The 515,122-nt window shown below is 41.1% G+C and overlaps 156 protein-coding genes across 156 annotated transcripts; 87 read left to right on the plus strand and 69 right to left on the minus strand.

Moving 5' to 3' along the window:
• Positions 1-96: 96 nt before the first annotated feature.
• Positions 97-592, plus strand: EAE97_008943 (uncharacterized protein; the record flags this gene model as incomplete). Its single annotated transcript, XM_038879458.1, has 2 exons — positions 97-469; positions 525-592. The coding sequence occupies 2 exons, from the start codon at positions 97-99 to the stop codon at positions 590-592; spliced, it is 441 nt and encodes a 146-aa protein (XP_038729471.1).
• Positions 593-1,225: 633 nt separating this feature from the next.
• On the plus strand, positions 1,226-1,817 carry EAE97_008944 (uncharacterized protein; the record flags this gene model as incomplete). Its single annotated transcript, XM_038879459.1, has 3 exons — positions 1,226-1,473; positions 1,496-1,662; positions 1,723-1,817. The coding sequence occupies 3 exons, from the start codon at positions 1,226-1,228 to the stop codon at positions 1,815-1,817; spliced, it is 510 nt and encodes a 169-aa protein (XP_038729472.1).
• A 228-nt stretch (positions 1,818-2,045) lies between these two features.
• Positions 2,046-3,030, plus strand: EAE97_008945 (uncharacterized protein; the record flags this gene model as incomplete). Its single annotated transcript, XM_038879460.1, has 2 exons — positions 2,046-2,476; positions 2,532-3,030. The coding sequence occupies 2 exons, from the start codon at positions 2,046-2,048 to the stop codon at positions 2,767-2,769; spliced, it is 669 nt and encodes a 222-aa protein (XP_038729473.1). The 3' UTR covers positions 2,770-3,030.
• A 7,423-nt stretch (positions 3,031-10,453) lies between these two features.
• EAE97_008946 (uncharacterized protein) lies at positions 10,454-12,708 on the plus strand (the record flags this gene model as incomplete). The annotated part of the gene is made up of 4 exons (XM_038879461.1): positions 10,454-11,527; positions 11,597-12,350; positions 12,411-12,628; positions 12,679-12,708. 4 exons carry the CDS (start codon positions 10,454-10,456, stop codon positions 12,706-12,708), a joined length of 2,076 nt encoding a protein of 691 aa, XP_038729474.1.
• A 4,858-nt stretch (positions 12,709-17,566) lies between these two features.
• EAE97_008947 (uncharacterized protein) lies at positions 17,567-18,835 on the plus strand (the record flags this gene model as incomplete). Its single annotated transcript, XM_038879462.1, has 1 exon — positions 17,567-18,835. One exon carries the CDS (start codon positions 17,567-17,569, stop codon positions 18,833-18,835), a length of 1,269 nt encoding a protein of 422 aa, XP_038729475.1.
• A 2,310-nt stretch (positions 18,836-21,145) lies between these two features.
• EAE97_008948 (uncharacterized protein) lies at positions 21,146-22,153 on the plus strand (the record flags this gene model as incomplete). The annotated part of the gene is made up of 2 exons (XM_038879463.1): positions 21,146-21,293; positions 21,372-22,153. 2 exons carry the CDS (start codon positions 21,146-21,148, stop codon positions 22,151-22,153), a joined length of 930 nt encoding a protein of 309 aa, XP_038729476.1.
• Positions 22,154-23,495: 1,342 nt separating this feature from the next.
• EAE97_008949 (uncharacterized protein) lies at positions 23,496-25,600 on the minus strand (the record flags this gene model as incomplete). The annotated part of the gene is made up of 2 exons (XM_038879464.1): positions 23,496-25,416; positions 25,566-25,600. 2 exons carry the CDS (start codon positions 25,598-25,600, stop codon positions 23,496-23,498), a joined length of 1,956 nt encoding a protein of 651 aa, XP_038729477.1.
• Positions 25,601-26,074: 474 nt separating this feature from the next.
• Positions 26,075-27,294, plus strand: EAE97_008950 (uncharacterized protein; the record flags this gene model as incomplete). Its single annotated transcript, XM_038879465.1, has 2 exons — positions 26,075-26,610; positions 26,664-27,294. The coding sequence occupies 2 exons, from the start codon at positions 26,075-26,077 to the stop codon at positions 27,292-27,294; spliced, it is 1,167 nt and encodes a 388-aa protein (XP_038729478.1).
• Positions 27,295-27,396: 102 nt separating this feature from the next.
• Positions 27,397-29,003, minus strand: EAE97_008951 (uncharacterized protein; the record flags this gene model as incomplete). The annotated part of the gene is made up of 5 exons (XM_038879466.1): positions 27,397-27,707; positions 27,775-28,226; positions 28,317-28,440; positions 28,493-28,619; positions 28,767-29,003. The coding sequence occupies 5 exons, from the start codon at positions 29,001-29,003 to the stop codon at positions 27,397-27,399; spliced, it is 1,251 nt and encodes a 416-aa protein (XP_038729479.1).
• Positions 29,004-31,074: 2,071 nt separating this feature from the next.
• On the plus strand, positions 31,075-32,393 carry EAE97_008952 (uncharacterized protein; the record flags this gene model as incomplete). Its single annotated transcript, XM_038879467.1, has 2 exons — positions 31,075-31,317; positions 31,437-32,393. The coding sequence occupies 2 exons, from the start codon at positions 31,075-31,077 to the stop codon at positions 32,391-32,393; spliced, it is 1,200 nt and encodes a 399-aa protein (XP_038729480.1).
• Positions 32,394-33,136: 743 nt separating this feature from the next.
• EAE97_008953 (uncharacterized protein) lies at positions 33,137-34,102 on the minus strand (the record flags this gene model as incomplete). Its single annotated transcript, XM_038879468.1, has 2 exons — positions 33,137-33,983; positions 34,068-34,102. The coding sequence occupies 2 exons, from the start codon at positions 34,100-34,102 to the stop codon at positions 33,137-33,139; spliced, it is 882 nt and encodes a 293-aa protein (XP_038729481.1).
• Positions 34,103-36,496: 2,394 nt separating this feature from the next.
• On the plus strand, positions 36,497-37,317 carry EAE97_008954 (uncharacterized protein; the record flags this gene model as incomplete). The annotated part of the gene is made up of 2 exons (XM_038879469.1): positions 36,497-36,593; positions 36,665-37,317. 2 exons carry the CDS (start codon positions 36,497-36,499, stop codon positions 37,315-37,317), a joined length of 750 nt encoding a protein of 249 aa, XP_038729482.1.
• A 412-nt stretch (positions 37,318-37,729) lies between these two features.
• Positions 37,730-39,786, minus strand: EAE97_008955 (uncharacterized protein). The gene is made up of 3 exons (XM_038879470.1): positions 39,088-39,786; positions 38,825-39,043; positions 37,730-38,775 (listed from the first exon to the last, which is right to left on the minus strand). The coding sequence occupies exons 1-3, from the start codon at positions 39,660-39,662 to the stop codon at positions 37,920-37,922; spliced, it is 1,650 nt and encodes a 549-aa protein (XP_038729483.1). The 5' UTR covers positions 39,663-39,786; the 3' UTR covers positions 37,730-37,919.
• A 761-nt stretch (positions 39,787-40,547) lies between these two features.
• Positions 40,548-42,463, plus strand: EAE97_008956 (uncharacterized protein). The gene is made up of 3 exons (XM_038879471.1): positions 40,548-41,049; positions 41,108-41,301; positions 41,348-42,463. The coding sequence occupies exons 1-3, from the start codon at positions 40,803-40,805 to the stop codon at positions 42,296-42,298; spliced, it is 1,392 nt and encodes a 463-aa protein (XP_038729484.1). The 5' UTR covers positions 40,548-40,802; the 3' UTR covers positions 42,299-42,463.
• An 845-nt stretch (positions 42,464-43,308) lies between these two features.
• EAE97_008957 (uncharacterized protein) lies at positions 43,309-44,940 on the plus strand. Its single transcript, XM_038879472.1, has 2 exons — positions 43,309-43,640; positions 43,727-44,940. Exons 1-2 carry the CDS (start codon positions 43,476-43,478, stop codon positions 44,678-44,680), a joined length of 1,119 nt encoding a protein of 372 aa, XP_038729485.1. The 5' UTR covers positions 43,309-43,475; the 3' UTR covers positions 44,681-44,940.
• Positions 44,941-45,618: 678 nt separating this feature from the next.
• EAE97_008958 (uncharacterized protein) lies at positions 45,619-49,980 on the plus strand. The gene is made up of 8 exons (XM_038879473.1): positions 45,619-46,234; positions 46,664-46,762; positions 47,141-47,383; positions 47,457-47,603; positions 47,680-47,791; positions 47,877-48,006; positions 48,127-48,408; positions 48,521-49,980. Exons 1-8 carry the CDS (start codon positions 45,814-45,816, stop codon positions 48,746-48,748), a joined length of 1,662 nt encoding a protein of 553 aa, XP_038729486.1. The 5' UTR covers positions 45,619-45,813; the 3' UTR covers positions 48,749-49,980.
• A 1,193-nt stretch (positions 49,981-51,173) lies between these two features.
• On the plus strand, positions 51,174-51,766 carry EAE97_008959 (uncharacterized protein; the record flags this gene model as incomplete). Its single annotated transcript, XM_038879474.1, has 2 exons — positions 51,174-51,369; positions 51,390-51,766. The coding sequence occupies 2 exons, from the start codon at positions 51,174-51,176 to the stop codon at positions 51,764-51,766; spliced, it is 573 nt and encodes a 190-aa protein (XP_038729487.1).
• Positions 51,767-53,214: 1,448 nt separating this feature from the next.
• Positions 53,215-54,147, plus strand: EAE97_008960 (uncharacterized protein; the record flags this gene model as incomplete). The annotated part of the gene is made up of 1 exon (XM_038879475.1): positions 53,215-54,147. One exon carries the CDS (start codon positions 53,215-53,217, stop codon positions 54,145-54,147), a length of 933 nt encoding a protein of 310 aa, XP_038729488.1.
• An 811-nt stretch (positions 54,148-54,958) lies between these two features.
• EAE97_008961 (uncharacterized protein) lies at positions 54,959-58,876 on the minus strand (the record flags this gene model as incomplete). The annotated part of the gene is made up of 4 exons (XM_038879476.1): positions 54,959-55,238; positions 55,299-55,679; positions 55,730-58,662; positions 58,712-58,876. The coding sequence occupies 4 exons, from the start codon at positions 58,874-58,876 to the stop codon at positions 54,959-54,961; spliced, it is 3,759 nt and encodes a 1,252-aa protein (XP_038729489.1).
• An 865-nt stretch (positions 58,877-59,741) lies between these two features.
• EAE97_008962 (uncharacterized protein) lies at positions 59,742-60,698 on the plus strand (the record flags this gene model as incomplete). Its single annotated transcript, XM_038879477.1, has 1 exon — positions 59,742-60,698. One exon carries the CDS (start codon positions 59,742-59,744, stop codon positions 60,696-60,698), a length of 957 nt encoding a protein of 318 aa, XP_038729490.1.
• A 2,276-nt stretch (positions 60,699-62,974) lies between these two features.
• On the plus strand, positions 62,975-66,598 carry EAE97_008963 (uncharacterized protein). The gene is made up of 2 exons (XM_038879478.1): positions 62,975-64,445; positions 64,566-66,598. Exons 1-2 carry the CDS (start codon positions 64,117-64,119, stop codon positions 65,812-65,814), a joined length of 1,578 nt encoding a protein of 525 aa, XP_038729491.1. The 5' UTR covers positions 62,975-64,116; the 3' UTR covers positions 65,815-66,598.
• A 111-nt stretch (positions 66,599-66,709) lies between these two features.
• On the minus strand, positions 66,710-68,272 carry EAE97_008964 (uncharacterized protein; the record flags this gene model as incomplete). The annotated part of the gene is made up of 1 exon (XM_038879479.1): positions 66,710-68,272. The coding sequence occupies one exon, from the start codon at positions 68,270-68,272 to the stop codon at positions 66,710-66,712; it is 1,563 nt and encodes a 520-aa protein (XP_038729492.1).
• Positions 68,273-69,693: 1,421 nt separating this feature from the next.
• Positions 69,694-70,825, plus strand: EAE97_008965 (uncharacterized protein; the record flags this gene model as incomplete). Its single annotated transcript, XM_038879480.1, has 3 exons — positions 69,694-69,972; positions 70,125-70,263; positions 70,326-70,825. The coding sequence occupies 3 exons, from the start codon at positions 69,694-69,696 to the stop codon at positions 70,823-70,825; spliced, it is 918 nt and encodes a 305-aa protein (XP_038729493.1).
• Positions 70,826-71,152: 327 nt separating this feature from the next.
• EAE97_008966 (uncharacterized protein) lies at positions 71,153-73,317 on the minus strand (the record flags this gene model as incomplete). Its single annotated transcript, XM_038879481.1, has 7 exons — positions 71,153-71,427; positions 71,522-71,724; positions 71,820-72,225; positions 72,372-72,525; positions 72,577-72,638; positions 72,703-73,114; positions 73,183-73,317. The coding sequence occupies 7 exons, from the start codon at positions 73,315-73,317 to the stop codon at positions 71,153-71,155; spliced, it is 1,647 nt and encodes a 548-aa protein (XP_038729494.1).
• A 1,013-nt stretch (positions 73,318-74,330) lies between these two features.
• EAE97_008967 (uncharacterized protein) lies at positions 74,331-75,389 on the plus strand (the record flags this gene model as incomplete). Its single annotated transcript, XM_038879482.1, has 1 exon — positions 74,331-75,389. The coding sequence occupies one exon, from the start codon at positions 74,331-74,333 to the stop codon at positions 75,387-75,389; it is 1,059 nt and encodes a 352-aa protein (XP_038729495.1).
• Positions 75,390-76,021: 632 nt separating this feature from the next.
• EAE97_008968 (uncharacterized protein) lies at positions 76,022-76,409 on the minus strand (the record flags this gene model as incomplete). Its single annotated transcript, XM_038879483.1, has 2 exons — positions 76,022-76,143; positions 76,298-76,409. The coding sequence occupies 2 exons, from the start codon at positions 76,407-76,409 to the stop codon at positions 76,022-76,024; spliced, it is 234 nt and encodes a 77-aa protein (XP_038729496.1).
• A 1,535-nt stretch (positions 76,410-77,944) lies between these two features.
• Positions 77,945-79,842, minus strand: EAE97_008969 (uncharacterized protein; the record flags this gene model as incomplete). The annotated part of the gene is made up of 2 exons (XM_038879484.1): positions 77,945-79,419; positions 79,500-79,842. 2 exons carry the CDS (start codon positions 79,840-79,842, stop codon positions 77,945-77,947), a joined length of 1,818 nt encoding a protein of 605 aa, XP_038729497.1.
• A 1,045-nt stretch (positions 79,843-80,887) lies between these two features.
• EAE97_008970 (uncharacterized protein) lies at positions 80,888-82,540 on the minus strand (the record flags this gene model as incomplete). The annotated part of the gene is made up of 1 exon (XM_038879485.1): positions 80,888-82,540. One exon carries the CDS (start codon positions 82,538-82,540, stop codon positions 80,888-80,890), a length of 1,653 nt encoding a protein of 550 aa, XP_038729498.1.
• Positions 82,541-84,504: 1,964 nt separating this feature from the next.
• Positions 84,505-84,919, minus strand: EAE97_008971 (uncharacterized protein; the record flags this gene model as incomplete). The annotated part of the gene is made up of 3 exons (XM_038879486.1): positions 84,505-84,673; positions 84,741-84,849; positions 84,892-84,919. 3 exons carry the CDS (start codon positions 84,917-84,919, stop codon positions 84,505-84,507), a joined length of 306 nt encoding a protein of 101 aa, XP_038729499.1.
• Positions 84,920-84,992: 73 nt separating this feature from the next.
• Positions 84,993-86,513, plus strand: EAE97_008972 (uncharacterized protein). Its single transcript, XM_038879487.1, has 2 exons — positions 84,993-85,329; positions 85,470-86,513. Exons 1-2 carry the CDS (start codon positions 85,160-85,162, stop codon positions 86,104-86,106), a joined length of 807 nt encoding a protein of 268 aa, XP_038729500.1. The 5' UTR covers positions 84,993-85,159; the 3' UTR covers positions 86,107-86,513.
• Positions 86,514-88,940: 2,427 nt separating this feature from the next.
• Positions 88,941-90,640, minus strand: EAE97_008973 (uncharacterized protein; the record flags this gene model as incomplete). Its single annotated transcript, XM_038879488.1, has 3 exons — positions 88,941-89,180; positions 89,231-90,397; positions 90,488-90,640. The coding sequence occupies 3 exons, from the start codon at positions 90,638-90,640 to the stop codon at positions 88,941-88,943; spliced, it is 1,560 nt and encodes a 519-aa protein (XP_038729501.1).
• A 980-nt stretch (positions 90,641-91,620) lies between these two features.
• Positions 91,621-93,555, plus strand: EAE97_008974 (uncharacterized protein). Its single transcript, XM_038879489.1, has 2 exons — positions 91,621-91,989; positions 92,107-93,555. Exons 1-2 carry the CDS (start codon positions 91,799-91,801, stop codon positions 92,639-92,641), a joined length of 726 nt encoding a protein of 241 aa, XP_038729502.1. The 5' UTR covers positions 91,621-91,798; the 3' UTR covers positions 92,642-93,555.
• Positions 93,556-93,824: 269 nt separating this feature from the next.
• On the plus strand, positions 93,825-96,769 carry EAE97_008975 (uncharacterized protein; the record flags this gene model as incomplete). Its single annotated transcript, XM_038879490.1, has 3 exons — positions 93,825-93,842; positions 93,901-94,124; positions 94,204-96,769. The coding sequence occupies 3 exons, from the start codon at positions 93,825-93,827 to the stop codon at positions 96,767-96,769; spliced, it is 2,808 nt and encodes a 935-aa protein (XP_038729503.1).
• A 1,231-nt stretch (positions 96,770-98,000) lies between these two features.
• EAE97_008976 (uncharacterized protein) lies at positions 98,001-99,019 on the plus strand (the record flags this gene model as incomplete). Its single annotated transcript, XM_038879491.1, has 4 exons — positions 98,001-98,108; positions 98,225-98,600; positions 98,673-98,717; positions 98,772-99,019. The coding sequence occupies 4 exons, from the start codon at positions 98,001-98,003 to the stop codon at positions 99,017-99,019; spliced, it is 777 nt and encodes a 258-aa protein (XP_038729504.1).
• Positions 99,020-100,837: 1,818 nt separating this feature from the next.
• EAE97_008977 (uncharacterized protein) lies at positions 100,838-102,049 on the minus strand (the record flags this gene model as incomplete). The annotated part of the gene is made up of 1 exon (XM_038879492.1): positions 100,838-102,049. One exon carries the CDS (start codon positions 102,047-102,049, stop codon positions 100,838-100,840), a length of 1,212 nt encoding a protein of 403 aa, XP_038729505.1.
• Positions 102,050-102,562: 513 nt separating this feature from the next.
• EAE97_008978 (uncharacterized protein) lies at positions 102,563-104,231 on the minus strand. Its single transcript, XM_038879493.1, has 2 exons — positions 103,565-104,231; positions 102,563-103,465 (listed from the first exon to the last, which is right to left on the minus strand). Exons 1-2 carry the CDS (start codon positions 103,914-103,916, stop codon positions 102,792-102,794), a joined length of 1,026 nt encoding a protein of 341 aa, XP_038729506.1. The 5' UTR covers positions 103,917-104,231; the 3' UTR covers positions 102,563-102,791.
• A 1,371-nt stretch (positions 104,232-105,602) lies between these two features.
• EAE97_008979 (uncharacterized protein) lies at positions 105,603-117,370 on the plus strand (the record flags this gene model as incomplete). Its single annotated transcript, XM_038879494.1, has 15 exons — positions 105,603-110,153; positions 110,210-110,266; positions 110,325-110,375; positions 110,430-110,483; positions 110,559-110,645; positions 110,703-110,762; positions 110,850-110,960; positions 111,011-111,130; positions 111,186-111,313; positions 111,366-111,413; positions 111,487-111,594; positions 111,711-111,788; positions 111,850-111,891; positions 111,961-112,041; positions 112,093-117,370. The coding sequence occupies 15 exons, from the start codon at positions 105,603-105,605 to the stop codon at positions 117,368-117,370; spliced, it is 10,854 nt and encodes a 3,617-aa protein (XP_038729507.1).
• A 1,234-nt stretch (positions 117,371-118,604) lies between these two features.
• EAE97_008980 (uncharacterized protein) lies at positions 118,605-119,928 on the minus strand (the record flags this gene model as incomplete). The annotated part of the gene is made up of 4 exons (XM_038879495.1): positions 118,605-118,697; positions 118,767-119,621; positions 119,710-119,851; positions 119,918-119,928. 4 exons carry the CDS (start codon positions 119,926-119,928, stop codon positions 118,605-118,607), a joined length of 1,101 nt encoding a protein of 366 aa, XP_038729508.1.
• Positions 119,929-122,413: 2,485 nt separating this feature from the next.
• Positions 122,414-124,148, plus strand: EAE97_008981 (uncharacterized protein; the record flags this gene model as incomplete). The annotated part of the gene is made up of 4 exons (XM_038879496.1): positions 122,414-122,544; positions 122,614-123,043; positions 123,091-123,237; positions 123,285-124,148. The coding sequence occupies 4 exons, from the start codon at positions 122,414-122,416 to the stop codon at positions 124,146-124,148; spliced, it is 1,572 nt and encodes a 523-aa protein (XP_038729509.1).
• An 853-nt stretch (positions 124,149-125,001) lies between these two features.
• EAE97_008982 (uncharacterized protein) lies at positions 125,002-127,760 on the plus strand (the record flags this gene model as incomplete). Its single annotated transcript, XM_038879497.1, has 3 exons — positions 125,002-125,775; positions 125,825-126,909; positions 127,001-127,760. The coding sequence occupies 3 exons, from the start codon at positions 125,002-125,004 to the stop codon at positions 127,758-127,760; spliced, it is 2,619 nt and encodes an 872-aa protein (XP_038729510.1).
• Positions 127,761-128,883: 1,123 nt separating this feature from the next.
• Positions 128,884-130,450, plus strand: EAE97_008983 (uncharacterized protein; the record flags this gene model as incomplete). The annotated part of the gene is made up of 5 exons (XM_038879498.1): positions 128,884-129,198; positions 129,325-129,708; positions 129,760-129,849; positions 129,900-130,005; positions 130,053-130,450. 5 exons carry the CDS (start codon positions 128,884-128,886, stop codon positions 130,448-130,450), a joined length of 1,293 nt encoding a protein of 430 aa, XP_038729511.1.
• Positions 130,451-130,756: 306 nt separating this feature from the next.
• EAE97_008984 (uncharacterized protein) lies at positions 130,757-132,897 on the plus strand (the record flags this gene model as incomplete). Its single annotated transcript, XM_038879499.1, has 3 exons — positions 130,757-130,960; positions 131,020-132,572; positions 132,621-132,897. The coding sequence occupies 3 exons, from the start codon at positions 130,757-130,759 to the stop codon at positions 132,895-132,897; spliced, it is 2,034 nt and encodes a 677-aa protein (XP_038729512.1).
• A 338-nt stretch (positions 132,898-133,235) lies between these two features.
• EAE97_008985 (uncharacterized protein) lies at positions 133,236-133,631 on the plus strand (the record flags this gene model as incomplete). The annotated part of the gene is made up of 1 exon (XM_038879500.1): positions 133,236-133,631. One exon carries the CDS (start codon positions 133,236-133,238, stop codon positions 133,629-133,631), a length of 396 nt encoding a protein of 131 aa, XP_038729513.1.
• Positions 133,632-134,033: 402 nt separating this feature from the next.
• EAE97_008986 (uncharacterized protein) lies at positions 134,034-134,445 on the minus strand (the record flags this gene model as incomplete). The annotated part of the gene is given in 3 exon segments (XM_038879501.1): positions 134,034-134,091; positions 134,102-134,272; positions 134,390-134,445. 3 exon segments carry the CDS (start codon positions 134,443-134,445, stop codon positions 134,034-134,036), a joined length of 285 nt encoding a protein of 94 aa, XP_038729514.1.
• A 417-nt stretch (positions 134,446-134,862) lies between these two features.
• On the minus strand, positions 134,863-135,899 carry EAE97_008987 (uncharacterized protein; the record flags this gene model as incomplete). Its single annotated transcript, XM_038879502.1, has 2 exons — positions 134,863-135,479; positions 135,536-135,899. 2 exons carry the CDS (start codon positions 135,897-135,899, stop codon positions 134,863-134,865), a joined length of 981 nt encoding a protein of 326 aa, XP_038729515.1.
• Positions 135,900-139,529: 3,630 nt separating this feature from the next.
• Positions 139,530-141,428, plus strand: EAE97_008988 (uncharacterized protein; the record flags this gene model as incomplete). The annotated part of the gene is made up of 1 exon (XM_038879503.1): positions 139,530-141,428. One exon carries the CDS (start codon positions 139,530-139,532, stop codon positions 141,426-141,428), a length of 1,899 nt encoding a protein of 632 aa, XP_038729516.1.
• An 896-nt stretch (positions 141,429-142,324) lies between these two features.
• On the plus strand, positions 142,325-144,024 carry EAE97_008989 (uncharacterized protein). Its single transcript, XM_038879504.1, has 4 exons — positions 142,325-142,476; positions 142,548-142,732; positions 142,806-143,332; positions 143,393-144,024. Exons 1-4 carry the CDS (start codon positions 142,386-142,388, stop codon positions 143,838-143,840), a joined length of 1,251 nt encoding a protein of 416 aa, XP_038729517.1. The 5' UTR covers positions 142,325-142,385; the 3' UTR covers positions 143,841-144,024.
• Positions 144,025-144,062: 38 nt separating this feature from the next.
• On the minus strand, positions 144,063-146,132 carry EAE97_008990 (uncharacterized protein; the record flags this gene model as incomplete). Its single annotated transcript, XM_038879505.1, has 4 exons — positions 144,063-144,680; positions 144,742-145,234; positions 145,295-145,739; positions 145,863-146,132. 4 exons carry the CDS (start codon positions 146,130-146,132, stop codon positions 144,197-144,199), a joined length of 1,692 nt encoding a protein of 563 aa, XP_038729518.1. The 3' UTR covers positions 144,063-144,196.
• A 1,585-nt stretch (positions 146,133-147,717) lies between these two features.
• Positions 147,718-148,200, minus strand: EAE97_008991 (uncharacterized protein; the record flags this gene model as incomplete). The annotated part of the gene is made up of 1 exon (XM_038879506.1): positions 147,718-148,200. The coding sequence occupies one exon, from the start codon at positions 148,198-148,200 to the stop codon at positions 147,718-147,720; it is 483 nt and encodes a 160-aa protein (XP_038729519.1).
• Positions 148,201-148,932: 732 nt separating this feature from the next.
• EAE97_008992 (uncharacterized protein) lies at positions 148,933-150,603 on the plus strand (the record flags this gene model as incomplete). The annotated part of the gene is made up of 2 exons (XM_038879507.1): positions 148,933-149,814; positions 149,872-150,603. The coding sequence occupies 2 exons, from the start codon at positions 148,933-148,935 to the stop codon at positions 150,601-150,603; spliced, it is 1,614 nt and encodes a 537-aa protein (XP_038729520.1).
• Positions 150,604-152,146: 1,543 nt separating this feature from the next.
• Positions 152,147-154,116, minus strand: EAE97_008993 (uncharacterized protein; the record flags this gene model as incomplete). Its single annotated transcript, XM_038879508.1, has 8 exons — positions 152,147-152,322; positions 152,514-152,753; positions 152,861-153,049; positions 153,115-153,176; positions 153,234-153,517; positions 153,568-153,842; positions 153,899-153,944; positions 154,036-154,116. 8 exons carry the CDS (start codon positions 154,114-154,116, stop codon positions 152,147-152,149), a joined length of 1,353 nt encoding a protein of 450 aa, XP_038729521.1.
• A 1,869-nt stretch (positions 154,117-155,985) lies between these two features.
• On the plus strand, positions 155,986-157,499 carry EAE97_008994 (uncharacterized protein). Its single transcript, XM_038879509.1, has 5 exons — positions 155,986-156,384; positions 156,431-156,505; positions 156,568-156,614; positions 156,673-156,871; positions 156,922-157,499. The coding sequence occupies exons 1-5, from the start codon at positions 156,154-156,156 to the stop codon at positions 157,243-157,245; spliced, it is 876 nt and encodes a 291-aa protein (XP_038729522.1). The 5' UTR covers positions 155,986-156,153; the 3' UTR covers positions 157,246-157,499.
• A 23-nt stretch (positions 157,500-157,522) lies between these two features.
• On the plus strand, positions 157,523-159,232 carry EAE97_008995 (uncharacterized protein). Its single transcript, XM_038879510.1, has 2 exons — positions 157,523-158,383; positions 158,438-159,232. The coding sequence occupies exons 1-2, from the start codon at positions 157,882-157,884 to the stop codon at positions 159,040-159,042; spliced, it is 1,107 nt and encodes a 368-aa protein (XP_038729523.1). The 5' UTR covers positions 157,523-157,881; the 3' UTR covers positions 159,043-159,232.
• A 536-nt stretch (positions 159,233-159,768) lies between these two features.
• EAE97_008996 (uncharacterized protein) lies at positions 159,769-161,889 on the plus strand (the record flags this gene model as incomplete). The annotated part of the gene is made up of 2 exons (XM_038879511.1): positions 159,769-160,130; positions 160,191-161,889. The coding sequence occupies 2 exons, from the start codon at positions 159,769-159,771 to the stop codon at positions 161,887-161,889; spliced, it is 2,061 nt and encodes a 686-aa protein (XP_038729524.1).
• A 917-nt stretch (positions 161,890-162,806) lies between these two features.
• EAE97_008997 (uncharacterized protein) lies at positions 162,807-164,558 on the minus strand. The gene is made up of 3 exons (XM_038879512.1): positions 164,229-164,558; positions 163,912-164,140; positions 162,807-163,843 (listed from the first exon to the last, which is right to left on the minus strand). Exons 1-3 carry the CDS (start codon positions 164,387-164,389, stop codon positions 163,205-163,207), a joined length of 1,029 nt encoding a protein of 342 aa, XP_038729525.1. The 5' UTR covers positions 164,390-164,558; the 3' UTR covers positions 162,807-163,204.
• A 250-nt stretch (positions 164,559-164,808) lies between these two features.
• EAE97_008998 (uncharacterized protein) lies at positions 164,809-166,229 on the plus strand (the record flags this gene model as incomplete). Its single annotated transcript, XM_038879513.1, has 2 exons — positions 164,809-165,429; positions 165,483-166,229. 2 exons carry the CDS (start codon positions 164,809-164,811, stop codon positions 166,227-166,229), a joined length of 1,368 nt encoding a protein of 455 aa, XP_038729526.1.
• Positions 166,230-166,770: 541 nt separating this feature from the next.
• EAE97_008999 (uncharacterized protein) lies at positions 166,771-167,994 on the plus strand (the record flags this gene model as incomplete). Its single annotated transcript, XM_038879514.1, has 2 exons — positions 166,771-167,354; positions 167,559-167,994. The coding sequence occupies 2 exons, from the start codon at positions 166,771-166,773 to the stop codon at positions 167,992-167,994; spliced, it is 1,020 nt and encodes a 339-aa protein (XP_038729527.1).
• Positions 167,995-168,706: 712 nt separating this feature from the next.
• On the minus strand, positions 168,707-169,722 carry EAE97_009000 (uncharacterized protein; the record flags this gene model as incomplete). Its single annotated transcript, XM_038879515.1, has 4 exons — positions 168,707-168,939; positions 169,007-169,142; positions 169,275-169,431; positions 169,508-169,722. 4 exons carry the CDS (start codon positions 169,720-169,722, stop codon positions 168,707-168,709), a joined length of 741 nt encoding a protein of 246 aa, XP_038729528.1.
• Positions 169,723-170,961: 1,239 nt separating this feature from the next.
• EAE97_009001 (uncharacterized protein) lies at positions 170,962-171,460 on the minus strand (the record flags this gene model as incomplete). The annotated part of the gene is given in 2 exon segments (XM_038879516.1): positions 170,962-171,318; positions 171,338-171,460. The coding sequence occupies 2 exon segments, from the start codon at positions 171,458-171,460 to the stop codon at positions 170,962-170,964; spliced, it is 480 nt and encodes a 159-aa protein (XP_038729529.1).
• A 389-nt stretch (positions 171,461-171,849) lies between these two features.
• On the minus strand, positions 171,850-173,378 carry EAE97_009002 (uncharacterized protein; the record flags this gene model as incomplete). Its single annotated transcript, XM_038879517.1, has 2 exons — positions 171,850-172,487; positions 172,727-173,378. The coding sequence occupies 2 exons, from the start codon at positions 173,376-173,378 to the stop codon at positions 171,850-171,852; spliced, it is 1,290 nt and encodes a 429-aa protein (XP_038729530.1).
• A 5,347-nt stretch (positions 173,379-178,725) lies between these two features.
• Positions 178,726-180,316, minus strand: EAE97_009003 (uncharacterized protein; the record flags this gene model as incomplete). The annotated part of the gene is made up of 2 exons (XM_038879518.1): positions 178,726-180,137; positions 180,187-180,316. 2 exons carry the CDS (start codon positions 180,314-180,316, stop codon positions 178,726-178,728), a joined length of 1,542 nt encoding a protein of 513 aa, XP_038729531.1.
• Positions 180,317-181,651: 1,335 nt separating this feature from the next.
• EAE97_009004 (uncharacterized protein) lies at positions 181,652-183,417 on the minus strand. Its single transcript, XM_038879519.1, has 2 exons — positions 182,501-183,417; positions 181,652-182,451 (listed from the first exon to the last, which is right to left on the minus strand). The coding sequence occupies exons 1-2, from the start codon at positions 182,947-182,949 to the stop codon at positions 181,974-181,976; spliced, it is 927 nt and encodes a 308-aa protein (XP_038729532.1). The 5' UTR covers positions 182,950-183,417; the 3' UTR covers positions 181,652-181,973.
• Positions 183,418-183,457: 40 nt separating this feature from the next.
• Positions 183,458-184,229, plus strand: EAE97_009005 (uncharacterized protein; the record flags this gene model as incomplete). Its single annotated transcript, XM_038879520.1, has 4 exons — positions 183,458-183,491; positions 183,546-183,616; positions 183,679-183,930; positions 184,014-184,229. The coding sequence occupies 4 exons, from the start codon at positions 183,458-183,460 to the stop codon at positions 184,227-184,229; spliced, it is 573 nt and encodes a 190-aa protein (XP_038729533.1).
• Positions 184,230-185,654: 1,425 nt separating this feature from the next.
• EAE97_009006 (uncharacterized protein) lies at positions 185,655-187,430 on the plus strand (the record flags this gene model as incomplete). The annotated part of the gene is made up of 3 exons (XM_038879521.1): positions 185,655-185,983; positions 186,033-186,363; positions 186,414-187,430. The coding sequence occupies 3 exons, from the start codon at positions 185,655-185,657 to the stop codon at positions 187,428-187,430; spliced, it is 1,677 nt and encodes a 558-aa protein (XP_038729534.1).
• An 842-nt stretch (positions 187,431-188,272) lies between these two features.
• EAE97_009007 (uncharacterized protein) lies at positions 188,273-189,099 on the plus strand (the record flags this gene model as incomplete). Its single annotated transcript, XM_038879522.1, has 3 exons — positions 188,273-188,441; positions 188,499-188,949; positions 189,006-189,099. 3 exons carry the CDS (start codon positions 188,273-188,275, stop codon positions 189,097-189,099), a joined length of 714 nt encoding a protein of 237 aa, XP_038729535.1.
• A 9,881-nt stretch (positions 189,100-198,980) lies between these two features.
• EAE97_009008 (uncharacterized protein) lies at positions 198,981-200,150 on the plus strand (the record flags this gene model as incomplete). The annotated part of the gene is made up of 2 exons (XM_038879523.1): positions 198,981-199,512; positions 199,573-200,150. 2 exons carry the CDS (start codon positions 198,981-198,983, stop codon positions 200,148-200,150), a joined length of 1,110 nt encoding a protein of 369 aa, XP_038729536.1.
• Positions 200,151-200,651: 501 nt separating this feature from the next.
• On the minus strand, positions 200,652-201,475 carry EAE97_009009 (uncharacterized protein; the record flags this gene model as incomplete). The annotated part of the gene is made up of 2 exons (XM_038879524.1): positions 200,652-201,238; positions 201,403-201,475. The coding sequence occupies 2 exons, from the start codon at positions 201,473-201,475 to the stop codon at positions 200,652-200,654; spliced, it is 660 nt and encodes a 219-aa protein (XP_038729537.1).
• A 389-nt stretch (positions 201,476-201,864) lies between these two features.
• Positions 201,865-205,997, minus strand: EAE97_009010 (uncharacterized protein; the record flags this gene model as incomplete). Its single annotated transcript, XM_038879525.1, has 8 exons — positions 201,865-202,075; positions 202,131-203,329; positions 203,606-203,680; positions 203,758-204,198; positions 204,368-204,782; positions 204,838-205,543; positions 205,659-205,847; positions 205,907-205,997. The coding sequence occupies 8 exons, from the start codon at positions 205,995-205,997 to the stop codon at positions 201,865-201,867; spliced, it is 3,327 nt and encodes a 1,108-aa protein (XP_038729538.1).
• A 1,240-nt stretch (positions 205,998-207,237) lies between these two features.
• Positions 207,238-208,258, plus strand: EAE97_009011 (uncharacterized protein). Its single transcript, XM_038879526.1, has 2 exons — positions 207,238-207,577; positions 207,720-208,258. The coding sequence occupies exons 1-2, from the start codon at positions 207,392-207,394 to the stop codon at positions 207,915-207,917; spliced, it is 384 nt and encodes a 127-aa protein (XP_038729539.1). The 5' UTR covers positions 207,238-207,391; the 3' UTR covers positions 207,918-208,258.
• Positions 208,259-209,035: 777 nt separating this feature from the next.
• Positions 209,036-211,526, minus strand: EAE97_009012 (uncharacterized protein). Its single transcript, XM_038879527.1, has 5 exons — positions 211,420-211,526; positions 211,282-211,362; positions 211,203-211,230; positions 210,941-211,144; positions 209,036-210,890 (listed from the first exon to the last, which is right to left on the minus strand). Coding segments are annotated over exons 1-5 (1,884 nt in total). The 5' UTR covers positions 211,422-211,526; the 3' UTR covers positions 209,036-209,321.
• Positions 211,527-212,584: 1,058 nt separating this feature from the next.
• Positions 212,585-216,027, plus strand: EAE97_009013 (uncharacterized protein; the record flags this gene model as incomplete). The annotated part of the gene is made up of 4 exons (XM_038879528.1): positions 212,585-212,684; positions 212,753-214,566; positions 214,614-215,325; positions 215,372-216,027. The coding sequence occupies 4 exons, from the start codon at positions 212,585-212,587 to the stop codon at positions 216,025-216,027; spliced, it is 3,282 nt and encodes a 1,093-aa protein (XP_038729541.1).
• A 9,390-nt stretch (positions 216,028-225,417) lies between these two features.
• Positions 225,418-226,758, minus strand: EAE97_009014 (uncharacterized protein; the record flags this gene model as incomplete). The annotated part of the gene is made up of 1 exon (XM_038879529.1): positions 225,418-226,758. The coding sequence occupies one exon, from the start codon at positions 226,756-226,758 to the stop codon at positions 225,418-225,420; it is 1,341 nt and encodes a 446-aa protein (XP_038729542.1).
• A 2,011-nt stretch (positions 226,759-228,769) lies between these two features.
• EAE97_009015 (uncharacterized protein) lies at positions 228,770-230,545 on the minus strand (the record flags this gene model as incomplete). The annotated part of the gene is made up of 1 exon (XM_038879530.1): positions 228,770-230,545. One exon carries the CDS (start codon positions 230,543-230,545, stop codon positions 228,770-228,772), a length of 1,776 nt encoding a protein of 591 aa, XP_038729543.1.
• A 392-nt stretch (positions 230,546-230,937) lies between these two features.
• On the minus strand, positions 230,938-232,644 carry EAE97_009016 (uncharacterized protein; the record flags this gene model as incomplete). The annotated part of the gene is made up of 3 exons (XM_038879531.1): positions 230,938-231,256; positions 231,316-232,306; positions 232,365-232,644. 3 exons carry the CDS (start codon positions 232,642-232,644, stop codon positions 230,938-230,940), a joined length of 1,590 nt encoding a protein of 529 aa, XP_038729544.1.
• Positions 232,645-234,111: 1,467 nt separating this feature from the next.
• Positions 234,112-235,035, minus strand: EAE97_009017 (uncharacterized protein; the record flags this gene model as incomplete). Its single annotated transcript, XM_038879532.1, has 1 exon — positions 234,112-235,035. The coding sequence occupies one exon, from the start codon at positions 235,033-235,035 to the stop codon at positions 234,112-234,114; it is 924 nt and encodes a 307-aa protein (XP_038729545.1).
• A 354-nt stretch (positions 235,036-235,389) lies between these two features.
• On the minus strand, positions 235,390-236,190 carry EAE97_009018 (uncharacterized protein; the record flags this gene model as incomplete). Its single annotated transcript, XM_038879533.1, has 1 exon — positions 235,390-236,190. One exon carries the CDS (start codon positions 236,188-236,190, stop codon positions 235,390-235,392), a length of 801 nt encoding a protein of 266 aa, XP_038729546.1.
• Positions 236,191-238,491: 2,301 nt separating this feature from the next.
• EAE97_009019 (uncharacterized protein) lies at positions 238,492-240,170 on the plus strand (the record flags this gene model as incomplete). Its single annotated transcript, XM_038879534.1, has 2 exons — positions 238,492-239,052; positions 239,103-240,170. The coding sequence occupies 2 exons, from the start codon at positions 238,492-238,494 to the stop codon at positions 240,168-240,170; spliced, it is 1,629 nt and encodes a 542-aa protein (XP_038729547.1).
• Positions 240,171-241,123: 953 nt separating this feature from the next.
• EAE97_009020 (uncharacterized protein) lies at positions 241,124-242,116 on the plus strand (the record flags this gene model as incomplete). The annotated part of the gene is made up of 1 exon (XM_038879535.1): positions 241,124-242,116. The coding sequence occupies one exon, from the start codon at positions 241,124-241,126 to the stop codon at positions 242,114-242,116; it is 993 nt and encodes a 330-aa protein (XP_038729548.1).
• Positions 242,117-243,183: 1,067 nt separating this feature from the next.
• EAE97_009021 (uncharacterized protein) lies at positions 243,184-244,514 on the plus strand (the record flags this gene model as incomplete). Its single annotated transcript, XM_038879536.1, has 2 exons — positions 243,184-244,167; positions 244,224-244,514. The coding sequence occupies 2 exons, from the start codon at positions 243,184-243,186 to the stop codon at positions 244,512-244,514; spliced, it is 1,275 nt and encodes a 424-aa protein (XP_038729549.1).
• Positions 244,515-245,490: 976 nt separating this feature from the next.
• Positions 245,491-246,762, plus strand: EAE97_009022 (uncharacterized protein; the record flags this gene model as incomplete). Its single annotated transcript, XM_038879537.1, has 1 exon — positions 245,491-246,762. The coding sequence occupies one exon, from the start codon at positions 245,491-245,493 to the stop codon at positions 246,760-246,762; it is 1,272 nt and encodes a 423-aa protein (XP_038729550.1).
• Positions 246,763-247,951: 1,189 nt separating this feature from the next.
• EAE97_009023 (uncharacterized protein) lies at positions 247,952-249,148 on the plus strand (the record flags this gene model as incomplete). Its single annotated transcript, XM_038879538.1, has 1 exon — positions 247,952-249,148. The coding sequence occupies one exon, from the start codon at positions 247,952-247,954 to the stop codon at positions 249,146-249,148; it is 1,197 nt and encodes a 398-aa protein (XP_038729551.1).
• A 770-nt stretch (positions 249,149-249,918) lies between these two features.
• EAE97_009024 (uncharacterized protein) lies at positions 249,919-251,231 on the plus strand (the record flags this gene model as incomplete). Its single annotated transcript, XM_038879539.1, has 2 exons — positions 249,919-250,863; positions 250,947-251,231. 2 exons carry the CDS (start codon positions 249,919-249,921, stop codon positions 251,229-251,231), a joined length of 1,230 nt encoding a protein of 409 aa, XP_038729552.1.
• Positions 251,232-253,583: 2,352 nt separating this feature from the next.
• Positions 253,584-254,573, minus strand: EAE97_009025 (uncharacterized protein; the record flags this gene model as incomplete). The annotated part of the gene is made up of 1 exon (XM_038879540.1): positions 253,584-254,573. The coding sequence occupies one exon, from the start codon at positions 254,571-254,573 to the stop codon at positions 253,584-253,586; it is 990 nt and encodes a 329-aa protein (XP_038729553.1).
• Positions 254,574-255,769: 1,196 nt separating this feature from the next.
• EAE97_009026 (uncharacterized protein) lies at positions 255,770-256,481 on the plus strand (the record flags this gene model as incomplete). The annotated part of the gene is made up of 3 exons (XM_038879541.1): positions 255,770-255,805; positions 255,882-255,979; positions 256,037-256,481. 3 exons carry the CDS (start codon positions 255,770-255,772, stop codon positions 256,479-256,481), a joined length of 579 nt encoding a protein of 192 aa, XP_038729554.1.
• A 2,209-nt stretch (positions 256,482-258,690) lies between these two features.
• Positions 258,691-260,019, minus strand: EAE97_009027 (uncharacterized protein). The gene is made up of 3 exons (XM_038879542.1): positions 259,808-260,019; positions 259,338-259,747; positions 258,691-259,285 (listed from the first exon to the last, which is right to left on the minus strand). The coding sequence occupies exons 1-3, from the start codon at positions 259,900-259,902 to the stop codon at positions 258,900-258,902; spliced, it is 891 nt and encodes a 296-aa protein (XP_038729555.1). The 5' UTR covers positions 259,903-260,019; the 3' UTR covers positions 258,691-258,899.
• A 325-nt stretch (positions 260,020-260,344) lies between these two features.
• EAE97_009028 (uncharacterized protein) lies at positions 260,345-261,069 on the plus strand (the record flags this gene model as incomplete). Its single annotated transcript, XM_038879543.1, has 2 exons — positions 260,345-260,569; positions 260,623-261,069. 2 exons carry the CDS (start codon positions 260,345-260,347, stop codon positions 261,067-261,069), a joined length of 672 nt encoding a protein of 223 aa, XP_038729556.1.
• On the minus strand, positions 261,005-262,187 carry EAE97_009029 (uncharacterized protein). Its single transcript, XM_038879544.1, has 3 exons — positions 261,981-262,187; positions 261,542-261,846; positions 261,005-261,427 (listed from the first exon to the last, which is right to left on the minus strand). Exons 1-3 carry the CDS (start codon positions 261,996-261,998, stop codon positions 261,265-261,267), a joined length of 486 nt encoding a protein of 161 aa, XP_038729557.1. The 5' UTR covers positions 261,999-262,187; the 3' UTR covers positions 261,005-261,264.
• Positions 262,188-262,449: 262 nt separating this feature from the next.
• Positions 262,450-263,844, plus strand: EAE97_009030 (uncharacterized protein; the record flags this gene model as incomplete). Its single annotated transcript, XM_038879545.1, has 2 exons — positions 262,450-262,711; positions 262,763-263,844. 2 exons carry the CDS (start codon positions 262,450-262,452, stop codon positions 263,842-263,844), a joined length of 1,344 nt encoding a protein of 447 aa, XP_038729558.1.
• Positions 263,845-265,540: 1,696 nt separating this feature from the next.
• EAE97_009031 (uncharacterized protein) lies at positions 265,541-270,551 on the plus strand. The gene is made up of 3 exons (XM_038879546.1): positions 265,541-266,539; positions 266,610-269,622; positions 269,679-270,551. The coding sequence occupies exons 1-3, from the start codon at positions 265,853-265,855 to the stop codon at positions 269,780-269,782; spliced, it is 3,804 nt and encodes a 1,267-aa protein (XP_038729559.1). The 5' UTR covers positions 265,541-265,852; the 3' UTR covers positions 269,783-270,551.
• Positions 270,552-270,740: 189 nt separating this feature from the next.
• On the minus strand, positions 270,741-275,157 carry EAE97_009032 (uncharacterized protein). Its single transcript, XM_038879547.1, has 4 exons — positions 274,946-275,157; positions 273,623-274,435; positions 271,351-273,571; positions 270,741-271,204 (listed from the first exon to the last, which is right to left on the minus strand). The coding sequence occupies exons 2-4, from the start codon at positions 274,378-274,380 to the stop codon at positions 270,995-270,997; spliced, it is 3,189 nt and encodes a 1,062-aa protein (XP_038729560.1). The 5' UTR covers positions 274,381-274,435; positions 274,946-275,157; the 3' UTR covers positions 270,741-270,994.
• A 377-nt stretch (positions 275,158-275,534) lies between these two features.
• EAE97_009033 (uncharacterized protein) lies at positions 275,535-278,341 on the plus strand (the record flags this gene model as incomplete). Its single annotated transcript, XM_038879548.1, has 6 exons — positions 275,535-275,693; positions 275,767-276,802; positions 276,883-277,360; positions 277,424-277,543; positions 277,602-277,804; positions 277,851-278,341. 6 exons carry the CDS (start codon positions 275,535-275,537, stop codon positions 278,339-278,341), a joined length of 2,487 nt encoding a protein of 828 aa, XP_038729561.1.
• A 1,697-nt stretch (positions 278,342-280,038) lies between these two features.
• EAE97_009034 (uncharacterized protein) lies at positions 280,039-281,166 on the plus strand (the record flags this gene model as incomplete). The annotated part of the gene is made up of 1 exon (XM_038879549.1): positions 280,039-281,166. The coding sequence occupies one exon, from the start codon at positions 280,039-280,041 to the stop codon at positions 281,164-281,166; it is 1,128 nt and encodes a 375-aa protein (XP_038729562.1).
• Positions 281,167-286,860: 5,694 nt separating this feature from the next.
• On the plus strand, positions 286,861-287,713 carry EAE97_009035 (uncharacterized protein; the record flags this gene model as incomplete). The annotated part of the gene is made up of 3 exons (XM_038879550.1): positions 286,861-287,102; positions 287,161-287,276; positions 287,331-287,713. The coding sequence occupies 3 exons, from the start codon at positions 286,861-286,863 to the stop codon at positions 287,711-287,713; spliced, it is 741 nt and encodes a 246-aa protein (XP_038729563.1).
• Positions 287,714-288,915: 1,202 nt separating this feature from the next.
• On the plus strand, positions 288,916-290,028 carry EAE97_009036 (uncharacterized protein; the record flags this gene model as incomplete). The annotated part of the gene is made up of 3 exons (XM_038879551.1): positions 288,916-288,993; positions 289,027-289,480; positions 289,505-290,028. 3 exons carry the CDS (start codon positions 288,916-288,918, stop codon positions 290,026-290,028), a joined length of 1,056 nt encoding a protein of 351 aa, XP_038729564.1.
• A 1,668-nt stretch (positions 290,029-291,696) lies between these two features.
• EAE97_009037 (uncharacterized protein) lies at positions 291,697-293,514 on the minus strand (the record flags this gene model as incomplete). The annotated part of the gene is made up of 3 exons (XM_038879552.1): positions 291,697-293,177; positions 293,232-293,354; positions 293,481-293,514. The coding sequence occupies 3 exons, from the start codon at positions 293,512-293,514 to the stop codon at positions 291,697-291,699; spliced, it is 1,638 nt and encodes a 545-aa protein (XP_038729565.1).
• Positions 293,515-293,953: 439 nt separating this feature from the next.
• On the minus strand, positions 293,954-295,456 carry EAE97_009038 (uncharacterized protein; the record flags this gene model as incomplete). The annotated part of the gene is made up of 2 exons (XM_038879553.1): positions 293,954-295,299; positions 295,366-295,456. The coding sequence occupies 2 exons, from the start codon at positions 295,454-295,456 to the stop codon at positions 293,954-293,956; spliced, it is 1,437 nt and encodes a 478-aa protein (XP_038729566.1).
• Positions 295,457-297,277: 1,821 nt separating this feature from the next.
• EAE97_009039 (uncharacterized protein) lies at positions 297,278-298,959 on the minus strand (the record flags this gene model as incomplete). Its single annotated transcript, XM_038879554.1, has 3 exons — positions 297,278-298,194; positions 298,378-298,590; positions 298,662-298,959. 3 exons carry the CDS (start codon positions 298,957-298,959, stop codon positions 297,278-297,280), a joined length of 1,428 nt encoding a protein of 475 aa, XP_038729567.1.
• A 1,118-nt stretch (positions 298,960-300,077) lies between these two features.
• EAE97_009040 (uncharacterized protein) lies at positions 300,078-302,974 on the plus strand (the record flags this gene model as incomplete). The annotated part of the gene is made up of 4 exons (XM_038879555.1): positions 300,078-300,126; positions 300,204-300,385; positions 300,449-301,880; positions 301,938-302,974. 4 exons carry the CDS (start codon positions 300,078-300,080, stop codon positions 302,972-302,974), a joined length of 2,700 nt encoding a protein of 899 aa, XP_038729568.1.
• Positions 302,975-305,261: 2,287 nt separating this feature from the next.
• EAE97_009041 (uncharacterized protein) lies at positions 305,262-306,375 on the plus strand (the record flags this gene model as incomplete). The annotated part of the gene is made up of 2 exons (XM_038879556.1): positions 305,262-305,732; positions 305,800-306,375. 2 exons carry the CDS (start codon positions 305,262-305,264, stop codon positions 306,373-306,375), a joined length of 1,047 nt encoding a protein of 348 aa, XP_038729569.1.
• A 483-nt stretch (positions 306,376-306,858) lies between these two features.
• Positions 306,859-307,365, plus strand: EAE97_009042 (uncharacterized protein; the record flags this gene model as incomplete). Its single annotated transcript, XM_038879557.1, has 1 exon — positions 306,859-307,365. One exon carries the CDS (start codon positions 306,859-306,861, stop codon positions 307,363-307,365), a length of 507 nt encoding a protein of 168 aa, XP_038729570.1.
• A 488-nt stretch (positions 307,366-307,853) lies between these two features.
• EAE97_009043 (uncharacterized protein) lies at positions 307,854-310,118 on the plus strand. Its single transcript, XM_038879558.1, has 2 exons — positions 307,854-308,767; positions 308,819-310,118. The coding sequence occupies exons 1-2, from the start codon at positions 308,154-308,156 to the stop codon at positions 309,726-309,728; spliced, it is 1,524 nt and encodes a 507-aa protein (XP_038729571.1). The 5' UTR covers positions 307,854-308,153; the 3' UTR covers positions 309,729-310,118.
• Positions 310,119-311,109: 991 nt separating this feature from the next.
• EAE97_009044 (uncharacterized protein) lies at positions 311,110-311,789 on the plus strand (the record flags this gene model as incomplete). Its single annotated transcript, XM_038879559.1, has 2 exons — positions 311,110-311,287; positions 311,395-311,789. The coding sequence occupies 2 exons, from the start codon at positions 311,110-311,112 to the stop codon at positions 311,787-311,789; spliced, it is 573 nt and encodes a 190-aa protein (XP_038729572.1).
• A 1,303-nt stretch (positions 311,790-313,092) lies between these two features.
• On the plus strand, positions 313,093-314,576 carry EAE97_009045 (uncharacterized protein; the record flags this gene model as incomplete). Its single annotated transcript, XM_038879560.1, has 3 exons — positions 313,093-313,528; positions 313,577-313,779; positions 313,827-314,576. 3 exons carry the CDS (start codon positions 313,093-313,095, stop codon positions 314,574-314,576), a joined length of 1,389 nt encoding a protein of 462 aa, XP_038729573.1.
• Positions 314,577-315,552: 976 nt separating this feature from the next.
• Positions 315,553-316,834, minus strand: EAE97_009046 (uncharacterized protein; the record flags this gene model as incomplete). Its single annotated transcript, XM_038879561.1, has 5 exons — positions 315,553-315,891; positions 315,962-316,260; positions 316,324-316,378; positions 316,421-316,566; positions 316,684-316,834. 5 exons carry the CDS (start codon positions 316,832-316,834, stop codon positions 315,553-315,555), a joined length of 990 nt encoding a protein of 329 aa, XP_038729574.1.
• A 665-nt stretch (positions 316,835-317,499) lies between these two features.
• EAE97_009047 (uncharacterized protein) lies at positions 317,500-318,568 on the plus strand (the record flags this gene model as incomplete). Its single annotated transcript, XM_038879562.1, has 5 exons — positions 317,500-317,659; positions 317,715-317,824; positions 317,916-318,122; positions 318,150-318,338; positions 318,398-318,568. The coding sequence occupies 5 exons, from the start codon at positions 317,500-317,502 to the stop codon at positions 318,566-318,568; spliced, it is 837 nt and encodes a 278-aa protein (XP_038729575.1).
• Positions 318,569-319,279: 711 nt separating this feature from the next.
• Positions 319,280-321,997, minus strand: EAE97_009048 (uncharacterized protein; the record flags this gene model as incomplete). The annotated part of the gene is made up of 1 exon (XM_038879563.1): positions 319,280-321,997. One exon carries the CDS (start codon positions 321,995-321,997, stop codon positions 319,280-319,282), a length of 2,718 nt encoding a protein of 905 aa, XP_038729576.1.
• A 416-nt stretch (positions 321,998-322,413) lies between these two features.
• On the plus strand, positions 322,414-324,224 carry EAE97_009049 (uncharacterized protein; the record flags this gene model as incomplete). Its single annotated transcript, XM_038879564.1, has 4 exons — positions 322,414-322,449; positions 322,599-322,925; positions 322,974-323,200; positions 323,252-324,224. 4 exons carry the CDS (start codon positions 322,414-322,416, stop codon positions 324,222-324,224), a joined length of 1,563 nt encoding a protein of 520 aa, XP_038729577.1.
• Positions 324,225-327,326: 3,102 nt separating this feature from the next.
• EAE97_009050 (uncharacterized protein) lies at positions 327,327-329,228 on the plus strand (the record flags this gene model as incomplete). Its single annotated transcript, XM_038879565.1, has 2 exons — positions 327,327-327,634; positions 327,689-329,228. The coding sequence occupies 2 exons, from the start codon at positions 327,327-327,329 to the stop codon at positions 329,226-329,228; spliced, it is 1,848 nt and encodes a 615-aa protein (XP_038729578.1).
• A 3,498-nt stretch (positions 329,229-332,726) lies between these two features.
• Positions 332,727-334,844, minus strand: EAE97_009051 (uncharacterized protein; the record flags this gene model as incomplete). The annotated part of the gene is made up of 2 exons (XM_038879566.1): positions 332,727-334,066; positions 334,118-334,844. 2 exons carry the CDS (start codon positions 334,842-334,844, stop codon positions 332,727-332,729), a joined length of 2,067 nt encoding a protein of 688 aa, XP_038729579.1.
• Positions 334,845-336,311: 1,467 nt separating this feature from the next.
• EAE97_009052 (uncharacterized protein) lies at positions 336,312-340,071 on the minus strand (the record flags this gene model as incomplete). The annotated part of the gene is made up of 3 exons (XM_038879567.1): positions 336,312-336,427; positions 336,488-338,069; positions 338,134-340,071. The coding sequence occupies 3 exons, from the start codon at positions 340,069-340,071 to the stop codon at positions 336,312-336,314; spliced, it is 3,636 nt and encodes a 1,211-aa protein (XP_038729580.1).
• Positions 340,072-340,484: 413 nt separating this feature from the next.
• Positions 340,485-341,920, minus strand: EAE97_009053 (uncharacterized protein). Its single transcript, XM_038879568.1, has 6 exons — positions 341,773-341,920; positions 341,480-341,721; positions 341,005-341,427; positions 340,842-340,942; positions 340,742-340,790; positions 340,485-340,689 (listed from the first exon to the last, which is right to left on the minus strand). Exons 1-6 carry the CDS (start codon positions 341,832-341,834, stop codon positions 340,610-340,612), a joined length of 957 nt encoding a protein of 318 aa, XP_038729581.1. The 5' UTR covers positions 341,835-341,920; the 3' UTR covers positions 340,485-340,609.
• A 237-nt stretch (positions 341,921-342,157) lies between these two features.
• On the plus strand, positions 342,158-345,111 carry EAE97_009054 (uncharacterized protein; the record flags this gene model as incomplete). The annotated part of the gene is made up of 2 exons (XM_038879569.1): positions 342,158-342,174; positions 342,231-345,111. The coding sequence occupies 2 exons, from the start codon at positions 342,158-342,160 to the stop codon at positions 345,109-345,111; spliced, it is 2,898 nt and encodes a 965-aa protein (XP_038729582.1).
• An 818-nt stretch (positions 345,112-345,929) lies between these two features.
• On the plus strand, positions 345,930-347,054 carry EAE97_009055 (uncharacterized protein; the record flags this gene model as incomplete). The annotated part of the gene is made up of 1 exon (XM_038879570.1): positions 345,930-347,054. The coding sequence occupies one exon, from the start codon at positions 345,930-345,932 to the stop codon at positions 347,052-347,054; it is 1,125 nt and encodes a 374-aa protein (XP_038729583.1).
• Positions 347,055-347,630: 576 nt separating this feature from the next.
• EAE97_009056 (uncharacterized protein) lies at positions 347,631-348,119 on the plus strand (the record flags this gene model as incomplete). The annotated part of the gene is made up of 1 exon (XM_038879571.1): positions 347,631-348,119. The coding sequence occupies one exon, from the start codon at positions 347,631-347,633 to the stop codon at positions 348,117-348,119; it is 489 nt and encodes a 162-aa protein (XP_038729584.1).
• Positions 348,120-348,625: 506 nt separating this feature from the next.
• EAE97_009057 (uncharacterized protein) lies at positions 348,626-350,349 on the minus strand (the record flags this gene model as incomplete). The annotated part of the gene is made up of 4 exons (XM_038879572.1): positions 348,626-348,915; positions 348,982-349,193; positions 349,247-349,944; positions 349,999-350,349. The coding sequence occupies 4 exons, from the start codon at positions 350,347-350,349 to the stop codon at positions 348,626-348,628; spliced, it is 1,551 nt and encodes a 516-aa protein (XP_038729585.1).
• Positions 350,350-354,881: 4,532 nt separating this feature from the next.
• On the minus strand, positions 354,882-355,937 carry EAE97_009058 (uncharacterized protein). The gene is made up of 2 exons (XM_038879573.1): positions 355,603-355,937; positions 354,882-355,380 (listed from the first exon to the last, which is right to left on the minus strand). The coding sequence occupies exons 1-2, from the start codon at positions 355,744-355,746 to the stop codon at positions 355,270-355,272; spliced, it is 255 nt and encodes an 84-aa protein (XP_038729586.1). The 5' UTR covers positions 355,747-355,937; the 3' UTR covers positions 354,882-355,269.
• A 601-nt stretch (positions 355,938-356,538) lies between these two features.
• Positions 356,539-359,815, minus strand: EAE97_009059 (uncharacterized protein). The gene is made up of 2 exons (XM_038879574.1): positions 358,841-359,815; positions 356,539-358,674 (listed from the first exon to the last, which is right to left on the minus strand). The coding sequence occupies exons 1-2, from the start codon at positions 359,471-359,473 to the stop codon at positions 356,878-356,880; spliced, it is 2,430 nt and encodes an 809-aa protein (XP_038729587.1). The 5' UTR covers positions 359,474-359,815; the 3' UTR covers positions 356,539-356,877.
• A 1,041-nt stretch (positions 359,816-360,856) lies between these two features.
• Positions 360,857-361,255, minus strand: EAE97_009060 (uncharacterized protein; the record flags this gene model as incomplete). Its single annotated transcript, XM_038879575.1, has 1 exon — positions 360,857-361,255. The coding sequence occupies one exon, from the start codon at positions 361,253-361,255 to the stop codon at positions 360,857-360,859; it is 399 nt and encodes a 132-aa protein (XP_038729588.1).
• A 1,906-nt stretch (positions 361,256-363,161) lies between these two features.
• Positions 363,162-364,004, plus strand: EAE97_009061 (uncharacterized protein; the record flags this gene model as incomplete). Its single annotated transcript, XM_038879576.1, has 1 exon — positions 363,162-364,004. One exon carries the CDS (start codon positions 363,162-363,164, stop codon positions 364,002-364,004), a length of 843 nt encoding a protein of 280 aa, XP_038729589.1.
• A 3,581-nt stretch (positions 364,005-367,585) lies between these two features.
• EAE97_009062 (uncharacterized protein) lies at positions 367,586-372,028 on the plus strand (the record flags this gene model as incomplete). The annotated part of the gene is made up of 3 exons (XM_038879577.1): positions 367,586-369,548; positions 369,607-370,790; positions 370,844-372,028. The coding sequence occupies 3 exons, from the start codon at positions 367,586-367,588 to the stop codon at positions 372,026-372,028; spliced, it is 4,332 nt and encodes a 1,443-aa protein (XP_038729590.1).
• Positions 372,029-372,778: 750 nt separating this feature from the next.
• Positions 372,779-376,208, plus strand: EAE97_009063 (uncharacterized protein). Its single transcript, XM_038879578.1, has 4 exons — positions 372,779-373,189; positions 373,299-373,636; positions 373,697-375,539; positions 375,776-376,208. The coding sequence occupies exons 1-4, from the start codon at positions 373,118-373,120 to the stop codon at positions 376,193-376,195; spliced, it is 2,673 nt and encodes an 890-aa protein (XP_038729591.1). The 5' UTR covers positions 372,779-373,117; the 3' UTR covers positions 376,196-376,208.
• Positions 376,209-376,826: 618 nt separating this feature from the next.
• Positions 376,827-378,271, minus strand: EAE97_009064 (uncharacterized protein; the record flags this gene model as incomplete). The annotated part of the gene is made up of 4 exons (XM_038879579.1): positions 376,827-377,229; positions 377,349-377,669; positions 377,770-378,065; positions 378,173-378,271. 4 exons carry the CDS (start codon positions 378,269-378,271, stop codon positions 376,827-376,829), a joined length of 1,119 nt encoding a protein of 372 aa, XP_038729592.1.
• A 1,164-nt stretch (positions 378,272-379,435) lies between these two features.
• Positions 379,436-381,542, minus strand: EAE97_009065 (uncharacterized protein; the record flags this gene model as incomplete). The annotated part of the gene is made up of 2 exons (XM_038879580.1): positions 379,436-380,965; positions 381,015-381,542. The coding sequence occupies 2 exons, from the start codon at positions 381,540-381,542 to the stop codon at positions 379,436-379,438; spliced, it is 2,058 nt and encodes a 685-aa protein (XP_038729593.1).
• Positions 381,543-385,409: 3,867 nt separating this feature from the next.
• Positions 385,410-388,880, minus strand: EAE97_009066 (uncharacterized protein). Its single transcript, XM_038879581.1, has 7 exons — positions 388,128-388,880; positions 387,819-388,038; positions 387,115-387,584; positions 386,391-386,970; positions 386,163-386,325; positions 385,808-385,868; positions 385,410-385,701 (listed from the first exon to the last, which is right to left on the minus strand). The coding sequence occupies exons 1-7, from the start codon at positions 388,655-388,657 to the stop codon at positions 385,614-385,616; spliced, it is 2,112 nt and encodes a 703-aa protein (XP_038729594.1). The 5' UTR covers positions 388,658-388,880; the 3' UTR covers positions 385,410-385,613.
• Positions 388,881-389,562: 682 nt separating this feature from the next.
• On the plus strand, positions 389,563-391,084 carry EAE97_009067 (uncharacterized protein; the record flags this gene model as incomplete). The annotated part of the gene is made up of 3 exons (XM_038879582.1): positions 389,563-389,774; positions 390,073-390,197; positions 390,303-391,084. 3 exons carry the CDS (start codon positions 389,563-389,565, stop codon positions 391,082-391,084), a joined length of 1,119 nt encoding a protein of 372 aa, XP_038729595.1.
• Positions 391,085-392,885: 1,801 nt separating this feature from the next.
• On the minus strand, positions 392,886-394,169 carry EAE97_009068 (uncharacterized protein; the record flags this gene model as incomplete). Its single annotated transcript, XM_038879583.1, has 1 exon — positions 392,886-394,169. The coding sequence occupies one exon, from the start codon at positions 394,167-394,169 to the stop codon at positions 392,886-392,888; it is 1,284 nt and encodes a 427-aa protein (XP_038729596.1).
• Positions 394,170-394,731: 562 nt separating this feature from the next.
• Positions 394,732-397,353, minus strand: EAE97_009069 (uncharacterized protein; the record flags this gene model as incomplete). Its single annotated transcript, XM_038879584.1, has 2 exons — positions 394,732-395,355; positions 395,431-397,353. 2 exons carry the CDS (start codon positions 397,351-397,353, stop codon positions 394,732-394,734), a joined length of 2,547 nt encoding a protein of 848 aa, XP_038729597.1.
• A 712-nt stretch (positions 397,354-398,065) lies between these two features.
• On the plus strand, positions 398,066-399,844 carry EAE97_009070 (uncharacterized protein; the record flags this gene model as incomplete). Its single annotated transcript, XM_038879585.1, has 3 exons — positions 398,066-398,147; positions 398,209-398,640; positions 398,709-399,844. The coding sequence occupies 3 exons, from the start codon at positions 398,066-398,068 to the stop codon at positions 399,842-399,844; spliced, it is 1,650 nt and encodes a 549-aa protein (XP_038729598.1).
• Positions 399,845-401,014: 1,170 nt separating this feature from the next.
• EAE97_009071 (uncharacterized protein) lies at positions 401,015-405,797 on the minus strand (the record flags this gene model as incomplete). The annotated part of the gene is made up of 7 exons (XM_038879586.1): positions 401,015-403,144; positions 403,271-403,469; positions 403,617-403,925; positions 403,978-404,577; positions 404,636-405,264; positions 405,315-405,409; positions 405,467-405,797. 7 exons carry the CDS (start codon positions 405,795-405,797, stop codon positions 401,015-401,017), a joined length of 4,293 nt encoding a protein of 1,430 aa, XP_038729599.1.
• Positions 405,798-407,237: 1,440 nt separating this feature from the next.
• EAE97_009072 (uncharacterized protein) lies at positions 407,238-407,842 on the plus strand (the record flags this gene model as incomplete). Its single annotated transcript, XM_038879587.1, has 4 exons — positions 407,238-407,295; positions 407,436-407,537; positions 407,593-407,688; positions 407,769-407,842. The coding sequence occupies 4 exons, from the start codon at positions 407,238-407,240 to the stop codon at positions 407,840-407,842; spliced, it is 330 nt and encodes a 109-aa protein (XP_038729600.1).
• A 2,271-nt stretch (positions 407,843-410,113) lies between these two features.
• On the plus strand, positions 410,114-410,806 carry EAE97_009073 (uncharacterized protein; the record flags this gene model as incomplete). The annotated part of the gene is made up of 1 exon (XM_038879588.1): positions 410,114-410,806. One exon carries the CDS (start codon positions 410,114-410,116, stop codon positions 410,804-410,806), a length of 693 nt encoding a protein of 230 aa, XP_038729601.1.
• A 1,104-nt stretch (positions 410,807-411,910) lies between these two features.
• Positions 411,911-413,208, plus strand: EAE97_009074 (uncharacterized protein; the record flags this gene model as incomplete). The annotated part of the gene is made up of 2 exons (XM_038879589.1): positions 411,911-412,081; positions 412,153-413,208. 2 exons carry the CDS (start codon positions 411,911-411,913, stop codon positions 413,206-413,208), a joined length of 1,227 nt encoding a protein of 408 aa, XP_038729602.1.
• A 535-nt stretch (positions 413,209-413,743) lies between these two features.
• On the plus strand, positions 413,744-416,357 carry EAE97_009075 (uncharacterized protein; the record flags this gene model as incomplete). Its single annotated transcript, XM_038879590.1, has 5 exons — positions 413,744-413,812; positions 414,081-414,233; positions 414,283-414,593; positions 414,645-415,220; positions 415,460-416,357. The coding sequence occupies 5 exons, from the start codon at positions 413,744-413,746 to the stop codon at positions 416,355-416,357; spliced, it is 2,007 nt and encodes a 668-aa protein (XP_038729603.1).
• A 4,518-nt stretch (positions 416,358-420,875) lies between these two features.
• On the minus strand, positions 420,876-421,355 carry EAE97_009076 (uncharacterized protein; the record flags this gene model as incomplete). Its single annotated transcript, XM_038879591.1, has 4 exons — positions 420,876-421,030; positions 421,087-421,108; positions 421,195-421,217; positions 421,280-421,355. The coding sequence occupies 4 exons, from the start codon at positions 421,353-421,355 to the stop codon at positions 420,876-420,878; spliced, it is 276 nt and encodes a 91-aa protein (XP_038729604.1).
• A 2,407-nt stretch (positions 421,356-423,762) lies between these two features.
• On the minus strand, positions 423,763-424,080 carry EAE97_009077 (uncharacterized protein; the record flags this gene model as incomplete). Its single annotated transcript, XM_038879592.1, has 3 exons — positions 423,763-423,889; positions 423,943-424,020; positions 424,076-424,080. The coding sequence occupies 3 exons, from the start codon at positions 424,078-424,080 to the stop codon at positions 423,763-423,765; spliced, it is 210 nt and encodes a 69-aa protein (XP_038729605.1).
• A 3,434-nt stretch (positions 424,081-427,514) lies between these two features.
• On the plus strand, positions 427,515-434,783 carry EAE97_009078 (uncharacterized protein; the record flags this gene model as incomplete). The annotated part of the gene is made up of 4 exons (XM_038879593.1): positions 427,515-429,434; positions 429,511-429,651; positions 429,825-432,271; positions 432,326-434,783. 4 exons carry the CDS (start codon positions 427,515-427,517, stop codon positions 434,781-434,783), a joined length of 6,966 nt encoding a protein of 2,321 aa, XP_038729606.1.
• Positions 434,784-435,458: 675 nt separating this feature from the next.
• Positions 435,459-436,235, minus strand: EAE97_009079 (uncharacterized protein; the record flags this gene model as incomplete). The annotated part of the gene is made up of 1 exon (XM_038879594.1): positions 435,459-436,235. One exon carries the CDS (start codon positions 436,233-436,235, stop codon positions 435,459-435,461), a length of 777 nt encoding a protein of 258 aa, XP_038729607.1.
• A 10,631-nt stretch (positions 436,236-446,866) lies between these two features.
• Positions 446,867-448,615, plus strand: EAE97_009080 (uncharacterized protein; the record flags this gene model as incomplete). Its single annotated transcript, XM_038879595.1, has 1 exon — positions 446,867-448,615. One exon carries the CDS (start codon positions 446,867-446,869, stop codon positions 448,613-448,615), a length of 1,749 nt encoding a protein of 582 aa, XP_038729608.1.
• Positions 448,505-450,529, minus strand: EAE97_009081 (uncharacterized protein). Its single transcript, XM_038879596.1, has 3 exons — positions 449,738-450,529; positions 448,933-449,668; positions 448,505-448,871 (listed from the first exon to the last, which is right to left on the minus strand). Exons 1-3 carry the CDS (start codon positions 450,398-450,400, stop codon positions 448,849-448,851), a joined length of 1,422 nt encoding a protein of 473 aa, XP_038729609.1. The 5' UTR covers positions 450,401-450,529; the 3' UTR covers positions 448,505-448,848.
• Positions 450,530-450,740: 211 nt separating this feature from the next.
• EAE97_009082 (uncharacterized protein) lies at positions 450,741-451,960 on the plus strand (the record flags this gene model as incomplete). Its single annotated transcript, XM_038879597.1, has 2 exons — positions 450,741-450,821; positions 450,872-451,960. 2 exons carry the CDS (start codon positions 450,741-450,743, stop codon positions 451,958-451,960), a joined length of 1,170 nt encoding a protein of 389 aa, XP_038729610.1.
• A 131-nt stretch (positions 451,961-452,091) lies between these two features.
• On the minus strand, positions 452,092-453,886 carry EAE97_009083 (uncharacterized protein). Its single transcript, XM_038879598.1, has 6 exons — positions 453,784-453,886; positions 453,634-453,735; positions 453,572-453,577; positions 453,438-453,517; positions 453,089-453,385; positions 452,092-453,036 (listed from the first exon to the last, which is right to left on the minus strand). The coding sequence occupies exons 1-6, from the start codon at positions 453,807-453,809 to the stop codon at positions 452,228-452,230; spliced, it is 1,320 nt and encodes a 439-aa protein (XP_038729611.1). The 5' UTR covers positions 453,810-453,886; the 3' UTR covers positions 452,092-452,227.
• Positions 453,887-454,094: 208 nt separating this feature from the next.
• EAE97_009084 (uncharacterized protein) lies at positions 454,095-457,257 on the plus strand (the record flags this gene model as incomplete). The annotated part of the gene is made up of 4 exons (XM_038879599.1): positions 454,095-454,566; positions 454,628-455,008; positions 455,059-455,508; positions 455,561-457,257. The coding sequence occupies 4 exons, from the start codon at positions 454,095-454,097 to the stop codon at positions 457,255-457,257; spliced, it is 3,000 nt and encodes a 999-aa protein (XP_038729612.1).
• Positions 457,258-457,689: 432 nt separating this feature from the next.
• On the minus strand, positions 457,690-459,181 carry EAE97_009085 (uncharacterized protein; the record flags this gene model as incomplete). The annotated part of the gene is made up of 4 exons (XM_038879600.1): positions 457,690-458,307; positions 458,357-458,935; positions 458,988-459,082; positions 459,133-459,181. The coding sequence occupies 4 exons, from the start codon at positions 459,179-459,181 to the stop codon at positions 457,690-457,692; spliced, it is 1,341 nt and encodes a 446-aa protein (XP_038729613.1).
• Positions 459,182-460,124: 943 nt separating this feature from the next.
• On the plus strand, positions 460,125-461,763 carry EAE97_009086 (uncharacterized protein; the record flags this gene model as incomplete). The annotated part of the gene is made up of 3 exons (XM_038879601.1): positions 460,125-460,329; positions 460,379-460,795; positions 460,876-461,763. The coding sequence occupies 3 exons, from the start codon at positions 460,125-460,127 to the stop codon at positions 461,685-461,687; spliced, it is 1,434 nt and encodes a 477-aa protein (XP_038729614.1). The 3' UTR covers positions 461,688-461,763.
• Positions 461,764-462,311: 548 nt separating this feature from the next.
• On the minus strand, positions 462,312-465,087 carry EAE97_009087 (uncharacterized protein). Its single transcript, XM_038879602.1, has 7 exons — positions 464,711-465,087; positions 464,458-464,500; positions 463,968-464,420; positions 463,364-463,786; positions 463,181-463,262; positions 462,510-463,120; positions 462,312-462,459 (listed from the first exon to the last, which is right to left on the minus strand). The coding sequence occupies exons 1-6, from the start codon at positions 464,823-464,825 to the stop codon at positions 462,713-462,715; spliced, it is 1,524 nt and encodes a 507-aa protein (XP_038729615.1). The 5' UTR covers positions 464,826-465,087; the 3' UTR covers positions 462,312-462,459; positions 462,510-462,712.
• A 703-nt stretch (positions 465,088-465,790) lies between these two features.
• Positions 465,791-467,971, plus strand: EAE97_009088 (uncharacterized protein; the record flags this gene model as incomplete). The annotated part of the gene is made up of 2 exons (XM_038879603.1): positions 465,791-466,294; positions 466,385-467,971. The coding sequence occupies 2 exons, from the start codon at positions 465,791-465,793 to the stop codon at positions 467,969-467,971; spliced, it is 2,091 nt and encodes a 696-aa protein (XP_038729616.1).
• A 368-nt stretch (positions 467,972-468,339) lies between these two features.
• Positions 468,340-469,401, minus strand: EAE97_009089 (uncharacterized protein; the record flags this gene model as incomplete). The annotated part of the gene is made up of 2 exons (XM_038879604.1): positions 468,340-469,025; positions 469,131-469,401. 2 exons carry the CDS (start codon positions 469,399-469,401, stop codon positions 468,340-468,342), a joined length of 957 nt encoding a protein of 318 aa, XP_038729617.1.
• Positions 469,402-469,924: 523 nt separating this feature from the next.
• Positions 469,925-470,592, minus strand: EAE97_009090 (uncharacterized protein; the record flags this gene model as incomplete). The annotated part of the gene is made up of 3 exons (XM_038879605.1): positions 469,925-470,011; positions 470,144-470,249; positions 470,441-470,592. The coding sequence occupies 3 exons, from the start codon at positions 470,590-470,592 to the stop codon at positions 469,925-469,927; spliced, it is 345 nt and encodes a 114-aa protein (XP_038729618.1).
• Positions 470,593-471,117: 525 nt separating this feature from the next.
• EAE97_009091 (uncharacterized protein) lies at positions 471,118-472,835 on the minus strand (the record flags this gene model as incomplete). Its single annotated transcript, XM_038879606.1, has 3 exons — positions 471,118-472,366; positions 472,422-472,638; positions 472,706-472,835. The coding sequence occupies 3 exons, from the start codon at positions 472,833-472,835 to the stop codon at positions 471,118-471,120; spliced, it is 1,596 nt and encodes a 531-aa protein (XP_038729619.1).
• Positions 472,836-475,194: 2,359 nt separating this feature from the next.
• On the plus strand, positions 475,195-478,728 carry EAE97_009092 (uncharacterized protein; the record flags this gene model as incomplete). The annotated part of the gene is made up of 2 exons (XM_038879607.1): positions 475,195-475,941; positions 476,011-478,728. The coding sequence occupies 2 exons, from the start codon at positions 475,195-475,197 to the stop codon at positions 478,726-478,728; spliced, it is 3,465 nt and encodes a 1,154-aa protein (XP_038729620.1).
• Positions 478,729-480,884: 2,156 nt separating this feature from the next.
• On the plus strand, positions 480,885-482,168 carry EAE97_009093 (uncharacterized protein; the record flags this gene model as incomplete). Its single annotated transcript, XM_038879608.1, has 3 exons — positions 480,885-481,099; positions 481,160-481,940; positions 482,037-482,168. The coding sequence occupies 3 exons, from the start codon at positions 480,885-480,887 to the stop codon at positions 482,166-482,168; spliced, it is 1,128 nt and encodes a 375-aa protein (XP_038729621.1).
• On the minus strand, positions 482,165-484,372 carry EAE97_009094 (uncharacterized protein; the record flags this gene model as incomplete). The annotated part of the gene is made up of 2 exons (XM_038879609.1): positions 482,165-482,408; positions 482,556-484,372. 2 exons carry the CDS (start codon positions 484,370-484,372, stop codon positions 482,165-482,167), a joined length of 2,061 nt encoding a protein of 686 aa, XP_038729622.1.
• A 132-nt stretch (positions 484,373-484,504) lies between these two features.
• EAE97_009095 (uncharacterized protein) lies at positions 484,505-491,029 on the plus strand. Its single transcript, XM_038879610.1, has 6 exons — positions 484,505-484,846; positions 484,903-485,030; positions 485,085-487,489; positions 487,537-487,781; positions 487,829-489,300; positions 489,349-491,029. Exons 1-6 carry the CDS (start codon positions 484,747-484,749, stop codon positions 490,663-490,665), a joined length of 5,667 nt encoding a protein of 1,888 aa, XP_038729623.1. The 5' UTR covers positions 484,505-484,746; the 3' UTR covers positions 490,666-491,029.
• A 567-nt stretch (positions 491,030-491,596) lies between these two features.
• On the minus strand, positions 491,597-491,869 carry EAE97_009096 (uncharacterized protein; the record flags this gene model as incomplete). Its single annotated transcript, XM_038879611.1, has 1 exon — positions 491,597-491,869. One exon carries the CDS (start codon positions 491,867-491,869, stop codon positions 491,597-491,599), a length of 273 nt encoding a protein of 90 aa, XP_038729624.1.
• A 7,798-nt stretch (positions 491,870-499,667) lies between these two features.
• EAE97_009097 (uncharacterized protein) lies at positions 499,668-499,993 on the minus strand (the record flags this gene model as incomplete). The annotated part of the gene is made up of 2 exons (XM_038879612.1): positions 499,668-499,782; positions 499,845-499,993. 2 exons carry the CDS (start codon positions 499,991-499,993, stop codon positions 499,668-499,670), a joined length of 264 nt encoding a protein of 87 aa, XP_038729625.1.
• Positions 499,994-503,729: 3,736 nt separating this feature from the next.
• On the plus strand, positions 503,730-507,492 carry EAE97_009098 (uncharacterized protein). Its single transcript, XM_038879613.1, has 2 exons — positions 503,730-506,456; positions 506,513-507,492. The coding sequence occupies exons 1-2, from the start codon at positions 505,385-505,387 to the stop codon at positions 506,641-506,643; spliced, it is 1,203 nt and encodes a 400-aa protein (XP_038729626.1). The 5' UTR covers positions 503,730-505,384; the 3' UTR covers positions 506,644-507,492.
• The last annotated feature ends 7,630 nt before the right edge of the window (positions 507,493-515,122 follow it).

Here is a 515,122-nt window from a genome sequence, read left to right on the forward strand (position 1 = left end):
TTTGCCGGAAGTTGGGTTGGATTCCGCCAACCACCTATCGCTTCTCCAGTCCGTACCAACCAAATACCACGTCAAATTCCACCTTCGACATCATACATGCGCCCAATTCCATCCATGCTTCTTGTAGGTATCTTACCATTTGGAGCAATTTTTGTTGAACTTTACTTCATCATGTCCTCCATTTGGTTTTCAAAGGTTTACTACATGTTCGGCTTCCTCTTTTTATGTTACGGTCTCATGATCATCACCTGTGCCGCTGTCACCGTTCTTATGATATATTTCTTGCTTTGTAGCGAGAATTACCACTGGCATTGGAGAGCATTTATGACGGCCGGTGCTAGCGCTGGTTACGTATTTGCAAATGCCATGATCTACTGGGTAACAAAACTACAACTTGGTGGCTTGGCGGGTAGTGTACTTTACATTGGGTATAGTGCATTAATCTCGTTTTTGTTTTTCATCCTTACTGGTAAGTCCATAATCCACAACAATCTAATACGAGATGGTCCTAATAAGTGAATCAGGTTCAATCGGATATTTTGCTTGTTGGGCTTTTGTCCAGAAGATTTATGGATCTATTAAAATCGATTAGGGTTTGACTTGGTTAGCCCACAATGTCCTCCGTCAGATCATGACATGTGCGATTATGTGAGATTGCGGGCGCGCTGGAAGGGTTTGAGGGAAAGGCAAGTCGTCTATGTACCATAAAGCTGTATTTTTCTTGATTTCGGAGGTATCTTCAATTCAATCCGTGTGACGCGATGATTAAAATATCTATAGCGATGGTCCAAAGAGACACGGTGAGGTGCAAAGGCGTTTGATTATGGAGGGATGTATTAGTACGCAGTGAAAATGTATTATCACTTCATTGTGTCATCAGGTTTGCGGCGGTTTAGAAATGATAATTTGTCAATGAAGGCCATGTGCAATAACTATTACGTTCTCACTGATGTCTGCTTATGGCACTAGACTTCTTCTTTCTTCGTCAAGTAAGCAGTTTACTGTTTTGGTATTATTCCAGTGGATACTGCTGTGCTATCATTACTCGAGATTGGTAATTCAAATGTTGGTTTTACTTATTTTATCCTATAAATTTTTACATTTCGGACATTTTTGTCAAGCAAAATCATATTCACATTGTAAAATTTCCTGTCCTTTTTCAATCATTTCCCTTCTTCTATTGGACATCCCCGTCATTTAAAGACCAAATATTGTCGCCCCAAAAATGAATGATCTTGTTCAACTCTCGGAGCTGAAAGAAGTCTTGACTTCTACTTGCAAGATCTTGACGGATCCCAATGATCTTAGTTTTGCAGAGTATCTAAAACGATGGACGGACATTGATTTGAAGACTCCTGGAGCTATCGTACTCCCTACTTCAGAAACTGATTGCCAAAATACTATGAGGATTCAACCACCCGAGCATTGGTCTCTTCCTAACACAGAAATAGGTGAAATGGGCATCAAAATACTGTATATCTTTCGTGACAAAAAGCGGAGGTCACAGTGCATGGTCTACTATTGGGAGTGACGGCATCATCATTGACCTGAGTTTATACAAGGGTATAGAGGTGCACGTAGAGTCTGGCACTGCAATCATCAAAGGGAGTATTCTCTCTAAAGAAGTAGCAGTAACTCTTGCGGAAGCTGGGTTCTTCACTGGTATGTATTATTCTGTCTACCTCCAGAACTCTTGGGAAGTGTAGTTGACTTTACATTTAGCTTTGGGAAACGGTAACACGGTGGGCGCTATCCCATACTTTCTTGGCGGTGGTTGTTCCATTACTTCTTCGGTTACTGGTTTTGGCTCGGACTAAATTGTCTCTGCTCGTGTCATAACTGCAGATGGGGAACTAATCGATGTCACTGATGACACATATCCGGATCTTCTTTACGCCATACGCGGTGCTGGACAACATTTTGGTCTCGTAACATAGCTCGTAATAAAGATTCATCCTTTGAAGAATCTTGGAAACGATGAAGGTGTCATTTGGGTTGGAAGTTTTGTCTTTCCACTTAATCGTGCTTGCGAAGTGACTTCTGTTATGAAAAATTTAATGAACAATGATCAATTTGCAACGGCTGGTTTTATGATCATGGCTCCACCATCGGCACGAGATCCTTGTTTGGTTATTGCGGCCTGTTACACTGGGAATCCTAACGATGCGGCATTGGCATATAAAGATATATACGATCTAAAATCACTTATCGCTAGTGGAGCGCCGGTACCAATTCAGAATGCAAGCGATAGAGGAGAAGCACTCGCGGCTAAGGGAGACTTTAAACAATTCGGTATTGTTGGCCTGCATCAATTCGATGAAGAAGCCTTCCTTCGGACAATTGCAATCTGGAAGGAGATGATTGCGGAATGTTCAGATGCAATCAATACTGCGTTCAATTTTCAATGGGATTCTCGGCCCGTAAAGAGGCCAGATGTTGAGTCAGCTATGTGTCTTCACGACATTAGGTATTGGCAGTAAGTAGAAGATTCTTCTCACTTTCACAAATGTCTGATAAGCTAATATGTTTAGAAACAACTTCATCTGGCATACTGATTCCAAGAACCGATCGAAAGTAGATGAATTCAATGAGCGGTCTATTGCAATAATGCGCGGTAATGATGTGGCAAATTTTGTAGATTTTCAGAATGGTACTCGAGTTGGACCTATTGAGCGGAGATTTCGAGGAAACGAAAGGCTTACTAAGTTGATGGCCTTGAAGAGAGATTGGGATCCAAGAGGTGTATTCACGTCCGAATTTCTCCATTGATTTGCGAATATAGATACAAACGACTGATTCAACTTTGTCTTCAAATTCTATACACGAGGATGTTGATTGTGTGATCACAAGAGTACTCATCAATAAGACACGATCTAGTAGGTCTTGAGCAACTTATTCATTATGCTAGATCCTATAAGTCTAACAATCCGTTGAAGTTTATAATCGATTCAGACTTAAATAGTTTTTTGTTAATTCATACATACAGTCATAATAGAGAAGCTTTTGTACCTGCAGCAACTCTTGGTGCCGAAGTTGATATGAAATAATATACAAAGAGCATTCAGTCTCTTATAGCAAAGCTTCACCTACGTAAAAAAGTAGGAGACAGATACGAAGATATAGTAGTGAATCGTCAAACAAGCTTGAATACTACTTTTAGGGAGGTACCTCCCACTCTCCCCGTAAATTTTGGCCAGAACACCCTATATATCCTGATAGCAGTAGAGTGTTCGAAGAATCTAGAGAGCGATGTAGATCGAATTAATGGGGTCAAGACTTGTGGACCTGGGTTACTGACCGAATCAGAAGACTCGGTGATGAGAGACCCAACTTATGCGAGGCTTTTAGACTATCCGATGAGCACTTTGCTATGTTCAGCTAAAATGATGTAGCTTTTTCGAGAATCTCCATTTTGTAAAGAGGGGGGAGGTCTACAAAGTTTCCTTCACTAAGTTCATACTGACTGAGTGTGCTAGCCGCGTTGCTTTGTTTTCCAAGACGATACTGAATTTGAAAAATGTACTGGGCTAAAAGTTCGGCACAGCAGCAATGAACCCGTGATTCCCATAAGTTTAGTAAAAGCTTGATAATATAGTTTAACACCGAGTGGGCTATATCACCAAGTAGGCCACTTTCATTTCAATTTACACCTTCAAATATAGATTATTTAATAACCATTGAATCAATTAATTTAAATTATCAAAAATCTAATAATCTAGGATCTATTATATTATTTTAATAAATTCTTATATTATAATCTATCTTTCTATATTTATTATAATATTGATTAGAAAATACTTTTTTTATTAGAAATACTTTTTTTTTAATATTTATTATATTAAATTTGAATATTAATTTTTTATTAAAATAATATATTAAAAGTCTTTTATTTAATAAATATTCCTTTTTAATATAATTAAGTTTTTTTTATATATTAATATTTATTTAATATTTTATTTGTTATTCGAAATATATAAACCTTTATATTTAAAAGTATATTCTTATAAACTAATCTTTTTATATCTTTAATTAGAGCTAATATAATTTCAAATATAAATATAAAAGAGTTTGATTAATAACAAGTTATTCGAGATTTAACTAATATTAATTAAGAGAAAACTTTAGTTGAATTATAAGGAATTTAAGAAATTTATTGATTTAAATTGAAAAAAAAGGGAATAAATATATAAATTCAAATATCTAATTTCAAAAATATAGTTTCAGAATTAAATAGAATTAAATCTATTTTTTAAAACCTTGATTTTTTATATATAACTTTGAAAATTATAAAGAATTCAACTTTCGAAATATAATTAATATATATCTTAACGTAGTTTAATACCGAGTAACCCATATCACCGAGTGGCCCACTTTTATCTCAATTTACATCTTTCTTTTTCAATATATATTTTATTAATAACCTATAATGAATTCGAATAATCAAGAAGCTCATATACTCCTCATTATTAAAGCTATTTATAAAAATAAAAAACTAAATATTTAAAAAACTATTATACTCTATAATATCTCTTATATAATTCTTTAATATAAAATAAAAGATTTATTTTTTTATATAGAAATTTAAACTAATAATTATAAAATTATAGAATTAAAAGAAAAGATAATTATTCAATATATATTTAATATAGATTCAAAAGGATTTCTATTTAAATTAAAGAATATAAAAGATATAATGAATTATATTCTTAAATTAAGGAATGCGAAATGTATTGGGAAGCTTTAAGCATATTAACTTATAAAATATCAAATTGAATTAAAAATATATTTTAATTATATTTATAACTTTCAAAAAGCTTTTTATAAAGATTCTAAGTTTATTGAAGAATGGTTTTAATTGGTTGTAAATATATAAGCAAAATACAGTATTTTGGATAATGATTTCTATAATTTCAATAAAACAGGCTTTATAATAGGGATTATATATATAGTAATGATTGTTATTAGTGCTGAGAAATATAGTAGAAGTAAATCAGTATAATCAGATAATCGAGAATGAGCTATAGCAATAATATATGGAAATATGAAGAATGAAACTATTTCTCTATTTCTAATGATTTAAGAACAGATTCATCTCTTCAATTAATATACTAAAACCAGTTTTCCTATGGAATAGATTATTAAATCTATATCTAATAAATAGACAAATAATAAAACAAGTTTAAAATAATTGAAATATTTTGATAAATATATTAAGAATTGAAAAGAAAACAAATATCGAATATTAATATTAAATGGATATAAAAATTACAAATTAATAGCTTTTCAAATATATTATAAAAAAATAATATTATATATTTAAATTTATTATTATATTTAAATTATTTAATTTAATTATTTGATATTAATTATTTTAATAATCTAAAATATTTATATAATATTTAAATTAATGAATTTATTAAAATATATATTAATTATATTTCGAAAATTGAATTCTTTATAGTTTTCAAAACTATATATTAAGAATCAATTATTTCTTAAAATATAAAAGTAGGGTTTTAAGGAATAAATTTAATTCTATTTAATTCTAAAGTTATATTCTCAAAATTAAATATTCGAATTTGTATATCTACCCTCTCTTCTTTTAATCTAAATTAATAAATCTCTTAAATTCTTTATAATCTAATTAAAACTTTTTTTTAATTAATATTAATTAAATTTCGAATAATTTGTTATTAATTAAACTTTTTTATATTTATATTCGAAATTATATTAATTTTAATTAAAGATATAAAAAGATTAGTTTATAAAAATATATTTTTAAATATAAAGAATTATATATTTTGAATAACAAATGAAATATTAAATAAATATTGATATATAAAAAAAACTTAATTATATTAAGAAAAAGTATTTATTAAATAAAAAACTTTTAATATATTATTTTAATAAAAGATTAATATTCAGATTTAATATAATAAATATTAAAAAAAGGGGAATTCTAATAAAAAAGTATTTTCTAATTAATATTATAATAAATATGGAAAAATAGAATATAATATAAGAATCTATCAAAATAATATAATAAATTCTAAATTATTAGATTCTTAATAGTTTTAATTAATTAATTCAATTATTGTTGAATAATATGAATTTGAAAGTGTAAATTGAGGTGAAAGTGGGCCACTTGGTGATATAGGTCACTCGGTGTTAAACTACGTTAATGAATTTATTAATTTGAATATTATATAAATATTTTAGATTATTAAAATAGCTTATATTAAATAATTGAATTAAATAATTTGAATATAATAGTAAATATATATATTTCATATTATTCTTTTTATAATATATTTGAAAAGCTTTTGATTTATGGTTTTTATACTTATTTAATATTAATATTCGATATTTGCTCTTTCTTCGATTTTTAATATATTTATTGAAATATTTCAATTATTCTAAATTTATTTTATTATTTGTTTATTTATTAAATATAAATTTAATAGTCTAATCTATAGAAAAATTGGTTTTAATATATTAATTAAAAAAATAAATCTATTCTTAAATTATTAGAAATAGAAATATAGTTTTATTTTCTTTATTATTATATATAATTATTATAATTTATTCTCTATTATCTAATTATATTACTTTACTTCTATTATTTTATTTAATATTAATTATTATTATCTTATGATATATTATATTTATTATAAAATCTAATTTATTAAAATTATAGAAATTATAATTGAAAATACTATATTCTATTTGTATATTCAAAACTAATTGAAATTATTTTTTAATAAATTTAGAATTTTTATAAAAAACTTTTTGAAAATTATAAATATAATTAAAATATATTTTTAATTTGATTTGATATTTTATAAATTAATATGTTAAAAGCTTTTTAATATACTTTATATTTCTTAATTTAAGAATATAATTTATTATATCTTCTATTATTTTAAATTTAAATAAAAATTCTTTTGAATCTATATCAAATATATATTGAATAATTATTTTCTTTTTCAATTTTATAAAATTATAATAATCCATTTAAATTTCAATATAGAAAATAAAATTATTTATTTTATAATTGAATATTATATATAATAAATTATATAGCTTAATAGTTTTTCAAATACTAAGTTTTTTGTTTTTTTGAATAATTTCAATATTTAAGAATATTCAAGCTTTTTTATTATTTAATTATATTTCAATTGATTAATAAAATGTATATTGAAGTGAGAGATCAAGAATTGAGGTGATAGTGATTCATTTGGTGATATAATCTACTCGGTGATAAAACACGTTAGAATATAAAATTAATCTTAATTAGAATTTAATATTTTTCTTATATAATCTCTTATTAAATCTATTAATCTTTTTTTAAAATATTTATTATTATTAAATGTTGAATTGACTTAGTAAGAGAGTATATTAGATTTAATAGTATTATAATTCATATCTATTCCCTTCGTACAAAGGGGTATTACTAAGCTATATACGCGTTCTACTTCAAATATACACTTCGTATATAAGTGGGGGAGAATGTCATATGTTCTTAGTCACGTGTTCCAACATTAATAGATCTTAAATAGAATCGTAAATTATACAAAAGATTATATTAAGAGTCTGGGGCCTAAAAGAGCTATAGATATTAATAGAAATAGAAAATAGTTCTTTAATAATATATTTATAATAATAAATAAATTCCTGAAAACAATTTGTTATATATTTTATTACAAAACAATCGATATTATTTAATATTTTTGATATAATTCAAAGTATTTTTTAATTTTAAAATCCTTAGGGATATTGTATTAAATAGAAATATAATATTTATTAATAATTTCTAATTAATCTTTTACTTTTATTTGAAGATAAAATATTAATTTAATATTATATTTTATTTATAAATAAATAAACAAATAGAAAAACAAAATCAGATATTAGAGTATTATTTTAGAATATATATTGAAATAAAATAAGGAAAACGGGGAATCAAATTATTTATAATTGAATTTATTTATAATAATTTAATATATTTTAGTTTAAATTGTTTATTATTTTATTTATATTATAAATACAATTTATAATTATTTTGGAATTTTGAGATTATAGATTTATTAGAAAAAGTATTAAATATTAAATAAACTCTAAAAAGACCTCAGGATATTATAAATAAAAATATAAGAAGAATAATAAAGATATTATAATAAAAGATATAAACAAATATGATTTGTTATAGGGGATTAAATATTATTATTGATAAAAAATATTTGAATTTGAATTAATAAGATTTAGAAAAAAAGGTATACAAAAAAAGTTAAATCTAAGAATAATTAGATTATTTAAGATATTAAATATTATAGGAGAATATACTTATAAATTAAAATTATTTGATTTATATAAAAAATCATATAATAAATTTTATATATCTTTATTAAAAGAAAATAAACTACTTTAGTTATCTTATTAGAAAATATTTAGAATCAAAGGATAAGAATATATAGAAATCAGAAATAAAAAAATTAATAATTTATAAAATTAAAAAAGCCAATAATAAATATCTTATAAAATAATAAGAATAATTTAAAGACAACAATATATAATTATTAGTATTTTCAAATCTAAAAAATATATAAAAAATCCTTAAGGAAAATAATCAAAAGTATATTCAAAATAATATTATATTTATTAAATATAAGAAAAATAAGAGAAATAAATTTAAAATAAAATAAATAAAAATCTTTTAAATAAAAAGGATTTTATCATTATAATATATATTCAATTAAAAAAGCATAAATTAGTATAATTCAAGGAATAATTTTGAAGTAAAAAGAGAATTTATATTTTAATGAAATTAAGTATTTTGTATTTATAGTTTGTAAATAAGAATATTTATATAATTTAATAATACAGTTTTAAAAATAATAATATTTTCTATTAGAATTTATATTAATATAATTGTAATACAAAATTTATAAAGGAAATCCTAGGAAATTGTATAACAATAATATACTACAATCTATATATATTACTTATATATACAGAACTTATTGTTTATTTCTAATAAATTATAAATCTTATATTATAATCAATATTACTTTTATTTCACCTTAGGATTTATATATTCATTTTCTCACTACTCTCATTATATCTAAATAAATAGATAGTTATTCAATTTAGATTAAATAGGAATTTTTATAGAAAATTGTTTAATAATTAATGGAAAATGAATTTGTTTTTGAATTTGCGAAATAGGAGGAGTTTTAATTCTTTCTATTATTATATATAATTTTACTCATCTATTCTTTATATTTAATTATATTATTTTACTTTACTATTTTGTTTAATATTAATTATTATTAGTTCAGAATATAATTATATATGATAAAGTTTGTTTTATATGGAATTATGAAATTATTATTAAATATACTATTTTTTGTTCATTTATATATCTGTAAGTTTCGAAAAAGTTATTCTTTAATATTTAGAATTTTTACAAAGAATTCGTTTTGAAATCATAAATACAATCAAAATATTTTTTTAATTTAATTTGATATTTTATAAATCAATATATTTCAAAGATTTCTAATTATATTTTACATTTTTTGATTTGAGAATATAATTGGCTAATATCTTTTATATTTTAAATTTAAATAAAAGCCTTATTAATCTATATCAAATATATATTGAATAAATATTTTCTTTTTTAATTCAATTAAATTATAACTTTTAATTTAATTCTTAATATATTAAATTTATTCTCGAATTCTACTATTTAATATAAATCAAGTATATTACTAAAATTAAATACTTTTCAAATGATTAATTTTTTGTTTGATTAATAGTTTAAATAATTAAGATTATATATCTTTCTTTAAAATGAACTTCGATAACTAATTAATAAGAAAATGTATATTGAATATAAAATAAACAATTCGAGATAAAAATGATCCGATCTACTTGATATAAGCGACCCACTGTTAAACTAGACTATATCTTTTTATATAACTCTCTTACTAAGTCTATTAATCTCTTTCCGACGTATTCCCTACTACTAAACCCTAACAATCTTGATGGGATAATATACTATTGAATTTTAGAGTTCAATATTTCTTTCTGGAATACAATTTTTCTATATCTTATGAATCTTATACTAAAGAATTATATAATTTTGATTGAATTTTGAAGCTACTAAATTTGAGTGTGAAATTGTGCTTCCTGTCACGTTGTGCCGTGAGTCTGTACACCCACACTGGTGGACTATCTCACGTGATTTGTAATGATGGGAAAACGATCACGCTCTTGTACAAAGAGCGGGGTAGATGGTAGTTCATATAGTTAGGAACCCCTCTTCATATAAAAAGAACTGATGGAAAATAAGAATAATTTTTACCTAGTATATGAGTATATTGAAAAAATTCCTCGAAGTCATTTCTACATTTTATCTTCAACATTTCTCGTACATAACGCTCAGCACTATCAAATGGAACTAAAACAATGTCATTCTTTTCAAACATCCGAGACGAATAGGTTTCATCCATTACTATCCCATATAAGTGATGGTAGTCATGAGGATTCCAATGGATCAAGTTCGCAAATTAAACAACAAGTCGATGCTTTCTTGAGTGCCCCCATATTCAGCGCAGCTGCCTATGATCTCGTCATTAGGTCTGCGAGCGCGTCTTTAACCACAATTCCAGACATAACACCCCAATATGGATTACTCGGGATAGAAGTGGGAGAAGAAGGTTGCAGTGTAGAAGCTGGGCTCCGACTGCTTCTTGCCAACCTGAATATGCCTTGGTCCGCATTCATCTGCGGTTCACAAGGTGCTGGCAAGAGCCATACATTGTCTTGTTTGTTGGAATCATCCTTGATAAAAGACAATTCAGCAGGCGAGCTTCCAAGTCCCTTGGCTGGTTTAGTCATGCATTACGATGCTTTCACGAGCAGTAATACGAGTCAACTATGCGAAGCCGTTAATCTGTGTTCATCCGGAATTCCTGTCACAATCATGGTATCACCATCGAATATATGGTCGATGAAAAGACTCTATGGGGAACTTTCATCACATAACAATGGTGGATTTCCCCTGCGTGTCGTCCCGCTCTATCTCAATGAAGACCAGTTGGATAGTTCCAGAATTCTTAAACTCATGGCTTTCGATCCGAATGCTGACAACGTACCTCTGTATATGGGAGCTGTCATGAGCATTATTCGAGAGATAGCTATGTCTGGCGTTAAGTTCACATACACACTTTTTCGGAAACGGCTCGCAGATGTACGCTGGACTGCAGGGCAAGAGACACCTCTTAATATGCGACTTCAAATGCTCGACACCTTTCTAGTGCCATCTACGAAGACGAAGATCATGAAACCAGCCGCAGCTGAAGAAAATATATGGTCTTTCCAGCCGGGATCATTGACGATTATTGACCTGAGTGATCCTTTCATGAGTACCGGTGATGCGTGCTGCTTATTCTCCATTTGCCTCTCTATTTTCCTTGAAAAAAGGGGCGAATGCGGACAGGTTGTCGTATTGGATGAAGCACACAAAGTAAGTACAGCAATATATCCATAGATACTAAGGATATTGCGGTTGACGATATTTGTATTGCAAAATTAGTTCCTACTTCAGTCGGGCGACGCTAAAGTACTTACAAATGAACTCAAGTCAGTCATTCGACAGCAGCGGCATACCGGAACTCGCGTTCTCATTGCAACACAAGAGCCGACTCTGTCACCTGACTTGATCGATTTGGCAAATGTGACGTTTGTTCACCGTTTTCAATCTCCTACTTGGTATAGCACTCTCAAAAAACATTTAGCAGGAGCAGATCGCGATGACCTGTTCCATGAAATTGTCGCACTTCGAACAGGAGAGGCACTGTTATTTTGTCCCACAGCTCGGGTTGTGGTGAACGGAAATATAACAAAGTGCAAGCAATTAGATAATCTCGGGGAAAAATGTTTGCGCATCAGAATGCGGCAGCGCATCACCGCCGATGGCGGCAAGAGTATCATGGCAAATGACCAAAAAAAGATTAGCTCTATGATTATGGAAACCGTTCGCATGCATGTTGTCACAGGCAAAAGTTCGCACGAAAACTCGGACAAGAAAGCGAGATCTAATATCCCCAACCCGTCTACTGAAAGCTCAAGCTCGAAACTCATTACACCTTCAAAAATCTCGAATGTTCAGAAGGTTGCAACTGACACCGGGCAGGATAAGGGTAAGGAAGCTACAGCAGCCCCCGCGACTGCTACGTCCTCCAATAATCAAGTTGGGAAACATGATAAAATTGACCCTAATACTATGGTGAAAAGTAATGCTAGTCAAAGTAGTATGCAGCATAGTGGCAAAAAGTCCAATCACGAATGTACGTACGTTTCTTCCCAAGAATGACACGCTTGTGGTAGTAACCTTTCAATCACATCAGTGAAAAGCCAAAAACTCATCCAAACTAAGGCTCAGCTCAATTCTTCCATTGAACAACACGTTTCGGTCGCGGCCACCGATACAACACTCTTAACGACAAGTGAAATGTCACGGACTGAAAAAAGAAAACTCTTTCGAATTTACCGACAGACTATTAAACTTTCACCTGAGTTTATAAAGATAGATCAAATGAGAGAGATTTTTTTCCAACTTTTTGAAGTAAGCCACCTTTCCTGTTATCAATTAAGTTTCTAAGTGTATGTATGTAGGCAGCTTTGGTGAGAAAGAGAGCAAAGTGAGAAGAATACTCTGGTTATTATACTGGCATCTAGTAATGAATAGGCTATATTAATTTACAACTTGTATCCGCATTTTTCAATATGGTTTGAGAAATTTTGTGCCTTAATCTACGAGTGGCTTACCTATATTTCAACCACATCTGATTCACGTACCGAGGCCGATATGGACCATTCCGACAATGCACTGAAAATAGATTTTTGCCTGAGCTAAAAACATATTTAGAATTCAGTGGTGTGAACTTCCATCGAGCGATGAAGTACGCGTTATTGATATCGTTATCTGTATGCTATTATCCTAAAGGCGTTCTGTCCATCTCTTACTATATATACTTCCCCCTTAGACTCTATTTCCCACACAGACTTATAAGAGCCGGCATTACATCGGACTCTTTATATAAATTCTCAATTGTCGAATGGTTTTTACAACCTTTTTAATGATAGTCCTTTGTTCTAAACCTATTATAAAGGGATTTAATCTTTTGTTGTATATATCTTTATTTTTAGTATAACTTCAAATTGATATATAAATATTATTCAGTTTTATTAAATACGCTTTAATCTTATCAGCTTTTTAATTAAAGATTAAAGATTTGTAGTCGGCGTTACGTACAGAGTGAGATATCGACTTTGCTAGTCTATAACTCTAAGTAGTATCTATAATATTGATTCGAGAAGAATACAAAAGACGTAGTATCTACATATTGTAGGTTCTGTATATCTAATTGTATTCTATCTAAAGAGCTAGCTATATAGGAAAGTAGTAGGCCTTATATAGACACTACTGAAAGAGCTAGTCTCTTTCGCATTCGTTTAATCCTTTTAATACAGTAGCTATTGTATTGAAGTTACTCCTTTAAAGTGAATACTCTTGTTTATACATACAATATTTAAAGAAAATATTTAATTTAGTATATAGTCTTAAAGGAATTGAAGTATACTACTAAGTTCTAGATATGTATTTAGCTCAGATAGAAATCTATTTTTAGGGTTTGTTCAAATCGGTCTCGATATATACAGAGTCTCCGTAATATATCGAATTCTAATATTAATTATACTTCGGTATAGAATCTTTATAATTTACCGAAAATAATACTAGCTGCTCCTGCGCTTCTTTACTTAATTGAAATCATTTTAATGATTATTAAATGAGGAAAGTGAATAATCCTACAGCTCTTCGCTAAATCAAAGTAATCGAGTAAATCTTCTTACGCTTAAGATCGAAAACTTTAACGTCGTTAGTATATAACTGTCAACGAGGTTGTCGAATAGAGTAGTATTAGACTTAAGGTTTGCTTGGAGTCGGTCTAGAATGTTTTTAAGACCGTAAATCCTTATACTATACCGGAATTAATCTATATAAATCCATAAAGATTGAAAGAGACATATATATAATCACTCCATTTCGTTATTATATAAATATAATATTCCCTTTAAAGCAAAATCATATATACTACATTATTTTCGAAAGCTTATATAATCTTTACAATAAAATATAATCTCTATTTGTTATAGATATATATATAGTAATAAGCTATTAGGAATTGATTTCTAATACTATACCTTTTGGAATAGATTATATATATAGTGTAATAACAAAGCTTATAATTTCTATTTATATTTATTTTATAGATATTATTATAGGATTTCTAATTGAATCTATTTTGATTAGATTTGAATTAATAATTGATTAGAAAAATAGATTAATTAAAGATAAGAATGTATTTGTTTAATAATTGAATATTTTGAATTTATTAATAATAAGAATATTAAATAATAGATGAATTTTCTATTATTATAAATTATATAATTGATTAACGTGGTTTATCATCGAGTGGCCTATATCATTGAATGGCCCACTTTCATCTCAATTTATATTTTCAAATTTATATTATTTAATAACAATTAAATTAATTGATTAAAACTATTAGTAATCTAATAATCTAGGATTTATTATATTATTTCAATAGATTCTTATATTATATCTTATTTTTTCGTATTTATTATAATATTGATTAGAAAATGCTTTTTTATTAGAATTCCCCTTTTTTTGATATTTATTATATTAAATCTGAATATCAATCTTTTATTAAAATAATATATCAAAAGTTTTTTATTTAATAAATATTCTTTTTTAATATAATTAGGTTTTTTTTTGTATATTAATATTTATTTAATATTTTATTTGTTATTTAAAGTATATAAATTTTTATATTTAAAAGTATATTTTTATAAGTTAATTTTTTTATATTTTTAATTAGAATTAATATAATTTCGAATATAGATATAAAAAAGCTTACTTAATAATAAATTATTTAAAATTTAATTAATATTAATTAAGAAAAAACTTTAATTGAATTATAAGGGATTTAAGAGATTTATTAATTTAAATCAAAAAAGAAAGAAGTAAATATACAAATTCGAATATCTAATTTCGAGAATATAATTTCAGAATTAAATAATATTAAATCTGTTTTTTGAAATCCTGATTTTATATTCTAAAAAGTAATTAATTCTTTATATATAATTTTAAAAGTTATAAAGAATTCAATTTTCGAAATATAATTAATATATATCTTAATAAATCCATTAATTTGATTATTATATAAATATTTAGATTACTAAAATAATCAATATTAAATAATTAAATTAAATAATTTAAATATAGTAATAAATATAAATATATAATATTGTTTTTTTTATAATATATTTAAAAAGTTATTAATTTGTGGCTTTTATATTTATTTAGTATCAATATTCAATATTTGCTTTTTCTTCGATTCTTAATATATTTATCAAAATATTTCAATTATTCTAAATCTGTTTTATTATTTGTTCACTTATTAAATATAGATTTAATAATTTATTCTATAGAAAGATTTGTTTCAGTATATTAATTAAAGAAATAAACTTATTTTTAAATTATTAGAAATAGGGGAATAGTTTTATTCTTTTTATTTTCATATATTATTATTATAATCCATTCTCAATTATCTAATTATATTGTTTTGTTTTTTATTATCTTATTTAATACTAATTATTACTATTATTATATATATAATTCCTATTATAAGTCTATTTCATTGAAATTATAAAAATCTTTATTCAAAATACTATATTTCACTTATATATTTATAATTAATTAAAACACTTTTCAAAAAGCTTAGGATTCTTATAAAAAGCTTTTTGAAAATTATAAATATAATTAAAATATATTTTTAATTCGATTTAATATTTTACAAATTGATATACCTAAAGCTTTTTAATATATTTTGTATTTCTTGATTCAAGAATATTATTTATTATATCTTTTATATTCTTTAATTTAAATAGAAATCCTTTTAAATTTATATTAAATATATATTAAATAATCACTTTTTCTTTTAATTCTATAATCTTATAATAATTTATTCGAGTTTTTATATAAAGAAATAAATTTTTCATTTTATATTGAAGAATTATATAAAGAATATTATAGAATATAATAACTTTTTGAATACTTAATTTTTTATTTTTATAAATAGTTTTGATAATAAAAAGTATATAAGCTTCTTGATTATTCGAATTCATTATAGATTGTTAATAAAATGTGTATTGAAAGAGATAGGTGTAAATTGAGGTGAAAGTGAGCCACTTGATGATATAGGCTATTCGATGATAAACCACGTTATATATTATTAATATAATAATCCCTTAATTAATCTTTGAGATAAAAAGATTAAAAAAGAAGAGCTTTATTATAGGTATATATATAGTAGTAAGCTATTAGAAATCAATCCTATCAGATATTCCAACACTTTCATCGATAATACAACTTCTGTTCGGTGGGCAAACGCTTCAACTGACAAACTTTGTGAAGATGAACTCATGAGTTCTCGTATTTCATATCGCATCAGACTCTCCAGCAGAAGAGCATGAATTTTCGTTTGTCATCAACAAAACCAGTGGTGTGATTTGGCAAATGGGAAAACATTATTTCCTCTATCAGTGGAACTATCCGACATTATTACGGTCTTATAAAGGCAATGATACATGGACACCAGAACAAGAAGTTTATCAATTACCAGAAGCTAACGTTGGGGTTAATTGAATAATTGAAACAACCAATGCCCAATCACACCCCATGCACCTCCATGGTCACTATCTTTGGGGTTTTGGTCAAGGTACTGGAACTTACGAACATGTAATTTGACGTTAGCTAACGCACCACGAATAGATGTGGTACATTTGCCTGGGTCAAGATGGGTGGGTAGTGATTTTTTTACATGGATAATCCGGGAGTAAGTTTAAAAGTTCATATGAGTAGAATCTTCTTTGAAAATTCAGAAAACTAATATGATTCCTCAGCATTCAGGCCTGGATCATGCATTGTCATATTGCTTGGCATACTTAAGAAGGATTGGCAGTCCAAATTCTGGAAAGAGAAAGTGAGTTAGTTGATCTGTTGGACGGCGACTTATTGAATTTAACGTGTGCTTGGAATTCCCATGCTTCAGCTGATAAAGTAATTCGGCCTGACTCTGGTATATAAGTGAAGAATTTTGTATCCTTCTTCTTCTCAAAGCGAGCGTATTATCATCATTGTAAATAATGTGTTGTTTTGGCAGTCGGGAGCTGTAGTAAAATTAAACCAATGTTTTGTAGTAGTTCCTTTATCTGAGAACAAAGAATCAACAAAGCATTATATAAATCAATGACAAATCTCCAATCCCCTTCGAATTGCAAAACTACCACAGAACAATGCCTTTATTAACTTACTTAAATGCTTGTTGAGTTGCGGAAGTAGATTCACCAACCTCATGCCTGTTTCTAATCAGCCCTAAACATAGCAACCAACAGATTAACATCTATTTCAGATACAATGTCACAAGAAAATATTCCAGACACTGCCCCAGTGGAGGGCGAGACTAATCTTACATTCGGACTCGAACTCGAATTCATCTTCGCTACAGTGGATGCAGATAAGCCTGATCCCCATCCTAGAGATCCTCGCGAGGTTGATGGCAAGAAATTCCCTGATAAAGAAGCTATCAATCGCGATATCCTCAAGAAGTTGACGGCAATTGGTATACCAGCAGTCATTACGAGTAATGATATGACAGATGAGGAGTCCATAAAATGTTGGATTTTGAAAGAAGATACAACTGTTGGCGATGACACTCTCAGGCCTGCTGAAAATAAGAGCAAAATCTACCATAGAAATGGAATGGAGATAACTTCTCCTCCCTATTATTACACTGAACCTGCTCGGAATGCGATCAGAGAAGTGTTGAGGACGGTAAGAGGAAACTATAGGGTATGTGTTGATGAGACCGCAGGTTTACACGTTCACGTAGGTAACTCGTTCAACGGCTTTCAATTCCTAAAACTTCAACACCTTTTAGCTATTGCGTATACATATGAGCCACAAACAGAATTGATCTTTTCACCAGATCGTGTATCAGGTGACTGGTGCCCTCCTTTTTCGAAAGGTCGTTTTGCTATGGCGAATCCTGACCTCACAAGAGTCGAAGTTCTTGAAAAGATACTAGCATACACCGATAATGAGTCGTTGATTGAAGATTTTGGTGAGTCATTAATGGCAGGTCGGCTCGCGTTCAACATAGAGGGTCTAAAAACTCCTTACCAAGATGGGATACGCACCATTGAATTTCGACACCACCATGGCTCTCTTGATCCTCAAGCTATTCTCAACTGGATACATGTGTGTATTAAGTTCGTGGAAAAAGCATGTTTTGCCAAACATGATGAATTGCTGGCGCAACTACGACAAGATGTCGCAAAGCCGATCGGCTTTGGTGAAGGACATCTTAGTACGATTGACTTCTTCATGTGGCTCGGTTGCCCAGCGCAAGCCTATTACTATTGTGCCGACATGGTAACTGACAAAGATGCTTTTGAACAGAGAACTAAAGATGATGCAGCACGTCATGAAAATTTCGTCAACTGGGCTCGCGCTCGTCTCATCAATCTTGCGAAAAATGCTGAGGAGAACAAGGGAAAGGATAGCTCCAAAGAATCAGAGCCAACTACGAGTAACTCTGAATCCACAGATGACAATGAAGCTGATCAGGACGAAGGCAGCAATAGTGGCAAAAATTCATCCAATTCAAACGAGAATGAGTCATGATGTGTAGTTAATTGCCTCTGTTCTGCTTTCTCTCTTGACATAGTTGGCAATCGGCCTAAAGTCAAGCAAACAAGTTAAATAATAAACTATATAAATTGATTTCCCACATCTCTTATTTCCCTTTACTCTCTTCCATTATTTTCCGAAGAAATATTTAATAGTGATTGAACTACTTTGTGAGCGTTCCGTAGAGTGTGATCGATTGCCTGTGATGAGTCTGACGATAGTTCTCTAAATTAGGTCGTGATAAAATCAAAGTGTGACCTTTGTGATGTACGAGTTCCTGGAAGTCTCAAAATTAAAGAGCTCAGCAGTCGGTGCCATTAAAGTTTGTAAGTAGCTAATGCTCCCGACTTGAGTAATTAGTTTAGTATATTCCTCTTTTGCCAGGGGCAAATCGATTATAATCAGCTTCAATAAGAGTTGCATGACATATGGCTGACGAAAGTGTCTATTGTTCCACGATATGTGAAGATACGGAGATGCATTACAGTAACCATACAAGTTCTGCGGAAACTTGGTGAAATATAAGAAGATGGTTAAGACTACTTTCATTAGTACGACGGCGTTTGCGTCCACTTCCATGCATCTTCTGCCCTACAAGCCATAAAAAAAAGTTGCCGTTCAAAATTGTATGTACTTGTACATTAATTCACTTAAACTAGATGAGAAGTTGGACTTAGAAGAAGAACCATTCTCCTATGAATCCTGCATTCAAGTTCCAAAGAGAAACACTTAATTAAGAATTCCAAAATGAACACTATTTTGAACACGCTTTTAATGATGACTTTGATATTTAGAAAAACAGAATCAACCCTTACAAGACTTGATAATCACCACACGAACATGCGTCTTGTCATTCGGAAAGTAGAGGGCCTCATCATCCGACGAAAAATTATCTTGTATCAACATGTCTCAACTAAGAGGGTTCTCCAGTGATAACAGCCCGAAAAACGGTTTTAACAACAATGTACCACTTGAGTGACCTCAGAGGAAAAACCGGCACTTGCAAAAGGCGAACCGAGCTCCTATCTGATGGAGATGACAAAATTTCGGGTATCATATCAAATAGACAAATTTAGAACGACTAGTCAGTAGTAGATTGTAGACTTTGGGTTTAACATACCAGCTACTAAGAACATAGTCGATCTGCTCATGACGCTCTGTACACCGCCACAGAATTCGACAATAGCGGGCGCCTACTTAATGCTTTGAGGACAAATGCAATGCTTCGGCAAATATTCACCAATGGATTTGCGGATGCTGTTGTCACCGGTATCGACACACAGTACCGGCGTAGATGAATTTTTTCAAGCTATGAGATTTTCCCGATAATAAAGAAAGAATAAAGAAAGAATAAAGAAAGAATAAAGAAAGAATAAAGAAAGAATAAAGAAAGAATAAAGAAAGAATAAAGAAAGAATAAAGAAAGAATAAAGAAAGAATAAAGAAAGAATAAAGAAAGAATAAAGAAAACAATATAGAAACAACAAAGAAACACTTCTTCCTTGGATTCAATGGCCATAACCCGAGAGTCATCGAATGAGGGTAGGCGGTCGGTTCGCTGAGTATAGCACAGCCTTGAGCCGTTTGAGGAATTGATATCAATCGTAATTCCCTTAAGCTTGAAAACTTTCTAGGGCTTTTTAATGAAATGAACAAAATGCAAGTATGTGAACGCGAAATTATCTCCTCGGCAAATTATTGCTTCGGGTCACCTAATTCTGTTAATTTTGATCTGTCACCAAAAAAATATTCTCCTTTTTTCTGGACAGAAATATCTTTCTACTGCCATGAGCACTTACTGAAGAATGTGTCAGTACTCCTTGCCGGTTCCAGCACCGTCTCTCGATGTCTTTTTATTACCATGTCGTATATCTTGTGAAAGATGATGTGGTTTGTCAGGACTTATTTTTAATTGTTGAGGAAAGAAAGTCTTCAATGCAGCTTGGAGATCATGTGACATTGATACTGTCGTTCAACCTAGCGCTTAGGTTATGGTGGGGACTGCGCTTATTTTTTCTTCCTTAGAGATCCCGAAAAATTTCACTGTATAAATTGAGTAAAAGTCTTTGAAATACCTCATTCATTTTTTTTATTAATCCTACTTTTTTCCTCAAACTTTTTCTTAATTCTTTGAATATTTCACACCTGTCAGGTGTTGAACTCCCAATATTTTCCGGAACGGCTTTATATCACTTCCATCCTTCGACTTCCTATTTATAGGATATCGATACTAGCACAAACATGTCATAAACACACAACAACCCTCCTCTCACCTCCCCCCTTCCTTATTTGAAACAATCAAAGATGGACAAAATAATTGATGCACGATTCGATCGAGTCGAAAAGGCTCTTGTCAATCTAATAGCTTCAATCTCCAAGTATAGTCCTGTACCTGCTTTAGCCCAAGACCTTGTTCTTGCGGATCAAGAACTTAATGATGGATTATCACTTTGTACGTCTAGCCTTTTATACTTGTTCCGCCATTTTAATACCTGCCATTCAATTTCATTCATTAACAATCTTTTCACAGTGAACCAGCATCAGCAGAACACCCATAAGCTTGGTACTCTCCATGCAACCTCTGCAGCCCTCGATACGAAAATTCGCGACTTTCTCATCCTTCTTACTAGCACACGAAGTGAACTTCTCAGCACCCCATCCTCTGATTATCCAGAGAACAAGAATTTAGTAGAGTATGAAGAACTTCTTAGCTATGCGCGAAGAATTTCCAAATACACAGCTTCGCCAGAGATTCGATCTTCTAAACCCGAAACATCATCACCGAAGCAAGAGGAAATTGCGACAAATGGAAGCACTACACCCAGTGTTACTGTGACTGGCAATGGAGCGAATGGGAACGCTATGGATACAGATGTCCCCTCGGTGACTCCTAATGGATCCAATCCGCCCGCTCCAAGTCAAGATCAAGTATCACAACAGCCTTCTCAGTCGCAAACGGCCCTTGACGCAGAGATTGTACAGGCTCTTAACACAAAACTCGATGATCGTCCATTCCAGCCATGGGCTCGTGAAGAGGATATCAGAGGGGGTGCATTAGCAAATATCCAAGCATTGCTTGACGGTGGGATCGATCCTGAAGGATGGGATCCCGAGCTTGAAGAACAAAAGAAGAGAGAGAAAGCTGAAGATTTAGAGAGGGAGAAAGAGGCGCAAAGAGTGAAAGAAGAGGAGAAACACAGAGCGGATATGGAGAGAAGGAATAACGCTATGAGTGCGAATGCAGGCGCAGGCGTCGGCGCCGATAGACCCAAGGTATTCCAACTGGATGAGTTTGATGACGACGATGATTGAGCGATATCGTAACCTTTGGTAAGTCCGGTGCTCTTTTTTCTTCTTTGCAATTTTTGATACGGAACTTTATGATGATGGTAAAAAATCGATTAGTCTTGAAGACAAAATACATGGTTACAAATATTACGCATGCGAGCCTCTCTGATTGTTCAGCTACATTTTATGTCAATTATTTGTATATAAGTCGAATGCAGCTAACAATCTTCTCTTAGAACGTAGTGACAGCCCGTCAGCTGTGTCATTACCCCCTGTGAAACAATATGGATGGTTGAGATTTTGAGAAAGTCGACGAGGTGATTTAACTCTCAAAATCTCAACCATCCATATTGTTTCATATCATTTTAATGAGATCTTCCAATCAGACTGCGTACTTCGGTGCGAGGAAGGACATCAAACACAAGCGTCACCATATGTTGTCTCTTGCTATATGCAAAGACCGGACCATCTTCCAGGCACAGTACGTTTCCCTCAAACTTTATTTTGACTTTCCATACCACCCCGCAATCCCGCAATGATTAGACACGAGTTTCATGCACCACTCATATAGCCTTCGGGTCGTTGATGAGGAACAAACCACTTTTGAGAATGAGCAATGAGATACAGCACCTCTTTTAATATGATTTGAAATTGTTGAAAGGACTTGCGCTAATCATTCTTATAGATATTTGCCAGCATTTGATTGTGAGTTGGTCGATAGTTATTGGTCTGTTGGATCTCGGGAAACAAGTCTTTTTGCCTAAGATATTCAATTCTGATATGGTTTCGACTATCCACGTAATACCTGATAGTCACAAAAAGTGTATGTCTCATGGTGGTGGCATCTTACATTCATTCTCATAGGTTCACCCGGGGTGACATAGTAGCAATAATAATGATAATCATAATAGACATCTTGAGTGGAATAACATCTGAATAGAAAGATAACCCTGCGTCCGATGCTACACTAGTGATCCCTTATCCTAATTAACATATGCAATGACCAAAAACCATCCAGTCGATGTTACCAGCATGTCATCCCTTAGACCATTTGCAAGCTCTTGTTTACATGAAATCGTTTGGATTGGCCATGCTATCATATCCGTGCACACTTTTGGTTTATCCCATTTAGACCTATTGAACACCGTACACCCACGCCACGCTCCAATGAAATGATCAACTAATAAAAGTTCACAAAAGTCTATTCTTCCACCCACCCATCCATCCATAACCCTACCCTACCCTAGGCGCAAGAAGAGCTATCGATCCATGCTGTGGTATCGTCAATTCTCGGGTCAGATTTCTCTCCTCTTCTTTCTCTCCATTCGCATATTGAATGACCTCGTTCCTTGATGTCAGTGGACAATTATGATCTTTCGTTAACTGTCCACCTTCTCTTTGGCGCATGTCCAGGATCTACAGCTGGGCCCGAACTTGCTTGTAGTCTTGGTGAACCCCATAATCCCAAGGGAGCAACTTCATCTTCCTCTACAGCACTTATTTCTATCTCTTGGTTCTTCGCCACGGTTGCTTTATTATCTTCTTCAACGGCCGATGTCGATGTCGACGGTAGTGTCTTCGCGTTTGTTCCATCATCTCCAAAATTCAATATCATGCTATCAGCATCCGTGTCATCATTTTCATCGACGGATTCCCTAAGCGGAGGAGTGGCGCTCCAAAGCCCAATAGATGATTGCCTGGCCGGTGTAAAGGTGCGAGGCTGAGAACTCGCCACGCTTGCTGTTCTTCTGATACTACCCAGACTAGAGTTTACAGTCGTGGAACGATTGGGATCTGCAGGTTGACGTTCACGGAATGTAGACAGGTTTGCGATGGAAGGATTGCGGGAAGAGACAGTACTGTTCGGAGTAGATCGAAGATGCTCGGTATTTGCTAATAGTTTTATATCATATTCGTTTGCGATTAATGAATTCTTCGAGTTTGTACGAGAATGTGCCTTAGATGTTGCCCCAGGGGGTGAAGCGGGGATCTCTTCGGTAGTAGGTTTTCGGACGGCCATAGTTAATGATGCCATACCGACGTCCATCAAGAGGGGTTGGTTGGTCAAGGCACCAATGAGGGCATTGCAACCAGCGCCATGAGTGACCAGGATAAGAACCAAATCCGTATCTTCATCTTCCTGATCTTCGTCAATGGAAAACTGCTTTCCAAGCTCTGGACTAGAAGGAGTCTTGGTTGCCATTTGATCAAAATTCTCACTAGTATTATACCAATCTAACATGTTGTGGAGGCCTTTGCGAAATCTTTTATGCATCGAGGGCCATTCTTCACCGTATTCACCACCATTTCCCCAACTCAAAGGCTCGCGCATGCTGTCCCATTGATAATCAACATCAACACATGCATCTCTAGCGTGAGTAGCATATCCAGGTGGTATAGGATCAGACGTAGAAATTGCATAACTCGGAACAGGTGGTTGATAAATGCCGTGTTCAGAAGCTGGCAGATGGCCATCGGCCTTCAAGCCTTGACGACTTCCATCACTTCCCACGCTACTCAAACTGCTCGTTCGATCTCTTCTGGGTAGCGCATGGCTCAAACTCGATACTGATGGAAACTCTTTTTTCTCGGCTGTAATAGGACTTCCCCATCCACCCGGAAATGGTTGGAAGGATGAACCTTGGACGGAAAAGTCTCGCACATGTATCAAGCTATTGTGGTCCTCTCTTCGTAACAAATCGGCTTTAGCACCAGCTACCATCATAATAGAGCTTGGGGGTGGAGTGATATGTTCGAAGTAATCTGGAGCCAGCCATTCTCCGAGAAATGCATCAACTCGTACTATCGATTTTTTTATGTTTTCAGTTTGTCCGATAATCTTATTACTCGAGCTCGACGCAATAGCTGTAGTCTCCAGGAGTGGGGCTAGTCTAGGCGAGTCTGTTGATGTAGTCGGACGAACTCTGGGTGACGAGTGCATCTGCGAACTTTTGTGTTGAGAATGCGTGGAAGAAGATCGCTGAGAGTGATGTGTGTGCCCCGGGTTTTGTGCGAGGCCAGAACTTATGGCAACTGATGTCTGGACGCAGCGCAAAAATGGCGAAGTATGTATAATAACTTTGTGCCTTCTCTTTCTGTTTTTACCCCCATTTTGACCATCTCGAGCAATAAACTCATCATCCGTCTCGCGAGTTCGTAGGATGCTAGCTATACGGGCACCGAGAGCTCTTGATTGCGACCATCCACCATATGTAAGAGGCGGATCGTATGGAGTCGGAGTTGTGAGGTACCATTGATTATCTGCTTGATCGAGGCGAGCACCATGTCTGTGTAAAGGGTTAGATATTACTGCCAGCAAAAGAGTCTTTCATGAGGACGTTATGTGAAATGGTAATGTTAAATTTTGGTTTACACGACTAGAAAAAGAAAACCCAATTTGGTAATGATGCAATTTGGACCGTTAAGAATCTCTTACCTGACAACAATGATAACAGCCGGCGGCCTACCCATTGTTATTTGCTGAGAAATCTTCGATAGCAGAGCATGCAGTCAATGGTAAAGATGGCTCGTTGAGGTGATTATAAGAGGGATTTTAAAAATGAGCCGTCGATGTACAGCAAATGCTTAGTGCAAAATTACCTTGGAATTAACTCAAGTGTCTGAGAATTGTTTGAAACGCGGGTCGCGCGGGGCGGGGCATGTCACAGCAGGTATTCGTTTCAAGCCTTCAATAAAAGGCAGAAAGTAATCTAAGGCATTAATTTTCAGGAACGTGATTGTGACCGTGCTGACGCGCCCAGGGGAAGCTCTGACGATTGGTAAGCTCTTGCTGCGCCTGTGCCTTTCCAACTGACTCTGAAGAAATCATTCCTAAAGATCCATCACATTGATTGTACAAAACGTTTGACAAGTTTGGCAAGTTGCCACAGTACAAGAGAAAATTCTGAAAAATAAACCCATTTCCATATTGAAATAGATTCCATCATGAGGTTAGCCAACTTCATCCACCTTCCCCTGGTGTTTGCGCCTCTATTCGCACCTTTACTTGCAACCGCAGAACATACAAGCAATTGGGCAGTCCTCGTATCAACTTCGCGATTCTGGTTTAATTATCGACATTTAGCGAATGTTCTCTCTCTCTATCGTACCGTCAAACGACTAGGAATTCCAGATTCTCAAATTATTCTTATGTTACCCGACGATATGGCATGCAATCCTCGTAATGCCTTTCCTGGCACAGTCTACAGTAACGCCGATCGCGCGGTGGACTTATACGGAGACAATATCGAGGTTGATTACAGAGGATACGAGGTTACTGTAGAGAACTTTATTCGGCTGCTGACGGATAGAGTTGGTGAAGAGATGCCGAGAAGTAAGAGGCTTTTGACGGACGATCGAAGCAACATCTTGGTTTACATGACAGGTCATGGTGGTAATGAGTTCTTGAAATTTCAAGACGCAGAGGAAATCAGCGCATTTGATTTGGCAGATGCATTCGAGCAGATGTGGGAGAAAAAGAGGTTTGTTTGACTTCGACCTCAGAATAAAGCATATACTAATCATAACTCCAAAGGTACCATGAATTACTCTTCATGATTGATACTTGCCAAGCGAATACCATGTACAGCAAATTCTACTCTCCCAATATCATTGCGACGGGCTCTTCGGAAATTGATCAATCATCATACTCCCATCATGCAGATAATGATGTTGGGGTAGCAGTCATTGATCGATATACATATTACAATCTAGATTTCCTTGAAACTCAGGTTCGAGAACCTGGAAGCAAGAAGACGCTGGGCGATTTGTTTGATAGTTATGATGAATCTAAAATCCATTCGCATCCAGGTGTTAGATGGGACCTATTCCCAGGTGGAGAGCAAGGAGGTAGAGAAAGACTACTGATGGATTTCTTCGGAAATGTGCAAAATGTGGAAGTTGACAAGATTGCAAACGACACAGAATGGAAAGAGGACCTACTCTCACTAGGTAAGAAGATTGCTGAGCTGCGTGAACGAACTGAAACGGCTGAAAAGAATGCCACGTCCTCTGCTTCACTTTCAGGAGATCGTCCGACTCGCAAAATACGTGCTGCGAAGGTTGAAGTAGATGACTCTTGGTGGGGCAAGAAAGCTGTGGGCGCATGGGCTTTAGCAGGATGTTCACTTGTTTGGCTGGCAGGAACATACTTAGAGTCGGCATAGGTTCTTGTATTTCATGCCCATGTTATGTGCTACCCGCTTTTCTATTGGCAGCTTCTATGACTGATTATTCTAAACATCCGAATTTCCCCCTCCCCAAAAAAATTACGCTAGAACCGCCTCGACTGCAGCATAATTTGTCCCGGAACCATGATGAATTTTTCGAAGTTTCAATCCCGATAGAGTGAGCAAGTTTACCCACTGCTTTTCCGTTCTCTCACGTCCGCTCAGCGTCATCATCGTTATATCCATCCATCCAGCTTCGACATCGGCGGCAATTGGTGGAAGAACGATTTCCGAGATTACCAGTCTTGAGATCTCGGGTGCCATTGCATCGGCAATTACTTTCAGGATGCGTACACAATCAACATCTGGCCAGTCATGCAAGCATCGACGGATGTAGTATATTGGTGCTCCTGATCATTGTTAATCATAACAGACACAAGACACAGATTCCACATGGAAAAGAGAAATTGACAATACCTTTTATAGGTTGAGGTGTGAAGAAATCATACTTCATGGTTGTTACTTCGGGAATTGTATGACCAATTGTATCGATCAACTCATCTCGTTCTTGAAGCACCACTTTCCCCGGAATTTCTTTCACGAACTCCATGATTTGCTTCGTCACGTGTCCACTGCCGCCACCTATATCGACGACTAGCACAGTGTCATCGTTGGATTTAATCTCTTTCAACTCATATTTGAATGGAAATATCCCCACTGTCCAATTCGTAGCTACGGTCTGGGCGATCATGGCCAAATTCAGGTTTTGGAATCGCTCCGGGAATGCTCCAATGTGCTCCCACATGTTTTTCTCTCCAGTTTGGTGCGCGAAGCAATAGGGATTGAGGTGGTGATCCTCTGGACTCTTGAAGCCATTTTCGCGGAAAAACTCGTACATTCGAGCATTTGCGAGGTTGTATTCATCAAACCTATTGATTTGCGTTAGAGTTAAGTAGTGGTAATTTGTGAAGCATCTTGGAATGATGCGGGATGGAGCTATGGGGGAATGATTTCCTGACATTAATTTGAATATTCCCCTAAGTTCTGGGGCCATATACACCATGGAGTATGGTGTATGAGCATATTCCTCTTCCCCTGTCTCCGCAAATGGTCCTACGGCCGTAAGGACTCGCATGAATCGAACTGGTACGAATTCAGTTTGAAAGCATGTTGAACGTGGAACGTAAACACTTACCCAGCAGTTCTTTCTCTACGCCGAGTTTCTCCGCCAATGCTGAAGCGCTAGATGATGAACCATCGGTGGGTAAAGCATCAAATACACCCATTTCCAAAACTGCTCTCAAAGTTCCTGAATGTACTGACTATTCATATGTGACGAATCTTAAGTCAGCTTGCATATTTCCCCTGCTCTACCCACATATGTTATCACTCAATAGTAAAGACTCATCGTCGTGATTGATATTCCTCATGAAAGCCAGACCTGTATTGCCAAACACTAGTAGACTTACGTTTTCGAAATTGGAAAATACCATATCCACTGGACCCCTTACTTTCCTCACCAGCTTGTCCGTTTCCATGAAGAGCTCTACATGCTTTTGGCTGGTCCCTCCTTTAGATTGAATATCTTTTTTGGCTAGATTTTGAGTGGCTACTGATTCATAGGCATCAATTGCTTCACTGACTTTACTCAATTGCTCCCTCATACTTGCAATCTCTTGCGCCAATGATTCTGGGGATTTCTCCATGATAATGGTGATTGGTTGGCCTGATTTGTAGAGTGCTCCGTGCAAGTGATCTATGTAAGTCTTATCGGAGATTTAAGTTGCAGCTGCATGAATCGACCGGAATGGTAATCAGTGAGCAAAGATTATGGATTGGGTAATGTTTTCGAATGGTATGTATGGTAAGACAAATGCCAAATGCAGGATGCAGGATGCAAGATGCAAAAACTTGCGATGTGAAGAGTAGGGTAAATAGTGAATGTAATGGTATGGTGTCACGAGCTACTCACAAGAGCGGACAGTAGATACCTAGGAAATCCACTCGCACAACATTGCCCGCACCTACACGCACACACGCAACCATACACACATGGATGTTCCGGCATCAAAACGTGGCATTCCCTTGGTACCTATGCATACATGTCACAACTTCATGAATGCATTCGATCCATCATCCGTGAGTGACAGATGAAGACAAGGTGAGTGGGGTTACAACAGTTATACTAATGCTCAAAGTAGATGTGATCCGATAACATACCGACCATACATATCTCATACAGCAAATTATAGATCCACTTATTGTAGGTGTGGACGGGAAATAAATGTCAAGAAGAAGAGGGGGAGGTCTTGAGTCTTGAGTCTTGAGTCTTGACGCTCGAGAGGGTTCAATGATCAATGATCAATCAATCATCAGTGGTTTCTTCACAATGGCTTCGTTTTCGTAGCTCGCGTGGCGGCTTCAATACACGAAGAGATTATAACTAGAGATCAGAGGAGACATTTAATTGGTCATTCGGAGGATGATTGAGGGGTTTAATGCATACTCAATTGATAATCGATATATTATATGATCTGTATCATATTTTATCATAAAAGTATCATATTCTTTCACATGTGTGTATTATCATTGGGGTCCACCAGTTCATCATACAAATTGTACCATGCTCGAGCGATGTAATGATATTTGCAAGGTATAGATAGGTATACATAGTACGATTACCTTATACACACACCGCCGTTCCTAAAAAGAGAATAAGAGAGAAAGGAGATATTGTTACAATGATTACTAGGTAGGCGAGGTAGGTATATATTAACAAACATACCGTGAGTGAGTGAGTGTGTGAGTGAGTGTATTATTACCTGATTTCTAACAAGTCCTGAGTCTACCTAGACACCACCTTCTCTGTACTCCACTCCACTCCACACACGTATATAAACACACATACACATACATACACACCTGCATACACACATCCATATACATGTGGTACACATATATTTTCTGACCGGGGAGTTGGATCCTCCCATGCAATGATACCCTACATTTACACCTCCCTTGATTGAAGATCTGATATGAACACATGAACACATGGACCTTTGATCCTTTGAGCCTATCACACAACACAATTGAACGCTTCCTGAGATCTTTACCGTAAGTTAAACCAAGGAGCAGAAAAAAAAATTAATTAAAAAAACTCGGAATTATCTCAAACTCGTCTATGTATCCATTTTATCCATTTCTAATCCACCTCTATTCTCTATTTTCTATTTTCTATTCATACTACGAATAGAGACTAGCTGACTAGGTATTCACATTGCAATTATCCTCCTCTGAAAACCCTATCCGTTTACTCCGTACCTAGGTACCTCGTAGTCGAGTGAAATTATATCCATCTTTATATCAACCTTTAAATCGATAACGTTATATATTTCTTATATCTTATAAATTTATATTCAAATCGCTTACATCCTCTTTCATCTCCTCCTTCATATATTCATTCATATTGGTCTCCGGCGGACACACATCCATTTGCAATCAACCTCCCTACGTATAAAAGGCGGCCCGTGACGCAGCGGTTGGACTAGATCATCATCAACATACTAGCTAGGTACATAAGCTTTACTGGCAATCGAACTCTGTTCTCTCGTGTGTCAATTGTCGAATCATCAGTTGTCCATCATTATCATCATCATCATCATCATCATCATCATCATCATCATCATCATCATCATCATCATCATCATCATCATCATCATATTATTATTATTATTATTATTATAAGGAGTCTACAAAAACATCTACACCAAAGTAAACATGTCACAATCAACGGGAAAAGATATACCACAAACGACAGCAGCTACTTCAGATCAATCACAACAAAATATTCCACAAGCTACAACTTCTACCACCTCGGTCCCCCCACAATCAACAGAACCAACATCCCTCGATCAATCCACCACTACCACAACGGGAAATCATGATTATACAGAAACCGAAACCGTGAATCAAAGTATCGCCAATCAAAGTGATGGAGATCAAGATGATCATGTCGAAGTTGTAAGTAGAGAAAGCTTTCTTTCTTATCTTTGTCAGGATAATGATAATCAATCAAATATCATGTGATCCATCCGCCACTTCACTTCACTTCCAAAATACTAAAAGCGCCACAACTTTAGGATACTCATAGCGATGCTGATTCCAGTTGGGACGACGACGATGTATCCACAGCCTCTACATCTATCACTTCATCCATGTTAAACTACACCTACGAAAATGGTCGTCGTTATCATGCCTATCAGTCCGGTTCTTACCTCCTTCCTAATGATGAAGCCGAACAACAACGACTCGATCTCAAACATCACGTGTTCAAGCTCATTCTTGGTGGGAAACTATTCTGCGCACCTATAGATCCTAATCCTCAACGAATCCTTGATATCGGAACTGGAACTGGTCTTTGGGCAATTGAGTGTGCTGATGAATTTGCTTCCGCTGAAGTCACCGGAACGGATTTAAGTCCTATCCAACCGGGTTGGGTACCACCGAACTGTAAATTCATGATCGATGATGCTGAGAACGAATGGTTGTTTTCTAACAACCGACAATTCGATTTGATCCACTGGAGAGTTCTTGCATCTAGTATATCAGATTGGCCAAAATTCTTCAGTCAGGCTTATACGCATGTTAGACCCGGAGGATGGGTTGAAGCACAAGAGCACGAGGTACATATCGAGAGTGACGATGGTACTGATCTCAATGCTGGAGATCTGCAAAGATTTTTTGGATTGATTGATGAAGCAAGTGTTAAGAATGGAAAGATGATGGATGAAGTTGCTGGAAATCAGAAGCAATGGATGATTGATGCTGGGTTTGTTGATGTTCATGATCAAGTCTACAAAGTACCCATTGGACGCTGGCCCAAAGATAAAAGACTCAAGGAGATTGGTATGTATTATCAAGCTCAATGTTTGGATGCCGTCGAGCCAATCAGCATGGCGTTGTTCACAAGAGTATTGGGATATAGCTTCGAGGAGGCACAAGTGATGATGGTGGGACCAAGGAATGATATGAAAAATCCCTTGAATCATGTTTACATGAAATTTCATTTCGTTTATGGAAGGAAGCCAGAAGTATAATGGTGAAGCTGCGGGAATAGTGGTGTAGAAAGCTTAAGGTTGTAAATATGGGGCTGTTTTGATGATCCGTCCTTTGAGCGAAATGTAGCGCCTTTTATTGAGGTGAAGGTTGAGATGGTTCGATCATCACTTATATGGGAGCTTTCAGTATGAGGATTCAAACGTTGCCTTGTCTTATCAATCATAGTATCTCATTCAAGAAGAGGAAACAGCTCGAACATTCATATATAGACATGCAGACGCTCGATTATTTAGCTCTTGCGGTTGCGCTTACGAATATTTAATTACATACTTTGAGATTCATTGAAATAATAAGATATCCCCTCTTTCCTAAATGCGTCAATTGATATGATAGTAAGTTGTTTTGGATGGCTTTCCACATGAGGAGGTGTTTCTTGAGTCGGAAACAATCCATTCAATAGTTCTCCGTGATGAACACTCTTTTTCCCCTCCTTTCACACACTGGTGAAGACCAGTTAGTGAAAAGATGTTGAAGTCTGGATTTTTGGGTAGAACGTTTGCGCCATGTGCGGTGCATTCGTTTGTCACAGAATTCGAACCAGAAAGGACAAGGTTAAGGACATCGTTCAAGTGGGATGCTCTAATTATAATTTACATCTTCAGACTGATGAACCAGAGTCAGTCTTCTCTTTCCCCATAAGAAAAAATGGCCTAGAAGTCTTGATCTCATGCTCATTGGCATAGATTCGCCACCGTCGAGTACTCACCCGTCTCCCAAGTACTTAAGAATCGAAATCTTCATCCACCCTCTCGAAGTATCTCTTCAAATCATCTACTGAACCACCACGATGCCTCTTCCTAATAACTCCATCCCGAATACTCGGTTCTGATCTCCACGACACCGAATCAAGTAAATACACCCTGATCAAATCCGAACCCCTGGTATTTTCCCACGCGTATGAGATCGATTCGAGAGTCATTTCGAAATCATCATGATCATGACTATCACATCGCTTTTTGATACTTCTATGAAACTCATCGTACTTTATGATACAGCAATTCTTAAGAGCGGGTATCTGAACCATATCTGCGAAAACATAGAGTTTCAGTATTTTTCTCATGGACATGTGAATCTCATTGTTGACTTTCTTGTCAATTTGCGCAGCGAGAATGTCGAGGAAATCTTCTCCGACCGCATCTTCGGAAAGTGTCTCCGCCTCGCCTTTCCACGTTTCGTTTTCGAGAGTGTTGATAAGTGCTTGGATCTTTCTCTTAACTTTCTCGTTACTTAATGAGTCTCCAGAGTAATCTTTCTTTTCATTCATTTCGATGGGATCTCCAATACCTAACGTACTCTCCGCCACTACATTTCGCTCTGCTTCTGTCTCCCACTCTTCAATTTCTAGGCTCGCGCTGCTAAGTTCCCGAGTATACAACCAGCCCATGAATAAATCAAAGATTTTCGTATCCGTTTCGGGCAGTTCAATGGTCCCTGTGTTTGTCTCTTGGAATCCAGATGTGAAAACGGCCCGGAAATAGGGGGAGGTGAAACATATGAGATCTTTATGGACGGCGAACTCTTGGGATGAGGAGCCTACGAGGATATGAACGATGGGACTTCCTAGCCATCTGGGATTGTGATTAGCGAGAGTCTCTGTATGATAGGGTGGAGGGAGAGGAGTATTTATTGTGTGGCGTATCTGTTTCGCTTACCTTGTCACTTTGCGGAGGTCATGAGTTGGGCTCATCTTGTACGTGGGTAAATTAATAAAGATTCCTGGTTATCGTTAAGTGCCTTTGGTTTTTAACTCAAATTGGAGATAAATCTTACAAAGGGGTACTTGCAAGTAGTGGTCTTGATATGGATAGTTCGCTTCCTACGGTAGAGATTACGGTTCTGACACTATACTCTGGTGTATCACTTGAATGAAAGTAGATTAGTACGGGCTGTTGAGAATCACCAGTAATCTATTACTCTCAAATTGTTCTGTAGCCGAATGGGAAATCAGAGGAAACTCCGTCGAGCATGATATAAATTAGATGCTGAGAGTTTTCTGGGTCCAACTTAAAATCAAGTAAGTAAAGTCCAATACCCAGTCTTTTTTAAAATATAGAGGCCCCTACACAAATTTTCGTAATGCGTAGGAACGTGAATTTTGCTACGGTCTTCACGTATGTACCAGGGGCTTCTGCATGCTTTTATTCTATTAACACGGATGTTTTTCACAAAGGTTGTGTGAGTAAACGTCAAATTCAGCGCTATATCAGACATAATAAACTTCACCAGCACACAACATTTTCCTTATTGACCATGATGGTACAAAAGTGATTGGTAAGAGAGGTTGCAAAGCGAGCCTAGCCTATCCACTCCCTGCTCATCAGAAGTGTGCCCAACTATATAAGTAGCAAAACAAACGTGCGAGCTCTCTGTCTCACTTCGCATCATGATAAGCTTCTCTCATGTATGTTGCTCTATGTCCGTCAATCTCTTTCTTCAGTTGATAAGAGACATCGCTTGGCACAAAGAAGCAGAACACTTAGGACTTTCGATATATTTCGATATATATGTTTAATAATAATCAACATCTTAATCTTGCATGCGGCGGCTTTCATTGCCGAAGTTCACAAATATAGTATGGTGATATTAGAATCGGCCAGACCCATCGACTATTCACAACGTAGAGGCCGTCGAAATCTCTAACAGTCCCATAATCTCCCTTCTCCATATTTTCACCGTCTAATCAAGCGTTTTTGTATACTCTTTTATAATTGTGGTGTATAGTGACTCCAAATAAAGCAACAGACTTTGTCAAAATCCTCGACTCCTCGCAGAGGGCGTTTCGCGGTATCGAAGATCAGTCGGTCAGTCGCTCATCTAGTTATCGTCAAACGATATCCAAACTTTAACCCGAATCTAAAGTCAGAAATAGTACTTTAGGGGATGTTTGCTACGGCTAGATTGAGTACCGGTATACAGAGTGTCTTTTTCAGAATCAGCTAGAGGCACTGAGAGGCAATTTATTACGAGTCTAGAATTTTCAAATCATTTGTTAGAGGATATGAAAGTAGAGTTGGCCTCGTATATTAGGATGGAAAATAAGTCAGCTCCCTCCTAGGCAAAGAAAACAAATTGTTGTAATTTATCTTGAAGAAGTTGTTTCTAATTGTGGCATGTTTGTTCAGTTGTTTTTACCCCTCGAATTAGCCGAGAATGATCAAGAGAATGTTGAAAATGTCAAGACTCTTTGAAACAACTTTTTTTTGCTCCTGCTTTAGATTAATTGTATCTGTGCCTACTATAGTACATAATAATAAACTCAAAGCCTCTAATGATGTCTAGATAAGAAGTCTACTGATGATAATGTTTAGTTGGTGGCTTTCTTGATTTCAAAATTTCATCATCAAAATTTCAAATTTAAGAATCACAAGACAGCTACTAATTTCACCTCATTCTATTAAAGTCTATTAGATTTGTAATACCTCTTTACAAGATAATTTTGTTTCAAGTCTCCATCAGGGTGCCCAACAAAGAGAGCCTTGGTGAATTTGCATGCCGTTGAAAATTCAGTATTTAGTTTTCCAACTCCCACGCCACAACTTCCTCCCAAAACATCACACACTCTTCATAATTCGTACCCCAATTTTCACTTGAAGAGTTTGTCTTATCCAACGGTTCGGACAGTTTATACTGTCTCGGACCTTGTACTTTATTCAGAATTGATTGAGAAGAAGAAGCAGCTCCCCGTAACCCTTTTTCGAAACTCACCAATCCGACGCAATAGCAAAGTTTCTTTCTCCCAGCTGACGTCTGACACTCATTATCTCAAATTACTTTTCACAAACCAATCCAGGACCATATCGACGGGTAATGCTTGTAAATATTCTGCCTGTGCCAATATCTGAATCTAAAATTTGTCGACCGCGATCATTCTCAACAATTACTTCGAATTTTCACGCAAACTGGAGCCACCTTGTTACTTCGTCGAAAATCAGCAAGGTCAATTCTCACACTAAGTTTCCAATCTGACGATCTGCGAGCACCTTTTTGCTATCAGCATCTCAAGTCATCGCACCCGCCTTGCTCATAAATACAACTCGTCAACATTCTTTAGCAAGTACTCAACGACTTCGTCAACGCAACAATGACGAGCTTTCTTGCGCGAGAGCTTCAGCGCAAAAATGAGGGTGTAGTATTTCAGCCCATTCCTTCTACACGTCGTATCTGCACCCAGGAACATCGTAAGATTCCCTCTTGACATTAAACACAAGCAATATTCAAGTCAATATACAACTTACTAACATGTCAATAGTCCATCCAATCTCTTCCGAGGTTTGCGGTGATCTTCTCACAGACGCAAAGGAGATGCTCAGAGAAGCTGGACATTATCAAAGATTTCAAGAAGAGCGTTTGGAAAATTCCGTTAACCAGATTCGGCTTGCAGTAGATATTATGAGAAATCCTCGCACGGTACCTAGCTCCGGCTTCAATTACGCAGAAGACCTCAAGTTCCTTGAGAAATTCGCCGTTCATTACAAGCAAGGGGTTGGTCTCAGCGATGATGATCATCGTCGCTACATCATCAAAGTTTCTACCATCTTGAGACGAGCACTCACCACGCTCGATGACGAATACCAGAATGTCTGTCCATGGTCTCTCATTCTCAAGGTTAACTACACCGATCTCTGTCCACATCAACCATTCTGCAAGCACAAGCAGAAGTACACCCAGTCTCAAGTTCCAGCGGGTCATCCCCGTCCGCCCGGTGGCATTGCTCACAGTGATGTCATGGGTTTTTGTCAAGATGACTACGTTGTTCAGCCTGGCAAGATGAAGCCTGAGGGATGCAAGGTTAGGATGTACTGCAGACTTCAACATAAGGAAGATGGCACCAACAAGAAGAATTGTGATGCAATCATACTCTATGCAGTAGCTTGTCTTCATAGGGATGGACTTTGGGAGTAGTGAGTGATATGTGGGTGGGTCAAATGGGGTTGTTGGCTTCATTTTTCTTTACTTTATGTAATAGCATCTTTTCGGTTGAAGGGCTTCCGACTAGATATCTTGAAGGGTTGGATGTTTAGTCTTTTTAGAAATAAATTATCAACTTTTTCTCGTCATGTTACCTCTGTTTCGTTCATACATGTGATAAGATATCGTACAGTAGATCAAAAATGATGTGGAAAGAGCTGAATATTGAGAGCTTTCCTTTGAAGTCTTCTTGGACAGCGATATTATCTGTACCACTGACACCGGTACCATTTCAATACTTCCTTCATTACTTTCTTCATTATCTAATCAGTCATAATGAATCCAGACTTCTCAAGGTGACGTTCAATGCGCTCAAGGTTCTCGATATATCTTGCTCCAAGGGTAGAAGATAAACATGGTATCGTTTCATTCCAACTCTACAAAAGTACTGCTAATATGATCTAAATGCTATTTGCATGTACACGTCTTTTCTGCCATAAAAGTATCCATCAATTCATCAATATCCTATTCCAATCCTATCGTCATCCCATGATGTTTCTTCCATGAAAGAAATCCCTCTCATAAATCTTGTGCAACTAGGAAAATCTCGAATTTGTGTTCGATCGACTGCTGTTACCTGCTCCTCCACACCAACAACTACCGTCTCCATCTTTCTCAATTTGTACCACCACATCCACACCTTTACTTAAAAGAAATGCTCTCGTTCTCGTTAAAACATCTTCAAGATCTGATCCTCTGGTAGCAACAACATGCATGACTCCCAATACTGTTTGATTTTTATCGCCTAACCAAAACTTTGGAACAGTGTAGGCTTGAACTCCACGTAAATCACTTACACCAGCCAAGGTGTTTCGTAAGTTGTATTCGGTATCATCAGGAACTGTTAAAAGTAGTTTCTTCGCACTACTTTTGACAAGAGGAATTGAGGAAAGGAAAATGAGAATTGCGATGAGACAAGATGCGAGAGGATCCCAGCCTGACCATCCAACAAAGTATATTAACACGGTAGAGACAATGACTGCAGCACTGCCCATTGTATCTGCAAGCACATGAAGAAAGATACCTCTCATATTTTCGTTGTCATGCGAATGGCCACCGTGTGAATGTGAATGTGAATGGTCATCGTGGAGAATTGAGGGCTGTTTCTTGTGGCCGTGATCGCAAGATCCGGAGTGGGAATGAGAGTCATGGGAGTGAGTGTGAGAATCGTGAGAGTGGGAATGAGAATGTCCATGTGAATGGCCATGATCATGCCCATGATCATGATCGCCGTGGTCGTGTCCGTGATGATGATGACCGAAGCACGCCATGCCAACTAAGTTGACTGCCAATCCCAAAGAACTGACAACAAAAAGTTCCATCAACCGTTTTGTTTCTCGTCCTTCTGCTAATCGTTCAGTCGCTTCTATCATAATCTCAATGCTAATGAGTCTATAAACTTTGTTAGCGAGTACCACACAATTGAGAAACAGTTACCTACATGAGGAATACTCCATTGCCGAATCCCGATAAACTCTCAATCTTTCCAAATCCGTATGGGAACCTTTGACTCGGTGGCCATTTACTTGCCACTGCAGCAAACAATCCCACTCCAAGTGCCAAGCAGTCAAAAAACATATGTATACTATCGCTCAAAAGACCGAGGGAATCTGTAACGAATCCGTAAAATGCTTGAACGATCATAAAGGCAAAATTGAGACTGGCAAAATTAGCATGATTCTCCAATGACTTGGAAATACCAACCTCATGAAATAAAAGATCCTCCTCGAATCCTTACTTGCCAAGATTGCATGTAAAAGAGGCCATTTGGATGCGTATGGCAGTATTAAACTAGTAAATCGTGATTTCGTTTCAGTTGTCGTACCATGCGAATGGTTGTGGTGGTCATGATCATGATGGTGATGGGTGTCAACATGTACGTCGTTCATCGGAGGTTCGTAGGTCCCAAATGATCCTTTCTCGAAGTTGGCAGACATGGGAGTCGCTTCACTATATGGCGGTGACGGCAGGTATGATGTTGAGTTATCATGGCTGTGGTTGTGCGCATGGCCATGCGAATGAGAGTGGGAGTGAGAGTGGCCATGATTGTTTTCATTTTCGTGTTCATGTTCATGTTCATGCTCATGGAGAGTTTCGGAATGATCGTGCGAATGGCTATGTAGACTTGAGATTGATTGATTCAATGGTCTGGACCTACTTGCAGAGTATTGCGAGGACCGGCTTGAATGTGAGGATGAATGGGAATGAGAATGTCCATGTCCATGTCCATGGTGACTATTGGTAATTGCTGAAGCCGGCAACGCATAAGATGAGGCCATGACTCCGTTAATTCTGGAATGGATCGAACGAGCTATGAAGCCCGGATATATTCAGCCCCTCTCCACATATGTTGTCGTTGTCCTTAGTATCTCTCTCTCTCTCTCTCTCTCTCTCTCTCTCTCTCTGCCTTCCTTGTTTTGATTTGCGCCGAGATAGGTCGGCTTCGGTAGATAGTAGGAGCTTTGACGATGAAAGTGGATAGACAGAGTTGTCAAATGCAGCAAGAGATCCAATTTAATATATATTCTCAATAGTTCGATTCAATCTTTTGTCGATTGTCAATGAGCGTCTTGTTATGAAGTGAGAGTAGGAATTGAATTGAAGACAGAAATGAGAGAAATGGAAAGTTACAGCACGAGCATGGTACGTAACGTACACAGCAAGCACAAGTACAAGAATCAATTCCCAATTCAGGAAATTCTCTCGAAATTATGCTGATGATCCTACCAATGAGCCAGTAAGGAAGTTCCATTCAACCCCAGATACCTTTTCTTGGAGTTTTCCCCTGGATTAACAAATCTGTGGCTACGGGAAAGGAAAAAGGCTTTCAAGGTTCTATCTACTCCGTATGGTACGCATGCAACTTCAACTTCGAATACGAAAATGCGACTTCAAATTCATGCCATCCAATCAATTATGTTAAATAACAGCTTTCGATCAACGACATCCAATCAATTACCTTGAAATAAATCCCACTTGCCTTTTTGAAAGATAACGACAAGAAAATGACTTGAACGGTATGATGACAAGGATGATACCTAATGCTAAGCCTGTTTGAGTCAATACTGCCCACTGCCACCGCCGGACACCGACTTTTTCTTAATGGGTGATCTGTTTCTGGTGAGGTGAAGCATTGAAGTGGAGTGAAGAGAAGGACAAGAATACATTCTGATACTTCAAAACTTTATGCTTCACACTCCAAACTCCAAACTTCACTTCTGAAAATATACATATACTTCTGGTTTACTTCTGACAATCTTTATCATCATCTTCTTTCCCTAATCAAGCTTGCATCAATCCTCAGATATGGAGGCATAACCTAGCCAATTCTTCTATTCATAGATAGTTTCCGACTGGGTGAAGGTTTATTATTATCTGGAGGTGTCCGAACTTTCATCTGAATTTCAGGAAACCACGTTATGCTAGAGAATATCCTAACATTGGCTACAATCGTTTCTACCATATTCACAATTACCCTCTTATTAATACCAAAACAATATATCAAACATTCGCCTCCAATGGCTACTCAAAATGGTGCAAATGTCGAGCCGAAGATCTCTGTTCAGGTTTTGGTCTTGGGAGATATCGGGCGAAGTCCTCGAATGCAATATCATGCTATGAGTATAGCAAAACATGGCGGAAGAGTTGATCTTATTGGATATGAAGGTATTAAAGCTTACTGAGAAGCAAGCTTTCTTGGTGACTTGTGCTAACAGTGACATAGAATCCGAACTCCCTTCTGGGTTAACAGATAATCCTCTTATTACAATCGTACCTTTACCGCTACCACCAACAAATTTACGAGATGGTACTTTACCATTTTTCTTCGCAGGTCCTTGCAAAGTTCTATGGCAGATTTGGACATTGTTTTATGTTTTATGTTATACTACAAAACCAGCAAGATGGCTTTTAGTTCAGGTAAGTCGTCCGGCCCTTACACGCAATGATCCTCTAACAATTTTAGAACCCTCCCTCAATTCCCACCTTCTTCGTCGCATACCTCGTCTGTTTGATACGCAATACTCATTTAATAATTGATTGGCATAATTATGGATGGACCATTCTAGCAGGAACAAGAGGTCCGAAACATATCTTCGTTCGACTGTACAAGTGGTACGAAGCTTTCCTTGGATCATGGGCACCAACAGCTTCATTCACAGTTTCGAAAGCAATGGAGCGCCAACTACGCGAAAGTCCCTACAAGATCAAATCACCAATCTTTACCCTTCACGATCGACCTGCGTCTATTTTCCAACCGATTACCGACGAGGCGAAGCGACGTGCTTTCCTTCAACGTTTACCAGAAACAAAAGATCATGTCGACACAATTATGAATGGAGATATCAGACTACTAGTTAGCAGTACATCATGGACTCCTGATGAAGATTTCAACCTCCTTTTAGATGCGCTCGTTAAATATGGACCATTTGCCGAATTTGATTGCCCACCAATTCTTGCTATCATCACTGGAAAAGGACCACAGAAGCAGATGTATCTTGATCGAATTGCCGAACTCACTGAAAGCTATGATCTGGTTAATGTTACAATCAAGACTGCATGGCTTAGTATTGAAGATTACGCCTCGTTACTTGCATGCGCCGACCTTGGAGTTTGTTTGCATAAGAGTAGTAGTGGTGTAGATCTACCGATGAAGGTTGTTGATATGTTTGGAGCAGGATTACCAGTAGTTGGATATGATCAATACTTCAGTTGGCCTGAGTTGGTCAAGGAAGGTATTAATGGATGGGGATTTACAACAGCGCAAGATTTGGCCGAGATTTTGGAGGAAGTCTTCAAGGATACGAGTGGAAAGGAATTGGCGAGATTAAAGAAGGGGGCTATTGAAGAAGGAAGAAAGAGATGGGATGAAGAATGGGATGGGGTCGCTGGGAGACTTTTAGGATTGATTGACTGATTGAGTGGAAAGGAATGGATCCTAAATGCATGTAGTTGTAAATAATGTACAGATACAGTGTACTACAAGTTCTGTAGATGTAACATCGATGGATAAAGGTGCTTAAGGGACATGGACAGCAAGTCATGGGTCAATTTGCGATGCATATATTAAATGTTGCTAATATCATCAGCCCTATCATCATAATAGTATCCACACTTCATGTAGCTAATTTCGACCCCAGTCCCGCCATGAGAAAGCTGCATGCTACAAACGTTTCGTACTCAGGACAGGTAGGTAGGTACCTATATATGACAATCATCCAATTTGAGCAATTAGCAATCTGTTCTTAACTAACTTATGAGTGAAGAATCCTTCACAGAAGCGTGGCCAGGATATGGCCAAGATGGAACACAACACCAACAGAAAGAGAGAAAAGATAATCTTGGTGATTCATTGAGCTGTGTAAATGAAATGACGCTCCGCTTGTCCTCCGGAAGCCACGGCCGTGAGGGCAGTCTAGGTAGCTAATTGATATACGTTTTACTTCAAGATATTTGATTGGAGGTGATTTGCTATGGTAAGGAGGAAGAGGCAAAATCTTGTTCTGTTGCCGTGGGTGGGTAGATGATTGAGCCGTGATCCGTATATCCCGTGGGTGTTGTATATCCGACGGATTACTCGTAGATGACAATATGAGAGGGATATCAAGTTGATTGACGTTATTTCATTCAAGGCGTTAAGTTGTTCCTTTATAGCCATCCATCTTCACTTGTATCATACGTACCTAGTATTTATCAATCAATATAAAGAATATCCACGGATTTTCTAAATACTCCAGGCTATCTGCAGGTCTCAATGTAAATTATGTAATCACTCCAGACTCTTCATGGTATAGATTACCTACCTAGGTAGGCTCCTAAGACGACTGCGCCACAATTTCAGGAGCAATGACGCCGCACACGCTTATGATCGTATTTCGTATTGATTACCCGCCTCACATGTTTCATTCATTCCTATTTCACTTACTCACTTGCTCACTCACTCTCTTACTTTCCTATTTTCTTTCATCAAATTTGAATAAAATCTCCCTACTAAATCATCTTTCTTTTTTCTCAGTACAACCCTTTCACATACTACGATATAAAATATTGAAAACGCAATCGATCGAGAAGTTGTATTGAATAAAGTCGACATTATGGGAATACTTCCAAGAGAAATGCTCCCAACTATGGGGCTGGCGAAAAGAGGTCTTGATGCGTTTCGGGGTACAGAGACACCAACTGAAGAATTTCAAATGCCAGTTTGGGGCGTTATGATGATCGCAAGTACTGTTGTTGTGTTCTTGATCATGGACTTTATGGTATGTTTCGAAAATGTCAATTAAGGCTACTCTCTCCATGGTATTCTTCTTGGGTTCATGAGTTCATCATCTAACTATCAGAATAGGTTGAATATACCTTCACCAGACTCGTTCCTACCCTTCTTATGGTCGAATCTCCTCAAGCAATCCTATTCGAACCTCTCACATCTGAGGATCCCGATGCGAAGCTCGGCCACAAAGGAGATGTTGAACCGGAACTCTTACTTGTAAAGCAGCAACCCATTACCTCAAGTTTTAAATCAACCATCGAGCACCTTCGCGCCCGCGCCGGAAAGCAAAGTCATTTACGTGGTGTTGGAATGCACTTCGTCAAAACCTTCGTCTTGGCTCTACAAATGAACTTTCTCTCTATATTCCTCCCCAGTATCTTCGCCTATCCTCTTGCGAATGTCCTTTGTGCACCTTTCAGTATGGCATGGACACACATTGTCATCTCGGAGCCAAGCCCACTTCCATGGTTCAAGAGAATGCCAGATGTTGCAACTATTAAGAAGGTTATTCCAGCAACAGTTGTCTTTGCTCTCGCCAAACAAGCTGCGATCTTCCTCCCAGGTTACCTTGCTCTCTCAATCGGTCTCTTCGAATCATTCGAGAGTGAACCTTCAAAGATGACCCAGCAACAAACCTCAGCTATGGGTATCCAAACAGCTTCCGTCATTGTTCTAGCCGGCGCCCTTGCTTTCCTTGTTCTCATTCCAGCAAGTGTCAGCCTTATTCGTGTTCAAGCTTCTCTCCTTTCCGAAGATCATGAATCTATCGTACCTTTTGACCGTACATTTGGTGGACGTGTTTCTGAAGATAGTGTCTTGGGCACTCTTGATGCATGGAAGACTTTTGACTGGAACTCACGTGTTAGACTTTTGAAGGCATATGTCAAGGCTGCTGCTATGGAGATTGCCGTCGCGACTTTCTTCACCGTCGTTTTGTGTGCAGAAGTTTTAATGGTTCTTGGTGTCGATCACAAAAAGGTTATTATCGGAACAGACAGCAATGGAACACCAATTCAATTCGAGATGTAAGAGACAGATCAGATACTTTTGATATCAATGGCTTTAACCGGTCTCAACTCTGTATTATCTGGTGGGAACTGATACTCTCAATGAGATGTCGACCCGAATTTTCATTTGTTCATAGGGGGGTAACGGAAAGGGGTTGGATAAGAGGCGAACTTTCGTGCTACATTTGTTCTCCCACACACTACATTACTTTACACTTATTTATGACTGCTTAGCAAATGAAATTGTTACTCACTTGTGCTAGTATAATCAATGTTCTTGATCCAATCTGTGAATCTAGACTCTGTAGTTCGATGTATACGCGATGTAATTGTTGCAAAAGTATAGAACGTTACTCTCTGACTTCATAATTTGACCTATTTGATGATAAAGTACGTCCATTTCTGACCTAAAACATAGACCTACATATCATTCAAATTCGGCCTGGACTTGGTCATATACTTACCGGCATACCAACTTGCAGTCCCATTACCTTCTAGTTTTCAATTCACCTACATCTATTGCAGTCACTGAATAACTCCTATCTTATTATGGTATGCGTATCTTATCTGTCCAATTCTCTTCCCTCTTCTCTAATCTACGCTCTCGCAATGACGAAACGCTCGAGCCCCGGATACACTGGGGATGTGAGTTACAATATCCACCTTTCCAGGGATTTCTCAAAAGTCTTTGTTCCTATTGGCCCTTAGCCCTTGGCTACATTCCAATCCAATCAATATCCCCAGAATCTACATTATCCAACCGAGTCCGATGCCCGAGGTATGTTCTGGTTATTTAATTCCCCGCGCATGCATGCGGGAAGGGGGGAGGATGAGATGGGATGATTACTGTATTATCAAATTCATGTGATTAGAACTAGGGACTTGGAACTGGGAATTGGTGGCTTCTTGGGGCGGAAATGTGGGTGTGATTTGGGATTTTGTATTTATAAAGTTGTATCTTTGTGCGATTACTAGCAATCTTGCTTCTTGTATCTCATATTTCATGCTCATATCTTGCAAGTATTGAATGTTCTTTTGACCTCATTGCCTCGGATATCTACATACATCGTAGCAGTACACATATTTTCCCCCACCCACCCGGCAATCATTTGAACAACACCTCCTCGTCTTGACATTTCAAATATCCAAATCACAATGCCAATACCACCACAAACACCGATTATCGTCGGCGTCGGAGATGTGATAAATCGTTCCCTGCAGGTTGAAGATGCGATTGAACCATTAGGACTTATGCTGCAATCTCTGGAGAAGTCGTTTTCAGATACCGGAATATCCCATGATCAAGAAAAGTTGGGAATAATGAAAGGAAGTGTGGATGATGTGAGAGTGGTAAGGAACTGGACATGGCCGTATGTAGATGTGTGTCAGAGTGTATTGGATGGAATTCTGGGCGAAGAAAAGAGGGGGAATGGTAATTTGGGAAAGAAAGTGTATAAAGAAGAATCAGAACACGGCGGAAATTCGCCGGTGAAGATGTTGGATGAAGCATGTCAGAGGGTGGGAAGGGGAGAGTCGAAAGTGGCGATTGTGGTTGGGGGAGAGGCATTGGGAAGTTGTGAGTCTTTTTTCATTTTCTTTGTGGTTTCGGCTTTCAAGGTATTTTTGATATCCGTAATAGGGATTGAGGCGGATTTGAGTTAAGGAAGAGTATGGTATGATGATTTGAAGATAGTGGAAGTGAGACACGCGGAGGGGCCGGGACTCGGGAATTTAGCAGGAAGCGAGGTCGAGATGGAAGGGAAAAGGGGAGTGGTATTTTGGTCAGGTCTCTGCAACAAGCGATACCAATTGGGGTAAAAAGATCTCTCAAATGAAAAACGAGGAGATATCATCAAGCGGTGATACACGCTGGTGCCGATAGAGTACGCAGCATGAGAGAAGAGACCATGATCCATAGCGAGGAAAAAACTCATCTTCAAGGGACACTCGAATTCGAGAGGGAAATTTATGACCAAACATTTACTAACGGTCCCCTTGAATATAGTGATTGCATCCGCATCAAAGACCGGTACATACCCCTCGCACTGGACACCGCCAGCCGGCGACCCAAGAAGAATTTTGGCTTTGCCGAACGGCGTTGAGAGTATGTATCATCTTCCCTTATTCTCCAAACTGGGATCATACGATCATGCCCCCGGGACTTTTTGGCTTGGTTCTTGTTTTGAATGCAAGAGGATGAAAACAAGACATTAGTCGAAATATGGGAGCATTGATGTTTGCTTAATGTGAAGTCCAGCGACTTTTTCATGTGTAGAATGTCGATGCCGACGAGCACGCAAGACTGCGAAGAGACAATCACGAGGAGAATTTGAGTGAAGTCGGGGAAGATTTTTTATGATCTCGCAAACAAGCAACAGTCCCCACGAATACCTAGTGGAACAAATCACCGCTCTAAACTCTAATCACATCTGCTTCATCTGCTTGCTAAGAACCCTTACCTTAAACTAACTCCCCTCCTTAGCTCTAGGAACAATCCATCAAGTTGGGCTCCCAATACATGTTTACCCGCTATATGAAAATGCATTTCGAGCCCATCGTCACCAATCCCAAGCAGAGAACAATGCTGAATCTGCAAAATTATATGCCCAATTTGCTGCTGTCGCAGCTGTGAATGAATTCGCTTGGAATAAAGATTCGGCGCGCAAGTCAAGCGAAGAGAGTATCGGAAAGGTAGGGAAGGGGAATAGAATGATTTGTTGGCCATGTAAGTCACATTCTTGGGTCTTGGAAAGATGGTTTTGGGGGTGAGATGATGAAAATGTTAATGGACGTTATAGATCCCCTCCTAATGAATGCATTCAACAACGTCAATATGGCCGCAAGTTGCATCATCACTTCTGTTTCTTTTGCTGCCGAGCTGGGAATTCCAGAAAATAAATGGATATATCCATTAGGTGGTGCTGGGATGCGTGAGAAGGACAATTGTATGCAACCTACCTCCTCTGTCTTGCGACAATTGAAGAAACGAGTTTAAGCAAGACAAAAAGCTAATGGGAATAGTTTGGGAGAGACCGAATTTCTATTCTAGTGAAGCTTTGGAGACATCACTCGATTCGGCATTGAATATTTCGGGCTTGGAGACGAAGGATATAGATATCTTTGATTTTTACTCGTAAGTACATCTTCACAAGATCGGCGGGGGGAGGCACACAGTTAGTCAAGCAGAAAGTATACCATTCAGCTGACGAAAAATATAGATGTTTTCCAATAGTCCCGAAAATGGCTGCTCATCACTTGAAGATTCCTTTTTTGGATCCTCCAAGACCAATCACTTTGTTGGGGGGCTTGACATTTTTCGGTGGTGCCGGGAATAATTATAGTCTACATGTATGTATCTTTAAGTCTTAAGGGATTTCCTAAACAGAAGACGCCTTCGTCGCACCCCTAGCACTGTTATCGAGCTGTATGAGTATTCAATGCCTTTGAGTATGAACTAAGAAGTTTCAGGCAATCACTGAAATGACGCGGCAACTTCGTAATAAAAGAGGTCAAATCTCTAATCACAAGAATACTGGAGTTTCAAACGGTCTTATTTTAGCAAATGGAGGAGTATTGACATATCAGCACGTTGTATGTCTATCCACGCAACCAAAGAGTGACGGAAATAAATATCAAGATGAAAATCCTTGCCCAAACATCGTACAGAGTGTTACTAGTGATGAAGAAGATGGCTTGGAGATTGTTGGTCCGGAAGGGGTCAAGAAAGGAGTATGGGAAGGGATAATCGAGGTGAGAATTACCATTTCCTTGAAAGGAGAATCTGCACTAGCGGATATTGAAAGAAGCTGGAATAATCATGATTTATTAGAAGAGGTTTTATCTGCAGCTAACAATTTCGCAGACATACACAGTACAATTTTCAAGGAAAAATGAGCCTCAAACTGGATTTGTGGTCGGGATATTGAAGCAGACAGGAAAGAGATTTCTAGCAAATGTTGCAAATGACAAAACATTGGGCAATTTGGTCAAGGAAGGTGAAGTAGAGATCATTGGGAAGAGGGGCTGGGTATGGAAGGAAGAGAACGGCAAGCGAAACTTGTTTGGGTTTGAGAGGGGAGCTAATCTGTGATTGACGAGATTGAGAAGATAGAGTGCCGTAGGAAGTAGATCAAGGGAAATTTTGTTTGGGTCGAGGAGAGGATTAGATTGTGATTGTGATATGAAGAGGCTTAACAATCCGGGAAGATAATTCGTGAAGATCCACCAATTGCGATACGGGTGTGAAAATGATTGGATGTTTCGTAAAGAAAAATCTCCGGGTTTTCAAGGTGGAAACAATTCGACGGCTGAAGGTCAATTTTGAATAGTCGGAATATTCTCAAGAAGCATATCAATGATAGACATGCGGACACTCCGCAATCAAGACAATATCGATGATATCCGCGAATATTGCATCAATATGCCAAGCACTGATTGAGATTGAGGATACGGAAGTCACTGGCGTCGTATTTCCTTGAAGCTATCGTGGAGTCATCTGGACTCGGAGACCCGAAAGTGGCGTCAGACTAGCTTTGTACTCATAAGTAAAGGAGGATTCTTGGCTATGTGCTTTGCCGGCTACCGGGAAACCATGTTCATGGGGATCTGATAAGGCTGCCGTCGAGTGATTCGGATATGGATCCGAGCTTGTCAAACTAATTCTGTGCTCAGATAGCAAGGGAACAGCCTGAGCTGTCCTGCTTATTGAAGCCTTTTTCGACGAGGATCTCGATGCATATCCGAAGATATGGTATCATGCGCTCTCGATACTCATCTGGGATACCAGAATCACCCATATCAACTTTTCTCTGAGCCCATTTTGAAGCCATCCAGATTGGGACCCGAACCTGTCAAACCAGTTTTGTACTCTCAAGTATGGATCAGGGATCCTGGATTGTGCTCTTCAACCCAGTGTCAAGCTCCCGTGTCCAAAGAGGATCTCGATGAAAGATATCTACAAATCTGATAACCTTGCCGGTCGCCAGCCATCAGAGGAGATTGACAAACGCCATGGATTGACCTTTCTTTTGAAGCTATCGTGAAATCATTCCGTCTCGGATCAGATCCTTCTGTCAAACCAGTTTGGTGTTCAGATTAAGACAGATAACGCGGGACTGTACTCCTCCGCAAAGAGATTCGGCACTCGGTACCCTATCCACGGATATTATCTAGATTTGAATCAGATACAGATATTGAAATCGGCGAAGTAATGAGGGGAAATCTCTTGGATATATGATCTCAAACCCCCTTTATTACTGATAGAGCTGATAAAACATATGTGTGTAAACAGTCTTTTGACGTTGTATTTCATCGTGACACTGGTACGAGAATGACAGAAAATGGTTACTTTGGTATCACCACGCATTACATATATATATGCTGGATACACCAGATATTTTGACAAAATCCCGAGATACTCATTTGTATAACCTCTGGAGAATTCCTTCGATACTTGAACCCCTGATCTTTATCTGCATATATCGATCATGTCACCAAACCACTACCATACTACCATCATTTTATCATCGTCGATAGAAATACGACATAATCTAATCTCGATGATGTTATTGGTATGTGACAGTACCCTATGGTAGGGAAGCATTGCTATGCAAATCAAATGGCAATTGGCTTTATGATTGATGATTCGTCGGACTTGAGGAATCTCTCTCTGGTTGTTCTTGATTATGGTAGGAAGGGAAAGGCTAGAAAGAATTGATAGTTGGAAAGGATTACCTTTTGTCAAGAAAAGGAAATGGATCGAAGCTTAAACGGACCTCATCGTCGACTGAGCTTTTCGTAGTATTTATTATCAATTGAGTATATCTTCATTTTGAAACTTTATATAACTATACCTACACTCGTAGTTGTATAAGGTTATACGCACGTACTCAATCATTTGCACTGACACCAACACTGACACTCATCATCACAATTCACGCTTCACTTCATATTCACTTAAATTAAGAGGCACGGACTTTGACCCCGCTACCATCCGCCGATACTCTAATACCTTTCCTCGTTACCTCACGATTAATAAGTATCGTTGTATCTTGAATTCATTTGTACTCCAGTACATCTCAAAACATCCTAAATTTTCAAACATCTATCAATTCAAAGTGCAGTCCAGTTGAAAATATCGAGCATTCTTCGTACCACTCTGTCGAATCAGGAATATTTGACATAACGTAGCAACATATATCTTTCTTGGACCCCAACTGTTCACGGTGCCGTCTCAATAGCTCCCCCTTCCGACTTCTTGGATTTGTATCCTCCCTCACAAGGTACGTAGTAGTGAATGCATGGTGATTGAATCGAATCTCCATGTGCGACGACTTTCTGTTGATCTTCAATCATTCTAATTCACTCATAGACTGTATTTAGTATATATACCCGGTACTTTTCCACCATCTGCGACTTTTCGATACATCAAGAGTACCTCCTCATCTACAATCTCCTTCAACTTTGAAATCAATATTATAACCCAGGAATCCTCGGCCCATTCGACCATCAACAAGATGGGAAGCGCAGCAGCGAATCTGCTTGGCAGACAACTGAAAGAAATACAAAAGGCAAAAGATTTACCAGGCATAAGCTGTGGGCTTGTGAAGGATAATATTTTCGAATGGGATGTTATGCTCATGTTGAGTGACGAGTGCAAATACTATGGCGGCATGCTCTATTGCCCAACTCCCTTGAAGTCTTTCGTAGCTCGTACTAACAATCATTTCTAGGAGGCAACTGGCGCTGTCTTCTCTCTTTTCCCGAAAACTATCCACATGCACCTCCGACGCTTACCTTTTGCGATCCAATTCCATTCCATCCAAATATCTATGCGGATACAGGCGTTCTCTGTATATCCATTTTACATCCATCGGGAACAGATGACTTTGGATACGAAGATGCGAGCGAACGATGGACCCCAATTCAAACTCCAGAAACTATCTTATTAAGCGTGGTCAGTCTCATGAATGATCCAAATGATAGTAGTCCAGCAAATGTGGACGCGGCAAAGATGTGGAGGGAAGCACAAGCAAATCCCAAGGGCAAAGAGATGAGAGAGTGGAAGTCTAGATGTAGGGCATTAGTCAGACAGAGCTTGGGGGACTGATGCGGAATTTTCTTCCTTTTTGAAGAGACGTTTGGTTACAATTTGAACTGAAAATGTTATTGAGAGATTGATATCTGAAAGTCTGGGAAGAAGTAACATGTCTATTCAGGAGTTTCATCTACGATTGTAGCACAGCGTGGGGGTTGATGTTGATCGGGGCGTTGCGTGCCCTATACTTTTCATAAAAACATGGCATAGCGCAAGGGGACGAGGAGCGTATTAATATCCGAATCTTTTTCAGAAATTGAGACATTTATACCCGTGAACTATCACCGGTACTGGGAAAGAAAATAAGAATAAGTATATCGTGCTCCCCTCGTTCACAGTTATCGATTGGTGTGTAGCCTATTTGGTCGTTAATGAGTGTATACGTGGCACTGGATACTGATGACTTGGTGATTCTCGATATTTTGGTTTCAAATCCAGTTGATAGGAATTGCTACTAAATAAAACCGGATCCTTCCAGTCAACATTCCACACTTTGAAGCCTACAAAGGGCCCGAACTGTCAACTATAAGACTATCTTGGGAGAATCGATTCGTGGCGGTGCCAGTGTCGACGGTATTGAAGAATGAAAGAGGGGCAGCCATGATGGTCGTCAATAGAACTCCGTATTACCCGCCATGAAGTCTGAATTACAATGTCTTACGTCTAGAATGGATCTTCTTGGAAAAGGATAATAAGAGGCGGAAGCCGAAGATCAATACTGATTATTATATGATCGACACTTGACAGATACTCATATTGAAGTTTCTGTCTTTCTTTTTAGGCTTGTAAGGACAGCCAATATCAAGTTTGACTCTGGTGGGTTTCCAAAGCTTTGTAAAGTTAAGAAGATTTCAGATGTCTATTTAGTTAGTCTCCCTTAAGAAGGCACCCTAATTATCGAAAGAGCCATCATTATCATTCACATTCAGGATTTCTATCTTCAAATCGAATCCAAGTTCTGTCGGATCCCTTTGGTTTTCTTGGATTCGGGGATTTAGAGAGATTTAATCACATTCAAATAGAGTATTCAATTACCCGGATAACGATCTAATTGCTCTAGCTTCAAATAGTTATATCTTGGCGTTGAATATCCTCACAAAGTAGGTAATATACTACCAATATGGTGTCCTCAAAATGGCTGAGGTGATTGAGCTAATGTTGTCACTCGACCAGACTATAGGGAAGCTTAATTTAGGGCTGCATGAACGAATCCGTCATACCTATAAATACTTTGACAGTTTCCTTTTAATGCATATCACTGCAGATTATACAATTTCGAAAAAAAGGTTCATTTTCTGTGTTCGTAAGATATAAAAACAATCATCATATTGTCTCAATCACAATATATCGTCTCGATCATCGCATACCATTTCAATCCTTACCTACCACTTCGACCTTTCAAAAAATCTGGAAACATATATCCTCTCTATATCCCTATCTATATCATCAACTCACACAAGATGTCTTCGCAAGACCGTACACTTCATCTCCTCAAATTCCCCACCGAAATCCTTGATAACATCTTCAAACACGTTCTCCTCGAGCATCCAGAATGGAGCATTATGATATCAACCCCTGATGGCGAACGTATAAACATGCATTACATCGATCTCAAAGACAAGAAGGTAGCCCCCATTTCCGGAGCCCGACCTCAAGTCCAGGTTCTTCGTACCTGCAAGCAAATCCATAGCGAATACAGAGAAGTATTTTGGAAAAACCGAAGCTTCGCGTGGAATGATCCTTCAAAGTTCGTGGAAACTGTCGCCTTTTCACGACGGAATTTTTTTAAAGATACCATCGATAATATAACGAGTCTGGAGCTTATCATTGAATTCACGAGGAGCGATCCACACCTTGCAACCTGGTTTAGGGCATTGCAAAAATCTAAACATGAGCATGATGCTTTTGGTCGGTATACAAGTACATGGAAAGCTTTGAAACAAGTAAAGTTGCTTCTATTCGGCGATGGTTGTGGCTCTCCAATAACACGAAGTTTTGTGTATGGTATTCGGTCAAATAGAAATGGCTTCATGGCGCCGGGTGATGAACTGAATTTAGTAGATTGTCATAGAGGGTTCGCCTTGATTCTAGAATCATTGGATGGATCTCTTGAAAGTATTGCGTTTCCTCATAAGATCAGACGAGCAGACGGTCGAGTGAAGAAGCTCACACAGATACTGGATTTGGGCTTGAAATGGGATGACTATTCCGATGCATACCACAAGAAGAACTGGGTTACACTCACTGCCATCTTGAAAGCCTGCAATTCTGCTTTTGAAGGTGCAGAGATATGGATTGATGGCGTTTTGTGCTGGAAAGATAATGTTGAGCAAGCGTGCATGAAATCAATTGAGGACGTGAGATTGTATCAACGAATGGTGGTCAGCGCTTGATTAGAAAGGTTCGGGATTCTATAGACAGTCTAACATTACATATTCACCACTTGCTAACATCAATTTTCTTACCAGATATCCACCTTTTACACTTCCAATGGCTCATCGGAGCCCTTCCGAGTAAAGTTTCAAGCCCGAAGTGAAGGCCTAATAAATCACACAGCGAAGAATGCACAAGGAATCAAATGCAAAGAGGAAAAATCTACAAAAGGGAAGTACAGCGGAAATGCTTTGAAATTGGAATCGAGGGATACATATAGAGTATGGATATTAGAATAGATCTACCAACTGTCACCTTAGATCCATGCCTTGCTAGGAGTCAAAATGGAATTGTATTAGTCCTATACTTTTAGTCATAATGAAGAGTATATGAAAACAAAACTCCATATACATGATGACAAGCGACTGATCTGCTCCGCCCCTTCGTCAAAAACTGACTCTCATCAGTATCCCCTTCAAAGTAGCATCATGCATGTAATAAGGGATCATAACAACCGGATTATTTTACATCACGTAACACTGTAAGGGTACTGTCGATTAGGGTACTATTGGTCCCATACGATACAAGAAATCGATATAGACTAGGTAGATTGATATGATCTTAGACCAACCATAGCAACAATCTTATCTCTAGTTTAACAGATGTGTTATCTCTTAAGCGTTGCTTGGAGACCTTCACTAGAAGAGCGTACAAGTCATCAATATACAAGTCAACCCACAAACAACTTCAAGCATTCAAGACAAATAAAAATCTTGTTGAATCATGAAACTGAGTGGGTTCGAGCTCGAAAATGATGATCTCCATCATAAACTATGCTGCACTCCCAATAAGTCCGCTCAAATCATCACCCTTCTTAATTTCCTTAACATCCATTCCCTTCACTCCCTCAGCTCCCAAATCCCAAAGTTCATCCACAACCGCATCCCTAATACCCGGGAACTTATGACAAAGCATTCCTAACAAATTCTTATTCATTGCTTCTGGATATACCAATGCTAGACGACCAAAACATTTAATTGCTGCTTTACATTTGTCTATTCGAGAACTAAGAGCTTCTTTTGCAACTTGGGCGCACAGAAGTTGGTATTGACTAGATTACAAGAATACATTAGCAAATGAGTGAATCAATCAATATGGTTGGACTACTAACTCAACTGTATCATTCTGATACATTAGTCCCATATCTAGTAAAAGCGCGATAGTCTCTAGTGTACCAACTATCACCTTTTCATTCTTTCGATGATGGAATTTTAGATTTCTGACGAGTGCAGCACCGATTAACTCTCTGTTTTTTGGGGCTTCTTCGCAAAAGTCGATTAGAGCAGTGATGCTAACACGACGGAGATCTTCTGTTCCTGCGTGAGTTGAAGTTACATATCCTTCCAATACCTTGTCCGTCCACGAAGGGAGCCATTGGAGTTCATCCGTTGTTGCGTTCGTGGTCAGGCCACCTGCAGTTTGCAGGTCTAGTATAAACCGAAAATGTTCGTAAGAAGAAATAGAACTTTGCTCAAAGGACAAAACCTTAGAACTGAATTGTGTTAGTATTAATAAATGTTATGGACCGAAAAATCAACGAACCTAGATACAATCGTTGGAAGAATAACCAGAAGAGCTTTCTTAGCTTCTGTTCGGACTTTATCCAATTTCTCTGTGCAAAGTCGTAGAAGTTTTCCAAATATCGTCGAGAAAACTTCCATATTGGTTGAGTTCTTTCTCAAATCGGTGGAAAGGAAAATAGCAGCAGCTCCTTTAATTGCTTCTAGTCTGACTCGAGAACCAATATCGCCTTGAGCTGGGTCCGTATGATAGTCATCAAGACCATGAGAAACGATATCCCAGAAATGAATAATATGACAACCGAGTGCTTTACTTTCTCTTGCAAAGTATGGAAGTAGAGCTAATCTTGTCTTGATATCGTAAACACGTCTGGAAACATTCTCGGTCGAATCCCAGTTCTCATGTATTGTTATAGGAATAGTCTTCGTCCGATCATCTTGAGGAATCTCGGACAATTCATTCTTCAGGTCGTTCTTAAATGAAGAATATGAGATCAAGAGCATAGAAAAGGTCAATGGACTCTTAGTATTTCCGACTTGAGTAATCCGCGTTATCATGCGATCGGTCTCGAGACCCCGATAGTTACCAGAGCTCCAAAAGAATGATCTGCGATGACAAGCTGATAGAAAAGTCACCAAATCCTCAGACCCTGCATCGATAAAGTGTCCAATAAAGTTTCTAACAAGTGATTGGAAGGCCAAGATATTTCCGTTTGAATTATGGGAACTGGCATCGTTTTGACCATTGGAAGAGTCAAACACGCCCATGATATTGCCCAGTATTCCGGATATCGTTTGATGACCAGAGGCACTGAGCATATGTTCTGCGTAAGGTTCCTCATATTCAAACATAATGACCTTTCTCGTCTTCGAGTTACTTAACCATGAGGATATGTCACTATTTGTGCAAGGCGATCCCAGGTTTCCTCCAAGTATTACCGATGTCCCAAAGACACGGAAAGAATGAAAAATGACACAAGATAAAGCTTCGGCGATCAACTCAGGACGTCGCCAACCTTGTGGAGTGGTGACATTTGATATGTAAGAAGTAAGCATCCTAAGTATTTGGTCTGAATATGCTTGGAAAGTAAAACTAACATCATCTCTTTCGCTAAAATCCGGGAATTCAAGAATTGCAGCAGCTATGAAAAGTAGTAGCCCGTGTCGCTCATTAACCTGGCGAACAGTAAGAAGATTAAGCTGTTGATCCAATGAACACAGGGTTTCGTAAGAACTTTTATACGTGGTCGAATTATTGCTGGTGTCTCTTGGAAAGTTTATAAGACGGAATGCTTCAGCACAATTTCGTCTTGTGGCAAGATCGGCATCACCAACTCCACGCCAGCCTCGGAGTGCTTCAAGAATTGCCTCCCCATAGTGATGCCAGGATATTCCATCGTCGGTTTTATAGGCCAGCGAAGCAGCTGAAACCGCGACCTCTAATATAGCCCTAGATCGAAGAGCAACAGCATGGTAATCAACAATTTGCACCAATTCAAGTGCTTCAATGATGGTATTAGGGTGACGACCTATCAATTCTTGAAGTGCTGCAGAAGCTCCTCGGCGAATGTTGCCAGCAGGATCCAGACATGCGGAAACAACAAGATGCGTTGCTAGAATTTGTATAGTAGAGCTAATATTCGTTGCATGACGAAATCCTTGGGATTTGATATCAATATTTTGTAATTCCGCCGTAGAGTAACGTCGAGCTAAAGCCCATATTCCAAAGCATGCAGCATCTCGTACATTAGTTCCAATAGAGCTACCTGATGTCGACTTTCCTTCAAACGATAAAGCTTTGAGTAGAGAAACAATCACTTTATTGAGCAGTTGAGGAGGTGCTGCATGTCGATACAAAAGATGGGATAGTGTCAATATTTGACCATGCCAATTCAAAACATCGGTGGTTGGCAGCGCTTCTAACATTTCGAAAATTGCAAGCACAAATTCATAGGCTTGTTCAGGTTCGACTTTTAAGATAACGACGCTCAATGCTTTACTAGCGGCTAGCCTTACCGGTGTTGATGGATCCAAAAGCGATTGTAACATAAAATCAACAGAGTCACTCAAAGTATCATCGATGGTTGTGAAAGATGGGCGTAAATTGAGCAAAGCAATACCACGGAAAATGTTTACGATAAACTTTCGCGCAACAGCGGAGCTTTGCACTTCCTTGCAAGATCGATCTGAGGATTCCACAAAGTTAAAGACTGCGTGAAATACTGGCTCTAAGCTAGAGTCCATGTAAGGGGTATCCGTAGATGATTTGAGAACCCCAGAAAGGAAAGACAAAACGCCATTGATGTGATGTATGTTGCGATTCGTGTTAATCGAATTCAAAACAGATATCGCCCACATTATTGAAGAATTAAGGAGCCCAAGATCTTGCATGTCCTTAAGGAGAACAACTCTTACTAGTAAGATCTTTGCAGCATCCTTTTCCTTCCCAGAGGATGAGAGATATTTGACAGCTAACGCGATGGAACGTAGAGCTACGCCCGGAGTGTTTGATGGTAACTTAAAATCTGAAAGATATAACTCGGCACCACTGGGCGGAGGACTAGCCGACAAGGAATGGAGAGCGAAAGGGGCCATGATTAACTGCGAAAGCCACAGCAGAGTGATATATCGTTCCTCCCAGCCCCATACTTCTTCCGTTGAGTTTTCGCATGCTCCATCATCTATCCATGTACCCTTTTCCATAGCAGAAAGTAACAAATCAAGTAGTCTGACTTCGGTACTTAGGAACTGGACAATAACTTTCTCGCCCCTAACCTTACAAAATGTATAAAGTAATCGACAAATCGCTTTTGATAGTGGCATAAGAAGTTGAGCATGGGTCTCAGACTTCACAGGTGGTTTCGATATGGAGGTAATAAAGGCATCAGCTAGTATGGGTACCAATCGCTGAAGGTGTGGATCGAGAAGTTGAGGAAGCTCTTGGAAATTGTCTAGCTATGTGAAACTTTAGCAGATGGTATGTTGAGGGGTGAGGAACTCATACCAATGCTGTCAATCTATCTGTCTCTCTTATGCGAACTCTTCTTCGTAATTGACCCTTATTGGTAACATTATAGAGGAATGGGTGTAGCGATTTTTCGAAATCTTCCAAGAGCTCTCCCGACTCCCTTTGGAGTCGAACATCTTTATCATCATCTGCGGCATCCATTCTGAGCCTCTGAGGGAGAAGCTATGCTCTGCTTTGAGGTGAGCGTGCGTTTTCCTAGGTGTTTTAATATTTCGGTATTGAATGATGGAGGTAAATCTTCACCACCTTTCGAAGTGCAATCTGATACTTATTCTTTTTGATTGATCATTAATGGGATAATATTGAGCTGCCCAAGATAGGTGCAGTAGTAATTTTCATCAATATTCGTTATCCGCAGTATCATTTGTTACGATATCTGTGAAAATTCGTTTGGAAAGCATCATGTTTTCGAGATGGCCTTGCTCAACTACGATATTGTAAATAAAAAGATTTAGTGGGGTCGCGTTCACGCCAGCGCCAACACCATTGGGAGAAAAGTCTCATCAATCACGTAGCGATGGCTTTCGATAATAGAATTCGATATTAAATAGATAGGTATTTGTAATATCTCACAACTTCTCAAAAATCGATCATGGTTTGTGGTAAAACATATGTCTTGATTTCAAGGAAATTAAAATATGTTTTCGAATTCTTGTTGAATTTAGTTCTGTATGTCCTTATGTATTTATCATACATGCGACTTTCATATCTGTGTCTTGCTCAATCATCTGATCTCTACATCGATGAAACGAAGTCGTTCTCCATAGCCGGTGAACTACTCGTAGTGGTTCTCTGGTAATCCAAACAGCAGCTACCTATGGAAACTCACTACACCGAGGTCTTTAGCCGTTTATCGTCTTCAGTCGTCCTACATCTACCCCACCCCTATCGCTGGTCGTTGCGGCGAGGAACACATATACGGTAGGTTATATATCTAATTTTTATGCATCATCTCACCTAAAAGCTGGAGTGTAAAACTTGAGATCATCAACCAACATCATTCAGCATGGCTCACAAATTTCATATCAACACGACACATATCCACATGAAATGGGATAGATCTCTTACTCCCACCTTAACAGTCGATTCTGGTTCCGAAATATCATTTGATCTACTCGATGGCGGTTCCAATCAAATCACCGACACCTCAGACATCACCGCAGTTCAAAACTTTGATGTCTCAAGGGGCGATCCTGCATTCGGCCCCGTCTACATCAATTCCGCTTCTCCAGGCGATGTTCTAAAAGTCGAATTTCTATCTCTCAGACCAGCTGATTATGGCTGGACAGCCTGTCTACCCGGATCATTCGAATTTGGTCTCCTAGCCGACGAATATCCGGAAGCGTCTCTCAAGATATGGGATCTTTCAAAGGGAACAGACTTTGCGGTATTCAAAGAAGGAATACATGTACCCATTAAACCATTCTTGGGTGTAGTAGGGGTCGCACCTGGAGAGGAGGGTGAATTTTCGACAATTCCCCCTTATGAAACTGGCGGGAACATCGATTGCAAATATATGACTCAAGGGTCTGTTCTTTACCTTCCAGTCAAAGTTCCAGGCGCTTTATTTAGCTGTGGAGATGGGCACGCTGCGCAAGGAGATGGAGAAGTTTGTGGAACGGCTATTGAGACACCTATGAAAGCTACGATTCGGTTGACAGTTGAAAAGAGTAAACCGTGGGTTCAAAGTCCTCATTTCTTGATTCCCCCTCAGCCAGTCACAGTGGACAAAGGAGAATATGCTGCACTAGGGATTGATAGTGATCTCAGAGAAGCAAGTAGAAAGGCATTGAGAGGGTTGATAGCTTGGCTGGTAGCAGAGAAAGGCCTGGATAGCCAAGAAGCATATATGCTTAGCAGTGTGGCTGCGAATTTGAAGATTGCGGAGATAGTTGACATGCCAAATTATGCGGTGGCTTGTAGTTTACCTTTGAGCATCTTTGTCGGTGCCCGGTACGTTTGAAGTTGGAATGGAGCCTTTCGTATTCAGAATATAAGAAGATGTCAATATGGAGTAGTTATTGGGTATTTACTGCCGCTTATCCCGTTAACATTCCCCCACGTACCGAATCTTCCGCCTCTCAACGATTTTCGGACTTCATTTTTCATGCATACACCGCACACAGTACAACTACTAAACCATTTCAGGAGAGATGCCACGCGACTCGATATAACCAATCAAACATTTCTCATCGGGTTAATTTTCTATTCCTTTTAGATTGATAACAGAACCGCTTAGATTCGGGGTAGGTAACATCTAGATATCGAGTTCAGTCTTTCACATGTTTCTCTACGCTATCACAAAAGCCCAGGGTTGATGTCGCCCAGATGGATGATACATCTAGATATATCTAGGTTTGATCTACCAATCAGACATTTTGGATAGAATGGTGTGAACTTTCAAATCTCAAAAACGGCCTCTTCGGGTATGTGGTTAGAGAAAAGTGGAAATATGCATTATGCATGCACCTGGTATGCTCTTGGGTAGCTTTTTATTTGTATACCTAGGTTCCTTCACCGTTCTAATGTTCCGTCTGGCTTCTGTAAATAACATCCCGCTATGCTAATTAGACGTTGAGAATATCTTCATATCTACAACGAGATACCAGTACCATTCCAAATTTCTTGGGTCCTTACTAATTGACAGAGTAGCTCCCCTCCCCAACTTGCCAAGGCCACCTCCGCACCTGAGTGCTGACATAGCTTCTCGCGTGGTTCCCCTGTCTTGTCATCTCCAACCATTCGAGCCATCCTCAACCATTGAGAGTTTGCAAAGTACAACAGTGCTTTGCTCATCCCTGTCTCAACCTTAGTTAATCCTGATCCTCGGAACTGCACTTGCATGCATGCAAGAATTTTTTATCTGTCACTGGATTCCTTATCATCAACTCATTTGATCTCCATTCCACTTTTTTCTGGCTCTCGTACTCTATATAAGAATAGGGAATTGGATTGCCCTTGTAAATCCATACGTGGGGAATGAATGCGGGAAAAATGTCGTATGATTGTATTGTTATGCCGCATATCGTAAACGTTGTGATGTCAATCTTACTTTTACGAACCCGAGTCGAGAGCAATGTCTCATTTTATATATAATTTCATTGTTTGCCATCCCATGTACAAGGACTTCCAGATCTCGTACAACGACAGTGAGTCTCAGCTCTAGGCATCACCTATTATTTAAATTATAATTGATGTTTTGTATAACGAATACTTCTTGAATCAAGCTCCAATGCAGAACTGTATGAGGAGTTAGATCCAATAGTCTAGGGACCTCAAGAGTCACGGCTATAATAGTTGTCAAATTTCACCGACATTTCATTAAAGCTATCCTAGAAGATCATGTAGATCATCATAGCAGTCATGCTAGATGACCTCAGGTACGAGAATGATACGTACATCGATATATTTGGAGGATACAAAATCGTGGAGATACGATAAGATGCCGCATTTATGTTCAGAGGCTTCATCAATAGTCATTACTTGGCTCTGTAGTAAAAGCCCAAAGTCTGTGTTGCTATCGATGCTAGATTGGAAGCTTTACTAATTAGCGAGGCGCCTCACAATGAGATAAATATGAAATGATTCGAGATACTCCTTCAGGCTCGGAGCCATGCGCCAAACATTGCTATCAAAATCATCCATTCATCACTCCATTATCGGCAATGTCACCACCACTTTACTGTGCCTCATCTCAACATGCCCTCCATATCAATACAAGTATCAAGCGAAAACCAACAACTAACCACCAACCACTTCGATTTTAGACCATAAACTTGATAAACCCGTCAAATTCTAATACTATCCTGTGGGTCGGTGGCTGAAAGAGTTCTTATCTTTTCACCCTGTAATTCTATTTTGTACCCCCATTCTGAAGTGAGATGATAATGGATAATAATAAAATCTCCGGGACGGTGAAAATGCCTTGGACCTAACAGCTTTTTGGTGCCTTGCCCGAGTGGATTCACTCTATAGGCAAAAGCTCCTTCATCTCATCCCACACTGATGAGTTCCCAGACTGCGGGTTGAATATTTTCTGACCGCGCCACTTGATGATGACGAATTAAATGACGGTTATGCCAATGGAAAGGATTGTGATCATAATGGCAATGATAGTCAAGTAGTTCTAACGGTTTCAAGAGTCTGAATAAGATATGATTACTGACACGGAAGTCTATCCATCTAATTCTCCTAATCTTCTCAATACGTTCGTGTCAGATGTTCTACTTGATACTATTAATTGCTATAACCTAACCCTCCCAAACTCAAACTTTCCAAATTCTAACTTGTACCTTAACTATTCCTCAATTCCGCATGGCCCCACGTTTATCAAAAGCAAGCTGCAAGCAAGACACAAGAACCATGACCCATTGAGCAATTATCATCCAAAATCACACCAAGCCCTTCAAGAATAACGACTAAATTTCGAGACTCCCTGCTATTTGTTCCATCCAAATAGTCTATCATCCAAAAACTCAGAATTAACTTTCTTGGCTTCAAACATATACACACACACACATATCTATACTGAAAAGAGATGATATCTCTGCGGGAAATTCCCATCCACTACCAGCACCAGTCAGCTAAATTCAGAACCGGCCCCCGAGTCTACGGAGTATTAATCGAAGGTTCTAACAACCACAAAAATACCCAGCCCTGTGCGATACGTATCTCTATCTGTACGAGTATGAGAAGGGAATTCAAGGAACCCCATACTAATTGACATATCCTTCACCGTCTCACCCAAATCATCTCACTCATATTAACGCCAATGCCATCCACTTCTGCGAACAACCTTTTTTGAATCTTTTGGCTAATTCAATCTTCAAAAATCTTATCACTCACATCCTTCTCACACGTTTCTTCTTACTAGAAAACCAATTCGAATTCTTACAAACTTGAACCCTACTTACATACGAACATCATCCGTCACATTGAACTATCAATCTCCAAACCTTCCGAATAATCTCCGCCATTATTGCACATTGTATTGCTCAAAAGCTTCCAGAACATCATTGAAACGAGGGATAACTAAAAGGAGAAGGGAGAAAATACCTTGCGACCATAGCCCACAGTCCTACGTTTTCCAAAACCTCCGAAATAGAATACTCGACTTCGAGTCCAATTCCTCTCGTTATTGTCATGCAACGGTCCATGCGTAACAATTATCGATACGATTCGCGACGGAATTTAAGAATTTCCCATTCCCATGGAAACATATGCAATCGAATATCCAACCACATCTTCCATTGAATTCAACACTCGAAAACACAAAAGCTGCGAAACAAAATAGACCCTCGCTCGTCCCCTCCACGGAGGTAGACGGGCGTGGTACTCAATTGCTCCGGCGGTTCCTCGATTCCTAATATATATCATTCATTATGACCATATATTCCAGTCCACCACCAGCTCGAAGCTTCTACGACGATAAACCGACACTTCTTGTTTGTTGGTGGTGTACGTTATTCTCGGCTGTCATTATATTGTTCAGAGTTTGCGGACGATATATTAGGACGGAGAAACTTTTTAAAGAGGATTGGTTAGCTTTTGCTTGTTTGATCCCATTGTTTTGTCGCATGGGCCTCGTTCATGTTATTTTGCTATTCGGTACCAACAATGCGGTGATTGTGGATTTTGATGAGAGATCGGTGCATAGAAGAGTGATTGGGAGTAGATTGGTTTTGGTATCTAGAGTTTTTTATGCGGCGACGTAGGTTTATTTTTACTGGATCTCTGCTTGCTTGCTTGCTTATTTCATTCCCCTCTTTTCTTTTCTTATACCCATTTAAATTTGATTCAATTACTGACTTACCTATCTTCCTATCTCTAGACTCTGGATGCTTAAACTTACAATTAGTGAATTCTTCAAAAGGCTCACAATCAACATCTGGACAAGGTCACACGAAAGAACTTTAATCTTCATCCGATGGTTCCTCCTTGTCACATTTATCGCTGTAATAATAGCAGATATCTCCGAATGCCAACCCATCAATCATTATTGGCAAGTCACACCAGATCCAGGAGCAAAATGTCGTCAAGGATATGCACAACTCCTGACTATGGGGACCGTCAATGTATTGACTGATCTTCTCCTCGTTCTATTTCCCGTTCCTATCATTATTGGTTCAAAAATGAGGATTAAGAGGAAAATTCAATTGGTGCTATTATTTGCAGGATCATTGATTCCGGCAGGAATAACACTTTACAGAATACCGCAAATTATTGATAGACATGGTATTCAACAGTATCGATCACTACTAGCATCAGTTGAGATTCTTTTCGCAACAGCTGTCGCCAATGCGCTTATCCTAGGATCTTTCGTCCGAGACCGAGGAGTTAAGAAACACAAATTTAAATTTGGTTCCCTAACTGACACACTCGATCGGACTACTTCTCGCCGTGGAACCGTAGCTCGGCAATGGGGAAGCGATGAAGATCTCGTCCGAGATCTTGGTCTAGGTGTAGATCCCGAATTGAGAGGGGAAGTTCATTCACCTCCTCGTCCCGCCCCAATGGCTGTAGCTGGGAACATGCCGGTAAGAAGTCATCGATTTGGATCAAATAGTTCGAATGATTGGCGTTTTCCAAGTGATACGAGTGATGAAATCGATTTCGTCAAACCAGCCCCTTCGAGACATGTTTCTGAAGATTTAACATCAATGATGTCACCACGCCGCGTATCATTCTTCGACGTCGGAGGATTACTCGATCAAGAATCTCCGAGAAGAATTAGTTCGACGAGAACGATGGATTCGGAATACACAGGCGATTCCAGTACAGCAGGCGAAGGTCCAGTATCCACTACTTGGTCTTATGAAAATGGATTAAGTCCCGCTCCAGCACGACGCGGTTCTGCGGCTCTTCTGCAAGATATAGGAGGTTTATTGGGGGCCCGAACGAGAATTCAAAGAGCGAGTATGGGATATGAGCTGGAAACAATTTTGCAGCAGAGAAATAATGGGCCTACTAGTCATCCGTCACTTACTCATGCACATTCGATGCCCCCGCCTATTGATCATTTAGGGAGACAGCAGACCAATCTGAGTTTGCAAGATGTTGGGGGGCTTTTGGAGAGGTAATTATGGGTTCACACACCTACCCACACATTTATTTACATACTTGTCACGGAGAAGATCCGCATTTCTTCCATATTTTATTATATCTACTGTAACACTACGATGTTTTCTCTTTCAGCCTTTCTCCTTTTCAAGATTTATACCTGAACCCTTTTTTCTACTGTATTTATTTTTACTTTGTTTTACTTTGTCTCTTACCTTTACTTTTAAACTTTCCTTTGTTGAGCACTCATCGCGAACATTACGAGATCACGAAAATTGGGCGGCACATTAGGATCTGGATCCGATTTGAATCTGGATATGAAGTGGATTAGTGATTGAGTCCACAGGTTTGGATTGAATATAGGGCGTCATGGAGTATCACTTATACCACAGCTGGTTGTGTTTATATGTTTTTGGGTTTTAATCCTGCTTGGGGAGGTCTTTTGTTGATGCGGATGGATTGGAAATGGAAGATGGAGATGTCGGTATGGATTCAGAGACGAGGGAGGCTTTTTGAATAAACGAGTTACGGATATGGACAGGTTGAGTGAGAGAATGGGAGAGTAAGAGAAAATCATATATATGCATACCAGCGTCTTATTCGGTTGAACATCTTTTGGTTTTCATTTTCGAGATATAGGATGGCACGTCGTATTATCATATGATAAGGCAGTGTGCGAGCTGAAGAGTGAAGAGTGAAGAGAATAGATGAATAATAATGACTTCAAATCCAACCATCTTTAGGGGAGGGGGCTAGATCAAGATAGTTGATTCCTTCGTGATCGAATGAATATACCATACTGCTTCATGTTCTACAAGTTTTAAGGTTTATTAGGTCGCGGAAACTTTTACTGCTCCCTTGAAGTAGATCTACAAGCTTATCATCATACCGAGCCATGTCTACATGCTATGCCTATTAATTCCACCAAAAACTTACACTAAAACTCGCACTCAATCCTCTTACATAATGCCACCACCCAACCGGAATATATAACACTTCTCCTTCTTCCAACACACAATCCCAATATTTTGCACTCTCCGCATCTGGAAATTTCTTCCTTTCTTCCTTTTGCTCTTCAACAGTACCATCCCATCCCTCCAATACTCCAATATCCACCTCACTCGTATTACTCATATCGATTCCCCCCTCTTCTATACCCCTCGCGTATAATTTCGAAGTTTCTATAGGTGGATAAAGACGCAAATATTTCTTCCCGACAACTTGTGCTAGGATATTATGATACGGATCTGTATGCAGCGGACTAATTGTACCGGCTGGTCCGAACCACGCGTTTATGAGCGGCTCTTCCAATTCTTCCATTTGTGCGTATTTTTCTTTTAGCGCGGGAGAGCATGATGAATGAGGTTGTGGTGGATAAATGTAACAATAATCCGGCACGGTTATATCATTTCGTAAAGATGGGATTTGGGAGAATAGATTGTGTTGTGCTAGATAGCCCGTTTCTTTTGCTTCTCCTTCTTTGGCAGGGGATAACATGTATTCGGTCATGAAATCTTTGAATGTAACGATCTTTTGTCCCCATCCAGAATCAACATAACTTCTACCTACTTCTATGGGGACTAAGCGTCGACCGCCAATGGTTTTGGATAGTAAGTACGAGGGACTAGACCATGGTTTCTTATTACGTGCAGGCCATGAATCGATTGACCGAGTTATTATGAGAGGTTCGGCTCCTAGTGTACGATCCTGGGGTTGATACATGTGCTTTGCGAATTTGTCCATGTTTCCGTCATCGTTATCGATGTTGATTTCGTTTGAAGTTACTCGAGAGATGGGATTTGACAGAGAAGGCGATGTGATCGAAATTGATAGAAAGCGATCTTGATATGAAGATATGGATCTTGAGGGTGAATAACTGCACGAAAGTTTTTGACGTTTCATGGGTGATTGTGTTGATCTATCGTCATCTATCATTTCTTCATGAATCTTTTGTAAAAGATCCATCGCACAATCAATTGCCAATCGCATTGTTTCTGATGCTGGAGCTCCGACCATGATCAATGCCATATCCATTGTCTCAACCATCTGGTCTATTACTCGATCATCTATGACATCGAAATTTGAATCTTCATCCTTCTTCTCATTCGGAGGTAAGGATTCCCTAGAGGCAAGAGCAGAAAACTTAAACAAACTTGCCTCGAGAAACAATGCCCTCCAACATTCTGGTACATCTTTAAATGGAAATGCATAGAATTTCTCTTTAGCTAGAGCAAGTAAATCATCGAGCCTTTGGAGAGTCAACTCTTGTTTACCTGTTTGAGTACGAATAGAGGTACTCAGATGAGCGAGTAATTTCCCAATGGAACGACCACATGGCGCAAGTACTTTTGATGTATTATCTGATGATTCTAATGATTCTGATGATACTCCGATGATTGATGGATCCTTTGTTCGAGATGGTGAACAGAAGGTTTGAAGACACAAATCAATTAGATTCTGTTTATTGGAAACCTGCATGCTGTCTATATCTACTAGGGTCTCGCCATAGAGCACTCTTGATGGATTATTGTTGTGTTTAGCTCTAAATCTTTGGTAGGTAGAAAGTTAACAATTAGCAGGCTACTAAGCTCCCACTTGCTTGTCTGATTCTCTCTAATGATTTAAGCGGTTTCAAGAGATCTTGTGAATTATGAAAGATAGGGACGTCACTCCACACTTCACCTATTAAATTTTTAGCCAAGAATTCATCAATTGAAAGCACCCAGTACTTAAAAGGGTGTTTTATTGCGTGGAACCTTCGGCTTCCCAATATCCTATGCTTTCCGAATCGGAGTTAATTCTGAATCTTGATCTGACATTTCTTTCGTGCAAAGAAAAGACTTAGGACACCGATACGACGGCATGGTAGAAAGAGGAATTATATACCCACAGTAAAAAAGATTTGGAAAACAAATGGCGTGAATTATAATGAGATGTGACCAAGGGGAGAAAATTTTGAGGTGAATGACAACAGCACCATTGCCGAATTTGCAGTCACTACGGGGTGGAAAAGAGAAACAGAAAGAGAAGATCCTCGTCGGGCTTTTAGAAAGTTTAAAAAGCAAGAACGCCCTTTCAATTTTCTATCAGTTAGGTTCAATGTAAAAGTTCGCCGCGTCGGTAACCTCACAAGAAATTACAAGGAAATCGCCTGTTCACGTGAGATAATATAATGCGATTAGTAATCGCGGAAGATTTTCCGAACACACTTTTGTACCTCGGAGGTTATACGAGTATCTCAAGTGCGAAAGGATACTCAATAGCTTTAGCACGACAACTCTCAAGGTTTCGAAAATTGGACATTATTTGTTTTGACTAGACATCTCCACCTTATGAAACATACTATTCATTATCGAAAAAAAAAAAAACAGAGGCATCAAGTGAGCTACGTTATCTAAAATATGTTCCTAAGGGATGATAGTTACCCGAGCACCGACCGCAAATCCCCCTGATGTAATTCGCTACCGAGCGTCCTACGAAGCTCAACGAGATAAGAAACCTACTGGTGTCTATCAACAGCATCTACCCAAGTAAAAAGCTTATCACCCCACAAATACCCCTCATTTACGTCCGGTATTGTACACAGTCATCTTGAAAATGCATGTAATTCTGAACGAGATCAGACTCCAGCCAACCAGCTGGTGTCAATTAACACGACCGACACTTCCGCATGATCCTCATAGGCTCGGAGATTGTATAAAATAGGGCGTGTGGTTGTACACTTATTTTAAGCCTCTCAACATCTATTTATTAAGAAGCTCCGGACTTCCCTTTATTACAATTGCCACTTCTGCTGTCTGACACTTCACTTGTAACATTACCTTCTCTGGTTCCAATTCGCATACTTCACTCTCACTCAATTCAATATTCAGCAGTACACTCACAATTCCAATTTCAAAATGACTCCCCCTTCGGTAACAACCCCATCTGAACCCCTCAATACCGGCGCTGGCATCCCCACGAGCTCTGATTCTACCCTCGCAACCCAAGCCCACGAGCCTGGTCTATCAAAAGAGCAAGCCCAAGCTCGTGCCAAAGGTATGAGGGTGCCATTTCGAACACCACTTGAAGATAAATATGCAGAGAGGGAATATCAAAAGGGAAGATTAGCATTGGCTTTTAGAATTTTTGCCAAGTTGGGGTATGATGAGGGAGTTGCGGGACATATTACTTTGAGGGTGAGTGGGGTTTTATTTCTCTTTTGGGCAGAGGAAGGTGGATGGATATTGATATTTGCGGATGAGGAGGACTGACATATGATTGGAAGTTGTGGAAAGGATTTGGATATGGACATGAAAGAGAATTGAGTGCAGAATACTGATGAGAATAGGATCCCGTTGAACCAACTAGCTTTTGGGTCAATCCATTTGGAGTAGCCTGGCCACTTCTCCGAGCATCCGATTTGATCCTCGTCAACCAAGATGGAGAAGTAGTTGACGGCGGTCCATGTCGATTATTAAATACAGCCGGTAGCTATCTCTCTCCCTCCCCGCCCCCTCTCAAAATTCCGCACTAACATCTCCTCCCCAAGCCTATATGATTCACCACGCCGTGCACATGGCGCGCCCTGAGATCAACGCGGTAGCCCATTCTCACTCTATCTACGGCCGCGCCTTCTGTTCGCTCGGCCGTCCCCTCGATACCATCACCCAAGATGCCTGTGCTTTCCACAACGATCTCGCACTTTATTCATCTTTCCGCGGAATCGTCCTCGCATCCGAAGAAGGACACGCTATCGCCTCCGCTCTCGGCAATAAAAAGGCTGCATTACTTCAAAACCACGGTTTACTTACTTGTGGAGAATCAATCGAAAGCGCGGTCTTCTGGTTCATGAGTTTGGAAAAGTGTTGTCATGCGCAGTTACTAGCTGATGCGGCAGCAGGGGGAAGGGGAGGAGAAACGGTTAAAATCCAGGAGGAAGACGCGGCGTATACTTATAAGACGGTGGGGACTGAGAAAGCGGGTTATTTCAGTGCAAAGCCTGCTTTTGATATGATGGAACATGAAAGTGGTACGGATTATAAGTGGTAGTGTAGGTTTAATGGAGGAATTTGCGGTTACCTATTCTGTTTTACTTGTGCATATTTTTGTGAACCTGGAATAGTATAATTTCTTTCGCTGAATGTTTTTCTCATGGGGGCGAGACCCCAAACCCCCATGTCTCGCTTCGCTCGGAGGTCTTCTACTCACTCAATGCTAGTCAGTCTCTATGACAATGGCTCCTGGAGGGCAAGCAGAGCGTCATTTAAAGAGGAGTATGAAAGTTTTGAAACTTTGTACTGTTTATAATTCTAAATCCCTTTCCTGTAGCCACTTATCTATGCTCCTCTAACCCCCTGAAATCTCAAACCTCAACTTTCAAATCTTGAACCCACCACTTTGCAATCTCCGCCAAGTACCGTCCGGATCATAAGCCTCCTGTACTTTTCTTAACCGTGACAGATTTTCCTCTCCATAACCTGCGAATACATCCTGGCTCGCATCTGCGTAATTGGGATAAATATATTTATGCAGGATCCCCAATTCTTTAGCGAACAGGGTGAGTTTGGAGATGAGATCGTGGGTGGATTGTTGTATTAGGGGCGTGTAGGAGTCGGAGGCCTGAGAAGACCACCATATATTTATGTTGAAGACTGTGTGGGGAGGTTAGTTGGTTGGAGGAGGGATGAAGTGGGCAAGATGCCGGTTATTGTTTATTGTGAGGGAGGAGAAAAGGGAGAAACGAACTAATAAGCGTCCCATCATTTCCAGATAATCCATTTGGACTCTGAGTTCCATCCGAATGAACGGTAGGAACTAGCGGTTGTAACACAAAACTCGGGAGAAAGCCAGGGACATGTTTTATAGTTTCTATTTGCTCGAGGAAGAGATTGAGGATTTTCTGGGAGAGCTCTGGATGAGGGTAGAGAGTCATGGTTGCCCAGATAGTTCTAGAGTTCAGAGTAAGTCACAATGAACATGGGCTTCGAGGTATGATTGCCTATTTTCGTATCTTGAGAGATATCACAAAAGAAATTCAACTCACCGGTCACCCCAATAATCCATACTCGTCAACTCCTTCGCCAATTCTCCCATACTAGCATTCCGATTCGTGCTGTAAGCCCCCAATTTCCTTACCCCTTCGAAGGCCAAAGGATTAGCCACACCATTTGAATTCGTTAGACAAGTAAGACCAGCGAATAAATCATATTGGGCGAGGTAACCGATGGAACCGTAGAATTGACTTGAGGTGTCGGAGGTTTGGTTTGTGATAAGGTCTTGGATGGCGTTTAGGAACGTGGTGGTGGATGTGCAGTAGGAGAGGAGACAGGCAGTTTTGAGGAAAAAGTTGGTGAGGGGGATGGTTAGAGAATGTAAGGAGAGAGGGAGGAAGGGGCGGGGAGAAATAGAGAGAGTATTGCGTTGAGTTGACATGTCGGAGAAGAGGTAATCTGTTTGGTGTTAGTAGAACTGTGAGATTTTGAGAAGATATAAAGGTATCGAGGGATAATATTGTAGCAAAGAGAACAATGGCAAGGGAAAAGAAAATTGATATCAAAAGACATAGATTAACATCAAAAAGTACGTTTGTACTCACAATTTTGACCTCCCCATGCAGGACCCTGCGGATAAGTCTGTAGATCAAATCTCGTGACGATACCAAAGTTATTTCCTCCTCCCCGTAATGCCCAGTACAAATCTGAATTATCATGAGCATTTGCATTTGCTATCGTTCCATTGGAAAGTACAATCTAAGAAGATGTTAGTCTCGCATGTATCATCATGTAGTGAATTACGCAAACCTCGAAATTCTGAACATTGTCAGAACCCCATCCATATCTTTGAGATAGGAACGATATTCCACCTTTTGAAAAAAGCTTAGCATTTCATCTCCACTGTCAAATCTATTCCATCTTCACTCCACTTACCACCCAAAAGGAATCCTCCTACTCCCACCGTCGAATCTCTTCCCCCAACGACCATCAATCCCCTCGGTTCTACAACCTCATAAACTTCCCCCCATCGGCATCCCGCTCCTACCTTCACAATCTCCTCATCCTCCGAAATTTCAATATCCTTTATCCTCATCAAATCAATAGTGATACCGCCCTCCACATTAGAAAATCCTTGATTCATGTTATGTCCTCCACTTTTAATAGCAAACTGACAGTCAGACTCGCGGATGGTTCTCAGAGCGGATGATACTTCAGAAGGAGAATGAGGCCGTATTATACAGGCCGGAGCGATTGATACTTGCTGGAAGGAGTAGTAGGTGGATGTGAAATCTGAGGGAATGGATCCATAGTAGGTTTCCTGAAGGGTTTGTTGGAGAGCTATACACTATCGAGTTTCGTGTTAGTTAAGGGGGATGTTATAGATCTGGACGATGTAAGGATTCGATTCATTACCGTTTGATGGCAGCTATTGTCCTCGAGAGGATCTCCATACATAACTGGCTGCTGTTCACTCAAACCAGGCGAAGACGCGATAACGTAGTCAAAGGCATAGCTTAACAACAAACATCGTAAAGGGGAAAACATCATTCTCGCCTCGCAATAGACGTTGATGATGAATTTTGATCGTGAAAATTTCTACCTCATTCCCATGTTAGCAGATCTTGTAGAACTTTTTATACATTATTAATTTTCGTTACAGCATTGCTGTTACAGTATCTACCAGGGCCATCTCCACTCGGAGATGATATTCGTAGATCTGACCAACCGTTGTATTATACATTCGGCGGCTACTTGAATTCACTTCAGTTCAAATTGACTGACCTATTATTATGAATAATGTTGTGATGATGCTTGCACCTAAATGGATCAAATGAATGTCAGTAAATAAGCACAAGAGCTCGTTTCATGAGTCGGTGAGCCTGTGCGTCTGTGAGTGCATTAGGAATCTCCACCGTTGTATCTATATCACCCTAGATGGTTATGACGATGGATATCAAGGGTCTGAAGTTCAACGGTCAACCCCAGATTTCTACGACATTTTCACCACATTTCACTTCCCCAACGACAATATCTCTCCACATCTTGTATCTCAGACAGAAGTCATCTTGACTTCACTATAAGGAATGATTTTGATCTTGATTCTGATGCTGATGTTGATGTTGATCCCTTGAAATGGTGTTGATGTGAAAAAATATTCAATGAGGGGCTCTGGATAAGATAAGAGCTAACAAATCCAAGGAACTCGAAGGATTCCAAGAATGGCGAAGGAATTGATGATCTCATGAGAAATTTGTGGATGCTAAGATTGTCTATGGTATGGTATGGTATGGTATGGTATGGTATGGTATGGTATGGTATGGGGTGAGATGAGGGGCTTGACAGCTTTGACAAGACCCTTTCTCTTCTCTTCTTTCCTTTTTCTATATCTATATTCACATCTGTCTGTTTGCTAAAAACAACATCAATAACTTCTCTTCGAATGCTGTCTACAAGAATACATACCATCTACGACTCTACGAATATGCGCATAGAACAAGGTACTTTGTGATATCCTGGACAACTAGCAACATCCGCAAATACCGATAAATACTATCCCAATCATGACGAATCTCGAACCATCTCATTCAGCTCCTACAAGTTCAATCAAACTGACTCAACGACATGATCGATCGACTTTGAGTGTTGTGGCACAGAAAGCAATCAAAACCTTCTCCGAAACAATCCTCAAGACACACCCCCCCTTCCCTTGCGGATCTCCTCAATTAACCCCTCACCATTCCGTCAAGAAACACTGTCGAATCACCGAACATCATATCGCAGATACATATATCTATACCTTCTCATCTCTCTCTACCCCGCCACCGTCTCCATCCACCGAGCAAAAACCCCCCGTGGTTCTCGATAAATTATATTATTTCGCAGGTGGAGGGTTCAGAAGTGGCGCTTTGAAAGAACATTGGACGCTCTGCGCCGAGCTATCCAAAAAGCTTCCCGAATACGAAATCAACATTGTTAGCTATCCTTTGGCCCCCAGCTCCCCAGCTGCTCAATCATTGCCGCTTCTGAGAAAATTTTATGATGCTGTGGCGGAACAGGCGAAGAGAGAGGGATATAGAATTACATTGATGGGTGATTCGGCTGGAGGTAATATTGCGTTAGTTTTGGGACTTTATGGAGCGAATAGTTGGTTACAGGATGGTGGGTTAAAAGGAACTGGGAACGTCTGTCCATTAAGAAACATCATGGTCATATCACCACCCACCGACATGCGAAACGCAAATCCCGGAATCGACGCAATAGATTCTCACGATCCCATCCTTTCGCGAACTTTCATTACTGAAGTAGCAGAAAGATGGCGTCAGGATATACCAGCCGAAGATCCAACAGTTTCGCCTCTTCTGGCCGATTTAAGCGTGTTTAGAAAGGCAGATGTACAAGTAGATGGAGTGGTAGGTTTATATGATTGTTTGGCTCCCGACTCAGTAGAGTTTAGAAAGAAATTAGAGATAGAAGGAGTAAGAGGGGAATGGTTGGAATGGGATAAGCAGATGCATTGTTTTCCGTTGACATTTTCATATAAGATATCCGAGGGAGTGTTTGGGAAGGATTGGATTATTGATGTTTTGAGGCGTAATTTGGAGCAATCGATAGAGAAATAGATTAATATTAATCTTGCTAGATATAGTATTGTGTACGATATAGCTTTGAATCTACCCGGAAATGTGCAAGGCTATGAGTATATGAAGGATAGAGGTTAAGGCAAGTGCCCCTCTTTGAACTTATATCGAGCAATATGCCTTTGTACCAGACGACCATAACAGAACTGTACGAATGTTATTATGCGAGTGAGTATCTTCGCTGTACCAATCCTTTGAATCTCCGAAATTCTTCTGTCACTACAATTCCCCGTAAATGTATACAACAAGAAGAAAACGTGGGCACGGTCGAGCGTCGTAGTGATTTCGACTTTGAATAATCGCCCCTCGAACTATCACTGTCCACTTCCATCCCCCTTTCTTGGTATACCCTCCTTCTCCTCTCTATCTTACCATTTTTCTCTCACCATTTTCATCATCGAAACCAAAACACCGCTGCACCATTCTTTAATCCATTGTTGAGTCACTAACCATGTCTGGCTACTTCAGCTCCTCTAGATTTCAGTGCAAACCAGCTTTTTCGTCTTTCTCTCTCGTTTCCCCCTTTCTATATTCCTAAACTTAATGTTTGCCCTCTCATACGATGCCATCTATTTCTCTTCTGATTCCAACCTTCTAGAATACTCGCCCGAATTTTAGAACTCTCCATTTTCCCCCTTTCTCTTGTACTCTTCCCATACACTCATCACATCCTTATCAATATTTATCTTGCTCTTCCCTTTTTCAATTATTGCTTTTCTTTCACCCGTTACGATGCCTAAATATTGGAAAGATGTCAACAACGATCACGATGGAAATGAGATTATATACAATGGTCTCCGAATTGCGTCCGAAGGACGAGAAAATAGGGAAAAATGAAAAAGGCATGTTGACTATAGCAAGTGGGAACTAAGAAATGAGGAAAGACATACCCGGTGGACCGATCAACTCAAAGCATCCATCCCATTCTCCAGCTTCGATTTCTTTCTGTAGGACAGCGATAGGATTCTTGGGATTGGAATCTGGAGACGCGGGTGATGACATTGATAGAGGGCCGTGAATCTGTAGGTAGAAGGATCTCGTTTAGAATACACAGGAAAAAGAAAATTGGAAGTCATTTTTTGAGCTCTAGCTCTTAATTAAGAGATTTGCAGATCTACTTCTTGCATTTCATAAAATTACACTTCCACAGGAAGATGGGGATGATAGATGTAAGTTCTGGGGATGCAGCAGTTACAGAGGTGATGGCGGGACAACAGTAGGAAAACTTCACATACCTGTACATAGCTCTCCACACCCGCATCCAGAAAATAAGGCAAACCAACTTGTGCGTGTTCTGTCACCTAGTGCTTTGAGAATTCTTCTTTTGACATTGCGGGATTGCGTATTAGAAGGGCGAGGAAAGATCGCGGCCGTGGTTTAGAGTTGGAAGAAGGGGAAAACATTGTGATTTTGGGATGGATGAATGGATCAATGGACGGATATTATAGAGATAGCGAGAAGATAGTGGTAAACAAATTTGAATTATTGTACAGAAGGAACTCATGATTATATACGGGAATGAGCATCGAACGGATACACTCGGATAAAAACCCGAACCATTGGTGGATATCCGAAAGACACTATATAATCGTACTAAATATCTAGCATATCTTAAGTGTACCTACCTCGAAGCACAATGATGTAATGTAGTAAGAGTTGATTATAAATCAACTACTTGAGATTGATTACAAATACAGACACCTTTCCTAATATGTAGCTTTGAACTTTTTTCAATCGTCAATGGGATATATGGAGTTTAGCACGATTCGATATAAGGATATTCATCGAGATCTGCAATCTGAGTCTGAGAGATGGGGAAATCTTGGGATAATCTTTATTCTGGATCTTGTAAGTATCTGATTTATTTTCGGGGGCATCTAGTCTGCCATATGCTTTCTTGCAGGGTATGGTAAATACTCTGAGGGGGAGAATGGCCCAAATGGGATGTAGATGCTTAGCACTGGTCATAATGGCATGATGGTAAGATGTTAGAGGGGCACGTTCTTTGGGGGTCGCGACATTGAGCTTTCGGAGGGAGATTGAGGATGTGATTCAAGTATACTTGAGTGTGAATGGTAAATGTTTTCTTGTCTGAAATGAACTATGGTTAGGAGGTGTTGGTGCTGTATATACGATTGTGGGATGAGATGAAAACGATAGCATGATGTGATTATAAATTGTCACTCGTAATACTAAAGAGAAGTTGTTTGAGACGAGATACATTGGATACAAGTATCGACTCAGCTCGAATAGCAGTGAAGTTGTATGAGAATTTATGTTTTGTATTATCAGAAGCCATCCGTTACATAATAGACCATACCATGAATGACAGACCAAATAACTAAACTATCTGATTCACAACGATGAAAATGAAGTTGTTGAAATAAACTAGGCACAGTTCAAAGTAAAACCATACCCGTACCAGCTCCATGATTTAGAGAAACTTTTCATCTCCATTGCCAACAGCCATGACAAGAAGCATTTTTCATAAGAGGTGAAGCTTTTCAGCTAAAAGATCAGAGAAAGAAACTCATCCCTCAATACATCTTATCAAGTCCCTCCATCTTACCATCAGCACGCCAATCCTCCAACAACTTTCCCCACGCACTAGCACCCTGTCCATAAACAGCAGTTTGTCCACTAACCTCTGGATGCTTGCCAACCATTCCTTCACCATTGAAATAACCTGGTGTGCACTGAGTGAAATATTGCAACATAGGTGCACTTCCTTGCAAGATATCGTTGACCCATTGACCTTCGGCTTCCTCACTAGCTTCAACAGCCTTGATATCCTTCTTCTTGCATTCGGAGATGATATAGGCGGTATGCATCGACTGATTAGTGAGTGTATACATGAAGTTTGCAGAAACACCAGATTGAGTTGTGCCGAAGAAGAAATAGTTTGGGAAACCGTGGGCTTGGAATCCATGGAAGGTGGAGGGACCCTTCTTCCACTTGTTATCAAGGATGAGACCATTGCGTCCGGTAACAGTGATACCCGAGCGGCGTTGATAAGCGGTCGTAACTTCGAACCCGGTAGAATAGATGAGAACATCAACAGGATGTTCGACACCGTCTACGATAACGCCAGCTTGAGAGACACGATCAACACCCTTCCCATTTGTGTCGACGAGTTGAACATTCTTGCGGTTGAAGAGAGAGAGGTATTCATCGTGGAAGCAGGGACGCTTGCACATGGATGAGTACCATGGCTTAAGCTTCTCGGCAGTCTCCTTATCCTCAACGAGTTCATCGACACGAGCTCGAATACGCTCCATGAGTTGAAAGTCTGCCATCATCATCATCTGACCCAATTTCACTTGATCAGTACAAGCATCTGCCTTGCCCAAGATAGACGTAGCAGGGTTGAGAGTCCAACCATCGTTAACAAGATCTTCCTTTTGACGACAATTGGAAATCCGATCATTGAAGTTCTCCATCCGATCTTGTTGCCATCCAGGCTTGAGATTTTGACAGAAGTTTGGTGGAGTAGGCTTGTTGTTTCGAACATTGATTGTGGATGGTGTTCTCTGAAAGACGTAGACGTGCTTTGAGGCTTTAGCGAGATGAGGAAGCATTTGGACTGCGGTTGCACCAGTGCCAATGACACCAACACGCTTATCAGCCAACTTGCTGAGATTACCATTGACGTCACCGCCGGTAACGCCATAATCCCATCTAGATGTATGAAAAGAATTTCCAGCAAAAAGCTCCATGCCTTCAAGACCTGGAAGCTTGATCTTGTGGAGGATACCTGTAGCAGTGATAGCGAACTTGGAGGTGAAATGATCACCACGGTTTGTCTCGGTCTTCCAAGAAAGAATATCCTCATCCCAAGTCATTGATTTTGCTTCGGTTTGAAAGATTGTCTTTTCCTTAAGATTGTAACGTGTGACGAGCATCTCAATGTGCTTATGGATTTCAATTGTACGAGCATACTTCTCAGTTGGGACGTAGCCAAGCTCTTCGAGCAAGGGAAGGTAAATGTAGGATTCAATGTCACATTGAGCACCTGCAAATTGACAATTAGTAAATATCAATAATTATGGAGGTGTGGTAATTGAGGTTTTAGCTCATGAGGATAAAACAAACCTGGATACTGGTTCCAATACCAAGTTCCACCATAGCCGCCACCCTTTTCAAGAATGCGGAAATTGGTTACGCCTTTTTGAGAAAGGCGGGCAGCAGCCAGCAAACCACCATAACCACCACCAATAATCAGTACCTCAGCAGAATCGGTGATTGGCTCACGTGGGGAAATTTCTTCAATGAGGGCATCATCTTGGAACCGAGCAAAGTTGCCAGTAGGTTCCTTGTACTGAGTGAGTCCATCCTCGCGAATACGCTTCTCTCGCTCGACAATGTACTTTTGTGCAAGAGCTTGAGGATCAAATGGGGAGGAAGATTCAGGAAGGACTGCGATAGTTGCAGACATCTTGAAAGATGACAGTATATGCTAAACTTGCAAGAGAAGAACAGAAGGGATTGTACTGATTTTGAAGTGGCTTGATGATTTTTTGAAAGTACAAGATTGTTTAAAGGTTTATTTGAATGTAGAGAAAAGAGGCTTAAGTTGATGAGGTAGGTCGAGAGCTGTATTGTTTGTGGGAGGAAAATATTATCCGAAGATAGGACCGAAAGGGACTTTTATATTTAACCAACAAGGACGATGACGATATCGGAGTAAACAAAAGGAACTTGACTTTTGACACACCTTTTTCCAGGCAGCCCTTTAAGCCCATTATGTGTTCATCCTTTCTCAATAAGGTAGCTATCAATGGTGAATGTCATCACAACTCACCTTTGAGATACTTCAACCACATATTCACTGTTTCACCATAAGAGTAGTCCTTACTATATTCGATTGATTTGGTACTCATAATGGTTACAGACCGTCTAGTCTTGCGGAGAATTTCGTTGGAATAACAAAGTTCTGTCCAGCGTTTCGTGCATGGATAGCTTCGAATGATCGATTCGAAAATAGATCTCGAGAGGTAAGAACGCCACCGACGGGAGATTTAGACTTTGAGATCTGAGACAGGAATTTAGGAAGGATGTTCTTTCCTCCCGCCAACACTTGTACAAATCAATCCATCTTATATTGGGAATCGAAAGGTTCGTTGAAGTTGAAGAAGATGGTGTCACGGGAACGGGCCACAGCATCACTACCGCTCCAATGTCTCATCCCAACCGTGGAAATTTCCCGATGTGAGTGACAAAAATACAGATGGAAGCATAACTGGAACTTAAACCCCGCTTGGGATCAGACCATAAGCCACTTGTGATGAATTTCAAATGAAAGTAGCCGTTAGATATACCCCACTATGTCAAACGTCAAAGATGCATGCGGACAGAAACAGATGTATATGATCAAGTTGATATTGATGTGAGAATAGATAATGGGAATCAATAGAATTTTGTACATGAACTGATCATTAATGTGCATCATGATATTATACATGCCTCTATCCGTAAATACTTCATCCATCAAGAAGACCGACAGTCCATTCGGTAATCTTCTCAACGCCATGTCCGTTAATTGCACTGATTGGGATGGCCTGTACTTTTCCTTTCCATGGATTCTGCTGTCTTGAAGGATGTTCCTCATTTCCCGCTGCGACTTCTCTCAAGTACGATTTCAACTGTTGAAAGTTGTCCTGAGTACCAGGCAAATCTGCTTTGCTAGCAACGACGAACCAAGGTTTGTTGGAAATTGACGGGAGATTAGGTGCGAGGGGGTTCTCAAAGGTAGGTCCACTGTTAACCACGATTGTTTCGGATCGATTTGCCACTGCATCTTCGACAGAGGTGAAGGGGGTCCATTCCACAACTGGATTGGCCTTCTCTTTCTCCTCTTCAATCTTCATCCGTTCATATTCAGCCAGTTCTCTCCATAGGCCTTTCAAAGCTTCGACAGCATTGCCTCTCCCAAGATCCACAACGAACGCGAGAACTCGAGCTCGTTCAACATGTCGAAGGAAACTTATACCAAGACCTCGATCCAAATGGGCATCTTCGACCAAACCAGGAATATCTGCAATGGTAAAATTTGTTCTTGGTTCTCCAGTTTCGTAATGTGATTGAGCCAAAGGTCTTCCCTTATTGTCATCAATAATTACAGTACCAATATTCGGCTCCAATGTGGTGAACTCCCAGTCTCCGACTCTTGTTCGGCTGTTGCTCATAGCTCGTAGTAAAGTGCTCTTTCCAGCATTAGGGAGCCCCACGAGTCCAACATCGGCGAGAAGTTTAAGTTCGAGCTCCAATGTAATTCGTAGTCCAGATTCACCTTTGGTCGCGAATTTTGGTCTTGGTACTTGTTTTGTGACAAAATGTGGATTTCCCAAACCTCCTACAGCACCTGCGGCCAAGAGCAAGGGTCGTTCCATAGGCATGGAAAGATCTAAGGAAATAGGACCCTTCACTTGTGCGGCAGCTAAATTTGACTTCCTTGCCTTGGGTAATGAAGGGAACTCGGCAGTAGCGATCTCTTCAGGTGTAATAGCTGGGTATAGTAACCATCTTTCTCGATCCCATTTATAAGGTCCATCTAAATCATGCCCATCCAATTTGCCTGCCTCCATCTTTATCCTATCCTCCTCAATGGCTGCAGGATCATGCCGATCTAACTCGCGCACAATAGTACCTACAGGAACTTCAATGATAATATCAGTGCCCCTCTCTCCACCTTTCGTTTTTCCTTGACCATTTTTTCCCCTGCCAGCTTTTAAATTCCTCCTTCTTGCAAGTTTATGTAGACTTGTTTCTCCCCTCACAGCCTGTATATAAATGTTTCCACCAGTACCCCCATCGCCTCCGTTCGCAGGTCCCGCAGCTATGTACTTCTCTCGCAGAAAAGAAATACATCCATGTCCACCAGCCCCTGCAAAGACATCTATCTTTGCTTTATCCGCGAATATTGTTCGAGAATAATCAGAGGGAGGAGGATTCAATCGGTCAAATTCTTCGGCCGGAGATTCGGCGGCGAGTTCTTCAGATAAGGTACTTTGTCTCCGGACTGCGTTGATGTATATTCGAGGATTTCGGTGCATCAACCTAGATGTCTTCGAAAATAGGAATGGGTACAGAAATGGCGTCAACGTGCCTTGCACAGTTGAACAACGTGGAGGCATAATGAACGATGTCTATCACTGGGTCGCAGATATATGTTTGCAGCTGTGCAAGCTGGAGATCTTTTTTGATATTGTGATGCAAATAATGAAATTTTCGGTCACCGTAACACCAACTTACCGGTAAATATTTCAGACTTTCCGATATCTATTGAGGAAGCGTGAAATGAGTGAATCTTCAGAAAATACATACCGGTACTTTCATTTTTGAGCCCCTTTAATTCGATCTCGGTAGTATTGAAACTATCAAAATGATTTCGTTTGACATCGTCTGATGATATATACCTAGTATCTTCACAGCAACCATTCTTGACGTACAGTACCTCGGAAATATAAAATACCTCTAACATACCGGTACAAGCACACGATTGTACTATCTAAGGATTCAAGCTTCAACTTTTCTCTTATCCCCCACCTTCGACTTCCCCTCTCTCGACGCAATTCTGCGGTCCTGCGAACAAGCGGTGAGTAGTCTGTAGAGCACGAGTGTAGATGTGACTTCCAGAAGCCCTCCATCTTTTTACCAACCACCCAATTTTTGATCTGCGCCCAAAAGCCTTAGTTTTTGAGGGAAGGAATGAAAAAGACTTGGGTTGCATATATGCAGCCAAATCATATCTTCATCTTCTATTGGCTATGCTACGAATTCAAGATAGCCTCATAATCTTTTCTGGTCCAGAACCTCCGAAGTCCCAAGGCAAAGAAAAGCAGTATTTACTCTGATGCTTACCTCATCTAGCTACATTAACTCTCCGCGTTGACTGTACCCATTTTCGAGGCATTATCTATTATCTACTATCTATATACAAAGTACCTACTTGATGACACTGGCAATCGGATATCTCGTCATGATTCATGACCAACGACCCATGCATTTCGCCTCTGGTTCTCTAACCACGAGATGCAAGTCACATCAAAGCATTCGAGCCACGACAACTTGCACACTCCGCTGAAATGTTAACACTTGGATCCCTTACTGACCTACGGATATGCTTATTTGAAGGGCACTTACTATATATGATTCAACCTACTACTAATCAGGATGATTTATCTAGCATTCTTTTCCCGGAGTTGGTATGGGGTTGGTATGTAATCAACCAAATGTAGTCAAATCGTCAAATCAATGCCTTACTTTATCTTGGGTTTTGAAGGTTTGAAGGTTTGAAGGTATCCTCTCGCCTGAGTCGCCTCTCGCGTATGATCCACATATGCCACTCTGCGTTGGTAGTTTCTGGGGGCGTCGATTGTGTGAAGTGGTGCAAGTTAATCTTTTTCCAGGTAGATGGTAGGTGATCAGGTAGTTAAAAGGACAAACGGTGTTTCTTTGTGTAAGTGGTATTATGTTTATTATGCTCGGTATGTCGTAGACCTAAATCAGTATCAGGTATACATACGGTTCCATACGAAGAAATCAGGTAGCTAGATAGCAAATTAGTTCTCTTTTTCATATCTTTCTTCATGGTCTTCATGCACCTCACGATTCTCACCCAAAATTTTCCCCACCCAAAAAAATAGAAACCACACGCACGACCACAACCATCAACCGACACGCCGAACTTGCAGACAAGCTTGCACATCACTCTAATAACGACATCTCACTTTTTTCCCTTTCTAAATCTCCTCCTGCTCCTCCGCTTCCTCTTCCACCCTCGCCCTTCCCGTTTAGCATCTTTTGTTGTCAAATCTCGGTAAAGTCTCTTGTCGTCTGAATTCTAAATTCTAAAAAGAACTCCCGTTCTTTCATGCCAACTACCCGTCTCTTCCTATCCCATCACATCTAATCATAACCACCTTTCCTATCTCCCGTCCGTCACTCAGTACATACATGCCACATACCTTACCCTTTCCCCCGTCGTACACATCTACTACCTGATCTTACGATTTCACGATAGCAGAACTGTTAAGCGTGGGGCCTCTTTTTTGTTTTGGTTTCCCTAACACCTCACATTTTTATTATTCTAATCTTTTCATTTTGAATGTTGCAGAAATTTGCGTAGCGTGATCTTTCTACCGTGGAAATCTGCAGTTCCGGAGCCAGCAAGCAAGCATAGCATAATATAGTATCGTTTCAGATCGTACACTACGATCCGGACTCGCTGCATCAAATTGAAGAGGGGAGCTCTAGAGGGGAATACACTTACAAAGGTTAGTTTAACTTTGAGATCACTTCAATTGATTCGAATATCATTTTCCCTACACTTACCCCACACGAACTGCACTGCAAAGCAAGCCAGCGAGCCAGAGGATACGATATTTGGATAGGTATCCCCATTCCCCCAAGATCTCGACTTCCGTCTTGTCAGTCAAGCGACCTATACCTATTACAATACCTACATACATACACACATACATACAGTAGGATACAACACTGTTCGTCCCCATATTCTCAACCCATCATATACCATGGGATCATCTTCCCCCGTCCATTCTTTCAATTGCCTCCCATTTCTCTGATACCAAACATTTACTCCTCTTTCTTTCTTCATCCATACACATATACCTTCTCCTCTTTGAGCCTCAATCCCCCTCGCTCATCTGTTTCCTTTCACTTATCTTCACTTGAACATTGATCCCTTTACTTGTCTATTGCCCCTCACCCAAACCAGATGATACCCCTTCATAATGTTAATCAAGAACGCCAGAAACAACAAGAACCTCAAGATCATGGATCCCGATTGCGCCATATGTTCTCAGCCAGCTATCGCAAAATGCGAGTGCGAAGCCAATGGCCTTACCGTCGCTGTGAGGCAGGCTGAACAGAGAATGATGACTAGTGTTTATAACGATATAAGGTACCGTCTCTTGTCTCCTTCACCCCTCGTCCATCATCTCATACCCCTCCGGTTCATGCCCTACATCATCGTCTTCCCACAACATCCATATGGATCAATGATTCACCTCTGGTTCACCCATTAACTCATCCTCCAAATAGAACATGGGTCCGTGGCCACGCACAAGATTACATCCTCTCCTACTTCAGTGTTCTCACCACTCGCCGTAAAGACGAACATGCCGCCCAAATCCACCGCATAACTGAACGAGCAGCTTACTACTACAACGCACGTCCACACCCATCTGAAATCGCAGCAGCCGATTCAGAGCTCAAACGCGGCATTGATGAAGATTGGCGCGCAAGCGTACAACGCTACCCGGAAGTCCTCGAGTATTTCTTCAGTTTAGTTGAATTAACTTTACCCAGCGATGAAGAACCTGGTGTTCGTGACCCACCTTTATCAGCATTGGGTGGTGGCGGCGGAAGGAAAGTCAGATTAAGTGAACCTGGTCCACCAAGAGGATCAACACCTGCTGTATCAGATGGAGGAGAAGAAAGGGAAAGAGATAGGAGGAGAGAACAGAGGAGGATTGGCACGCCAGCTAATGACAGAGAAAGACATGTCGAGAGACAGAGAAGAGATAGTATGAGGGCTGAAGGAAGAAATAGACCGATGACTGCACCGCCGCCACCAGGAGGTCCACACATGGCGCCTGCACATAATCCACATAGAAACTCGAGGGCAGCTCCTGCATATGCTCCTACGCCAGGATATGCATATGTTAATCCTTATTGAGATTGATGATGATTAGCTTTCAAAAGGAGGAGAGAAAACAAGATTGAAGAAAGAACAGATGACTTCGGCTGTGCGTGTATGACTACCACAATTCCATGGGTAGGGATTAATGATGCCAGGCACAGCTGAAGTTATCGAGGCCAAAAGTCAGGCCTAGCTAGCATAGCCACTCTGGCATCATCTCCTGGTTTCAAGCGGATGATCATCATGGATTCCTGAATTTTAGTCGAAAGTTTATCTCAACGTCTTATTATCCTCAGGTTATCAAGTCTGTTTATCTCATTTGTACATACCATCTCACCAATTCGGAATACACTCTGTTGGATATTACATTACACCTCAATACAATTATATCATTTTATCTCATCACCCATCAGATTATACAACTCATCTCAACTCATCTCAACTCATCTCAACTCATCTCAACTCATCTCATCACGATTTCACACTTCTCACAATCATTACGACTACAACATAACATGACGCGATACGTCTCCACGAACCTTCTATGAAACTTACGACGAAAACATCGGTACGGGTCTGGCTTTTCTGCTTTGGTGCATTCATTTCTATCTAGTTGCAGCAAATTATCTATCTCTTTCTAGGCGAGGCATTATATCATCTATCTATCCAGCATATTAGCGTCAGTCATGGTTATGTTATCTGTCTGCTTTTGGAGCTTGGTCGGATAGGGTGGATCTTTGTCGGTTTTTTGGTGGTTTGCATTTCATATGCATTTCGTATTGGCTTGATGGATTGATATTTTATGGATTCGGAAGGAAGCTTGTGGGATTGGATTAGTTTGTGTATTCGTTCATTCATTCGTACCTGTACATATTACCAATGATGAGAATTGTTAAAAGTAATATTGTACTGGCTGGCAGTGTCAGATTCTCGTGCGAATACATAGTCCAATACTTTGATAGTCGAACCACTCCCGAATTCTACACAGCGAAAGTAACTCCAGCTCACGCGCGAACGCATCACGGAATAGCCACGTCACAGATGGCGACTCTTTACTACTACCCTCATAGGTGACAAACATCAATACAGCATAAATTAGATACACCACCATTCTTACCTCTATTCTTTTTGCTCCAGTCAATCCTACCACCGTTCTCCATTCATCAATAATGTACTTTCCATCCTAGATCCACTTCTCCGGATCACCTCCACAGGGTTGTCTATCAATCGGCAACGCTAATCTATTTGAAACAGCTTGGGGAACACATCATCATTATTTAGTTCTTAGTATTCTCACGAGTACTTTTCGACAGGTAGCTAGGCATGGGCCCGTGGAGTTCTATGCTGCAGGAAGCAGGAAGCAGAAAGCATGATTGATATTATGTACATTGTACTCTATCACTTGCTTCGTTTAGTTCATCTCTTCTTCTGGCTGTGTCTCAGAGTGTTCAAGGTCTCGTGGATCTTGTTGGTAGCAGCTCGTTGAGCTACTTGTCTACCTACCTAGCTACCGATAAACAACTCTCAGCTATTAAAAATGAAGTAGAAATTCTTGCCTTACCTTACCACCCCAGAGTAGATAAAACACATCAACAACTTCTCACCTACATAGTATGATTTCTCCACCCATAGATCTGTAACTCCTATTCTCTTCTACCCTAATTTCCATAATTTGTGGACTAATTATCCGTTGATCGATGTCAAGTTTTTTTTCGCAGATAGATTCTCTATCCTTCTGTATATCATCCCCTCTTTCCTCTCTACTTTCTTATCTATTCTTTCTTCTCAAGCCTCTCTCACGCACTTGACTCTTGCTCTATACTATCACACATAAAACACAAACACAAAATTGGAGACATATCGCATAGTCCGACTCCCTAGATCAGATCAACTGCCGTCAACAACAAGCTTTTTGTATTAATCATACACACATCTATATTCATATCCACATTCATATCCACTCTTATAGCCATATCCATAGATAGTTCCATCCATCCATTCTTCCATCCGTTGCATACTCATCCAGCCAGCCCACATTCCTTCACATCCCCATCTCCCATCTCCCAATCTCCTTATGCTTTCAACTTTTCTTTTCACTCCTGTGCAGTCATCCAACCAACTATACAACACCAAAACGAAAAGACAGCAAGACAAAATAAAAATCTCTCCATCTGTCTCATTCTCGTCCTCTTACTCTTTTTGTCTGATCCTTACTTCCTACTTCCTACCTCCCCCTTCCCTCCCTTCCTCATCCCTCAACTAAATTTCCAACAACCCTTCTTCTCTGTATATTTAGCTCTGCATCCAACGTAAATCCCAGTCTAGATTCCCGCTCATCAGGTGACCTCTAAAGAAAGCAAGAAAGTAAGAAAGCAAAAGTCACGAGAGAGTAGAATGATAATATTGTACTGTGTAGCACGATATAGTATATTGTTTATACACATACTTACTTACTTTACCGAATTCCAGTCTATTTTATCTTATTCTATCTCATGAGATCTTATATGATTGTTGCAACTGGAGTTAGAGTTCGAGTTTGATTATGTACCAGGTATTTAGATATAGATGCATATAGATATAAATTAGACATTAAATTGAATAAGAAACAAACAACAACAAATCAGAGCAAAGAATTATGTAAGCAAGGTAATGAGGAAAAGATTAAAATATTGATGTAACGAATTTTAGGTTTGCTTCGTATCAACAACTTCCGTCTATCCTTAACCATTCATCCACTCATTCATCCATGCATTAGGCCATCAAGTTCATTAGATCGGACCTGTGTACGTTTCCTTGCCCCCTCCAGACCCTAACCCCTTGCCACCCCTCATACATTTACGTGCAGTGATATAATACGATAAGTAGGTAATCTAAGAAGTTTCCTCAGCATCCTCCTTAGCGGCAGCAGTTGCATCAGCAGCTGCATCTTTTTCACCCTCCTTGATCAATTCGACTTGGTTTGCTACAGATCCACCCTCATCTGCACCAGCAGTAGCCTTAGTTTCGCCATGACCATGTCCGTTAGTAGCTGGGGTTTCTGAAGCTGGAGTGGCAGCTCCTGATTCTTCGGCTTCAAGTTTCTCAACTTCCTTTTGAGCTTTCTCGATGTTCTAGTGCGGTCGTTAGTTTAATGTAAAGTGGTTAGTGAAAGAAAACTTACTCGCTTGGTTTGAGCAGCTTGGTCCTCTTTCCAGTGAGCCAACTTGGCCTTGACTTTCTCGGTAACAGCTGGAACGTCAGCAGCGCTGAAAGGTGGGTCAATTCCCATCTTAGTGAGATCCTCCATAACAGCTGGTGGGCAACTGTATTTTGTTGGGGCAGGGGTAGAAGTAGCTGCAGCATTTTTCTTGTTACCCTTCTTTCCCTTCTTGCCTCCGGTTCCCTTCATGAAATCTTCCTCGCGGTCTTCCTTCTTCAAGACTCTAGTTCCCTTGAGTCCAGAATCATCAACAGTACGTCCAGTGGCGGCTTCAAGACCAGAAGGAGCTTGTAAAGGTGCCTTGGTTGTGGTGTAAGTTGGGTCGAGATATCGGAGAACTGATTCGGCGTTTCTAATTTCGTCAAGGTAGGCAGGGTCACTGGCCTCTGCGAGCATCTTTTGAGCACGTTCCTTCTTTGCCTCAGTTTGTTTCTTCTCCCACTCAAGCTTTGATCTCTCGCGAGCCTTTTGACGTTGGTTGTAATCGTAGTTACTAGCAGCTCGAACGGCTTGGTAGTGATCATCCTTGATCTGTCTCAAAGCGAGCCATTTCTCTTGTTGCTCAGCTTGGAGTCTATCCTTCTCGGCCTTGAGGGTACCAAAGTTCTTGAAAGCATCGTCTTGCTCGGCCTTCAAGATATCCAATTCACCTTGAAGCTTTGAGTATTTCTCGGATAATGCCTTGCTTTCTGGATCGTCGAGGGAGTCCTGGAGATTCTTTCTCTTGGCCTTTAATGCTTCAATTGACTTTTCAGTATCATCGAATCCAGCAAATCCCTTACGTTGCTTGCGAAGGTTGGAGATTTCGGTAAGAGTCTTGCGCTCATCAACAATCTTCATGGTAGCAGCATCAACTTGCTTTTGTAATCTGTCGATTTCTCTGTCCAATTCATCGACATTCTTGAATCCAACCTTTCCCTTGGCAACCTTCTGTTCGTTAACCTTGGCCTTGATTTGCTCATCAATCTTCTTGATTTGATCAAAAACTTGTAAACGACCAGCCTTTCCAGCACCTTGTTGTTCCTTGATTTCCTTCAATTGACTGATTAAATCGTTTCTTCGTTTAGCAGCTGGAGAGTCCTTGTTCTTATTTGGTTGCGCAACGTCCAATTTTGCTTTTGCGGCAGCCTGCATGAACTCATGTTAGATATCTGGTAATGAACAATGCAATGCAGTATGCCGATGCGCCCAAAGAAACAGTGTAGATTTTTTACTTACAGCCTTTTCTTGACTCAACTTATGATCTTTCTCGGCTTGAGCTAACTTTGCCTTGAATGCAGCCTCATCTGGCTTGACTGGTCTGGTTTGAACTTCTTTCTTGGCTCCCTCATCGACCTTGGTCGCAGCAGGAGAGGATTTGGTATCAGCCATATTTTTTTTGGTGGGATTTTGACAAGCTACTGGAAATGTAATGAACAAGTAAATGCTCAATTAACTTGACATCAAAAGAAAAAAAAGAATATGACGCTTTGAGGAAAAGGACACAGTAATTTATCTGTACTTATAGAAACTAAGTATAAATATAAGAAAAAGGTAGAGGGTATTCCGGTAGACAGTTTATAAGTTATTAGTTCGACAAGGTTAAGGGAAAGATTTATATTAGTAAATTATTCTTTTTTTTAAGTTGTGGGATGACAGGTAAGCTTTTAATTGGCTCTCGGGGTTCTATTGGCTGTATTAGCTGTATTGGCTGTATTATTGATTGTATGTGTGTATTGCATTAACTGTGAAGTCAGATTGGGGGAAGGATTAGTCAGGAATTAGTATTATCCTACCTTGTACAGCTCCTTCGGATAAGCATAGAAGCAATTGAGGACAGTACGGTGACCTTGAAGGTAATAGTTGTCTGGTTGTCTAGGTCTTATTGTCTGGTTGTCTAGGTCTTATTGTCTGATTGCCTGATTGACGTCTTCAAGCTTGTCTACCAGACAAAGCTAATAACTCGAGGATGTATACCTACTGAGCAAATAGTCAACGGAATCTGGGTCTTGTCAAGGGGAAGAAATGGGTAAATTGAGTGAACTGATACCAGAAGAAGAAGAAGAAGAAGAAGAAGAAGACGCCTTCTGGATATCGACTTCAATACTCTAGAAAATCACCCAAAGGAATCACATAACCAATTCCATCAGCAAGTAAGACTCAATCTCGACTGATCAAAGTTCAAAGATTAGTTGAGACAATCTAGACAGTACAGTTACTAACTAGAGTCTAACAAGCCACTCGGCAAGTCGGTAAGTCGGTGTAAATCAGCCTCAATCAGCCTCAGGCATCATGTGACTTTCCCAAACATTCGCAGTTCATCTCTGCTTGAACTTTTTTTGAGCCACTAGCGTCAAAATATTTACAAAGGGCCCTTGACTGAATCTGAACTTCCATCAACAAGTCAATCCACAATCAACTTCCCACAATCCCCTTCTGTCTCATTCCAGGAGTTCTTGTAGGACGAGATTCTTCTTCTTTGCGCGATCATCTTGGGACCTTGCAATTTAATCCTTCTTTCTTCTTCATCCCATTAACTAAATCTTCAAAATGGCTGACGACGAAGATCGCGCGCAAAAGCAACGAGATGGAATTGATAGGGAGGCCGCAAAGCTTTGGAGATGTTATAGAACTGTACACGAGATGGTCCAGGATCGGGGTTATCTTCTCGCTGAAGAGGAAGTCAACATGAGCTTTGATACATTTAAGAGCAAGTTCACCAGTAATGATGGAAGTGTTGAGTATGCGCCCTTTTCTTTCTCATCTCAGTAAATTTTCTCGACACATACTGGCTTTTCTATCTCCGCCTGGCATGAAATGCCTTCTCTAATCTTATGACTAACGATTCATCTCTTTAGTCGTCGCCAAATGAATTTCTCCGCGACCCCAAGTGAAGCTATGATTGCCAAATACGCTGTTGCGCCAACCGCAGAGAACCCAAACCCAACTACCTCAGAAATTGGTACTATTTGGGTTGAGTTTCTCATGGTAACTGATGTTTCCATTGGCATTAAACAAATGCGAACATTCGCTCAGCATCTTTCTCAACACAACTTCTCGGCTGGAATTCTCATCGCACCTGTTGCACCATCAGGTCCCGCTCAAAAGATTATTCCCGCTGTCGCATCCGAAACCAGAATCGAGACTTTTGTCGAGCAAGATTTACTCGTCAATATTACACATCATGAGTTGGTTCCCAAGCATGTTTTATTGAGTAGAGAAGAGCGGGCCAAGCTGTTGTCAAGATATAGATTGAAGGATACTCAACTTCCACGTATTCAAGCTGCCGATCCAGTCGCGAAGTATCTAGGATTGAGAAGAGGACAGGTCGTCAAGATCATCAGAAAGTCGGAAACTGCTGGCCGTTATGCCAGTTACAGATTGTGCGTATAATGGAGCTGGAAAGATGATTTGGTGTTAATAACTAGGGAGTTTATTGGGAAAATTGCATATTTGGGGAAGGCGTAATAGGATGGAAGAGAGATTGAGGATGAGATTGTCTATTTTGGCTTTCCTGGGGGCATCACCTTTGGACACGAAATTTGTTATTAAATTTCTTGTTCTGTATATTTCTGATAGTTTCAGAGCTTTACAATAAGATCTATACTACAGTTTTAAGAAATTAGGCTCACTCTTTGACAAGCTTATAAGAACTTCCCTTCTAGCCATCCCCGAGCTGGACTAAGGGCTTATTATCAATATTGTCTCTGTTATAGATTCTCTGGAGGTGTGAGATACAAACATCCTAAAACCCTCAACCTCGTTGAGATTTCCCTGCTCTCACTCTCGTCTTCTAGTCTTAATGATTCACCAGTCTGTAAATAATTGTTGACCACTTATTTCCGCTTCAGTCACATCCAAAGTGCAGTCCTCACCTCTGTCCAGGTCATGATTCTTCTTGAAACCACGTCGAAAAGAGATAGTTGATTATGTATGGACACTAATCTTCTAGTTCACCAGTACCACTGCCCCCTCCCTCTTCTTTCTTCTTTGGTTCTCTTTATCGATTGTGATAGAGCGTTGAAAAGTGTTGAGAACGTGATTTGATAGGAAGATCCATGTTTGCTCTGTATTTTTAAATGGATTTCTTGTTATCTTGTTCATGTAAGTTTTGCTATATTGGGTGATTCTACCATAGTGTAAAATTGTTGTTATGATATAGTCCTGATTCTGGACTCTCTGGTTCAGGATGAGATGAATTGACTGTATGAATTGCTCTGTGATTAGATGGAGCCAAAATATGTGAATGTAAGATGAAGAACTTGTTTGAATATGAGTTTGATTGCAAGACAGCCTCAAATACCATGACAAGTATCTGTCTATCTATCTTCTGACCAAATACCAAGGAATTATCAACTTTACTACTTAGATGACCAAAGAGTTCCTGTGAATAATATCCAAGTATATAATTGGTTCGTCACTAGGGGTGATCTCGGATGTTCGGATTATCAGTTGTTCCGGTAGACCTGCAGCATTTAATTTTTATCATCATTTGCGACTGAAAGACATGGCTTGATTTTGCGCAAATTCAATAATTTCCATAAATCCAATTTTCAATCAACCCAATTAATTGAAAATGGGTCAACGTGGAAAGGTAAGCTTTCAACTTTCATTTTTCAATTGACATAATCAAAATATCTAATGTTTAACAGGGAGGTCGTGGCGGCAGAGGAGGACGAGGTGGTAGAAATGGTGGAAGATCAAGAGACAATCAAGTCGACACTCGATGCAGCTTTGAGAAAGTTCCAAAATCCAACGAAAAATTCGAGAGATATTACAACGAACTTTTGAATTTGGAAGAGGCAGAGAAAGAAGAGTTCTGGGGAGCGTTGAAGAGAGAATTACCAAATAGTTTTCGATTTGCGGGGTCAAAAGGGTATGTTACTCGATTGCTTTGATTATAACTTCTTTAAACCAGTACTTTTGGCCTGCTACCCTTTTCTAACAATTTATAGTCATGCAATTGCGGTTCAAAAGCAATTAAAAGAACGGTACATTCCCGAAATTTCGGAAATCAAGCAATTCGATGGCAGTCCAGTTGAACCTCCGATGCCAGTTCCATGGTATCCCGATGAGCTCGCATGGTCGATGAAGACATCGAAAACTGTCATCCGAAAATCTCCCCCCTTTGCCAAATTCCAGAAATTCTTGGTTTCAGAAACCAGCGTCGGAAATATTAGTAGACAGGAGATTGTCAGCATGATTCCACCTTTGGTTATGGACTTGAAACCTGGAATGACAGTTTTGGATATGTGTGCTGCGCCAGGAAGCAAGGCAGCTCAGTTGTTGGAAATGGTACACCATGGAGAGGAAACCAGAGTTCAAGCAGTCTTGAAAGGAGACGGAAGCGCAGACGCAGAATTGGAGCTTGATCCAAGTGATGATGGAAGAGCTACAGGTTTATTGATCGCCAATGATGCCGACTACAAAAGAAGTCACATGTTGATTCATCAACTTAAACGACTTTCATCCCCCAATCTTATCGTCACCAATCATGATGCTACTATGTTTCCATCAATCAAACTTCCACCTACGCCAGAAAACCCCGCGACCAACCGATACCTCAAATTCGATCGAATTTTGGCCGATGTACCTTGCTCTGGAGATGGTACAACCAGAAAGAATGTCAATTTGTGGAAGGATTGGAATCCTGGTAATGCACTTGGACTTTACGTCACACAGGTTCGCATTTTGGTTAGAGCTCTTCAAATGCTCAAGGTTGGTGGACGTGTTGTCTACTCTACATGTAGTATGAATCCTATTGAGAACGAGGCAGTCGTTGCTTCTGCCATTGAAAGATGTGGTGGACCCGAGAAGGTCAAATTGGTATCTAGCGATGATCAATTACCTTTACTCAAGAGAAGACCAGGTTTGAGGACTTGGACCGTCATGGATAAGAAAGGTCGTGTTTGGAAATCCTGGGCTGAATTACAAAAATTCATTGCGGAAAATGGACAAGATGACTGGACTGGTAGATTGGTTGAGGGGATGTTTCCACCAACTGATGAATCTATGTCAAGTGTTCCTTTGGATCAATGCATGCGCGTTTACGCACATTTGCAAGATACTGGTGGTTTCTTCATCACAATTTTGGAGAAACAAGCAGAATTCAAGGCAAAGCCAGAATCGGAAAATAAAAAGATTGCACCAAAACCTCCCATCACAGCAATTGTTGATGAGATCGAGTCTGCTCCTCCTCCAAAGGATGGTGAGACTGTCGCACCGAAAATTGAGGCAGCTGATGAACTTACTCATCCCACCACATCTACTCTCGATGAACTCACACCCGCAGCACGTCAAAACCAGGAACAAACTGGGTCTGATGCAACACACATCATTGGTTCTAAGCGTCCTGCCTCAGAGATCGAAGACACCGAAATGGATGCCGCTATTGAGAACAAGAAATTAAAAACGGAAGATACCGAAATCCATGCACCCACCGAGGGTCGTACAGAACATTACCCACCACCACCAGGTGCAGAGCTAGACCTCACAACTCGTCCAGGCGATCTACGAGCCGATGCTCCACCAAAGAAACTTCTTAACAAGTACGGCCAGAATCAAGCATTTGAAGAGGCATTCAAATATATTCCTGGTGACCATCCTCAAGTTCAAGATATTGAATCGTTCTACAAGTTGAGTGAGAAGTTCCCAAGAGACAGATTCTTGGTTAGAAATGCAACTGGTGAACCAGCCAAGACCATTTACTACACAACTGCGTTGATTAGAGATATCTTGAGCGAGAATGAAGGAAAGGGAATAAAGTTCGTCCATGCTGGTGTCAAGATGTTCATGAAACAAGATGTACAAGGCGAAGGTGTTTGCAGATGGCGTATTCAATCTGAAGGTATGCCAATTCTTCAAGGTTATGTTGGAGAAGGAAGAGTTGTCAATTTGTCCAAGAAAGAGACTCTTCGAACTCTCTTAATTGAGATGTTTCCTAAAGTATCAGGCGATTCGTGGAAGGAACTTGGAGAGATTGGAGAACGAGTAAGAGATATCGGAATGGGATGTTGTGTTTTGAGAATTGAACCAGGTGAAGGCGAAGATGCTTTCACCGAGAGAATGGTTCTTCCTTTGTGGAGAAGTATGCATTCGCTTAATTTGATGTTGGCAAAGGAGGACAGAAGTGCCATGTTATTGAGAATTTTCAATGATACCACGCCTTTGGTTAATAATTCAGTGGGAGCTCAGAGGGAAGCGGAGCTCAAGAAGGAAGGAGAAAGCAAGACGGAGGTAGCTCCAGGATTCAAGGTTGAGAATGGAGAGATCAAGGCTGATGTTGATGGTGGATTAGAGGGTGCGGCTGCCACAGCAGTAAAGAAAGGCGACCAGAGAGATGGAGATGTACAAATTAGAGAGGGACCTTACGATACCTTGGTTGCGGGTGTAGAGCAGGTAGCTAATAGAGGTGTGGATGTTAAAGCCGAAAAAATTGAGAAGGGCGAGGAGACTGGTGGATCGGAAGTACAAATGGGTGGTATGGGTGGAATCGAAGGACAGGAAGGTGGTATCGCTTAGATATTGAGAGGAAGAATCTAAAATGAGTAGGTTGATTTATCGATCGATGGACGACGGGTTGGGTTGGGATGGATGTAAAATGGCGTTATTAATCTCACATGACGTGTATATTCACGAGCCTGGAAGAAAGGAATAGTTGAGGAATTCTTAAATAGATAAATTAAATCAAATTGCACACACGGTTCTTTTTTTCTTCTTTTCTTTTTTTATGGTTGAGTAATGCCACATGTCCGTCGAAATTTTCCAGATTTCAATGAGATGTTTAGCACAGCTGGTTTAGTACTCTATACATATACCGCATTACATTCGGTCGGTGAAGACAGCGGTCACTGGACATAGGGAACGAAGGATTCACGGGTGCCTATCTGTAATTTCATTGGTCTTGGCAGCTGAATATTATCATTCGTATTAGTATTATGTGGTACGTGGCGTGTGGTATGTAGCGGGAATTGTGAAATCTGGGGTCGGTAGGATCGCAGGCGGGGACGTAGCAGTGAGCTTTGAAGATTTAGGGGTACTTTTTCAGACACAGAGAGATTGGGTGTTTTGATTTATGTATATGGTTATGTTGTGGATTGAGTATAGTAGTTGGTCTGTATAGTCGGTAAGGGGGAGGGGGAAAAGGGCATTGTGTGTTGAATTTTGAGGATTTGGATTTTTGGGGCATGGAGATGGAGATGGAATGAATTGAATTGGGTTAAATCGGATTAAGAATTCTTGGGCGTGTACTTAAGATAGACTGGGGATTATTACATAGATACCTACATAAGGTAAGATTACATACATACACATATATATACTTAACAAACTTAACAAAGCTCTAAATTCTAAGCTGTACCACCTACCCACCTTCTACATAAGATAAATAATCACAGCTGTTTTGGAACTTGGGATACTCCATCCGTTGTGGAAATTTCGAGGAGTATTTACTAGGTAAGATTCTTTGTGCGATATGATGATGGCGTACCGCGTGCGCGAGGCTGAGTGTTTTTGCATCCTTTGAGGAGGGTGAGGGATATCTTGAGATTGTATAGAGGTTTAAGTGTGGTTGAGGGCGAGGGCGAGGGTGTAGATGAGGATGGGGATGAGGATATATAGCTCTTCGTGATTATCATAAGTTGAGTAGGGAAGATTTTGTTCACTATTCTTTTTTTCTCAATCATTCATTCATTTGTTCATCTGTTTTTTTAATACTACTTGTACTCTCTCCAAGGGTAAACATTCATCCAAAATGCTTTTTCAAGTCCAACTCAGGTCTCTCATCACATTCCTTTATCTTTCTTCTCCCGTCTTGGCCGTCCCAGTTCTGGAGGAAAAAGGCACGTCTTGCACTGCACCTGTACGTCCACCTTATCATCTCCTCCCTCACAACCTTCCTCCCCAAACACCATCCCAAACACCCACACAAATACCATTCCCCCATCCATTCCCCAACACTCAACTAACCCCCACTAGGAAGGAACCGGAACCTGTCAATCCACCTCCACCTGCACCACCAACGGCTTCAACATCGCAGGCTACTGTCCCGGCCCAAGCACCACACAATGCTGCATCTCCAAAACCTGTCAGCCCTCTACCGGCGCTGCAGGACTCTGTCTCAATACTGCTGATGGTTGTGTTGGCGGATCATTCATCGCGGGTTTCTGTCCCGGAAATAACGGGGTGCAATGTTGTGTGAAGGATCGCGATACGATCGATAAAGAAGATGCGGAGAAGGGGAGCGCGAGTGGGAAATATGTGGTGCAGGCGGCGGTTGCGAAGGAGGGGGTGACGTATGTTTTTGGCGGGGGCGGATGTAAAGGGGAATCAAACGGAGGGTTTGATTGTTCGGGTATGTGAATTGAGAATTCTCACGTTATCTGTATGTGAAGATCTGTAAGATGAACTAACGATACAAAAACAGGACTAACACAATACGCGATCTGCAAAGCAGAAGGATATACCATTCGTACGTCCTCTCTTAATTCTCGGTCCCCCCTCTGAACTAACACTCCACCCCCAGCTCGCACAGCTCAACTCCAATATCACTCATCCCTCGGAAAACGCATTCCTCGCGCCCAGGCCAAAGCAGGCGATTTTATCTTCTGGGGCACAAATGGTGATTGTGTGAATAAAGTTCATCATGTGGGTATCTTTATGCGCAGCAATTGGATGGTCAACGCGCCGCATACGGGAAGTGCGGTGAGGGAAAGTACGTTCGAGGGGAGTAGTGAGTTGTGTGATTATGCAGTGAGGTTTTGGAAGGATTAGATGGAGTTTTGAGGGAGTGTGAGATCTCATTCCTGGGGGCTTGTTTGTTGAATGGTGTATGCGGCAGTGTGAGTAAGTGTAGTTTGTGGTGGTTTGCGGTGGCTTGTACGGATGAAAGATAAAAAAAGATTTTCATTGCTATATGCTTCTTTCTGCATTTGAACTCTTGACTTAAGCCATCTCCTCTTCACAAAATTGAACGGAAATGACTTCCAATCGCAGAGTCAGTGATAGAATCCGCGTCGTCTACAGCAGTTTTCAACATTCGAATTTTGAAAGGCTCTACTACGGCCCCTCTTTTGTCATATAATGCATGCACATTGTGATCTTCATAGCCTGTTCATCTAAACAGTATATGCATACAGTATTGCAGATAAAATTGGAATTATTAAATCACAACCTTATAAGAAACATCATTCAACCTCCATATAAAAAACATATAACTGAACAATGCATCTCCAATCTTCATCCAACATCGATTCCAGTATCAACTCTAAAACACAAAAGTGCTCACATAAGATCAATTTGAAACCACAAATAGCTACCAATATGATACGATGAAGGACAAGCATACAAGTTCCTGACGGAAAAAATATTCATCTGATAGTACAAATTCGTATGTTTACATGTGTATAACAAATTCCTCGTCTTCTGCAGCTCTCTGATAAATACAAAGTGCCTCCTCCCGCTCCCGCCCACTTTGGTAGGATTTGAGGCTGAGACCCCTATAGACCTGACAGTATGAAAGTTTCCACGACCCAAAACAAGCGCTTTCAAGTCCAGGAATGACAGACGAATATAATGTACATCCGATAAACATATAAGCACCATCGGCATCTGATAGATCATTACTTTGCAAAATCTCGGCACTGGCTTGTGGTCATCTGATACTGCAACGTTTCCGATATGTAGTTAGAATGAATTTGAAATCCCGGTTCTGAGTTTTTAACTAGTATGCCTCATTGCATAGTTTATTCAGGGGATATTATGGCTCACTCGATTTAAATTTGCATTCAAAAACTGCTTGCGGACGTGATACATCTCTTAGGTATATTTTTATCTCAAGCCGAAAACAAACATGACGTGCAAAGATCGAGGAAGTACAGTAGTATATTCAAGACCATTATGATATAAACATGTCGTCTCACTTTTTCTATCCGCCTCTTTGTTTCATACTGTTGTAGATTGGCTTAGAGTTATGTTTGTGCTCTTGAACTGATCACTGGATTATAGAATGAGACGGGGAACAGCGATGTACCCGTAGTATAGAAATTGACTTCAACAATATTGTACACTATAGGATAAGCCCGATGCAATGGGACTCGTCACCATTCATCTAATAATATAGGCGAACTTCTAAAGAATTTTGAAAGCCCAAAAAATGGTAGACAGGGCTGAAGAGGCAAGGAAACAAGAGAAAAGTGCCAAGATGAAGAGATCGGGACAGCGTGAAATACACACCTGTACCATAAGCCACGTACCTTTCAAATTCGCTCATGGCAACCACAGAACTGAAAATACAGCGTCAATCTCGACAAAGTATCAGCAATATAATGCATGGCTAAGCAAATGTAATGAGAAGTTTTTGGCAATGCATTCGGCAATGAGATTGAGTAACAAATGGAAATTACCACATACATCACACCTTCACATTTGTTCCGCGACACATCCAACCGAAGTGGTTCTTGGAAACGAAAGATGAGACGACAAAATAATAGATGCGATGTGTTAAGAGACAGTTTCTGAAAGTTGTACAGTTATGATACATTCGTGAGTTCCCCACGGCTGGGTGTAAGAGCAAGATGGAGACTATTGGAGTTAAACTTGAGTAGAGGGATGGGAGGTATGGAGTGTAGCTGGAATATCGAGGCGAAATCTTTTATAAGTCGAAGACCTTACAGCGTGAACTCTCCTGCGTATGAGCCCTGTATGGGGCATACGATCGAAAGCCCACCCCAAAGGCGAATAATCATTGGCGCTCGAAGAGTAATTTGAAGGTAATTTGAAGTGCTTGTTATACTTCTCTCGTCCCTCCTCCCACATTTGCTGGTAAAAGGCTTTCTCGTCGTATAGCACGGGATCCTCAATATCAAGACCAAATGTGTTGATCCCAGTCTTCTGGACAAAATCCTTCCACATGTATGGACCACTGCTAACCCATGGATCTGGAGTGAAACCAATGTTATCAGCGATGTGCATAAAATCTTCCTTTATGATACGTCTACCCCAACCATTAAGACAGGATGAAGGCCACCAATGAGTTAATGGGTCCCATCTGGTTTCCGTTAATAACGATTGGAAAGGAACAGTGATTATGGCGCTTGTTTGAACAAACTGTCGCACTGAATTCGATGCATTTGAACAAGGAGTTTTGTATAGCCGTACGATTTTTATATTGTGCTCGAGCCGTGGAGGTAAGTCGTGGTTGCCCCTCTGTTGTATCTCGAAGTGTTTAGTATCAAACCAGTCCAACCCAAGATATCGACACTCATCTTTATGTTGAGAGTAGGATCTGATTAGTGCCACTGCAACAGAAGCTTCGTTTACACCTTTCATATCGACTGCCAAAACCACGACAGGATGGCCAGCCATGCCAATGTTGCCATATCTTTCGAGTTCTGCGCGGGCCCGAGGGTCCAGCTTGCTTACGCCGGGAAGAAACAGAAGACAGCCAGGCGCAATATCCCAGAGCGGCACAGGAGTACTTAGTAGGCGCAAAGGTTGAAACTTTTTGGGGTCATAGTATGGACTGAATATTTTGTTCCATACTTTCGATTTCTGCCATTCCCTCATGGGAACGTAGTTTGTATTTGTAGACGAAGTATTCGATTCTTCATCTTTCCTCAAGTTCCTCAAGGAATACTCAGATTTCCCTGGGGCCACCGCATTTCTGCCAATAGAATATGGCGATCTCGGCACATATCGAAAAGCGTTTCTGGAGTCTCTCAGGATAAATGGTACGCAATGGCCAATATTTGTATTCGGGGCTCTTCTTCGAATGAAGGACCTTTGAGCAAGGGTTCGGGTCATCGGTGAGTCTTCAATATGGATATAGCAAATACAGTGAACATGTATATTAAGAGGATATATAAGTTACGCATAAAACTCGTTCAGGTTTCAAGGATGGAATCGCATAGGACGAAGGTGTTTAGAAACATGGTCAAGATTTGGCCTAGAGAGGGTTCTGTATAAGCACATATGTTACAGGAGAAAACATTATGAGGTTAGAAGAGCTTACCAGAGAATTGTAAAATCACTGCGGCCGAGTAAGACTCATTGGAATGTCGTTGATAGTTTTGATGGGAGTGAGAGTGAAGACGAATAAATAAATTAAATGATTTGTAATCAATTTGAATTTCAATCATACGATAAGCGTGACTATCAACGATATTTACAATGCGATAGTAGGTAGTATGCATGAGATATATAAGATAATTCGGAATTACAAGGCGACAACGACCATTCCATTCATTCTCATTATACTGCGATATTTGAATGTCGAGTGAGTGATGCATGTGATGTGAATTCTATTCACTTATCAAAATCCAGAAAACGTTTGAACATATCTAGGTATGATCTCCTTAATAAGTTCAATTGTATGGTATCTCAAGTCTATAAATTCTTTTCCCTCCAGCCAGAATTAAAGAAATCTATCCCTACCAACGTGGCAGTAGCAAAGTACCTCCCTCATCCCTATTCTCTTTCCTCGACGGTGTCACCCCTCTTTGTTTGCTTTTCCACCCTCAGAGTACTGGTTGTATTTCCGGACCTCTCAGTCGAACACCTTGTTCATAGCTTGATGCGCCAATTCAACACCCAAGAATGTTGCCGCGTTAGCAGGTACAGCTCTCGCCAATGCTGGTCCAAATCCAGGGAAGAAGGCCTTCAATCCTCCATTTCTATATAATCCTTTTATGACGCCCCCAACAGTTGGTTTCCCTTCCATAGTCTGTAGCCTCGATTTGACTGTATCAACTGGGAAGACTGGAATCCACATTGCTACACCTGCGCATGCTCCCGCTCCAGTGATTGCCAATAAACTCATGTCCTTCCCCGGTTTTCCAGTGATAGGGTCTATAGGAGTTAGACGACGCTTAATGTATTCGTAAGTAGCAAAATATGCGGCACTTCCAGGTCCATCTCTTGCTAGTGTAGCAGCTGATCCTCGGAAGACTGATTTGATACCACCTTCTCTATACAGTTGCTTCACGACATCGACACCACCATTGTATTTTGGTTTTTCCCCCGGCGCAAGTTCTTTTTGACCTTGGATTTGTAGGAGAACCTTGACACGTTCAAATGGGGCGGTAATGATAGTTTGTGGGATGGCAGAGAAGAAACCAGCTGTACTAATTTGAGCGATTGTGAGGGGTTCGTGAGGGGCAGTGGAGGTAAAGTTGCGCACAAGGTTCTTGCCGACATCGAAACCCCAGAAAGACACAGCGACTGTTGAGCAGAAAGATTAGTTGTGTGGTCAATGAATTTTGAAATGGAAGCAAAGATAAGAATAACCAATGTAAAAGGAAGAAAGAAGAGAAAACATACACATAGGAGTGACACCCACCAGCGGCGCACTCACACCCGCATATAAACCCCTCGCGAGACCATCCTTCGCGACAGATTTCGTAACCACATCAATAGCACCTTTATAAACCCCTCTTTCCGCAGTTTGTAGACGGACTTTGACCAAATCAAAAGGATGACCGACAATAACTGCACAAACACCACCGAAACCCCCAGCAGCCAGTGACCGTAAACCTGCGAATGATTTTTGAACAACAATTTCGGCGTCTTGTTTTAATTCGGCTTTAGATTCAGGGACGTGGGGCAGATTAGGGTTGATGGTGTCAATCTTTTGATTTATTTGAGCGCCTGTTGAGGTAGAAGTGGGAGACATGGTTGGGAGAAGGGTAAGGAAGGAAAATTTGAGGGATTGTGAGAAAATCTATCTGCGAAAGGAATGTTTATTGGAGGGGAATGTTATGAAATGAAGCTTGTGATCGTCAAGAGGGAGCTATACTAGTACCGCGCTTTCCATATTTAAGCCGAGGCAGGCCAAAATCAAGCCAAAATCAAGTTGGTCGGCCATCGGCATAAGATATTACCGAGTTTCGGATAGGAGGGGGGGGGGAAGGGACATTCGGGGCAGTGGAAATATGTATCTTGGTTGAACATTTTTCGTGTTGTGGTACCGTACATATCAACATCTGACATGCTGTGTTGTACTTTCCTGAGAATAATAGTCTGATAATATCGGAGAATACTCAGGGTGGAAAGAAGGGTCATATGATAGTATGAACGATTGTGATTTACGAGCATGATAGTGAGAATGATGAAAAGTATTGGATATCATCTTATGTTGTAATCCGGATATATTCGTGGTCTTACTACCCAAGACTACCCGTAAGTAATCCTCTGCAGGTATTCATCAAATTTATGAAGATTTGATGAACACATGGCAAAGGTCTCGGTCATGACGAAGTGGAAAAGATATTTGTGGAAGGAGGCATTGAATTCAATTAGACGTTTTGGTTTAGACGATAACCCCTGAACCATCCCACACAAGTTCGAGACAAGATCCTATTCCAGAGTGGAAGAAGTAATTTGTTAACCTTGTATCAGATTCCCAACTAAGATACCCTTGGTAAGCCCTATGAGAGTATCAATGAATGAATACTTTGCAGATACCTCTTCCAGCGAAGCACAAAACAAGGTTGGAGCTTGATTGCCATTCATTTATTTATTCTTCACCAGCCGAACAACAAGCAACAGCAACGGAAGCTAAAATGACATGCAAGTCCTACTTCGTATTTTCTATTTGGGTAATCAGTCATTTTACATCTACACCTTAGCTGTCGTGACGATGTTAGGTCTTTGGAACAATTTGAAGTTGCTTTAGCTGCCAATGGCTGGGAATTTTTCCTACAAACGTAACCCCTCCCTTCCTCCCCTCCATCAGAATTAGATAAACAGACCTAATCGTCTACTTAGGAATTTAGAGGTCATTTTTGGAACTACTGGATACCCCTCATCGCTCTTTGATTTATTGACTGCTTTCATTGATCAATCAAGTTTTTCTTAATCCGAACTTTTCATAACAATACATTTTGCCAACGTCTAATCGCAACCTTAATAGTAATACGTGTACGGCATCAGATGAAGGGATGATCGCTCGAGGGGAGAAGGCCGGCATTGGGCTGCACCCCAGTTCCCGGTGAAGTACCAAGAGCACTGCAAAGGTAACTTGGGTAAAGCGAGAGCGCCTAAAGAAACATCATTCATTGATTCGACTCCACTCGAAAACAACACATTATTTGCTCTTACTTCTCTCACCTCCTTTCAACCACTTAGTATTCAGCTCAACGTTAAACTACGCATGAATTAACAACCATTTGTGCTATACAACCATGTTTTATATATTTCAAGTGCCCAAATTGATATATATGCGGACTGGGGACATGGTAAAGAGGTAAGATTAGTAGTAAGGCAGCTCTCTAATATTATTATTTCTTGAACGTACATCGTCTCAAGTGTTCATCTTTAAGTCTATTTCGTTCGTTTTACTATTTGTTTAATTTTTCCAATGCCAGTTAATCTTCAACCTTCCGCTGGTACTTCTGGTAGTCTCAGGAAAGAAAAATCACGAGGAGAGGGTACAAGAAGGATGCCGACCAATTCGCGACCTCCCCTATCGCATCGGATACGGGCTTCATTCGAAGGAAAGAAATCTCAGGATTCTACCAGTTATAAACACGCGAGCTTTTCCGGTGGTAGTCCAACAGACCCGGAACTCCTTCGACGGATAATTGATGAAGCTATCTCTGGAGATGTTTTCCAGGCTGGACTTGCTTCACACATAGCCAAATTGCTCAAGCCCGAAATTAAAACCGCTTTGGATACAATTGAGCCAGTTGTTAATGCAGTTCTACAGCATGAGCTACTCTTGAAGAGGACCAACAACAGCGTGGATCATGTTTTATTGAAGTTGGAGTCAATGGCAGATGAAGAAGGTGCAACAGCTCCAGGTCAAGCAAGACTCAGTACCCACGGAGCCCTGACTTCACACCCGGTAGCTGATGAGGGACCACTGCCCATACCAGATAATTCGGCTTCTGGGACTGGTACACCTGTTTCAACTTCCAATCAGGAATCAAGACCCCTCTTCAACCGAGGCCTCACATACACTGCCGGAAAACTAACCGAAATATCGGACTCGTTGGACTTGAATAATCATAAACTGGGGAAGGTGGTAGAAGGAATAGCGGAGATAAATAATTTATTGGCATCGAACGAACGCTTGGATAGTTTGAAAGAAAGCTCAGACAAGAATGATACGAAGACTTCGGTGATCCAAACGCAAATAGATCAATTGCAGGAAAATGTCAGGGTAGTCATCACTCGAATTGGTCCGGATCTAGGAATAAAGGTAAAGGCGATCAATGATCATTTGACTGGAGAAACACCCACTCCAGAGACGAGGGCTGTGGCTTCCAATGGTAGTGGGGGTGATGCTGAGCTTCTTCAAGCTATTTCTTCTAAACTAGAAGCCCTGAAGGATAGCTTGGAAACAGGAACTTCATCACATAATGATAACTTGGGGCTATTGAAGGAACAAATCAATGCTCTACAGTCAACACTCGACGCTCAGAAAGAGACATTGGGCGAGATCAAAGAAGCAGATAACAGTACTGAAATATTGGCTGGTATACATAAATCAAATGAGGCACACGAGGCACATGCCACAATTTTGGGAGAGCTCAAAGAGAGAAATACACCACCTGTGGATCAATCAACCCAACCAGCTCCAACATCAGCAGACGCGGAAACACTTCAAACGATCTTGATTGAAGTACAGAAATCTAATGAGACACATGGGAAGCATACGGCTGCGCTTGAGAGCATGAAGGAATTGGACACAAGTGCATCCATATTGGCGGAAGTTCAAAAGTGTAACGACTCGCATGTTCTTCATACAGCTGCTCTAGAAAGCCTCAAAAGTATCACTACGCCACCAGAACAATCCACCGCAATCGATCTAGGACCCTTTGAGAAAAAGTTGGACAGCTTAATAGAAGCAAGCACAGCAATTCTCACGGAAGTTCAAAAATCGAACGAGTCACATGTTTCACACGCAGCTGCATTAGAAAGTATCAAGGCCCTGCCAACTCCACCTTCTGAATCTCCAACCGCAAGTGCAAATGTTGATTTGGGAGGCTTGGAGAAGGATATAGGAACTGTGATCGAAAAGTTGGATATGCACGCTGCTATTCTGGAAGAGATTAAGACAAAGGAGGTTTCTGGATCCGGAGGAATTGACGCTAGTGCTTTTGATAGCCATTTTGGTTCCATTACTGCTTCCTTGGAAGCACACAAAGCGGTATTGGATGAGATTAAATCGAGAGATTTAGCACCTGCTGATTTCAGTCCAATTATCTCGGTGCTTGAAGCTCACACTGCAGCCTTGGAGGACATTAAATCGAGAGATTTAACCCCTGCTGATAACGGTCCAATTATCTCAATGCTCGAAACCCATGCGGCAGCGCTGGAAGAGATCAAACCGAAAGACACAGGAGCTAGTCCAGATTTCAGTCCAATAACTACCTTGCTAGAGGCTCATACTGCTACTTTGGATGAAATCAAGGCCAAGGATACTGCAAACCGCATTGATCTCAATCCAATAATTGCCTTGTTAGAAGCACATACAGCGGCATTGGATGAGATCAAATCAAAAGAACCAGCACCTACTGATTTCAGCCCTATAACTACCTTATTAGAAGCTCATACCATAACCTTGGAGGATATCAAGGCTAAGGACACTACAAACAGCGTTGATTTAAGTCCAATCACTTCGACTCTGGATGCTCACCGTGCAGTTTTAGATGAGATTGTATCAAAGGATATTCAGTCTAGTGGAGTACCCGCAGCAATCAACATGGATACCTTCGACACACATTTCGGTTCAATCACCGGTATATTAGCAGCACACACAGCCGCATTGGATGATATTAAGTCGAAAGATGATCCTTCCAATGCTTCTACACCTGCAGAAAATACCATCGAAATCCTCGAGAAACATTTTGGTTCTATCACTACCATGTTGGAATCACACACTGCAGCATTGGAAGAAATTAAGGCGAAGGAGTTCACACCTACCACGGGACAAACGGAGCTGAACACAGCAGCGTTTGACGGCCACTTTAGTTCCCTGACACGCATGCTAGATTCACACACAGAAGCTTTGGATGAAATCAAATCAAAGAACAATGATTCTGCTCCGCCTTCGACATCAAGAGATAACGTTGGCATTGATTCATTTGAACCACATATTACGGCGATTAAGAGTGCACTTGATGCTCACATGGGCATTCTGCAAGAGATGAAGTCCGAAGCCCTTGCCAAAAACGATATGGATGCAATGGTAGTAGACAATCTGTTGGAACCACACATCATCGCTATCAAGAGTACATTGACTGCACATACAGAGATTCTGGATGAGCTCAAATCTAATATTACTACTAATGCCACAAATCCCCCCGAGATTGCCGATGATTCTTTACCGAAGATATTGAATACCCTTAATCACCACACTAATCTACTCACAGAAATCAAGAACGCGGATGTTAGTGATGAGATCTTGACAGCATTGCATGAGTTGCAGGACGGTAATTCTGCAGCTTTCAATACTCTCAAGGAATCAGATGTCAGTGATGAGATACTTACTGCGTTACATACTTGTAATGATTCACAAGAGAAGTTGAACAGATCACTGCTTGAACTCCAGACAGCAGTGAATACTTCTATTTCATCTGAACAAAACAAGAACAAGCCAATTGATTCCGAAGAAGCAGCCCAAGCACCAATTGCTACTATAGACTTGAGTGGATTAGAGACCCAGATTAGTGCGGTTATTGCGACGCTTGAAGGTCAAAAAGTGGTTTTGGGAGAGATTAAGGATACTACTAATGCTGGAATGGAAGCACATGGCTTGCATACCACGACTCTGAGTGAGATCAAGGACGCAACTAGTGCCTCAAATGATTCTCACGCGACTCATGCGGCACTTCTTGGAGAAATCAGGGATGCAGCCAATGCTTCGAATGAATCCCATGGCACTCATACTTCTACATTAGGAGTCATCAGAGATGCAGCAGCTTCCTTGAGCACCGCACACGCCACGCAAATTGCTACTTTGGTCGATCTCAAGCATGCAATGAACGCCTCTAATGAATCTCATGATACTCATACCAGCACACTAGCAGAGATACGAGATACAGCCACCAACTCAAATGACGCAATTCTCACGCACACAGCTACTCTTAGTGAACTCAAAGACGCTATCAATACATCTAATGACTCTCACACTTCTCACGCTGCTGCTCTGGAAGACCTAAAATCCATGAATTCAACACAGTCATCGCCAGATGCTGCCTCTGAACAAACATCCCCACTGGTGTTGGATACAAGCGCACTAGATACCCAGCTTACAAGTATCATCACGACGCTCGAATCTCAAACTTCAACATTGGGAGAAATGAAAGATACTCATGCCTCTCACACGACCACTTTGAGCGAAATTAAGGACGCAACGACAGCATCTAATGAGTCGCATACCTCGCTTGCAACAGCCTTGAGCGAAATTAGAGACGGAACAACTGCATCTAATGATTCGCATACTTTACACACGACAATTTTGAATGAAATCAAGGAAGCAACCGCGGCATCTAACGAGTCGCATACTTCGCACACGACAGTCTTGAGCGAAATTAAGGAAGCAATTGCTCCTATCCATGGTATTGATGAGGTCATAAGTACACATACAGGTTTGTTGGAAGGTCTGAAAGAAGACACCGGATCACAGTACAATGAATTAACAAGTAATATTGACGGATTGAGGAAACTTGTAGATGAAAGTTCCAACAAACACGAGGAAAGTCTGTTGAAACACGGAGACTTGATCAAAGAACATGGTGATTTGGTTAAGGAAAATCACGATGGGCTGAAGGGAACAATTGCAGGACTTGCTTTGGGTGGGATTGCCGGGGTGGGGGTCATGAAAGCTATGGATGAAGTGGAAGATAAGAATGGTGAGGTAATCGATGTAGTTGAACGAAATGAAGGAGTACTAGAAGCTCCGGTAGGTCACCCACGTTTCTGTTTCAAGAGAGAAGAAATGCTGATAAGATCACACAGGCCGAAGAACTTAAGGTTATTGAGGAAGAATCGCTAGCATCAGAATCAGAATCACATGTAAGTCATGGTGCTAATAGTAATTGAAGATATCGTGAGGTGCTGACACAAACTTCAGGTGGTGGAGGATGTGGCTGTAGAGTCTACGGAACATAAACCGGAACTTCCAGTAAGTCTCAGCTTTTTGGAAAGTCAGATGGTATAATTATTGACGATCTAAAAGGTCGATGGAGAAATTATGCCGGGACCGGAAGCACAGTTGAAGCCAGAATTTCCTGTGAGTCCATCATCAATCCTACGTCCCCGTTGATAAGTATGTCGAAGTAGAATATTTCACTAATGAAAACTTCAGGCGGACAACGAAAGGACCTTCAGTGAGGAAACGCTTGTAGAGCCAGAGCTGGAACCAGAAGTTACCTTGGTAGATCCTGAAAAATCGGTGAGTCTTGATCGATGACTGAGTGTTTTAAGGAAGCTCGTCTAATATTGTGTTTAGATCGATATCGACGAAGGTCCAGATCCTACACCAGTAGACCAGGAACCAGAGCCAGAAGCTGTAAGATACCGCAAATTTAATCTCTCATTCAATGACGTGAAATCAAAGTTCTACCATAAAGCAAGCAGCTAACTCTTTGTAACTCAGGTTGAGAAGGAAGTTACAACTGAAGAACCGACACCTATCGTAGCAGAACCTCCAACGCTAGATGCTATCGTTGAAGAGCCGATTGAAACAGAAGAAATACCGGAGCCAGCTGTAAGACTCATGTATCGCAGGGCGGTGGCGTGAACTAACAATATCTATAGACTATGGGGAAAACGGAAGATGCAACAGCCATTGAATCCCAACAGACTGGCGAAGATCTTTCTGGCGAAGAGAAACTCCCTAAAGAGGAACCTGAGCCCGTAGCAACCTCCGAGGATTCTGTAATCCTCCCTGTTACAAACATGATTGCCCATGTCACTAACCGATTTTCTCTAGTCACTCAACCAAGAAGTTGAGCTTTCAGCAAGCAACAATAATGAGGAGCCCGAATCTCTTGAGAAGGAAGTAGATGTTGATGGTGTCACACCAAATTCAGTTGAACAATCGGATTTGTCCCAAGATACGTAAGTTACATCAGAATTCATTTCGCATTGCACAGTACTAAGAACCTCAAAGTCCCGAAGACGAAGCGCCTCAAGTACTCGATGCGGAAAAAAAACCGATGTAAGTCAGAAGGATCCTTGAAATTTCACAAAACATAATTGAGGGGAATTGACCTAAAGATTCGTCAATGTAGACCTGAAGATGGCGATGTCGCAGAACCATCCAAGGACGAATCTGATCCCGAAGGAGCGCTTGCCGTTGAGAAGATACCTAGTGAGGAAGAGACTGTTGCGGTGGAAGGGTAAGCTTCTTTTCGTCTGATTTGGGCCACTGGTGATTGAGTGACGATCGAAAGATTTGTTTTCGATATCTAAAGTAGGACATCAAAGGAGGTGGGCTAACACAACATCATCATAGGTCTGAGAAGGAAGCATCTAGTGACAGTGAGAGAGCTGAAATACAGCAAAATGAAGATGTAGGCGATGAAGATTCGAAGTAAGTTGATTGTTTGAGAATAAATTAGGAGCTATGTACAAGATACTGACGCGCAATTGAGATTCACTGAAGAGACAACGTCTGTTGCCATGGAGGAAGAGCAGTAAGTTGATAGCTTTGGACTGGTCAAATTGATACAACCACAATTGTGTCGATACTAATATGATAATAGGCCAACGAAAGACATTGTTGCAGACAATGCAGATGACAATGTGAGCCCTAACGAGGAAGTTCTAGAGGCCGTAGAAGATAAGTAAGACATTTCTGATACTCTAGTATAATGGCTTAAGCTGACAATCGAAAGACCTGTCGATAAATCTATTTTACAGGAGTCAGATGAAAACTTGACTACAGACTTGCAACAAACACCTCCGGCGGAAGAAGAAGAAAAGCTCCCCGAAATCAAGGAATCCAGTGAGCCAAGTTTGGATGACACGCCCACTGAAACCCCTACACCAGAAGTCTTGATTGATACCCCTCTGGCACACTCGGAGGATGCTTCTTTTCTAGAAGAAAACAACCCTGTTCCGGAGTCTAAGCAGGCCACCGTATCTGATCCCGCTGATCTGCCTGTCGAAATCGAAGAAACACCCGTTCCTACAGATCACGATGTTGAGGCACTGACTCAAGCACCCGAAGCAAGTGATGAAGCACCCGCAGATGGCTTGGAAATTTCTACAGAGTCTGAAGTCATTGAGCCGTCCAAAGAAGAGAAAACGGTTGATGAACAAGGGGAGGTAGACAAATTGGCTGAAGAACATCCTGTTGACAGTAATGAAATCAATTTAAAAGAGGGAGATTTGGAACCTAAGGATGATGATATTTCTACCGGAGACGCGGAAAGTGCTGTTGACACTTCGAAAGAGGATAAGTCTTCGGGACCAGCTGCGGATATCGAAACAACACTTCTAGATTTGAACGATATGAATAAAGTTCCTGTCGAGATTGGTGCAAAGGATCTGGAAACAGAAGTTGTGGAGCCTAAGAATGAACAGACACCGGACCAGACGGAGGAAAATATCGAGCTACCTCATGATCAAAGCAATCCCGACGCTCCTATCGAGACTGAGGTACCCGTTTCGGATATGAACGACCAAGACGAAGAGCCTGTTGGAATTGAGGTGAAAGACTTGGAACTGAAAGATGGGGAACCTCATAGCGAGGAACTATTCGAACAAGCTGTAGGAGACCTTCCACAAGCCGTCCAGGAAGAAAATGATTCCGAGCCGGTTGTCGAAACAGAGAAGTCTGTTCCTGATTCAAACTCACATGATCAACATCCTACTGTAAGCGAACAAGAACCAGTGGAAATTCCGGCTACCGAAAATGCCACTGAGGATGTTTCTAGCAAATCTACAGAAGCCGTTGAGCCTCCACATGAGGAAGGATTCCCACAATTACCTGTTGAGACTGAAGAAAATACCACAGAGTTGAACAATCAAGACGGACCTTCAATCGACAGAGAAGAAACTCCCGAGGAACATGGAAACCTGGAATATTTCGCTCCATCTGTCGATGACGGAGAAGAGACTCTCGAACCAGAAGGCCAGGGATCCGCCAGTGAGCATACACCTCTCGAGATTGAAGAGACAACCATCGAAGTTTCTCAAGAACAAAGTCCAGATTCAATCATTGAAACCGAGATACCGGCGATTGAGTCAAATAATCAAACGCAGATCCCAGTTGAGAGTGAAGAGAAGTCCGTGCAACCTCCTGCTAATGAACAGGAAGCTGCAGGTATGGATAGTGAAAAGCTACAAGCAGGCGATGAAACTCATATCACGGAAATATCACTGCAAGAAACTGTTGAAGAGCCGGCCGTTGAAAATCAAAGTCCTGTTGAGCCAGAACCAAGTGAGGAAGCTCAGAAGGTTACTGATGACTATAAACCTCTTGAACCAGCAGAGCAACATGTTGTTGAGGTACCTGTCGAAAGATCAATCCCTGAGAGCCAACTTGGTTTTCTTGCCGAAGAGGAAATTGTCAATGAAGCTCCATTAGAAGGCAGTCCTGAGCCAGAATTTGTGAACGAGAATGTTTCTGATGGGTTAGGATCAAACGAAGAAGGCCAGATCTTAGCCAACGATAGCGACCAATCTCTACCGACTGAGAGAGAGATGCTTGACAGTTACCACGAAGAATCGGTCCCTGAAAACAAACCAACATACGAAAATGTGATTCATGAAGCTTCTGAAGATATCAGAGATGCTGGAAACCCAATAGAAATCGATCAACAGATTGCCGAGACACCCAGCCCAGATTTAGTTCTTGGAAATCAACCAAAATCAAAGTCAGTTGTCTATGAAGATCCTGAAGATATCAAAGCCCGTGAGGAAATCGCTGCCATGAATGCGGAGATGGCTAAGATTCTAGCTGAGGCTGAGGAGGAGGAAAGAAGAAATGCTCCTGTGAAGACGGAAACAATTCATGAGGATCAAACCGAGGAACTAGATGTTAAAAGGGATACCGAAGAGCCAACTCATGTCGCGGAAGCACAACCACAAGCCGAATACCAGCAAACTTCTAGGGAACGAATTGAAGATGGAAAAGCCCAGGCTGATTTAACTGAGCCGGAGGAAGAGCAAAAGGTTCCTGTGATCGATGTCGACATTAGTACGGGACAGAATTCAGAAAGACATGTCGCATCATCTAGCGATCTCGGAGAGGATACTATTCCTGCAGAATTCGAGACTCAAGAGGTAAAGTCTACCGATATTTTACCCGAAGACGATTTGCACCACGTCGACGGAATTACCCCAGCCATCCACGAGGATGTTATCGAAAGTCAGAGCCAGATTGCGGAGGATAAAAATGTACAAGAAAACAATCCAGTAATCGCTTCCGAGGATGAAAAAACAGATTTTGAGATTCCGTCAGTAGCCGAGCAGCCTGAGAATGAGATCAACAGCAACGAAAGTGCACCTAACCAAGGAGCAGATTCATCTGGACAAGAGGATCAGGTATTAGGCATGGAAGCACTACCTTCCGAAACTCATATGGAACCCGAGACGGAAAGCTTCGAGACAACACAGTTGAGTGATGATGCTGCGCCTTCGTTAGACAACGAGGAAAATGAATCTTTGCCCATCAAACTTGAATCGGAATCAGTTTTTGGGGAAGGAACATCAGATGAACCAAGACTGAAAGGAGAACCCAACCATGAGCAGTATTTTGTGGAATCTGAACAGGAATCCCCGAGAGACGTAATGACACTCGAAGACTACGCTGCTGAAGAAAGTTTGCTCTCTGAATTGGATTCCATTCACGAAAGCACCCAACATGTGGAAACTGGAAGTGAGGAAATAAAGAATGGAACTACATCGGTAGAGCATCTTAAGATTGTTGAATCGGAGCCAGTTCCGGAAGAAAACTCAAAAGACATCGATTCCGAAGCTGATGAAGATGGTCACTCCGTGGAGCGTGAATTCGACCAAGAAGACCAAGAAAAAATTGAAGGCCACAAGGAATTAGGAGCTGATCTTAGGGTTCCTGAAAGTCCTAAATCTGAAACGACCGATGATAACGAATGGGATGAACCATATGATACTACCAATGACGAAGTAAGAGGATTAGAGCCTTCGGCAGGATTTCAATCAACTAAGTCAAATCACGGAGAAGCTCCAGCCATCGAAGAAAACCAGTATGACAGCGAGCCAAGCCAAGATGAAATCACTTCCGAGATTCCTCTCCCCAGTCCATCGTTTCAGGAAAAGCAAGCTATCCTAGAGGAGGACTATCCCGCTGTCCAACACTTTGCAGCTCAACATGAAATTGAACCTGAAAGTGATCAGAATCAACCCTTCGATGATGTTTTTTCAATCGAGAATAGAGCTGTTAAAAACAGTTCCCATGTTTCAAATGAGGGTGAATTAGAGTTCGCGGATGAGCCAGACTTTAGAGAAGTTCCAATTGTGGCTGATCGTGAACAAGTATTGGAGAATAATTTTGCTACCAGGGTCAAGGATGACTTGAAAGTTGAGGATAACGAATCCATTTATTCCCAGGAGAATGAGCCAGCGATCACTACAGAGCATGACGAGCAAGAGAGAGACAGGCCAAGAGCAACAGTCAGCCAATACGTGTCTTTCGGGCAATTACAACCAGAACAAGAGTCAGAAAATAGCCACTTCGTTGACGAAACTAACTCAGCTCACGAGGCCCAGTTCAAAGAACCTGAAACTTCAGCAGAGCAAAGGTACACAGGCTATGGCTATGAATATGAGGAGCCTGCTCTAAATACACAAACTTACTCCGACTCGGAGGATGATATGGAGTCATCTCAGCTGGGACCAGAGACTTCACGCTATGAATCCAGGGGCTCTTATCCCTTCCAAGGAACCAGCTTTAGTAGATCTATACCACAACCAAGATACTCAAGTCATGAAGAAGTTCCACACGAAACACGTACTTCCTTCAATGAGCAAGATGACAACCAACATTTGAGATCAATGCCTACATACTCTAGCCCAAGCTATTCTCAAAAATACCTTTCGGAGTCCTATCCAACTCAGGAAGTCCACTACAACGAGCCTGAGCCTCAACAAGATCAGCCGATAACGCCCACATATCAATCGGCACATCAACATACCATTCCGACAACTCCATCAACAGTTTTAACAACAAAGATGTCCACCGAAACATTCCCTACGTATGATGAATCACGTCCTGTTTCCCAAGGTATGAATTTCGGGTTACCAATTAGAGGAGCCGAACGTGTTGAAACAATGCGCGATAGCCCCGAACCGAGATATCCTTCATACAATGAGTCAATGCGATCTCCCGCACCATCGCGACTACCAATCGCAAGCCAAAGATCATCAGATAGTATGCGTAGAAGTAACAGCCCTGAATTTAGAAAACAGAGCAGTTATTCTAGATATGGACATGATGAGTCTGGGCGAGGAAGATCTACGGGTTCTTCACAGGGATTTAATTTCGGTCTTTTCCCTACTAAGATCACGGGTTCTGTTGCGAGATCAAACAGAGTTCCAGATTTTGGAAATGAGTATGGTTATTCGGCGAATAGATATGATGAGCCAGTGCGCTCTTTGGGGGCTTCGCAAGGATCTAGATTCGGTCTACAGGGTACGCATCCAGCTCGAGAGTCTCATGAGGAAGTTCCAGAACACGGAAATGAAAAGAGAAGCAGTCACGTCAAGGATCTTTTGAGTCGATTTGATAGTGGTGAATCCTCATCTTCAACACCTTCTCAACAAGAAGGTTTCAATATCCCGACATACCAAGACCGTTTCAGTACTTCTCTTCCTCAACCCGCTGAGAATAGATCAATTGGAAAACAGCCTCAATACGAACAAGAAAGTCACTTTGAAGCTGTGACACCACTTGATCACGAAAGAATCGATATTTTGAGTAAAGAAAGCAGTCCGGTTCAAACACCTCTTGAAGAGAGAGAACTCCAGTTGGAAAGTGGTGAAAGTAGCGCGGTACAGACGCCATTGGAAGGAGAATTCAATTTAGATGAGGGTAACGGTGGAAATATAAATGCAGGAGTACCAAAGAAGAGGAGGAGTAAGAGGGGGAAGAAGAAGGGTAATGGAGGGGCAGCGGGAGGTCAGGCTTGAGTGAGAGAAAGTGGGATTGGAAATTGTGAGATGCGGTTGGAATGAACATATGGATTGGATGAGCAATGAACAATGAAAGATAATCGATTTTGATTGGTTAGGTTTTTGCAAATAAGGAGTTAAGGATTCTGGCGGAGTTTCGGGTTGATGTCTATAACGATTCTATTAATAGTCAGTTTCATATTTTCAAAGAAGAACTTCAACAGCGAGCATTTGTTAATATTCCCCAGAATGTGAAGAGAAACTTTGTGAGATTTAGAGAAGTCATCTACATTTCAATCCCCTTCCATCATGCAGTGACATCAACCAAATATTATTAGAACTACACGGTAATCTTAGTTCCTGATTACTTTGAATTGGAGATGATTTTTTCTTTCGAAATTCCTGGAAATGAAGATTTATAACGCTGTGACTCAAATATACATGGGTGCTGACTATGATTAATGAGATAAATCCTTGAAATATTTTATGTGGTAATAATATATATAGTACATTGATCGAAAGTTTAGATAGTTCCTCGATGATCTCTATACTAGATTTGGAAATTTAGCAAGTATAAACTGGGGCTACTGGGAGGTTCGTTCATAATGATCAGAGAGATCTGGGAATCTTGAGACTTTTGAGATATACTGTTTGAAAGATTTAAAAGAAATATCTGAAATCCTTAAGTCTGTACTCGGTCCTTTGAAACTGTGGTCGAAGAAAGCATGCGATGAGTTCTATCATTCTTCAAAGTGACAGAAAGAACATGAGTAGCAGACTTTCACGATTTTCAAATGGAAGTCAGACAACTGGGTTATCTCATGGAGGAAATATGAGATTATTATTTTCAGTTCATGAGTCAAACCTGACATTGCTGATGTCTGACCGAATGTGACCAGATGGGTGCTTGTGATTGTTCGAATTTATCAATGCATCTTATTTTGGACATTCAAACAATATCACACACATCGTAGATAGCACATTCACCTAGCAGCCAATCATCAATAAGGCATTCTAAAGTCATAATTGCGAATTATTAATTTGCCATATAACAACCGAAATACATGAATTAAAAAGAACCATCCTAATTAACCAGCTTATTGAACCCATTCCTTAACTAGACCTAAAGAAACAAGAAGCAGCAACCAGCCGATAACTATCAGCTAAATACTTTATAAATCCTGGCCTTCATCTAAACCACTACATAATGTCATCTCATTGCCGTAATCCATCATCAATCTAATGACAAAAATTAGAGGATACCTCTTCTAGCAGCGAAAACAAATGCTCCAATAATAGCAGCAATCGAGCCAGCAACGAAGCAGATCATGACGATTACGAAGATCTGTAAGGAATATAGAATTAGCAATGAATGAAAATGTGACAGTGGAGTGGTATAATGGTAGGAACTTACGATGAGGTAGGGGCGCTCGACTCTACGACGGCCAGCACTCTCCAAGTCTCCCTCCTCGCTGGCGATAGGTGCATCTGCATGGTCATTGAGAAGTTGGTTGAGTGTTGCCGAGGGATTAGGGCCAGTATACTCAATACCTGTTACAGCTGGAGCAGGACCAAAGGTAATGACGGGCGAAGCAGGAAAGAGATTAGAGGGAGCGGTGCACTCATGATCATGGTTGATAAGGGCAGAGCAATTGCTAATAACGCTCTGTGAACGACCGACAGAAGATGCATCAGCCTCATCGTAAACGATCCACTCGTCCGAAACATTGAGGTAACTATTCAGGACATTCGAGACCCATTCGCGGTCTGAAGCAGTGCTACTACCAAAAGTGGGTGCACGAGTGAGTCTTGCAGAAGTACCCTCGCAGCGAAAAGCAGCAAGATCACCTTCCGATCCCCAGCTCCTAAGACTTGGCTCTCGAGGAAAAGGACGGACTAATTGGCCAAATACCGGATGCCAGCTTGCCCTAACAAGATGGTCTTCCATGCAGCTGTCTCCGCTTTGCTGGGATTGAGGAGCAGCTTTGAGGTGTGTCGCATCGGGTTGACGAAAGTTGAGAATTCCACGCCAAATTTCGATCTCGGCAGTGTCATGTACGAGATTGTAATAAGCAAGATCGGAGACACGTAATCGAGTTTGCTGAGGAATACCCTTGAAAGCATGGAATTGTGTGATGAGAGTTGCGCAACGAGCTTCCATCTCCAAGGGGTCGAGGAAAGTTTGAATGCAGAATTTCGGATCATCTTGTAGTTTGTGAACTTCAAGATATCCTGCAGGAAGAACTGCACTGTAGTGAGCCGACTTTAACTATGATAAAACATCACGAATCAGTATAAGTTTCTGGGACGGGAGAAAAAATAGTTGAATTCTGGATTGGATTCTTGGGTTTACTTACAAAGTCTTCCCATTCAGCAACAGCACCAGGATTCTTGTAATCATCATGAATTCGAATCAACTGTTTCTCCTCCTTGTTTGTAGCTGTTGTCTCTTCTTCCTCCATGGTTACTTCGACTTTGTCGATGTTAATTGCTATCGATCTATCTTATTGATCAATGGATGGAAAAAAGCTGTTATTGTTCGAAGTTGATTTGTTGAAAGGAAACTGAGTCGACATTATTATGGGAAGAAGATGGCTTCGGAACGGAATAATTGTTGTTGACGCGACGCGATAGCTTCACCTTCGGACAGACCAGTGACTTCCTGGTCTATCCTATCTTCGAAGGAGAAGAGTGAAGATTGCAAAGAAAACTGAAAAGAATTCAAAAGGACATACCTCTTGGATTGAGATTGTGTAGTATTACAATATAATTCTTCACTGAACCCATTGACAAGTATTGGTTTTTATCTCATGGCATAACCAGAATACACATGATGCAATCTTCTGTCTCTGTTTGATTCAATAAAGGATGTATATAGTGGAAGATATTGAAGGATGAGAAGAAGGCGTCTTATGAGGACCAGATGCTGATAATAAAGAGTTGTAGAAGAAAGAATAGCAACGAACTACAGGAAACCTCTTTCATTCTGGGAATTCATCAGATTAACATGATCTTGAAGGTTGTGGTATTTACTGACAATATCCACCTTCACAACGTGAGTGGAACAGCTTTTAAGCATTTTCGTCGTTGTCAGCTTTTGCAATGTATAATATATACTGCTGGATGACCAATTCTGTTGACGAGGGATAATATAAGTGAGAGGAAATAGGTTACTCGATATATTCCTTTTTCGTGTATCTGAGTCACCAGAATTGATATCAAACATAATCACTGCTACAAGCACAATAAGGATCATCATTGCTCACAAATTTCTTTCTGCAAGTCCTTGACAGTGGGAGTGATATGAAGAGAAACTTGTTAACTTTGCCTCTTAGCTAAATAGGTTGTTGTCTCACAGATAGACGGAAAGGATCCTCCCTTGTGCATCCCAATGGAAAATGAAAGAACACATCAACCAACTATGACCTTGTGTATTGGTGATTGGCATCGTCTTAATACCATGGACGCCTGACAACCATGATACTTGACAGATCCCGAGAAATAATCCAGAAATCTCAAAGCAAAGAACTCCGCATCATAAACGCAGAGCCCAAGCAAGATGACGTTCACCCCAAAACATTTTATCCATCATGTCCTGTAAGTCGACTCCATTCCACCTTGATCCCCTTTTCTACCCAACCCCGACTCTCTCATGTTTACAACGCCTAAAAGTGAAAATATAGCAGATTGCGTCTTTCCCATATGGAGAAGAAACATACTGTACCAATCACCGCGCAAATGAGTAGCATCACTGCAGACTATAGATGAGAATCTGATTAGAATACGGAAGTATGCGATGGTTTAAGAATAACTTACACCACTGAGGTCCGAGTCTTCAATGAATGATGAATACACTGTAGAACTCATCTTGCGATTGAGGGTAAGCACTGTGCTTAATGGGAATGCGATCGCGAGGCGGAGATGAATATGATGTTCTGTGAGAAATTGTGGTGGCTGGGTACTTTAATAATTCCGCCAAAAATGAAGTGCGGTGTTGAATCTTTGTTACGGTATAAGATATCGTGAGTGTACCGCTGTAGCAGTATTGATGATTGCAAATTACGGCTGCCAAATCCCATGGATGATGGCTCTTGAAATGCCCGAGAGACCAGTGGATGAGAGACTCAGCTAAAGATCACACTTGACGTTGTGGCGGCACAATGAGACCTTCTGATGATTTGTTTGTGACGATGGCAGACGATGCATTGAAAAGAAGAGATCTGTGAAAAATTGTTGAGAAAATGAGATGAAACGATGAAGTAGTGAATATGGCTTGGTATCACAAGAATTCCTTTTGATCTCCGTTCATCATCGACATCGCATTTTTCACATTACCACTTGAACCCAGTCTAATAGCATAATGAAAATCGCAGATTTTCAAAACTTGAGAAATATTGTTGAGAGTGATGAGCCAAATAGCAAAGCTGTAGTGGTTCAAGAGAGACCCTTTCAGATTGAAACCCTTTGATGCGAGGCTGGTCGAGCACCACACCGTGACCTCAAATATATAGTCATTCATCGCTTTTAGCTGTTTGAAATGGAGAAGTGAATCGAGTTCCGCCCTTTTGGTAAACATAGTATCGTCGTTGTGCCAAGAATCATGTGATATACATGTGACTTTTCACTTGCTAGCTGTTTTCTAAAATAATCACCAAATATATGGATATTCTTGAAACATTTGTAGATCCCGTTGTATCCGTGATATGTTATGAAAGCCTGCAATCACGTCAAACATATTATTACCCTTGCGGGCGGTGTTTCCAAAATGCCTGATATTATTGGCCAATCAGTGTGTGGAAGCAAAATATGGCGAAATGGCTGCAGGCATCACACAATATCTCAGAATCCCACCAAGGATAAGTGTAAAGCATAAAGATATCAATGCATGATTGCATGTAAAAGGATTTGAATTCGTATTCTAATAACGGCGTGAGGTTAGTTTTTCGTACAATAATCAATGGTCCCCGCGTAGATAACACGAAACTTCGTCAAATATATTTTCCTAGTATAATTTGAATGTGGGATTGGATTCAATTCGACCTGGAAGCATACAAACGTAACATGGGCCTGAAGTTTGAAAGAGTTGCTGTGATCGGTGCGGGTGTCAGTGGACTAGCGGCTGCGAGACATCTCATAGATTATGGACTCGACGTAACGATTTATGAACGATCTTCAAAACCCGGAGGCGTTTGGTGAGTTATGTTTCTACCATTGTTTTTGGGGCCCGCAAGGAAGAGACTGATGTTGATACGAGGACCAAGGGCATACGATGAAAGAAAACCACTTGAATATAGATATCCATCAGTTTTACCATCGGTTGCAGGCCTCTACCCCGAGGCGGATTCAGATTGCGAGGATGTCACATCGCAATCAGAATTTCCCCAGGATGAAATGCTCAAATTGAAGCACGCACCACCAGGTCCTGCATATTTTGGTCTGACAACAAACATCTCAACTAAACTCCAAGAAATGAAAGACCACCCGTGGAAGGAGGGCACAGGTGATTTCGTCAATGTGGAGGTTGTTGGTGAATATCTGAGCGATTATGCCAAAAGATTCCACCTAGAACGTTTCCTCAAGTACAATACAAGAGTGGAAACGATCAGGAAAGTAAACGGGAGATGGATTGTGAGATCAAAGCTGTTAAACAAAACTCATGACGGAAATGTGGAGTTCTTGGAACATGAAGAGGTAAATTGCCGAGTGAGCATCTGCAAGCGAATACTGACTCGTGGCAGGCATTTGACAAAGTAGTTGTGGCGAGTGGACATTATCACGCCAACAGAGTGCCTGACATCATAGGATTGAAGGAATGGAAGAAAAATCATCCTGAAAGGGTTATGCACTCAAAAGCATACAGGAGACCCCAAGAGCTTGCAGATCAGGTAAGTGATACCGCTCAATAGCACTACTCTCGACTGACTTTTGTTAGAATGTTCTTTTCATTGGGGGGAGTGTATCCTCCACAGACATTGCTAGGGAGATCAACGGCGTAGCCAAGACGGTTTATCAATCCACCCGAGGTGGTCAATTTGACCTTCCACTTAGCTTTTTACCTCCAAGCGCAAAAAGAGTTGGAGAATGCGTGTCTTTTGAGTTTGAGACAAGTAATGAAGGTCGAGGGGTCGCTCACTTGAAAGATGGGACAACGCTTAGTGATATTGATAAAGTGATAGTTTGCACAGGATATCATATTTCATATCCGTTTCTTCATTCGTATCATAACGATTTGATATCCCCGGCCGAAGCAAATGAAACAGTCCTCGTAACTGACGGAACGCAAGTCCACAATCTCCACAAAGACATATTCTATATACCAGATCCAACACTGGCATTTGTCGGTACAGCATATTACGTATCGACCTTTTCCTTATTCGAGTTCCAAGCCATTGCACTCGCAGCTGTATTCGCTGGCAAAGCATACTTACCACGCGAGGAAGAAATGAGAGAAGAATATAGACTTAGGGTAATAGAAAAGGGGTTTGGGAGAGCTTTTCATGCTTTAAATGAAGGACGAGAGCCTGAGTATGTTCGTGAATTGGTAGATTGGATCAACGCAGACGCTGCGTCGAGTGGAGGACGAAAGGTCGAAGGTCACTCCGAGGAATGGTTGAGAGAAGATGAAATCAAGATGGGAAAACTCCGCGAGAGGTTCGAAAAGAAGAAACAAGAGAAGCAAGAAGAAAGTCCTCGGATATATAATCTCAAGAGCGAAGGAAAGTTTCGTAATTCCGGATTTCAACTGTTCAATGGCAGTGGGAACAACAGAGCATTAGAGGAGCAGACAGTCGGATGAGAGGGCAATTGTCTTCACAATACCCTCATTACATGAAGAATAATTGTGGTAATAAGTAGAAATGATCAGAGTCGAAGTGGAAAATAAACTGTACATCATTACTCATTGCGTACCGTGATGAATTCAGATAATTTGTCCAGAACAAGCAAATCATTCAATCTTTACCCACGATGTCTGTCGTTCGAAGTTTGCGATTCTCAAAACCATAGTTGTGAATGGAGTAATAGGCAAGTCTCTCTCCTTTTCAGACCATTGTTTATGATATTCTGAGTACGACGAGCGACGAATTGCGACGATTGTATCAAACAATTCACCCTATATTCTTTTGATTAAGTGAATGGACAATTCTTTCTCATATATATACGAAAGAGTATCATGTTAGATAGAGATGATGGTACTGCTGCTGCTGATGACTGCATGAAGTGAAAGCATGTTGTCTGAGAGTTGAGACGGAATGAATTGAGTTGAGCGGTTGGATGTAAAAGAATAATCAACCTTGCATGAAATTTAGCGAAAGCGCGTCCAGGTGAAATCGCGACTTTCTCATAATTCAATTACGACTACATCATACATTTCAGAACGCCCACAGTTTTTTTCACAGCCAATATAATTCATGATAATACATTCTATTTTGATATCTGAATATACGAGAATTCGATTCTGGTACCAAATCTAAGATCCACAAAGTTTCAATGTCGTCTTCCGCACAATAATTCCACCCAGTTCCGAATATCGAGACGCGTCCCTAACTCCACTTGAAGACCAACCGCAGACTTGGAATTTAACTTCGGCAGAGGTGTAATATAATCTGCCATAATTGGCACATTATTTAACGCGTTTTTCGTCTTTCAGCATGTATTTACCACGCTCACAACTTGCCACACTATATCTCCACCTTCAAAAAACTCATCATCCTTTATCTCCGCCAGTCCTGATATTAGTTGCTCTCGAACCTGACGCCCTATGCGGATGTCGAATCCTTACCCAACTGCTTAAACGCGATTATATCCCTCACAAGATACAGCCAATTGCTGGATATGGGGATTTGGAGAAAGCGGGGAAGAATGTTATACAACCCATGATGGAAAACCATGGAGGTAGTGGGGGTGTTGTGGTTTGTCTAGGTGTTGGAGGCTTAGTTGATCTGGGTGCGTTGTTGGGTTTTGATTCGGAGGCAGACGAGGCTAGTTATGGTGGTGTCGAGGTCTGGGTTGTGGATGCAAGACGACCTTGGAATTTAGGGAATGTTTTTGGAGGTTTCCCGATGATATCGCATGAGGTAGAGGGCGGGGAAATCATATCCGAGCCACCTAAGGGTGTAGTTGGTGGAATGATTGCAAGGAATTATAAGCCAGGCAAAGGAGGAATCATTGTCTTCGACGACGGGGATATTGAAGAAGATATGAAAGCAGAGAAGGACGCATACTTGGCACTGGTGGAAATGCCTGAGATGGAAGACAATGAAGATGATAGTGACGGCAGTGAAACGGAAGGCGAAAGTGATGCCAATGATGATCCTCCAATTAAGTTGCCAGGGAAAAAGAGAAAGTCTTGGTCGGATCGAGATGAGGAAGATGATACTGACGTCGAGGATGATAGACCACGGCAGAGGCGGAGAAGCAACTCAGTAGGTATCCTAGAATTCAATAGTCTATACCTGCTAACAATAATACTAGTCAAGTCCAATTCCAGAATTTCCAACCCGTGCTCCTCAACGTGGACTTCTATCACTAAACGACCCAACAATATTCTCAGATTCACATTCACGCTCTGTATCTCCTTCGCCAGCACAACTCCCTAAACCACCCTCCCCAAGAGCATTGCGGCGAAGATTACGGAAATTGCGTCGAAAGAATGAAATGGTTCTCCAAACATATTATAATCTTGGTGCATCATATTCCGAACCCATATCCTCAATGATGTATTCCCTAGCATCAGAGTTAGGAAGAGAAGACAATGATCTCCTTTGGATGACAATAGTTGGGGTCAGCTCCCAAGAATTATATGGTCGATCTGCAATCGGAATCGCAGTAACTACAGAAAAGTCATCGCCGTCGGGGTGGCTAGGCTCCCGAGGATCGCGTACACGACAGCTTCTGCGAGACGAAGTGCGACGTCTGAATCCTCCAGAACTTTCTGATTCGGCTTTTAATTCGAATCGAAATATGTCACCAGAAAACAGTGGTATAATACCGACAACAGCGCGAAGTCCAACAGATACAAGTATTCGTCTATCCCCAGAGCCAAAATTTCTCCTTATTAGACATTGGAGTTTATATGATAGCATGTTGCATTCTCCATACTTGTCAGCCAGGCTACACATTTGGTCAGATAGTGGGCGAAAACGACTACACAAATTACTAGCAAAGATGGGAGTAAGTCTTGTTCAATGCAAGCAAAGTTATACTCATATGGATATGGAACTTAAACGCGGGCTTCGAACAAAATTACTAAAATACTCGGAACTTTATGGGCTAGACGATCTTGTCCCTAGTGCAGACACAGATGGAAGAGATCGTGGAGGCTCAAAGGAAGGATGGGGTTTCGTCAGAAGTTGGGGTTGGAAAGCGACACTTAGTGCTCAGGATGTTGGTGTTGTGGTGGGATCTATCTTGGAGGTTGGAAAGAAGGCAGTCACTACTCCAGAGAATGGTGCTTGGGATCGAAGTCGAGAGACCAAGGAGACTAGCGACGAAGATGGTGCTTTAGAGGGTGAGGAATGGGTTGGAAGATTTTGGGATGCTTATGATGCCCTCGAGAAGTAAGTTTTCCCCTTATTGTTTTGTCAATTCCTCCATTATCCCTGAATGCGAGGAGACAAGATTCCAATGCTAATTACACCGCCAAAATAGAATCGAGGAACTCAAGCTCGCCCTTCCCATAGCTCAGCATCTCCACCGCGCAATTCTCCGCACAGGAACGTCACTAATCGAAAAACGACAGATAAAACATCTACGTGCGTTCCGCATGGCAGTAGTAAAAGATGGTCCAGATGTCCAACTCTTCACTCATCCAGCTGCGCTTACCAAACTCGCGCTCTGGATCGGTGAAGCAATTGCGGAACAAGAAAGAGAAAGTAAAGGAAAGCTGGGAAATGGTGGGAGAGGTACCCCGTTGGTTGTAGCGGGTTTGAACGAAGCCAGGGGTGTTTATGTGGTTGTTGGTACTGGCGGTGGAGGAGGTGGAATAGGTGGATGGGGATTCGGCGATAAGAAAGCTGCGAGGGAAAAGGCGAAGAAGAAGGAAGAAAAGGAAGCAGCAAGAGCCTTGAAGAGGAAAAATAAAGACAAAATCCGCGAAGACAAACGTGCGGCAAAACAAGCAGCGCGAGCGGAGCGGGGTCAAGAAGAAGATGATGAAGAAGATGACGAAACGGAAGAAGAATCTTCGGAATCAGAATCAGAAGAAGAGGAAGAAGACGAAGATGAAGATGAACAGGAGAGAGGAAAGGGGTTCGGGAGGAACAAATTCGGAAATGCGTTTCAGGAGGTGGTGGAAGAGACGAATGCGAGGGTGAGGATTGATAGCTTTGAACATTGTGTGGTGGAGGTCAAGAAGGAGGATTTGGGGGGGTTTTTGGAGAGTTTGAGTTTGAAAGGTGTGGTTGGTTAAGGCTTGGTCGAGTCTGGATTGGGTGGTAGAGAGTTTAAGGAAAACGGGAACGGAAACAGGACTGAGTTGTAGTAATGATTACGAAAGCTTGACTAGGCTAGGTTCATATGGGATGGGAATGGATCGTTATATACGTTGCATGGCATTGCATGGCATGGCGGATGAAAGGGTCGCGGGTCTTCTTGTTCGAGCACATTTGGGCTCATGTATTGTATGAGTATGCCTGTTTTTATGGATAGCGCGTTGGACGGATGGATAGCTGGTATGATACTCCCGGGATTAGTGCTTGAATAAACGAATGAATTGATTCAATACATATAAATACACAGTCAGACCATGATTTTATATCATATTTTAACAAGTGTTGATGTTTGCGAACTACACGGTGATGGAGTGAGTAATCAAACAGAAGTAGAACCAACTCGTAGTATACAGGCCCAAGAAATGAATGGGGGCATTCTCACTCATCCCTTCCTCCAACTATTCGTAAAAGTCACGAGATGTTTTATTTCACACGGGCCAACTGGGCAGACTAATGGATGGCTGCATCTTGTTCACCCCTCGGCCAGACATCTTGTTTATCACCGTATCTATATTCAATAATTGTATCTTTTTCCTATTGGATAATCTTTGGTATGGCATGGTCTGAATATCCATGTGCTTTTTATTCATCCAGCCCTCTTTTGTGGCTGTGAGATAGCAGCAGTCTGCCTCTGAATTTGCCTCGTAGTGCATCAGGATACCGAATTGTTGCAGCCAATTAAACCTGGTATACGAGTAGATATATTCTCGATCCCGTCCCTTCAACATCCCATGTCTCATTGAAATTGTGTTCCCTGGCGCTTGCAGCCCCAGCAGGGCGTACATGGCAAGATCCATTCGTACTATTGCACTGGAAGAGTTATGCGAAACTCGCAAAACTCATGGTGGCAATGTTATTTTTCACGAGTAATTAAGATCACAATCGCATCAAGTTTATCTTTTACCCCCAACAATTGTTTCACTTGTTGCGCTTTTCGCATGCTCAATTGATATTATATAAGTATTTCACCCAATTTCGTTCGCGCGCGAGACTTTTACTGAAAACTACCTGACAGTTACGTAGGTTCTTCCTTAATCTCCAATGGCAGAAATTTCAGGCTTGAGTCTAATCCATCCAGGCGACGAATTTGGGAGTCAAGCCCATGGTATCGCCGATATAGTGTTCGTACACGGACTTGGAGGCGCGACCACTGCTAGGTCTTGGGACAATGAGAAGGGACCAGAAAGGCTCTGGCTGTATGATCTTCTTCCTAAAAGCTTACCCACCGCCAGAATTTTCAATTTTGTCTACCAAAGCGACGCAATTTCTCTTGTCAACTCGAGAGGATCTATCATCTCAACGTATGCTGAAAGCTTGCTCGAATCTCTCACAGCCTTTCGAGACCCACACCAAGAGGCTAGTCTATTTCTATCTCGCGTTGTGCGATCTATCTTTCTAAATACCTACGAAGCTTCTCTTATAATTGCCTGTACACTATGTCAAATCTAATCATTGTGTAGCTAATGCTTCAAACCATGTTAGGCTCCATTGCGACCTATAGTATTCGTTGCCCATAGTTTTGGGGGTCTTGTCGTTCAGAAAGCCTTGATTACCGCGTCAACAGGGACTCGAGCCGATTTCTTCTCCATCAAGCGTTCTACTGCTGCAATACTCTTCTTTGCTACACCTTATCATACAGATCACAAGGGTATCTTCAACATGCTCCGGTATTTCTCGGGTTTGAAAAAAATTCAGGGAACCAGTGAAGGTTTTGTATGCGAATCTCAATTTCAGCACAATCTAGAAGATGCGTCTGCACAGCTGAGACAAGTTCAAGAGGACTTTGAGCACCTCCGGCTTCAGCAGTCCTTTAAACTCAACAGTTATTCCTTTTTTGAGGAGTTACCTGTCGCGAACTTTGGAATAGTAAGTAGACAGCAAAAGGCCTTAAGGGAAATATCTTGATTAACCAAACAGGTGATTGACGGTACATCGTCATTGAATAGTTCTTCTAATAGCGCTCTGCTTCATTCAAATCATCAAGCAAGATCCAGAGCTCTCCGAATGGTTGTTCTAGTATCATGCAGTCTAATATGTATCTTAAGATAATCTGCAAGTTCACAAGTGTTGGTGAACCAAACTTCAAGCGAGTGCTAGCAAGACTCAAAATAATCCTCAACCCAAGCTCAGAGTGCGTACTGAACTTGCAAAAACATCAGCAAGGTGGGTAAATCCGGATTGATTTGTTGAATATTGTATAACTTTGACAGAAATACTTCGTTGGCTGGCAACACAAAGGTCACAAATTGCGATCTCCGCAGCTCCCGGATCCGGCAAGTGGCTTTTGGAAAATCAAGAGTTCAGGTCATGGCTATCGAGTGACCAAAATTCTGTATTGTGGATCGAAGGAAACCCTGGTGCTGGCAAATCAACACTCGCTGCCAACTTTATCAAAGATTTCAAAAACCACTCTTTGGAAGACCGGCCCACGATTTTCCTCGATCATTTTTTTCATTACGGATCCCCTGATACTTCCGCGAATGACCTCCTGCGCTCTTTGATCTTTCAAATCATGTCAAAAGATTCGAGTCCCTTGGCAGATCTGATTTATTTGCTTGACCAGAAGCGAAATCATCATCACAAAGTCGAAGAGCCCCGCAATAGCTAGAGAGGGTGGATTTCTCAAGCCGTACTCACGGAGGAATTTCTGGCAACATGTTTAGAAGCAACCGCCAAAGCCCATCGGTTATATATCATCATTGACGCCCTAGCTGAATGCCCCAAAGGGGAGATATCTTCCGTTATTTCTCTTTTGTATTTCCTCAATTCGATTGTCTTGGAAAATTTAATCAAGTTATTTATTACATGTCGGCCTGGTTTGATGTACGAAGAAGCGCTCTCCGATTTACCACATCATAAAATCGTGCTAGAGAATGAAAATCAAACAGACTTACAACAATTCGTTTCCTTCAAGATGTTAACAAAACTTCCAGATCTCGCCAATCAGAAGCAGGTATCCGATACATTATTAAAGCGAGCATCTGGTACTTTTCTTTGGTTCAAACTTGTTATACATAATCTACGAGATTTTACACATTACGAGGAGAATGACACCAAAATGTCAACTTCCCGACTTCCTACAAGCTTAGATGATGTCTACAGCGCCATTTACGAATGTGTACTTCGAGAGGAGTCAGGGGCTGCACTGAGACTTCTAGGTTGGGTTGTGTTTGCTAGACGGCCGTTCTCGCTAAGGGAATTGACAGTTATTTTGGAAGTCTATCAATACTAGCATCAGGTCAAAGTTCGTGGTATATTACTCAAGATGAATCACTATCGCCATACCGAGCTAGTATTGATGTTCTAATCGCATCATGTCATGGACTATTAGAGGTTGAAGGACCGGATGGAATTGTTTCCCTTGTTCATCTAAGTGCTCGAGAATTTTTGATATCAAGAACTGCCTCGGAGACTTCTCAGCTAGGGTATTCTGATGCCAAATACTTTAACAACACGCACATTTCTATTGCCGAAGTATGCGTCACCTATTTGGCAATTAGATCTCTCGACGACAACTCGGGTGTAAATTTTGACCTCGACAACTCTGGCTTCTTGCAATATACGGTAGTTCACTGGCTTGAACATGCAAGAGCAGCTGATCGCTCTGGCGTATCATATCGGCCTCTTTTCAAACGTTTGGATTCGCTGTCCCCAAAATTTCTGAGATTTTGGATTGTCCAATATCAAAAGCATGTAGGCTCAAGGAGTTCCTTGAAGTACATGCTTGACAGATGGACAGCTCTCCATGTTTCCGCTGCTTTTGGAATTTACAATCTTGTTCAAACTATCAAAGAACTCGGAGAAGTACAGAGCTTTGATACCAGAGACGCGTATGGGCGTACCGCCTTATCCCTGGCCGCTGAGAATAATCACGTATCTGTTCTTCAACTTCTCCTGGAAGCAGGAGCAAGCATCACTACTCGGGACAATCGTTATGGTCTCTCTCCACTGGAATCGGCAGCTTTACAAGGCAATGTTGAAATAGTCAATATACTTGTAGAAAAAGCGGGTTCTTGGTCCGGCACTTCTTTACTTTCTATCGCGGCAGCAAGAGGACATATCTCGCTTGTAAAATTTCTACTGGAGAAAGGCGCTCATGTTGACTCGATAGATCAGTATTGGGGATGTACGGCCCTTCATCTTGCTGCTGGGTATGGTTATACAGCTATTGCATTTCTACTTCTTGCCCGTGGTGCCGATCCGAATATTATTGATAGATCTAAGGGGCAGACGCCGCTATACTATGCTATATACAAGGGTCGACACGAAACAATCAAGGTTCTACTGGAGTATGGCGCTAGAGTGGGTGAACCACCCAAGAAACCATTTGTATTGACTAATGCGCCCCAATTCGCTTCTTGGCCTGATCGGGTCGGTAGCTCAATTCTGGGAAATCTAGCAATTAGACTACGCACGTGTACGCAAGGGTCGGAGGCCAACGGACAGTCAAGTTCTGGTAGTTTCAATAAAGGTACTTCTGAAAACTCCGGCAATGGACGTAAGAAAAGATCACATCAGGACTTTCAAAGTGGCGGTTCTGGTGGAAATGGTGGCTTTGGCGATGAACCCAACAAACAGCCTGCGTTAGAGCCCACTTTTTCAACAAATCCTGCTATGAGTGATCTTGGGCTAAACCTTGCTTGCCCATACTTTAAGAATGATCTGGGAAGATACGGATCCAGTAGAGCTTGCCGTGGGCCTCCTGCCTACCCAGATATCAATAGACTGAAGTAGGACACGTTACTTGTCATCAATTCGACATGCTAACTTTGAGTTAGACAGCACTTGTACAAGGCACATTCACTAAAGATATTTCGAAAATGTCATTTGATTTGTAATGGCGAGATTGAGCTCCAAAAGCATTACAACATTCCAATATGCGCCGCGATTTTTCAACGGGACTACGCAGATGGCTTTGATGAACCTCAGCGTGATAAGCTCAAAAGACGAACCGAGAAGAAGAACCACTCGGACAAGGCGCAGTATTGGGCAGCGGTGTACAGAATACTATTTCCAAACACCGATGATGCAAACATGCTAACACCATATAAGTGAATTATAGCGCAGACAATTGAAACACTACCTGATTTCTGAGTACAGGGCACGAGGAAAACATAAACAAAAGGCAATATGACGAGTCTTGTGCTCTTTCGCGACTTCGGGATTCCACCCTCCGGAACGAACTTCCCCAACATGTTCAAAGTCAAGACGCAATTAATGCTGTATTAAACATCATCAACAAGCATCAGACGGAATCTTCCGGGATGGTCACTATTAGAAAGATCTCGAGGTCTTCCCAATTTCCAGAGTGACAGCATCCCAAGACTTCTCAGAATGACCCGTATCAACAACCACCTCTTGGACGAAATCCACTCGGTCATGATAACATTACGATGATGCCTTTCGATTCCTCGCTGCCTGATTTCATGATGGAGCCTTCCAGTGACTCTGGCTTCTATGAAGGCTATTCACTTGATGATGACTTTAGTCGGGGTAATCTGACGGAGGTTGCTGGATCCATAATCGAAGGACGCGAAACTACGATGAACGCGCCAATTCTGACCCAACATCATTTACAAACTCCTGGGGCGCAAACAAATATAACTCAAAATCAACAAGTACATGCCTCAAGCGAAGATCCTTTTAGTTCGTCCAGCCTTCACAATTTCTTTGATCCGGATCAAAATCAGTATTTGCAATTACAACAAGACCCCATCTTTAGCGACTACCAAGACCAAGAACATAACACAGATGAAGAGAAAACAGCACCTCATAGTGAGGAGGCTTGATTCAGCAGTATCTCCAGGCAGTGTCGTAGGGCCAACGGCAGAAATTTCCACACGACGGGTATGAACATTTTCTTAGTAACAAAAAGCAGCTTGCAAGATGGAATATTTACACTAAAGATTGATAAATAATACAACAGCAAAAACATTGTTTGAAAATATTCTCATGTGTCCGCTAGCTATGACCTCTGAGAAAAAGTGATAGAACCACTGCAATGAACCAAATTACATCCTACGATCCCAAGCATCTACCGCTTCGTCTCCTTGACGGTGAGTTTTCCTCTATCTCTCAGTTCTACATCTATCAGAGAAACGAACATCGAAGGAGCTCCAAATAGTGGTGCTGGATTTCACTTTTAGTATGTACTGGTCATAGTATACATTCCATTTTCCCATGCCCGTACCTCATAAACTCTCCTCCCACTCTCTAGTTTGTGCTTCACCCTTCCAATCTTCATCATCGCTATTCTTACTTATGCGATTCCCGAAGCACACCCAGCAGATCTTTCAAGACTCCTTCCATCTTATGCTCACTCCTCTTACTGGAAGATGCGGGCAAATTGCTCGCCAGACGCTCTATGGCGGTACTGGGACTATGGAGATAGTGTGATAGCATTGGCGTTGTGTTTTCTGCTGGGAGTTTTCTGTTATGATGATGAGGCAATTAGACATCGTATTGTTGGTTGCGCGGTGATTTGATAGAGTGTAATTTATGACCAAGGGGAAGAGATTTGAAGAATCGAGCAATGGGGTTTTTTTACTTGAGAGAGCTTTCCACGCTCATTTTTGTCTGGGCGGGGAGTTTCTGCGGTGCCATGGTGGGGATAGAACGGATAGCTAGCTAAGTGCAGGAAGCTGTATGTTGTGACTTTCTGTATTAGAATCTTAGCAATTGATGAATCAATTGGCTAATCTAAAAGTAACGAATACAAACCTCGCGTTTGGGCAAGCTTTTTTCTGTCTCTTTTCACGAATATCTGCGACAAGTTTAGAGTTTTTGATCATTTCTGAAATCTAATATTCGTCTCGAGAGTGTCTTTATATATTGGGAAATATCTATGATTAAAAATGCAGAGCAATTCACATTTTGTGCAACTCGTCGCAAAACCGAAACTTTGGTTATAGTGTAACTGTATTGTAAGCTCGTGGAGAAGCCAAGACTTGCGCTGGATGTGTTACACCAATGAGGTCTGATGAGGCTAGCGAGGAGAGAACAATACACAGGGATTACTAACTATCCAGTACTTGTCGCTTTCTCAAAGACTTGTAAAGTGTGCGCAAAGACCTTTTCTCGCCAACCCTTTTCTCGGTAGTATTCTAATGCATCGTTCGAAGAAGTAATGACCTCGCTGTTGTCATCTATCCTCCCTGTCTTGCCTCTCTCAAACCTATCGCTTGTCAATAGGAATGCCTGCCTGGCACCACAATCTGCTGTTGAGATACCAAAGATTTTCTGTATCACACTGAAGAAAGTGCCAATGAGCGGCACCAACATCTTCCCTAACAGACCAAAAGAGTCTGGTGCAGCCAGTCGAGCAAAGTTATCGCTAGCTACCAACCCAGGAAATGAGTGTATAAAAGTGATTTTTCGGTTTGCGTCACTCTGTGACAAATATTCCAACCCTAGCGTCATCATCGTGGTAGTGTGGTTAATAGCTACGCGAGGGCCGAAGTTTTCAGGGTTTTGAAGACCGATATCTTCATCTTGCATTTTCAGCTCTTGCCCCGCATTAAGAACGCTCAAAACACGTGGATGTGGGGAACAGCGAAGCAACGGAAGAAGGTTAGTCAGGAGTCGCATCCGTGTATAGAACGACAGGGCGAAAGTTATTTCCAGACCTTCTTTCGTGTCTAGAGAATGTTAGATACAGATAGCATCGAAGAAAAGAGTTGATGAGGATGCATACATTGTGGTACATTCAAGGGAATGCACCCTTGGCTCATATACAGATAGTCCACCCTCTCTTCAACATCCAAGATCTGCTTACAGGCGTCATCGATATCAGCAATCAATGATGTTTCGACTTCGAGAAACACGATCTTCATTTGAGGGTTTAGACTGAGGAGCTTCTCGCGTTGAGTAGCGAATCTCGTCGCTGATCTCCCCAGCACGTAAAAAGTGGGGGATTGCAACATCTCTGCTAGTGCCTCGAGAGTAGAAGCACCGATTTTGCTTGTTGCTCCGGCAAATACACATATGAGACCTTGAGAATTGTCATTGTTTTTGCCGAAGCTCGTATTTGCTTGATAGATTTCTGGAATCTTAACCATGTTGAAGGGGGGAAGGGATTTGATTGTGGTGAACTTGCATCAGTGCGAAGAAGTTCAGAGCAGGAAGAAAAGGCTGGCTGGAAATGATCGAAGGATGTGAGAATTGCCATCTAACATAATTAATGAACCTCCGTCGTCCGGGGTGTATCTCCGTCAGCTTATAGCATCCACTCGCCACGACCCTTTCCTTAGCTCTCTGTCTCGTCATTGAAATAGAAAGTATACACATCTATCCTATCCAAAAAAAAAGAATCTAATGAGAAGAGAAATCGCTTTATTTTGGTTCTCGGGAATTCGGTCGACCATACAAAATTTCTACCTGGTCGACCGTGAGCTGTGAGTTGTGGTGCCCAGGGAGCCAGGATGCTTTGGTCACTGGACTGGGTTCGTGAGAAACAAATCTATGCTTATGTAATGATCTGGTCGGCATTTATATGCCGATCCTCCGTCGATAACCGATTTCCCTACTACGTGCACGTCCCTGCTATATGCACGATCTTGATCACCCATTTTGAATCACTTTAAAAATTAATAACAATTCCAATTTATAAGATAAAGAGCTAGCAATTTAATTGATAAATGACAAGATATAATACTATCTAAAAACATAATAAAATCTTCAGATTTTGAATTTCGATGGAACTCGTAGTGCTCGCCCTCTACTAGATCGCAATATGACCTCCTCCTCCTTCTCCTTCGAATTATTAGCCTCTACAGCATCAGAGAGCTCTATAGTCTTTGTTGATGTTAGATCTATAGTAGAAGAAGCTTTGGGGAACTTTTTATCTCTTTTGATTGGAGATTTCGTTGATTTTAGAGTCTTTTTAACCTCCTCTTTCGCATCACGTGCAATCTGACGATCAACCTCCCTCTGCAATACTCTCTCTTTCGTCTCAATCTCCTTCCGTTCCTTCTCAGCTTTCTTTTCAGCTTTTATTTGAAGCTTAGCTTCCTTCTCTTGCTCCTCTTTAAGTGCTTTATCTTCTTGATACGCTCTAGCTTTAATAATAGCAGAGGGTGACCATAAAAACGCACCATTCCCCTCCTCTCCAATGAGATTTAAACGCTTTGAACGAGCTCTTTTCCTTTTTTCAAGCTTTAGAGCCTCTTCTAAACCTTTAGATCTATGCCCCTGTATAGAAGCTTCAGCTCCTAATGTAGTTGCAGCCTTAAAAAGCTTTAAAGTGATCTCATGGGTGGGAGCGCGACGAAATTCTAATTTCATTCTACGCATCGCTTTTGACGTATACGGTGTAGCAAGAGCATCCCTGCGAGTTTTAAATGATGTAGGTGGCGTAGAAGGAGCTTCCGGAGCAATACAGTCGATCGTAAGACTCCTATTCATAGGATATATGCCCGTTTTTTCGAAGGATCGTAAGATATTATGCCTCGTACAAGTGAGCTCCCAAGCCTTTTTAAATATGCCCCAAAACATGCGCTTTGTCATACCAACAATTCCCCCGCTATTGTGCATCAAATCATTCAATAATGTACTGTAATTCGTTGAAAGGGCACCGAAGGTTCCAACGTCGAGAGGCTGTAGTCGATGTGTAGAATGAGGGGGGAGAATTAAGACAATAATCTTTAATTCATCGCATTTTGAAAGGAATTCCATATTGACATGACTAGAGTGACCATCGACAATAAGTAGACGATATCTTCCACCTGCTTTTCGACGTGTAGCAGGGTCGAATACGTTTATAAGCCAATATAGGCCAAAAGCATTCGACGACCACCCATTGCTTGAGGCTCCAAAATAGGCTTTATCCTTCTCCCCTACATCCTGAACCCATGTATTTTGTAGATCCCCTGAGTCTCCTTTATAAATAAGAGCGGGAGGGAGAGCTGTCCCATCAGCACATATAGCTGCCAGTAGAGTAATAAACTCTCTTGATCCATCTTGCCTAGCTTTTGTCACTCTGCCTCTATTATAGGCGCTAGCACTCATTATCCTCTTCATAGTCCTCCCCATACCGATCATAAAGCCCTTCTCGTCCCAATTGTATATATCTCTCGGCCGTATATCGTATTTTATGGTCACTTTTATCAACTAAATTAAAAAAAGAGGGGTATTAGCAAGAGCGTTTTAGGTAATAAAGATCAACAACAATAGAAAATAGCTCAAACCAGATCATAAAAGTAATCAAATATAGCAACATTATCGGCTTTCACACGCAAATTATCAATGCAACGGAGATACCGACTTTTAAGACGTGTTGAATGCCTCTTGACAAAATTGCTAGTCCAGTTCTTTCCCACCTCTCTGCCTAGGATCTCTTCTGCAAGGTTTCTGACTATGCGGCTTGTAGGAGGGATAGATCTCTGTGTCAGCTTGTTGATTTGATCAATTAAAACCTCCTCCTGATCACTAGAAAGCGCTTGTTTCGTATCGGAGAGGAACTGTTTTCTCGAGGTGGTTTTACCTCTATGCCGCCGGGAGAGCGTGGATCGATCAATTTTGAAGAAATTAGCTGTCTGGGTGTATTTAGGAGCTTGAACCCCTTTCAAATGATCTAATGCAAGCTCTATACGAGCCTCTAAAGGCATATCATCGATGTTTGAAGCCATAATGTTGATATTTCCAAAGTCGTGCACGTAGTAGGGACGTGCACATAGTGGGGAAATCGGTTAACCTCAAGCGAAACAAACCAACTTCACCCATATCATCAACAACAACAACAACAACAACAACAACAACAACAACAACGACATGATTACGATGGTATCTTCATGAACTTTACGGCTATAAGCTCGTCGTTTGTATCATTATCTTGAGAACTTACACTGATTATCGTTATATCGTACTTAAATACAACTTGATTCTCTGAATTGTGGTGTTCAACTACATGTTCAAGATGCTTCCTGGCGCCTATCTGAACCGTATCGTCACCTATTATCGATATATGTTTCCAATTGTTATTTAGACTTCCTTCAACCGAGAGCCAATTCGGTTCTCAGTTACTGCGGATATTAGGGCGCCTAATCTGTTTATTCGGAAAGTATTTGAGACGCCAAACTATCGAACACGGAGACAGCGGTGGACAGTGGTGGCCGGCCATGTTGGCTACAGCCTGCCTTAACCTTCAAGAATATACATCATCATTCGTTATTGCCTTCGGACTCTCTTTGCCATGGTCGCCTTACCGGTCTTTATGCAAGAAGTTTTCCTCGTTTAGGGTGGCGGTCATGAAGGCCTGATCGTGATTTCGAGCAGTTCTTTTCCGCAGTCAAATATTAATACAACGGAGGATTCTCTCTGTTGGATTCCTAACATTTTCCAACATCAACTTTCGTTTGATTTCAAGGTTTGCATAGCTTGTTCTATACTTACAACGTTCTTTTCTCTATCTCGTGGCGAGACTTTCCAGGTCCTGTTTTCTTTCCTAGGGCGATTTATTCTAGTTGCATAAGTTGAGTTTAGAAGTACTAACCAAACTCCTTGGCCCAATTTTCTTTTATTTCTTTTCATTTCTCTCTTTATTTCACTGGTAAAAAGGCTTCTTCTGTTCCCATACGGGAATCATGATGTGTTGTCGTCTTGAGTAGATTGAGGTAATATTTTACTGCATTATGACTTGATGATCGCATGAACCGCGATATACTAACTTGAAATAGCCCTCACATCTCGGTATGGGGTTGCTGGACTTTATCAGACGCAAAATAAAGGGTTCCCGCCAAGAGACCCATAACAGCTACACACAAAAGTCATCAAAGAGCGATAAGACTCACACAAGCTATCGGAGTGAAGTGCCGAATGATGGATCTTCACGAAGCCGTCCACAGGATCCGCAACAATCAAAAAGGGCTCCGTTACCACAACCACATAGAATTGAACATCGAAATCAAGAATCCGTTCAGCCCCGTCACGTAAATAAGAGATCTTATTCGGTGGAGGACCGAATCAAATGTATCGAAAATGACATCGATAAGTGGAATAAAGAGAATCTCCCCAATCAACGCGTCAAAATCGATATTATTATCCTTCAAGGTTTACTCGACGTTAACCAGCATTTGTCAGAGCCAAGATCCAGCTCTCAGATAAGATTCATCTATAACCCCGAGGAGCCCTGGGGCGAATCGAATTTAAAGCAGCTACAAATTGCATGCAAGGAAAAGAAGTGGCACGCAGATTTTTCGTGGTCTCCTTATGCTTTGAAGTCAGCTGTCCGAAAGAGAATGTTTGAAGCAACTGCTAAAGATGTCCCGGTCTACAAGTCGAATAAGGAAGTCATGATAATACGAAGACCCCCACTGGATTATCGGATTTGTCAGCGCCTTGATCGTCTTCGCGGTTTGGAGTCGGAAACTAATCTATATAATTCAAAGTTAAGTAAAATATTGAAATATATTGAAAAGTGCATCAATAAGCAACAGTTGAATGGCACACAGTCCAAATCGAGAAGGGATGTCACGCCGAGAGGCTTGATCGAAGAATGGCAGAAAGAGTATGGTTTCGATTTCAGTAAGGTACTGCGCTCGCTAAAAGACAAGAAGGTGGGACGATCGGAACCGCGCGGGCATAGCAGCACGGGAATTCATCAGAAATCCCACAAAGTAAATGGACCACATGATTCTACTGTTTCCCTTCCCACCAGTCAACGAGCTCCATCTAAATCAAGAGCATATAACTCATCAAATCATGGTTCTGAAAGTGATACATCTACATCTACACGTTCGCGCCGAGTGCTTAAACCAAACGATTCTGCTGTATCACTTTCAGGCACCCGTGAACGAGCTCAGTCTAAATCACAGGGACATAAACCATCACATGATGTGACCGGCGGTGTCAAATCTTTACATCCGCGACGACGTACACAAAATTCTTCCCAGCCTCTTAATCAACATAAGCCTCAAACCACGTCAAATCTCGATACTTTAGCAAAGAATGTTTCCCATTCACGACCATCAGTAACGATTGATTCGCCAAGTGAGGGCAAAGGGAGGGCCCCTAGTAAATCTCCAAATAGAAACCCTCCTGGACGATCGCCTCGTACGCCTCTCACGCCTCGCACACCTCGCACGCCTCAAACGCCTCAAACGCCTATACGTAAGAACCACATTCACCAAGAGCGAGAGAATCCACCTTTACCTCCGTCTTTGTCTTCGTCAGATTATGGCCATCAGAAATCTCCTGCACGGCCTCGATCTAGCAACCGCAAAATGACGACTCGGGAAAGCAGTCATGGAGACTTCCCGGATTCTAGTACTGGACAATCGCAATCACAATCTCACCTTCACGTAAATAAGCATGAATTGAGGCCAAGGAACAGTCATCGAGATTTATTCAACAATAACCATGATGACTATGAACGGCAACTACATTCAAACCCGCAACAACATTTGCCATACGTCATCAGGAAAGACAGATACCCGAGGCCGTCCAATGAAGATTCAAACTTGCCATCACCTGCAGATTCAATAGATATGTCATGGAAAATTGGTCTAACGACCGAGCAAGTAAATAAAGTACATGAACAAGCGATCGATAAACTTCGGTCGGAAGATCAGCCGAATAGTTATAGCTCATGAATCTTCATGAGTGTTTTTATGCTTATTTATTTAGATTTTGTACATAGGAAAAAATATTTCAAGTCACAAAGAAAATTATCTCCCTTTCTGCGACACATGCTAATTACCTGTGGCATCTAGGATTGATGCACGTCATCCAGCCACTCGAATACTTCGAGTCACCTTTTCTGAAATCAAAATTTCATTCTGACTTTGAGATAATTGTATATTCTCCCGTTTACTAAATGGTACTCATATTTCATACATATTAATCCACATCCAGCTCGAGGAGTGGCATTTTCAATGAATATTCCAGTAAATTTACTGCTTGGCTTTCTTGCCTCTCAGTAGATTGTAGGTCTTTTACATGTTCAGTCAAGAATCGATACGCAGTTTACTTTATGTATCATGAGCGATAGTTATCTTGAAATGTATCTAGAGTCAAGTCATAGTGAAAAAAAAGACGGGCATCTAAAGAAGGATAACTCTGACTGATTAGAGTTGATGAAACAATCATCGGACATTCTGAATACTCCGGAGTTATTGCGAACGAAAACTAATTTCGCTAAACTCAGGGGCTGTAGTATTACTCTATCCTATTTCTTTATCAAGAAATTGCGATATTGATATCGATGCCTCCAAACGATGTTACTCATTTTTGGAACCTCAAGAGAATACCTTCCTAATTAGATGCGATCCACAAACAAATTGCTTATCCCGGCTCGGATCAAGTCATTGAGCCAATTAGATCCGACATGGATGAAGCACCGGTATAAGAATCATTAGTACCTGCAACACTAGCATCAGTGATCTCACGGCGTGAGTCACTATTACATAGGAGTACCCCGCGATCCGCTCTGACCAATGTGAAAATATATATCCACCCACCTCATATCTATGAATACCACACTGAAACCTAATCTATCTCTATATCTCAACCGCTAAACTCCCAAACGAACGTCCTCTCTAGTCAGCAAAATGTCGACCACACGTCTCACAAGTAAAGACATCGGATATGTTCCCGGGCAACTCCCACCAGGACCCAAAAACTCCATCCTCGATGTTCCAGGTTCGTTACCCTAGAACCTCGAGAATATTATCCCTCTCTAAATTCGAACCGATTATTCTAACATTATTTAGGAGTCTACGTCGGTCAGAATACCGTCGGAAATGATGGCGATGATGCCCGTAAAGGCGTTACTGTTATTTTTCCCCGCCATCCTGACGATATCACTATACCCTGTTATGCGGGGTTACACACGCTTAACGGAAACGGGGAATTAACTGGAAATTACCAGATTAAAGATTGGGGATATTCCAATACCGTATGTCTTTCTTCTATCCCAGTCAATAGAGAAAATCAAAGACGTTCGAACAAATAATCTAATACACAAATAGCCAATCGCAATAACCAATTCCCTCTCCCTAGGAACCGTCTACCAAGCTCTCTGGCAGCGCGTTCTCGATGTCGCTGCAAAAAAAGAATCGCCCATTGACGAAGTCTCTCATAATTACGGTACACCGATTGTAAGCGAAACCGCCGATTTCATCCTCAACGATGTGTATAAAACCCCCTTGACTCTTGAAGAAGTAAAACCCGCGTTTGAGAATGCGATGACGCAGGGAGAGGTCCAGGAAGGTCAGTATGGAGGTGGGGCTGGTATGACTTGTCATTTGTTTCCTGGTGGGACGGGAACTAGTTCGAGGGTTTTTGGAGAGGTGCCTTGGGAGAGTGGGGAGGAGGAGAGGAAATTTACGGTGGGCGTGTTGGTGCAGAGTAATTATGGACATTTGAGGGATTTTATAGTTGGGGGTGTACCAATCGGAAGGTTGTTGTTGAAAGAGTATAAGGAGTTGCAGGAGAAGGAGAGGGCGAGTGAGAAGAATGGGAAGATTGGGGAGGGGAGTATTATTATTATTCTGATGTGGGTTTCCATCTATGGGATAAGGGTGAAATATATGAGCTGCAACTAACATAACAATAGTACCGACGCACCACTTCTTCCTCACCAACTCAACCGCGTGGCTCGCCATTGCGCAGTGGGACTTTCCCAAGTCGGTGGCCATGGCGTTGGCCGCAATCACTCCGGGGATATAATTCTCGCTCTCTCTACCGGCAACAAACCCGAAGAAACAGTCGGCACGCCACAAGTCAACGGACTTTCGAAAATCGAAATTAACGATATCAAAGTTATCAGGAATGAAAGTATCGAGACTCTTTTCCGGGCCGCCAGCGAAGCTACCGAGGAAGCGATTTTGAATTCAATTATTGCGGGGAGAGATGGGAGAACGGGTGTGAATGGGTACAGATTGGAGGGAATCCCGGTGAAGAAAGTGAAAGAGTTGATGGAAAAGTATAGAGTGAATATTGACGATGAGAGTTGCCTTGCTTCGGGGGAGTATCTTGCGTTGCTGAATAAGGGTGTACAGTAAGAGAGAATTTTCTGTTTAAACAACGAAAATGATTACCTTACATGCTTCTTGGTGGCATAGCACACCACTTTGTGTTTTCCTTTCTTCTTTATTCTTAATGTGCATTGTGATGCTATGAGAAGTAAGCATATTTATAGGTCATATAGAGTTCCTATTCAGTAGTTTCCATCGCAGATGTAGTACGTCCATAATGTGATTTCGGGTCGTAAATCTTGTCGACCAAAAGCTTCTGGAGACGAGTGGTTTGAAATACTAGTATATTAATCGAGTGAAGAAAAGTTATTCAAGAAAGTCAAATAGCCAAAATAAATTTGATTTCCGCGAAACCTGCGATAGGATTCCAGCGAGTCTTTCAATTAAACAAAAAGTTTGAACCCTCCCGTAACCCCCTTTTGAAATACACCCAGCGGATCATACTTCCTACTCGCCGCCTGAAGCTTCGCTTTGTTCACCGCTCCTAACCCATCAATCGGATCTTGCCAATTCGCCGCATAGTTCAGATACTGCCAGTCGTTGTATAATCCAGACGCCTTGGCATACGCATCAATCGTTTCGAACATAGCTTTGGCAGTGTTATCAACAACTGTATCATCGGCAATGTTCCCCCATGTTGCGGTAAGAAGTGCAACAATTAGTGGACCATCAGCGGGGGTTACAGCAAGGACATTTCCACCTGTAGAAGCTGATTTCGCGGGAATGTTAGCGGGAGCTGGTTCAAATGATAGTGACCAGGTAATATTGGAGAGTGATTGAATAGATGGAAGAGCGGCGTTCCAAGCGTTGTAAGTTGCATTTATCATTTGCTTATTGGCTTTGAATGTTGTTGTTATGAATAATGTTCTGCAAATATGTTAGAGAAAACTCCCGTAGGGGAAATCTAGAAGAAGAATGATAAACAAACCGTAAGTGACTAGATGTGCCTCCTTCTTCACTCCCAATGTCGGTCAAATTTGTAATTCTTAAAGTGTTGGAGTATTGAGGTTGAATCGCCGTAAAGGGCTGGTATACTGCCGGGTTTGCGACCGGCTTAGTATATACAATGCTATTCACCACCACGGAGCCGATATTAGGTTGAAATGCAAGACTCGTGATCAAAGAAGCATACTCATCATAAGTTGGGTCGCTGCTAAAATCTGCCAAAGCGTTGATCTGTTGTTCTGCGGTAGTTGCTGGATACAAAATATTACCGCCCCACAACTTACCTTGTTGAAAAGCATAGAGATCGATTCGGGTAACTACACCGAGATTATTGGAGCCGCCTTTCAGAGCCAGATACAAATCTGAATTCTGATTCGCATTTGCGTTGACAATTTTACCGCTTGCGAGGACTATTTCGAAGTTCTTGACATTGTCACATGTGAATCCTTTCCTGGGAGAGAAATAGGATATTCCACCTGTGTATGTGAGTTGATTGATTGATTGGGAAGTTAAAGAATTCCATTAGCTAAACTTACCTCCAACGGTCAATCCTCCAACGCCAACTGAGTTGACTCGCCCACCAGGAACAGCAAGTTGTAAAGCATCCAACTTAAGATACACTTCTCCCCATCTTGCTCCTGGACCCACTGAAACCACAGACTGGTCGGTGCTAACATCTATGAAATTAAGAGGACTCAAATTTATCGTTACTCCTTGATTAATGTTGGCCTGGCTTACGCCGGGTGCATGGCCTCCGGATTTGATAGCGAATTGACATGACGGACTCCAATTTGTAAGTTTTCCTAGGATAGACAGAATCCCGACTGAGATTGAGACATCCGTTGTGGATGTTGGTGATACAATACAACCTGGGGATAGTTGTGATTCTTGCTGGGAATAGAAATTGTTCAAAAATGTACTATATTCTGATGAACTTGGGTACGAAACTTTTGAACCCAATGCCAATTGAAGAGCTTTGCACTATGTGTTGAGGTTAAAAATTTGCCATCAAAGCATCAAAGCGAGCAAGATGATTTAGTAATTTCATATTGATCAGTGATGAGAAAAGACCATGAACTGCTGATGCTAAACAGGGATACTTACGCAAATATCCACATTTGTAGTTAGTGATTTTGTAACACTAGCAACAGCCCAGCTAATAGTAGCATTCGCATCATTTGCATTTGCAGCAACGGAGAAAGCATGTAATAGCGACAGAACAAAAGTGATTGACACCATTCTGAGGAAAAGAGAAGCTTGAAGTATTAAACTACTTCCATTCCACCCGGAAACATCGGAGATCTTATACCCAAAATCTCGGTATTTAAGTTTAGGAGACTTCCCGCTCGCTGACAAAATTTGACGCCCTTGCATGCTTGAATTATCCGTTTGCAAGGATTCTCCACAACGACTTTATGTGTCGATCACTCCCAATGCTTACTCAATTTCAATGCAATCTAGATCCTACTGTAAAACGAAACACGAGATGAGATATCTGGGTAAAGATCGCTGACCAGAGGGTGAGTCTGAGTTGCAGACATCAATCCGAGAAGCTTGAAGCTCTCAGTACTTGACGCCGCCTTCCAATCTACAGTACGTGTGATGGCCAAGCAGCCATAAGATAAGCCTCAAGCTTTCAAGGCTTATGGCTTATGGCTTTCCCCCCCAAGCATTTCAAGATCACGAGTGGCTGGACATACGCCAGATATATCGAGACTTTCGTATAGAATCATTTTTGGATGATACATGTCTTCGATCCCCTCGTAAAATGGGGTACCCAATATATTTTGCAGCGATATCAAAGGAGGTTGTCTCAAAATGGAGGTTAAAGTTAAACCCCGTGAGCGAGCTAATTAGTAAGCCATGATTGACCTAACCCCGAGGTTCCGATGCATCAGTCTTCATCAACGTCACTCGTATTGCTCTGACCTCACATCTTCAATGTTTACGTCAACTTCCGTACTCAATATTTTTCCTATCTACTATAACTTCTACTCCCGCACGCACTCTAGCCATCAAGATCTTGGAGCCCCTCTCAAAGATCGAGAGTAAGATTTCACACTGCATTACCACGCACCCATTGAGGGGGATACTAGTCATGATTCTCTGGAGACCTTGGCCATTCTAAACAAGTCAATAAGCCAGATACTTATCGTAGCTTTGAACAATGAGAATGATGCAGCTCAAAAGTCCCTACCCACTCGTAACATGGGTCGGATTCTCCATGACGACCCTCGACAATAAGTCACTCAATAATTTTCATGTTTGGATCTGCACTGGAATTGAACGATTGTGCGAGTCTCAATCTCTGTTTATTTATGTAAGAAAATCTGTTTAGAAAGAAGTAAAGCAACGCTAACCCGTAGAATCATACATTTTGGGATGGCCATGCACCTGACCAGTCAAGTGAAAAATCATTGCGATTCGAATCATATCTCTCCATTTATTGACAACTCCGTTTCCGATGTTCCTTCATGTGATAATTACCAATGAGTATATGATACCTACTTCCGTCTTCGACAATTGTTAGTTGGTGATAGTGTACGTCTCCGGGAGAACAGCACACTTACTAAAATCTGCACTCAAAATCCAATCTTTCTCTGCGGACTACCTCGACGGTAAGAAGAAAATTCTTTACGTCAAGGCTCCGCACTGCCTCGCATAAACGCTCAGCTTTCGTATTGCCCATGTCGTTATCTATTCTGTCCACCGCCTCAAGCACGATCTGGATGCGTATTTTGACCACTCTTGAGGCTGAAACCAGTCGATCGAGCCACTGTTGTAGTGGTTCAGTCGTTGTAGCTGGAGAATCAATGGGAATATAGTCAGGTGAAGGTGTGATGATTAAGTTTCGAAAGCCGTCCATACTCAACAATCGAAGTGGAAATCCTCGACAGTGGTCCCGTCCTCCCACAACCCAAAGAATATCCTGTTCGATATCAAAGTACACAGGTCGCCCTTATAGTAATTTTCCAAAGCTAAGCTTGTATTCCCTTTGGGCGATCTCTCGTGAATCATGACAGACATGAAGCAAAGCCGGAATATTTGCTTTGTATTCATGTTGTGCAGTAAGGATAGAGCCAAGAAAGTCTTGAACTTCTGCCCGACCTAATTTATAATCCCACCAATACAATTTGAGTTTGACGGTCCGAGGCTTGACATCATGGAGTGCGTACTCCCAGACGGCCAATTGTAGTTCTTTGGGTAAAAACTTAAACATTTTGAAAGTGCGGAAGTTTTTGGGACGAGAGGTTTTGATCATTTTCCGGGACTTCGTTTCTCTGATGCGAGATTTGATTACAGAGTGGGCTATTAGGCTCAGACATTTACCGGCGTAAATGGATGCCATTGGGGGACCACAAATAATACCGCCTACGACCCAAGCTGTAATTTTCGCAGATTCAAAGACGTAGAGGTGTATTTTTGAGAACTTGAAAGGCATGTTGAACGTTAGATAAATAGACACATCTACCAGTTAACTTTCAGGTTGTCTTGAAGGTAGTTAAAAAGATTGTTTTTAAAGAAACTTGTGGCTATTCTGAGGTCTTTTAGCTTTCCTGCTCTAAGGCTTTTTTAGCAAAATTGGAACCGTATGATCAAACTTCTGGATACATATTCAACTTTCACAAACATTTGACTTATTTATAGTGAATCTCGAAGGCTTTTCTGTGGTCTTTGTGGGTGGGCTATTACAACATGGTTAGTGATTGAACTATAGATAATTCCTGATCAAGCTTGGAATTGGTGATTGGAAGAGCATATACAAACCTTCCATTCAATAATGCTTCAATCCATGAAAGCAAGGCTGTACTTCAGAGACGTGATGATTGGTGAGGAAGCGATACACTCAGAACTTACCTAGTTCCAATGACTCGAGGTACTGTAACACCAAATCACCCGCTTAGTTAATACACAAATAAACGACCCAGATTTTCGACAACCCTCTTGACAATCACCAATCTTACATCAATACAAGACCATCAGATTCTATCAAGATTTTGATTCCACACAGCCAAGATAGCATCGACTTTAATCGTCAATAACAAAAGCCATCTTCTGCATTAAAGAGACTAAGGAAATCTTTCTATACATTCATCTTATTGTACAGACAATATTTCTCACTAACTGCATATCAACGGAGAAAATAACACAGATAATCCACCTAATATCCATCATGTCACAAGTCCACCCTCAAGAAAAACATCATCCCCGTAGTCATGGTCAATGCGATGCTCAAGATCAGCCCCAAAATGGCGACCAACCTCAAGCCTTGCTTCAATCTAACTGCCAAGGCTCATTTAATATTGATGCTGGCAATTTCACCTGCTTTTCCAACCTACCTCTCGAACTACAACGCAAGATTTGGGAGATTGCTGCTGTCCCACAGTCTCGGATCATTGAAATTGAAACAATTTGTGAGCGAGATGCTGAGGGAAAAATTCATCCCAATCATGACGATGATGAACTTGTACATTGGAGTCCTACAAAGTGTTCACCGACACCGTTACTTGGAATCTGTCGTGAATCGCGGTCGATTGCCATGAAGTATCATAAATACTCTAGCTTCCTCGATCGTCCTCTATTCTACAATACAGATCTGGACACTCTATGGGTCAGAGGAAATCCACTTTTCCAATCCATCACTAATGATCCACCGAGCGAAACAACACTCGAAGTTTTATTCTGGCAGAGACGATTTACTGAACTGGGGCCATATCTTTTTCGCTCCGTTGCCCTCGACTTTGCGGGAATTAAAGAACATCACAACATTATGTCTCGGGGAAACATACCGCAAGACCCTAGTCTTTGCACGCTTTATGCTGTCTCTAGAACAGAGGTGGAAAAGATTTACATTGTTTACTCTTCTGGGGACTGCAGGGATGAAGTTGACCAGGAAGTAAAATACCTGGTGGAAAATATAAAATGGAGTGCCCGATATTCCAGGGAATGGATCCAGGAAATGCTAAAAGAAAGGAACGAACGAGATGGCACAAATTTAACAAAGTGGAAGATGCCTACTGTTGAGGCAATTTTGGATACTCGACTTATTAATCCCGTCGAAACATTCCACAACTTCCCTGATCTTCCTCTCGAATTACGACGCGCGATTTAGAAATTTGCCGCTATCCCGCATTATCGCGCAATTCAAGTAGAAACGAAATATGAAGGAATTAAAGTTGAATCAAATGGCGACCGCAAAGGGGTTTGGAGGAAGCAAGTTGCTTCACCTTGTTACCCAAATGCGCTTTTCGAAACCTGTCGTGAATCCCGTGAGATTGCAATCACGAAATATGACCATAGTAAGGTTCATACAATCTCTACTCAAGTTACAGCAGAGTGCAACATTCCGCGCCGGTTTTATTACAACGTGGACAACGATATCTTGTGGATGAGAGGAGATCCTTTACGCATGACCACCTCAGCAGAAGTTTTACGCGGAACACTAGACAAAGCTCATCATGAACAATTCTCAAACATTGCTATTGACGTCGAAACGTTGTTTGAGGCAAACTTTCCTCAAGATCCGGCGCATGCATGGCCTGCACGCTTTTTTGACCCAACACAATTCTTCGTTGGCATGCCATTTTTCCAAAATCTTGCCGTGAAAAAGGTGTATCTGGTTTACTCCAGAGTGGACCGAATGTACGTAGCTACTGAAACTTTCGAAGATTTGATCATATTTATGAATAGCGATGAACAAGAAAAACGAGAAATGTACCATTCGAGGCTGGTTCTCGATGGTATCAAAGGTCGTTTATGGACATGGCCTACAATCGAAGTTGTTTCGGAGTCCGATTTATTTGAACACAAAAGAGATTGGAGGGGTAATATCGTTTTAAGATAGTACTTTGTCTTGTATACGGTACGGTTGGGAAGAGTTATCTAACTGAATGTTGAATATGTCTGGTAAGGTCCAGGAAGGATGATATCGCTGGCTGCGATACGATTTGCTTTGTTTATTTGAGCGATGGATCTTAAATTTTAAGAATTACTTTTAAATCATCATATCTACTTCCATGTGACTAAAGTTTTCTTCCACCATGCACAAGATGTAGCAATCTCGACATCCACAACCATTTCAAGGTTGAAAGTGTGATCTGATTCAGAATTACACTTCCAAGAAGAATCGCAATATTCAACGACCAGCATTCGTATCTGAACAGGAAAGTATGTTCTAGAACTCAGTGAAACATACCTTGAAGTTCAGGAAACAAAACTAAATCTACGTATTCGACTTCCCAACATGATATCCCTCCCAACTTGATCTCCTTTCAACCCGGAAAAGTTTCCTATTTTTCAGTCACTTCTGATTTTTCATACTCCTGAATTCCTTTCTATACTTATCCTCTATCTTCAAACGCGTAGTTTCATTTTATATCCAGGTCGGGGTTACACTATCTCTAACTACTCCCCACCCAAGAACATGACCACAAAGCTCAAGTACCCCCCTCGCTAAATATCTCCACTCGATGTAATTCGAGTTTTTTCCCAGAAATAAAAGATGCAGACATATTCATACTTCAAAGCTCTCGATGTTAAATATTAAGAGTTCATAAACACCTCTTTCTTGGACGTTACATTAATAACTAAACCTTATACCGATATCACTCTCTGTACACTAACCCTTAGAATAAACTACATAATCCCCCCTTCCCCCACGCACCTCTCGCCTCTCGCCTCTCGCCTCTCCTCATAGACATCTCGTTTGACTAAACCATTGCGTCGCCTTTCCTTTCCTTTCATCCCATTTCATAATCTCGGACAGGATTGGAATACACGCGTACTAGAACGAGTAAATAGATGAGATTATACAGAATGATTTATTTAAAGAGATGCGTAGATATATGCAGAAATAGGTATATATAAATATCTTTTCCAAATCATCATCTAGATATGTCAATAATTCCACGGGTTATGATTCTCAAGATCCAACAATCAAGATCAAAAACTCATGAATCGGGGAAAGTGATATAAATCGCTGTGTATTTATATAGATAAACCTTTGAAGTAGAAATGATGGAGATGATGAGAACAGTCAAAGACATCTCAATTTCGTGCTTCGAATCATTTGGGTTAATTGGGTGGGTGGATGGGTCACAAGTTATCCGGGTAGAAATGAATAAACCAATAGAAAAGCAAAAAATGATATCCTCTATAAATGATCTATCTCGTTACTCTTCTTTACTCCACCTTTATGAACGATTTATATGCGCTGAAAATTCCTCATATACGAAGCTACCAACTCCTCAATTTCATTCTATATACACTGCAAACTGTATACATCATTTCTATCATCTAGCTTTTCATACCAGCTCGCTCGCTCGCTCTTCCACCACAATCTGGATATACAAACAACAAGAACAACAAGTGAACTCCACATATGCAAATCAATTCCTCACAGAAACCATCTCAGTAGCTTTCCCGGGGATATCTCCCATTTTCTCATTTCCACAGCTAGAATTCGATGCCAATCCCACCGATCGAGTGAGTCTCTCTAATTCCTCCTGGGCAGCTTTTGCGACATCATGAGTGTAGAAGTATTCTTTATATGCTTCGGGAGTTGCTGTTGGTGCGGGTGGTGTTAGTTTATTGTAATGTATTACCACGTTCACATGTGTATTTAGAGGTTTGAATTCTTGGCTCTATTTCCAGATTCGCGAGCTTGTGTTCGACTCTTATCTAATCCTCATCCTGCTGATCCATTCTCAAAGGTTCGAAGAGGGGGGGGGGAATAAAAACTTGGAAAGGACTCACAAGGTGCAGTTTGACCCTCTTCCATATATTTCTGGACCTTCTTGGTATCTGCTTCCGATTGAAAGTATCCACCGTTTGACAGCATTTGTGTGGCACTTGCACGAGTTCTTCTTATTTTTTCGAAGCTGGCAAGACGGGCTGAGATGGTCTCTTGTGTGATACTTCCTTCAGGTAGATTGGAAAAGAGGATGCCGAGGGCACAACCGTCTTCTAGGGCTTGGGCGCCGGCTTGGCCTTGGACTATTGAGAGTGAGCGGTTGATGTGTGGAGTTGAGGATTGAGAATTGGGGCGAGGATAAAGATAGAGATGAGGGAAAAGGAGGGAAGTGAAATAGAGGAATACATACAAGGTAACATAGGGTGTGCAGCATCGCCTAGAATGACGAGTTTTCCTTGATGCCAGGAAGGAAGAGGGGCCCTATAAAGGAGTTTCCAGAGTCTGACATCTTTTGTCTTTGATAACAAATGCCGAAGTGAAGGATGAGAATCTTTGACTGCATCGACAAGGACTTGGGTTGGAATACAATTATTCCAGTCTAAAAGATTATTGATTTAGTTTCTTGAGACACTTGATGTAAGAGTAGAAGATAGTGAAGCTTACCCTGGGCGGCGACAAGATCCTCTTTATCAGCACAAAAAACTGCGATATTGAGTACTTCATTCCTAAAACAATGTCATTATTAAGAAAAAAGTGGTAAAGATGGTGAGTATGTGACATACTCTCGACAGGGATACCAAACAACCTTCTGATGATCATGTTTGGGCCAAATGAACATCCGAAGTTTCCCTTCCATTTCTTCCATGAAAAATGCGCATTCAGGATCATCTCGAATCTCTTGAACAGGGATCAAGGTTCGGAAACAAGAGATACCTGTTGGAATTGCTGGGTTCTCGTAGCCTACAATTCTTCTTACTGCTGAGGAATGAATACCGTCAGCACCGACAACCAAGTCTGCTGTCTTGATGGTTCCATCAGCGAGAGTTACCGATCCATTTGCGGTGTCCTGTGATGAAGATTAGTATATTTCATTGAAGCGTGTGGAAATATAAATACATAATCGACAACTTCGCATCTGTTATAGATCACGGCTGGTTTTCCCTCTCCTTCTTCTCCTGTGGCAAGTAACTTCAGTTCCGTGTGTAAATCAACTCTATGACTATAGAAAGACTCGTAGCCGTATTTCTCTTCCGTATTCGTCCACTCTATCAAGTCGGTATCAACGAGTTCTTCTCCTAAAGTAACGGTTATGGATTTAGCGGTTACCAAACGTGCTCTTTTGAAATCAAAACCCCACTTAGCGACGACTCGAGCTGCATTGGGTTGAACGTCTAGAATGTGTTAATTTTAAATATAATTTGGTCATAGGGCGGGTGAAATTGCTCACTGATAGCCGCGCCAACTTCATGGGATAGAGAGGATTTATCGAAAATCTTGCATATTTATTAGTATTGAAAGAATATTTCGAAAAGAGATCATATGACTTCTCAGATCAACAATGCGCTGGGGAAAAATTGTTCTTACCAACACTTCATGACCGGCTCTTCGAAGACCAATAGCAGCCGCGAGACCACCGATTCCTGCGCCAACGACAATGACCTTCATGTCGACTGTTGTTAAACAAATGATTTTGCAGAGACGTTTCGTTCTGGGAGGTAAAGTTGTATATAAGTAGCTCGGATGGCAAAGATTGACCGCACAGCCTAATTCAAAAGCTAAAATAGACTACCGAGTGACGATCACCCGCTTGGTTTGACGAATAATTAATTGATCTTGTTATTGATATTAATATCAGGCCAAAGACCTCCTTAAGTAGTCACCTAGGATTCGCTACATACAGAGAGAGCGGAGGGCGGAAAGCGGAAGAAAAATATCTAGGGTGGCGGCATCAAGAATGGATGAAGATTGAAGTGGTAAATGCAGTGTGAGACTCACAAAATTGGAGCCTCGGACTTTTCAAAATTGTCCGTTTTGCGTATACTGTACTTCGATATATTATGTATGCCATGAAAATGACATCGCTGGGGCTTGATAGGTTTGAGTCGTGTAGACATGATACTTTCAGATCGACAACGTCATGAAATGAATAACAATTTGTGGTTCAACGACGGACAGACCGTAAGGTACATCCAGATTGACGTTTCTTGGGGAGGCATTTCGCCAGTCTATCGAAGCGAGTGATTCTCTGGATTTGGACATAGTGTATACAACATCCTTACCTAAGAGAATTCCTCGTTTCGACGGATATGATCTCATTTACGAGCCGACATCGATAGTTCTTTGAAGCGGTCTACTCGTTTATATCGCGAATGCTCGATGCCACGATGAACTTCTCATTTCCGTGTCGAGGTAATATGTCTGGCATAGCTACATTGATAGCATGGGTGGGTATTATCAAATGATTATCGACATAGGCATCTGGGAAGGAGATATCGGTATACTATTCCTCTTGATGTTATATCTGGTGATTCCCTATCAATAGCAAGAGTCAAGGGTTTCTGTTCCTTAAACAAATGTTGTCGGCAAACTGTATCTACGTAGGTAGTTGAAGACAGCAAATCAAACGAACAGATAGCCTGAGACAAAGGAGGCATTGAAAAGCCGGATCACTTCCTTTCACCAAACAAACATTATTCAAGTATGTATGTGCCGGAATTTGTCCAATGTGAGGAGTGTTGGATCATTATCATCGTTGTCATCGTAAGTCCGAGTAGTGTGTGTGTGTGTGTGTAGGTACCATTTGGGGTAAATATCCGAGACCGAAACCTTAAAACCGAAACCGAAACCTTAAAACCGAGCCCGAGCCCGAGCCCGGGCATAACGAATAGAAGGATAAAGGATAAAGGGAGAATACGATGGATGCACTTGCATGACAAGGTCCCGACTCCACATACTAATAAGCAGGTAAGCGAGATAAGTAAGGTTTTTAAATGCATGAAATACGGAGGATACGGCGGGCTGTTCGTTCTTAACTTAATAACGACTGCCGCATTAATAAATTGGACAAAATGATCCGATGGTCTTGTTTCCCTTTTGGGCTGGCCGATAATTAATATTGATATCCATGGATATCTAACTACCTAGGTAGGTACCGATGGTTTCATTGATTAATAATCATTATCACGATTACTCATCATATTTTTCTCTTTTGCACCGCATCGTGATTATATTTTCTGTTGAGCTTCATTGTTGAATGTTCAATATCCATCCCCTTGTTGCAACAAGGAAGGCTTGAAACTTCGGCGTATAGTTGTAGTCTCAACAGAAGTCAAATGTGAGCTCATGAGTCACAATTGAGATGATTGACTTCGCCGTTCCTCTTGTGGAAAGTTCTGGCTTGAATATGGGTTAAACGATATGATATATCCATCATGAAGAGGAATTTCTGACAATTTATGTCTGACTTTGGTAAGATTGGAGATGTGAGATATGACATCAAAGAGCCATGATTCGCAGATACGGGGCTGGGATATACCTCTACATAGGTACCTAGTAGGTATTTAACAAAATTCTGTTGACACAAATCCAGCCAGAGTTGATATAAATCATTGCTCTGCCTCAAAGGTAGTATTTGTATCTGTATAGTCAACTCTCTCACTTGCTGCATTCCTCCTATCTTCACCTGCAAATCATCACCCCATCATGTCAGAAATCACACCAGAACTCAAAACCTACAATGGAAACTGCCACTGCGGTGCATTCAAATTCACAATCAAGGTGCCTGAAATAACTACTGTGACTCAATGCAACTGCAGCATCTGTTTCAAAAAAGGATATCGATGGGTGTTTCCTGCTGAAAGTTGCTTTGAGATTACCAAGGGAGAGGGGACTTTGAAAGAGTATCATTTTGGACAACGTACAATGGTTCACAGGGTAATACTACCGTCTTCAATTACGAAAATGATGCTTATAGATCTAGTTTTGTCCAACATGCGGATCGAATGTACAAGGTTTCCGCTACAACACTCCAGCGGGAAGGGACGTTGGTATCAATGTGAGTTGAAAAAAATTCAAGCACATGTATATCACGACGGCAAATGACTGATGGTTCCTTAGGTCAATTGTCTCCAAGATATGGATCAATGGTCCCTGAAAGTTAATGAGTAAGTTGCACCCAGCAATTTCTCGCAGCGGAGATAAAGTTTAACATCCACTCCCCAGATATGATGGTCTTGGTCGTGAACCACAATATGTGGCACCTAAATACACTGGTGAATTGCCATCGGTCAAGTTCGAAAACGAAAAGCTATATACCGGTGGCTGCCATTGTGATGCAGTAACTATTGCATTCAAGACTCAAGCTCCCTTATCCAAGCGCCACGAACATATACAGGAGTGCAACTGTAGCATTTGTTGTCGAGTAGGTACTGCATCTCCGGTTCATTTTGATTTCAAACTAATCAACTATAGCTCGGCATCACTGTCTGTTATGCCACGAGAGACCAAGTATCTATTTCGGGCATATCGAATTTGACAGAATATTCATTTGGCCAGGGCTATAACATATTTCGATTCTGCTCAATTTGCGGTATTACTGTCGATGTTGAAAAGGACATGGCTGCAGTATCTAGATCTCCCAAGACTTGGGAATCGTTGACACCAGCACAACGGGAAAGATGGCCAACTATTCATGCAATCAACTTGAGATGCCTCGAGGGAGTTGAGTGGGACGTAATCAACATCTATAAGGCGAACACTAGAGCGATAGATCCGCAGTATGTTGTTCCGGAATAATCGACGTCTATTCATCATAAATGGAGAGGCGGGGGCAGGGGGACGCATTCGGTTGAATTGTGGAAGGTCGTTGGAGGGGCTTGAGGCAGGTATCTGGATTCAATCTTCACACACTGTCTAACAACATGGCCATATTTCCTCATGTTATTATCAATTTGTTTTCTACGCAATATTCAATATTCATTGGGAATACCCTTTGATCATCTTATCATTCCAAATTCCCATGGTTGTCGTACCAGAGAATCATATCTTCACACGTTGATCTATCATTGGTTATGTTTCATCCACGTGATTGCTGACCTATTTTAAACCACTTTCACATGCAAGAAACCGTTTTCCTTTCATGCGATAGCAACAAACATTCTTATCGTCTCCTAGAAATATTCATTTCCCCATTTCATTATGAATTCATTTCACTCGATACAACAACTACGATAACGGTACAGATTAATCTTGGCTATGAAGGAAAATTAACTCACCTACAACTATTCCGCAAACGTTCGTCCTGGACCTGGACCATCATATTCGACTGGAGATTCTTGTTTGTGTCCAACAAAAAATTTGCTTGCAACATTTTACACATATTTCCCAAGAACCTACTTCCGTACATTTGCTTTCTGCCATAATAGATATTTGATGTATATAATGTACTCACGATCTACCCGTCGTTCCAAACTGAATATTTCTCGAGAGTCATATCTACAAGAAGACACAACCACATCGTTTGAGGATCCGAAATTTATAATGCAGAGCCAACAATATTCACCCATCTTTACTCAAAATTCAAAAGAAGTTTCAATGCTTTATTCAATGCTTCCAAATATCGTACAATCACGGCTGCCCCGTATACCATCAATTCGAAAGACCGTTGACATATATGGATTTGTGAGTGGCCGAAAATCTGAAAGTACTTTATCTGGAGCAAGCACACCAGGATCCCTATCGTCATCGTCAACAATGACCCTCGTCAATGAACGAAGCTCAATATCTAGTGATGGAGAAACGGATAGCTATTTCATAGACGATTCGCACTCTTCCGACGAGGATTTCCCTCAACCCCTCAAGAATGGGCAGCTCCTCCAGACGATAGGATTGTCTGAGACAAAGTCAGGCATTGGATGGAAATTTGCAAATCAAGGTTCGATTGCTACGATATTCAATTCGATCAAAGACACTAATTGATATTTAATAGGATATAATCTTCTTGCTCTTTCATTCGAGGAATCATCGGTGATTTCTCAAAATACTCAATTTAGCAATACTTCCTTAGCGAGACAACTTTATGTCCACGCCTTGACCTACTTACTCCGAGCTCTTCCCTCTGATCTTTCGACAGAAGAAAAGATTAGCCTACAAAGTGCTATACCAACAGAAATAGTAGAGTCTCTACAAGAAGAATCCTACACCAGTGAAAATAGTCAAGATTCAAATACTGGTGAACCCCCTTCGTTACTTCAAAGAAGCATCGCTGCTATTATCATTCAACTATTCATATTGTTCCAATTTATCTTACCATATTTGAAACAAATACTCTCGTCAGCATATCAATACGATCGAACTCATAAGATATCAGAAAAGGTTCTGTCCAAGGGTATAATAACAGCTGACACGATCGGAAAATCGAGCTTGGCAGTTACGGGCGCGGTTTATGGGATGAGCGATGGGAAAGTTGGACAAGCTCTTACGGATGCGGCGGCTTGGATTGTTGAGGGAGTTACTGGGGGTGTACATGAAGGTGTTAGTGAGGGATTGATAATGTTGGGTGCGAGAAATGGTACTTCGTCTAAAAGAAAGTAGATAGGAGGAGACGTCTATGAAGCAAAGTATATCTGGCGAGGTTAATTTTTGACGATAGATGAATGGTGATACCCATGTATAGAACGGGAGTTTTTTTTCGGATATAGGATAATCACTGGTCCTAGGAGTAGGTAGGATAGAAGCACTCATATATTTTAATGCATCAATACAAACCAATAAACTAGGATTCTTAGTATGTTCTGGTGGTGTTAGTAGAGGAGATCCAAGTTCTGAGGGCGAGCCCCCAAACCCCCATAGCTCGCTGCGCTCGAACGTTTGTAATCCGATGATCTACCGCCATCTTCTCTGACCTGCCGTGCATGAAAGCTTCGGATGACCATTGTAGCTTATTTTGAACAGGAAGATTGATCTAAAAGGATATCAAGATACTTCATTATCGCCTTCAGATTCAAGTCGGGTAGATGGTCTGTTCGTCTCTCCTCCCATCTGTTTTTCGCTTGGCATCCGATAAGGCCCAATCACGTGCTGAGCAATCTAGCTATCTACATACTAGCGGCACAAGATAAACTCATTAGCGTCAAAAAAAAGTTCTGGTAGAAGAGAAACTTCATGTCTAATTTTTGCAGAGGGGACTTCAGCGACTTCGACAATTTCATTCAATCGCCACTTTGATTTTTATACCGTTGGATTTAACAGTCATAAGCTCAATTGAATTGTTAATACTACCTTCTCAAGTTTTATCCGTATACGGATCAGTATTTAATCATGTTTTCCGTCTGCAGAAGAGGTCCCGCCTCAATATCTAGAGCCCTTCGCGCAGTCCCTTCAAGCATTCGAATTCCTTCAACCAGACCTTCAACTCTTTCTCTCATTTCACAAAAGACTTCATTGCCAGTTTTGGAGTCAAGATGGTTACATGTATCTTCTGCTTCACAATTACAAAGTGTTGCCACTCAAGAAGCTGCCGTCGTTCAAGAAAATAAAGTCATTAATCGTTTCGATGAACTCACCAAATATGGTTTGGTTCACCCAAATGTTGTTAATGAAATCACCCAAACTATGAAACTCGAGACCATGACAGAGGTCCAAACTTTAACTATTAACCAAGCTTTACAAGGACATGATATGTGAGTTATTGGAAAAAAGACCTGGACTTGAGAGTCTCATACTAATCTGTCCAATCATAGTATTGCACAAGCACGAACTGGTACCGGAAAGACAATTGGTTTCTTACTTCCTACTATCCAAAACATCCTCGAGAAGAGCCCTGAGCTTGCATCTCGTCAACGTTATTCCAGAGCAAGAGCTTCCGATATTCGCGCAATCATTATTTCACCTACCCGTGAATTGGCAGAACAAATTGCTGTCGAAGCAGTCAAGATTACAAGAAATACAGATTTGATTGTACAAGTTGCAGTCGGAGGATCTAGCAAGAAAGAGATGCTGAGAAAAGTTCAACGTGAGGGTTGTCATATCCTTGTCGGAACCCCAGGAAGACTTCAAGATCTTTTGACCGATGAATACAGTCAAGTATCTGCTCCAGGATTAACAACTTTGGTTCTCGATGAAGCTGATCGACTTTTGGATGATGGATTCTCTAAGGATATCGATAACATCCAGGAGCTCTTACCTAAACGAAACGAAGTTGACCGACAAACATTATTATTTTCCGCCACCGTTCCAAGAGAGGTCATGGGTCTCGTCAGAAGAATCTTGAAACCGGATTATCAATTCGTCCAAACCGTCAAGGCAGGAGATGTAGCCACACACGAAAGAATCCCTCAAAAGATTGTCGCTGCTACTGGAATGGAGAACGTCATGCCAGCCTTGGTCGAAATTTGCAAGAAAGGAATTGAAAAGGCTAATACCGAAGGTTCCTCTCCATTCAAGGCTATCGTATACTTTAACTCAACCGCAAACGTCCAATTGGCTGGAGAGATTATGAAAGGAATAGATTCCCTTCATTCAATTGAGGTTTCTGCTATTCACGGCAAGCTCACACAAGAAAGAAGAACTAGAGTTACAGACAGATTCCGTCGTGCCAAGTCTGCTGTCATGTTATCCAGTGATGTCACAGCTAGAGGAATGGATTTCCCCAATGTTACTCACGTCATTCAAATCGGTGTCCCTAGAGATAGAGATACATACATTCATCGTGTAGGACGAACTGGAAGAGGAGGCAAGGAAGGAGAAGGATGGCTCATATTGACACAATCTGAAATTCCAGGAGCTCGTCGAACATTATCCAATCTTCCAATCACACCCGATCGTACACTCGAGACTCCCTTCGTCGATATGAAACAAGATGCTCAATTACCAGCCACAACCGCGGAAATCCTTAACGAAGTCGGTCAAGCAACCAAGAGAGTTGACCGTGAAATCAAAGTCGACGCATATATGGGAGCACTTGGCCAAGGTCAGAGGGGTGCAAGCCCTAGGGCAATGATGGAAGATTTGAACAACTGGACTAAATTTGGTTGGGGTTGGGAGAAACCTCCTATGGTTGGCCCTGGTCTTGCACGCAAATTGGGAATTGATAGAATTCCAGGCGTTAACATTGGACATGAACCTCGCGAGAATGATGACGATCTTGGTGGAGGACGAGGATTCGGAAGCAGTGGTGGAGGACGAGGCTTTGGGAGCAGTGGTGGTGGTGGTGGAAGAGGATTTGGAAGCAGTGGTGGATCTAGTGGCGGAAGAGGATTTGGAAGTGGTGGATCCAGTGGAGGAAGAGGATTCGGTGGTGGCCGAGGTGGTGGAAGTGGAGGCGGTAAAGGATTTGGCGGAAGAAATGGTGGAAGAAGTGGTGGAAGCGGCGGAAGAGGATTCGGTGGTGGTGATAGAGGTGGTTCTAAAGGAGGATTTGGTTCATCTTCAAGTTTCTAAACAAGGTTTGATACTTGATTTGTTTGACTAATTCGCTTGCTTGTGTATCACCACTTCCTTTCCCTCTCATTTCTCTTCCTCTCTCCTTTCCATTTTGCCTTGTCTCGGCTCATTTTGTTTTACTTTATTTTGTCGGCTTTTTGACCGGTACAAGATCACAAAGAGATTTGCCATATGCAAGATTCGGGAAAGGGATTTGGGGGGAAACAACACTCAAATTTATGCCTGTACGATACATACAATTCTTCGATTCTTGTTGGAAAATTATAGCAAATAGATAGGAAGGATACAAAAATGGGCAAAAGGGGGGGATGGAGCTTAGGCGTTTCTTGTTTGGGAGCGACGATAGCTGTGGTTCGATCAGCCAGCGCAATGCGCCCTTGTATACCTACCTACATACCTATGTATAACTTACGAGTTGGATGGATAATGAGGAGAATCTTTTGAGGGTATGGGATGGGATGGAGAAAAGGGAGTGAAATTTTTATGGTGAAGAGTTGGGGTGGATAGATTCAGGGCGGGGGAGGTGGAGAAAGGCACTACTGAATGATATAGTAGTAAGTGGATGGTGAATCGATAGGATAGTCGTATGGATAGGCATAATTCTACTCTTTATTTTATCAACATTCTTCGGTACTGTGTATATGTATGTGCTTTTATTCCTATTTTTATTTTTGATTTTGTGACGAATATTAGATGTGAATTTACAAAAGATGAATGATGAATGAGGTTGCGTTATAAGATTATATGGTAAAGGGGCTTCGCAATGGTTAAGGGGGGTATTATCAAGTAGCCATTTATAAATATTTCCTTACAAGTATATACTTGCTTTCTTCCTTCGAGTCATATCTAGACAATATCGTTTTAATCGCAACCAGGAACATGTAGACTAAATATTCCCTGGATATGCAGTCTGAAGATGATTTAATTATATTAATCTATACCAAGTTTTTCATCGCTTTGAACCCTTCCCGCAGGAAAAGTGTATACGTATGTATACATCCATCTATGCGCAATGCACTCTCCTCTTAATTTCCCAGTATCCCGATACCCCGATACCCAATATCAAAGATTTTTCTCTACAATCCAGAACGTAATATCCACGCGTAGATTCTACATCAAAGACTCTGGTCTATAGAAATTTCCATTTTCATATCCCTCACGCCAAAAGGTAAAACGCCATTCATGTGGTATCGTATCGCTCCCAGGGACATGTGATTCCCCAAAGTCTGCAGAAAGAAAGGAAAGTCCATTAAACTTCAGTGGAAGAAAGAAAGGCGAAGAAGAAGCAAGGGAAGGAGAACTGTGTCAAGAATTATGCGGTCATAACAGAGCGAACATCCCAGACCAGTAATCTTTCATCCCAAGCAGTGCTGGCGCACCAACCTTCCCCAAAAAGACACCAATCCACACCATGTACAAATTCGGTGTGAGCGTCCATGCGACCGATTTGACGAGGCATGGTGGCATTCATTGTACCATCAGTCCAGATGCGACAGGACATGTCATAACTGGCACTCAAGAGGGTATCACTAAGATGGGGACTCCAGACCAATTTTCGAACAGCATATTCATGTCCTCTTAAAATGGCGACAGGTCCACCACCCACGTTGCGAAGATCAAAAGTTCGAATCGCTTGATCCACACCAGCCGTTGCGATAACCCCCTCACGATATTTATTCCAATCATGGGTGAGAGCTTCGGTTGGAGGTGAAACTTGACGATTACTTCCTACTGCTCCCAGAGAGCCTGCACTTGGTGAGGAACCATGGATTGGAATAAGTGAGACTAAATGATTGGAAGCCGAGGAAGGGGTACGTAGATCAAATATTCTTAAATGTGAATCTGAGGAGACAGATGATATGATCGACGGTGAATGAGGAGAGAAGGCAGCACTATATGTGCAAGAATGTGTAGGTAATGTGAGAACTGAGCTTGCGCGATTTGGGTTCCACTGATAGTCGAAGAGTTAGCAATACCGTCGATGACACAACTACACTCAAAGCCAGGAGATCCTCGTACTAGTTTAATTGTACCATCCCAAGAGCTTGAAACAAATGTATCTTTTGAGACCAAATTCCAATGAACAGCAAAAACTTCGCGACCATGTTCATGAAAGTTTGCGACGGGAAATTGTTCGTGAATTGCGGTATCAAATAATTTGACGCTTCCATCACCACATGCGACAGCGACTTGGTTTTCGTTCGATTCGGACCATGCTAAATCGTAAATGGAATCTTGAGTATCGAAACTATATTATGAGAGAGGACCATAGTCAGCAAAAGCTATGAAAACGACAGAATTGGTAAAATCCGAGTCAACCTCCGAATATTACCTACGTTTTCTGTACTTGAATACCTTGCGGAGTCAACATCAAGCTATATAGTCTCCCATTTCCTACCAGCCCATAATTGGCAGAAGCAGTTACACAGATTCGATTGTCGAAGAAGGGAGAGTATTTGACAGCAGAGCCCTTAAAGCCTCGAGTAATAAACTCCATGATTATTACGAAGGGGGGGATTGTCACCGAACCTCGACTTTGCGATTGTATGAACTGCTGTAATCGTCACAAGTAATTAGTTGAATTGCAGGCTAGGGAAATCCCACCACCAATTTATGCCGAGGAGTTATTCGGCTGAGTAATCTTACACGTGACTCTCTTAAATGCTTGAAACTTTGGGTTTATCAACCACGGCCGTAGGGAAAAGCCAATTTATATATGTTGGGATTTATGAGATTGTTTTTGCTAGCACCTACAAACGCTCGCAAACCCTGGCATTGTTGCACTCCAGTCATATTAGCAAATTCCAGTGAGAAGTTTGCCTAAATCCTGGGACGCCGTTGGCCAAAGAGAACTAGCAGTGGATCTCCATTTCAATCAAACACACACTGTACCTTGGAGAAAAGGTCGTCGCTATTATGGATGCCTTTATATCAAGGAAAAAGCGAAAATTATCTGTCTCTTCCCAGTCACCACTTAACTCAAACACGGTTGACCTCATTGAAGATCTCAGTGCTCCTAATGATGAATCAACAGAGTTCAAGCTGGCGTTATTATCATCTCTGCACCCTGAAGTCGATCAACAAGTTCTTCTTGAAATGTTACTCGAAAGTAATGGTGATGTTGAGAAGGCCTCAAGTTCTCTATCTATTGTGGATACTACTACCTCTTTGCCGATACCCAAGAAGCCATCAGCTACGGTAGGTTATCAAAGTTCTCTTTCTAAGTTCATCTCGAGTGAGAACTCCACAAAGCGAGTTAAATCTTTGTCTAGGAAAGGCAGAACTCTTCATTTATATTCTCCTCAGGATGTTGCAGCTCACACTCCTTGTTCTATAATACATAACTTCTTACCGGCGGAAGAGGCCAATACGCTACTTGAGGAATTGTTGAAAGAAGCACCAACTTTCGAAAGGATGACCTTTAAATTATTTGATAATGTGGTCACAAGTCCTCATACAGCTTGCTTTTATGTTGAGAGTTTGGAAGAGCAAAGGGCTCAAAAGACAGAATATCTTTACAATGGCGCTCTACTAACGGTGAGTAGTGCTCAGAATTTGAAGTCTCGGATTGCTAAATCGATAACCTGCAGGATGTCCGTCAACTTACTCCACAAATGAGAAAAGTTTCGCCTAAAGTTCAGGATGCTGTCAACTCAGAAGTCGCAACCCGAATCAGAACACAGTATCCTGATGGTCAGAAGCTCAAGTACCAATCATCGGACACATGGAAGCCAAATGCAGCTTTCGTCAACTGCTATAACGGTGGTGCAGAGAGTGTGGGGTATCATAGTGACCAGCTCACTTACCTTGGACCGCGAGCTGTCATAGGATCGATATCTTTAGGTGTGGCACGTGAGTTTCGTGTTCGAAAAATAGTCGCTCAAGAGTCAGACTCGAAAGAGAAAAGCAAGGAGTCTTCCGACGCCGAAGGTCAAATAGCTATTCACCTGCCCCATAATTCCTTGTTAATCATGCATGCCGAAATGCAAGAAACTTGGAAACATAGTATCGCACCAGCACAGGCCGTTGATCCTCATCCAATTTCGGGAAATAGACGAATAAATATTACCTACCGAGACTACAAATCTTCATTACATCCTAAATTCACGCCAAAATGCAAGTGTGGTGTACCTACGGTATTGAGAGTCGTGCAAAGGAAGAAGGAGAATTTAGGTCGATACTTTTGGATGTGCCACGCAGGAAATGTTCCCGGGAAAGAAGGTTGCACCTACTTTGAATGGGCTGAATTTGATGACGATGGTAATCCGACCTGGCACGATAAAACCAAAAATGAGGCAGACATCAGTGATCCGAAGACTGGCAAAGAGATCTCTTGATCTGAAGACTCTTTAAAAGTCTGTATTGCAGCGTTTCACGCTTCATTTTCGGCAAAATACCAAACCTTATTGTCGCGAAAGAGCCTGGATTGAAACGGTCTAAGATGACTAGGCTTGGAAGCTAGAACTGTCCGGCTATGTTAACTCCTTGGTCTGACCAAGGTAAAGATGCTGTCATTTCAAATAGGAATTCTTGAACTTCTTAAATTTCCACAAATGAGCATTAATTTTCGAAAACCCGAGTGTATATAAATAATTTCATCTACAAGGGCAATCATCTTCTCACATTCCATAAACCTGGAATTCCCCTCTTCTTACCTCAGAATTCAACCGACGCTTTTCAGATCAAATCTAGAACAAATCGGTATCCCCGCGAACTGCTCTACACAGAAATAGGTCACCTCAGGCAGGCCGGAGTCCTTCAATAATGGCGGCACAATGTGATTCTTCTGATCATAAAACGCCAATAGCGATGAATAATAAATCATCAAACAACGTTAAAACGACACTCCCACTACCAGCTATCTCCTCTCCTCATTCAATGGACGCCACCAATAATTATTCGGAGAATTTTGTCACCCAACTTCACCAGACTGTTGTTTTTTCCACTCACACAAGATTTCTGGACAACGGTGATAGTACGACTGAGAACGAAGCTCATCAGCCCCAAGTCCAAATTACTCGCCGTCCCGTCGAAACTCTTAGTCGATTCGGTCACCTCGATCAAGTGTCCAGATTTAATAATCTTTGGACCAAAAAGGCATGGTCGTCGGAACTGTTGACTCTTCGAGATCGTCAGGAGATCAGCGCTATCTCGACCTCGCGAATTCATGTCACAGAAAAAATGCGGAAAACAAAATTCAAGTTCAATGCCCTTCCTGTTGAAATCCGAGAGATGATATATGAATACACTCTTCTCAGACCTCTTAAGAAGAAAAATAAATCCACATCTAAAGCACCTGTGTTCCTCAGCGCCCTAAAGATGTACGGCACGCAGAGCCTGTATAATGAAGCGAAGACTACTTTTCATTCTATCAACCAATTCACATATAATATTGTGAAAACTATCGAGTTTGCGGATCGGGAAGTATGTGGGATGTTTCGAAAATTACTTTTGATTATACCGTGAGTTCTCCCAAAATTCTCCTTTAAAAGTCTAGAATATAGGTGGACAATCAAAAGCTTCCACTTCTCAAGATCATTTGACCATTCATCGCTTTGGATAATTGAATACTCTGGGAATGTTGAGTCATTTTATAGACACTTTTAAAGCCACAGATTGTCCATTGGCATTTGTGCCCCAGAATCATCGACTAACACAACTCTCAGTTCCACCTTTACGCCATTATCACAGATCCCAACCCAGATGTCTCTCCTTTATTCTTCTCTCCGTCATTTAACACTTCGCAAGATGTTCTCCTACGAACAAGGCGGATTCGAAACGTTTATCACAATCTCATTGCCGAAATTTGAGAGATTGATCTGTGTGAAAGTCGAATGCGAGTATGGGAAATTTCTCACTTCATCCTTCGTTCAAAATCAAGACAGATGGATATCTCTGTTGGACAAAATGATCACAGGGGAGAATGGGGAGTCTGTACAGGGCATTCGAATGGGAGATAAAATCAATGGCACGAAACCTAGTACTCCTACGTGGGTTTGGAAGGTTGAAAATCGCGACTCGGGAAAAACCAGAATGATGGATGGTATGCAAAGAGAAATAAACTTGGTTATTAAGCATAGAGTTTCTCATGTCAAATTTTAGTATGATGTCCCATGTTGGAAGCATTATTTTGGATGTCATTCTGAACTGATTCTGCGTAGATTATCTCATACTGTTTAATATCTTATATTTCTTCAATGGTTAGAACGAGATCCAAAACATAAAAGTTTTCAACATCAGGTTTTTAAACAGAATATTTGGTGTTCTGAGATCAAAGCCATTTTCATCCGGCTGCACATTAATCTATATGTGGAAGGGTGTGTTCCAAGACATGTTTAGAGATACACATAGAACTTGGTACTAAAGATGGATTTGAAATATAAGTTCTCAACAGTTTGCTTATTATCCATGTTCATCTTCATTGAAGACCTGATTTATACTTTGCATTGACCCTGTGTAGCTAACAGAAAACCTCTAACATTGAGAATATCACTTTTTAATTGTTGCCAAGTACACACAATTGCAAACATCTCGAAAAGGTTTTGTCTCAACAATATTTGTTCTGCAGTCAAAAATACTGACTACCGAGTGGTATGTCTCATCAAACGTGATTTACTCGCGTATGTACAAGTTCAAATGGATAGTCAAACTATTTACAAACACAAATATCCATTTCGTTCCTCTCTCCCTCAATTTGACAGTAATTCTCCTACAAACCCCCTGATAAAGCCGACATGACAATCCCCCGCGCATCACCTCATTCAAAATCCATCCACTTTCCCCATCTCCACAATCCATATCCTTCCCTCATAATTTAACCAGTCCACAAAGCCGGTCCTGGCATGGGATAGCTGCTCAACGTTACATAAGGATTGAACAAAATTCCAGGATCAGTCGCCTTGTAAAAGCTCGTTGCTGCCACACCCGTAGGCTTCGCAGTTCCAGAGCCCGTTACATCAATGTTAACGCAGAAAGGATAGTTTTGTGCGCCATTTGCTGTTGTGGCCCCGTGGAGCGCAATGATTTCGTGGCGGAATACGTAGTGTCCTATGGAGGTGTTAGTGGGAGGGAAATTAAGAGCGGGGGAGAAGGGGAGAATAGTGAGTTCACATACCAGCAGCAAGTGTCTTTGGTACAGTGGTTGTCCAGGTATTGTTATTCGCCATCAAAGCTCCAGTGGCCCAGACTTGTGTGTTGAAATTGATTCCTGATTGATCGATCTTCACCCATTTGAGATTGGCTTTGTTGACCTAGTATTTATTAGCCGACTGATATTGGTTGTAATAGTTTATCTATCATAGGTCGTTTGTATTTTATAAGAACCAAGACACTTTCAAGACGAAAGTGGAAAGGGGAGCAAAAGCGAAAGCGGAATAACATACAGTAGCACAACTTCCTCCACAATTAGCCACATAGGTCAACACTGGCCCGATGTTATGTGGCCAGGTAGTCCATTGAAATTGTACTGTTCCACCGGCAGCAACAGTGGCGGATACATTTGCATTTACTGCGTTTTTATGGCATATGATATCGGAAGTCCTTCATCGTGTCCAAGTTAGCCTTTACCAAAAACGAAACGAGAGATTGCAGAAAAAAGAAAAAGGAAAAAACATACGAATACTGATCAGGCGCAATGAACCCGATATCCAGTGCCTCCTCGTACCATCCAGGAGTTTGTGGATAAGGAACCTTGTTCACAACATCGTACCAGTAGGAGATTTGCCAGCCGGAAGTGTAAACGCCGTTTGCTACAATTCCGGAGACGTAGCCATGGGAGAGGACGGCGGGGATCAGGGAAAGAACGGGGAAGATGGTGGAGAGGAGATGCATGGTGATGTAGAGTAAGGGAGAGTAATCGGGAGGTAAAGAATGGGTGAGGGAGTTGGAGAGTGAATGAGCAGATGAGATAATTTGAGGGAATTATATATTAGTTTGGTATATAGGTTCAATAAAGAACGAGTGATGAAGGTATCTTGGCATCTAGTGTGGTAGTATCGATTGAATCTTGTGATCTTTGAAGAATCACTGACAATTCTGACATATTGATGAAAATCCGGGGTAGTGGGGGCTAAATTCAACGTTCAATATAAATGCCGTGGAAACATTGGTGCGAATTCTCCTAAATCCGGGGAAAATAGATTAAGTGGGATGTATTAATATAATTTTAATCTAGGCATGCCGTTGAGGTTGTTGCCAAGACGGTCATTATTGTGCGGGTATCATCTTCAGCCGGTATTTCGGAACGGCGGGGCGGGTTATATGTTCTGTTGTTTGCATGATATGTCGCAATTTGACTTTAGAAAATTACAGACCTCGTGGGATTGAGTCAGAAATTTTTTGCTACAGTCTCATGTTTCGCTATTGATAGAGAGTAAATCGTGATAATTTAGTTTGTTGTTATTGTATACTTATTCTTCGCGTGAGAGTAATCTGAAAAGATACCATAACAAGGGGCCCGCTTAATTGTGCGTTGAAGATTCCAGTCTTATATCATTCTTGCTATTTTCATTCATATAGCCAGTGGTTTTTGGTAAGTGGTAAGGATGGCATGTTCTCTGATACAACTCGCCTAGGATATGCATCGAGGTTCTGGAATCTTGCGGCAAAGGGGGCCTCCGTCTCGATTTCGAAAGTTTGCACCTCTATTGTGTATCGGTCAATACATACACTTATTATAAATCAAGAAGACTTCCTTTGTAGACACCTGCCTGCTTTGAACGTTCACCTAAAATCATCACATGTCATAACATTGTCCTGAAATTTGCTCCGGATGACAGTAGGCTATTAGCCACGAGGTCACCACCGCCACAAGAGCTGTCTCCAATTTTGATTGGGGAGACTCTATAAAAATTCACAAAATGAACTAAAATTTCCTTCGCGAAATGATGAAGTCTCAGAAATATTGTCAGCAAAAGAAATGTCACCACTATCGAGTCCAGGCCCCACCATTGATCCTCAACTTCGTCATCTGTAAGCCTGCTTCTACCAGCACATATTGGGTTCCATACCGATGCAATTTGCAATCAGTTGAACTTCCCCCTTGAAAGTTATCAACTAGTCAAAGGATGACTAAACTAAAAGTATGACATGCTTATCGGTATCAAAATTGTGTTTCTCTCTTGGAACATATGCACTCTCTTCTGCATGGCATACTTCGTCGCCTAAATCCGAATCTTTAAATTCCAATAATAAGATATGGCCAATTCTTTCATACACTCCTTGTATTTCTTTGATGCATCTTAAAATCAATCCCTCCTTGCTGAAGAGCCGCAATATATAAACATTGCGCATCTTGCTGCCTATATCGAAGGACGAAGTATCTTCTAAACAGTCGAAATGAATATTAGAATAGTCGATGGATAACTTGCCCAGGATCTTGGCTTTTGACTCGATGTTTTGAATGGGTAACAGTGGAGCGCATGATAACTATAATGCTACATTTGACATATCGCCAAATTGGCATACAGAACCCAGTTTCTCGACGTGCAATACTTTCGATTTCACATCGTCGAAGTTTGGAAGCCCTCCTAGAAATGCAAATTGCGATGCAAGAGATGCCCAAGACCATGTTGGAGCTCATCGAGGTGAGACTTTCTGGTCTATCGTGGGCTCAAGAACATACCAGCATAGTTGCTCCAACAAATTTACATACCACATTCCCGAAAAGTATCTATCTTCCGTCTGTTGCTGTATTTTCTCCGCGATTCCGGCCAGTGCAATCAGTCTATCTGCTTCGTAGGTTAAACAACGACCTGTATAGTTCGCAACAATTCTGTTCCAGTTTCTGATTGAAAGCGGCTCCTTCAGCCAGCTTCCTGTACCTCGAGAGTTTTCTGCTGTATTGAAATCGAAAGGTGAACTTTCTGAAACAAACTTGGTATAGCAATCCCAAAACACTTGTTCTCGTGTAAAGTGCATAGTCCGTGGTGATAGAAGGCGCTCTTGTAAGACCCATCCTCAACTCTCTAATGGGCAAACATTAAGGTCATCTAGAGCATGCGTCCTAACTTTTGTACAATAGTATAAAGCATTGATCTTCCCATCAACTTTCAAAGAGATGTGACACCTCGGAACATCACTTCTATTGAAAAAGCATCCTTGACTGCCATGGATGGAGCTAGAAGCGGCAATGTTCAGCAAACAGCTGCCATAGACATTAGCCATGGTGAAAGACTCTCTTGTCCAGTCTTCAATATCATCTTTTACGATGCAAAGCGAGTCGATCCAGATATACCTAATTTCCAACTCCCTACAAACTTCAATGGCATCTTGAAAAGTCTTCGGAAGCTCGTCCATATCTATTCTCGATAAGTAATTCAGCAAGGTTGATTTCGTTAGTGTCGGGTATCTCTTCTCTGGGGCTCCCCAGCAGTGGCTCAAGGTAGCATATTGAAGATCGTTTTCCTCAATCAGACTTCCCAAACAAAGTTTTGGACGTCCTGCTTGAAGATCTATAAGTCTTGTTGGTACGAAATCTGGCCTCTGAGATTTACATTCCGGGTGCAATCTCTGACATGCACTCAACCACTCTTTGATAAGAGGAATTGATTGACTCGTATTAGAAACTTCATCCAGGTCTTCGAAGACTTCGTTATCTGGTTAATCGTAAGTCAGTTCAATTTTTTCAAAAAACCAAAAACCCGCAATAGAGACGTTTCCATAGCGTATCTCCCCATCTATAAGGCTAACCCAAGCACTCTGCAACTCCACCATGCTTTGAAGTAGAAAAATGAAGAATATTGATATTGAAAATGCTTGGTCTAGTCTTGGGAGGTTCTAGCTGTAGTGTTATGTAACCTAACAGTACCTAATGACTTCTCATGAAATAACTCACATTTATGAAGCGATTTTCTTATCTCCACTACGAATTCAAATCCACAGGCTCGATCCTTCCAGTGGGGATCAATTGGAAAGCGCAAATTAAGAGACCATTTGTCGTGGTCACGGGATTGAGATTCTATGTATACTTGCGAAAACGGAAAAGGGGCTTCTCCAAAGTTTGCCTTCCACTCATCAATATATCTTGAAATCTTAGCGCCGCGCTTCTTTTCTTCATCGCCATCATCGCGAATCAATATGGCACAGAAAGAGCAACTGTTTTGCGCCGAAATTCGTAAGCTTAGTGGATTCCGTACATGACGTATAGCTGTGTCATAGAATTTGTATTTAAATTCCTTTGATCTTTCAAACCAATTACCGCGTCCCAATCCATTAGCCATGTTCTGAAAAACGGCACACAGCTTTGATGATGGCCTGGTATTGCTCCAAGGTGACCCATCCAGAACGTGGTCGAAAGAATGATCTTGGTAAAGCTCAGTAGAGGTTGATCCATGTCTTTCTATATCTTCAGTCTTTGGACTGATTGTTTTGAATCCTTCGTCTGTCTCAATTCGACCCTTCGAATCTTTTTGACTTTTGCTCTCTGAATCCAATGAAGACGAGTGTGATGGAATGTCTTTTGCAATCTCGTAATCTTGCCCATTCATGTTGCCAGACTTGAAATTATACTGTGAGGGAGAGGTAAGTCTGCAAATAAAAAGTAAGATAGGTCAGGTTTGTTGTGTTGGTGATAGAGCGGTTTATGAAATAAAAAGATGTCCACCAGTGGGTGCATGGACTCACGGGACAGTCTGTATAGCTTCAAAAAACCCAAAATAAGATAATATTATAAATAAATAATTAATAATTATTACAATTTTGATTGTATATAGTTCTTATTTGTATTAATTATAATGCTATATTTATTGGATAATTCTATATATTTTTTTTGAATTTCCTTTTATATAATCTTATTTTATTTATTTTATATAATTTTCTTTAATTTATTTAATATTTTTTATTATCTTTTTCAAACTTATTATTTTAATATATTTTAAATACTTTTTATTAAATTCAGATCAAATAAATTAGAAGAATAAAATAGATTTTTGATATTATATATATCCATAAACTTTTATATAAAATTATAAGAATTATTATTATTTTTTATTAAAAGTTATTTATATATAAAATCTTTTAATTATTTTTATATAAATTAAAAGTAATTATTTAATATAATATTTTTAAATTATAATATTATTTTAAGATTTGATATTCTTAGAATATAGCTTTTTAGCTTTTTATATATAAATATATTTTTTATAGGAATTACAATTTTTAGTTTTGGAATATATTCTAAATTTAGATTCAAATTTAGATTTATTTATATATTCTTTCTTATTATAATAGAATTCAAGATTTTCAGTTTTTTTTTCAAAAATGATTTATATTTTATAATAGATTTTATTACTTTTTAATAAAAAATATTTCATTATATTTTTTAATTTATATTAAATTTTAATTTCTTTTAGAATCTCTTTTTTTTTATAAAAATAGAATCTATATATATTTTGTTTATATATATAATATATTTCCAAAATCCTTTTATAATATTATATTTATATATATTACTAAATATAATATATTTTCTATATTATTAATTATTAATATATTTTTCTAAATAAATAGTTTTATAATATTAATCTTCATTTATAAATCTCTTTAAATTTTTTTATAAAAAGTATTATTTAATTCTTAATTTGAAGTATTCAATTATTATTTTATAAGATTTAATTTATATTTATTTTAAAAGAATAAAATAAGTATTTTATAAATAATCTTATTAATTAATATAAATCCCTTTAGATTTTTTGAGAGTTTATAAATCTACTTATAGATTTACTTTTTTAATATATTTTTTTCTTAAAATTATTAATGATTTATAGAATTTAATATATTTAATTGAATAGAAATAAAGTATATACTTTCTTTTATATAATATTAATCAAATTCATTAAAAAAATATGATTTTTTTAATAAATTATATTCTCTATATAATTCTTTATTAATAGAAATAATCTTATATTTAATTAATTATATATTAAATAGTATTTTGAAATTGAATTGATTATATATATTTTGAATTATTTATTTTGAGGCTATTTTCAAAAACGCGTGTTTTATAAGTTTGTATACTCACTGGTGGACCACTAGTGGATACATGGATTCAACGGGATATGCGTTTTTTGAAAATAGTCTCAAAATAAACAATTCAAAATATATATAATCAATTCAATTTCAAAATGCTATTTAATATATAATTAATTAAATATAAAGTTATTTTTATTAATAAAGAATTATATAGAAAATATAATTTATTAAAAAAATTATACTTTTTTGATAAATTTGATTAATATTATATAAAAAAAAGAATATATTCTATTTCTATTTAATTAGATATATTAAGCTTTATGAATTATTAATAGCTTTAAGAAAGAGATATATTAGAAAAACAAGCTTATAAGCAAATTTATAAGCTTTCAAAGAATCTAGGGGGATCTATATCAATTAATAAGATTATTTATAAAATACTTATTTCACTTTTTCGAAATAAATTATAAATCAAATTTTACAAAATAATAATTGAATACTTTAAATTAAGGATTAAACAATATTTTTTATAAAAAAATTTAAAGAGATTTATAAATCAAGATTAATATTATAAAACTATTTATTCAGAAAAACATATTAATAATTGATAATATAGGAAATATATTATATTTAATAATATATATAAATATAATATTATAAAAGAATTTTGGAAATATATTATATATATAAATGAAATATATATGAATTCTGTTTTTATAAGAAAAAAAGAGATTCTAAAAAAAGCTGAAATTCAATATAAATCAGAAAATATAATAAAATATCTTTTATTAAAGAATAATAAAATCTATTATAAAATATAAATTATTTTTTAAAAAAAAGCTGAAAATCTTGAATTTTATTATAATAAAAAGAAATATATAAATAAATCTAAATCTAAATCTAAGTTTAGGATATATTCCAAAATTGAAAGTTATAATTTCTATAAAAAATATATTTATATATAAAAAACTAAAAAACTATATTCTAAGAATATCAAATCTCAAAATAATATTATAATCCAGGAATATTATATTAAATAATTATTTTTAGTTTATATAAAAACAATTAAGAAATTATAAATAAAAGATTTTATATATAAATAACTTTTAATAAAAAATAATAATAATTCCTATAATTTTATTAAATATAATTTTATATAAAAGCTTAAGAATATATACAATATCAAAAATCTATTTTATTCTTTTAATTTATTTAATTTGAATCTAATAAAGAATATTTGGAATATATTAAAATAATAAGTTTGGAAAAGATAATAGAAAATATTAAATAAATTAAAGAAAATTATACAAAATAAATAAAGCAAGATTATACAAAAGAAAATTCAAAAAAGATATAACGTAGTTTAACACCGAATAGGCCATATCACTAAGTGGGCCACTTTCACCTTAATTTACACTCTTTATATTCAATATATGTTTTATTAATCATTTATTATGAAATTTATAAATAAAAAAGTATATTTATTTTTAGCTATCAAAATTTTTTAAAAAAACAAAAAACTAAGTATTCAATAGATTGCTTAATTATATAATATATCTTGTATAACAATTAGTTATAGAATAAATAATTTACTTTTATATATAGAAATTCAAATGAATTATTATAAAATTATAGAATTAAAAGAGAAAATGATTATTTAATATATTCTTGATATAGATTTAAAAGATTTTCCATTTAAATTTAAGAATATAGAAAATATAGTAAATTATATTTTCAAATCAAGAAATACAAAATGTATTGGGAAGCTTTGGGTATATTGATTTATAAAATATTAAATCAAATTAAAAATATATTTTAATTATATTTATAACTTTCAAAAAACTTTTTATAAGAATCCTAAACTTTTTGAAAAATAGTTTCAATTAATTGTAAATATATGAGTAAAATATGATATTTTGAATAAAGATTTTTACAATTTCAATGAAATAGATTTTATAATAGGGATTATATATATAATAATAATTATTATTAATATTGAGAGATATAATAAAAGCAAATCAATATAGCTAGGCAATTAAGAATGAACTATAGTAATAATATATGGAAATAAAGAGAATAAAACTATTCCCCTATTTCTAATAATTCAAGAATAAATTCATTTCTTTAATTAATATATCGAAATCAATCTTTCTATAAACTAGATTATTAAATCTATATCTAATAGATAAACAAATAATGAAATAGATTAGAATAATTAAAATACTTTAATAAATATACTAAGAATTAAAGAAAAAGCAATATCGAATATTAATATTGAATAAGTATAAAAACTATAAATCAATAGCTTTTCAAATATATTATAAAGAGAATAATATTATATATTTATATTTATTATTATATTCAAGTTATTTAATTTAACCATTTGATATTGATTATTTTAATAATCTAAAACGTTTATATAATAATCAAATTAATGGATTTATTAAGATATATATCAATATATTTCAAAAAATTAAATCTTTATAACTTTTAAAACAATTATATAAAAAATCCAATTCCTCTTCAAAATATAAAAATCGAATTTCAAGAAATAGATTTATATCTTATTAATTCTGAAACTATATTTTTGAAATTAGATATTCGAATTTGTATATCTATTCCCCTCTTTTTCGATTTAAATTAATGGATCTTTCAAATCCCTTATAATCTAATTGAAGCTTTTTCTCAATTAATATTAATTAAATCTCAAATAACTTATTATCAAATAAGCTCCCTTATATTTATATTTAAGATTATATTAATTTTAGCTAAAAGTATAGAAAGATTAGCTTATAAAAATACACTTTTAAATATAGAGAATTATATACTTCGAATAATAAATAAAGTATTAAGTAAATATTGATATACAAAAAAAATCTAATTATATTAAAAAGGAGTATTTATTGAATAAAAAACTCTTAATATATTATTTCAATAAAAGATTGATATTTAGATTTAATATAATAAGTATTAAAAAGGAAAGAATTCTAATAAGAAAGTATTTTCTAATTAATATTATAATAAATATGGAAAGATAGATTATAATATAAAAATCTATCAAAATAATATAATAGATCCTAGATTATTAGATTCTTAATAGTTTAAATTAATTGATTTAATAATTGTTGAATAATCTGTATTTGAAGGTGTAAATTGAGGTGAAAGTAGCCCACTTGATGATATGGCCCACTCGGTGTTAAACTACGTTATAGAATTACTTAGTAAATATAGAACTATAATTAATACAAATGAGAGCTATATATAATCAAAATTGTAATAGTTATTAGCTATTTAATTGTAATATTATTTCATTTTGGGTTTTTTGAAGCTATACAGACTATCCTGTGAGTCCGTGCACCCATTGGTGGTCTTTCTGATTAGATTAGTAAGCTTCATACCCAACCTACGGTTAAATGTTCGGAGCAGACTTGGTTTCATAGGTCTTCGGCTATTTTATTGGTCACATCGTGCATGACTCAGCCATGCGAGGACAATCAACCTCCCTCCAATGCGTAACCAAAATTTGGTAGGAGAATGGTGACATTCTAAGACTTAAGTTTGAAAAGACGTGAGATAAATTAAATACGTTTATACAATCACAACCAAAATATAAAACTTGAGCTTCAGTCATGAATTGTAAGGTTTTACTTAAAACCATTTATCATTCATTCAATAACTTTGTTTTAAGGAACTATTAGACTAAGGTTTAACTTGAGCCAAATCAGCCTATGATCTATTCAGTCAAATCTTCTCATCCGACTCATTCATTGTGAGCATTACATTTCCGCAATGCTCATTATCGATCTCTATTGGATAATGGGGAATCCATCTTTCATTCAGCTTTACATCAGTTTCTCGCTGTATTTACTTGATACTACAGCTCACCGCCAATTCCTTCAGACTTATAAACTGTTTCGCAACATTCTCCCCGGTATCATCATGAGTACTTCTTCCTCCGAAAACCTCCACCATCTGTCCACTACTGTTCCCCCATCCTAATTCCTCTAATCCTCCATCAGGCTTTCTTGCAAATGCTAACCAAGCATCTTGCATCGCTCTACTCGTTTCCCACTCCAACTCTGTATTCTTGCCTCTGAAGTCCTCTGAGGTTCCAAAAATCATAGGGAGCTCGCTAGAATGATATGCGCCTGCCCATGGTAATGGTGAAACGTTAGAGAAATTTCCTCGGTATTGAAAGCGATAGGTTTTAAGACCGAGTTGGGTCCGATAGTATGATTCAGCAGAGGTGGGACAGATAAAGCGAGAAATTTGGCCCATCGAAGCCAGAGTGCGATTAGCTGATTCGGTTAACGGATCTGCTGGGAATGCGTTGAGGGATATAGTATCATTGTTGGTAAATCCATAAATTACGGGAAGTGAAGAAAGTTGGTTATCTATGAATCGCTGTGTGTAATTCAAAAAGACAATCTTGTCGTCTAGTACAGCGTTGAATGATAATGCGGGGGTGGCAAGAGCGTCATTGTAAGACTTCAAGAAATCTTCAATATCGTCGGCTGGAATCTTGCGCGTGCAGTGGAGAAGTTCCGAGCCCGTACAATTAAACTGAGAAGCCACAAATGTGAAATTCGAGTATGTAGGATCATCTATTGACGTGGCTGCAAATTGAGGGCCGGCATCACATATGAATCCTTTGACAATTGGATCATCAGGATAAGCAAAGTTGTATGCTTCAGTTGATATTGATCCCGCCGATTGTCCCCATAGGACCATTTGTTCAGAATTGCCACCAAACGCAGCGATATTCTCGTAGATCCATTCCACTCCCGCTCGCTGATCGAGATAACCCAGATTTTGGGATTCAAGACCAGGTGCATTTGGAAATCCAAAGATGTTCAACCGGTATTGAATACTAACCACGATGTGAGATTGTGTTCTTTCAATCCATTTCGCAGGATTTTGATAGGGTACCGAAGACCCCCCAGTTTGAAGTCCACCACCATAAAGGTAAATAACAACCGGTAGCTTATCTTCTGGCTGAGAGTGAAGTGGGGTCCAGATACTCAAAGTAAGACAGTCTTCGCCACTTGATCCCGAAATGAAGAATTCTCGGACGTAGGTGCTGTAGATGGTAGGGATTGCACTTTCGTCTTGTGGAAAATTCAGGGAAAATTTCGCTGCATCAACAACCGCAGACGACTGGTTGGATGGAAGTGTATTGGGTGGCATCCAGCGCAAGTCGCCGGTGGGAGGCTGGGCGAAGGGCACACCCAGGAATTGACGTACATTTGGCGTAGTTCCGTTGATAATTCCTTGAACTGAGATGTGTTAATGTTGTTTCTGAGATAAGTGTCAATGAACACTTACGACGGCCACTCGTTGTGGAAATACTCAAGTCTACATCTGATTTTGACTGCCAATGTGGTCTCGAGCTGACAGCTTGAATGGAGAGCACAAATGTTGCCACTATGCGAGAGAACGAATTGATAGAAGCCATTATAGTATTAGATATAAGATGTGAATAGAGACTGGGTACACTGAGACGTGGGTGAAAGCGAGAGACTATATATAATTCCTGAATCGTCCCACTTTGCTACTGGTGACGTCTAGCATTTACGGTGGATTTCATCAGTATTGTTCTTGTATGTCCACTCCGAATAGATTGATACGAGTCAAGGAACATATATCGTACAATCTAAATTGACTCTCTCTTAGCTACACCCGAATGAATCAAACTTTGGAAAAGCTGATCGGTGTACAAAATGGGAAAATTTAACGAAGTAGACGCCTGTCAAGAAGAGATTGATTCATTATTAAATGGAAAGTGTGAAGAGCTAAAACTGAGTCTAGGATAGCGTGGTGCGAGCTTAGTACTAAAATGAAGTTTGTTTGTGGGGACAGTTGGATGATGTGGGGGGAGGTTGCGGGGTAGTGGCCTGCTGCCGTCACATTTGGATCTACCCAAAGTAAGTAGACCGGACGATGATCAATGAAAATGGAATGACGATCGCAATGCTCACATAAGGCAAATTGAACGATGTTTTGGTTCCGTAATTCAAGCTTCTATAGTTAAGCAAATCAAATTCGGTAGATATCGGCTATATGCTTGCTCTATCAAAAACCGGCTAGACATTTACTTCCTGTGACATAGCATATAATTTCAGTTGCAGAAAAATCTCGTTATAAGGATATCTGGGTTTGCTAGTCTTTTAAAAATATGGGGCGGTATCCTTATATAGAGTCATTTGACTGATTCGGTCCCACTCACAATCTAGTTCCGACTACTCTCATCAGATTATGTTTTCATGATATTTCTGCTTTCATGAACAGCTATTAAAACTTAGAGATACCTATTATTTGTTAGCCATATCTTGAAAATCTTACTGACTCCATGTGTTCTCACTGAATCTTGATAATTCAATAGATAACCATATCCCAATGTCATACTGAGGCACAAAACCGTTTGGGGCCCAAAAATATATCCATTTGGAGAATCTTTGCTGTACGTACGAAGATCAAACGATTTGGTCTTAAACGTGAAATAAGGTTTCCCTAGTGACATCCTATCTTCCGTATCTTTGAACCGAAGGTAACGAAGTCATTTTTAACGTGACTGTAAGTACTTTTTCTATCCACTTCTACTTCGGCCCTGCAAAAGCCATGGACCGTAAAGACTTTAGTATGAGTCCTTATGCTTGCGAGGTGTCAATACTGCATCATCACTAACTACGCTAGTGATTCCATGATATTAGATAACCATCACTTTAAGGTCCCTCATCTCTTTAGAGATCTGAATTATAAACCTTTATAAAACTCCACATAGAAATCAATGCTAAATCTCTAGCAAATCTTCAAAAATTGAATTTACTATTAAAAGTTTAAGATCTACTAAAGGTGAAAATGTTTTTAGGCCCTATTTAGGTTTTTAGTCTATATTATAGATATTATTCTTCTCAAATATAGACCTTTATCGAAGTCTACTGTAAGAGTCGCTATGCTAATCGAAACGCGAAAATGAGAAATACTGTCACGGAGTCAACTACATGTTCTGTAGTTGCCTTCGTACATAAGGCTCCCACCACTAGCGTGCCCTAACTATAAGTAGGGCTTCTTCCTTCCATAGCTCTTATACCCTTATCGTACAATATAAGTCTTTACCCGTCCCTCAACATATAGCATGGTCCATTATCAAACATCCAAGAAGGACTAAGCCGCAAAGAAGGGAGTGCGCTCCAAATCGTATCTTCAGGAGGAGGTTGATCTAATGGTACGTATATCTCGAATTCATGAAGTTGTGTTACGCTGAAAATTGGCTGTAAAAAAAAAGATTTTTGATCGTCTGTGAGCTTCGTCCACCACACCAGATCCCAACAACAGATTTCTACGTGGAGGATTTGCAGTCCTGATAAATCTGCTAAGACTTTCCAAGTATCTGTCCACTCTTTCAACGTCTCATTTCGATGCTTGGAATCTTTGACAAATGCTTTTGTGACCGCAGTGCCAATCTCGAAATACAACACGCGTATGCAATTGTAGCGCCGCGAGAGTAGAATCTTTGGTAAATCTGGCGCGCGGGAAGTGCTCATACGAAAGGCATTAGATGAATAAAAGATGTCGATAGTCTCCGAACATCTAGCGATGTTAGATGATAATACCCATTACATTTTCTTTTTACACTTACATCTGTCGGCAGGTCACAACCAAAGAAAACGCGTTAAATTTATCTTTATCTTTACCATAGTATCGCGGGCCATAGTATCGCGGGCCATCACCTAGACAAGGGTAGTGTTTTTGCCAAGGAACTGCTGGATTCCAATGATTATCGCACAATCGATGTTGTAGGCAAGTATGACGGTATTGAGGGCCAAAACAAACAGCTTTGAGATGGAAAGTATCCCCTCCAATGCAGAGTTTCCATATCAACATTCGAATCTCGGTTGGCAATGATGATAAAAGTAAACTTTGGGATTGAGCATTTGTTTCACGTCCTTGTTCAATGATCTCTCGTGGGAAAGGCAACGTAAGAACGCTGCTATTTGACCTGGTCTTAAGAGGGTCAGGGGAAGCTATCGATGTGAGCTTTCTCCGAGGCAGCCACTTCTTGAAGATTTCGCTGCAAAATATCGCCATGGAGAAAGGACCGTAGATGATTGTCTCGAAATTATCTCGAGATCTTTTCGATTTCTTCAGTTTGCTTTCCTTCGTTTGGGAAGAGCGTGGGGATGGGTATGTGAAGTAAAATTTATCATGGAAGATTTGAATTGAGCGCTGATGTAGGATTCTCAACACGATATCGCTAAACTTGGTAATTAATTACGGCACGGTTCCGGGCGCCAAAGTGGTTGCTAGGATCAAAATACTCAATTCCTTGATTCTTCTCAGTATCAACCAATTAGAGACTCCGAATTGCAGAAGTAAAATGGGACCTTAACAGACAGAGTGAGAATCATTGTGTGAAACAACGTGGAATGAGAATTCATAAGCACGTGTTATACACGTGACCAGCTCATCTCTGGTCACTTGCAAGGACAATCTGTGCCCCGCAAAACGTCATGGATCCACTTGTTGAAAGGTACATGTGGACATCGGAAACGAAGCTCAGATGGAGTTGACCTTGTATTAAAACTGTAGCTTCAAAATGGTGAAAATCGTACTTGCTGGAGGCGCTGGAAGTAAGTTGTGGATAGTATGAAGGGTTTGAAAGTTAAGAGCTGATGCGTCAGTAGATGTTGGACGGGAAGTTCTGGAGGCACTTTTAGTCGAGGGAAAACATAAGATCAAAGTATTTTCCCGAAAAGTAAGCGCAAGCGAGTCGAGCAGGCCATGTTTGGTGTCGATTAGATGCTGACATTTATATAGGAAGTTCCAGACTTAGCTAGTCAGGAAGTTACAGTAGATATCGTAGATTGTTTAGATAAAGCAGCACTTGTGCATGCACTTGAAGAAGTCGACACCGTTCTCTCATTTATCATTACATTCAATGATCCAAATAATCAATCTCAGACAAATCTCATTGATGCATGCATCGAAGCCGTCGTTCGTCGGTTCGCACCCAGTGAGTGGGCTACCAGAAGTCATTGTGGAATGCCTGCATATGAGGGAAAAGATCAAGTATTGATTATCTTCGGGAAATTAATAAGGAGAAAAGGGTCGTTGTTCTAGATTCCTCATCCGCAATGCTGATTTAGGGACAGATTTTGGAATTCACTTTATTTCAGTGTGGATTGTTCTTGAATTATTTCAGTTACCCACATCCCACGGCGAAATTTATGCAAATATTTCCAATGCCAATAGATGTTGAGAATTGCAGAGCTATTATTCATAAGGATACAAATGCCAGAATCACTTTGACCTCCGTGCAAGATTTGGCAAGAATTGTCACAAAGGCAGTAGACTATGAAGGCGCATGACCAGAAGTCGGCGGAGTTTATGCCAATCAAATGCGGATCTTGGACTTCATTGGGCTTTGTGAGAAAATTAGAGGTTCGTTCAACTCAAACTTTGCGTACGAACTTCAAATTGACGCTATCCTATGTAGGACAAAAGTTCGTCGTGGAATCTGTTGAGAATAGTGACTTGGAAGAGGGTAGATTTGCATCTTCCTGGTTCCCTGTCATCGTGCACCCTTCAGTTCCAGAAGATCAAAAAGATGCTTTCTCACAGAGCTATTTTTCAGCATCCATTTTAGCATTTGGGCGTGGTGGCTGGGATGTATCTAACGAGTGGAATAAGTTGTTGCCAGACTTTCGATTCACATCCACTGAAGAGTTTCTGTCGAATATTTGGAAGCACAGGTCATGATTAGTTCATTGACTAGAGAATAGGTCTGATAGCGGGACATCTGAATTTCTTCTAAATACCTGGGGCTTAGCACAATCTATCGATTTGCTTCTATCTTATCAAGGAATGTAGAGATATTGTAAGCTGGTTTCTCCCTGGATTTGAACCATAAGATCGTTCATTGTAATCTCGAATATTGGAGGTCCCATGTCTGCATTTGTCTTCTGAACATTGCGACGCCGAATCCTCGAATCAAATCTGCAGACCCGAGGCTCGACGTAAAGATTTCGCGTCTCGAATCGGATCACTGTTTTTGAATTTGAAATACACTCTAGAGCACCGTAGAGAGGCCGGCAGAGTACTTGAGAACAATTGATCTGATCTTCTGGACAATGTATATCTGCTGCATAGTCGTACTACGACCCTAGAGCAAGATGCATACTGTTGGTCGATATATGAGGTAAACGCGCACCACACGCTATCCTTGACTCGAGAGCATTGTATATAAGTAATATTTAGTATTCGCTTGTGGTAAGACATCAAGAAGAGTTGATGCAGTATATGCAAAAGATGCAAACACTTTTCGTACTAGACAACCAACGACATATTGTTTGAAGGGAGTAGCGTTGCCTTGCTTTAGCGGAAGTGGTCACCTCAGGTCTGTCAAGATGATTTCTTGAAGTTCCGTGAAGAATTCGGATGATGAACATGAACATTCAGACATTTTCCCAAATCTAGGGAAAAGAGCCACAATGCACCGCCACTTTAAACAAGGCTGATCAATCGATGCGGCCGCTAGTTCGTATAAGACCACCATCGTAATCTACGGTAGGCTATAGCCCATCACAGCCTTGAGCTAATACTGTATCAAAACATCGAGATCGATGAGAATTGCCTCGACTATATATTATTTAAACCTCACATAATTGTTCGGAATTGCTGATAGATTTGAAATGAATACGATGTCGGCGTAAATATTATAGCCGACAAGTTTGCGCGACAGATATTCTAATCACCGCTTCATACTTCCATCCGTGATATTGAATTCTCAAGTCATGGCTATCCTCGAAGAGTTCCTCGAGTCTATCCTGAAATTTCTCAGGGCAAAAGATGGAATAAGCTTACAGTTATGGCTTCTAGTCGAGCCTCCTCTACCCGATCATTATTTCCAGCTTGGTCGAGAGTTGAAAGCGTCATTTCAAAACAGCACAGCACTCGAACGACATATTGCGAAACTGCTGCCAGACGACCCCAACGCAAGTTATGAGGATGGTAACGTTTGGCCGGGCTTTTTGGCTTTCATGAAGGACTACCTGGAGTTCTGGAGGGATGTCAATTTCGAGGACTTGTTGGAAACGCACTCACAACTCACTGTTTTAGCAAGGTAAATCAGCTCTCTTGTTCTCAGCCATATGCTAATGGGATGCGAATAGTACTTGTCTAGCAGCTTTATCCAATCCGACATATGGGATAGTGATACTCCCGACGGCCATTCAATTATCTACTGCCCTCGCGAAACTTGCAATGACACTCGACAAGAGACCGGATCTTACCAGAAGATTGCGCAGAGTTGCTGATGTCGATGCTGGAGAGACGCGAAAGACTCTAGTAGAAGGAACTGCAGAAACAATACAGCGTGCTTTTACAGTTTGTTTAACGGAAAGGACTACGAATAGGAACGGGGTTGGGTCAGATGGAAAGCCAGAGGGAAAGAAAGTTGGAATATACTCATTCGCAAATCTGGCTTTGAAACTCTTCTTTCAAGTATGGTGGCCTCCAAACGATCCATGGAATAATGCTGAATGGTCACGTAGTGCCGGAAAACGCGATTGGCGAATCAACTCATCACGAATATCACCCAACACTCTCCGCCATTGGAGCTTTACCCCGCAAGTCAAAGGGTAACATATCTTTATTACCTTGGCCGATACTTCTTCTCGAATACCCACTTCTACCTCGCGCAGTGCAGTCTTCAGGCTGCGTACGACCAGTGTCATGCACAGTGCATCAACCAGCGACGTCTGATTCTAATCTACTTGATATCTTCAAATATGATACTCGGTCGATTTCCATCTCGGCCTTTTATGTCGCGTCCCGAAGCAGCTGGGGTCCTTGAAAGGTTTGCACCAATTGTCAAGGCCATCAAATTGGGGAATTTGGCCGCTTTCAAGCGTTCATTAGGTCCAGAGGGTGGAAACGAAAAATGGCTGTTTGACAAGGGCATTCTTCTTCCACTATTGTATCGTTGTGAAACATATGTATGGCGTTCACTTGCACGGCGCGTTTTATGTTTGACCTACCAGTGGCCGTTCGATCCCAATTCAAAAAAAGCCCCAACTCTAAATCTTGCCGATTTAGTCACAGCTGCGCAGTATTGCCAGAAAATTCTTGAAGGTTGGCAGAGGCCTGCAGATTCTGCCGCATTTATGCAGTCGGGTCGTACACACACAAATACAATGTTTATAACAGCACAAGACTTGGTGAAGCCTCCGGTCGTGGTGAAACTTTCTCCAAATGATGGGGTAGTTTGGGGACGTAAAATGCCAGAGATGTTGGATGTCGAAGCAATTGTTGCGAGTTTAGTACAACAAGGACTATTGAGGGGATTCATTAGTCATATACAGGGCAAGTTTGCGATCTTGGGTGCAAAACAGAGGGGTGGACCATTGAATGCAGGGTTCCCACCAATTTGGGAAGTTATCAAAGATAGAGCTGAGAAAGATGGACACGGTAATGAAGTACCGGGCTGGGTTACTGGTGAAAATGGTGGATATACAAGTGGAGGAGTCGTTAATCTAACTGGAATCGCTCGACCCGCTGGGGCTACATGAGCAGGAACGGATTCGAAATACCCAAGAAGCTCGAATAAAGTCCAGATTCATACCATTTACAAAATCGGGTGCAATTCCTCGCCGGCTCGCACGAACCGGCCTCGTCTATTGTGACCTTATCTGTAAACTAGTCCAAGGTATCGGCAGGTGCTGATTCATATTTACGGCATGTGCAAGGGAGCCCGTTCAACAAAACCAAGCTTGTATTCAAGCAGGCAGAAGCTTTCAGCGTCAAGCTCCTGACTTATCAGTATCAACGTCTTTGATTGTACTGATGTACAGCCAGCAAGCGATTCGATGGAATGATATAACTGGTATATTTTTACCTCCTACGAATCGATGCTCAGCAAGACTGAAGCATAACCGATCTTCATAAGTCAAACTCACTATTTTGTATGTCTCAGAACCTGATGCAAAGCATCTGAATACTGCTTTTGTATACTCCAATGTCTTCTTGTGATGTCATGTCGTATGAGGAAGTTCGCATGGTTTTTAGATTGCACTTTGGCCAAGAAGTCGATGAACCGATGCTCGGCTTTCATCTTTCTCGATGATATCATCCTAAGTTCATGATTCACTGCCATAGAAAGTCAGCGCCAACTCCACAGCCAGAAAAAGGCTCGTGAATGTGACATGAGCATTAACCTAGGCTTCATATCTTCCTCGTGTCACAGTTGCCCCATCTTCGAAAATTTAGTTTCCACCTCCTTCTCCAAGTCTACAAGTAACTTTGTCTTACCTTTCCTTCGAGGACAGATTCAAAGAACAAATCCATGGTCATGCACTCTCTAGATCCTACAGAATAGCTTATAGCTGATGGGATGAATTCCGAATCGTCAAGTATGGTTATCATCTTATCCTCCATCATATTACCTTCTCTCCAAATTGTCTTCGTGACAGCTCCAACTCTTTCACGATTACTAACAGAGGTTCCGCCAATCTGGGGATTGGATGATCATCTTATTATTGTATCATTATCTCTCAATCTATCTCTAGCTGCATTGTGTTTAGGTGCGTGGTTTCATTAAAATCCCTTCCAAGAATGAAATTTAATCAGATAACCCACAGTTGCGGTATATCTTGCTGATATGGGTCATCATCTCCTCTGGATTCAACCCACCAAACTAGTCATCGGACTCAAAATTCTCTACGCCATCGACCTCACAAACGTTCTCGCTCTTAGCATCCTCAAATTAGCCATTCTATACGAACGGCCATTCATCATATCCAATCTTTCGAACCATGCAATAAAAGGTGCAACATATGTAATTTACTTCTTTCTTATCGTTCTCGAAGCAGTAGCAATTTTTCAATGTGTACCAATCTCCGATAAGTTCAAAACAGGGTCGAGGAAATCACATCGTTGTATCTACAATACGGCTGTACTGACTTGGGCAACCGTACCCAGTATCATGACTGTTATTGTAATTTCTCTGATTCCGGTTCCGGTGGTTTGGAAACTCAACGTTCGCTCGAGAGTTAAAGTTGAGTTAGCGGTAGAGTCTATCATCGGTGGATTGTAAGTCTTTTCAATGCACTCCAACACAAACAAATACCAACGATCTCAATGGGCAGTGGTATGATAGTCTGTGCAGTCCGCTTTTCGGTATTTTTACGGATACAGCACATGCCAGGTCTTACATATCTAGGAGGAGAATCATTACTCTAGCTGCAAATACAACCTGCTACGTACCTAATCTGTGCATGTTTACTGCGTTGTCGACCATTATTTGAGGCGATTATTGAGACGATTTATTGTAGGTCGCCGAAAATGATGGAAAGTCCAGCGAGCAGATCGATTCCTACGAATTCGGTAAAGATTGGTATACTGGAAGGAGTTGCTGATGAATGGACGACTGCTGCTAAAATTGAAGTTACGAAGATGGCACAGGTGCACTTGAGTTAAGCGAGCTAGGTAGGTCCGTGGGTGTTCAAGCGAGAGAGAAAGAGAGATCGTGAATGGAAGAAATGGAATAGATAATGAGTTTGAATGAATTCTAAGAAATTGTCGGATTACTATCAGCTTCACAGCAGATCAGTGCTTAATCCTATGTTTCAGTAAGAGCATGGAAGATTAAGTCTGTATCAATATTTCATTGTTCCATCTAGGGTATTTGATCAGTAGGGTAATCTTGACTAATCAGTTATGTGTGAGCGCTGAGTCTTCGCACGAGCATGTTGATTTCACCTTCATTAAATTATGTTGATGCGTCGATTTGACAAATTCGTTGATAATGTAGCAACGAATTGACCGTCTTTTCAAGTTGTACGTCAATTCCTATCCGTCAATTCGAATTTCCCTTTCGCACCAGTTGTCACGGGTTCAATACGTAGTTATGTGGATGCCTTAGGCATCCGCCCTCCATATAGTCGGCGCCTCTCCGCCTCCTTCTTCACTCCTTGTAGAATATCATACATCTTACCTAGTACCTATCTCTTGCGCCGTGATACCAGTCAACTCAAAGGAATATAATGACTTGATGAAATGGTCATATTCATATTCAATATTTCCCAACCTTCTCTTTCCACTTTCCCAGACACAAAAAAGAAAAGAAAAAAGGAAAAAACTTAACATAACATATGGGGAACTCGGACATATAGGGAACTCGGATACTTTTAGCCCATTATCAACTTGAAACCGCAATAACTTTTACTATATATATTTAATTATTTTTTATATCTATTCAAATTGAAAAGAAATTTCAAAAAACTATAATTTCATTTTAATTAAAAGAATTTAAATTAATTAAAAAGGCTATGGAGTATTTGAAAGTTTTTAAGTTTATTCTAACTAATAAACTAACTAAAAAGAAAATATATTCCCAAATCTACAAAATAATTCAAATTCTTTTAAATATAAAAGAAAATATTCTTATATAATAAATTTTATAATTTATTATTATTAGATTCCTTGTTATATTTATATTAATAAAGAAAATAACCAATAAAATTCATCTTTAATATATTCAGATTATATTATTTGAAAATCCTATTTCAATAGAAATTCTATTTATAGATTAAAAATAAATCTATAAATTTCAAAAACAATATCTAGAATTTAAAATATATTATTTATATTAATTAGAATTTAATTAAACTAAAAAAACAATTTCGGAGAATATTCAGATTTGGTTTAATATATTTCGTATATATCTTATTAAGCAAAAATATAAATTAAATAATATATTTAATATAAACAAAATCAAATTTGAAATTAAAAGTATTTAAAGTATTTATATAATAATTAATTCTATTTAGAAATTGAATTGGAAAATTATAATTAATAAATAAAAATAAATAACTATATTTGAATATATTAATATAATTAGAAATACTCTATTATCTATAATCATTTTTAAAACTCAAAATATAAATTCTATATAAAATCTAAAGGATATATCTCAAAACTAATAATTCTCTATTAATACGAATGGATAAATCTCAAATAACTATGAATTAAAATAATTAAAAAGAGTTTTCAAATTAGAATTCAAAAAAGTATTAAATAATCAATCTCGACTTTTGATTATAAATAGTTATTTAAATTATATTACAAATAGCTTTATTATTTTCTATATAAATAATAATATTGATTTATTTATATTACTTTCTCATTATTTTTACTTACTTTAATCATTTGATATTGTAGTATATAAGCCAATAAAACAATATTATATTTTAAAAATCAATTAATATTCTTGAATTGATATAAAACAAATCTAAAAAGTTAAATGAATAAAACTCTTTCAAAATATTAGAAAAAAAATATTAAATTCTTTTAATATTAAAATTGATTAAACAAAAACTAATTTAATATTTTTTGTTTTATAAAAAATATTTGATTTATTATTATTTAACTTCTTCTAATAACCTTTTATTTTACAAATGAAAATCCTTAATCAAAATTTAGATTTATTTATATTTAAAAATTCTTCTTTAAATAAAATAGAATTAAAATAAATAAATCAAATCTTTAATATAACTCTAGCAAACAATAATTTTTTTATATCACTAATTTATTGATATATCAAAAAAATAATTAAATTTGTAGAATTTCAAAATACTGAGATAATCTTATTTCGAAAATAATTTTTTAATATTTAGAAAGTAATTAAGATTTGAAAGAAAAGAATTAAAAGTAAAAGAATTAAATTACAAAATCAATTTTTTTTTAATATTAAAAAAATATTAAAAATGATATATAAAATAAAATAAAAACTGAAGAAAAAAAAGCTATGAGAATGGTTATATAAATACTCAATTAAAAAATCAGAAAAAAAGATTAAAAAAAAGAGTTAGAGAATAATTTAAGTGATTTGGAATTAGAATTGGAGGATTGTATGATTTATAGAACAAGATTGCATATAGAATAATTGAAAAAGTGTTCGAATTCCCTATATATCCGAGTTCCCCATATGTTATGTTAATACAAATTCATTTTTGTCATTTTGAGCGCTTATACCTCCAGGGAATTTGAGAGTGACGGGCAATCGTGTTGCCACGACGCCAATCACATAAGTGAAAAACGTACGTTAATCCAAAAATCACAACCATATTTCTAAGTCTATCGAACATGATGTTGTCATACTACAGAACATACACGTTACTCTGGCTAAGACACTGGATAAGCACATGACTCTCGTAGCTCTAACCACTAAAACATCATTATCTAGTACTCTGCCAATGCTGCCACGAGCCTTCCCGACTGCTTATTTCTTGTTGATTTTCATCCTCTGAAGAATAGAATGACTTGAATACGCCTAGTGAATATTTGTGCAAGGGATGATCGCTGTCCGTCAAGGTAGGCATGACCTGGGAGAAGTAATTAAATATATTTCGGAGGGTCTACACTGTGGGTATAGATCTTTGATAGATATCTACGAGAGCTTTCGTTGACTAGCGAAGTCACTCATGTGGCATTTTTTTACTCGCTGTCATGAAAAAAAATGTAGAAAGTGCTATAATCTTTGACTGTCACTGTCAACAGCGACAGGATTGGAATCATTCAGACTCGATCTTTATGATAATAACCTCGTATAGAAACGTTTCATACATTAATACTCAAACGAGCATGAATGCCATATGAGGTGTATCATATGTTAATCAGAATGGTTTCATCTTTTAAATGTTAATATTCTACCTAAGTAGTGCTAGTATTACGGGAGCTGGCCATAGAGCCATGAAGAATTGTCTAGCGGGCTCGGGGCGGTTTACAATAGACTTTAAATCAGGGTTGGATAAGAATAGAACTAATTACGATTCTCGGAACTCTTTTCATAAAACTAATAATTATTCTCGAATATAAAACTCTATGTACTATTGACATCTCCTCCTTTATGTAAGACTTCTTGCTTGATAGGCTCAGTATGGCTTAGTACTAATCTGGCTAATTGCTCCTGGCTCAATGCTCTCCTTACTGAAATACACTCAACCAGCTGTATGACATCGCAGCTAACCCCTATATCTATGTCACTTCGCTTGTAATATCTGATATCAATGATAATATTTCAATCTCAAATTTAAACTCAATGGAAAGCTTTAGACTTAAATTTTGTTTCTTCTTTGAATTTTTCCAATACGTATGAAACTTTTGAGATTTCATGCTTTTAAATTTAGATGAACTCCTAAATTGGTTATGTTCCATTCCAGTCTGAGTTTCTTCTGTATTTTCTGAAAAGTTTAGTATCCTGCAGTCTCACCAATGAAGAATAGAATGATATTATTAGATGATAAATAGTCAAGATATTGAGATATGAGATTTTCCCATTTAAGATTATTATTGTGAGAAATATTATTAACATTACATGATGTATTTTCTTGTTCATAGTTTTCGAATATAATTGAACATATTCTAATATATTAGTTCGAAGCTATTAAATTTCTAGTACAGAGAAGTCCGTTGAAAGCTGCCATCTAATAATTCTAAGCACAGATACTTGTAAGCTTTCAGACATTGATTTAAAAAGAAACAATATAGATATATCAGAGTAAATATAAGAATGTAATAATCAATCTGTTCAAGAAGGCCTCGAGTTCGAACTCTATTAACTCTAAAAGCTAACAAGTTCTCGATGATTGAGACTAGATAATTTTGGGAAGCCAGTCTCGTCTCACTGTTCTCCATTTGTTTAATAATATTCTTCAAAGTCAACATCGACTTTCGAGATACTGAACAAATAATAAATTAGATACTATGCCTAAGAGCTTGAACAGCAACTTATTAAGTCTAAAGAGAGCTCAAGTAGAACTTCAGTCGACTTATCTTGCTTTCTAGCGATATTCCATTATTAGTCTAGTATTATTCTTTCATTCGTCCTCGAAAGTCTGTGTTCCTTAATGTTGAATTCTGATAAGTATAAAAACATCTCAAAGGAATGAAATCTTTTTGTTCAAAGCTTTGTATGAGGCAAATAAGTGGCAATTATCGTTTATATAGATTCTAATGAGTATTGTATTATGTTAATGTCGCGTTCATCAAAGGGAGTTAGTCAAGTCACATGACACAAACAATTAAGCGAGAATTCTACAGTTCTTCATATTCTAATAGATACCAGTAACACTTTGTTTGTAAATATGCTGTTTCAAAAATGAAGCCAGGAAGAACAAGTATGCATCTGCAGTTTGACAGTTGAGACCCAGGTACTAAATTGGAAATACCCAACAAGCAGCACCAGTTCTCATGATATATCAAAGATATTTCGCATGTTTGGCGTAAATTAAAGTAGAATGATAAGGAATGCATTGCATACTGTTCAATACAAGATAAAATCTGGCACTACTCTTGCTGTTAGTTTTATACCAACCTGATAATAGGTAATCTACTCCCTTTTGGAGCCGCACGGAGAAACCATAATATGCATTTTTTGATTCATAAGCTATCCATACGTATGTCATTTAGATCATGGCTAATTTGAGAGGATCTAGTGCAAATTCCCAGTCCCCTAGAAGAGAGAATCATGGTAATATTCGTTCTTTTCTCAATGACTCAAAGAGTTTACATGTAAATCAAGTTACTTGAAGACTGGTAAACCTCTCTAAGAGTTCAGCTAAGAAGAAGAAGAAAAAGAGACAATATGTACCCTTCAGTGATGAAATTATTGGTAGGAAGCTATTTGAACATACAAAAGAGGAGGAAAGAGCCCTGGGAATCCCATTGAAATCATCGACGTTCTTTGTTACCTCTTTTTCATTTCATCGATGGGGACTTATATGATGCCTAGGGGCAGGAAAACATTTCTTATTAGCTATTAGTCGAGCTGGAATACGTTGGATAAGTCCAGTATCTCCGGAAATCGTTGGAAACAATAAAAGTGTTGCTTTCACCAGAGCCTAAAGATTTGTTGATGGATATCCAGACGTCATTCTAGTCTGGATAAACTCCAAGAAGCTAATTACATGTATAGCCGAAAATCAAGAATCATGGAGGAGGCTTATAACGCAGAACCTTGCAATCAGATTGGTCATTGCTTTCATAAACTCCTATTAAACAATATAGACTACGCATTAGGTATTTCCGAAGGAACGTTGGTCTGATGATTTTAGGTACGGCTGCAATGCAAGCGGATTAAAAACCTCGTCACAAGGGCTCTTATACGTCTCAGTTATCCAAGCATATACGGCTCTTCAAGCTTTTAGTCTTTAGACATAGATTTACTCCCTTATATATAAAGTACCACAGCTTCTTACCTGCTCCAGTATATAGTATAGCAAAGCTGGCATACTAATAAATGCTTTTGTTAATCACTATGTCCGTATTTGCGGATACCGCTCAGTCAGATATGACAGCTATATTCTTTGCATAAGTGGCTACTCCTTTGCCTTTTCGTATATAGTCTTGAATTCTATCCTATAATCAAGTAAGCCATTGTTCCAGCATCTGTTGACTTTACTGATAACACCCAGTCCTTCCTTCTTTGACCATGCTTGAGTAGACAAATGTGCAATTGTTAAGGTCTTTCATTCCACTTCTATTCCTCATTGGCTTCGTGAATGTGTCTAGCATGCCAAGAAAGCTAGCAAGTCACAAGTCCAGCGTGTGATTTGATATGGGTGTGGTATTCAAGTTCTCATGGCTTCGAATTTGCCGAACTACGAGTAGCTTTTTGTCTCAATTGCTGGTTCTGTAATGTACTTTGTTTTTCAGCCTTCCTTTGAGCTTTGTATAGGTCTATGTAGCTTTCCGCCGGGAAAATCGTGGTTGGTTAAGCAAGATGGGATATTCCTAGTGTTTTTCCTCACTAGCCATCTGTCGTTAAGGCTCTGGGCTCTGATTCCCAAGCTCAAGTCGGTTTCGTAATAGTGCAACATGTTTCGGAAAGAAGAGGGAAATGCGGCTCTCGCATCGGCAAGAAGGAATGGAAACACCGCTTCCTGCCCTGCCACGTATTGATTGTCTTGTTATTAGTATGGGTTGGTAGCCTCTTGCATCTCCTGAGTTAGCTATGTGCCAAACAAGGCATTAGTAAGTTTCCTTTTACCTCAAGTGCTTCTGAGACAGAAAAAGAACTCAGGATCTTTCTACAGCAAGCTTTCATAGGGATCTAGTGAGTCTGTCGAGCTCAACAGACTAGATTGAGGTGTGCCGAGACGCTGTGGATATATATCGCGAATAATATTACCAGTCAGACCGAGGTCATACTCTAATGATGGTGGTCTATTGCGTGTGCACACGCGGTTGTAGTCTGGTATCGTATTTTAGAGTCGATTCCGATGTCATTGTCTGCGAAAAGCTGGATCAAAATCTATATGCGGTGTCTATCCGTCTCAATATCTGTATCCATGGTAGTATACAAGGCTCCAGGGACCGAAGATGGCAGCTTCTATACGAAGAATTCGGGTGAAGACTGATTTTTCAAGGACTGCATGGGCTGGCGAGCATTTATTTTCCAAAAGGCGTGAAAACCTTCGAAGATGGGTGTTGATATAGGAAGAACTCACTGAAACATTCTTCCTATGCTGGTGCTGATGTAAAATCTCCTGAGACACTAGTATTCTTTTCGAAATTGACTTTCTCACCGTATTGTTGAAGATTTGATGTCGATTTTGTTTGGGTCGACGGCTCCGTTCTCGTAGTTCAGTTGTCTGCGATTAATCTGCATTGAAAATACAAACAATGAGCCTATGATGCTTTAGTCTAAGAACGAGAGAATGGTGGCAGAGTATTTTGATATATCACACACATGTAAAGCTACAAAAGCGACGTGGTAGAAAAGTCGATGTTGCGGTAGTATTGTCTCACAGTTATTGCGTACACACATTGCAGAATAAATGATTGTTAAAGCAGTGTTATTAAAGTCCTCTATCTACCCTAAAAGCAAATTTTCTGGCAGAAACACTCCTCAAACTCCCAGTGCTAAAAGCGAGGATGAAACAAATACAGTAACGCCGCAGGAAGGAACAAGGCCAATTAAATGAAGAGTTATTGTGCACACAGTATGAGGTATTCCACTAGCTCAATTCCTTCCCTTTGTAGCATATCTTCCCCTCTTGACTTGATTTGAATCTCCTCGTTCCTCGGATTTTCATCACTCCATACTCAGACACCCGCAAATCATTATTGCGACGGTGTTTTGTTGTTGAATTCGGAGGAAGGTTGCTGGCTATGGTGTTTATCGAGAACATAGTTGGTGTGAGAAGAGCCAGTGCTGATAGGTGGAGAGGAAAGACGTCGAAGGGTACTAAGAAGTCGTATTGGGTTGGGAAGAAGATGATCGTGAGTGGGTACTTCTGTTGTTATTCAGGTCAGTTGGCTTTGGTTATTAAAAGAGAGGGGGAGAATCTACTCATACCTTGTGTGCGACGATTTACTCCTTCTTTGACTTATTTCTTCTTTGCCTCCTGGCCCTTATCTTTGCCATTCTAAGGCGTTGCCTTGCCAGCTGCTCAGGCTCGATTCGTATGCGCTTCTGCAGTCTCTCCGCCTCAGCAAATAACTGGCTCTTCAGTCTCTGCGCCTCATCAAACAATCTGTTCTTTTCATCGAATTCTCTCTTTACTATTATCGTAAGTCAATTAGTCTCAGTGAACAAATTCAAGGATTAAACACATTACGGAAGAAGACGATGAAGTACTTGAGGGACTAAGGAAAGGTTAACCAACCTTGAAGAGAGGGCCAGGCCATGGTGCTATTTGTCTTGGTCAGGGAGAGCAAAAATTGAGCTTCTTCGAGGGCATTCATCTTGTCTTTGAGGCTCTAAACAAAAGCAAATTATTTAATGGATAAAGCACGCGGCAAAAGGTTGAAGAAATCGATGTAAGAAGCTGGAGTGCAACGAGTTGATTGAACAATTGAAGGTAAAGAGTACCTTTGAATTAACATATGGGGCTGTGCACTAGATTTAACCATTTTGGTTTCTATGGTCTCCCATAGTAAAGATTCTGATTTTTTGATTGGCTCCCTTTTTCAACTATTGAGGTTTACCGAATTGCTTAGCGACAGCCCACCCGGATTTCTAACTCTTCTGTACAAGCACTATTCGAAGACACCCAACATCTTTTGAGTAGGTAATTGTTCAAATCCACAGTTTTATCACTTCTGATTCTGATACAAATATCTAATTTGCAACTAATTGACGAACATAAGTTTTAGATTTAGGCTGAATGTTCTTAATTTGGCGATTTTCACATTGACCGTTTTCTCTTCATCAACTTTTCCTGGCGTCAATTATCTGAGGTACCCTAGATAAAGATATGGATACTTCCTAGCATAGTCTGAGATCACCATGGATAAATATACGGAGCAGAATAAACAACTTTGAAATGGTGAAAGTTGTTATATGTCACAGCATGGTGAGGTTAAGCTTAACTCTGTCACATGACATCATTTAAATTACGTAGAGGAGCCTCAAAAGTGAAGCTCATATTGATATGTGATAGGTATTGAAGAGACTGTCAGGATAGTCATGCATATACTGATCAAGAGAATGAGCTTTGAGCGAAATGCTGCATCAATAATCACCCCCAGATTGTACAAAACTGATGCTACGAGTATATTTCAAGTCATTACTTTTGAATGTGAACAAGAAGTCGTTCGTTAAAGAAGTCATTGTGGTTACTAGATATATCTAATTGCTTCTTTGCGCAATCAAGATACCATTGTCTAGACCAATTGACCAAAGAAACTACGAGAGTATCCGAAATGGGCGTCGAATCTTTTTGTTCTACATTACCATGACTGTGATCATTTGCCTTATCCTTTCTATATGAGCCATTATCGTACAATTTAGAATATTCACTTCCTTACTTGCGATCCTGTTCTACCCTTGACAAATGGAATTTCATCCCGTACGTTCGAGTCTTATTCGTTCTTTGCCTGACTTGAGACAAGCATCGAGGGTTCTCGCTATGTACATTCTTTACTGACCATCGAAGACCTGACTTCTACTAGACAATGCCATAGTTGCTAGAATATTCTTGGAGTGTTACCTGCACAGCTCCAATCCTACATAAATCGACATGTTCCTACCGCCTAGCAATCATCAAGAATTCTCCCCATTCATCTGAGAATTAATACAACCACAGTTTCCAGGTATTCGAGTCAATCAAACAGTCATGGACGACCTCCGTCACCCTCCGAACAAAGTTCCTCAATCTCTCTACATAGTCCACGATCCCTCCAATGACCAAGTCCAAGGTGGAAAGTCTTCCCAATCGCAGGAGTCCCTCACTCCATGGGAGATAGGTTTCCGCCCTTACGATATCCTGAGTCTCAGCCGTAAGACTGTGAGTAGTTTTCTCCCTCTTCATTATGGTGCTGCGAATGGACCTAGAAGAAATCCTCCCAGTATTTACGTCACAGCGACTGATGATATCGAGGCTGCAGAAAACGAGGTTATGACAAGCGATGATGGTTTAGTGGTGTACACATTAGACGGCAGATGCGAGGAAATGAGGAAGTGTGCTATTTTCAAAGCGTCAGATTGGCTTCGCGCGCTGGACATGTGGGATGGAGACGATAATGAAGACGAAGACGAGAAATCTGCTAGACAGAAAAGAGTAGGCTCTGAGTGGTTGATTTGGCCAAGTGTACCAAAAGAGGCTGTCACTCATATGTCGACAAGAGATGATATCCTTAAGAACGATGGTAAGTCCTGCTTCTTGTCTTCAGCTCTTGAGAGCTCACAAATACTGACTTCGTGATTAGAACAAGAGGAATATCGTGTGATTCCGAAACGTGCGCCTGGTCAAAAACATCAACACGCTACTGCAAGCTCGAGCGAAAATCAAATCGCAGCTGCCAACAAGGGTAAAGCTAAAACTCCATCGGCTTTGCGTAGTCACAAGGGACTTATGCGCAAAGACGTAAAGGCAGACGGCACACCTCTGTACATGGTTGCATTCTCTCCAAATGTCGAATTTTCATTCTCGACCATCTACATCATTGAGAAACAAGAAACTGGTCTACAGTGTCTTGTTCATTGGGGACCCGAAATAGAACCCAGCTGGGTCGACATTCAAAATGTTGATGCGAGGGCTGTGAAGGACTACTGGCAACGCAACACCAAGGGTCATGGAAAGATAAAGCCAAAGAAGGAATACGAAATACTTTTTGAAGATCAGCAAAACAAGGAAACTAAGTTGGACAGTAAATTCTTGGTCAAGTGGGCTGATTCCGAGATCTTGACCTGGGAAACTTACGACAGTAGTCCTGGTGTCACAAGACATGCTGTCAATCAGTTCCGAGCGAAGATGGAGGATTGGGCGAGATATCAATACAAATAAGAGGTGCAGATGAGGGGTTGTTGCACGGACTGGCGACGTCTTGAGAGTGATTAGATCTGTCAGGTATTTTCCAGATTCCGATGTGTTCAGGTAATGTTGGTGGATACATTTTAGGAGTTAGATAAGAACAATCCGAGTGCATTTTCTCTCCAAGGCCTTATTAATCAAGAGACATCCATTTAATTTGACTATGTGCATGTCTAGCTAGCCTCGTAAAATCTATGAAGTCAAATACAGGCCAAGATTGGGGGGCTTCAACTTGATATGAATGTGTTATTCATCTCTAGATAACGACTTGCAGTTACACACAACTATACCCCTTCCTCTAAACATATCACTCCTTTCAGACACCAATCAAACCGATTCTATACTAACTCTCGAGGTTCATACGACAGGCAAAATAGATGGCGTCCAAGGGTCATATTTTTGAATTTCTGGTGTAACGCAGTTGAAATTACCTTTTCAACGCTGTAAGATCTATTCAATCAATTGTAAACTCCACTATTCCTCCTCGAACATACCACCCCACCATCCAAAACTTCTCATCAATCTTCTTCCCATTCTCCGAGCAACGACAAACTTAATCTTGACGCCCGGATGCGGCTCATGAAACTGAATACTTTTTTCAGCTCCTATTTTCACCGCTGTCTCCTTAGAAGCAGGTGTGAATTGCCAAACGCTTCCATATAGTTTCTGTGCAGCAAAGCCCATTTCTATCATTGCCTTTGAGAATTCTACCCAAGGGACGTCACCTGGTATATTGTTCTGACCAGGTTGGAAGAATAATGTATTGAACACTCGCATAAGATGATGAGGGATCTTGACTTTAGAATGTTCGACATTGGAGTGTGGTTCGGGGTTCTCAGGTTGAGCCTCAGGTTGAACTTCAGGCTGCGTGAGTGGCTGTGTGGACCCTCTGGTCTTGGATTTTGCTTTCTTCGATTTTGTCTTGAATTTGTTCTTTTCCTCATCATGTGCCCATTCTTGGGTGCTTGGGGCTTGTTGAGTTTTTGTTGTAGCTTTAATCGGCAATGACTCAACCCATGATGAAGTTCTTTGAATCTCTCCTCTCTTTCTTGGTGGATGCCCTCCAAAGCACCCATCGATGTTTTTCCTCGTCAAATTTTCCAGTTAGCATCAAACTTCTCCCAGAAAAAGTCGAGGTTTTTCTCAGCCAAGATCATCTGTTCCGTGCTTTGTTTTGTACGCTTCTTATTGACAGGATATTTGAATTTGCCATCACCCGGCATACAGTATGGTACAATGCCTCTCAATACAGAGTCTATATACGGAAGATAATCCTTGTTGAAGACAGAATCTGTCATTATGATTCTGAGCACTTCTCCCTAGTGGTTGTTCTGCAAATTAATAGTAAGCTTGTGACCTAATTTTGGAAAATCGAAGGGCATCTGTGGAATCCATAGAGTAGTCTTATCAGGTAAGTTGCAAGTGAGTCTCTGACGTGTGAGAACCTCTTTTCTCTCTCAAACATATGAACTGCAGTTTGGACTATGACAGGGGCCGGAAAAAGTGAAGGAGATTCTTACATTGTACTCGTCGTCAAAAGTCGCAGCCCAAGGTTGATAATTCTCGACTTCATAAAGAGCTCGAGATAATATGGCTAGATCTGAGAATCGATCGGCAATATATGAAGATACGTTCTTGCTTTCTTTTGAATCCTGCATCAATTGTTCGAATGCGTCGATGACATTTGTCAATCCAAATAAATCTCGTTTTCGCAGTCCCACAAAATCAATGAAAGACCCCATGGTTTGTGGAAAAATGGACTTCTCTCATCTTTTGGCATTATATGCATGTTGATTGTACCGGGAGCTTGCGGAGCACGTGTAAAGTGATGTCGGAGAGGTGGTGAGGACTGGATATTCTGGAGATAGTTGATCGGTGCTTCGGCACTTATTTTAAGACTTCAAAATAATTAGCTTCGAAATTGTGTACATTAGGAAAGAGATACAATCTTACAGTTCCCTAAGCTTCAAGATGGCGATGAGATATTCCTTGGGAAGTTGCTTGTTATACGAAAATTCATCTTTGTATTTTTCCATTAATGTGCATAATAGAGCAGCTTGTTGATGAAGAAGAAACCAGGTTTCGTAGCTAGAATATCCGTCACCAATAATGTTTCTGACCACGCGGCCCCAGAATTCCTGAGTGTGTGGTCCAGTCGGATGTGGGTTGCCATTTGTGTCTAACAATGCATCATTCCGATGCTCGCTCCAATCGTTAATGGTGTCAGCGAAAAATCTAGGATCCTCCCTCAAATCAAAGAGATAGTCTTCTGCTGCTGAAAGTCTTGCTGCAAAAATTTCACGGAGCCGCTCAAAATCGATGTTCGCTGGTAAACGGTACGGTGCTTCTGCTGAAATGATGGTCAGAGATGGAAGGATCTTAGTAACAGCGGCTGTAGGAGGCTCCGGGGTGACGATAGGATCCGATGCAATACCTGTTGGAATACTTGGGTCAAGCAAAGCAACCGACTTGGTGAAGTCGTAAAGAATAAGCTCGTAACATCTGATGAGGAAAGGATATATTCTTTCTTGGAGTTTGAATGCTTTCAACCCGTCACCAGGGCTGAATTGTCTTTCTGTGGACATCAGATCAGCAGCAGCATCGTCCTCCTCCCATGCAACTAATCTTCCATATATTTCCACTTTATCACCATCCAAGAAAAGTGTATGAAAGGGAAGGAAAGCTGGCTCAGGAATAAAATGCGCAACAGTTCCGAGGTGTGTTGCGTTAAGGTCCGCGCGAGCAAATGCGCTTGGAGGGTTGTATCCTCGACTAGTAATGAAGATGACTAGAGACTTACTACTGAGGTCTTGCAGGTTGATATAAGGCCATTTGTAAGCTTCCTGAAATTTCGAGAGTCCCATAAGTACGCGTCCGGTACACTCCTGTCTAAATGCCTCGTAATCAGGACGATGCGTAGTAGACATATTGGGCCAAGCTTCCAAGAGCATTTCCCTTTGTTTCTTTCTCGACTTCTTTATCCAACGCTTCTCCAATGTATCGGCATGTAATTGAACAATGGTCCGCAATATATTCCAATTCGATAATATCTTCTGTGATGATAATCGAGCTTTCTCACGAACTTCTTCTGGTGTGGGCTTCGAGCTCGGAGTAAAACGAGATCCAGGATAGACATTTGCTGGATTATAAGCCTACAGTACCACCATTTTTCTTCATATGCCCAATGGTACCGGCTTTTAGTTTTCTGATAAATTGATTTGAAAGGAAGACGATGTTGTCGACGTTGAGAACTACGAAGTAGGTTATTATGCCTAAGACAACTGCGACACCAATCATGATATTGATATGCGCTAGGGCGTTGTCGTTGATGCTCCAGATAGACTGATTGCTTGGTCAGTCTCGGGTTGAATTTTCTGGGATCTGAAACGCACCATGGTAAATGATAGTGGCAGGAAAAATATGCTCACGAAGGTGAGTAGTCTCACGTTCTCTCCCAGTCTTGTCGACGCTCTTGATTCCATCACTGCACTAGCGTTGAAAAGCTAAAGAAAGTTAGACCATTTCAATTTCATGTTTATCTTGAAGAATCCCTAAAATGAATGACTAGAAAGATACATACGCCGTCTCGAAGGTCTTTAGTAAGCTCCCGCTGGTTCCTGAAACGACGCTTGATGCTTGTGAGATCTTCCTTAAGCACACCCAATTTCTTTTTTACAATTGTTTCTCGCTCCGTACTTATTCTTCCTTCTGGTAAAGGGAATTGCTTCTTTAGGGGAGAGTGTTCCGTAAAGTCCATGAATCCTTCAAGCTGCGAGATTACCGCAGCAATATCTGATTCAATCTCCTTTAAGATGTTCAAAGCCCAAAAGTACTTTTTTGATTTCGAATATTTTGAATCATCGACAAGTAAGAGGTCGTGTAACTGAGGCTCTAGTAAATTGTCACTTTCGCTAAGTAATTTCTCGAAATAGTTTGCGAGAATATCCCAGTGACAGACAACAGCTCTTGTGCTACTGTCTATGATGCCTGAGAATGCTACTATGAGCTCGCGATCAACAGCCTGCCTACCGTCTCCATATATGTCTATATAAATTTTTGTTGTGCTGGGCGTCAGTAATAACATGGTTCAATTCTCAGGAGACCACTTATGAAGACAGTCAACGATTCCAACAATCTAATCAAAGGTTAGGTCTGCATGAGAAGCAAGAGGATTGGCACGAGAGACTAACCGTAACGCAACTGCGCCTAAGAACTAGACGATTATTCTCCACGTCGTCAAGAACTTGTTCCCAGTTTCGAATATGATCATTGCGGAATGCCCCTGTTTTCCAGATACTACGACTATCTTCATCTGCTGAGATCATTTCATAAAAGGTGATTTGAAAGATCGCGCCCCATCTCTTATAATCCGCTTTATGAGAGCGCTTGCACAGGCCGTGGGAGCTCCACGCACTTTTTAGTATAGAATCTGAATATCTCAGTTGTGCCGTTTCTTCTTGGAATTGCCACCTGCGCATCCGAAGGTCCCAAGAAATCCGTATAGTTTCAGTATCTATAAATTGAAAACCCGGCAGATCTTGATTTCTTATCGCAAGAGCTAGATCTTCAATCGACTTGTACATGTAGGACATATCCGTGACTAGTCTGAGAGATATATTAGCTCTCACAAGTCTCGCCCTGTAGTTTATGATCCACTAACATCATTCTCCTCCATTGTCTACTGGCCCTTCCATTTCTTTGGATCTGGAGCTGTGCTTCCTTTCTTTGTGCATAAATGTCTGCAATGTGACTTCCCAGGGTATGTGGGGTGCTGGTATTGTTGCCTTGGGATGAAACTACGTTGGTTAAAAATTCATAATCAAAGCAACATTGTTGATGGATCCAATCTCTGACTCTTATTGAAGAGCGGCTATTTTTGAATCTACTCTTCGTAGAGAGAAATCTCTGGAAAGTATCAAAACCTAGTGCAAGCCGATGATCATAGTGGAATTGTTTGAACCAATCCCAGGTCTGCATTTCCAAACGACATTCCAAACGTGTCCTCCAACTTTGAGTTGATGCGGAAACTCTCGACTCTCTTTCTAATTGAGTAGCAGATGCTGGCGGAGCACTGTTGCCTGCTGAGAACGCAGCTGGTCCCCTCAAGGATTTTATGTCAGATAAACTCGGGGTATCGATCATCGTAGATAAAGTATTTTGTCTCTCAAATGACTGAGCAGATGCAGTCTGCGGAGCATTTTTCATTTCTGAAGAATCACTTGGACCTTTAAACGACGAAGCAACAGAGTTATCCGGAGCACTATTTATTGCCGAGGAAGCAGTGATCCGACGCTCATCTGATGATAAAGACGGAGGGATTATCAGAGGTCTAGCTCTGCACGCACTAGTGTCTTGTGGTTCTTTTTCTGACGATAATGTGTACTCTGATGATAGTACAACTCATTTCTAATCTAGAATAAATTGTTAGACTTACCGTCAGTGTCCATAAGAACTGTAAAAGATTGAGGGTCTATCGGGTACTTGCAAATTCCAGATAATCTGAAGGAATATCATCCGAGAAAAATCTTTCGTCGGTATCACCCCAAAAACCCAGTTCCTCTAATCGATGGCTGTAGTCGAGGCGCGCAGGTTGGCCCACCAGAGTCGAAGCGCTTATCGGTTCTCCATTCTTGGATGTGTCAGTTTCCGCCGGCTGCTCCGCTGCAAATGCTAAAGTTTGACATTGCGTTTTGGTCATGGCCCGAATTGCTTTGCTTTGCTTTGCTCACCCAACTCGGAAGAAATATTTCGCAGCTCCTTTAAAGTTTCTTTGAGGAGCTCAGCAAGCGCCTCACCTTCCGAGTTACCTGGACAGGCCATGGTAACAATACTAACAACGGATGATTCAACTCGGTCGTTTTTCTAGAATTGACACAGAGGATGGTGAAAATAGGATAGTCTTCTTACACAGAAATCGCGTCTTTGCAACGGACTGTGATTCGTATTAACCATGGAAGCAAAGCTCGACGAACAATTAAAACCAAAATTTCGGCTGGCTGATTCTTACAGCGATGCCTCGGACATTGACACTGCATTTTATTTACCCTGTGGATGATACCGATTCTAGATGCATGCAAGTTGGAAAATTTGCAAGCATCTCTAGGGCTCCACGGCTACAGCTGAAGTCCCCTCTCGCCCCTCTCGCCTCTGTAGAAGCCTTGGATTCTACTTCGGGCTACGCGAACCGATGATCCTTCGTGGATATCATCCCCGGCATTGACGCCAAATCTCGTCAGGCATGATTGAAGGCCTATTTAGCCAATCGAGGGTTTGATTCACCGGGATTGTTCTCAGTTGGCAAGTTTTGCGATTGCCTTCAACTCGTCTCGTAGCATTGTTAAATTCAGATGCTAAACCAATTTTTCTTTAAAATTGCAAGACATAATGGAAGACACAGTCAGGCAATGCCATGTTTCATTCGGGCCAAAATCCTACTCTGTTATTTGGAACGTTGTACGAAGAATGTCAGGCATACATAACAATCACGGATCATCTTTGACTAGTTTTCGGGCGATTTTGAAATGACATCCTGCCCCTCATATTCTTCAAGAGGAATGAGCATCAATAGTGTGCTAAATGTTCGAAAGAGCAGTCAAGAGATCTAGCTATGCAGAGCCACTATTTTTCAATCCAGGTCAGTTGTTGATCCAGAAAGTATCCTTGACTTCCATAACACCAATAGCTACAGCCCTCAGAGGTTTTTCTTGCATCCCGGCTTCCTATTCGTCCAATAAGCCTCGTCCTATCATGATACTACCTACAACTAATTACAGCCATCTATCGTATCAATGACGCATTATATGCATGTATCGAACGTATCGAAAACCAAGCACATCAGCTCACAACAAAAAAGAAAAAGAAAAAGAAAAAGAAAAAGAAAAAGCGTCTTCATTGAAAAGATCTCGGCTCAATTAAACGCTGTTCTGTGAAAACATCCATGAAGTGAAGTCAAACTCCATGCCAAGCCACTATCCTTTAGCGTCAATCTAATCTAATCTTATCTCCCCCGCGAACGCAAAAAAATAATTTCCTCTTACCCAACACCACCACACTTGCACAACACAACTTCAAGCTTCTATCCCTCCACCACCATCCACCAACGCCTCTCAAATAGTGAGTACACACAACAATAAACATCAATTTGCACACCACTCCCCCGCATACGAAACCACCCACCAATTCACATCATCGCGCGCCGCGCACCTCCGAAAAAAATGAAACTCCTAACTCTCAATTTCCTCACCTGCGCCGTGAAAGCGTGCAAATCAACCAGCGCATCGTTTCCTCTCCATCCAAAAGAATGTTCGCTTGTTAGTAATGATATACCTTTAAATACTGCTTTACTTCTCAATATTCTGCCGCGGATTGATTGGAAGGCGCTCTGTGTTATTGCTTCTGAGGTTTGTTTTTTCTTCCCTGCGATCTTCTTTGTACATTGGCCCTCTTTTGCCCATCTGCAACACTTCTTTTGCGCTCAAGTCAAGCAATTTTTCCGAGGTAAAAACATCAGGAGAGAGAAAAGATGCTAATGGAGTAATCTAGCTCTCATTCCCCGCTCTCCCCCCCACACCACCCACCCCCGAAACACTCCAAGAAGACGAAAAAATGATGAAGGAACTCCACACGCTTCTTTTGGAAACAGAAATCGACGAGGGAAGTTTAGTTTGTGCGAATTGTGGACATGAGTATCGGGTTAAGGAGGGGATTGGAAATTTCTTGTTGCCGGGACATTTGGTTTAGATGGTGGATGGATGAGGATGGTAATGGATGTGTGAAGTTGGGACTCGGGAATTAAAATTTGTGATCTTGATTGGCTGAGTCAGATCTGGATGAGGATATGTACTCCTGGATTGCTAGACGGAACGGAAATCGGAGTCATAGGCAGAGAAAATTTAAGGGGGAGAAGAAAACAGATAAAGCGTTAGAATGGTATGTGGTACGGTCTATGTCTATTTAAGGCTCCGGAGAATCGAGAGCGGGAAGGAGGAAAAAGACATGACGCATCAAAAGCATAATCAAAAAATAGTACCGCGCAGCTTATAGTCGTGGAGAAGAAATAGAATAAAAAGATACCCAAAAGATCGCACATTCTTATACATTTAACTTGACCCGTGAAACTATCTTTTTTCCATGCAGCGCTACTCCAGAAACATCATTCGATGGCTGAAGGTATTCATCAGAAGATCTCCTGACCTATTACTAGGTATCGACTGACCAGAATTTCGCAAACCGTTTCATTTCTCAGCTAAACGTCCATGTAGATTCCCATCCTCCAATTTCCCCTCTCAACTCTTTCTCCCCCTCTCATTTCCATTCCTCTCCCTCCTATCAACACAAGCACACACCCAAAAGATCACATCAAACCCTCCGGACTACTAGGTACATATTCCCTCCTCTCTTCTTTCGACATCTGTCCTAAGCCCCAGCCTCCAACCATCACCGTTGACCTACCATTTATCTCCGCCCAACCTCTACCTAACATCACACAACCCTACCCCTTCTTTTTATACAATCTATTCTTTATATTCCCCAATCCAACCCGATCCACCTCTATTCCCGCTTCATCTTTCATCTCTCCTCAATCCCTTCTCAATCCCTTCTCAATCCCTTCTCAATCCCTTCTCAATCCCTTCTTAATCCCTCCTCTATCCCAATTTCACAAAACCCCAAAGTCCACAAAAATCACCTTACCACACCACACCACAACTCCCTATACCCAAACCACGAGTCAAAATCCAAGTCCAAATCCCATCTTCCCCTCATTTCCTCGCCCCAAACGTAATTTCGACCCTCAATGTATATACTAGGTAATCTCATCACACAAAATCTCACGCATGCAGTATAAAGAAAATACCGTCTTATAATTAAATAAAATCATCGCCATGACATCAATATGCTACTCTACATACTATGTATGTAATTCTCAATGGAACTACATAAGTCATAGTTTCGCTGTCCATAAACACCATGCATATATCCATCCACGCATAAAGTGCTCTCAAGAATCAGTCACACATCTCGCATTACATTTATCTATCCAGTAATTCTCCACCCCCAGTAATCACAAATCAGACCGCAGACAGCTGACCACCCATTCAATCCTGAGTGACCAATCCTTATCCCTCCACTTTACCTCCTCTCCCCTCACCAAGCACTCATCCCATCACCTCCATCCGCAGTCCCTTCAATCTGCATCCCCATCGCATTAGGCATACCAATGAGAATCCTCCCCTTCGGAACCCTCACATCCCTAACCTTGAAGTCACCAAAAATGATCAATTTCTTCAATTTCGGACAAGTCTTGAAAATACTTCCAACCACGAAATCATTCACTTCCTGACAAAAACTGATATTCATTTCCTCCAATTCCGGATATTCCTTTTCGAGTGAAAATGCCTTTTCAAAACTCGAGAGGGAGATATGTCGACAAGAATTGATATCAAGATAGCGGAGAGTAAGACCTGAATGTGCCATTAGGGCTTCGAACCCGAGGGAACAGAGACCAATGTTATCAGGATTGTCACGAGGAACGGAAGCGTCGATATGGCGATTTTTAGATAAATCAATGAAGGAAAGAGGAGGATTTAACCAATTTGTGAAAAGGTTTGCGAAACCTGCGTCTGTCAAGACACTGTTGTCTGTGATGCGCAATTTATTTAGATTTTGACAATTGTCATGAATAGCGTTCAAGACAGAATCATTGATTTCATGGACTTGACCAAGAGAGAGAGTTTGTAGTTGAGGTCCGATATTATCAAGAATCTGAACATATGGTTCTGAGGCTTTGCTCTTTTGGATTTCCAAACCGAGATGTTGAAGAGTAGAGATACGTGAAATATGTGCAATACCCTCATCAGTAACTTTTTGGTTATGAGTAATTTTAAGACGAGTCAATTGAGGGCATGTTTTGGTGATAACATCTATTTGGTCATCACCAAATTGACCATCTGTATAGTAAACCTTGAAAGATTTGAGGTGTGAACCTTTCTCCGTGAAGTAACGGTTCCAATTTTCATCGCTTATGAGATTACTACCAGACAAACTCAGGTGCTCAAGTTTGACAGTGGATGCCAAAAGATGTTCCATTACTTTGTCTTTGAACTGAATACCAGATCTAATGCGTAATGATTTGACACTTGGTACGACTTGAAATATTCGAATGTAGTCATCAGAGTTCAGGTATGCTCCTTCATAGATGGTGATGACTTCACGACCATTTTGAAGAAATAAATTCAAAGTATTGGAACGTAAAAGACGCCTCTTGGAAAGTATGGCCGACAATTTATCCATGAGTGGTTCCGGTAAATCTCCCAAGTCATCGGCCATGTCGACATTTTTGGCTAATGTTTCGATACACAAGGTCATTAAATCTTTGGCGCCTGGATACACACCATCCAACAGGTTACTTTGAATCTTTCTTCTCTGTGCTCCAGCTTGAGATTTTCTCTTCTTTTTTGCTTGCCCTTCTTCCTTGTTGATTTTTTTTGTACATTGTGGGCAAAGAAGACCTCCATCCGGACCAGCTCGACTGTATGCTGTAACGGTGAATCTCTTTTCGCAAAGTACACAATTTTCCATTTGATCGGGTAAAGGTGCCATGCTTTCATTGAATAGTCGAAGTGCGGCTTCATCTTCATCGGTCATATCATCATCTGATACAAAGGCTCTTTGGCGTTGGAATCTTTTAGAAGCCTTGATTTTGGCAACTGCTTTCTATAAATTCGTTAGCTTTTGATTGGATCCAGAGCACATGGTATCCTTACTTCTTCTTCCTTCTTTCTCTTATTCTTTTGTGCTTCACTTTCATTGCGGCGGGAACGGGTACGTGTAGCAGGCGCAGATACTGGTTCATCTTCTCCCTCTCCTTCGTCATCTCCATTGCCTTCAGCGGGTTGTTGTGAAGCGAGTGCAGCAGCTCGACGAGCATTTGCATCTTGACGAATTTGATTGGCATCGATATTATGAGCCTGCGCAAATGGTCAGTGAGTGTAGGTCGTAACTGAGCGGGATGATCAAACAACTTACAGCCAGGAAATCGGTCAATGCGGATTGACTATAATTTTATCAGTATCCAAGAAAGTTCGAAGTTGCGTTGAAGTCTTACGGTCCACGAATTGATCTTCTGGGAGCTGGTTGAGCAGTGGGACCTCCAGGTGGAGGGGGAGGTGGAGGAGGAGGAGGATTCCTATATTATCACAATTTAGTAAAGAGGATAATAAAGATTGTAATGAAAATGGCATACATGTTGTTGCCCTTGTTTCTCGTATGAAGTCTCGTAAATTCCGGTCAATCCGAAGAATACCAATGGCAGTCTTTATGTGCTGGTCTTTCTTCCGTCCAGATAATCGATGGTGTCTTGGAATGAAGGAATTCAGGGAAGTGTGTCGCAACTTTATTCTTTGATGGAGAATTCGCTCCAAGAATTGTCTTTTGTTGTGGTAAGTGAAGTGTGGGATTGAATATCAAGAGTGAATTCAATCAACCAAAATGTGAATAACTTCAGTTATTTTTCTTTCATCTCATGGTTTTATCCTTTTCATTTCTTTCCTTTCTTTTTCCCTTTTTGCCTCACATCTCATCTGAAATGCCGCGTTAAGTGCTTTTATTAACACACAGACCGTGATGGCGATGACATGCCAGATCTAGCATGACCCCAGCAAGACCCAGTAAAATATTTTAAAAGTGCTTATCAGCATTATCTAATCAATCAAAATCTACAATCTCACCAATCAGATGCCATCAAAACCCCGCTGCTGCCTGATCACTCACGTGATAACGCGGACCTTGGTGTTCGAATCGCGTCTTTCATCTTTATCTGACGAATGACGTTCCGTCAATTTTTTATCCAGGAGGTGGCAATTTGGTGCCGTCGGAATCTGAATCTGATTCATCTTTCATACGATTCAAAATTCTTTCAAACCACCAACCAATAACCAATAACCAATAACCCGTTACTTTGTCGTTCACTTGAAATTTCTAAAAAGATTGTGAATAACTTCACAAACTTTTCTTTGATACTTCCAGTCACTTTCCTCTTTCTTTCGTTCTTTTATCTTCCTAGGTGCTGGAATCGGCGTTTTGGTCGCATTATCTCGATAAGGCGGCTTGATGATATCGATTGACCTTTGGATTCGATAAGTTCCATGCGAACATCTTGAGCTGAAGCTCAACTCGAAGCCATTTTCACCATTCGCCCTCCTCACTATATCCAATCCTTCGTCGTACCTGCATAATCCTTTTGAGCTGCAGACAACAAGCTATCGGGGAATATTATTCAATCAATCTCGCAGATCGAATTATTGGTATTTCTTTCATCGAAATTTGTTCCTTATTCAGCGACCCCTCCATCGTCTTCACATCTTCTCGGTCTCTTTTTCATCGTCCCTTTTGGTGAAATTTAATTTACAATGGCGCCAAGTGGGAAAGGAAGAGGAAGACCACGAAAAGTCGCAGACTCAGGAAATCCGAGTAGTGCTAGAAGTAGTCGAACAAGCTCTCGATTATCTGGTATGCTCCTCTCACATTTCCTGATCCCGTCAATATACCTTGTACCTTCTGTTAACCTTTTGAATTAGCCGTTAAACAACAAATTTCCAATCTTGAGCTTGATGAACTTTCCTCTCCTGCACCTCAACCAAAGACCGATTCGAAAAATCCCAAAGTCATTGCGGATAGCGATGATGACGGCTCTTTGTCGGATCTTCCATCCCCTTCCTTAATTGGCGAATATCTAAGTGCAACCAAGACACAACAGAAAGGAAAAGGAAAAATTGCGGAATCTCGCCAATCTCTATCCACAGTTTCAACCAGCAACGACTACAATGATGGAAGTGACTATTCTACTCCAGAGACAAGTGGTGTTGCAACTCCCGCTTCTACCAAAGTTCCTGTCCAGCCTTCATATACAACTGGATCTACACGAAGAGGCCGGGCTCAAACCACAAACCCAGTCCAAAGTGCCTCCTCCTTGAACGCAATTGATCGAGCTCGCGCACTTCAAAACAGCATGTACTCTCTCAATCCTAATAAAAGAAGATACGCCGACTCTGAGGATGACGAAGTCGACGACGACAATACACCAGATGCTCAACTTGCTCGCCAGCTTCAAGAACAAGAATACAAGAAATCAAATGCACCAGTGGCAGCCGAATCTTCAACTTCTTTACGAAGAACTTCACGCAATGTCCAACCGGTCAAGTTGACATTTGATGCGGATTTTAGTGAGGACGATGAAGATGATGAATTTGTTAATCGTAGGGTTTCACATGTGTCTAAGAAGGCAAGAGTTGAGCCCAAAGTTGAAATTTCGAGTACTTCCAATGCTGTCAGTTTTCGAACCCCAAACCGAGGAAAGAGTACAAGATACAACGATTCAAATGATGATGAAGATTTCATGGTTATCGATTCAGATTCGGATGTGCCCATAAATCTATCTTCTGCTCCACGAAGTTCAATTAAAAAAGAATCAAGCAAAATTTCAAAGGCTATTCACAGGCATTCTGAAAGTTTCCAAAATAGTCTCAAGTCATCGTCAGCACGTAAGAATACGATCAAACGAGAAACCCAGCCACCCATCCCCAAACTCAAGACAGAGGACACCATGGAATCCAATGCCAGTTCTACTCTTACGGATCTTCCTTCTCCTGTGTCGGATTCAGACACATTCGACACAGACGATGATTCTATGATTGGGACTGATACTTCTGATGATGAAGGCCCGATTGCTGCTGGTATTCAGCCTGCAGCTTCCCGTGTGCGTAGTGCGCGTCAGGCTCGTCAAATTATCAATAGCTTAGAAGACAGAGGTACCCGACGTAGCCGTAAAGAACGTCAGCGGTTAGAGCAGCAACATCCTGAATTACACACAATGTGGAAAGAATTGGAGGATTTACCAAAGATTGGAGACTGCAAAATAGAACAACCAACAAACATCAATCGTGAACTCAAGCCTTTCCAACTTCAAGGCGTTGGATGGATGAGAGCAATGGAAAAGACGGCTTGGGGCGGGGGTTTATTAGGAGATGAGATGGGCATGGGAAAGACAATCCAAGCTGTATCTTTGATCATGTCCGATTTTCCTGCCAAGGAGCCTTCACTTGTTTTGATACCACCCGTTGCGCTCATGCAATGGCAGCAAGAGATTGCCGATTATACAGATGGTACTTTGAGAACCTTTGTCTTTCATGGTAGCAACACCAAAACAAAGGGTATCACCGTTCAGCAATTGCAAAAGTACAATGTAATTCTTATGTCATACAACAGTCTAGAGTCTATGTATCGGAAACAAGAAAAAGGCTTCAAGCGTAAGGATGGAATTCATAAGGAGAAGAGCCCAATCCATCAGATCAAGTTTCATCGGGTTATTCTTGACGAAGCACACAGTATTAAGGTAAGACCTAATACCCTATTCTAGTTTTCCTATACTAAAATATTCAGCAACGTACCTCTGGTTCCGCTAAAGCATGCTTTGCTCTTAAGGCAAATCACAAATGGTGCTTGTCTGGAACACCTCTGCAGAATCGTATTGGTGAATTCTTCTCACTCGTTCGTTTTCTCGATATTCGACCGTTCGCGTGTTATTTTTGTAAACAATGCCCTTGTTCGACTTTGGAATGGGATATGAACAGTGAAAATCGCTGTACTGGTTGCAATCACAGTGGTATGCAACATGTTTCCGTCTTCAACCAAGAACTACTCAATCCTATACAAAAGTTCGGTAACAATGGCCCTGGAAAGGAAGCATTCCGAAAGCTTCGAATCTTGACTGATAGATTTATGCTTCGTCGTGTCAAGCGGGATCATTCATCTGCAATGGAGCTCCCTGCAAAGGAAATCTATGTCGACAGGCAATTCTTTGGTGAAGAAGAGAATGATTTTGCTGGCAGTATCATGAATAATGGTGCTAGAAAGTTCGAAACATATGTTGCTCAAGGTGTCTTGCTTAACAACTATGCCAACATCTTTGGTCTTATCATGCAGATGCGTCAAGTTGCTGATCATCCTGATCTGATCTTGAAGAAGAATGGTGAAGGTGGCCAAAATATTCTTGTTTGTTGTATTTGTGATGAGACTGCAGAGGAAGCTATTAAATCTGCCTGTCGCCATGACTTTTGTCGAGAATGTGCCAAGAACTACTTGAGATCTTCTGGTAAGTTATTTCTTAACCCATCAAATTTTCATCACTAACTTGATAGAATCTCCTGATTGTCCTCAATGTCATATCCCGTTGGCAATTGATCTTGAACAGCCAGAAATTGAACAAGATGAGGTACAAGTAAAAAAATCCTCTATCATCAATCGAATCAAGATGGAAAATTGGACATCATCTTCAAAGATTGAAGCTTTGGTTCATGATCTCTATCAACTTCGATCTAAAAACTCATCCAGCAAGTCAATTATCTTCTCTCAATTCACTACCATGCTTCAACTCGTCGAATGGCGTCTCCGTCGTGCAGGTATCACAACTGTTATGCTTGATGGTTCTATGACGCCCGCTCAACGACAAGCTTCCATCAATCACTTCATGACTGACGTCAATGTTGAATGCTTCCTCGTTTCACTTAAAGCCGGTGGTGTCGCACTAAACCTTACTGAAGCCAACAAAGTCTTCATCGTTGATCCATGGTGGAATCCAGCTGCAGAGTGGCAAAGTGCTGATAGATGTCACCGAATTGGACAAGCTAGACCGTGCAGTATCACTAGATTATGTATTGAAGATAGTGTGGAGAGTAGAATGGTTTTGTTGCAAGAGAAGAAGGCAAACATGATTCATAGTACGATTAATGCTGATGAGAGTGCGATGGAGAATTTAACGCCAGAGGACATGCAATTTTTGTTCAGAGGAAATTAGAGGAGTTAATATGGAGTTGGGTGGTTCAAGACGGAGTGGGGGGGAAATGAAGAAATTGCTCTGCTTTTTTCATTGCGAGAGTAAATTCTTCTGGGTTTCAGCTGGAACTAAAGTTTCTTGCTCAATGATTTAAGTGTTTGGTATTACATTTGACTTTGCATCAGCTTTTTGGCGTAAAGGGGAATAAAATTTATGATAGCTTGCTCGCAATTGGCTTTCTTAATAGGCGGCAAATGACAGTTTTAAGAGGGATAATAGGTGGGTGAGTGGAAGGACATGAAGATGAATTCCTGGTTTATTTAGTGGCTTGTGGCATTAGCAAAAAGCTAGGGAAATTTACTGTTTTAGAGATTAATCGATAATGAGAAATGTGTTCAGTAACGATTTTGAGATAGGGTTTCTGAATCATGAGTGAGATTTTGGTGGGTGTACAGTCTGTGAAGGGTTGGATGGGTGAGGTGGTGGAGGTCGAAGTGATATGTCGTATAAAATCATTGAGATGAGTGGTTTATTATTAGTATGCTGAGGCGAGTTGAGTGTGTTATTTGTGAAATGAAGAGAGAGCGGAGAGTGGAGACTGGAGAGCGAAAGGAAAAGAGAGGTAGGCAGCCATAGCTGTTCTTGGTGTCAAAGGGTCGCCTAAAACACGGGGATCAGAAGACAGCGCAGTCCGCTTATGTCGGAGCCCCAATCGCTTCACGGTGCTACTCATCACCTTTGGGCGATCATCAAGAATCACTTAAATAGTCGACAAGTAGTGATTATGAGAATCGGATCTTTCTCATCTCTAAGAGCTATTCGATACACCTCTTGGCTGATGACACAACCTCAGAGTCACATGAAACTCCACTACCTAACATTGCATTGTTCATCTTTATATACAAACAAACAAACATGCGATATGATATGATAAAGTACTGCGGTCTTTGATCTTCCTCTCCTCATTCAAGTTCCGACAATGGAATAATCCTAATATCAAGCCATCGAACCTCCTCACGAGATTAGAATGTTTGAGCTGATTCCCGGTACACCCTCGTCGCTTATTCAAGTCCGTCTCGTTCACAAGATCTTATCGCATATACCAGAATTTATCGCGTTGAGCTATGAATGGGGAGCATGAACTAGAGATTTTGAGATTATTTGCAACAATGCAACACTCATGGTGACTGAGAACATTGTAAAAGCTCTGAAAAGACTCCGTGGATTTCATGGACGTGCTTCAGATCACAAGCCGGACTCGACGCGATTCGATGTCTCAGGGAGAATTCTGTTTTGGATTGATGCGATTTGTATCAATCAAGATAATTTGAACTAGCGATCTCAATAAGTAGCTTTGGTGGGAAGTATTCACAAGAACGCATCTAGGGTTATTGTCTGACTGGGTGAAGAACCTGCTTGTTCACAGGAAGTATGGGGTCTTATGGCACGACTAGGCAACCAGGTTGATAGTTTTAAAGTCAATGTGAATGAGGAAAATAAAGAAGAATATGGATCTACGATTGTTTTTCCTGGACTCATGCTCAAGGACCGTTCCAAGCATTTTGCTTTTGTTGAAATCGTAGACACATTTTTTGCTCGGAGATTATTCATGCGTCTTTGGACAATCCGAGAAACGTGCCTCGCGACCGGCGCCAAGGTTACGATTCTTTGTGGTCGTGTAGAGATGTCTTGGGATACTTTTTCTGGTAAACCATCGATTCTGCTCCGTTGGTTCCGACGTTAGAAGTTCAAAGACGAGGAGAAAACCCAAGGAATGTAATTCTAACTCACATTGGAGATAATTCTGAGGAGTCGAATGCAAGAAGCCACACCGCTGCCACAAGAAAAAAATTTCGACACGCTCTTGGTGTTTACGTTTGTCCATTTTCCGAATGAAAGAGATCGTGTGTGTGGAGTTCTTGGACTGTGTAGCGAGGATACACGCGCGCCATTTCCGAGTCTAGGGTACCAGAATAAACCAAAAAGACTTTTCCACTCAGCAGTAGAAGCTACAGTGAACACAAGCCACAAAAGCTTAGAGTGTCTTACCCACAGCCATAGCGTGCGTCGAGATGATAGCAAACTGCAGCTACCGTCTTGGGTTTGGATGCTCGGATTTTGTCGCCATCAAGATCGTCTCAATGGAAATAAGTTGAATCAACTCAAGGATTTTAACACTCCTCACAAGGCAGTGATTAGTGGTGACATTCTTTTAGCCTGGGGTCTTGTTCTTGACAGTGTCACAATTTCATACCCAAATTTCTCCTCCGAGAATTTCGAAAAGATATTTCTTGACATCCACTTCACTGTCCGGGCGGATACCCAAGCGGCGGAAACGAACAACGCTGGATTAAAATTTGGCAGACTCGAGAAAGTGCTTTTTCGAATAGTTTTTGGGACGCTGACAGGTGCATTTGAGCGTGTGGAGCAATATGAGGGTTGGATGTGCCGCATTTAACTACGGCAATGGGAGAGAAGCACTAGTAATGATGAAAACTCCGATACTTGGAGAGGGATCTCAATTTCCACATTGAAAGGAAGATCTGCCTTGCACTTTGAGCATTATGATAGACCTATCCAGGGTGATACATTACGGAGAGATCACAAAGATCAATTTATAGGCGAAGGACACAATATCTTTGCAACTTCAAGGGCTATCTTGGAATAGGCGCATGTGGGAAGAATGAGTCGGGGTCGTTGTCCGCTGTGTAAGTTAATGATAAGATCGCTATTATCCCTGGTGTTGAGCAACCTCTGATACTTCGTATATGCGGAAGTGAAGAATATAAGGTTGTTGGGCTTTCTCTCATTCCTGAGCTTGAGATGGATGAGTCGGCGCAGGTGGAGAAGAGGAAACTGATGGAAGTCATATGTATTGTGTAGGATGAGATATTGCTGATGGTCTGGGAACAATAGAGGTGTAATAGATCCGTGTCGCATGGATGATTTCTCTCGTTGATACGTGGGTTGTATGATTTATGTATGATATAAAAACCCTACTCAACTCTGCCTTCTTGCTCCTTAAAAGTGCATTCTCATGTCATAACACCGCACTATCCCAAATACCGAGTCGTCACACTCCCTTAACTCATCCATTACACCATACCTCGAACCAAACAATTCAAGATTCATAATATACTATAAGATGACAACACCAGTTATGTAGCTACCTACTAAGCACTAAAAGAATCTCCTTACCTATTTTATCAAGGCTATCAGACTTCCAGGGTTGTGGATTAAGATTCAATTCATCAACCAATAGAATCGCGCGGGTCACCTGACTAACTATTTGTAAGGTTTTGTTGCATGTCTAGAATTGATCCTATTGGAGTAGGATCAATTCGGTGGTGTAGATAGTTATAGTTGAAGTTGACGTTGAAATGTTGGTTGATGTGTGTGTGTGTGTGTGTGTGGATTCGTATTTTTGAGTGGTGATTTAGTGATTTGTAGATTTGATGTTGGGAAGCATATGTATCTAGTGGGAAAGGTATGGTAAGTATTGATATGTCGTCTTTCCAGAAAAAGAGAGGGATGGTAACAGTAGTTGGTCATTGGGCTGTGGAGATTCTATTGAATATGGAATCTATCTTCTTGAATCTAATATGTCGAAAATGTGATACTCTGAACGTGATTTTTAGGTTGACAGTTGGGGACTTTCGCTAGGTATTTGTATAGATCTTATTAGAAGAGAACTAGACAAGAAGCAATGAGTATAAGGGTTGCGATCATTTAGATATAATTTCTAATATTGAGTTAAGTCGTATCCTCGGGTATAAATAGGGAGAGAATCAAATTTCAAAGGGGGCGGGAGAGTAGGGACGTGCGCACAAGAGTGACGCTGAGTCGATTGAACATCTTGCAAAGATGAGAAGGTATAATGATGATTTCTTTATCGACAGCTAGTAGGAATAGAAATATGATATGAAAGCTGATGAGACACAAGATGTAAAAAATAGGTGCTCGTCTGACGAATGAGTTTTTACTGCTTTATAATCAGTACAATCAATATAATGTTTAGACATAAATTTGAACAATTATCTAACGCCCGGATGCTATTATCAACTTCCAGACGAGATTAGACATCCAGTCCCGGCATTTCCAATTGATAAGTATTTGAAGTGATCGAAGCACATTAATCCACATCATGTGTGCCAGAACCCCTACTTGGTATATAAGACGGTGTGAAGAAATCAAGAAAGTCCCTCGACCTTTAAGATTGGATTTCGAGTAGTTTTGATATGATCGAAATAAGCTTAGCTGGATGTCGATACATTAATACTGTACTTCGCTTGATATTGAGACTTATGCAACACAAAAACTCGGCTAAAGAAAATACGAAAGTCAAGACGGAATCTACAGGTACTACTTATACCCAGAAGCAACGTCAGATTCAGAAAACGTTTAGTTGCAATGTGAAATATGTGTTTTGTATGTAACGCCTACAACTTGGGGGTATAGAATCTCTGATCTCGCTAGATGTCTATAAGCTTTTTGAATCTCTACAAGTTTGCTTCGGAATAAAAGAGTATACCTCTTTGAATCTCTGGTTCATTCACTCCCATCTGGTGCACCCTATTATGTACTTATCTACCATATTAATGCAGTCTTGATCAGTCAAAAATACTCAGATCGTTATTCATTAGCATACTTAAGCCCGAGTTACTTTATATGTCGAATTCAACTTGCATTTTTGACTTTACGAGTTAAAATGTACAACCCTCCCGCTGTTAATCACAACGTTTCATGCTAGTACAGTATTCGGGGTATAGTGAGTAGAGATAGAGACACGTACGCTTGCGCTAGACTTCTGTAATAGTACAAACGGAAAACTAGGGTACAAGGAGTAGTAGATAAATGTTGCGATAAGATTGAATGTGTGTGAGCTCTAGCTCACTAGCGCACCCACGTACTGCATAGCTCTCCTAGCTCTAGAGCCTAGAATATATTAGACACAATATCAATCAATACAGTATACCTATTATGAAGACGTCGTAATCACCAGCGAGGTGATACCAACAATAAACTTCTGTAAAGGACTGAAAGAGAACCCATAGAGTTCCTGTACTGATATAAGATATGTTAGAGTGATGCTTGACATTACGTAACTTTATCAGCTTCACTTTTTTAAATTTTCATTTCGTAGTTGGTACAATCACATACTAGAGCGTATATACAACGACTTGTTAAGACAACTTCGAATATATCATGTATAACATTTTTGTCTCTGCATGATCTTCATGATCAACATTTAGAAACTTTATGTAGAAGATAAGGATAATATATATGATATATCCGAAGTTATCTTAACAGACTGTCATATCTTCATCACTTACAAATTGAAAGATTGCTTAATTCAAGCCAATCTTGACTTAAGGTTTGTATAATGAGTAAGTAACCACGTAAATATGTGATATTCGTCATAGTAGCTAAAATCTAATTAAGAATCCTTCAATCTACATAATTGACTAGTCTTACGTATACTTAAGTAATTCAATTCTAGTAGAGTATCTTAAATTACAATTGAAAATCAGACTGAGAAATTTGAGTAGACTAAACGTTCGTCAACAACCCTCTTCGACCTCATCTAGCTTAGCTAAGCTTAGAATTAAGTAAGATAATCATAATAAATAGCTGAGTAATATAGATATATAATTTCGTAATGATAGCTATCTAGAATATAGATTCAAATCATTAGTGGTATATTCTTTCTAAGATAAGCTTTGTATAAAACAGTAGTAATTATCATCTCAAAAGTAGTATACGTCTAATACTATAATATTCAATAAAATAGATATATAACTTGAGATTTTAAATACTGTTTTAAGAATAAATCATTAATCCAACTCTCTTGTGAAACTCTATAATAAGTATACTAAATCACTTATTAATATCTTATTAATCAAGCGATATTTTGATGGATAATATATGAATAATATGATTTTATATTATAAAATTATATTATTATATTATTATATAATAATATCTCTTATCAAATTGATTTATAATGAAATAGAATGAAATAGAATGAAATAGAATTATATAGAAGATTGCTGATAAAATGGATTAGAAATTGATTGGTTGTATTTTTTTTTGTGATATAATTGATTCTATAAGATTCGATTTAAATCGATTTTATTTGTAAGCATAGAAACTATTAGAATTTCATTATAAGCTATATAAATCTAAAATATTCTTTAAAGAAAATCTAGAAAAAGTAAGCAAGTTTATCTCAATTCAGCTTATTATTATAAATTTAACTTCAATTTAATTTCTATATTATATATTCGATTTATCTCTAAACTTAAAGTAATTAAGTCTTCCATTATTAATAGAATAACGTAATTTATCACCAAATAGGCCATATCACCAAGTGGACCACTTTCACCCCAATTCACATTCTTCATATTCAATACACATTTTATCAATTATTTATTATACAATTAACAAACAAAAAAGTACATTTACTTTTAGCTATTGAAGCTTTTCAAAAAGACAAAAAACTAAGTATTTAGAAAACTACTCAACTATATAATATACCTCGTATAACAATTAATTATAGAATGAATAGTTTAACTTCACATTTAGAAATATAAGCGAATTGTTATAAGATTACAAAATTAAAAGAAAAAGTAATTATTGAATATATATTTAATATAAATCAAAAAGGTTTTCCATCTAAAATCAAAAATATAAAAGATATAGCAAATCATATTCTTGAATTGTGAGGGGCAAAGAAAATTGGAAAGTTTTGGGTTTATCGATTTGTAAAGTGTTATATAGAATTAAAGATGCGTTTTAATTGTATTTATAATTTTCAAAGAATTCTCTACGAAAATCTTGAACTTTTAAAAAAATAGTTTCGAGTAATAATAGAAATGTAAGCAAAATATAATATTCTCGATTACGATTTTTACAATTTTGATGAAATAAGTTTTATAATAAAAATTATAAATACTATAATAATTATAACTAATACAGAATAACACAGTAGAAACAAAACAATACAATTAAACAATCGAGAATAAACTATAGTAATTATATATAGTAATGGAGAGGGGAAAGTTATACCTCTATTTCTAATAGTTTAAGAACAAATTCACCTTTCCAATTAATATATCAAAACCGATTTTTCTATAGATTAGGTTATTAAATTTATTTCTAATAGATAAATGAATAATAAAACAGGGCTAGAATAATTAAAGTATTTTAATAAATATACTATTTATCAAAAAAAAAGCAAATATCAAATATTAGTACTAAATGGATATGAAAGCTATGAATCAATACCTTTTCAATTATATTACAAAGCAAATGATATAGTATATATAAAGCTATTAGTATATTCTAGTTATTTAATTTAATTATTTGATGTTGGATGTTTTAGTGTTCTAAAATACTTATATAATAATTAAATTGATAAATTTATCAAAATATATATTAATTATATTTTTAAAATCAAATTCTTTATAACTTTCAAAGTTATATATCAATAATCAATTACTTCTCAGAATATAAAAACTGAATTTCAAGGAGTTGGGTTAATACTATTTAATCCCGAAATTGTATTTTCGAAAATAAATATTCGAATTTATATATCTACTCCTTTCTTTTTCGATTTAAATCTTTAGATTTCTTAAATCCTTTATAATCCAATTAAAGTCTTTTTTTAATCAATTTTAATAAAATTTTGAATAGATTAGTATTAATTAAGCTTTTTTATATCTATATTCAAAATTGTATTAATTCTAATTAAAGATATTAAAAGATTAGTTTATAAGAATATATTTTTGAGTATAAAAAACCATTTATTTCGAAAGACAAATGAAGTATTAAATAAATATTGATATACAAAAAAGATTCAATTACATCAAAAAGGAGTATTTACTGGATAGAAAGTAATAAATATATTATCTCAATAAAAGATTGATATTCAAATTTAATACAACAAGTATTAAAATGAAGAAAATTCTAATAAAAAAGTATTTTCTATTAGATATTATAATAAATATGGAAAATCAGATTATAATTCAAGAATTTATCAAAATGATATAATAGATCCTAAATTATTAGATTTCTAATAATTTTAATTAATTGATTTAATTATTATTGAATAATATATATTTGAATATATAAATTGGGGTGAAAATAGCCCACTTAGTGATATGGCCTACTCGGTGATAAATTATGTTATTAATACTATTATTATATTCTAAGATTAATCTCCAAGATCTCTAATCACATTACAGTCAGCTCAATTTATCTTAAATTCTCAATTCGCTCTATCTATTAATCTCTAATCCAATCACTAAAATCTCAATCTAAAGCTCTCTAATAATCTTATCTAAATCAAAAGAATAACCGCTCATCCCTATTATACCTCAGCTATCTATCCAACATCAAAAGCAATAAAAAAAACCATCCTTGAAGACTATCATCTCGAACATCCGCTTATAAAAAGAGTATATTAATTAAAAATCTTCTTGATCTTTTACTCTCTCCTCTTCTATAACCGAAACGAGAGATACTTATTCTCGCATAGTATTAGTAGAAGTGAAAGTGTTAATATTATATAAGCTATAAATTCAAGAATAGCTAAAATCGTATTAGAATCAATTAATTTACTACTCTTATCTCCTTTAAATAGGAATCTCGATATAGTAAGACTAGATTAAAAAATAAAAGAGCTAATCGTATATAAAATCAAGACTAGATGGATATAACTACTTCATCTTAACTAGTTGAAAAAGTAACTATCATTCAGTTTTATCGATTGAGACAAATCTTTAGACTGATCTCTCGCTAAACAATGACTTGAAAATTTAGATTCGGGTCATCGTCTCACGTGAATAGCACGTGGCTGTCGCGAACGTGATCAGTATACGTGATTCTCGCGAGGTATCACGAGTATTGAGTAAACGTGCTGACTAACTGGGACTCAAAACAAGAAGACGGGAGAATGAGTTAATGAGATATGATAGAAGAAGTAAATACATACTAGGCGTGTAGTGCATACAGTATAGCACACAATAGATACACAGAAATACTACAACCAAGCAATTGATGGGTCACAAGAACTTCAAATACAAGTCAATCAGCAAGGAAAATTATTCAATTGTACTGCTCATAGCCCAAGGTCATTCCTTCCACATTATCATACTGAATAGAACCAGCTACATTCAGTACCCCTACTTCGTCTCCATCCCCATACCCCATAACAAACCCCTTAGCTCGTCCCTACTCCTAGTCCTTGCATATGAGGGAGCACTAGTAGGAGCAGTCGCTTACGTTTCCTGATAATATCATTGGCATAACAAGCCAAGTAACTATTGTACAATGTGTGCATCGCCATGCTGATTGCCAGATATTAGCCCCAGTCTCCACCCCGTACAGATAGGAAGCAACTCTAGCACTCTATTCCTCCTCCATATCCTCATCCTCGCTCTCACCATAGAGACTACTTTCAGGCGAGACTGAATCGTCATCGACCATTTCTTGATCTTCAGTAGAGTCTGCAGCATTAGCAGCAACGACTGGAGCAACAGCAAGGGCAACAACAGGGAATCTATCTGCTAAGGGCATAGCTTCCGGATAACCCTTGCTTCTGGCCTTTGCTCTTTCCTTCTCGTAAGTTTTCTCATACCTCGCACTCGCCTCAACCATCGCGTTCTCAATTTCTTTTGGTCTTGGTTTATCGTAGTAAGCCTGGCGCTCTTCAGCACCATTATCTCTGATAGACCGAAGACGTTGCCATTCGCCAATCGTGATCTCGATGTTTACATAAGATCCGGGAGGAGTATTTTTGAAGGCTTTCTTGCGTGGCAAAAGAGTGCCGTAACCAGCACGGATAGCTGCAAGTTCGACCTCCTTGAGTTGGGTGCGGGGAATACAAAAGCTGCTTCGACCTTTCGATGGCCTCTTCGCAGTTGATTTCCTCGCAGTTGATTTCTTCGCAGTTGATTTCTTCGCAACTGGTTTCTTTGCAGTTGATTTCTTCGCAGTTGATTTCTTCGCAACTGATTTCTTCGCAGTTGATTTCTTCGCAGCTGGCTTCTTCATATTTTTTTTGACGCCTGCGGAAGCTTGCTTTTGGGTGTGAGAACGAGTAGAACTAGAGACTGGAATAGCTGGAGCAATTGGAGGAGCTGGAGCTGGAACTGCAGTCATGCGAGTAGCTCGAACGGTTGTACTAGCTGTACCAGAAGCAAGAGAAGGGGGAGGAATTGGTTGGCGTCGAACGGCTGAGGAAGGGTGACTTTGATCCGTCACAGAACCTTGTGTCTGTCCAGAGTGCGGGGGACGGCGAGTACGATAACGACTGTGACCACGGGCACCGTTTACGAAGTCAAAGTTGTATGGAGGAGGATTGCCGGCAGGACCATTGTACATCATGGTACCGCTATTGACGGGGTAAAATGTGCGAGCATTGTTATGAATAGGGTCATATCTGCTCATACCATACGGATTGGGTTGACGGCCCCGGAGAGAACCTCCTGCCCGCAATAGTCCGGAGGCTGAACGACCACGATCAGGTTCAGCACGATCAGAGACCACCATATTAGGTGCATCAATACCAGAGGCTGGAGAACCATCATCAGCAACAGGAGGACCGCCTCTCACATAAGATGTAGGGAAAGGTCGACCAATTGAGTCCGGAGGAGAACTTTCAGGCAACAATATACCACATTGCGGAACTTGGGGGAGTGGGGGTAGACGTTGGAAAGGAGACTCTTCCTTCTCCGGCTCGTTTGACATCGTGGTCGACTAAGCTTTGTTCCGGTAAGGACCACTTGTACTAGTCTTGTAGACTGTTGAATGATATTGGTTTAAGTGTAGGTGATCGTAATCGTATTCGTCGCGCAATAGGAAGCAAGGAATGACGGAATAGAGTTGGATAAGCTCGAGGATTTCGTAGAAAGAGCAAGGTGGAGGATGTGTAAAGAACACGAAGTGTAGCTATGCTATTGTTTTGTATACTATTGAAATAGATAAGTTAGAAAACCGCACAGCAAGTTTCAAAGAGGAGTATGATATGCTGTGATAGACTGTTTGGAGAAAATTGATCTGCTGCAAGATGCTGCGGAATAAGGATTGTTAAACAGGAGAAGACCAACCAATAACTCAAGATTAACTCAAGAACTACGTTCGAAGGTCGCTGCGACACCTCGTAATAAGATAATTATTGAATGAACAAAAGGTCAAGTAGTAGCTATGGACTAGATAACCGACGATGATCAGGGTTGTCGCGAAGTATCGTAAGAGGATGATTGCTGAACGAGGGAAATTAGTTGGTAGCTCCAAATTAGGTGTTGACAATGACTTACCACAAGGCTTTGTCGAAGAAGGAGAGAGATTATTGGTGACTCCAGACAAATATTCAAGGACGACGTCGACGGTTGCGACAAGGTTCTTATCGAAGAAGGGGAAGGATTGACGAATAGCTCGAAGCCAACTATTTGATGAAGACGTTAGAAGGATGCCGCCAAGTATCTCAAGAGGATGGTTATTGAACGAACAAAAAGTTACCTAGCAGCTGTAGACCAACTCACAGAGATGACGTCAATGTTTTCCACGAAGAGTGGTACAAGAAGGAAGAGTATGAAGTCAACTGGTAGTCCCAGATTAACTAATCAACGACGGCGTTCGATTATTGTCGCAGTTTCGTGCGGAAAGGATTGCCAACGAAGAACAAATAGTCTGGTAGCCCAGACTAACTCCCACCTCCAGGAACGATGTCCAGAGGGTGGCAGATTGAACGGAGGCTTGGATAGTTGATGGAGAATGGCTGCTAAAGGCAGAAAATGTGGGGTAGATGGAAGAATAGACAGCAAGTTGCAGAAATTAAAGTGCGGGAAATCAATATTGAAAATCTGAACTACGTGTAGAGGTTGTTAAGAAGCAGAACGTATGTGTAAGGTAATGGTAAAGGTAGATATCACTGCGAATAAACAACTGACAAAAGCTTGGTGGGGTAGGGTGGGAGAATTGAAGACTGGAAGTTGCGAAGTATTAAGTATTGCCTTGTAACTCTAGATAATTTGCAATCAATATGGAAGTGCTCCAGTACCAAATGACCTTTGGAAGATCAATCAGACTAGTACTAGAAAAGAATAGCATGAAACAATAAAACGTAATAGAAGACAAATAAAATCTTTCGTTGATCAAAACCTGATGGAATGGTGTGATTTCCCAAGAGAAAGCAGTGAATACGCGAGATTCTAGAGTGAATTTTTGGGGGACTTGTATGATCAGACTTTGTCCGGATTTGTAAGAGCTAACAACTTCAACTCCAACTTCAAGAACTTTTACTCTCAAAGAGCCTTGAGAGGGTGAATCTGGGTGCTTGTATTGACATACTAGATTTGAAACTTGAAATCTAAAACAAAGAACTTACAATAGATACCTTGAAGTGAAAAGCTGTTTTTCGAGGACCCTTGTGTAAATTTCAAAACCGTAAGGCATACCAAGGTAAGATCAATCTCAGTGAGCTCCTCATTTGGATTGATTGTACCTATTCACTCTAGTCTTGAAGTCACCATTGACATACACGTGCTAATGTATTCAATTCTCCCAAACCAGGAACTAAAGCTCATTCCCAATTCCATTTTCCTGCTGAATAATCCACGTGTACATACACTAATGTATCTGAGGTCGCAGAATCGACATGTCAGAGCTGTATCACGCGGACACGTATCCTCGAATCCTGAGAAGTCCCCAGCCAACGCCACCCACAAACCAGTTCCCACCCTCAATCGAAATCTTCACATCAACTATTATATATCGAAAAGTCCTCACTCATCAGCGCATCCGGGAACGTTGGGTCCAACAATGCATCCCAATTGATATCGACCTGCCTTTCTACTTCCGGTCCATGCTGTCCATCCGCGTTCTCCAAGAATCCCAAGTCCCTCTTCTTCTTCGCCATACTGTCTCTGAGCAAAACTTTTGCAGTGTCGAACGCTTCGTGTGCTAAATGCGTATCTACTATCCTTACGATGTTCTCAAATATATTTAGGACCCACGAAACGTTTGACAAACTTTCCGAGGTATCGATAGCGAGAAGGACACAAAAGTATTGGAAGGTAGTTGAGAGGATATTCCACCAAGGATGACCATTACGGGCGAATGTATCTGCTGCTTCGGCGCCTTTGTTTCCTATATCTATGATAGCTTGGATTGCTTCTTTCTCCAGTCCTTGTTTCATAAGCCTTAACCTTCTATAGAAACAAAAACATACATCTGCTTTGGAGAGTGAAAGAAATGGATGTACGTCTGGAATCTGTGCCAATTCTTTCAAGCCGTTTATGAGTTCCTCTTTATGTGTTATGGAACTGACGACCATATTATCGCGAGGTATCAGTTGAGCAATCTTGATATGAAAAATCGTACTGTCGCCCATAGTATCCTTCACTGGCTTGCATGTTATACTGTTGAGAATTACTGCAGATCTTCCATATTCATACGAGATAATCGTATGAACAGACCAAGCCATCCAGAAAGTTTTTCTGGCTCTTTCTATTTCTGCTTGATCCATCCGCCTTGCTTGAGTGTCTCCTTCCGTGGTCAATAGTACCGAGTGAACTTCTTGGTGTAAACCTGTAGCTTCAGCTAAATGTAAAGTGACACAGCTAGCAAGCCACGAAACATGAGGTCTGGTAGTTGATCGAAGATACAGAGTCCGTAGAATCCATGCATTTATTTGATCAATTGAAGGATGGCGACTAAATGTTGGATCCTCCAGCACCGTTTTTACATGCTGCACAATTTCCAATTCCCGAGGATGACCATGTCGGAATGCAAAAAATGATCCCAAAGCTACCACCCCACCAACGACAGCACCAAATGTCAAATCTCTTCCATGGTTAGTCCAATAATCATTGCACCGTTTCATAAAATACGGCCAATCTAGGAATCCAAATGGTCCATGAACTGTTACCGCATATATGTCGGAAAGCCGCTTAAATTCATCAAAAGAAACCAATTGAGTTAGATTGGTATGGGCAGATGCAGCTTCTTCAGCTCTGATTCCACAATTCCAAGCAAAAGAATGAAGAGGTGGTGGATTTGCCGATTGAAATTCAACACCAAGACTTCTGGGGAAAGCGACTGCAGAATGCTGACTCATATATCGTGATCTCAAAGGATCAAGAATACCGCGATCAACAACATCCTGTGATGATGTAGATGGAGATTGAGGATTTGTTATACTCCGACGTCTAGGTGTATGATTTGTTGTCGATGGCGAAAAGTCATGCCTCATTTCATTATGACCAGGGAGAATTGTCCGTATAGGTGAAAGATTGGGATTTGGCGGATTATGTTCATCGGAGTATCGGCAATTGTATCCATATCGAGTGCACATTGAACAGGGAAATTCTACATCACATTTTCTCTTCCGTTGCCGACATGGAAGACAAGCTCTCCTCGCTCGTTGACGTCCATGAATTGGACGATCCGGATTGCTCGATTGCGTCGACGGCAATGGCGCCGATGGTGGTACGCGTGGGGTTTGTATCGATGACCCATTAATTGATTCTGACATTATTTGAGAGCCGATAAATCGCTCTTCAATTTGACTCGTAATGAAGTATATACAAGTTGTATTGAAGCCGACGAATTATTTGATGGATACATTTTGATTCAATATGTGATGATGAAGGAGGAAATTGAGGTTGAATAAAAAGTAACTTTTCTCGTCGGAGTTAGATCTTGGCTAACTGATGTGGGGTTAGTGCTACTCAATTATCAATCCGACTCCACTACCTTGAACATCACCAAAATATTGTCGATAAACAAAGTATCATATGCATTATATCTTCTTATGATTCTTATTCCGTGAAAGAACATGAGCAATCAACTACTCGTCAAGCAACAACAGCTAAAAAAAGAGAAAAACTCTCGGGTATCTTTACAAATCAATCGCTTCATAACAAATCAAGGTTCCTCTATCCGCCCCTCCTCCTTTCTATCCTTGGCTCTCTTCGTCCTCTCCGACAACGAAAACAAAATTGAACAAACCACTCCCAGTCCCGCAAGTCCAATCCCTACATACTGAGCTCCACGATATCCTTTCAAAAGATCTTTTGGGTTCCTTCCGCCGTTATTGATCTGAACTTCTACAGTTCCGGCAATACCTAAACCGATCGAGATTGAGTAATTGACAACAGTGTTGACAAGAGAAGCGGCAAGTCCTTGATGATCTTTATGCATGGAATTGCTCAGGAGAATCGTTGCTGCTGGGAATGACATATCCCTGATTTTATTAGCATTTGTTATCCAATGGTTCGGAGAGAAAATGATGTTTGAACTTACATTCCCCAAGGAGTTACAAGACATGCAACGAATGTTTGTGCCCAATATGTTTGACTGATAGGGACCGTGGCCATCAGAATTGATCCAATGAGAAAACCAGTCATAGCAATCATCATCACAGTACTGGCTGGGACTTTGCTCAGAATCTTTCCTGTTGTCAATGATGCACAAAGTCCACTAATAGTCGTAGGCGAGACCATTGCTGATGCGAGAAGTGGACTTATTCCCCTAACTTCCTCCAATAATTGCCAGAAGTAAAAGATCCAGATTCCAAAACTAGCCCATCCACCTGCAATACATGCAAGTGTATAACCAGTGTGAGAATTCAACGCACCAAAGGGTACCAATGGGTAGAGCGCACGAGATTCGATAAATGCGAAAAGTCCGAGCACAAGAGCCCCAATGATGAGAATAACATAGACATAGACGGTAGTCCAACCAATTACTGGCCCTTGATTCCAAGAAAAGTTAACCAGAACTAATCCTGCAACTCCAGTCAAGGCTCCAAGACCATCAGCTCGCTTGAACATGCTAACTGAACGATCAAATTGCGGAGGTGGTGTGTGAGGAATGACAATTATGCCCACTACAGCGAGTAGGACGCATACCATAGCAGTAACCCAGTAAGCCCAAGGCCACCAGACAAATTCCGCAAATATACTTGAGAAAGTGGCACCAAGAGTAAAGCCTGTTGGAGCTGTGGCACCGAAAAGACTAAAAATCATCTCCTTCTTTCTTCCTGGCTCGTAGATACGAGCAAGTATTGCTAACGCATTCGGCAAAAGAAAAGCCGGTCCAATTCCTTGGAGGGCACGAGCAACATCGAAAAAGATTGCATCCGAGTAAGCGCTAAATCCAGCTAGAAGTGACCAGAGTGCGAACCAAAAGAAGCCGCTTATAAAGAGCAATTTGTGGCCATAGAGATCACCTAGACGTCCCGCAATAAGAATGAATGTACCGACCGTCAGTGAGTATGCGGCCGCAAACCAACCTTTACCACGAAATGTTAGTTACGATCCAGATATCAAACGGAACATAGAGAAGCATACTCAGCTGTCCAGGATTCGTAACTCCAAAACTCGATCCAATGATATGTAACGGAGCAATAGCTTGACCCAATGCGGCTTGCGTCATAAGTTGAGCCATATATATTATTGCGATGAAAGTATACTCTCGAGGGCGAGAATTGAAATGTTCGATTTTACTTTGAATAGGAACGAGAGTGTTCGGATGGGCGTACTCGGGTCTCGACTTTGTCTTCTCGATATTGAGAGACTCGTGACCTGCCATCATCTCGGAAGAGGAAGACGGTGATAATAGAGTTTCCATAGCAAATTTCCAGGTAGCTGTAAAAATAGCAAGAAAATCAGTACCGGGAATTATCTTTTGATCCGAATCAGATGTCTTGAATATTCGAACTTCGGCCGCCCTTTCCTTTTTGTTCACGCGGTAAATGAAGAAGTCCAAAGTTATCAAAAAGTCGTACGTCCCGGTTATCTATATTCCGTCGGTGATGTGACGCAACCCGAGTAATAAGCAAATGGGGTCGGGATAACAGCGGAACAGAAACTGTTCTGCAGCGGAGATAGTCATTCCGCCGCAATTAGATGCTTAAGGTTTGAACTTTGCATATGTAAAGTGTTCTTATGCTTACGAATGTAGACATATTGATATCCAATATTGAGACATGACATGCTGGCCCTAACTCGGGTTAGAAACTTTTAGAACAATTCTAGAGCAATTGACCGAGAAGGATTGATCAGATAAAGAATAAATTGTCAGGTTGTCATAATCAAAAATCAGCAATTATCAAAGTTCGGTTGAGTTTTGAGTGGATCAAATGAGGACTATTTATGGGGTCTTGGTGGACTCACCAATTAGGTTTTCTATCTTGTTGCGTAAGGATAATGATTTGAGGGTGGTATTCCGCAACATCCGATCCGCATAGAATTGGCACTATTCCGCAATATCTCCGGTCTGTCCAAGAAGTCAAAAAAAAAGAGAAAGGGAGCGCTATAGATATGAGGTGAAGATCTTGAGAAAAGATTGGGAGATGGAATAGTCTTTGAAATTTGGTCGGACCCAATAAAGGAGTTCAGCAGAACGAAAATAACGAGAAACGAAAATGATACTTCTTTACACAAATTATACATCAAATCATCTCATGAATGATTTGAAAGAAGGTTAGAATAGAAAACGTTCTTAAGCTTATGATCGATATTGATAGAAACCTTGCCATAACCGGCTTATCGTTTTATATAATCATTCTATCAAAAGGACTTTGGATTTGGCGAGTTTGATGTTCCGATTCCTTCGTTTCAATAGAGGGGAAACACAAATTTTACGCATACTATATTTTAAGTTCTCCTCATCTCTTCTCCTCCAGCGGAGATGCGCTTCACCTAGCCTCACTCGCTTATTTTCCTTTCATTCGCGCCTCAGTTGCCATCCTCATACCCATCACCTATCAAATGGCCAGCTTCCCCATAAAAGTCACGCGAGATTCCTACGTGAGTAGGCGATTTTCTGAAAACAGATAGGATTGATTTAGGTCAAGAACTTAGTGATCTCTATAAAACTCTACCCGAACTGGGCTGCTATATTTTCGACTGAGGCCGCGAAACTGTAACGAAAGTATGGAACTTTTGGAACAAAACAACTTCGAGATAAATTATGAGAATCTACATCAAAATGAACTATATCGTTTTCTCCGTCCAGGTCAATCAACTTTCTCTCCCACCGACATGGTTCTCGTCCCCATCCCTTGTCCCATCATTCAATAAGCCTTTGTGAAAATTAAATTGATGCCGAGCCAGCATAAACCCAAAGTACCCCATCCCAATTAGCCATACCCAGAGCGCCAGAAGTATTGACATCGGGCCACCACCGAATGCCAGGGATCCAATTGCCATTCTTGTCACATTCTTTTACTCTGACAAGAAAGTCATCTCTCGATTTCCGCATTACAATCATGGTGCCCCCTGATGAAATTCCCACTTGAGGAGCAGAATCCAAGTTGCCTCCAAGATCATGGAAACCATTCCACGAACTACCATTGTACTTGGAGGTATAAAGTCTATGTTGGCCATAATTACTTATGAAACAGTATATAGCTCCATTGAAAACCTCTATGGCTGGTGGTTTGGTTGTTGAAATGGAGGAAGAGATACGTAATGTATTTGACCAAGTAGTACCGTTGGTAGATTGATTCCAGTGCACATGATTGTCTGTTCCTCGATGCACGCTGACAAGTCTGCCTTGGTATCCACAAAGAGCTGGGCCATCATTTGTCAAGGCGCCATTTCCTCCTGCGTCGGCGGGACTGGTCCAGCTGCTCCCATTGCTAGTAGATATGCAATATAGTTTATTACTCGGGTGATGACGATATAAGCAATACAAACGATCGTTGAATGTGGCAACTGCAGGTCGAGATGCTGATTTGATTGTACCATTGGATATAGGAATAGGCGACGACCATCTTCTGTTTTGGCTGTCGTACTTAGTCCAATGATAAATGCCGTTTAATTCTCGGAAGACATCACATAACTCATTGTTAAAGTTTGCCAATGAGATACCATCTAAGCCTCTGCCGGCGATTATTAAAGCCGTTCTATAACACCTATCAGAATATTTCCACCCTGTTAAAACATTATTTAAACAAGGAATCCCTAAACACTTGATCCATAGTTCATACTTTCCTTGGTTACCTTCATTAAACATGAATAATAATTCGCCATTGGGTTGTTTACTTTAAGTAGATAATGTTAATCTTGTGAAAGTGATTTCACATTGGAATACCAAGTTGTTATTATTTATCAGTTATTCAAGGAGATCTGTAATAAGTAACCCATATAGTGCGATTAGTGTAAGAATCGCTACAGCCTTTTCTATTGATCTATATTCGTCTCCCCAATTGTCAGTCTCATTTGCCCTAACAACTGTATCAATAGAAAACTTCGAAATATCTTTTAAAGTCTACACCAGTTCGTTATAGAAGCTACTACCACTATCATCCGCCTCCTAGCACTCAATGCGCCCTGCAAAATGATCTTGGACAGCGCCTTGAAAGTAAGTCTAGCCCACTTGTTGTACATCTCCACTCTCAACGGAGCCGTGTTCACCGGTTTTGAAATTTCGCTCATCGGGAACATCCGATCCAGATGCAACGGCCCAATAGATCTCGTTTCTGGGGCCAAACGCGATATCCTTTTGTTGATGGTGACATTTGAACCGCTGCAAAGTCATTTTGTATTCGCTCACAGTATTCAAGGTAGCACTCGAGTTGGGACTGATCGAAGTTGTGCTGCTTTGCTCCTCCTCACTATCTTGAATTGGCTTGCTATCCTCCTCCTCAATCTCTGGGGCAATTAACACAATAAATCCATTTCCTGCTTCAGTAAATGCTTCTATATACTCAGTGCTGTCAATGTACTCCTTATCAATTATTGTAATATCTATAATTTTGTTCTTGGGTATGGTGAGAAAGTCGCTCGCCATTGCTTTTGCGTCAGCAACCATATTAGTATTAGTATATACTGTATCCGCACTTATACTGAGAGCTGCGCTAGAGAAAATAGTGTTACTCAAAGTACCTTTGCCAGTTTGGTCTTTAGTCTCGGTATACATTTTTCCGTATTCAGTAACTTCCTGGTTAGTTGCAAATATCTTTAGCATCCCAATTAAGCAAGCTTCCAAGGGAAAGAGTTCCGCTCCATTTGTATCACGAGAGGCAGTATAAAGAACTGCAGCAAACATTGGGTTTGGGAGGGTGGAAGCTACTCGATTGCTTCTTCTGGAAGTTCGGTTTGGAATTTGACCACAGAGTCGAGCGTGCAATTTCGCGGCGCGCTCTTCAGGTGTCGTCAATTTTCCCATGATGATTTACTGAAAAGCTATCTGGTACATTAAATTATCAGTACTGGTAATAAAAATGAGTTTGAGGAATTTACCGATAGTAGTTGGAAAATGAAAATTTAAATATCTAAGAAGAGATCTTGTAAGTTACTGAATCTCAATGAGAAAAATGATTCTAAGATGGGAGGGAGATTTTTCGATATCACCTTCTGTATTTATGGACTTTCTTCAAAGATGTTATCATAGATAATCTGCAAAAGTTTTCTAGATTAGACATCTTTGTAAGCATTGTTGAGCTGTAAATGGTATGACCAGTGATCTGTGATATCTAATTGATTATATTATCCTGCACAGATTGCTGATTAGTACTAGTAATGAGATTCTCTCACCCCTGACACTGTCTTGACTCGTACAAATGCAGACCAATATGTAATAAAGCCTCTATTAAATATGCGACATCATTATTATGATGGACTTTCATCTTTATTATTGGATAAAAGGAAATTTACGATACCTCAGTATGTATGTTATAAAACAACTTGCTCGACCTGAGTGAATATACATTTCCTCAATTGTATTCTTAAATAATCCAAATCCATTCATCAAAATATGTCTATATCTGTAATTGCTGAATTCATAATATCATTACAGATATTGTTTGATTTGAATAAGAATATGTTAAATCAATCTTTATTCAATTACATCTTCAACAGAAGTTCGACTTGTGTGGTTGAACTCGGAAGCATTCGAAGGACAAGTATTTTACCCCGCACCTGTGCAAGTAATGTGCTGAATGTAAAACGACAAGAACAAACTGAACTATGAATTTCGTAGAAGACAATCGGATATAAATATACAAGGACCCCATGTTTGTCTGGACACTCATTTGAGACGACAAGAGAAGGTGACAAGTTTGAGTGATGCGGACTATATCAGAACATTAGGGGCTCGCCAGTCAGCCATTTGAACTTACTATAGAATTACGAGGCGGGGTTCAAGGAAATAATGAAAAATGTCTTGATATCGAGAACGTGAGAGATGATACAGTACTTATGGTATCGCAGGATCTCCAGTATAACTGAGCAAAGCCCCTGATGGTTCTGCTTATTAGACGGACATCAGACGCAGGAATGAGCGATGATCTAGGGTATAATAAGGATTCTCAAAACTTAGGCGTCACTTGACCTCATCTCTTGATTCACAGCTCCATCTCTTGAGATTTCGACCTCTTACATCGAAAAGTGCCTATACGTTCCACTTTATCATCTTAAAGAATTCGTTAACTGGCGTTGTTGCAGAGACAATACATCCACTTGGACACTCGCCATGAGACTGGCACAGCGGGGTTCACACTTAATTCCTAAGTACTATGGCAACGCTTGCTTGCAGTTCATTATATATTCCCTTACTGTCAGTCTGTTAAGATCGTTATGCAGTCTCACCTTAATATCTTTACATACACTTCATTCTACTCGAAATCAGATGCTCCCACTTGTTAACAAACACTTCCGATGAATATCGAATCAAACACAAACCCCAAAGGACACATATATCCACTCCTATCAAAGCCTTCATACCCCACCATAAAGCTCTCTAGAATAGCATGCCCAGTACCCGTCTCATCGCCCGCAGAATGCGTGCCTTCTAATTCAATACAAATGGGTGCGAATCACCTCCATTGTATCTCTTCACGCAAGGCCACATAGGCTAGAAAAGCCATGCGGATCAGAACAAATCATTGTTGTAACCTAAGTTTCCACCAAGTAGTCAGTAGGAGACTAGTTGTACACATATCAAAATGGCAGTGGTGTATTGATTGGGTGATCGCCGGTGGATGTATGAACGAGAGGACAAGATAAAATCAGATGAAGTGGCTTTCACATATCACATGACCGTAGCTGCGCCACATCGGACTTCATCCCTGATACTATCCGTATTAGGACACGGTCAAAGCAAAGGCAACCTCGGAGTAACATGGTACAGAAATATGGGATGAAGGGGAAGAACGTCTACGAGTAAGATTTTGGGATTTCTTCGTTTTGTTTCATTTCTCTCACTCCACAACCGTTTGGATGATCTCTACCAGTAGTTTTGTCTCATTTATCTGATCTCAGTTACTTCGACTGGATGATTTCGCGTTGTCCCAAGTATTTCTACATCAACTTTCCTTGACCGCCAGTTCCAAGGGTGATTCCACTCTCCATCGCTACTGGTAGTGATAGCGTCAGTACTGTACGTACCTGCATCAGCCGCGTACAGTGGATTCTCAAATTGAATCCCCGGTACGATCTACTGCATTTGCATTGAGATGCACCCCGGATTATGGACTCCTCCTTACCCCATGAGCAAGAAAGCAATCGAGTTCAGAGGGAATCTTCAATCTTTGATCTACCCCAGTATGTAATAAGCTATAATGATGATCATACTTTACGATGGGATCCTCCAGCGGGGTCTAAAGAATTATCTATCGCCCTAAGTTATCATTTCCCACTGGAGAAGGACCTTGGAAGCAAAATGCAAGCTGCCACTAGGAAGTTTCTTCGAAATGAACGACAAAAGACAGCATCGGAGGACTCCAAGATCAATGGAATCTCTGAGACTATGGGTCTCGATGGTTTGCCACTACATTTGAATACAGAAAATCAGGTCACGCGACCAGACGTGAAAGTACCAGATTCATCATCACATGTCAAATCTAAATCATTGGCGTCCCATCGTATTTCGATGCCGGAAAGTAGAACCATTCAATTCTTAACGTGGGATGCCGATATGAAGGAGTTCAGTCCCAAAATAAAGAAGAGACGATACGACAAGGAAGAGCGAGTGAAGGTTGCCGCCAATAGAGGATTTGCATGTGCTAGGCATAGAAGACAGAAGATGAAGGTACTCGAACATCAGTTTCAGTTATCAGACGCCTCACTAACAGTCGCTAGTGTGATCCGGAACGATGTTCAAGGAACAAACAACGGTTGAGTAGTTTAGAAAATATGGCCGCCAAAGTGGAGGCCCAATCGACTCTAGACAAACGACATTCTTCCTTCATTCCAGACCCCGAAACTGCAAGTCAAATAAACTCCACGATAGACACCGAGACACTCACTGTGAACTCATCACCTTCTTTAGATACATCGCCAAGGTGGACAACCTCTTCTTTCGTGGATCCTGCAACGCTCTACAAATTAGAGGGTTTCCACACGAGCGCTCAGTCATTGGATTTTCCTACACCTTCTCTCGAATACAGTTCGAGATCACATGACTCCATCGGGTCAGTGCTATCTACAAGTTCAGATGTGAACTTTCTCGCGGGCTATGACGAGATGAATTTCGATATTCCTAATTACGAGACTTATCATTGGTGGCCACGAAATGAGCAATTTGATCCCGTTGGCTCTACATTCAATGATCTCATGCCAATCGACCAACCCATCGCGATGTCGAATACCTTGCAAATGGAGACATTCCAACTCGAAGATAAACAGTTTCCCACATTCAATCAGCCTTCAATAGAACCTTCAGACCAGCAGCTAGAATGGTCTCAAAATATGAATGTTCCAGAACAAAGTTATATTATAGAGCCCTCCTCTACCCCACTCCGCCCATCTTCAAGTCCGATGGAAAATACGACAACTTTAACAGAAGTAAATCGTCACTGTCAACAAGACCTAATGGAATGGGAATCAGTCCGTCCATCAAGTGTCACTCAAACATATTTCACCAACAACCCAGTGAAACCATTGACAGACGAAGAAAAGAGAACACTCATCAAATGGTGGGGTAGGGATAGATCTTCCGAGCAGCCGGAGAGCATTCGTGGTAGACAGAGTTCACATGAAAGTCAGCCATCTAATGGCGATGTTACCGGAGTTGAGACACAATCTAACATGGGTGTGGGGAAGAAAGCCAGTCTTAGAGAGAAGGTTAAGACTGCCACAGTTCATGTAGCACCGTTTCCCAGGGGTTTGTTTAGAAGTCGATCCGCGGGAAAGGATAAGAAGCCGTAAATTGTGTTTCTTGGTTGTCCGAAATTATACACTCTTTCAAAGTGAGTCAGGTGTTTGTGTTTAGGGATTATTGGATTTAGGGAAAAGTTCTGGTGCTGTGGTGCTTTGCGGATATCCTGTCTTTCCAGATTTTGAATTATTGTTGGAAGTTTCTTTGATCTAGATATAGGGTGTTGATATCAGAGCATCTTTCTTACATCTACTTTCAAAGGGTGTTGTTTTGCATCGTTGTTGCTCACAATTTAGACAGCGGAATTCGAATCAAGTACATTTGACAGTTATTGAATATGTTTCTCCTGAGTGAATTGATTCTTGGTCCTTATCCCGCCTTCTCTGTGTGGGAATATTTTTTATCTTATTCTCGGGGGCACTATAAAACTGAGGTGATACAGTGAGCGCGAAGTTGCTAGTCCACAAAGACGTTTTCAAATCACTAGATCACCTCCCTATGGAAGGCATCTTGGTTTGAACATATCAAACGCCTTCTTTTTTACGATGAAGATAACTCGAGCTGTCTTCTTTTATTCAACTCCCAAAATATGTCGTTCTGCCATTTTTTCGTATTCTTTTGTGCAATTTTTCCAGTACAAATGAACCGGACAAGATATCATAGAATGTTCTTAATCCTCTCAAATCTTTTTCTTCGCTCTTCTCTCGGAACTAAGAACGAAACAGGGATAAGGAATTAGTAAGTACCAAGCAATAGCACCCAGTCATTATGAGCCGTAACAAGCTCTTACTAGAAGCTAGCGTTTAACTGACTCGGGTACTAATCATATGGTACAGTTGTTGAGATGTTTTTAGCACATCGCTTGTTCATGTTTGTACAGCTTCATTTTAAAATCTAACTATTTAAAACTCTACTCGGTCATTACTCGACATTATATTCACTAATTTTCCTTTTTTCTCAAATAACATTCGCAACCTATTCTCAAATCTAGAAACATTCCAGTATGGCAAACGCAGCTCCTTCCGTCATAGGGTTCGTTCATGGGTCAAAGAACTTGTTTCCACCCAAATCCATGAAAGAGACCAGAAAAATGATCGAAGAACTGTGTATCGACATTAATTTCGGCCACAAGGTCGAAGAGTTGGATAAGTTCGTCGGTGGCAACAATACCGCCATTTTATTCACCTGTACTCCTCTCAAAGCAACGACTGAAGATGAACGAATCTACTGCGTGTTACGTACTTCCCTAGACAATCATCTTAGAGGAAACCCTCCTGTCGATGTCTGTATGAAGTCGGAAGTAGCCACCACTCATTACTTCCGCCACAAGAGGAATTTACCAATTCCACTCGTTCTAGCATGGGACTGTACCTATCATAATAGCATCAAATGTCCATATTCTCTTTTAGAACAAGTCAAAGGAGAAACACTGGAATATCAGTATTTCAAGCTGAATTATGGTTTGCAAAACAACACTCCCCGCGACGCCCGCGTGGAACGTCGATGCTTATACGCGAGATGCGTTGCAGATTTTGTGGCTGCGATGGACCAAACTGAACTTCCGGGATATGGATTCTTCGTCGCTCCGGCCAAGATGCCACAAAAGGGTAGCAAAGTAGAAGTCTATTTCCAGCTAAGTCGAGATTCCATCGATGGTATTAGGATTCCCTCGGAGCTTAATTTTCCTAATTGGGTCAACAATAATCTGAATGCTCAGATGCAGAGAGCTTCTGATATTTTTCTCAAGGTGCCGCTAGTAGAAGTTTGGAAGATTCAAAAACTCAGACAGATAGGCTCGCAGATGGCAGAAAAGGGGTTGTTGACAGACCAACCGGCCGTATTATGGCACGCAGACTTCTACCCAAGGAATATCTTGGTCAAGAGTCCTAAGGGTCGTGCAATACTCACTGGAGTTATAGATTGGGATGAAGCCAGGGCAGTAAGTCATTTTTCTCACTCACATATATCCCAACCTCTTCTTGAGATTTTAGACTAACGTTCTCATCGTTTCCTCGCATCGTCACCAGAAAATCTCCCAGCTGGCTCTGGTCTATGACCGAGAGCCCGCTATCACCAGAAGAAAGAGGCACGATTGCGGATGCTTTCTACGGTCAGATGGAAATACTGCGTCCAGGATATAAAGACGATGCGTGTCTGCCAATTAGAAAAGCAGTTAGAGCTCTCTGCATGTATGCGGTCTTTGGGGTAAATTTTAAACATTACCTTGAGTTGTCTTTTGATGGTTTGGTAGGGTACTGGGAGGACTTTATGAGAAATGGTTGAGAATTTTGAGAGGTTTGGGGTGTCATTACGGTTATTTTGGTATGGAATTTTTAAGAGAGGTTGAATTTGGTGGAGAGCAGACAATTTTCAAGTATGGGAATAGGCCATGGAGCTGCGGCGAGTTTAGTATATCCCTCATACAGATGAGATAAATTTCTTTTATGATATTTTTGATCTTGAGGTCTTTCTCTTCTTCAATATATCAATTAGTATGAGTAGTGCAGACAAAACATGTTATTTAAGTAATTCCTGTGAGCATACATATCTCTCCACGATCTAGCATTCCTGATTTAAGATTCTATCTTCCCCATCTTCTATATTCCAAGTCCGATGCTATTGTTGATAGTCATTGGTTACGTATAAAGGATGCCTGACTTTTGTTTGCTTAATCTGAGAGCACTTTCCCTGCCCAGATTTATGACCATTCGATCTAACAACAATGCAGCATTGGACCTTCCACTTAAAATTTACAACATAGTGAAAAATCTGCGGTGATCGTTAATTCCAAATTTTATCTTCTTGAACATTGCTGAATTTCATTGTTTTATGAATCATCTTGTATACTTGGAGATCAAACATCATTTATTCTTCAGACTACATCAACAGAGTGTTTGGATTCATCACCTCAAGTATATAACCTTTCGAAATATCTTGTAAGATTGCATCTTTTTCTCATAAAATCTTCTGGATAGTACCAATGTCAAAGTTCCAGATTTTCCTTAGATATATACTGATGTAGCCCACATGAACATAGAATTCTAGCGCTTAGAAACTTTCGACATGAGCCGTGCAATTACCCGCAATCCACACGTCGAGTTACTCCCCCTGATAAATGAACCGGGTTATGAAAGAGTCATGGTAGACTTACTACCCGAACAGATAGGCAAAATGATTCCATTTCCGTCTCTACTGAACTCCGATGTTGAAAGATTGCTCAATGCGCTACTCTTGGAACACGGACACCCAGAAACCGCTGCTTATTGCGAATCTAAACAGGGAGGAAATAACAACTTGGTGGTTTTCGATTGCCAAGCAACTCCATTTTATGTCCACCTCAAGTACTGCATACGGACTCCGCGATATATTTCTTTTGCCCAGAAACGCCAATATCCAACTTATCAGCCAGTCAAGACCCTTGTTGCATTGACACATCAATTCGGAGTCCATGGACTCGGTTTACCCATCCCTAATATCCTTCTTCATAACTCCGGTTTTGATAACGCTATTTCTTGTCCATATGTGGTCATGCAGATGATATCTGGGACCACACTACAAAAACTGTATCAAACCATACAACGATCACCAAATTTCTTCCCCGTTGTATTGCAGCACTGTCAACTTGCGCGCGAAATAGCACATTTCATTGCTAAGAAGGAAAGAGTTAAATTTCCAGGCTTTGGTGTTGTTAAAAATGCAACAGATACAGAAATCTGGAACAGAGAAGACCCAAATGTTCACTATGACCTTGCCGTGGATGAGTTTAACATAGCGGGTGGGACAATTTCAAAATTCGACTTTCGCAGCTTTATTTGTGATTTGGCGGTCAAAGAAATGTTTAGATTTAAAAAATTACAGGCACTGGGGCAGAGATATCAAGGCATAAAGCTCCCATGTGTATGGCAAGCAATGGCTGTGAGGAATATGCTCGGTGATGAAGACTCGACACTTTGGCATCCAGATTTTCATCCAAGAAATATCTTGATTGTACGACATGGGAGTGATGTTCGTCTGTCAGGTGTTATCGATTGGGACAATGCTTTGGCTGTAAGTGATTCCTCTTTTTTTCCACAACAATAATTGGGAAACTAATCCGCAGTAAGCTACCGCGTATCATGACAAGAGAGCCTCCTTCTTTTCTCTGGAATCAGCCAGGCGTTCTTACACAGCCAGAGGCTGATACGGTCAAACAAGCATTCGATGAGACTATAGAGCACTTGGTTCCTGGCTATACAGAAGATGCATACTCAAGATCTCGAGTTCTCATTCGAGCAATGGGCATGTATTCACTATATGGCCCCCAATGGAAGCATTATGGGGAGATCTCTTTTGACGAATTCCTACTGGAATGTGAAAGTCATTTTGGATCAGACTTGCGATTCCCCAATATGTGATCAATTTCATATCATTATAAGAAATACAGCGACAATCTGAGTATTTGTTTATTCCAGCGGAGGTTTTGAATGATGAAGGATCAGAAAATGTCAGCGAAATACAATTCACATAATACTTTCTTCGTTCATTGAGAGAAATATCGTTGTGTGTAAAGAATGAATTGTATTATAAATTGTACACTCACATCTATACAATTTTAATATTCAATGATTTATCTATTAACTTAGGTAAGTAAGGAATGATAGGGCAGATTAAACTAGACAATTGCATATATTCAATTTATTACTAGACATGATACCCATTACCAAATAACCCTTTCGTTTATCTAGCCATGAAAACTGTTGATTTAGCAAGTCGTATGCGATATACCACTACCACCTCGTAGAAATGGTCCTAAAAGATTGTCAATTTAATGCTAATGGTGAATTGAAGTAAGAGAAAAATATATCAGACTACTGTTTCTGCATTGAATGATCTTTGTATGAAGAGGCACAATGAAAGATTGTAGTAGTTCTATTATTTACTCCAAGGTTCATCTTGTCTGTTGTCTGAAAATTGATATAAATTTACTCATTGCCAAAAAGTGAATGCATAGGTCACAAATCTTTTCCACAGAAATCGTATTGCTTATCAAAGTCTCTCCCATGTAGAATTATAATATGGTTTGCTTTCACTGCACCCCTTCACAGCTAGTAAATTGCTCATTATCGATTGTTTCAATGAATCTTTTTGTATTAGGAGTCGTAAGATACCCTCTATACAACCCTGTCTCTTGAAGTCTACTCGATTGACAATTTTTCCCGTTCAAATCCACTTTGGCACTAGTCTTATAACTAGCTTCACTTAATACGATTGTGTTCTTCTCACACGGCAGCACTAAATTTATATAAAGGAATTGATCTATTGAACTTTCTCAATCCTTTCAAACTGACGACGTTCAACATACGTCTTTCACAGTAGCTCATTTACGTAACAATGGCATCTCAACGCCTCCCTCCTATACCAAATGCCTTTCCGCCAAAGGATATTCCAGCAATCAAAGTAATGTTAACTCATCTATGCCACCAAAACAAATTCTCCCCCGGCATCATCCGAATCTCCGAAATAAAAAGCGGTAGCAAGAACAATATCATATTATTTACATGGATTCTAACCACAATTCCCCTTGGTAGTCGCATGGCCCCTTGTATGCACTATGTCTTGCGGACCCCGAAAATGCAAGGAGCAATCCCCGACCTTTGGATCCTGAGAACCGCCGCTTTCGATTTCATCTCCGCCAAGCACTTTGAAGTTCCCAAACTATACGCTTATGATGCTAGATGCGGTAACGCCATCAGATCTCCGTATATTATACAGCAACAAGTGGAAGGGTACACCTTACTGGAAAAATATCGTGTACTATACCACACTTATCTCACATACGACCATTACAACCCATGTTCTGATTACGGAGAAGCTGCATCTATCATTTCCATGTATATTGAGAGACAAGAATTGGCGTATCAATTTGAGTATTACGGTACTCTTCAGCCCGTTTCAGGAATGGCTCTCCAGAGTTCCATTCCTGATAGGGTCAAGGATCGAATTGGCTTAGATGTTAAACCATTCATGAATACACTATCCATGAAAGCTAATTCAAAGGCTATCGATTTCATACTCGAATTACTATTTACGTCGGAGTCCCAGAAGCGAAATCCGGAGCAGGAAGTTAAATATCGGAAGATTCGCCACATCGCTTTATGTATCAAGGTTTTGGACAACAATGAAATTTATCGTGCTGCTCACAAACCCGAACCATCTGTTCTTTGGCATCCGAATTTCCAGCCCAGCAAAATAATGATGACTGCTACGCCGTACAAAAAAGACGTATCCGGCGTATTGAACGACGACCCCACCCTAAAGGAATCTTACAAACTAGAAGCGGTACTAGGGTGGGAAGGTGTCATGACACTCCCTCGTATTATGACTCGATGCCCTCCTTATTTTTGTTGGGGAGAAGGTCCTCAAGTACACTTGGCAGACAAGTGTTTATGGAAATATACTTGCGTCGATGAGATGATAGAAGAGGGTCTACCTGGATGGTGCGAAGATGCTTATGGAGAGATGTCGAGGATTGTTAGGGCGTTGGGGTTTTATGCATTGTTTGGTGTGGATTTTGAATGGTATGAACTTCCTTTTGAGGTTTTGATAGATGCATGGGCGCGTATCGATCCTGAAATGAGGAATTTGGAGTATGCAACTAAGTAGGGATTTGCGTGTTTTTGAAGGAGTTGTAATGTCTCTTTTGATGGATCGGCAGATGTGTGGGTAGGTCGGTGTTACGAATGACTGTGAGTCCATACTGCACTGTCGGATCATACTGGTTAGTGGATTTACTTAAGATAATAGTATACTTACATCATTAGTCTTATCTAGAATCAAATTCTGGATAAGGACTTTTGAACTATATAATGATACAATGATATTATTTTCAATTTGATGTTGAGCGGTTGGCTTTGTCAGATGATTCGATGTAATATTTTGATTAGTATGATAATATGACGGATCAAAGGGCTGGTGAGATGAATCCGGGTGTATGTAGAGAAATCATACACTATCAAACAACAAATCATGTCTAGCACCTCTTGCATATCAACCTAAGTTACAACACCATACTACATAATTAGTCATCAGCATTCGCAATTCCTTAATAGGATAGAGACCGTAACCAAGCATTTATGGCGGTAGTGACAAGTATCGAGTGCATACACCCAAATAAACAATACTAAATGATATCATGATGAAACGCGGTATCATTTGTACGACTAAGCACTACGGCCTCTTGAGAAATGAGCTAAATTTCGGTATGTCAAGATCCAGTACAGTATTCAAGTATTCATCAATCTAGAATGATTCCCATGAGTTGATTAATCAAAACACCTTCTGCAAAATGTTACAGACGAAGCTCTACGTGGAATTCACGCTGACTATCTCGTCTAATAACATAAGCGAGAAAGTCACAAATGCATACGTTATCCCCGTATATATCATTCTCAACCCGTAATGAGCAACTATTTAAAGTATCCGAAAATTCAAAGAGCCGTAAGTGCATAGAGAGAGATCTCATACCGTGCACCCTTCTCTGACCTGTTCTAAGAGTTCAAAACAGTCTCTTCGCTTGACAACCGTATTCAACAAATCACTACGGCTATGATGAGGCTAATTAGATACTGTCTATCGAAAAATTCGTGAAGACCGTATGAAGTGTATCCTATGAGAACATCTATTATATATGTACCATTATCTTCGAGGGAAATCTACTTCATCATATCTTGACTTGCTTCTTCCCAACCAAAGGACTTACCTTGCCACAAAGTCCTTGACCTTCACCACTTAAATAGCATAATTCTACCATCTTCCTCGAAATACTATTTTCACCACGTCTAAATCAAAGAAAATGGAATCTCAATTCCCCCAAAAATTAGCATTGACTAATAATTCCTTTCCACCACCCGGGGCATCCATTTCGACAATGATAGAGATTCTCAATAGATTTTGTCGCTCCATCGACTTCCCAATCCGCATTTTGGGGTGCTCTGTGAAAGCAGGAGGGAACAATACCATCATTCTCTGCTACGCAGTTTTCAACAGCCCCACACAAGCTACACCACCTTCTCCAATTTCCTGCATTCTACGAATCGGGAAATTACGATGGAACCTTCACGACTATATCGATCCGGGGATTTTAGAAATGGCCGCATTTCACCACGTCATGGGAAAGTCTTCACCACTCATCCCTTCCATCTACGCCTGGGACGCAACATGTAGGAATCTCCTCGGATGTCCCTATGTCATCCAACCACTCATCGATGGTCACGATATGCAGTCTCTATACACACCACTTGGTGGCTCACGCGATCTGATCTCAACGCGGATTAACTTCGCTTACGAAGTGGCGGGGTGCATCAAACACATTGAAAGTTTTCGATTCGAAAACTACGGCACTTTTGCAATCTCCCCACGAATGCCAGCAAAGTGTTCTGATCCAAGCTCTCCTCTTATTTCCGAGCGCATTGGATTATCGCCAATACCCTGGACTGGGAATCCATTCATGAGAAAAGATAGCAAAATCGGACATTTCCTGATCGATATCTTGTCTTCGCAATCGGACGATGCGAGAAGACCGTTGGCAGAGGAGAGACACAATATTCTTGTTTCAATGGCATATGGGTTGAATGAACTAGAACTCACACGTGGGTTGGAACAAGATCCCGAACCAGCTGTACTTTGGCATCCTGATTTTTGGCCGAGGAATATCATGATGAGGAAGAATCAGCAGGATGTTATGATCACTGGGGTTATTGATTGGGATGGTGTTATGGTTGTTCCGAGAATCATGACTCGTCGACCTCCTGTGTTTTTGTGGGATGAAGGGGATGATTTGTCGACATTTGAGAGAAATGTGATCAAACATCACTTTGATCAGAGGATCGAACAATTGTTGCCGGGGTATTGTGCGGATGCATATTCGGATTGGGGAAATATGACTAGAGCGATAGGAACGTATGCGTTGAAGGGTGTTGACTGGAATTATTGCCAGCTTTCTTTTGGTGTATTGTTGGATTTGTGGAATGAATTTGTGGGAAATGCATGAAATGCAATTTTTGAAAGGGTGGATTAGGAAGGAAGAGTTAATAATATCTTAGCTGGGTCGAGCTAGAGAGGCGAGGATATTGAATTACTGAGATGCTAGTCTGAGATGAACGAAGGAAGTTGCATTTAGGAACGGATGGGAAAGGGAGAAGAAGGGCGGGGAGGGGAGAGAGAAAAACAACTTTCAAGAATGGTAGGGGTTGGGGAGAGCACAAGGCTGTTGCTCAAGGAGTGAAACGGCGAGAGTAAGACTGATGATATCATATTTGCAGACAATGTAGAATTAAATCTGTGCAACCGAAGTTACCAAGAGGTATTTGGAGTTCAGAAACTAGTACTACGGATTAGCCATGATCTAATCTTCGCTTAACATGTATAGAAATGGAGTATCAAATATCTATTGTGATAAATCCTAAAGAATCTCTTTTCAATGCATGAAGAGGAAGTTTTAAGACGCTGGCATTGACCATTCAGGTCCATCAAAAGTTGTTCAACGTTTTTTCTTGTTATGATCAAGTCGTTGCTCGGATTATGTCAAGTAAACAAACAGCAACCAGATCTCATCACCACGCCGATGAGCTTTGAGCAAATTTTAACGTACACGAATTGCTTTTGTATAGTACATGAGAGATTGATAAAATAAACACAAAAAGACTCTCCATCCTACAACAATCAATTTGAACCTTGATTGATTGTACATCTATTTGTTTTCAATACTTTGACAGCTCTTTATTCTGTACTTGACGTTTCATTTCCAAACAAGCCCTCGAAATGTCGACTGATACCTTGAAAATCAACCCCTTCCCACCAATTTCGAACGGCATGGATAATGTTGCTGCTGCTATCGAGATGTTCTGCAGAAATATTAAATTTGGCCACGATATTCAAGACTGCGAGGTCAGACAGGGTGGAAATCACAACGTCATAATATTCTCCTATGTCCCCTTCGCATTCTCTGATCCAACCCGTCCACCACCATCCAATCAACGCCAATTCTGTGTCTTGCGTACCATAAAGGAAATATTTAAGGATTCTTCAGACATGGCGTGCGAAAATACAAAAAGAACCGTGGCGGCAATGCACAGCTACGGAGAAGGAGGCACACATACATCCAAACTCCCTATACCTGCCGTTCTTGCCTATGATGCGATGTATTATAATGCGATTGGATGTCCCTACATCATACAACGAAGAGCCGCAGGAAACGATTTGCAAAAATGGTACGAAGATCTCAATGCGGCGGTTCCGGCTGATGGACCGTATGATTTGACGGAAAGGTTGAAAATTGCCGAGGAAGTGGCAGTTTTTATTGCAAATATGGAAAATAGTTTCCAGTTCCAGGAGTATGGAGATTTGATCCATGGAGCGAGTATGCCGGATAAGAATATGGCGTTTTCAGGGGAGGAAATGGAGATGAGAATCAGAGGACCATATGTTGGTGACGTGCAGATTCCTGGTTCATTAAATCATATTGATTTTTTTGAGAGTCTAATCAGAGCTCGTATTGCAAAAACAGGGATTTCTCAGGCTGCATACGAGGAGTTGGCGAAGTTAAAGAAAATCTTCGAGCAGATGAAAGAATGGGAGCTTTTGGATAAGTTCAGCACCGTGCCTACGCTCTACCATCGGGATCTCTATGCGCGAAATGTCATTTTTGATGGGACGGATGGAGAGATGAAGTTGACGGCAGTGATTGATTGGGATGAGACGATGGTTGTGAGTTATATATGAATTTTCACTCAGGAAACTTAAACGAGAGCTTTAGAATGTACCCAGCTAACCTCCGTCCATCTATCCAGCTTCCCCGGATCATGACGCGCGAACCACCTTGTTGGCTCTGGACAAATAAGATGCGTAACAAAAAGCACCGCGGAGTCATCAAAAGACATTTCTATGAACACATCGAGCGATTACTTCCGGGATATAAAGAGGATGCGGAGGGAGAAGACGCGAAAATTGTGAGGGCATTGTATGTGTATGCGTTCTGGGGACCGAAGTACGGATATCACTCTGAGCTCTCTTTTGCGGAACTGCTGAAGGAATATGTTGAGATGTGGGCGGAGGACATGTTTGAGGGGTGGTAGAGTGGAGTGTGGGGTGGCGGAGGGGATGAGTGCGTGCGCCTTAACTCATTATAATCGTGATAGCCAGGAAGGCGATCTGAGAGGGAGGAGTAGTTACTTCATGTAGTGACTTGTGGATAGTTATTCTCATATTTCAGTTCTTCTGACACAGACGATAAGAGATATCAATGGATCTTCAGATTCTACTTCTATCTTGAGACTTGAGTATCCACAGGCTATTCTTCGAGTTAGTTGTGAAGACATGGGCATAAAACGAAATAAAAATATTCTAGTTCAAGCACAAATCGTGGATATTTTGAGAGTAATAGGTATTATTTATCGGTCTCTGTGTTGCATATCTCTGCTTTAGCTTTATTGTGTTTAGTTGATCCTCCAATACCGTACCACGGAGCTTAAGTCTATTATTCCTACTAATCCAACCTCAGACAACAGATTTGGCCGACCTTCAAGTGTGAAAATAGACTTATCTTGTAGTCTCTGCGTGTCAGGGATCTCAGTCTGTATAACCTATCTAAGTACTTGATACGTTGATTTAGCGTTGGCATCTACTTAGTTGATAAGTGTCAAGTACATTAGTCTATTATTGCTGTAAATGTTCTCGATCCTTATTCATTACAGAAAGCTAGTACATATATAAAGAAGCACTAGCGCCCCACTAGCTAATACAATGCCCACTATGATCATATGATCGATATTCTGACCGTTGGTATTCTTACTTTCTAACCAAATGCAAGAATACATCACTTTCCATCCATCATTATCACTGTCTAGCGTCACCTAGACGAGTAGGCGTTAGTGGTAAGAACCAGAGACAATTTGAACACGTACCAAGCAACTCTCTGTCCTGTGGAACTGTAGCGAGGAAGACCAAATGTACCCTCCAGTCTAATTCTTCTCCACCCACAAATTTCTCACCTAGACCAGCCCAACACATGGCGATACAAAGAAACCTGCCTCGCCCCATCACATATCCAATATCCAAAGAACCCAAATTACCTAGCTATCCATGGATCCTCAAGTCCCAGTCCGAAAGATAAAAGTCGATCCGTACCATGACCTTATTTATGAATCCTCAACATCGCAAATATAAAACACATACATTGATACTGATACGAGATATTGTCCCAGAGAAGTTTATGGTTATATAGCCGATGGCTTGCGGATTGCTTTGCTCTTCTTTCCTTGGACTGCGAAGATTTTGATTGATACTGAGGTATACAAATACTTTGATTGTTCATTGTATAGACTCCACCCCGTCCCTCTCCCTCTCCCTCTCCCTCTCCCTCTCTCCTCCAACCGCATCCAACCCCTAAAACCCCAACTAACCCCAACCAACTCCCATCAAACCTCCATCTATATACTAATCCAGCAATTATATTATCCAAAAATCTAACAATCTAACAATCTAACAATCTAACAATCCAACAATCTAACAATCTAACAATCCAACAATCCAACAATCCAACAATCCAACAACCTAACAAGCATACCTAGATAACTCCCATCCATCCACTCCATCCACTCCATCCACTCCATCCACTCCACCCACTCCAGCCATTCCACCTAGCAATGTTTCCGCTTGGAATTAAAAATAAAGCATTGGACTATTATATACCTACCTACATACTCGAGTACATACCTACCTACCTACCTACCCAGATACTCATCTATCCATCTTTCCATCCATCGATCCAGATTCCAAACCTAAAATCTCAACCCTTCATTATCGATCATCAAATATCAAATATCAAACATCATACTCCCGAACCTTCATCATTATCCTTCACCCTTTACACACTTCGCCATGGACACAACAGCTTGCTACCTGTCTCCCTATCAATCACAAAAATCTATTCCTCATTCTATCAAAAAAAAAAAAGAGATTCCAAAACTTCATTTCGCTTCGCTATCGTATCAATTCGTCTATATACAAGTCAACAAGCAGCCCCATCCACCCCCATTTCATATCAACCCATACTCGGCACATCTCAAACCATCATCCACTCTACTCCACCCCTCGTCTATACAAAATGCCTCCTCCATTTCCCAATGCATTTGCCGTAGACAATCTGACCACAAACAATCAAGGCATCTCAAAAACACGCCACGCTCCGCTCCAATCACTCACGCAAATACGCTTCACAACATTCATTAATAACAACCACCAACTACCCTAAAAGCATTAAACCAAATCTCCTAATTGTAAACTAGTAAACCAACTCTTCATGTTTTATGCATGCATGTATTCAAAGAACGCCCCTAATCAATCCAAATCCAATCGCATTGTACAAAAGTTGGTACTGAGCAATGTAACCTCTCCCAAAATCAAACTTGCTCCTCTCCTCATCCCGATCAATAACGAGCTGATCTTCTATCACGCCCTTGTTGAGGTGCAGTATGTGGATTATCTCCATCAAAAAGATCTTGCAAATAAGCACTTGGCGCCCTAACATGTCCATCATTATGTCTCGATTCCAATGTACTGGATTCGGAATGAGTATTATGACCGGGACTACCAGGTGGAGATTGATTTCCTCTTGCATATCCTTGTGGCGTGAGATTTGACATATTAATACTTTGTCTATCACCTGGATATGCTCCTGGGAGTGCATTTCCTGCTGCATAATAACCTGCTGGAAGATAACTCGAAGCACGATTTCCTGGGGTATTGCCACCAGCGAGAGCCGTAGGACTAAAGAATAAAGATGTTTGAGATGGTGGTGCGTTAGCAGTGGTTGGTCTCTTCTTGCCACTTTTTCCACCCAATCCTCCTCCTCCTAGTGAAAGAGTTGAATCTTTATCGGCATATTTGTAAAATGGTGCTGGTGGAGCTTGAAACAATTTCTTTTTATCCACATGGCTCGGTTGTCTAGCTGCGCGTTTGACTGATCTATGTAACGCCCATGCGACCATCATACGCCAAGCCAAAACAGATAGGGCCATGAATCCGAGAACTGCGCCGACTGCAATAAAAACCGTACCTTCGGGATAACTTGATTCTTTCATGAATGGCGCATTTGAGGTTGGAGGAACAGCAGCCGTTGGAATTGTGTATGCTCCAGCCAATGTTGGTAGAGCGGAAGTTGAAGTTCCTTTACCCGTTGATGTAGATCCACCTGTAATTACGGCAATCGATTGCGCTGTTGTCGAGGCTGTGTCACTGGAGGTTGTGGTTTTCGTTGAGGCTGCAGCGGCTGAAGATTCCGAAGCTGCCACACTGGAAAGATTGGGTAAATCTGAAGTCGCTGTTGTAGCCGCTGTTGTGGTAGTTGCTGCCATGATTGGCATAACAAACAGTGAAACTGCAAAAGCAGCAGATGCTACTGATTGATTGAATCGCATTTTGTATATATTATAATTCGTGTTTGAGAAGAAATCGTTGGTGCTCGTGATAGAAAGTTGAGGTTATACACTCCAACTGAATCGAATGTTGTCGCAGCGACCGGTCGATCGAAGAATTGCGTTCCTAGGGGAAATGATTTGAAACCCGAGTTATGTTTGCTTCGAATCCTCCTCCCAAAAGTCGAATCTTGATTCAGTTCCCAGTTCTAGAATTGTTCTCTGGTCGCAAGAATTCTTCCAAAGTCGATCACGACGTTAAGTTTGTCGTTGTGCAGCAGGAAATTGATGGTTGAGAATGGATCCTCGAATTCAGTAGTGGAACAGAGTAATTAATCTTTACAAGGATATCCAAATCTATGGGGTATGTTTGATGTTATGCAAAGAAGGATGAGTGGTAATTAAGGAATTAATGACAAGAGGATCAAAGCCGTGACCGATATAATAGCATAGCAAGGAGAATGCAATAACGAATGGAAGAAAAGCAAGCAATATTGAATAAATGAAGTTATTCAAAGATTTGTTGAGTTGGTGGCTGTAATTGTAGATGTAGTGGTGGTTGTACTCATTCATAGTCTCATCAGTCAATAAGAGAAGAATTCAATCAACTCAAATGATCTTATTTTGATTATGTAATTCTCGTATTTTGCCTAACTAGGTGAGTACCTATTGGCTCTTCCTTTCTTATTTCTGACCTTTCTCTCCCTCTTGCCTCTTGCTTCTCTCCTCTCTTCGTGTTCCTGCATTCCCCAGTCAAAGAATTATACATGACACATGACATGACTTAGACAGAAGTTAATTCAAATTCCTTAAAATGGATTAGTAAATTACTTAAATTATGGATAAAATGTAAACTAACCGCTTGATCTGCTCCATCACCTATAAATAGTGATGAAGAGTCACTAGGGGCAACAATACTAGGTAAGTAGGTACTTAGGTAATCATCCGTGATGGATGAAAGAGTAAGCAAGCACGTGTTAAAACTAGGTACCTAGTCGGTATCTAGCAGCTCCCTAGTCTTCAAGGCGGTGAAAAGATCAATTTGGCAAAATTATCGAAATTTATCATTTTTTGCTTGATTGTCGTAGATACTTATTATCGAGAACATACCTCCGTCAACTTACCCAAACATTCCATCTTGTCGCAACCTACACAACCATATATTAATTGATCGCGCATATATTCAAATCGTGTAAACAATGGGTAAAGCAGCTAAAACCCGCAAATTTGGTGCTGTAAGTATTCTTCTTCCATTTCACACACCTCTTATCGATTAATCCATCTTACTTACATTTCCCCTCTTCCCCTCAGGTCAAACGAGTAATCGGACAACGAGATGCGCGTCTAAAGGAAAATAAAGATAAAGGAGAAGAAGGAGCCAATAAACCCAAGGAACTTGTTCGAGAAGCGTATGCTATACCACCTCTATTCGCACAATTCATTCACTAATGACGTATCATATCTAGACCTCAAGTCTCATCCGCTCTCTTCTTTCAATACAACGAAGCTCTCGTCCCTCCATATTCTATCCTCATTGATACCAATTTTCTCTCTCATACCGTTCAACGCAAACTTCCTCTTCTGGAAACCCTCATGGATTGTCTCTACGCCAAATGTATTCCCATCATCACTTCCTGCGTCATGGCCGAATTGGAAAAACTCGGTCCAAGATATCGTATCGCCCTTCGAATTGCGCGTGATGAGAGATGGCAAAGGTTACAATGTGATCATAAGGGTGTTTATGCGGATGATTGTATTGTGGACCGAGTACAAAAGCATAAGATTTACATTGTGGCAACGAACGATAGGGAATTGAAGAGAAGAGTTAGAAAGGTTCCTGGTGTGCCCATTATGAGTGTGGCAAGAGGAAAGTATGTCATTGAGAGATTACCAGATGCTCCAGAGAAGTAGAGTCTCTTTCAAGATGACAGGATCATGGTAGCTGGGTTAATGCATATCCGGAAGTCTGGCGTTCAGGAAAAGGGAATCAAAATTCTTTAAAGATATTGGGAATGGCTTGGGGAAATAGTATGGAACCTCATATACTCGAGTGTCCCGAATTTTATGTATTTCAAATGTATAGTTTTATGAAATACTATTTAAAATTGAAAACACGTGCTGTACCCTATCATTCGATGGCTGATATCAAGATCCCTAGAGATCGTGTCACTATTATGTGGATGGTTTCATCACAAAGATATCACATCAAACCTTCTCAGGCATGTAAGCGAATGCCCCCTTTATCACCAAAGTCCCATCAGCACATCCGAATAGTCGATACCATTAAAAGACTACCACTACAAACCTACCACATTGCTTGACATCTATTCCTCAGCTTACAAAGTCCGATCACCATCCTTCTCCCCAAAAAAGACACCAAGCAATCCTCTCCAAACCAACCATCTTATCTCACCTCAATCTATTTTCCATACCCCTTCATCTCACTATATCAAGCTCAGCGGTCATTATATCCTATACCTATGATATGCACGAGTCCTCTTCTCTCTTCCCGTCCCTCATATTCCCACAATACAATATAGATAGATAGCTACCCTCTCCTACCATCCTCTCCCTTCCACTAAATCAACAAGTCATCCGATATCGAAGATTCAAGATCAAAATTGCCATCAAAACCAATAACTACACTTCTGCCGTCCCCAAAACATTATATACCATACAAAAATCTCCTAACATATCATACTCTGTGGTAAGATAAGATATATGTTTCCACGTTTATATGACTATTCTATACGACTATTCTGTACATACCTATATATATCCATCTAATACCTATTTTCCTCACCATAAAATAACAATATCCAGTTTCTGAACATTCTCTAGAACATTCTCTACAGATGTATCTAGCTTCCGGTCATCTGAGTTTCATTCGCGTTGGCATTCGCATTTCTATTCGCATCTTCATGTGCCAAATATTTATCTCCATCTCTATCTCCATCTCTATCCCCAGATCGAATTCAATCAAACTAAACTAAACTCCACGGCCTCCGGAGAATCTAATACATACAATACATGCCTGTAAGTATCTGCCCATCCATCCAGGTTCCAATTCCACCCCTTAGATCTCAAAGTCTTAGAAACTCGTAGCGCTTCCACCCTCTCTCCCTTTCCCTATTTTTTCCCACCTTTCTGCCTTTCTTGTCTTCCCTCCCTGCTCTTAGTTTTAATCCCAACCCAAAGCATCTCACCCCTATCTCAACACTCTCTCTTGAGTCTTCAAGACCGGACCGGATCGGACCCTTACAAAACTAATCCATCAATCAATCAAATGATCGACCAATCGACAAGCAAGCAAGTAAGCAAGCAAGCAAAAAACAACTGAACAGAATTGTCCTTCGTTCACAGTTGCGTATGCACTGTCACACCTATTCCACCTCTTTCGACGAATTCCATTTCCTTTATTCATCCTCAAAGCTCCAAGCTCCGAATTTCTAATCTCCAAACCCCCAATCACCAAGCTCCGAACCTCTAACCTCCAAACCCAGAAACACGAAACCATTCATTACCTCCTCAGTGTCTCCCTTTTACCCCCTTTCCCTCTCCCTCCCTCCTTTCCCCTCTCTATTCCCTCATCTCCTATCTCCCTTCCTGCAAAAACCACAACCCGAACAAACGATTTACTTTCCAACTTTCCATAACCCCTTCCAATCCATACACACATACACATATACATCCATCCCCTCAATCCGCGCACCTCAATCCGCAGACCTCAATCCCCTCCACTCCTCCTAATCCCCTCCATGCGCACACCTCACCAACCTCCTCAATACACAATACACCCCCACACACCCAAATCCCCAATCCCCAAAACCCAAACCACCCCAAAAAAACCAAGCCTCCCAATCAAAACCAACACCATTGAAACTACAAGAAATAGAGTAGTATAGGTACCTAAATATCTACAGTAGATGCAGGAGCAAGATATAAAATACAAGTACTGCTTGGCATGGAAGTCCTGAGATATTTTACTAATGCGTGGTTGACACTAGTAGATGTTCAGACCATATCATATCATAGTAGGGAAGATATCGAGAATTTCTACATCGCACACGAAAAGAGAAAGGAAAGCACGCAAACAAGAAAAAAAAACACCTCAGCTTCTCCATTTATTTCTCACATTCCATTCATCACAAGAAAAACGAAGGAAGCAAGTTCAGAAATCCCATACCATTTATTGAATACCCATGCATACTTTATACATACAAAATCATACACTAGCTTTACTTCGCAAAAACTCCAATTCCAATCCATCCATCCCTTTCCTTTCCACAATCAATCTTTCCTCTCCTTCCTAGCGTCTGCACCCGAAAATTACTGCTGTTTCTTTTGCGCAGATGGTCCCATCTCCTTATCAAATGCTCCATATGAAACTTGGAGACTGGATACTGCGCTCAATCCCACATACAAGATACTAAGAAGGAGGATACCAACTACTAAACCCATGAAGATACCAGGGGTAAAGTATTGATATTTCTCAAATAGTGGTCTACGGTCTGGTTCGGTGGTTGAATTGTCTGCTCTGATTCTGAAATCTCGCTTCAAATCGATATGGGAAGTGGAATCAAACTCCGCATTATAAACTGGCAATTCGGAAATTTGTTGTTCGAGGACAGAGCCGACAGGAGTAGTGGTTAAAATGACGGTGTATTCTGGACCACTGGGGAGATGTTGGTAGTAAACATTGTTGAGCATGTAATCTACGTATGTGTTAGTTGTGAATACTTACTTGTACTTCGAACGAGCACAAACCTATATCATTGAATTTCTCAGCCCTTGCCACTTTCTCCGTCGACAATGCATCAAATTGTGATACAATGACACCGTTTCCAGTGCCATCAGTGGACTCATGACCAACAATACGTCGTTCGATTTTCTGGCCGCACGTCTTCTCAATATATTCTGCCAATTCGCCAGCCATATTTCCATTTTCGTGCATAACATCCAGAACGCTATAAGTAGCCCGAACTCTTGAATCGGCAATAGCGGCTTTCATATGAGGAACGGATCCTGGAGCCGAGAAATCAGAGGCGGCGAGTGCATCTTGTTGGATAATGATGTAAACATCAGAGGGGCAAGCCGAAAGGAATTTTTTGGCATTCTGAAGAACTGATGAAGCGGTATCTAGTTCTTGACTCTCAATTTGCATCGAAGAAGGCAATCTGCCATTCTCACGTTAGTAACTACATGGCGATGAGCTGGTAGTTGGAAGTATAACTCACTCCGATGATGAGAATAAAAGGAAAGGTGATGTATCTTTAAATGCTTGCACTGCAGCAGCGCAGCATAATAGCGATCCAGCAATCGAATACCGCATCTTGACTCTGTGGTTGGAAAGTTGTGATGCGTGCGAGATGATCTTGTTGATGAAGCTGTTTCATTAAGCTTCGATAAGTGCAACCTTGAGCTCTCTACACGATTATGTAAGCAAACAGATATCTATCACCATTTCATGATTTACGTTCTTGGATATCTTCAGTTCTCAAATCTTCTTACATTTCAAGATCCAAATTTCAGCTGATATCTAAACCTCCACAAAAATCATATTGTATATTAAAGTTATTTAAGACTCTCATTAAGGGAAAACAAATACTTATTACCATCACCATTCACAACATTCTCATACTCCACTGACTAAGCCAAGGCGGTAAGATCTTACTGCCCAAATTATTCCTTCCCCAGGATTATATTAAATTCATCACGAAAAGACATCCAATTCCAAGTGCGCCGCAAGTCATCCCCCTCACAAATCAATCACCATGGAATCCTCATTCATAGTCAAGCCTCGTCCCAAGCGATCAGTCCTACCAGCGCACAAAAAGAAGAGAAAGTTCGACCACAAGATTGAAGAAATCAATTTCGATTTAAGTGCTCGCGAAGATTATTTAACTGGATTTCACAAACGAAAGGTTCAGAGAGCGAAGAAGGCTCAAGAGGAGGCAGAGAAGAAGGCTAGAGAAGAGAGAATTGTTATGAGGAAACAGGTTTGTTGTTTGATGCTTTGGGGATGATCATTGGCTAATCTCTTGATGTTTAGTTACGAGAAGAACGAAGAGCAGAGTTAAATGAGCATGTTAAAGCCGTGAATGCGTTATTAGAGGATGTGGAGGAGAGATTTGATGGCGGAGACGGGGATGAGTGGGGAGGGATAGAGGAAGAAGAAGCCGAGGAGGAAGCGCCAGAGTTGGTAGATCACGAAGAGGAATACATCGATGAAGATAAATACACAACGGTCACAGTCGAAGGAATAGAAATATCGAAAGATGGAATCAAGAGAACTGCGGATGAAGAGGATAGCGATGATGGTATACACGAGGCAAAGGGGAAGGTCATAAAAGAAGAAGAGAAGGTCAAGAAAGTTTGGCCCAAGAAACCACGGAAGAAGAAGTTTACATATGAGACCAAGGCGGAAAGGAAAATGACGAGACAAAAACAAAAGTCTGGGAGTAGAGCAGCAGCAGATGCGCGACGAGGTAATAATTAAAATGGAATCTATTAACAACTTCACAATCAGAACCCGCAGTAAAATTTGGTATGTGACTTCGATATCGATCGAGAAGCAAATCATGTAAAAACAGCGTACCACCGCCAGCGCATACGAGGCTTAACTGTAATTATTCCGCAACCCATGCACCTAAAAGCTCTAGAACAGAATGTCGACTGTGACATAGAAACCAATTTAAATGTTGCCAATCTCTGCTTGGAAGTCATCCAAGTCCTTTTGCACAGCAGCATACTTCTTGGCCATCTCCTCGAACTTTGCCTCCCATTGATCACGATCTTGCTCGAGCGCCTGGACCTTACGTTCGAAGTGACCGGCCTTAACATCGGTTTGACGGAGTCTAAGACACATGAAGGTCAGCTTATATTACTGTGGATATCAAGATGTGCACATGTGCAAAACTTATGAAGCAACCCCCTATTTTTGTAGGAATTTCAGGATTTCAATCACTTACTTGTCATTTGTCTCGCGGAGATTCTTGTCAGCTTCCTCGGCTTCCTCCTCCAAAAGTTGTAATCTTCGTTGAAGAGTCTCGTTCTGTGTACCGTGTTGACTGCCTTCCTCTGCCACAGCCTTGGCCTCCTTAATCCCGCTTTCTAACTTCTCAACTTCGGTTTCCAACAAGTTGTTCTTGTGTGTGAGGGATGTGATTTCTTGCTCCTTTTGGAGGTTCTCTTGCTCAAGAACCTTGACCTTTTCTTGAAGCTCTTGAACCTTTGCGGTAGCTTCATCGGCCTCGATGCGGAGGGTGTTCATTTTCTAAGAAGACAGAAATCAGCATCTTTCCTTCAAGATCATTCGAAAGCAGTGTCGGCGATTGTATCCGGATGAAAAGGGGAATTTCGTTGACTGGAGGGACAAATGGCGGGGTTAGTTTCGTTGACCATACTTACTTCCTTGATGCGATCCATTTTGAAGGTTTATTTGTTGGTTAACACGATTTGGTGAGGTTGAATTTGGAAAGGTTTGATATCACAAAGAATATCTTTATGGTTGATGTCGATGGTATGAAAGAAGTTGAAGAAGTTGCGACTGTTTGAGATGTTGCAGATAGTAGGTAAAGGGTGAGAGACCAAAGAGAGTATTATTGCCAACCGAACATAAACAGGGGTGAATGGTTGGTCTGTGAGCAAGGGGCTCACGGGGCTGTATAATCAAAAATGGGAAGAGCTCTGGGTATGACAGAGTTGCCGTAGAAACAAATCAAAATAAATGTCAAGCACGGAAACTTTAATCTTTACTCTGTAAACCGAAATTTACATATACGTCGACAAACACAACCAATTTATTATACATTCTAATGTAATACAGATTCTCAAGATAAATCACATTAACCATCATTGCACAGGATAATAAGTCAATATGTTTGCAGCTAGGGATCAAGAGAATTTGATCCATGGTCATCAACAAGTCGCTGCCTCGAAACCCCTCAATCAAGGCACTAGAAGTTTACAACCAAAGACGCCAGGAAACAAATTCCCAAAGACACCATTGAAGGTTCCATTGAATGACGAGAACGCGCCAGGAGGATTCGGTGGGAAAGGATCTGTACTAGGTACAAAAAGCAAGGGCTTAGGTGGAAAAGATGCGACCTTTGATAAGAATGCTTTTGTTACACCCGTGGGTAAGAATTTTCCACTGCATAATAATAGGATCAATAACTAATTCATATTAGGTCCTCGCAATCGAGCTCCCCTTGGTATGAAAACTACGAATGCGAAAACCAAAGTATTCCAAACTCCCGTTGGCCCTGCACCTGAGAAGGACCTCGAAAAGACTGTATCAAAACAAACGAGTGCTCGCAGACCCAAGCATAAGGTTTCGGAGAAGATTAAGATCGATGTACATGGAGATGAGAATCCTCTAGATGATGTGGAAGTCGAATACATGCCACCAAGACCCAAGGATCTACCATATGATTCGGATACCTTCCCTACTGGTTGCCTCAACTACGATATGCTCAAGCCAGAAAACCTTACCAAGGGAGCGCTAGGCGAATTCTATAACACCAATGATAAGGCCGGAAGATCAAAACTCGAGCGGGATTTAGAACGGTCTTCAGTTGAGCGCGCGAAAAAGACGGATGCGCAAATAATGGCATCAATGGAAGAGGATTGGACTGTTGGTGATGTTCCTGAAACATTCAAAAATTTGAAAAGGAAAGCATCAACGAAGCAAACCAAGGCTACAGTTGCCACAGAGCAGAGACCAAAGGCTCCTATCGCAACCAGAGGTCCTTCGGCAGTCGCATCTCGTCGAGCAGCATCCGCTTTATCAACTCTCCCAAGATCTGCAATGGAGCCTTACAAGAGACCATCCACAGCTATTCCAAGACCAACTTCATCACTCTTGAGAGGTAGAAAGACACCAACTTTTGCTCCTGTCACGAATAACACTATGCGTGCCACAGCTGCCACAGCTACATCTAGAAGTACCATTGGTTATACCAAGGGTAGATCAGCTTCTAATATTCTTCAAAAGAAGGATGCTCCACCTCTCACGCTGAAGAGAACAAATACTTTACCTCGCTCGACTAGCAATCTTTCCCATGACTCAGATAGTACCATTACTCCCGCCCGTTTTGCCCAGAAAGAAAATGTGTCGAATCCAGAGTACAAGAAATTGGATTTCTTGAGTGCCTTTGAAGTTGACGATGAGGACTTGGAACCAGCTTTGAAATGTGGTTTGCCAGAATGTTTGATTAAATTCGATGAGGATGAAGAGGATTTTGTTTTGACAATTGGAGGTACGGAATAGGGGTTTTTTTCATTTGTATCGAAAATCTCGATCTTGGTTTTGGTTGTATTATGATGACTATGGTGTTATGAAAGGTGTGAAAATGGAGTACGGATGGACAAGATACCACAACTTGTATACCTTTACCTAGGTGTTACATGGTATACATTATTTTTCTCTTATGTTATTTGGTGCGATGCGGTACGATTACTATATTTGTATGATATGATACATTGGGGAAGGCATTCTTTAGGCTATAAGTTAGAGAGTAGTAATTAGGACTTGTATATGACTTTTCAATCACTTTGCGTCTTTTTATGTCCTTGTAATTATGAATGGCTCACTTCTACATATGGAATAGGATAGGGTTCGATTCGACATGGCGATAAATATGCCATGATGAAATGTGTTTCCCATTGTTTTCCTCTGCCTCAAAACCCTTACATAGCATCGATCGGCTAACAGCAGGTTCGTGGAACAACAACTGCGTGATGGTACAATGAAATAGGCACTGCATATCTATCTACCTATCAAAATCTTGGGCTGATCCCATATTCTGTATCTGAAGTGTGATGATATGTGATGAAAAATATTGCATCAACAAGTGAGCTTGAAGATTGCATGATACTACTGATGACATTACGAGTACCTAGATATGCTATAACCTTCATTCGACATCATGTCTCGATTCTAACAGTAGAAGCTTGATTCAAGGATAAAATAAATTATACATGTCAATGGCTCCTCATATATATCCATGTACCTGCGTGTAGTACAATCTTTCACTGGAGTAGAAGCACGTGCAATTGTGTACCGAGGGAGTGAAGAAATGTAACGAAAAGTAATAAGGGGTTCGTATTGTGTCATCTATTTGATTGACAACACCACCAAGATGTAAATGTATTCTCGAATATCATACGTGTTAGAGGAATATGAGGGTTTTCTGGAATTTGGGGGCTGTTGAAATTGTTAGTAAGTGATTGGATAGGGCTTCGCTGGCTCTTTGCTTCCTAGACAAAGTAGGTGTTTCGTGATATTGATAGTTAAGTAGAAAAGTGACGCTCCGCTGGCTCTCCGACTCTCCGAGGGCCATTTCCATGGAGGCAGACTAATTAGAATGAGATACTCAGGAATATCTGGAAGGTAGATAGAAATTTTCAATTTGGAATTCTCCCACATCTTTAGACACTGCAGATCTGAATCTCGAAGCAGGCTATTTCAGCCGGATAATCATGGTATATGTGAGTCGCTCGAATATTATTATGGTAGCTATGTGCCACCTTTTAGTCATAGCCTTCATCTCTTTAAGTACTTTTTGTACTGAAAACGGATTCATTGTTGTGCCTTTCAAGCGAATAGAGTAGGCGTACAGTCAACACCAACACATTGAATAGAGTGAATAGTAACATAAAGATATTAATAGCAAGATTCGAAGTAACGAACAGTATAGAATTGACTAATAGGAAATCATTATATGGCATTGAATAATCAGTACAATTAAATATCAATTTGTATAAGTTGTTGGCTACTTATAATTAGCACATGATATCAAAGTTAACCATCACGTTGACCTGCCATCTCCTTGATTTCTTACGTAATCTCCTAATTGAGTCAAGCGTCACTATTTTCTAGAATCTAACCTATTGGGAAAGCGAGAAATTGATAGTATCGAAACCTCAACTCATCAAACCCTCCATTTCATCAACTTCAACTATACATATTCGCGAAATTACCAACCCCCAACGTCAAAAGATAGATCTCATATCTGTCGCACAACACTTAATTTTGATCTGCCAATATTCGCACATCGATATCGACGAGTTATTCTATACTTTTATCATCATATAAGTATCGGCAATACTTGGTCAAATCTGTTCCGAGGGAATTGAATCGCGTCATTACCAACCGCTTCTTGCGCGTATTGGCCATCTGCCATTAACCCTTTTAATGCATGCAGTCGCACATTGATCTTTTACAAAGAGATGGTGGTTGGCAGAAGGAAGGAGAGGTAGATTAATACAGTCACACGATGTCTCGCGCATCTGGGGCGAGTTTCGCACAATTCTTTCCATCGGCTCCTCGAGCTGCGAAAGACAAAGCAAAGGAGAGGGAAAAGTCAAAGGCACAGCAGGCAGATTCGCCTACCACCCTTTCTGTCACTGATACCCAAATTAATGCGAAAGCCTTAACTGACAATGCTTCTATTACACGTCTTTCAGAAGATATATCAATTCCAATTGCGGATCCTCCTACCCTGACGACAGAAGATAACGAATCTGTACAAGGCGATATTTTGAATGTTGTAGGCTCAGCGAGCTCACATTCAAGTTCTGGATCATCCCTTTTCAGTGTCAACAATCAGCTTTCCAACAGCATGCAAGCATCTGCTGGCTCTCGAAATACCAACGATTTAACACCATTGACAAATGCCGACTCATCACCCAATGGTGTTGCAAGTCCTGGCAATGCCAAGGCTGATATGTCTGTCACCGCTACAACTCGCGCCGCTCTTGATAATACAAAATCTCGGCATGTCGTTGCCATACCCAATTCTGCCCCGGCAGAGCATACTTCCACCGAGCCACGAGTCCTCGCTCGAGACCCAGCACGAGGTATAAAGGGAAAAAAGTGCATATATGATCCCTTCCACGATCCTCATATCCATTCGACGAAAGAGAAACATAATCGCCGCCCACATTATAAGGAGTTTGGTTTGGTACGTATACAATCTGCTGCGGGGGGTGTCATCTTTTGCGTGTGAGAACGTCTGGCTAATAGCTTTTCAGAAAGATGACGCTCCCCCAGCGGATCCGCGGCTAGCGAAGGGAAGCAGATTGTCGTATATCAATACCGATTACCACAATGCATTATCGCGACTCAACCATTCGCCGTTTATGCTACCAAAGTACAAATACAACCCCAAAACTCATTATGGACCTGGCCCACCAACCGAAATTGTTGTCACTGGATACGATCCATTAATAAATTTTATGAAGGTCACTAATGTTTTCACTCATTATGGACAAATCGCAGAGAGCAGTAATAAATTACATCCAGAGACAGGAAGTTGTTTGGGCTTTGGCACATTCAGATATCGAGATACTAAAAGGAAGGATGGTACAATTTTGACGGCGGCAGAGGCTGCCAAGAAAGCCGTCATGAGAGGTAGCAGTGTGGTAGGGCTGGGACCGAGAATCAAGGTTCAATTTGATCCGCAGGGAAAGCGCAGTACTCGTATGCTTGAGAATGCTTTGGAAAAGTCGAAACCCGAACCTTTACCTTTACCGCCCAAGGAGCCACCACCTCCCCCTAAACCTGAAGTTGTCAAATCCTCTGGACCCCCGCCAAGTGCCCCCAAAGGACCTGCTGCCCTTTCTGGCAGACCGCAGTTTAGACCAGGCAGCATAGTACAAGCTGCGATTCCTACGAAACCGCGCCAACAGACATTGATCGAGGATGAACCAATTGCGCAACAACTCGAGGATGAGCCCTATATTTTTATTTCGAAAGATTATGTTCCTGTTATTCCAGCAACAATCCTCCATTTGAAAAAGCGGCTTAAGAATCATTTCCTGGAGGACGTTAGAGTTGATAGAACAGGTTATTATGTAGTCTTCGCGCTCAGTGATGAGGGAAGATTTGAGGCAGACAGGTGTTACAATTCTTGCAATGGCACTGCGCTGTTCTCCTATGAGATGATTATGAAGTTATACTTATGGGGCACTGGAGGTCGAAGACATGAACATCGCGATCGCGCATCCGAACGAGGCCATCATCGTCGCACTCGTAGCCCTGACCCGCGCTTGACTGAGCAGAAAAGGAGGAAGGAGATTGAGGAGATTAGAAAAGAGGAAGAGGCTGATCTTGAGGAGGAGAAGCGTGAACGGGCAAAAAACTTCGACCCTGCCCGTGAAGCTATTGAAGTCATCAAGCGAGAGTTAATGACACATTTGATGGACAAGGTGAAGGAGCGGATAGCAAATCCTTGCCTCCGAAATTTCATGGATCCAACGAATCATGTGGCAAAACGACGCAAGCTAAACATACATGACCCTAACGCCAAGACGTCCTTCATCGATGACGAGGAAGATCAGGATAATAATAACGCTATTGCTACACCTAACTCACGAATTGAGGATCGCAATTCCCTAACAGCAGGGAAGGTTAATGTCACTGCTCTACCTAGGATTCGTAAAAGAGCCAAGGCGGAAAAGAATCGCAATGTTGGATTTACTGATCCCTTCGCCAGGCCTACCAGGAAGGCTTACGTTCGACCCATGCATTTCCTCATTGGTAGGGAGGATGAAGATTCTGATGATGATAATGAAGCTCGTTCCAGGACAAGAGGCACTGAAGAGGTTGAGTCACGCCCGAGAAGTCGTGTGGGTACTGACGACGAAGCTTCTGATGATGATACGGATTCCATGAGCCGAAATGTGAAGGAGAGGTCCCAGTCATTGGACACTCGAGATGGGGAGTCTGCAAGTGAAGTCAATTTCTCTGAACCTGCCGTATCAACAAAGAAGAGAAAACTGGATCTGCATATGGAAGCTGCGAAAAAGCGACAGAAGAAAACCGACGAGGAACTCTTTGGTGTGCCTGTGGCAAAGGTTGAGCCCCTTTCAGAAACTCCCACTGAGGCAGGCATTTCTGAGCTTGATGGATTCCAAAAGACAGAATCCGAGACAGAAGCTGCTCTAGCTGCTGTGGCGGCTAGAAAGAAGGCTGCAAAATCGGCAAAGAGGAAGAAGTCCAAGAAGCAGATTTTTGAAGAAAGGGAGGCCCTTAAAAGACAACAACTGGGTACTACTGAAGACGAGATTGTTCCGGAAGAAATTGATGAAGAGTCTGAATTCGAGGAAAATATTGTCGATACAGCACCTGTGGTAACTTCTGTCAAGTGGGGCATCTCTAGTGATGCACCCTATCCGACCGTCGATGATGACTTCGATAATATTCTTGATATTGACGGGCTGCAAAATATCCTCAAGGATGACGAAGACGCTGGACCCGCACTCAAAATCTTCAAGACGGATTTCAAACTTAGCGATCCTGCTACCTGGGCATGGAGACAAGGTCAAATCAAGTCGCTCAATCGTAATGGATACAAAGGTATCGTCAAAGATGAGACAACTATACCTGGATACTATGTTGAGACCTCGACTGGCTGTGCTCGTACTGAAGGTACAAAGAAGATTCTGAATTCTGAAAAGTCTCTCTATCTTCCTCATCGTATCAAAGTTCAAAGGGCACGTGAAGAACGTGAAGCACAAGCCAAACGAGCCGGTAAAGATGTCGTTGCAGAAGCAGCAGAGGCAGCTAAGATTGCGGCAGAGAAGTTGCTTGCCCGCACATCTGGTCGTGCCACCCGTGTCAATAATCGTCGTTATGTTGCGGACCTCAATGATCAGAAGAAGACTCTTGGTGGTGATACTGATGTCTTGCGTTTCAATCAACTTAAGAAACGTAAGAAGCCTGTCAAGTTCGCTCGTTCTGCTATTCACAACTGGGGTCTATATGCCATGGAGAATATAGCGATGAATGATATGATCATTGAGTATGTCGGTGAGAAGGTTCGACAACAAGTTGCAGATCTTCGAGAAAACAGATATCTCAAGAGTGGTATTGGAAGTAGTTATCTGTTCAGAATCGATGAAAACACAGTCATCGATGCAACAAAAAAAGGCGGTATCGCAAGATTCATCAATCATAGCTGTATGCCCAACTGTACTGCAAAGATCATCACGGTGGAGAAGAGTAAGAGAATTGTCATTTATGCGCTGCGTGATATCGCACAGAGTGAGTCTACATAATACCCAATTTTCTCGAATGATTATACTAACATCCCGTTCTAGATGAGGAACTCACCTACGATTACAAATTCGAGCGTGAGATTGGTAGTACAGATCGTATTCCATGTCTCTGTGGTACACCGGCGTGTAAAGGATTTCTTAACTAATTCAATTACTTTCTTTTCATTCCTTAACATCATACACTTTTTTCAACATTCGGCATTCTTGAGAGCCGGGGTTTGTGATTATACAATAAATTGGCTCAATTTGATCATTACGGGAGTCATTCATCTGTGCTTTCGGCATACAATTATGGGGGTGGGAAAGGTTGGGGGTTATCAAAAAACAACATGTACTCTTTTCAACATATCGAGTCGTTTGGCGTTAATGCTGGTCTGGTTTTCTTTTCTTAACTTTGACTCTTTTGACTTACAAAGTTTTTTTCGCATGAAGAAAGATAATGAATGGCATTTTCCTCTTCGTTTGTAATTGATGGCGGAAACCTGATACGATATGATAGCAACGAAAGGATGAGAAGATGGGCATAAGTCAGAGGTCGGAAATGAAAAGTCGAAGAAAAGACTTGCGAAGTGGAAAAATGCCAGAATGGGGATTTGGCATCTTTTGTATTTATTGTAAGATTAGATTTTTTGCCCCCTTAACTTAGAAGGGGCGAAGGCGCAATCACCGGTCATTGCGGGAGAGAGAGAATAGGAATAGGATTGAGAATGAGAGGATTCGTCCGATTTAGGTGGTTGTCTGTGAGTAAGTCAGCGGGCTGCAAGTGAGTGAGTGAGCGGGTGAATGGACGAATGATGAATAATAAATGGACGACGTGGAGAGGAGGTGTGAGGTGTCTAAATAGATGGGAGTTTTATATCGAGAGATTTTTTCGATTGAAATTGAAACGGAGATTGAGATTGACATTCGAGATTTGGAATTCAGGTTTTTGATATGATGTGATGTGATGTTTGATATTGTGATTTATGTTCATTTTGACTCGGGGTTATCGACCATTCTTGGGGAAAGTGGAGTTCGATTTTAGTGCCTACCTAGGTATGTAATGTGTACCGCGATCTTTGTTCTTTATTGAGTGATTGGGATTAGGAGAAGTGGGATCCAGAATCCGGATTATCATCTATGTGATGGTTGTGTGCGAAGTGTATTCGATAGATATCACGATTAATACGAATGCATACTGACAGCAATATTAAATGAACATCGATGCTAATGCAAAATCAAGACTCTTGGATGTATATCTAAAGAACTCAAGCTCAGGCTCGACAATAATGTCTGCTGCCCGTTCGATTTTACTTTCTAAGATATCTCAACTACAGCTACGTGTCTAATCAAGCTAGGCTAGCATATGATGCAGGACGCTAATTTTTCATCTCCACATCACTTTCCTCATCCTCTTCGCCATCCTCTTCACTGCCAGATTCCTCGTCTTCCATATCCTCATCCTCGTCCTCATCTTCATCTTCATCTTCATCGTCTTCTGGGGCTGCTAAGCCGTAATCATCTTCGAAGCTTGCAAGGGTGCGGATTTGTGTTTTGAAGTTTAGGGATTGGAAGTTCTTTACTATTGCCTTTTGGATGGGGATGTTTGTTAGTAATTTTTTTGTGTATGGTTTAAGGATTGATTGAAGAAGGAGAAACAAGTGATTGGGGTAGGGGGGATAGTGTGGAATGATGAGAGTAACTCGAGAAGGAAGAACGAAAGAAAAAAATATACCTCTTCCATGATCGGTGCACAAGTAACCATAACATTACTCATTCCTGGCTCAAAAGCCTTCAACAAAACTTCCTTCATAACTCCTCTAATCTCCTCTCTTCCCACATCCCTGACCTTTCTCAACAATTCCTCATTATGGTTCTCAGGTAATCCCTTCATAACCCCTTTGACAAATTTATCTTGCCCAGCTTGATCCATTGTGACTTGTGTATTGACAACTTCAACCACTATATCACTAATAGCCGCTTCTAATGCTGAATCTTCCATTTTCTTCTCTCCTGAAATATACTCCTCGAGGATTTTCTTACCAGCAGCAAAAGCGCGGAAAGCATCTGGAGAACGGTAGACACTGAATTGGACAAATCCGGTATCAAGATCATTGTGGAATGAAGATCCATATCCCAAACCTGTTCCACGGATAGCTGTCCACAAGGGTCCTTCGACAGCGCGTAGGAAAGATAGAGCGACGCGGAGAGCAGGGAGTTGAGGATCAGTGTAGGAACTTGGACCACGGGAATTCGTTAGTAGGAAGGAGGAGTCGCTTGTAGGCATTGGGATAATGATAGCTCCTGCTTGGCCGAGATTTTGTCCATCATGGGAAAGAAGTGTGTGTTGTTTGCGGATGGGAAGGAGATCTGTTTCGGGAGTAGGTTTATCGAGGGAAGAAATGAGTGGATTCCAAGCTTGTACTGGGGATGGAAGCTTATTAATATCTGCAACGACGAGGGCTCGGATGTTGTTGAATTTGAAAATAGATTTGCGAAGGGATTCGAGCCAGCCGATGACAGTCTCTGGTTCTTTCTTGAGAAGCTTCTTGAGACGCTTCATATAAACTGACTTGACAAGGGTAGTCCTTGCTTTCATGCTCGATTCGTTGGACATGTGAAGCATACCATCGGCGGTATAAAGCATACCATTACCATCGCGCTTGTTGTCGGGAATGTCGGCGAGGATCTTGGTAACTGCAGTGCTGAGACGTGTGGCATCAAAAATACCATCGAACATCATGGTGCGGATCCATTCGATGGCTGTTTCGTACTTCTCTCGCTCAACTCGGAATTGGATCATAAGACCTTCTGCGTCACCAAGACTAGAGCCCCCTCTCATTTCGTATCTGATAGTGTCATGCTCTAATTCTGTGACGACTTGCTCAAATTCTACTCTCTTTCCATCCCGAAGAATAGGTGTATCGAAGAAATTGTCTATGAATAGACTGAGCAGTGGTCTATGCTCCAGAGGGATCTCTGAAGTGCCAAAATGCATTGATAAGTGAACGAAGTTTGTTGGGACATGCTCAAATTGTAAGAACAATGGAGATTCAGATGCTTGCGAATCAATGACCTTCTGGATTTCATTGGCAGGCGCGCCCAATTTCTTGGCTAAACCAGATCTAGCAGTGGTCGATTTGTGAAAGTGGATTGAATCGGTTCCAGGAACGGAAAACTTCTGTAGAAGTGAAGCAGGTATTTCGGCATCATTCTTAGCAATTGCTGCCTTGAGTTTATCAGCCAATTTCTTGAGCCCTTCTGGCCCTAACTTCTCCTTTCGCTCTGCAACTCTAGCCTCCTCTTCTTTCTTGATTCTCTTCGACATCTCTTCTGAAGGAGTTCCGAGTAAAGAAACGTGAGGTGCATCGACGATCCATTTCTTCAAAAAATCTTTCCATTGTTGTTCACTCCACTTATCAAGTGTATCGAATTCTGCGTGTGATTTCAAATCCTTCAAAGTAGAACCATCTCTGTTACCGAAGAGGAAGTCATTAATGATTGCTTCAGCATAGAAACGCTGAGAGCTTTCGGCTTCGAAGTTGCATTGTCTGCGTTCTCTTTCCAGGCAATTTTTCATGTATGCCATATCTAGGGGTTTCTCTAGGGCCTCTCTGAGAAGTTCAAACAGACGCTTCTCTACGAATGCAAGCTTTTCAGTTTCTACTCCGGTTGGTTGAAACCAAATCACTGAATTTGGTCTCGCATCCCACCAATATGAAATTGAACTTGCAAGCTCTTCTTTCTCAACCATGATATTTTCAAGAATCGAAACAGAAGATCCAGCAAGGTATGCAAGAAGAACATTAAGAGCACCTGTTTCGACAGCATCTTTACAATCAGGGCCAAACATACCAACCCAAATTTCACCCATTGACTCATCTTCTTCTGGGAAGTATACAGTCTCTACTATGGTTTTAGTAAGCGGTGGTGGTTGAGCAGAATCCACCCACGGCCTATATACATTAAAATACTGGTTGTTGATAGTTAAAACTGGACACACTTACCTCTTGAATGGAGCAGTTGGAGATGGAATATCATCCAGGATACCTTCCTCAAAAGTGTCTAATATTTCAAGCAATTCCTTCTGATCGATTTCACCAATCAAAACGAGACAAAGGTTTTTAGGTTGGTACATCTCCTTGTGGAATGCACGAATCCTCTCTGGGGTTAAGATACGCAAGTTTTCCATTAAGCCACCGGTCTCATAACGAAATCCGATGTTTTCTGGATAAAGAAGTTGCCTAGCACGGAGGTCCATGATATCAGAACCAGTGTTTTGAACTCCTTGCATTTCTGAATACACAACACCTGCGTCGTTACCTTCACCATCAACATGATGGACTTCAGTGTAACAGCCTTCTTCAGTAATTGTTGGTAAGATCAAATGCTCAAGATAAACAGGAAGTATTTGAGAAAACCCTTCCCATCCTGCTGTCTCTAATGTATAGGCAGTATGATCCGTAGCAGTCCATGCATTAGTATTAGAGTAAGCTCTAGTGGCAAGTTTATCGAGTAAGCCTTTATACCGGTAGCTTTTTGATCCCATAAAGCAAAGATGCTCCAAGGTATGTGGTGATCCAGAATCATCGAAAATTTCCGTAGCCAATGCAAAATATCCATTAACTTGAGGACCCTTCTGATCAACCACAACAACATTCATGCCAGTACGTTCCGAGACATATTGGGTAATTTCGGTAGGGGCGTAATCAGTTTTAAAATTCTGCACCGTACGAAAATAAGTTTTCTTCGTTTGACTTGGCATCTTTATGAAGGAGTTGTGTTTCCAAAAGTTGAGGAGCCCTTTGCGAGAAGAGTACCTGAAATATTGTTAGATTGAGGTTGATCACACAAATTTCAACATCCACAAGAAGTCATGTGTCAAGTTCAAAGAAAAAGCGTGAGATGTATTTAGAAAAGAACGAAAAGAAAACAACAACTTTTCGCCTTGGAGTAGTTCAGTCGTTGTAGAATCAAGCTAGAGTCTGCATCACACAAATGACAAAGTCTTTGGAAACCACTAGAGTTTCAAAGCCGGACTGCAGCGAACAAGAGGATGTATAGAATCAATTGGAATAGCGCAGCAAAGCATACCAGGATGGATCCACCGCTTGGTAAAGAACAAGAGCAATTAAAGGAATAATAGCAATTGCCATATACGGAAATTGGCGGGGGGGGTTGTACCCCGCCATGAGAATGAGTGAGACAGAAAAAACAACAAAGATGGTATTCTGAAGCGGACAAAGATCTCTTTGAAAAAGATTAAAGGAAGAGGAAGAACAATGTGATTAGAGAAAGAAATATGGTACTCTTGGCGAGGATTGTCGTACCTTTGTTGAGTAATTTGGGATCCTAGCCTGGTCCAACGGGAAAACTGGAGAATTGAGGTCGCCAGGGAAGACGAGAAGTAGCCTCCAATAGATAGAGAGGCAAATAATGAATGTATCGCCTCTTATTTAAGTATGTCGTTAGAACTTATGAGTTTCTTCGCAAAATAGAGAAAGGCCGAGATATTGGTGAGAAAGGAAGGTAGATGAATAGGTTGAACGATGAACAATATAAAAATATAAAGTTAATAGCCTTACAACGAAGGAATGAATAGACGCCCTAGATAATTATCATTGGGTGATAACCTACCCTTACCGCATCAGCTTAACTGCGCGCTTAATAGCATAATTCTTAGTCATCAGATGATTATGCCATAGCTTCTGGTTCCACCCTGTCATAATCTCATTGACCATGTTCTAAGAAAAATGGTAGTGATGTTCAGATAAATTCTAGGTACCTACATAAGTTTCATACCCTTAAGTCTTTGTCGCCTTAAAAAAACTTTACGAATAACGGCTCTGTGCTGGTTGAAGTATCCGACACGTCAAGATTGGCAGCGATTGAAATTTAATCTCCAAAGATTTTGACAACATGGCATCGACAGTGGCAGTTGATCAACTTAGTAAAACTCTCATTGGTTTTGCATCAAATGGAGATTTTCCTGATGAGGAAGTATCTGCATCTGCGGTCGGGAATGAAGCTTTTCCACTAGCTATAGAAGCTTTAGGTGAGGCCAAATTATCTCTCGAGGTGTGTCCAAAACTTCCCTGCTTCCTTCTCACTACCAAACCACTATTCTGTTTACTGACTATGCATCATGCAGACTGAAGTTCGTCAAATCAGTAGAGATTCCGCTGCCGATATCGATAAATGGATACAACATGCCCAAGCCCTCCAGGACGATATCGACAAGTCAAGAAAGTTGGCGAATGAAGTCGTTCAACAAGCAGAAGCAGACGAATCTCGAGTTACCGATGTACACAATCATGAAAATCATGTTGAACTTTTGGTGAAGGAGATTGAGTTTAATGCACAGTTACTGGAATGTGCACAATCCATAAAGCGTGCGAATGATTCCCTGGACAAAGCTGTGGAACAGTCGGACAGACAAGAAATTCATGAAGCTTTAAAATCTCTCGATGTTGCAGGTCATCAAATTGCGGAAATACCAGCGGAAACCACTGTAAGAGCGGTCCGGCTCCTGGATACACGATATTATGAGTTGAAGAATTCTTTAAATGATCAGCTCAGTGAGATCCGGAAATCGTTGATAAACATTCAACCCAAAGAAGCTTCTATTACGATCCACAAGAAATTCGACGGTATTTTAACATCTTTAGATGATGTTGCAATTGGGTTGGAGAGGTTTCAAGAGCTTGACAAGTTTGGCAAAGATCTTTGGGAGCAATTGTCTGAAACAATTATACGACCTCGTACTGGCCTGGAATCATCACCTACTGTTTTCCAAATATGTATTGAAAATAACACTTTGCGTATTACTGAAGATCATTCAGATACTAGCATAAAATCTTTGTTCAAGGACATCTTAGACATCATTCGCTTTTTGGACGAGAACTTGCCCAAGACAATGGTCGAAGCCTTATCTAGGGCTATGATGCCTGATCTAACTGAAATAATAATCGGAACATGGCTAGAGTCATCTGTACCAACATCCCTAGACGATATGGACGATTACCAAAAGGCGTTAGGTCGTACAAGTGAATTTGCCGATAATTTGAGAGCACTAGGATGGCCAGGAGCAGAGAGATTCGATGAGTGGGTTTCTAGTGCCGCTAGAATTTGGTTGACTAAGAAGCGAGAAACATCTCTGGACCGAGTTCGTAATGCTTTAGCCCTTGGTATGTTCACCTCACCTCTTCATCTCCTCATTTAAAACACTTATCCTCTATGTATTGATACTAATGACTTCTAATGCTAGGCGTTGGCCAGCCTCTTGAAGCTAAACGAGTGGAAATGCGTATGGTGACCAGGGATGACGGTATGCATGTCACTTCAAATGGTGAGACTGTGAGAGATGAGTGGGGCTGGGGTGAAGAGGACGAAGAGGAAGAAACTCAACCTACCACGAGAAGCCGAGCTTCTTTTGACGAGGAACGAAGAGCAAGCTCAGTGTCCATTGCTCCTGATCCAAATATTCTTCAAGTAGATGAAGATGATGCATGGGGCTGGGGTGATGATAATGAAGTTGCCGTCGAAACACCTACCGATGACCTCCCTGACACACAGAGGACCCTAAAGACTCCTCATCTTCCTACTAGTCCTACCACATTCAATGATCCAACAGAGAAGCGAAATCTCACTCTCTCAGAGAAGTATTGGACATCTTCTATTCCTTCGGAAGTATTTGGCCACGTTGTCAGTATCTATGAAGATGGCGCCAAATTGATGCAGCCAGAGTACGTACATGTCACCTTTAAGCCAAGTCAAATTCCTGCTAATCACTCATCAACATTTCACAGACGCGAATTTCTTCCTGTATCACCTGCAGCTGGTGCTTTGTCCAAGATTCCTACCTTGATTTTAGCAATGTATCGTGCGGTATCTCCATGTTACTATGTCGATGATCCAAAGGGAAATATGTAAGTCCTGAATTTGGCATTGCGCTCTCCATATTGCATTCTCACTGGTGTTATCTAGGTTTGCTTACAACGATGCTACATGGTTGGTTGATAAATTGAAAAGTTTCTCGAAAGAATGGCATCTACGAAAAGACATACCCCCCCGTGCTTTGAATCTTGTGAATATTGATTCAGAGATTGGACCTCTTGAAAGCTTTGGAAAGAGAGCTTATAAAAACGAAATGGATACACAGAGGACAATCTTACACGATTTACTTGGTGGTACGTATAATAGATATTAGTTTATGCAATTGTTAACATTACTTAGGTTCTCAAAATTTTGTATATAATGACAGCGAGAACGCAATTCGTGCTGTTATCGGTCATATCAAACAACAATCTGCCTCTTGGAAAGAAATACTTCCATCTTCAACTTGGGCATCGGCCGTTGGTACATTGGTCAACACGGTAGCCACTAAAATTATCAGCGATATTTTTGAACTCACAGATTTGGGAGTGGATGACGCTGAAAGAATAGCAGCGCTGATTCAACAAGTTGATGCTCTAGAATCTCTATTCAAAGAAAATGAAATTGGAACTTATGCAGGGGATTGGCTAAAAATGCAATTCCTGAGTGAAGTTCTACAGAGTAATTTGAAGGATATAAGGTATCTTTGGTTTGAAAGTCATCTTAGCTTGTACTTTTCGAAAGATGAGGTGCGAGATTTGATTGAGTTGAGTTTTGAGAATAATGCGAATTCGAGATCGTTGATTAAGGATATCAAGGAGAAGCCGTTACCGGATGTTAGTCATGCGTGAGGAATAGGGATTGAATTGGAGGTATAGTCAAAATGGATGGGGGAGACGAGGGGGATCTAAGCAAGCTTGTATATACCTCGATGCTACGTTTCGAGCTGGATGCTTAAGAAAACTACGAATAGTTAGATCACAGTATACCTCGCCATTTCTATTGTCTGAAACTTTTTGGAACGAGTAAAAATATATGAACGAAGTTCCGATTGATTATCTAGTATTCTTACCTCTATTTTTCTAGATCAGTCTGATCATACCATAAAATTGCGCCCTTGAATGAGAAACTCTGCTTTTAAGTAAGCGAAGGTTTGGGTGTACTTTTCTCCTGTCCATGATTCTCGAAAGACTTATGGGTTGTGGGTTCCATTGATGGTGGTGTATGTAATCTTACATGCGACATTTGAATGGGAAATTTATTCCCAAGTCTTTTATTATCGAAGTCCGGCTCACCAGTTCTCAAATGCATGAGGTTGAATGACTGGGTGAGAGGTATGATAAGTAAAATAGGTATGACAGGTTATATCAAGTCAACGGTCTCAGCCTCGTTATGCAGAAGATTTGACGCGTGATGTGATGTGATGTGATTAAGATTTACATCTGCAATGAACGCCGAAATGGAAGAAGATTAATGAATCAGAAATATTGGATGAGGCATTTTGTTTGCGATATCTTTTTGGTGGAGGAGGTGTTCGATACTATTTTGGGTGAAGTAAAATTATATTTACGGATAAATAGATGGTTTATCCCTCGATTTCCTATTAAGGTTACCTATGTATAAAGCTTATTTAATATTGCGATATCGTGAATTAAGCACTTCTCGTAGCGAACGGACTCTGGAGTAACAAAATACCAAAAGAATGAATCCTCAAATACCCAAGTAAAAAGATAAATAGACAGATACACTTCCATCTCAATCTTCAATTTTCTTTCCTCGTTTCTCGTTCTCGCTCTCGTTTTCGCTCACCCACAGCATCCAGGTCCCATTTCGCAACTCGCATAGCACATCTCGCATACCTCGCACTTGTCGATCGAACCCCTGAAGCACAAACCACGTGCATAAGTCTAGTGCGCATTTTCGTATTGTCTGCAGATCTATTGGTGCGTTCGTAAAGAATTATGGAGAGGTCTAAGGAGTGCCGCAATGCAGGCGTATTCGATACGTCGTATTAGAATGGGGGTATTCGTAAAGCGTATTTGACGGATTGCAAGTTTGTTTTGGGACTAGTGTGCTGTGGGTTAGGGCTGAGCTGGACCTGTTTGATTGCCGGTGACATTTATCAATGGCTTTGGAGGGGTCGTTGAACGGTGCGTTGACGCTGTGCTGTGCTGCGCGGTTTGGTGTTAAGGGGAAGGGGATGTGTTGAGTTTAATTGAGGCTTGGCTTGGATGTATTTATATGTAGCGGTAGGTGTAGATGTGGGTAAGGGTTTGATTTTTATATTGGTAGATGGCAGGGAATGTAACGTCGAAGGTATTTTTGTTTTATAGAAATATCATGAGGTTTGTCTTTTTATTTTTTAATTTTTATCTTTTTCTTTATAGACATTGGATTCAACTATTTAGTTTATTTATTTACTTATTAATCTTTGAGCGTTCAACTTCCTCTTCTTGGAGCATTGGAATCTCACATACTCATAGACATACTTATGTATTTGAATCCATCTCATCTCACGTCCACCAATCACCTAGATATTCTATCCAAGATGGACGACTCTTCACTCAGAGAACTACAGGGTCTTGATCTCGAACACCAAGGCGAAGTTATCTCATCTATACCTCTCAATCTCGCCTTTACGAGTTTTCTAATTGAAAATTTATTTGCCTGGTTTTGGATGATTGGGATTCAATATTTCCTTTTTAAAGTGTTACATCAACATCAACCTCAAAATCGGGCTCGACATCGAAATGAAAAACCCCTCCGACCCTCACGCTCCTCACATTGCGAAAATCCCACATCAGAAATCCAAGCACCTTCTCCCAGCGAATCCTACCTCCTCGTCACACTCTTCTGGCTCCTTCATTCTCTCCTCAATACCCTCCTAATATCTCTCCTAAATACTTTCGTATCTCTCCTCTCCACCCCCGAAACCATACACACTTATCTCGAATGGCGTTCTACGATCTACAATCTCCACTACTGGGCCTTTAGCATGGGTGACGAATCTCCCATTTACCGCTTTGCAAAACTTCTCGTGCTGGAAGTGATATTTTCTTGGTTTCTTTCGCAAGTATCTCTATGGGTGATGGATACGGTAATTCCGTTTTGGGGGGAGCTACGACGAGATTCTGATTTTCGAGGAATGTTGAGAAGCGTGGGGAGAAGGACGGGGGAGATTTATAAGTTCATGTTTATGATCGATTGGAGTCATGATTTTGAGTTTTCTCAATCGTCGAATGCGCAATTACTAAATGGTAGTGACGTATCGACATCACCCGATGAAAACCACGACCAAAAGAAAGAACAAATCATCGAGCTATCCCGCCAACGAAGCGAAAGTCTGAGTTCGGAAAAGGGCACTCAGGAGCGAAAATTGGATTGGAAGTTGATTATTGATGCGTCGGCATTGAATGAGATGAAGGAGATGTTGGGGCCGGCGGGAGGCTTTGGGGAGTTGGGATTTAGTGTGGCGAGGGATCGAGTGTGTTTGGGGGCAGTGAGTAGGGGGTCGAGTTTTATGGTTACGTTTGGGTTGGAGGGGGTGGAGGGGGGTGATTGTGCGGCGGGTGCTACGGGGGACAAGGGTGGAGATAGGGGGAAAGAGGAGAAGAGAGGGGAGAAGAGGGAGAGGAGGAGGGGAACGGAGATTAGGAGGAGTGATGGGAGGATATAAATTTAGAACGTCGAATTAAGCAATGAATTTCAATTTTTGATACAGTTATCGAAGATTCTTACTTTCTTCCTCGAGTGTACAAATTTTGTAACACGTAAAATATAAAAGCGATGCTTGTAGTCTTCGTATGCTCATAATACACACTCGCAAGCATCTCTATCATTCTCTCAAACGACTTCCAGCATGCCCTGTCCCCCCCCCCCTCAGAAAAGCTCGCCAAAATTCCTTGAGTATCTTATCTTGCCTTCTTTAATCATAAACGATAACCCCCTTTACAAATCCTACAATATCATTAGATCTGATAGCAAGTGCCAAAAGACTTCTTTTTCGAGTAAATAAAAGATATCAATCTTCACTACGAATGATATAAAATTCTTTCCAGCACTTGCAAATATCTCCAATTCTCTATCCTACTTTATCCTATCACATCTCATCTTCAAGAAAAGATAATTGCTATCCATTTACACAAGATACAAATCATCGTAATCTCAACCCCCAAACCCTATCTTCTACCCTTGCTTTTCCACTCATACTCTCTCTGCGCTATATCGAGTGTCATCTCATTACACAAGTCAACTCGCAATAATCTTATTCTCGATGATTGGTATCTCGAATACAGAGAATCTCACGTGCATGGTCTTTCCACATTCTTACATTCCCTTTTCTAAGTATACTACAGAATTTCTTCTTTGTAAGATGACGTTTTCTGTGTATGAAGAAAGTTATACTTGTTGCTTCATCGTATTATTATACTTGTAAAATGAGTTTAACTATTTTTGATATCAATAAGCTAATTGAGTAGATTATAGAAGTGGTTTTTCTTGTATTGGTGATGAATCAGTGTTAGGGTCTTCATTATAGCACTTCATATGAATTTTTCAAACCAAAATAATTTTTTGAATTTTATATTTACTATCTAATTCTTTTGATTCTTTTGATTCTTTTAATCATTCTAATCATTCTAATCATTATTTTTATTTTTATTTTTCTCTTTTTTATATAAGTTGAATAGTTTATTATCAATTTCCATTCAGATCTTTATTAAAAATCACTTTCAACATAAATATTCTTGTCTTTTCAACTATATTCCTTTTATAATAAATCATATCAAAAGTTAATGAGTGAATTTAAGATTTGAGAAACATTTCGAGTTGAAAAATCTCTATCGAATCAAGTTGGCGATTGGATATCGGATGTCTAGAATGAAACTAGAGACCGAGAAGAGCATATGAGATATATATACTGTTGAGAGATCTAAAGCTCGGATAGATGGTAACTAGTATAAACGGGTTGGTTATGATGAGATATGCTGGGAAACTTGCCGTGAAGGGGAATCTCGTTTGAATACAGCTTGGGATGAGATCAAAGGGCAAAAAAGGGGAGGCTGTTATTTTACCTAAGGATGATTCATCAGATATGAGGAGATGGAGAAAGTTTGTTAGTGGATATTCTTAGAAGTAGTGCTTTGCTATTGTTCTAGATTCGTCGAAGCCAGAGTGTAACCTGCGGAATGATAATAGTTGGCTCGCTGAATTCACAGTAGCAGATTTTTGGAAACCAGAGTAGAAGGTCTTTGAACTACTCGTGATGTACTCCGCAAGACATTCTCAGTATTTCTTGTACGCTTATTGATATCAAAGGGGTGTGTATGATTGCTACTTAAGACTTGATGTTACAGAAACACAAAATGATAGAAACAGGAGGGTTAAGATACGGGCTCGATACCGCGTTATTGAACTACTAGTTCCTAGGAGTGATGACGTATGCGGGGCTAAATTTTAGCGTGGCAGAATGATATTACTTACTCGATATCTGTTATGTATCATCTAATTATCATTCTCTTCTCCCATCCTTCTTCAGGGCATGAAATCTTCATGAAGAAAAAATAACGGGTTAATTCCCGTTTAATAAAGAAATCCTTTTCGACTATCCAGGCATACTCCCACTCCCATATCTTTAGAGTCCAACTTTTATGATTTCGCAGCAATTAGCCAATCATCGCATGATATCCTAAGTTATCTACATGGCTAGAATCCTACTTTATTACTTCTCGGTAAGATAATGTTGATCTTTTGTTTCTTTTTCTTTGGTGTCGTAGTCTAGCCGTACCCCTCTTTTGAGATAAATTCTTTAGTGTTCTTCAGACTTGTAGCTATTTTCCCTTCAAAAAGATAATATTCTTCTCGGGATCATATACAGCTATGTCTTTTGGCTATCATGGATTACTTTGGAACAATGGATTGTGTCCCTGGCTTTTGTCCAGTGAGCATTGGACAACCAGCGGGTACCTATACAGACTGATTGAATACTTCCCAACCTTCGATATTTTTAGTAAATTTAGTAAATTTATTCTTCGATTGTTTGATGTTAGAATTCGTGTTCTGGTTATTCTATATCTAATTAACAATCTTAGCAATTCCTAAAATAAATGATTTGATACATCAAGAGATATTCACAACTCCATTTTTGCAGTGTCTCATCAGTCCGCACACCCACTGGTGGAGCTGATTAATATAGAAGCTCAGTAGACCCAAGTACTCATGTAATCTACAGTATTCATTGTGATTCCGAGTGTATATGCCGAGTGTATACTTCCATCAGTATGCTGTCCAGCATTTTTGTTTTGGCATGGTATGGATATACCTATTTTCAAACGAGTTTCTGAGTAGCATCCTACCAAAAAAGAACTTAATACTCGTTCATTCATCATTTTGACTTGTTTATCAGAGCAATCGAGATACCTCATTTGTAAACAAGCTTTATCAGGACCACGTATCGCTCATCTACGATATCGATTATTTCATTTACAAAATGGGGAAGAAGTTTTGGATACAAATCACCTAGTACCATTCAAATGGCATATGTATGGCGCAAAGCATATATAGTGGTAATGGCAGAGCACAAGCGCGTCGTCTATGAGGGTATTGGATCTATTTCTCAGACATGGTTCGATTTTGATATCGCTAATCGGTACTCTTTACCTCGATGGTGGAGCAATCACAAAACATTTACAAGTAGAGATGAATCGTGTGAGCTGATCATCTGATTTTCAGAAGAACATATAGATAATATTCTCATCATATCAGGAACTTTTCTATGCGTAATTTCGCTTGGGGAGATTGGTTGTACTTCGTGTCAGTATTACCAATGTTCTCTTCGTCAATAGGCGCCATCCTTTGATTGTCTATGATTATCTAACACTTATCGACTTACAAAACACTACCACATCGTTTGCCATATATATATATATACGAGAGTCTATGCAATCCCTATTGAAAGGACAATACAACGAGAACAAGAACCCTTCCACAATTGATGTTGTTATCGTAGTGTCAAGATAGGACCAAGCTTAGCAAACATTCAAAGTTTGGATACTGTAAGACAAAAAGAAGCTGCCGCGACCGGCAGTGTAGCTCCTTTTGAAATTGTCCATTTTTGAATGCAAAACCATGATGGAAAAGGCGATGGAGATGAAGTTAAAGGAAGCAGCAGCACAATATCAAGTCAAGAAAAATGAATATGAAAGGAAGAGAAGAGAAAGGGGGGGAAGACGCTTCATGCAATATTTCTGCCCTTGAAACTGATGGAAATTGGAAATTAAGTGGCTTAAAAACTTGAAGAATTTGTAATAGGGCTAGAACTTTGCAAAATCAACTTGGCAGTTAGCCATCTTATTCAATTTCAAAGTTAGTTTTTGTTGTCAGGGTTGGAATTGAGATCTGGAACGTCTGATTGTGATTCTCAGGGAAGAGGTATCGAGAGAGAGTTTCCCTTTTCTTGTATCCTCAAAATCATGCTCAAGTTCATCTGGGATGGGAATAGTTTCACTCCCTTTTTCCATCGACTGCCCAAAGATCTTTCGATAGCTTGACAACCGCAGCAATACGATATACAATACGATATCCATGACTACCTAGTGTTATCCATACTTGGCTCTCAATCCCGTCTTCATGAGTTATCTACTGTAGATGAAAGTGTACTGTCATTACTCGCATCATCTTCCAGTGTGGGAGAGAAGGCAGTCCCATGAAACTCTTATACATAGTCCGAGGAATATGTCGTTCGAGAAAGACTATAGCGTGAGTATCCTATGCCGATGATAATGCCTTGAACCTGTCAGCAGAATTTTCCTTCTGTGAACGAAATTACTTAGAATTTATTCTCTTATTCGGTGGTAACGGTCGTAGAAGCTCTCGAAATCCGGGCAATCAAGTACCGAGAAAGTCAATGGGACCCAGGCAACGATGAGCTAAACGGTGGATCACAGTTAAGCATGATCTTGGCAGGCACGATGTTTTCTTGGAGAAATAAGTAGATGGTGATTTACCGGTACTGGTCTGCCGAAGATTATGATCTGTAGAAGAAGGAGAGAGGGAGGCTGTGCTTAAGCGAAAATTCGAACATTGGTGGAATGGTTCGATTAATATATTTAGATTCGGGTGTGAGGATAAAGGTATGAGTTATGTCATGCGAAAGCTTAAGAAATGGGTAGCGAATTGATTCAATCATTAACGAATAAGGAAATTATATGGGGATTGTTTGTTGTGGATTTACAATGTGATGTTTCTTGTTGATCAATATCTGGAAGAAATTGAAGAATGTCCGCATTTCCGACAGCTTTTTGTACTGTTGAAGAAGGGGTGAAGGTTGTTTCTCTCTATGTTTGTGATTGGTGGTTGGGATCTTGATTACTCGAGTTCTATACTATGGTTTCGAATTGAAGTACTGGTTCATTGAAAATCCATACATAGCCTTAGTATTTAATGCGGAGTTTACAATGTTACAGCTTCTCCGAGCACACAATTGCTTTGTTCTAACTATAGTCGGTGCTTTGGACGAACCACCCACCCACCCACCGCTCGAGCACAGGTACAACCCTGTATTCCAACGATTTCGAGTTCAAACCACAAACATGTATCTGGGATGGTCAGAATTGCATCTTCGAAGCATAATTTTTACAATTTTACATTTAGGATTTGTGCCTAAAATAAGGTTGAAAGAATTTAAGGTTAAAAGTTAAAAGCAGAAACCCATTGTGATGCCAAGCGAATTTATGGGTGCGACGAGCCTCATTCATTTCACGTGTTTCTATATCTCATCTGAAATGGTTTATCGTATTCGGAAAAGGCCAAGAGATTTATATACAAACGTTGGACGATTTTGGTAAAGATGTGATTGCCAAGATTGTTGACCACTTTACATTGTCATTGTGAATGTCAGAGAAGGTGGACAACTAGAGATGAATCTTTGCTTGGAGAGATATTATGGCAATGGCAAAAGCCCGGCATGGGTACACACCGAAATTGAAGCTCTTGGGAGGAAGAATTGAGGCTCTTGGAAATGGAATTGAGGCAATGCAAGAATATGTTGCTGGGAATTGTCTGGGTGGAGATACTTTTTGTGCGGGTTGAATACATCGAGTGATGATAGCAAAATATTATATAAGTATCGACGATGTCTTCTCTTTCAATTCATCATCAGCATCATCAGCATCATCAGCATCATCAGCATCATCAGCATCATCAGCATCATCAGCATCATCAGCATCATCAGCATCATCAGCATCATCAGCATCATCAGCATCATCAGCATCATCAGCATCATCAGCATTATCATCAGCTTCCACATTCATTCATTCATCCATTCATTCATTCCAAATCACCACAATCGTTAAAATCAGCAATCTAATTCAATATGTATTTCTCCAACGCAAAATTCCTTTCCCTCCTCGCTGCCGCTGCAGCAGTCAAGGGTGCTCCCATTGAGGAGAACACCATCCAAGCTCGTGCCGTCGTTCCTCATGACTCCATCAACCCATGGGGAGAAAACGTACCTGGTAACGCCTTGGGTAACACTTTGAAGAAATTCGAGCCATTCCTTCACATTGCTCATGGTTGTCAACCATACAGTGCAGTTGATGGTAATGGTAACACCAGGTATGAAAAATACTTTTTCCTTTCCCTTCTAATATCTCTTTACTAATACATCCTGCAGTGGTGGACTCCAAGATACTGGAAATGTCTCAGCCGGCTGCCGTGATCAGAGCAAGGGTCAAACCTATGTCCGAGGTGGCTGGTCTGGAGGTCGCTATGGTATCATGTACGCGTGGTGTAAGTATCCCATCCATTCTCTCCACTCTTTTCATACCTTCTAACCCATTTCAGATTTTCCCAAGGATCAACCAGCAGCTGGAAACGTCGTTGGAGGCCATCGTCACGACTGGGAGTACGTCGTCGCCTGGGTCAACAACCCTTCCGTCGCCAACCCCTCCTTGATCGGTGCCGCCGCATCTGGTCACGGAAGTGTGAAGAAGACGACCAATCCCCAACGCCAGGGTGATAGATTGAAGGTCGAATACTATGTCTCTTTCCCAACCAACCACGAGTTGCAGTTCACCAACACATTGGGCAGAGATTTGCCAATGATGTGGTACGACTTCTTGCCAGCTGTTAGCAAGACAGCTTTACAGAACACCAACTTCGGAAAGGCCAACTGTCCTTTCAATGACCACAACTTCGCCAACAACCTCGTCAAGGCTGCAATCTAGAGTCATTTCTTGATAGACAGAGTTCTGGAGGATCTGGAAGTTTGCCATGTCAGAGATTCTTAGGTGCATTGCTCAAGGACTTTTCCTTTTCTGATTTTCTTGATGGTTTGAAGTGGGAGTACGAGTAATGAATTGGAAGGCTTTGATGGATGAGATGAGTTGGGCTCCGGTTTATGTTTTCTATCGCATCTCTTTATTGAGTCTTAAAAAGAAGCTGTAATGAAATAGCATACTTCTGCACTACTCTTTCCAAAATCTTGACCTTGAAAGCTAAAACAGGATTATCATGTGAGCGTGAGCTTTGGCGCCACTCGGGGTACGACGCTCTAACTTAATTACCATTCAGGACTGAGATTGACTCTCAAATTGATTGTTAACGTCAATGAAAAAATATTTCAATCTGGAATCAGTCGATTGAAGGTGTTGAAGAACATGAGATCAGGGGGTACACGTGACCTAGATTCCTCCTGCTCAGCATGGTTTTGGAAATTATACCCCAAAAGTAGACCAGAAGTATTTCGTCTTTTTCCTTTCTTCAGAATTACCTTTCTAGCAATTTATTGCGACGTGTAAGTAGATATACACGTGATGCTATGGCGCTAGCGCGTATTGCGTGCATGTAAACCTCATCTTTCTCAACCGCATGTAAGGATTACTAATGCAACTACCACGTTTCGATCATGAAATCTGATACTACATATCATTCTACATGATTTTAAGAGATATTTCTCATACTCATATCACTCTTCAATCAACTTGATCAATTTTAGCCAAGTCAGCCATGAACTCGAGATCCCGAGCCACAGGTGACTTACTTTTGAGATTTGCTTATTTGGCAAGATATCCTTACCCAGTAGATGAGGAAAGTCAGTAGTATGCCTATTCTTCCCTAATCCAGCCACTCCTCGCAAAATGCAAGGATTATATGCATTATGTATCCTACCTTGACATAAAGCGCCACCAAACATTCGCAAAGCGTTTGTCTTTTCGTTTGAAGATTACTGTGACACACAGCGGGAGAAGTGCTATGGTAATCGCGCGAAAATTTATCCTTCAAAATTTTTGTTGACTTCTTCTAATTATAAAGTCGGGCTGTAGCGCAGTCATAGAGCTCGGGATACGTTCCTTCGGCATCTAAGAACAGTACTTCGCAAAATCACACAAACTCGTATCAAATCTCACAGTCAGTCTATACTTCGATCATGCCAAACAAATCGAAGCCTCCTAAACCTAGTTTGCCCAAGCAACGTAGCTTAAGGTCAAATGTCAATACCCATGCTGTATATTGCATGCACTGCGATACTGAGTACTAGATCTTTGTTCCAAAATGTCCAAATTGCTCACTCCCTCAATACGAAGGTTCTATCCGCCCTCGAAGACCTGCGAACTACTATGAAGACAATTTTAATGACAGGACCACGTTCACTTGTTTCATGGAACTGCCGCTCGAGATTAGGGTCATGGTGTGGGAGGCATCGCTCCCTGGCCCACGTGTTGTGCTTCTTCGCCCGACCTGGATTTTTGGATGGAAAACGTCAAGGTGTTTTGGGTCACATGAAGTTATACGCGTCCCAGACTATGTTGTTCAATCATCAAATCCTGTCACAGCTTTGTATGTCTGTCGTGAGTCATTCAATGTCGCGTCTACGAGATATACCCAAACTTTCGCCTCACCGGAGTCACCCTTTAAAACTTGGTTCGACTTCGACTTCGACTTCGACACCTTGTGTATCGCTCCTAACGAAGCATTTCACCATAGACTACCTGGTATCGAGAACTAGAAACGCTTAGCTGTATTTGCCGAACCTCTTCCGGTAACTGCTCTTGATAAGGAGTACGACACGGAAGAGTGGTGGTGGAGTTTCCAGAACCCGTACGTCCTTGAAGTGTTTCTTGATGTCTGCCTGATTGACGCAGGAAGGCTCGAGGAACTTACACTCGTCACTGGCCGATACCCATGCAATACATATGTCTTTACACCTAAGAGATCTAAAGATCTTTCATTCATTGAGCTTCAAGATATCGACGCTTCTTTGAAGCTCTATACAGGCCTGTACGAACCAAAGCTTGAGGCGTCTATCCAATCCATACAAAAAGAATATGCTGCGCAGCTTCGAAGCCTAGCATCGATCAAATTCGATAAGTTAGAGAAATGCCGTAGTGTGACATATGGAGCACCAGTGTACGAGATGCCAGTCATCAGAAGCTTGATCGTCACAACGACATCAATGAAAGCAAAGCTCGAACAAGCCAAAGTAGCATTCGAAGTGAAGAAGGCCGAGTATATGAAATGTAATGGATTGCTTGCGATGTAAGGGTACACCAAGTATTCACCAATTTCACGTCCTCTTGCCCCTTTCAAGAACGCCTTTCTGTGGTTATCATGAATGGGGGATCTTTCGCGCTTCATTTCTCTCCAATTTATTGGAAATATTGTTATTTCATTTACGAACCTGGGGTTTCTCATTTACTGTTTCATCATAGGTATAATGCTCTTTGGATCTGAACGTTCGGGCTACGTGCTCAACGCTCTTTGGTTTTCTTTTACATCCCTGTAGTGTGATTTGAGCATCTGTGTTTGATGATCTATTCTTTGGAAATTATACGACGGCTGGACGTTCATCATTCTAAATTTTTCTTTGGAGTCTTCAGCGCAAATGTCTATCATTATGACGTCGGTGTACCTATTTAAATGTATCAGGTATTCTAAAAGTCTAATGACCAGCTTTCTCAGGATTTTTGTGTTTAATGATATGATGCATGCCAAAATCTGTCAACTGCTGCTTCAAATCTCGTTTTTGGAATTGGCCACCGAAGTAATTTGAAGTCGGTATCCGTCCATTTCAATGCTCCATTCGCCTACCCTTCATTGCTAATTCATGCATATAATGGCGTTTTCTTTACCTGGATTTTCAGTGGGAATTGGGTTACACAGAGCGGGGTTATAATCACGGGTTGTGCCGCATTCTCTTCTGGTTGTATTTGGTCGCTCCTTTTGTTTAAAGACTTCACCAGAACGAACCGCTTTTGCAAATTGGGAAGAAAAATCTACAGCCATCTTCGTATCTGATTCAAGACTGCCCTTTCTTTCCACATCTTTTTCGTTTGATTCACTTCCCCGACACAAAATTTATTCTAGAAATTTCTTATACTATGGCTCATAATCAATATCCTCACGGTGTTATCGAATCTGCCAGTAAGCAATCTCGTCATCCCCCAAGCAGCTCCCCTGGTTCAATATATTGTGTTCATTGTGTTACTCAACACAGCACCTCATATTTTGAATGTCCCATGTGTGGGTTGGAATATATACCACGGTCGCTTACGATCCGCAGTCATCGACCCAAAGTGTTTTATGATACTGGACAAATAGAACAAGCCGAATCTTAGTCATTTCCGTACTTCAATGAGTAGGAAGAAGGACGGAAGTAAAAAGGATGTGAATGTAATTGGCATTTTAGTCTCTTTAGTGGATGGGATTGTGTGTAGTCTTGCATTATGACAAAAATTTATTGTTGTTCTTCTGCAAAGGTATTGTTTGTTTCTATTTCTATTTCTGTTTTTGTTTTTGTCTATGTATTTTCCCCTGTTCGTTTGCTAGAGATATAGGATTTAAGCTCGAGAGTTGAGAGTATGTCTAAGGGATGGATGCATATTGCTACAAGGTGGGAAGATGATCTTCATACCACGTTTCAACAACCAGGGTTCTTCTTTTACAGACGCTGAAGTCAACGACACAGTACGTTCTGTATTTCCATTTCGCTAGTTTTTTGCAGATCCAAAATCTCAACCACTTCCACTCTGTTGTTTTTGCACAATTATTGCGGACTGGCGATATTGCGCATCGAAGTGACAGTTCTAGTGTACCATAGATTACATTTTATCAATGATTATGATGGACAACCTTCAGCACTCTTTCCCTAAGCGTTATAAATTTTGTACTAGCTCTGGTAGTTTCATTATCATTAACATCAAACCGACATCTAAAAGTTCTTCGCAATCCTCCTCCACAACGGTACTTTTTTAACCACCTCACTCCCCTCTCCGCCCTCCAAACTTTCGAAACCTCCCGCCTCTATAGGATCCAAATCATCTCTCCTCCCCTCATCCAAATCAATCTCACTCAAATCCCAAATTTTTGTCCTAAACCAGATCTTATACCCCGCCCAAATCAATGGAAAAAGTGCCAACAAAATATACGCATCGACAAAATCCCCCGCACTAAAAGGGCTCAAAGTTGTCCACCCTTGCACCAATGCCAAAAAGATATTTGCCGCCAATCCAAAATACGCATTATACGGATAAGCGAAAGAGACAAACGGCAAATCAGAAATTCTCCTCCCTTGTGCTTTCCACGCCGAACGAAAACGGATATGAATAAATGAGATCGAGCCCCAAACAAGAAACGTCGAGACGCCGGAAAGATTCACGATATAATTGTAAGCGGCTCCCGCCCCAGAAGAAACATTCATCATACTCAACGCGCCGAATAGATTCGTGAAAACAATCGCGTAGATCGGAACTCCTCTCTGATCCGTGAATCTCAAGAATCTCGGCGCGTGTCCTTCCTGCGCGAGGAATAATATCGTTCGCGAGCCTATGTAGATAGAACTATTCACCGCGCTTAAGCACGTCGCGAGGATAAACGCATTGATGAGATGCACGCCTCCTTCCCACCCTGCATTTTGTATCGCGACGGTCATGGGACTTCTGAGCGCTTTCGATCCGGCACTGGCTAATCCCTCCGCATTCCACGGACAGGTCATTCCGAAAAACAGTGCAGAGCCCATATAGATAAAAATAATGCGCCAAAACACCTGACGAATCGCAAGCGGAACCGCATGTTTCGGATTGCGCGTCTCCGCCGCCGCAACGGCGATCGATTCGCACCCCGCGTAAAAAGTAGAGCAAAACACAAATACCTTTGCGACGCCGCGAAACCCGTCCGCAAAGGCCCCCGGATCATGCCAATATTGGAATCCCAGCGTGTGGTCCTGACCCTTCAACCCCCCCGCCGCATAAATAATGGAGAAAATGAAATATGCAACTAAACCCCCCAATTTCAACAACGCGAGCCAGAATTCTGCTTCGCCGAATGCGGCTACGCCTAGTAACTGAAAGGCGAGAAAAGCAAACCAGAAAATGAGAAAGTAGCCCCAGAGAGGAACTTTGTCGCTCCAGAAAATAAAAATGGAGGAGAGGGTGTTGTATTCATTTGCGAGAACGGCAGCCCAGATTATGAAATAATTCCAGCCGACGGCGACGCTGAAGGCGGGGTCGAAAAAACGTGATGTGAGGGAGATGAAGGAGCCGGATGACGGATAGAGAGTGGTGAGTTCTCCGAGGGATTGCATGATGGAGAAGGCGATGAGTCCAATTACGCCAAAGCCGATGAGGAGAGATGCTGGACCACCGGATGCGAGCGCACCGCCTGCACCGACGAGAAGGCCCGGTCCGATGATGCCTGGGGGTGTTAGGTTGATGATATAGAAGGTGGGGGGAGGGGGTTTGTAGTTACCTGCTAGTGCCATCATACTTAAATGACGAGTTTGGAGACCCCGAGAAAGCCCACTATTGGGGTCAATTGGGAGGGTATCATTTCCCACATCATCGGATGTATTCTGAATACCATCCTTTCGATCTGGAAGTTACATTCTTGAATATCTCACAGATGATGAATATTCTCTATTCTACAAAACCCCAACAAAGTATATTTGGTGGCGAAAAGTTGACCGACCCTGGGTGATATAAATCAACGAGAACTTACAAAGTGAAAAAACCATTTCGATTTCAGCGGCCATTGGGATCTGATATATAAATATGATCACTACACGGGATGTCTGTGGACGATTTTCACCATAATTGGATAAAAAAATGATGCCATACTAGCCCAATTTTTACAATCGTTTGAAGTAAAAATTATGGGACTAGTGACTAAAATTGGAAAGGATCATTTTTATTTCGACTTATTTAACATTTTACAAACAATAAAGGGCCGTAACATAGCCGTGATAGCGTTGAAAAGGGCGTATATGAAATTGGACACGAGAATTGCTATACGCTATGTAGAAATTTCTTGTAGAGTAGCCAAATTCGTAAAGTCTAGACGTAGTTATATGTATCAAACAAACAGAATTGTTTTCACGTGGTTATATTTCCAAGATTCCAAAGATGGTTATGCAAATCAAAAATCTTATATCAAGTATAAATCCACTTGGTTATTATAAAAGGGTATATAAACTAATTTTCGGGTCTTGTAACACCTCTTCCTCTATTCACTTGAACCATTTTGTCTTCACCAGCACTAACAATTCCAACATCCTTATCCCAATTAACGTCAAATACCTTTACTCCCTCACCACCAACTGTCTTAGTCGTCTTGTCTTTCCTACTTTCTCTCTCAATGATGTAAACTGCCTCTCCAACAACACCAAGTCCTTCATCTTTCGTTCCTTGTCTTGTACTTCTAAGATCCCATACCCTACAAGTTCCATCGTGACCTGCTGATACTAATCCATAGTTGCTATCAGGATCCGCAAATATTGATGAAATGAAGTTGGTATGTCCACGAAGTGTCATGGCTTGTGTTGTAGCAGCCGAAGCTCTAGGATCAATGAGAGCGATATGACGTGCTGTTGTACCCGCTGCTATTATTTGATGGCCAATTCCTGGTAGAGCGCTTAATGAGAGTATAGGGTTCAACAAAGTTCTCGTATCGACAATACTAGAAGTGGTAATGTCGAGTGTTTTGATGGTATGATCTTGAGAAGCTGAATATGCAACGGTAGGATCGTGGGGGTTGAAAATGACGGCAGTCGCAGGTCCATTGTGGCAATCCATGAGAGATAGGGGACCACGCTGAGGGGTAGATGTGGAGGTTGTAATTTTGCGTCGTTTGGAAGATGGTCCAGAAATAAGACTGTTATTTACTTCAGGTGCCGAAGATTTATGTGAAGTCCAGAAACCAATTTGTCCATCTGCCGAAGCAGATAAAATGCGATTTGTTGGTCCATGAACTGCGATTGAATCGATGCTACCGGTATGACCATATAATTCCATAGTTGGCTTCAATTGCGCAGAGAAATGATCCTCTGATTCAGAATAATTCCATATCCTAATTGTGCGATCCAAACCTGCCGATGCAATCTGTCTGGCTGAGATCCATTTCGCAGCCTTCACTCCAGAGGTATGTCCACCAACACTGGCAGGCGCAGATGTTGCGATAGCCTGACCTGACTTGTTCCAAACTCTGAGAAGTCCATCGTAAGAACCTGACAATATGCGCTCCTGTCCTTCAACAATTAAATTTTTACCCCAAGTTCCTACAGCAGAACTACCAGATAAAACATCAACACTGCTGACCCAATCATCATGCTCGAAACTTGCTTCATAGAGAGGAGGAATCAAACTTCGGACGTATTGTAAGTTTAATGTAGTTTCGGAGGATAATCCATTCGCAGTAAGATATTCATCGAGGGTCGTTCGCAAGAATGTTCCGTTGATCAAGAAATCGAACGGTATCGGCGAAGAGGTATCGAGCATCGCCTCGGAATTGAGAATCTGTGAAAGTCCATATCTTCGTACATCTATTTCATCGTTAATTTTGAAAAAGGCTTCAAGAAGACATGAGGAAAACTTGGATTAAAACATACTGGTAGGAACGAGCAATTGCTGCTTTCCTTCAGGTAATTCAATATCTGGGGATGTGGTGCTGAAATGCACTTGGACCTGTCCTTGCGCCATGTTTGCGACTGGAAAGTGGAAATAGTTGTAGATTTGAAAAGAATTGATGATTTCTTTGCAGGAAGTTTCTTGCACATGAAGCATTTCGAGATGGATTTTTTTTCCGGCCGTGCATTGGTACCATCTATGCAGTTCAATGGTCCACGCGTGGTCGAGGCGTCGCGGGGATTTTACCAATTTGATCAAGTCACGAGATGTAAACTGGGTACACTTTTTTGATCAGCATCCTTTGTGCCCTTTGTGTATAATTTGACTTCATACAAACTTCATGAGTCTGTCATGTAGGATAGCATGACCTCTTCAAGAAGGTCAACACTCATCGTTGTGTACATCAACATTGATGAGTGTTGTTGGTCAAGTATCTACTACCTCTTGTGAGGGGCAATGGCACAGAATGACAAGACCTCTTGATTCACAAGCGTTGGCGTCGAAACACAGGAATACTGAAGATTTTTGGAAACAATGGAAAGGGAACGCTCAAGTTGCATCACCCATACCATGTTCAATAGCTCACGCAAGTGCACTCCAACCCCGCGTTTCAAAGTTGTCGATCGGTCATGCCAATGATCTGGGTCTGAATACCCTCATGTCACAATCTTGAGCTTTCTGAATCTATTGTCAAGTAATGACAATAGAAGTTTATGAACTTGGAGCTCAATTAGTGTTTCTCAACAAGATCTTCGCTAGTTATGTTGCAGAGAAATCACACGTTCACAAGGGCTACAAGATCAGGTCTATATCCTGTTCTACAACATGATATTTGCTCAAAAAGGTGATAAACCACCGCGATACGAGGCCTGCAAGTATACAGAGGGATTCAAGCTTTGATAGTCTGATTTTACATTCTCTTTCGTCATATATGTTTTGATTCATCGACTCGGTGCAACCTCCACATGCCCCAATGATGGCTTTACATCCTATCCGCCCTGATGTTCTGCTCGGTCAGAGATTCATCAACACTGTAAGGCCGCCTGCTCATTGAGTTCAGACTTGATAGGTTGGATCGAATCACAACTCTGAGTTCTCACACGATCACCCCTTTCCACAGAAAATCTCCTAGGTACTCTCATGGCCTCAAATTTCAGGCGAGTTTGCTCTCGTGGTTCATGTGTTAGAATCCAGACTGTCAAGTTTAGAATCTCCCTCAAAATCCTATCATCTGATCCATGATTACTGGAGTCTCCAATTTCCAGAAGATGATCAAACATTGAAGTAATAATATCATCGTAGAATCGGTCTCCTACCCTGAGATCTACACTTCCTCCTCTCGCAATAGAATCTAGCGTCCGATCTAGCCCGCATCCCATATCACATTCTACCACTACAATCCAATACATCATTCGACGACTATGAGAATACTTACTTATAATTCTTGAAATCTATTAAAGGCCCATGAATTGACGGGACCCTTCTCAATTCTAGATCTTTTCAACAAATCCATTCTTCAATGGTTTGATATCAAATTCCACCTTCTGATTGTTCCATTTCTATTGAACAATTGTGATAATTCCTAAAATATTCGAGTTGGTATATCAAAAGATATCTACAAGCCAATCATTTGTAGTATCCCGTCAGTCTGTACATCCACTGGTGGTCGTGAAAGTGTGGATTTGATGTTCAGAAATCACTGTTCCGCGCAATGAATATTCATTGTGGAATACATTTGAATGTTAAAGCTATGAATTTAAACAATGCGAGACCTCTAGAACGACATTTTACATTGAGCGTCTAAAAATGAACTGCACACACATATACAGAATAGCCAAATTCGAACAAAGAAAAACAGTCCTTATGTACACGCAAATACATCTGAACCATAAATCAAGAAAGGTCATCCTCTAGGGGCTTCTCCCCATTCGCCTTCAACTGTGCAGATACTTCATCGACATCTTTCCAAACTCTTAAAATATTACCACCTACAACCTTTCCAGCATCTTCGTCACTGACTCCTTGTTTGAGAAGCTCAGCTACTAAGTCTGGAAACTTGCTTACGTCGTCTAGTCCCTTTGGTGTATCGGGGATACCGTCGAAATCACTACCGAAGCCTACGTGGTCATAGCCGATGAGATCACCGATATGCATGACATGTCTGGCTACATGTTCTAAGGTTGAATTGTTGGGATAGAAATCTGGAAGTCCATTTGTATTGGACGAATTTGCAACGCATGATACGAAGTCTGGTGAGAAATTGACCATGACGAGGGAGTTTGTTTTCTTGACGAGTTGGAGAACATCGTCAGGTACGTTTCGCGGATGAGGACATACTGCGTAGGCAGATGAATGGCTGAAGATTACTGGGGCGAGACTACCTGACCAGTCGGCTTCCCAGCCGAGCACAGCACGCATTGTGTCTTGACTAGTATGTGATAGATCAACAATCATCCCTAATCTATTCATCTCATGGATAAGCTGACGACCAGCGGGTGAAACACCTCCCCATTGAGGTTTAGATTTCTCGATACCACCCTCTGGGAGCTCAACCAGTGCCGCATCTGCATAGCGATTGTGACAGTTGTGTGTCAAGGTTGCGTAGCGAACTCCAAGAGTATAGTATTGGCGGAGATTAGATATAGAATTTCCAATTTGGTGTAGACCTTCAATTATATATGGCGATATGAGTTGGCCGTTTTGGAAAGCAGTCAAGGCAGTACTGCTGTCTCCTGGAAGTGCAAAATGAGAGGGGTAGGCAGCTTGGAGACGAGCGAGAAGGTCAAGTTGTGTCAAGGTAAAGTCAACAGCTACATCGGAAAGTTAGTCGGATGTCTGAATACATTATGAGAAAAAATAAATGCGTGGAAGAAGTCGCGGAAAATGTTAATCAGGACTGTAGAACAACATTGTATACCCAGAGAAAGCAAGATGAAATGAGAGAAGTATAAAGAGTGCAAAATGAATCAAAACACCAACGAGATATCACTAACAAGAGTCATAATTTGGGGTGGAAAAATTACTCCAGTTTGAGGGACATGGAGCGAATGCACTCCAAAAAGCACCTCCATTCTTTCCTGCTTTCAATCGAGGAAGATCCACGTGAGAAGCCATTCCACCATTCTCAAACTTATTGGTAAACTTCTCATCATAGATGCGATTTTTATAAGCAGATCTTATGAAGATTGCAAGATCATTGTGTCCATCTATGTTTAGTCAGTCAAAGTGCTGAAGAGTTATGATTTATATGTTATCCGAGATTCCGAGAGGGCCATACCTATAAGTGGTGTTTCAGTCAAGATTCTATCCACTCTCTCTTCAATTGTCTTTGGCTCTTGATTTCCAAACGGCCAATGATGATTCAAGATATTATCAACAAAACCATCAGGGATGATTAGCATAGTAAGTATAAGCAGAGAGCATAGTCCCAGAACCACTGCCATTAGATCACTGAATTGTCTCTTCCCCCGGCCATTTGTTGGTTCAAAGCAGGCATTTCGACTTTCTCTTGAATCTTTGATTTCTGGCGATGATCTATCTCTTGGTAATAGAGGATCTTGTTCTGTGTGAGGCATAATTGTACAATAGCAAGACTCCAAATGAAAAAGTTGATGTCGGTGACAAAAGCATGAGATTCCATGTACCCAAGTACCAACGGTCTCAAGTCAGGGTCTCGAGATAAGGAATAGAAGAGGTGAAATGATCACATGATCAAATCATATCAAATCATATCACTCATCTTTTTACGTCAACATCCATCTTCATTCCCCCAGCTTGTGCCAGACTCCAATACCCTCGCTCGTACCTACGTATCCTCGAGCCACCTACTCCGTACTTATTCGTCCAGCCAGTCCATTAACGTGATTAATTACTAGGCTGGCATGAATGCGCTAAGCCCCTTTAATGGATTACCGGAGATTTCCTGATTTAGCTATTTTTGGGAATGATTTACACCTGAGTTTTAAGGTTTGCTACTGGGAGGTTTTCATGTAAGACCCTGCACGTCAGTTAAAGTAGGAACGAAAATCCAAGAAATTGAAGTGAAGACTGGAAAAGTTTAAGTGCTTTTTAATATTTACTCGTATATTAAAATTATATCGGTCCCTAGTAGGTATATATAGATATATAGCATTGCACCTATGAATAAGGAGTAATCGAGTAATCGAGTAATAAATGTCATTTTATATAATAAATACATTATATCTCATTCCATCTTTTAATGATTTACAACTCTTTCCCAAACTCCTTTTTTTCTATACTATCTATCTATCTATGTCTTTGTTTACCTACTTATCACACTCACACACTCACACAATCCCCATTTCATTCAATAAACTATCCAACTGAATCATATCCAACGACGTTGGTGATAGCTTCACTCATCTCAACATTCTGAAACCCCCGGGTAAACGAGATCAACGGTCAACCTCGTTCCAAAGGGCCCTTGCACAACTAAAAATCCGCAATCCTTCCTTCTATTTCCCTGCCCAGCTTTTTCGACTTCTTCGTCCATCATAAACTTCTCCAGTTCTCCAGTCAATCTGTCATTCGTTCAACAATCCCTATTCCTTTCTACGAGAAGGATTTTCTCTTCTTTGTTTTGTCTGTCTCAAGTTTCTGAACCTTTCGAGTATCAACGAATACATTAATCCCAATTATTGAAGTCACGAATCAACGATAAGAGTACATAATAATGGCGCCCAATTTTGCGGATTCCTTTTGGTCGGGAGATTATGCTGGAGGTAAGGGGCTTCCTGTTTCTGCAGAATGTGTCCATCCGTTCCTGCATTCATGTACTAATACAACTACATCAAAATAGGTCTTGGTGTCCTGTTCGGCAAACTGCAGCAAGGTGTCGCCGAAAACCAACAAGTTCTGACCATTGCGCGAATGCGTGCGGAAGCCGAAGATGTCTATGGGATGAAATTGGGAGATATTGGAGCAGCAACAGACAAAATAACAGGCGGTTTCGGTAGAGATGATGGAGCAAGTGTCAGAAAGGTATTGATATTCAGGAGATTTTTCTTCGTCTTTTCGAGGGGCTGGTAGACTGACGCAATGTAGGCATACGATGGAGTACGGACAGAAATGGAAGAAGCTGCCAAAAATCACCGCAAAATCGCACAAAGCATTCGAGATCTAGTCGTCGCCCCCTTTTCGCGCTGGTGTGATGCACACGAAAATCGAGTTCAAAATTCACAGGATGACCTACAAGCCCGGATAAAACTTCACGACAAACAAGCAGAGCTGGTCAAGAAGCTGCGTAGTCATTACTTTAATAAGTGTCGGTTGGTTGAAGATATTGAAGAGGAAAACAAACTTGCTTTCCAGGATCCAGAAACCAGTCCGAAGGCTAAGATTCCAGAGATTAAGGTTGGCGATAAGGACGATGAAGAGGATGACCAATCTTTAGAGATTGGTGACGAAATCTACAATTCGGAACAAGTCAAGAAGATTTTGACACACCTTCTACAAACAATCAAATTGGTCGATACAAAAGTTCCAATCTTGGGCACATATCAAAATACAACATGCGGTGCAGATATAGTGGAATACTTTCAGAAATTCATGGGAGCAACAAGTGTCAGTCACGCTGAACGCATTGGACAGGATTTGGTATCGCATGGCTTTTTACGATTGATTGGAAATGTTGGAAATGTTTTCGCAAATAGTTCCAAGATGTTCTACCAATGGCGACCAAAGGGTTTCCAATTGACAGGAATTCCCGAAAAGAAGCCCCAAGTTGGCCGCACTTTCTCTATCGCATCTAATTCCGATTTTGTAGATTCTCCTGCTGTTGGATCGGTCTCTGAATATTTAGCGGGCTGGAATCCTTTGAACAATCAACATCCAAACGAAACCCCAGGCGACCGTCTTCGCAGGGAAGCCGCAGAAGCAGATGAGAGGTACAAGCAAGGTGTGAAAAAATTGGATCATTTGCGATGTCAATTGGAGGAGGCTATCTTCGAGCATTTGAGATATTTGGAACGTTGTGAGCTTGACAGACTCAAGGCTATCAAGACCATTATTCTCGACTTTTCCGGAACGATCAGCAACGTCATTCCCAGTCTGCAATCAACAGTCGATAAGATGATGCTTTACCAAGAAACCGTACAACCTCTTGGAGATTTGCGATATCTTCTCGAAAACTATCGCACTGGTGGTTTCGCGCCAAAGGTTATCGTTTACGAGAATTATTACAACTCTGCAGATGAACAAACTTTTGGTGTTGATCTAGAAGCTCGGGCTCGCGGAGACAGAAAGAGGGTACCAGTCATCATTACCACTATTCTCACCTTCCTCGATAACAGATATCCTGATCTTGAAGGCGATCCAGCTAGGAGAAGTGTCTGGTTGGTTGATGTTCCCCTTCATCAAACCCACCGAGTACGAGATGTGCTCAACACTGGAAAACCATTCCCTATTGAAACTTTGGAGCCATATGAAATCCCTATTATTGCAAGCGTTCTTAAATTGTATTTACTGGAATTACCAGGTAAGCCTAGCCCTGCTGATCATTTCATGAAATGTCTCAACTAATACCTGGCCATAGATTCTTTAGTGTCATCTCATGTTTACGAAATTATGAAAACAATCTATTCAACGCCAGCATCCGAATCTACCGACTCAGCTCGAATCTCAGTCCTACAAAATACCCTCAGTCAACTTAGGTTGGCCAACATTGCTACTTTGGATGCCCTCATGACCCATTTCACTAGATTAATTGAACTTACTTCCGCTGATGAGACTTATATTTCCGAACTCGCGACCATCCTTGCACCATGCATCCTTCGACCAAAGACTGAAACCTCAATGACCATGGAAGAAAAGTATTCATACCGTCTGATTCGTGATCTCTTTGCTCACAAAGACGCTATCTTCTCTGAGCTTAAGCGAGCTTCATCGCTCAATTCTGCGTCAAACATTGATACCCGAAGACCTAGAGCTATCAGCACCGATGAAAGCAACAGACGAGCCAACATGGAAGCCAGACAAAAAGCAATCATTGCAGCTGGTGGGGCAAGAAGTCGCGCCACTAGTCCTGCGCCAAGCCCACGTGGTCACCGTAGAGATAGAAGTTCAGGACCACCCGCAGCTGAGACTCGATTCCCGGTACAAACATCGCCCACAGCCACGACCGATTCAACAAGAAACTCCCGAGGAAGCGTGAGACAAAGTCTCGAAGTTCCATCGTCAGCCGAAGCTAGTCCAGTCGTCGAACCAAAACCTTCTCCTTTGTCACCATTGGCCAATGGAGCAGAAACTAGCACCCCCAGTGTTACAAGTGCTACATATATGCCTGGGTCTGGAGACGGAATCGAGGAACCCACTGTAGAAAAGAGGACTAGTCTTTCAAATGTGTCTAGTCTTCCAAATGTGGAAAAGAGAAACAGTTTAGGACGAAGTGGTCAAGTTTCGAGGAATAGCATAGGAAGAAAACCTTATGGAAATGTTGCAAGAATGAGCAAGAATTTCGATATGGTAGCAGCTGGTAACAGAGACAGTGTAGGAAGCATTGGCGAGGTGCCAGAACCTGCTGCGGAACAAAAGGTTGGGGTTAGTCTTGAGGACAAGCCTATGGATGATTAGAAATAGAAACTTTGGAAGAGGGGTACAAGAAAGGCAGAAAGGGAAAGAAGGATGGAGGGATGGAGGGATGGATGGATGACCACAAGCATGAATGTTAAATGAAAGAAAATCATGTACGATAATACGGTATTATATTTGCGACTGGCTGATTCCTTGCCGATAAAGCAAAGCGGGATGGTCTTTTGATACCCTTCCCTTAAGAGCTTGTTTTTTATCGAAATGTTTTTGCGAGATAAATAGGAAAGAATGCGTTTACGAATACTTATGTTTCTTGTATTTTGTGGTTGAATTCATATGATTGTGATGAGTGTGAAGTGTGATGGGAAGTTTTCATTTCTTGAATTCTTCGGCTAATGAGTTTCTTACCCCTAACTTCACTTACTTCACTCTTCATTTGCGGTACTTCACTTCATTTCACTTTCTCGAGGGGGAATACTATTGTTGAAATTTTGAACGCACATTTAGGGATTTGGGTAATAATCAAATTTTACTTTATTTTCGAGATTGTCAATTTTGTACCTCTCGTCCACCATTAACAAATCTCTACACTCAATCAAACAATTCAATATATTCAAACCGATAATTGCGCCAATAGTATCAAAAAATTGCTCATTCTTAATAGCAAATTACGATTAAGGTTTCGCAATGTCATCCAACTCGTGGGAAACCCGCGACTATGTTGGGGGAAAAATCCTCGACCTAATATTCGAGAATTGGAATGAACGATTCGCAACATTGAAGCAAGAATACAAACGCAAAGGAAAAGCAGCAATGGAGATTAAAATGACAGTCGAGCTGCCAGATTACAGGTGCAAACAAATGTGTAAGTCATTACATTTTCTTTGAATGTGCATCTATACGATGAATGCTAACATGTTGTGCTTTTAGGGGGAGAATCAGATGGGCAAATAGAAATTGAGCAAGGAAGCGAGGAGGATGGCAATGTGCATGGCGAAGCAAATACTCCGACAACACAGGGAAAAGGACAAGATGTTGGCAATACGCATAGCGAAGCACTTGCTTCGACAGCACAACAAAATCGCAGTTCAAATGTCGCACCAACTGCTCGCCCTGCACCAAATACAGTCCAAAATAACAGCAATAGACATAGTGGAGCACCTGCTTCTACATCACATCAAATGTTCGGCCCACACCAAGAATAATCGAAAATAATAGCAATATGCATAACGGAGCAATTGCTTCGCCAAACCAAAGACCGCCAAATGATCAAAATCTCGCACCAGGACGAACCCATAGATCCTCATCTTCCGCAAGAACTACCCAAAATCCGCCTGTTTCTACCACTGCCGGATATTCAGCAAATTTCATCCAGGCTTTTGACCTTGAACGTTGGCAACGTGAGCAAGATCTTCAACATCGTGGCCATACAGGAATTCACCAACAAGAACTGTCGCGTCGGGAGCGGGAGAATAGAAGATATGAAAGCGCAAGAGGTGGAAGCAAGAGATCAAGAGATAGTGATGCAGGAAATGAACGCCGCAAATATCCACGCGGAGATTATTCATCTCGGAGAAATCGATGAGGGGGTTATAGGATAAGCAAGGGAATTTAATGTATATAGCAAGTTTGGTAGATAGAAAGATTCGGTAGATAGCAAGATTAGTATGTAGCAAGTTAGTCAAAGCGCGTTAGATAGCAAAATTTCGTTGGCAAGTTAATACAATGAAGATCATGAAGAATATATCATACCATGAGCCACCATGATCAAAACGACGCTTTTAATAATGAATCGTTGTGATTGTGATTGCGATTGTGAGTGATGTCTTGTGTGCGTGATTACGGTGAGCTGTGTGTACTGAAGGTATTATCTTGGATTGGATCTGTCTGTCATCCAGGAAACACTCGTTGTGTAATTACTTCCTGGTGAAATTTGACATCAAGACGACAAGTTTAACACCTTTTGCACTTTCAGTAAATCACACCTTTCAAAAACGTTGTATTGTGACAGGAGTGAAGATGCACGTGATTGCATACCAACACACTATCTGTGTTGCATATAACTCTTGTAACCGCTGAATCTCACATAGTATATACAGCCAATATCATAAGATGAATCATACCACGATAGTTCCACAGTCACCACCGAAGCGCTATCAGCAGGAAGGATGACTGGTAAGTATTTCTTCGGACTGGTTGGTTATGCTGACTTGATAAACTGCTCTGGTGCGACAAGCAGAGCTGATATGCTCACATATACATATCCACTTTCCAAACAAACCTCAAGTCTACTCACCACATCGTCATCTACACTAAAGTTCGTTTAACTATGGCGAACAAAATGTATCAATACAAGCCGTTAATTGAACAAGATTCGATTCGACTTTTAATTCTACCACCTTCTGCTGATAGCGCTGCCGATGTCCATTGCACTTTACTTACAACAACATTGAGCGAATTGGAAAACGATCCGTTTCATGGATATACAGCCTTATGTTATGTTTGGGGTGATCCGGGAAAGAGAAAAGTGATTTACGTCGATAACAAAACGATTGGGATCACAGTCAACCTGGATTCCGCCCTGCGTGAGATCCGTGACTCTTTGAGGGAACAACATTTATGGATAGATGCAATTTGCATCGACCAGGCGGATTCTCCCGAGAAAAGTAAGCAAGTGATACAAATGACAAGGGTTTATCAGATCGCTCGAAACACGATTATTTATCTTGGTGAGTCTACCGAATCATCAACACTGCTTCTGGGGGCAATTTCACGTGCCTACAAACAGAAGGCAGGATATGTAAGGGCAAGGGCAAGACATATGTTGAAAAAATTTGTTCAATGGCATCCCTACTTATACGAAAGAGCATTATGAAAAGTTGGAGAGACTCTTCTCAGAACTAGTGCAGCGATCTTGGTTCACAAGAGTCTGGGTTTTTCAAGAGTTGCTCTTTTCAGTGGACCCATGGGTGCAGTGCGGACGACTTCATGTCAGTTGGGGACACCTCTATCAGGCTACTGAAGCGATAGCAGTCGTAGGCTTTGCTGCCTTCCAGCATTCGGAGGCATACCGTGTATTCGCTGCGATGAATAAAGAACGAAGCAATTTCAAGTCAGCTAGAAGACCCTCCAAGATTTTGGCAGAGAATTTGATTAACCTCTTAACGGCCAGAAGAGGACTGGGAGTTTCTGATCCTCGCGATATGGTATTTGCACACAATGGTATCGTGCAGACCTCATCATATCAGACTTTCCTTGAGGCAGAAGAAATAGCGATTGACTACTCCAAGAGCGTCGAGAAAGTCTTCACAGATTTGGCTTGCCACTGCCTGAAGATATTTCCAGATTACAGAAGATTGGAGATTTTATCATATAAAGAAAATCGCACTGGTTGTCGGGCTAAAGAGAACGAGCTCGAAGTACCTTCATGGGTACCTGACTGAACATTGAAAGGGTTTCCGCATCCTTATCGACGTCTGCGATAAATGGAACATATATGGGGTAGTACTATGCCCCCTGATGTGTTTGAAGAACAAGTGCATACGACTCCGACTTTATATACGTGGATGAACACATCTTTCGCATGCTGTGGTTGGCGGGCAGGCAATATTACAAAGGTTTCCAGTGCTATCACTCTACATCAAGCTGGCTGGAAGTTGCCAAAGTAATATCTTCGTCGTCTATTTCAAGGAAGTTCATGCCAAAAGCTCAGGATTCATGCACTAAATGAATTGTATCTTCACTGGTGTGATATCTTGGGACCGCTTTATAGTGATGCCAACGTCCTGAAATCAAACTTCGAAGACTCTGCACCGCGTCGTCCACAATCACTCATTGATATGTTCACAGCGCAACCACGGAGTCTCAGAATGAAAAAAATTGTCGAGATTGCCCAGACTCTCTCTTCACACAACATATTTACAAAAATGAGTAGAGATTTCCTCGAGAGCAACTGCGAGAATGCGAGCCTGCTCGCTTCTACCATAAGTGTTATCATGTGGGCTCACACCATTATGTTTGAACGTGGAATAGCTGACATCGCTTTTCCAGAGGTTCTTTACGACAGAAGGTTTGCCACACTTGAAGATGGAACTCTAGTCTTAGTGCCAGTAACAGCTATGACAGGAGATGTTGTTTGTTGGCTCCGTCCCGATCTAACCACTCCCTTTGTTCTTCGGGAAAAAGCTGAGCTACCTGCAGTTTCGGAAAACACGATTAAAGATTCTGATCGCCCAATTTTGAGAGATTCTGAGCCTGCGTATTCCAAATATACCTTTGTCGGTGAATGTCACATTGACACTCCGATCTATAGCCCCGTTCAGAAATCAACCTTATCACCTCCCCCAAAACCTCGTTCAACACAAGGCGATCATTTCGGAAGGAACCCTGGTTTTAGCAACCACCATAGGCTTGAGACGTTTCTCATAAGCTAATCAATCAATCTGAGCGTTCGGGAAGAATAATTGATCATGAGTATCATTGTGGAATCTCACACTGTGGACAATTCTGAATGCCCGCTTTGAAGCGTTCTATATAATTCCAAAGTGAAAATGGTGAAGGTCTATACGCAGTAAGCAGATTTAGCACGGCTACAATGATATGATCAACTTATTAAGGTCGCCAATTGCGACTGTCATACGATAACCTTCATAGCTGAAAATTGTGCCTGGGTATGTATTTCATGCGCTCAGTTCATAAAATTCATCTCGGAGTTGAGGGCATAAGTTAAAAGAAATGCGGGGTGAGTTTAGTGGACGTATCTCTTTTTCGCTTGGAACAACAGGGGCAATGCACTCCCCTATGGATAAAATCACCCTCTCATCACTAATTCATGTCTGTGCAGATATTGATCAAACGCCTTTTAGTAGGCCAAGAATTTAACAAACGGTTTACTAATCCACAAATGCAATAACACATCAACTTTCGTCTAGACTACATCGCTATACTGTCATTAATTGCAAGTGAATTGAGATTTACCGAGGGTCAGTTATTAAGCGGAAGCGAGAATAATGAGACGACTATACCTTTGATTGGTTTCGTCATACTTGCAATACAGCTAGATGAATAACCCCCACTTTCAGGTGAATGACTTCAAATTGGCAATTTTGACTAGCCCAGGGCCATATAGTCTTGAAGGTTCTCAACCAGCTTCCGAAAGGCTTCTGGAAACAACCATCTTTGACAACTCAAAATAACTACCTCATACTACCAAACCACAAACATGGCAACCTCAGCTCCCCCTCGGAAAATCCTTTTCCTAACAAATAGCGAGTATGGCCAAAGTAACGTGGTATTCGCAACCGCCTATGAACTTATCCTCAATAACGTAGAAGTTCACATCGCTTCCTTTGAAGCCCCCGCTATTGCGAAAAAAGTTTCTGATATCATCGATTATGGAAACTTCCGTTCTCCCATTCGAACCCGCGTCGATGAATTGAATGCTGGTGATTATGGCCCAATCCCACGTGGTAGTATCAAAGCAGTTTTTCATCCGATAGATAGTCCGGGAATGGTGGAGAAACTCGCGTTAGTGGCACCGGATCAGGAAGCTATGCGTCATGGGGTCGGATTTCGAGAGGCGTGGAGAATCTATGCGAAGATTCCGAGTGTTTTATCTTCTTACACTCCTGATGAGTATGTAAAGGGAGTTCATTCTTCTGTTGAAATTGTTGAGCAGGTTAATCCGGATGGGATTGTGGTGGAAAAACTTTGTGCGCAGGGTTTTGATGCTTGTGCTATTTTGGGAAAGAAAACTTTGAGTATTACGCCGAATAGTTTTAAAGATACTTTAGCTCAAGCTCAACCGAATGGGTTTGCACTATGGGGTATAGCTGCGTAAGTTTATCCTTCTTCCTTCGAAATTTACCATCTAACAGTTTCGATTAGTGATTGTTCTGGCTACAACTTTCCACTTCCATGGTATCTAATTCCATTGAACATAATCCTCATGATTCGTCTCATTATCATTGTCGTCACATCTCCAAATATCAAAGCTATCGAAGCTGGACGCAAAAAGGCAAACATCCCCGGCCAATATCCATTCTTTGTTCCATACTCGAAAGATGTTCATTATTTGCTTCCTACAGGACGAGAATTTGATCTCAAACTCCCACACATTCCCGAGAATGTAACGACCTGTGGACCCCTCACCATACCCTCCTATTCACTCTCTCAAACCGATCCAGAACTCTTAGAGTGGTTAGAGAAAAAACCTACCATCCTTATCAATCTCGGATCACACGTTTACGGAAGCAAAGAATTCAACCGCAACATTGCCACCGGGATCCGTATTCTCCTCTCTAGAGACCCCTCCATCCAAGTCCTCTGGAAGCTCAAGCCCACAACACCAGGACCCGATCCCGTCATTGCCGAAATTCTTGCACCAATTGTCTCGCAAGTAAAGCTGGTACCCTGGCTCAAAGCAGAACCAATATCTATCCTTCGCTCAGGTCACATCATCGCGTCTGTTCATCACGGCGGCGCAAATTCATATTACGAGAGTGTTGAGACTGGAACTCCGCAATTGCTATTACCGTGTTGGTTTGATACTTATGATTACACGGAGAAAGTGGAGTTTTTCGGTATTGGTGTTTGGGGAAGTAAGGGCTGCGCACCTGGTGTTGAGGGAGAGGAATTGGGAAATGCCTTGATTAAGGTTACGGAGGATAAATCTATTAAACAGAAAGCAAAGGAAATGGGAGAGTTGGTTAGTAAAAAGTATGGCGGTCGAAGAGATGCTGCGAGGAAGATATTGGAGTTAGTTGAGGGGGAATTTGGTTTAAAGACGAAGTTGTGATATTTGGTGGGAAATCAATTCGAGGGGTTTGGAGATTGGAAAGGATAGATGGAGGGAAGGGAACGAAGATTTGAATCGGAGAATTTGTAGCTGCCATGTTTGTGTTCGCGACGAATGCTATAAATGGTACTTATTACTAGATGATCCTCCACATGAAAGCGGGTTCCTGAAGAGATATTTTGGATTTTGGATTTGATTGTAAAATATTTAGGATACCTTTGAAAGGAGAAATTTGCAGAAATACTCATATCCTTTCATTCTACAAGCAATGTACTTCTCTCTATCCATCGTTGCAGTGCAAGCCGCCACAGCCCATCAAAAGTGTACATCGTATTCCCCGACCGTTAACCTCATCATACGATGTCACCTCGTACAACACAATACACATCGTACCCATCGCCCGTTACCCATCATACATTCCCTCCCAGCCCAACCCAACCCAACAGCGAAATCAACCTTACCTCATAACATCACTCCAGAATGTACAAGTACATTTTCCCACATCTCCATCATCTGATGTTCCCAAGTCTCCAAACACGAAGCTTACATACCTGCGTGCATACATGCATATCTGCACATCTGCAGATCCCCCTCACGTAATCCGATACGAGGCGGAGATCCCGTTTGCCGTCACCGTCACCCAAAAGCCTTTTGTTGAATGGCTGTTAGTAATTATTACCATGATGAATAAACAAACAAATAAATATTCAATAAACCAGGATATGCCACACGGAGAATTAACAATCTTCACGATACGAAATGGTGGCATGTATCTAGTTACTTTTCGTGTTTTCGAATCGCTTGGTGTTGGTACGATACGATGACAGGATGTGCAACTATTACAATACCCCGGTTCTGGTTCTGTACGATGCGGGGTCGAAAGAAGCATGTTCTAGCGATTTTGGTGGAAAGGTTGGATGGGTACACAGGGAGGTACACAGGGAGGTACATAAGCTTAAAGGGTAAGGTTAAAATACCTAGTCGGCTTTTCTGCATTGCTCGGTCGATCTCGGGGTGGAGATTCGGGATACGAAGGTGGTGATGGGTAGATAGCATGGCGCTTTCACCGGGGATGGAAATAGAAGCTCGTAATGGTGACGGTCACACTTGCACATACATACACGAGTGAAGTACTGTGACGTTGGAGAGGTAGGGAGGATGTGTACGTGTATGGAGTGCAAGGAAGAATTGTATGGAATAGTGGCGGGAAATATTGACTGAGGATTTGTTGTATAAAGGCTCTGATGGATGGTGTGGAAGTGAATTTTATTTTCATCATCATCTTCATCTTCGTTCTTACCAGCTTCGCTTTGATTTAACTCGCATACACACATTAGATTCCTAGACAAAGTCAAAGAAAACAAATAAACAAACAAGCATCATGGTTTCAATCCGCAATCTCGCCCTCGCGGCATCGAGCGTTCTCGCTTTCGTCTCCGCCGCTCCAACGATTGAGTCCAGACAGGATTCCTGGGTTCCGGGTACTTTGAACAATACTCGGGAGTTTTATCTGCATATGACGGTTACGGATGGTGATTATACGCATAATGGATGGGTTTGTGAGTAATTTTTCTCATTTTTTTCTTTCTCTCTTCATTAAATCCTCATCCCCATCACTATTCCTCTCGTCTTCCTTTTTCTTCACACACAACTAACACCCCCCAAGTAGAAGCCTGGCACACCGGCGCCGGAATGGCCGACCCCGTCTTCGTCGACTCCTCCAATAACACCGGTTCCCGCATGTATTTCAATTCCTCCCAACTCCAATTCGACGTCTCCCCGTATCCATTCAGCATGAATGCTTTTCCCTCCGACACCAATTATGCACGATGGGAACCGGTGACGATTACCTCAGGATATGGAAGTGGAAAGTTTGTCAATGAGGGGAGTGCGGGCTTTCAGGTTGATGAAGAAGAGGCGGATGGATGGGTGGTTTGTGAGTGGTTTCATGGGTTGAATGCGCCGCAACTTTTTCAGATGATTAAGTATTTTGATGCGCCAAATCCGTATGATGTGCCCAGTAGTTGTGCGAGGGTTTTGTTGTTTCCAGTTTGGATTTAGAGGGGTTTGAGAGGGGAAGGGGAAGGGAAGAGTAGAGATGATGGAGAGATAGTTGTTGGGGTGGATGGATTGGTAGTGTGAGAAGGAGAAGGATTTGGTAGTATGATGAGCTTTGGGAGAGGTTAATGTAGTGATGAGTTAGATGGGGTAGATGGGGCTGTTGGGGAGTTGGTAGATGAGAGAAATGGATGTTATATGATTTAGAAGTAATTATAATTTGTTGAGCTAGAATTGTCATTGCGCATCTTTTTGTGAATGATCTATCACCGCAATATTTGATCGGTACTCACATACCCTGCCCAACAATCAAATCATCTGGGTGGGAATCTAGACTTAATGCTACTACTCCATTTTTTTCCCTTTTAGCCAAACACACCCGTTGCCGGTAAACAACGGCTATTATTAGAAAATTCTCGATGTGCCGATATGCTGTGAATTTTTGATCTAAAATAACACAACGTCAGTAATCTAAATATCTAATCGTCTCCTCGGAACGATCAAACGATGTTTCAAATCAGTCGATCTCCCAGCTTCCGCACAGACAATGACGTCCACCCACAAGAAATCATTGCCTGTGCATTAGTGGCAGCGGTTCGTAAAATAAGCGTATGTAAATTAGGAAAGCTTAGCTGATTGTTTCATGCTTATGGCACATGTGAACTTTCATCCCTCTTTGAAATATTCCCATGATAACTTAAATGAATTATACTTCTTATACGACGAGCAGCTTACATGATTAAGGCATTCCCATACAACAGCACCCGATGGAGAACCGCAATTGAGATTTCCATGCTTGAAGAATACAATTGAGATTTTGCTCCGGATGTCTGTGCGACATCTCGTCATTCTTGTATCAGATTCTCTCGTCCCGCTTAGCGTCTCTCTCAAACACCCATCGTTGCCGAAAATCCCTCGACCCCGCAAAAGCCTTTCCAATTCTCCAGACATCATCGTCATTTACGTTTTGCGTAAATACTTCTTAAGGGAAGTACCTTATGGCATGGCCTTTGCATGAACTTTCCTTACTCGACGTTGAGAAGTCTTCGATTGGTGAAACCTGGACTTTCAAAAGCCGAGATGTACCTAGCTAGATGTGCCAAGAAGGAAGATTCACATAGGGAAAAAGAAACTTTCAAGCTTTGAAGATGGAGTGGACAATGCTTATGCCGCAGAAAGGGAACGGAGAAAAGTGACACACCCGGAAACTATATCAATGTCCGAAAGTCATATAACGTGTTCCAATCTCCCATTCAAAGGTCATCTTCCTGACATATAATACTTATAATATTTCGATATAAACATAATGACTATGAGAAGCCCGCTGATGAGCGATCATCCCCAACCATTACGAGCAAGTCCTCTGTCAGCTCAAGATGACGAAATTCAAATCCGTCTAGATGACAGTCGATATCGTAGTTTTCCACCACCAAGAAGAGTGGTACAACGAAACGCTCCTGCGCCAATTCCGATGCAAGACTTCGAATTTCCTAAGCAATCACACGATATCCAAAGGCATTATCCAAAGGTCGATGAAATATACCCTGAATTACAACCGTACAGAACGAGTGAGGATGGGTTTATCAGTTTAACCAATGGAGATAACATGGCACAAAACAAGAGGGCTAGTAGGAGTCGACCATGGATGCAAAATTTGCAGACACAGGATAGAATTCAAAGATACAAAAAAAGAAGACCGGCAACGAAATGGATGAAGTGGATGAATAGTGATTGGAAGAATCGTAAGTGATTTCACAGTTATATTTGGCACTTTTCACTAACTGTAGTAGATATTGTCGCTGTAATTGGAGAGTTGATTGGAACAACACTTTTTCTGTTCTTTGGCTACGCGGGTATTGAAGTTGCGAAACTTCAAGGGCGTGAGCCACCAGATCTTGAAGTCTTATTTTATATATCCGCAACTTTCGGAGCCAGTCTCATGGTTACTGCTTGGATATTCTTTCGTATCAGTGGAGGGTTGTTCAATCCAGCCGTAAGTGTAACATGACAATTGATTAATTCTAAAGTTAACAATGATAGGTAACGCTAGCACTTGCCATACTCAAAGCAGTCTCACCAATTCGTGCCGTTCTGCTCGTCATTACACAACTTGGTGCTTCGTGTTTAGCTGCTATTCTCGTGCAAGAGATTTTTCCAAAGCAACTTGAAGTTGCCACCACACTTGGAAGTGGTACTTCTATGGCTCAAGGATTCGTCATCGAAGCCATCACTACAGCAGCTTTGATCTTTACCATCATAATGTTAGCTGTTGAGAAACACAAAGCTACTTTTGTTGCGCCTATCGGAATCGGGCTGGCCCTTTTTGTTGCTCACATGGTAGCTGTTCCATTTACTGGAGCATCTTTGAATCCAGCTCGTAGTTTTGGCCCGTCGGCCATTGTCTGGAACTTTCCAAGAGAACATTGGATCTACTGGGTTGGACCACTTCTCGGCGCGGGGTTGGCAGTACTTTTCTTCAGATTGATCAAGCTGATGGAGTACGAAATGGCGAATCCTGGACAAGATGGAGATCCAGATAATGATCCAACACAGAATCCTGAACTTGATGTTGCACAACATGCTCAAGAAAGAGAAGAAGAAGTACTTGCTCTTAATAATGGAAAGTCTTGGTATAGAGATGATTCTAGTAGCGGATCGATGAGGAGGAAAGAATCGGTCAATAGTTTCACTGGGGGTAGAAGATCAATGGATCGAAGGGGTGAGATTTTTAGAAGATTAGATGATGTGGAAGCTCAATGGCGAAGGCAACAATACAGGAATGTTATGTGAATGATTTCTTTGCGGATTATGTTGAATCATTTGCAATAGAGGTAGAATAAATAGGCCACTAAGACTTTAAAAACAATTATGGTATTTAGCATTCTCTTGAAAGATAAATGTAACGATATTGGGTGCTACGAACTGCAGTCATATGATTGAGAGCATCTTTGAGATCATGAACGCTTGTATCAAACTCAACAGATAAGGCTTCCTCAGAGACCTGGAGAATCATCTTTTTCATAGGAAATGATGAACTAGGCGTAACCCCACCGATTGATGCAGGTATTTGAGGATAGAATTGACTAATTCGATTATGGTGCCGTAATAATCGTCTGTCCCCTCAATGAATGAAAAATGGCAACATGGTCGTCAATGCTCGTGGCTGAATCACGTGATTCATGATCACAGCAATTTTGACACGTCCCGCAAGCCAACATCCCATTTTTCTGAATGATCGTTCTGCGGAAATCCTACAGGCATACGATAACACACTTATAGAAGTTGAGGAAAAGAGTGTGTTTGTTCAGTTCTGCGCGCCATGAAACTTATGATGAAACCAGCATCATTTCGCCTTCAGCACCGCGGCTCTAGACCCTCTTTGAATTCCATTCATTTAACATATGGAGTGGGATTTCTATAGTAGGTTCAAGATGATACAAAATTGTCTGGTATTGGGGCAGTGAAAGCGGATGGGAATAAGATCAAGTCATAATAATTCAATTTCACGGGATATTTTTCAATGAGGCAACGGATATGTATGTACAAGTGTTTCATTTCAAGCTTCTTATTTTGTTGTAGAATTATTGCTAATAAGTAACTTTGCTTTTTGATGAGCCTGTCTATATAGTATCCTTGCACTACTTTTCCCCTCTCCCCTAACATCTTCTTTTTTCTTTGCTGTGTATCATTTCTTATTTTGCACTCCTTTGCTGTATTAAACCCCTTCGCTATCCAATTCAACCCCACTTATCCTTACATTATCCCCTCAATAGCTCCTCTTCTTCCTATCCGGATAAGATCTCTCTTTCTCATTGCGATCGTCCCACGAGCGTTTCTCGTTATTCTTTGCTCTGGATGGACCCGCAGACGTATTTTGTCTTGCGCCCATATCTCTCATTGCTCCATTATTTACTTTATTGTTGCCACCATCAACATGTGCACGAGTCTTTGTGAAGTCGATGTACGCATCGCGGATGTTGAGGTGTGCGGGAAGGATTTGATCTTTCAGCCTGTCTAAAAATTGCTCAACATGTGCGAACTCCTTAAGTGCCTTAAAGTTGCGTGTATCTACTCCCTCATATGGTTGAGGCCACAAAATGCATGCCTTGGGGAGATCCACACGCTTCAATTGCAAAAAAACAAAACTTAAGTTGCAGTTGAGGGCGCATATCTACCATGTAGTTTACGCTCTTTTGCTCGCCAATTGGCTTGGTGGTTCCACTGCCTCCGCAGTGGGGCAAGGCATTATTTTGCTTTAATGTGCGACCATATGATGGCACATTATAGGCATCAATTTGCTTGGAGTTTGCGGCACGGTACAAAATTGCGAAAATTGGTTGCTGTTCCAATTGCTGGCGTGGAATTGCTAGGAGATACAATCCTGGTACTGGTCGGCTTTCAGTTTGTCGACGCGGTTCTGAAATTGCGGCGCTCGATTGCAGGTGCAGGCTTGCTTCTTTGGCGGCGCGATTGGCTAACATTTGTTTCAGCTCTTCGGCATGTTCCTTCCAAGAATTTTTAGACATAAATGACATACTTGGTGAGAGAGAGGAGTGCGGCGATCCGCTAGCAATGACATCTTGATCTTCGGTCTTGATGGTGTCATTTGCCTATTGCATTGACCGCAGAGTAACATGTTCATCATTTGCTATGCCAGGTGAAGCAACTGCTTCATCAGTCGCCTTTCCCTTGCCCTTATCTTGCGAAACATTGCTTGGAGCTTTGCCAAAGCTGAGTTTGACAAATTGCTGTAAGAATTCATCTGGATTCTCAGCAGGCCCTGCAAAAATATGTTAGTTGTCATGAATAGTTCCTTTAAAGCGATGCAAAGATGATGAAGGATGGTGGAAGATGGTGAAATATGATGACAGATGATGAAAGAAAAATGAATACTTACAACGTGCATTAAATAACTTGCTAAATTTCTCCGATTGTGCATTAATATCACTATTTGCACTCGCCATAGCCTTTGCGATTTCGTCACGCAAGTGGGTGATGACTTTTGCTTCAAATGCTGCTGAGGCAGCGGCAACATCTAATGTAATCATAATTAATGTTGCAAATTATTGCTTTTGATGATGAATTTGATTGTATAAAGAGAGATTGATGTGAAAGTGTGTTTGAATGATGATTTCTTGGTGGTGGTGGCAGCGGTGGTTGTTGTTGTTGTTGATTGTTGTTGATTGTTGATGGTTTGAAAACGAGAATATTCAAAAGTGCGAGCTTTAAAAAGGAAAAGAAAATTTCAATTGAAAGGCGGCAAGGCTACCGAGTTTCTTAGCTTCTTTCGGATTGAAGTGTAATGTATATAGGAAGTGAGTTGTGAGTGAATTCGTTAAAGTGGAGTCAGGAGTGGTTACCGAAAATCCTCTGTGCCTCTGTCAAGTATCAGAAATTATTGGCTGGCATATGTCATTCCTACCAAAATCTCCCTACCCAATTCACTTAGAGTCATGAGAACCCCTCACTTAGAATTGTTATCTGTGAAAAGCTTGAAAAGCTTGAAAGCGCTCCCGAGAATTCACTTGAACTGTTATGTTGTAATAAGACTTGGGAAAATTGTTGAGTCTACTATGCCTCAACCTGAACTTGATCTTTTGTAGGACAACAACAAGAGACTGAGATACGGCACATCATTAGACTTCACACTGGTCTCTTAAGCTCGATCACTGCCCAGTAACAACTTCGTATCGAGTTGTCCTTCTCCTCCAAAATGTTCACTCTCAAAGCCTTTGAAAATTGGGTGGTTGGGCGAAAAGACTACAAAGGAGACATCATCACGGAGCAACGCGTCAACGCTGCTCACAGAAAGCTCATTGAATTACATCCCAAAGAGAACTCCATGATTACTCGTAAGATGATGATGGGTTTTTGTAAGTTACACTTCGACGTGGGTTCCTTTACTCAACTGACGATCATTCGGTGCAGTCAACTTGATGCCATTAGAGTTCGAAAAGAAGTATTTTCCGGTCATATATGCAGCAAGCATGTTAATAGAAAGTCTGGAAAATGATCCAAAGTACATAATCAAGAAAGTGGTAAGTGTCTTCCCTTCAGTTCTCTTCAGCTTTGAAACAAATAAACTTGCCATCGTATTTATCATTCGGCTAACTTGATCTCAATTCATAGCGCAACACTACACACCTCGATACTGAACTATGCGAATACAAACAAATTTGTCTTCACAAGAATATTGATGATCTTGCCCTGGCTCTATTCAAAAGAAACAGACTTTCAGCCGAAACATACGCCAAGTTTTGCCTAGAATTCTTCGACACCTCCGTAGACAAATCGGCTGCTCCTGTCAAGCAAGTCACCGCGCCAAAGCAAAATCCTGTACCATGACAACTACTTCCATCTCAGCAAGTCATTCTATCTACCCCGACTTCACCTCCGCCTGCATACGCACATGAATTGCATGTCACTCCTACAATAGTTCCCGTCGCCGCCATACCTGCTGCTGAACCCAGCTTCATAGCCGAATTAGAAGCTGCTCCTGTAAAAGCGAAGCCTGTCTTCTTACCTCCTCCTACCAAATCTACCACCTCAATAGTAAGTGTTAATATCCCAACTCCCCCAGTCCCATCTTACTCAACTAACATATATCCTAGGAGGCTTCAGGAGGTGATACGAGATTCGATGCCGAGCTCCTGGAATACAAACAAGTTTCTCTTAAGACAAGAGGTGATCTGGCTTATGCTCTGTATCTACACGGTCGATTTTCCGAAGAAGAGTATACGATATTTTGTGCCGAGTATCGGGAGGGTGATATTCCGAGATAGATGCGATAGTGGCGTGGCATGTACGCTGGGAAAGTAGAGTTTATAGAGGGAGTGTGGTCAGGTTTCGAATTTTTGGGCATGGGAATGATGTGGTTAAGATTCAAGATATCGAGTCAGGAGCGGTCACATATTTCAAGGTGTATAGTAGTCCGAATTGCAGTTCAACAATAGAGATTATGAAGTCCTCAAATTTACTAGAACATTCAGATCATCTGAATTAATGAATGTGATTGGAAGCTTAAACTATTTTCAACTTTCTAACTACTTTAGGCATTCAGACCTTCGTATTGTTGAATCACAAGTTGGATTATTAGATACACTGAGATATCGAATGTGATTGGAATATTGAAGTAATTTCAAACATTCAAGACCTTATATTGTTAAACTGCAATCCGAACGATCAGATACCCCAAGCTGCTGCGGTCCGGAGCTTGAGATGGAGCTAGAACTTTATCGAATGAAGTTTGATGCAGTGTCTGATCGATAATGGACAATTTATGATTACTGGATATGTTCAGGAGCTTAAATCCATCTGAAATGCTAGATTCATCAGAGATCGGAAGCTCCCCCATAACTCAACGGTCACCAAACTTTCCCTACATTTCAGATACCGAAAGCTGTTTAAATTTTGAAGTAAATTGATTGCATATTGAGACCTCTCAAATTTTATTCTACTAATTTTGACCATCTAATACCTCATTACAAACAAAATTACACCATAACTGTATCTCCAGCAGCATCCATGGCTCCATTCTCAATGAATCCAAGACCATCCATTTCCCGCAGCGTGTATTCTAAAAGGTAACTCTCGTCAAGCAATTCTTCCATTCTCTTGTAATGTCTATCCGTATAAACTTTCAAAGCATCAATGACCTCCTTCAAACTCTTTTGTCCTTGTGCCCCCTTAATCTTGAGATTCGATAAGCGAGAAGCGGGATAACTTTTGACGAGAACATGTAGAATTCTTTGTGCGACAGATGCCGTTCTAGCGTTGGTGTTCCAATCACGGACTCTGAGAAGTAAGTTGAAGATTTGAGCATCTGTTAAGGAGGCTAGGACAGTATCAACAGTTTTGAGACCTGAGATGCTTCCTTCTTCGTGAGTACCGGTAACGACGGTTGTGAATATGGAAAGTAATCGTGCGGGGTGATTGAGTGTAAGTGCAAGAATGATGGCTTCCCTGTAGCTACCAGCATGTATGAAGTTTTGTAACTCCTGCTCTTGTTCCACAAATTGAGTATTGGCCGCTTCCCTAGCAGCTATTGTTGCTGAGGTTGTGTCCTTCCAGAATGTGACAGTGGAATCCCCACTTCCTGATACTATCATGTTTGTTTTAGGGTGGACAGTGAGAGCCCAAACTCTATCTTCGTGGTTATCTAATGTGCATTCTGATTCTCCGTTTGTTGCACTCCAGACTTTGACAAGACCGTCTCCACCGGCTGTAGCTATTTGAACATGTTTCCTATTTCTATCTTCTGGTGCTGGCAATTTCAACCATGCCACTTTGAGAACAGAATTAGTATGCCCTTCAAATGTTCGTAAGCAGCTGTAGTCGGAAAGATTCCATATCTTGACAGTTTTGTCTCCACTTCCAGTAAGAATTAAACCTTTTCCTGAAGCTGGACCAGACTCTCCTTGAAGAGTTGGGGTATCTTTTGGCGCAAACTTCACAGACCAAACACCACGACGATGACCACGTAATACACCTTGTACTTCTAATTCTTTGGTGGACCAAATTTTGACAGTTTTGTCTTGAGACGCTGATGCAACTAATTCAGAGTTGTGGTTAATGTCTAATGCGTTGATATCTTTGTCGTGGGCTTTCTTGGTTAATGAAGCTCTTGGTGCTTTGCCAGTCGCTGTCTGAGCTTGAATATCCCACCGCTTAATAGTCTGGTCTTGAGAACCGGTCAACAAAAAGCTGGGTGGATGATCCAAAGGTGACTTGTAGGCCGGTGAGGATTCAGGTGGCGGAGTATGAGGAAGTGCAATGGCACCAAGAGATTCGGCATGCCCAGTAAAAGTTGTATGACAAGTATATGAAGCGTTTTCAGCATCGATACGCCAAAGTCTAGCAGTGTTATCTTTAGCGCCAGTGGCAATCCAGTGGCCTGACCAGTCAATATCTAAACAGATGATGATGTCTTCATGTCCCTTAAGTTGAGCGACATCGGCACCAAAATATGCGGCTGATTTTTTAGAGTCGTTTTCTGAACCTTGATTCAAGGAGACGATACGAATCTCCTCCGAATTGGTAGCTAAAGCAAGGAGGGATTTATCAGGTAAAAGAAATCCCAAATCGATGATCTCGTCATGAGTTCCAGAGATTCGCTGGACTTGGGGTAGAGCCGGAATGGTGATAGTGGAATCCGCGTTTTCCATGGGAGCTTTCGAGTGAAGGATCAAGGTATGATCTGCTTGGATTGACAGAATGAAAGGAAGGTCGTGGTATGAGAGCGCATCCACAATGGCATCTGCCTCTGCACCACTTTTTTGTGGTTTTGTGACCTCCCTACCATTTTCCGTTTGCCAAACTCTAATGGTTCCATTTGATCCTCCAGTATATGTGAACTTCCCGGCCTCGATAAATCCGGCAGTTTCCACTTCCTCAAGCACGGGTATAACTTTTCTAATCTTCCACGTCTTCGCGTCCCACCACATTATTGTCTTATCCCGACTTCCAGTAAGAAGCGCATTTTCTTCTGGTGAATAATCTAAAGCTCGAACATCCGATACGTGTGAATCTAAAACCGAGGCACAATTCCTCTTGTAAAGATCCCAAATACGGACTTTACCATCTTGACTACCAGATGCAAGACGAAAGCCTCTCGCTGCTTCACTCTCATTGTTGTCATCATCTGCTTGACTCTTTCGGCTTCCGTTCTTTCGGTTTCTCGCTGAAATGCCCGATTCCTCATCCCTACCGCTCGCAACCAATTCGAAAAAGTGTAAAGCGGATATAAGTACATTGGGACCTCGAAATGTATGTGTGACGTAACCTCCGGCAATATCCCAAACTTTTACTACTCCATCTGCAGCTCCGGTTGCTAGCAGAGTACTTGTCTGGTCTACAGCTAAGACTACTACTGGCGTAGAATGCGGTTTAAGCGTTCGCAGAAGTTCGTAGTGGAGAGAAACTTCAGATGCAGGTGAAGGCCGTAGGGCGTAGATTCGCATAGACAATGATCTCGAACATATGATGAGATGGGAAGCAGACGGCGTGAGACTTAATGTAGAGATGACCTCTCCATCTCCTTCTATCCTGGCCAATTCCCTCCCTGTATTCAAATCTGTCAATAATGCATCCTCCCCGAGTGTTGTAGCAAGTATGCGACCCGTTTGGTCAAGTGCAACACTTCCTCCTGTGTAAATTGGCTGTATAGTATGCTCAGGTTCGAATGTCGTTTGGTAAGGAGCCTTGGTTGCCATGATGCGCCACAAGCTTGGTATCCCAATGTATGGCTTTATTATAATATTTGGCTTTCTTACAGCGTGCGATTTTGTTATAATACCTGACTTTATTATAACGCCTGGCGCTCCTAGAATCAATTGGAGGTGAAAACGTTGATAACCAAAGTATTTTTATTTTCACTTGAATCAAAAATATTTTGATGCGGACAGGGGTCTACGATAAGCTCAATCTTAGCGTCCAATATCACGTGCAGACGTGTATTCCTTCTTATTTGCGATCATAGCCCTTTCTTTGAAGAGAAGAGTAAAACACTTGATAATCTCATCGAACTCATCAGACCATGACTGTATGATACAGAATTAGCTACTTATAACCATCACAGTAGGTATACAATGCGTTGGTGCAAAATTTAGAGCATCTACCGTCTGCAACCATGGGCAGGCTAGAATCATTGACTGCTTGGGCATTGGTACGTTGTTGCCTTTTCCTTATTAGTTGCAGGCGGCCAAGTCTTTTCCCATACATCAAATTTGTTGTAGCTGTTGGAAATCTTGAATTTGTCAAAACACTTGACACCAAATCGATACACCCATGAAGCTTCATACTCACAGATTCTAGGGTCGAACACGATATGAAGAACAAGTAATCTGGCCAACTCCACCAGATATTTCTGAGAATGCTGGCTACACACAGATATATGATGAACATGGGCATCCAAGAAATCCAGAGACCAAACGGAGAGAACGTGAAAACATTCGTGCAGCTAATGAAGTGATGCAAGTCACGGGTATTGTTGAAGATTTGACTGCTGTGAGAGAAGCTGCAATATTACATAACACGAAGAAAATCGAAGAGACAATTAAAGGACTAAGGATATTGGAAGCTGGCCGTGCTACACTACATGCTGGTGTCTGGGGTGCTATTGGGTTCAGGCGAAGAGTTTTGGTACGTTGATTCATCAACTGAATACAGTATCATGCTTACACGTCGAAGCTCTACAGATCATATTCTGAAATTGGAGTCCTAGCGTTGATCCAGCACGAGAGAACTAGGAGATCTGTCGCAAACCTATTTTTTTCCGGGCTCCCCACGGTCATAGCATATCATGTATCAGACTGGGCGGGCTGCTTCTTGGAAGTTATTCTAGATCAAATGTTTGATGAAGATGAAAGAAGACTTACCTCTCGAGAAGTATGGGTCAAGTTCATTGCCGACAAATGGTGAGTATCTTACACAAACACATAAATACTGACGCAACTGATGATTCGTAGTCTCAACTTAAGCTTTAGTTATATCACATTACACTTACGGATGTTTGCTATGTTGCATCAGTTTGGATTGGTCGAATATAACCAATTCCTACCTCCATTGATGTCATTAATTCCATTCTCAAAAGCATCACTACTTCAAGCACCACCTCCACCTTCAAGAAACATAGGTTCAATTGTTTCATGGACATTAGCTTTGCTTCGTTCCACAACCCCAATTGTGGCAGTATTATTTCATGGAAAGTTCAAATATATTGTTTCGCGACTCTTGTATCGACCTATATTCAAATCTCTACCTCGACCAAAAGGAGATAGTATGTTTGCTGGATTTGGAGTCGAAGCACCAATATTGGAATTTGACACCCCGGACGATCCCGAAGAGAATCGCCCAGTTCGAGGCGGAGAGGAAGATACTTTACGAGCTCTTGAAGGTTTGCCGGCGTTGGATAGAACAACACCTCGACCTCGGCGCCATACTAATGCCTCAGTAAGTGTTGATCCTGGTGAGGATGAAGACCCGCGACCGACACTGATCAGCTTTGACGTTGATTCTACATCCACATCAGCCGAACCGACGGTTGGTCAAGGGGCATGGTCGGCTGAGCTACGAAGTACAAATGTTCCAGGAGAACCTAAAGTTGTCAAATATCGCAAGACTGGACTTACCATGCTTCCAACAATACTTGCCGCAGAAGGATTTAGAGAATTGGCCGCTTCCATTCTTATAACGCCACTTGAGGCCATAATGCTGCGATTTGTCGGTAGAGCATATGGAACTAAAGTTGGTATCAGTCTGGACAACTTCTACGAAATAGGTTTCCAGATGCCTAGCTTGAAGCATTTGATCTCTTCATGGGCTTTCCAATTCATCGCAACGGGAATTGTATGGGCTGGATTCACATTTGTTATTGAGTATGTCGCAGATATGAAGAAATCAGAGCAACAAAGAACTTCCATAGAGTCAGACTCTGACTGAGCTCATTTACCTGATTTTCATATCGACGCTGGTAACTTTCATATAGCTGTCGTTCTTTGAACTGTATAATCGGACCGAGAGCATCCCCGCGAACATTCGATTGTTGGTTCCACAACTCAAAAGTTCTGGAGGTTGGGGACTGGAGACTGGAGTATTGGGGCAGCTGCATTGTTTCACTCTTATGGGCTAGGTTGTCGCGTGGAAGACAAACTTTCGCTCTTGAAAACTGGATATCAGGGGTGATCCAGCATGTGGAGTTGCGGAATCATGATCTTCTGACTCGAATACGATTAACGCCTTGACAGATGCAAGAAGATAAGTTGGGACGTTCAGGGAATACAATCAACAACGATTTGAGCGTGGTTCGGGTTTTATGGATCCAAAGATGTTAGATTCGGCCTCTTTGTGGGTAGTAGGAATTTTCCAGTTTGGTTTGATGCCAGGATAGATTAGCTTCCTCTGGCCATTAGGAATTTGAGAGTAACGAAGCAATACCTGCAATTGCTAGAATTTATTCCAGGAATGCATACCTAATAAAATTGACTTTTTGGAAGACACCAAGAACAATTGATTGATCTGGGTTTGTAGGACTAATATTTATTTTCCGGAAAGACGCCTCCGAATCAGACGTGAAAGCTTGAGTAAGCCATCCGAAAAGCTTTTAACGGCTTGTCTAGTCTCAAGACTTTGGACATGTGCTTGACTCGTTACAAGCAAAACAACAAGACCATACCAAGTGCGGGACAAGGAAGCTTGGTTCAATAAGCTTTCACTGAAAAAAGTGGTTGATCTAAGCATTTTAGAGTGAGCATGGTTACTCTAAGCCGAAATCCACCCGCTGGGATGTTGTGGTTATGTTATGCAAAGACGACGACTGATATGGGATTCTTGTTTTCCAACATGATTTCTGTGTTTGCTCATCTCTGTGATGTACGACTAATTGTACTAGACAGTTCTATCGCCACTTAGCTATTTGAAAAGTCTACCAGAGCAACGGAAATCCCGAACATTTCAACAAAACAATCATTGCATGGGTGTCAGTCTTTATAAAAACTTTTCTCGTCCTATCCGGAGAAGATTTTCGACAACAGAGCTACTTGGATAAAGTCCGTGCAATCAACAATTATCTTCGGCGTTTTTGTGGATGCTGTACTAGGATATCATGCATCCGATTAATGAATCTATCTTCAATTTAGTGCGAGAATTTGAGCGACTAACGAATCATGTTACTAATGATTTACAAGGGATGAACACTTATGCGACGTATCCCAATTAGTTTCGTACTTTCTCGTCTTTTTCTCCAATCAGAACAACGAAAAAAGATGAACTACCGGTGAACCGCCAGACGCCAGTCGAGGGCTCTACGCATGCGTGGCATGTAGGGTTGGGCGATTTGATGATATATAATATCGTATATTGGTCAGTCAAATATAACATATAATATTAGTGAAATTGCATTATTTTTAGTATAGAAAATGGGGATTTTAAAGATTTTTTTTAACTTTAATAAACTAATGATTACTACTTTTAATATAAATTTTATTAATTTATACCCCTTTTAAGTATTAAAAAGTTTTTTCATAAAAACTTGATACTATTAAGGTAGGAGTTGTATGCTTTTTATTTATATAAATATTTTGAAAAAAAGCTTTAAATTTAATTACATTATAAAAGATTAATAACGTGTTTTATCACCGAATCAATCATATCATTGAATGAATTATTCAATTTATATACAAAATTCGTTTATGCGTAATTATACACTTTCTTTATTTATTGATAGAATTTTTTAAAAATTGGATATATAAAACTTAATTATAAAGGTATTATAAAAATCTAATTTTTTTTCTAAAATTCGAATTAATATAAGAATTATTATAGAAATAGTTTTTTTGTAACAAAAATCATGATATTCTCAATTTTTTATTAAATATAATAGAAATATTTATATAAAAACTAGATTTCTAAGAAATTAAACTTTTATTATTATTTTAAATTCTTTTACTTTTCGAAAATAATAATTAGTTATTAAAATAAGAATATTTAAAAATTGCTAATTTTGGTGTATTTTCAAATGATCTATTTGGTGATATAATTCACTCGGTGATAAAACATGTTATAGAAATCGCATAATTAGCATCTGACTTTTAAATCTGATTATACACTAAATTGAAAATTAGAATCTATCAAAAACTTTTCCAAAAATGATCCACTTTCATTCATCCTAATGATTTTATTAGTCCAATTAATATATGTATATAAGCTTGGCATAATATTTTATATACCTCAAAAAGCATGATAATATGAAATTATATAATCGATCCCCAAATTATATAATTCGCCCATCCCTAGTGGCATGGTTGCATGGTTAGAAATCTGACATCAAATTTGTTTACCCTTTTTCCATCAACCGCGTAAATACCTCTGTTCAATCAAAATGGTTCAAGCACAAGTTGTGCAATGAAGTATTGCCGAAATTCTTCCAACCCACCAGTTTGAAAATCTCCACTCTCCGCCTCTCCAGACCCCAACAGACTCCATGGGAGGGGAAGTCATGCAAATTTCTTGTGGAGAATCGAGGGGATTCTGCAAGATCTAGTGTGAACCGGAGACCCCAGGGGCAAAATTTTGTCCAGCAATTTTATGAATCTAGTCCTATGATCCAAGTGGCTTAATCGGTCTGGCTCCTGTTTTTGGTAATACGTTCCAAACTTTCAGACTCTCACTACCCTAAGATTGCGGAAAGAACCCAACGTCAACATGACATCCTTCTGCCACCTTTCCTTAATAGGTAAAAGTAACAGGTAAGCTCTCATCTGACAAGTTGGAAACTTTAATCCTCAAAGGGAATGTTGTTCGGTTGCAACTTTGGGATAAGATGGCTATTGAGATGCCCCAGGTTTTCAGATCATATATCTTCGCTCATTCCCCTCATTCCTTCTGCATGTCCCCGTTTTCCATACCTCTCTAATTTCTTCTCGCGCCTTTCTGTTTTTTTCGGAAAGGTATCCTCAAAGTTATTACTGAGTGGACAGTTCCCTCATAACTCCCTTTCTTCTTCTACGGGATATTTAGAAACGCATCATAATATAATTCACAATCATGTCTGATCTCCCTACAAAGGAGGTCGTCAATCATGAAGACGTCAGCTCTTCTCATTACAACACACCTGCTAAGATGAGTGAAGAAAATGTATCAGATTTCGGCAACGAGAAGGGTGCAGCTCAAGCTCGTCCAAATCATATCGGCCGAAGGGTCTCGGAGTGGGAGGCTCTCCAAATCGCTGCAGCAGGTGACATGGAAACCATTGATAACGAAGTACAAGATTTGGAAGCAGAGGTTACAGCTCGAGGCAAATCTCGTTCCGACGTATTCCAGTTGAAGTTCAAGGACCCTAGACATTACACTTGGTATGTATTTATTGTGCAAGAGATTCAAGAAAAGGTCTAACTGTTATTGTGCAGGTTATTAGTCGCTTTTGCCTCCATGGGAGGTCTTCTTTCCGGTATCGATCAATCTTTAATCTCGGGGGCAAATCTATACATGCCAGCTTCGCTTGGCCTCAATACAAAACAAGTTAGTTTGGTCAGTTCTGGTGTACCATTAGGTGCCGTCGGTGGTGCATTGATGCTTGGACCTTTGAACGAAGCCGTCGGACGAAAACAAGCTATCGTATGGTCTCTATTCCTCTACACGGTCGGAGCAGCACTCGAAGCTGGTGCCGTCAACTTTGGCATGATGATGGCTGGACGTGTTATCCTTGGTCTCGGTGTTGGTCTCGAAGGTGGAACTGTTCCTGTCTACGTCGCAGAATCTGTCGCACCCAAATACCGTGGAAACTTGGTCTCGCTGTACCAATTTATGATTGCGCTAGGAGAAGTTCTCGGTTATGTCGTCGCTGCTATTTTCGTCGGTGTTAAATCTGGTGGTTGGAGATACATGTTGGGATCTTCCCTCGTCTTCTCCACAATCATGCTTGTTGGTATTCTCTTCATGCCCGAATCTCCCCGTTTCCTCATGCACAAGGGACGTACTGCCGATGCTTGGGGTGTCTGGAGTCGCATTCGTGGTACAGATGAAGCTGCTCGTAAGGAATTTTTCGTCATGAAACATTCTGTCGATTCTGAGCGTGAGATGGAAGGTGCCCGTAAGAGATTCGCATGGCTCGACTTCATCACTGTTCCTCGTGCCCGTCGTGCGATCATTTACGCAAACGTCATGATTTTCTTGGGACAATTCACTGGTATCAACGCTATTCAATACTACATGGCCACACTTATGCAACAAGTTGGATTTAACGACAAGGAGGCTGTTTTCATGTCGCTTGTGGGAGGTGGAGCCCTTCTCATCGGTACCATCCCCGCTATTCTCTACATGGAGAAATTCGGACGTCGTTTCTGGGCTATTGCTATGCTTCCCGGGTTCTTCATCGGTCTTGTTATTATTGGTTGCTCATACCTTATCCCTTTGACCAACAAAGCGGGTTCCCAAGGTACATACATCACCGGTCTTATTCTCTACGAAGGTTTCTTCGGTTCTTACGCCTGTCTCACTTGGGTTATTCCTTCCGAAGTCTACCCTACTTACCTCCGTTCTTACGGAATGGAGACTTCAGATACCATGCTCTTCCTCTGTTCCTTCCTCGTTACATACTTCTTTGCTGAAATGCAAAAGGCCATGTCGAATATTGGTTTGACATTGGGTTTCTATGGTGGTATTGCCGTAGTCGGTTGGTTTTACCAAGTGCTTTTCATGCCTGAGACTAAGAACAAGACGCTTGAGGAGATTGATGTTATCTTCAGTCAACCTACTGGTCAGTTGGTCAAGGAGAACTTGAGAAGTTCGATGGTCACTGCTAATGACTTCATTCACGGACGATGGGGTAAAGTCTTCTCTCCCGTTTCTGAGAGTGATATCTTCAGAAAGGAGAATGGACACAAGTCCGATGAGGGTGGAATGGGAAATGTTAAGCATGAGGAGTTGATGCAACCTGAATCTTTGTAGATGATGGATTGGTCTAGTCGTTGCAAATATGGCGAACTCGTCATAGGGGATGATTTAATGCTTTATGGAATGATTTCAAAGGAGGATATATTTTGGATCATGATCTAAGGGCATGAGGTGAAATGATTGTATTAGAAAATTCGGATGAACGCATGGTTGGATATGAAAGGAAAGGTTATATTCGGACGAGTAATGATTGATATGTAATAGAAATGATATCCCTTGATTTTAATAATATATGATACCTTTTCGATATTAGCTTCCTATCCTAATGTTTTTGTGTGCCATGTACGGTGTAAGTTCAGATAAATGGGTGTGTAATGTAACATTTGAGCCAGAAACTAACAATGAAAGTCCAACTATAAGGAGAAATTTGAATCAAAGTCAGACGTGGAAGCAGTGTAGGCAATAGTATACTACAGTGAAACTGTGGCGCGTATTAGCATATTGATATTGCAGTTAGTACATATAGAAAGGAGGTTATACTATTCTCGTATATATTCATATACTAAAGAATACTAACCGATTTCCCTACTACGTGCACGTCCCTGCTATATGCACGATCTTGATCACCCATTTTGAATCACTTTAAAAATTAATAACAATTCCAATTTATAAGATAAAGAGCTAGCAATTTAATTGATAAATGACAAGATATAATACTATCTAAAAACATAATAAAATCTTCAGATTTTGAATTTCGATGGAACTCGTAGTGCTCGCCCTCTACTAGATCGCAATATGACCTCCTCCTCCTTCTCCTTCGAATTATTAGCCTCTACAGCATCAGAGAGCTCTATAGTCTTTGTTGATGTTAGATCTATAGTAGAAGAAGCTTTGGGGAACTTTTTATCTCTTTTGATTGGAGATTTCGTTGATTTTAGAGTCTTTTTAACCTCCTCTTTCGCATCACGTGCAATCTGACGATCAACCTCCCTCTGCAATACTCTCTCTTTCGTCTCAATCTCCTTCCGTTCCTTCTCAGCTTTCTTTTCAGCTTTTATTTGAAGCTTAGCTTCCTTCTCTTGCTCCTCTTTAAGTGCTTTATCTTCTTGATACGCTCTAGCTTTAATAATAGCAGAGGGTGACCATAAAAACGCACCATTCCCCTCCTCTCCAATGAGATTTAAACGCTTTGAACGAGCTCTTTTCCTTTTTTCAAGCTTTAGAGCCTCTTCTAAACCTTTAGATCTATGCCCCTGTATAGAAGCTTCAGCTCCTAATGTAGTTGCAGCCTTAAAAAGCTTTAAAGTGATCTCATGGGTGGGAGCGCGACGAAATTCTAATTTCATTCTACGCATCGCTTTTGACGTATACGGTGTAGCAAGAGCATCCCTGCGAGTTTTAAATGATGTAGGTGGCGTAGAAGGAGCTTCCGGAGCAATACAGTCGATCGTAAGACTCCTATTCATAGGATATATGCCCGTTTTTTCGAAGGATCGTAAGATATTATGCCTCGTACAAGTGAGCTCCCAAGCCTTTTTAAATATGCCCCAAAACATGCGCTTTGTCATACCAACAATTCCCCCGCTATTGTGCATCAAATCATTCAATAATGTACTGTAATTCGTTGAAAGGGCACCGAAGGTTCCAACGTCGAGAGGCTGTAGTCGATGTGTAGAATGAGGGGGGAGAATTAAGACAATAATCTTTAATTCATCGCATTTTGAAAGGAATTCCATATTGACATGACTAGAGTGACCATCGACAATAAGTAGACGATATCTTCCACCTGCTTTTCGACGTGTAGCAGGGTCGAATACGTTTATAAGCCAATATAGGCCAAAAGCATTCGACGACCACCCATTGCTTGAGGCTCCAAAATAGGCTTTATCCTTCTCCCCTACATCCTGAACCCATGTATTTTGTAGATCCCCTGAGTCTCCTTTATAAATAAGAGCGGGAGGGAGAGCTGTCCCATCAGCACATATAGCTGCCAGTAGAGTAATAAACTCTCTTGATCCATCTTGCCTAGCTTTTGTCACTCTGCCTCTATTATAGGCGCTAGCACTCATTATCCTCTTCATAGTCCTCCCCATACCGATCATAAAGCCCTTCTCGTCCCAATTGTATATATCTCTCGGCCGTATATCGTATTTTATGGTCACTTTTATCAACTAAATTAAAAAAAGAGGGGTATTAGCAAGAGCGTTTTAGGTAATAAAGATCAACAACAATAGAAAATAGCTCAAACCAGATCATAAAAGTAATCAAATATAGCAACATTATCGGCTTTCACACGCAAATTATCAATGCAACGGAGATACCGACTTTTAAGACGTGTTGAATGCCTCTTGACAAAATTGCTAGTCCAGTTCTTTCCCACCTCTCTGCCTAGGATCTCTTCTGCAAGGTTTCTGACTATGCGGCTTGTAGGAGGGATAGATCTCTGTGTCAGCTTGTTGATTTGATCAATTAAAACCTCCTCCTGATCACTAGAAAGCGCTTGTTTCGTATCGGAGAGGAACTGTTTTCTCGAGGTGGTTTTACCTCTATGCCGCCGGGAGAGCGTGGATCGATCAATTTTGAAGAAATTAGCTGTCTGGGTGTATTTAGGAGCTTGAACCCCTTTCAAATGATCTAATGCAAGCTCTATACGAGCCTCTAAAGGCATATCATCGATGTTTGAAGCCATAATGTTGATATTTCCAAAGTCGTGCACGTAGTAGGGACGTGCACATAGTGGGGAAATCGGTTAATAATATACTGAAATATTAGAATTCAATATAAAACATACATTCCTATCCAAATTAAATTAGAAATAAGGGATTTCTATTCAGTTTGAACTAAGAAATGAAAACTTATTATTTAATATAAATAGAAATATATATTTTATATTGGATTCCAGTATTTCAATATATTACTAATAATATTGAATAACTAAATGATATTGAATACTTTCAGCAGTATTGAATTCTGTACCATATATGTACATATTTCGAAAAAATTCGATATATACTACTAAACTAACCCGTATATGGAATACGGGAAATACTTTGCCTACACTGCGTGGAAGTCCAGCTGTAAGGAGACAGTTGCTAAATAGTCGAGGAGGTTAGTTGCGTGGAAGTTGAATGCATGTATGTATGTCGCTTGGTTTGGGGATTCCGAGATTGAATGGCAGAGGGTTTGCGAATAGGCTCTGAATATATTGCGAGAGGTACCTACCAAGCATGTTCGTACGTGTGCTGAGTACCTAGTATTCCTTAACGAGCACTTTGGTCCGTCATGAACGATTCCGAATATTAGCTGCTACTCTCCATAATCCATTCTTGATTTTCTAATTTTCTCACACACATATATCATCCTGTCTATATTTTATATCTATCATCAATTTCTCATCCTCAAATACACTTCCCAAACTATCATCTTTTTTACAAAAGGCCTCGAATCAGATCAAGTAAGTTAGCCCATCATCACAACGCACAGTATGATACTCAAAAGGCCGCATAACATCAAACGAATACAAATTTGCAATTATTTTCTATCAACCCAGCACTAATAGCATAAAGTTACAGTCCAATTTCCCCCCTCCACATTCTCCACCACATATCGCCCACTCGTCGCATTACCCGCGGCAATTTGTCGGGTCAAAGCAGCTTCCTCTCCATCTCTACTCTTCAAAGTCATTGTTGCCGTTTGATTCGTATACGGCACGCTTATCGAACCCGTTGTTCCCTTTGGAGTCGTAATCTCAATACTGTCCAATCTCCCCGAGCTGCCTGACGCTTTAACTGCAAAGCTACCGAGATCCGTCTCAAATCCCGCTTCTATATCCGTTAGTCCTCCCAAATTAGGTGCCACGCTCCAAGATTTTCCCGCTGCCTCTGTAACTCTCAATCCCGCTCCATGGAATGTCAGAGCGGAAGTTGGTCCCGTACTCCAGCCATGCGCATGAGATACTCGCGGATCATTCGTATACGGCGCATAGTGTAGAGTACCATCCGTAGAATATCCTTCTATAAAAGTACTGTTCGTCATACGTGGGTCGTCCAGCATGAAATCTCCCCACATGAATTTAATTAAATCGACAGCGCGATCGGCTCTCCCAGCCATATAGTGTGCTTGGATTTCAAAACTGGTGACAAAGGGGGATACGACATTACCGCCGCCTTCGGGGGCGGGAGCACCGTATTTACCCCAGCGTGCGGATAGGGAATCGGATACTTGAAGGGCTCGGGCTGGGGTGGAAACAAGACCGGAGAAGATAGCCCATGAATTTCCGTCTTGTGGATAGAGTGTTGTTAACGGAAGTGTATCATTGTCTCTAAACAGATTTGTTGTGTTATCCCATAGCGCAACATTGGCGGCCGATCTGATTCCAGCGGCGTACTCTGGCCATTTTGAAATGGTAGGTGAAGAGTCATTAAGTACTTTTGCGAGTTTCGTACCCAGATTGAGAGTATAGTAAAGAATAGAATTTGCCTCGATATTATGACCACCCATACCAACTCGTAACCAATCAGGGTTATCTGGAGGAAGATTGGCCATTTTTGTCTCATCGATAAAACTTAAGGAGAAATTCATTCCCAATGTGAATTGTCCCCAATGTTCTTTCAAATACTCTTCGTCGCCGGTGAATAAATAATAATCGTGAATGTCGATCAGTGAATGGAGGTGATAGGTAAAACTCCAGGTTGAAATAACTGTGGTAAATGGAATTCCGGCATATGGTAGTGCACCTGAAGAGTTTTGAAGTACTAATAACGAGTCGAGAGAATTCTTGATGGTTGGCATATCGTTAGTTGAAACGAAGACTGAGGGACCTGAAATTGCTATATCTCCTGGCCATACGAGACGGTCTCGCTTGGCGCCATCAGTAAGAACACTAGTACCATCTAATAGTTACTTGTCAGTATCATTCTCGTAACACAGGGAGAAGAACATACTAGCAATGGTGTAATTGTTCCACCATGTTACAGGTTCTGTGATAGTACTATTTGAAGTGATCTCGCCTAAATGTACTAGAGAGTTCCCGGTTGTAGGGTCAATAGTACACATATTATTAGTATAGGCTCCAGCGTACCATACTCGATTGACCTGATCGTCATTGCAGTGAAAGTAACCTGTATAGGCTCTAAGTTCGTTTTCTGCCTTGTGAGGTAAAGCAGTGTATTGTATAGTCAGATTTGAGACTTCAACGGACCCGGTGGTATTGTGGTAGACATTTAGATATCTGAATCCACCTCGTTGTTGTTTCTTTTCCGCTTGATAAAAGCCGCCACTGGTGACTGGATACCACAAAGCTTCATCGATACCTCCATCGGCTGTAGCATCGCATCCTTTATCGCTGATCCACAGTGAACTTTCAGTAAAACTAATTCCAATGAACTGATCATCCTCTCCGTCAATGGTACCAACATTGAAGGAGACGATACCAGCAATATTCTTTCCAAAATCATAGGTGATAGCCGAAGAGGGACCGAATGTTGCTGGATTTGAGGATCCAGTAGCGGTCAATGCTTCTGCATTGGTAACTGAGCCATTGATATTGTATACTGATACTGGTGATAGCGTTCGAGAATTTGGTGTAAGAATATATTCTTCATATGGTATAGCTTTAGTTGACACCACACACAAGCCAAGAAGACTGACAGAAAAATACGAGAAAATCATCGTGGGTATTCTCGACATGAATCTAAACGGAAATGTATAAAGAACCCATGAGAACTGTGACCAAGATTGAAGACCAAAAGCTTTCTGAGTAGAGATGTGAAGCATTTGTTATACTTCCTTCATCGTAGCCATATATATTTTCAAATTGACCAAAAATATGTCATCTCGTCTTCAATTCTCGCAGAATTCGGTATTACAATGGACGAAAGTACGATTTAGTTCATCTTATTCAATGGAGATCCCCTTTAGATTTTTTTTACCAAGACAATTGTGTGGGGCTATACCGCCTTCTTTTCGCCCATATGAGTGGGATGGGTGTCATTGCGAAGGCTCGCGGAGAAGCTCGTATAGAGGCTCATAAAGCCCGCTTAACCCAATTAGATCGTTTAGCTCGCTTGACAAGCATTTCCCCCGCAGTGACATTTAAAATGCGGGGAATTGATGGGGCCGGCTCAAGATCGGCTCGAGGTCGGCATATATTTTCAAAATTTATGGTGAATAGTAATCTTACCATGGTAAAGAGGAAAGAGTGTAGGTACTGTGTACTCGGTATTGTAAGCAACGAACACTAGGCAAAGTCAAGATTTAGTACGTATGTATCCATTTATAAACCTATGAGTGAAATAATGATGTAATGCCTAAGTTATAAAACTAAAAGTGATGTTTCAGAAAAGACCAATCAACATTTGAAACAAATTCCCACAATATGGCTGATTTGTCTTCTCTTATAAACCTTTGAGGATAAAATAATCATTGAATTTTGGAAAGGGATGATTCTGATTCTGTTTTGGTTTTGGACAGGAGAATTTGCTAGGTGTCAGCACGGCATTAATTACGACAAGAGCGAGTATATTGACGTGTAGCTTGGTTTGATTGTCCAAGAATTACAGGTGGAATGACATGTGGACGGCAAACTAGGCTAGGGTTTAGCACCGTCCGACTGGTTACTTTGAAATTTGAATGACCGAGCATCTTCTTGTTTTCAAAGTCAGATTCATGCATTGAAAAGCATGATATCTATCTTCTCTTAAGAGAACTTTCGATTGCATGTTTGATTAGAAAGAATAAGAGTTTTGCTATGTAGGAAATCTAGGCAATACGTCACTATCCCCTTTTTTGCTTCAATACTTTCGATTGTCTTGATTACAAAGTATAGAAAGTCTATTATGTGTAAGAAATTTAAAGAGTATGATACTATGCCTTCCTCTATTTTGATGCTTTCGATTGCCTGATCTGATCATACAGCAGTTGAATCGTACTGCATCTACGAAATGATGCCACTATTCCTTCTACTCTAGTTTCATCACGGGTCATCTTTCCACTCAACTTCACGTCTCCCAGTGCTTTTGTGTCTTAACGAAATAAACGAAGTGTCATTTTATACCCGCTCGAGCCGCTATCATAATTAATGTACATACGTATGCCCAAAAGACCCAATCCTCCATGTTCAAATCATCGCATGCCTGTTTATATCACAATTGCCAAATCAGGCCTGTCCATCTTCTCATCATCCATGTTTGGGTAGTAAGGCACGATAGCATCGGCCGATAATACATAAGCGCTATTGTAAAGCGTCCAATAAGCTAATGAAGTAGTCAGCATCGTGTTTGTAAGTGTGTGAAATTGGAAGAGGAGTGACTTACGTTGTCTAACTTTGCGTGCTGGGTGAAATAGACCAGCCCAGACGTAGTTGAGAACCAGACCTGGTCCAATTGCCATTCTGATAGCCTCAATAGCTTCGACAATACGATCGATAACATGGGGACTAGTTTCAAACAAATTGGGGTATAATAAGTTGAGAAGATGAAGCATTGCATCTTCACAACCAAGACCAACAACGCCCAATGCCACATGCTTGACAACAGAGGCGGCAGTTTGTCTATGAACTTGATCACGATCGATCAATGCATCTTCGAGTAGAGGCGTGATAGCATAAACGTAATCTTTAGCCATCTCACCAATGTATTCGAAGAGGAAAGAAAGTGATTTCAGAACACCATTTTGAACATTGAGTTCGGGAACACGGTATTCGTTCATCAAAGCTGGGAGAACTGTGAATGGAGCACAAGTTTCCGCAACAATACCAATTGCTACAGCTGTACAGACACGAGATTGACGTTCTTGAACTCGAAGATTGTTTAGAAGAGTAGCGAGAACATCCTGAGGTCCAATAGCTTTGGCGATGAAACCGAATGTGTTATTGGCAGCACGACGAATACCTTTCTTGTGGGCCTTGAGCATGTCTAGAAGTTCGAAGCAGATTCTCATCCATTCTCTAGCATTAACACTCTCAGGTCCACGATCAGCAATACGACCGACCAAATCAATGGTATTTTCTTGTACCTTCTCGTGTCGATTTCGTAGAATTGGTGTAAGTCGGGGAAGTAAATCCTTGATTGGGGGTTGCATTTGATTGATACCGACCACAGTGACAATAGAACGCAAGGCACCAAGGATAGAACCGAGAACTTCTGGGTATTCTTCACCGAGATATTCGTAAAGAACGATACCTAGCTTTCCCATCAAAGCATCTTCACCACATTGCTTCATAACCATTGCGATACGAGAGATCAAATCCGCCGCTTGTTGTCGAACAGTCGCAGATTTGTTGTTTAATCGCCACAAAATGGTACTGACAATTTGGGGGAGGTATGGTTTACATCTCGTGCCAAGAGCGTTAACCACAGTTCCAAATCCATTCAACATGACGATATCCTCGACACTCTGTTCCTGGAAAGAGTGCAAAATCCCATCGATAAGTCGTTCTTCAAGTCTCTCACCAATGTCTGCAGCACCGAGACTTGCAATAACTTTCTCGATAGTCTCCACAGTCATTTTACGATATGCTTCGCTTTCATCCTTCAAGTTATTGACGATGCGCTCCACAATCTCGCCGACACCGACTTTTTGGCCGAGATCAACAGTAGTCTCAACAACTTGTCTATAGTTACGCTTGTCCAATGCCATTCTTCGAACCCAGAAGCTCTTGAAAAACTCATCTAGCACATTCTCCTTCAGGTATCCTGCTGTTACACCATCGGTACCAGCGCATTGTGAAACAACTTTAAGTACTACCTTTTTCATCTCCTCATCAGGAGATGAGAATTCTCTCAAAAGAATCTCCATGATTTGTCCCGTGTAGTAGTTGGCGTATTCTTCGTCCATCAGAGGGATGATGTATCCAACGGCCTTCAAGAAACCAGCAAGACCTTTTCCACGTTGTTTCTATTTGTGAGTCAGTAAATTGTTATTTGACCGTTTGGGAATAAAGAAAAGAATTTGTACTAACTCTAGCACCGGTCCATAATGGATTGAGGATATCATCGAAGCTTTCAATACCATATGGATTTGCTGCCTCTGCTAAAGCTGCAATTGCCAAACTGGTCACAGTTCGAACCTTTGTTTGATCGTCATTAAGATTACCACCGATACAATCAACCAAACCTTTTAGATGAGGAAGCACAGCACAACCCATCAAGATAGGGATCTGTTGAACAATCTTCACACCAGTATGTCTTGCTTGCCACGATTTCTTACTTCTACAAACTGCTCGTAAGAAAGGAAGAAGTGCAGGAATACCAAGTGCAGAAGCGACGACAGCAAATGCTCTGGCAGTTGTGTTTCGTACATATTCATCAACATGATCGATATCTGGTCGCATAGTACTGATCATGTGAGCTAAACCGGCAGCTTTACTCAGATTGGAAATGATCTCTCGACCTTCCACTCGAGCGTAGTAGTCTTGATCGATAAGCAATGGTTCGATGACGACCAAAATCTTGTGAACATAAGGCCTGACAAGATCATCAAGTTTGTACAGGATACGATCAATAACCTTGACCAACAAATGGCGCTCTTGATCCTCCAATGTCTTTTCCATGAGCAATGGAAGGATTTGGTTGAATAATGGTCCAGCGCCAAATTGCCTTGCATTGTCCGTAAGTTGACGCAAAGCAGTCTTTCTCATAGGTGGAGTTCCATTCTTGACTTTGAGTAGAAGCCTCATGATCTTCCTTTCTTTAAGTTCTTCGACACTCATAGAATTTTCGTCACTGCCATCTGTGAGCTTTCCGAAATATGCCATATCCTCCGCCTTGAAAAATTGTAAATCTCCCACGCCGGGTATTTCTGTTGGGAGTTGTTTCGCCAATTGTCTTCCGCTTTCTGGGTCTTGCATCATGAACCCGCCAGTAGGCAATGGTGTAGACATGACCTTCTGCGCAATAGTTCGTATTGGGGCGTAACCTGGCGGAGGTTCTAAGATTTTGTAGCCTTCAGATGGTAACATCATGTCGAGCTCCTCATCTGAAAGTGGCGCGTTTCTCGATGATATATCAGTTCCGAATGTAGTTGGTATAGAAGGGCCACCCATTTGTGATGGATGCATTGGTGTTACTAATCCTTGATTGCCCATGGGGGTGGCAGCAGGTGCTTGATCCCATCTAGATCTTCTCCTAGGAGTTTCGTCAACCGCGGCGCCTCCAACAACGGGTGTTTGATCCCATCTCGAACGTTTAGTTTTACCCTCCGCTGATGGTGGAGCCATGCTAGTATCTTCCTCAGTGCCAACATCCCATCTCTTCTTTCTTTTGCGTCCACTTGCGACAGCTTCCGTGGAACCAGCTTCGTCGTTTTCCTTATCACCAGGAGAACCACTACCTTCCTTGATCAGCGTTGCAGTATGGTGGATGACTTCGCCATTCGCCTTCTTTTCCTCAATGGCTTTCCTAACTCTCTCTTCCTCACGCTCAAGTTCTCTTCTAGCCATGACATCTCTGTAGCTTTCAGCATTTCCATCAGCTCTTGTAGGAGTCAAGACTCGATCATGTCGACGTTTTTGGTAATCGGTTTCGCGATCGGAAATTCGTGCACTTTTCTCTCTCCCTAAAAGAATATCTTCCTCCTCGACCCCATTACCCTGCGCGAATTCGTTCATCTGTTCCTTGGAAGCTGTGTATTGGCCTACCAATCTTCGGCTGGTATCAGCTTCCTCCATCTCATCATCATCATCATCTGCCACTGCGATGGAAGTATTATAACCTGCGAATTTATCACCGCCATCGCGCTCATAAAGACTGGTATCGAAGCTTTCTGTTAAGGAGGCCTTGGTGGAAACATCAGTTCGCTGACTTGATGGATCAAATGTCTTCGATCCCTTCTTACCAGCAGAGGCAGCATTCCTCTCAGCCTGTAGCTTCCTGATCGTCTCGAAGTCGGTGTCGGACATGTTGGCGCGTTGTAGTGATGCGCATTGGTGTTTGGATGGGATAATTTTGTATTGATTTTGTAATCGGGAAGGTACCTATTAGCTTTGATAGCCAGCACTAGTTCGTGCTACAAGCCACCCGCCACACGAGGCTAAAGTTTGATGTATGCATCACGTGATAATCAATTGCCTCCAGCTGGTGTCGGTACAGGTCCTTTCCATCAGTGTACAGGGTAAATGCTCACTTGTTATCTGCTCAATGGAATAATTATTATGGCTTCGTAAAATCTTATCCATTTGAAATAAATATACCTACTGTTTGTTCCACGGAGTTCTCACAATAAAATTTGATTGATCCAGGTCGAGAAGTGTAATAATAATAGACAGACAATTGAGAAGGGGAATATGTCAAAGAATCACGCCAGAATCACAAGATATTCAAGATGGTATCAACTCACAAAACAGAAACTCCTAGAAGTTTTGTGGTATGCAATATCGCTCAATTTCAATTTTCGTGTCATACAATCGCCTACCCCAAACTCCCAGTTGTCTTCTATCCTTAACCTTGGACCTTGAAAGTGCGTCCGGTAGCTGTCTTTCTCTCTTTCTCTTCGTTCTCTGGGCGTGCTCTTCTCAGAACTACTAATCGTCAGTAATGTGCAAAATCCACTTTTCAGAAATGAGAGCCTACCTTGCAAGAAGTCTGCGGTACGTGTACGCATTCTAGAGTGAATGTATGCCTAGGAGAAGTTAACACTGAGTCATGAATTGGCCGTGTTTCACGAAAGTACCTTTGATGCTTTGATATGGTAATGGAAGTAATCACGGAAGGTTTGGATGTGGGAAATAACTTCATCTCTTCGTTGAAGCGTGAGGTGACGAGGGAATAAAACTGTATGAATTAGCAGGGTGAAATAGAAGCTCACGATACCACAGGAGAGTATTTGAGCTTACCAAATGTGACATAACCAATATCTCCACTGCCATTGTCCTTTACTCCCGGAACTCCTTGAAGCTCCAATGGCGGGTCGGTTCTGAACAATACTTGAGGGGCGTTTTGGATAGCTCTCCTTCGGGCATCTACGAACTCTTGAATAAAGACCCTTCCGAATACTCTATCTGTCTCTTCGCGGAATACTGTACTGAAGATAACAGTAACTCTGTCGTGACTGGCCTTGATATAAATCGCTTCTTCATCACGGTAATGAATTGCCATAACATCTCCACCTTCTCTGACACCTTGGGGAGCTTCCTCGGATGTGAACTTCGATGCTTCCTCCTGTAATTTGTGGAATTCGGTGAAGGCATGCTCGAATGGCGCAGCCATGGCATTTCGTTTCAATAAGGATATACGTCTAATCAAATCATCTCGGGCTTCTGGAAATACATTGCATCAGCATATGCCATGTATAGTGAATGGCATTCATACCCTTCTCTTCTGGCAGACTTTCTAAATCCACTTGCACCGAGAAATTGTAGCCACTTTCCGGCGCAACGACGTATGGACCATATTCACGCTCGAGAACCTGCTGAGCGCCATATCGGACAAGTTCATCGTAGCATTTGACTTGTATGGAAACGAGAATTTTTGTCTTTGCTTCAGGGGTCGAGATGTGGAAAGTGACACCGTCGAAATCGGCTACAGTTTGGTCAATGTTCACCGGTGGTGCTCTGATCTTGAATTAGTTTTGGCTGAGCGTTAGGATACAGGTTTACACAAACCCTGAAAATCTCTCCGTGAGTACGGATTGAATGAGTACATTTTGGTAATCGAGGAGAAGCATTATGGTGGTGTGTGAGAGACTTGAATTTCCCGTTGTGATGTTTCCAGTACTACTAATGCACTATGGGGAATTAAGCTGCTGCTCTCCTGTTGTGTTGTTGTAGCTCAGGTTGCTGACGACGTGGGGCGGGTGGCTTAGCTTTGGGTACTAAAGCGGCATTATATGTTTGAGAGATCTTGTGTGTAAGTGCTTCGCTTTGCTGCCGCTTTTAGACCCGTGGAACCCATGCTTATCGGTAGCACTAAGGAATTTTATCGCATAGGTCAGAAAAAAAGTTCTGGTTCTCAAACTGCATATGAGTACTTTTGCGCCAGTTTATAAATATGGTTAAATCTTACTTGTAAGTCCTCAAAATGATATATGTCAATGAGCAATTACTGACCTGCTCACTTCTAGGAAATACGAGCATTCGAAATCATTCGGTCTTGTCAATTCGAGTACTTCAAATGTTGTTTGGTCAACAGATGGAGCCGGCGTCTCGAGTCGAAATACAGGTTCGGGAAGAGCTATAGTGGCTGCCAATGAGGAGGTATTATGCTGGGAAATAAAGACGGGTGCACTTCTGAGTAGATGGAGAGATAATGAATGTAAATCTCAAGTTTCAGCCATCGCCCAGAGTAAAACAGACATAGACATTTTTGCCGTCGGATACGAGGATGGTAGTATACGACTATGGGACTCGAAAATTGCAACTATTCTAGTCAAGTTCAACGGGCATAAGTCTGCGATTACTACACTAGCATTCGATAAATCTGGAGTCCGGCTAGCTAGTGGTTCGAGAGATACGGATGTTATCGTATGGGACCTGGTTGCTGAGGTTGGCTTGTTCAAATTGAGAGGACACAAGGATCAGATAACCGGACTCCAATTCATTCAACCCGGCGCGCCACAGGAATCTGGTGAAGACGAAGAAGTAGTTGATGTGGAGGACAGTTCATCTGAAGGCTTCCTTCTCACCACCGGCAAGGATGCGCTCATCAAACTCTGGGATATGACATCTCAACACTGTATCGAAACTCATGTCGCTCAAACGAATGGAGAATGCTGGGCTTTAGGCACCTCACCGGATGGTAGTGGGTGTATCACGGCTGGAAACGATGGGGAAATGAAAGTGTGGTCTATTGATACAGCCGGTCTATACAAATTATCGAAACAGGTGAACGGTGCAGTTGAAGCTCGATATCTCCAAGGTAGAGGAATATTGCATCGACAGGGAAAAGATAGAGCACTCGAAATCACTTTTCACCCACGCTTAGACTACTTTTCGGTTCATGGTTCGGAAAAGTCTGTTGAAATATGGAGGATACGATCAGAAGAGGAAGTAAAGAAAAGTTTAGCAAGAAAGCGCAGGAGAAGAAGAGAAAAGTTGGCTGCAACTGAGAAGTCAGCTATGGAAGTTGACGAAGTGGATGAGAAAGTCGAAGACGTTTCAACTGCTGATATCACAGACTTTTTCGTCCCGTACGTCATTGTTAGAACGGGAGGTAGAGTTCGATCCATAGATTGGGTACGCATTAAAGGCACCAAATCTATACAATTGCTCATAGCAACTTCGAACAATCAATTGGAGGTCTACACAGTAGTCACAAAAGAGAAGAGTAAGAAATCCAAGAGCGAAGAAATGCCGGATTATTCAAGAACACTATCGGTCGAAATGCCAGGACACAGAGCAGATATAAGAGCGTTGGCACTGAGTTCCGACGACAAAATGTTGGCATCAGTATCTAATGGTGGTATCAAAATCTGGAATGTTCGCAAGGGAACTTGTATACGAAGTTTTGAGTGTGGCTATGCTCTATGCTGTGCATTTTTGCCGGGTGATAAAATTTTAGTAGTTGGAACCAAATCCGGGGAACTGGAGTTATTCGATGTAACTGCGACTGCAATGATCGAGAGTATAAAAGCACATGAAGGTGCCATTTGGAGTTTACAAGTACATCCAGATGGTCGCTCTGTGGTATCCGGAAGTGCAGACAAGTCAGCCAAATTCTGGAATTTCGAAGTTATTCAGGAAGAGATTCCCGGAACCACACGGAAAACCCCAAAACTACGACTTGTCCATACTAGAACATTGAAAGTGTCAGATGATATTTTGAGCTTGAGATTTTCACCAGACGCACGTCTGTTAGCTGTGGCTCTCCTGGACAATACTGTTAAGGTTTTCTTCGTCGATTCTCTAAAGCTCTTCCTAAATTTGTATGGTCACAAGTTGCCTGTACTTAATATGGATATTTCTTTTGATAGCAAGCTCATTGTTACTTGCTCTGCTGACAAGAATATACGTCTTTGGGGTCTCGATTTCGGAGATTGTCATAAAGCGTTCTTTGGACATCAGGACAGTATTTTACAAGTCGCATTTATTCCACATAGTCAAGACGGCAATGGGCATCATTTCTTCAGTACTAGTAAAGATAAAATGATCAAGTACTGGGATGGCGACAAATTCGAACAAATCCAAAGATTAGATGGTCATCACGGTGAAATCTGGGCTTTGGCAGTCAGTCGGACTGGTGACTTTTTTGTCAGTGCAAGTCACGATAAAAGTATTCGAGTGTGGGAACAAACTGACGAGCAAATATTCCTTGAGGAAGAGAAGGAGAAGGAGTTGGAAGAGTTGTATGAATCAACTTTGACAACATCTCTGAATCCTGATAAGAACGATGAAGATGACGATAATGAAGTTGGAGCCGCTGGAAAACAAACGACCGAGACTCTCATGGCTGGAGAAAAAATTGTCGAAGCCCTTGAGATCGGTACTGTCGATTTGGAACTAATGGCTGAATATGAACTCGCCAAAGCCACTAATCCTAATACAGCTCCTCCAGCCCGCAACCTTCTTTTCATGGCTCTCGGCAATATCAGTGCCGAAAGACATGTTCTCAATACTCTCCAGAAAATCAAAGCCGCAGCTCTTCACGACGCATTGCTCGTTCTTCCATTCTCCACTCTCCCCATGCTCTTCACATTCTTGAATATTTTCGCCCAAAAAGAGATGAACATACCACTTACATGTCGAATATTATTCTTCATGTTAAAGACACATCAAAAACAGATCGTTTCAAGTAAAACTATGAGGACGATGTTAGATGGTGTTAAGGAGAACTTGAGAAAGAGTTTGAAGAGACAGAAGGATGAGATGGGATTTAATTTGGCAGCTTTGAAGATTACGGGAGAGAGAGTCAAGGATATGGGGACTAAGGATTATGTGGATGAGGAGACTTGGGAGGAGGACGATGGATCGAGCAAGAAAAAGAGAGGATTTGTTCAAGTTTCTTAGGATGTTTGAATTTAATTTCAGCAATTTGTTGGTATAGATTTAGGGGGACATTAAAAATGTAAGATGTATAAATTATGGTCAAAATGATACTGTGGTAGGAAAGTTCAATGGCACTCAGTTGCATAACCATCAACTGTAGAAAAGAATGAGATGCCTTATACCATTCCGGATCGCAGCCAGGTGTTTGCAATTCTCAAAGCAAACGACTCAAAATACGCATTTGCAAGGAGCCCGAAAAAGAAGGGGAATACTTCAAGCTGAACTTTGTGAGAATATCTAGTTGCTTCTCATGAAAAAAGCTGAACCCTATTCCTAACAACAATGAAAATTGTATAATATATATGGCTTCGATCAGTATCGACGGAAGTTTTAGATATGCACTCCATTGCGATAAAACTTGGAATATTCACACCTAATTGTTTCATTCATTTCTGGACAAGCATACCGTATTGTTCTATTTCATCTTGAACGTTCATGACTGTTCTGTAGAATCTTCATCCCTATCAAGTCGAAGGAGATAGTTCTCTGTCAGTCTTCATTCCTCAGGGATATTTCGACGAAGTGTTTCTTTGAAGTTCGAATGATCTAGATTTATGACAATTGTTACCAGAGGACGTGTGCCAAAATGTCTTTCTTTTCCTTTCCAAGCCTAACACATATATCTACTTTTGTGTTTCAGAGCAAAACATAAAGAGAAAGCAGAATTAAAAAAATGGCAGCAGTCCGTAAATCGCGTAGAATAACAGTATAAGGAAAAGGGATATCATTTGATTTCTTCCCATCTACAACTCCAACACCTCATTTCACCCCTAACGAAAATGTCATCTTCAGCCCCTTCCCGTACTCCAGTCCTACGTCTCCGTCCGCTTTCTGAATCTGACAATCCTTCTCGAGATTCCATACACGCTAACGTCGCTAGGGATGTCGCAAGATATTACAAGAAAGCAGGATCAGCATCGAGTCCTATCTCTGTCGATATTGGGCCAGCGTATCACCCACGATTTAACCACCGAAATTCCTGGGAACTAGAGTCTCCCAAGACATCCGAACCCAATTCACCAACCGACTCATCTTTTGCTTCTCCTATTGAAAGTCGCCCTTCCTCTCCGGTTGGATCTACGGGTAGTATGGTTACTCACGCCTCGTCTCAGACGGACAACTCATCGACAGAATCTGAAGAGGCTGCCCCGAGAGACGACGAATCAATTAAAGAGCGAGACGAAGCAACGGAACGCAGCTCCAATCTCCTTGAGCAACTGTTGATGGAAAAGTCAAAAAGCTTGATTTTAGAAAAGGAAAGAGATGACGCAATTCTCAGTGCCGCAGAAACCAAGACGAAGTACGAAATGATAGAGAAGGAAAACGATGATGCCAAGCGAGAATTGTGGGAGACACGGTATCAGCTGACGAAATTGGAGAAGAGGAAGACGAGTCTTTTCGCAGGCGAGAAAATAGCGTTGGTGCAGGCGGAGAGGGATCAAGCTATTTTACAAGCAGAGGCGAGTTTGAAATTGCAGAAGCAGGCGGAGAAAGAAAAGGATGAGGGAAAGCAACTCATAGCTGAAGTCACAGAATGGCAGAACAAGAAAGTGGCGGAGATCAATGAAGCGAGACGAGTCGCAGCCAAGAGATTTGAAGATATGGAGTTGGCAGAAAGAGAAAGAGATGATGCATTGCAGCTTGCATCTGAGAGATTGAGTCGAATGAACGATGCACAACGAAATGCATTGGTGAGATTGAAAGAGATGCAGTTGGCGCAGGAGGAAAGAGATGTAGCCCGACAACATGCAGCAGAGAGTTTGGGAAAGTGGATTCGCTTGGAACAAAAATATGAAGAAACAAAGCACGAAGCCCATTTGCTGCGAATAGAGATAGAGAGGATGAAAGAGGAGAAGAAGGGACGAGGTTACTGGACATATTTCCTTGGTGCACTGTTTGATTAAGAGTATTTTGGGAAACTGTGCTCATGCTTTACTTTTTTTTTTTGCGGGTCTTGTTGCATAGGTCTTGAGGGTTTTTGTCACTCACTTAGCGAGAATTTCATTATACTCTTCCAAGGGCATCTTAATTCGCGCCCAATAGAATGATTTTGTTGTATTTCTCATGATTCGATAACTATTTCGACGTTTTTTTTTTGGCGGTGAAATCAAGTATCGAAGTCAACCTGTACCTGTACCTGTTAAAGTCAATGTGTCGCGATTGGCCAAGACAATAATTCTAGATTCTCAAAGAGGTTTCATGTATGATCCTGAAATTTCATGAAGCTGCGTAGATATATCTAGAACTTTTCTTATTAAACATTCTTCTCATTCTCCACACAATCCTCAAGATTCTATAATGCACTTCTCAACAATCTGAAACAACAACACAACAACACAACAACACAACATCTATTCATAATTTCATTGAGACAACACATACTCAACTCGTATAAAGACCCTCGATGAGTCCTCATTGTTTCCTATTGCATGCTTCTCAGCACTCTCTATCAAACATACATAAGTCAAAAATTAATCGCAATGCCAGTCACAAACCCAGTTCCAGTCTCGGGCTCAACCCAACCTCCCGCGACAACTTTGAAACCAACTTCAACATCGTCATTGACAGTCGTTGCTGTTCCAATACCAACAACAGACACGGAGACCTCAGTAGCTCAGCTGTCAACCACGATACCATTTGTACCTCGGCGATGGCGATCCCTAGATTCGACTACAGGTAATATCGACAATGGCCGTGATGTAGAGAAACAGAGATTAGAAAAGTTTGATGTTCTTCGCCGAGAGATCTATTACGTAGAGCAAGAATTAAAAGGCGCGGAGACAAGAATATTGAAGCTTCGAGATGAGCTATATGCGTTGCACGAATTAGATTGGAGTATTCAACGTATGGAAGATTTCTTGGGAAAATTAAAGGGGCGGAAGGGAAAAGAAGAGGACCAGGGAGAAGAGAATGGAGAGGAAGCTGAGGGTGGTGAATCTTTGCAAGGAGAAGGGGAAAGAGATGGTTGAATAGCTGGAAGGAGTGATGGGTAAGTAGATATATCTTCTGTAATAGGAAGATGAGATAGGAGTACAGTCAAAGAGTCTACTTGTGCTACATGCCATACCATCTTTTTCTCGATGATTGAAAGAAGAAATTTGTAATATTCACTCTTTTCCAAATAATGAAATTGGTCGTGCAATGAGATAGTCTTGATGATTGATTTGATTTGAAACAACGAATTCACGATGTCGATGATAGTACCTCCAAAATCTTCAAATTAGAATCATAAAACAGACTTTAGTCCGGACCACTGGAAGCACTGGGAATTTGTATGGAGCCAAAACTATTAGAAACCTCGAGTAGGTATTTCTATAGAAGTCTGAAAAAATATGAATAATATACAATGACTATAACCAGCACCATCTTGCACGTATGGACAGCCAAACCCATCACCATAGCTAATAATCTCCAAGCCCCCCTTCTGTATGTCACACTCCCATCATACAATCCAACGACCTCCTTGTCTATCATCTCAACCCCTCGAAGAAGGAAGTTTGAATCCACCCCAGTTCAAACGCGAAAATGCACCCAGAGGATCATATTTCTCCCTAATAGTGATCATCTTCTCCACATTCTCCGCTGGCATTGTAGAAAATGGATTTTGCCATCCTCCAGCATCACCCATATAGATGAAATCTGTTTCTTCACTCGATACATTGTTCTCAATTGCAAAGTTATGGATTTCTCCTATGACTTTTTGGATCCATGTTGTCATGCGGAGGTCATCTTGTGCTAAATCCCAACCGGTGCTCATTTGCCACCCTTTTTTGATGTTAGTATCTCTTCAGATTGAATAAGAAGTTTTAAAAATGAGGAGAAGTAACTTACAGATACCGGATTCAGTGTCATCTCTTCCCCACACATTGCCAATACCATTGGTCTTTGCAATCGTGTTGGCGCTTTTAGGATCAAGATTTGTGACCAAAGTTGGGTAGAAACCAACAACATCTTCAACATCCTCGACTGCGGCTTTCCACATTTGCCACATTTGATAGAGAACAGTTCCATTTGGCTTCATAAAATGAACAGCAAATTCGACCCTGAAGTCATACATTAGCAGTGATCATTTCATGGCAGATTGTGTGAACTTTACCGGAACATTTGAAGAGGGGAGTCGAGTTGTTTTGCAAAAGTAGCCATTGAAGAAACATTATTTATAGATTGCAATGCCGTAATTGCTGTAAAGTTTTCGAATCTAGATGGTGGGCTTTCGGTTCCAGCTTGAACACCTATGAGGGATGCTGACATAGCTCCTGTAGTAGCATTGTATGTAGTAGTGATAACTGCTCCAGCTGCAATCGAAGGATCGTTGTTTGCAGCTAAATCACAGGTCGCATGAAGGAAAGCTTCAATTCCACTTTCGTCGAATACCTGAATCGTAGTGCTGACGAGAGGGATATCGAATGTGTTGAGTGTGAATTTGGTAACGATACCGAAGTTATTGGCACCACCTTTTAATGCCCAGAAAAGATCGGGATTGCAATCTGCGGATGCTTTGACTTGAGTACCATTTCCAAGAACAACATCATAGTTCACAACGTTGTCCATTGCATATCCATACTTATTGTTGAAGTAATGAACGCCACCGATGAGAGTAAGACCAGGAACACCAATGGTTTTAAGACGACCACCAATGACAATACGACCATAAGGTTCGAGATAAGAATAGACATCGTACCATCTATTACCTGGACCAACATCCACGGTGGTATTATCGGCGGAAATCTGAAGGTCATTAAGGCCAGCAAGAGCTACCATTACACCAGCATTGATATTGTTGGCTCCAGGGAACTATAAGAACGTCAGCGGAAGATCGCTAACCTCAAATGTTTACTTAAAACTTACATTCATATGACCTCCACCACGAACAGCAAATTGAGCGTCACAAGTACTGATGATTCCTACTCCTGCTGCCACTTGATCGGCATTTATAGGGCTGAAGATACAAGCCGGATCTGCATTAGTTCTGATATCCCATGCCTCAAGATTGTAGTAAGTATAGTTTGAGGTATTTGGGAAGTATAGATACTCGGGATAACTGGTTGAGAGTTGAGAGCATGCACACGCTGAAGCTTCCGAATAGGTAAAAGTTCCATAATCAGTCGTTACAGTTGTACCAGCAAGGAGGGTTGAAACATTAGAAGCTGCGTAAACAGCTCCTGCGAAAGTAGATCCTGCAAGTAGCAAGGAAAACATGATGAAGATGGAGAAACTCGGTTGAAGAAAGTGATAGACTGAAAGATAAAATTGTGTGCTGGTGTGATGAATGAGGGAGCCGATTAGAAGTTTCTTATATATTTCCTTCTGAGAGCATGCACATTACTTTCCATTACGAGTTTTCTGTCTAATAATACCCAGGGCCACCTTCCAAGACCAGAAATGATGGCTATGTACTAGACTGACAGGATGTTCTACTCAGATCTTTTACTCAAATTGCTTTCGCATCCCCTCGCATCCTCGCATTCTCATATTGAGGCGCATTACGTTCAAGTTAGCAAATAATAAAATAACGAACCATCAATCCAAATTGATGAATAGAATACAGAGAACAACCCCCAGAAAATGGATCATAATTGACCAGTTGATATGCATCGTATTCGGACTGACGCATAGAAGATCACTAGTCAGGAGAATATCGGAGGATTCGCACCTTTGGATATGGTCCGAGCTGACCGTCCTTTGACGTCGACGTCTGATCATTTAAAGATATATCTGGGGATGACTACCATCTTGCCACCTTAAAGTTTCGATGTTGAATGTGTCAGTTTGATTATAAATTTAGAAGCAATTTTGATGTAACGTGGAAGATTCAATGATAATGCCACAAGGAAATAGTCAGTCAGACAAGAGTCAGATTATGCATAGTCTACCAAGTAGTGTTGTACTTTTGATAGAACTATCACATCAAGGATAAAATAAAAACAAGTCATCAAGTATGGTTCAATAAAACTCTATAGTCCTATTAGTTGTGGCATTTTTCGATATAGTACTAAGTCATTAGTTTATATCCGCTTGAGAAGTATACTTCCATTCGCTTCAATCCAGACGACACCCCATCAATACCTGTTCTTCTTTTGATGTTCTTTTGATGTTCTTTAGGACATAGAAAGATCACTATGACCTGATACCATGTAAATACAATTGATATGATCGTCGTATGACAACCCTATTACCGGGTAGTGGACAAATAATCTGCAATTAGATCATCGTGTCATGAAAACTCAATGCTCAGTCTACCGAAATACCAAGGTCTCGGTATCGAGCGGAATAAACCCAGAGAGGTACAATAAGGGATGGCTCAGTGAGTGGATACACATGCAAATGTACAAGGTAGTTAGTAGGTATGCTCAGATTTACTTCTTCACCCCTATCACTGTCGTGGCTTTAAACTTCAGGTTATCCGATCTTTCGGATAAGGCTGAGATGGGAAATCTCGACCATCAAGGTTCACCAGTGGGTGCACGGACTCACGGGATAGTCTGTATAGCTTCAAAAAACCCAAAATAAGATAACATTATAATTAAATAACTAATGACTATTATAATTTTGATTATATATAGCTTTCATTTGTATTAATCATAATTCTATATTTACCAAATAATTCTATATATCTTTTTTGAATTTCCTTTTATATAATTTTATTTTATTTGTTTTATATAACCTTCTTTAATTTATTCAATATTTTTTATTTTTTTTTTGAATTTATTATTTTAATATATTCCAAATATCCTTTATTAGATTTAAATCAAATGAATTAAAAAGATAAAATAGATTTTCAATATTATATATATTTCTAAATTTTTATACAAAATTATATTTAATAAAATTATAAAAATTATTACTATCCTTTATTAAAAATTATTTATATATAAAATCTTTTACTTATAACGTGTTTTATTAGTGTGCGGGTCATATCAGTATGCGGGTTATTTCGAAAACCATCTAAATCAAGTTTTCTAAAATATTAATATTTTAATAACTAATCATTATTTTTTTGAACAAAAGATCTTAAAAAAAAAATTAAAATCTAGGTTTTCTATTGATCTAGTTTTTATAAAATAATTTCATTGTTTTCTAAAAGAAAAAGGAAATTGTTACGATTTTCATTACAAAAAAACTATTTTTATAATAACAACTTTATAAACTCGAATTTCTTAAAATTAATTAGATTTTTAAATTCTTTATATATTTAAATATTTTGTATCAAATTTTCAGAAAATTATATCTATAAATAAAGAAAGTGTATGGTTATGTATAGACGAGTTTTATATGTAAAATAAGTGATCTGCGTACTGATATGATCTGCACACTGATAAAACACGTTAATCTTTCAATTGCTTTTATATAAATTAAAAATAATTATTTAATATAATATTCCTAAATTATAATATTATTCTAAAACTTAATATTCTTAAAATATAACTTTTTAGTTTTTTATATACAAATACACTCCTTATAAGAATTATAATTTTCAATTTTGAAATATATTCTAAATTTAGATTTAGATTTAGATTTATCTATATAACGTGTTTTATCACCGAGTGGATCATATCACCGAATGGATCACTCAATTTACATACAAAATTCGTCTGTGTGTAACCGTGCACTTTATTTATTTATTAATAGAATTTTTTAAAAATTTAATATATAAAATCTGATTAAAAGCTTATTATGAAAATCTAATTTTTTTTCGAATATTCAAGTTAGTATAAGAATTATTATAGAAATAGTTTTTTCGTAACGAAAATCGTGATATTTTCGAATTTTTATCGAATTTAATAAAGAAATTTATATAAAAACTAAATTTCTAAAAAGCTAAATTATTATTATTATTTTAAATCTTTCAATTTTTAGAAATAATAATTAATTATTAAAATAAGAATATTTAAAAATAGTTAATTTTGATGTATTTTCAAATAATCCATTCTATGATATAATCTACTCGGTGATAAAACACGTTATTTCTCCTTATTATAATAGAATTCAAAATTTTCAGTTTTTTTCTTAAAAACAATTTATATTTTATAATAGATTTTATTATTTTTTAATAAGAAATATTTTATTATATTTTTTAATTTATATTAAATTCTAATTTCTTTTAGAATTTTTTTTTTTTTATAGAAATAGGATTCATATATATTTCATTTATATATATAACATATTTCCAAAATCCTTTTATAATATTATATTTATATATATTATTAAATATAATATGTTTCCTATATTATTGACTATTAATATATTTTTCTAAATAAATAGTTTTATAATATTAATTTTGATTTATAAATTTCTTTAAATTTTTCTATAAAAAGTATTATTTAATTCTTAATTTGAAATATTCAATTATTATTTTATAAGATTTGGTTTATAATTTATTTCAAAAGGATAAAACAAATATTTTATAAGTAATCTTATTAATTGATATAAATTCCTCTAGATTCTTTAAGAGTTTATAAATTTGCTTATAAATTTGTTTTTTTAATATATCCTTTTTTAAAAATTATTAATAATTTATAGAATTTGATATATTTAATTGGATAGAAATGGAGTATATATTTTCTTTTATATAGTATTAATTAAATTTATTGAAAAAGTATGATTTTTTTAATAAATTATATTTTTTATATAATTTTTTATTAATAAGAGTAGTTTTATATTTAATTGATTATATATTAAATGGCATTTTGAAGTTGAATTGATTATATATATTTTGAATTATTTATTTCGAGGTTATTTTCAAAAAACGCGTGTTTCGTGAGTTCGTGCACTTATTGGTGGTTAGATGAAAGATTTGTTCGATAGTATAAAGGGATGGACAACTTCTCGCTCCAACACAACCGAAAATCTATACAACAGACATATTAGTACGGGCAATGCCTGGTGTGCTCAAAACCTAGATCAAATGAATGCAACACTCTATTGCTCTCCTTTTATCAGCTATTTAACCGTTTTGTCTATTACCACAATACAATACATTATTTCAGTACTTGAGAATTTCCGCTCTATGATAGTAACTCAAGATTTGGTGTATACAATTATACAACTCCATCTACAGCCAAGATTTTATTCTGAACCCCTAAAAGCTTGAAGTCTTAAAATCATACGTGTTAATCTTCCAAATTCTTTTCTACCCAGGGGTATCCAAGAGTCCGAACTGCAGCTCGACAACCGAAAGCTTTCATCGTTTGGATCTATTCAAATCATTCATTCTCATAATTTGAGATACCCGAATAAAATCACCTCGTACATTACATTTTTTCAATCTTTGAATCCATTCCGGAAGGTCAGGAATTCTGTTTGTAACTCCAAGAGTCTCTATCTAGGTGCTTGTGTGAACATAGTCCAGACAATCAGGAACTCTCACCATTCTCATATCCAACCCTCAAGCCTCGAATCTCCGAGTAGCTCTCACGATGTAATCATCTGATCGTACGCCTCATCTTTATCCAACCCCCAATTCCCAACGTGAAAATCAACAAGTGTCAAAGCATTATAATGTTGTAATTCACACAGGACCAGGCAACATAGCCAATATCGCACAATCACAAAGTCATCATGAGCAAATTTGAAGAAGAAACCATCGCAGAAATAAACGAATCATGGAAGAAGACAATCCGAGCACTCACTCACCCCAGATACCTTTCATTCCAACCCCCTATATTCAAGCGAACAAAACATATATATAAGTTACTCGCTCGATAAACAATCACACCACATCCTCGTCACCATCTCAAAAGTATTAATCATTAATCATCAATCACAAATCATCAATCATCATTATTCAAACAAACAACAAAAAACCCATTACATCTCAATGCCAATCTCCATAACCATCATCAACACCATCACCATCGCGTTCCCAGAACACCAATATAGATATTCTCCGAATACAATCTTGAGCTTAAACCAAATCCCAAATCTCAAATCCCAATCGATCATCAGAAATTCCTCAGTATCAAAAGTCTCACTGCACAAATATATCAATCTCCATATCACATATCACACATCACACCACAACAATCTCGCTTTATATCGCCCCCTCCCTCAAGATCAAAATCAAATCATCTTTCCTCCTTCCCGTCTCCATCCCCTCTTCATCCCCTTCCCCCAGAAAACTCAAGGAATAGGCGCCACAAGCAACCCCGCACACTTCGCGCTACAAACCCCAAACGCCGTATTGCACGCCACGATGGTCGCCGGGGCCGTCGCTCCCAGCGTCGCGCCCCACTATATGTATTTTCTCCCATTAGCATGTGTGTGTATATCTGTTCTATATTTGAGTTATAACTGAGTTACATCTGCATCTCCATCTGTGTATATCTTCCCAACCTTGGATAAAAAATAATGATAATAAAAAAGATACAAAAAAAGAAAAGGAAAAGAAAAGAAGAGAAGAGGAAAAGCAATAAGATGAAAAAAAAACCCCCCCCGAAAAAAAGAACCTCATACCGTTGCACCCCCCGCCCCATAACAAGCCATCACTACGGCCGCACACCCACTCTGACAAACACCATACGCGACCGGTCCTGCTGTTGCGATGCCCGCAAGGACTGCGACTGTGATGAGAAAGGTGGATGATGGCGATGGATTCATATTTCAAGGTATTCTTATTTCGTTTTCGTTTTTGTTTTCGTTTTCGTTCTTGTTCTTGTTCTGGGTATTGAGTTGAGATGATATATTCGGAAGGATAATTTGTATGGAAGGATGATAAGAACAAAAACAATCGCAATAAACTAATCAAATTCAAAATCAATAGAACAAACCACTACTCACCAATACAGCACTTTATATACATCCCCCCCCCTCTTCCTCGTACGCCTTACCCCTCTTTTACTTCCATCTCCATCTCCATTTCCATTTCCACTTTTACTCTCACGCCTCACCTCGCCACACCTAGTTAACCTTGGAACCTTCTTCTTGACCTCCTCACACCATCTATCATCCAATCACTAATCACCGATCACCATCCCATCTCATTCCATCCCATTCCATCCCATTCCATCCCATTCCATCCCATTCTCTCATTTTCCATCCCCATCCCCATCCCCATCCCCCAGAAACCACCAGAACATCTATCTAATATCCGAGGTTGCACAACATCGCAGATCGCAAATCATATATCGCAAAAGCGCACACACACGTATACATGCATTTGCATACCTATCTATGTATATGTACGAGGCTACCCGACCTACATAACACTTCACAGCACTCCGTACAAAAACCACCAACCACCACCCTCCAATATCCCAAGCCACGTGTGATAATCCGAGTGAATGAATGAATGAGTGACCAACCGATCGACCGATTGACTGACTGTGAAATAGTTAGACAGTATGAGAGATATCTATCGATCACGAATTTTCGTCAATATAATATCAAGACTGGAACAATATATATATTTATACGCTATGCAGTGTTGGGCATCTGCAGCATTATGACGATGCGAAGTGAAAAATTGATAGGTAACGAAAATGCTGTGCTCTATCTCGATTTGTCCATCATATGTATATCATTCCACCCGCGATCCTATAACGCCATAAGCCAAGCCAAGCCAAGCCAAGCTAAGCCAAGCTGAGCTGAGCTGAGACGAGAGAAAAAGAAGAACAAAAGATAATAATCGCTAATAAGGAAACTTATCCAAAGTTCACGAGAACACCTACTCATCATCTAACCTATCCCATATCCCTATCCCCATCCCTACCCACCTTATCAACAACAAAATCAACTCAACTCCCACGCCGCAACCCCTGCAAATTCCATCGCACAGTTCCCCTTCTTCCCCTCATAGTCTCTCTTCGTCATTCCCCTAGCATCCTCTCCATCAACAACCGTAACCGCATACAAACTAATCGTCTGACCTCTCACACCCAATTCCTTAACTCCCACATCTACCCACCACCAAAACCCATCAAAATCAAACGGCACCATATCATCATTTCTTCCATCGACTCCTCCTATCTTCAAAACTAGACAATAAGGTTTACCAAGACCATTTCTTTCAAAGTCGAAATGTTCACAGACTTTTGAGAATTGAAATCGCATCATTCCGTTGGATGTGGATGTGGATGAGGATGGGATGTATTTTTGAGGTGGTGTAATTGAAGTTTGTGAGATACCATGATCTTCTACAGAACCGAAAATCTGTAATGGTTCACCACCAATGTTTCCAATAAAGTATTCTTCCCACGTCAAAACTCTTCTATCTTTTCTGAAGAAATGTGACTTATTGGCTGGAAAATGTTTCAAGCCAAATTCTTCATTCGACATGGTGAAGTAGGAAGAGATCAAATTTTTGTTGTACATTTGATTATCTCCTAATTGTCCGGAACCCCAACAAGCGTCAATTAGCTTCCATTCCCCTCCATCGATACGTACTGCATTCCAAGCATGACCGCCAGGATTAGGTGGTGGACAAGATTCTCCTGGTCTAAGCGGCGTATAACCAAATCCTTTTCCGTGACCAGTTACCATGATAGCTTCGAGTCCTGCTTTAAGTGCAATAGCTGTGAAGAGACCAGCATATCCACCACAGACAGCTAATCCAGTTTTGATAGTATCGGCAGGTGTAACATTTTTGACTCGGTTCCCGAAAAAAGCACCAGTATCATAAGCGATGTTATGATGAAGCCAAACGAAGATAGCACGAGCTTTATCAGTGGGCGAGCTGAAAGGACGACAAAGAACATCAGCAAGATATCCTGTATTATCAGGGGATCTTGGAAGGAATTCCCGTGAATATTTTGACGCAATTTGATCCGGACCAGAAAAGTCTCGACACAAAAGACAGCCCTGTGATGAAGGAGATAATGTAGTTGGAGCAGCACTTACAGCTTTTACTTGAGCCGATGTTGGCTTGGATCGAAGGTTAACAGGTGGTGGTACTCCTCCCCCAGGTTTTGGTGCATCAGATGGCGAGATTCCCGTCTTCTCAGTCAAGAACTTTGTCATAGCGTCCGTTTTTCTCATATATTGATACTTTTCCGGATTATCTCCATTTCCGTCAAAGAACATGATGGTCGGATACCCTTCAATACCATATCTTGCCAAGAATGATTTATGTGCATCAACATCAACTTTTGCAATCACAATTCTGTCGGAAGCAAATGCAAAATTCTCGGCAAGCTGTTTATAATGTGGATCCAATTCGACACAATACTTGCAATATGGAGCATAAAAGTCCACAAGAGCAAATTTTCCAGAGAGAATAATACGATCAAAATTGTTAGCATTCAATTCTTGAACAGCGGGACCAGGAGGCCTATTATATGTAGGTGTTGGTCCTGGTGATGGGTTTGGTGTTTCGGTAGATTTGTTACCAAATCCCAGTGATAGAACAGAACGAGTTTGAGATGGAGGTGGTAATCTTCGCGGTGGTGGAGAGACTGAATTCTCATCTTCTACGTTTGCAATGGGTCTAGGAGGCATTTTAGGTGGGCCATTTGATCTTGATGGCAATTTGGGTGGCAATTCACGTTCAACGACTGGAGGTTGTTTGAGAATAACTGGAGCTGACTTGGTCTGTTTTTAAAAGTGTTAAATTTGTAATTATAAAGAGGTTGAGAACTAGGAGAAAAGTTGAGATGAATATGCCTGGAATTCTACGTCCACCCTGAAATAGAACAAACTTTGATGATGAGATCGCCCGCCCAAAACCAAGACTAGAAATAGTACTAGAAATACTTACAGAAACGAGAGGGAATTTAGCCTTCTGCTCTAACCTTGCCTTCTCTTGTAATTCCCTTCTTGAAGGTGGCAGGGGTGGAAGTTTTGCCATATCCAATGGAGGAGGTAGCATCCTTCCATCTTTTGATCCTACAGATGTTATTGAAGATGCAGGTCTGCCATAACTATTCAATGACATGGCCGAGACCGTAGACATTTGTGAAATGGTCGAATCCCCCGAATCTCTCCTTGCCAATTGTGTAGAAGTAGATGCTCGTCTTGGTGGCAGATTTGGAGTTGAGGCTTTTCTCGTGGGTAATGGAGGAGGTGCATTTCGAGCTGGAAGAGCAGGACTTTTGGAATTATTAACTGGGGCATTGCCATTGACTGGATCCGATTTGGCTTTTGTGCCAAGTGGTTCATTGAAAGGTTTCTGGCTAACAGAAGAACCATATGCGACAATTGGGGGATTGTTGGCAGTCTTTGGTCTTGTAGGAAGAGGAGGTCTATCGGAACTTGGAATAGGAGGTGGTGGAGGCCGTTTGGCTACTATCAAAGTATTATTCGGAGGGGCAGAGTCCCCCGCTTGTTGTTGCTTCAATGCAGCAATACGTTGCGCGAGGGTGGTAAACTGTGGTTCTTCAACATCGGCCATGATGTGCGATACAATTGTAGTGACTTTTCAGACCTTGGGTAAACGCGAGATTGTATGTAGTAGCCAAGAAAACAGAAGGAATACTTGTTGAAGGTTGGGGCCAGTATATTGCCGAAATGATTCACTTGATGTATGCTGGGTGTCACAACGAATTCGAAGCGCGAGAACGACAGTGAGATGGATATTGGATATTAAAAGTCTGGGGGAAAACGAAAGACTTATGATATAAACATTAGGACGAAGTTTTCGAAATCAGGATTTAACTATTATCGAAGGATTCATGACAACTGATGTAATGTAAAGAATGGAAATGAAATACCTCAGCACAAGGCTGTGGTGCGGCACAGTTAAGTAATTATGTATGTGATAATGGAAGATCTTCAAACTGAGCTGTTTAAAGTGGTCGACGAAATTTTTGATTGGGTAAAGCAAGCTAAGGCAGACTTGGCAGGGACCAGAAGTGGAATTCTGAGAAGTCCCATCTCTCCATATCTCCGCAGAAAATTGGATTATAATATATTTATAGATTTATAAGGTTTTGCTTACTTGCTTTTGGATGATATATAAGGAAATACGAGTAGCCATCTAAATATTGTATTAGAATGTTTTAATTGGTTTTACCAAATTCAATAGTGTCCCAATTTATGAGATTGATTTAGCTACAGAATCATCGGATTAGATGGTAGTATTTATCTATCTAGACAGGTATGTATGTATGTGTGTATATGTGTATGTATAGAAAAGTTACTCTCCATACAAATTGATACAATAGAAGTCATATACGCTACATTCGTTACATTCGAGCGTAGCGAGCTATGGGGGTTTGGGGACTTGCCCCCATAATAGTAACATAATTCTTCATTCAATCGAAAGTTAATTACAATTATATTCATGAAGAGAATGACGCTCCGCTGGCCCTCCGGGAGCCACTGCCGTGGGGGCAGAATATCAGGGGATGGAAATACCTTCTACTAAGAATTTTGGTAAAGTGTTTGATTAAGAAAGATATAAAATTGAGAACCTATGTCCTTCGATACCCAGACAGACTATAGCCACCCATAACTCCTTTGCATTTGATAAATAGCCTCATCCATACACCTGAATCCCTTGTACCCATTGCATACAGTATGCTTCCAAGACAGGTCCAGCCAGCCCAATACGCCGATTATGTAGTTGTACAGAACTCCGATCCGATTTTCGAATAATGAATGTTAAATATGCCTGCCTGGTCCTCGAGATACTCCCAATCGTGTAGTTCGACTTCATTTCCATTGTCGAATCCGTGCTGCAGTATGCCTGCCCTCTCAATCCATCTACAGCCAAACGTGAACAACCCAACCGTCCTACTCAATCCCCTTCCCATTCTCTCCATACAAACATCCCCTAAAACAATAAATCCAAACAACAACAACAAGCCATAGCTCCTAGACAAGCCCCCAAAAAGCCATCGGTAGATGAACCTCTCTGCTGTTGACCATATCCCTGTTGATATCCATAAGGTTGTTGTTGGTATCCATATGGAGGTTGTTGCTGATATCCCATCTGTGGACCTGGCGCATAGTATCCTCCTTGTGGTGGGTATCCTTGTTGAGGGTATTGTTGGCCTTGTTGCTGGTATGGTTGTTGATAAGGCTGTTGATATGGCTGCTGTTGATATTGAGGTTGAGGCGAGGGAGAGGGATGCATATATGCTGCTTGAGGGGGGATGGGTGCGGAGTTTTGAGTAGGACCATCCGAACCATATGCTGGAGGTGGAGGACCTTCTTCGTATTTCTTCGACATGTTTTATTGAGTTTTTGTAGATTGAATGCGACGTTGATGTTGGTATGGTAATTCTCGGAGACGGTCGGATGGTGATGTGAAGTCTTCTTGTAGATAGAATGGGAAGTCTCTGTATTATTAAGACAGATCTGTTAGATGGTGGCGCTTGGTACGATCTAATAATTCCAGATCAACGTCATACAAGATGGCTAAGTTAATTAACTAAGCTCCGAAGTATGTTTGAATTCGTATTCAACGGATGTGGATATGGTTCGGCCGACGAAACTGTAGGTATGAATCCTGTACTTGATGACAAGAACGTTGATTGAAAGAAAAAGGAGATGACAACGAAGTTATTGAGGCTGTAGAGATTACCTTGGAGATTTGGGTATTAAATGGGGATGAAAATGAGAAAGAAACAAAGAAAAGAAAAGAAAAGAAATGAAATGAAAAGAAAAGAAATGCTTGGTATTCGGAATTTCTGGGCTTTTCATATTTTGATAAGATAATACATTTACTGTCGCAAACTTGGCCTTTGATAGTGGCTTAGCACAAGATCATAATACCAACCGACGATCCTCGTACCAGCGATTCATTCGAGTACATCTCATGAGAGACGACACACACGCTTCATCATTCAGCTGGAGAAGAATGTGATGCCATTATCGAAGATAGGAAGATGGATGCTTGTTGAAAAGTTCAATGTAAAATGTCAAGAGAAGGGACGTGATGATGATCTTGTTAGCATTTGTTATGCCTTATTCTCATTCGTCCATAGCCATGGCCATGGTATTTTTATTATTTGGTGGAGCCCATACACATTACGTCGGCGGTAGAGATAAAGAGGAAAGATTTTCGAACTTTCTCTCCACAGTGGAGGGGCAACTGCAAGGTGAATCAATCTTGGTGCACAGAGTATTATGGATGGATGTACAGAGACTCAGAGAATACCTAGCTAGCTATCGAGGCTATCCATGGATGTATCTTCACATCTTCACATCTTCACATCTTCACACCTTCACATCTTCACATGCACAAGCGCCCTCAACCCTCGACCCCTCGATATGAGAGAATCCCATCCCATGCCAGCCTCTTTCTTTTTCCCATGTCAACAAAATTCAATTTTCATCCCACCAAAGATACCCGTGGACCTCCCTAATCAAGCGCGATATCATGAAAAGACTACCAGCCATCTTGATTATCAACCACTCACAGATCATGAAAAGTACCAGAAAAGCGGAAAAGTCTGCCTCGTACCTGTTTCCCCAGAGAGTTCTTGCTCATATTGTTCTAGATCGCGCAAGCCAAAGGTATAGAACTACGCGCATGCGATGAGAACTACTAGGTAGGTACAGAAAACGGATGCATGAGCGTTCGTTGATAGGTACCAGTATGCTCGGTATGTATGATATGTATGGGATAGTTTGAAGGAATCCTCGGAATGGGATAAAATCTACTTTTAGCTCATACTTTCACATCCAACTCCTTTCCAACTTTCTCTATATTCTTTCCTCTCTCTCTCTCCCTCCCTCCCTCCCTATCTTCTCTCCCTTTTTCTTCCCTTGACATAATATATCTTCAATTGGGACATCTCCAGTCAATCATTCCTCGTTCTTCGTTCCTCGTTCATCCATTCGTTATTCTTGTATTCACCCATCCACCCACTCCATAATTCCATCTTCAAGAATCAGCTTATCAAATTCAAGCATCACCCCTCCACTTGAATTGAATTTATCGTATCGTATCACCCCGTCAAGCTTAGACCAGCATCTATAAACAGCACAGCTCAGTCGTAAACATTCAATCAGGGTCTCAACACGCAAGCACATGAAAACACATCACACTTCTGGCGCATAGTTTGGGAATAAATTCAAGAAGCCTCTTCTACGCCTCGAGCGTCATATCGCTCGCAGGTTCATCATCAAACATGGCACCTATTCCATTTTCTCGATCCTCGGGAGTTTCACCATTCTCAAGGGATGTTGCGCATTCGGCTTCGTTAACCTCGAGGACGACGACAATTTTACAGCCAATCTCTACAATTTTCCACGGAAGAAATGTTCAATCATCTTCTCCTTCAGAATTGGCAAAACTCTTGACTCGCCTAATCTCGCGACAAACGGCGAGTAGTAACCCAAGTATAATTCCTACGACATACGGACAACAAAACAATTCTCCTTCGCCTGGCACAATCGTTGGCATAGTTTTGGGTTCGGTGGCAGGCTTTCTACTACTTCTCTGGCTCTTATATACATGTTGCACATTGGGACGTCGTCGATCTGCGCAATCTACAGTTACCGAAGATGTAACGTTCACTGAGAATGTCAGGCGGAGATCACATAATTCGCACCGGAGTTCGAGACCGCATAGTCGAAGAGTGAGCACAACTGAGAAAGTGGAGATTAGGCGTCAACGCAGTCGAAGCCCAGCTCCGGTCAGAATGGTGAGAGAGGAAGTGCGACAAGAAACGAGGAGGCCTCCTCCACCTGTAGAGAGAGTAATTGTTGAAGAGAGGAGAGAAGTGAGAAGGAGTAGGGAGAGAAGTCCTAGTTCAAGCGGTGGGGGTAGTGATGAAGTCGTGGTCATTGAAGAACACGACCCACCGAGGAGGTCGAAGAGTAAGAGGGAGAGGAGGGAGCGTGGGGAGCGTGGGGAGCGTGGAGAGCGTGGAGAGCGGGCGGAGCGAGATAGTGGATTCAGAACTGTAGACCCATTGAGCTTTGGGGGTGTCGTTGGTGGAGAAGGACGAAGAGGTGAAAGGAGAAGATGATACCCAAAGTTGTGAGAGAAACACTGGAGTTGCAATTGGAGATTGAGATTGGAGGTTTGGAGTAATGGCGGGGATATCTAGGGAGATGGAGAAATCTCCTGGCATTAATATAATTACAGAGCGCAAACCTTTCGACTACTTTTTTTCGACAATCCTACGCATAGAGGACCTCATTGTATTTTGAACCGCAAATTATGATTATTGCGCGGCGGTGGCTATTTGAATTCCTATTCCTTTTCCTTGTACGAATTTTTGCGGGTGGATGAACTTCCTTACACGGTGCTGACTGGCTGGCTGACTGGCTGGATATGGATGGCATGAAACGATCACATATATGGGAAATGATCATGATCATGATCATAATGCATGAAGGAAAACTGTATGTAGTATGTAGTATGAACGACGAGATCTTATTCAATAAATTTTCACATCTCCCAGATGAAGCATCGAGAAAAGCTAGGTACCTATCCATGAATGTATTCATTCGTGTTCCTCTTAACTTCTGTAGGGTACCTAGGTACTTGAAGAACATAAACAAATAAATAAATAAATAAATAAATAAATAGCCGTGATCCGTTGGTAATTTCCTGTGCTAGGTACGAATAGCCCTAAGTAGGTATATAATGCTACGCCCACGCCTTTCCCTCATTTTGTTTGTAGAGGATGAGAGGATTGGTTTTTGTTGGTGAGTTAATTTGATTTAGAGTTTGTAGGCGAGGGGGGTAAGGAAGGGTAAGGAAGCTTGTAAGTATGTACGAAGTATGTAAGTGTAAGTAGCTAATAAGTAGCTAAGTAGCTGAGTAAGTGATCGCCAAGGACCGCGGCGGGAAAAGTTTGTTATGCTATGCTATGCTATACTACTCATGTAACTAGAAAATATGCACCTTCTGTTTTAATAGGGTTAAATGAGTAAAAGGGAATTTTGTAGTATTTAAAAGAGGTGTAATAGTATAAATCATTGGAATTTGTATCAAAAGTACAGTATACTAGGGCTTTAACACAAATAGGTTATTTGATTGATTGATTTTGTAAAATTGATGTTGGTATACGACTAATGGAAGTGAAAAAAAAAAGAATGGATTTTATTGGTTTATCGTATAATGGCTGATATACTTGCTAGTGTATCGAGGGTTGGAGTTGCATATTTTTGGGTAGGATACCGACTCAGAGTATGCTGAGGATCTAGGTAGGTATTTTCCGTACGGTGTGGTAATCGGCCTGAGCAGCTTGCTTTGCTCTTCTGCAGATATACCGGTGCAGATTCTAGGATGGAATGGGGATGGGGAGGGGGAAGTGCGATGTCGGCGTGCTGGAGAGTTGGAGTTGGTTGCAATTGGCTTGGTGGTGATGGGATGGGATCACCATGTGATTTGCTGGATGGATGGGTGGGTGGTATGTGTGTATGTGGTGAGAATAAGTATCGATATTGTACGAGTATGGGGTAGTGGATACTCGTAGGTAACCTTAGATGATTGCTTATTAGTTCTTCATGCTTTCAATCATATCATTCGATGAGTGAATGAATGAATGAATGAATGAATGAATTGATTCCCTGGGTTTGGAACTTATGATATGAATTCAGATATTGGGAATCATTAGAGAATAAACATTTCATGTAATATTTCTGAGAAGCAGTTTGTAATTCTTAAAGATATCTATTATAAATAACTAGATAGTCAAAATCGGCCTCTTTTTCTCTCTACGAATAGGAGAATGTTCAAATGTTCACCTACCTGCGTACTTTCTACACCTAATGTTCCGTAAAATTATTCTATAAATCTACAAATCTAAAAATGTTATTTTTTTTAATAGATATTATAAATGATATAAAGTTAGTAGTTCTTTTCATGTTTTTAAATTCATATGATTTATTTGTAATTAACTACAAATACGATAGACTTCTTACGAATATAGGCTGTAAAGAATAATTAACGTGTTTTATTAGTGAGTGGTTTATATCAATGAATAAATTACTTATTTTATATATAAAATTCGTTTATGTATAATTATGTACTTTCTTTATTTGTAAATATAAATTTCTGAAAATTTGATATAAAATATTCAAATAACATGGTTTATTAGTGAGTGAGTTATATTAATAAATAGATCAGTTCGAAAACTATCTAAATCAAGCTTTTTAAAATCTTAATATTTTAATAATTAATTATTATTTTCTTAAATAAAAGATTTTAAAAAATAATTAAAATCTAGGTTTTTTATTAATCTAATTTTTATAAAATAATTTTATTATATCCTAAAAAGAAAAGGAAATTGTCACGATTTTCGTTATAAAAAATCTATTTTTATAATAAGATTTTTAATATTCTTATATATTGAAATATTTTATATCAAATTTTCAGAAAATTATATCTATAAATAAAGAAAGTGTACAGTTATGCACAGACGAATTTTGTATGTAAAATAAGTGATCTATTCACTGATATAACCCACTCACTAATAAACCACGTTATACAAAAATTTTAAAAATCTAATTAATTTTAAGAAATTCGAATCTATAAAGTTGTTATCATAAAAATAGTTTTTTTGTAGCAAAAATCGTAACAATTGTTTACAATAAAGGAGCAGGCCAGTGGAATATATGTATTATTAACTATGTAGATTAATTGTACTAAGGTAAAATCTAACTACGAAGTGGAAGTGATATATATATAGTAGCTTAGTGTACGTGCCTCAACTTCCAATAATAATTTCCTTTTTTATAAAAAAAAATTGATTTTATAAAAATTAAATTAACAGAAAATCTTGATTTTAATTATTTTTCAAGATCTTTTATTCAAGAAAATAATAATTAATTATTAAAATATTAATATTTTAAAAAGCTTGATTTAAATGATTTTCGAAATGATCTATTCACTAATATAACCCATTCACTGATAACACACGTTAAGCGATAAAAAAGCCGACTTGATTACTAGATAGTCTCGTAGCTCGCTGAGTTTGCTGAGTCGATGAGTACTTTACTACTTCGTATCGTATACTCCGTACCCGGGTAACTTTGTACACTACCTAGGCAAATTTATACCAATACTAATAATCATTCACAATCCAATCGGAGTTTTACCACAATTTTTGCAAAACCTGTGTGGGGTTTGGTAGGCAATGCACCATTTTTGTGGACTGACTAAGAACAGATGTGGTTGTCAAAGGGCGTGTTATCGACATTTTCCGACAAGGATTGACGATAACCTGATAACCAATTCATCCATGAAGATGACTGTTCCAGAGGAGGGGAGGGTAAGGTGACTGACTATTGTATCAGCTTTTGGTCATGTTTTCTATTCAATCATTCGTTCTTTCATTCTTTTATTCTTACATCTATCTGTCATCTTGTGAACAATATATACCCAAGGATTAATCATCTTTTCTTTTCCACGCCCTTTCTTGGACTCTTTCTTATCAATATCTTCATTTTCGCTCGCCTGACTCAATCAAGTACCTAGACAGTTCTGCACAGGATAGTGGGTTGTTTCTCTATCAGAGTACATTCCCCGCGTTCCACCTACTCAATTGAGTCTTACATATCATTACACTTTCATCCAAACGGCCCTCACGCCCTCTAGATGACCACAATTGACGAAATGGATGAGTTCTTCAATTTTGATGATGCCACTCACGCGGCCACCCCTCCGACTGCTGATCAATTCAATTATGATATTAGTCATCTCAATACTGTTTCAAGTGCAGGCCCTTATGACATCGACCTAGCCTTTGCAGATCCTGAAGGGGATGAGAATTCCTTTACCTGTCTACAGCATTTTTCGGCTCCAGAGGAACAAGTCTCTCAAGACTTGGAAACTGCCGTGGTTACACCGGCACTTGACACTACCACCCTTGAAGCACACGATTTTCAAGATTTTCCAAGATGGATTGATGGCATGTCCGAGCCCATCAAACCTTGTTCACGATGCCGACAGGAAAACACACATTGCAAAGTAATTAAAGAGGGTTTCCGTAAGGGCTCTTGCACATGTTGTGTAGCTCTTGCAAGAACATGCAGCTTGACACAAGATCTCAATATCAGGAGTAAAATATTATACGATTATCGTGCCTCGGGCAAGATCGATTGTGCTACTGACAGGCATGGATATTTTCGTATCAAAGAAGATGTATCCATGGCCTCAGCCGAGCAGTGTGAGTACTGCAAATCATTAGCCCAACCATGCTCAGGATTAGGAGACGGGGACAGCCTCGCTTGCCAAAGTTGCTCGGTGTTGAGTCGACTTTGCAGTTTGGTTAGATACAGTGATTCTTGGAAAGTCGCAGAAGACGAACCTCGAAGCAATTCTCTCACATCTCCTACATCACCATTTGAAGGATACAACTCTGGCCCTCTATCTCAAAACAACTCTCCAACGGATCTGCCAGCTCTTCAAACTTTGACAGAAAATCTTAAATCAGATGCTGGAGACAATAGTCCTAAAGTTGGTGCGAGATTCTCAAGACAGTCGGTACGAATTCTTAAGGACTGGTTGGGATTACATCATCGTCATCCATATCCAACTGACTCAGAGAGGGATATTCTGATGTCCAAAACGGGACTGAACAAAACGCAAATCACAAATTGGCTTGCCAATGCACGCCGTAGAGGAAAGACTAGGGCAACTGTTACTCCACCAACTGTGGGTAATTATGCAAATGCAATGGATATTCCAAGGAAAGGTACTCCTGCTTTAGAACATATGAATCCTTTGGAACGTTGGAAGCACTCTCCACCCGAACATGAACCTGCTTCCCAAACAGCTATCGCAAAGGCCGTCACAGCTTCTAGTTTTAGCTCTGGTCTGGACAGTCCATACACGAGTTACGCTGATGATGGATCGAATCGATCCCTGTATAATGTGTCATCGGCAAGTAGTTTGGGCACTTCTCATTCTAGTGCTGGTTCATTTGCTTCGGCATACTCTCATAAATCTCGCGGGTCTTTTGGTTCCTTTGGCTCTTTCGGGAATAAGGGTAGACGTCGTCGTCGTCGACAAGCACCCAAAGCAGCAAAGGTCATAGCTGCAGGTCCTGCGAGAACCTTTCAGTGCACTTTCTGTACTGAATCTTTCAAGACCAAACATGATTGGCAGAGGCATGAAAAATCACTCCATCTGTCACTGGAGAGATGGATCTGTTGTCCCAATGGACCTATACAGTACAACAAAGAATTCGAACGTCCAGGCTGCGTATATTGTGATCATCCAAATCCATCCGCTGCTCATGCAGAATCACATAACCATTCAAGTTGTGCTGAAAAGCCCATTGGAGAAAGGACATTCTACAGGAAAGATCACCTACGCCAACATCTGAACCTTGTTCACGATGTAAAATTTGCTAGTTGGAGTATGGAAAGTTGGAAAGCTATCACACCGGAGATACGTTCTAGATGTGGTTTCTGTGGAATTGTAATGGATTCCTGGACTGCTAGAGTGGATCATCTGGCGGAGCATTTCAAGAATGGTAAAAGTATGGTTGACTGGAAAGGTGACTGGGGTTTTGAACCACAAATTCTTAACATTGTTGAGAATGGAATTCCTCCTTGTAAGCATTTTTAGCCCTCGCCCGATTTTCTCATTCGTAATTACTAACGTTACAATAGATCTTATTCATGAAGAGCGAATGACCGTACGACCTTTCGAAGCCTCCCAAGATCCTTACAACGAGGATCGCACACCAGAAAATTTGGTCAAGAGTGGCCTTACACAATACGTCAATGATAAAGTTGTACAAGGCATAACTCCTACCGATGAAGAGTTACTCGGTATAGCTCGTCAAATAATTTGCAATCTGGATGCTGTCTCAGACTCACCACAATATCCCGACAGATCTTGGTTACGAGATCTAATCTTGTTATCTGGGTCGGATAACTACGAAACAGATGATCAAGATACACTTGAAATGACTCGAAAGAAACCATTCGAAACAGCTCAACATTCGTTAATTGGTGCAACACAATCAATACATCAATGTCCAAAGGAGCAAGCCTTGCGAAATTACGTCGATTCGAGACAAATGATTGGTCTAACCGCTACGGATTCTGAATTACAAGTTGAAGCATGCAGGATTATTGATGAAGCTGAGTTAACAGCCACAGTACCTTGCAAAGGTGCTGTTTCTTGGTTCAAATATTTGATAAAGAACTCAACCTCTTGGCTCGCTGATTTTAGAAGACGTGCGGGCTTGCCTAGGAGTTCTGAAATGGCTAACGAAGGTGTGAGATCAAAGGACGAGACTTCCATTGATCATGCCATACACAACTACGCAAGACTCGAGGCAGAGATGAAAGATTATGTGCAGCTTCAAGCTGCGTTGGGTATAAAGCCTACAGATTCTGATCTTCAACGACATGCTAGACTTATCGTTTATGGAAGTGATGATCAATGGAATCAAACTTGGGCTGACGATCCATTATATCTCCACATATTCAAGACCAGAAACGGACTTGCGCCAGCTGCAGAAAACAAACCTTCCATTATGTTTCCAACAGCGATCGATTCCCCTGGGCAAGCTGCATCGTCTCCATCACGAACTTTACACTGGGAGGTGGAGAACTTTGAAACTCGTAGTCGTCCAGGGAGTAAAGGAAGTAAAGGAACCTCACCAAACACGAATTACAATCAGCCTATTCATACACTCACAGCATCCAATCAGCCATCAACAAACTCTAACCCGGCACAACCTCTAAAATATTTTCTCAGCGATGCAAATTGTTACATTCGGTTAGTCCGAGAGCTTTCCAGGTTTGTGGCAAGGTGTATGTCACCAAACAATCCAAATCAACATGTAAGCTCACATTGATTCCTGGTATTCTCTTTTGCTGTATTGACAATTAGTAGGTACCAACAGACGCCGAACTTAAAAACCAAGCTCGCTGGGTGATTTACGATGACGATGATCCATGGAATCAAACCGCAGCTGATAATGCCGAATGGCTAATGCGATTCAAACGCGATGCTGGTCTCTCACCACAAGAGTCCGGACCAGGTCTTCCTACGGGAAATCTCTCCTGGAAGGTCTCTTTGGGTGGCACAGGCTTTTGCCCACCTTATCTAAATCCAGGAAAAGACATTAAGGCATGTGATACGACAGAATTCGAAGTCAACCTTGCCAAAATGGATGAAAGCGAAAAGATTGTGAAATTGAGAGGGAAAACCGCAAATGAATACATCAAAAGTCTTAAACAACGATATAAGATGCCCGCACAAGTGTTCTGCTCGAGAGAACTGGAGGAAGCATTACTAGATTTGGTCAAGACGGAAAAAGCACAAGGGCGCATTCCATCCGATGAGTTGTTCAGGGCTAAAGCAAGAGAGATTTTGAATGTGCCAAATACGGCTGCTGATGATAGTCAACTTTTGGAGAAATTCAAATCCCATTATGGAGTTTATTCAACAAGTTCTCCGCCACATTCGCAAACTCAAACTCAAACTCAAACTTATCAACCACAAGCCCAATCAATCCCTTCCTTTTCAACACATCAAACACCGGCTTTCCTCAACGATGATGATTTATTAGCTTCCTTTGATGAGGAATTACTCAACAATACAGACATGGATTTGGGCATGGAATTTAATCCTTCATCATCCATCAATATGGATTTCCTTTCAAATAATCCTTCAACGCAATTAGCTACTATCGCTGGCTCATGTTTATCTGCCTTGCCGCCATTTAGCAATGCCAATTCGGTTATGGATTTTGATATCAGTATGGGCATGGATCTCGCAATGGGAAATAATGGCTCCGAACCATGGGCTGGCTTACAATCAAACAACGTTGATATGAGTGCATTTGGTGCAATGGATACCATGGAAGGTATAGGAGAAATGGATGAGACATTCAACTTCGAGGGATTAGAAGAGTTGAATGAAGAGGATATGAATAAAGACATTGAGTATGCGGAGTTGCATAGAGTTAGTACGGCGACGGCTAGTCCGTGGAGAAGGAGAGCAAGTGAGAGGTTGGCAAGGGATGGCGGAAGAGGGTTTGATTTTGAGAGAGGTGGTAGGGAGAGATTGTGGTAGGGATGATGGGAGAAAGGAGCAATGAGTAATTGGGTTATTGGAAGGCGTTTGAATGTCATTTTCATGATTGGTATATGGGGATGCGATGAAATGAATTGAGATACTGTAACGATGATGAAAATCTGTGTATAGAAATGAAAGAGTAAGGAATGGGATAGATAATTCTAATTTAACAATATTCAAATCAGCATTCCAAGTTATTTCATACTTAACACTCTATATTCATTCATCTAGAACTGACGCTCCGCTGGCCCTCTGGGAGCCATTGCCGTGGAGGTCGAATAGATTCTTATTAGATGGTAACGATGTTATCGTATATGATGTATAAATCTTCGAGCGAAGCGAGCTATGGGGGTTTGGGGGCTTGCCCCCATAACCATAAGCGGTTTGGAGGTGGTTGGCTATCTATTTAGACTATTTTCAGTATATTTCTTGGGGTGGGATGGAAGATATGAGGATTGGAATGGGGTATGAATATTGGATATTGGATATTGGATATTGGATATTGGATACTTGACACTTGAGTTTGAAGTGTGAAGTTTGATAGAACGGATGGGTATTTTGTTGATAAATCTGGTCTGAATTGAAATCCCGTGACATCGCTCCCCGCAATTCACTAGTAAGCAGGGCCAATCCCTACAAACACAACCCCGCATTCACAACCCAAGTAGGCGTTGGTAGGTAATCATTATCTCAGCCTTGTCGTAAGATTACATACGAATGAAAACTACCTAGGTATCGTTTGATCCTACCTACCTATTAAAAATATCGACACGGGAATATCATCTCTTGCGAGAAAGGATTTTATTTTTCACAACCAGAATTATTCGGGAGGTGGATCTTTGATACGTACTTGGAAAATAGATTTATTTGAGGGATCGTCACATATCGAATATTGATACGGAAGAGAATATTACAGATAAGGAAGGATAGGGATAAGGAAAGAGATTCTTGAAGTGCTGAGATTGCGACTGCGACTACGACTACGACTGCGACTGGCAAGATTCATAGCTTTCTCTCTCTTGATGAGATTTATCTATTCTTCTTGAATTGAAACATATCGATAACCTCTTCGGAATCGCAGAGAAGATGCCGTTGGAGGTGCAAAATGTTGGTATTCTGAGTCTGCCTTCAGAGGTTCAATCAGGAATCTTGGTGCATGTAAGTTTTCCAATCTATTCTCTACTTCAAATGCCTGAACGTCATTTACATGTCTGATACATTTCAATGTGCGAATCTCGATGCGACGATACTAACACTGCTATCCTAGTTGGATACCCCAGATTTGCTTCAGTTGTCCGTCGTCTCAAAGCATTTCCGCGACCTAGCTGCCGAAGAGCTATATCGAACCTTTCATATTGTCTTTCCAGATGTCGATGACCAAGATGACTCAATCATCGATAGCCTTGCATCCGGGCTGGACACATTCGTTACGAGCGATTATGATTATTCGAAATATCTGAGACATATCATTCTGGAACCTTTGAATGGGAGTTTGAAGGGGCAATTGGCATACCGTCCTTATCTATATGATACTAGCTGTGGGAAATTCATGAACACGCTCCTACTCTTAACTTTGCGGAAAGCCAAAGCTCTTGAAGCATTCAAGTAGGTTGATTATATTATCCTCTTGGTATCAATGTGCACTTGCTAATCTGTGAATCTTAGATGGGACCTTCGTGTGCAGTTGGGTAGGCAGGTATTTAAAGAATTACATCGTATAAACTCTCTACAACATTTACATATTCGAATGCCAGCTGTACCGCCCTCCGTCACCAATACGAATCCATCTTTGACCTATAACGTTTCAACGCCTACTGTCATTCCAGCTTTTCAAACCACCCTGACTGACTCTGCAGTTTACGATATTTCATCCCATCCATATTCATCTTTCGCGGCGAACAAATCCAAACACAATGGTGGAAAAGGACATACTCCAATTCTCAATGGAAAATCTCCAATATTTGCAGGCTTTAGAAACTTGCAAAGTCTGGCAATTCTTGATATGGATAACTTGGATAATTTAACTGAAATTGGAGAATGTTTACGAAACTCATCAACAACTCTCAATTCCCTCAAGTTGTCATTCTCGGAGGTCTTTGCTTCTAGATCTAAAAAACCAACCGTGTCAGTTCCTGTCGATGATGACGATGAAACTGAAACTGAAGATGAGTTTGGTCAATTGACATCAAATCCTAATCCATTTTCGCTTGCATCTGATCCATTGAAAGGAACTACGGTCACAGAGGAAAAGAAAGCGCAGGAAGCTGCGTTGGGAAAGATCTTTAGTATCGACTCCAATTCAAAAGGCAATGCGGAAACAGATCAAAAAGAAGATGATTCAGAGATTGAAGTAGAGGGAAAGAAGGAAAAGTCTCCTTCCCTGGCTGCCTTTATAAAATTGATGCAAAAATCGGCGAAACTCATTGCTGAATTCACAATTTCGGACGCGGAAAGGGAACAAATTGTCGAGAAATTGATTACAAAGAGTACACAGGCTTACATTGACGGCTTGAAGAAGGGGATTGAATCTTCTGGTAAATCGGAGGCTAGTAATGTGGAAGGCAGCAATGCGGAAAATAGCAACACACCAGTCATTACTACAAATGGAAATGTTGAAAAGGATGCCAATGTGGAGAATAATACTGATTCATCAGCTACGACTACTTCTGGAGAGGAAGGAACTACAGATGATACCGAATCTGATGATCAACCTAGTCTATTTGACGAATCTAGAACGCCAACACAAGCACCTAAATCCAAAGAGATTATAGATCCAGACGATATCGATATAGAAGAACCTGATTCGAAGGAGCTTATGATAGATTCCGAAACTGTTGACGATGTTACTACTGAACCCGAGACGAATTCCGATTTGGGAGATGATTCTACCGAGAAAGTCGAACAACCTCTCAAGGCAGTCGAGACAAGTAGCAACGAAGCTGTAAAGGAGATTGAGGCTCCTAGTACCAATTCCGACAAGGAGATGAAAGATTACGTTCGGAAAAGTCGTGGTCTTGCCCTCGAGGATTTGTCACTCTATCAGATACCCATGAAAAATTCCGTCATCTCAAAAGCTATCGATATTAGAGTTTTGAAAAGCATTACTCTACTAAGTGTTGGATCTCAAACAACATTTTGGAATATGGTAGCACGCGAGAATAAAGTCGCTCCTCTTCCACTTCATGAGATTTACACCGATAATGTCACCGTACATTTCCTCGAAGCTGCTGGTCAACTTACCAAAATAACCGAACTTTGTTTGCTCGAACGATCTAATAGAACAAAAGTCGATACTGAGTCTAAGATTATCGTCACGATTGAACAAATCAGGAAACTGGTTCTTAGGAAACATGCTCAACATTTAAAGGTCTTGTCGTTGCATCAGGAAGGGATGCCTCATCAACAAAGTCCTTTTGCGTGGGATTTAGATGCTAAAGCGGCGATTTTACTTTGTAAGAAGGGGAAGAATTTGGAAGAATTGGCGGCCTCTTTTGATGTTAATATTTTGGTATGTTGTCTTGATGCTTTTCTACTATTAATCCTGTGGTATTTGAATATTCAAATATTCCTTTTTGGAGGGGCTCATTCTATCATTATCGCTTTGCTTGGTCATTTGAATGGATGCCGGATCTGACAAATTTGTCCTGTTGCACATGTCATGCATCAGTTCCAATTCTTGCGCATGTCAATCATCCATTCCATTCAACACATCTACATATTTATGATTTACTAACACTAAAACAGCACATCATCAATCAAAATCTTTCCGCCCTCACATCTCTTCGCGTTCTTCACGCAATCGAATTCCGCTCAGAAGATACATGTATGTTAGTTCGAAACGAACTACGAAAATTCACCATGGATAGCGTGGCTCATAACCCAGAGTGTAAACTGGAGTATCTAGCTTTCAAGGGAACCGTTAGTAAGATTGAGAGAATCAAGAAGAAGGTCAAGCGCGAGATCTTGAGCTTTGTGGAGTTGTATAAACAGAGTATGAAGGGATTGGGAGTGGGGAGTGATAGTGAGAGTGATAGTGAAAGTGAGAGAATCTTTTCCGGTGTTCTGTGTAGAGGATTAAAGGTGCAAAGTTTGGATGGCTTGGCGTTTCATGATATTCATGGCGTGAGGATCTTTGAGAAGGATGTTCTTTGGAAGAGACTTTAGAGTATGGGAATAGGGGTTGGGGGATGGGAGATAGATAGAGGGGGAGGGGAATATGAATGAGGGGTTTGATCTGGTTTGGTCTGGTTGGTAGGTAACGCGGGGCGTAAATGGGTGATTAATTAGAAACTTTACATGGGGAATTGTTTCCTTCTTTTCCTTGGGAGTAGGTATAGCGTAGGTAGGTATAGCTTAGCTGAGCTGAGCTTCATACATAGCAATGGAAATGAAAACTTGAATTTCAATTTTGAAGGGAGGAGAGAGGAGGAAGATTTTGGGGTGTGGTACATCTAAGATATCTAGGTATGTAGCTGTAAAACTCAAGAAAGGTAAAGTTTAATTCTTGGGGTTTTAGGATTTCAGGTTTTAGGATTTTAGGATTTATAGTCATGGAAAGAGAGAGAGAGAGAGAGTTTCTCTGTCCCCAAGCTTTAAAAGATCGATATAATATAACCTTGGGATACAATACAATACAATATCGCTAATGCAATCGACAAGAAATAAATAATCACCAAAAATGAATATTTTAATTCTTTAATCACTCACATATTTAGACTCATTCATTCTTTGTTCATTCTAGATTATCTATTCTCCATTCTCCATTACCACAAACCTCCCCCCCCAATACACACCCCTACAACTTCGCCTTCTCCCCCTCCCTCTCCCCCTCCTCCCTCCCCCTCCTCGCCAACCCCACAAACTTCCAACACAACTCCCCCATCGGCCACCTCGCCAACGCATGCACCTCCGCCTTCGCACTACTCGCCTGCCTCACCGCCCACCGCGCTGCAATACCCTGATAAATACACGTATTCCTAAAGAAACCAAAGGCGACGCCCCACGATAAATCGGGCTCCGGATCCCAGCCTGCCGTGTCCCGATACCAGGCGATGAGCTCCGCTTGCGCGGGCAGACCGGGGATGTCCGCGTCGCGGAATTGGGGGAGCGAGGCGAATTTTTCTTCGTGCCGTACGCTGTGGGGGGAGAGGATGTTGACGAGATCTGAGAGGGGGTGCCCGATGGTGGACATTTCCCAGCTGGGGAGAGGGGGATGTTAGTTTTGAGTTTATTTTGTTGTATTTTATTTTATGTCATATCATATCATTTCTCTCCAGAGAAATCAGATACAATACAGGGAGAAGAAAAATATACATACTCCAGAATGCCAATAACCCTCGGTTCGGTCTTATGAAAGACGAGATTATCAATTTTATAATCTCCATGCACGAGAGTCCCTCGATCGCGCGGTTGATATCTCTTATCTCTGAAGAATCCCAAGATCTCCTCGATATGCGGGATCGGGCCCACGGGTTTCTGCGTCTCGATATCCACCGTCGACGCTTGCGCCGCACTGATGGTGCCAAACGTTTTGATCTGGCGATCGTAGAATCCGTTTGCTTTGCCGAAACTCGTCAGTCCCGCTTGCGCGATGTCCACACGGTGGAGTTTGGCTAGAGTGCGGATGGCATCGTGCCACCTATTTGCAGAGCACGTTAGTATCTTCCTCTCCCATAACATCAATTATGCCATAACGACAAGCCAGAAGAAAAAGAAGAAGCAGAAGAAGCAAAACATACATCTCTCTCCTCTCCCCCTCACCCACCCCGGGCATCCCCGGATCCTCGATAATCCTCCCATCCAAAAACTCCATAATATAAAACGGCGTCCCAATGACCCCCTCATCCTCACACAAACAATACGTTTTCGGGACCGGCACATCCGTGTTCTCCAACGCGTGGATGACGCGGTACTCGCGCTCGACCTGATGCGCCGTCTTCGAAACGAGTTTTCCGGGTGGTTTCTTGCGCATCACGTATTTGCGACCATTGGAGGACAGGAGCTGGTATGTGGGATTGGATTGTCCGAAGCCGAACTTCACCGATGGAGAGATGGAATTAGCATTGCGCATCGAACATCACATCTTATGCCGAGAAACTCTTTCATTTCTTCACAAGAGGATGGAGAGAACAGTATACGCACCTGTTTAATCTCAATCGGGGTTGTGATTTCCGGAACATGCGTATCGATATATTTCTCCAGCGCCGGGAGATCAATCGGTTGTCTTACGGGGCCGGCCATGGTGAGTATACGATGGTGTGGAGAGGGAATTGTGTGTGGAATACGGGTTGGAACATCGTGAAGAGCTGATTGTTGTATTTATGAGACAGGATTGAGGTCCGACACTTTTGCCTCGGCCTCGGTTCAACAGGGATGTGGAAAGACGCTAACCCCCGCGGAGGCGGGGAAAGCTTATTGAAGATACCTACCTACTACTCGTAGCTCCGCCTAGGTACTCAGGAGAATAGTCAAGATTATAAAGAAGTGCGAGTGCTAGTGCCAGTTTATAGACATTAATACATTCCTCAATACATCCCTCATATTCTCAACCACCAACCAATCTCAAGCTTTAAATCACCAATCTTCAACATTATCAATGGTCTAATCGATTTACACAACATCACTCAATTTCCAATCCCTGGATACCTAGTCAAAAGAATAGATTTGCAACTCCTGGCTCAAATTACCACATGCTCAATGTCACCAATCCAACATGACAAATTGTATAGTAAAATAAATACTTCTAGATGAGATAATCCATACATGTATCTGGTATTTGGGTATATATAAGTCCTAATTCTTGAATTTGAAATCCCTGACAAACTAGTTGCTCGCTGTGTAAAGATAAATGCTCAAACATCATTTCCACCCACTTTTCTAATCCCTTTTTTCTCCTATTCACATCTCCTAACTCTACCACTAAATAATACAATGATACGAACACAAAAGGGGAAGCCGACCTCGAATTAATCGGGACACCCATTCCCCTCCTTCCTCTGTCCACAGTAGTGGAAAACTTTAATTCCATTCAGTCATCCAACCCAAACGCCATCCAAACCCCTCTATAAATACACTTGGAAGAAAACCAACAAACGAGATCTGACAAAAAGAAATATCAAACTTTCCATGCTGAAATGAACACGAGATTCATGACATGCAGATAGAAGGCAAAGGCGAGACATGCTCAAAATCAGGGTACGAATAATATAATACAGAAATGCAAATGCGGGAGAATGGAATATGAAGAAAAAATAGAAAAATAATAGATGTTCATGGTATCATCCCAAAAGTCAAAATCAAACAGGGCAAACAAATGGTGGAAATCCATACGCAATGAGGCAACTGAGATATATAAAAAATCATCCAGTTATGTCTGCAGCCCTCCTTTTCTTGGATGATTGGACTTTAAAAGTTCAAACTAGGTTGAACACCCTTCCCCATCGTGATCTGGCTTAAACTCAACGTCCTTGCATCACCATTTCCAGTGTCGACAGTCAGTCTTGAACTGCCGCTTGCGTAACCCTTTCCAGTCCCAAAAACTTCATCTCCAAAGTTCTGACCTCCTAATTCTTCTTTAGGAGTTTGAAAAGCTTCGGAACCTGCTGCGTATACGTCATCATCACTTTCCACGCCAAAGCCTTCAGATGTGCCTTTGGACGATGATGTAGTGTCAAGAATAGGGCCACCTCCAGTGGCAGAGTCAGGAGTGGGGTATGAAGTGGATGCTATCGAAGGATAAGAGGCCATCTGTCGTTGTAAGGTGAGAACAATGCTTTCAAGTTGTTCGCGAGCTGATTGTTCCGCCAAAAACATATTTGTTAAATTGTTGTAGTGCTCTATTGTTAAATGAGCATCTTTTTGAATAGTAGGAGAGCTAGATTGAAGACCTCGGATAGTAGTCGAGGTTGAAAGAGGTCGACCAGTGGTGTGGGAGCTGCTTAAGTGCACACGTTCATCTGTCGTTGCGGCAAATGGAGCTTGTATTGTATCATCAAAATCAGGGTGGTAAGAATTATGGGATGAGGATGTCGGCCGGTGAGGATTGTTGTTTGAGAGTCGGCTTTGAGCTCCAAATTCGTGCCAATGTCGATGCCGTGGTAAGCCTGGCAAAGTCGTTTCTGAATTATCAGTTGGGGGACGACGAGCAGAAGAGCTGCGGTCTCTTTTGCCTCCTTTGGGGGGATCTTGAAGTGCAACGTTGTCACCATTTTCGTTGAGTCGCCGATGAATCTGAAATACCGTCTTCTCCATTTCGACCAATCTAGACTCAATACGATCAACTCTTGTTGCCAGGTCGGCAGCTTGGGTGATCTTCATGCCACTTAATCCACTCAGATGACCGAAATTGAAAGGCTGTGGCTGCTCCTGAGAATCTATTAATCGTGGACTTTCCGGATCATTTATTGACCTAGGCTCCTCCACCTCCGCTTTGTCTGATGATAATGGAGATAATGGCCCCGGATCGTAGCTTGCTCTCCAATAACGAATTTCATCGCTCCGACGTCTATCGATTCCTCCCGCAATTCTTGCAGCTTCACGCAATTGACCGAGAGACCTTGACCGCCTGTTTGGGTGACTGCTAATGGTAACTGCCATTCCAATCGAACCAGGAAGCGCCTCGTCAGAGGGAGCTTTGCTGCTTTTAGCTTGAGCACTTGCAGGTCGTGGTGAGAGCCCCGTCCAATTCATATATCCTGGTGTTTTATCTGGAGTGTATAGTCTTCCCGTTGTAACCCTTGTTCTTGTCGTTGTACTTTGTGTTTGTGTGGATATACGGTTTGGGTCCCGCTCTGTATTGATCTGTTCCTTTAAGCTACCATCTACGAAAGGAGAATGCGATCGGAGGGCGCGATTAAACTCGTTGATCGGCATGGAAGTAGATCGTTTGGGGGAGGTCGCGGTATTCAGTGGACTTCGGCTGAGCGCAGATGGGTCCTACAAATTATTAGACAATAGTAACGTAACGCAACATGCCTCTACTCACGCTGCGGTGATGCTGTTCACTCTGCAGAGCGTCAACGCTCTGTTTCTTATTTGAAGCATCCTTCTTTTTCTTGCCAAAGATTTTGCCAAACACTCCTTTGAAAGTCGACTTCTTTCGCGCCGGCTTCGAGAGTATTGAGTCTGATGGTCTGCCAACAGGCGATGAGCTCCTTGGAACGCTGTAATCCTCTGTCCTACGTGAGGGGGCATTGTATGATGGCCGATCGGAGGGTAAAGGGGTGGTTCCTATTCGCCTGGGTGGTTCGACATAACTACCGGTCCCAATATCTCCATGTGCCAGAGCACTATCGCGGCCAGAAATGGCGGAGCCCCTCATAACTTTATCGATTCCATCAGAATTGAGAGATCCAAGAGGCGTTGCTATACCAGTTCCTGGAGAGCGAATGGGAAATTCGTCGTCGTCCTGGATTGGAATCGGAGCAGATATCTTCCCACGAATGGTCGAACCGGTATTTGTTCGACCTGAAGTTTCCGTCTTCCAGGTCCCGGCCTTTGTAAATTTACTCATCTTACTGAGAGCCGGATATTAGAACGGGTCCTTCAGTCTGCCTGTATTCATAAGTGGGTCGAGGATTAAGGATAAATCTATTGTGACAGTGGATTGTTTGATAGATGTGGAACGACCTCTAGGCATATTCGCAAGTTCCGAACGACGAGAAGATTGAAAAGTCTCAGATTCCCCAGTCGAAAGAGATGTTAAAATTCCATCATCGATTCTCAGGGTTGAGTGTACGGCAGTCGAGTATATATATGTGCATATATATATATTATCTCTGCCCTCTCTCGCTCTCTCTCTTAAGCAACTCCGTACTATTCAATGAAATGGGTCAATGGGTCCCTTTACCCAGGGAACTTTATCGATCCAGGGCGCATCACACGTATCATATATTCTGCGACAGAAGTAAGCTACTGACAAGGAGTGACCATGAAACAAGATAAATGACAAGAAGGAAAATTGAAAGGACGGGGAGATCGATTCAAGAATAGAACTAAAAGATTCAAGCCAAACCCACAAAGGTAAGGTTGAATGGAATGATCGATTTCATCCCTGTTGAGGCGGCTGTATGGAGCAATGAAGCATTGAAGCATTGAAGCATTGGAGGGAGGTGGATTGAAAAGATTGGTAATGATACGAATCTCATCCAGTATCTCGCAGGAAGTGAGCCAGCATCTGCCAGCATTTTTTTATAGCATTTTTTTATAGCATTTTCTCGCATTTCTTCACATTTCTTCGCATCTCTTGTAAAATTTATGGTCAAGAACAAGGAAGAAGATCTTGTACCAACCTACTCGAGAACTGACTGCACGAGATAGTAAGAATAATGTGCGTAAAGCTAGGGACTTGGGAAGGTATGAGTTGTTGTCTGCAATGCACAAGAATTTTACCCCACGAAGGCTGGAAGCTCGACTGCTTGAGGGGTTTGGTTTGGTTAATGAATCAATCAATCGATCAATCAATCAATCATATCAATTATATCATATCATACATATATCCATATATCCATCCATACATACATATACATACATTCATCCTACATCCATATATACATACCCATTCATACACTCATCCATCAACTGGAATTCAACATTTGCAGTACTTGAGACGAACACAGTTAGACAAGTACATGTCAAAAGTGGAAATCCGCAAAAGGGAGACATGTAATTTACAAAAGAAGCAGAAAAAGAGCTAAAAAGAGCTTGAAGAATAAGAAACCAGCTAGTAGTAATAATAATAATAATAATAATAATAATAATCTCAATGAATCAAATCAATCACACAACCATCCAACCGTCCCCCCGAAACACCATAATCTTCTCCGGCATAGCGTTACCTAGGTAGGACATAAACAAACCAATGCGAAAATTTCCTTTTTCTTTCGGTTGACGAACTCCCAACATCGTCCGAAAAGAGTTAAAGGAATCTAAGGATACAAAGGATATAAGTCCTCATTCGTGCGTGGTGCCGCCCATCCACCATGCTTGCTTTTGGAGCCTTTCTCTCTTGGAACGAGGAAGCGGAGAGAAGAATTTTGATTGATGGATGATGGGTGAGAGATGATGGATGCGGATGCGTGGTGGAGCTCGCGCGGTAGTCTATTCATGCAGGGTGTGTTGGAGGTTGAGTGTTTATGGGTAGTATCACGGCTAGTACGAGTAGGTATGGATGTAGTGGAAGTGGTGGAAGTGGTAGATGTGGTAGATGTGGTAGATGTTATGGATGTTATGGATGTGGTAGATGGGTTCTGTGAGTGGAAGTGGAAGTGGAAGTGGAAGTGTAAGTACTGCGGAGTACTCACCTAGATATTATTATTATTCATACACATCTACACTCCAAGTCTCCAACCAACCCCTTCATCCAAAGCGAGGTATTTAGTATATTTAGTATTATCACTATCGTATCTAGGTATGCAAGTCGTGTCTATGCCAATCCCGTAAATCCTGTAAATCTCTATTCCATAGCAAGGAATTACTAATAAGTACTCTATACCAGTATAAAATAGAAAATATAAAATATCGAGGTTACTCACACTCACACTCACACTCACACTCACACTCACACTCAACAAACCCCCTCCTATTCCCCCATCCAAAATCACAAATCTAGATCTTCACCACCCTCCAAACTCTATACATACATACATACATACATACATACATACAACCCCCTCTCTCCTAAGATACACTACACAGTACATACACATACACACATAAAATACCACACTATCTCAGATAACGGTTAAACATGCACTGCACTGCAGCTCACCCATCCTCCACCTTACATCCCTCCATCTTGCGTACTCTAGGAATAGTACCAAACGACCATCTATCTACCTAGACATGCAATATGCAATATGCAATATGCAAATGCAAATGCAAATGCAAATGCAATTTTAAGCCCCTTCACTTCCCTTCCCTTCACAAATCACATCCTACCTACCTACCTACCTATCTACATACCTACCAGCACGCTTCTACTTCTAACATCCTTCACACAGTCACCCTTCCATGGCGTAATACGCGCCTAGTAGTACAGGTAGGGTAGGTATGTATGTAACGGAACAGTGTCGCATGTTCAGGGGATATATTCGGACTCGTATTTTCAACCGACCCTTACAATTCTAAGTTCTGCAGCAGCCGGGCCGGAGATGATATTGTATATTTAATATTATACATTTTACATATTATAAAAATGAGTGAGTGTAATCATTCCATACAGTGAATATACAATATTCAAGTAACATAAATACTATAACTACATTATATCATACCACACCATACACATACCATAATATAATAACCATCCTCCATTCTCGCTCCTGCACACATCTCAACTTAACATATTATGATATACAGCGTACCGAAACAGTATAGTACAGTACAGTACTACCCAAGGTCACTCACAATGATTGAAGTGATTATGATTATGATTATGATTGTGATGAATGGATGGATACCCACGAGATACTTACTATACCAGGTATATTTACCCGAACGCACTTACATACAAAACCTACCTATCTACATCCATCTCGAGCCTACCTACATCCATCTTCATCCAAGGATGGATATTCACATCCTCAATACAAACCCTGAATGATCCGCGGCCACAGCGGCATGAAAAATGGATTAAATCTCTCTCTACCTCTACTTAGGTACGGTACTACTCCGTACACACTATCAAACCAGATCAATAGTGTCAGTGTCACCCATAAAAAAAACTCTCCTAGTCTCTAGATCAATAGTTATGAGTTATCCGCGGCCAGAAGTTCTAGAGGGCACTTAGCCTACATGACAATGACATCCATCGAAATCTAGTCTATACCGCAAGTGTGCAAGCCCGAAATGCAAAAACGGGAACTCAATCTCCAATTCGCGATTAGCTTTTCCTCTTGCACGCGGCATGAATAAATCCTTCTTCTTTAAACTTTGCGTCTGCGCTCTAGATGTGGTAGGTATATTATATCATATCATGTCATCTCATATCAAAAGATTCGACACTAAAACTTCACCACCTACCACCCATAGACATCCCCACAATTTTCGGCGTCCGTGAAGATGCGATAGGTCGTGTCGTCTTCATACTTTCCATGCAATATACAGATGTGACAGCTGACGCCGCCATAATCAAATTTGGGGTCTTTGACTCTTCGGTAAGAGAGAGAAGGGAAAAAACGGGTGATCAAGTCTTTTTGGGAGAGATAGAAGGTGGGTTTTCTTGAAATGTTCTCTGTACGAAGCACACCTTGGGAACCGTGCCACTGTCATACTCTACATGAAACTACAGGGGGTCCTTGATATAGAGTTCGTCATTCGTCTGATGCACACCCTCTTCTTGAAAGGGAAAGATCAGAATCGCGTGGCACGACAGCGATGGTGTTTATGGACAATTTGTGGGTCATCAGCAAAGACCAAGAAGAACTGCGAAGAGCGACAAGCTTCCGAGGCAATCCTCCAAGCTCCATGCGTAACTGCATAATTTCTTTCATGGATCTAAAACTTTGGTACGGGAACTAGAGTGCCATTGAAGGTGTAACGGTTTTCGGATTTTTCGACCGAAATTCTAATTTATTGATTGCCATTACGAGTTCAACTCCGCTATGGATGGGTATCGTAAGTCGGCATTTTCTTCCAGAAAGGCCATCCATCGTTTGAGAAATTTACTACCTCTGCATCGATCATACATCCATTGTCAGCATAGGGTCTCAACCAGATTGGATTGAGTAAATAAATATATACAGAGTATAAGAAGGTGAAAAGGAGGTCTGAACTTACCTCGAGACAGTTTCCGAATCACCAATGATTGTCAGTGAGCGTCGCGGTCGGGTCATAGCGACTAAATTTTGCAGATTATATCAGTTGCATGATCATGATTTCCTCATTTTTATTTGTGCATAGATATTTGGAAGTACAAATGCTTAGCATTCGTTGTGTGAGGTCGATTATCAAACATGCTATAGCCCATAGCCCAAGAACCGTTTGATTTTGTTTGCGGGAGATCTGCTTGAACAGTGATCATGCTGGGATGCGGGGGGGGGGGGGGTGCTTAACGAAATTCATGCAAAGAAGGGTTCAAAGGTTCTAGAAGTAGAGAACAGATGAAGAAATTCATGCAAAAGGGAGGACGTACCATTCAGTCTGCGCCTCTCTCCTAAAAATCCCACTTCGCGTTCGCTGTTACTTCGAACGAGGGAAACAATGATTGCTTCTTTTTCCCTTCCTTGAAACCCATCAACACTGCCCAGTTCGATGCCGGGAAAGGCCTCCTTCATCGATCGAGACATTAATGCGAGCTTTTTGGGTTAGTATTACTTCAGAGGAAAGATCATGAAGCACAAGAAACTGCTATCATTCTCACCTGAGCGTTGTATGGCGTCACAACTGCAATATCCTCTGGCTTCAACCCAGCATCGACAAGATTTTGGACATGCCGTCTCACGAGAATAGCTTCCATTTCGTTACTTTTACTTTCACCTAACATTCCCTTGCCGGCTTTCTTATCAACACTCTCCTCTTCGCTCTTTTCCGGAAAGTCGCCACCCTGAGTATCGAAGAAGATCAGGGGCTCAATAGTATCCTCTGTTTCCTCGACATCATACGGTAGTTCTGTGAGAAGTCTTGCCTTAACTGCTTCAGCTGCGACAAGTTTTGATTCATATAACTCGTCCGAGGGAAATCTCATGATCTTCTCATGCATGCGGTATTGTGTAGTAAGCATGACTTTAATTCCAGTGCCATGTAATTTCAGTAATCTGTCAAACAGAGTGGTCTCCAAATTCATCCCCTTAATGATACCCTCTGTCTCTGTGTCTTGTGATTTCGGTTTAGTCTTGGAATTTAGTGATTTGATTGTTGGGGGCAACTGGAGATGATCTCCGGCAAGAACAACTTTACTAGCTGATAACAAAGGTACCCAACATTGAGCTTCCAAAGCTTGACTATAGCGTAGGGAGTTAGTAATTATCTATGAAGTGGGAATTGCTGAGAAAGCCGAGAGACGCTGAGAAGAAAAAAAGAGAAAAATACGACGTCGATGATTAAGATAGGGTGACGGGAACCCAAAGAAAATATTACATTCTTACCTTGCTTCATCAATGATCACAACATCAAACTTCTCATCTCTCAGTTGAAATCCTCCAGCACCATGCAAGGTTGCAAGTACGACTTTTGAACCGCCCACTAAAGTATTGACGCATTTTCTTTCCCGTTCTCGAAACTCTTTGCGAAGTTCCTTGAGATCGCCATATATGGCTTTTCGTTCTCTACCACTCTTGGTCTTTTTAATAGAAGCTTGTTTGGTATCCATTTCTTTTCGTACATCTTGCACAATCGCAGCCGCTTCTGAAGTCTGTGTAAGGACATCAAGAGAATGATTGACGACTGATGGCAAAAGTCTCGCTGGATGACCCAGGCGTACAATAGGTACCTTATGTGGTGCAAGTCGCTCAACGATATTATCCACGGATATATTGGATGGCCCACACACCAAGACTCTGAGATTCTGTTTGAGCATCTGCAGAATAAGCTCAATCAAGGTATGGGTTTTACCAGTCTATCAATTGTTAGCAAGTTCATCGAGCGACATGCTTCCTCCATCTATTTTTCTTCACATTTTGTCAACAATTCTGTTGAAACTGGTTGTGTTTTCGTGATTCAGAAAACTGCAACTGCAGTTCTATCATCAACTAATGTGGACATATTTGATAGTACTCGCCCTGATGAAAGAGCTTCATGGATACTTAGAAATGACTCGTTGAATGTCAGAAAAGAACAGTAGGATACTCACTCCAGGTGGCCCATGAATCAAAGCCATCTCTCTCGACGCAAGTGCAAACTTAATGGCATGCTTTTGACTATCATTTAAACTTGGATCCAGCCACTCAATTCCTGTATCCCCCAGGTTTTCTGGAATTGGCGAAGGTGATGACAATCCAAATAAAACCCTTACGAAATTTGAATATTCCGCTTCTTGCATCTTCCCCAATTTTCCCATGGTACCATTCATTCTAAGTTATCAATTAGCAACCCACGCTATTCTCCCCTCACTCAATCGGCTATCAATCCAACGGACCAAATCAAAATAGAATAAACAAACCTCTTGTACGTAACATCATTTGCGAGCTTGACCACCCAACATCTTTTCATACCCCCAACATTCTCCTCGCCCTTCCCATTTTCATCCAGCGCAACCCACACCGCACTCCTCCCTACTTTGGTCACCACACCTCTACTTCCCTTCTCCTCTAACTCTTTGACTTCTCTCTTCTTTGCACTACCGCTGGGCTGTTCACTAACTGCCACAATATCGCCAACTCGTATCCCATGTTCTTGTAATTCACCTTCTCCCGAACCCCCGCTACCAGCTTTACCTTTGGCTCCAGAGCCAGAACTGGAAGTTGCCGGATCGGGACCCAGCTCAACGACGGTTTTTCCACCCAATCCCGTTCTTTGAGATATCAAAATGAGATTCGTAATAACAAGACCAGCCCGCTGAAGGGAAGTAGGTGAGGTTCCGGTTATGAGGGTCGAAGTTTCGGACAGCTCGGATTGAAGTTCTTGGTCCAAGAGGTGGAGTTGAGTTGAGCAGAAAGATGGAACATCTACTGGTTTTAGAGTAAGGGCCATGATTTTACTCGAGATTATTGTCAGGGGGGCGCGCAGAAGGATTGAATTTGCGAGTTGTAGAGGTTGGATAACTAGCACGAGTAGCGGGTATCTCCTGCTTAGGCAATTGAAGTGCACGTGGCTACCGGGTGAGTTTTTATCTCGATCCTTTTCTGTTTGAGAGTGTCAAAGAATGATTCGAGAATTCGACGACGAATAGAATAAAAAGTGTTGTTAATTATCGAGACCAAAAGTCTCAGAGAATGAGAGAGACTTGAGGTTGAGGACATCAAATTTCAAAATTGTGGTTGCGTCAAGTCACACGTGACTTTGAGATGTTATCGATATGCTGTTGATACCTATCTAGGTATGCACTCAAAATTATCACCTACCGGTACACATTTTCCTCCATCACTCGTTTGCACACTCACTGGAATCTTGTGATATCTAATCAGAGTATTTCGCCCTTTTGTGATATATTGATAACGGAAGAAAGTTACCTCAAATCGGTGATTTTTGACTATTCGGAGAGTAATTGTCCCGTTCCGTCTCATTACGACTCAACTTCCCTCGGTTTTTCATTAATCCATGGATTCTTGACAATATAAAATATTATAAGAATCACCAGCGTGATTCTACTATATATGATATTGATTTCTAATTCTCGATCTTTTCCCGTCGTTCGTCACATGCCCCGCCCAATCAAAGCTCCCGAGGTCATTCTTCATATCAAAAAGTCTTCGAGTCGGACGGACTTTTCTCCTTCAATACCTAGGTAGTCTCCACCTAGAAAAAAAGTCCCCTTTTAATTCCCTCTGTTTTCAATATCAGTATATATTGTGGTCAGTATCCTCTTTGGAGATTCATATTTTCTATCCTGAGCCTACTCTACTCTACGTCTATACTTTCTCCATTCCTAAACAAAGATGGAATCCAAATTCGCCACCAAGGTTCCGGCAACAATGCGTGCACTCGCTCTCTCCAAGTTTGGAAAACCAGATACATACGACATAGGAACCATCCCAACTCCGAAAATCACGCATGAAAATGATATCTTGATCAAAGTGGAAGCGGCTAGTGTCAATCCTATTGATGTCAAGATGGCTGGCGGGTATGCAAAAATGATGTTCGATGTTAAGTACGTATTTTCTTTACCGTGACATAGGTGTGCGAGGGAAGTCAATTTTATGATCGGGAATGTGAGAATGAGACTATATCGAGTAACCATAGTCCATGCTATGTCTGAGATATTCTTATGCGCACGAGATGATTATTTCATCCAGCCTTGCGAATGATTCACACCCTTCAAGATCTCCGAGAATCTGCATTGTCATGAACTTCAGAAGAACGAATGTAATTCTGTTGCAGCTCCAGGCGATCTTGCATCGAGTCTCACTTTCTCCGCTTTATCTCTACTTTTTTCTGACATTTTCCAGGTTCCCATACTTGATGGGCTACGACGTATCAGGTACTGTCGTCTCCACTGGTTCTTCCGTCACCCACGTCAAGCCCGGTGACGAAGTCTACTCTCGCGTACCTGAACGTCACCGTGGAACCATTGGTATGTGCTGTCTCTTTTCTTCGTTTTCCGGTCGCTGGACCCCCTTCTTCCTAGCCTTGATAAGTACTCCAGTGTATAGTTAATATAATTGACTTCCTATTTAAGCACAATACTGCCTCTCGACTTCTACAGCTGTAGCTCAAAAGCCATCCTCCCTATCCCATTCCCAAGCTGCCGCTGTGCCACTCGCAGCCTTGACAGCCTATCAATCTGTACTCCGAGCAGACAGTCAGTTACCCGGCGGACTAAAAGGTAAGACTGTACTTATTCTTGCTGGTATGAGCGGAACGGGCAGTATCGCTGTTCAACTCGCCAAGAATGTCTTTGGAGCTGGGAGAGTCATTACCACTTTAAGTACTGGAAAGATTGGTAGAGCAGAGGAATCGTTAGGGAAAGAGATTGAAGTAGTAGATTACACGAAGGAGGATGTCGTAAAGACAATAGGGAAAGAGAGCGTAGATTTTCTTTTCGACACAACATCATGCTCACTTTCTCTTGGTTCTCTTGTTAAGAAGGGGGGCGTGATAGTCTCTATTTCTATGATACCCGGTGGTACCGAAACTATCGAGCGTATGAGTCGCCATACTGATGGGGTATCTGAAGGAGGTGTCAAGGTGAACTTAAGTTGGTGGATGGTCAAAATTATGAATGTCTTGGATTGGAGTTTAAGAACGTGGGCCAGCTGGAACGGAAGAAACTATAGCTATCTGATGATGGAACCAAGTCGGGAGGATTTGGAAAGGCTAGGGGAGTTCATCAAAGAAGGGAAGCTAAGACCAATTGTAGGCTCCGAAGTCAAGCTTGAGGATATTGTCGGTGTTAGAAAAGGCTGTCAAGAGATTTTTGCCGGAAAGGGTGGAGTCGGGAAATTCGTTATTACTCCTTGAAAGATTGACAGAACCCGAGGAGTAGATTAATAATTCACTATAAGCTTCATTTTTGGAAGAATAGCACGGAACAACACAAGATAGTCCAACCCGTCCCATCGCTCTTGAATGCACGTGTTTGTAATATCATATCTTACCGTCTTTGAAGAGCTATCATCTTATTACATGCACTCGACAGTTCCACCGGGTCAATAGGGGATGCTGGCAATAATATGTGCTTTGAGCAATTCACTAATCCCAGGTCCATATCAATTGTAAAGAATGCGTATTCTTGGAAGTCCGAATTTTGGTTAAGCACTTAGAGGAATGTAGAGAGATTTCAGTGTCCATATCTCATATAATTCTACAAAATTTATCGGTGTAAATGGGGAGGCAGTTAGATAGAAGCTATGAATGGAAAAGAAAAAGAAGACTATGATCACACATACTGTACGTCGAAACACCGCTAGCCAGCCGTTCATCCATCGTTCACTCCATACAAAAGCAAAAAATATCAGTTCGCACACAACATGGCGAAAATAATGCGTTCGCCGGGAATCGAACCCGGGGCCCATCGAGGTTGTTATCGCACTCTTCTGATGAGAGAAGAGATGGATGGCAACGATGGATTTTACCACTAAACCACAAACGCTGGTTGTTGATTGGTTAACAATTACGTCAGTAATTACTGGATATATATTAAAACATCCAGATGTGCAATTGGATGGGAAAATGAAATGAAAAGTCTTTCTCTGTTTGGTGGGGGTGAGGGGTGGTGGATATGAGAAGTGGGGTTAGAGAGGGGGCGGGGCTTTGCTTTAGCGAAAATTGATGGGTTGGTGTGTTTTTTACTCTGAGGATTATGTCAGTGGGTGAATAGATGTTGAATTACTAGGTATGTATGATATGGAGTAAATAGATGAGTGAGAGGGAAAAATGTTTTTCGGTTTCGAGGATTTGATGGATTTGTTTATAGGTGGTTGTTGAGATTTTGTGTGTCTGAAGTTTACATATGAATGAGGTAAGGGTGAGGAGTAGGGCGGGGGAGGGGATGTTTTTGGAATAGTAGGCAGTGTAGGTAAGAGATAAATTAAATAAGGACGATAAGATAATAGAGAGAATGTAAGGGCGACTTCTGCTTGTTCTTGGGCTTCTACTTTTGTACGTTTGTTAAGTGTGAGAATGATTATCTTTCAGTGAGTGTCCTGTTTATCCGGTGTATGTAAATACTTTCACTTATTTCTGTCATTTAATATTTGATTATACCAAATAACAGTGTAAGTCTTATTCTGCAGATTAAGCAAGGTAGCATAGTATCATGCACCATCATCCCAGTATATCCCGTCAATGTTGAATGAATATATCTGAATCTCCCCGAAAGAATTGATGCTGCAATAATTAGGATAGTTCTTTTTGGAAAAAAAACTTAAAGTGTAAGCTGGCTTCCTGGTGATGATTTCCTGGTCTTATCCTCATATATAGGATCTCGGCTTTTGTGGGAATGGCACAAAGCCGTGCCCGGCATTTGATTTTCTAATCTCGACGGGAGCCGTAACAGACGGGAATGCAATTATGGAAGAATATGGAGATTCCGGACGTATGCAATCCGGTGCGTTTATATTGAGCAGTAGATCGAGTGCGTTTCCAGAATTTTGTTGCTAGGTTTTCCGGTCTCAAAAAGGAGCTAAGTATTGTTTTGTCTGGACAAGAGCGGGATATATTTATTGAGCTTAACTCGAGATGAAGCTTTCGCCACGAGAATCCACCTTTCAAGTAGAATTCATGCAAATATATCTTTGCTTCTATTCTACTGTTTCTGGAGCTACTTATCCCCTTTCTCCCTCTCCATTCGTGCCGCTTCATGTGCTTTCCTCCATGCTTTGCGCCGCGCCCCTTCGAGTAGCCCTCGTCTCTCATCCGTATTATCAGAATTCCACCACTTTTCCTCCCAATCAAGCAACTTTCCAGGAAAGAACTCTTTCACAAGAGCGTTGCCTCGCCCGCGATGCTTTTCCTCAAATTCCATTATCGTCCACATCACTTTCGGCTCTGCGAAAATCTCCGGAACAATCTGATCTTCATTTCCACTGCTAACGAGCTCGATGGGTAGACCAAGTGCTGCGGGAGTCCGCGGTACGCTTGCGACTATCAGGTTTTGCGCCATACCCAATCCGCCGACGGCGAGCAGATACCATGAGTCTGTTTTGATGCCACAGCATGTGATTAACAGTACCAACCAGAAGACAGCTAGGAGAGAAGTATATATACGCGTGGATAGTAAATCAGGGGCTTTTCCCGTAGCTAGATCTTCCATGTCTAAGCCATGCTGAGCACCCAGAATGACTATTACGTGTTTATTTCCGTTGCCTATCGTCACAGCTACATCCTTCTCTCTGGTTGCCGCGGACCATTTTTCTTGGCGCCATTGGGGTAGGGAGGCGGATAGGTAGGCTAGTAATGTTCCGATGGCAGTGGCAAGAAAAATTCCCCAGTTGGAGTGAAGGCCCCACGGAATCGCCGCGATACCTAATTGTAACAGTGAAACAAGGAGACCGCTCCACCAGGCCCAATCACGAGATGGCAGACCTGGAACTGCACCATCAATCCATTTAAAAACAGCAATACACAGCGCGGTATCGGATCGACCCAACGTCACAGCGGATTCAATGGGCTTCTGAGCCGTTGGCGAACCCGAAGGAATAGCTTTAGCATGACTATTTTCCTCATCAGAACGCACACGCGGACGCAGAAGTCGCTCCTTGACATCCCCAGGCATCCAGAAATTGTAATCTTTGATAAATCTCCCTAGCAGCCACGATTTGTTCTCGCGACAGTATCCATTCTTCAGATTAATTACCTTTAGCGAGATCTCTGGCGGACAGCGAACTAACAGCTTGTTATCGCCAACAGCGACTACAACGGCCGAAACGGCATATGCAACCCAACCGAACGAGAAAGCGATAGGTGTGAATGTCCTACCGGTGAGACAGGCCAGAGCGAGGAGAATAACGTCACCGCCGACGATAAGGAGGACAGAGAAGACGTCGCCGGGATTTTTCCACTGCTCGAGAAATTGCGTGTTGATATCGTCTGGAATATCCGACATTGCAGGAGAAAATCAATCGTGATCGAAAGAGATGCAGGTACCGGTGATTACGATTACAATGAGATAAATGGTATAGAGGCAGTATACAGCTGTGTCAAAAAGTATCGAGGTTTCACTGCTGTTCGGACATGGAGATGTGGTAATTAGCCAATTGGTTCATGATAATCGATATATGCAGTTGAGTACTGTTGGTAATACGAGGTTACACTCACCTAAAAAGCAAGGACATTCTTCTCGATGAAACATAAGTGAGAAGTGGCTGCTTATATAACGGCATGGCTTTTTTTGGACAGCTGATGAGCCGATGATTCGAGTTACACAGCATAGTAAGCGTACGTTGAAATTCAAATTAAAGCAGGAATCTGATTGATCTTGACCAGTCAGATATTTTGCAATCTCTGATTCGAGGTAGAAACATGTTTTTGCCAATCAACATTATTTTATTCTAGAGCTCGCGTTGGCTTATCGAGTTCTGATATGCTAAATTTGGCCCCAGAGTCTTGCAGGGGAGCATTGAAACTCATTCAAAGACCTAAGCAGATGTATATAACGGCCCATCAGGCTAGTAGGCGACCGGTAGTTGATAAGACTCGGGCCCATAGTTAGAATTTTGCGGGGATATAAGACTATTTCTGTTGCGGACAGGACCAGATTGACCCGGGGCCCTGTACGGCACACAGTACATGTTATAGAACCTTGGATCGCTCTTCCCTTTATGCCTCATTTGGACATACATGACGCGATAGCCAAACACAATCCGCACCTGATATTTCAACACTGGTTCACTATTACTCCACGGATTAGGTATCATGAGGCCCTCAACATTGCATTTGATGAGCTTGATATGTACTGCTTTCGGCCAATCCCCGTAACTGTAAGTCATGGGCATAGAGCCTTGCTGTAAGATCTTGTAGGGCGTCGGTGTTGTGCTGGTTCGCGGGGTACGGTTCTCGTCGACGATGCAGGATAGGACTCGCAAGTGGTGGATGTGTCCTTGTTTAAGTAGATCATCTAGTGGCGCATTCTCTTCTTTTTCGATATACGCCTCATCTTGATGATCCTCTTCATCTGAATCATCGTCGTTCTCATTTACTTTGTTCATAAGAGGGACGAAATTTTTCAACAAATCGTAATTGAACTCAAAGTTTCGCCACACAAGGTCAGAAGCCATAGGGGGTATGGAGCCCTAATATGAGGAAGCTTGTTAGTTATCTCTGATAGAATGCACCACAAAACTCATAACATGATGGGATGCAGTCACCTTGGATCCAAACCATTTTATTTTCCTTTCCTTGGGGTGATCGCTTAACCATCCACGCAAGGGTTCTACTCCATAACTATGCCTAAATAGCTGATACCTCTGATCTACCCACAAATTGTCATCTGCCGACCATTTCTTCAATCGCTCTTGTGCATGATGGCCGACGTTGAAGATTGAGCGACTTGATACAGGAAGTTTCCATCCTTTCGGCGGATTCCAAGCACCATTTGCAACGATTTGCCATTTCTTTTCACTCCTGGAGTATTTGAAGAAGAGGAAGTACATCCACCCTGCATAACCATAACGAGGTTTAGCAACTTCAACCGCTGTGCTCATATCGCCAACCTTCCCTACAAAGACGGCCTGAATACTTCCAGGTTGGCTCCATGATCCAGCGAGGTCGCCGCTATGAACACATCGCCCCCAAGAATTCATGAGCTTGAGCATAGAGACTGTTCTTCTCACACCTTTCCGACCACCAGTCATGACAAGTCTCGAACCTTTGACTATGGGCTTATGGTTCACAGGAATCATGGTTGCGTTTATGATATGTGGCTGAGAATGGGTCATGAAGTTGATATTGTGGCTCGTACTGTAAGAGCCTGGCGAAGTGATGTAGAATGGGGAGTGATCAACATGATGTCCAACCCATTCCCACCTGCCCCCAAAATTCATCTCTGGGGCTTGATTGGTCGTGGCAGCGACCTTCGCTTCATCGTGAGGAAATCGTGGGATTATTCCAGATGTTCCATCGAACGGAATATCACCACCAGTAACACCGCCAATAGTCAGCCACCCCCATGCGCCAATACTTGGCGTTGCTCCCGTCTTGCGGGCCAAATCATTGAACATAAAAGAAGGATCGTGGTTCTTTTTGAAAGGGTCGATCACCAAGTTAAAGATCCCCATGATGCTGTAGACAACGTCAATAGACTTGGTCGATGTTCGCATGAACATGCTTCTCCACACGCCTGTGTATTTGATCGCCAGAGGGGAGTTCAGGAATGCTGTCCGAAGCGCTAGCCTTGGTGCATTACCAGCCTTGAGCGTCATTCCATCGAGAACGCTAATTTCTGGACAGCCTGACGGCTTAAGTAGTGAAGAGTCCACATCAGCCATGTCGAGTAGGTCTTTGAGAGAAATGAGGCAGCAAACGTCCCCAGATGAGATTTTTGGCGCCAGCTTTGCGGCTATTACCTGTTGGAACGTCCACACGACGGGTGACCCTTTGGACATATATGTCACTTTCCTCTTAAGATTAGGCCATAACACGCAAACAAAGGTCTTTCTGTTAAGGATCGCTTCTTGAAGGGTCCAAGCTCTTTCCATCCACGGGCTAACTTGATCGGTGTGCTGAACGCAGCCAGCTCCGCCGACCATAACAATGACATTGTTCGCGTGTCGGTAGATGTCGGCCATCATAGAGATCTGAAACTTCGTCTCATTGTCCTTCCTATCCGGTTGGTCGATACAGCAGAGATCGAGCCATATGTAATTAGAGCCTTTCATCTTAGCAGCGTGCGCCATCTGGTTTAAGCCAATCCAACTGATATTCACCAATCTTAATCCTGTTCCGCCATGCGGAGGATCAAATTCTACCCCAAATAAATCCTTGTCATTCATAGCGTTCATTTGATGTTCAACTTCGGGGGAGGGATTCCAGACGTGGCTGATCGCCGTGTACTTGATGCTAGACTTAGGAAGTTTTCGGAGTTCGCGTGCTGCATTTTGTCCAAATTTTATGTCCGAAAATTCAACGATATTCAGAACCGGAGTCCTCAACGTGAGACCCTTGACATCAATAAGACGAAATGCGCCCTCTGTGCGATTCCTTCCTCCTCTGAAGTTGTCATAATTCAGTGGGGTTGCTGCTGCTACTCCAGTGCCTTGTTTGAAAGTGAAGAGTGTAATATTTTTGGCCATAATACTGAGCTCATCAGAGATTCGGGAGAAAAGGGATGAAGACTTTGATGTTCGTACGTTAAAGCAGATTGAGCAATTACACCAACCTCCAGCGAGCTTTCTTCGAGAATACTGGCCTCAAAGCACATTCAAGGAAAAAGCGAGAATTAACTTCTATGTAGCACTAAATATCAATCGCCAAACATAGGATAAGTTGATGGTGAATTTTTTTTCTTTAGAAAAATACCTAATTGAATGTGGAAAGCTGCAGCTGTCTAAAATAAGAAAAGACCATTGTATAGAAGTAGATCATTTGGTAATATGGATGTCAATCCATAGGTAGTCATAAGTCTGACATGCGTCTGCAGGTGGGATTCATCCAAGGTGGTGGGGTCTGAGTGTAGCTGAAATGCGACCTATACCTGTCAATTATAGTCCATAAGAGATATAGCCGCATATTAAGAAGATTACCGTTGTATAGAGATATATCAATAGGCAGTTATAAATCTGACATGCATCTGCAGTGCTGGATAGCTGTCCACTGAGGAGTGCTAATTGCCGATACAGAATCCAAAGTCGATAAGAATATGATTTAAAAGAGCGTCAAAAGCCTACATATGAATAGAAATTTAATCATCATATTAGTCAACTGTCGACTAGATACTCATCTATTCATCACCTCGAGATATCGGCGTTTCCCGTGTCAACCGCTATTGAGAATCGTATCTTTATCATGACTTCTCCTAGTCCATTTTGGGAAAATATCTTCCTCTCTGCTCGAGCGGCGTCTAGATTATTCGGAGCAAGTAGTACTGGTGAGTTTTGCGAAAATGACAGATTTTGTCGAAGTGATAGCTTACCATTATACTTGAGTAGGGCTTGTCATCGCCGTCATAGTTTTGTATTATGTTTCCAAACCCAACGCCGATGGGGTTGACCTCGAACTATTCAAAAACCCCACTTTCGTGGTTATTCTGCTTGTAGCTCATTTATGTGGCTACTTGAAGCTCCCTAATATCAGCCCAGCCAACGAGAGCCCAGATGCGTCTCCTCGGAAAGGATCTGGCACAAACATTGTCTTCTTTGGAGCGATTTTTTATCTACTCCATACCCTTCGCCTCAACTTGGTAGATCTAGATCCATTCCACAGCCCAGCACTCCTTATCGTTCTGGTTTTTGCTTACACAAAAGGCTATCTGAGATTCCCCGAGAGCAACTCGGCTGGCGAGGATCCGGAAGTGTCTGAGTTCAAGAAAGCTCTACCAGCCATCGAAGCAGTGACTACACGTTTAGCACCCTACGTCAAAAGTAAGTCTTCTAAACTTATGGAACTTGTTAGCTTGTCTCGAAAGTCCTACTGAATCTAACTCTTGCAGTTGGCTCATTGGTCGTTTTACTTACGTATATTTCTATCCATTACGGGCTCGCACTTCCCTTGCGACCATGGCTCCATGTTTCTCTTCTTGCAGGCATAGCCATTATCGGATTCTTTGCACCGACTGCAAAGTTCTATGGTCCATTTCGTTTCGGCTACCTAGAATACTCTGACCGTTTGTCCCGATTGTACAAATTCCTCGACTGGTGGTGCTGTGTTGCACTCTTCCTATTTCCTTACCTGACATCTTTTCATCCGGATGTTTTCTACTTAATGCTCCTGCCAATTCTTAGTCTTAGTCTCGTCGCCATGTTAGTAGCTGCATGGATCTTTGTATACGTTGAATATCGCAAACAGCTACTCGCCATTACTCATGCAGTTGCAGCTGATATTTCTCGCATCACTATTGCCGCCTCTTCTACAAGTGAATTTGCTTCAAAAGTATCCGAGTACGATAAAGAGCTATTTGAGGCTGCAAAAACCGCCAGACGCGACTCCTTAAAAGCCACAGCAATTCGAATCACAGACTTCTTTGTATGCGGGACTACAGCCTGGGCCTCATTCGCCGAGATTACAGAGGCAGCGCGACGAATAACAAGCAAAACTAATGCTATCGTGGAGGCAGCAACCAATGTCGAGGACGCTGAGAAACCGGACCATGTCCCTGGAGATGATGAAGGTGAAGATGAAGAAGACGAAAGCCAGACACAGATATTGGCGCGGGAATTACGAGAACAGGCAGAGGCAACTTCAGACAAGGTGGCAGATGTGTTAGTAAGAGTCGAAGCTGCCCAGGCAAAGGTCCGCGAGTGCGATAATGCTCGAAAGCAAGACATTGCTGCACGTGCCATTGCCGAAAAATATGCAACGGCTGCCAGTCATGCGGTAGTAAGACTTGATATCAGTTTGACAGACTCTCTAAATGAATCTCTGGCAGTATCAGCTGCTGCAGAGAGGGCACGAATATTGGCGGATCAAGCTATCATTTCTGCTACATATGGAGAAATGGCGACAGCGAGAGGAACTGCAGCTTCTGTAAGAACTGAGGCATCCACTGCTGAGTTTTCAGTGGAGAGAGGTCGTAGGGCCATGGATACCGCCCGTGCGATCCTTCTCGAATGGCTACAAGGAAAGTAGAACAGAGAAGGACGAGGAAAACATTCTTTGGACGATAGTCGCAATAAGGAAAGACTAGATCGAGAACAGGCCGTTGCAGCCATAGTGCCTGGGGTAGTCGGGTTGAATTGTAGATAATTTACCTACATGCGTGGGTAAACTTTGAATGCTTTATTTTGAATCTGATATCAGATTGATTCAGATCATACGATCAAACATCAATCACTAGAGATTTCACCGGGTGACCCAATCACGTGCACAAGAGCTCTTTGACTTCCGAGATCTACGGCCTCTAGTTGTAGATTCTAAATAACGATTGAGCCCTATTAATTCATTTACTGCAGGTAGTCTGCAACAGAAACATGATAGTTCGACAAGTGTGTGCGATGGAGATCGAACCTAGAGATCGAATGTAGGGTATTGGAACGAAATTGAATGTGTTGAGACCGGCTCAACAAAGGTGGGCAGAACGGAAAACTTTCAAACCTCGATGATTCGAACGAATCGATTTGGATGAAGGGGTCATGTGTAGTGATATTGCTGCTTCCTGTAAGCTCGATATGATGCAGTCACTTTTAATTAAGGAAAAGGCTGCCGGCTGGCACCAAAATCTTCGGAAAATCTTTATATACTTCGATCATCTTTCTTAAAGAATAATTGCAAGTAGTCTATTATGTATTCTAGAGTGAATGAAAATTAGCTTTTTGTTTCGTTTCTTCGGATTTTGGAGAGTTGTCAAAGAGGTTGAAGTACTCGCTTCAGCAAATTATTTCACTCACGCAGAGTCTGCATCAGTATGACGATAAAGGCGAAGGACGGAAGACATACAATTATTCACCTCGCTCATGACGATACTGGCTCTGCAATCTGGTAGCTTCATATACCTCTCTGCTCTGTTGAATTGTTCTATAAACCTAGGCTACCTGATCAGAGGGAATGTTATATTTTTCCTGTATCATGTCGCTAAGGCGCTGGAGAGAAAAGTAATAAATCGTGCGATTGTGAATTGAGACTTAATATCCCGTCGAATAATGGGAATTAGGGAATTCGATGTATTTATTTGCTAACACCTAAAGAAGGTTGTTGTGTTACGAGCTTATTCGGCTAGAATGTTTCCATTCGTGATATTGATATCGAATGGATCGATCTATGAAAAGTTAGGCTGAGCATGTCTCCATAATAACAAATAAACTAACACTCGTTCTCAAGTTCTTTGTCCTTCTTCTTCAACTCCTGAAAATCAGACAACAAGAATTGGCGTGAAACCTCCGGCAAACCCGATCGATCTAGTAACATGTTCAACGCTATGACTCCAGGGTCGCGAAACCATGACTTGATACTTTGATAGAGTGAGTTTCTATGAAGTTGCTTCAAAAGATAATTGATGACGCTTTCTGTCACCGGCGCATCAGGTTTGCTTGACAAAACTGTTATGACTGCGTTTGGCGTACATGTTTCCATGAATTCCAGCATGCCATTTTCATCCAGTCCGAAGCTCAATCGTTTCGACAGTTGATGTAAGATAATCTGGTTTTCTGGGTTGTCATCGGAAAGTCGAGAACAGATGCTGCCAAAACAGAAGGCACTGAGTTTCAAATCTGGTCGAGCTTCAAATGTGAGCTGAGCGAGAGGGAAGCTTTGTGTCATACAGTTATGAATGGCTTGATCCGTCAACTTTGCGTGAGGAATGCATCGTAGAAGGATATCGATCAACTGATGATGCACTCTCTCATGAATGGGATAATCTTCTGAAGAAACTGTCTCGAGCAGTGTTTCCGTGATTATAATGTTTGGCTGCAGCTCCAAGACCTTCAATATAGTACTTATCATGTTTACCGAGCCAGAATGTTGCTTGTATGCAGTTTCAATGACCTCAGCAGAGATTGCTATCGAAGGACTTTTTTCAATAAGAATATGAAATTTTTGTTCATCGCTTAATGCAACCACTAATGCATTCTCTGACAGAGGTGCATTTGGCCAACGCCCAAGCACTTTTTCCATGATCCACGCCTTTGATTCGCAGGCTTGGTACACGGTTTCATCTGATAATTCCTCCAACGATTCTACCGCTTTAGATAGCAAGTTGACTATTGCCGGTGATATATGACGAATGTGATGAATGTTGCGGAGGTGAGTGTTACCTAGAGCTGCCCTTAATATATCATCCATGATTTCCACGAGGTTGCTCGAGCATGAGATCTCGCCTACTACCTGATCCGCGGCATATGAGAATATGTTTCCAACTGACTGCGGGGTTAATTTGATTTTCGGGTTCCGAGAAAGTAGAAGTTTAAGTCCGCTAAGGCTTAGTCGGTAATATCCTATGGCTACGGTAAATAATTCCTGATCGATAGCCACCTCGGGGCAATATCTTAGAAGAACTGCCATAAAATTGCTCACCATAAACTCGCCAAAATTCGGATCGTGATATGCCTTTTCAAAATCTGAAATGGAAATTTTCCGAATAGTGGGGTCATGTTGGAGAAGAGTTTCGATCACATCTTCATATCTAACTAAATAATTTTCAATGGTCCATAGTATCGTTTCATCCGATATTTTCAAAGCCGGGGCTTTTCGGAGCAAGAACTTGATGAAAGGAAGTCCGTTGCTATTATTTTGCATCGCACCCCTCAGGGTCAGTTCGGTTATCAGAGATGAGGAACCTGATGGGTTTAAATCTTCGTCAATGTATCGGGCCAATTCAGAAGGCTCCTCTCCCTCATACTCTTGAACGGCAATTAGGAGTGACCGAGTTTTTACCAACTCAGGATTTAGCGGAAGTAATAAATCGAGACACGATCGAGTATAGGACAAAGATTTGGCTCTAAGAGTGAAAAGATATTTGAGGGTGTCGGTTGTTACGGATAATGAAGAATTTCGTTCGAGAAGCAGTTTGAGGATCTCAGGCCCTCCATTGAACATTAAACTTTGCAACATGTCAAAAAAATGAAAATCCGATGAATAGTCGAGCAACAAGTTTAGTACTTGGTTGTTGGCCTGCGAATCGAGCTTTGAAAATATTTTTCTTTCCCAATTTCCTTTCCCTAGAGCTGCTTCCAGTAAAGGCTCTACAGTTGGCAAAGTAGCATTTTGTAAGCATAAACGGAGGATTTTTGGTCGCTGGGCTCTAACAGCCGCGAAAAGTGGTGATTCTTCAAATTCATCAGATAATATTTTCGCTCCTTGAGAAAGTAAATAAGAAACGAGCTTCATATGATTGCCAGTGCATGCATATGAAAGCCCTGGTCCAAGAAGAGGAACTGTGAGATTGATATCCCAGCCTTCGCGCAAATACCGTTCGACTGTCTCTCGGAGGTCATACTGACAGGCTAAGAAGAAAGCTGTTGACTTCGAACCAAGAAATAACGATCTGGAGCCTCCGAGTAATTTAACCGGAGAGCTAATAGACGCAGGGTTTTTACGTTCCCAATATTACATTGAATTTACCCATCTTTCGAAAGTGGGCGAATTCCAGTCCCTCTCAGAAGGCCAGAATTCGGATAATGTCTCTGCAAGCGGCGATTTCTGTCTCAAAATACCCGCCCGAGAAACATGAATCATCCAAAACACAGTCCCATAAGATCCAAAGTCATATCCCCCACGGCGGCTGCCGTTACCCCAGCCTCTGTGATAACAATTGAACAGACTGCGACGACCTTAGCTATTTAGGTAAGAGACACAATGAGCAGCAATCATGGCATTTGCATGTTGAAACCCATATTCTTCCAAGGTCTAAAGAAACTCTTTCACAGAAAAGTGAATTATTCTGAAATTTCGAGTCTCTGGATCTAACTCAATGAATGTAGAACACAAATCCAGAATGTCTTTTGCAGATAGCTCTAATGTGGCCTTGTAGTTGATTACCGAAAGAAACGCAGAGGCCTCAAATATTTTATCGTGACATCCATACAGAAGAAAGCAAAATACTTTTTGAATGATACCAATTCTCTCATCGTTTTGTCCCTGAAGCAGGGAATTGTACAGCTTTTCATAAGCTTCTTTGAGATCTGACGGTACTGTTTTCAAATCTTCAACAAACGTGGCGGGGTTTTTAGCCTTGATTCGTGTTAAATACTTCAAGGACAGGTGCAACCAGAGAAACCTGACTTGTTAACAAAACTTGTACCAACGGGAAGGATTTTAGAGGTTCTTACATTCCGTCTGATCTTTCCTCCAAGATTGACTCCGTATCACGCTTTATGTCCTCAGGAATTCGTTGATTAGAAAGCTTGTTCTCCACATCCTGCACACGACTTTTAATGAACTTCTTAATGGCTTCATAATTGTTCCTTGCAACAATGATTTCGGTGCGGGAACGGAAATTTTTATGTAAGAGATCTTGTATGTTGACGTGATCTCGGCTCGATATAAAAATCTTCGCCACTGCACCCTGTAACCCATCAATTATTTGTTTCAAAGAGACTAATAAGTCCATTCGAACGTCATCATCCTCAAGCTCATCGAATCCATCGATAATGATATTTGTCTGTCGAAATTCGCTAATGATATTAGTAAGCAGCGTAATGCAATCCTCTTTATGGAGACTAGAGATATTTCGAAGCATGTCATATTTTGCAACAACGGGCTGCAGCAGGAGCTCATTATCCTGAATTGCGAGCTGTTTGAGTAGAGATCTCAAAATAGTCTCTGCGGATTTGGTATGTTCCACCCGACGGGTATTGTTGATATAGAAGAATGCTGTACGCTCCTGATCATTCGTGCAGATTTTGAGTAAATGAGATATGATGATAAACCTAAATTATCTGTCAGAGATTTCTGCACGTATCAAATGCGAAAATTTGGAGTGGCTACACCAAGTTAGACTTTCCTGCACCCATTTTGCCACGGAGCCAAAAAAGTCTTGATGTCTGTGACTCCCGCCATTTTTTCCAATCTGAGTGATCAAGAATCCATTCCCCAGTCCCACCCAGGGGTTTGTATTCCTGATGATGATCCATGTGCAATATTGGCGAGACCCAATTCAGGACACTCGAGTATCTATCTTTATCAATGTTCATAGCCACATCCAAAACCTGTTGCATCTGACTTCCGATATGGACAATTGGCTTTGAGACTTTGAGATTGATGTCTTCAAGTAGTTCGAGTAGCACCTTTCTGTCACTACTGTGCAATATTACCTCAACTTCTGCCGACTTTTTCTGGATGGTACTCGACATTTCTTTGAGTTTATTAGGCACTAGACTTTGTATGCCATGTGTAATTTTGCCTTGCTTCCAGAAATTGTAGATAGCCATTTGGTAGAGAATAACTGCTGTGTATAATGACACTATCTTGCTTTTGACTGCCTCATCAACCTCATCTAGGGTTCCAGACATATTGGTGAGATACAAGTTCTCAATCAGAGCATACCACGTTATCAAATTCGCAATTGGCTCTTGATCAATTGCCATGTCCCTGATTTCATCATATACTATAGCTCTCTGTTCCGAGTCAGTAAATAATTGCAAGATACATAGACAATCATACGTACTTCGACGAAGAATTGCACGAATCCCCAAACAAACGCTGCAGCTTTGGTAGGATCGAGAGCAGCCAGCTGGTTGCCGGGGTCCTTGAAAACTTTCACTCATTGAACGATGCGTTTTATGACATCTCGAAAATAGAAACTTTCATCCCCTGAACTTTTCTTGTATTCCCACTGTCTTTCTAGACCTTTCTCCTGGAGTGTGATCAAGTGCTCGGATATGGCGTCAGCTAAGCTCGTGGATTTCTCGTTCTCAGTACCACTCTTATTCAAAATGTTTTGGTTGTTGCCTTGACACTCCAAAATCGCTTTATCATATTCACGTTTGTGACTTTTCCAGTCTGTGGACTGCTGGACTTTCTCAATTGCTTCTTGCCATAAGTCGAGCTTAGCTTGCAATTTAGGTGGTCTGACTTCTTTTGCAGTTGTGCCATTTCGGTCAATCTGATCTTGTTTTTTTGGCAGCAGCAGCGGAGCCGGTAACGGCATGAACTTTTTTCTGTGATGGCTCAGGCTTCTTTTTATCACTTGATCTAAATTTGTCTCTACAGCTCCTTGCAAGGCGATGCCCGAAATTGGGCTTGCTAAGTTTATCGTCGGGATTCATTCTAGTGATGATTCCGTAGTAATTTTCACAGTTTTTCTGGCTCAGAAAATCAAGGCTGTTGACACGATTAACAAGTGCTTGCAGTTTTATTTCATTGAGAATCCGGCTGAATAAGATCAGGGAAGGAATCACCCGCTGACACGTTGTTGCACCATTCTTTATCTAATAAGGCAGCAATCAGGTTTGAGCTGTGCTTTCCATTAGAATGGTCAACGGGAGCATGGATTACAACAATTATCCACGGTTTGGGATCGTTGCATATTTTCGCTTAACCAACCAATAAGTTAATGTATGAGATTCGGGCTGAAGATATATGGACGGCGACACCCTATCAATTTTTAAATATGCTTGAATTTATGGCACGCATTGCACCAGGGAAAGACACTCATTGTTAGAGATACCGATATTAGGGTCCAAGGTAGCCATTTTACATGACCTTTGTTTTAAGCCTTGCAACGTGTTCTGAGACGCAGGTTTTCCTTTGCTTCCGTTCTTTTGATCTCTACCGATGATGATACCCCCAGACGATCGACAAGAAGCACCAGAATACGCGCCACAGCTTGGAGTATACTCAAGGTAATATTTGCATTTGGCCATGTGTAGCAAACTAGCCACATTGGCGTCGCGAGTAGAATTTGCGAGTGCATTTTTCCATGAACATATATAGAGAATCATTAGAACATATAAGATATATATTGAGATCGACTTGAGAAAAAAGTTAATGATAAAGAGTGGAAAGTTGGATTATAAATTTGTAATGGAAGATTGACAAGACTGACGATGTAGTTGGACATTCGCCAGTTCTGCCTTGCAATTCAGGAGTAAAGCTTCTCGGACGTGATGACGCACTCGAGAGCTTCACGTGAGCTTCAAAGCTTTGTGAACTAACGTCAACAGCAAGTCAATCATTCAATGATAATCAATATCGAATGCCCAATCGTTGATTTGTCCATCATCTCCCCGAAAAAAGAAACTTCGTTCATAGTGTCCAAACCTCCAAAATCCATCCAATCAAACCCCACCTATTTCAGTACAAGACCTGTCTGACCAATAAACGCTCATGTAATTGTAAGCAATGGTCATCAATTGACGTCCAACATAGCTTCTAGTATCAGTAACCAACTTTATAGTACGGGAGTGAAAGTATATAAAGGACTTGTATTACTCCATTATCAATATCAATTCATTACTTCACAGTTAAGCTTCATCCTTTCATCAATAGATATTTTCAAGAAACAACTCGAAAACCAAGCGATTTCGAAATTAACAACATCAAATTCTCAAAACTTCGATAAATAATATCAAACAAAACTCTCAGTAAAATGGCTCCATCAACATGTTGCAAGAAGGGCGAGAACGCCAGCAATGGTTGTGTTTGTGGTATGTTCCTCTCTCATTTCCTCCTTCGCCTCTTCCCCACCTTCCCTATCACGAAATCAAGCTCAACACGTCCTCACAATACAACTCGTGAAATATCACATGGAACAAATGAAACCACACAAAACTAATATTTCCTCCAGCAACCCAAGCCAAATGTTCCTGCGGCGAAAAGAAAGCTCTCGAATGCACCTGCGCCAAATCCGAGAGTGAAAACAAGGTCGAGGGTGCCAGATGTTCTTGCCGTATGTATTATCCTCTTACAAACATTTATCAGCATCACAACTAACGATTCCCCAGGTGCCCGTGCAGCCGGAGCTTGTACCTGCGAGCGTTCAGCTGAGGAAAACAAGGTTCCTTCTGGAGACCTCTGTTCATGTGGTGCTAGACCTGCTGGTGTGTTTTTGCTCCTCATCTTTCCTCTCTATAGGCGAGGATTGGAATGGTGTATAAATTTGGGTACTGACGAAAAATAGATGCATGCACCTGTGAGAAAGCTACAGATGGTGGATTACTTCCTACTGAGACGGATTTCACTACTAAGGCTTAGGAGGTAGATGGAGATGGAGTTCTGGATGCACAGGGAACTCGGAGTGGCGTTTGTGGTTTGAGGGAATAAGTTGCATTGGGTTGGCGTTTGACTTTGTGGTCTAGATGATGTGGATTGGGGATTATGGACTGGACTGGACTGGACTAGTTGGACTGGGTTTAGGGGCATATGTATTCAAACATATATAGATAATCAAAAGCTCTTGAGTACGATCAAAGAATAAAGTGTAATGTGGAGTGATTATGGACTATGGAGTCAGGATGGTGTTCCTTGGATGGGAATGGAATAATTGGGGATGTTATATGAAGAAATGGAGACGGAATTGTGAAGCTCGAAAATGAAAGGGAGGTCGTAAATGAAAAGGATTTTTGAGGAGGGTTTAGTTGGGGGAATCGAGATGCATGGGGGTTTTCATGATGTTGATTAAAGACGTCTTGGACAGGCAGTGAAGATAATGAAGCAAGAGAAATCGCGAGGTGGTGAAGTAGAAAGGTGTATTAAAAATCCTACTGCGTAGATGGTATTGGGGAGTTTGGAGGGAAAATGATAAGATTATGCATCATGAAAAGGAGTCAAGATACAGGCTCTAATCTTGCAAGCGAGAAGAGGTTGGCCTTTTAATGAGAATCTAGTTCCCCGTATATTTCAATCATATCAACACATGAAAGATTCTGTTGATGTGATATATGACTCAGTATGAGGTGTTCAAGATCTTGAATCGTGGAGGGGATTTCGGCTGTCAGATAGGATACCCCGCAAACTCCGACTATAGTACGCTGTTCGAACAAGGACCAAAGCACGGTGAGACAATTCACAGGGTCGAATGGCCCTGCTTTCTAGTACTTCGAACATCAAAAGAATGATGTTATTCGCAACCCCACCTCCAACCCCATAGGCCAGGGGCTCAATGTCTGGCTCTTGCTCGGCTATTGATGGGGACCAACGTCCCGAAAAACCGATTATGTGGTACGACAGTCATCCATAGGGCAAGCATTGCATTCAAATTGATCAACGGCCTGAAACTTCATGCCAGCAATGCAGAACAGCGCGAATCATCTGGAATTCCTTGATTTTAGTCTTATCGCTTGTACGTCTTATTTTTGTACAGAATATGGTGCAGTTCCCCACAACTCGGAAGTTTCAGAGGAGTTATACAGGTTCGACACAAGTGAAGAACTCTCGACGTATAAGCGTCAGGTTCGCTCCACTTACTAAGGATGTAGATGTTGGATCCACTGATGGTTCTTTTGGGCAGCCTTATGACTGACAATGTGATGTTTGGCTCCGATCGATATCCCGTCACGTTTTGCAGGAAACACACATCGGAATCGTGTCTCACGTGTTATCTTGAATATTTATGGGGACGCAAATTGTCCGATTCCGAGTCATGTCCGTCCTACCTGCTTGTGTTGGGCACTACTGGTCGTGATGTAAGACCGCATAGCTGTCAATACCTTCCGAGGTCCTTTGATACGGAAAAGCATAATTCTCTCATGTTGGATAGGTACTCGAATAATCGAGCAATTTTGGAGACAAGAACTTTGGATATACGGTTATTACACGCTTGGAAATCTACCTTGAAGCTAGTAATCAACTCGATCTCCGTTGTATCACGCGTCACTCTTTGCCTCGTACCCAACATGAAAAGAGGGGTTGGATATCTATTGAGCTTATGTAAGTACAGTATGTAAGGTACTTCAGATCTTACCTCCGATGCGAGGACAGATACCTCGGGAGCTGAAGTGAGGTAAGGAACGAACTCTTTGGTGGATAATAGAGATCACGTATTACACCAAGATAGTAAAGACAATATATACCTAGTATCCATTCGATTGATACCCAACTGAGAGAAGAAATCTTCATTGTTTCATAATCGGAAGACGCGGTGGAGGGGTCTTTTACATATCAAGATCTTATCAATGTATTTACTCCACCAAGCCTCGCAAATCTCATCGAATGATCAAAATAAGGCATCATAAATTCATAATCCATATGAAAGTGGTTGGTTACAAGGTACTTAGCTGGTCCAAGCTCAACATACGTCCCTTCACCGCCAGCAACCTTGAAAGTTGTGTGTTATGCAGTTTGCATTTGACTCTAAACTTGCATCGAATCCTATCGAACCATTTGATCTCTCTCGTTCCATCACATCCACACCAAACATAACCATTTATATCTCCTCCCGCCTTTTCATCTAACCTGCAGTACATATCTATCATTCATATTTGTGTATTCGTTGTTACCCCTCATTTCAATATCTATCTATTCATCATGCCTTTCATGTCCAAATCTTCCTCCCCTTCGACCTTTGCGTCTTTCCCAAAAATGACGGATATTCAGTTGCCTATTCGTGTAGCCCAGTGTGTTGGAATCACTGCTGCAGGTGCTCTGGCTGGTGCCAACCTCAGCATTTCTTTCATTGCCGTTCCGAGAATACTCGAATCTCCACCGCACCTCCTACTCAAACAATGGAACAACATGTTTCAACAAGGAAAGGCGTTTTTCCCAATCGCTTCGTTGATTCCAACAGGATCATTCCTCTTCCTCGCATACCAACAGACCGACAAAATTAAGATGAAGTTGTTTGGTGCTGCCGGCGCGTTGGCTTTTGGAATGATCCCTTATACAGTTTTGTTCATGTTGCCCACAAATTCAAAGCTGTTAGGAAAGGTGGATGAAGCACAAGTAGGCTATGCCAATCAATCTGGAGGAGATTGGGATGACCTTTCATCTGGGTCTGGTCGCAAGCACAAGAAATCTTCCAAGGACCGCGAAAGAAGTGATAGAAGTTACAAGAAGAGTTCTTCCAGCAGGAGAAAGGAGGCATCTGATGAAGATGAGGATGTTCGAACTGCTCACGAGCTGGTTGATCATTGGGCGATGTTGAGCTTGGGAAGAGGTGCTATGATGTTTGCTAGTGCGGCTATCGCTACTTGGACTGTGGTTAGATATTCCAAGAACTAGAGGGATTTACGACTTTTCACGACGAGGTAGCTACGACAGATGGCTTCGCGGATGATGATTATACACGGATATGGATATGGATACGGACGGGAGGGCGGTGGTTTTGGGTTTTACGACTTACATGATACAATCGGATGATACGAAATATGATATGGCATGAGTTCAATGAAAAAATGGCTTTATGAATTGGAAAAAAAATGATGGATAGTATATAGGAAACGAGGAGGATATGTTCGACCTTTGAATTTATATGGGAGTTTAGAATCGCGATTAGAAACGCAACTCAACCATTGTTATAGACCATTGGTGCAGATCAGAAAAAACAGAAAATAAAAATCAAACATTCGCATCAATTTTAATGCTTGGATAGATTCACATATTAATAAGATACAACAGAGGATGCAACAAGATATCTATACCTATAATTACCTATGGAAACTCAATTGTCCCGCGATATCGACAGCAACAGTAAATACTGCGGTCGACAGCAATAAGTAATCACATTATTTACTTGTCCCTTATATTATTGACTCATTCGTATACATTTCTTGCATAACATTTATCCTGCTATTATACATTTCTTCCCGGAGGTTCTAGCCCGACATTTTATTGATTTCGTGTTTCTCTTTGTCATAACGAAGACACCAGCCATTAATTCGCACCGCCACATATGACGCCAGAGCTTTTTAAGCGGGGGATTTACCGGGGCAGTCTGGGCAGTGTCGTCATTCCTCTCACAACCTCATAACGCTTTGTGACGATTGATGTACGCAAAAGGTGGAATTCGATGGAAAATCATTGAAGAATAGCATCCTACCAAGTTTTCCAGTACCAAGTATTGACGTCGAGCTAGACGATCCAGAATTATTCAGATGATTACCTAGTAGATAAATATGTAAGAATTGAAGCTGTCAAGTTCTTCTTCTTCTCTTCTCTCCCATATACAAATACATCCCTTGAAAAAGTTTAATACCCTTACTTTCATCTCAATTGAATCACCACGTCGTTGTTTCCTCCCTTTATACACAACATATACATACCATTCTTCGTAATAAGATACCCAAACTACAACACACAACACAACGCACAATACATACATACATAATGCTCGCTTCAAGAACAGCATCAAGAGCTGCGGCTCGCACAATTCGTGCACCCATTAGACAACAAACTAGACAGACTAGATTTGTTTCGACGACACAAGCCGAAGGTGCGAAGGCAGGTGGTGCTTCGGGCTTTGCAGCAGGTATTGCTGGTGGGGCCGTGGTTTTGGTTGTAAGTATCTTATTTCTCTTTGCTAGAAGTATCTATCTACCTTTGAACGTTATATTAACTTTATACCCTAGGGATGCTACACATACTACCAATTTTCCGGTGCCAAAACCGTCGTCAACGCTTACTCTTCTACGAAATCTCAATTCCAAAAGGCTACCTCGTCACTATCTGAAAAAGCTCCCGAACCAAATCAAGCGATCAAATGGCTTCGCAATGCCACTTCTTCTTATGCCGCCTTTATCCCTGGTGCACAATCATTCCTTGATAGTGCATTTAACGATATTGAGAAAGTACAAGAAAAACATGGCAAGGAAGTCGATGAGATTGTTAGCAAAACCTATTCTGAATTGAAGAATATCAGTCAAAAAGGAGGACTTGATATGCAAACTGCGGTGCAGAGTTATAATGTATTGACCAAGGCATTGAGCGAGATTGCCGAGTTAGGGAAGGACTCTCTTGGAGACATTATGGACAATCACCCACAAATCAAGAAGCAAGTAGGGGGCAACTTGGATCAATTGAAGAGTATGGCTGAGAATTACGGACCGGATGCCAAGAAAGAGTTGGATGACACTTACAAGAAAGTTTCTGAGATTCTCTCCGGAGGATTGGGTGCCGGATCGATCGAAAAGGTTTGCAAATTGATCCAAGAGAAGAGTGAGAAGGTTCAGAAGCTTGGAGAACAAGCTTGGAATAAGGGAATGGAAGAGTGGAAACCATATTTGGAGAAGAACCCAAAGGTTAAGGAGATCGTCGAGAAGAATGCCGACGCCTTGAAGTCCGGTAACGTCAAGGAAATCTTCGATCAAGTCAAGAGAGCTGTTGAGTCTGGAAACACAGATGATCTTCAGAAATATGTCATGGATGCAGGAGAGAAGGCAAAGAACAGTGGATTGGGACAAAATGTTCAACAGTATGCTCAACAAGCTGCGAAGATGGCAGGAATCCCTGGATCAGACAAGTTGTGGGAGAAATTACAACACTTGCAAGATGTAGCAAAGGATCATGGAGATGAGTTCGAGGGCTTGGTAAAGAGCGCTTATGAAGATATCAGTAAGGTTGTCGAGAAGAAGGTTGCGGAGGCAGAGAAGTTGAAGGGAAAGGTTGAGAAGGATGTCAAGAAATAAAGGGGGGACTTTTATTTGGGGTTAATGGGACAAGCATGTTTTATGAGTTATGCTGGCGAGCTTGTAATATAGTTTCGGGTATGGATTGCATGGGATTGGGCTGGGCATGACATTGACATGGAGAACAGAACGAAACGGAACGAAAAATGAATAAAAGTAATTAATGATCTGTATTATGTCTTCCTGACTTGAGAGTAAAGATAGCCAATGTGATATCAAATCAGAAGTTGGAGGTCTTGAATACGTATTAGATAGGTAGATACCTCCAACCCAGTGCCCACTCAGAGAGAGGTGTGATATGAGTGTGCTTAGGAGTTGCCCCTCATTCGTGAAGGTAGCCTTGCATAAGGTTACTAGCCTTGCAGATCAAGGTTTAGCTTTATAATCCGTGCTTAAGCTTTTCTCGTATCAACTAATCAAACCACATTCCTCATCCTCATCATTATTACATCACGAAGATTTGATCATCAATCATCAATACCATCAATTTTCCAAAAAAAATCAATGACTTTGTTGGGAAAATATTCTGGGAACGATGGAGGAACACGAATTGACAAATCCTCTTGTCATTACAAGTTATAATGTTCAGACACCAAAAGAAAGAGTACGTGATCAGTCTTATCAATGTGTCTCCGAATTGCCGTCCGATATGCGAGACTTTTGGCTTCATGAAGGGTTTTTGCTGCTGCGAAGACTCGCGCATAGCATCATAATTAATCTACGGAGGTTGAAGCTCAAGTTGAGTCGTATGGTCATTTCAGTGTAGTCAGTCAATTAAAAAAAGTTACATTTCAATGGGAAAGATGCTACTTTTGTCACGTCTTTGCGGGTCAGTCGAATAATTACTTTTATATCATACTTACCTGTTACAGTTCTCTTCATGTGGTCTTGATAGAAAGGCCCTTGATGATATTCAAACCTCTATCCACGAACTTCCGAGCGATGCTAAGACGGCTTCTTTAGAAGGTATGCCTCGGCCTGCAACTTGGAGAATGAATTTAGTGGCCTTGTCGCAAAAATATAATGTACGTTTAATGAACATATATTCAATTCCTAATGCTCATCTAATTACAGATGTACTTTGTGGCATATTTGGATACGATACATATTACAAGACCTCGAACACTCAAACAAATTCTGCCCGGTGTACCAGATATGATTCTTCGATTACCAAAGTCGAGGAATGCAGGTTCTGGATACGTTTACCAATCTCGTCCGCATTGTGTCAACAATATGATTATTGGCAATCTGGGCAACAAAGAGATATTGTTGTACTGTTGCGATGATGGGGATGTAACGGCATATTATACGGACCTTTTAGCAAAAGAACTTCAACAAACGATTGACAGTACAGCTTCGTCAATTCCGATTAGTAGCACACACCCGTGAGTATTAAATTCAATTTCTATATGTGGTCTTTTTCTTACTCATTTCAGATTTTTTCTTGAGAATGTCGGGATAAGTGCTTGGGGTATTGCTATTCATCAAAAATCACGCTTGATTGCAGTAAGCTCTAACAAACAAGAAGTCACTGTCTTCGTTCATGGTACCTCTAGTAGTGAGCCTTGCGATTGCGCTGTGATGGGTTCCACATACGATGTTGCCACTGACCCCCTGACATTTGGAGTTAAGGCCAAGTCCCAAAGAGGCTTCCCTGAGAACTGTTGTTCCAAAGGTTTTGGTTATAAGATGAATGGACCTTTTACAGACTCTTCATTTCCCTTAAGATATTCTACACAGCTTAAGAAATATAATGGACACTCCGCAATTCAAGGCCCATATCTACCAGGAACACCATGTCCCCGTAATTTTAGAATTATCCTTAAGCCAACCGGACCTAGTCACAACATTCCCGCCATTGCTTTTAAAGATGACGATGAGAATGGGTTGGCTAAATCAATTATAGCTACTGACATTCTGGGTAGTCTGTGGCTGTTAGAAATATGGGAGGAGAATTCTAGTTTGATTGGCTTACCTCTTGCCCCTGATCCAGGACCTAGATTATCTCAAATGTAAGTACTTCTACGCAGCTTCCAAGTATTTCAGAAACTCGGATTGTAGGCGAGCAATGTGGGACTTCTCTTGTCAACTCATATGGATTTCATGTTATTTAAGAGATTCATATCATTTGAAATACTGTAACCAGTTCGAAGGTTGATTTTCTTGAAACATGGAAAGCCCACATTTAGTGCATGAGTCCGGCTTGTTACGATGTCTCCTTATCAACTATGGTTTTTAACATATTTACTAGGGGCTGGGGAATCATGCCTATCCCACTGCGATATTTCAAGCACTCTCAAAGTTTTGAAGATGCTTTGGGCGAAGAGGATTTAAATAGTGTTTGGGTTGAGTCCATACAGAATTTGCTAGGCGAAAGGGTTTGCTTGAATCTTGCTCAAAGAATGAAGCGGTTAGAGATGGCTAACCCAATTCTGCAAAATGATGAAATAATTTTGCACTCGGAAGATAACTTAAGCGACGAATCCATGCTCAGCGACTCGCCTCCAGATCAATTAGGTGGGTTGATTCGAGACATGAATCCAACTCCACAAACGATACGATGTACACAACCTAGTAACTTCATGAGACACATGACCGATATGGCAATTTGTCACATCGATCCTACTTCTCACACAAGTGATGAATTTGTCATCCTTCGAACTTGGATGGACAGCATCGAACTCGTGCCTTCTTCGATACGTATGCCTGCAACTATATGTACGAATTGCTTCGAAGGTCATCAAACGCCGAGTGCATTTAACGAGACTTTCCACAATATTACTCGAATCAATATGATGGCATTGATACCGGAATTATCGCTTGTTGTTGTTGCTTCTCAAATTGGTCGAGCAGCTCTTCTGACGCTATCGACGGTGAACATCGATTCCAATTTGGATCCCATTCCAACCTTTCGTATCGAATGTCTTCTTCCACCTGGCACTAAGGATACCGATATCTACAGCGGCTATCAAGGGTCTAATGCTCCACTCCTTGGGCTGGCCGTGTCTCCGATCCAGAATGGTTACGGTATTGAATTGAACGCTGGAGATAATCCAAAAAGGTGGAGGCTCATTATGCAGGGTTATGATCATATTGTCTGGAATTATGAGTTGACTCGGGATGAGAATAATAATTTGCAAACCTTTTGATCTTTGGCGTATTGAATATATATGTGCTCTTGGGGGTTGGTCTACCTCATATGGATGGTGTAAAGGATCTTAAAAAGGGTACCAATTTTCGTTGGGTGGTATTGGTTAAAGTGTTTTTGGTGAGCTCTCAAGGGCTATGTATTATACTTTAAGTTGCGCGGATTAGGACGTATATTATTCAAGGGCGGAATTTGGTATGGGTCACTTGATAGGTAGGGTAAGCTTGAGATTTTGCAAGAAATTGAGTATCTAATGGAGGAAGTCTGGGAATGAAATTGAGAGATTATCGATATAGTTTAGTACCCAAGCTCTCTGGTTTGGGTTTGATCAGTTTCCAGAGATCTTGATCAAAATTGGTAATTGATACATACATAATGTTTATTTACTAGATTGAGTCAATCACAAATTTAATGGGAGATATTCAATTGGTATATATGCGATTCTCTAGCGTGAAGAATGTGGATAGATAACTGAGTAGGTGGAAATGCTTAATATAATACAGTACATATCTTTCATTCTGTGCATACTGTTCTGGAGGACATTGACTTGATTTGATGAGATTCCCTTTGCATAGCGGATAAAGTGAAAGTGAAAACCCCTGAATATTCTAGGGTTAGCATCGGTTAGTTCTTTCTTTCTTCTTCTTCTTCTTCTTGTTCGGTTAATAGATATGCTTGCGCATATCCTGACCTACTTTCTCAGATATCTAATTACTTTTCGTTGGATTTAGTGGGTTTTATTGTTAAGTGGTAGAGTAGAGTATTTTTTTTTTTTTTTCCAGATTTGGGTTTTGGGGTTTTTAGGGTTTTGCCTTTTTCTAGGTTCGGGGTTTTGGTTGTTTTGTAACTTGTTCTTGATAGCAAATGTCACCCACTTGGTTTCTTCTTTTGATGTTTGGGTGCATTGTTGGGTAGATGGGTTTTGTTTTGTTGATGTGGTATTACTTTCTTGATTCTGTTTATATTTTTATCTTTATGGTTTTAATCTTTTCGGGAAGTTCTGGGAGTTATTTTCTTTTTTGCGTTCCTTCTGCTTTTTCATAAGAGTTATGTTTTTCGTGAATATGATATGATGATATGAGAATAAATCATGTATCTTACCATTTTATTTTTATATCTTTGGTTCTTTTTGTTTTTTATCCCCATCTTCTTCATTTTTCCTCTTCTTCGACAAACAAACAAGCTTTTTTATTTCTACGATTCAATATCATTACCGTCACTCCACTTGCTTCTATCACCCGTCACACTCAGAATCTAGCATGTTAATACTCCTTCCAAACAAGAATCTACTCCCCTTTATACTAATTCCTCGCTCTCCTCGTGATTTCTCAAAGTTGAGCCTTAGGCGTGTCTGTTACGTCCTTCATACCCGGCTTTGGGCTTTGTTATTCTTTTCTTTCTTTTCCTTTCTTTTGTTTCTACATACATTGTTTCTCCGTAATAATAAAAAAGGAAGTGTGACATCATTTTGTTTTAGCTCGATTTTATTGTCTTTCTTTTAGGCGCCATCAGCTCTTCGATCTTCAACTTCTCCTTGCTGATTCTTTCTTTTACTAGCTCCTTACCCAAAAATGTGCTTTATTGACTATTAATTATAATGATGCTTACTTCTCTAACTCTAGCGTCTTGGATCTATCGTTTCTTTTCGTCTTACTTGTTAAGATTACCCCGCTTCAGATACACATTCTTTTCTTCTCCTTTCTTTGCTCTAGAAGTTCTTGCTTGATATCGCATCACTCTACCCATACTTCTCAATTTCATTCTAGCCTCTCTCTTCAGTGCTTCGATCTTCTCGTTTTCGTATAATCTTGACAGCGTTTCTCTCATACTCCTCTCGAGTTATTCCTCCGTCTCTTCCCTCACGCAGAGTTGCTACCATGATGGAATCTGGATTTCTTGCCTAATCTCTTATTCCGCGTTTCGATTCATCCCACGGGTATCCTCATTTATTTGTTTCTGAGTCCCCTTCCTAATCTAAACCTTGATGTTGCTCGGATCCTGAGTCTTTAGTCGCTAATCTTTATTCTTCTAACACATTATGTTGAGATCGTATTCTTTCCGATGGCGATATCTGTTCTCTTCTTCGGAATATAGGTGTAGATTGCTTATTCTCTTGGCAATATTCTCATATCCGCAGGCTGATCTTGTGCTTTACGACATCGACTTCTGAGCTTGGAAACTTCCCCAATCCGGAGATTGCATGCTGTGATCTCGGAGCGAAGAAACTGTTTCTGTTCTTTAAGGATACTTCCCAAGTACACGTCCTCATGCTTGTCCGTCAAGAGAGATCAAGGAGATACTAACATCACTATTTTCAAGTCAAGATCTCTAAACCCGCGAGGAGTGGGAGGATGTTCCCGCGATCTTGAACTTAGTCAGCTCGATAGACTACGAGATATGTTGAGTTCACATCATCTCCAACGCAGATTAAACTTCGCGTCAACCAGACTTCTCATTTGAGAGAAATCAATGATAGCTCCAAGATTTCGTGTGCGGTTACAGGATCATGGGTCTCTAATATTGCGTCATTACCATGGATTGATTTAGACGAATCACATTGTTTTCACTAGAGTAACTTCATATTTAGGGCTCTTTAAAGTTGTTCGATGGTCTGGTATTCTAATTGAAAAACTACTTTGAAGCTTCTATTACATCATCCTGCCATTTTCAAATGCCAAGTCAACGGTAACTCCATTATCAAGAGTTAAAGGAATACCACGCTCCTTCCCCGAACAACAGCAAAACTCATCACCTCTGCACCAACCAAACTCTGTTCCAAGTCCCCCCCCCCTACGCCTTTACTCCTATCATGCATATTTCCCGGCCACCACACCACCATAATCTCTCCAAAGTCTTGGAAAGACCAAATGTGTTATGGTCGAGGACAGATGGGTCCCGTCCCATTCCCAACTCTTTGCATTCTTAACATGCCATTTTTGTGGAAGCGTCCAGGTGGATGGGAATTCAATACACCAATGACAGGCTTCGGAAGCAGTGCAACTAAGATTCTTGAGCGCAGCTCCAGGAAAATACCACCACGTATTTGAAAAGGTATTCGGAGATACATGCTTCAAACTCATGATTTACCAATCGCATGGTGGATGGATGGGAAATCGAAGGAGATGGTGGCCAGCCATTTTATCTTACGAGCCGCTGTGGAAGAGTCATGTGAAGACTCGTGAAAGTACTTCACGCCCGGCAGGAACGCATCCTTTCTTGATGATTGGAGCGCCTCGTCTCGTAATTGAGGATTGAAAGTAGTAATATCTCTCGTTACAGATTTCGATGACAGAGATTTTCGATTATCTTCACAGATCTTCGACAAAACTGCCTTGGTCTAGTCTAGCACCAAGCTCTCTCGGGGAGCCAGGCCCCGAGGAGAATAGTTATTTAGGCATAAGGTGCTTGGTTCTTGAAGAAACGGCTTCAAGCCAGGTCGTACTCATAACCGCAGCAGGTCTCCAGGTCTGGGGAAATTGAGGTGAAAGGAACTCGATACCCATGCTTATTGTGGAGCCACGGCAACGAGAAAAGAAATGGGATCGTACTTAGATTGGTTGCGAAGGTGGAGTTTTTGAACTTGCTGGAAAAAGAAGCTCAGCAGTTTGCTGTCATGCTTGGGACGCTCGAGAGCGGACCGACTGTATTGGCTTTGCGGTGAGAGAGTGCGAATTGCCGGAAGATTGGTTGATTTGGTCGTTACCGTGTCCCACTTCCTGAAATACTCTTTGGAGTAATGAACGTGTATCCGGTTGGAAGTTTCGCTCGGGCCAGAGGACTGATTTGATTTGGTCGCACGTTTTGCTTTGATTTGCCTGGTAGTACCGCGTCACTTTTCGACAATTCAAATTTGCCCAGTTGATCAGAGAGGGACTTGCAGTTCGCCGTGGTGTGATTTAGTTTACCGACATCTCGGTCCCGTTGCGATTCCCTTTGAAAGTGGGGGAGCTCCTGTCAGCAACAGCAAAAGCTGCGACATGGTTCATCGTGACTTCAGGCAAGCTCAATCACTTAACCATATAGATTGTCGTTGTAATGCCGTTAAAAACCCCACCAGCTGATCGCTCAGTCGAGGAGAAGAGAGAGCACACACATAGGGTCTGTCATGATCTTGGCCCACGTGCTGGAAAGAGTACAGAAACCAGATTTTTGTTCGTAGCGTCCAGCAAACCTCTACTGAGGGCAGAGACCGCAAAAGGTAAAATTTGGGTTGCCTCCAAGGATTTTGTGGCAAGCTGCTTTTGGGAGCTGAGAAAGATGGGTTTCTTAAAACTCGATCAGATCGTCTTGCCTTTTTTTATTGTGGGTGTATTGATGAGTATCGACGAGAGACGGACGAGCCACTGATAAAGAATACCCGGGACTTCGTCCGTTCAAGACTGAGATTAAATGATTGACAGAACGTGAAGTATCTGTCAGGTCCGGTGCGCTCTCGACGTCCCTTGAGAATCCGCTTGAAGGAATAGTTACATAAGCATAAGGTGCTTAGTTGTTGAGACCACCATTGGCGATCTGGACATCAGATGGTTGCTGCTGGTGTTGGTATCCAGCGCTGTAGCCGCTTCGTTTGACTAGAACGAGCTGCTATGGTGAGCGATCTTGATTGGCGTCGACTGCTTCTTTGATGCTTTGCTGGCTCCTTGAGTGGAGCTCTAAGAACATCATATGAAGTGACTGATCTTCATATTAGTACAATATCGAGACCTCCCAAGTACGCAGAGAATTCATACCTTTCAGGTCCTCTCTCAAAATCTAGTATCCATGATCTCAAATCAGAAACAGTGCTACTCGACAGCGTTCCCAACACTACAATCCACCGACTTCAGAAAGAAATCTACCCCTTTAAGTTCCTTGAAAATGACTGTCCGAAAGATGTTAGCAACTATTTCAAATATATCGGTGATAGCAGAAGAAATAACATACCAACCCAATCTTCTTTACAAAGCAGGAATAACGCCCGCTTATCAACCTCAAGATATGATATCACCCACAAAATCATGTCAAAAGGTGCACGCCCGAGGGCGGCTAGAGGAAATGATGTATATTACTATAAAAGGCTAGCTAAAGAAACAAGACCGTCCTCAGCAGACCATAGATTCCGCCTTGAGCTTTTGCACTTTTGCAATTTGACTTCTCCAACCTTTCTTTTTGCTTTGCCGTGTTCAAAGGCCGCGAAATTAGTTTCGTCCTCATCTCTCCATTTCCGAACAAATGACAAAAAAATTAAGAAGCCATCTATCGACCGTACCCGTTCACGAGCTGTTTTTTAAAGAAGGAGACAAGCACATTCCAACGAGGAAGAGTGAGAAGGATCTGAATATACTTTCAATGAGGCAAACAAATATCTACCCGATGAGTATTGACACGATCAATATTCATTATTTAGCTATCGATCTGGCTCATTGAAGTTATATGCAGCTCCTTCCGGTTCTTTCTTATTGGAATGTGTTCATTTCCCTCTGTTCATAAGCAAGATCTCTACTTCTGGTAATGTTAGAACTTTGTCCATTTTGGGATGAAGAAATGCAAGTTATTGGATAGAGTACGTGGAAAATTGGACATACCGCTGTCTTTGTTTAGAAAGAAGAATATGAAGTTTCATGAAGAGCATCTGATGCGGCTTTTGGGGATTTTCGAGGACGAGGACATGATGGGTTTGTTCCTATTGATTTGTTAGAGTCCTCAATCGACGGCGATGTTCAATGTAATATGCTCGGTTCTATCCAAATCAATAAATTGCAACACGAGAAAGGATTTCAATACTCACTTGACATCGTCGAAACTTCGTTGCCTTTACCCTTTGCTATCTGCGCCTGGACATGAGTTCTCTGGCTAAGTTTGCGCCGCTTTGGAGATACAAAGGGTAAAGGCCTTTCTGATTATTGACAAGTGGCAACTAAATCGTTCTCATCTGGCGAGACTCGACCGACGGTCTTGTCACGGATCATCTTGACGCTGTAGCTCATTTTCGGGAGCAGAAACCACAGGAACCATGCTTTGTTGATGTCTTTACTATCTTTATGCTTGTGGCTACGGCGGGGAGAAGATGGTCCAGAGTTGTTCTGGGATCGTCCCCAAAACAAACGAAAGAGGTGGTTTCCGCTACCAGCCAGGCCTATTGCTTGAAAGCACCGACTCTAACACAGTTATAGTTTAACGTCATCCCGGACTGCACTCGTGCCAAATCATCATGGGTCCCCAAGTAGCGTAGTGATGATCATTGCAATAAGTCGACTCCAGGAGAGACCACACATGTGGGGGAGTGCATAGCACTTTGCGGGAGACACGCACTTATCGTGGAGTGCATACCTCCCCGTCCCTCCTGAAGTCGACTATGGCATGAAGGCACAAGACGAAAGCAAAAGTAGGAGCAGGAACAACTTAAGCTTGTTGTTGCTGGAAGACAAGGGAGGAAATCCCCTGCCCTTGTCTTGTAACAAGTTACCCAGCTCTCTCTACTGTGTCTGAGACCACGACACAGCAGCCCGTTTGAAAAGGTATTCGGAAACGGTCGTCCTTGTCTGAGGAGTAATGGCATCGGAGCTTGCTAGGTTGGAGAGGCCCGGACAGAACAACCATGCATTTGGTTAATAGTCATTTCAATAGCGTGGCCCAGGTGCTGGAAAGAGGAGAATTCTCTCCACTTAGTTGGAGCAGTTGGAGCTGCAAGCAGCATAGCCTTGCATCTGGTTGATGCTGCTCGTCGACTCCGCAGAGTAAATGCTTCATCAGATCACCTAAAAATGACCATTGAGTGGGGTGATATCCACCCAGCAAGGTTAAACATGGACCAGGTGCTGGAAAGAAAGAAAGAGGAAACCACCTTGTTCTTTGGTGTAGCAGTGCTAATCCGCATGGGTCTGTTACCGCAGTAAACACCCTGCATTTCAGTGAGGGCACGCTGTTGGTCTCCCTCCTCGGCGAAGAGGAAGGAGCAGCGGCCATGACATCCCAGAGATGGGGTCAAGGACCAACAATAACGAATCCGTGATTTGCCAGTTGATCCTAGGAACATTATAAATGCCCCTATATGCCACGATACTTTGCAAGATTGGAAGCAGGTATAGAAACGAAAGGTGTAACATGAGTCTCTATACATTCCTTTAGAAGGAAAGGACCTGTAAGATAGCGAGTACTGCTGGTATGCAGGTGTTGGCAGTGTGAGAACAATGTAGTGAATGTGTAGCCGTCCGTACTTGTTTTTCCCTTGCTGGAACGTCATTGATATCACCACCACTTGTAAAATCTCAGCCTTGTCCATCAAACAGCAAATAGGCCTGAAAGACCTTGATTTGCTATGATGAGCATGAGGATGAAGATCGAAGACTTTAACGGTGGGAGAAATTTCGATATAAAGTGGCGAGGGTCGCAGTAGAGAAACCATGCATTGTGATTGCAGATGCTGTCTAAGTCCAGAAAGGATTATTGTCCTTGAAGTTCAAGTTCCTGAAGACCTGCAGCGTAGCTTTTGACAAGAGCAGACAGACCATAAGCCAAAGCCTTATCGATGTGGTACTCGTGCCAGGAGAGAAACTGCAAGTGATGTTAGCAACTGCGATCAGTCACAACTTGATGGAAGAACTTACCAAGTTTCAGTATTCTGCAAGCTTCGCTGACCAGCAGCTAACAACAAGAAAGCAAGGTCTTCGTGACCATACGATCTACTGTAAGTCATGTTAAAAGCTATCGAAATGATGAAACTTGAATAGTAATAAATACCACATGATAATATCTTGCGAGCTTTACCGACACAGCGGCTGGCGGCAAGAACATCGAAGTGATTAAATCGACTGGAAATGCTTCTGCGAGTTGTGTTAGCAGTTGCCATAAGAAATAAGTCAACTACCCCACTTTCCGACCACCCCCTGTTTCCAACCACCTAAAAAAATCATATTATCTACACTTAAAACTTTAATAACTCAATAACTATTGAACTTTAATAAAATCGTTTATAAAATCACTTTCTATAATATTAAAGCTATTATTTCCTTCAATTTTATAATCTCCCATTTTAATTTGTATATGCCTTATAGTTCTAATCCCTACAAACTTCGAATTTAGAGATATTATAACCTTTTGTTTTTTTCTAGATAATATTTTATCTAATTGATATTTTAGCTTTCTAATTTTATTTTCTATTTCTAAGAGTTTATAATCCTTAGTATCAAATTCTTTTATAATCTTATAAAATAGTAATCTTTGTATTGACAAATCGATTTCTTTCTCTTGAATTATTATATCTTTATATTTTCTGATATCAGCTTCTTTTTAAGGGGTTTTCTATTAAATAAATAATAAATATATATTTTATTAAAGAATAAAATTATTATTAAATTCAGGATTAAATAATAAAACCTTTTTATTACTATTTTTAAGCAAAAGTCAATTCATAAGAGGTTTAATTATATTTTTAGATTAAAGATTATTAGTTTGCTATTCAGACTTGATATTTTGAATAGTTAAATCTTCTATTCTAGTCTTCTGATAGCAAAAAAGGAAATTGCACTTTTCAATTAGTAAGGAATTGAATAATAGACTTAATTTATTAAGTTCGATTTAATATATACTTTTTAGAAATAAAAATATAAATAAATTGAATGATTATAATATATATAATATATGTGATAAAAGAAATAAAAGATATATGTTATTATTGAAGTATTTTAATATAAATATTATAATTTTATAACTTCTATATCCATTCAAAATAAAAAGTTTTGAATTTTCTGATTGAATAGGGGTAGTTTGAGGGATATAGATCTTTTTCAATTATTTTAAAGCTATAGTATCTATAGTCTATTCATTTTCTATAATAATAAAATTCTAACCCTTAAATAGAATTAAATTGATTGGAAACCATTATTATTAAACTAATTTTCCCTTATATATTATAAAAGAAATAATGCTTTTTTTATTAATTGAAATACATTCTATAAAAGAAATTCAAATTCGAGATTTAGATTGCTTTTTTTAAATAAATCTTTAATTAATACTTCCTACTATTAATTTATTAAAACCCTAACCCTCTATTATACCTACTTTATTCATATTCCATTTATTGACCAGCTTAATAACCTTGATTTTAAAAATTACAAAATTCTAAAACCACTTCTTAATAATATTAGATATAGTACCTAAAATTTATATAGAATTAATTTGATATTACTTCTTAATTCCAATATTAGAATATTTTCAAAAAAAGCTATATATTTATTTCTTTTTAAATAAGGAATCCTCTCCTCATATAATAAGAAGATACTCTACTATCTCTCTAATTTAATAATATATAAAATTAATATTAAAAGCTTTCTATACTAATATTTATTCTACTAATTGATTCTTCTAAATTGGAAATAACTTTTAAAGTATTTAAGCATCTTTTTAATATGAAACTTTATTATATATTCAATTGTAAAATATAATATATAAAATATTATAATTCAAGCTAATTTTTTATATACTTATTTTATTTATAATTGCTTTAAGAACCTTTATAATATCTTTTTTGATATATTTATTCTTTATATTACAATTATAATAATATCAAAATTTCAAATTAATTAATTAAAGTATTATTAAGTTATTCAAAATGTAAATTTTATAATTACTCAAAGTAGTGTGGTTTTCAAGATGGTTGAAAAGAGGGGGTGGTCGGAAAGTGGGGTAGTTGACTTAACTTGAAAGGGAACTTACCACGATCTGAGGTCTTACAAGTATGACCGACCCGCGGCTATCGTCATGAGCAACAGATTATCTTTTTATGAAGAGGAAAGTGACCTAGAATATGCTTGCCGTCATTAGTGCCACAGAAGTTGAGTAAGGTTGAGTATGACTTGAGTAGAAAGGGAGAAGATAAGAAATCAGCACAACATCAGATTTGACGACAATCATATCTCACTTGACAGTAAAAAGTGGAGATTAACAACTACAACAGACTGTTGCTCATCTGATACTTAGAATGGTGAAGAAGGTTCCTGTGAGAGAAAGGGTTGAGGTGAATGTATAACAAAGCAGCTCAAACAGCTTCTGTTGAGGAACTTGGACAACGACTTACAAGTCAACCACAACAATGAGAACAGAATGTCTTTGCAGTTGAGAAGCAGGTCAAAGGAGAAGGGGATGATGGGATAATAAAAGAAATACTTACAGGTAACGGTGTTGGTCTTGGGTTTGGCTACTTTGCAAGCTGGTTGTCGCAGATCTGCATGGTCTTTGCAATGTCTTAGACAGCAGGCATTCCTTGGAAGAAAAGGTAAGACTTCAAAGAATAGAGACATTAAGTGTTACTGACAAGATAGACAGAGTAGAAGACTTGTTTAAAGACGTTTGTTAAAAAAGTTGTTGTTCAATTTCTATTATCAATTGCGATTTCGGAGGAGGGATATTACAGCAGCCACAGCAACAGGATCACGTCTTTGTTATGATTCTTGAGACACTTGGAAAACTCTGCTCGGGTAATACCCCAATCACCATCTCGAGAAGGTCAAATTTAATAATAATATTGAATATTGATTGTGCGCTATATTACCTTGCTCGGACCCCTGTCTGTCTATGCCTGAGGCGGGGAGTCTAGACTCGCTTTTGGTCGGGTCATTCTGCTAGGGGAGCAGCCAAGTGTCATAAGGCTGAGCAGATCATGAGGAACTAGCAAGGAAATATTTTGACCCCCAGAAGTCCCATATATCCTGGAAAAGTTGGAAAAGAAGGGCCAAATACTACTTATTCTCTGTAGATAAAAAGAAATTCAAGATGGGTTGAGAAACTGTTTTGTGAAAGTATTGATGGTTGCTCTAGGACTGCAGGAAGGAAGATATTCTAATGCCGGGAACTTCCATTGTTTACTACCATCCGAACTCGACCAAGGCTAAGATGAAAATATGGGGAGCAAGTCGCATTGACCCTAGGTACTTTCAACATTGCGCTTCAATCCTGTACAGATATCTCCTCAACCAGTCGCTTCCATCTTGATTTCATTTGGTTAATCATTTTATATCGTTCCATGCTGAACTAGTCAATCATCTACCCACGCAATAGAGCCTTTCCTCCTATACCAAATTTCATCTCAGCTCGCCGGCTTTAGAATCTCTGCCAAAATCTCAATCAGTTACCTTATACATGCGACAATCTCAAGGTCCATCCTGCTACAGCGATCGCGCCAATGGCGCCTCGGAAACCAATTGAGCGGAAACCTTCGCTTGCAAGGCGCTCTCAAATAAGACACTCTGGCTACGGAAGAGGTGCAATCAGAGCCAGCACTTCAAATCCCAGATCGAGCGCTTCAAAAAGAGAGACAAACGAGGATGAAATTGCAAATGTTTCCGAGGCGAATTCGTCAACAACTACGATTGCTTCCACAATCAAAGCGCTTTCTTTGAAGTCAACGCGCTCGAAAGCGTCCACAGTCGTTTCTCTTGAATCTTCCTCAGTCTCTGGTACCACAATTGAAGGTTCTTCTGGGCCAACCCGGGAGGAAAAGGCAGCACGAAAAAAAGCAGTGAAAGCAGCGCGGAGGAAAAACAAAAACGCCGATCCAAATTTCGCATACCTTCCTAAAGGTTTGAACAACAAGATCCGGAATAAAGATCCCTTGAAGGCCAAGCTCAAACGATTGTTCAAACCTAAAAAGAAAATTATCCACAAACCAATTGATCGAAGCCAACCAGTTGCAACTCCGAAACTCCGTTATAGAACTGATCAATCTACGCCAGCGCCAGAAAGATACATTCCACCAATTGCGCCAGCAAGAAAGCTGAATGGAAATATCGAGCTAAACAAGGCGGGGCCAAGCTTGGGCGGCGAGTTTCAAGTCCTCGCACAAACGCAGGAAGAACGTGACAAGCACGTCGAACAGGCGCAACTTCAGCATGAGCTTAGAAAAGCAACCGAACAGAGACTACGGCTAGAAGGCAGAGAACAAGTGAATGATCCAAAGATTGGCCGAGCACCCCCAATAGCCCGTCGAGCGCTCATTGAGCCTGCGTTTTCGAAGCAAACCAGGAAGAACAGATCTGAATTGATACCCATTGGTGTTAACGAACCTCCCACTATCACCGAGAAAGTTTCACCAGGGATTCTACCAGCGGAACGGACACAGTCCTATATACAGAATGATTCGGAAAAATCCACGCAGAATCCCCATCAATTGAATGATAGCGCCCAAATTTCATTGGAGAATTTGACAGGGCAGACTACACCGTGCTCATCAACGGAGATCTTACCGTACAAACCTTGTTCCCGAAGCAATCTCAGCTCCTCTAAAAGGCCACATCGAAAGCAATCGGTGACATTTAATGAGTCTGTTACACAATTTATCATTCCGGAAACTGTGGATGATACGTCAGAAATTACAGAAATAGCCAGCGACGAGAATATTCGCAACATCGCATTGACTGGAACTGTTGTCGATCACAATCGACCATTAGAGCCACAGGTTGATCCAACAAAGTCATGGAGTCCGGCTGGAGATAACTCGAGGGAAAGATCCAAAAGATCGGGTATTCACACTGAAGATGAGTTCCAAGAGTTGCTTATTGCCGGTTTGAGAGAGGAAGGAAATCCAACATTCAAAGAGAAAGGTGTTGCATCGCAAGGCAATTGTACCCTCTCACAGAGAGGTGATAACCGGGAAACCAAAAGCTCTAGGAACATTGTTCAAGTCCATTCTGGTATTTCAAAAACTTTGGACGACACATCCAAAGCTCTTAGTGAAGATAGAGTTGAGAAAGAAAGCTTGGGTGTTCGAAATTCACGTGTGAACGGTTTCCTTAAACACGCTAGCTCAACTCCCGAACTTCGCCCTGCCTCCTATGATACGATCACAAATTTCCTACTTGCTTCGAATACGCCGGCGCCGCCAATTCCTCCAAAGTCACCATTGAGAAAATTATCTCAGCCAAATTTGCTTCCTGCCATTCATACATCAAATGCGTTGAATACACACAATTTTATTGCACGTAATCAATCATCGCTTGCCAAATATCGCACAGATTTAAAGCAACTTACAGAGGCGCACGATGAGAAGATGGAGTTTTTAAAGAAGAAGAAACAAGAACATCGCAAGAAATATGGTGATCTCAAAGTAAGTCTGACGTTGATCTTTGCAGATGTGACTAAAATATAGCCGCCGCTGCTGACTAACTATGTCTCACTTGCAGAATCAGGATGATCCTGGCGGATCCACTGCGAAGCCACAGTCCAAGTTAAGATCCAGAATCTCTAACCTGTTCAAATCTTTGAAAAAGCCAGCAGGAGCAACCGAGGAGGAAGGAATTCTTGATAACGTTGTCACATCATTTGTAAGCTTTCATTCTATTCTTTGGGAATTCAACCCCTTGTTTATTTACCGGTCAAATCGATTTTTCTGGCTCCCTGCAACATCCATTGTCAGGGAATCATCTTGCTTGCTCACAGGGGCCAGTACAACAGCACAACAGTTCAACAATTACTGACTTTATATACCTATTCATAGGAGGATCCAGGTGAAGATTGGGTTTATGATCCTTTGGGTTTAATTGCCGGTCAATACACTGCTCCCCTCGATTATTATCGTTGCGGGTACGTTACCACACCAGGTTTCAATCATACGTTAAGGGAGGAACAAGAAGAAGATCATATTGATACTGGTGCATTGTCAATTACTCCTGAACAGGTTACGCCACAGGAGGAGCACAACCCCAATTCTATAACAAGCACAAGCGGCGGCTATACTTCGGACTCAAGGTCTGAGAGTGAGGATACACCAAAGAACGACGTTCAAAAGTCAACCTCAAGACCATACTACGAGGCTCTTACCCCCTTGCAAAGGAGTGATTACAATTACAATTATACTAAACCAACGCCGGAATTCCTTGCCATCGAGTCTGACGAGGCTGCGGAAAAGCGTAGGCAGAGGGAAATTGAAGCATCGGTGCGAGCCAACAAAGCAGTCTTGCTAGCACATGAAGCTGTACTACGAGATTTTGATAACTCTCCACTTGCAGCTGGATTCCATAGTATAAGAAACCCCAGCAGCGGAAGTAGTACAACAGACGACGCGACAAACGGTGCAAATACTTCATCTCACGTGACTACAAACGCACCGCCGCTGACTCAAGAAGAACGCCGCTCAAATTTACCAAAATTTCAAGGAAAAGAGTCCACAGTTTCGAAAGGTGCGAAGAAACCTGAAATTCAAGAAAGACCAAATTACTTGCTTTCCCGAGGTTACTCTAGTGAGCCCTCAACGCAAGAATCGGAGAATTTACTTCCGACAGCGAGAACTTTACAACAATCCCCACCTAATAATCATTTCGGTGGTGTTTCTGAGCTACGCAAGTCTCGCGGTTCATTTGGGTTCAAAGGTCAAAATTCCTTTATACACAGTCCTCAAATCTCAAAAATTACAGAAGCTCAGAAATCGAGCGAAACTGCCCGACGCTCAAGCAAACAATTCACTACCCCGCAACTAGCCGAGACTGTAATAAATCGTCATTCACGACGCGTTTCATCGGCTTCTTCTATTGGTAGACAATATATTAGGGAAGAATCCGACAAGTGGATCAATTGTGATACGCTCGCTGAAAACGCTGCCGAAGATAGTGCTCTGGAGGATAGTTATCGTGCTTATTTTCAAAGCTCAAGGTCCGAGAACTTTTCTCAAGATCCCACTTTAACAGACGACCTTCAAGTTGCTGCTAACCTCGAGCGGGCACAAGCACGCAGAGAAGAGCGAAGAGAAGCTCGTAAAGCTCTCCAAGAATCTCTAGCTTATCCAGCTCAATCTGAAGAGGATCAAAAGAGAGAGGCAGAGAAGGAAGCAGAAAAGCAAGCCAAGTTTGAGCGCTCACTCACGCTACGTCGACCAGATCATAATCCAGTCGGTACCGCTCGTCTCAGATACTTGCTCTTGAGTGGCAGAGATCGAAACAGTCTTGAAGAGCAAGAATTTGCAACCCTTTGCGTGACACGGTATCCAGACGGTAGTCTTCGTGAAGAACCGAGATCAGAAGAATTTCAAGCTATAGAGCCCGAAATCTCTATTCCGCTTTCATCTCTTAATCGTCATCCAGACTATAATTCGGACATTACCACTTCTAATTTTTCAAACTCTGTTACTGTTAGACAACTGCAAGCTCCTGCTTCAATCAATCCTGTCAAGAAATCGCACACTCTCGTTGCATCTGATTCTGTTGGACACGATAGATTGCGCGTGGATAGACTTCAAAGTGATCGCAACATCTCCATCGGCTCTCCAGTTTCCAGAGGCGCCGGTATCTTTGGCTTCAATCCGCCTATCGACGCTCCTCAACAAGATTCGACGGCTCAAGCAACTCAGGTGGCATATCGTCCCCAGATACCTCAACCTAGAAGTTTTCAGAGAGAGCTCCAAACACCGTCTCCTTCGTCACAAGTCTATAGGGCTCAATCGCTTCTTTCTGAATTGAAGCCCCCGCAGAACTGGTCGCAAGACAATTCATCCGCCATCCAAGAACCTCTTACAGATTCGCGTCCCCGACAGATTTTCTCCTCTTCCCGTCAAATAACTCCTACACCACGCGATTTGCCAAAGAGAGTCGTAAGCAAAGCTTATATCCCACGTAACAGCTCCCAAATATCTGCAGATAGACAGGGAAACTCTTCCGCATCTCGTCTTCCAGTTCCAGAAACAAACGTTGAACCTGGAAGTGCAAGTATACCTCCTTCGCAGCTTTCTTTTTTAGACGTTAGCCTCGTAGCTTTAGGAGCCCATTTTGCCGAAATGGACAAGCTCCAAGTCAGAAACTCCGGACCAGTTTCGGTCAAGACAAAAGCTATCGAGGATGCACGGCTCATGCAAGCTTCAGTTATCGAAGCAGCAACTAAATCAGGAAAGGAACCACCGAAATATTTGTTGATGGAATTAATTGGAAAGGGAAGTTTTGGGCGTGTTTATAAAGGGTATGATATTTTTTCGTTCCTGGTTCTTGATCAATATGCTAATTCGGCAAATAGAAAGGACATGGTATCGGCTGCTATTGTGGCTGTGAAGATCATCGACATTGAGGAGAGCGATACGATCAACCCAAAGAATGCCAATTCTTATGCCGAATTCTTGAAAGAAATTACCGCTTTAAAGACTCTGAGTGAAAACAAAGCTCGGAATATCAATCACGTCATCGAAGCATTACCAGTTGGACAAGCCATGTGGATGATTACAGAATACTGCGGTGGAGGAAGTGTGGCCACGCTCATGAAACCTACCGCTCCCGGAGGCTTACAAGAAAAATGGATCATACCAATACTTCGCGAGGTCGCCGAGGCTATCAAATGGGTACATGAGGCTGGCATCATACATCGGGATATCAAGTGTGCCAATGTTCTTATTACTGAAGAAGGTGCAGTTCAACTTTGCGACTTTGGTGTTGCTGGAACCATGGAAACAAAAGTTGACAAGAGATCTACCGTTATTGGTACACCACATTGGATGGCGCCAGAGTTATTTGACGCTGTCCCTAGCTATGGGAAAGAAGTTGATATATGGGCTTTTGGTTGTATGGCTTATGAGATTGCCACTGGTCTTCCGCCTAATGCCATGAGTCGACTTCCATTTGATCGGCTTGGCTCTCTTATAAAACAGCATGCTCCACGACTTGAGGGGGGCGATTATTCTGACGAATTGAGAGACCTCGTTGCCTTCTGCTTGGAAGAATTCCCAAGTGAACGTCCTTCCATTGACCGAGTTCAGAATCATCATTATATTCTCAACACTAGTTCAAAATATCCAATGTCCTCACTTTCTCATCTCGTCAGGGCATTCAAGTTGTGGGAAGATCACGGGGGAAGCAGAAAATCTCTATTTATGTTAGGCGGAGCGCAAGCACCCTCAGAGTTTGCCTCGACAGCATTGTCCGATGATGAGTGGAACTTTAGCACAACTGCCGCATTTGAACAAGAAGTTAGACGCAAATCAACTGCTCAAGATGTTTACGACGTGTATGGCTCAGGTGTTGAATTTGATGCTGGCTTCCCTCAAGAGACTGCCCGTCCGCCACCTCAAAAAGGGCGACGCCGTCCTCCACCAGAGGCCTTAGCACCATCTCGAGGTCCCTTAGAGAAGATCTTTGATCCGAACACACTAACAAGCTATGAGGATAACGTTCGCAATCATTATGGCCGGCCGTATCTTCCACCAACCTCCGACTTACCACCTGTTCCATCTCGTTCCGATTTACCTTTACGTGATGACACAACGCAAACATCTATCAGGGATACTATGATTGATCTTGGAGGGCATGATGCCGAAACAGGTATATCTGTATTCCCGGATATGGATACTATCAAAGCTGGAAGACGTGTACGAGATGAACCCGATGAAGATTATATGACCACATTGCCCGATTTCAGTCGACCAGCACTTAGTGATCCAGCTGATATAAATCCAAATCGACGTACGCGAGAATGGAAATTTCCAGCAATGGTACCGCCTGCGTCAGCAGATCCAGAAGTATCTAGATTTCCCCCTTCAACTTATGAAGTTCCAAAACCAGCAATCACTCCAGGCATCGGTGGTCGTCCTAGTTTGGTTCATCATCCAACCGAGCCTCTAGGTGGATTCAGTGGTGGACTTCCACCTGCGGACGTCAACATTGGAATGCCTCGTTTGTCCTTCCGAGAATCTCTCATCGATCTAGATATGAGCATGCCGGATCCAGTACCAGCTTTTAATCCCGACTTTGGTCGACCATCAACAGCAGGTTCTGATGCTATTTCTATTATAAGCAATCCTGGACAAGCCTCATCGTCTTCTACAGTCAATCCGTTCGAACTCGAAGATCAAGCTTTACTTTATCAACGTACCTCTCATTCCCGTGAACCCTCTCTTTATACCTTTTCTCACTCCCGTGAACCCTCTTTATTTGTACCTTCCCACGAGCGCGAGCCTTCTCTTTACGCCACCTCTCATGAGCGTGAGCCTTCTATCTATGTTACAGAAGACATGGGTGCATTCTCAACTTCTGCTACGCCTCCTCGTCCCGAAAGTACATCACGTTCACTTCGTGCAGATCCTCCACCTCGTCTTCGTACTAGTAATGCTCTTCGCGACATTGCCGACATATCAGACTTTTCGGACTCAGCTGCTGAGAGTACTATGGGTTACAATACGGATGCCAATGATACAGACTCAGACTACGCAACCGCCTCGACTCAACCGCCTCCAACTTCTGCTCCTTCGCGCGACCCAAATGCTCCATATACCATGGCACATTTTCCAAATCTACCCAATGCTCCTTCGGTTCGTGCTTTGACAGGCGAAGCAGCACATGAAGAAATGGCTTTCGAAATGTCAAGAATGTTGCGTGGTTTGACTGGACAACTCGAAGCTTTTCGCGATGTTTATGGTTCTGAAGATCTGGCTCGGAGGTCTAACCAGAGACGTGAACGAAGAGATAATGGGGAGAATGGTGTTTAGGTTTCCGTTCTATTTCGCAGAATATCAGGAAATGTTTGTATAATATGTAGGACGGGCATACCCTCCAAGTCTTTATTGCATAGTATGAAGAATCGGCATGTCTCTCGTAGGCTGATGCTGAGCTACTTTGTTTTTTGTCATTTTGTTATTTTCATTTTCTGTTCACTAAGGGGCGCACTCATCAACTGTTACTAGGAGGATTTGAGTTTTCATGACACGACAAGGATTAAAAAGACACCGAGATGCATTCGATGCATTTCATGATTTGACACATTATCATATGATATTATAACTTAATCATGGTGTGAATACTCAAAATTGGTGCTGGACAGGAGAAAAATTCTGATGGACTACTTTCTTGAAGAAAAAAACTCAAGAAATGGAGGATAAGGATAGATAGTTACCAAAATAAAACGTAACATTGAGAAAAAAATGCTACCATTATAATTGTGACGCGAATTCTGATTTAGAGCCCTTAGACTAAAGATTTAGTAAAGTGGTCGTTAATTGAACACAATGCGAGTTGTTCGTATTCTCCGATTCTATGTCTGCAATCATATCCAACCCAGCTTCGCCGTAATACTAGACTTTAGCGTCTTCCGGGTCGGCATCTATAATATCTTCGACTATATTTGAAAACGCAATCCATCAACTCCATGCATCATCCACGCACTATTAAGTCTGAATTTCTCTCCCTGCCCCTCGCTCCCATCTCATCCCCCTCTCCCTCATTCTTTCTCTCGTGTCTGTTCTGCTCCCCCAATTTCCATTATCCACCCTCTCGTTCTGCAGATAGGCACCTAGCTCACTCATCATTCCAGGCAATCTACTCTGACCCAATACTCTTCCACGATATCCGAAACCGTTTGAATTTTCTCCTGTTGTACCCTTCCAGGATTGCGAGATGTGGAGTTTTTGATTCTGGGGGTTCAGATTGGAGTAAGAGGAAAACAAATAGGAAGAAGAATATTGAGAAAAATGCGAATGGGTAAAAGAATGAAAAATATTGTGTGGCCCGGTGTCTGGAATTGTTGACACATCAATATCTCCAATAGGCTTAGGGATCCAAGCCATCGGAATCCATTCTCCATCTCCGGGTGCGAAGTTCTGTCGTCGCTCGCTCCATAGATTTTCGGGATGCTCGATTGCTTTCTTATCGTCTATTGCTTCGGTCTCGATTCCATCCGCCCATTCTGTACTCTTGATGTCTTCGACTCCACAAATTCGTATTATTTTCCATGTGTTTGGAACTTTCGGAGATGAAGGATAGTAAGAGGTTGGAGATAATGGGAAATGTGGAGGAAAACCAGGCAAAGGAGGAGGTGGGGTGTGGAATCTTGAGGAGAATGCGGACAGGTATGGAGGGTATGGTGCAGAGTATATTGATGGAATCGATGGAAGCAGCTTTGACTCAGACCTCTCTATTACTTCACTCCTCTCGTCCTCTTGCATCAAAAAACTCATAACCACAAGCACGCCCTTCCCAGCAGGTACAGTATCATGAAGATCTGGGTCTTCGCAGAAAGGACACCGAAACGGGAGTTTGAGATGTAATTCCTGGAGGGAAAACAGGGATCGCCTGTGAGCTGTGAGAGGTAAATATATAAGTGGATTTGATAAGATGGGGCCGTGGGCTATGTGGTGACAGCTGTGTGTATATGTGTGTTGAATATCCATGATTGGGCTTTGGAGTAATGATGTTGGTTTGGGGGTGTATTTGTTATGATGGACCTGCGAGTAATCAGGGGGTTTCTTGTGATTATATGATGTTAGAGACTGCGAAAATGACTTGTTAAGAGCTCTGACGTCTGTTGGTAGAATTTATTTTGGGAGTTAGAGTTGATAGGTTGTACTTATTTGCTCCCGATATATATACAACTAGATACTTACTCGAACTCCCAATAAACGGTGATTATCAGCAGTATTTATTTAGAACGTGTAGATGATGAATTTAATTTGACTGAATGATTCACGGGTCAAAAGAAAGAGGACATTCACCGCGCATTTTTTGAATGCCGCAGATCTAGTGGTGGGAAATCTAGAAAATCTGAGGTGATTGCAAGTATTTTCAGTTGTGAGGCGCAATCAAGAATTAGCTTTGAGAACCAACCTGAAGATCGTAGTCATCGAACCCGTAAGCCTCTCTGAGCTTTAGTGGCTTGATAACAGAGGTGAGAGGAGAAAACACCAACGGGTCGACTTTACACCGGAGATTTCCTGAACATGATGGTAAAGGACATGTGACTTGGTCAAAATGAATGCTGGTGGATCAATCGTATATATTTCGCGAAAAAATGTGGTAGATTATAGCAGCTAGAAGCAATGCAGGTAGTATCAGCTAAGGAACCGCAGGGGTACGAGATATGTAACACATTTCATTTATCACTTAGTTTCGCCTTTGGTCTGGCATTAAGAAGTTGCCATTGCGTGGGTGCTAAGATCAACCAAGGACATACCAGCATTGCCAACAACTTACCAGGGGCTTGCGATGTGCAACAAATATCAATAAAGTTTGCGCCAAGAAGAAACCAACACTAAATCCGGTCAATTAATAAAGACTTTCCAATTGGAAGAACCGGATAGAATCAAAGGTTTTTGCAATTTGTGATAAAAATGATGCAGTCTATACTGAAAAGTGTTAAAATCATTGATCCAACATCTATACAGAGTGCGCCAACTTGACATGAATCCATCATCTAGCACGCAATATGAACTGCTATTGATCATAATCTAAGATCAATATATGGAAGTATAGATTGTTTTTGGAAGAAATGTAGTTCTCACATATGAAGTGTAGTAAGCAAACAATGAGTCGCGATGATGCATGCACTAGAGCTGCTCTGCCTCTCTTGGCACTGTACAAACCTTCGGCTAATAATCGCCCCTTTCTTTCTCCCCATACAACACATAACTTATCATTACAAGCAAAGGAACTACCTCCGAAAACAAAAACACAACGCGGTTTGTCAGTAGATTCAATCAATGAGATCTCGCTTATTCATGCATGATCAAAAGATCGAATTTTGAAATTTCACGGGCTTTTGTGAATTGATCAGCACTCGATACATGGGCTGAGAGAGGATTTTCGAAGTTCGAGAAACTTGTATATATTCTGAAATCTCAAAGTTCGGCTGAAAATGTAAGATTCTCTTTTACATGGGATGAGATACATGAGGCGAGTCAAAAGCAAAACATGTTGGGCTGCCATGGAATGAATTATTCGACATGTTCGGCTTCATCGGGACATCACAGTTGGTATCATTACAGAGTCCAATACTTTGCATTACACACTTCTACTGGATCTGCCGTATGCCGATGCATAATCACTTCTGATGTATCGTCCCGATCAGGCATGCTGACGCAGGGTCTCTATAAAGATCTGCTAGGCTAGATACGATGATCTAAAGACCGTGAGCCTTTATCGCTAAACGAAATAGTATCAATGAAAAATCATCCTTTGAAGATTCGAAAGATACAAATTTGTAGTTCTACATATCTCTGCTTCTACCCATTTCTCGCACATGATCATACTGTTAGCATGAAATAATTTTCCTCCACCAATAAGTACTCGAACCCTTGAACGCTCAAATTTATAATTCATTTGATTCCCATTTCCTTACTGCAGTGAATCTATTCACAGACTTCCTGCAACTTCAAGTGCAGTTCAAAGCACCGATATCGGATTCAAGCTTCTTACTATCGTGATCATCTGTGCAGTGTGCACATTCTTGTGGTCTCAAGGAAATGATGACTTCTCTTAGAATTCACTACAACTAGATCAGAAGTTTGAAGGAAATGGTAACCAACATCAAAAGCCATCAATCCTTTCCTATTGGTCTCAGAACAAAGCATACCGGCAGATGACATTAGAATAATGTTGCAGGATATAGAGGGAAGTGAATATCAGTGATGACATGCCCCAAAAGAGTATTCATCCGCGGGTCTACTAGTTTTTTCTGAAGTATTCTTGTGTATCTTCAATTATTCAATAGCTTTAATCACGCAATCAACATTCAGTGAATGCGTTTTCATATTCAGTTATGATAACTTACTAAGTTTTCACGCTGAGAAGAACGCGGATGACGCGGATCTAGTCTAGTGACAGGTAAATACCCAATGGAGAAGTCGATCAGTCAATTATTTAATTACGGGAGTCATGCTTTCGACAAAAACCCAGTATCCAGCAGAACTGATCACACATTACAGACCAATTAACGCATCTTCATGGAGGAAAAACATTTTGTTGAAATGTCAAACTGGATCAGTTCTACTGTCATCGCCACAAAATAATACCAAGATTTGTCCACAGTTTTATCTCCATTCTCTGCTGCATTGCGTTGTAGAAAGGAAGACATTGGCTAACGCTTATCACTATCACTTGGGATGGGGAAGTACGGTAACAATCTCGCGGCTCTTGTAGTCTTGGTGTTGGTCTCTGTAAAAGACATGCTGCCTTAATTTTATTTTCACAGAATTTAGGATGGACTTTGCTGGCAGATAGCAAAGTTACACATTTCGTTATTTTAGTCTGTCTCGTGTCCGCCCTGGAAAGTGGTCTATTGAGCTTGAGTGTATCAACTCTAGCTTCTGAATACTCGACTATCATTAGCTTCTCATCGTTGAAATAAGGCATGCCGCTCATGTTGATCAGTGTGAACTTCGGATGAAGAGCTATTGCTTATTGTCGTAACTCATGATCTAGATAGAACGTCTTCTTCAATATGATGAGCGGTTGCGACAAGCCCGGGGGCCGGGATCACATTGTTTTATTGTATGAATACTGCCATTGTGCACCTCGAAAGGATCAAGGAGCTGCGAGAATGAGTTTGGACGAGGGTAGAAGCCTCCAAAGAGATTACTGTACACATCCCGTATGGAAATGCACATTTCAGATATCCTTTCTGGGAATTAAATGTCAGAAAATCCTGAGTCCTTATCCAGAATGGAAATATTCTCACTTCACATCTCTCTGGCTCTTTCAATTCATTTCTAGCTCAATAATCCCCGGGCTTTGATATTCTCCGTTACGCTGTGCAGATTGCGGTATTCAATGAATTCGAAAGCTTCATTCGATATTTTAAATTGCAAAAAAAATCTAGTTACAAACGAAATCTCTGAGACTATCTCTTACCTCCCAACTTAATCATATACATGCCTGATACTCTCTGCACCCCTGAAGTTCACATATTCATGAATAGGATTCTACATCACCATAATTAAGAAGATGCATGATCTGAAATAAGTATCAAACATCACTCCACCTTGATTGAAAAGAAACGGTATTCAACTATAAACACGGATATTTCGAAAAGAAGATGGGCCCTACTACAGTTACAAACTTTCATAAAGGAGCAAGATAAGCTGCGACGCTACACTCTCAAATACACGACGAATGATATTTTCGAAGCTTGAAATTTTCATCAAGGATTGGAAGAAATTTACAATGACATGAAGATCAGAATGCTCATCGAAGGCAGTGAACATCGTCAGGAAAAGTAGAATGTACTGTGAACACAACACCGAAATGGTACTTCCCTCATTCACCACTCTCACGACCTTTCTAGGTTGAAGCTATTCACTTTACATAGTATAGATTATTCGGAAAGAAGACGCAGTCTCGAAGGTTAAGATTTTTAGGGCTAGGTGTAAATTGGGACAATTTTCGAGATTGACTCAAGGTTACAGGTGTCGAAAAACATAATCTGTTTTCCAGGTAGGCTGCGCAGCGGGTACCTGCAAAACAGATCATTGGCCTCATTATCTGTTTGCAGAACATATTTTTTGAAAATTTCATCTAGTTAATTTGCAGACAATCTGCGAACACTTTGTCTCTGCAAATCAAGAGATGATTCAGAGTTTAATATACTTTTTGAAGCTAGTCCTAGATTATGAATGATTAAAGCTTCGATATTATAAGACTATATGAATACTGTACAATATTAATACAAGTAGATTATTTGAAAGGCTTTGTAGATAGTCTACAGAACAGGTAGTATCTTGAATAGACTACCTACAGATACAGAAAAATTTTATGTAGCGTATTTCCAAGACAGAGATCTCCTTGCTCAACATGGGTATTCCTGCGCGGCACAACAATAGATTGAGGGCAGTCGAAGTGAGATTTGCAGTAAGATAATACGTTGAATACCGGTAAATTGGTGAATCAAGTAAAGTTCAGAAAGCGGTAGGTTAAGTGAATGGGACTAGCTTCTCTTTCCAACATCAATTGCAGTCACTTTTCCATGTTAACTTTGAACATTGCGGTTTTTACAACTCCCCTTCTCATTTATATACATCGAGATATTAATCTCTTGCAGAGTTGATACAAATCAGTGACAGACTTGAACATTTAGGTGATAGTGAATTTGATCACATTATTAGATGTCCAAGGCATATACAGGAAGACCTCAGACCCTGTGGTGGGAGAATCCTTGGTTAACGAAGTGATCGCTTTGTTAATTATAATTGAATCTAAGGGCTTTAATTCTGTATTGAAAAAAGTGTTTTTTAAATATTAATCAGATTGATCTAAATCATTATATCTTATAAAACTTATGTTAACTAATAGCATCTCATTAAATTTCTTATATTTGAAAAGCTATTAAATTTTAGTCTAAGATAATTATTTTTATGAAAAAGAATTTATCTATATTTAATATATTCTATATAATATAGTATAATAATAAAGCTATTGACTAAAGTAAAAATCAAAAGTAGAATAAATAGATTTATTTTTAAACTTTCAGTTAATATCTTTTATTCATTTTTTGGCCTTTATGCTTACTGTCACGGCGCCAACTACATGATCTGTAGTTGCCTTCGTGCCTCAGGCATAGACCACTAGCTTGCCCTACTTCCTATAAGTAGGGCCTTACTCTTCCATAGCTCTTCTACCCTTATGGTACAATATAAGTCTTTACCCGTTCCTTGACACTTACTCCCCGTTTTCTTTTAGCTCCCACACTTACTCCTTTTCTCCTCCTAGCCCCCACACACATACCCATCTGTCCACATTTCCTCCAACACTAATATTCTATCCTGAAATCTATAAGGCGTTTTAGAGCCCTTATTTTCTTTCTTAATTATAGAATTCAATCATAAGCGGGTTGCAAAAAGTGACGATTCTATTCGTTACAAACGAAGTGACTGTATTGTTAGTGATGACTATATCATTAATATCATAATATACTTATTAAGAAAATATATATACAGATTCATGTTAAATTTCTTTTCATCTCGAATATTTACCTTGCCACCACGAGGAGAGAGCATGATAAGTCAACTACCCCACTTTCCGACCACCCCCTGTTTCCGACCACCTAAAAAAATCATATTATCTACACTTAAAACTTTAATAACTTAATAATTATTGAACTTTAATAAAATCACTTGTAAAATCACTTTCTATAACACTAAAGCTATTATCTCCTTTAATTTTATAATCTCCCACTTCAATTTGTATACGCTTTATAGCTCTAATCTCTATAAACTTCGAATTTGGAGATATTACAACCTTTCGCCTTTTTCTAGATAATACTTCATTTAATTGATATTTTAGCTTTCTAATTTTATTCTTTATTTCTAAGAGTTTATAATCCTTAGTATCGAATCTTTTTATAATCTTACAAAATAATAATTTTTGTATTAACAAATCAATCTTTTTTTCTTGAATTATTATATTTCTATATTTTCTAATATTAGTTTCTTTTTAAGGGGTTTTCTATTAAATAAATAATGAATATATATTTTATTAAAAAATAAAATTATTATTAGATTTAGGATTAAATAATAAAACCTTTTTATTACTATTTTTAAGTAAAAGTTAATTTATAAAAGATTTAGTTATATTTTTGAACTAAAGATTATTAATTTGCTATTTAGATTTGATATTTTGAATAGTTAAACCTTTTATTTTAATCTTTTGATAGTAAAAAAGGAAATTGCACTTTTCAATTGATGAGAAATTGAATAATAAACTTAATTTATTAAATTCGATTCAATATACACTTTTTAGGGGTAAAAACACAAATAAATCAAGTGGTTGTAGTATATGTAATATATATAATAGGAGAAATAAAAGATATATGTTGTTATTAAAGTATTTTAATATAAATACTATAGTTTTATAGTTTTTGTATTCATTCAAAATGAGGAGTCTTGAATTTTCCGGTTGAATAGGGGTAGTTTGAGGGATATAGATCTTTTTCAATCATTCTAAAACTGTAGCATCTATAGTCCATCCATTTTCTGTAGTAATAAAGTTCCAATCCTTAAATAGAGTCAAATTGGTTGGAAATCATTGTTGTTGAACTGATTTTCCCTTATATATTACAAAAGGAGTAATGCTTTTTCCATTAACTGAAATGCATTCTATAAAAAAGATTCAAATTCGAGATCTAGGTTGCTTTTTTTGAATAAATCTTCGATTAATGCTTCCTACTATTAGTCCATTAAAACCCTGATTCTTTATTATACCTGCTTCATCCATATTCCATTTGTTGGCTGGCTTAATAGCCTTGATTTCAGGAATTGCAAGATTCCGGAATCACTTTTTAATAATATCAGATGTAGCACCTGAAATTTGTATAGAATTGATTTGATATTGCTTTTTAGTTCCAATATTAGGATACCTTCGAAAAAAGCTATATATTCATTTCTTTCCAAATAAAGGATTCTCTCCTTGTACAATAAGGAGGTACTCTATTATTTTTCTGATTTGATAATATATAAGGCTAATACTAAGAGCTTCCTATACTAATATCCATTCTACTAATCAATTCTTCTAAATTGAAAATAACTTTTGAAGTATTTGGATGCTTTTTTGATGTGAAACTTTATTATATATTCGATTATAAAGTGTGGTATATAGAATATTATAATCCAAACTAGTTCTTTATATATTTGCTTTATTTGTAATCATTCTAAAAATCTTTGTAATATCTTTTTCAATATATTTATTCTTTATATCATAATTATAATAATATTAAAATTTCAAATTAATTGATTAAAGTATTATTAAGTTATTCAAAATGTAAATTTTATAATTACTCAAAGCGGTATGGTTTTCGAGGTGGTTGAAAAGAGGGGGTGGTCGGAAAGTGGGGTAGTTGACTTACTGCTTCTAAGATACGATTTACTTTCGTCTTGGATGCACAACTTCCTACCCTTCAAAGAAAGCTTCATGCTTAAACGACCTCTCACCTTGTTTGCTGAATCATGAGATGAATTTGAATGGAAAAAGTTGAAAATCAAAGTTTTACTCAGAAACATACTCACTGTTATCTTGAATTATCAGCTCCGAACCCTCCAAAGGTTGATTTTCCCTCAAATTAGATGTACTATGTTTCATTATGTTTTCGTCTCAAAACTCCAAAGTAAATTGATTTGCGGAGTCCTTGAAGTAAAATAACATGCAATAGTCTTATTACTTCAACTTTTAAAGCTTAAAATGTGGATTAAATTATGATCTATTTCAACTCTTGTTCAGTAGATCTCGTCTCAGGAAGTTTCAAGCTCATTGAAAGTCGAGATCTGCGCAAGACAAAAACTTACAGCAGTCTTATTTTTTTAATCTGGTGGGCTTAAGGGATCAGCTAAACAATAGACAATTTCAACTCCTGCCCATTGTAAGTCGTCTCTCGAGATTTCAAAGAAGCTGAAAGTTGATATCTGCCCAAGACAATAATGCTCACTAGTCTTATCCTTTCAACTTTCTGGTTTCAAAAGAGAGATTAATGTATAACAAATCTCGACTACGGCCTATTGGATCTCATCCTGAGAGTCTGAAAAACAAGCAAAATACATCTTTCAATGAGATATTCAGTCTTTCTTGTCTCTAATAATCCTTTTTCCTCTTTCCAAAGGATTAGTTCACTTCTAAAGAACTTTTACTATTCGCTGTTCGGGCTTACCCACAAAGCTCACAAAGAATTGGCGATGAACTTTTCAACAAAGCTTTCATCTTATCTCGGTCAGGTTTACAGCCTTGAAAGTTGAAATAATTACCGAAACAAGCTACATACTTGCCTGCCAACTCTCGTCCCGAGAATTGTAAGAATCTAATTGTATGATTCTGAACAAAATATTGAACACTCTCGAAGACTTTATGCTCGATCTGGATCTTCAGAATATAGGTAATCAACAGTCCAACATCAACTATGCTCTTTTCTTTCTTATTCATAATTCATCAACATTAGCATGATCTCAACATTTACATCTTGTGAAATGTCAAAATCCCCTATTTTATCCTTCATTTACCGAGAAATTTTCCAAGGCCCATTTTCAACCTTCATATATATATCAAAGAAATGTCTTAAAGATCTATAGAAGGCATTTAAAACAACAATTCTGAACTTAATTTCACCAAAATTCACTTAATAATACATTTACTCCAAATGAATCTCTTTATAGTATCAATCTCTATATTATTTTCTACTTTTATTGATGAAACTGATGGTTTGATGCATCATATAATGACTCATCTAGGAGAACACTGGGTTTTTCCACTTCTCTCTCCAGTTATAATCATATCTACTTAAGAATAAACATCAATGAACATAATTCTGATGTTCATTAACAATATTGACAGAATACTTATAAAGTACATAGAATGAAGCTCAAGCACTAAAATGTACTACAATATACTACATACTTGAACAAACAAGCCAGAAACAAGCACGAGGTAGTCATATTCACCAGAGATCATTAACAATCATCACAACAGCCCACAAACAAACTCTGCCATGCCCCATATTCCCAAAAGATGTGCAACTCAACAGCTCCTTCTCTATCAAAGTTCTCAATGACGCAAGAACAGCTAGTACATCTCCAGTACCCGCTTTAATACCCCTCATCCCACAATATCTGGAGTAAAAACCAGAGATATCTGCAAGAAATTTGAATACTCGGCCCCGTGATCTCCACTATTCTCTTTTGTCTTTCTAGTATTCACCTCCTTATCGCTCCGATCTCGCCCATTCTCTGAAGCCCATGAGCATAAAGTAGTATCTCTGGAGCTGCCCTCTTTCTTTCAATACCACTCTACAAAACACGGCCAGAATTCCGTAAGTCCTCCAGAGCAATACTTTATCAGAACTTTATCTAACTTACTTGACACCTTGGAGAACAAGATACTTGCTATTACTACCACTGCTCCGGAAAGAGAGAGCTTCAAAGGTATTGGAAACATTGCGTTTCTTCTCGCAGGTCGATCAATGTACGTATAACTACTCTTCAACGAGCATTCCTCTCCTTTGTTACTTCCAATTACCCTCAATATCCTGCATCTATACCGGTGAAACAAGCATTAGAGCTTTGCGAAGACTTACTGATATCTCAGAGTCTCCACCATTGATACTTTGAGGCTTCTTCCACGAAAGGTATGTATTATGCCATTTTTTATTCCTTCCCCTTCCCATTGTCTTCCTTGAAGTTTCGGAAACGTAAGGGCACAGTACAATTGCAGTCTGTGGACCTCATTGTACAATCTAATCAAGTACTCACACAAGCATTATACAGTATTCAACGACAGCATCATTACTTCTCGTAAGAAAATTGACTCTACGAAGTTCTTGCATAGTAAGGTACGTCTCCCTTTACTCCCGATTCCTCCTCAAAGCCTATCTCTTTTGGATCGAAACATCAACTAACTATTGCACCCCGATTCAGGCCATATCTATCAATCTCCCATACCATACGACTCCCAAACCCTCAAATAACACTCCCAAATACTCGAATTCGACGATCTGATTGGATATACAGGCAATCTTTACAATTTTGAATAATCTTTCGATAAAGCGATTCTCATTCACTTGACTCATATCGAACCCCTTCACCACGCTACCACCTAACATTTTGAAACACCACTTCGAATATCGAACTAATCCTGCAACTATATCTTCTCAACCTTCCTTATTCCTCATTCACAACTACGATTGCAATAATAGCTTCAATTTCGACAATAATACACCGAATTTCGTACTGCATAGCACTCTGATACCCATGCAAAGGCATTAAACGACATATCACACACATTTTCGATCACAAACCTTCATATCACTCGTAAAACCCTCGAATCGTCCATCATGTGCTTCAAATCGTTCTGGGGCTACACCTGTGGCCACTGCAGTTTGCCTTGCATTACGAAATGCCCAACTACCGCTCAAAACGATAATTTTCCCCCATGTTCTATTCCGGCCTTGCAAACCATTCCTGCCAACCAATTCTGTCATGCTTGCATGCGTGTGAGTTGGAATATCAGCATTATAGCCGAAGAGAATGCTCATCGAGAGAGACATGAGCGAGGAGAGTGTAAGTGTGAGGTTATATTTGATAGGGCAGAGAGAGAGCGTCGGGAGAGAGAGCGGGGTGGTGATTTGGAGTCTAGAGATTTCAGGAGAGAGGGAGAAGGAAATGGCAATGGAAATGGAAGAGCGAGAACCAGGGGAAGAGGAAGAGGCCGAGATACCGGTGCGAATACTGCAGGTACAATCGATAACGCTGGCGATAACAACAATTGCGGAGGACGTGAGGGAAAAGGCACGCAAACGGAAGGAATTGGCGGAAATCACGTTATGATGCAAGGACCAAACAATGAAGCTATGATGAACACTACACCACCAGGTTATTGCAGTCCTCACCCCCGCGATCCAGCCTCTTCCCATCGATACTTCCATGTCGCCAACGTCCATAGAAGAGGTCCATACGACATGAATCCCATTACAGGCGTTGTACCTGCTCGACCCATCGAGAATCCTCCCATTAGAACAAGTTCATCTCCTATGTACGGAGATATGATGATCATCCCCCCTGATCCAAGAATGTCAAACATGGGTGTCTATCCTCCAGGACATCTCATTCTCGCCAACCACAGACTTGAAACTCATGCATTTCACTCTTTTGAGATGCCTCCACCTCCTTCTTCAGGTCCTCCTAGCTATCAGAGCCCCAGTTTCGCTCCATCTACTTATAGTGATGGAAATGGTAGCACTATCTACCCTGGAAACCGGTACTCCTGGAGTCCCAATCCGGAGCCTAATGCGCCAATGCCAATGCCAATGCCAATGCACGGTTCTGAGAAAGCGCCAAATGGTGGCATGGATCCTCGAGCATACGGTCAAACAGGTCCTCCAAGCCAAGCTAGATTTCAACATGCCCCTCCCGCTGCATTTGGAGATCAAATCAGCTATCCGATGATCTATCCGCAGCATCAAGCCATGGAAACCGATGCCCAACGAGACACCTACAACTACGCAGGCTACTACATGGATCGTCCTCATTTCAATGCAAGCACCAGTGCCAATACTAATGCACATGGCTCACCCCAAACACGCGCTCAAGGTCCTGCCGCAGTCTCCATGGCCGAAAACCAACGAATGGGCGGTTTTACTCGTGCTCCCACATTCTCCCCTCTTTCTCGTGGTGTTTTTAGTCCAAAAAATGCATGGCACCCTGCGGATAATGGTTTACCTCCACTGCCACCACAGATTCCCTATCTAGGGGACTTGCCTTTGGTAGCTCCTGCTGCTCCGAGATATTTCAATGAGGGTCATCATGGAGCTAGACGCAATGGACGTCATGGGAATGGCAATACTCAACGCAACACTGTTCAAAGAGCTAGAATCACCCAATCTATGGGACAACTTCAAATGCAGATGACTACTACGACCGGTCCAGTTCAAACTGATTCTCATGCGGCACAAGCAACTACTCAAGCAAATACTCAGGGACAAGCTCAAATGCATTCTCAAGATACACCTGCTACTATGAACGTTTCCCTGTTGCGTACGCCAAGAGTCATTAGCAGCATGCCACGACCAAACTCAACAATTTAAAGGAATCAAGCAAGAACAAGGCAAAAATTTCATGTAAGTTTTCAGATGCAGACAATTTTTTTGGGGATAGTCATTTATGTCGTGCAATGCTGGAACTATGCTAACTCAGCCTTTCACTTAGAATTTGTACATTGAGAACAAAGGAGAAAAATCTGCGCCGGAATTGCTTGAAACCACTGTACCATCACCGCATCTTATTTTCCTTTCTCACTTTCCTTTTCGTCGAATCACGACTACCGATCAACTTCTCCGAAGACTGCGAGTATGATTAGCATGGACCTACAAGCAAAGCGACAGCTGTTTTCATGAAAACTTACCCAAATCCATGGTACCAATGATAGCAACCGCGTCAGCAAGCAAATGTCCTCTTGAGATTTGATCGAATCCACCCAAATGAGCGAAACCTGGCGCGCGAATCTTGCATCGGTATGGTCTTTCACTCCCATCACTTACAACGTACACACCCATTTCACCCTTTGGTGCCTCAATTGCGGAATAAGTCTCTCCAGGTGGAACAGTGTATCCCTTGGTAAATAGTAAAAAGTGGTGGATAAGTGCTTCCATGTTCTCCTTCATGGCAGCACGGGGTGGTGGTGAGATCTTGTAGTCCTCTACTCGGATCGGTCCAGCTGGCATCTTATTCAAGCATTGATGAATGATTCGGAGGGATTGTCTGAATTCCTCCATTCTGCAGAGGTATCGGTCGTAGCAATCACCATGAACACCGACTGGTACATCGAAGTCTACTTGGTCATATGCATCATAAGGTTGGCTCTTACGGATGTCAAATGGAACACCACTACCTCGAAGCATAACACCAGTGAAACTCAAGTTCAGAGCGTCAGCGGCTGAAACGACACCAACTCCTTTCGTTCTTCCAATCCAAATTCTATTATCGGTAAGTAGTTCCTCAGTTTCGTCGATACGGTCGCCGAATTGAGTGGCCCATTGGTAGATGTCGTCAAGAAGTCCAACTGGAATATCTTGATGGACACCACCTGGACGAACATATGCAGCGTGCAAGCGGGCTCCTGAAACTCGTTCGTAGAATTCCTACGTTGGATATCAGCACCATTACATTTTCTTAGATAGTCAAAATCAATAATAACAAAATTTCCTTACCATAAGCTTCTCACGCTCTTCGAAACCCCACAAGAAAGGTGTAAGAGCACCAACATCCATTGCGTGAGACAAAACCGACATAAGATGATTCAAAATTCTAGTGATTTCACCAAAAAGTGTTCGAATCCATTTTGCCCTCTCAGGAATCTCAACATTTAGCAGCTTCTCAACAGCCAAAGAGAAGCATTGCTCATTGGTCATCATAGAAACGTAATCCAATCGATCAAAGTATGGTAAAGCCTGGATATATGTCTTGTATTCGATCAACTTCTCAGTTCCCCGGTGCAGTAAACCGACATGAGGATCCGACCTCACGATTTCCTCTCCGTTAAGCTCCAAAATTAAACGCAACACACCGTGAGCAGCTGGATGTTGAGGGCCAAAGTTCACGGTATAATGGCGAATCTTCCTCTTCTCCACATTTTCGTCTTCGTACAGTCTTGAATCGGGAGCTACGTCGAGATTATCTGGAGTGTTGTTGAATGCGAAATGTTCATCGGTAGGAACTAATCTTGTGCCTTCGTATGGCTCTGCGTATCTGCGGGCTGGGAGTGCTGAGAATGCTCTAATTGAGGCTTTTGATGTTGAGGGACGAAGTGTGGTGGGTCGCAACGAGCATCTAGTAGCTGTGCGCCCGGCCTGCCGGAATAGTGATGCGACCATTGTGAACAAAACTGAAGAGATACTGGATGATTTTTACCAGATCTCAATGTTTTGAGAGAGACAATGAGACTGACGAGTGGAGAGTGAGGCCGTTTTAGCGTTTGCCTCTTTGATTATCTTGATGATGTTCTTGACTTCTTAGCACGGATCTTTTGTTTAGCATTGCTTATTTAAGATCATTTGATTGGTTGTTGTGGATAGCAAGGGTCGGCGCCGGTTGATCTTTGATGCCGATATCAAAATTTATTTTTTTGTATCTTCAGAATCTTTGCGACAGTGCGACTAAGAGTAGAACGACCCCGCGATCGATTTTTTATTTGGGTTTGGAGAATTATACAAGATGGCACCAAAACAAAAATATACTGCGGCTGATGCCCCACCACCCAGAAGCTTTTCTGAAAGAGAATTGGCAGCTAGAAAGGTATAAAGTCTTCAAATGTACACTGATTTCATTTCTGATTCCATTCATAGATAGTTGGGATAAACACCGAAACCGTCACCGACATCACATCCACAGATTTCCCAGGTCATTGGCCTAACGAAGATCATGCATGGAATAAACAAAGATTCGCCGAGAACCTCCAAGTACAATTCCACCAAAACGAACCACTCCTCTCTTCATTCTCCCTCATTGGCATCGATGCCTCAGTCGCCAATGCCTTCCGTCGAATTCTCATTGCTGAAATCCCTACACTCGCTATCGAATACTGTTTCGTCAAAAACAACACCTCTGTAATCCAAGATGAAGTTCTCTGCGCTCGTCTCGGTCTCGTACCATTCAAAGGAGGAAAAGAAGGACTCTTAGATTTCATGAAATGGTTCCAAAAGCCCGAGGAAGAAACCCCCGAAGAAGAACGTCACCTCGGCTCTTTCGATCATAATACTATTCAATTGACCCTAAAAGTCGAATGCACACGCAACAAGGAAGCTGCTCCAGAAGAAACGGATCCAAGAAAGAAATACCACAATGCACATGTATATGCGAAGGATATCGAATTTAAGCCTTTTGGAAGACAACTTGAGTATTTCAGCGGCGAGAACACTATCAAGAGTCCTAATCCAGATATCTTGATCGCGAAGATGAGACCCGGTCAAGTCATTGATATCGATATGCATGCGATTAAGGGAATTGGAAGGGATCACGCCAAGTTTTCGCCGGTAGCTACAGCTTCATATCGATTATTGCCAGTGATTGATATTACTCAACCTATCCTGGGTAAAGATGCCAAGAAGTTCAAGAGATGTTTCCCTGACGGCGTTATTGGAATCGAGAAGGTTACTGCAAAGGAGGCAAAGGTTAAAGGAAGCGGATATGAAGGACACGAGGGCGAGGACAAAGCAGTGGTTGTAGATGCTATGAGGGATACGGTCAGCAGAGAATGTTTAAGACATGAGGAGTTCCAAGGCAAGGTCAAATTGGGAAGAGTCAGAGATCATTTCATTTTCTCGATCGAGAGTTTGGGACAATGGGATAGTGATGAATTGTTCCTCGAGTCGATCAAGACACTGAGAACAAAGTGTGAAGCATTCAAAACGAGTTTACAAAACATGACGAAGTAATTTGTGGAGATATATCGGGGAGCATTGCAGGAGTTTCAGGACATATGGCGTCGTGGTTGGTTTATTCGTGGATAAATGGGTATCTAGATTTTAAAGAGCTTATTATAACCAAAAAATCAATGCTATTTATATGATAACATTCTCTCAAGACCTAATCATAGGCAACTAGACATGCAAGCTATCAGAACTCCTTTTGCCCCTAATCCCGCTGAATCTACTTCGTTTTCACATCATTCATTCTTCGTCGTGTTCACAGCTAAACTCCGGCTAAGCGGGCACACTCTCATTCGCAGCATCTGGCACAAATGCCCTGGAAAATTTCAGTCTGTACTTGAACATGACTGAGCCCAATGACGGATCTGTCACTGCAACCTCATCCCCGTCTCCAGTCATTTCTCCTATCTTCCTCGACAAGTTGTGCTCAGTCTTCACACGCAAGCTCTCTGGGCTCTGCATGTACAAAGACTTATTGTCGGCTGAACGAACTGAAGGCTTCTTGAGCTGTGCTTCTGGTCTATGAGCAAGTGAATCGATAAACTCCTGAAGAGTTAAATTGGGGTCGATGCTCAAATCTCTTGCCAGGTTTCCACACACGGGACAGTCGTCCTTCTTCTCAAACTTGAAGGTGTAAGTGTAAACACCATCGTTTCCACTGTACATCATATAATTTTCTTCCAAACCAAGAGAAGGGTTAGTACTGCTTGCGATTTTGAACGCTTCGTTACAGCAGCTTGCCGCAATTATTGCGTTAGTTGAGGCAATTGCCGGAATGATGTTTTTGACCACTCCCTGTGTCAAGGAATAAGTAACACCCGGAATGTTGAATTCTTCCGCTCTAGTTAGGGCCTTCTTGTAAAGCCAAGTAATGTGTTCTGGATCATCATTATCTAGCTTGGGAAATGGCTTCTCTTGCTCCCATGCCATAATGTGAGCCCACTCGATACAATGCTCCGGTTGGCGAGGAATTGTAGCTAGCGTACAGAGAGGAACTGCAACTCTTGGTGTGTGCATATCAAGTTGACACTCGATACAGGAAGTCATGGTCGGTAAGATTACACGGGAGTGACCTTTGAATCCTGATAATATCGTTAGCAAATTTGCTTTAAGTGCTTGAAACATTTCTAATACCTTCGGTACCGCCATCAATCAATGGCTTCAGACTGTCCGGATTTTCCATATCAACCATGTCGACCAATTTAGAATTGATCCATCGTCGGGCTTCGACACTGTCTAACCCACATACCACAATGCTGAATTGCATGTAGAATTCCTCATCCTTGTCTTGGATCTTGCAATTATGCGGTACAATCGTGACACCCTTTACTCGTTTCTCCACAAATTTGGCTGCAACTTCAGCCTTGGACTTGCCAACATCACTATGGCGGAAAAGAAATTGTCGATTCAGATTTGAAACGTCGATTGTATCTACAACAGCTTAGTTAGATTGTTGTCTCGGATTGGGTTGGATAGAAAGTACCCATATCGATCACATGAATCGTCTTGAATCCTGATAGCGCTAGATTTTTTAAGATCTCGCAACCAAGACCTCCCGCTCCACTACTTTCCGTTAGCATTCGGAGCTCTATTCTGTGAACTTTCTAGGCAACCAACATTACCCTGGAGATATATTAGCAATACATTCTTTGTTTATTTTCAAGAATAGCCAAACTTACAAGATCTTCATGTGGTCAAGGAGAGCAGTGCATGCCTCGCTACCATCAAACTCCTCATCAGTAAATGGTCCAGGAGTTCGACGGATATTGTCTAAATAAGTCCTTCGAATTGTTAGTTTGATAGTAAACAAATCGGAAGTATATGCGTACCATCTTGAGAGTGTTTGGGTTGCCATAGTTAGAGAACTTGAGTATTTAATAGTTTCTCGAGTATTTTGCTGCGGTAAAGGAATTTATTGTAGAGAAGGAGAATTGCATGATCGAAATGGCTCGGAACTGTTAGAAATGGAGTGTCCTCTTATCGAGGTGCATGAGCTTTTTAGCGCTATCGCAAACGCGCTAGACGCGATTGCCCGGCGTGTACTTAGCTTTTCTAAATACTGTAGACTCTAAGAATCAAAAATATTACTTGAATCTAACAATCTGCTCGGGATCTTTCATCAAATAAACTTGATGCAGCTATGGATGATCTGCTCACACCCGTGAGTATAGTCTATAAGAGACAAGAGCAAAAAGATGAAAATGCTCTTATTGAGGTTTCTACCTCTTCACCATTAATCCAGCCAGTCAAGAAGAACCATTCAAATCCTATACACATATCAAGCGCTGAACAAGCATTGGAAACTCTGAAAAATCAGCCCAGTTTTGACGACTTGAGGTCGGCTCTGGAATTTCTTGATAATAAAACAGATTTTAGTATTACTTCTCCAGGTCCCTTGGCTTCTCAGCTGGTTCATGTTTTGGTGTCTGAAGTCACACCCAATTACTGGAGTATATTTCATGAGTCAGGCGGCAAGGCCAAAAATAGCAAACAATCTTCTATTCTCAAATTACTGCTTAAATCAATTCGAAGTACTACCGGTATTAATGCTATATTACTGAATTTAAAGCGACTCACGCAGCAGTCTAAGGAGACTAAAAGAAATATAGGAGGTGAGCTATCCGAAACCTAGGTCTAAATAAGATATTCATTTGATAATCTAACTATGTATAGGTTCAAGTATCGAAGAGAGTCTAAAGATACAGCTGCGACTTTGTGTTGAGGTTCTTGAAGGGGAAAGCACTATCGAAAAGCTGTGGAACACTATCACTAGTTCATCCGATGTCCCTATCAAGCAGAGGGTTCTTTTCACCGAGTTTTTGACCTTGATAGGGAGTGGAAAGATCATTGGTATCACTTCTGAGGCCGAAGGAATCTCTAATGAACTCAGTAAACAGCCAAATGACAAGTATTGGGTTGCCGATGGAGGCTCCTATAGCAGATGGCTGGGCCAAAATCTCATCTTCTGGTTGAAAGCCCTGCCACAAGACTCCGAGCAAGCATGGAAGAGCTGCAACGAGCTCTTTGGGAAGTGTCTTAGGCTTGGTCATATTGGTAAGACTACTCATTGGATTGACTTGATTTCATCGCTCACCGGGGTCCAGATAATATTGCCAAAGAGATTTTAGGCTCTCTACTCTTACAAAAAGAAGAACACGCAGCAAAGTTCCTGGAGCTATATGGATATCTTCCAAGCTTTGAACAACGAAATCTACTTTATACATTTCTAAATCTACTATCACGGGATAATCTATCATTGGATATCACATCCGAGGACGATGAGAAGTGGTGGCAACCAAATGCAGTCATCGTATCAGCAGCGGCTAAGCTCATTAGCATGCTAATCGCTGATAACGAGTCGCGGAAAGATTATCTGATATCTTGGTTGACAGACTCTTCGGGGGCTGGTATAGGCGAAGGTGTGGCAATTCGACGTGCTGCTATCGCATCCCTCTCAAAAAGTAAGAAGGATATGGAAAGCATATTAGAAAGAAGTTTGAGCCAGTTTGGTGATAATTTGTATATTAGACATGCGCCTACCTTGCAACAAGAAGGTATGCTAATTCAAGAAATCAAATATCATTCCTTTGCTAATACGATTCCAAGTGCATGCGCAAGTTCTCCTCCTGTCTGCCGGATACGTTTGTAGAATGTCGCCAATTCGACTTGCAATGATCATGAGGTCGGGTTCTCATTTGAGTGTTGTTTCAAACAGATTAGCTGCATCGTCACCTCGAGCACGCTTCTTGGGCATGGTCATCGGAGAAGCCATGTCCAGCTTAGTCGATAAAGGAGATAAGATTATGGATTTTAAGATTGAAGATACGAAAACATCCGAGGCAAAATGGTACAAGAGTTTGGTAAACGTATCGGATACAATCGGTAATCTCGAGCCTCTCAAGTCGACGTTTGTTCCAAAAATATTGAAAACAACGAAAGCTGCAAAGGCGAAGCCAGAGTCAAAACCAAATCCCCTCAAGGGAAATTCTAAAATTATCTCCATCGAAGAAATTGATGACGATGACGAAGTAGAACCTGATGACGATGGGCTTACCCCTTATGCCAAACCTGATTCCGATGCCGAAGACTCTGACGAAGATCCAACGCTTGTTGTTAGAAATAAACCAACAGCTCCAGTCTATATTCGTGATCTCATCACCTATCTAAGAGATAATGAAAATTACGATCGTCAAAAACTAGCACTTTCCGCTGCAGCTTCCTTGATACGACGTAAAGCTAATTTTGGTGCAGAGGTCAGTTCTCACGCGGAAGAGATCGCAACTCTTCTTGTTGGTTTGCAAGACAAATATGATATCGAGAACTTCCAAGAAATGCGCTCACAGGCTATGATCGCCATCCTCATTGCACTTCCAGAAAAAATGGGCCAATGGTTTTCCAAAACATTCTTTAATGGTGATTATTCTCTGGCTCAGCGTGCTGCTATTCTTACCACACTTGGTCTCGGAGCTCGGGAGCTAGGTGGCCATGGCTCTGAAGACAAATCTCTCACCAATGCCACTGGCTCATCTTCATCTTCATCGTCTTTCCCATCAAAAAAGCTCCCAGAAGCAATGCAGAAATACTATTCTCCGTCCCCTTCAAAACCTGCTCTTACTGCTCTCAGCGCAACTTCCAACCCCGTCGAAGCCCTAACCAGCAGTTTGCAAAAGACTTTCCTCGCGCCTCTTGCAGCCCAAACAGCCGATAGCTTAAGTGGTCCAAATATTCTTAAGGTCCGCACTTTTTCCTCGCGCCTCGAGGTCGAGAAAAAGCGCAAAAAGCCTATCTCCAATGCCCTTGCCAAAATCGTCTCTACCTCATTTTTCTTCCCCTTAACAGGTCGCTTTTTTATTCATCTCAAAGCCTACGGTTCAAACTCTTCTTCCAACATCGCTTTCCAACCCTATCTCCTCAGCCTCTTTCTCAAAACCCTTAGTATAATCCTCCACTCTTCCGGACAATCAACACTAAGTCTTCCACAAATGACGAGCGAATTTTGGGATTTATGTCTTGCTTTAAGAATGCAAGCCATGACAGATACGGTGGTGCAAGAAGCGCTACTGTTTTCTTTCATGACGATTTTGGAGATTAATGATGCAGATCTTAGGGGTCTGGCGGAAAGACACGGCAGGGAATTATTGGAGACGAGGGAGTGGGTTGAAGGGGTTTTCAAAGGGATTGGCACGGGGAGTGAGGAAGATGAGAAGAGGAGATTACTTGCTGCGGGCGTGTTGGTCAGAATTGGGGAGTGTGTGGAGAAGTGGCAGAGGCTTATGGTGGGGGATGTGTTGGGGTTTACGTAGACGAATCGGATGAAATGCTGAGAGAGATGACTTCTCCTTGCTTCTGATGCTTAAGCTAGACTTTTAAGTCCCCGGAGTCAGATACATGGTATCATCCCGTGTAGAAAAACTTGCAGGAGGTGTTGATCAAAGTGAGATAAGAAATCGATTGAAGCGAAGAACACAGCTGTAAATTGTTTCAGAACTTCCCCACCAAAAAATTGGTAAGAAGAATCGTACGATACGCTGATTGAATATACTGAGGTCACAAATGTTAAGGTGTATGAGTGACTGCTTTAACATAAATCTTCCAATACCTAGATAATTATTTGCACTTCTCCTAGGTGCGCTTTCAAAACCACGCAACAACAAAAATAGAGAATAGTTTACATCTTGTCCCATAGCCCTCATATAGGTTGTTGAACAACATACATTCCAAATCCCTCTCACCGTTTAAAGATTCACCCTGTCGCCTCCTGTTCGCATAACCCTCCTAGCACTATCCAGCTGCGCCCCTAGATCTTCATTCCAAATCCACTTGCACCTCTCCACCAATTTCTTCTTCATGCTCTCAATATTCACATCTGCGCCATTACTCCCCACATCCTCCTCATTTTCGAATTCGTAAAGTTCCGCTGCCTCTCTACTCGTCTTTACTACTTTTTGACTTCTCGGCCTCCTGATCTCGTCGTACGCTCTAAACGCCCCTTCAATGTCACCCACTTCTTTACAGTCTCCGAGTAAATTACTCAAAACAAAAGCATCTTCGATAGCTTGCCCTGCACCTGCTCCTTGATGGGGAGTACTTGCATGAGCTGCGTCACCCAAGAGGACAAGCCTACCTTTATAGTAAGTTGGAGCAGGAGGGTGATCGAAGAGAGCCCAGACGTCTGGTTTTTCCATAAGCGATAAAATTTGTTTTGCATCTTTACCCCAGCCTTCAAAATCAGAGAACATATCTGACTCTTTCATTGGGATGACCCATTTTTCATTTTCCCATTTTCCATCAGGTTGCGTTTGAAAAGCTACGACATTCATTGTGGCGCCTTTCTGAATGGGGAATGTTAAGATCTGAAGGGATATCAGTGTTTGTTGAATCAGATGAGGGAAGAATTCTTACGTGACTCTTATGGCCCAGATACATTTGACTGTTCTTGGCTAAATATTCTCCAACAGCTCCAATCGCCTTTTCCATAGGAATCAGACCTCTATATGCATACTTCCCACTAAAGACCGGTGAAGTGGCTTCATGATCATCACCAAGAACCATATGTCTCGTCCTCGATTTAATACCATCACACCCAATTACCGCATCCGCCTCTGCCGTCGTTCCATCCTGGAAAGTCATCAATAGCCTGCTTCCCTTCTCCTCTACCTTCTCAACTCTTTTTCCAAATTGTGCGATTTCCGTTGGAACCAATTTAACCAATTCATCAAGAAAGTGAGCTCTGTGAACAGAAGCTTGTCCATAACCTTCCGCCACAACTTTAGCCAGGAAATCACCTTCTTTAACTGGTGGTTTTCCTGTTTTGAAGTCTTTCCAGCCTTCTTCGGACGTGCCTATCCGGAAATCAAACCAGACATCTCTTTCTTCTGGTGATCCATTGTAGGTTGCGCAATTATTAAAGCCCTGTTTGATAGCTGGATGTATCAATTCCATTGCTCTGATGGAATTGGGCCCGAATGATACTCCTGCACCCTGTGGAATATGAGCATCAGAGTAATTTATAAAAGGAAACGTGTGACCATACAATTTCCGCAAATGCAGGCGCGGCTTCATATAATATGCATGGAATGTTTTGTTTTATGAGACCAATTGCCATACATAATCCACCGATACCTCCGCCTGAATGGTTGTTAGGTGAAGTTTACTTTGATTTTTAGGTTGAAACATACCGCAAATAGCGACATGGAAAGGTTTCTTGGTTTGGGCGGATGCTGGCATCATAGAGAAAACTATCAGGATGACTTTGGTCTGGTTTATGAGATGGTATATGGTATCGAAGTAAATTATAGGAAGAATATAACAAGAACACTTAAAGGAGGAGGACTGAGCATATGGAAGGAAAGCACATCTCAAAGGAAATAGTAGTATATATAGAAGAAACAGACAACTACATATGGGGTCTATTAATGTGGAACATACGACCGCTTACCACTCTAACATCAAGCTAATTGTCATGTATTTCGGAGCGGCTCTTGCCAAGCTCCCCGCATTCAATCATTTATATAATTGATTTATCAATAACTACTTGGGGAAATATACACCATTGAACCCCCAATCCGGGCCTCGGCATACAAAGATGGCATGAAGTTTATAGTAATACCTTGGCCATGAGAGGTCAAGGTCGGGGAGATAACTCTGCCCCGAAAAAAATCTGAAACTAAAAAGGAACTTGTCTCTACGTAACCGAAATAAGAGGCGGGAATTGAGTACCCTTTTAAAGGACTCCTTTAATAGATCATAAATTTATTCCAAATCTGATATTAGAATTTGAAAAGAGCAAACAAAAATTTGAGCTTTTTTCATATTGATAATCAAGACTGTAAATATTTGATATAATATTGAGAAGAAATTCAAATTATTGAAGTCTTCAAGATGGTATTTATTTTCGACCGCTTTTTTTGGTTACATAGAGCTTGCGTCAGTCATGCAGATATGGACCAAGCACTGTCTTTGAGTAATGCAGCACGTGATAAGGCGCTCAGAGCGCGTTCTTTTCACACGTGAAGCCTTATCGTTATCGCCTCCTCATCACATCAGGTTCTTTCTATCACTACCTACCTAGGTACCTACCTTAATCTCCCCCCCCCCCAATATACATAAGAAGACGTTAATTTGCTGGTCCAAATACTACCTTCATTCCCTCTTTTCAATAATCGACATCATGCCTTTAGGTTGGAAGAGAATTAATGCCAAAAGAACACAACCAAATAATAACATCGTCTTCATCAAACCCCTCTCTGGTGAAGATCAATCTGAATCTCAAGAATTTCTGGAACGAATTGCTGCACAATGTACCCCCATAATGAATAAACATCATCTCGCTGTCGCATCACTAGAAGAGTATCCGCCCAACTTGGAATTCTGGGGTATGTTCCCCATCTCAACTTATGTCGGATATACTAATCAAATATGCAGGTCGCAATTTCAATAACGGAGAAGTCATACAACTTGTACTCAAATCGCCTTCAACAGGCAGATGGCTGCCGTTCAAATTTGTTCAGATGGTTATGATGCATGAGTTGGCGCATTGTAAACAAATGAATCATTCTGGGGCATTCTGGAAAGTTAGAAATGAATATTCGGCGGAGATGAAGGGGCTTTGGGAGAGGGGATATACGGGTGATGGACTTTGGGGACAAGGTGTACTATTGAAAGATGGTGCGTTTATGGGAGATCAATTGGGTGAGGGAGAGGTATTGCCGGAACATTTATGTGGTGGAACTTTTAAGTCGAGAGGGGGAGGGAAGAAGAGAAAGGCAAAACCAAAGATCACGTATAAGGAGCAGAAAGAGAGGAGAATTAGGAAGAAATTTGGTGTTAATGGAGTTGCTTGTAAGTCTGGCATCTATCTCATACCCATGTTACATCTCCTCTTCTATCTCGAAGCACAGTACTGATTCGAACAACCGCAGTGGGAGAAGATGTCGCTACGAAAGTCGCTCTTGAGAAAGGTAAAACAAATCTTTCCAAGCCTAAAGTAGCCGGTAGTAAACGAGGCCGAGAACTTCGCGCTGCTGCTGCATTAGCTCGTTTCGAAGTTAAAAAAGAAGAGCCAGACATTAAAGACGAAGATTTAGTCACCGACAGCGAAGCAGAAAGTGATGTGGAAGACGAAATGTATATCAAGCCTGAACCAGATGATGCACTTGATCTTGATGGAAGTAGACTTGTGGATCGAAAGGGAATGGGAATGGTGAAAGTTTGTGAAGATGAGGATAGAGATAACGAGGATGCGAAGAGCGAGTTCGAGGAGTTGAGGGGGATGGAGAGTATTGAAAGATACTTCAAACCGGATAGCGCATCAAAGGTTAAACGGGGATCGCACGAAGAAGCGACACCAAATAGGCCAGGGTCATCAAAGACAGAAAAGCTAACTAGAAGCAAAAATCTCGAGACGAACACCCTCACCTCAAATACCCCTTCGAACAAAACAAGATCGCCCATCGCTATAGCCCCCAAAACCAAATCACAAACACCTCCTCCTAATCCGGCGCCGCCAAGAACCAAATCTCCGTCCCCATCTCCATCAACCTGTCCCACCTGTTCCCTAGAAAACCCACCCCATTCCCTCACCTGCACCATCTGCGCCAACGTCCTCCGTCCCAAAGACGTACACGACGCGTGGAAATGCACAAGTGCCGTTTGCAAAAACGGATCGTACATTAATGCCGGAGATTTCGCATTCTGTGGCGCTTGTGGAGAAAGAAAAGGGAAAGCGATGTGACAGCGCTTGTTTGGAATTTGGAGTTGCGATTTGAGATCGCTTTCCTGGGAGCGGGGAGTTAACGATGATTTTATGGCGGAGTTCCGGGGTGTGGGGAGGGCGGGAGGGAGGGGATGGTGGGGGCTGGAGGGTTGGTTCATAATGGGTGTGGTATTTGTACAGAATAGAATAGGATACATGTAAATTTATCAATTGGGAAAACAAGGTTAATGAGAATAGGATATCGGGAGTTGTATGTTGTATTATATTGTATTGATATATATATTGAGGCTGTTTATGTAGGTGGTAGTGCGAATCGGATTCCGAAATATTGGATAATACCTACCTACCTACCTACCTACACACCTGAATACCTGGATATCATGCATAGTAGAAATCTCACCTCACCTCACCCCATCGATCGGTATTTTACCCTTCCACCAGTGGGTGCATGGATTGACGGGACGCTTCCCAATTTTCAATATTTTCCATAAATTCAGTCTTCAATTTTTTGATATCAGAATATGTATTTTGATTGTTTAATTCCTATTCAAGAATTATAATAATTCATAAAATGAATGATTCAATATATCAGAAGATATTCACAAGTTTATTTTCGTACTGTCCCGTGAGTCCGTACACCCGCTGGTGTTCTAGACTCTGGAGTTAGTCAGTCACCCTTTAAAATCTTAAACCTCAAAGAACTAAATACAAAATCGAAATCAAAATCAAAAATCAAGTCACCGGGGGCTGAAACGCAAATACGATTGATTTAATCCTTTAGTTTTGATACCTAGGTAAGAGATAAGCAAAGAAGAGATGAGACATTTTCCAGATACTTACTGGGTAGGTAAGTCTAAAGGTATTGTTTGTACCGAACGTGAAGCTCAACGTTGATGGATGGGATTCAGATGCGTGTTGAGCTGTACTCGTAGCATCGACATTCCTCGGATTATAAATGCTCGCTTCCTATTCTATCATTTCTTTTCTTCTTCTTTTCCCTCCCCTTTCCTTCTCTCCCTACGCTCTCTCTCTCTCTCCTTCTACTAATCAATAACGTCATCTCTCAGCGCAAAGAGTTCCGCCATCATTTCTTCAGTCTTACTCCTCACAGCATCATGATACATCACATTAGTAACCCACTGTTTACATCCCCTCACCAATCTAACTGTTTCCTGCGCGAGCCCAAAATCCACATACATGTCATCCACATACGTAGCTGAATACATGGGGACTTCATTTCGTGCCAATTGCCATTCGTCGTAGAGAGGAGGCCATTCTGTGTATTCGGCTAGGATCTTGGCGGCTGGATAGATGGCGGAAAGTTCGGGGGAGGTTTCGAACATGAAGGGATAAATCATTTCACCGGAGAAGAAGAGCGGCTCGCTGATTAGGGAGGAAGGGGAACGGGGACGCCCGGTGAGCCATTTGAATTCAGAAAGGGATCTTCCTACCTGTGGCAAGGAAGTTAGGGATTAGATGGATGGTGATAGAGGTGATGGAAGAGAACTTACTCGGTCGGCGGCCCAGTCTGACGCTTTGCCTTCGCAATAGATGGATTCGTGCAGGATAGCGTAGATCACATTGCTATCCATACTATGGGAATGTTAATGGCCATTTATCAAGGGGAAATTTGTGAACGGTGAGAACTTTGGTGATTGCTGGAAGTTTGAAAGGGAAAACTGAAAACGGCTCACCTGACTATATCCTCAATAGCCTTAAGAGTAGGTTTAGTAACGAACGAATACTGATCCAAATCCGAACTCATCCTTAACACAATATCATGAACCAGATCCAAACCTCCATGGAACCCAAATTGAATACCCATAGTTAAGAACATTCTCACAGTCAATGTACCACCAGATGGCATTTGAAGTCCATTCTTAGCGCTGATGTGAATTGCCAGACCTTGAACAACAGCAACATCTTCGGGAAATTTTTGATAGTAGGCTCGGTTCCTCTCAATTACTTTTTGAAAGGTAGCACGATAGACTCGATCGGCTGAGTGACCAACTGGGGCAAGACCGCCGCTGGTGAAAACTTCACGTAGACCTTGGTGGTGAAAAGAGAGATATGTGAGGATGCAGAAACCACCAAATGATTGGCCGAACACGGACCATCTGTATGATATTAGCGGGTATTCACTCTGGATTTCAATAACATGGAATCAATTGAATGAGAAGTGAACTTCGTCTATGTCGAGAGACAAAGTTCTGAGAAGGGACGGGAAGAAGGAAATGTTTTATCATGAAAGAACAATTGAAATTGACAACTCGGAAGAGAATGAAGAAAATTACACACTTTTTGAGTTCTTCAGGATAATCATCAGTGAGTATCTTTCTTATAGCCTCACAATCCCTCACGATATTATCAGCTCTGAAATGCTTAAGATAATCGGCTTGACGTTGAGCATCTCCCTGCAAAGCCAAAGTACCAGCTGAAATAGGATTACTCAATCCAGTTCCCCGCTGATCAACATATAACATTTGATAGCCTTTATCGAGAACTACATTGGTAATTGGAGAATCTTGAGGTGGTCTGCATCCAAAACCTGGTCCACCTTGGAGGTAAACAAACCAGGGCTTTTGGGAAGACTTCCGGGTTTCTTCTTCGGTGGGTTTTGTAGCTGGGCTCTCATACTTGATAACACTGCGTGCGAATATTCGAATTGAGCCTTTTGATTCATTAGAGTAGCTAGAGAGGTAGGCTGGTGTTAGAGTCTTATTTTTCAAAGCAGATGCTCCTGGCTGTTTGCTGGGATTATGAGAGATTCTCTGGGAACATTACTCACTCCAAAGGAACCTCGAAAAATAGTTCCGAAACTTTTAGTTTTCCTAGGGATATGTTAGTTTAAGATTCTTGATTCGTACTGCTAAGTAGAGAACAATGATAGATTCAGATAAGAAACAAGACAAGTCATGTATTGTTTGTAGATTGAGCCCAATTTGAGCAGATGAGAACAACTTGGCCATGACAGATATGAAAGCATGAATATATAAGTGTTTTCAAAATATAGAGAAATCAAAACAAAGATAATATCTTACCAGGTATCAAATGTGTTTTTGAATCCACAAGCTGAGATAAGGACATTTTGCTAGGTAGTTTTGAGGCTGGTGTTGTCCTTAACAATTTGAAGAGTTGCTTGTTGAGGTTGAGCATAAGAAGTATCTCAAGCAAAGGCAATTCTATAAATTGAAGGGTACAAAAAGATCACTGGTGGATCAATATGAATAGAGTATATAAGTCGTTGGATGAGTACACCGCTGACTGAAGTGCGCTTTGCTTATTATGATATCTCAAGCTCAAAGAAAGATAAGCAACGGATGGTGGAAAAGAGTGAGAGTGTACACCTATCCATGTATGATACTTGAAGAATATCAAGGAGGATTACCGCTTTTATATGCAGCGAATTTTATCGAGTTGAGAATTTCACATGTGTGTTGTGTGAAGATATAATCTCTATATATACCTACCTAGTACTCGAGTATTCACGCACCTGTCTATTTGGGGAACTCCAGGAGGGGAAGCCATGCAAACGTGGGGCCAGGTCGGCCTTCAAGGGTGGATTGCTGGATTGCTGGATTGCTGGATTGCTTGCGAGCTTGCTTTCTGCACATTAACACGCCTGCACTACTATCACACAATCCACCCCACCAAGAAATAAATAAACATCTACAACAAAGAAGAAAGACTGGATTGGAATAACCTTGGGAGAGTAGGGAAAAGCTTAAAGGTATGTGATATTCAATACCTCTCTTTACCTATATAGTAATGATAGATGCATTTGAGATGAAGGAAAGAGTACAATTTGTAGTATCATGGTTTTGGTTGCTCAATATCATTCAATTGATTGAGAAAATGAAAGTTCATTTTTTATGGGTCCCGTACTTGCAAAATCTTCCATTCACTGCCCAGTGGTTACATGATACCACATACATATAGGATCATACATACGGTTTCAAAGATCCTCAGAACTTACATATGAAGCCATTAGAGGATTTATAACATCCCAAATCATCTGAGCTACCTCTACGCACTACCTCTACAGAATCGCTGACTCTCTTCTCTCCAGTCACGTGATACCTGTACCCATTCCCTATTGACTTTCTGATCTGTTCTTCAAGATGGCTAAAGACAAGAAATCCAAATCCGAAGACAAAAAGAAGAAGCTTGCGGAAAAGAAACAAAAACAAGAGAAAAAGGCCGACAAAAAAGAAAAGACTAAAGCTCAAAAATCCAAATCCGCCGACGACAGTGACAATGAATCCATCGATCTTGATTCTGTTCTTGCCGAGTATGCTAAAGCTCAAGAATCTTTCTTGAAGATCACAGAAATGGTTTGTGAGCCTCCAAAACCAAGAGCTTCTTCGACTCTCATCGCTAGTCCTAATAATGCGAATGAACTATTTTTATTCGGGGGCGAGTATTTCAACGGCGCTTTGGCGACTTTCTTCAATGACCTGTATGTATATGCGGTTAATAAGGATGAGTGGCACGTAGTGACTAGCCCGAACGCTCCGTTACCAAGGTCTGGACATGCGTGGTGTAGAGGTGGAAATGCAGGAGGGATATATATGTTTGGAGGGGAGTTTTCCAGTCCCAAACAAGGAACTTTCTATCATTACAATGTGAGTTCTTTCACGCCACATCGTTATACATCATACTTTCAGACTTGAGAACTAGTATACAGATGATGGATATATATTAACAACACACAGGATTTCTGGCATCTCAATCCCTCTGAACGTGAATGGACACGTTTAGAAACCAAAGGCAAATCTCCCCCCGCTCGTAGCGGTCACCGCATGACCTACTACAAAAACTACATTATCCTATTTGGCGGTTTCCAAGACACATCGCAGGCGACCAAATATCTTTCCGACCTCTGGATCTACGATACTTCCAACTTCGTCTGGCACAATCCCGTTCTTCCCCCCGTGACTCAGAAACCCGACGCCCGATCCTCCTTCACCTTTCTCCCGCACGAGAATGGCGCCGTGTTGTACGGAGGCTATTCCCGTGTCAAAACAAACGTCTCAGGAAAACAGATGAAAGGCGGTGGAATGGCCATGCGCAACGTGCTCAAACCCATGATCCATCAAGACTGTTTCTACCTCCGCATTACTCAACCCGCCGATACATCGACCGCCGCTCCCCCCACCGTGCGTTGGGAACGCAGGAAAAAACCAGCCAACACCCCGAATCCTCCACGTGCAGGCGCTACAATGGCTTATCACAAAGGGCGCGGTATTCAATTTGGCGGCGTGCACGATGTTGAGGAATCCGAGGAGGGAATCGATAGCGAATTTTTCAATACACTATTCGCATGGAACATTGAGCGAAATCGTTATTTTCCCCTTGCCCTACGTAAGCCACGAGCTCAAAAGAAAAACAACGGAAACGAGCGAGGAGGAGGAAGAAGAGGAAGAGGTCAAGCGAACGAAGAAGAACTCCTACGTAATCTCGCTGCGCTCGAGACGGGAAAATCGCTAGCCGATGCAGATGATATGGAGATTGACACAAGCAAACCTGAAGATGAAGATGCGGATGCCTTACCCGCTAAGCAGATTCTCATGGAATTCCCCCACGTCAGATTTAATGCACAATTGGCCGTGCAGGATGATGTTCTCTATATCTACGGAGGTACCTATGAGAAAGGCGATCGCGAATTTACGTTTGATGAAATGTACGCGGTTGATCTAGGCAAAATGGATGGCGTAAAAGAGATATTTAGACGAGAGCCCGAGAACTGGCTTGGCAGCGAGGAAGACAGCGAAGACGACGAAGAAGATGATGACGACGACGACGAAGACGACGAGGAGGAAGATGCCGACGAAGATGGCGATGTCAAAATGGACGATAAAAAACATCTGCACACCGAAAGCACGCGCAAATCCAAGCGCAAAGAGAAGGACTCTCTTTCCTCGGAACTCCCCGATTCATCCCCCACTACGTCTGCGCCCGAATCCTTCGACGATACACCTGATACCTCGACTACCATTCCGGACGATCATCTCCCGCATCCTCGTCCGTTTGAAAGCCGTCGCGATTTCTTCCAGCGCACGGGTAATGAGTGGCAAGAAGCGTTGATGACGGGACTTCGCTGGAAGGGAATCCAGCCTGAAACCCTCAGTGTCAAGGAGATCAAGACGAAGGCGTTTGAGATGAGTGAAGAGAAGTGGTGGGATTGTAGAGAGGAGATTGTGGCGTTGGAGGATGAGCAGGAGGCGAGTGGGATTGGGGAGGTTGTGGCGTTGGCGGAGAGGGCAGAGGGAGGAGGAGGGGGTGTGGGAAGGAGACGGTAGATTTGGGTTGGTAGGGTGGATGGATTGGTGAAGACGCGAATAGGTGAACTGCGAGCTAGCAAGATTATACATATTCTACCATCATCCTCCACATGATTTCCAATACCGATTGGAATCTCTGAATCTCTGTACTCAAAGATACTCGACACTCAATGCTTAAACTCCTGACTTCCTCTCATTTCCATTTTCCCTGGGTATCCCAATATAGAAACTAAATATACACACGTACAATCTTGAAGATACCCATTAAGGTGATCATTCATCCCGTTAACTTACCTACCTATCTAGACCCAAAAGACCAACCCCAAGCAATCCAGCACTTCTCACCTCCCGCCCCTCCACGTCTTTTCACCCTGTCTAAATCTCCCCTAAGCACCATACCTATTAAAACACTCTTCCTTATGAGTCCCCAGACATTCCAACGCACACACCCTCCCTCCACACCTCATACACTTCACTCTCCCCCAATAGCCACACACCTCACAGAACACTCTCCCAGGTTTCCTCCGATCCTCATCTGACCAGCCGCCTCTCGCCTCCATGTAACTCAACGGCGGCACCTCCAACAACCTCTGCATCTCCTGCACACTCGGCAGATTCGGCACGCGCGAAACAAGCAACGGATCGGTATCTCTCGGGTGCGGTTTCGGGGGCGGCAGCGAGCACAGAAACGGCGCGAATGTGGCTTCTGTCTGTGTCGATACCGCGGGTGCGGAAACCGTGGTTTCTGCTTCGGATTTGATAATCGGTGTGCTCATCGTGCGTAAGGGAGTCGAAATCGCGGGGGCGTTGGGATCTTTTTTTTTGTGGCTGCGCTTGGGGGGTTCGATGCCGGGGGGGAGCGGTTCTTTTCTCTTGTGGCTGCGTTTTCCGGTGCTGGTGAAGCCGGGGGCGGGAGGGACTTTGGGGGTAGAGAGGGTAGGGGTGGGTTGCTGGGTGATGGGTGTGGAAGTGGGAAGAGAAGAGAGGGCTTCGAAATCGGAGAGATGGTTTGCGAATGTTTTTTGCGAGGCGAGGATTTTGCGGACGGAGGGGGTGAGTTTGGATTGGTTTCCTGTTTTAGATTTACATTAGTGTTTGCACATGTGTACAGATCTCCAGCTTCATGACTCTGTTCTATTCTATGCTCCTCCCCCTCTCTCCCAAGAAATTCACATACCTCTTCCCCCCTCCCTTCCCCTCCCGCCCCCGGTAACGGGTATATTAACATCCCTATGATTCTCCCTATCCAACTGCGCCAACTCTCTCAAGATCTTCGCATCCTGTTTCTTCGTCGTTTCCGCGCCTAATCCCGCACCGGCTGGGCCGCGTGCGCGTCGCGCTGAAGGCTGCAATCCTATTTGCGGCGTGTTGGATATATCGGGTACATATGCGTAGCCTGGGGCTGGAACGTATTTTGAGGGCGCGATTTCAAGGACGCCGAAATTCATACTGGTGTGTGATTCTTAGAGTGTACAGAAAGACGTGAGGGAATGGATGGGAAAGTTTGTGAGGTTTTGTTTCTAGAGGGCGAGGCGAGGCTGAATAGTGTGAATGGTGAGGTTTTGCGAGAAAAGGAAGTCATGGAATATGAGGACGAATTTTTTACTTTCAGTTAAAACAATAAATAAACAACACATTTGCTGAAGCTGTATTTATGGTATCCAGTCAAAATTATATCTCAGCATTACAACTCAAAGCTTTACATTGCTCTAAAGAAGCTTCTTTGAGTTCGCACACACCCCACCACGTAAAACCATATCGAGGTACTTGGAGATGTTTCTTATTCCCTATAAACCTAGCATTATGGTCACAGCTCGCAAAGATATTCATCAAATCAACTCATCGCATCGCATTTCGGATATTATACACGATCTCCTTCCGCTTGCATTCTCTTCCTAGCTTCCCGCACTATGCCTTTTTCTTGCAATCGCCTTTCCAATCCCTTCTTGTCCACTGATATTCTCTCTTGATTTATTTCTTCTTCTTCTCCAAATCTGCAAGCTTCTCCTCTAGCGATTGAACATATGTGTGAACTCTCTGTACTGAATTTTGCAGACTCTGTAATGTGCCTTGATTAGCCTTGTTCTCATACAATCCACTTCTTATCATCAGATCCTCCCTCTCCCTCTTAGCCCGCAACATCATTCCCTCCAAACCAAATAGCAATGATCCAAGATAAATAAAACTCACATAAATATCCTCTGTCAACAACTCATTGCTAACCTTATATTCCTCGAGAATGTAATAGTAAACACCCGCACCGGCTAACGTTGATCCGAGCAAGAAGCCAGTCAATCTAGAGATCCCCATACAAATTAGCTTTCGTCCGCATCCAGCTGTATCAATTTCTGTATCTTTTCCCCTCTTTCCCTCAAACCCGTCGAGCCCGCCGAGCCCGCCGAACCCGCCGAACTCTAGACCCCTCCCCTCCCATGTTTTCCCTCTACACCAAAACCAGCCTCCTAAACAAGAAAATTCCTAACTCACCCTCCTCTAAAGGCCCCAACCGGCTTCCTAACTGGCAAAGGAGTTTCCGTGATCTGAGCCGCTTTCCTCGCGCTCATTGAAAACCCTCTGGTAGCTCCCATTACTGGTGCGCGAAGCATTCCGCTTGCTGGTGATAAGATGCGCGATGCCATTGTACTTAAATGTTATGTCTCGGATTCGTAATATCGTGGTTGATAGTATGAAAATGTACTGTCGATCAAAAATGCTGTCAATTGCTTTGTTACGTCGTGGTGCGGAGTTTTTTAAGCGGCCTCTTTCGTATGTTATGTTGAAGATTAAGCTTTTTGTTTGGAGCTTTCCCCGGCCGACCAACTAACTTCCTGAGGCGCGAATATTTTTTGGCTAAAGCAGATGCGGGGTGATTTCACGATTTACAGCACCAATCAATCAAATCACTTCTGGTGTACATTTTAGCAGAACCTTAACAAGTACCCAGTGTCTAGGTCATTAATAAGATAGAAAGATCTACATAGTTCAAATGATAATTTAATCACGAGTAAAAATCAGATAATCATATAAAAAATTCGCATTTTGCTCCAGTATTGCTCCAATGTTATTGCCTTAACAATTTAAAGAACCCCAACCCCAATATCTGTTGCGATTAAGCTACAGATACATGAAACGCAAGAAACCCAAAATTTCTTTTCGAAATTAAATCACAACTCGTCATGATCCTCAACAGCAGCTGCGGTCTCAGTGGCCTCAGCAACCTTGCTGGAAACGGTCTCACTAACCTCCTCAGCTGCACTCTTGACAGACTCAGTAGCGGCTTCTGCTTGCTTGGCCAAGGACTCAGCGATTGGCTTCTCTGCCTCTGGAGAAGCAGCGGCGTTCTCATCATAGGTAACCTCAACCTCGTGTTGGCCATTCTCCTTAACGAACTTGATCAAGTCTTCGATGCTACGGCTACCATTGTAGGTAACTGGGTTCTTCTTGTCACCGGCCTTGTACAATTTGATAGTTGGGAAACCTTGAATCTCGTCTGGAACATCGTTAAGAGTAGCATCGACCTTAGCGATGGTGACCTTGTCATTGTGACCGGCATCAGCGTATAGGCCAGCGAGGATATCGTATTTTGGTGCAAGAGCCTTGCAGTGTCCACACCATGGAGCGTAGAACTCAATCAAAACATCCTTCTTGTCATCTAAAACGATGTCATCGTAGTTGTGAGCGACGACAATTTGAACTGGACCTTCTTGCTTCTCTGGGATTGGCTCAGACTTGATGCTTGGCTCAACCTTTCCGTCAACGTATTGTTGAACGAACTTGTTGATGGAAGCTTCAGTGATCTCTACACTTTGGTCGAAAGGATATTTCTTGTTGTCGACAGTGTTTTGGATAGCGAAAGCAGGGAACTTGTCAGCGTCGAGGTTCAAGTTACCAGCGTGAGCTCCGAAAGCCTTTGCGTCAATGGTTGCGAAGCTGATGGCACCACGGTGCTTCTCTGCGACTGGCTTAAGAGCCTCAGCGAGAGTAGTTCTCTCCTCTGGGGTTTCAGCGAAAATGTATGCCAATGGAATTCCAGTGGCCATGTATCCGGCGTATGTTTCTGGGCCAACTTCGCCGATCAATGGGATAGACGCAGTCTTTGCGAACTTCTCAATAACCTCAGTGTCGAAAGCATCTGGGAAGATAGCTTTGCCCTCATCAAATGACTTGTAAAGAACAACGGATGGGAAGCTAACACCCTCGGCTTTTGCCAAAGCTGCATCATTGCTGGCACCGAAGAGGTAATCGTCACGGAGTTTCTCTGCGACTGTGTTGAAGGTAGCGTTCGAGGTCTTGTCCTCAGCATCGAAGTATGCAACCAAAACTACCTTATCGGCAGTCTTGAAATCCTCCAATGTATCCTTAGTCAAGACTGAGACGGCGGGGAGAGATTGCTTGGTCATGTATGAGACAATCCTAGAGGCGTTTGTTAGTTTTTGAATATTGATGGCGATGGAATGCTTCTACTCACGCTGGGGCTTTTCTTGCACCAGAATATGGAGAAATGTTCTCTGGGCCACGGAAGACCTTGAGAGTTGGGTAACCCTCAACACCAAAGCTTTGGCAGAGGTCGGCTTCTTCTGTGCAATCAACCTTGGCCAAGGCAATCTTCTTCTCCTTCAATGTTGTAGCAGCTTCTTCATATTCAGGGGCCAATGCTTTGCAGTGGCCACACCAAGGTGCGAAAACTAAAGGATAGAAGTGTTAGTTGGTGGTTCATATGAGAGACAAATGCATTACATTAGAGAAACTTACATTCTAAAAGGGCCAAATCATTCTCCTTGATGAAATCTGGGAATGTTTCCTTGGTAAGGGAAGCAACATCAGAAGCCGAAGCAATTGCAGCTGATGCAAAAGCTAACGCAACACATTGTAGATAACGCATATTGAAGGTATTTCAATTCACGGGCCTGTAGTGTCAATGCGTTAGAGGGAGATGCCAATGTGAAAGTGTGAGATGCGCAGGTGTGAATAAGAGTATCCCGATTCAATGGAACTTTTAGAAACCCAAGTTATGAGAAGATTGGAAACTTACGTCTTCTTAATTAAATAAATAAAAAGAAAGGTGGTTGTTGGAAGAAAGAATGGACTGTGTTGATTCGGGGAAGAAGAGGAGAGGTGTTCCCTTTATTCGATGATTCGGCTACTGTGAATTTATCAGCCTTCCCGCTAGTGATTAAGATAACAGCGTGTCTTTAGTATTTTTGTGTACGATTACAGGTTCACAGGTTCACAGAGCGATGTTATGCCGAATATCCCTTATGGGTAGGATGTACCAAGACTAATTTAACCCATACATAACACCAGGCTGAATCATTTCGACCATTAGAAATCCAAAATTGAGTAAAGGACAACATATCATTATCGCTTTTATCGCATCAATCACATATTATGTCGCCAATATTGAGACTTTGCATTGTTTATCAAACATTCAAGATGGATCTGGTCCCCTGTTTTAACCCCGCCTTCAGTGATGATCTGTCGGTAACTACTACTAGGTGATTGATCCGCAGAGCTGGTTAGACTTTCTTCAAGGAGAGGAGTGATATACTTTAAACTCCAAGAAAGATATACATCTCCAACCCTATCTCATGAACTCTCTTTCTGGTGCCATCTTATCAGCACGATTAACACTCATTGAACCTCTCGTCTGTATTTGAATCATGTATGTAAATGTACGTAGATATTGACAGCTGTCACATCATGAAATGTCAACCCCAGCTGAAGGAGGCAAGCGAGGCGCGTAAGTCAAGGTAAGGATGAGTTCAGCCCCCTTCTCTTTGCTTCTTCACTTACAAATCCATACTTTTTTGAAAGTCCACCAATTATGGATAGATAGCCACTGATGAATATGACTCGGGCATTCTGAGTAAGCCAAAAATCTTGAGTTCCATTATGCCTTGTGATCTGAAACAATGGAACAGTTCTTCAGATTGGATGGCTGATCAGTCTATTCATAGCCATTCCAATACACACATTGGCTCATCCAACAATGTTGGATTCCAGCGGACATTTAACAGATTTGGAATAACGCATTGTCTTCTGTCGGAAAGCCTGTGGTGAACCTTCGTCAAAGTTTAGACATATCTCACACTAAACACATATTTTATGAAGCCTTTGTAGCTTCCATTTGCCAGGGAAGCATCAAGAAGTGTTTTATCCATGAAATAGATACAAAACCTTCCTGCATCAAATGCAGATCTCCGTTCGAGTTTGACAAATCCCGATTGACAGAGAACTTTCACTGTCTCCATGATACTCATCATGGCAATGTCTTAAAGCTGGCAGAGATGGCATTTTTGTAAGTGCAAAAGGTATAAGATAATCAATGCAATTCTTTCAAACTTTCCTTAAACTGGAGGAATAAAAAGGTTCTCATGATAACCATATATCTGACATCGAAAGATGAGCACAATAAGAAGATTGTGATAAAGGGAAAATGCCAGATCCAAAGATGTCTTGAATGTCTCATGGAGGAAGATAATTTTTAAAAGAACGATATATCACCCAGTGTCTGAAAGTCTTGTGAGAGGATCATACGTTATGAGCTCAAGATTATGTGTAAGAGAGAATTTCCTGACATATTCAAATCCTGATTTGATATCAAGATGATATATCTAGTACCTACTTCATAGCAGAATTTCCGGATAGTTTCCTGACAGGGTCAAGTGGAGGTGCTTGTATAATGATGATATGATATGAGGTCGAGATGATCTATATAAACCAATTTTTTAATACTACCTATGGAATTTGAGATTAATATCGAGGACCTATCGTTACTTTGAATCCATTTTTCGAAGGGTCTTGAAATTCGAGAGGCAATAAAATGTTGGGCCAGATTTAGAAGTTGTCACTCCCATTTGATCCTTCCCAATAAAGATTTCACCCATCTACCTATTCTCGATCCTCGTGTGCTTTTCCTTCCCCTTTCACTCTTTCAACAGTACCGACTTCCCGTCAACGATCAAATGTTCTCCTCCGCCATTCAATCTGTTTGTCAGAAGTGTTATCTTCAACTACCTCTTCTTTCTTTCTCATCATCATCTGTAAATCTACAGACTCTCACAGGCTGAGAATTATCTTTTGGTCAGCTTCAAATCACTTTCTGCCACTTCTTTTTAACCTTACCTCATATCTGCATACCATCTCTCTAGATTGTTTCTAGAGTAATTAATTCCTTCATTAAGTTTATCCTCAATCCATTAACAATCATATTCATTGGGCATACATCAGATGTATCCGCAATGGCAACTGTTCCACCAGGAAGACAGCCAATAGATCGTGAAAGAAGGTTCAGTGATGTTAGTTTTGGCAGCGGGATCAATGGCTCACTGAGTCCCAGCGGGATCAATCCTATGCGACAGAGAGCGAGTTTTGACAAAACATCAACACGCAATGGAGCCTCAATCAGGAGCTTTCCAGATAGCATCAATCAGCCCTCGTTACCAAAAGCCTTTGAGAGTATGCTGAAAACTACAACCGAGACAGGGGATATCGGTTTATTCTCTATTAAGCCATCACGATTACCTCAAACTTCCAATGCATTACCACGACGTAGCAATGTAGGTTACAGAGAGAATGATCCACAAAGACCACGTCCAACTTTCTCGCCGTATGGGGTCCCCGCGGTTGATGATAGAAGACGACTACCATCGTACACAAGAAAGGGTTCCTCGGGTGTCAAGTCATTATATGATTCTGCCAGCGTCAACTCGGTCAATTCAAGTAACAGGGGGTTTGAGAATCCCGATTATCGATCCTACTCCATGACCCAAACAGCATCTCAATCACCATATACTCTTTCTAACCAAAGATCCTACGCCAGCCTTCGCAGTCAGCAGGATGGGTCTGCACTTGTCCAACGACCTCGATCGCCATTTGCATATCCAGCACGCCTGAAGAGACCCGGGTTCAGACCTTCCTCCCCCGCACTCACTGATGGCGGCGGGATAGACTATAGTCGCCGTGCAGAGATTGATCGAATACCTTATGTTAGTTGCCCAATTTTCACTACGAAACTACTGCTTCTAAATTATCTTCTGACTGATATCGTGCAATAGGGAGCGGTCCGAAACGTATCTTCTCCGGCTTCATTATATGCCCAGAGACGAGTGCCGCCACCATTGTCACTACGACCAGACGCTAACCGATCGACTTCTTCATTATTAAGTCAGCCTTCGCCAAGGAGGCGTACACCAAGTCCCAACCTACGACAGGGAAATGGGATGGCCGGACCAGATTGGCGACGCCGCAACGGCCCACCCTCAATTAACACATCTCCAGCTCGAAGCACACTTAGTCTTTCCTCAACTACCAATTTTGCGCCACCGAGTTTGTCTCAATCAGCAACAAATACGCCAGCAAAACCGTCGCCTCTGTACTACGACTACACGGAAGATTTTGAGGTGGAAAACCAAAATCGGTCAAACTTGGAGCCTCCACCGCAATTCCAACTGCAAAGAACAATTCACGAGGATCGTCCTTTGAGTTCAGCACTTCGACCTCTTGCCAATAGTCTTCCATCCAGACTTAATGGAAATCACCACCACCATCTTCGTGCATCATCATCGGCCTCAACCATAATTCGACATCCTATGAGGAAAAATAGTGGAGAAAGTGGAAGTGGAATTCCAAATAATGGCGATCATGTTCGAGCCGCACTTAGTATCTGCGCAAAGGACTGTGAGAACTCTGCGCCATCTGACAGTGTTCTTGATGATGCCAGCTCTTTAGATATATCAAGCTTAGGTGCCAATGCTCAAGAGTTGAGCTCGCGGGTTTCGAGAGCATTTGGCCTGCACCCTTCACCGCAATTTGAAGTCACGATTACCTCAAGCTATGAGGATGTTGAAGTTGAGCAGACCGAGCTTGCACTTAGAGAAGTTAATAACATGATTCCAAAAAGCGGACTTCAACAACGGAGTGCATCATTACCAACCACAAATATAGCAGGTCTACTAGAAGCTTCTCCATCGATCATCGAGCCACAACAATCCTCTAAAAAAGACAACGTAGGCGAAGGTATCATTTGTACGCCTGGAGAACAATCTCGCGAGAGTATACTGGACAACGGAGAGCTTCAGCAAGCAGTGGAGGATACAGATGAATGTAATGGTTCGTCCAAAATCAATTCTGTGCGTACAAGCAAAGTCAGATCTAGTGGCTTCTCCACCATTGGCAATGCTCTTGATGAATTAGCCGATCTGATTGCGACCGATGATGCTGGTCGATCCAACACCTCCGACAATGAATATACAGGACTCCGGAGAACTCCTATGATGTCGCCAACATTGCCTCGAGACTCTTACTTTGATCCTCCCCCGGAGCACCGTACCAGCCCTCCCTTATCGCTGATCAAGAAACTGGACCAAAGTTGTGCTCAAATTATGGCTACCGATGGAAGCATCGAAGATGGGCTTCAAGTTCATGAGGGACGAATCGAAAAGGGCAAATTACCCAACTATAGGCCACCCGAGTTCCAGAGCCTTGGTGATCAGGCTCCAAGTAAGATCATGCCTAGATCTGGGTCTCCCATGTTAGCACCCAAGCCTATCTCACCAGCAAGGGAGTTGAAATTGAAGAACAGCGTGCCACAGCTTATGAAATCCCTCCCCAAGATACCCGACTCTTCAATTCGTGGATTGGCAGTACCTGGGAGGCCTGCTCTTGCGGGTGCTGACATGCCTTGTCATCTTCCGGAACTTTCTCCAAAAAAGAAGTTTGGAACGATTAAGGAACATGCAGTGAGCTCATCGCCAATTGACCTACCTAAAACAGATTCTTCTATAGAAAAGGAGAAGTTCAAAAAGTCAACGGAGCAAGCTAAATTTATCTCTAGCGCAGTCCAGAAACAGAAAATTGATCCATTTAGAGAGAATCATGGTCCTCGCTCTTCACCCATGAAGTTGAAGCTGAAGGTTAGAAATTCTGTTGCAGAGAAGACATCATCTTCGGATCTTCGGGCACGAAAACATGAGGAGACTTTCTCATGGGCTAGTTCGCAGGACAATAATCTACCTCCGATTAGCCAAGAAGAGCAAAGTGGGGATTTCAAGCCTGCTAAGCTCAAATTAAAACTTACCAGAGCTACTGGCTCAGAAGCTTCCGGAACTGTAAGGGTCAATAATGCTTCTGGAGAGCAATCAAGATCCAGCAATGATCTGCATATCTCATGCCCGAAAGATTTATTTACGCCTTCAAGTGGAATTGACAATATATTCAGGCAAGTTAGTAAGCATCTTCATTCACGGAGACCTAGTGCGAATAGTGATCAACAATCTGGAGATGTTATTGAGATGGTGCCAAGCCAATCATCGCTGAATTTCTCTTCTCGCTTGAATCTTGGCGTGCCTCATGCTGATCTATCAGGAAACTTGCCGAGCCCCACTGACGCCCGAAGCTTTTTCTCCGATGACAGTTCTCATCGCAATGGTGGCCATGGTTTACGAAAAAGAATTTCAAACTTTCGAGCTCGCGTTGGTGTGCCATATGTAGCTCGTAATGGATCATATTCTTGTGATGACATAGTCTGGAGAGATCAACCTGGAGGGGTCGGCCAATCGCCTCTAGCTGCCAAGTCCGTCGCTGATCTCAATGCCGCGAGAGCCAGCTTCATAGATTCACCAAATCCTCGACGTACAGAGCATAGGCTGCATGGACATCGGTTGCGAGTGAAAGTGACTGAATGGTTTCGTGGAGCCAGAGCTGCTATCTCCGCTCGGGTCAAATCGCGAAGTACAATCAATACTGGTAATGAGAGATCAAGGGCTAGTGCATGATTCTCTGGACATGGCGCTGTGTCTCCTTGTTGATATCTAGCTTGTCATACTTGTATTGAGCTTGTCATCCGGTTTTGGGGGGAAAAAATACTAGTCTGGTTGTTTTGTTTCTTTCTTGTTTTTGCTGGTGGCGTTCGGGCGTGTCAAGGTCGAGGTTTGTGTGGGATGGGAGAGGGTGAAGTTTTAGCTCACTGGTGATAGGAAAACAAATTAGACTGAAAGACAACAATAATTTTAACGAATATTATACATGATTACGACGGAAAGACCCTGCATTGATTTATGTGAATCGCCAAGAATATGTGATTTGCGGTGCACTAGGCAGTAGAGAAGGAGGAGCGAGATAGCATCAAGTCATGATGTGGAGAAAAAGTCTTGAGTAATCTGGATTCATTACGCAATTATTTATTGAAGGCGAGCTTACAACCTTATAACCGTTGAAGCTAGGCTAGTTTGCGGTACTAAAATGAACAGAGGTCGAAGAAGATCAACAAGCCTCGTTAAAAGTTTCCTGGAGATCTGGGCTAGGTAATCGTAGTGGAGTTGATTTGCAACTAATTACCTAGATAATGGTTGGTGGTTTAAGGTTTTTGGGTTGGAGGTTGGAGTTTTTGGGTTGTGGGTTGTGGGTAGGGGGTAGGGGATATGGAAGATCTGGTGATGTTTTGGTTTGGTGTAGTGCAGTGCAGTGTAGTGTAGTATAATGTAGTGGGTATGGTATGGTATGGTTGGTATACAGTAAGTAAATCTTGGGGGAGTGAGGTGAGGTAAGGTGAGTTGAGGCGAGATGGAATTGTAATTTTAGTTGTGATTGGTTTGTAGATTGTTCGGTTGGTTGTTGGTTGGTTGGTTGGTTGTTGAATAGGAGGAGGAGGAGGGAGATTGGATTTTGCTGTGTTGTATTATTTTGAATTTAGCTTTGTTTGTGTTAATCCTAGGATTGTCATCTTTAATGTTGGGAAGATAGGCTGTGGAAGATGAGAAGATTGGCTTTGAGAAAAATGAGAAGACGGGGAAATAAAGAAAAGGTTTAACTTCTATAGCAATGGAACTTATGAAGATAGAGTGTAGGGTTATGAAGATAGTGTGCGGGGTTTTGGGAAGCTTGATGGGCTTGCTGGTTTGTCGATAGTTTGATGGTTAGGTTAATGGTTAGGTTGGTGGTTAGGTTGATCATTAGTTTGCTGTTTTTTTGGTTTTTGGTTCTTGATTCTTGGCTGCGTCATGGATGGTGGGTGGAGGGATGATTGATAATGGATGAAGTGAGGGAGTGAGGGAGTGAGGGGAGGGGATGGAATTTGCAGTTGGGAGGGGGGAGTGTGAGTTTCGTGTCCTGAGTGGATGATTACCTGCATTTTGGGGGGGAGGTTGATGGGAGGTTGATAGATGGATAGATAGATGTTGTGGTACTGACAAAGTAACCTGCGAGTACCTCTATATGTACTAAGTGCTAAGTGATAGATCATCAATTATAGTATAGTGCTCATGAAAACTCTCCCCTCCTGTATATACCTATAAAAACAAGGTTTAAGCGGAGGGGAAGGGGCATGAATCTAAGCAAGTGGTAAGTTGAAGCGATGGTGATGTTGAAAACCTAGAATACATCTATAAATTCAAACGCATAGATGTATTTTATAGCTAATAGAAGCCAAGAAAGAAGAAAGGTAGGAGATTGGATGTTGAGTTTTGTTGGGAATTTAGCTTAGGTGTGTGTTAGAGTAGAGGTAAGAGGGGATTGATAGACGTCATTGGTTAGAATCTAGTTGTTTATGAGGGGTTGAAGGTCAGTTCTAACTAGCGGTATATAGTTTGAAGCGGGGAAGAGGAGACCGTTATATCTTCCCCCTCCCCATCTCGTGGGTGTTTGGTCCTCCTTCTAGTTTCGTTTACTCCATATTGAGAGAATATAAGATACACATTGATTGCATATACCGACTCTGTGGGCTTCATATATACTCTATCAACCTCTTTGTTATATATTTACCGCTGTGTCGTCTGTCGTATGTGAAGATAGCAGTCGATTAATATACATATAATTTCCCATCATATTCATCCGTGTCTCTCTCGATACAAGTTATCCTGATATTCTCCTACTCTATCTTGTCTCCCACTATCACACATAACTACCGATCATCAGAATGACAAATACAGTGCAAATGTACCGACCGCTCTTCGGGTCTAAAAATAAAAAGAACCAAGGACTTAGAGTCGACACCACTGTCGTCCACTCAACGCCTACGGATGCCATTACGCCTCCATCCTCCGGCACTCTGTCCAATTCTACCACCTCGACTATAAATTACCATACAAGTAGAGGCAATGCCGGCACGATTACGCTGCCTGAATCACCGGTATCGCCGCTGGGAAGGTCGTTAAGCAATAATAGAAATGGAGATGGAAATGGAAATTCGAGTTGACAACAAACGAATAGCATGAGTCCTATCGAAGGATATCGGCGAAATCCTCAGCCAGACATGAGAGTGATAGTGGAGGGAGCAGACTTCCCAAGCCCGGGTTCAGCAGAGTTTACGGAGCACGTGAGAGTAGTTGTTGAAGTCGAGGAGATTGGTACGGCTGAGGATTGTGCGGAGAATTCTGCAGAACACATTCGCCCAACTAGAAATGAAAGAAAGATGAGCTTTTGGAAGTTCAAAGGGAAAAGGAACCAAAGGGAGACAGACGAAGTGGCGCCTCCTGTAAGTGGTGGAGCGACTGATAGCTCCAATTCTCGTGCGTCTGATGGATCGATTGGCGTTAAAGGTGGACCTAGTGGTGGATTTCCATGGTTTAAACGGATGGGGAGTGGGAAGGGACAAGAAAAAGAGAAGGCAAAGGCAAAACAAAAGGAAGAGAGCGAAGAGATTGATGAGACGTCACTAACTACGCCTACGTTCAATTCGCCTTCCTGGAGTTCAAATCCGACGAGCAATGGAAGGTGGAAGGGCAAAGAGAATGAGAATGAGGGAGAGAGGAGGAGAAACAAGAGTGAGTGCGAGGTTGCACTGTTAAACAAGGTAAGAGAAGGGGAGGAGGAAGACAAAAAGGGAAAAGGCAGAAGGTGGACACTGCCTCGAATTGGAAGAAAAAGTGTTATAGACGCACAGGAAAAGGAGAGTCCATCGGAACGGTTGGAGAGAGAACGGCTGGAGAGAGAACGGGAAGAACGGAACATCGCTAATAGGGCAAGATATCCCGATGGTGTTCTTGATTGTGTAAGTTTCTTTTAATTTTTGGTTGTGATTTTTCCATTACGTAGGTACATTTAGGATTAAGCAAAAAGAAGCTAACTTTTTTGCTCCTGCTTTCAGTGTAAAGACGAATTCAATGATCAGGGACGATGCGCTGAAGGCCAAATGAATGGGTTTGTGTTAACTGATAAGAATCTCAAGGCCGAAGCCAAGGCCAGGAGACAAAGTGTCACCGCTCGAATAAGACCCTAGAACACGGCACCACCAACAATGAACACGCGCTCTTCTTCACGCTTGACCCATTGAATTATTTTGTTGGCATCTTGAGCCAAACCCGCGCGTGAAGCATTAGGACCGGCTACACAGTAGAATTCGAACTGGGGGGTTGTCCAAGCAAGGGAGATACTGTCGCGGGAGACGCAATGGAGTACTTTGAGATGGGAATGCTTCTTGTGGGTTGCGGAGTGTAGGTTTTGATATCGGTTCATCAGTCTGATATCGGTGTTAGTGGTTTGTGGCTATCTACGATGCTTATAATTGATGGCATGTAACGATACCCTTAATAGCTACTTTACAGTATTCTATAGCACGGTCGCTTTGGTATTTAATAATGATAAGAAATGGGCTATTTTATCTTACCTTCGACGATTGACGAGGTTGTTGTAATGAGGATCAAATGATGGCATTGTGAATTGAACATTTGCTCGTGACTTGTAAAGGAAATGTCGCAAGGACGTTCTTGGAGCAATATCAGTTGTCTTTGGACGTCCCTGGCGAACGGCAGCTTTAATGATGTTCATGCTTCCATTCTTTTCGAGTTGATTGACCACGTCGTCGCGCATTTGTTTGAGCTCAAAAAAGCTTTCCTTATCAGCGCTTATGAGTAGCACTGCAACTTCGTCTTCCGTTCTACCCTTCTTGTTCTCGGAGATATTGTCTTTAATAGGTTCGCCATTTTCCACGCTTAGGAAGCTCACATACATGTAGAGGTATCCTCGATTGTTGAATCCTGGGAGACATAAAGGAATCCAATTCTCCCCGCCTCCAGCTCGAACGCCACCGGCTTCGAAAAGCATGTTGAATATGAGTTGGAGGTCGCTAGGATGTAACGAATGTCGTTTAGGACGTATCACACTTACAAGCCTACCACCTGCTACTATCAACCCGTAGAGAAGCTTGTCAGTTCGTGCTTTCAATAGAGTATTGTTTATGACATGTCGTTGGGACTTCCGTAATTTTAAACATTCCAATGCAGACAATAATGCAGATGGAGAGCCTTTAGTAAAGGTGTCTGCGAGTGATGATAGTAAGGATTCAGTTCCCTCTAAAGGTCGGCGAAGATCTGTATTTGGTCTGTTTGAAAATAAATGTGTAAGAGTTGGTAAGGTCAGGGTTGATAAAATCTGCATATACAACGCTTCAAGCTGACCCTTCAATTGAGCATCGCTCTCGCCAAGTTTACTAATAGCAACGAAATATAAAGGTCCATCAGTTGAGATAACAAATCTTGTACGGCCTGCAGTAAATCCTGTAAGGGGATCTTTTGAGCCCTCGTAGAATGATATGATCGTTTGAATAATTCCAATGTAGCCATTAATAAGGTTTTGATCTCCATGGCGACTGTATATAGGTTTTCCGGCGGAAGACAGAATCAAGTAATGTTTGAGTTTTGACTTCCATTGTATAAGTAATTCCTCTTCGTTGCCGCCCTTGCTATCAACCTCCCCTATTTCGTCGAATTCGCGTTCGAAATGTACAAGAGAATGATCCTCAAACTCCTCTTCCTCGTCGATCGGCTCCCCGTGATCTGCTTGTGAATTTAACAATTTCCATGCCGGGCTTTGCGCGTTAAGTCCATCATCAAGTAGACTTGCAAGATCTCCATTTGCCTTCAAGGTTGGCGCATAACTCATAAGGCTTGCATTATCATCATTGTCACTTCCCTCGAGATTCTTTTTCTTGCTTAGTGATGAGACTGACGAAGAAACACCATGTCCTAATTTCGTTTCCGACACCGATCGGCTGACTGGTGTAGAAAAAGTACCTCTTGTGCCATCGGGGAATGATAATGTCTGTATGTCGACTGACGATAATGCCGTGGTAGGCTGAGACTGCAATACCGGTCGCTTTGGAGCTCCTGAAGTTTTGGGTCGTTCTGGTGTCTGGAGTAGTGGACGTCTAGGGGGCAGAGGAGGCCTTCGCTCTTTTGCATCATCGTTATCTAAGGTATCATCTTTGTTTGCAACAACCTCGAGGGCCTTTGTGTCGAGTGTTTCCATAGGGGCTTTGGAAGCAGTATCGCAATTCACGCCATCTGAGGCCGTGGATCCATCTTCACCGTTCATCGCATAGGTCGTAGCATGATCGACCGTCGCTTTCGCAGACGGAGATCCTTCATTTGTTGCATGTGCTCGTTCATTGGGAGCTGCATCCGAGAGGTTAGGAGAAGCTCCCATGAGGTCCCTGCGGGAAAGAGGGTATTCCAACTAAACGATAAACTCACATTAATCTTTATAACTGATTTGTATACAGCATTTTCATACTAGACTTGTAATAATAACTTACCACTATACAAACGGTTGTGAATACTTTTGGATTTCTCCAGATAACAGGGATATTTAAGGCTGTGGTTTATGCGGGCAGGGCTGGAGCCACTGAATGATGGAATTTAGCGACAACCTGTCAGCCTTGGGAATTCGAAGAAGCACATTGAATCGACAGATGAAAGAAGCCACGCGTACGTCATGAATTCGTGAATTAGTTGCAAACAACAACAATCGAAAGATGCAAAGCGTCTTCAAATCTACTTTTGTGAAGTGCCACAAGAATCATGGCCCTTGAGCCAAGCTCTGGCCGTCAGTCGGTATCTCCTGCGAGCTCAGGAAGAGCATCACCAATTCCGAGAAAATGGAGGAACCAGTTGGGGGGAGGTAGAGCTCTCAATTCTTATATTATTGCACATGGCAGAACTGATAGATTGTAACAGATGAACCTCCAAATAAAGATAAAGCATTCCGCAGATATGCATCCGGCGTTGACCGTTCGCTCTCGCTGTTTGACACAGCCTTACAGGAATGGGCGGATTATATTTCTTTCTTGGGGAGGTTATTGAAGGTGTGTGGTCTCAAGAATGTGAATAGAAGAAACGCACTGAAATAATAATTATAGTCGTTACAAGCACATCCTACAAATATAGCTACTGTCCCATCCAAAGCAATTGTCGCAAAACGTCTTGCTCAGTGTTTAAATCCTTCGCTGCCTTCAGGTGTACATCAAAAAGCTCTTGAAGTCTACGGATATATATTCTCGATGATAGGAAAAGATGAACTATCTAAGGATTTACCTCTCTATCTACCAGGGTTATCGACCACTCTGTCATTTGCGTCCCTCTCTGTGAGGGGCCCGTTCCTTGAGCTTCTAGAAAGACACTTACTTAAAATTGATGGACGATCACTCCGGCCGGCTTTGAAAGCAATCATACTTGCTTTATTACCTGGTCTTGAGGAAGAAAACAGTGACGAGTTTGAACGTACTTTGAAGCTGCTTGATGGTTTTAAAAATTCTGTCAGGCCTTCTGGAACCGAGGATTTGGGACAGAATCATAGCAGTGGTGACGAATATTTCTGGCAATGTTTCTTTCTCGCTGCAATAACGAGCAATGGTCGTCGTCTAGGAGCATTGGCCTATCTTAACCGGAATCTCCCAAAACTCGGACAGTCGTCCTCGGAGCAAATTAATTCCTCGTCTAATGGGTCTCACAAGAATGATTTGAATACGAATCAATCTCAATTAGCGGCAATTGTTACCTCGCCTGAGCCTGGGCTTCTTCTACGATGTTTCGCTGCTGGTTTGGGGGATGAACAAATCTTGATTCAACGCGGATTTTTAGATCTCCTCGTTACGCATTTACCTCTACATTCTAATGTTTTGCAACAACGTGTCAAACCGGAAGATCTCGAGCTTCTTGTCACGGCCGCTGCTGGTGTTGTAACTCGACGTGATATGAGTTTGAATAGACGTCTATGGACTTGGCTTTTAGGGCCAGAGCCAGTTAGTCATGAAAATGAGAATGGTCCAGAATCACCAACATCGGTTACTGGAGATCCTCTTGGGTCGCATAATTCTTCAAGGACCCAGTACTTCGAAGCTCATGGCCTACATCCACTCACACAAGCTTTGCTTAAGTTGATACAACGAGAGGCCATAAATCCCCTTGCAAAAGCCCGGCCGTTTCGAATATGTCTTTCCTTGATGGATCGATGGGAGATTGGTGGACTTGTCGTTCCTGATATATTCCTACCTGTTGTCAATAGTGTTCGAGACTATAAGAGTAAAGCAGTGAACAAGGCTGATTTTGCTGAAGTCCTTAGAAGTGCTAGTGTCTTTTTTGATGGTGTTGAAAGTGGTTTGATTTGGGGCGAAATCGTTGGGTTGATTGCACAGGCCTTAGCCCCTGGAAATCTGTCAACTGAAGAGCAAATTGATAAATTGTCCCTCGTCACCTTCATAATCAACCATTTCAATGTACGAGAAGAAGAGATGCTGCTGATACACGCCCCATTAACAACTCTGACGATTTTGAGTATGCTAGAAGATACTAAGGAAAGAATGCAGGAGCGTGTAGAGACGGTTGGCGTCAAGAATGAAGTTGAGCAATTAGCTTTAAATCTTGTTATGGATTTGATCGATCTCATTCCAGAACGAGCTTTTCAGGTGCGGCCTTCCACCGGTCAGTCGATGATCAGACATGAAGACGAGATCAAATCTCTTTCGAATATCGAGATAATACGCAGTATGAAGACATTCTATGTCCAGGAACAAGGCAACTTAGATGCATTTCCACCACCATTTTCAGCTCGTGATCTCAGCGAATTGCTCGTCCGCGAAGGCGGTAGCATAGTTAACGAGAGTCTATCAAGTTCAGTGTCAAGTGCTGATGCTGGTCTCAAAACGAGGCTCCTTGTTATGCTACTTTCAAAAGTATCCAGGATTGGAAGTCTTGATGTCCCAAGACTGCTAGAGTCTATGCAAAGGAAACTGAGCATGCCCTCTCAGCTTCCATTTCTCACATTTACCTCAATCGTATCTCTTTGCACCAGTCTTTACTCGAATCATTACATCTCATTGCCACAGCTATCCAACCTTGTAGATCCTCTCGTTCGATTGGCTTGGTCATATCTTTCTGCTTCTCATCCAAAATATCATGTTGAGACTGTACGAAGCCTTTGGCAATTACAAACAACACTCACACTTGACAACCACGATATAGAAGCTTCGATATGCAATTTGATGATAGAACATGATCTGAATGGTACATATGCATCTCGAGACGCTGACCCTGGACGGAGCTTTAGCATCTTATGGACACACTCGCTCCAAGACAATGCCGGTCACCTTGATCGTCGTAGCTCCAACACCGATATCAAGAATACACCTCGACTTTCCGGTATTGGAAATTATGAAGTTATGCTTGCGAAACCTCTTTTCCTGTTGCTTGATGCTCTACTTGATGAACGAACACAACTTTTCATGACTGTTCGGATTTGGCTACAGAGTCTTGTTGGCATTGACAGGTATGTGCATTAATGTTGTTTAAGGATTTATGCTTACTATGGCTCAGGCTGTTTCATCTTTTCGTAGCGAAGTTCTCGAATTATAGTTTCCTTTTTACAAAGTTCGAGGATGCTGGGACCACAGCGCATCATAACATGCGTATCTATGCAGATGACGATGATCTAGATCAATGCTTATACTATCTTCAAACACTTTCTAATGTATTGAGATGGTCTTCCGACAGCACATGGGCAGCACTTGCTCATAACAGCATTTCTACTGACAGATCTCATCGCTCTCTATTCCAGATAAGTAAGTTTGAGTTATCATGTATTGGTTCTGTGCTGACAATGTTACAGCTGGCAGAGACGATGAAGTTACACTCCTAGAGTTCTTTCTGCATGTGTGCTTACAAGCCATTTCGGGGACATATGAATCAGAAAACTCGGAACGAAAGCCACATATCCATCAATTCCATCGTACTGCTCTGACTCTTCTACACCAAATACTATTGAGTCCATACTCTTTGTCATTAGGGGAACTTCAGTTAGAACATGTTCTCATTCAGAGATTAAGCCACTCGTTGACTGGAACCGATCCCTTCATTCAGGTTCTGCTCTTAGATGTGGTCTATGCTGCTCTGAAGATTCGACCTGTTATCAACCTACCGCCGGCATCACCTACTCTCAAAAAACGCTCCACTATGACTTCTATAACTCAACATGACGATGCATCTGTTTCTTCGCTTGCAATTGACCAGAGTGAACACACAGGACCTTTCCTACCTCCCCCGCCACCGTCCTTGGTGAAGTGCTTACAGGCAGGGTTCGAGGCCGCTTCGAGTAGACCAGTTCTAGATAGTTGGGTTAGCTTTTTGACAGAATGTCTACCGTTTTACTCTGATACAATTTTTCAAATTCTTATACCATTAGTCGAAACGCTCTGCTCCCAAATTGGAGAAACTTTTACCAATCTCCAAACCACATTCAAAGACTCAGGTACGGTTTCTGAAGGATCCGCGGCTCCAGAATCCACATTGATATCCCTGCTCAATGGCCTCGAGTTCGTACTTGCTAAAGGGCACGATCGATTACTCAAGGATGAAACAAAAGCACCCATTACTAAAAGTCCTGATCAACCACAAGGATTCTTTGGAAATATGGTCTCTGGTGTCTTCAACTCGGAAACCCCACAAGCAAGAAGCATAACTGCGAACAACCGGCTAACTGTACTACTCTCGTTCCAAGATGCTGTTCGAATCTGCTTCCTTATTTGGTCATGGGGCGGTCAAGATGGAGCTCAGGATAGTGAATCTACTGCCTCCTTCAATTACACATCATTGCGCATGCGGAACCGAGCTCGGAGACTGCTTGAGCATCTTTTCACAGCTGAAGCATTAGAATGCTTGGAGACATTGGTTGAAATTGGGCAAAGGTCTTCCAAGGGAAGTGATTCTCGCCCTCTGGCTATTTTCAATCTCCTTCATGTTCTTGACGGCTCAAGACCGAAACATACCATTCCTGCGATTTTCAACGCTATATATAGCAGGACGAATCCCAATGCGCTGGATCCTTCAAGGAAGTCGACCTTGACATCCTCATTAAGCGATACAGACTTGGTGACTTTCTTAGTGGACTATGCAAGATCACTAGAGGATGATGCCATGGATGAGATTTGGGTCGACTGTATGACCTTCCTCAAGGATCTATTGGCAAATCCATTTCCACATCGACAGACTCTCCCAAGTCTTCTGGAGTTTGCCGCCATTCTAGGAGTGAAGGTCGACAATACCAATTTCGGAGAACAGCGTCGAATGCGAAGAGAATTGGGAGTGAGTACAAGTTGATTATTGAAGAGAGTAAAAACTAACATATCTCAGGATCTTTTTCTTCGATTACTTACTGCAATGTTCACGACTAGACCTATGGGCTTCTCAGAGAGTGTAGAAAAGCTGACAGACATTGATCAGCGGCCAACTTCATCTCGCCCTTCATCAAGATCCGATGACGTAGTTAACATTTTAGCCTCTATCGCGCCAAATTTACCCAAGATACTTGTTGAAAATGATCGAATACTGAGTGCAGCAAATGTCATCTCATCGAGTGTCGTTGGGCCAACCTTCAAGTCCAGATCCTTTCCAGATAACGTTTCGAAGAGCACTCTAGAGCTACTATATCAGCTCTCCAGGTTACCTAACACGCAAAAGTCGTGGAGAAAAGATCTTGGAGATGCATTCAACGATTCCCGCTTTTTCGCAAATAACGTCAGTCTCATTGAAAGTGATTGGCTGCCATTGCTCAGACAGTGGGCATTGAGCGACAAGGAACGAATGCCGGAGTTATTGTCGCGATTAGTCGCACCTTCTACAGCTGGTATCGTGTTTGGCGTCGGAGCAACTTCAGCGCGCTTTGAGGCAGATAGAAAGTCACAACTCAATCTCCGCCGCATCGCCACCCTAGTCCTCGCTACCATGGATGATAATTTTGTAACTGACCTTCCTGTCATGCAAGAGAAGATTGTTGAACTTCTCTCCGCAACTACAACATCGTCACCCTCTTCTACCACTCGTGCAGATATTTTTCTGCTTCTTCGTGCACTCGTTCTTAAGACCTCGGCCATTCATCTCGCAACCCTATGGCCTATCATCAATGCAGAGCTTCACGTGGCCATTTCATCGGTTGTGGCAGCTGATCACAGCACTCCCTCTGACACCTACAATAATTACTCCATCCTACAAGCGTGTAAATTACTAGACACTTTGCTTTGCATCGCACCTGATGATTTTCAGCTACACGAGTGGCTCTTCATAACCGACACTATTGACGCCGTTTATCGTCCCTCTTCTTTCCGACCTGTTTCTCTAGTAGACGAATTGAGTGAGGAACTAGGACTAGCAACAACAACTAATACAGTCGCATTACTAGAATCATCTTCAGTCGCAGTCTCCCAGGCGGTGAAATATTCTATGAGGAGGCCTTTATTGGGGAGAACAAAAGGTGGATTTGGAATTAATGATGAAGGTACTTGGGAGAGGAAAGATGAATTGGTCGCGAAGGTTCTGAGGCCATTCTTTAGTCAATTGAGCATTTTTGCATTTGAAAGTACATATGGAATGGGTGCGACAGATTGGGAGGCTTGTAGACAGGGGTTGTTGAGAGATCTGTTTGACGAGAGGAGTATTGTTAAGGCGTTGTGAGATTTGGTGGGTTGACAGGTCTTGTCGATTTGGAGATTAGATGATGGGGGCCATAAGTGGAGTCGGAAGTAGAGAAAACGATTTATTATAGATGAAAATGGTGGTGTGCGATGTGATATATAGGGGCGTTCAGAATTGTTTTATTTGTTGGGAAAGAGAGTTATGATATGATTTGATGAGTGGGTATTTCCGTTGATGGTTTCATTCAAACAGCTATGCATAATGTAGAGAAAAAGATTCAAAACATTGCAATATGTCCTTGTTCTATTGTATCTCTCTAGTCTGCCATGTAATATCATAACAAGTGACCTCAATCTCGAGCTAAGTACAAGAGAGTTAGAATACTTCTATTCTTGATATGTTCTTGATTTATATTTTTTGTATCCTCAGTCGTAGTGTTTCGTAGTCCGCGAGTATAGCGGCCGCAACATCAAGCACTCCAGCCGTTCGTTTCCCTCTTCGATTTTCCAACGTCTTTTTGCCTGATCACTTCTTCCCAAACCAGTAAAGCTCAAATATACCCTTACGTCGGTCTCTTCGCAGCCTGTTTGTTATCTTTGATAGGGTATTTGAAGAGCGACCTCAGTAATACTTCATGGCTAAGTGAAATACATGTCGAATCATTCTTCTAGCACAGCATCAATTACGAATGGGCAAATTTTCAAACTGCGAAAACCATAACATTATACAGTTCATAATATACCCGTGTCGCCATTCATTATTCAGGAATGCTTTTTTATTTGAAAGGACCCCTCTCTATTGGCCTAATAAAGCTAGTCAATCAAAACATTTGTTCCGTCAATGTGGAGAACCATTGCGTCTTGTTTGGTCAAAGTTTTAACGACATCGTCGTCTAGTCTGTCCATCACGCTACGTAGCTAGTTGATATCTTTCGATTCATCGTCAAGTTCATCTTGCACAGTACCGGATTTCATCGATGCACTCTCAATTTCGCTAAGCTTTGGTCGTCGATAGGGTTCATCTGAATTGATAAATCTCCCTCTCCACTGCCGCTTGCTTCAGAAATCGAAGCAGACATGATAGCTCTTTTATTATCGTTCATAGTCCATGCTTGATCAACTACAGACAGATGTCTACTTTCTAGCTGGCTGGAACGCTTCATTTTTCCCCTTTCTTCATGGAAACAGCTTTGATTTTCAAGAAGCTCTTGTCGACTCCGCTCAGCTTCTTTCGCTACGGACATGTTAGTGCCCTGTATGCTTTCTCAGAAGAAGACAATCTTACCCAGATCTCGCTTTTCCTAGACATCCATAAGAGCTTCTTGCTAGCCGAGTTCCTTTCTACTGCTACTTCGACGTATTGTTTCCAGCTAACGAGAATATCCCAGTCGGAACTCTATATGTCGCAAAGAATTCCGCAGTCTCAGTAATCATGCTACTATACAGGTACAATAATGATGCAAATTTTCTCTTGAATTTCCAATCTACGCCTTGCTCTTCGATACCACGTATATCAAACTATTCGTCTTCTGGAATCTCGGTGGTTATGACTCGAACCAACTTCGTTGATTGGGATATTAGCATTATACCTCATCGATACCATGTTGAAACGAATAGGCGCTACATTTTGCTGCATGGCGTTTTTTGCATTCGTGCTATCGTATTGGACATCGGCGAAAAGGATTGGAGTATTTACTGCGACAGCTAAGTAAGTACCCCATAGCCTTTTCCAAAGAACTCGCTTATATGAAACGAATTTGTCGCTGTAGAAGTCATATTTATTGGAAGTGCAAGCACAATATGAATAGCAAGTTAACCCCCCGCAGAGCTTCTTTTTCCGGAAATAGAATTCATTTTGATAATGATTATTATCTGCACTTTTAACTCCCTGGAAAAGACTCTATTAAGCGGCTGGGGAAACATACATATATGTAATTATAACAACACTTCTACAATGAACAACGATTGTACAAATAATCTGAAATCCCTGAGTTGATACTCATCAATGTACAATTCCTTATCTCTGAAGAACCTCCTGTATGAACGAACATATGAGTACCTACTTAAAGACACGCATGATTTCGCTAGCGAATATAAACAATAGGGACGAAAGTGGCAAACATCTTCAACTCCAAGTCATCTAGCAGCTTGACAAGTAGCGACTGTATCGATGCAATTCTCCTGATGCGCGCGAAGAAAGGATATCCACCTAGTTAAAGGTAGAGGTGGGGATAGGATATGAAGATGAGAGCTCCGATACGAAATAAACGAGTAGCCCAACGCGCACATGTCATGCATGCGGAACAGAAGCAAGCTGCGGGAATGGATGAATGGATGAATTTTGAAAATATATGGTTTTGGTTTGCTATCGAAATACTTTCGGAATACTAGGATATCGATATCGATATACATATTGAATTGAACCTAAGCAATTATTTTTATTTCATGAGAGGAGTGAGGTTCACTGCATCGTACTTACTTCAAGGTGTTGTAATCTTACGTGCAAGATAGCAGATCATACCCCCTCCTCCCTCCCTCTCCCCTTCAGAAACTCGGGGATAGGATAGATAACCACGGTATAGCTAATAAGCCGAAGTTGAAATCTTCTCGCTTCATCATTTCTTCATCCCATCCCTCTCATCCATCCATTCATTCATTCACCAAACAAACAAACAAACAATGATGTTTTCCTCTTCTCTCCGCCAGTTACGCGGGTAGGATATTTTCCATGCGCTGCTATACATGCATTCTCGCTCGCTACCTAGTACTCTATGATTCGATTCCTGTGGCGTGCATTTTCTACTTTACTTGTTTCGATTCGATTCGATTCGATTCTTGTGGAGCGTTGCTCATGTTATGCGCAGAGTATATACGCAGAGAATATATATATGAAGAAATTTGAAAGAAAGACACGTCCCAGCATCTAGAGATAGATACTGAATAAAAAGTTCTTGGTATATATATTTCTTCATCCTTCTCATTTATACTCGTCGAGATATTTTCCAGGAAGCTTCAATCAAGTTACGGGAAGGGAATGTTCAGTTCAGTTAGTGTATATGTATATGTATATGTATATGAATAGTTTTCAGTGTAAGATGAGAAAGTATAAAATACTGTATGGTAGCTGAACTGGTGAGTTTGTGGAGAGGGGGGGAGAGGAGAGGGGATTGAGATGGAGATGGAGATTATTCCTGCGTATACTTATATAGGTACATAGGTACATGTGATTTCTCTTTACATGTGTCTTCTATCCTCTACCCTCTACCTCGAGATTTGAGGATATTTGTTTATGTGTTTATACACCTCTACACCTCTACACCTATATATAGTATAGCAATTCACAATCTCGCAATGTTCCTTGCAATGTTCCTCGAAGTTTCTAGAGGATGGAAGGAGGGAGGGGGGAAGGAAGGAAGGAAGGAAGGAAGAAAGAAAGGGAGTTCGCATTTCCCAATCATCAGACGAATGGATGGATGAATGAGTGAGTTTCTATAGTAGATACTTAATACCAACCAACCAACCAACCTACCTAGGTATGTAAAATTTGATATCCATTCATTTACTCGCATATGATGATATACCACATCGGCACATTTCACATTTCATATTTCACAATTTACCTACAATTTACCTACAACATGACAAGCCTGGAAGCGAGATAAAAGATGAGAAGAGACAGGCAGGTGAAATAAGGAGAAAGGATCGGCTACAGGATTAGCAATACCCGGATACCTAGAGATGAAATAGCAAGCACATTAAAAACACAAGGAGGATGAATCTTTCCAAGAACCATGGTAGAAGTGCAGAGGGGAGATACTCCTGAATGAACATACCCTACTCTCCAAATGTACGCAGGAGGAGGTACTCTGAACTCCGCAGCCCCTTTTCTTTCTTCCATGATTCTTCCAGAAACATGCTTGTGTGGGGGAGTAGTGTATCGCATGGGAAAATATGCAAATATTGCACTACTTTCTTTCTTTCTTGCCTTCCTTCTCTGGACAACACATATATACCACCTTGTACTTCTTGGATATCCATTCACCCAACGTATGCACCTCATTTCGACAATGGGATCAATACGAATCGTGAAATTTGCGCTCGCAGAGAAACGTGCCCAATGCAGGCAGGCAATCCGGACAATGGAGAATGCAGCCGTGACCTCGTCTAACGGTGCGCGGAGCGAAAAGAGGTTGTCAGGCCGCCGTGCAGTAGGTATCGTGCGAACGAGCTCAGAATGGAACTGGCGGAGGTGATCATGGTGTGATGTGAAGGAGGTAATAAGATGTGAAGTGCCCGAGCACCCATCCCGAGAAGCGCTCGCAACGAGAAGGGGAAAGGGGCACAAAGCAACAGACCATCACCTCCCATCCCATCACACCACCCATCTTCAAAAACCTTCTCACATACCCATCCCACGCTCACCTGATCCGAGAACGCGCGACGTAAAATCCCTCGTCATATGTCACCTAACCCTACCTACATTCAAGACACCACAAATGAAGATGTCGTCACCGTCTACCAAAACTTGCTGGTTCTCGATGTCTCGTCACAAGAACGGGCAACTTTACCCTCGCAGTACCGATCGCTCGTCGGGGATACCGCGTGCGATCTTCGCAGAATATCATGAATTTCATCTGCCCCACCGAACATTTGCAAGCTCCAGCTTGGAAATTGCTCATCTCCTTCCATAAACCTTCTAGAAGTTTTCCATCCCTCATTTGGCAGCGAAGATCTCAATTGAGAAGCTTCGCATCCATCCCCACCATCAACGTATAAAAAAAGAGAGTTTGGCTAGCTCCGCTGCAGCATGGCGAACATATCCAACAGCATCATCTAATCATATGTAATGTGATTTAATTTCCCAAGTACGAAAATCTTACTGGAATCTTGTGCACTGGTCAAGAAAAATTATTCATTTTTTTGTAAAAGTGAAGCAATTATCCAGATGCTCCATCACAGATGTCATCACAAGATGTACATCCACATAGCCTCATTGCCCACAATATGAGTATTTGGAATCTCCCCTGTTGATGTGACCTGTAGTCGGCGAGGTGACAGCATGCCAATCTCCAGTTGCTCGGAAACCCAGTCACATAGACCCTGGGAGCACATCGTCGTTCCCCCTTATGTATTCCCACTTCTTTGAGATCTCTACACTCACGACTCCAACAAAAATAAATTGATATGCTGGCTTTCCACATGGGTATGGAGAATGAATACCCACCATGCATATGGAGTACTGGATATGCATGTACACATCAACCTATGCATGTACACATCAATTCAGGACCACGAAATTGGTATGAAAAGTAAATGACAACATTCAAAACCTCACTATCTGTCTCGCAGTCACGAGGTTGTATCACTGCTAGTCCAATACCAAAGACACACACACGCTTCGGCGCAATGCTCGGTGCAACAGCCATTAAGCTCAAAGACATCCCCTCTGCGATCCACCCGTCTTCCCAGAAGAGACCGATCGACGCCTGCCTCTCCCGATGCGGTAATCATCAACAGGAACAGGAGATGAGACATTACTCTTTCCTTTTTCCCCACCCCTGCTACGAGCCCAAAGGAAACCTCCAACAAGGTTTCCGGAAATATGGGGAAAGCTAACTCAACCGCACGGCTGAAGCCACGAGTCGCTCAGCCGTCAAAACGACTAAGGACAAAACGACTCGTGGCTAACCTCTCTCTTTCGCACGTCCCCTTTCCTGCGCACCCTCAGCAACAAAGGGGAAAATGAAATCAATTCCCAAGCCCGCGCTCCACTTGGCTGGTTGCGAGTTGTGAAAGCCGGTTTAGAGAGCAAAATCATGAAACATAAAATCTTAAGTGTGGTCTTGGGTGCAAGGATACATTCACAATTTGGGACGGGACTAGGTGGGAAATGGCAAGAAGCTGAGACCCCCAAGTTCATATAAGCAGGGCGCCCACTCTTCGGCATTTGAGTTTTGGGATTGAAAATGGGGACGCTATGGTAATGCCATCGAAGTAGCTAAGCAAATGAGTGAATTGGCAGGAAAGGAGAATTTCAGAGACAATAAACAATGGGGCGACGATAGCAGGCATTTGGCAAGGAAACTGGGTTAGGTCGATTCAAAAGCAGGGCAAAAGTCCAGGGTATTGTTGATCTTCATAAGTTCATAGAACTAACTACTCGGCGTTGGCGTTGGCGTTGGTATGTAACGTACAATGAACATGGGGCAGGCACACGAAGGAAATTGTGGTGATGGCTCATGGGCTTTCGGAGATAATGTGTCGCTGTAATGATTACCACCAGGATAACGCACATCCTTTAGATTGACAATTGCACCTTTGGTGCAGGCAAATGGATGTGATGTGTGGATGCATGATCTGGTGATCCCCAACTTGCGCGCTCCAAAAAGATTAGGATGCTAGCTCTGGGAAGGTTTTCACAATGGCGCTGCCTCCTGCACGATATCGAAATATCCTGGGAGAAGAGGTTGGGTGAAATTGGGTGAGATGGTTAGCATAGTACCGGCTTGAATCAAAACCCAATGTACGATATCGACTCAACTACCGTGCCGTGCCGTGTATAGATAGAACTCTCGATCAAATCTGCACTGCAATCGTATCTGTAAGTACTAGGTAGGCCACCAGGAGAAAAATCCCCGGGATATCAGCCAAGACTAATTTGAACGAAGCGTAATTTGCGTACTACCCAATTGGGATTGAGGCGCCTGTCTTATTTCCATTTGTTATCGGAATCGAGGGAGCAATTGACATCTATCACCGATTGGGAAATTGGCAAGATGTGAGTATGCTAGCTCAAAGGTTTGATTATTCGATCCAGAGTAGTGGTTCGGCCTTTATTCACGTCGACGATTTCGATTCGATTGTACCATCCACCCCATTCCCATGAAATTACCAGTATTGAATAAGCCACACCTAGAAATTTTATTATGATTATGATTAGTTATACCAATGATCAATAATGCTTACCCAACACCCACCCATCTCCCCCCCCCCCCCATTCTCAATTAACCCCCATCAAATTCGCCATCGTAACTCGCCCGCCCCCATTCATCTCGTCCGCCAACTTCCCGCCCTCCAAACGCCTCATTTTCGGCTTCCACGTATCCGTCCCCGGAATCATTTCCTGCATGGGTCAGGGCTCTTTCATGGCTGATAGTGGCCGTTTCTAATCAACAACAAAGATTACAGTCATTGCGGCTAATTCAACCACCGCTAGTAGTATTAATGAATGAGCGAGTCATGGTCTCGAGGTGAAAGAAGCTAGAGAGAGAAAAAAAATCCTCTGGCTTGTCACGCTTGTGATATTGGCATTCATCCCCGCATACCATTGCTTACATAATGAGTTCAAGCATTACTCGACACCTTGGGCAATACCTACAATCTCGCTATTCGAGAAGCAAAAAAACAAAAAAGATGAATCTCAAGCTCGACTAGGCTCTCACGATGAAACATTCAGCATTCTGTAATTGCAAAGCTATCTCGAGGTTCCAAAACTAAATCGTGTTCGAAGGTTCTACGTGGTGCTGTCTTGAATTCGTGGTGTAAAGTAGTCTCTATCCAATTCACCGCACCCCAATTCCCCCTTCCCGAACAATCTAGCGCATCATTAGTCTTCCACGCTACAAGCCCGAGGCCACATCCCCCCAAACTTCACCACTGACCAGCAAGGAGTAATATTTAGGGTTTCTGCACATACCTTTTATAGCGAACACCTACATCTGCAAGCGTCCAGCGTACACAGGAAGGAGATTCTTCTCCCCCTGCGTCTGATTGGCCGCGGAATAGCACGAAGTTTGTGGAGAAAAAGCGGTCAAGTTAACTTTTTTCACCACTCAGGTCCTGCCCTTCCGAGTGGATGCATGGTGCTTGCGATGATGGTGAAGGAATGCATGCATTGCGTAGACAGATGTAGAATGACTGTATCTGTATATGTATCTGTAGAAACAGATCACATCACATCACATCACATTACATTTTACATACCCAGCGACATGAATAAGGAATAAGAAGCATAGGTACCTAGTCACACGATAAGAGCTTTCATCTCATATGCACGTCGTCTTGGGTCCCCTCCCCCAATATCTCGAAGTGCAAATAAAGTAGTATTTGAGGCTTGTCCTCTATAGATTGTGGCATGCTGACTTGCTGCGTATTCAATGCGCTAAAACCGGGATTGTTGTCGATCCGGGCGGCAGTCCAGTAGCAGAATCTCCAATACGGTACGCACATACCGTTTGGATCTCGTGAAAGAGGAGAAATTGGGAAAGAAGGTGGTGAGAAAAGAAATGGCGGAAGAGCAAATCGGGATGGAGGGATATGATTGAACACAATAGCGTGGAGTAATTGATTAGTTGCGTCGAGTGGAATCGCTCCCCCACAAATGTATACGTGTGAATTTGCGCACGGTAGATGGGATACCAATCCATCACAATTATCACTTGTCAAGGAAGTAGAATTTAGAATAGAGAATAGATAATATTGACTGATTTCTGATATCATGTCTGTCTGTTTGTCTGTCTGTCCTGACTCGTGATCAAGAATATGGAAAATCCACACTTGGTGAGGAAAAGAGAAGCTCGACGCCCCCTTCAACCTTTGCCTCGGTGTAATCTTCGGCGCTGAGTTTACCGAGTCAGTGATATCGCCGACCAAACGGGTTTATGTATTATTATCGCGTTTGAATAATACTATTTCCTATACTATATCCTACGTAGTGACATGAATCGTTTGCCGTTACAAATCGTTGCGACGAGTAGTGAGTACGAGAGTTTTCTGATACAAGGTCACCACTTTGAGTGACAAGCCAAAGAATGCGGAAGGGTCGAACCGTCAATATTACCTATGCTTCACATTTCAGATCGCATCGATTCCTGTACATATTTGGGGGTAGGGAATTCTTGAGATACTTTTCAATCATGCCAATTGAGGGACCAAAAAGAAAGAAATCAAATCAAATCGAGATTAATGTCCCAAATAGGATTTGTGTACGTCGCATTTTGTATACATCTTATCCAATAAGTATTGAAAGGGAAAGGTTTATACCTACCCTGTCAGATTTCTCCAGACCATCTCCTGTCGTGATCTTCGTCCCGCCTTGCCGGATGGGAAGGCTTGTTGTAACCTTATGATCCCAAGAGAGTCCCTCACAGTGTTTTCGCTTTAGGTTTGAGGATTGATTCAAAAGAACAATAGATAGGTAGATAGAATTAGCAGACTTACTTTGCTTGGTCGTCAGCCTCATTATTGACAGGACGGTATGCATTATGAAAACATCGCGGCCCGAATTTCAATTGGCAGAAGTTGAAGGGAGGGAGGAGAATGCGAGAGCCCAAAGGAAGCAGATGGTCATTGCAGCACAGTGATGACATCGTTGTTGCAGATGTTGGTATTGCGTCGCGATACCAAGTTTTTGTCAAAATCACATTCTGGTGATTAATCCAATCCCATTTCCCCACACACCAACATCATACTTCCGTGAAACGTACTTGTATATGCCGAGGCTCTCAATTATTTTTGACCATGGTAAACGGCGGTGCTTTGCACTGGTGATGGCATCCTACCATCACTGATCACTGGTCCAGTGGCAAATAAACGCCATTTTCGAGGGTGGTGAGAAAGAGGCTTCTTTCCGTCTTCCTATCAATCAATTGGATCAAAGCAAACGCCTGCCCTAACCATAAGATGAAAATTGCCAAGCATAGATACTCATCGACAACTAGTCTTGGTCTCAGTGGCTTGATGGTGGCTTTTTATTTATATCTGAGGTGACTGGGATTGGAGATTGAGAATGTTTACTTCTTCTTGCACTTACTCGTATTCTCCCATTTTAGTTTCATGAGCCCAACACATCTACGAAAGGGAAAAATGCAACTCCCCCTTCATTGTCACTCGTTTCATTATCGCGATGATAACATACATAATTGAACAACCTCATTTTCGTTCGTCACTGATCGCTTCTGATTTGATATTACCTTTAGCAATCGCTCGAGATTCGTGAGGAATGATGGCGTTCCCATTTGTTTCGTGCTTCGACAAGCTTATTGGCGCCACCCACTGCAGAGACAACCTCTCTCCCCGAACCCCGGTAAGATATGACGATTTCGGGGTCCATCTGATCCTCCTGCGCGCATTGAGCATTAAGCCAAGTTGAAGCTAAGGCAAGCCTCAGCAAGGAGGTGTTAGGCCCAATACACCGTACTTGTGAAATGACGGTTGAATCCATCCGTTGAAGGAATCACAGATTCGTGAAATTTTTTAGTACAAGTCGAAAGAGGGTCAGGAATTAAAATGATATCAAGTGGATTGCAATGGAGTAACTTGAAAAGGAGAACTTTCATTTGCTACTCATTTCATTCGTTCGAGAGTCAAAATGCCGTCATGACGAAAACAAAAAGCGCGTCTCCATATTATCCATTTTTACAGTTTCTAAAAAAGAAACCCATTGAAATTAGATCTCCAAATAATAATGGAGTCCCACGAGATTCTCGAGATGTTTGGAGACCGATGGAGAGATATGATGATGTCTGAACAAGGTATAAGGAAATTGAGTATGTGATTAAATCTTCCGGTTTCGCAGATTAGAGAGATGTGTAACCTAGAAGAGTGATTTGATTGACCAATGATCCATGATAGAATAATGTGAGGATTGTGTACTCCACAATATGACTTTCTTCACACTTCCCTTACCTTTTCTCTCACAGCTGGTGTGAACAGACAATCTTTTCCGCCCGTGCCTGCAACTAATAATATCTAGGTAATTTTAAGTACCGTGTTTGAGATTGATTGTACAGTCCCGGACCGTTCTTCATTTGCAAGCTACCTGGAATGGAATTATGGAAGGGAAAATCAGAAAAGAAAAGAAAAGAAAAGAAGTAGAGAGGGATATCATTCTTTTCCATGCATGCGCCGCTCATCTGTGTTCTAATTCTGTTCTGAAAATGTGTCTAGCTAGCTGTATGGAGATGTATGTAACCTAGTATCTGGAATCTCCAGTCTCAAAATTCAAACAGATGTAACACAGAATCTTCCAAACCCCACAATTGGAACGATAGATGTCTACAGTACTTGGGTGAATTGACTTGAATTGACTTGGAATCCCCCAGTCGTATCTAGATCTAATCAGTGAGTTCGTGTTTGTCATACCACTTCGTACGGTACCACGGCCAGCAAATAGCAGCACCAATGTTATCATTGCAGGCGCGATGTCATATGTACAATGATGAAAAGAAAGTTTTTACCCACGAATGATGCATCAAATTAAGTGCATCGCATCGTGATGATTCTTGAACCTCGAACCTCGAACCTCAAACCTCGATATTGCACCTTCCCAAGCAGCTACGTTTATCCCAGTCACCCAGGGCTCTGTGAGTCTTGATTCATCCGTTTGACGGAAGTGGCTGTCAGCGGTTTGTGCTGTTGCTCCCATTTTATATTGCCCTTCATCATTGTTTTCTGTGAAAAAGGGATCAAAGTGGTACATCCTTTAGGGGGAGTGGAGTACGCTACACATGATGCTGAGCGTAAAAATCCCTACCGTAAGCTAAATGGTACAAGACAAGACAATAATAGTAGGTAATGATGATAATAATAACAATAATGATAATGGTAATCATGGTAATCATGCGAAGAACTCGGGGTTTTTTTTTTTTCTTCCTTTGCTTCATGAATGAGTCCCGTCAATCAAGTCGAGCGTATTTAATTATAAGTGACATGTATTCGGAAGAAAAGTAAACAGATGAGAAGACATGAAAAGACATGAAAACACATAACACATCACACATCACACACAGTACATACACAGTACATAATACATCGCAATTGAATGAGATGTATGTTGAATGACTAATAGCACTCGAGTCAATGATGGAAGGAAAACAAAAGATCTAAGACTTATTACATTATTACCATTGATCTAATTTGAGACTGACTACTACGACTACATATAACTTTTTAGGGACGTAGCAATTTGTTATCTATTTTCATGATTCAGCTTTATCTAGTCGTTACCTGGTAGTAAGTAGTAAGTAGCAAGTAGCCGTAATGGTGGTGGTGGTTTGTATGTATGTATGTATCTATGTATGTATGTTGTATGTAATTGGTAGGTATCATCTCTGCCAGGATAAAATAATCTACATTCCTCGTTGGTCTTGACCTATTCAAGTAATACTTGGAGACGCTACTCGACTAGATGACCCTACGCAATCAATCCAAAGTAACACAAATGTTCACATCTCGATAGATGACTTGATAGCTTCATTATTCTCCTTACTATCGCCTTTGTCAATATGCAAAAGAAAGTAGGCATGGATGGATGGATGGATGGATGGGAGAGTATTGAGTTTTATCGCATGGACTATGTGATTCTCTTTGGGATTTGATAAACACATGGAGACTATTCGAGAGAGTCTCAAGAGTCTCAAGGTGTAAGGTCTAAGGTGTGAGGTCTAAGGTCTAAAGTCCAAGGTCCAAGGTCTCAAGAGAAGAGTCTCAAGAGGACTGTCTCTCGAATACATACCTACTATGATACTATGATACTATGATACTATGATACTATGATACTATGATACTATGATACTATGATACTATGATACTATGATACTATGATACCATGATACCATGATACCATGACACTAGTACTAGGTACACACTAAAAACTAAAAACATTGAAATGTTTGACTTTAGCCAGATGCCCCCACATCATACAACATTATTCCCGGGAATAATTCTGCCACTGCCAGTTTGAGGAAGTGAAGCTTGATACATTTCTCGGGATTAAAAGAAAAGAAAGAAAGAAAATGAATGAATGAATGAATGAATGAATGAATAAATAAATGATATACCAAGAGTACCTAGTTGAACTTGCTACTTGCCATACAAGGATTACGTCCATGGGTCAGATATGCTCCGTACCACGAATCCCTGCTCATACTTACATCATGAAAAAGTGGAGAAGGTGGAAAAACACTGAGAGAACTACTGTACTAGGTGTAAACTAAAAAATTCTAACTTTAACCCAAGTAGTGAGTGAAGAGTGAAGAGTGAAAGTGAAGTGAAGTGAAGTGAAGGGTAAAAAAAAAGTGAAGGAAGTGAAGGAAGGAAAGGAAAGAAAGGGAAAAAGAGAAGAGAAGAGAAGAGAAGAGAAGAAAAGAAAAGAAAAGAAAAGAAAAGAAAAGAAAAGAAAAGAAAAGAAAAGAAAAGACAGAAACAAAAAGGAAGATTGAGGAAAAAGTTTACTTTGAGTTTTCCTCTACTACTATTGCTACTACTCTTACTCTTACTATTACTATTACTATTACTACTTTGATTCATTCTGAACCTCACTTAACACTTACCTCTTACCTCTAACCTCTAACCTCCTACCTCTTACCTACTTGATCGAGTTAACTAAACTTTATTAATAACTTCCTTCCATTTTCAATTCATGATTTGCATCCTCATAAAAAAGGGTTCATTCTTCTCTATCAAACATAAAATCCCCCCCCCCTGGCTTCTGAGGTGATCATCAAGAATTCTTTCCTATTCCTTTCCATCATTCTCCAATTATTTATCATTTCCAAGTAATAATCTTGAATGACCTGCCTACCCTCTCACCTGCTTTGGGGCATGTAACTTTACAAATATATTTCCCAAATTTCAGCCCTTTCTCTCCCAATCAACCCTCCGATCATAACCTCTTTCAATCGTCTCCTACCTGCTCTGAGTCTGTGGGAACTCATAAACCCAAGAGAGTAATAAGCCAGCAGCCCGTCAATAACTCTTTCACATTCAATAATCCATCCATATTCATCTCAATATCAAATATCAATTTCCATCTCCAATCTCCATCTCCATTCACCGGGGCCTATCCATACACACACACACACACACACCCATACAACTACCGCAATATCACTACCTACCTCATTCAAATTGACATCTTCCCCACGTATACACCATTAGTAGATCAATAGGACTGCCGAAGATCTGACAGTTGCTCTGACTCTCGAAACTTGTCAAGTGGGACTTGTCTGATGAGCTTAATCTAACAAAGAGAGAGAAGAAGAAGAAAAAAAAGGAACACAGACACTACTTGACCCGCTCACCGCAACTACCCTACGATATTGTTAGCTTCTCCCTCTCTCCACACCAACTAGAAGAAAAAACACAAACACACACACACACTTGCACACACACACACATACATACCATACACAAAGAGCAAGATCAAGTCCCAAGTACCCAGCGGAACATAAAAAGAACAAGGGCACATAACTTGCGTCGATCATTTCTGAAGAGATTTAAGTGCAACTTGGGCCCCGCTCTTATTCGACACCCCTCCTACATCCAAGTAACAAGCATCCTCAACCAGACGAATTCTCCAATTATCGAACGCCTTGACTAGTCGTTCTTTGCTCTCCAAAAGAAACTACTCATCTCAACACCATTCAAGGATTACCCCACCCAACCATCATCCTTGATTGCTCCTTCCCTCCATCCTTAAGCTTTCTCTTCACCCAGACTGAAGCACATAAAGAACGCTGATCCCACCCGTTGGCACCTCACTACACTTTACTGATCGACTCTTCCTTACCTCGAGATCTCTTTCTTTATCAACACTAAAACACGACCATTACACGGGATCTTACATCGGATCTACGCTTTATTGATACCACACTACACTACACTTCTATACAAACAACAAATATACCATCCACCACGCGCGCCATTGTTTACTTGACCAGTATTTTAAACTTTGTATTCTCACACGTCCACCACCAAAGATGACAATGACAATGGACCGACAATCGCCTTTTGACAGTGGTATGCACTACAACCACAACTTGCCATACTCGAATCCAGCACCGGTGACCTTCATCCCACCGAACTGGGGTGCGCCAACTTCGGCTCCTCACACCAGTTCCAGCATCTACACACCAACTTTGGGTCTCGAGGGTATGGAAAGGCAGCAGAGTGCACGCATAAGTAGCCATGTATCAGCGGGACCGTATAGCGTGCCAGTTACTGCGGCATCAGCAGGTAACCTCTTTTCGGATTTCTCTGGAGTGGAACAGGATTTACTCACCAGTCAACAAGATATGATGAGCCCTACTCGTGCTTTACCACCTGGATATGGGAGCGACGTCGGGTATAACAACGCACCATCGCCTGCTCACACTGCTTACACGTCCGCCCCATCTCCATTTGATGGCGCCGGATATGCGCCGGCCCCAATCCCATCCGCAGTTCGAGCATATTCCGTTCAGCAACAGGATAACTCAAGACGACTCTCACAACCGTCAGTATCCTCCAATTCATTCTTCGATGTCCCAGCCGATGCCCCGCGGTCTCATCGTCAGAACTCCCTTATTGACTTTCATAACAGAGGATTGCCAAACAATGATAATGCTAGCTATCTCCGAGACCCAACCATGGACGGCGCAAGAGATATGCTTGCCATGAGCCAAAACACCACCCCACGAAACATTTTTGGCCCAACACGAATTGGAAGAGGATCTGCCGACTCATACGGTTTCCCATCAACACACTCAAACCACTCGTCGATTTCTTCGTCTTCAAACAGCTACCCATACTACGGCGGCTCTGTCGATTCTTCCATGTCCGACTATTCAAACGGTTCTGATATGGAATCAGTATCAGCGAGAACTTTACCTCCACCCGGCAGCATTCTTGGCGGGGGAAACCCACCTTTACCTCCTCAGTCCATGATGGGCTCATTCAGCTCGAAAGTATCAACCAGTACCCAAAAGAAGCACAAGTGCAAGGTTTGCGACAAGAGATTCACCAGACCAAGTTCTTTACAAACACACATGTACAGTCACACTGGAGAGAAGCGTAAGTTACTCACATTTGACAGCTCGTGCAAGCCATCTGAACTAATTGAAAAATAGCATTTCCTTGCGACGTTGAAGGTTGCGGCAGACATTTCTCCGTCGTATCAAACTTACGAAGACATAAGAAAGTCCACAAGGGCGACGCCAAATCGGAAGCGGGATCCGATGACCATCACTCAGATGAATAAATTCGACGTCTTTTAACTTGTACAATACCTACTATACATGTCACGCTTTGTTCATATTACCAATTTTACGACAATAGACGACCAAAAAGATAATTGGTCAACCAAAATCTTCGACGCAAATTTGATTCGTCTTAATGCTTCAAGGCATCATTTCAATACCCTTTTTCCTTTGCGGGTGGTATTAGCGATTGAAACCTCTACATCTTGATTATCAATCAGCGACTTTTGAAAACGAGAGTCCTCTTTTTTATACATATATATATACGATGCGGACGGGATTGCAGCCACGAAAACTTATATTCACTTCTAATTCGATCACTACATGGTTGTCCTCTTTTCCTTGTTCTTTCGAGGCACCAAACCAGAGTTGTATTTGGGATTTTCGGGGCCAATATCTGCGCTGTCTGGGACGGGAGCAAAGATCAGCATGTGCTTTTAATGGATGGCGTTGAAAAGGTTTTCATCTTTGGCGGCATGTATCTTGCCAGGGGGCATTGCGGTGGGAATTTGATTTGGCACGTTACAAGTTTAATTTGAGCGTGCCGTGTATTGTTGTACTATTAGTTTGTTTCTCTTTATTTTTCTTCGTTCATTCGTTCAGACATACCCCATTTTGAATTGCGATTATCGGGAAAGGGGAATTAGGAAGCATGGATGGTTGGATGTATTTGGGAGTGGCAATGGAATCGGATTAGATGGATGGGGTGAACAGAGCGATGGAATACCTGGAGTCGGATTGGTATTGACCTGGACGAGGTCAGGTTTATACACATACCGTCGCTACGATTATAGAAATTAATATGACGAATAAAATATCATAAACTTTAATAATTTACGTTTGTTAGTGTACTTGAGTGGCAATGTTGCAAAGAATGTGAATAGATAATAGATGTTATGGAGTACACAAATGCGATGCGGGGAATTTTACAAATGGATAATGTATGTTGGTACTTGTAGATGAATGGTTGATGATCATACATAGATACGCACATACATACATACATCAAGCGGGATATCTATCGCAATTGAGTCGAGAGTAGGTAGACCTCTGGGTGGATGGACCAGGGAGGTGAGTGGAGGTGGGAGTGGGAGAGGGAGAGGAGCGATTGGTTGGGGATGGAGGGATGGGAGTTCGTCTGATGTTTGATGGGAGGATGATCATGATGATCGTGGTGATCTTTTGGATGGGTGGATGGATGGATGGATTGGGAATGAGATGATGGGAATTGGGGATTGGAAATGTTACGGTATTGGATTGATTTGTTTGGATTTTGGATTTTGGATTTTGTCTTGAAGGGGGGATGGGGAGAGATGGAAGATTGAAGATGTAAAAGGGATTTGTAATATGATTTTTTATTTTTTGGTTTTGGGTTTTGGGTTTTGGGTTTTGGGAGGGTGTATTTGAGAGGGTGTATTGGAGAGGGTGTATTGGAGAGGGTGTATTTGATATATAGATGTAGATAGTATGTATAATAGATAGTATTATTATCTCAATATATAATTCAATTTGAGATATCAATATCACTCCCGTTATTATGGAGTCCTCGCTCGTAAACCAAATTATAAAATACAAAATGTCAAATGTAGAATATAATATAATAAAATATGACAATGACGTAAACAGACATCCATACACCACATCCATACGAAGTACCCCCCCCCCCCCCTCCCTGAATTTCTGAAACGCGAAAGCTTGATACGGAATACATAGATGGGTACTCGAGTATTCGACACACATGACAGAAGAGGATTTCTGAGTGGTTGGATGGAATTTCCTTACTATGTATCGTAAGGTGATGAGGATTTAGGTAGGGTAGGGGAGGGGAGGGGAGTGTGGTTGAGGGAATGAATGGATGGATGGATGGATGGATGGTGATAGGTTCGGTAGGGGGGTGATGGAGGGGACGGGAGATGAGGAGGGGAGGGGAAGGGAAGGAAAGTTAGGGAAGTTGGAACACAGCCTCGTTGTTTTTAGGCTGTTGGGTGGGTGCTGGGATGTAGGTAAGGTGCTGCTGGGATTTGGTTGGTGTGTGTAGGAGAAATTGGATGGGGGATGGGAATTGAATGTTATGTTTGCATATTTATATGTTTGTTTGTTTGTTTGTATGTATGTGTGTATGTGTATGGGATTGAAAACTCTGGTATGTATGTATGTATGTATTCTAGGTAAATGGTTCTAGAGGGTATAGCTATAGGTACGTCTCTAGACAGATAGACATGTATAAATGTATGTATGTATGTATGTATGTATACACAATATCTACTTCATATCCACGATACCCAGACAGTAAACACAACAGGTTAGCTACATACGAGGAAATAGGTATGTATGCCTGTTTTGAAACTACCATACTATATCAACCTTTACCGCCCTTTCTATTCGCATTCTCTTTCCATTTATTTGTTATCCATTTATCCAGCCCAGTACTTGACCCATCTCGTCTTGTGACTGACTACAAAGAAATGATAATTAGGAAATATGGTTAGTTACCTAGGTAGTGAGTGACATGCATTCTCAATTACGGAATACACTACCGGAACAAATTACTATACAGCGAAACAAATAGATGGATGGATGGATGATATAGTCCTGTTGCTAGGTAGGCTCGGTAGGTAGATATTAGATAGCCCCGTGAAAATTTCCAATTAGGCGAAATCGGAAAATTTGGAAAAAACGAGATGTCTAATTTGCATTACCTTACTTACACGCATCATCGTTATGAATTCATTCATATATAATATACTATATCGTAATATGTGTTGATATCTGTATACCTAGGTATGTATCAGATAAGATTTTTGATTCTCCATTATATTCCCCTGTCTATCCTCTTCTTCACACTTACTCTCCGGACTCCGAAGACATGAAACCGGCCCGTTATCGTCGATATATTACTCGAGAGGGAATGGGGAGGGAAGGAATGTGAGATAGATTAATGAGATGGATATCAGGTGGAAAGTTTATATAGAGTGTAAAGTGTAAAGTGTAAAGTGTAAAGTTTCGGTAGGAGAGAGGTACGAATCATGAATCGGGAATGCATGTTGAAACATAGTTTGAATGTTTATTGGATGTTTGCGATTGATTGATTGGTTATTTAGTTATGTACTTACTTTATATAGAACCCCGACGCGCGAACATCTGGACCGTGATTGACAGGTAAATAGATACATAGATATCTGGACATGTAATTTGACAAAACATGTAAAAATGAAAATGCACATTTATATATAGCAATTCGATCAACCAAACCCAGAAGACCCGAAAACCCAATTCACCCGCGAGAATACGACCGAGACGTGGAGAGTTGGAGAAAAAGGGCACCCACACTCCACGCACGCATTCTCCAATTTTTTTCATGAGAGAATTACAAAATTGGAGAAGATCGAGCATCGCGACCACGCTGTTTGATGATTTCTCCACGTGTCTAGAACGTGGACGGTTTCTGACATTCGGAGAGAGATTAGAGAGAGATTAGTGGGAGATGCCTGAGGTATGATGCATGCGAAATGAAAATGGAAATGGGAGGGTGGGAATGTCACTCTGATGTTACTATTTGTAGGAGGGTGATCATCTATCTCATGGCTTAGTGGAGATGCCGAGAAATGGATGCTGTCGGGTCGCTTGGGAAAATGTGTTTTATGTGTTATGTATTATGTATGAAGGGATCTCTCGTTTTGGAGCTCCGCAAAGGAAGGATGTTCATTCTCCACTGAGCATGTTTCTGGTCTCCTCTCTTCCTCGCTCATCATCGTTGGAGACTTGGAGACTTACTTTGAGTTTGGATTGATGGTATGGTGTGCGCGTGTGTGCTCCATCAAATCTTCGATCTTCACTCTCAAGAGTATAGCTAGATGGTAGCGAAGGATAACTGCCAGATAGATAGATGCAGAATATAGATGCAGAATATAGATGCAGAATGCAACAAACAAGCGCTGTATCCGCCATCAATGAATGGCCGGTCCATCAATCATCTCATCTACGGAGTCTTCTCCGTCGAATCCATATCCTACAGAATTTCCACCGAGTCCCCCAAATGAGTTCGCACTCATCCATCATCCATACAAAACCTAACCAACACCATCAAAATGGGGTCCAAAAACGATAAGAAAAATGATTTCAACGGCAGATTTCCCCATTCGCTGCCACATCTGAGACATATGACATCAATGGCTTGACCTGTAAATTGAAATCCCCTCGACTCAACGATTTTTTCATTTGCAAGAGAGCACAGTGGAGCCGGATGCCCCTGTTCGCCAAGCCTTATCTGCGGTGTAGCAGATGGATTTTTATGATTCAGGGTCTTGGGGTCTCGGTTGGCTTGGGAACCAGGTGAAGTTTGCACGCGCTCTTTGCATGCACGGGAAACACGAGTTGACGAATGGGATGGAGAGGGAAGGGGAGCGGTGGGTATTACTTGAAAAGGACAATTCGGGGGAAGGAACGGATTACTGTTTTTGGTATATCTTCTTTTTTTTTTTTTCTCTTCTTGAGTGGGGGGTTTGGCTTTGGGGGCTTTGGGACTCTCTGGAAAGTTGAGATGGATATTTTTGGATGTGGAATTGTGGATGATTGTTAGGAATGTGAGGGATTGGAGCGGTACATACGATACCGGTACCTGTCATTCTCCCCTGTATCGTGTGGAAAGTTGTACAAGGGCAAGAGACATCACGACCATGGAATGAATTGAATCGATTTGTTCCTGAGTGCGAAAAGCTGGGAAGGAGGAATGGGGATGGATGGCCGGGGAGTATTCTCGACGTCATTGTTGCCCAATCGATATGTCGCTGTCGTATTCACTTGGTTACTTTGTCGCCTGTAGGTACCTTGGTGGGTGTTGATTTGATTTCAGGTACACAATTCGTATTACGCACACAGTCAGTCACAGACAGTAGTTTGGTGGCAAATAGCCCGAGTGGTGTAGGTACTGGGCATGTTGTGAATTGTAATGTTGTAATGTAATGCATCCATGTTTATGTTTCTTGTTCTTGTTCTTGTTCTTGTTCTTGTTCTTGTTCTTGTTCTTGTTCTTGTTCTTCCTTCCTTATTATTTAGGCAATTCTTTTTACCCTGCTTGCTGTCTTTTTATCCTATTATCCTATTATCCTATCATTATTAAGATGAATGCAGGGATTTTGATTACCTAATCCCTCAACACAATCCTTTTACATGTTTGATATTTTTACTTTTTTCTGTTTTATTACTCCAGTGCCCAAAAAGATACAAGCCAGGGTTTCGTTCTCAAACTGGGCAAGTGAGGTTTTTAAAATGAATGAAAGATAGGGGGAAATGTCTAAGATCATGCCTTCGAGAAGAACACATAGAACGATAAACGAGATTGCAAGATGAACAATTCCTTTTTCTTTTTCCGCCCGACGTGGTCTGGTGTTTGATAAACGCTTGCTGGGTACCGGTGTTTGATGAACGCGAGGATGGGAGATAGCCTACTTTGCTGGGATAGGATCGACGGCAGAGCGGACAGGGCGAGACAGAGAGAATGTAGGGGTTCACTCTCGTTTTTTTCTTTGTTCCCAGGGTGCGAAAGATGGAATTGTAGAATTATGGGTGTGTTTTGGGGTTTATTTACCTTACCTATTTATATCTACAAACTAGATATTTAACATGGAATAACCATTTCCACTTTTTGTATGCACATCCCGAAGAGAATCATCGGTCCTTACTGCGATGTAAATATTGATACCCTGAGGATCACGATGCCGAAGAGGAAAGAGGGAATAGGGGGGTCCTGTATAGCGCGCCCGGTAACGGCGTCAGGTACCGTAAACTTACTTACCGGAGTGTTTCAATGTAATCTCCCGCTGGGGATGATCATGAACATGTTCGTGGGAGCTGGTTTGTACATACACGTACACTTCCGTGCGGACATGGGACTTGGTGATTGTTAGGATGTGATGCAATGGATGGTACGCAGTGTCTGTACGGTGCTGTACTGTACATACATACGCACCTTCTGGAATGAGTATGGTATGGTCAGGTAGGGACTGGGGTGGTGAATATGACTTGCGCACGACGTACCTAGGTATGGTATCGAGAGATGCAATGGTGAGAAAGGAGATGTATCCGAGGATAGCGCGGAATGCAAGCGTGTTTCTGCGTTTTTACTATCTATCATATCGGAGCATGGTATATCATTTCTTGTTGGTGCAAAGAATCTATCACGAAGCACCGCTTCTGCAGACTGCAGTATCACCAGACAAACATTGTGATTTGAATATGCATTTCTCATATTGATGTACATCCATACATAATGATGTAAAAGATACATACATACATGAAGTATGCCATCCTACAGAAGAGCGTTGCACATGGCGTATTTTCCACGATTCATGCAATGCGACACACGAAGTCGTGATGCAGAATGGCAATGCGGGATGGGATGCAATGATTCCAAATGACGACTTGGATATGTTGTGGAGCGCTTATGTTGTTCATGTTCATGTGGTACCTACCTACCGCGTAAGGAACCCGGCATTTGGAACTGCGTGATACGTGCTATGTGGCTAGGATTTTCTCTTCTCTGTGGTAAAGTACTGTTAGTACTGCTGTGTGGAATCATGTGCGTGAATTGAGGCGGCTGGTTTGGTGTGTGTGTGTGTGCAGATGATAACGGCCTGAGGAGGTGTGTTGTGTCACTATTGGATGATGGATGATGAAGAGATAGATGTGTAACACCGCAGTTTTGGGGAGGGGAAACATGGAATTGTAGATGTGGAATGAGAATTGGCGACTTTATTAGGTACTAAGGACATCGGAAATACAATTGTTATTCAGATATCGATATTATTATTACCATTACTATTTTTTATATTCATGTACTAGTTTGATGAAAAGGTAACTTCACAATACATAGCTACCGACAAGCCGAGTGAATTGTACAATGAAAATCGTCGTTAGTTAATAGGAATCACAAGTGTATAGAAAGGACAAGACTTTTATATTCCAGATGTAACGTCTCGTGCTTCAAATTCTCGCATTCGTCTTCTAGTATAGGTATAACTATATACAAGGTTCTTTATCATGTATTGGTGATAATGATGGTATGTGGATGTAGATATGATATGCTATGCTAAAGGGTCATGTTGTATGAGGGATTTGTACGTGTGTTTATGTGTATTGGTGATGGTGATGGTGATGTGCATGTTATTGTTCACTTGAATTGTCATTGTAATTGTTATTGTAATTGTAATTTGGGTGTTGATTTGCTAAGGGAGGGCTTTGGTGAGCTAATATACCTTCCTAGGTAGGTATATTTATCACGGTGTATGGGTTATGGGTGATGTTTTTGGGGGAGGAGATGGGATGAGATGTAATTTGGTTGGGGAAAAGGTGTGCGTGTGTGTTTTTCTTGGTATTATCAGTATCTCAATATCTATTCATTTGAGTTGAGTTAGTTGGGTTGAGTATTCTTTTTTTGTTTCTTTCTTGTTTAGTATTTTGTTGGTTTGTGATGATTTATGTGAAGGGATGGAGAGATGGAGGGATAGATGGATAGATGGGGGGATGAAGGGATAGGTGAATAGAAAGATAACAACACATAAATGATACCCTACAAGATACTTTACAAAGTCTTTAATATTCAGTATATATGTACATGTATACATCTCTGATATTGGATCGATTTATTGGATTATTGGATTATTCTACTATTCTACTATTCTACTATTCTACTATTCTACTATTCTACTATTCTACTATTCTACTATTCTACTATTCTACTATTCTACTTTGAAGAAATGGGAGAAGGAGAAAAAAACAAGTAAGCAACCTCACCCGTCATACCACTTTCCACCCTCACAAACAAACACTACACTTCTATTTATTCCTCCGTTTCTATATACGTTAATTCTCTCACTAAAACTCAAATTCCATCTCTCTTGCTTGCTTCCTTCTTGGATTTTCTGAGAGAGACAGTTTCATCTCTCATGTAAGCGAATCCAAGTTTTCATGGTTATCTATCTACCTTTGAATAGGGAGGTAGGTGAATAGGTAAGTAGGTAGATAAGTATTTGACACTTTCAGATCAGATAGATTTAGAATATAATAGGTAGATGATTGATTGTTCACTACTCATTACTAGGTAGGCATTTTGAGAGAGTTTGGAATAGATGGCTAGAGTTAGCTAGTGGGCTAGGCGGGTGGGTAGAGGTATAGTTATGATTGTAGTCATAGTTGTAGGTATCCGAGCCGAATATTACGATGCTATGGATGTAGTAATAGAAATAGAGATAGAGATGGGTGGGTGGGTATTCACAGTGCTTTGTGGATCTATGCGATGTTCTATTTGGATTTCTGTATCTTGCTCTTCGTTGCACTCTCATGGTTTGCATGTGCATGTGTATTCAAAAATTCATGGAAAGATACGCATATGATGTAATATATATACCTCTTTCCACAATTGCACCTCTCGTTTCCTCGTGTTCAGATTTGAGTTAATAGTACTACACAAGCAGCTATCTGTAT

This window comes from Botrytis byssoidea (assembly GCF_014898295.1).
Source record: "Botrytis byssoidea strain MUCL 94 chromosome Unknown BBYS_020, whole genome shotgun sequence".
Taxonomy (NCBI): domain Eukaryota; kingdom Fungi; phylum Ascomycota; class Leotiomycetes; order Helotiales; family Sclerotiniaceae; genus Botrytis; species Botrytis byssoidea.

Coding starts and splice junctions, on each gene's coding strand:
- EAE97_009029 (XM_038879544.1), bottom strand. Junction 261,428..261,541: donor CTCCGCGAGACAAATGACAA/GTAAGTGATTGA, acceptor CATGTGTCTTAG/ACTCCGTCAAACCGATGTTA.
- EAE97_009098 (XM_038879613.1), top strand. CDS start 505,385: ATGACAATGACAATGGACCGACAATCGCCTTTTGACAGTGGTATGCAC. Junction 506,457..506,512: donor CAGTCACACTGGAGAGAAGC/GTAAGTTACTCA, acceptor ATTGAAAAATAG/CATTTCCTTGCGACGTTGAA.
- EAE97_009012 (XM_038879527.1), bottom strand. Junction 211,231..211,281: donor AGAAGATCAATTCGTGGACC/GTAAGACTTCAA, acceptor ATAAAATTATAG/TCAATCCGCATTGACCGATT. Junction 210,891..210,940: donor AGAGAAAGAAGGAAGAAGAA/GTAAGGATACCA, acceptor ACGAATTTATAG/AAAGCAGTTGCCAAAATCAA.
- EAE97_009043 (XM_038879558.1), top strand. CDS start 308,154: ATGGCAACCTCAGCTCCCCCTCGGAAAATCCTTTTCCTAACAAATAGC. Junction 308,768..308,818: donor GCACTATGGGGTATAGCTGC/GTAAGTTTATCC, acceptor AGTTTCGATTAG/TGATTGTTCTGGCTACAACT.
- EAE97_009027 (XM_038879542.1), bottom strand. CDS start 259,902: ATGCGGTATTCGATTGCTGGATCGCTATTATGCTGCGCTGCTGCAGTG. Junction 259,748..259,807: donor CTTTTATTCTCATCATCGGA/GTGAGTTATACT, acceptor TGAGAATGGCAG/ATTGCCTTCTTCGATGCAAA. Junction 259,286..259,337: donor TGAGAAATTCAATGATATAG/GTTTGTGCTCGT, acceptor ACACATACGTAG/ATTACATGCTCAACAATGTT.
- EAE97_008994 (XM_038879509.1), top strand. CDS start 156,154: ATGTCAGAAATCACACCAGAACTCAAAACCTACAATGGAAACTGCCAC. Junction 156,385..156,430: donor AACGTACAATGGTTCACAGG/GTAATACTACCG, acceptor TTATAGATCTAG/TTTTGTCCAACATGCGGATC. Junction 156,872..156,921: donor ACTGTAGCATTTGTTGTCGA/GTAGGTACTGCA, acceptor AATCAACTATAG/CTCGGCATCACTGTCTGTTA.
- EAE97_009031 (XM_038879546.1), top strand. CDS start 265,853: ATGTCTCGCGCATCTGGGGCGAGTTTCGCACAATTCTTTCCATCGGCT. Junction 266,540..266,609: donor ATTATAAGGAGTTTGGTTTG/GTACGTATACAA, acceptor ATAGCTTTTCAG/AAAGATGACGCTCCCCCAGC. Junction 269,623..269,678: donor GCTGCGTGATATCGCACAGA/GTGAGTCTACAT, acceptor ATCCCGTTCTAG/ATGAGGAACTCACCTACGAT.
- EAE97_008989 (XM_038879504.1), top strand. CDS start 142,386: ATGTCGACCACACGTCTCACAAGTAAAGACATCGGATATGTTCCCGGG. Junction 142,477..142,547: donor CTCCATCCTCGATGTTCCAG/GTTCGTTACCCT, acceptor AACATTATTTAG/GAGTCTACGTCGGTCAGAAT. Junction 142,733..142,805: donor ATTGGGGATATTCCAATACC/GTATGTCTTTCT, acceptor ATACACAAATAG/CCAATCGCAATAACCAATTC.
- EAE97_008972 (XM_038879487.1), top strand. CDS start 85,160: ATGTTAATCAAGAACGCCAGAAACAACAAGAACCTCAAGATCATGGAT. Junction 85,330..85,469: donor AGTGTTTATAACGATATAAG/GTACCGTCTCTT, acceptor TCCTCCAAATAG/AACATGGGTCCGTGGCCACG.
- EAE97_009004 (XM_038879519.1), bottom strand. CDS start 182,949: ATGGCGATATTTTGCAGCGAAATCTTCAAGAAGTGGCTGCCTCGGAGA. Junction 182,452..182,500: donor GTTGTGACCTGCCGACAGAT/GTAAGTGTAAAA, acceptor TAACATCGCTAG/ATGTTCGGAGACTATCGACA.
- EAE97_009053 (XM_038879568.1), bottom strand. CDS start 341,834: ATGCTTCTCCTCGATTACCAAAATGTACTCATTCAATCCGTACTCACG. Junction 340,791..340,841: donor ACCATATCAAAGCATCAAAG/GTACTTTCGTGA, acceptor AACTTCTCCTAG/GCATACATTCACTCTAGAAT. Junction 340,690..340,741: donor TACCGCAGACTTCTTGCAAG/GTAGGCTCTCAT, acceptor GACGATTAGTAG/TTCTGAGAAGAGCACGCCCA.
- EAE97_008995 (XM_038879510.1), top strand. CDS start 157,882: ATGTATATAATGTACTCACGATCTACCCGTCGTTCCAAACTGAATATT. Junction 158,384..158,437: donor ATGGAAATTTGCAAATCAAG/GTTCGATTGCTA, acceptor GATATTTAATAG/GATATAATCTTCTTGCTCTT.
- EAE97_008957 (XM_038879472.1), top strand. CDS start 43,476: ATGGGAATACTTCCAAGAGAAATGCTCCCAACTATGGGGCTGGCGAAA. Junction 43,641..43,726: donor TCTTGATCATGGACTTTATG/GTATGTTTCGAA, acceptor CTATCAGAATAG/GTTGAATATACCTTCACCAG.
- EAE97_009011 (XM_038879526.1), top strand. CDS start 207,392: ATGAAACTCCTAACTCTCAATTTCCTCACCTGCGCCGTGAAAGCGTGC. Junction 207,578..207,719: donor TCTGTGTTATTGCTTCTGAG/GTTTGTTTTTTC, acceptor GGAGTAATCTAG/CTCTCATTCCCCGCTCTCCC.
- EAE97_009032 (XM_038879547.1), bottom strand. CDS start 274,380: ATGCCAAGTCAAACGAAGAAAACTTATTTTCGTACGGTGCAGAATTTT. Junction 273,572..273,622: donor CCAACTGCTCCATTCAAGAG/GTAAGTGTGTCC, acceptor TAATGTATATAG/GCCGTGGGTGGATTCTGCTC. Junction 271,205..271,350: donor GTGCACCGATCATGGAAGAG/GTATATTTTTTT, acceptor CCCATCCAAAAG/GCAATAGTAAAGAACTTCCA.
- EAE97_009058 (XM_038879573.1), bottom strand. CDS start 355,746: ATGAATCCATCGCCATCATCCACCTTTCTCATCACAGTCGCAGTCCTT. Junction 355,381..355,602: donor ATGGGGCGGGGGGTGCAACG/GTATGAGGTTCT, acceptor AAATACATATAG/TGGGGCGCGACGCTGGGAGC.
- EAE97_009059 (XM_038879574.1), bottom strand. CDS start 359,473: ATGGCCGATGTTGAAGAACCACAGTTTACCACCCTCGCGCAACGTATT. Junction 358,675..358,840: donor CTAAATTCCCTCTCGTTTCT/GTAAGTATTTCT, acceptor TTTTAAAAACAG/ACCAAGTCAGCTCCAGTTAT.
- EAE97_008978 (XM_038879493.1), bottom strand. CDS start 103,916: ATGTCTCCCACTTCTACCTCAACAGGCGCTCAAATAAATCAAAAGATT. Junction 103,466..103,564: donor GGTGGGTGTCACTCCTATGT/GTATGTTTTCTC, acceptor TCTGCTCAACAG/TCGCTGTGTCTTTCTGGGGT.
- EAE97_009095 (XM_038879610.1), top strand. CDS start 484,747: ATGGCCCTTGAGCCAAGCTCTGGCCGTCAGTCGGTATCTCCTGCGAGC. Junction 485,031..485,084: donor TCTTGGGGAGGTTATTGAAG/GTGTGTGGTCTC, acceptor TAATAATTATAG/TCGTTACAAGCACATCCTAC. Junction 487,782..487,828: donor TCGCTCTCTATTCCAGATAA/GTAAGTTTGAGT, acceptor ACAATGTTACAG/CTGGCAGAGACGATGAAGTT.
- EAE97_008963 (XM_038879478.1), top strand. CDS start 64,117: ATGACCATATATTCCAGTCCACCACCAGCTCGAAGCTTCTACGACGAT. Junction 64,446..64,565: donor AGAGTTTTTTATGCGGCGAC/GTAGGTTTATTT, acceptor TCCTATCTCTAG/ACTCTGGATGCTTAAACTTA.
- EAE97_008974 (XM_038879489.1), top strand. CDS start 91,799: ATGGCTGACGACGAAGATCGCGCGCAAAAGCAACGAGATGGAATTGAT. Junction 91,990..92,106: donor AGTAATGATGGAAGTGTTGA/GTATGCGCCCTT, acceptor TCATCTCTTTAG/TCGTCGCCAAATGAATTTCT.
- EAE97_008955 (XM_038879470.1), bottom strand. CDS start 39,662: ATGGCCTCATCTTATGCGTTGCCGGCTTCAGCAATTACCAATAGTCAC. Junction 39,044..39,087: donor AGGATCTTTTATTTCATGAG/GTTGGTATTTCC, acceptor TAATTTTGCCAG/TCTCAATTTTGCCTTTATGA. Junction 38,776..38,824: donor GGCAATGGAGTATTCCTCAT/GTAGGTAACTGT, acceptor CAAAGTTTATAG/ACTCATTAGCATTGAGATTA.
- EAE97_008997 (XM_038879512.1), bottom strand. CDS start 164,389: ATGGAGTTTATTACTCGAGGCTTTAAGGGCTCTGCTGTCAAATACTCT. Junction 164,141..164,228: donor GGTATTCAAGTACAGAAAAC/GTAGGTAATATT, acceptor CTCATAATATAG/TTTCGATACTCAAGATTCCA. Junction 163,844..163,911: donor GGGATGGTACAATTAAACTA/GTACGAGGATCT, acceptor TTCGACTATCAG/TGGAACCCAAATCGCGCAAG.
- EAE97_009063 (XM_038879578.1), top strand. CDS start 373,118: ATGCCGTTGGAGGTGCAAAATGTTGGTATTCTGAGTCTGCCTTCAGAG. Junction 373,190..373,298: donor AATCAGGAATCTTGGTGCAT/GTAAGTTTTCCA, acceptor CTGCTATCCTAG/TTGGATACCCCAGATTTGCT. Junction 375,540..375,775: donor CTTTTGATGTTAATATTTTG/GTATGTTGTCTT, acceptor ACACTAAAACAG/CACATCATCAATCAAAATCT.
- EAE97_009087 (XM_038879602.1), bottom strand. CDS start 464,825: ATGCTCAACCTCAACAAGCAACTCTTCAAATTGTTAAGGACAACACCA. Junction 464,501..464,710: donor AAAAACACATTTGATACCTG/GTAAGATATTAT, acceptor ACATATCCCTAG/GAAAACTAAAAGTTTCGGAA. Junction 464,421..464,457: donor TTTTTCGAGGTTCCTTTGGA/GTGAGTAATGTT, acceptor TCATAATCCCAG/CAAACAGCCAGGAGCATCTG.
- EAE97_009081 (XM_038879596.1), bottom strand. CDS start 450,400: ATGGTCGCATCACTATTCCGGCAGGCCGGGCGCACAGCTACTAGATGC. Junction 449,669..449,737: donor AAGAGCGTGAGAAGCTTATG/GTAAGGAAATTT, acceptor TATCCAACGTAG/GAATTCTACGAACGAGTTTC. Junction 448,872..448,932: donor CATTGGTACCATGGATTTGG/GTAAGTTTTCAT, acceptor TCATACTCGCAG/TCTTCGGAGAAGTTGATCGG.
- EAE97_008956 (XM_038879471.1), top strand. CDS start 40,803: ATGCTAGAGAATATCCTAACATTGGCTACAATCGTTTCTACCATATTC. Junction 41,050..41,107: donor TGATCTTATTGGATATGAAG/GTATTAAAGCTT, acceptor ACAGTGACATAG/AATCCGAACTCCCTTCTGGG. Junction 41,302..41,347: donor CAAGATGGCTTTTAGTTCAG/GTAAGTCGTCCG, acceptor TAACAATTTTAG/AACCCTCCCTCAATTCCCAC.
- EAE97_009083 (XM_038879598.1), bottom strand. CDS start 453,809: ATGGCAACCCAAACACTCTCAAGATG. Junction 453,736..453,783: donor ACCCAAACACTCTCAAGATG/GTACGCATATAC, acceptor AACAATTCGAAG/GACTTATTTAGACAATATCC. Junction 453,386..453,437: donor GATTCATGTGATCGATATGG/GTACTTTCTATC, acceptor AAGCTGTTGTAG/ATACAATCGACGTTTCAAAT.
- EAE97_008958 (XM_038879473.1), top strand. CDS start 45,814: ATGCCAATACCACCACAAACACCGATTATCGTCGGCGTCGGAGATGTG. Junction 46,763..47,140: donor TTTGCCGAACGGCGTTGAGA/GTATGTATCATC, acceptor TCCCCTCCTTAG/CTCTAGGAACAATCCATCAA. Junction 47,604..47,679: donor GATGCGTGAGAAGGACAATT/GTATGCAACCTA, acceptor TAATGGGAATAG/TTTGGGAGAGACCGAATTTC.
- EAE97_009066 (XM_038879581.1), bottom strand. CDS start 388,657: ATGGCCCTTACTCTAAAACCAGTAGATGTTCCATCTTTCTGCTCAACT. Junction 387,585..387,818: donor TGATTCATGGGCCACCTGGA/GTGAGTATCCTA, acceptor AACAATTGATAG/ACTGGTAAAACCCATACCTT. Junction 386,326..386,390: donor TGACGCCATACAACGCTCAG/GTGAGAATGATA, acceptor TAACCCAAAAAG/CTCGCATTAATGTCTCGATC.